This window comes from Ctenopharyngodon idella, chromosome 20 (assembly GCF_019924925.1).
Source record: "Ctenopharyngodon idella isolate HZGC_01 chromosome 20, HZGC01, whole genome shotgun sequence".
NCBI classification, from domain to species: Eukaryota; Metazoa; Chordata; class Actinopteri; order Cypriniformes; family Xenocyprididae; genus Ctenopharyngodon; species Ctenopharyngodon idella.
Window position 1 is genome coordinate 4012693 of NC_067239.1, and position 576716 is coordinate 4589408.

At 37.1% G+C, this 576716-nt stretch overlaps 4 protein-coding genes and 1 long non-coding RNA gene across 6 annotated transcripts; 1 reads left to right on the forward strand and 4 right to left on the reverse strand.

The window, feature by feature from the left end:
- Positions 1-33037: 33037 nt before the first annotated feature.
- Positions 33038-36739, reverse strand: LOC127502490 (uncharacterized). Its single transcript, XR_007926867.1, has 3 exons — positions 36538-36739; positions 36321-36407; positions 33038-33487 (listed from the first exon to the last, which is right to left on the reverse strand). It is a non-coding gene; the product is annotated as an uncharacterized LOC127502490 (long non-coding RNA).
- Positions 36740-76229: 39490 nt separating this feature from the next.
- Positions 76230-119785, reverse strand: plpp3 (phospholipid phosphatase 3). Of its 2 annotated transcripts, none has more exons than XM_051875910.1 (6): positions 119223-119785; positions 99160-99314; positions 95168-95448; positions 94433-94490; positions 85547-85723; positions 76230-78234 (listed from the first exon to the last, which is right to left on the reverse strand). In XM_051875910.1, exons 1-6 carry the CDS (start codon positions 119356-119358, stop codon positions 78106-78108), a joined length of 936 nt encoding a protein of 311 aa, XP_051731870.1. In that variant the 5' UTR covers positions 119359-119785; the 3' UTR covers positions 76230-78105. The 2 variants fall into 2 exon arrangements, with proteins under 2 accessions (XP_051731870.1, XP_051731869.1); XM_051875909.1 differs by lacking the exon at positions 99160-99314 and adding an exon at positions 98621-98778 and having other exon boundaries at positions 119223-119784.
- Positions 119786-123388: 3603 nt separating this feature from the next.
- prkaa2 (protein kinase, AMP-activated, alpha 2 catalytic subunit) lies at positions 123389-144347 on the forward strand. The gene is made up of 9 exons (XM_051875842.1): positions 123389-123629; positions 129428-129569; positions 133239-133332; positions 134491-134635; positions 135945-136032; positions 136335-136559; positions 137207-137708; positions 137793-137919; positions 139634-144347. Exons 1-9 carry the CDS (start codon positions 123536-123538, stop codon positions 139873-139875), a joined length of 1659 nt encoding a protein of 552 aa, XP_051731802.1. The 5' UTR covers positions 123389-123535; the 3' UTR covers positions 139876-144347.
- A 2336-nt stretch (positions 144348-146683) lies between these two features.
- LOC127502665 (proteoglycan 4) lies at positions 146684-161925 on the reverse strand. The gene is made up of 19 exons (XM_051875791.1): positions 161707-161925; positions 159024-161067; positions 157108-157269; positions 156705-157029; positions 156519-156613; positions 155996-156021; positions 155518-155552; positions 154685-154832; positions 154252-154411; positions 153822-153954; positions 153656-153690; positions 151188-151263; positions 151043-151077; positions 150367-150412; positions 150157-150243; positions 149998-150017; positions 149883-149907; positions 149560-149664; positions 146684-147498 (listed from the first exon to the last, which is right to left on the reverse strand). The coding sequence occupies exons 1-19, from the start codon at positions 161716-161718 to the stop codon at positions 147474-147476; spliced, it is 3594 nt and encodes a 1197-aa protein (XP_051731751.1). The 5' UTR covers positions 161719-161925; the 3' UTR covers positions 146684-147473.
- Positions 161926-164653: 2728 nt separating this feature from the next.
- On the reverse strand, positions 164654-427512 carry dab1a (DAB adaptor protein 1a). The gene is given in 18 exon segments (XM_051875803.1): positions 164654-166876; positions 166879-166915; positions 174241-174318; positions 177143-177267; positions 184644-185252; positions 191445-191541; positions 191719-191781; positions 194111-194173; positions 201483-201536; positions 206234-206296; positions 208659-208697; positions 210579-210698; positions 212364-212495; positions 240246-240344; positions 245313-245452; positions 289274-289474; positions 362052-362108; positions 427494-427512. Coding segments are annotated over 16 exon segments (1821 nt in total). The 5' UTR covers positions 289341-289474; positions 362052-362108; positions 427494-427512; the 3' UTR covers positions 164654-166841.
- Positions 427513-576716: the final 149204 nt, after the last annotated feature.

Genomic DNA, 576716 nt, shown 5'->3' on the forward strand with positions numbered 1-576716 from the left:
TCTTGTTTGTAATTTCACCACTGTAACAACTTAAAATATTACTGAAGCCAAAACTACTGCCAAGCACGCCAAATCTGTTGATATACTTAAACTGCTAAAGGAAGTCTGACGGTACTACAAATTAAAAAATGAAGGAAGACTCCATGCCTAAAGTTCGATATAGGCTACAGCAATCAGCTTCACTAATGGCCGAACGTGCTTTTTTAACACAGACTTTTAAAAGGGCAGTAGGAAGGATTTCAAGTGATAGGCTAGGTGAGTGAAATTATATTCATATTGTCTTGCTGTGGGTATTTTATAAGGTGTTTGAACACTGATGTGTGTCCGTTGTGTGTGAGAACAACCAGCCTATAATCCACTCACTCATTTTTTTTATAATTCCCATAAATCAAAAGCAGTCTCTTCAAACGCGGTGATTCAGATTCCCCCCTACAATGATGTCATTATAGGGAGAAGCCCCGCCCACAGCCGGTGACGATCTGACTTATTAGAAACAGCTCTGAGTGAGAAGCACAGAGTCCACCATTTCTGTATCCTCGCTGGAGCAGCTGGAGTTGTGAATTAAGACTTCAGAAGTCAGAATTAAGAAATTTCTAATAACACATGAAGGCACCAGAAGACCAGAGTATTGTCGTTATTTTTATCCCGCCATGCTCACCATCTGCATAATTCATAAACGCGCATTTATTATGCAGGCTGAACACCACTACTGACAGTTTCTGACATTTTCAGTGCGTGAGATTGTATTGTTTTGTTGTTGCTGGTATGCCAAAGTGTGTCGCCCTCTTCTTGAAAGGGGGCTGGGAGCACCAGCAAATTTGCATTTAAAGGGACACACACAAAAATGGCGCGTTTTTTGCTCACCCCCCCAAAAGTGGTAATTTGCTATAAAAAATAATCTGTAGGATATTTTGAGCTAAAACTTCTCTCTCACACACACACACACACACACACACAATTTGGGGACATTAGAGACTGAGTTTACAAATAGACTGCAGGGAGAAGTTTGACCTTAACTAGTTTGGGGGGGGAAATATCACACTTAACATTGTTCATTCACTGTTCAGCTTCAGCTCAAGTGGGTCAATCTCCAACATTACTGACTATGATTTAAAACATTTAATTTATTACATGTTTATTACAGGTTTATTACATGTCTTTTTTATTTTTAGATTTATTAAACTAATTTACTCAATTTTTAGTTTCATTTTCATTATGTTTGATGAAACAAAAAAACCTTATTGAACATATGTGTCAGTAATTTGGTTGCTTTCATAGTGTATCTTTGAGCATCATAAGTAGTCCTCTTACTGTACATTAAATGACATTAAATGATATGCGGTCTCCTTTCAGTTTCTCTACGTGATGACCACAGCTGAGGAACACTAGTAGCATGTCCCTATGCCACAGTCTGAGTGACACATGGGCTGGATAGTCAGCAACTCTGACTAACAATTCAGCACCCTGAAGTGCCAGAAACACCCTCATCTTTACATAAAAGCACTAGGAGAGATTAATCAGAGTTGAGGGATGAAAAATCAGGATGTCTGCCAGACATTTTGAAGGGTTGGGCAATGATGTTTTTTTCCCAAACTAGCAGGGTGTGGAGACATATGAGTTACCAGACTGATTGCAGTATTCTGCTCTAGACAGAGAACAAACCATGTACTTTGCTTAATTTACTCTGAATTTGAAACATTGTAGCATAAAGCAGGATTCCCACAAGAATCGCCTAAGTCTGGAAACAAGGAACAAATTTTTCATGTCTGAGATAAAAAACAGTCATCTTGCAAGAATGTGAAAGTTTTTGTTTATTTTGTTTACATTGGAATTTTTTTTCCAATCCTCATTTAATGTACAGAGATAACTTTAAGTAAGCCAATTTTTATGTTGAATGCAGCTCAATCAAAACTTTCACTTTAAAACACCTCAGATTTCCATATACTGTACTTAAGTGCAAACTGAATGCAATGTTTCCGGACACTTAAATGCATGTTACGTGCAATTAAATGAAAATGTATTCTATTTTAAATTCATAATAGATGCAATTAGTTGAACTTTAGAGTGATTTTTGACCCACTTATGTACATATTTATATATAATTAATTTCATAATTAGTTCTATTGTGTACTGTCCAATACACTATATGTGATAGCTCTGATGTCTTCTAGTATAAACAGTGTGCTATGCTGAGCCTGCAGCCAGTGTCCCATCGCCTCCTCTTCTATCTCTGCAACTATTAACACACTCTCGCATTACCGTCTTCCCTCTGGCTGTCTTTAGCAGGTTTACAGTAGGGGCCTTTAATGCAGGAGGAGACCGGAGCTAAAAGAGCCAATGTTACAAGACACCGAAGCAGCCCACATGTGGCACAGGTATCAGTTAGAGGGCAAAGAGGAATAATATTAGTTTGCACCTGTCAGAGAGAGAAAGTTTTTCAAAGTCAGCAAGGAGCCATCTATCATATCAGAGCCACTGAGTCTAGTCCACTGACAGGAAGGCAGAGAAGAGTTAACCGAGACAGCGAGGGTGGGCTGATTACGCTGACCTCATGTGTGTGAGCTGTGGAAGCTGCAGGGGCCTCATGAAATCGATCGTGTTTATACCGTTCTCTGGCTGGCATATGGAAAGTGGGCCTCTTGTATTACGAAGTATGATCAAACTGCTTTATGCAGAAAGGAAAGCAGGAAAAAATTGCAGTTTCTCTCACACAAACAAAGAAACAAACACAAAATAATCAGTGGCGTGAAGTGGTGTTCTGAAATGAGGCAAAAACATCACTGTTTTTTATTTTATTTTATTTTTTTATTAATATTATTATTATTATTATTATTATGTAAATTCGTGTTCCAGTTACACTTAATGTTGACACATTTTAAATAAACATTACTTACACCCAGGGCTTGACATTAGCCTTTTTTGCTCACCAGCCACTGTGGCTACTGGTTTTCCATTACTAGCCACTCAGCATTTTCACTGCATTTTGACATTGATGCATGGGGAAAAACTGCCATATAGATAGTTTTAACATTATCTCATAATTTGGCAGCAGGTATATTAGGCTCCTGTCACTTTAACACCTGACACATGGATCCATTATACTGTAACACATGCGTTTTTTTTTCTCAACTGTTTACGTTCACTTAAAACATAACTGATTGTGTTTACGTGAATACTCACCAAGACCGGCATTTTGACATTATTTTGTGTGTATTTGACTGTTTAAGCGCACTCAATTTAGTACTGAGAGGGGGCTTTATGTGTGCGCACTTTGAGTATGAGCACAAAATCTGCGGGAATGAGTAAAATTATGCGCAATATGCACATAGAATCCCACACAGAAATTCAAGCCCTGTAACACCAACAATATTCATCCAGAGCAATTGAAATGAGCGAGTGAGGGGAGGCGGGTTTGTGTGTCGACTCACTGTTGGAGAGATGAGAGAGAGAGAAAGAGCAGCTGGTATTGTGTGTATATTCTGCGGAAAATGAGTATTGGAAGTGTTTCAGGTATTTCAGTATCAATATGTATTGAAAAATCGATATTTTTTACAACACTAGATTGCACTTAGTTTATTATTTTAGATGCCTTTTTAAAACTTCAATTGAAAAATGTATATATTATATATAAAATTCAACCCACCAAAGTAGCTAGTAGGATTGTCTGCGTTACACGCGACTGATGCTAGAGACTAGCCTCCTTGTCAGAGTGCCTGCCTCCCATGCCAGAGACCCGGGTTCGAAGCCTGCACAGAGCAGCTTGAGCAGGGCCTGAGGGGTTACATGTGTAAACTGAAAATTCACAGTTGCATATTTTTAAAAAAAAAATACCTGCATGTAATTAGAGCTGTAATTAAATCTGTTGACCCTTCCCTTACCCCTTAACCCAACCTTAAACCTACCCATACCACCAAACCTGTCTTAACCTTACCTCGTATCCCACCTCAATAGCAGCACAAGTGTTTTGCACAACTACATACATCATGAACACAATAAGTACACTGCTTAATTTTTGATGTAAGTACACAGTAGTTAAGGACACCTTATATAAAGTGTGACCAAATGTCAGTTTTCTTTTTGTGTTCTACAGTATTGACTTTTCCTAGTAAATGGAAAAGTCAATACTGTAGAACACTAGAAATCTATGGCTGAAATCTGTCTCTAAACAGCTCAGTGTGATAGCTAGACAATTCTTGCCATTCTTGTATAGTGTAGAAAACAGTAGAAAACACATGAAATTTGTATATAAAAATATTTCCATGATGAAAATGCATCTTAACATTTTGAGCAGTGTGGCTCACACAATGATAAAAACACTTTTTATTTTGGTGGCACTGGCCAATTTACTGACACATTAACTAGGTTTTGAAGCATGAATTAAATGTTTTGGGTGAGTAACTACATTTTGCAGATATGCAATAGATTTCAGATGTTCAAGCAAACAGTTGTGACAATTGCACTTACAGTTTAGAGAATGTTAAGATTGTTTAAAAAAATTGTGCCAAAGCGATTTAGAAAAACTGTAATGCAATACAGTGAACGACAACCGCCTGTGGTCTCCCAGTGGCAGTTTAGTGTTAAATGATTAATTTACAACAAAACAAAAGATACCATGCATTCATTTCTCAAAACATTATTTTTGTCTTACATTTCATAATGAACTCAGACAAGCTCAGTGCTAACTTGTTTTTTTTGTCAGCTCTTTTTCGTGAATTGGAATGTGTGCAAAGGATTGTGGGTAATTGGAGGACACGATGGATACACTTGATGCATCCTTCAAAATGAGCTGAATGAAGGATGCAAAACAAAGGCTGCCTTCCAAGAATCCTTCAAATTGAGGTGGCCTTCAGCGGCGCTTGACGATGTGGCAGCTGAGATATTCCATTTGATAAGCACCCATAGTGCGATGGAGGCAGTGCCTCCTCTTACATGACTTTCCCCATTTATTCTCAGTAATACCCACCAAACCCCCAATATGCTTTAGGGGGTCTGTTAAAAATCAATGGGCTCAGGGGAGGCACAAGAGATGCTTTTTTTTTTTTTTTTTTTTTTAAGTGAGGCAATGCCTCTGTTGCCTCCTCGGAGGAAATGCCCCTGATAACAATACAATTATTTTTCCTGATTATAGACACACTATACACTTCCAACTTTACAATACATTTCCTCATCATTTCCAAACCGTTCCAAACCTGTATACCTGCCAAATCTCATATTTGGAGGTTTTGTTTCTTGTTCAAATTAAATTGATAAAGTACTAGAACTTTTAGGCACTATACCAAACCACGAGTTATCAGTATTCAGATTTAGAGGATGCATAAAGACCTGAACCACTTTAGTGAAACTGAAAGACAAATGAAAGTCCCAATATCCTCCTGAGCTGGTGACCCAGAAATCCAAGCAGTGAACGAAATTTAAACCAACACTCTACAGGGTTCATCTTAGTCCACTGCTCGCAGGGGGAGATGCCATGTTTGTTGATTCATTTACTCAGCGGAAAAAAACAATAAATCTCACTAACAAGAAAAGACCTCCTCACTGGTCATCCAATTTCTCTGCACCCCTGGAGTCTGAGGGGCCAGAACAGCCCTCAGGCACATGTTTTGGTCCAGCTACTCTTAACTTGCGTTGTGAATTATGAGAAGGGGATGTGGCGGGGATTGTGCGAGTACTGAAACAGCTCCAATTTGAAGACTATCTTATTTTGTTGGTGTTCATGGAATTAGATCTTTATAGTTGAAGTGAGACATTTTTGATGTTAAAAAATCTTGCTGACCCCAAACTTTTCAACGGTTTAATGTATTTTTGCGGTAAGATTAATTTCATTTACTCTCCCCTATAAGTCATGTGGGCGGCACAGTAGTCTCAGCCTCAGACGTCACGCCCACGAACCATTGACTGAACGTCTGATGCATATAGCACGCAAAATTGGAAACACTTCAGGAGTTTCAAAGTCGTCATCTGAACTCTACAGGATTTCCGGGAGACATGTGTGTCACGTTCTTTAACAGTCTGCCTGGAAACAAAGTCGTTGTGATGCCAAACCCCCTCATGGAAGAAGCAAGCCGTTGTGTTTACAACTGTGACAATGAGCGCTTATCAAGGATTCTCAAAAGTATGTGAAGTATGTAAAGTTTGCGGCAGAGACTAAAATACATCCAAGAGTTTTACACACCGGTCAGTTATTGTAGGGACATCAGCATTACATTTTCACACCCCTAAACATGACGCTGAACAAAACAAACTGTGATTGGTTGCTTTACATGTCAGTCAGACGGCCTATGGGTGGTCCTTGGCCAATGAAAGCTGCGGTAGAGTCCAGACCTTCTGCTGTCAGTTTGAAGGTCTAGCTTCGCGAGACTAGCAGCACAGTGGCTCAGTGGTAGCACTGCAAGGAGGTCCCCGGTTTGAGTCCCGGCTGAGTCGGGAGGCCTTTCTGTGTGGAGTTTGAATGTTCTCCCTGTGTCTGCGTGGGTTTTCCCCCACAATCCAAAAACAATTGGAGATGCTAAATTGTCTATAGGTGTGAATGCGTGTGTGTGTCCCAAGTCCCACGCCATGTAATGGGGAGGGTTGGGGAAAGACCTGGAGACCTACCCTGGAAAAAAACATCGCCCCCCCCCAAAAAAAACAACAACAAAAAAAAAAACAGTTCATGGACAATCTCTCATGTATGGCAAGAGATTGCATACAGAATCACCAAGAGTCGGATACGACTGAAATAGTTAATGAATGAATGAATAAGTCATGCAAAGCTTGAAGGTTAAAAAGAAGTTGAAACCTTGTGACCAGAAAAATCAACAATATGCACCAGACATTATAGCCAGGGGTGCTTTTTTGGTCTTGTTCTCAAGGGAGCACCTGGAGATGTTGCTTGGTAATTAAACTTTACGCGACACACTTATCCTAAAAGCTGTCCTCATCACTTTCCTCCTGACTGCTTTCCTCACTATCTTCTTTTCTCTCAAACATGGTAGATGATGATAATGATTTTTTTTTTAAATTTTACTAACATTAATGACACAGACAACAGCAAGAATATTAGGCTGCTGTCACTTTAAGAAGGAAAGCACGGACCGAATAACTGACACACATCTGGTTTCTTTCTCAACTGTTCACTAATGACATAACAGAGAATACTTGCCAAGACAGGTATTTTGACATAATTGTGTGTGTATGTGGCCGTTCAAGCGCAAGCAAGCACGAAAGAGGAATTAATTCGGTGTTCGAGCGCTGTCTGACTGTCTCGCGAGTCCCAATTTTCGCCTCTTCTTCCGCTTTTAAAATCATTTGAATCTGTTAATTGGCGAGACATAACACGTCCAAATGATAAACTTTCACTCTATGATGGTTAAATTTAGCAGTTAATCCGAATGCCGAACTTTTGGACCTTATCCATACAGATCACGGAGTAACTGCGATCCGTTGCACACCTAATAATTAAAGAACACACTTATCGTCATGATTGCTATCTTACCAGAGATGAAAAATCTTACTCCAGTAAGTAAACGTGTCCCTGTGAACCGGTCCTCAAAAATGTTGGTACTCAAAAGCGCTTCCCTCCATGTTTTCTGGTGCGCATCGTTTATTTTTTACCGCGCATGCGCACAAGCGTACCACTTATGTGCACCCCTGATTATAGCGATAGTCAAATGTCTGGATTAAAAGATTAGTTCACTTTCAAATGAAAATTACCCCAAGCTTTACTAACCCTCAAGCCATCCTAGGTGTATATGACTTTCTTCTTTCTGATGAACATAATCTGAGAAATATTAATAAATATCCTGACGCATCCATCCACATCCATCCATTAAAAACATACTCCACACGGCTCTCAGGGGTTAATAAAGGACTTCTGAAGCGATGCGCTTGTGTAAAAAACAAACAAACATATTTAACAAGTTATGAAGTAAAACATCTAGCTTCCGTCAGACCGCCTTCTGTATTCAAACTATGAAAAAAATGGAACTGGCGTCGCATCAGTTCTGTAAGTTGAATAGGGAAGATGTAGGACGTAGCGTAAGCTGTTTGAACTGCTAGAGTTTTACACTTTCTTCGTAAGTAGAATATGGAAGGCAGTTTGGCGGAAGCTAGATATTTTATTTCATAGCTTGTTCATAAAATATGTTTTTTTTTTTTTTTTTTTTGCACAAACGCATTGCTTCGCTTCAGAAGGCCTTTATTAACCCCCTAGAGCCGTGTGGAGTACGTTTATGATGGATGGATGTGGATGGAGACACTTTCTTTGGTAATGCTTACTAAAATTCACAGTATGTTTGGTAATGCTTACTGCCATTATAAAGCTTGGATGCGTCAGGATATTTATTAATATTTCTCCGATTATGTTGATGAGAAAGAAGAAAGTCATATACACCTAGGATGGCTTGAGGGTGAGTAAAGCTTGGGGTAATTTTCATTTGAAAGTGAACTAATCCTTTAAGAGACACATTGTTAATGATACAGAAATGCTGAGTCTTAAACCAAGGCTTCTTTGGCTACATCGAAAATAAAACAGGTTTATCTTTGGAGAGCATTATACTCAATATGCCATCTTTTCAGGATCTACTGTATCCATCAGTTGAGAGAAAAACAAAAACTGAAATCTAAACCATCTGAAGCACCGAAGCCATTTTCTTGATCTTTAGACTACAAGCATTGTCTGGCATTATTTGAAGGGGCTAGATGTAAAATGTTGGTCTAGAACAGAAGCCCAACCAACACGTGTCATGGTTAAAAAAAAAACTCTGCACCTGCCAAAAAAGTTCTGCATTTTCCATGAAAAACAAAAACAACATCTGAGGCTCCGACAAGAACTTCTCATTTCGAAAACAAAATTTGGGCGCCCCAAAGCTCCCCAATCCCTCAAAATCTCCCTGCTTTGAATCACAAGATGAGTATTCCCAAAACAGGACACATCATTTGCTCATCAGCACATTCAAAAAGCATAGGCCCATCTGAAAAACTATTGTTTTGGATATCTCCGGTGGGGCATTTGCTTCAACGACTCTTGAAACATGTGCTTCTCAAACGTGAACCATATGTCGGTGTCCAGAATGGCTGTATTTATCTAAAATGAGAAACAGGGGTGCCATGGAACCTGCTGGCATGTTGGTGCCTTCAGGGCAGGTCCATACTAATGTTTTTATTCTAAAAGCATCTGAAATACCTCTAAGTATGCACAGAGAGAAGAGAGGGGGCCTTTTTGAGAGAGCGTGAATAATCTAAATGTACTGAAGAATTGGATTTCTAGCATTTGGTCGTCTTTTAGGTTAGTGGAACATGCATTTTGCATTAAACAATATATTTTGAACCTGGATTTGATGTGATTTACAGTTCAAGAACCAAAGCGGCTTTTAGCCTTCACCACCAAAATGTTACTTTAGTGTCGTATTCAGCTCGTTTCAAAGGATTCCATTATTTTACCCAAGACTGAACTTTTTAGGGTTTCATCATTTACTAATCCTCATGCGGTTCTAGTCCTGCATGAGAAAAAAGGGAAACAAAATATGTAAATATCAAAATATCAGTGTAATTGTATTATTCTAGTGTATGTATAAAAGCACTATATATTACGTTTGAAGTACTTCTTTGTTTTGTATCATTCAAACACATGATAACATCTGATATTTGTTGAGGAACTGAGAAATGTTAAAACTTGATGCCATGGAGCCCTTCCTAAAATATAGGCAAATTTATACTGTGAAAAATAAAAATAATATAATATGTGCAAAATATTATTTGGAAAATATTTATATTTAATTTCTAATAAATCATCACATTTTATGTGTCAATAGAATAAATTAATTTGTGATTAACCCCATTATTTCTGCCCAGTCTTTGGAACACAGGACACATATTTTCACAAAAAATATTAAGCAGCACAACATTGATCATCAGAAATGTTTCTTGAGCAGCAAATCAACATATTAGAATGATTTCTGAAGGGTCATGTGACACTGAAGATTGGAGTCCAATTGTCCAATCAACACATAATTGAATCAACCTTTTGAACACTATGACAGAAAATTCCCAGCCATTACATCATCACATACAGGGAAAACTCATTGCATGGAACTTTGTGGTTGATTGCCCAGTGATGAACAAGTAAAAATACCCACCGCAAAATCACAACACAAGTCAAGCACTGCCTTTCTGACTGCAGCATGGGTTAACTGACTTTACACAGGGAAATGAGTTTCCACTTTCTGTGGATGTCTTTGCTGTAATCAAAGGCAGTGCAGTTCCCATAAAAAGACGCAAGTGTACACACGGGGAACAGTTCTCCTAATCACCGTTTCTCTCCAACTGGCTTAGTGAATAATTGGACCACTGTTTACAGTTTATTTGGCTGATCTGGAGTGTGGATTAAACGACCTCCACAGCTGTATGCCTAGAAATATGGATCTATAGATAGAGACCAAGAATAATAATCACGGAGCATAAAATTCTAGTTGGCTCTGGCACACAAGATTGTAAAGATCATTATTGTAAACAGTTTTTTTTTTTTTGCCTACACACATTAACATTCAAAATTAACACACAACCATGTGTATACTATATTCGTACCATTATATACATAAACACGACACGCTAACCATAATCAGCATATTACATGATCTAATCAAGCTAAATTAGTTTTAATATCTTTCCCCTTCAAACATTTTGTCCCCCAACAAGCTCAAAACCCTTCATATTAACAGTAAAATCTGTTTTTAACATTTTTTTTGCAATCAATCTTACTTTGATATGAATTAAACTGTGTAAGCTTGCTTCCGCCATGGAATAAAAAGAAAAAAGATAATTGCAAGACATAGAATTGCAAGATTTAAACTCACAATTCTGACTTTTAACAGTTGCGAGTTTATATCTCGTTATAAACAATTGCGAGTTATAAAGTCCGAGTTGTGAAATATAAACTCGCAATTCTGAGTGGAACAAAGGCAGAATTGTGAGTTATAAACTGACTTTTTTTCTCTCACAATTGCGAGTTTAAATCTCACAATTCTGACTTTATTTCTCTCAATTGTGAGTTTATAACTCACAATTCTGTTTTTGTTTTTTTTTGTTTTTTTTTCCAGAATTGTGAGATATACCTCTAATTTGTTTATTACATGGTGGAAACAAGCTTCCATAAGAGGTTATCTAAGGGAAAATTCAGAGATCCTAATGCACGCAACCAAATGGCTTTTACAACAAAGATGTACTAAAATTGAAATAGTTTTTCCTTTGCTTTTTTTCGCATACAGACGACAACGTCGTCAAAATGATCCCCATCCACAAGGTTGTGTTGTGCATGCCAGGCCAGTAGTTGGCGATGTCACTTTGTAAAGAAAAACTACGCTCCTATAGACTGAACTCGTAATATGCATGCACATGACGTCACTGTATTCATAAAAAATTGTTTTTGTAGTTTACACAGAGACGATAATGGTATCGTATTCAAAAACTTGCAATCTCATTTTTACAAGCTTGCATTTTCAGGCCAAAAAGCTGTTGTTATGTAAATGAACGGCCAAAACGCATAAAAAGTTTTCCATTTTTAGTTGGAAATGATGTAGTGTAAACGGCCCCTTATTCTGTTAAGTGTGCACATTTGATAACAGATGATTCGTGTTTTTCATTTTTCCACTTCTTCATTCACTTCACACATTTGGCGGGGACATCTTTTTGTAAACAACAAGTATCTAATGGAATAATGATGGTGCAATTAAGAGTGTGAGAAAGCAAAGAGCAGAGAGAGCATGAGAAAGAAATGTGTGGACATGAAGCGTGAATTCCCTGTGCATGATGGGTAGTTTTATGAGACAGCATGTCTGGAGAACAATTGCGAAATTGTACATGATGGACCCAGTGGGGCAAATGGAGTGGATGGCATAATGTAATGGTGTAGATAATTCCTCCCATCCATCATGGTCTGTCGCTCTACTGCTGTAATGGCAGGCCGGTGTATGGTACAGTTGGGAGCAATATCACTTAAACTACAACATATGCTTCAGAGCCTCCAGATATACACTAGAGTTCATCATTTATAGCACAAATGCTGATGTTGGGCAGGTCAGTTTCACACACAACACGCACACAGCTTTCTGCGTGTCACATCCTAGTACTATATTAACACAGTAAACTACTAATAATACAAGTCAAGGTAACATGTGAGTGTCAATTAGCCTAATTACTTTAAAGACACAGTAACAAGAATAAAGAAATATAAAAATGTGGCCCAGATGGTCGGTAAAACTACTGAATTTGTTCCTGTTGCAGTAAAAGTCTAAAATTGTGGAGCTTGCATAATGTTAAACATATGTTTCTCGATCTGCTGTGGCTCTAACCCTAAACATGTATATTATAGAGGGAAGTTCACTGAAAAATAAATATCTGACAATCAAAAATATAAACAGTCAATAGAACAAAGCAGCCATGCTAATGCATTGCACTGAAATAATAAAATCCTTTTGTTTTAAACAGCTGAAAGTCATTATGAGCATAACTTATTTACATTGTTTCTGTCAAAGTCTTTGTGGTTGCAAAACTAAATATGACTTTGTACAAGAATGATAAATGTTACACAACAAGCACAAGTACTTGAATATCAACTTGATTTAAACCTTCAGATAAACCTTTTTCTCAAATAACGTTAAATATAATGGTAGCACTTTATTTCAATAATCCACTTTAGACATTCTACTAACTATAAGTAATGTTGCAACTACATGTCAAATACCTGTCATTAGAGTATTAGTAGATTGTCTGCTTAAACACATTTGATGGTCCCCAACAGACATTAACCTGAACCCTAACTTAACAGTCTACTAATACTCTAATGAGAGTTAGTTGACATGTAGTTGCAAAGTTACTTATAGTTTGAAAGTCTAAAGTGGACCATCAGAATAAAATGTATATACTATACCAATATAATTATACCAATATATTTACCACAGAATAACTCAAACCATAATCCTAGCCCTGTAACTGTATAATTAAATTCATAGAAAAAAATAATTAAAAGAATAGAAAAGTAAATAAATTAATGGAAAAATAAATAAATGAATAAAAGATAAATAATTGAATGAATAGAAAAATAAATAAATGCATAGAAAAATGAATGAATGAATGAATGAATGAATGAATGAACAGAAAATAAACAATTAAATTAACAAAAATAAACAGCAAAATGAATGAATGAAAAATAAACAATTAAATGAACAGCAAAATGAATTAATGAATGAATTAATGAATGAGCAAACAGAAAAAAAATAAATGAACAGTAAAATGAATGAATGAATGAATTAATAGAAAAATAAAAAATTTAATGAACAGTAAATTGAATGAGTGAATGAATGAATGAATGAATGAATGAACGAATAGAATAGAATAATAAACAATTAAATGAACAGAAAAATAATTACATGAACAGCAAAATGAATGAATGAATGAATAGAATAATAATTAAATGAACAGAAAAATAAATAATTACATGAACAGCAGAATGAATGAATGAATGAATGAATAATGAATGAATGAAAAATAAACAATTAAATGAACAGCAAAATGAATGAATGAATGAATTAATTAATGAATGAGCAAACAGAAACAGTAAAATGAATGAATGAATGAATGAATGAATAGAAAAATAAACGATTGAATGAACAGTAAAACGAATGAGTGAATGAATGAATGAATGAATAGAATAATAAACAATTAAATGAACAGAAAAATAAATAATTACATGAACAGCAGAATGAATGAATGAATGAATGAAAAATAAACAATTAAATGAACAGCAAAATGAATGAATGAATGAATAAACAATTAAATGAACAGCAAAATGAATGAATGAATAAATAGCAAAATAATGGATGAATGAATGAATGAAAAATAAACAATTAAATTAACAGAAAATAAATAATTACATGAACAGCAAAATGAATGAATGAATGAATGAATGAAAAATAATTAAATGAACAGAAAATAATTACATGAACAGTAAAATTAATGAATAAATGAAGAATAAACAATTAAATGAACCGCAAAATGAATGAATGAATAAATGAACAGAAAAAACAATTAAATAAACAGAAAAATGAATGAATGAATGAATGAATGAACAGATAAATAAATAATTCAATGAACAACAAAATGAATGAATGAATAAATAGCAAAATGAATGAATAGCAAAATGAATGAATGAATGAATGAATGAATGAACAGATAAATAAATAATTCAATGAACAGCAAAATGAATGAATGAATAAATAGCAAAATGAATGAATAGCAAAATGAATGAATGAATGAATAGAAAAATAATTAAACAGAAAATAATTACATGAACAACAAAATGAATGAATGAATGAATGAATGAATGAATGAAAAATAAAAAATTAAATGAACGGCAAAATGAATGAATGAAGACAGACTTCATATTTCTCATCTCTATGGTGCTTCAGCACTCCACCCGCTCCAGCTCAAAGTCTCTGATGTCCTTTAAACACATGTGAGAGTCTAACACAAACACTAGGTAGACCACATTAAAAGCCTCTCCTCACTCTTCATGTTTACGGCCCTCAAGTGTTTGGATGATTTTTCCCTGTAAACATCATAACTTTTCCTCAAATCAAAAGGTCATTGGTTGGGAAAAAAGTCAAACATGGACATCTCGTAAAATGCAGCCAAGACGGAAAAATATTTCCAGCGGTATAAAAACCTTGTGGAATGAACTGAGTGGATTACATACCACAGCCGACCACAGTGGTGAGAGAGCATTTATTGTTAAACATATTAAATTGAAATACTTAAAAAAAAGTGTAATAAAGCTATAAGCAGAAAGGATGTTCATTACTGTGGTTTTACAACAGGGCTTTATTGGGCATTTCCTGTGACGGACTCAGAAACAAACAGCCAGGACATCTATCCCAGCCTGCATAGTCCACAGCAGATGATATCTCACTATATTAGTCACATATGCTGATTATGTAGATTATGAAATTTCAATATGTATGAAATAAAGATTTAAAGATTTAGTTTATATATAGAGTTACATTTCAAGGTTAATGGTGCAACTCAAAAATATTTAGTAGTGTGTACGTTGTAACTAGGTCGTAACTAGGCTACGTTGTAACTTATGCACAACTGGTACAACCGGCCCCAGTCTGTCATTATATAATGAAGAGTATGATAGACTTATGTGATCTGTTTTCTGCTTGATTTTCCCATTTAAATTTCCTATCTTCAAATGGGTTCTGCAGTTCTACTGATCTACGAACATCTCAATCTGTGGAATGCATGACTGAGCCAAACACTGCAGTGTTTGTGATCATTCTGTCTTTCATCATCTAACGTTCTATAACATCATTTAGTCCAAAAATTCCTTTCACATTTCGTGTGACCTAGTGATTGTCTGTGTGTGTGTTAAAGGCCCATTACTCTGTTCTATAAAGTGTGGTGTTGAAAAAAATAGACTATGAAACTGTTTTTCTAGTTTGTGCCAGCAAACACTAGTCATTAGAGCTGATAGGTTTTTTTTTTTTTTTTCTTCACTGGAGCTCTGCCAGTTTGGCTACAGTAACCACAGCGATTAAAGCCCTAGTGATGTAATCCTTAGGGAGCCTCCCCGTTGGCTGGTGCTAAATCATAGATACCGTGGTGATGCTGTGGTTTGGCCTTGAACCTCTGTGGGTCTTGCATTTGGGGGAGTAGATTATGCACAAATGCTCTTACACAAAAACACTCACACATGATGAGGCCCTCGCAGCATGACTGCTAGAAACCAGAAGAATGTAAAGCATGGTTGGATGATTGAATGGATGGATGGACAGCTGGACAACTGATAGACGGATGGATGGATGGATGGATGGACGGACAACTGAGTTGTGGATGTATGGATGGATGGATGGATGGACAACTGAGTTGTGGATGGATGGATGGATGGATGACAACTGTGAGTTGCGGATGGATGATGGATGGATGGATGGACAACTGAGTTGTGGATGGATGGATGGATGGATGGACAACTGAGTTGTGGATGGATGGATGGATGGATGGATAACTGAGTTGTGAATGGATGGATGGACAACTGAGTTGTGGATGAATGGATGGATGGATGACAACTGTGAGTTGCGGATGGATGGATGGATGGATGGATGACAACTGTGAGTTGCGGATGGATGATGGATGGATGGATGGACAACTGAGTTGTGGATGGATGGATGGATAACTGAGTTGTGGATGGATGGATGGATGGACAACTGAGTTGTGGATGAATGGATGGATGGATGACAACTGTGAGTTGCGGATGGATGATGGATGGATGGATGGATGGATGGACAACTGTGAGTTGCGGATGGATGGACGGATGGATGGACAACTGAGTTGTGGATGGATGGATGGATGGATGGATGACAACTGTGAGTTGCGGATGGATGGATAGATGGATGGATGGATGGAAAACTGAGTTGTGGATGGATGAATGGATGGATGATGGATGGATGGATGGATGGATGATGGATGGATGACAACTCTGAGTTGCGGGTGGATGGATAACTGAGTTGTGGATGGATGGATGGATGGATGACAACTGAGTTGCGGATGATGGATAGATGGATGGATGGATGGATGGATGGACAACTGTGAGTTGTGGATGGATGGATGCATGGATTGATGGATGGATGGAAAACTGAGTTGTGGATGGATGAATGGATGGATGACAACTGAGTTGCGGATGATGGATAGATGGATGGATGGATGGATGGATGGATGACAACTGTGAGTTGCGGATGGATGATGGATGGATGGATGTACAACTGAGTTGTGGATGGATGGATGGATGGATGGATAACTGAGTTGTGGATGGATGGACAACTGAGTTGTGGATGGATGGACAACTGAGTTGTGGATGGATGGATGGATGGATGGATGGATGGATGACAACTGTGAGTTGCGGATGGATGGATGGATGGATGGACGGATGGATGGACAACTGTGAGTTGGGGATGGATGGATGGATGGATGGACGGATGGATGGACAACTGTGAGTTGGGGATGGATGGATGGACAACTGAGTTGTGGATGGATGGATGGATGGATGACTACTGTGAGTTGCGGATGGATGGATGGATGGATGATGGATGGATGACTACTGTGAGTTGCGGATGGATGGATGGATGGATGATGGATGGATGACTACTGTGAGTTGCGGATGGATGGATGGATGGATGATGGATGGATGACTACTGTGAGTTGCGGATGGATGGATGGATGGATGGACTGAATGTAAGTGAGTTTTGTGCTAAAATCACATGCATACAGTATTTTTTGCCTTGCGGCTCTACTATTTAAATAATTAACTATTTTAACATTTATAGAACAGCCCCATTCATGTCCATCGAAATGAAGTAACCCAGAAAATGAGGGTTAAGTCAAAATCAATCTTTACCACAAAAAGACAGCAATCTAACAGAAAAGGAAAGTTATTATTAGTTCATTTAAACATTATCATTAATCAAAAGCTTTTGGTTGTTGGCCAGATTCACTGGCATAATTACAGCATGAAGGACTAATGAAAACTGCACTGAATTAACATTTACCGTCTCTGTATTTACTCTTCATCAATAAGGCACACTGGGCCGCCTCATGTGCAGCTGTCCGTCCTTGTGTGTCTGTGTGTGTTCTATGCTAATATTGACTCTGTCAGTTTGCTGTGAGCTCTGCTAATGGACTCTTCACATTGCGATGTAAGCCACATGGACTGAGGGGAAATGCTCGGATGGCTATCCTCCAGATGGACTCCATTCCTCCAAAACACCCGTGGCTTACGGCAACCTCTCCATTTAGGTAATCCTGCAACATTCCTTTAGTCTGCAGTACCAAAATGTCAACTGTCATGACACGTCAAATCTGGTGCATCCATCGATCCAGACTTCCTATCACAATTTTTATCCCTTCATCCATCCATTCATCCTCCTCAGATAAGACATACAGGTTTGAAATGACATGAGGGTCAATAAATGATGAACTGGGTGAACTATACTTTAAATTCTCAGTCTCTAAAACTAGGTTAAAAGCTGAAACTGAAAATATGTGACGTCCTATCTCTTTTTTCAGTGTGTGTTTGTTACTGGAGAGATCATGGCAGAGTTAAAGACAGGCAGTCTAGACAGGAGGACATCACGCCTGTCTCAGGGGCATTGTGTCACAGACTGATTTTGTCAGCTAATCTCCTTTTGACACAGACAATACATAAAAGTGTGCCACACTAAACTAGATGTGCACTGTGTAATCCTGCAGGAAGAGGCATGGTCCGTTCGGCACTGCAGGATCTCAGGAGTGAGTTAAGCTCATATCATTCTCATGGAGGGTTTCTAGAGGTACAACAATGGAGCAGAAATCCTTGCTACGGCTTATTTTTTCTCTCTCTCTCTCTCACACACACATACTCACTCTAGAGAGCAAACTTAAATCCGCTTGTGTGTCCAATAACCCGTAAAACCACTTTATGTTACTCTGAGATTGACACTTTTATGGTTTTTATTGAGAACCTCTCTTCTACAATAATGCTGTAACTAAAATGGATCACAAAACAATAAATAAAGAACGAGTGAGACATTTTGGCTGATCCTCTCTTCTATTCTCTCTGCTTATTTCCACATGCTGTTTGAGTTGTTTTAGTGTCTGGTTCTCTACAGATAATATGCCAGGTAATGTCGCAAATATGCTCACAAACTCTGTGATGTATGGAAGCACATTTCCACCAAATTAAAAACAAACAAACAAAAAAAAAAACGTTTTGGCAAATTATAATTATTACACAAAAAGTAAAAAGTGTAGCATACTGTCAGTTATGAGCAGTGTTGGGGAAAGTTACTTTTAAAAGTAATGTGTTACAATATTGTGTTACTCCCTAAAAAAGTAATGCATTACGTTACTTTTTACGTTACTGAAGGAAGAGCAAATTCACATCTGTATGATTAATAAAGTAAGATTAAATACATAAAGTATACATGTTATTCATCATATTTTATTATTGCTGTTTTGCATAATATTCTGAGATTGCATTTCACTGCAAACAGTGGGAAAACAAAGTAACTTGCGTTACTTATTTTAAAAAGTATCTCAGATATTTTGTAAATTTAAAAAGTAATGTTACTTTACTAGTTAATTGGAAAAAAGTAATCTGATTACATAACTTGTGTTACTTGTAATGTGCTATCCCTAACACTGATTATAAGTTGAAATTGAGATAAAAAGTCATTATGACAGGTAACGCTAATACACACTAAATACACACAATGCTAATGTTATTAACATTAACAATTTGAGAACAAAGTATAAGTATTTTGGTAATACTTCCAAGACTACAATCTGTGATTCCGAAGTACAGTATCCACCGGTGCGGTGACTGACAGCAAACATTAGATTCATCCGGTCTGAGGAGCCGTGCCGATGCACAACCCACAGAAAGATGATAATTCCGCAAATAACTGCAATTGCAGATTTCAAACAGAGATGGCGACAAAGAGGCAAAATTTATGGACTGCAGCTTTAAAAAAAATTTTTTTTTAATTTAACACCATTGTATTTGGTTTCTTATTCAAACAATTGCCCTGTGTTAAACTGACTTGAAACAGTTGCGTTTTTGCTCAACTCAATATTTTCATTTAAAAAAAAAACTTGTTTCAATTAAGTAGGCCAAAAATAACATTTGATGCTTGTTCAATTTACTTAAGTAAATGAAGTTAATCCAACACTATTTGTTATCCCTTACACTGATTATAAGATACAGTTGCAATTGATAAAAAGTCTTTATGACAAGTCAAAATCATTAGAAGTCATTATGACATGAGTCATAATTATGACTATGGCATTATACATAATATTTTATTTTTGACTTCTCTTAACTTTACATTATCTCATAATTTGTCAATTTCAAATTCTTCTCTAAAAATTATTTCATATCTCATCATTTTTACTTTTTATCTCATAATTATGACTTTTTATGTGATGATCATGATTTACCAAAGCATAATTTGTTTGTTTGTCTTATATAGTCTAGAAGAAATGGTCTCCAATAGTGTTGGCCGCAATTCCAGATCTTGTGGGTCGATTCTGAGTGCAAGATTGTGGAAGATACAGCAGACCACGGCTATCTGCCATGCTTTATTTGATCAAGACACATAAATCATCTCTTTAAAATGCTAAAAATGAGCTTCTATACTGCAAATCTGGATAGATGGCCAGTTATAATGCTTTTCTCCATCATTTGATTAATATTTGCTGATGTCATGATCAATAGAAAAAATGTGAACAAGCATCTTTTTAGCACTGCATTAATTGTGCCAGATGAATAGTTTCAAAGGGATAGTTCACCCAAAAAATACATGTTATTTATCTGACTATCTTCTTTCAGATGAACACAATCGGAGATATAAAAAAATATCCTTAGTCCTCCAAGGTTTATAATGGTTGTGAATGGGGGGCCAAGTTTTAAAACAAACAAAAAAACAAAAAATGCATCCATCCATAATCAAAGTAATCCATACGGCTCAAGGGGGTTAATAAAGGCCTTCTGAAGCGAAGGGATGCGTTTTTGTAAGAAAAATATCCATATTTAACACTTCATAAATTCAAATAACTAGCTTCCGCCAGAGGACTACGGATATTTTTAAATATATCTCTGATTGTGTTTGTCTGAAAGAAGATAGTCATATACACCTAGGATGGCTTGAGGGTGAGTAAATCATGGGATAATTTTCATTTTTGGGTGAACTAACCCTTTAACGTACAAATACAAGATGCAGGTCTTTGAGCTGAAATACTGTGTGCAAAAGTGATGTAACGGTTTAGTGAATAAGCTCTTTGTTTTTTTTTTACCTCTTTCTTTTACTGCATCTTGCTCAGATGCATCCAGGGCGTGGGATATTTCCTGCACTCATCAATACCTCTTGGAATATTACATGCACTCTTTTCCATTACAACACTGTCATTGTAAAAGTCACAGTATTTACGAAATTCTCAGGGATTGGCATGTACAGTCTTTCTCTCTGCGTCCCACCCTTTCTGTCTTTCCCAATGACACAAACACACAAATAAGCTTACAGTAAAAAAAACAAAACAAAGTGTTTTTCCATAAGAAGAGAGTACAAACACAGGATGTAGTCTCTGGCACAGCTCTCCAGCTTGTAAAGAAACCACAAGATTTTGAGCAAAATGGAAGATGAAGTGTTTGTTAGTTAAAGAAATATGAGTTGAATGGAAATCGTAGTGCTTTCTAACACATACATGTCAATGGAGTGTGTGTAGAAGTTTGCTGCCAAACTTTGCTCAGAGATGGTTTGAATAGTGAGGCAACTTTGGCTTAGTGGTTAAGCCACATATTAAGCCTGATAGGTTGTAGGTTCGAACCCCAGAAGAGGTAATTGATGAGCTCCCAGCAAGGTTCCTTACCCAAAGTCGCTCCAGGGGAACTCTCCTCATCGTAAAAACATACCGCAAATCACTTTGAATTAAAGTGTCTGACAAATGAATTAAAGGGAATGTAAACAGATCTGTATTTCACCAATATAATCTAATTGTGCACTAGTGTTCAATTCAGATGGACAGCCTTATTCCTTGCCAAGATTGAAAAAAGTAAACACTTCACATTTCAGAACACAATGCGGACCTGAGAGACGTCAAGGCAAGGCGTGTCTGCGGAAGCGGAGGAGGATGCTGGACATCCAGTCTCTTCCCTTCATGTAACCAGCAACATATGACAATGATTCTTAGTTAAATTTCCTGCATAAACAAAAACAGTAACATATTTAACATGTTATTTTTAACAGTGTGGGTAAGTGTTTTGTTCCTGTGCTTACAGTGAGGTAGACGCTGGCGAGAGTTCACACTCTGAAGTGGAAGTGGATCTGAGACGCATTTCCACCATCAGAGTCTGTGGCTCACATGGCATGAGAGGAGAAAGATGTGTCTACTGTGTTTCCTCTAAGAAAGCAAGGGCAGTACTGCTTCACACACACAAAAAAAAGAGAAAATATTTGACAGTGATCAAAAAAACATGGATGGATGGATGGATGGAAATAGAGATTTGATGGATGGATGGAAATAGAGATTTGATGGATGGATGGAAATAAGTATTGCATTACTTATAGTATTGCATTACTTATCAACCTTGACTAGTTGAACAATACAAAGATAGACAAGAAACTGCAAGAAAAAGTCTTTCAAATAAATATTAAAATTTCATAAATTATTCTTGAACTGACCAAAGAGAGAAGGTTGCATTAAAAACATAAAAACCTTTTATCATTAGAAATTCGATTTTGATTTTGATGTTTTATCCATTTTTTTTATGGAATTGTTCAGTAACTGTAATTAAATTACAGAAAAATTAAGAGTAATCCCCTACTTAACTCTTTCAAGGAAAAAAAAGTGATTAAATTACAGTAATTAATTACTTACTAATGCATTACACCCAAACAAAACAATACAAAACATACACATACTCAAAATACTGCCCAAATAACTGTCCGTCAGCAATCCGAGCAGATCAAGTTTCAGATATAACATCTATTTTGTATCTAGCTGTACCTTACCTATTACATTTTTGGTGTTTTATGAATTGGTTTGTGTTTTATAATATACTGAAGAAAAAAAAAAATGGTATAGGAAACAATTTTCATTCAAAAATTGCTAGTAAATTTGACAATTAATTACAGAAGAAACAGCAAGAAACACATTAAATTAAACCTACAATTTTGAAACAAAAAGACTGAAGTATTTTATTGTAAAACATACTGCAATAATCTGTTTTTTTTTTTTTAATCTTATGTAGACAAGATTTTCAAAAATAAATCTACAATGTCAAAAATTCACTGGAAATAAGACAAATGAGTTTCCCATGCATAGTAGTGGATAAGTAATCACCTGATGATGAAACAGAAAAACTGGAAAGAATACAAAGATTTCTGGTCAAACATTTTTAAACTTTTTCCCTCATGACTGACAAACATAATATCTCAGAGCCTAGAGTAATGAATGTCATATTGTACATATTACAGTACATACGTGCCCAATGCAATACCAACAGCAGCCACATGGCGGAGCAGCACATTGAAAACATTCTCACACAGACTCAGGTCTTGCTATTTCTCTCCCACTGCCTTTAATCTTCTGTCCCTTAAAATACAGTCATGTCATCCAACAGTCAGCTGACAAAAAAGAGAATGATATAAGCACAATGAGAGATCCAAATATTTGCTTTCTTTGCAGCAGAAAACACAGCAGAGAAACTCATGTTTATGAGAAGCTGTAATCAGACCCGAAGCTGTTTTGACTGAGAAACTGTTTTTGTTTTGTTTCTCAGCTTGCCCAGTAGAGAAAAAGAAAAATACAAGCCTTAATTCGTTTTAAAATCTTCATTTAAGAGTTCCAGTATGTTGTCTTTGAACAATGATGTTTCTAAAGTAATACTGAGGAGATTAAATGACTGATGCCAAACATGCAAATGTGGAACATATGCAGCATGTGAATCTGGTTACATGTACTGTATGTGTGTGTTTGTTTTCTGCACTTCGTCAGTCTATGACACTTTGGGAAGTTCACAAGCTTCTTACCAAAGGCTTCATATAACAGCAAGCCACAAAGAAATGACAAAATCCAATTATGTGACTGAAAACACTTCACAAATTGAGCACACATACGCATCTAAGATCAATGCAATTTGCGTAATAAAACCAGACTATAGAAACAGTTCACCCAAAGTTGAAAATTACAATCATTTACCTTTATCTTGTTCCAAACTTTGAACAAAATAAAGATTTTTTTTTTTTTTTTGGTTCCATGGAGCACAAAAGTAGATGTTTAGCAGAATGTTCATGTTGCTCTTTTCCATACAATCAAAACATATAGAGAATGGGGACCATACACGTATCATAAAAGTGATCCGTATATAATTCATGTGCTATATTTTAGGTCTCTCAGAAGTACACTAGTGACACTATTCTTCTTTTGAGTCAGATCTTTTCAGTGAACTGTTTAATTGATTCACAAATGATTTATTCTTAAATCAGAGTGATCCTGTTTTCAAATTCACTTATTCAATAATCTGGTCACTACAGATAACAGCTCACAAGACTTGACAACATCTTAAATTTTGGCTTGTTCTGATAGCTTTATCTACTTTCTTTACTTTTATGGTCCTGTCCCCATTAAATGTATCTGCATAAAAAATAAAAAAACTGGAAAGTCTGAAACAGGTTTGGAACAGAATGAAGGTGAACAAATTATCACATAATACATTTTTGGGTGAACTTTGCCTTTAAAAATCGCTTTGGTAATTGACCCAAGGCACTGTTTAAAAGTAGGAGGGAAAGCAACTTTCACTGGTGATTCACTTGTAATGAAGCTCTCCATGCGTAATCTTGAGTAATAGTGGAAATTACTGCATCTGTACATGCGTATGTGCTCACTTGTATTAGATGTGTTCCAGAAAGGTTATATTGAGTTTGTCTGCCGTCTTCATGCGGCACAGGTGTGTCTGCCTCTGGTCTTTGGACAAACTGTCTGCACAAATGTAGTCCGATCCATACCGTGATTAGTGTGCATGTGTCTTTAAATGAGCAGCGGAAAAACAGTGGATAGACAAATTAACCGACAGTGAGAATAAGACAGAGAGAAAAACTGTCTGCCAGACTGGCCTGTGTTTAGCAACACTCTGAGATATGAACTTCTCTACCTCTGACTCTCTAAGTCAACTGTGACATGTGCTGGGAGTCTCAGAGCCAGAGAATGCAAATTGCCTGCCAATGAAAAGTGTGTATTCCTCATTGCGGAATGATTCAAATGAAAAAAAGTAACAGAGCAGCAAAAAAAGAAAAGAAAATCAAATCTCTTATACTGTTCTTTTGCTGACATTCATCAATCTTTATTAAGGTAGTTGGTATGACATGTCAGTCAGTGATAGCTGCATCCTGCATTGTCACATGATATATTCAGAAAGGGAAACACTTTATTCTGCTGGTCCATTTGAGACTACTAACTATTAACTCTATGCATCTTTCATTAGAGTATTAGTAGACTGTCTGCTTAATGTCTGCTAACACTTTATTTTGATGCTCCCCAACAGACATTCTACTGACTATTAACAAAGACTATAGAATAACACAAGACGTCACTCGTATTGTTTTGAATGGGAGAAAATGCAACACACAAAATGGCGGAATAAGTCCCGCCTTCTAAATAAGAGCCAATCGTGATTGGTAAACAGTCAGACGCGTGCCTCCGAAATGAGACACTAGAGACGCACACTTATAGGACTGCGCATGCGCATTAGCTTGATCCAGCCTGAAAAATACAGTTTTTTTTTTTGTCATGATTTGAGTGTTTAGAAACAAAATTTATTGTTGTTGAGACAGTTGTCAGATTTCATTGGTGATTTCAAATATGAAATTTAATCAAAAGCTTGGCAAACAGCTTTGGAGAATTTGATGTTTCCCCATTCAAAGAGGTAGGAGCTGCACTTGCATGCCAGAGAGGCGTTTCAAAGATGGCCGCCGAGTGAAATGACTTGTCTTAAAGTGACATGTCAACTTAATCTACTAATCCAAACCCTAACACCTAACCTTAACCTAAGAGTCTACTACAGTGTACTAAAACTCCTATTAGAGTTGACATGTAAAATGTCTAAAGTGTAACCAACAAAGTTTTGGAACAGAGCCAAAGTTCTAGATTATTCATACAGTTTATGACCTCATATTAACTGAGAAGGCACTTAAAAAAAAAAAAATATATATATATATATATATATATATATATATTTGATCTTAAGTTCACGTCATTGTTTTATAAACATAGATTGTCTCTGGTACCTAAACTGCAGAGACAGGAAGTTGGTAAAGAGGAAACAGACAAAGACAAAAGTGTTTTTAGTGCATGTGATAGGGAAATCAAAATACCCAGACATGGTGATACCTCACATGGTCACAAAATTAGATTAAGGTTGCTGCTTTCTTTTATTCATGACTACTAGTGTTATTCTCAAGAAAAGAAAAAAAAAGAAAAAAGATGAGTTTAGGGGAAAAACCAAGTGAGGTTAGCCAAAACATGTCTAGAAGTGTGACCATGCATGAGTAAATTAATCATTGCATTTAGAGATTTAGATAACACAGGTACTCACTTCTTCTCTTAGCACAAACTCTCTGGATGACTCAACAACAGCTGATGTGGGCACTGTACTCACTCACCACACATTGCACTGCTGGGAAAAATATTCTGCCCATTTTCCACTACACAATTCATTCAGCTCAGTCAAGTGTAGTTCTGTTATATTTATGTATAAGCACTTACACTCTAAAAAAAAAAAAAATGCTGGGTTGTTGTTTGGGTCAAATATTGACAAACCCATATTTGACCCAAACATGTATGCTGTGTGAGCTCATAAATGCATTTTGCATAAAAGAAAATATACTTAAGAAAACTCTCACACTCTGTGTTGAGGAAACTCTGGCTTTACTCCACTGAAAAAAACAACGACTCTAATAACAACACTGACTGTTCCTTTACAGTTGACCTCTATCTGTGAATCATTAAAATAACTTCCAGATTTTCCAGGAATTATTATTCTCCTTCCCTGAAGGTCAGCTGTGAAAATGTAGACTAAATGAGGCACACCTCAAAAGGCCCTCACCTACAGTATGGTGGTGACGTCTGTGCATAGTAATAATGCGGGGCTGCTTTTCATTTGCACAGGCTGGACATCTTGTCGAAATACAAAAGAAAAGAATATTTCAAGTCAATGTTTTTCCATCTAAAGAACTGAAGTTTGTTAGATAGAAGTAAATTAAATATTTTTATTTCATTTTTTATGAGGGACTCTCGAAAGTAACTAAGCATCTGATGATAAAGTTACCATGAAATCAAAATAACCAATTCTTATATTTTTTTTTATGCAATATTGCATTATTTGTTATAAATGATTTATCTGTGCACATCATTTTATTTTATTTTTTATTCACATGCCCTCATAATCTTTAAATAAAAATAACGATAACACTTTACTTAAAGCCCTTATAATGCATTGTGAGTATTCGTTATACGTTATAATGCATTATATCTTTGCATAAATAATTGTAACCAAAGTTAAAATAATATAAGTTAAGTTAATATAAGTTAATATAATGCATTTTATACATAAAGGCTTTAAGTGTTACCAAAATAACCTCCCCTCCCTCTTTCAGCAACATATCTCTGATGACGTTTACTGGCATGAGGGCGGGACAATCTGTCAATCACATGAGATCGACCAATAGCAAATCACAACCATGCAATCAATTCCTGATGGACAAAAACAAATCCTGACCTACATTTTTCTTGTTCGAGATGTCATGTTCCAGGCCTGTGTCCGTTCTCGAACCGTTCCGTGCATGTCCACTGCAGAAAAGGGGGTCCCAGGCCGCAAAGTTCGGTTCAACTCCAGACCTAGAAACTTGCTTGTCTTGGCGTAGCCTGATGTGCACCTCTCAAAAAAAATGTAACAACACGTCAATTCTACGCGGCTGTGATTGGTCTGCTAGAACCCCTCCCTCAGGTCAGAAAAAAAAAATCTGCGATTTCCACTAGACGCGAATGAAGCGTTAAAAGAATAGTTCACTTTCAAATAAAAATTTCCTGATAATTTACTCACCCCCATGTCATCCAAGATGTCCATGTCCTTCTTTCTTCAGTCGAAAAAAAATTAAGGTTTTTAATGAAAACATTCCAGGATTACTCTCCTTATAGTGGACTTCAATGGTCTCCAAACGGTTGAAGGTCAAAATTACAGTTTTAGTGCAGCTTCAAATGGCTTTAAAGGATACCAGACGAGGAATAAGGGTCTTATCTAGTGAAAAAAAAAAAAAAAATCAAAATGTATATGCTTTATAGGCACAAATGATTGCATCACAAGTGCTTCCACCAGAACGTGATTCCGTATTCTTCAAAAAGCTTACGCTAAAATGTCCTACGCCTTCCCTATTCTACTTACGGAAAAAACGGAACTGGCGCCGCGTTCGTTCCGTAATAATCAGAGCTGTACGATACAGCTTCGTACTTTTATAGAAACAGGAATAAAAAAGATCTTGCTTGAAAGAAAGTGAGCGAGGAGGTCGGACAAACAATCTTTACTCAATTTGAGCTATATATATATATATATATATACACACACACACACACACACACAGTGCCTTGCAAAAGTATTAATACCCACTGAACTTTTCCACATTTTCACATGTTACAACCACAAACAAAAATGTATTTTATTGGGATTTTATGAGATAGACCAACACAAAGTGGCATACAATTGTGAAGTGGAATGAAAATGATAAATGGTGTCCAAATTTTTTACAAATAAATATCTGAAAAGTGTGGTGTGCATTTGTATTCAGCCCCCTTTACTCTGATATCCTCAACTAAAATCCAGTGGAACCAATTGCCTTCAGAAGTCACCTAATTAGTAAATAGAGTCCACCTGTGTTTCATTTAATCTCAGGATAAATACAGCTGTTCTGTGAAGCCCTCAGAAGTTTGTTAGAGAACAATAGTGAACAAACAGCATCACGAAGACCAAAGAACACACCAGACAGGTCAGGGATAAAGTTGTGGAGAAGTTTAAAGCAGGGTTAGGTTATAAATTAATATCCCAAGCCTTGAACATCTCACGGAGCACTGTACAATCCATCATCCGGAAATGGAAAGAGTATGGCACAACTGCAAACCTACCAAGACATGACCGTCCACCTAAACTGACAGGCCATGCAAGGAGAGCATTAATCAGAGAAGCAGCCAAGAGGCCCATGGTAACTCTGGAGGAGCTGCACATTAGTCGTGCAATCCACAAATCTGGCCTTTATGGAAGAGTGGCAAGAAGAAAGCCATTGTTGAAAGAAAGCCATAAGAATTCCCGTTTGCAGTTAGCGACAAGCCATGTGGGGGACACAGCAAGCATGTGGAAGAAGGTGCTCTGGTCAGATGAGACCAAAAACTTTTTGGCCTAAATGCAAAACCTAACACTGCACATCACCCTGAACACACCATCCCCACTGTGAAACATGGTGTTGGCGGCATCATGTTGTGGGGATGCTTTTCTTCAGCAGGGACAGGGAAGAAGGTCAGAGTTGATGGGAAGATGGATGGAGCCACATACAGGGCAATCTTAGATGAAAACCTGTTAGAGTCTGCAAAAGACTTGAGACTGGGGCGGAGGTTCACCTTCCAGCAAGACAACGACCCTAAGCATACAGCCAGAGCTACAATGGAATGGTTTAGATCAAAGCATATTCATGTGTTGGAATGGCCCAGTCAAAGTCCAGACCTAAATCTAATCGAGAATCTGTGGCAAGACTTGAAAATTGCTGTTCACAGACGCTCTCCATCCAATCTGACTGAGCTTGAGCTATTTTGCAAAGAAGAATGGGCAAAAATTTCACTCTCTAGATGTGCAAAGCTGGTAGAAACATACCCCAAACGACTTGCAGCTGTAATTGCAGTGAAAGGTGGTTCTACAAAGTATTGACTCGGGGGGGCTGAATACAAATGCACGCCACACTTGTCAGATATTTCTTTGTAAAAAATGCTGGACACAATTTATCATTTTCCTTCCACTTCACAATTATGTGCCACTATGTGTTGGTTTATTACATAAAATCCCAATAAAATACATTTTTGTTTGTGGTTTTAACATGTCAAAATGTGGAAAAGTTCAGTGGGTATGAATACTTTTGAAAGGCACTGTAGAGACTATAAGCTAGCTAAAGCCGGCAAATTGAGCTTATTCGTCGTATTTCAGCCTTCCATAGCACATAAAGTGCAGCTACCCTCTCAACAAAATCCATGTCAGCAATTTTGCAATGAGACTGGAGCCGCCTGGCAGGATTCGTTCCTGCCTCCTTCCCTGAATTGCTAACCTCGCTACAGGCAGATTGCTAATAATGTTTCCAGGGTCAGATGAGCAACTGCCATTGGGACTGAATGGAAACGCTAACAGATAGCTCTCTGCAGGTATTATAGACGTAGTCTAGATAGACCAGACCTTTTACAATAAAAGTCATAAGCAATATCACCATGAAAATATGACAAATACACAGCACATTGTAGAATAAAAGTACCACCAGTATGTTTTATCTATAACACCTTAAAACCCTCCAAAACAAGGTCAGACTCTCAGGAATTGACTTACTTTTTATAGCCATTAAAATGTGTGTCAGCCCCCAAACATGTCTCAGATGATTTAACAATATTAAATTGCAACACCACCAGCAGGATTGGAAACAATATCAAAATGCCTAATTATGGTGTGGGATATTCTGGGTAAATCTTTTCCGGTGCTCTCACCCTCCCACACACTTCCAGAGAACTGGGATGAGATTAGCGCATGAAATAGCCTGTGTCTGACGCGTTTAGCAATTACTGTCTGAAAATGAGGCATTCTGGGATACTTAATAGATGGCATTCATGACATTTTCATTTTGGGGTCAAAATGTCTCGGTGGCATAACTGTTCTGAGGAAGTCTCATATGCGATTCTTGAAAAAAAGAATAATATGTAGTGGAGTTTCTTTTTTTTGTTAATATTTGAAAAAGTGTGTCCACTAAATGTAATTCACTGTGATGTAACCGATATGCAAGAAGCCAATGTCACAAAACAGGAAAGGATAAATCACAGAGATGACTCTTAGTACAGTAAATCTGTGCGTAAGGGACAAGGCCGAAGACCTTTATTGGATGCCCGTGGTCTTCGGGCCCTCAGACGACACTGCATCACTCATTAGCATGATTGTGTCAATGACATTACTAAATGGGCCCAGGAATACTTCCAGAAACCACTGTCGGTAAACACAATCCGCCGTGCCATCTGCAGATGCCAACTAAAGCTCTATCACGCAAAAAGAAAAAGCCATATGTGAACATGGTCCAGAAGTGCCGTCGTGTTCTGTGGGCCAAGGCTTATTTAAAATGGACTGTTTTAAAGTGGAAAAGTGTTCTATGGTCAGACGAGTACAAATTTGACACTCTTGTTGGAAATCACGGACGCCGTGTCCTCCGGGCTAAAGAGGAGGGAGACCTTCCAGCGTGTTATCAGCGTTCATTTCAAAAGCCAGCATCTCTGATGGTATGGGGGTGCATAAGTGCATACGGTATGGGCAGCTTGCATGTTTTGGAAGGCACAATGAATGCTGAAAGGTATAGGTAAAGGTACCAAAGTTTTAGAGCAACATTAAACGAAAAATATGTCAAAGACAACCACGAACTCTTCAGCAGCTGGAAACCTATATCAGGCAAGAATGGGACTAAATTCCAACACCAAAACTCCAGAAACCCATAACCTTGATGCCCAGACATCTTCAAACTGTTTTGAAAAGAAGAGGAGATGCTGCCCCTGTCCCAACTATTTTGAGACCTGTAGCAGGCATCAAATTTGAAATGAGCTCATTTTGTGCATAAAATTGTAAAATTTCTCAGTTTAAACATTTGTTATGTGATCTATGTTCTTTTGTGAATAAAATATTGGCTCATGTGATTTGAAAGTCTTTTCGTTTTCATTTCATTCAAATTTAAAAAATGTCCCAACTTTTCCGGAATTCGGGTTGTAATATAACCCCAACTGTATGATTTTTTTTTTTTTTAAATATACCATAATATTTGTAATAAATTTGTAATCAAAATATGTTTTAATATACTATGTTATTACATTTTACTTTGTTCTACATCTTGAATAAGACTGGAGTAATAGCTGCTGGAAAATCAGCTTTGCCATCACAGGGATAAATTACACTTCAAAACAGAAAATAGTTATTTTATCTATTTACATAAATTGAGCTGTATTCAGTCATTTGATCTCTTTCTTTCTCTCCTCACATACAAACAGAAACATGAACTTATCAGTGAACTACTGTGACACAAAGATGACTAAGAAGGCATCTGGATATCCTTTGCATTGTACTCCTTTGTCTCTAAAGATGAAAAATTATCTTTTTGTGTAAGTGATTCCCCGTTCTCCACCTATTTCTCTGCCACATTTCCCTTCAGAAAAATCCACTCCAGATTCCACAAACAGATCCTGATATTTTCCCAGATGGACAGAAAGTTGACATTTTACATAAATCACAGTAATTAGGCTAGAATTTTCCATAGCCATTTGCCATGGATGAAGAAGAAAGAGAGAATGGAAACAATCTCATGATGCACTGTTGGGTTGGGCGGTGGGGCCAACCAATCCTTCAAATAAAAATGATTGATGAATTTCGGATTACTTGAAGATGGTTGCTCGACCCAACTCTGGAGCACAGCACATTCATAAACTCTCGGACAGAGTTGTTAAAAACAAAGATGAAATTTGTAAAAACACCCATGACAAGTCTACTGATAAAAATAAAAGACTCACACAAAGCCAAATATGATGTCACAAAAGAAATCAAAATGTTTTCATGGTCCAAAACATGTTTTTCTAATGCTCACGCCCCCCAATGGCCCTTTGCGAGATCCAGGCACACCGTTGCCTCCACAAACAGGGTCCCTAAAGACCACTTACCCTCAAGACTTCAAAGATCCAGGGGACGGCAGAGCCTCTGGCAGGGTTCAAACCTGCGTTTAATGTAGACGTACCCCTCCCCTTCCTCTCTTACATAAATCAGCTGGCAGGTTCCCATCCATCACTCCTGCAGGTCTGTCCACAGATGTCTGGGCACTGATCTGTTTTCCAGTTATAATGTACAATGTCTTTGTACTTAATGTACATTAAAGAGATAATTCGTCCAAAAATTTAAATGATCATTATTTAAATCACCCTCAAGTTGTTCCAAACCAGTATGAATTTCTTTCTTCTGCTGAATATATACCCATATTCTTCAAAATATCTTGCTTTTGTGTTTTGTGTAAAAATTCATACACTTTAAACATTTAATCATGTTTTAATATTAACTTTGACAGTCCTATTTCAATAATATTAAATCATTGGACAAAATAATAAATAAATAAATAAATTAAATGCATATTAATATTAAATGCATTTCAACAAAAAACTCCCAGTTCATAAAGGGGGAAGCGCTTTGATGGATTATATACACAAGTGTGATGACGGTCTCTGTAAAACTCTGTCCCCACCATATAAATCAGCTCTATTCACAGCTGTGAATTTGCTGTCAGTCATGCGTCTCCTCAGGACGGAGAGACAGAGAGAGACAGTCCAGATTCATCATGCTATCACTTCTCATCTCTATCTCTGTTCCTCTAGGGCTGGATCTAGAAACCAAAAGCTCAGTCACAGACACAAATGTTCCAGAGAAGTAGGATTATCAGAGCTTCTTTCTGTGTCTCGGGTTTGAGCTGCTGAGGTCTCAGCCAAAGTAAATAAACCACTCTTGCTCTGCTGGTATTTACAGCCTCTGGACAGCACACAAAACATCCCTCACGGCCACAGTCCTCCAGCGAAACAGCTCTTACTTGGCCCGAGCGTCTGGATGCAACACAGCAAGCGTCTGGACGCAAACCAAAGGAAGAGGGAGATGGACAGATAGGTGAAGTGAATACATATGAAAATGTTCTGACTCAGGTTTCCATAATCCAAACAGCCTTCATCCTGAAATCCAGTTATCTAAAGACATGATCAAGCAGTGATGATACCAGTCTGGTCTTTATACATGAATGTGCATGCCTGGGCTCCAGTGTGTGTATAAAAGGGCTTAGGTCAATGATAAATAAGTGCATCCATGATGAAGAAAAAGAACTGTACTTTTTGCATTAAAGGGTTAGTTCACCCAAAAATGAAAATTCTGTCATTAATTACTCACCGTCATGTTGTTCCAAAACCGTAAAACTTTCGTTCATTTTTGGAACACAAATGAAAATCTTTTTGATTAAATCTGAGAGCTTTCTGTCCCTTCATAGACAGATACGCAACTGAAATTTTGACTCTTGAAAAAGTTCATAAAGAGATGATAAAACGAATCCCTAGGAATTGAACGGTTTAGTCCACATTTTTTGAAGAGACTCGATCGCATATAATGAACAAATTGAATTTAGGCTTTTACTCACGTATAAACATTGATCAGCGAACATAAACAGAAGCTCAACCGAACCTGCTTGATGCGTGAGAACAATCCTCAACCTCATTGGTTCTACGGAAGCTCAAACATGCTGCGTAACATGAGAATGAACCTCATTGGTTCTTGCGGAAGCTCAAACGTGCTGCGTAACAGGAGAATGAACCTCATTGGTTCTTGCACGTCAAGCAAACATGCTTGAGCTTCGGTTTACCACAACTGATGTGTGAGCTGATGAATGTTTATGTGAATAAAAGTCTAAATTCAATCTGTTCAGTGATCGAGCCTCTTCAGAACATTTGGACTAAACCACTCAATTCATTTCGATTAGTTTTACAATCTCTTTATGATCTTTTTGAAGCATCAAAGTTTCAGTAATTTATGACAGAATTTTCATTTTTGGGTGAACTATCCCTTTATTGTTGGTTTCATATAATGTTGAAAACATTTGAAAAGTTTCAACTTAACACTAAAAATGTAAAAAAACAAACAAACAAACAAAACACTTAAAATAATTAACTGCATAAGTGTGCACACCCCTGAGGTAATACTTACTGTATTTGAAGAAAATACTTCCATCTAGACATGGAAGTATTTTCCCACTCTTCTCTGCAAAAACATTCCAGATCTGTTAAATTGCGAGGGCATCTCCTGTGCACGGCCCTCTTCACTAATTAATAAATACATTTTCTGTCTTGCTGTAATAGGATACAGCACAGCACAGTAGAAAAAAGTATCAAGGAGAGAGCCAAAGCCTGGCACCTTAACTGGCGTTACCCTGGAATCTGCCAGCTAAAACCAAACCTACTGACCGACTTTTCTACTGATCGACATTTTCAGCATCTGACCTCCACAGCACATCCACCACTTTCACACTGTTACTATTACAAATTTTCCATTAATCTCTGTCGTCTTTCCGTTCACACTTTCCCTCGGTACAGTCCTGCCTTTCCTCACTCCTTCCCACAATCCCCCTCTCCTCTCTCCATCTGTCGGAGGCCTCCTGTTGGTATGTGTGAAATGCGAATTAGCAGACGGACTCTACCAGTCCTGCTGAGCTCAAAGAAAAACCCAGACAGGCGAAAGCGGGGGGAAAACACTCCCTCCCGTCTGTCTCCCTCAATCTCTCACTCTATTAGATATAACCTAGATCCCCCCCACCTGCTGAGGCCACCATATTTCACCTATTTAACTGTGCGTCCACGCCTCTAGAAAAACACTCCGTTGGTTTCTATCATCTCTTATTGTTTCCTTTAACCTACAGTCTGACCTGCCTGTCAGTGGAAAAATACCCTGCTGTAGCTGTACGCTGAGAAACACTGTTTGCTCACAATTACATGCTTCTGGGATTACTTTCATGCCACGCAGTGTGTCTCCTAAACCACTTCATTTTGACCTACAGCGCTTTGCTTTAATGTGCTTCATTATATATAAATCACAATTGCAACTATTTTTTTTTTTTCCAGTTTCAGCCTTTAATAATTGGGAATTTTTACTTTACCATTCAAAAGTTTGGGGTCAGTACTTACTTAATTACTTAGCTTACTTTACTTACACATTACACTTTTATTCAGCATGAACACAATAAATTTATCAAAAGTGATAGTAAAAGACATGATAATTATTTTAAATAAATGGGAAAAAAAAAATGTCAATTTCCACAAAACATAGGTAGCACAACTGTTTTCAACATAGATAAAAATAAGAAATATTTTTTAAACACCAAATCAGCATATTAGAATGATTTCTAGAAGGATCATGTGACACAGAGGACTGGAGTAATGGTGCTGAAAATTCAGCTTTTCCATGCAGGAATAAATTACATTTTAAAATATATTATTATATAATATAACTTATTTTAAATTGCAATAATATTTCATAATTTTTATCAAATCTATATTTTAATCAAATTAAATGCTGCCTTGTTGAGCATAAGAGACATCTTTCAAAAAAAAAAAAAAAAAAAATCTCACCGAACATTTGAATTGCGATTTTTCATTTTGTTTTAAACTTTCTCTCAATTATTAGTTTTATTTGTACTCTGAGGTTGAAATGCTATTCCATATGTATCTCATGATGGGAGAATTTTTTTTTTTGTTCGAACTATTCTCTATAATAAAATAATTCATAACATCAAATGAGAAACATTTATGACCAGCTGTAGTGATTCTGGGGGGAGATAGATAGATAGATAGATAGATAGATAGATAGATAGATAAAATAAAATAAAATAAAATAAAATAAAATAAAATAAAATAAAAATACCTACATTCATTAGCAGCAAATAATAATTTGGGGATTTCCAACAAGTTTGGCTCAAAGTGCATCCAAGTAAATCAAAAACACCACCTGTGGGCTAAAGAAAAATTTCCCATCAGAGATCCACAAAAAAACATAATTCATGAATGTTAAATCACACTTTTTCCCTCTTGGATCAGTTCTCCAGAAAGACACAAAATACACAGCAGAGTGATTCACCAGCATACCATACTCATAAAAGAAATGCAGATCTGACCACTTGACCGTATATTTCTCTGAGTGTCCTCCTGCACATTAAGAGCCACAGCCAAAACCTCCAGTGACCTCCACAACGGCCACAGCAGGACTCTCATCCACAACATCTGTTTCTAATATTGATCATCTTGTCCTATTATTCACTCGCTTGCTTTCTCAAAGGTCCATGTGGACACATGGGAGTGTGGCTTAGGGACTGTTGCATAACATTTTGGTGTGTGGTGGTAAAAAGTCCCCTCCTTATTTGACTCGCACATTTTAAAGCCTTTTCAGAGCCACAATAAAGAGCACAAACAAGGCCATCGTGGGGGACATGAAAAAAAATTATAACAGAGAACTATCGAAGAAAACATTAGTGGCATATGGGAATGCGTGTGTGTTTGAAAGTAAACAGTGGGGCAGCAAACTTTCTTTTTTATAAAATGCCAATAATCGTCAAATATCATAAGCAAAACCAAGATACAGTATACAGCATGTACAATGTGTCATTTTACAGCTGTAAAATAAAAATGAAGCACAGTATGTGTTTATTAGGTGGTTTTAGTGATTTGTTTTAAAAAAATACCTAATGGTCACATGATTATTTTGGAGGTTTCCTTGCTCAGACACTTCACTGCACATCTATGTGACACTCCTAGAGGCATTCTTGAAGGAAAAAAAGAGCAGATTGTCTTTCACCTCTAACCTTTGACTTGTTGCACTGAAGTGAAAGGTCAAACACATAAGGGGAGGATTAAGGGACCAGTAACATCTCCAGTTATCTAAGAAGAAAAAAATATCTGTCAGTCATAACACACTGTTCCAAAAAAAATATAGGCAGCACAGTACAAGCACAAACCACAGGTTATTGACCTTGACAGAAGACTTTCCAGTTGAGCTATCAATTATTGACTTAATTAGGGAATCCAGTAGCATGAACAGCAAAATAGTGAATAGTTTCAAAACAAGCTACTTGTTTCATTGAGTAGCAGCAGTGTTGGGGGTTACACATTACAAGTAACGCGAGTTACGTAATCAGATTACTTTTTCCAAGTAACTATTAAAGGAACTACTTTTTCAAATAAGTAACGCAAGTTACTTTGTTTTCCTATTTATTGACTGACAGCTCTCCAGTCCCCATGTTGAGGGAAATAAAGTGCAGAGGTGTTGTGTGCGCTGTGTGAACATGATGGTTATTGTAGTTCTAGACTAAACATGAGCAGGCATTTACTAAAACAGATTCAGTATTCCTCAAAATGAATAAAAACAATGACATGCAAACTCAGAATTTTACGCAAACCTCCACAAATTAAATGTTAAATTACACAAATATACTTTATGTATTTAATCTCACTTTATTAACCAATGTCTTTGCTGCTGACCTTCAATGATCCAATTCAACCATACTAATTAGCAAAAATGACTTTAGATAAACATAACATTTGTGTTTCTTTTTTTTTATTATTGTTGAACTGCTGAACTTTCTTGTCTGAGCTGCGCCCTCTACTGTACAGGTGTGAATTTGCATTTCCTTCAGCCTGAGGCTTATTCATTTCACTTATGGTGTGAAAGGGCCTTTGCATTGGCCAAAAATAGAATAACTTTTTTGTTATTAAAAAAGAAAACAACTAAGCCCAGCCCAGATTATAAAAAGTTACTATGATTAAGAGCTTAAACGATTTGATCGAAGTATTGCGTTTACATGAGGTAAAGTTTAATCGCAATATTGCCAAAATCCCATTATAATCCCATTATGAGGGTGCATGTAAACACCCTCACTGTGAAAACCCTATTTTGGAACATTTATTTTTCAAGTGAAGAGCTCAACTTTATGTAAATAAGCAGTAAACTGATGGGGTGACCAGTGAGAGGACAAACCTGTTATCTGATATAGTTGGACACAGTGGCAGAGTTGGAACATCTTCCCTATAGCTGTACAACTGCAGAGATTCAAATAAACAGGTTTACATTCAAACAGTCTGTCCTCAAATATTTACTCCATTCTTGATTTTAATAACCTCAATCTGCTAACTCAGCACTGCTTGAGCTGGCTCAGAAGTGGCTGTCAAATCACACCAGACTCACTGCATATCTCCCGCCCACACTGGAAAGACAGCACACATTTACTCAGTTCAAATTCCCGGGATGGCCAACTAAAAGGGAAGTCTGAGACGGGAGAATTCAGGGTTACACTAACACTCAAAATCCAGAAAGATGTTGGGACAGAGACACAAATGAAAGAGAGAACTTTAATATTATGTGACTCCTGTAGATGACGAGTGACAGGTATCAAAAATCTCACATTACCCATGAACACCCAGCTGCCACAACAGAGCAGATGGAATCAGCATCTAGCTACTCTTGCTCAAGAATTTATGACAGGCTCAGACAGCGAATAACTACCTGGAGATTTTCTGGAGTTTTAATCAAGTTGCTAGAATTGCTAATGTACTCTATACAGTCCGACGCTTCCTTATATAGTGAACTAGTTTAAATACCAAGAGATACAGTAGCAAGGTATTTAAAAGCAATTGAAGTTCATTTTGGTAATGTTATTTCAAAACATTGTAAAAGCTGCATGATAAAAGATATTCATAAGTTCCTCTGTTGTACAGTATGTACAAATAATTTTAACCACAGTTGTAATACATTAAAGGATTAGTTCACTTCAGAATTAAAATTCTGATAATTTACTCACCCCCATGTCATCCAAGATGTTCATGTTTTTCTTTCTTCAGTCAAAAAGAAATGAAGGTTTTTGAGAAAAACATTCCAGGATTTTTCTCCATATAGTGGACTTCACTGGAGTACAATGGGTTGAAGGTCCAAATGTCAGTTTCAGTGCAGCTTCAAAGGGCTCTACACGATCCCAGATGAGGAATAAGGGTCTTGTCTAGCGAAACGATCGGCCATTTTCTAAAAAAAAAAAAAAAAAAAAAATTATATACTTTTTAACCACAAATGCTCATCTTGCACTGCTCTGTGATGCGCCACGCATTACGTAATCATGTTGGAAAGGTCATGTGTGACATAGGCGGAAGTACCGATCCAGTGTCTACAAAACAAACGGGCAAAAACTAAGTCAAACGTTCTTTACAAAAGGTAAAACAATGATGTCAGACAATTTTGAAAATGAAATGAGATGGAGTTTTTCGCCCTACCCTACCTACTGCCACCTACGTCACGTGTGACCTTTCCATCGTGATTACGTAATGCGTGCCCTTTGAAGCTGCACTGAAACTGCAATTTGGACCTTCAGCCCATTGGTAACTGTTGAAGTCCATTATATGGAGAAAAATCCTGGAATGTTTTCCTCAAAAACCATAATTTCTTCTCAACTAAAGAAAGACTTGGATGACATGGGGGTAAGTAAATTATCAGGAAATTTTAATTCTGAAGTGAACTAATCCTTTAAAATACTTATTCACAGGTATAACTTTAAAGCAGGAGCCATACTAAATATTGTTTTTTTATGTATCGTAGATCATGTTTAGATCATGTAGATCAAGTTACTAGATTAATTATGTATTTGCTTTGTAAGATATTATTTGACAAATTTATTTTGTTTTCCACTTAGAATTATATTGTAATAGATTATTCTATCAGTAAAATATAATGCGCACATCTGTTAGGTTATGAATATTATAGATGATGAAGGGGTATTCAAAAGGGGGGTTTAACAACGATCATTATGTTTGTTTACATAGTTCCTGAAGTTTGTTTTCATGTATTTTTTGACAAAAGGATAGTTTAAAAATAAAATAACACACTTATGGCTTTATGCATCAACTGTTTCTAACACCCTTTGTGGAAATGGCTGAGCTGCTAAGAAAAAGGAAGTTACACAATGAGCTTTATGTGTTATTTAATCTTGTTGATAATGTATTTAAAGGTCTAAAAGATTTACAGTGCATTTTAATTGTGTTTATTGTGTATAATACTAGAATAACAATGTGTACTATACATTATGAATACTTAATGTGCATAATACAACAAGACCACTAGTGAAAATGTCTGACATTTTTCCATCACAATATAATATCAGCATAACAATTTGAATTAAATGTAAACTAGCAGTAATGATAATATTTTTTATTTTCAGGAATAAATGAGGGAAAAAACTCTTTCAATGTGGATCCCACTGTATACTGAAACCATCATCTCTTAGCAGAATTATTTATGTGAGATGTATGCTGTCAGCATGTGGAGGAGAACACCCTGACTCAGTCAATAGGAAATTGTGTGTGTGTGTGTGTGTGTGTGTGTGTGTGCGCGCATTTTTGTGATTTATAAGGACACAAATTTGTATAATGACATGGGTATTACACTGGTATTATGACGTAAACATGAAATATGAGGACGTTTAATGAGTCCTCATATTTAAAATAGCTTTAAAAACATACTAAACAATGTTTTATTAAAAATGTAAAAATGCAGACAGTTTTCTGTGATGGGTAGGTTTAGGGGTAGTGTAGAGGGATAGAATGTACAGTTTGTACAGTATAAAAACCATTACGTCCGAATGTCCTCAATAAGATAGCAAAACAAACCTGTGTGTGTGTGTGCGTGTGTGTGTTCGTTCTGGCAGTGAGGGAAAGTCCAAACATAATGTGAGCAGCAGCATCATGGAGAGTGCAGTTTTTGAATGTAAGCTTGTCTCGCAGCAGTCTGTCTCCCTCTGCAAATTACAGGGTTCAGCGGTGTGAACACAAACACACAGACACACCGCAACCCTGGCACACAGAGACTTGGGTCACTTTCCAGTCAATTTAAACTCCTCCTTTTTTTCCTGGAACTCTGTGTCTGTATATCCTAAGGATTACTTTTTTGTGTGTTTTGTTTTTGTTTTGCTTTACATGGGACCCAAAACTCTGACGCCACTAGCGAAAAAGCTTCTACCATTCAAAAGTTGAGTTTTTTTTCTTTAAGAAAGTAACTTTATTCAGCAAGGTGCATTGAAATGACAGTAAAGACATTTACAGTTTAATAAAAGATTTCTATTTAAAATAAATGCTGTTCTTTTCAACTTTTTATTCATCAAAAAATCCTGAAAAAAGTATCACGGTTTCCACAAAAATATTAAGCAGTTGTTCTCAACATTGATAATAATAAGACATGTTTCTTGAGCAGTAAATCATCATATTAGAATGATTTCTGAAGGATCATGTGACACTGTAGACTGGAGTAATGATGCTGAAAATTCAGCTTTGCCATGACCCCAAATTTCAGAGAGAGGTTCAGTGTGTTCGGTGTGTGTTTTGGTCTATCAGATTACAAGCGGACGCCACTAAATACAGGTGTAAATGGGGTGTAAAATGTTTTGAGCTTGTCCACTTTCAACCACTTCCCAAGGTAGTTGAAACGCATTTGACCAGATTGCTTTCGTAGTGTAAACGCTCATGTGGTCGAATGTGATCGAACAGCCACAAAAGACCACCTACTGACCTAACGCGTAAACATTATGGAAAGCGCGCTAGCCAGACGGGATTTAAACTTTGTCAGCTGAAGACCCAAGTTTGGATTGAAGATGAAAAATGTACCAAGCACAATGTTCTCTCACCATTCCTGATTTCTAACACACTCTCACAGCGTTTGGTCTGTCTTGCGGCTGACAGAGCAGAAACCAAAGCTGCTGCTCTCCGTATGTTTTTCCATGGTCTCCGATCGCGTTCATGTGTAAATTGTGCAAGCTTATTTTGTCCATTACATCGAAAGATATGAAAAAAAAAAAAACCATTTACCCGGCCATAGACCCTCCCCTTGAAGAAATCAGGACAGAAGTGGCTGAAAGTGGACAAAAGAGACGGATTAAAACACCAGGTGTAAACGGCAATGTGTCTCCCTTGTCTACTTGTGATCTGATCGACCAAAATGCATCTTAATACCAGGTGTAAACAGGGCCTAGTAGGTACTATTCGGTATTTGGACATGCTAATCTTTTGGAGTACTGTTTTTCACATACTATATAGTAGAGAAGTATTATAGTAGAGAAGTTTCTCTCTTCAATGTCCTTAACATTTAGCTGAATTTGACCCCCCATTAAGCCTGAAGACTGCAGTGAGTGACGACTGTGGTAGTGTAAGCAGCGTTTAACCACTTCCTTAACTGAAGACTATAATTACTGACCATCCGAAGGTCACTCAGAGGGAGTGTGAGAGGAGTACAGAAGAAAAACCATACAACAGGGGAAAAAGAATGTAAGATAATGCGCATAACAATGAGAATGGAAATGAAAGGAGGATAAAAGAGAGGATGAAAGTGAGAGGCGTGACTGAGCGACAGCGAAAGTGACTGTGGTCTTCCATGTGGGTTTCAGGCCTGTACACTTCTTCCTTTCATGGCTGAGAGACAACACCTACAGTAGGCTCTGTTCCAAGTCATCTCCTGCCTACATAGGCAGCATCTGAACTGATATGGAATTTCATTTATTAAAAAAAAAAAAAAAAAAAAAAAACTGTACATAGGCAGCAACTTGACAAGAGTACTCTGTACAGGAGAATGAACTCACAATTGTTTTCATTTGACTATGTGACCTTAGCATGTTGCTAAGCTAACAAAACAACTTTAAGCATAAAAATACACAACACAAATTTTTTAGATTAAACTGAGTAACTATAAATCAAGATTTTATGGATGTTTAAAAAGGATTTTATAAGAACTCTTTTTCTCACCTCATTCACCATCTTTTTTTTTTCTCTCTCTCTTTTTTTACTAAGCATATTGCAATGCATTATGTGTGTACTGGGGAGAAAAAGAAAAAAAAAAACCTTGTGATCTCAAAACCTCATGATCTGCTTATCTAGACAGCATTTTAGGGTACTATAGCTCATTCAAAAAGCCACATGTCCAAAAATGGAATGTCTCACTATTGACTCTGGGTTCCAAAACCAAATGCTGCTTACATGCTTGTGAAAAACACTTTAGCATACGTTAAAAAGGGTATTTATTATATACTTTAAAAGAATATACTTAACAGTGAACTAAATGTAATGTTTTCAGACATTTAACTGCATGTTAATTGCAAATAAATGAAGACATATTTGATTTTTTTATTAAATGCAATTAGCTGAACTTAAAGAGTGTTTTTTTTTTTTTTTTTTTTTTAACTTACTTAAAGGGTTAGTTCACCCAAAAATGAAAATTCTGTTATTACTTTCTCACCCTCATGTTGTTTCACACCCGTAAGACCTTCGTTCATCTTCGGAACACAAATTAAGATATTTTGGATAAAATCTGATGGCTCAGTGAGGCCTCCATTGACAGCAAGATAATTAACGCTTTCAGATGCCCAGAGAGCTACTAAAGTTATATTTAAAACAGTTCATGTGACTACAGTGGTTCAACCTCAATGTTATGAAGCGATGAGAATACTTTTTGTGCGCCAAAAAAACAAAATAACGACTTTACTCAACAATATCTAGTGATGGGCGATTACAAAACACTGCTTCATGAAGCTTTGCGAATCTTTTGTTTCGAATCAGTGGTTCGGAGCATGTAACAAACTGCCAAAGTGACGCCCCTCAGTGGTGAACCACTGAAATTTCGAAACACTTATGACGTAACGAAGCTTTGTTTACTGAAATCACGTGACTTTGGCAGTTTGATACGCGCTTCGAACCACTGATTCGAAAAAAAAGATTCGCACAAAAAGTATTCTTGTCACTTCATAACATTAAGGTTGAACCACTGTAGTCACATAAACTGTTTTAAATATGTTTCTAGTAGCTTTTTGGGCATCTGAAAGTGTTAATGATCTTGCTGGCAATGCAGGCCTCACTGAGCCATCGGATTTCATCAAAACTATCTTAATTTGTGTTCCGAAGATGAACGAAGGTCTTAGGGTGAGTAATGACAGAATTTTCATTTTTGGGTGAACTAACCCTTTAAGTACCCCTTTATATGTAATTTCATAATTACTTCTATTGTCTTTGAAAAATGGTACTGCCAAATATACTGATAAGCATTTAAGATCAGCTAAAATGTACTTCAAATGTCATTTAGTTGTTAAGACTTAGTTAGATTTGTTACCTGAATTCAAACTGAATGAATGAAATAAACTTAAAATCTTTAAGTTGAGTTTACACTAATCATTGACTAAACCAACACTAAAATATAAGTGAATATAACTCAAAGTATATGAGTTTACAGTACTCATACTTACTGGTTTTAAAACTTAAATGGTTTTTGGCAATCGGTTTCCTCAAATGGTTTAAGCTACTGTAACTTATCGGATTTTACAGTGTACTGAAACCTTTATGACATGTATTTAAAATTACACATTTATAAATGATAAAAAAAACATTTGCATTTTAGTACATTTAAAATATATGAAATGTAATAATCAAAATAATAAAAATCAAATAAATAACTCAAAATCAAATACTTTACATGTGCTTAATTAGTCAACACATCAGAATAAGTGTATTTCTTTAAAGCATAAAAAAAGACTGTAAAAAATTATTTAAAATGCACTTTGAAGTAAAACTTTCAATTTGACATTATTACAAAGTGCACATAAGTGTGTTAAGACTTAAATGTGTCTATGATGCCTTAAAATTCTGTCTATATTTTGAGATGCAACCCCTATCACATCTAATCAAACACATACATGCTCACATTCGTACTTTCAAGTGATAAAACTTCATGAGAAACTACAGCAGTACAAGTGGAGCATTTACATCTGTATACCTGCAATGTGCAGATGTAAGGCTTCACGCTTTCAGGCCAGTATGTAGTGAGACAAAGGCTAAAGCTGACATTTACACAAACTGTATTTGGTACTGTACAAAAGCAAGTGTGGTCTTCACATCTCTAATGGAATCTACTGCTCAACCACAGTCGGCACGAATGCTTGCCGTTCTCACACACGCTACATTCTCAGACGTGACCTCAACTACAAAGCTGTGGTGAACAACTAACATGACATGTGAAAGCGCACGAACACCTGGAAAACTGAGGGGCCACTAGTCAGGAGTGAAGAGAACCAAAATTACTTTGCGTGTGTAAGAGTGTGAAAAACATGAGGGGAATATTGATGTGGGGAACGAAAGTTTCTATCTATGAAAATATCAATGCAGTGTTAAGGTCACACCTTTAGTGCGAGCACCGTCACAAAGCTCAGTATACTGAATGGTGATCTGTACATGTGAACAGCGGCAGAATTGAGCAAATATATACAAACTGCTGGGAAATAAGCCAGATTCTTACAGGAAAGCTATTTTATTGCACTTATTTAAATGCAAGCATGTATTAAAGTACCACTACTGTGTAAAAATAATACAACATTTGCCATGTCTATAGATGCAGACCTCTCCGGTGGTTTCTATACTACATCTAGCTCAACTAACCACAGTGTTAACTGGTGAAAACTCATTTAACTTTCCTCACAATTTGGCTTCAGAGCTACAGTTCTGGCATTTAATTTGAATGTACCTCAGCAGGAAACATTTTAAGGATCTAGAAACATCGCTCACACTTGTTAAACTGTAATATGGTGCCTTTAAAACCCTGAATCAGCTAAATTGTTCAATTGCCCAATTATAGCATGAGTACACAGTGCAGCTAAACAAACATGGAAACTTGTGCCCTTTTCTTGAGTTAATTATTCATGGATATTATAATCCGTTTTCGATTTCTATTCACATGCTTGCGATTCGAATCGATTCGATTACGATTGGATGAAGTATATCAGTTACAGTACATGGCAAATTTTCTAAAGGGAAAAAATCTCTCAACTAATGCTGTAAACTAGTCAGTTGGTACTACTTTACTATAATAATGAAGGTTAAAATTAACTTATTACAAACACTTAAATTACACTCAATTATTTTTATAATAAATAAAGTTTAGAATTACATAATCATATTTCTACTCCAATTTATTTATTTATTTATTTATTTTTTAATTTAAATCGTGGCTGTCATCACTGATTTATTCAAAGATGCATTAAATATTGAAGAACATTATAATGAGTAACGGTGCATAGCTATATCAGAATGCTGCTTTCTAGAGTTCACTTTTCTAGCTGACTAATTAGTTTATGGTCACTGAATATGTTTTTCTGAGGTAAATGTGACGTTACGTGACATTGTTTACAAGCTGTTTTATTGACGTTTTTCCGAGGTTGAAACACTGATTGAGCTATTACAAGAGACATGATACGGATTTCGGTAAGTTGTACAGTATATTTTAACATACCTTCAGATGTTCAGTCATGTTAATTTGCGCTGTAACTGTTATTAAAGCGGAGGAGAGGATCAGTTCACCTGCGCTCCGTGCTGCTGCTTCTCTTTAACTGAGGCCAAAGCCGTTGACTGAGGCGCTGTGACGTCACATTAAACAGCGCCAAAACGGTATTTATTTTTTGAATCTCATAATAAGATGGACGTCATTTGAAATCTGAGACTTTGCTTAATATCAAAAAGTAACAAAGCACAAAGATTATTGCGATTTATGGGAGGCGCGCTACATGTTCTGTTCATTCATCAACTGAAAACAGACTAGACTAATCGATTCTTAAGATTTAAGAATCGATATCGGTAAAAATGAGAATCGATCAAAAGCGAAAAATCGATATTGTTTACCCAGCCCTAATTATGACTGTTAATAACAAAATTAAATTAATTGAATGATAAGTTGAATTAATTGCAACTAATCACACAAATGTAGAAAGACTTTGCATTTACTGTGGGAGAAAATCACTGAGGTCGCCTCTAGAAGTGGCCTTAGAAGTCAATATAAGATTATCATGGGTCTCCATTCATTTGGCAATTAAGTTTGGGTGCGTGATATGAATATATATATATATATATATACATACAGCGTGTTTATTTAGAAATAGCCCACATGAAGCAAACCAGCATGTGTATAAACTTACTCTAAGATCTTGCTCCTGTCATTAATATCCCAATGAGAAAACAGATCACGGAAGAGTGACAGAACAGGGATTCTGGAGGAATGGGAATGCCAGAGCTGTGGTTTACCCAGCGAATAGGTCCTGCTAGGCACTAAGCAGAGAAGCAAATTAAAACAGACAGGAGGTTGAACCCGAGACCTATTCCCTCTCTCAGCTCTCCCTCTTCTCCATTTTCTCAATTCTCACCCGCTGACATTTTTAATATCTCTCCATCACCAAGTCCATTTTCTCACTATTCCTTTTAGTATCTTTACTCCCTCTTCATGGCAATTTTCCTTTATAGCTTCTGAATGACACTGATCCCTGTTGACCTCTGAAGAGCTCTTATGATTATGTGCAGGGATATTATTGACGGATGAGCTGGGGGAATTAAAATAGCCTCTATAAATCCACTTTAAACTCAAGTGGACATTCACATGCTTTAAAAATAAATAAATAAATAAATAAAAAACATTATGGTAGCAGTAGAGAGCCTCATTGACAAGGCAACAGATCAGTAACACTAACACTCTAGTGGCATCAACCTCACAATTAACCTTCTGTAAATACTTATAATACCACAAAATTACAACAAAGATTAACAAAGAGTAACAAAGATTCAGGATGGAGTTAGCCAAAGGTAAAGCTCATTTGTGGCAAGCAGGCCGGTTGTGCGAGTGCTAATGAGCGTCACCTGCACGCCACACCGGTCTCGAGTCCTACGGACAAACTCTGGAAGCATAAAAGTGAAGGACGAGAGAGGACTTTATGTTGGTGTGTTTTTATGTATATTATTATGTTCCTGAAAATGAGCTGGATTTAAAAGACTGAGGGATGGATGAATAAAAGTGTTTTTTTGTAGGCCAATATTATTTTATATTCTAATATATTCTTTCAACATGTTTTGACGATACATTATTCAAACTTCATTAAAAATCTGTCATGGAGATGAGGTACATACGCGCATTCCTATTTCCATGGCGACGCATCAAGTGTCACATGACACTTCGCAATCTTGGCGTTGTATGACTGACGTATTGGTTTTCTTTCATTTTTCTTATTCGAAATATATATAGAGCCTAAGCTTGTTTACTAGAATGTAAAATAGATGATTTCAGATCCTCAAATATATGCAAGTAAATGTATTTTGTGTTTATAATGATCATCACAGTTGATCACTAAGTTTAGAGGCTACATGCGCTACCATTAGGGCTGGGACAATGAATCTGGATATTTTCCTGATAAGCTCAATTCTGAGCTGAGTTTTAACAGCAGATGGCGCTCTAGGCTAGTTTTTAACCGCACACTCAAATGCTCACGAAGAAGAGTACTGGAGAGCGCTTGTGTGTTCAGCTGAGTCATGTAAGTGGTTAAATACACTTGCACCTTGGCCCAGAATACTTTAATGACGCGAGATTAATGTAAACACAGCCCACTGCGAACACCCTTGTAATTCGCTTTTCAACCTTTTCGAACTTTATGAATGATTATTTTAGGTTTAAGTGGTGTGTGTAAAGGAACTGGAAGCAAGCAGTGTAACTTTACATGTGTTTCTAAAGCACGTAGTGCTATCTGCTGTTAAAAACTAAGCTCAGAATCGATTAGAGAGAGAATCGCGATACAATCGGAAAATATCAGAATCGTTCCAGATTCCTTGTATCGCGATGTATAGAAGGTAATCGATGTATTGTCCCAGCCCTAGCTACCATGCAGTCAGAGCCTGTAGGATTTACAACATGTGAATTCTTCCATTTCTCCCAAAAGACAAGAAAGTGAGTTGGCAAACAGAAAGATGAATAGAGTAAACTTTACAGTTACCTCTATAATGTGCCAACACATTGGCTCAAGTCCAAATCAAGTCGCGAGTCATTGTTGTCTAAAGCCCGGTACACATTGTATGATTTTGGGCTGTCCCAGACAAAAGATGACCAATTGTGGTGATTTCTGTGCCATTTTATGTTGCATTTTTCTCTCGTGTCTCCTAAACGGTGGTCCCATGTCGTACAGTGAGAGAGGTTCAAAGAGGGCTGTTGTCACGGTCTTGCAACCAAAGATAGCCTGCGATAATTTTCTGACAGTGTCAGAAATTTAACATGATCATGTCACAGTGTGTTTGCTGCTGTGACCTACATCTACTGACTATCCAATAAAAATGCAACATAAAATGGCATATTGATCAACGCGACGTGGCGCTAAAACTTAAAACTACTTACCTCAAGCTCCATTTGAAAAATTGACATGTCAATTTGGCCTATTTTCCCTAGCCATGAAAGTGTCAATATTCTCCTCTTTCGCTTCCTCCTCTTTTTTTTTTCAGCACACATATAAACCAAAATTGGCAATTCATCTTGCTCCATTTGTTTACCTCTAGCGCATGCTGATGACAATTTATTCTTCTATACTAACATGCGTCATAGCCTACAATTCAATAGGTGTCATCATTGTACAGTCTACATTCATGTCATACCCAAGTTTGTTAGATCCATGTGGTACAGTGTGATTTGTAATTATATTATGATTGCCGAAATCTGTAGCAGGCATAACTCGAGTCGCAAAATTGGGACTCAAGTCCAAGTCAAGTCAAAGTCATGTGACTCGAGTCCAAAACCCTGCAAACTGGGAGTTCATTTAGTGATTCTAGATATTTAAAAAATGTATGTTCTTCAATAAAATTCAATATATGGGTCAATGACGTGACAAGTCATTTTTCTGTCCAAAGGCCTTAATAATAATAACAAAAAACAAAGATACGACATCCAAAGTATGTAAAGTAGAACAACTAGATCTCTTTTATTGAATCCAAAAGATTTTAATTATATTTTGCTACATATAAATGTATTTTAAAGATTTTGAAGTGTCAAAAGGTCATTCAGTTTAACCATCCAAAGGCCAATACAGCCATTTCATTTGTGATTAAAATATCTTAAAATGAAATAAATGTATATATATTTTTTTTATTCTGGCATGATTTTATAACATCATATATCAACATAGTGCAAAATGGTAATAAAATTATGTGTAGAAGTCGTTGCTTTGTTATGAGAAAGAATGTCCAGAAAAATGAATTTCATTGATGTCATTCGGAGTAACCAGTATAAAGGGAACATTTTGGATCAAGTCATGTGGTCAATGTGACAGGATGTGACATCATTCAGACACCTGCAAAGGGCCACATGGTCATGAAGCGAAGTAACTAACTCTGTCTTAACTATTTGAAAAATTCATGTTTTCACTTGCTCATACACATGTCCCGAAACATCAGGTCATTTGGTACAACCGCTATAAAACATGGCAAATGTTGTAATATTTTAAAAACTTGTACTAAATATAAAATGTTTGATTGTCCTTTTGCCAGCTAGCTAGATATAAGCCTGTTAGCATTGTTTGAAAATATCGTCATTCGGTATAACCAAAAGTGTCATTCGGTAAAACCAAAACCAAATGACTTTTTTGGTGTCAAATTTTGACAAAAGCAGTGTTAATTGATTATAAAAACCATATAATCTCATTGTTAACACTTAATAAAACTTTAATAAAACCAAAATTATTTTAATAAAACCAAAATTATTTATGTCTCAATTATGTTTTTTTTTACACTTTTAAAAACCTTATTCGTCAATGATCCATATAAAGAAATATAAGTAAACAAATATGACTGCAGTTTAAATTTTGATTTTGTGTTTTTAGAACTTTAAGCCAGAGTTTGATTATTTCAGTATATAATTATTAATTTATACCTGCGACCCTATAGAGGATAAGCTCTAGGAAGGATGGACGAATGATAATTTATACATTTAAAAACTTTTAAGTCATCATGCGGCCCTGGCCCCCAGTTGAGAACCACTGTTTTATATTTTATCTAAAATTTCCTCAAATCTATAATTGGCTTATAACTGTTCACTTACACCTGAGGGGGGCTAATACACCTACTATACTGTAGGTTAGACTAACTCTTAAAAAAGACAGACTAGGCAATTAACATTCTTCTGGCTCCAGTGTGGATGTGGTTTAAGAGCCTGAGAGCCAATAGAAGTAATGTGGTGGAGATCTATGTAGTTGGAGGTTACAGTGTCTCTGTAAGAGCTGAGGGAAATGGACTCATTTAGAAGAAACTGTGTGTGCTGTAAAACCACTTGGCCTTGAGAACATTCAACCTCACAATATTCACACACAAATATACTTACACAACAACAACAATAGAATTTATTTTCACATGAATGCTAGCCACATTCTCTCACATGAATTGCTAAAACCAACCAACTAAAGTTCAACTGAACATTTCAACATCATTGTTTATGGAGGCTAAAGTATTCTGACTGTAAACAGTGGTTTGTCTTGCCAGCAAAACAGATATTCAGAGGGGTTGAACCGCAATTGCAGCGAAGGCGGCAAATAAGAATTGTGTCGATGTTAAAATGTACATTACATAAAGCAATACCTACATAAAAATCCGTACACAACCATCCAGAACCACAGACTTCGGATTTAGCAATGGTTATTTAAAATACAGGAAGTCTGACTATAGGCAAAACTGCTTGCCTTCTTTGTAAGTTTAAAAATACACACACACACGTTTATTTCATAAAAATGTATCTTATTTTGGCTGTAGATAACATAAGTGTATTGTCCTGACTCCTGGGGTAAAGTTATCAGGGAGCAAAAGAAAAATAAGAACGTCTCTTTACCAGACATTTGAGTTTCTGATAAACAAGCACAAATAGAACTCAAAGCCTGTATGTCTCTTATTCTAAGTCATTCATTCTTCCTCGCATACACAGACAGTAAAACACATCATATACCCTTATGCGCACACACACACACACACACACACACACACACACTGCTGATTCCAGGTCTAAAGCTGGCTCTATCTTTAGCTCTGCTTGAGGTACAGTAGTGATGGGACTTTCAGGCAGGCTGAAGGAGAAAATGACCCCACTTCAGCCCCAGTGGGAGGTACAGATGTCCAGTGAGCATACTTAATGTGGAAAAACATCACTCAGTGCAAAAGTGTAGTCGAACACCTGGACTAAATTCAAATGAAAAAGCTTTGGCAACATGTCTAAAGAAGCACTCCAGAATGTGAAACTGCAGCCCATACAGTCACACTAACATTAGGAACCTGCTCATATTTATTACCAGCTGGAACTGAACATACTGTAATCACACATGCTATATAGAAACATCAGCAATGAAGAACCATCAACATTAAGGTCACACTTACAGAAAGAAAAAGAAGATAAATAGCTTTAATTGCCATTGCATTACCATGATATTTCTGGGCATGTTTTTGTGTTATTTTATTGGTAACGCTTTAGATTACAGCCCGGAAAGTACTGCGTAATTACAACGATTTTACAGCATAACTTGTGGTGTGCGGTGGTGTTTTAAAATGAGGAGGCAACGTCCTCATTTATGTCCCCGTTACACAATTTTCCTGGTTAAGTTAACATTACATAAAAAGAGAGACCAAATACAATTCTGTTTTGCATTTTTACATTATGTAATGTGCTATTTATTAAAACCAAGTAAAAATTTCCATCAAGTAAGTGTTTTTACGCATTTTTACATTTATTCCAAAATAATAACTAAAGGCGGTAACAATTTAAACAATATATATATTTTATAAACTAATATTCAGCTTTTCTTTTTAGGCGCTGGCGCTGGTGACGGTCGGACGCAAAAAGATGAATAGCCTAAACCAGAAAATTTCTGGGTGTAGGCTACTGTATTTTCTTTTAATACAGAATAGCAATGGGATTCCTTCTTAATATTCATCAGAAGCCAAGCAAGAGAAACAACAACAACAACAACAAAAAAAAAGGGGAAAAACGTGTTACTTTCTGTCAGGACTTTAGAATGTGAAATGAAAATTTGATTTTAAAAAATGAATAAATAATAATAAGTGTTGTAGACCTGTTTTTAATTAAGTTGTTTTTTAAGGTTTTGGAGTCAGTGATATCAGATTGTTTGCCTTTTTTATTTTTTATTTTTTTTTATTACTTACCCTCTAACTACATGAAACAAGAGTGTAACAAGCACCACTTTAATTTACAGCCCGCAATGTCATACTTACCCTGTAACTACATAAAACAAAAGTATATTTCCCCATGTATTAAAAAAGATTGCAATAGTTCTTTCTACTTGCCTTGAAACAACTTAATCAGTGTACTTTCTCGCTAAATTGCTCCCAAACGTAAGATTGTTGTCTATCATAATAGTATAAGTACCCCTTAGTTCTAAAATACTTACAGTATAAATAATTTGTTATTTTCCTGGTTGTTACCCCTTTATTCCGAAGGACTTTACATATTGTTTACATACAGTCTGCAAACGTCTGGGGACTGAGGAGACAAGTTGCTCAAGTTTAGGAATAGGAATGTTGTCCCATTCTTGTCTAATACAGGCTTCTAGTTGCTCAACTGTTTTAGGTCTTCTTTGTCGCATCTTCCTCTTTATGATGTGCCAAATGTTTTCTATGGGTGAAAGATCTGGACTGCAGGCTGGCCATTTCAGTACCCGGATCCTTCTTCTACGCAGCCATGATCTTGTAATTGATGCAGTATGTGGTCTGGCATTGTCATGTTGGAAAATGCAAGGTCTTCCCTGAAAGAGACGACATCTGGATGGGAGCATATGTTGCTCTAGAACTTGGATATACCTTTCAGCATTGATGGTGCCTTTCCAGATGTGTAAGCTGCCCATGCCACACGCACTCATGCAACCCCATACCATCAGAGATGCAGGCTTCTGAACTGAGCGCTGATAACAACTTGGGTTGTCCTTGTCCTCTTTAGTCAGGATGACATGGTGTCCCAGTTTTCCAAAAAGAAACTTGAAATTTTGATTCGTCTGACCACAGAACAGTTTTCCACTTTGCCACAGTCCATTTTAAATGAGCCTTGGCCCAGAGAAAACACCTGCGCTTCTGGATCATGTTTAGATATGGCTTCTTTTTTGACCTACAGAGTTTTAGCCGGCAACGCGAATGGCACGGTGGATTGTGTTCACCGACAATGTTTTCTGGAAGTATTCCTGAGCCCATGTTGTGATTTCCAGTACAGTAGCATTCCTGTATGTGATGCAGTGCTGTCTAAGGGCCCGAAGATCACAGGCATCCAGTATGGTTTTCCGGCCTTGACCCTTACGCACAGAGATTGTTCCAGATTCTCTGAATCTTTGGATGATATTATGCACTGTAGATGATGACAACTTCAAAATCTTTGCAATTTTTCTCTGAGAAACTCCTTTCTGATATTGCTCCACTATTTTTCGCCACAGCATTGGGGGAATTGGTGATCCTCTGCCCATCTTGACTTCTGAGAGACACTGCCACTCTGAGAGGCTCTTTTTATACCCAATCATGTTGCCAATTGACCTAATAAGTTGCAAATTGGTCCTCCAGCTGTTCCTTATATGTACATTTAACTTTTCCGGCCTCTTATTGCTACCTGTCCCAACTTTTTTGGAATGTGTAGCTCTCATGAAATCCAAAATGAGCCAATATTTGGCATGACATTTCAAAATGTCTCACTTTCAACATTTGATATGTTATCTATATTCTATTGTGAATAAAATATAAGTTTATGACATTTGTAAATTATTGCATTCTTTTTTTATTCACAATTTGTACAGTGTCCTGACTTTTTTGGAATCGGGTTTGTATCATGAGTTTAGCATCTGATACCATCATTGTATCATGTATCTTTTTGTAAGTGTAGGACAGGCTCAGATCCATCTATCCATTTTCCAAACTGCATAGAATCGCAAGGAAAGCTGGAGTCTATCCAGAGTTTTGGGCCATAGGCAGGGAAAAATTGTGGATGGATGGCCAATCCTCCACAGGGATGACACACTAGAGGTCAGCTACCCAGCCAGAGCAAGACGGGTCCTGAATAACCCAAACCCGACCCAAAACCCATGAGTTTATGTTTCATGAATAGCTTTGGGTTCGGGTCAAATTTGGGTTAATGTTTCATGAATAGCTTTGGGTTTGGGTCGAGTTCGGGTTTGGAACTAAAGATGTCTTTGGATTGTGTGGGAAACTTCAATCCAAAGTCAAACCAGGGACTGGGACCTTCTTGCTGTGAGCCAATAGTACTACCCACTGAGCCATCATGCCACCCCCCCATCCAAGAACGAACAAGGCCAAACAAAATTAAAATTCTGTCAAGAATTACTCACCATGTTGTTCCAAACCCATAAAACATTTGTTCATCTTCAGAAACACAAATGCAGATTGTTTTAATGAAATCTGAGAGCTTTCTGTATTTCCATTGACAGTTTTCAAGCCCCAGAAAGGAAGTAAAGACATCATTAAAGTAATTCATGTGACTACAGTGGTTTTAACCTCAGTTTTATGAAGCGAAGCAAGTGCTTTGTTTGCACAAAAAAAAAAAAAAAAAAAAAAACCATTACCACTACCAAATTAATCTCTGACATTACAGTGTTACAACAAATACAATGTCAAGTACTATTCTCTGGTTTTCATGAACATGACACCTCCTCTCCTTTACTTTCATTGGAAAGTAAAGACAAAAGTGCCCAAAATTGTGCAAATGGATTTCAGGCCCACTGTGTATCAATGTATCATGAGTTTAGCATCTGATACCATCATTGTATCATGTACCTTTTTGTAAGGGTAGGACAGGCTCAGATCCATCCATCCATTTTCCAAACCACTTCTCTGAATAGAACCACAAGGAAAGCTGGAGTCTATCCCAGAGTCTTGGGCCATAGGCAGGGAAACACTCTGGATGAATGGCCAGACCTCCACAGGGATGACACACTAGAGGTCTGCTACCCAACCCGAGCCCGATGAGTCCCGAAAAACTCATGGGTTCCGGGTCGGGTTTGGATTAATGTTTCATGAATAGCTTTGGGTTTGGGTTGAATTCGGGTTTGGAACTAAAGATGTCTTTGGATTCCCCCCCCAAGCCAAACCTTTTCTTGGCGCCAATGAGATCAAATGAGAATGGGAATGAGGCTCAGATATTTCTAGAAAAATCTTCTTTCTTCTCTGCCATGACACATTTACAATACAGAACTTCAACCCTAAAGTACTATAATTCAACCCTAACCTCAACCTTTTCTATCCACCCTTCAAACTCCCATGATGCACACCTCCCTTATGCTCCCTGTGACCCATCTCCTCAACCTTCACACTAAATCACTCCTGAAGGACAATACCTGCCCCATTGGCTCCAACTCAAGGGCCATCGTGGGGTTGAGTGAGTGCCAGGCGCATGAAGTGACTGTGGGGCCTTGTCCAGGAATGGGACGCACCTAAAACCAGGGTATGGTATCAGAACAATACCATACACAATACACCTCAGTTAGGCAGGGCCCAGACTCGATTTACTGTTTACATGCAGTGGAGCCCAGTCGAAACATGGAAATACAGCACATGTGACCGAAGGTTTGAACACTGTTTGAAGCTTTATTGTGGGTTTGATGGGAGTGACTGCATTCATTTTAAGCACGAAAACGGTCCGGAAATTACTGGAAAGCTTGTGTAACAGAAAAATTGTGTCTCAATTTTTGGTAAACAACACAGTTAAGAATGAAGTTTTCACATCTGGAAGTAGCGTGTGTCCTAGATCCATATGTCCACAAAAATGTGAAACTGCAGATGTTTCTACGGCTGCAGGGCAAAGCACACATACTGCATGTTCCCTCAGGCGGTGAAATCATGCATCATTGCACAACACTCCATAGAATTAAAGTTGGAAGTGACATCAGACTGAGATCATCAGAAACAGATGATATCATTTGTAAAGTAGGATCTCAATGGGAACGGTGGCGTTCTGTGATGATTCAGAACCTAAATACACTATTAAGTTAACACATTTCTTACAATTTCCAAACACAGAGCTACCGACGAACATATGGACACCACTTGCTCTTTTGCAGAAAAACAGAAGGAGAGATGAAGAGCGAGAGAGCATTCTTTTTGCACATAGATATATGACAGCCATAGAGACGACAGTAAAGCACTGTCTGTCTTTCATCCTCCATATCCCCCTGTAACCTGGGGACTTTCAACCTCCGCCCTGACCCCTGACTTTTGGCATCACACAACCGTGTCTAAACTCCCAAGCCTGCCATATGCAGCGTCTGGCAGAAGTGCAGTAGATCTCGGAGTGAGTAAATGAGAGAGAAAAGAGAAAGAAAGCTAGAGGGAGAAACTGGAGTAATGTGCAGACTTAATCTTGTTCAATGAAATAAATGAAAGTGCTTATTTTCCTCCAGCATGGAACAGAAAGGGACAAATTCTGAAAAATGTGCTGGACACTGGAGGTTTTCAAGTGCAAAAATGCAAACAGATCATTAAAGTATCATAAATGCATGTGACTTGTTACATCTTCTGAAGAGATTCAAGAGCATCCATCAGATCTTTTCAATGAATTGGTTCACAAAATCAGTCTGAATGATTAGTTCATAAATCAAATCGTTCTGATTATCGGTTTAACTCAGTGATCATAGACAACTGGAGTGGAAGGCTATAGTGAATAATAACTTACAGTTTGCTCTGTCCTTCACACAAAGCTGATTCATATGCATCATTTTTTAAGCTCCAGTCCAAATTCTGTTTTCTGTCCGAATTTTGTGTTCTATGGAGGATAGAAAGCCATGCGGTTTTGGAACAAAATTCGGGTGAATAAATGATGACAGAATTTAAATCTCTAGGTGATTATAACAACCTGTTGACAAAAATATGATGCAACAATGCAAGATATTAGCAATGCGCTAACAATGTTTTTAGCATAGAATTGAGCAGCCTGTGCTGAAAGAGCTAAATGAACGTAAACTAGCCGCATTGCTAGTGGGTCAGTTAGCGCTTTCAAACATATTTATATGAGAATTTGAGCTATATTCACAAAATAAACTTCTGCATTAAATCTGAAAATTACATGGAAAACCCACAACACAGCAAAAATGTTATTTTGATCAACTAAAATATTGCATTTTATTGGATTTAATGAAAACTGACTAAGCATAAAGGACATTTCTGTCAAAAACTATGATTAATACAAACACTGCTAATGGGGAATGTCTTTCTTATGAATCATGAGGATTGAGATGAACAAACATTCAGCTGGATATGAGAGCAGTGAGGTTAGGAGAAGGACTGGACTCTTGTGTTTGCGTGAGCAAGATGACAATGAGATGAGAAGCAGATGTTTGTAGACGCGAGCTGGAGAAACATGACGTCCATATGAGACCAGACTTTCCAATCACACTCTGATATACAGGAGGCCCTGCAGACAACACCATAAAGCTGTCTTAGATGTGCATCACTTCTCCACAGCTCCCAGTGTGTGATGCAAGAACTGGGAAACATCCCAGTCCATAATAGTCTCACAAAAAGAAATTGATCAGGTTATCAGGGAGCCGTTTTTCTGCAATGAATTTCAATGCTGACCTAGGCTGGTTGATGCTGGCTTTGTCCTAATCTAGTAGTGAACTGTACATTTTGTCAACCTTGGATGACTTCCCTCCCTCTGTTGATGACTGCAGATGCTAACATTGACAAATGCAGTTAAGGTCATGTTTACAAGTTTACTGAATTTACTGGAGATGATTCTGCTCTTGTACTTTCAAGATCAGAGGCTACAATGCATCTAAACCTTAAAGCAGATATTCTGACCACTTGTGTGGTCTTGAGCTTTTGTGATCATTATCGTACTTTATGATAAACTGCCATCATGAAATCTAAAAATGTGATTTTGAGTCCACCCCAAGAGTGTGAGCAGCCACAGAAAGTTCATGAGAACATCCTCCATCTCTGTTAACCAAACTGCATCTCAAAAAGGAATCATATGACATGTCATATAATTTCCTCTTTTAATGGTAATTGTGCTTATTTAAAAGATATATCCGAGGCCCACTGTGTGTGAGATTGTGTGTGGGAAAACAAGAGAATGGGGCTTGGCAAAGCAGGGTGACTTTTCGCCTCTGAAGCAGGGGGACTGCTGGGAAATTTCGCAAGCAGAAAATGTGTTTTGTTCTGGGCCACCCCAAAACCAGCCGTGAAATTCACTGTGAAAAGTATCCGCCATGACTCACTCAGTATGCAAACACATAGAGAGGCCTGATGACACTACCACAATATCAAGTAAAATATTCAGCACAGGACAAGTATCCAACAAACATGTTTTAACATGTTGAAATCTGACTTCTACTAACTAACTACAAATGTTTGAGAAGTTACTGAACATAATTGTTCAGTTTTCATGGTATTTAATAGTATTATTTACCACCAAATTGGGGAGAAACCTTCAGTTCCTTTTGGATAAAATATCACAAAGTTGAAATCTAAATACAATAGCACCAGGGTTGAGGCAATCAGAATTGAACTGTGAATGTTTTTTTTGTTTTTTTTTTAAACTGACGTAGCAAATTGGAAACTATGGAAGCCCGTTTCCGCCACTAAATAAAAAATTAAAAATTTTACTTGCGACTTTTTTTCCTCAGAATTCTGACTTTTTTTTCTTACAATTGCGAGTTATAAAGTCAGAATTGCGAAATATAAACTCGCAATTGTGTGATATAAAGTCAGAATTGTGACTTTTTTTCCCCTCACAATTCTGACTTTATAACTCTCAATTGTGTGAAACTTTGTTTCTCGCAGTTCTTACTTAGCTTGCATATGGTGCCCGCGAGTAAGTCAAAACTGCAAGATATATTTGCAATTATGAAGAAATTGTGAGAAAAAAAGTCAGAATTCTGAGATATAAACTCGCAATTGCGTGATATAAAGTCACAATTCTGACTTTTTCCTCGCAATTCTGACATTTTTCTCACAATTGCGAGTTATAAAGTCAGAATTCTGATATAAACTCGCAATTGCTTGATATGAAGTCACAATTCTGACTTTTTCTTGCAATTCTGACTTTTTTCTCACAATTGTGTGAAACTTTATTTCTCGCAGTTCTTACTTAGCTTGCACATGGTGCCCGCGAGGAAGTCAAAACTGCAAGATATATTTGCAATTATGAAGAAATTGTGAGAAAAAAAGTCAGAATTCTGAGATAACTCACAGATACATTATACGGTTGCACATGCGTTTTTTCTCAACTGTTTATGTTCACTTAAAACATAACAGACTGTGTTTACTTGAATACTCGTCAAGACCGGCATTTTGGACATTATATTGTGTGTATTTGACTGTTTAAGCACAATAAGCAGCGAAAAAGAACTGAAAGAACAATTTAGTACTTAGTAAAAATTACTTCGTATTTAGTAAAATTATGCACAATACGCGCAATCCCACAGTGAAATTCAAGCCCTGTAACACCAACAATGTTCATCCAGAGCAAATGAAACGAGTGAGTGAGGGGAGGAGGGTTTGTGTGTCGACTCGCTGTCGGAGAGATGAGAGAGAGAGAAAGAGCAGCTGGTATCATGTCTATTCTGAGGAAAATGAGTATTAGAAGAGTTTCAGATATTTCAGTATCGTTATGTACTGAAAAATCGATATTTTTGACAACACTACATTGCACTTGGTTTATCATTTCAGATGCCTTTTTAAAAGACTACAATTGAAAAATGTATTATATTTAAAATTCAACAAGCCAAAGTATGTATGAGTGACTGTGTTACACACTGCTGCTGAAATCCACCCACGTGGATGGGTTGGTGGGTGTTAATGTCAAATGATGAAAGTATCAATTTTAATGCATTCCTGTTGATGGGGAAGTACAAGACAGACCCCTTTAATCACACACTGAATGTTAGCATTTAGCTAAGCTAACTGTCATAAACTTTTAGACATTTAAAAACTGTTCTGACTTGCACTCATTGCCATTTTGGAAAGTAAAGACAAATTACCCGTGTCACAATCTTCATCCTCAGTAGTGCAAGGGCTTGAGAGTAATATCTCAAATGCATACACAAACATAAATGAAAAAAATCAGCAGAGAAAGTATCATTTTATCATTTTGAATTGCTGTTTTCTACTGCCTCTATTATTTGTGATGCACAATTGGTAAGATGTACCAATCTTACACAGTATTTAGGATGGATAAATATTGAATTGGGATTCATTCAGTGACTTGCACATTTGTGCACATCTGGTAACTGGCTGACATACTTCAGTGTTGAATATTGAACAACGCCAGATGACTCAGCAATTTTCATGACTTTGTGGCCATAGAAAATAGCATTTGCAGCACTCTGTAATGGACCTGCACTACAAATGAACACACACGCAAGCTTTTAAATAATCATCAGGAATGGTGGGATGGTTTTGGTCAAGGGGGACTACAGTTCCTGGAAATGGATCTGCCGTAACTGATCAGTTTCATCCAACGTCTTATTTAAACGAAATTAACACCAGAATCAAAACTATTGTATCCAGCAAATCTTCCTTGCTGAAAATGTTTCAATGATATATTCAGCTGTTCTACAGCTCTTTTCATTCAAAATGGCATGCGTTTGATTTATTTGTGTCTGAATCCAGCCAGAACAATGAGATCAACTTTGGCCAGCTTGAGAGAGAGAAACAGAGAATAAACATCAGTAAAACTTCAGATTGATGGCTTCTCACTAAACCATTACATCAGTTGGATAATGTTGTAAAGCAACTGAGATACACATGAAACAAAACATGCACCGGTTCTGACAGTCATAGCTAGACATGACAAGATAAAGTGATGAGTGGTTAAACCTCTCAAAGACCTCAACTAGCCACAACCACAATGAGAACAATCCTAACATGCTAAAATCCTGATATCTTAAATATTTCCTTTTTCATTTTATGAAGGAAAGGGGGGTCAGATACAGTGAGAAACAAAATCTGATGCCAATGTGGGAGAGTGAGCTTGTTTAATAGTAAATCACTGGTTTTAGCTACATCTAAGTAAGAAACTACCTACAGATAAAAAAAAAAAAAAAAAAAGTGCACAGCACATTACTTGTGATTCAGAGTTTAAACAATCATTAATCTGTGTGGCAACATCCATAGACAAACATAAACATTTGGTGTAATGAATATGGTCTATATGCAGAAAGGCTGTACTGTATGTATGACACACCATACATTACCGGCACTCAAGGGCCTGGTTTCACAGACAGGCCTTAGATTAAACCAGGATTAGGCCTTAGATCAATTAAGGCATTTAAGTGGCTTTTATAAAAAAAAAAAAAAAGAAATTACTGGTGTGCATCTTGAGAGGCACTGACATATTTTAAGATATGCCAGTATAAGTTGCTTTTTAATTAAAACAGCTCAAACATGCATTTTAGTCTGGGACTAGGCTTGTTTCAAACCTGTAAGACTTTTGTTCATCTTCGGAACACAAATGAAGACATTTTTAATGAAATTGAGCGATTTCTGTCCTTCCATTGACAGCTAAACAACTCACATATTGACGCTTCAAAAAGTTCATAAAGAGATCGTAAAACTAATTTATATGAATTGAGTGGTTTAGTACAAATTTTCTGAAGAGACTTTATATGATGAACAGATTTAATTTAGGCTTTTATTCACATATAAGCATTGATCAGCGAACATAAATAGAAGCTCAATCAAACCTGCATGACACGTGAGAACAAACCTCAATGGTTCTTGCTGAAGCTCAAACGTGCTGCTTAACACGAGAATAAACCTCATTGGTTCTTGTGAAAGATCAAACCTGCTGCGTAACACGAGAATTAACCTCATTGGCTCATGCGGAAGCTCAAACGTGTGGCATAACACATTGAATGAACCACATTGGTTCAAACATGCTGCGTAATACGAGAATGAACCTCATTGGTTGCTTCGGATGCTCAAACGTGCTGCGTAACACGAGAATGAACTTCACTGGTTCTTGCTGAAGCTCAAACATGCTGCGTAACATGAGAATAAACCTCATTGGTTCTTGCAGAAGATCAAACCTGCTGCATAACACGAAAATGAACCTCACTGGTTCTTGTGGAAGATCAAACATGCTGCGTAACATAAGAATTAACTTCACTGGTTCTTGCGGAAGCTCAAACATGCTGCGTAACATGAGAATGAACCTCATTGGTTCTTGCGGAAGCTCAAACGTGCTGCGTAACACGAGAATGAACCTCATTGGTTCCTGCTGACGCTCAAACGTGCTGCGTAACACAAGAATGAACCTCATTGGTTCTTGCGGAAGCTAAAACATGATTTTAACACAGCAGTGCATGCTGGGAATTGTTATTGGCTGAACAAAATAGTTTGATATTTTTTAATTAACAATGGAATTTAAATTGGCTAAACAAAGTGTTAACTCAAATCTCAATTCTGCCTTGATTTGTTGTTCATTTTTTACAGTGAAAGACAGCATGATGATGAAAAAGGTGACTGACATATGAATCAGGGGAGTGAGTTTACAAGAGATAATGTGCAAGAGAGGCCAGTAGAGCAATGCTGCAGGTCTCAGAACAAATGGGGAGTGACAGAGAATAACAGCAGATGAGGAAGGAGGGAAGAGCGTGAATATGAGTGGCAGTGTGGAGGAGTCCAGCTCCCCTGATGCCTTCTGACCTTGTAATACCATCAACATGTGTTCATATCACTTACTAACTATTTGATAAATCCAGCAATCCGCATTAGCATAGACAGTTTCCATTGAAAGACAGTTACTCACCAATGTAATCACAAGTATATGTACTCATATCTCTCTTTCTAACATGCACATACTGTCCAGAAGCCCTCAATGAAAATCTGAGATTAATAATATATTCACTAAATAAATAATTTAAATAAGTACAATTAAGTTAAATGCAATTAAATAAATATTTTTAAAAGTACATTTAAATTACATGTAATTTAAATAAAGCAGATGGATGGATGGATGGATGGATGGATGATGGATGGATGATGGATGGATGGATGGATGGATGCTACCCAAGAAAGTAATAAATAAATAAATAAATAAATACATGATCCAAAAGAAAGTGATAAATACATAAATAAATAAATTATCCAATAGGGAAACTGTATTTAAAGTTTATTCATAAATGTATTTATTAGTTTACTAATTTGTTCATTTAAATAGTAGAAGGAAATATCAGTAGGAATACAAATCAATAAAAGGTACAAATTGGTTTATATTCAAAACTTTAAACTGTAATAGAAAAAAAAGAAAAAAAAATGTGTTAAATTAAAAAAAAATGCCAAATATAGGTCTTAGATGTTTGCACCCCACAGAACAAGAACATAAGAATTTATAGTGTAGATATCTGGCACACAAACTATGTATGACTTCACCTTGATGTAATTTTACTAGTGACAGCTAGATATAGGCAGACCATTTGTCTCGGTTGACAATAAAATATGTTGTTTTGGGGAAAACGCAAAAGACAGAGAAGGGAAGAGAAAACCTCCCTAATCGTCTGCCGTTGATGTGTTCCAGATCATTTCTGTAGACTTCTGACCACATGAGACAGGACACAGGTGTCCACCAGTGAGTAGTATGTTAGGTTGTGCACATTAAGCAAAGACTCATCCTTACGCCATCATTACTCACAGATTCCAAACATCATCTCATTACTGGAAAGTGGGACATATTCTGTCCCTGAGAGTAACAGACAGTACAGAGACGGATTTGGATCTTCACACAATTATCACTAATGTAGCATGAATGAGGACTCTGACCAGCTGGATGAAGGTCATTTCATTCCTCACAAGGAAGCAACATCTCCTGACTGACATTTTGCAACAAACAAAGCAGCTGAAGCTGAATATTTAAAAAATGATTTTTTTAAAGCTCCTGGCTAAAACAAACCATATGTGTTTGACTGCATTTATACTAATGGCTTTCAAGGCTCAAAGTAGTTTACAGCTATAATAAACTGTCCAGTAATGAGACATTAGCTTATTTCAAGTTGGCAATGAGTATCATTACATCTTACATTTGCTGAGGAGGCCTTCATGTATGGATTTACTGACTGTTAGCATTAGCAACATCCAGAATTGTTGCTGTTTTGTTAATCTAAGAATGTTTCATAATATGAAATCCCGATGCTTACCTTGATTTTGCCATGTAGCGTTTGATCCTGGACTAACATCCTTGCTAAAGACATTCCCATCATCCACCCAGACTTTAGGCTTAATTTGGGACTAGAGTTAGGCCTAAAGGAAACGTTAGTGCTAACAGGTTGCTCTTTCAGAGCTTAAGAGATTTAAAGGAATAGCTCACCTCCCCAAAAAAGTTTTTATTATTTATTTCATGTTATGTTTATTGTGAAATAAACTTTTGCAATGCAACTGTTGCATTGTATGATAATTAATAAATAAGCAATTTTTAGATATAAATTCATAGTTAGGAATAATAAAATACTGTAAAAAAAAAAAGAAAAAAAAGAAAAAAAAAAAGAAATAAAGCAATTATGAGATATGAAGTTGTAATTGTGAAAAATGTAATTATGAGATATAATACTGAGATTACAAAAAATAAAGTTGCTACTATGACCAATAAAGTCACAATTATTAAAAATAAAGTTGCAATTTGGAGATATAAAGGCGCAGTTATGGAAATAAAGTGAGCCTGCTTCAACATACTTGCCTACAATTTTCAACTAACCCAAAACAACTTGGCTGCGTCCAAAAGCTTAAAAATGCTGCCTCTGCAGGCAGGATATGGAGGTAGGAAGACAAAATAGCACCAAATCCAATGCTTGTGTCACATCTTGTCTACTGAGATACCTTCATTTAATCGTTTTTGAAGGCAGCATAGGTGCTTCTCATTCGGAAGACTGTGTCTTAGTAAGGCTGCATATCACGGCTGCCACGTCATCAAGCTCCGTCAAAGGATGTCTCAATTTGAAGGCACCATTGACACCCTTGTCAAAACGATCCCTATTTACACGGATCCGCAAAAACGACTAAAAACGCTGTATTCTGCTGCCAGGCCAGTAGATGGCGATGTCACTTTGTAAAGAAACACTATGCGCTGAACTAGACTGAACACATAATACACGTGCATGACACCACCCTTTTCACAAATTTGCGTTTTTGTTAGTTTACATGGAGACAATAACAGTATTGTTTTCAAAAACTTTTAAAACTCGTTTTCAAAAGTTTGCATTTTCAGGCCCCCAAAAGGTTTTTTGTTGTTGAAAACATTGTTGAAAATGGGCCCTTAGTTATAACCAAAGCTCTCTCGATTTTGTTGTAGATCATTAAGCCGTTATGCTGCCTCAAGCCCGGAACACACCAAGTCGACGCCGACGAACTAGTGGCGATGAAAGCAGACTGCGGGGTTGGCTCACGTCAGCAGCGTCTGGGTCCAAAGTTGCCCTGACACACCAAACCGACGCTCGACACCCGACGGCCAAGTAGCACGTCCGTCCTGCGCCTGCGTAAGAAGAAATGCCTTTCCGTACCAGCAGGTGGCAGTAGCTGAACAGCCAATCAGAATGATCAGATGGCCCGACTGACCGACGAGCTCCGACGCCATGTCGAATCAGCCGAAAAGAAGCCAACGAGGACCAGCTTCTGCAGATGGTGTGGAATACACTGAGAAAACTTAGTCGGCCAACGAACAAAAACTGCCCGACGGCCGATCGTCGGCTTGATGTGTTCCGGGCTTTAGAAGTCTGTCCGAAATCAGTTTCTGAAGGTACCTTTGTGCGTATATGCTGCCTGCAGTGATGCAACAAGTCAGCTGCCTAAAGCCCAGGATACATTGCACAATTTTAGCAATCTAATAAGATCATTACTTTATCACACGTGCGACATGGATCTATTAAACTTGGGTACGACATGCATGTAGACTGTACGATAATGATACCTGTTGACTCGTACGGTACGATGCAAGTTAAGAATAATACGTCATCAGCATGCGCTAGTGAATCACACTTTGGCAGTTGTAGTTTTTATGTGTGCTGGGAAAAAAAGGAAGCGGCGAAAGAAGAAGGGAAAAGAGCTTGAGGTAAGCAGTTTTAAATTTTAGCTACATGATTTCATGTTGCATTTTTATTGGCTGGTCAGTAGACATAGATTGTAGCAGCAAACACACTGCTGAATTTCTGACACTGTCAGAAAATGATCGTAGGCTATCTTTGGTCGCAAGACCGGGAAAGCAGCCGTCTTTGAACCTCTCTCACTGTACAACATAGGACCACCGATTAAGAGCCACGATCACAGAAATCACCACGATTGTTTCACGATGGCAATCTTTCGTCTGGGGCAGCCAAAAATCATGCAGTGTATCCAGTGCTTAAGATGCAGCCCTTGATTAACTGGTTCAGGTGTGTTTGATTAGGGTTGGAGCTAAACTCTGCTGAACGGTTGTTCTCCTGGAGCATGGTTGGCTACCTCTTTTTTGTAAGATATAAAGTAGCAAATCATTTTCTGGTAACTATTTTTAATATATTTGTGACAACCCATGTCTTTTGTGGATCTTTCCCCAAGCGCTGGCCAGACGGATGTCTCCGCCCCCAAATGGCTGAAAGTGTCAAAGCTTCAAAAAGAACACAAAAGAACCATAAAAGTTCAAATCATAAAAGTGGTCCATACAACTCAGGCACTATATTCCAAGTCCTCTGAAGGCAAATAACCTTTGTGTGACAAACAGACTGACATTTAAAACATTCTCTTCCATTCTGATCTATAATTTCTGCCTGTTTCCACTTTTCTGGCTTTAATCAAACACAGAAGGACTTCAGCAGAGAGGTTCCGTCCTCAGGTATGTGTGACCGTCTTTCAGCATGCTGCATCCATCTGATGATCAGATAAACCCCAGACCCAAACAGATCAGACAGAACAGGAAAACCCGCTTTTGCAGAGAAGCTTCAAAGCCTCATGCTGCACTCCTCATGGAGCATGAGCCTCCGGCACAGAACCATGGGAGACATGAACACACAACAACTGCAACTAATTGAACTTAGTTTACATTTATTGGAGGAGAACTAACGTCATTGTTTTGCCATTGCCAGTAATATCCAGAGAGTTATAGTCAGTCTTGTCATCTCTAATGGTGTGCCGTAAACAGCGAGACCACTAAAAGCCAGTCAATCGATGACTGTCACCGAACTGAAGTCGTACCATAAACCAGAGTTATACTTTGCTTATTCTATAATGTTGATTCAGCAATGACAATGTTTAAAAACAGCTATTTGATGTGTTTTCCTGATCAATGTAGCAAATAAAGTGTCCCAATCAACAGTATTCATTGTTGAATGCATTTCTGAAATATCTCTATTTCAAAAACATGCTTTCTATTCATTAAAGAATCCTGAAAAAAAAAGACATTTTCAACAAAAATATTAAAGGGTTAGTTCACCAAAAAATGAAAATTCTGTCATTAATTACTCACCCTCATGTCGTTCCACACCCATAAGACCTTTGTTCATCTTCAGAACACAAATTAAGATATTTTTGATAAAATCCAATGGCTCAGAGAGGCCTGCATTGACAGCAAGTTAATTTACACTTTCAATGCCCTGAAAGCTACTAAAGACATATTTAAAACAGTTCATGTGAGTACAGTGGTTTAACCTTAATGCTATAAAGCGACGAGAATACTTTTGTGCGACAAAATAACGACTTTATTCAACAATATCTAGTGATGGGCGATTTCAAAACACTGCTTTATCGAAGCTTTACAAATCTTTTATTTCGAATCAGTGGTTTGGAGCGTGAAAGTCACGTGATTTCAGTAAACGAGGCTTCGTTATATCATAAGTGTTTCAAAATTTCAGTCGTTTGTGTGACTTTGGCAGTTTGATTCACGCTCCAAACCACTGATTCGAAAAAAAAGATTCGTAAAGCTTCGAAGCTTCATGAAGCAGTGTTTTGAAATCGCCCATCACTAGATATTGTTGAATAAAGTCGTTATTTTGTTTTTTGGCGCACAAAAAGTATTCTCGTCGTTAAGGTTAAACCACTGTCGTCACGTGAACTGTTTTAAATATGTCTTTAGTAGCTTTCTGGGCATCTGAAAGTGTAAAATAACTTGCTGTCAATGCAGGCCTCTCTGAGCCATCGGATTTCATCAAAAATATCTTAATTTGTGTTCTGAAGATGAACGAAGGTATTACGGGTGTGGAACGACATTGCGGGCGAGTAATCAATGACAGAATTTTCAATTTTGGCTGAACTAACCCTTCAACTGTTTTTTAACATTGATAATAATAGGAAATGTTTCTTGAGCAGCAAACCAGCACTAATGATTTCTGAAGGATCATGTGACACTAAAAACAGGAGTAATGATGCTGAAAATTCAGATTTGATCACAGGAATAATTACATTTTAAAATGTATTCAAATAGAAAATAGTTATTTTAAATTGTAATAATATTTCACAACATTACTGATTTTTACTGCTTTTGATCAAATAAATGAAGCCTGAGTTATCATGATTTTGTTTTCTTTCATAAACTTCAATTCTTTCATGAGTGCTGAATTAATTTAATCTTTGTATCTTTCTCAATTTAGTTATAAATTGAATTGACCTGGGTGTTGATAGCTAATGTTGAATTTCAAAACTTGATCAAAAAACAAACAAAAAATGTTACAATTATTCCAGCTGGTTTTATTCAGACTCCATTAAGACCTCCAGTATCTGCTTTTGCACAATGATCACCCTTTATTGCAGATGTTGTATGGCGAGCTTGAGTAATGTTTGGGAAATCGGCTCCACAAATCAAAACAAGGTTTTACTTATGGACTGGATGATAACAGGATGTTTTCAAATACAGCAATTGAGTTGCACAGAATCATGCTGTTGCATGATGCACTTGATTAGTGAAACACAAAGCTAAACTGAACTCATTGATGACCCTGTCAGACCCTGGGAGATGGGGCGAGAGAGAGGGAAACTGGATTCAACTAGATTCAAACATATTCTACATTTAATTAGGCCTATATATAACAATACTAATACATATGCAAAGTTTTTCAGCAACTTGAGACTTGAGTGTCTCATTAAAAAACATCCATCTAGTGTGTTTACATAAAAAACAATGGAAAAGCAGAACAGTGGAATACAAAAACGCATTCTGTGTGAATGACCGCCGCAACGACAAGTGCAAAACGCAACCAAACCTGATACCTTTACCACATGGGTTTCCGCTTAAAGCCTGAACGTATGTCCACTGTATGTTTATATAGGCCTAGAGCATCTTTTTGAAGATATGAACCATTACATATGACATATTCTCCTAGTTTCTCCTTGCCTAGTTCAAACAGGCTATGTTTACACTAGTCAGAAAAGAAAAACATCATGTGCGTTTTCAGGTCTAATGATAAACTGTATAAACCAAGTTTAATTAAATCAAAACAAAACATGCTAACTTTAATTACAAAATAACTCTTGTCATGTACAGTAAATGAGCAACGTGATCCTCATTATCTGCAGATGTTTATTTGAAAAGTAAATCTGACAGAGTTACAAAATTTCCCAGCAAAATTCCTAATAAGACTCGACATATCTCTGTATGACAAAAATGAGAGCAGCATAAAGTGGGCCAATCCTGTCTTTGACAATTAAGAGGATGTTCTTTGGATTGCTTTCTTATTATGTTTAAAGCCAACCGGAAATTCTGTGATATTGTTTTAATACTGTAAATCTGACAAAATTCAATTGAGCTGCAGGATAATCCCTTAGAAATCAGAGTTTGATTAATTCCTGTGAGACCCACCTACACATGTGCCTTCATAAGAAGAGGGGGAAAAAATAACCATAAATGCTTCTGTGTGTGGATTAGTGTCTGGAAATGTTGCTACTATTCATAATGGATTTACCATGAAAATTGTGTTCTGCGTCAAACACCAATAACTCATTTCTCTCACCATAAATAACCCTTTCATCTTTTATTTTGGAAGACTGGGGTAATAAGTTACAATGCATTGTATGATCTGATGAATAATTGTAACCACAGTTATACTACATTATAATACTTATATAAAATTAACACACTTTTAGAATGCATTAAAACACATGACAAACAACCGATTTCAGAATCTGCAAATATTATAATGCATTTTAACTTTAGTTACAATTATTTATGACAAGATATAATGCATTATAATGTACATTATAAATACCTTTATAATGCATTATACATAGGGGCTTTTAGTAAAGTGTTACCACAAGTGTTACCCAGGGGGGAAAAAAAGCTGCAAGTTCATTGAACACACATTGACACTATGGGGTAAGTTGTCACAATGGAATCTGACATTAAATTGCCTGTTATAGACTTTTCAGGTCAATTTAAACAGTACAACAATCATGAAACACACACTCACACAAATAATAGTATGGATTTAGGCTCTTGTGTTGTGCTGGTTTTGTTGGACCTGAGTGCAGCATTTGATACCATTGACAATAACACTTTTCTTGAATGACTAGAATGAATGGTAGGCATCCAAGGCACTGTATTACAGTGGTTTGCTTCTTACTTAAGAATAGGACTTTTTTCTGTAAAATGAGGAAATTTTTCCATGTCATCTGCGTCTGTCTTGTGTGGTGTGCCCCAGGGATCCATTTTGGGACCTTTAGTGTTTTTGCTTCCCTTGGCCCACATTTCTCAGAAATACAACATTTCATATCACTGTTATGTGAACGATTCTCAGTTTTACCTTCCAGTAAGGCTTGACACCTCTGTTTCATTTGATGTGTTATTGAAATGTGTAAATGACATAAAGAGGTGGATGAGTCGACAAATAATTTTCTGCAGCTAAATGAGGATAAAACAGGGACTTTTTCTGTAAATGTAGGAATTTTTTCCTTAACATCTGCTCCTGTCTTGTGTAGTGTGCCCCAGGGATCCATTTTGGGACCTTTATTGTTTTCCCTTTATATGCTTCCTTTGGCCCACATTTATCAGAAATACAACATTTCATATCACTGTTATGCGAACGATTCTCAGTTTTACCTTCCATTGAGGCTTGACACCAATGTTTCATTTGATTTGTTATTGAAATGTGTAAATGACATCAAAAAGTGGATGAGTCAACAAATAATTTTCTGCAGCTAAATGAAGATAAAACAGGAAGTTTTTCCTCAACATCTGAGCCTGTCATGTGTGGTGTACCCTAGGGATCCATTTTGGGACCTTTATTGTTTTCCCTTTATATGCTTCCTTTGGCCCACATTTATCAGAAATACAACATTTCATATCACTGTTATGCGAACGATTCTCAGTTTAACCTTCCAGTAAGGCTTGACACCAATGTTTCATTCGATGTGTTATTGAAATGTATAAATGACATCAAGAGGTGGATGCCCAGGTGAAAAAAAAAGTACATTTCTATAATGTACTTAGAGTGCTCTATTTTCACACACTAATTTTGTACTTAATATACAAAAAATTCTTCTTTTGTACTCCTTAAGATAATCTTAAGAACATCTAAGTGTACTCAACTGTGCTATTTTGAGACACCACGAAATATGAACTAAAATGTGCTTTTAACATTCTATCTCTGTATTTAAAATATGTATTTAGTTACCACTTATAGTAAACTTGAACCCATAATGTACTACAAGTGGTAACTAAATACATTTTATTGATAACTTGGGTGAGTCGACACATAATTTTCTGCAGCTAAATGAGGATAAAACAGAGGTTTTGATTCTAGGTTGTCCTGTAAATTCCTCCTCTGCTCTGGAAGCCCAGTTAGGACCTCTCTCAACCAGTGTATGCAAACAAATTAAAACCTTGGAGTGATCTTTGACTCGTCACTATTTTTTTTTTTTTTTTTTTTGATAAATCAGTCATCTGTTATTAGAGGAAGCTTTTTTATTTGAGATATATTGCAAAGTTGAAGCATCTTCTTTCAAGTAAAGATTTAGAAGCTGTTATTGCACTTGTAACATCACGATCAGATTATTGTAACTCTCTCCCTCAATCTTCATGATCACGATTGCAAGTTGTTCAAAATGCAGCCATGAGACTTTTGACTGGGTCTAAAAAGAGGAACCATATCTCCCCTATTTTAGCATCCCTTCACTGGCTTCCTGTTAAATTCAGAGTTGATTTTAAAATCCGGCCATGCACCAAGGTATATTAGTGATCTTCTTGTGCCATGTTGTTCTGCAATTCCAGGTTTCAGTTAAAATACCCATCTTGTCTGAATGTGTAGTTACTGTATACCATCACCTTTGACCTTTGCATTCAACTTTGATTGGTTGTGCGGATGAGTCCAACCTCCTTTTCTCTCTCTCTCTCTCTCTCTTTCCTCTTTGTGATTATTCCTGTGCATTTCTAGGTTGGATTCAGGAATGTGCTCCATTTCCCTAAAGGAAGTGGAAAGCGGAGCCCAGCCCTGTCGCCCCACCTCACGGTGGGCCATAGAGTGAAAAGACCCTCAGAGCACCTAGACGTCCTTCCTGCTGGGCCTGCCCTCGATACGGCCTGATTCTCATCCTTACCACAGCAGCTTCTGGCTGGACAGATCCTCCACTGGTTACAGTGCTCTTCTTGTACCTGGAGTAATGCATAATGAGGCCTTACTGTATGTTGAAGGTCTCATAAACCTCCCTGCACAAACCAATAAAGCCATTAAACTCAAGCAGTGACAGCGGATGTAATTCGGGAGTTTATCTGCTCAGCATTGAGGCTGGTTTTATCACATAGGTGTTTTTCTAAGCATGAATGTGGAGGGTGTTTTTTTTCAGGTTGAAAATAACAGACTGATGTCAAGGTCAAGGTGGTCATACACTAAGTGTAGAGTCTGAAAATCCCCAGGGGAAGCCCATTCGCTTGGTGCAGGACATTAGAGAAGGTAGTATGGGGGCAACTGTGTTTGAGACAAATATAACATTGGAAAATTACAAACCTACTTTTTATTTAGATAATACCGTATCATTCCATTAATACTCATAAACATTTATATGGTATTAGGGTGAATACAGATAATATGGGACTATGTCTGATTATTTGTCACTGGAGTTGATTTAAAATATGATGCCAAATGACTTAACCACTCACACAATACCAGTTTACATAGCTAAAGGTCTACACTACACAATACAGAGGAAATAGAAAAAATAAATAAATACAGAAACTACAAAAAAGTATCATTCACCCTAATTCATTTATCTGTCAGAAATCATGGGAGTTTAAAGCAAATGTTTAAATGAGCTCTTCATTAAATTTACTGGTTATTGTGGCAGTTGATGCAGTCAGCATTTATTATAATCTGCCTTAAATTGAGGTTAATCTAGGTGAAAAAGTTGCAATCTGATGGCCCATTTAAGAGGCAGGACTAGTTTTGGTGGCTTACTGTAGATGTCAGTGCAAAACCAGTGAAATAGCCCAGCCTTTGCGACTTAGAAAAACAGCCTGTGCTGAGGCTCACGGCGGCAGGAGTAAAACAACTTTGCTCGTGTTCTTCAGTACTGGCATCAGTCTTGCCTACAGGCCTCCCCGGCTTCCTTCCCTCAGCCAAACATGACCACAGAACCAGGACTGCTCTCAATGCCATCGCCTCAATCCATCAGCGAAGACCTCAAAAGCCTGGCCCTAACCCAACCCACTGATGTAACGTGCCCACTATTCAACGCACCAGTCTTTGGCGGCATTCATTTTTCCTTATTAAACTGTTCAATTTGATTGGTTAGTTGCATATTAGAGTAATTTGTACAGATTTATCAGCTATACGGTGATGTTTCAAGGCTTAACATACTGCATAACGCTGGAGAATATGACATCGTGCCACCGTCAGGGAGCCTAATATTAGAAATTACGATCATGGCACCTCAACATACAGCCAAAATATGAAGTCACAGTCGTAGTGCTAGGAAAACAAGAACGCCCAGCCCTGATTGAAACATGCTGATGGTACTAAAATCTTATTATTTCATTCCAAGACAATTCATTTAGCTTCTTTTTCAAACTTTTTATGACGGGTACTTAAGTAACACACGCAATATGCCACATAAAAATGTTCTCTTTTAAACAAATGTGGTTTACTCATCGAACACTAGGACAATTTCACATTGGCGGTAACACACTGTACCCGAGAATAGTACCAAACACCCATTAAGACACCAAACACACAAGTTTGGGCTCAGATTTATTTATTCAGCAAGGATGCATTAAATTGATCAAAAATAACTTTACATTGCTCCAAAAATGTTCTTTTGAAAAAAAGTATCTTGGTTTCTACAAAAATAGTAGCACAACTGTGCATTGATTATAAGAAATGTTTCTTTAGCAGCGTATCAGCATTTTACAATGATGTCTGAAGGATCATGTGACACTGATGACTGGAGTAATGATTCTGAAAATTCAGCTTTTTAAAACATTAAAATAGAAATCACTTAAGTAACATAATTCCACATAAAAATGTTCTGTTTGAAATTTTAATGTGGTTTACTATAGAAGTTTGTTTCCACCACTGAATAAAAAGTAAAAAAGGTAATTTTTCCCGCAATTGAAAGTTCTCAATTCAATTGTGAGAAAAAAGAATTTGCGAGATATAAACTCGGAATTGTGAGAAAAGTCAGAATTGTGAGATAAAAAGTCAGAATAGTGAGAAATAATAGTGAGAAATAAACTTGCAATTGTGAGGAAAAAGTCAGAATTGTGAGAAATAATTGAGTTTATATCTCACAATTCTTACTTTTTTCTCGCAATTCTGACTTTTCTCACAATTGCGAGTTTATATCTTGCAATTCTGACTTTTTATCTCATAATTCTGAATTTTTTCTCACAATTTTGAGTTTATATCTCGCAATTCTGGGAAGAAAAAAAGTCAGAATTGTGAAATAAAAAGTCGCAATCATCTTTTAAATTGTTTTATTCCATGGCGGAAACAAGCTTTCATACTTAACTCATCGACCACTAGGACAATTTCAATGTCACGCAATAAGAAACCAAACACTTTTTTTGTTGTTTATAATGAGCTTTTATTTAAAAGCACATGTATTAGAGCTAAGTACATTTAGCAGAAAAAAACAAAAAACATTTTGCTATTATTTCTTTTGTACAAAATGAGACAATACAAAAATACTAATAGTGAATTTGATACAATTGTATGTGTTTTATTCAACGCTTATTAAAAACGTACTATTACAAATCTACAATATTTTAGTTACCTAAATACAAAAATCTGTCAATCAATGCTCATAAAAGCAGCACTTTGTAAATAACACAGGTCATGACACATTGCTTTTTAGATTCATAGTGGATATATCTAAACACGTTCAGAAATAATATCTTACATAGTTAATTTTAGTGATCTATACATTATTTATATATTTCTGAGAGAGAAATAAAACGGTTTGTTGAAATGATAGGACGGACTATACAATGGGAGGGATGTGCAACACATTTGGAGCTTGAGTTGTGTTGTATGGATGTGTTCTCTGTAAAAGTCAGGCAGTACTGTACAGCTGTTAGTGGGGACAGTAGACATCATCACGATAGGATCATCAAAGCTAAGAAAAGGCATTTAGAAAAAAAAAAGTCCACAGTTTTCTTAAGTTTCTTCACATGGCAACGGCCAACTGCACCAGGACTGGCTGCGGAAACATATGCCACACATATAAACACGCAAACGTGAGACGGAGCATCCTGCTGAAGGACCCCACATCCCCTTAACCCCGTCAGGGTTTGGGGCAGTTTGACTCTTGCCAGGACAGGCAGAGGGCACAGGTGGCATTATGGGTAAAAACACACAACTAGAGTTGAGTGATTATGCAGTTGGAAGGGAAAGAGATCAAACCAGCCAGCGGAAGAGGCTCATTCCCAGTTCCAAAAATAATAATAAAAAAAAAAAAATGTGCCAGTGCAGTCAGTGGGAGTCAATCCCAGAGACCGTGGTGGCGAGACACACCTCTACGCCATCCTCCCCAACATCTAACCCCGCCCCCTGCGTTAGCTCTGACCAATCAGAAGACAGTGAGGCGGCACGGCTCAGCCACGCCCCCAGAGTTCGGGCATCGTGAAATCATTTACTAAAATAAAAATCTATTTGAAATCAGTCTTTATCTAAAAAAAAATAAAAAAAGTCCCGTACCCACCCACCCACCCACCATTTAAAACCCGTTAAAATGCATTTAGGCCACTGTTCGGGTAGCGAAGATCAGCTTTGATGGTGTTGATCTCATGTATGGACCTTCATCAAGCTTCCCAAAGCTACACTTCTCAGATAGCGAGTGGTGACATTTAACAACGAACTTGGATATAGTGCTATAAGTTATTCTTCTTTATATTGTTAATATATCTGTGCTAATTACATCGCAGGTAAAACTAATCATTCCTATTAATAAGGAATTTGTTGTCCTATGCTGTTACTGAAAGGCCACAGAGACAATAGAAAGAGACGGTTGGAAAGAGAGAAGCGCTGGTCACGTGACCAGCCTCACATTCACTCTCTCCTTCCTTTCATTGTCGTCATTTACGCATTCGTGTATTTCTGTGTATTACTTTCGTCAATGGGCCGATTTGCCCGAGCTGAATTCATTCTCCGCAACAAATTACGCAATCTTTTGAAGGGAGAAATCACTTTTTTGTTAGCTTTGTGTCTGTTTCGCCTTTCGCATTGGGCTCTAGGATAGTGAGGTCTTTATAAATTCATAATAAGAGTCAATAGGATTGTCTCTGTCCTGTCCCTACATTCTACTGTCAGATGAGAGAGAGGAGATCTCAGCTTGGCCGTAGCTCCTCTGTCACAGGTGGCTGTTCTGGTTTCTTCATGGGATGGAGGAGGGGTGAGGGATGGGGAGATTACAGACTGATCCTCCCGTTCCCCCCTCCTACACCATGTTGTGATGGTTGTTCCTGTCTATGATGTCAGAAGAGGGGAGGAGCTCTTTCTTGATTGGCGAGGGAGGTGGAGTAGCAGCCTTGGCTTTGGGTTTGAAGAGGTCCGATACATAAAAGGCCTAGAAGAAGAGACAGAAAAAGAGTTAGACCATTTATTTGAGAAACAAACTATTTCCATAAAACTAAGAATGCAAGTCACATTATCCACAGAATATGATTGTAATACACCAAAAAGGGTTGGACAAAAATCTGAATTTGAGAATTGGCTTCTTTTAAAGGGGACCCATCATGCAAAATTCACTTTTATAAGGTGTTTAAACACTGATGTGTGTCCGCAGTGTGTGAGAACAACCAGCCTATAATGGTAAAAATATACTCACATATTTTCTTTTCATAATTCCTATAAATCAAAAGCGGTATCTTCAAACTAGCTGATTCAGATCAATTTCATTTTCGAAGGAAATGTCCCAAAGAAAATCGGGAAAGTCTTATACGTTAAATCATTTTGCGCCGGACTGCTTCACAAACATATAAGGTTGAACACCGATACTGACAGTTTCTGACATTTTCAGTGCGTGAGATTGTCCTGTTTTGTTGTTGCTGGTATGCCGGAGCATGAACTCTTGAAGCTCCGCCCTCTTTTTGAAAGCAGGCCGGGAGCACCAGCTCATTTGCATTTAAAGGGACACACAAAAATGGCGCATTTTGCTCACCCCCAAAAAGTAGCAATTTTAACATGCTATAAAACATGATCTGTGGGGTATTTTGAGCTGAAACTTCACACTGAGACTTATTTTACATCTTGTAAAAAGGGGCATAATAGGTCCCCTTTAAATTTATAAGTGTGAATTTGAGAAAACTGGGGAATTTTCTTCCATTCTTGTCTATAAAATAGCATTTACCAAGTTTGATTAAGAAATAATATTTACTGTATATTACTATGGTTCACAAGTTTGGGGTCGGTAAGACCCCATTTTTTTCAATGTTTTTTAAAGTCTGTTATGCTCATCAAGGCTGCGTTTATTGCATTTATTTGATCGAAATACAGTAAAAACAGTAATATTGTGAAATATTAGAATTTAAAAATAACTTTCCTGTGCATATTTATATAAATGGATTAAACACATTAAGAACATTTAAAGACATTTAAACTTTTTAAACATTTTTACACTTTAAAACAAGGCTTTTTTAAAGTCTCCAACTTTTTTTTTTTTTTTTAAATTTCACACTACTTTGAATTTCAATTTATTTAAATTTTACTTTATTTAACTCAATTTCTAATTGCAATTGTAGACCCCTCATTACAAACTCTATTAAAGTTCAAGAATTTAATTGGAATTTAAAAAAGGCAGCATAATTTCAGTTCTGAAGGGAACACAATGTGTTTTTTTTTTTTTTTTTTTGGTCTGGTTTAATTAGAAAATGGAAATCAATGATATCCGTAGCAATCGCCTTAAAATAGGGCATGAGTAATTGCAATATAGCAGCATTAAACTTCACAGTTACCCCTATTCAGACACATATTTTGGAAGCATTGTTGAATGTTCCACTGGCCACAAATGAGCAATATGGCTTTTGAAATGTCAGATGATATAAAGGCTGGCAATTCATCGCCTGTGACATACGGATGTGTATGAAGTCACACACTGATAAGAGCGGTTAACGCCTTGGGTCAGTAGTAAAGATAAAGAGGAAACCCTCAGTTCTTTTGTTTCAGTCTTTGACTGTGAGGGATTGGGAAGTGAAGTCAGTATTAATGGTCTCACTTGGCGTGGGAAGAACTTTGTTGTCAAGGAGAGATGCCCGACAACCCTCTCTTTACGACCTAATGACATCACAGGCAAAACAGGAAACCGGGGAGGGGAAGAAAGGAAGTGTGCCCATGGCATTAGACAAGGCTTGCACCCAATGGATTTACAAAGAGCTGAAAATATACAAGTCTGAGTCACGGGCCTTTCATGCCAAAGACGGGATGCTTTCACGGTAATGTAGGCATAGGAGAGGCCTACGGGATATTTAGCCGTCTACACACCATGAATGTTACTGAAGCATGCAGAACAGCTGAGCTGGACGGCAGCAGCATGGAATCACCGATTCCAGAAAGCCTGCCAATGCGTAAACACACGCTATTTATGAGTGTGTGAAGAGTATGGGGCCAGTGTGTGACAGGAAAAGAGGTCAGTGTTTGGAGTAGCTAACAGCTAAATTGTCCTGACACGTTTCAGGCGCTGCCGTCAGCCGCAGAGGCGCGCTGCCCTTGAGCGATGCCAAGGGGTTAAAAAAAAAAAAAAAAAAAAAAAAAGCACACATAGACTTGCACACAGAGTTAAAAAAAAAAAAAGGATTTCCTATTTGGTTATGTGAGTGACAGGCCTGAGTAAGTATGCTGTGACTATCAACAGGTTAAGTGTGTGTGTGGAAAGAGATAGAAAGTGAACAGCAAGCCTTAGAGAGGCCATCAGAGTTCTGGAATCATCTTTCCAGCAGCTGTTTCTTGCATATCCTCTCAGTGAAAGATGCTATGCTCACATACAAAGAGAGCTTTATCCAAAGGTTACGGCGGATGAGTTCATCCTATAGGGCCTCCTATGAGCGTCTTAGGCCCATATGAAAGAAAGCATGCCAGAAAGATCATGACATTTCCAGAGTGACCTTTACATTGCACTGGAATGACATCAGGAAACTGGATCTAGAACCTCTGCTTTTTTGCAATTATGAAGGATTTTAATACAAGAGGAAGTATGGCTAATTTGGGCTTTTCAATGGCAAGTGCATATTTTGAGTTTCTCTTGATTAAACCAATCGACTTCATTGTATTAACTCAAATTTTTAATTTCAATGAACTCAAAATTTTAAGGCAACCAGGTAACTTAATTTTTTAAAATGATAAACCAACAATTCCTTTTTTATAGTGTACAAATTTATGGTTTTGTAATTAAATACTATGAACAATAAAAGAACATATAATCAAATTATTCCCTGCGTGACACCACATATGATGACAGGCAAACCTTTAATACCTGAAAATTTAATTGAATTGTAGCAATTAGAATGTGTTTTTTTTTTTGTTTTTTTTAAATGTTGTTATATTTCTCGAAATTCTCTAAAAATATTTGAAAACAATTTATGTTACACAGGGCTGACACAAGGCTTCTGCTGACAGTCTCCAAATCTGTAATTAGATTGTATGTAATTATGTTATCACATTTGCCATCAGCATGGCATTCAGCGGTACTGTCCAACATGACTTAAGATTTGTCTCTCACAATAGGTTGCTTGATGCACTGCAAGCTCTCACTTGTAATCACAGGCAGCCAATGAACCTGTGTCACGGGGTGAGTGCTTCCTGTGTCACGGCCCTCTGTCTGAAAGTGTTCTTCAACAGCAAACTTGCTCCATTGTGTTCAAATGCTCAGTCAGCACCAGGAAGCTGTTTTGCGTGTTTATTTAAGCCTGTGTATGTGTGTTGACCTTATTGTGGTACCAATAACTGCATATAAAGGAAGAATTAAGATGCATCTTAAGTGTCTGTTACTGCAGCATATATTATATAATTTTGTGCACATTCTTCTTACTATTATAATGTACATGCAAGTGATTCTATTTTTTTCTTGGTCCAAAAACCATTAATTTACATCAATAAAACTATATGCTAACTATTGCAATATATGCAAGACTTAAAAACGTGATTGTGTTTTTGTTTGTATACCTTTAAGACATCTACTATATATGTAATGACTCTGTTATGATTGGCAATATGTTAAAGAGCTCATGGGTGTGATGGCACACCCATTTTTGGACTAGGAAGAGTGCTTTGTCTTTTTTGACAAAAATCCAACAAGATCAAAATCGTGTTTTCTATGACACATTCTCTTTCAATTTTAACATGTGTGAAAACACTAGGGCATCAAGTGGCCTAATGTACTATTTTAGTCTCCATCTCTGTATTATATTGTATTAAAGTGGTTTGACATCATCTACATGGCAAACTAACTGCTCCACCCTGGCACTCTAACAGACATTCTCTTAATCAGACAGGAAATGACATCAAACAATTTGTCATCATCCAACAATTGCCACAGAGCCAAGATCAACATAATATATACAATTATTTTGGATCCCAGAGCTGTGAGGACTCACCAACTCTATCCAAACTAGTCTCAAATGAACCTCACTGAACTTCTGCCGCTTTTCACTGATGGCTTTATGGGATTGAACTGAACTGTGAACAGGTTCATAGAAGATGTCTTGGGCGTGTACACTTGTGTGTGGTCTTCCATTGGTTTGGGTGTGCCTGATCCTAAAAGTGCCAAACACACATGATTATGTGTGAGAGTGTGTTGCTTATGTTATGCATGTGTCTTAAATTGTAGTTTTAGGCACTGAGCCACATCTGCATAATAATTGAGGAGACCAAGTTGTGTTTTGGCTGCTCGTTCTCCGGCATAACATTAGTGAAGTTTAATAACACTGTTAAAATTTCCTTTCTTTCTACACACAACCACACTATTTTCGATTTGAGATGGCCTCCATTACCATGGCTATGAGAGTGCTGTGGTGGCCAATGGGAAAAAAAAAAAAAAGTAGTAGTCAAGCTCAGGCCTGACATATGGGAGAGAGTGATAGGATATCGGGACAACCATCATGCCACCCAAGCCAAACCAGAAGCACTTAGCTATGGACTGTTATCGCAGGAGGACTTGGGAGTCCGGAATATTGAACATGACCCTCTGTGCTCCTGAGGAATGGTGGGATACTGTTGGCCATGAACTGTTGTGAAATTAGAACTCGAAGGGTGTTGAGGATATAAAGAAAGAGTAGGAAGAGGAAAAGGCTGTTTGAGCGCTGGCCTCCAGCTGTTTCCACCCTTGTCTAGTCCTGCAGGAAACACCTCTGCAACTGAGGCTTACAAGCAGCCAACCTCTCACACTCTCTCCATCCATGTCAGCAGCTTAGAAAGTGGGCAGTGTTTGATGACATGAACAAACAGCTCACGCCACTCTCCAACAGGAAGAACTGTAGGATGTGGCCATAGTCAAGAGTCCAAAAGACAAAGAAGAAAAAAGTGGTTTCTGAAGTCTGAATCTCAAGGGTTCTTTTAGTTACGTATCAGACTTTTAAACATATGCCAGGCTGCCTGACTTCAGCAACTGTAACGGTAGCGAATCTTGCCAAAATTTCTGATACAAACCAGGCCTGAATATAAGGAACTGGGATTTTTAGGAGATTGAACGAAACTGATGGCCTAGTTAGCATTGTGTTGCTTGAAGTTTTGAGTTTCCCTAGCATGATACATCGACAGACTGACATTAATTGCCGTTCTGTGATCAGTTCTCTGTGGGCATCACAGTCTAGCAGCACCATGTGACTTGATCCCCTTTAATATGGAACATGCGGTAAGTCTGTAATCAGCTTTTGCAATATGGCCAAAACTCACTAAGACCTGTAACTTTCCACGGTTTCTTTGAAGCCAGCCAGTTGGACACCAACCCAGAGCACTTACAACCTTTAAACATCTTTAAACACAACCCCCTTAAGCAGTAATCAGCACCTACAGCCAAGCTTAGAAGAAATGTTTCACCTCCCAACCATGAACTGTCGGAGACTACTAGGTGAGAAGTTTGTATAGGGTACACTGTAGCCTATGGTGCAAAACCAATGCGTGATGTATGGGGACATAACTTTGGCATGTTACCATGTGTCAGTTTTCTTCTAAAGACATATACCTTGCTTTACCTCTATAGGCTCCATCTGAGCTTTGGTTATTAGAGATACTCTAATTGGGCCTCTAAAGTGTTCACAGATGGGGAGCGGAACAGATTCCAAATGTAGGCTCATTAAAAACAAGTACATGGGTGCCTTGATCTGTAGTGAAAGGGATCTCATTTCTGCTCTCTTTTATTTGTACTTATCTGCTATCCACATTAAGAAGAAACTTCTCCAGGTTTCAAAGATTATATCCTACACCTTGAACCTGAAGGGCTCAAAGACAATCAAGACCATCAGAAGCTGATGGTTTATTCAAGCAAAACAAGACTGTTTAACTAAAAAGGTTCTTCTTAATGAGGTTATTAAAGGGTTGGCGAATGCCTAAAACTACTCTTGGAAAAATTGAAATGCCAATAAATAAAGACAAGAGCCAACTGAAAAGTGAACCACACAGGTTCAGAAAATTCAAGGACTGACGATTAAATGTGTTGGAGGTTCATGATACTATTAGAATGATGTTTGGCCAACATCTGTGTACCATAAAAACTGTGCTCTGTCACAGCCAATTAAACTGAAGAAAGACTCTCCTAGGACATTTTGGGAATTGTATTGTGATGTATGAGAAACACAACTCAATATTTCAAATCCAACACTAACAATTTAGATATTTTTCTTTCAGTTGTAGTAATAATTAAGATGGGGTGATATCTAGGGCAAGAGGTCTTGGTCTCTTGCCCAACCAACCCCCACCCCATCTTATGGGCCTCAAATATTTCTGCCGCCCCCTTTATGATACAGATAACATCCTGTTTCTATAAATAAATAACATTGTTATTTCTCTTATAGAGAAAAGGTTTCCTCTCTACGTATATTCAGTTCCCCAGACTCAATTTTCCCAAACACAATCCAGTAAATCCAGCAAAGTAAAGCTTTGCTTACTGCAGGGGAAGTTTGGCACCAACAAAAGTGACATGTGCCACAATTATGAAGTGTAAAATTCCTTTTTCCACAACCCTCCCCCTTCTCTTTTCATTTGAGAGTTGGTAATGGTGCAATTGTGGCAATATGCTCTGCATTAGTAAGAAAAAGATTATGCTTCACTGTGATGGATGAGTAATTTTGTGGATGGGGGTAAAAAACAGAGAGGGTGGAGTCTGGAGAATGTTGTGGTCTAGTTCAAGATATTCCAGATCCCCTTCCGACCTCAAACTCTGGATGGTCTTCTGTCTTCACTTCACTCAAAAGACACCAGATGAAGTCTGTTCTTAATGGTTCTTTTGACAAAGTTATGTGATAAATCTGTCTCTAGTTGGGTTACAAACATAATAAAGAACTATCAAACTATATTGACATAGAAACATTTTCATGTTTCAAAGTGAAAGATGTAAACAGGAAAACATGTAATGATGTCAAACTTGTCGGGTTGATAATTGCCAGCACATTTACGAAAGTAAAGTTTAATTAGTTCTGGTGTTAACGCTGTGTAAAAAGTGCTTGTTCACAAATTTTAGAAAAAATAAAATAAAATTCCAGATGTTTTGATGACAACAAGATCAAATCCAGTGGTTATCAAATGTCATAAAAATAGGACATTTCCAGATGCTTTCCAACCAATAAAATTCAAGAACGACTCCACAACAGTGTCTTGTCTCCTTAAAGATACTAAACCTTACTTGGAAACCTGAAGTGGATCTAATGAATGAAATATAAAGATGTACTCACTATGCAGTAGGCCACCAGGGCTCCTTGGGCAAAGCCAGCTAAGACATCAGTGGGGTGGTGCTTGTGATCAGAGACACGTGATAAGCCGGTGTAGAAGGCCATCATCAGCAAGGTGAACTGGAGGAGGGGCCTCAGGAGACGGGCTCCTCGCCACGTGAACCGAGACTGCAGGTAGAACTAAAGAAAAAGAGATGGAAAGCAATTTAAACAATGGCAACATTTGTAGAACTTGGGTTTAGATTACATAACAGCTAAAAAGGTAGAGAAATTAGAGAAAACCAAAGGAAGGTGAAGAAAAAGGATGCGAGAGGTGGAACTGAGAATGGGAAAAGGAGAAATTAAAGTTTAACTCCTCTACTGAAGGAAAAAAAAAAAAGTCACCTAAATCCAAGGACCCCTTATTGAGTTTGCTTTCTGGGAACAGGAAGACTCATTAGGGTAAGAAAACAAATGAAGTGAGGGTTACAAAGACAAGGGGAGGATGGGGGTCAGGAGGATAAACTGTTGACGACGTTCTGGCGGCCCATCAGTCCTGAAACCCTTCAAACTGGGTCAGTCAAGGACCCTGTACTCATCACCCTCCCTTAATCATCCATCACCACACGAGAAGGAAAACTTCCATTAGGATCGAAACCACAGCAGACAACAAAAATCTCAAAACACTTACTCTTACTCACAGACATTAACAGATACATGTAAACACACTTGCACACACTTAGACGAGGGCCCAAAACGATCTGTTAGACAAAACAAACAATAGCCATCTTGAGTTTTGATCTTCCAAACTAAGGTGTGTACAAGGTCATGTCTGCTTTCCTGAACAGCTTTCTCCTCACTTCGAAGGCATTGTGTGCATACAAAGGAAGGAATCCCTCCCTGAGGATGTTTGGGAGTTGGAGTTTCCTTACCGAATGAAGTTCTCAGATGATGCGAGGATGGGTGTGCCTGAACAAGCAGACTAACAGCTCATCTTTGCAAATTCACTTTTGAAAAATGATTGGAATTATTCGCAGACACCAAAGGTGACGTTGTATGGATGTCTTGTGTATTTAACTAGGCCGAAGATTACAAGCACCAAATATGTTCACACCACCTCATAGGCAGTAAGACTGGAGATAAATAGAGGCTTCTTCAATCATTTTCAATTGATCTTATCTCGTAAAAACATCCCCCCGAACGGAAGGATGATAGAGCGATAACCATCTGTGGGTGTTTATATGTGGCTGTGCGTTTGTGCCTCAAATCGACTGTAATCAACATATGGCCTGCTGTCTCATTATTTCAATTTACATTATGGCCCAAGCCAGGAAGTACTTAGAAATATGCTGAAAGAAAACTTTCAGTCATTTTGCTTGATTCAGCAATCATTTCTTTCTCTCACGCTACTGTATATGAGCTGTTGGGTTAAATAGAAGAGCTAGATGTCACAGATGAAATGGAGATACGTGCTTGATTATATGGCTAAAGTTCATCTGAGGCCAAAGACAAACAAATAAATTCATACTCATGTTAATTTTGGTCTGGCTTGGCCTCAATGTTGGCAGCAATGAGGGAATATCTAACCAAGGAGCTGTAGCAATTTTAACCACAGACATTCATACACTTGGCATTCCTATCCCTAAAAAAGTTCCTGCAAAGAACTTACAAACAAGCATGTCAATAATGTCTTTGATCAGGCCATGTGAATACAATGGAATGTTTTTTAACCGCAGATCTGTGGCTAACAGAGACAGAGGTCTGTCTGCCTATGTCTGTCAGAGACTCACTGGCATGGCTGCAAAAAGAAATGACAAAAGTGAATCAATAAATTAGGATTGTTCAAATGAAGAACACCCATTTGCATGAGTAATCCCTGAAGTTTTTTCTTTCCTTTTTCATCAAATGTTCTTTGTCTTTTAATTTAAATTATTATTTCACTTTAAAATGAAAATGACCCCAAGATTTACTCACCCTCAAGCCATCCTAGGTGTATATGACTTTCTTCTTTCTGATGAACACATTAATAAATATCCTGACGCGTCCAAGCTTTATTATGGCAGTGAACGGGGAGGCAACGAGTTTTAAGCTCAAGAAAGTGCCTTCATCCATCATAAATGTACTCCGGCTTCAGGGGGTTAATAAAGGCCTTCTAAAGCGAATCGATGTGTTTGTGTAAGAAAAATAACCATATTTAACAAAATATATGGTAAAATATCTAGCTTCCGCCAGACCGGCTTCCGTATTCTACTTAGGAAGAAAGTGTAACGCCTCTCGCAGTTCAAAACGCTTATGCTATGTCCTCTGCCTTCCCTATTCAACTTACGAAAAAAGCAGGCCTTTATTACCCCCCCGGAGCCGCGTGGAGTACGTTTATGATGGATGGATGCACTTTCTTGAGCTTCAAACTCATTGCCTTCGTTCACTGGCGTTATAAAGTTTGGACGTGTCAGGATATTTATCAGTATAACTCAGATTGTGTTCATCAGAAAGAAGAAAGTCATATACACCTAGGATGGCTTGAGGGTGAGTAAATCTTAGGGTAATTCTTGTTTTAAAGTGAACTAATCCATTAAGGTGTTTCTCACACGTCACAGATGACAAATTAAGAACATAATCTGTTTATTGTTCGATTTATTTCTGAAGGCTTCCAGGTTTTTCGATCATCTTCCAGAGGGTTTCATCTAAATGAACCTAACAAATGAAAGCTATAAATAGATAAAATAGCATTTTGGTTCTCCAAAATTAAAGAATTTAGTGCCTTAGAGACAACAGTGACATTCTCATGCTCTCTTTCGCTCCAACAGCAAATGTTGCACAATGCAGCACAAAGCGTGGAATGTTATTGTCGTTTCACTTGGAAAAAGTGGCCACAACACAAACAAGGCAACCAGGGCCTCTGGATGACACCCACCACATGCTCATTTACACACACGAGAGGTGGATAAGAATTCTGTTTCAGAAAAGAATTCATGGTTACATATTTGTGTACCCACACACAAACACACTATCGTTCAAAAGTTTGGAGTCAATGAGAATTTTCAAGATTTTTGAAAGAAGTCTCGTGATCACCAAGGTGGGACTTATGTGATTAAAAATACAGTATATTTTTATAAATATTGTGATCAAAATTTTAAATAACGGTTTTCTATTTTAATGCATTTATAATGTAATTTATTCCTGTGATGGCAAAGCTGAATTAACACCAGCCATTACTTCAGTGTCACACGATCCTTCATAAATCATTCTAATATGCTGATTTGGTGCTCATTTCTTATTATCCAACTCCTTTGTAAAGGAAGATATTAATATGAATATATTACCAAATTATGCATTCAACTTCAAATTCTCAATTAAGTAAATTAATTGTTTTTCCAAACCAAATAATCATTCAAGAAGTAATGAAGTAAATTAAATAATAATAATAAAAAGATTTACAGAGCATGTAAGTGCTTGAAAGCATCTGCTTTTGTTATTTTTTCTTTGTATCAGCACTTGCGACATCCCTAATATAAATCTTTTCTACACTAAAACAGCAAAGAGAGAGTTCTGGTATATGTTGGACTGTGAGAGGTCATAGAGGGGTGACGTTCGACACACAGGGAGTCCTGCTGACGCTCATCTCTAAAGCTGTAAGCCAGCATGTCTGAGTCTGGAGATGTAGAGATGAGCTCTGCAACTTCTCCAAACTCCTAAAGTGGCTCTGTCCCTCAGGGCGAGAGTGGGGTCCTCTCCACACGTAGGCATCCAAGAGCTGATAAGAGCAGCAAAGCCTGAGGACCATCAGGGCTCAGATACAGTCCATCAAATCTGCCTCTTAGAGTCTTGCTATCAGAGCTCAGATAAGCCAAACGTGCCACAGACGTTGCGATTAGAGACGATGGTGTGTATATGGCTCTCTCATCTCTGTGCTTTGTGAGGTGGTGGCAGCAGGAGTGGCAGACGGTGTGATCTTAGATTCCTCAGCGACATCCAAACCCAAAACACAAACACATACACACGCCCTGTGCCCACATGAGAAGTAATACAGCCTTGCACTGATAACATGATCCGTCCTACTGACAGTCTCCATTCAGTCCCTACCCTGCAGGCGATCTGGATCTTACCATCAGATCTGATACAGAGGTATCAAATGGGACAATAGAAATGATCCTGGTGGGCTATTAAAGGATTAGTTCCCAAAAAATCTGTAATTTACACACATTCATGTTGTTCAAAAAAGGAGAGGAAGGAGTTCTTAAATTTGTTCATCATATAAAGCGATCATCTTCAAAAGACTTGGATTTCAGTTCATTGTAATTGCATGGAAAAGAGTGTGTTCTGTGAAAGAAAGGCATACAGGTTGCTCCTTTAAGCCCACCGATTGACTTCTTCAGGTCAAGCAGCCACAAAATGACATGTTCAGTCCGACTTGGGATGGGAGACAGAAAAAGCTAGATGCGGTACAATAAATCATGCTAGTTTAACAAAAAAGGTGATTGTGAAAAAACTACACTTACTTTGCAATATTTTGATAGGAAAGGCAGGTCTTTTTCATGCCGCTGTGCATGGTTTTCTGGGTCATTCTTAAGTATATTTGCACAGTTCTGGTAGAAAACAGTCAAACTTCCCCACTGAAACCTTTTCTATCCTGACCACAGGTCCAAGAATATTACAGCAAAGCCAACGCAGCTAATGACCACAACTTACAGAGAAATAAGCCTGAAACAGCAGGTACTGCATGTCAAAAATCCTGTGTGGGTTTGTGCTTGTTTCTACTCTTCCTGTCATCTTGCATCATTCACCGCCTGTTCACTGCTTGGTCACTATGGCAAACTTGAGATTCATGTGTCACCATGTGGTCTGATAAGTGCAGTGACGCCATGGCCAAACCAGAACTCATGGACTTTGAGTGTGAAGGTCATAGAGAGGCTAGGAAATAACCAGCTTGCTGCCCACAAAATACCCACATGCACTTGCTCTCCAGAACAAACTGATATGCTGATCCAACTCAATGAGCACATGAGGTTGACCAGCCACTCTGGTATTGAGCTGCATGGATATTGTGGTGCACTAATGGTGCTTTTCCACTGCATGGTACGGCTCGGTACGGCTCGCTTTGGCGTTTTTCCACTGCATGGTACGGCTCACTTTTTTGCCGCTTTTTCACTGCACGGTACGGCTCGGTAAGGCTCGCTTAAATAGTACCATCTTGGTTGAGGTTCCAAGCCAGCCGTACCGATACTAAAATGTGACGTGTAAACACTGCAGATCACTGATTGGTCAGGGAGAACTGTTACTACCAGCGTCACTGGCAGTAGAGGCGACGCAACTATAATGATCAGTGTATAATCCCACCCACTTTGTAGCGGTACTGCAGTGGAAAAGCAAAACGAGCCAAATCGAGCCGAGTCATGCCGAGTCGTACCACGCAGTGGAAAAGCGAGCCGAGCCGAGTCATACCACACAGTGGAAAAGTGCCATAAGACCCCAATCAACTGCATAACCATGTAGTACTAGCAGACACCTAAGGGCCAGAGCTCCACTCATTCAGTTTTAATCTCACTCAATGGCTTCTCCGCAGGATGATGCAGACTGCAGACAAAATTCTATAAGAAGGAAAGTCTGTGTATGTGTCCTGCACTACCTTGATCTACTGGGGTAGTTGGCGTTAAAAACAGTTGTGCTGCTTTATATTTTTGTGTTAACTGTGATACAATGTTTTTTAGAATTATTTGATGAATATAAAAGTTAAAAGAACAGCGTTTACCTGAAATATAAATGTTTTGCAACATTATAAAATTACTTTACTGTCACTTCTGATCAATTTAATGCATCCTTCCTTAAAAAAAAAAAAGTATAAATTTAATTAAAAAAAAACAAAAACAAAACAAAACAAAAAAACCTTATTGACCTCAGACCTTATAAAATAATAATAATAATTTAATGTACTTTTTTTTTATAACAACTATGGCACTCAGTAGTCATGGTTTCTTAACATGTTTTGGCTGCTGCTTCATAATAAATACTACAGTTAGTTTAATAGAAAATACAATGATAATGAGAAATCAATCATGGTTATAATTCGTCCATTGGTCCATTGCTTTAAAACTGACATTTATGAATGGCAAACCTTAAAACTAGGGTTGTCAAAAATACCTGTACTTTGGTAAAAAGTTGGTACTGAAATTTAAAAAATGTGATGATACCAGCATTTCCCCCTAGCATTTTGAGCACTGTTGAGCAGATTCTGACTAACTTGAACACCTCTGATTGGCCATTGTGTTCATGTGCTCAACAGAAATGGCTGTGATTGGCTACAATGATCAACGCTTCAAAAACATGTTGTAAATAGACATCTCTGACGCTCTTCACCGAGCACTTAGACAGATACACACGGGAGTGTTTGAAAGTAGCGGATCTATTTACAGGCATATCTGTTGAGCATGTGAACACAATGGCCAATCACAGGTGTTTAAGTTAGTCAGAATCCGCTCAACAGCACTCAAAATGCTAGGACAAAATGCTGATATCGTCACATTTTGTAAATTTCAGTACCGTCTCGATACCGAACTTTTGACAACACTACTTAAAACTATGGGAAAAAAATGTGCAGACATAATGCAAATATTGGTTACTATGTAATGATTGAGAAAAAAGTGAGATAAAGTTATTAAAACGTGTAATTGACGGAACAGGTGTGGGTTCTGCCTTGAGGTACTGTGTCATAATGATTCATTCGCCAATTTAGTGAGAACAAAGACTGTCTAGCTTTGACCTGGGTTACGTTTGTGCAAATAAAAGGGGATCACAAGACTGGTGTGAGCTCTCATTATGACTTCAGAGTCTGACCCATGAAGCATGACAGCTAGACTGAGATAATTACAGAGAGCGAGGCCAGGAACACTCCAGTCAATAAGACGGTATCGCTCGATTTGTCCAGTCATAGAAAACTTTTTTTTTTCCTCACTCGTTCTTCAGTTTTATTCAGCTCTGTAATTCTGCTTATCATGCTTTGTTCTTTGATATCTCAGAGCATTCTTCTCTTGTTTCTAAGAGCAGATTCACCCTGTAACATAATAGAGTGCAACAGTGCCCGCCCTCTTTTTCAGCAGCGCTGGTTCTGAAAGTACTTTTTTCACTTTTCCCATAGGGATTTTAAAATAGTCTTCATTAAAGAATTATTAGCCATGAACCAAGCCAATCAGCTACAAGGTGAATCACAACACTACAAACTTTGATTTGAAGCAAAAAGGTTTTGCAAATCGGACAAAAAGACAAAGGTACAAGACTGTGCACAACGACTGTGCACAAAAGCATTGCGAACAGCATAATCGAATTAAAAACGATGAATATAAAACTACTTATATTTTACAAATGTTGATATATATATATATATATATATAAAACCTATTTTAAGTATATTGCAAAATATGCATATAACATTTCTATTTTGGAGCGTGATGCCATTTTCGACTCTGATTGGTGTAATTTTTCTGTACAGCATCATGGGTAATGTAGTTTTCAACCAGGAATTCTGCTGTTAAACACGATTATTTTAAGCTGAATTAATGCTAGCTGACGGCTTTAGCAGAAGCAAATACCATGGATTAACAACCTCGTAGGTCACAGTAGGTCTGTCTTTAAAGGTTTATAAGGTATCGTTCATAATCAATTTCCTTATGGAGAAAATTAATGGAGTTTTTACTTCCGGAACCCAAATGTTGCACTCTATAGTCTATTCACATATTCACATTTTATAATGGAGTTTGACTAAACTTTGGCTGTGAGAAATCTGGCCAAGGTTTCTTATAAAAACAATTTGCCCCTCAGAGACAAATCCAGGGTTTAAAATCAAAATGATAATTCAGATCTAAAATTGCCAAGTGACTACAAGACATGCTGAAAGTCTGTTTTGAAGTTAGAAATAAGGTTTTCTGGAAGAACTCCGGAAATTCGGATTTTTAGGATCCTGTTTTTTCTGGATGCTTGCTTTTCGCCATGAATAATGATGTGTAACACTGGCTGACATCTCTCCAACCTTGTGGCTGATCATGATAGTTTAAAATACATCGGGTTTATGTGTAAAAACTGATTGCTTTAGTCACAAAACACTCAACAGTACCTGCCTGGGGTCTGGTTCTTAAGGTACTGCTTCCTCTTGTATAGGAAGTGTTCAGGTCAGTGTTTCGGGCATCAGGCCCAGCTGTCAAAATCACACATTAATTTAATGGCTGTTTTGAGAGCATTAGAACAAACCCTGCATGAGTTTTAACAAACTTGTGGCCTCAAACACACGCATTCTCTATCACCCTCCTAATTCCATCTTTGCCTATTCTCAAATAATCTCTCAAAACACTGAGAATGAACATCTGGCCACCTCCATTAGCAGAGCGGCTCCACCTCCCACCATTTGAAAGAGTGAAAGGTGGAGGGGCCCATGGAGATGCTGATGATTTAGATGCAGGAAGAAAGGAGGAGATAATAGTGCGGGGCCTTGCGTGTGAAAGGGAGAAAGTTTGAAGCCTTTGAAAGAGGCTTTACATACAGTGAGAGACTCCGGGAGGCTGAGTGAAATCTGGCTTTGTGTGTATGTAAAGCTATATTGGGGATTCTGCATAATTAGTACCAAAAAAAGAGTGTGACCCATTCAAAAAGAGAATAAAAATAAAGCATAAGGAATGAGAGAGAAATAAAGGAAAACTTCAGAGAGAAAGGAAGTCTATACAGCTGCACAAATAAAAACAGGTGGAGTGTGTCCATCCGGGGATGAACAAGGAAAATAAGAGTGACCCACATTTCAGAGTCACACAGAGGAGGGTGAGGGGCGATAGAGGGTCCCTGTTTCATAGTAGACATAACAGTCATGAATGAACGGCTTTTCAACAGAACTATGACAGAGTAAGAGCACCACACAGTGCATGTACTTACAGCCAGGTACAGCATGGTATACATTGAAAATGAAGCATGTCCAGAAAAGAAGGATTTCCTATAAAAGAAAAAAAGAGCATTTAATCAAAATGCTCATTTTAATTTTAAAATAAATACATAAATGCATCACATTTATTTATTTGGTAAGTTTCCAACCTTGAGTATTTATTGCAAATAAAATTCTCTTATGCTTACCAAGGCTGAATTTATTTGATCAAAAATACAGTAAAAATAGTAAAATAATATTACATTTTAAAATAACCATTTTCTATTTTAATATATTTTTAAACACAATTTATTTCCGCGATGTAGCGCTGTCAAATCGATTAATTGCGAATAATCAGATTTAATATAAAAGTTTGAACACAAACACAAACTTATGTTAGATGTGATTAATCGATTTGACAGCACTACTGTGATGGCAAAGCTGAATTTTCAGCAGCCATTACTCCAGTCATCAGTGTCACAAATCACTGTAATATGCTGATTTGCTGCTTAAGAAACATTTAATATCATCAACATTGAAAACAGCTGCACTGCTTAATATTTTTGTGGAAACTGTGATCTTTTTTTCAGGATTTATTCAAAAGAGCATTTATTTGAAATATAAATCTACAATATATGACATTTCTTCCTTTAGCAGAATTTTTCATCAAAAGCAAGGGAACAGTAATATTAAAAGTGCTATGTAGTTGTAAGCCCATGTGCATCATGTGAGTGCTAAATATATCTCACCTGGCCTCTTGTACTTTGCTTGCATCTCCATTGCATACGTATTGAGTAATATATCCCAGAGAGCAGTTGATGGTAGAGTAGTCAGGCTGACAAACGTCTAGAAAGTGCGGCCTCATCCGGCCAACCGAGACCTTGGCGATGTCTGTGAATGATTGGCTGACGGCGCAGCCGAAGATGAACACGCCTACTTGTCTGTAAAGGGTGGAGACATATGGGTTTCCCACGAAAGATTTGGACCCCTGGTTCAGGTAATGGATCCTGTAGCATTCGCCAATCACGATCTAGAGAACGGTTAATTTACAATGAAACAAGAATTACAGACAGCTGAGATTAACACTACACAGTTTCTGTTCCAAAACCTAGGAAAATTCTGTAATGCATCCTTCACGAAAAAGCCAATCCAATAATGGATTGCTCAAAGATCAGTGGAAAAATGATGGTAGATGAACAGAGATTGTTCAGTTTAATTAAAAAAAAAGACCAATTTTACACAACAATTGTGTATGTATTTTTATGCTTATTAGAGCATCAACACTTTTAGCTTAGCATCATGCTAACGACAAACGCTATTAAAATCAACTGTGAGTCGAAGCAATTTGTGTGATGCTTGGAGTTGTTGCCTATGTATAGTGTTCCGAATCGCTCACTTATCAGGTTCCATGATGGTTAGGATACCTATATAGGCACTAGAAAGCGAGGCGGTTCACTAGGTTTTGGAACAGAGCTATTAACATCATAAAATTATGGTGAATTTGTGAAGTCACACCGCAAACTAGTGTTGTCAAAAGTACCAACAACGTTACCAAGTCAGTCCTGAAATTTCAAAAACGATGACGATACCAGCATTTCCCCCTAGCATTTTGAGTGCTGTTGAGCAGATTCTTAAACACCTCTGATTGGCCAGTGTGTTCACGTGCTCAACAGATACAGTATTGTCTTTGGTTGGCTACAATGATCAACGCTTCAAAAGACATCTTTGACGCTCTTCACTGAGTGCTTAAACAGATACACACAGGAGCATTTGAAAGCAGGCGTCTATCAGCGGATCCGCATTATATTAGGGCATCAAAGATGTCTATTTACAACATATTTTTGAAGCGTTGATCATTGTAGCCAATCACAGACATATCTGTTGAGTGCATGAACACAATGGCCAATCAGATGTGTTCAAGAATCCACTCAATAGCGCTTAAAATGCTAGAGGGAAATGCTGGTATCGTCACATTTTAAAAATGTCAGTACCAACTTGGCACTGAAGTCGGTACTTTTGACAACCCTACCACAAATATGTCACTGTATAATATCACAAGATTTCAGTGGTCAGGTCATGGGCATGCAGGGTGAGGTTAGATGAACATGCAAATGAGCTATCAGTTAGGAAAGCCATCCAAAAAAAGCAAGAAGAAATGAGTGAAAGAAAGGAGGGAAAGAGAAAACGAGTAACATGAGTTATGACTGAGCATGGCCTGCCCGTTGCTGGTGATACTTTAATGATATGGAACATATTATGTTTCTAAAGGTTATGGCTTTAATATGAGCAGTTAGAGCATGGGATTTTAAAACGGAGGTCTGCACCATTTGAAACCAGTAGGACATAAATTAGAGCAGAGAGGCGTGGGCTATGAAGTACATAAACCATGCCTTAATGAGATATTTACTATCTCTCTCTCTTTTTTTTCCTCTGTTCTCTCTTCAAACTGTTGTGGAATGCTGTTGTGTTGGTAGTGAAGAGTGGGGCTGCCTTCCCTGAGGCCTAACCAAACTAGGACTAGAGACACTGCTAATTAACTACAGCTGTGTGAGGGGTGCCAACAATATATATATATATATATATATATATATATATATATATATATATATATGTGTGTGTGTGTGTGTGTGTATATGCACACACAGTCCTTGTTTTAATCAGGAGAATTGCTGAGCATGGGAACATGTCTACTCCAGACTGTGAGGCACGCATGTCTCCATATGGGATCTCCATGGAGTCATGGTTTGGTTTTATGCCAGTGTTCAGGGGCTCGTACTTCAAGACCACTTTCCTCATCTCCACCACTTTATTCCACATGGGGCTTGTCTGGGATGTTGAATTTTTGTTTTGAGACAGTGTTTTGAAATTTCACAAGTGCTAAAAATAATTGTGTTATTGTGTTGTTGTATTCTTTCTTGTTCTTCGTTTAACATGTGTCCTGCAGGTGATTAGGTTCATTTGTTAGAGGTTAACCCTTTGCCAGCTGTCACAAAGCCTGTGAATGTCTACTAATTCAACACCTCAGCAGCTGTAGGGTAGTTTGTTCTCTTATCCAGATGGATCTACACTCAAAATTTTGTGAGGCTTTTAAGCAAGTTTTTCATTTTATGTAGCTTTATTTTACTCATTTTTTGGGGTCCAAATTCAATTCACTAAAGGATAGAACATATCAAGATCATGTCCTGCTCACTTTTCCAAGAAATAAGAATCTATAAATATGACAAAATAAGATAAATATGAAGAATTGGGAATTTTTATTTATTTTTGCATTTTGATATTATTTTCATGACAATTAAGCATATCTCCACCCAAATCCTCATTACAATAGTAAACTTCAAGGTAAAATGTCTGGACGGGTTTACAGCAATAAAAATTCAGTTTTCTTTTTCCATTATGCCAATGACAAAAAAAAAAAAATTGTCAAAATTGTCATTTTCAGTCAAAATGCAAAAAAATCCTTTTTCTAGACAATTTTATTAGGCGAAATATATTTTTTAATATTTAAAAATATTTCAAATGACCCAATTGTTTTGTAATTAAAATGGTAAATTTCATGTATAAATTGATGAACTTTTTAAACTCTTCCCTTGTGAAAAAGAAGTGCGCTTAATTGTATTTAACAACTTGTAGTGTACTTCAACTCTTAAAAGTATATTTTAAAAAAAAACTGTACTTGCAGATCCATTCACTTCACATATAAGTATATTCTTTTAAAGAATATTATTTCCATAATAAGCACTCTTTTTAAAGGTATGCTAAAGTGTATTTCTTTTTCACAAGGGCTGTATTATTGCTTTTTAACATTTTTAACAGTAACTTCGCATTGCTGTTTTTGAGAATTACTTTTCTAAGAAAAATGTCAAACACAAAAAGAGCAATGCATCACAAAACATGCAGACAAAAGAAGACGGAACAGAAAAAAAAAAAAGAGAACGAGACTGAGACAGAAAGAGAGATAGAGATAGCCCTGACCATGATGAATCCTTTGATGTTGAGTTATTCAAATATTTTAAATGAAAAGATGGGATGGGGTGGACTGGTTAATGGATTTAAAGAGGATTATGGGTAGGATTATTTGCTATAAAGTCACAATTTATTTCTACAGTTATTCTACTGATCTAATAGGGGATGAGGGATGTAGATGGGAAATTTATATGAATCAGTGGTAGATTTATATGAATATATATAAGAGAATAACTTACAGAGAGGATGGCAATTAGAATGCCAGCGGCACAGAGCACGGCATCGCTTATGGTGTCCCCGTTTTTATACGGGTACTGGATGGACTGGTCACTGCAGTAAAACCCGCGATGGTACGGCTTGATTGTGCTAGTTTCAATTATCAGGAAAGGCAGGCCAGCTACAGCGAAACACACATACACACACACACATAGAGAGAGAGAGAGACAGAAGGGGGAGAGAGAGAGAAAGAGAGAGAGATTTCAGGTCAGTCACAGAAAGACACACGCAGGTAGCGGCACAGCACAGCACAGCACACGGCAACCGAGGATTATGGGAAATACCAGGCAGGGGAGGGGGGTCTGACATGGTAGCTCGGTTTCTGAGAGAGTGAACGGCTACATACATTTAATGCCTATGATTAATACAATGCACTAGCAGTTACTGCTACATAACAGCTATAAACTATAATGACTCTCTCAAAAGACTTGATTTCCCATGCAGTCGCCCCACTCGCCTGGCCCCATGTCCCCTGTCTGAGGCCCCTCTGTGGGGCACTTACGCTGGCAATGGGCAGAAGGAGGCCCACAGCTGTCAGCACAGAAGACGGCACAGTGCTGCTTTTATAGGCGTAGCGGATACTGTCGTCCGCGCAGTAGAACCCACGCTGGTACGGCTGCACTGTCGATTTATGCAACACCATCGAGGGCAGCATGACTACGCAAAAAACACACACAGACCCCATAGGGCGTGTCATGATACACACTTACCTGAGAGGGCAGGGATGTTTCACATGACTCATGAAACGTAATATATATAGTAAAAAATACACTGCAAAATCAGTATTAGTTTTTTTGTTGTTGTTGTTTTTTGCAAATTGGCGATTTTCTTTTCTTATTTTAAAGCATATTAATATATAAAAAATGCCAGTGAAGTTGGACTTAAGATATATTCTTTGAAAACGGGTCAGAAAACTAAATATTGCATCTCAAGTAAACTGATCTTGTTTTAAGGATTTTTCGATATTTTTATTGTAAAAATTATAATAATAAAAAAAAAAAAAAAATACTGATTGCAGTGTAAAAAGCATGAAAACTAAGTGCAAAAAGCCTTAAAACTGAGCAGCATTTGGTGTTAATGGAACAGGACGACTGAAAAACTGATGAAATGAATTGTTAACTAAAACCGACACCAACAGGCAAACTAGGAAGTTCTTCTAGCCTTTATCTAATCTTCTAAACCAAAGCATTAGCTTAAAGTGCTGCTACTACAAGAGCCGTGTACACAAAACCTCACAGAGCACACAAAATGTACTGTGTATCCAATACACATTGTCTTGAAGTTACAGTTTGCGTGTTTGCTAATTAAGTAATTTGCGCAAAGCAGCACAATAGCAAGAGAAGCTTCCCTTCCCTTTTGCTCGGGTTCAATGCTATTGTCAGTGCAAAGTAGCTTACAGCTAAAGACAATGCAGCCAAATGGCATTAAGCAGAGCTTTTATGCAAACAATACTGTAGGTAGATCTTCAGAGAACTAATTAAGCACAGAGACAGGGATTCAAACTCATTTGTAAAGGGTAATGTGGGGTCTTAACAAGAACAAGGGTGATATGTGCCTTTTCAGTGAGACCTGTGATTTGTTGAAGTCATTTTCCAAACCTAGTGAGCTGTCTTGCTTCCTACGTTTGCATTTACATCCTAACAATTATGAAACTTAATTGGAACAATCTACATAGGCAACATCTCTACACAAATAATGCTCTAGATTAAGTCTAATAGAGTTTGATGTTAGCATGTTGCTAAGCTAAAAACAATACTTTAATAATCGTAAATACGCACATAATGTGCACTAGATGCCTACCCTAGAGTATGCGTAAAAACCATAGTATAGTTTGGGCTTAAGGATTTAGCCTAAACAAGTTGTCTTAGGAGGTAGCATGATGTTGTTGCCTATTTCAAACAGCTTACATTGGGAGTAAGACTATGATCCTTTCTAGGTAGACGGCTCACTAGGGTTTGGAATGGAGACAGTATGTGGACATTTTGGAGACAGATTATATGGATTTTTCAGGTTCACTTGTGGTTCTACTAAAACATTTTCATAACAGTTTGTTTTATGTCTTTTTGCTTCATGAGAGAACTATGATGGAGACACTTTTTGTGGTTAAAAGCAAAAACCTGAAGACCTATGCTGAGGAGGGTTTCCCTTGGTATAGAAATGGACAACAAACTACATGCACATTAGTTTGCATCTAAACCAGTCTAGTTTTTCTTTAAGGAAAGGGATAGATGCCAGGCTGGGACCTCAGCCCAAAATGGCCAACTCATTAAAATGTCACACGTCCTGCAAAACACACGTCAGCTGTCATCATCTAGCCAACGGCGGGAAAAATAAATACATATTTTCAAATCAAAGCAAACAAAACATCAGACTCAAAGTTGTGGTGGGAGCTTTGAAAAGTTCCCCTTGAAGGATTGTAAAATGTGTGAATAGCAAGAAAAACAAAGCTTAGCTTACGCCGACCACCCAAATGTCTGGAATGGTGTTTGGAGCGAAAGGGAGAAGGGGGCGTATGGGTTTTTTGTGGTTGGAGAGAGAGAAGACTGCAAGCCGTGGTGACTGATTCTTTCTAACACACATACACATATATACAATAAACCAAACCTTTAATATGTAAGATCATACCAGCACTGGGAATAAGCACGTTTTGAAAAACAATGTTCCTCGATCTACCCTCAGGGCCTCTTTGTTTTTCTTTGACAGAAAAACGACTTATTCCTCAACCTCCAAAAACTTCTACAACGTCTTATCGTTCAAAGGAACATCATGTTGTGGTTTTTAGACATAAGTTTGCGTACAACATAAGCTACTTCATCTACATGCGGTCAAACACCCCTGTCTTTAATCTATTTATCCTTTCAGACGAATAAGCATTAACGGAATTAAAGGTCGTAGACACTTTACACCTGCAAAAATAAAGGACTTTGGGAGTTTGTAGGGTTTTCTCACAGGTGCTTGAGTTGGGGACGGTCAAAGAATCTTGCTTAGCCAATTTGATCCAGGGGTTTGAGACTGGGTGGAGCAAATCCGTGAACCTAGGGTACATTTGCAGAAACACACAGACATGGACGCACATTCCTCCTTGGCACTGCTTGTGATGTTTTCAGATCTGCTCTGACCACAAGGTCAAATACACTTAGAATGTCTGGAAAAAGCCAAGTCCTGGCGATCATATTTCATCATATGCGCATGCATGTTCACATACGGACAACGTATGCTGTACCTATTTCTGTCAGGGTGTGTGTATGTCTGCATAAGTCTACTACAGTGTCTCCTCAAAAAAAATGGATGATAAAATAATCGATATTACAAAAATAAAACAATGCAAATATTAAAAAAAATTTACATTAAAAAGCGTAAGAGTCACTTGTTTTTATAAAGTAACACTGACCAACAGCGACACTCGCAGGTAAGATTACAGCAGGAGGCTTGCCTCCTCTGTCCCCATTGACTTAAAACAGACCCCCTAAAGCATGCGCTGGATTTGGTGGGGGGTAATTGAGAATGAATGGTGAAAAGTGGCGTGAGAGGAGGCAATGCCTCCTTTGCGCTATGTTTGGATATGATCGGTTATGACTGGATATGATTGGTTCGTGCAATAAATCCCGCCTCTTGTTTTCGTGCGCGTTCTCGAATCGGCCTAAATGAGCACAACGATGGTGTTAATGGGAAGACTAATTAAAAAGTAAGTAAACAACTCAGCCCCTTTAATATATCACAACTTTCAAACTTGAAATGGCCTGAAAACATGACTGTGGGGGTTTTTAGAGATTTACTTCCATGTGTTAGTGAAAAGTCTTCTGTCTGTGCCCAATGATGTTGGCTGAGAGCCCGTGTCATGCCAGCACGCCGTTGTTCTACCGCCCATGTCATCACCATGAGAGAGGCTTGGTATGCTGAGACTCTCCTCATTCTTCTCTTCAGCAATAAAGGACCATCTTCATTCCAAAACACACAATCTGAAGAGCAGCTTTACTCAAAACACTGTTAGTCTAGCAGTTAGTGTTGAGCCGTGGCGCTTATGTAAGAGACACAGGTTTGAATGTGGTCCTCATCCCCTCTCTGGAAAATGCATATAGACTTTATGATCAAAAGGCACGAAATACAGACCATTTTAGAAACATAATATAGACATAATAATTCTGATCATCCAGCTAACTTCTTCTGAAGTGCTTCAAACAAAACTCTGAAGATCTTTCACAAGTTTAATACCACAAACTTGACAAACTGAGGCTGGGACTAGATGTAATACAGTATGTTTTATATCTACTGTAACTCTCTTTACTTAAACTTCCTGGTACAACAGTAACTATGAGAGACTGAAAAGAAAGAGGAAAGGGAGGAAACCACTAGTCCGTGGTCTGTGTGTAGTTAATTAAATAGAAATAAATTTAGTCTGATTCACAATGGACCCACGGCCACAGTTAAAGAGTAGTGAGTGGTGACCTACAGACACAAAGAGGGAGCTGTCCAAGTTAAACAGCTCTTATCGTATCCTCGTGTCATGGAAGCCATGTGAAAAACATTAAAAGCTTAACTTATGTCAAACAGACCGATGTTCCTTATCAAGATGTATTTACTTAATGTCGAATGTCACCAAATTTCAATTGTGAAGGTCAATGTGCAAATTATACAATGACTTTTGTGGTTGTCAGGGTGCCACTGTTGTTCAGACTATTTTATAAACTTACTGTTCATCTCTATGTGTTTGTCTTACAAATGTCTACTTTGTCGCAGATTTATTCAGTGTTATATCAGTTACAAATGTATTATTAATTTTTCAGGAAAAAAAAAATCTGCTTTAATATTTGACATTTTAACATATTACTTTCATTAATACTTTCATATATTAAACAAAAATATAATTAGGGGGTACAGATCCCCCCTCCTTGTCAGAGAGTTTGTCATGTGATGGTTAAAGTGTTTTAATTCAAAGTGGCTCTTTGCCACTGGGTTCAGTGTGTATGAACTTTCCATTCAGTCTCCGAGTTAATGTTCAATATGTGCTTTATAAAAAACAATGAGTCCAAAATCTATTGGGACCACCACGCGTACACCAGACACACTCATAAAACAATTATGAGTGGGCGGCAGAGTGGTGCATTGTGGGGGAAATTTTCTATTTGCGTTATCAGATGTAGGCATGCAGCCTTTCTGCTCTCAGAAGGGGAACGGCTAGACGCCAGTCAGTCGGCCACAGCAGCTGATAGGCCAGACTGGAAATCATTTGTATAAATCAATGTTTATATAAGAAATGGGATGATTCTTATTAGAGACAATTGACTATTGGTGGCTGGTTATACAGTCATAAAGCCTGGAGGAAAAACGTGTTTGTGTGTCTGCTGCAAGATTACATTGATATCTTATGTTCACTTGCGAAAATGTGTGAGCGATTGTGGAATAATGCTTATAGCTTTGATTGACTTTGATTGCTCATTTTTTTCAACTGGGTCACGGCCACCAGAAAAAGTCACTGGAAGTAATGCAGTCTGACAGAACCACACTGCAAAGCCAAAGTTACTTGTTAAACAACTTATTAAAGGCGAAGAGAGTAATTTAAGAAATTTAAAAAATGATTCCCCCACATGCCACTGGTTATGTCAAAAAGAAATTCACACCCCAATCTACCGCCACTGGTTGAGCCAGTGTTGCTGTGTCAGGCTGGTCGGGATGTTTAAACAAACTATTTTCTGATTTTTAAAATTTTTTAAATTTATTTGATATAACTAGACTTCTACCTATTAGGTATCTGTTTGTGGAACCATTTGCACTTAAAACTGCAAGAGGGAAATATCTGAAAGTTTGACCTTTCCTTCAAAGCTTCTAAAAGCTTCTCGCTCTAAAGGAAGTAGTGGTAATGACTGCATGATGGGGAGAAAGTGAACTGCATTGTGAAGCAGAAGCTGTGAATGTCAATTAAAGGCCGATCTGTCATTGTTGGGACAGAGATGCATTGATGAATGGGAAGAAAGCTTTGTGAAGAAATGCGTATGCAGGAAAGGCCTTCTCCCGACAGGGGCCGTATGCCCTTGAACAATAAGTGCACTGAGAGATACAAACTGAGGTGTCAAAACTTTCTTTTGAATGGATTGTGCAAAAGCACAAACACAATAAAACCCATATACATATTTAATTCCATTAGATACACAAAGCAGAACAAAGTTAGATCAGCAGTAAAACAGAGGTAACACTGATATTGCGTGACTGTGCAATGGAGGCCTGAGGTAAGCTAACACGAAGTACAAATTTAAAAAATGTGGTGGAAAGAATATACACAGAGATTCTCTGAAATAGAGGCCACAATTACCACAACACATACTAGCCAAGTCTCTTCATAATGTGAGCCCCTGTCTGAGTCATGCGTATCTTCCTGTAGCCAGTGTGCAAAGATACCACATAACAATTGTCACGAATCAAAGACATGCTTAAAGGATGCTACGGGAAAGGCCTAGTCATATAATGTAAGATAAGCAAAGGTGTTTTACATGTTCTTTAGAAAAGTATGAGCTTATCTACTAAATTGCTCATTGACCCCTTGAGTCAGACAACACCAGGCTTCTATTACATAATTTCCTTTAATAATTAAATGAAGGAAATGGTTTTAGACTGTGCAGGAAGTTGATTCATGAATGCCAACTTCTGGTGATTTACTTCACTCATAGGTAACACCCCTTGTGAAACATGTGCCAGAACTAAGGTGTCAATGTTTGGTTGGTCATCATTAGCCAACTCAACTGCCATTGAGATTAACGGGATGCATATCTTTCTCCAAGTATTATAGACTTCCTTGGTCAGAACTTTGTTCTCTTGTTCAGCACTTGAGGTTGTTTTGTAACTCTTGGCTGAAGAACACGTTGGTCAACACACCCTTGAACGTGCAACCTGAGTCCCAATTAGACACAATGAGTCTGGGGTGAACTCGATTCATAACAAACCTGATATGAGGAAAGACCTTTCCAACGTTTTCAAACTACAATGGCAACAATCAGGACTACACCTTGAGGAGACAATGCACACATGACAGTATGCAAGAATAGAATTATTTTAGATACAAGCATGTCCTCTGAGGCCACTTAGGGGTGACGTGAGGGTTTGTTGTTTAGTTCTCTGCTCAATTGATGGCTTTATCATTTGTGATCTGCAAAGGGCTTGTGGCCAGGGCCTTCACACAATGCGAGAGCCTCTGGAGGATGCAGAGTGAGAGAGAACAGGCATGGTAACCCCTGTGGGAATCTGTTGAGAATGAGTGGCTCACTGCCAGCTCTCATGAGACTCTCACTGGCTGAAAGACTGAAGCCGAATACAAAAGAGAAAGCCACCCCTGCTGGGAACAAGGGAAATGTAAGAGGAGGGCTTTATTAATTACTGGGAGAAAGGTAAAAGAGGGAGGGAGATGGGGCAAGAGGAAGTGAGGGTGGCCATTGAAATCTAATGCAATGCCACAACATGAAGCATACTGTATATTTAGAACAGTGTGTGTGTATGTGTGGACCAAGGTCTATAATACCTGGAGAAAGCTATATCAGCAGTTGCTCAGCTAGCGCAGGACCCTCTGGAAGTCGTCGATTTGAAATTTGCCAACTTTGCTTATGGATGATCAGTTCTGGATGCAATTATTTATGAGCCAATCACCTGAACCGTAAAATGCCATGTGATGAATCACACTGGAGCGGCAGGAAGATTGTGTCATGACAATTCGGATGTGATGCTTTATTACACAACAAGAATGTGCACAGGCCCAAACTTTTCACTAGTGACTTTCCCGAGTTAGGCCCTGTCCTAAATGGCACCCTAAGCCTTTGCGGTGCTCCTCTACACTTGAAAAAGTGTGCATCGAGGCACAAAGCAAGAAACACCCTATAGCCTTATGGACGTTATGGCATTCCAAGAAATGCAAGTCCGCAACACTGATCAAGTGCGCCATTTGGGACAGGGCCTTAGTATAACCTGGTTTCTATTTAGTACATACTGAAGCCACGATAGCATGTCAGACCTTGACCCCTCTGGTGAGGACATGCCATTTCTAAAATGTTCTACACTTGCTCACTGGAATGAGAACGCCCTGTGTGGGATTCTTTAGAAGTCAGAGGTGCATTTCAAACTTGATTGACATTTCCGAAACACACACAGATCCATTCTGGCTCTCAGACACATATACCACAAAACCCACCCAGACTAAACACTAAAACACACACATAAGTACACAAAGAAAGATTAACGTTCTCTGTCACCTTTGACCCATGAACCCTGACCTCTGGAATGTGTGGTCTCAGTAGCACCCTGCATGTTGGCCTCTCTTTTGCCCCCACTGTGGTACAGAAGCACTGACCCGGACACTAAAACTATACCCATGACTCATCCCTTATAGATATTCATGTCAGAAAGAGACTATTTCTGATAAACAGAATAACACAGTCCAGTATGGATCAATGTGGTTCAACCCAGAACTACTAACCCTTATTTCCATCTGACCTACCCGGTTAACTCATCAATACTAATAATATCTGTGTCTATGAGTTCGCCCACACACTATGCGCACTACCCACCAGGCCACTTTTTGTGCAATATGTATTTTGTTGTCTCCAAAATGCTGGCGCAAAGTAACAAAATTGCAGCCAATCTGAATATGTTTGATGTTAAACATTCAGTTATATCAAGCGCAATTTTGGACCAATGAGATTTCCCCTTGGCCAGAGATACTCTGTGCAACATGACAAAACAAGAAACTGGAAGAAAAACCAACATGTGAATGTTTATTTGGTTTATGACAGAGACTTCACTGTGTTTTTCATTACTGTATGTGAGAGGGACCACTGCTGTCACAGGGTTCTCTGCTCTCTGACACACCAGTGTCGCTCCGTTAGCTTTGTCTATGCAAGCTGCTGAGGTCAGCAAAGCTGTGCTCATTGGCAATCCTACCTTTCTCACTCTCTCAATACATTAGATAGGCTCTGGGCCAGGGCCCCAGTTCAAAACATGTGCTTACGCACAGCAATTTTTACTCACGGAAATCGACGCCAGGGTCATGCCTTTTCACACGGGCATCTGAGTGGGCAGCCTTTTGGGGGCCTGATAGCACTTTATGCAAAATATTAGGGCTGCATCCGAAATCGCATACTTCCCTACTATATAGTAGGCGAAAAACAGTATGTGACAAAAGAAGTGTGTCCGAATTCACAGTACTCATAAAAGAGTAGGGAAATGGTCCTACTACGTTGAGATTTTGAAGTGTGCATACGAAGAACACTTTATTATCCCATGAGGCATAACGATTTGGGATGCAGTAATTCTTATCTTGCATACTATTTAGGATGAACTGCAATGATACAAAAGCCCTCCAAGTTCCAAACATGTCAAAAGTGTTTACTAGAGGAGAATTATTAACAGAGCTTCAAGTCTAACTGTCTGCGTGTTTAACAAACATTCCTGAATGAGATGTTTATTAAAATTATAACTATATAAACATTATCGCCCATCAAGAGTAAAATCACAGTGGATGGGGGCGTAATGGAAACGTGTCGAAGCTGCTCTGTTATTTAACCTTTTTGATCTCTTCCCCACCCACAAACAGCCCCTTGAGGAGACCAGCAAACAATATATTTCAATATATAACAGAAAACATGAGGGCACATAAATTGAATTTACAGTAGTTTCTTCTAAGAAAATAAATGTTTCTTTGTTTATTTAAATCATGTAATAAATAGGTCTTGCATGTCAAAATAATAGTCTGGAGATACCACTAAATCAAGAAGCAAAGAGCCCTAAAAAAGTCACTGTGCCAAGTGTGTCACGTACTTTGGTAGGTCTGTTTACTTTGCCTTTAGGTGTACAACTGCTGGCCAGTTTCCTTTGGTCAAAGGTCAAACTCAGCCTTTTTCTTCTCACAGTAGAGTGCAATTCAACAAATGAACACCAACTATCTTTCTGCCTCTTTTCCGAGAGGCATTTCTTTACCGAGGCCAATAAAAATGTAATAAACCCCTGAAGCTCAGGAGAAAAGGCTTCTTAGGACCGAAGGAGTATTCCTTTTCTCTCCATCAATCCTTTCATCCCCTCCGCCCACTTCACAGACCCTAGAGACAGTGGTGTGTCATGATCCTGGTTAACCTAGGCCGCCACAGCCTGCCGTGATCATCTTCATTGGGGTAGAGCCTAGGAGCTGCTCCCATCTCCCACCCTGCCCTGGAGCTCAAGAGAAAGACCCGCCATGGGCTTAACACTACAACCAAAGTATCTGAAAATAGCAATCTACACTCTACCAGAGTGTGAGAGCTGCATTTAGGCTTTTGGTGTGGTTTGTAAGAGCATAAGATCATCGAAACGTCACTGTCTAAATGTGTTTATTATTGTGTTGTCTATGAGTGAATATATATTTGTGTAAGCTACACATCTTATTGAGGGTGTGTGCTTCTGCTTTGAGACAGTAACGATAACAGTGAGGGTGTAAACGATCACAGCATTGTTCTGCTCCAACTCTACCCACCAGGAAACATCCCAGAGTAAAAGAAAGACAAAACAGCTCTATAAATGTACAGATACACTGACGCAGTGTAACGCATGACATATACATGTGTTCATTCATACATCAACTCCCGGTTTCACAGACAAGGCTTAAGATAGTCCCAGGCTAAAATGCATGTTTGAGCTGCTTTAACTGAAAGCAACTTGCACTGACATTTCTTAAAATACGCCATTGTTTTGTCTCAAGATGCACACCAGTAATGTTTTTTTCTAAAGCACGTTTATAAAAAGATACTTATGTCCCAATCCTGGCTTAATCTAAGCCCTGTCTGTGATACCAGGCCCACGAGTTTTACTTGCAGAGAAAGGAAACTATGGGGAGAAGAAGGGAATTGGATTGGGAAATGTTGCGAGCCAGACTCAAGCTAATATTTCCCATATGAGTTCCACAGCTGAATGCCCTAACTACAATGCCACAGCTCCAACATTACTAAATTAACTAATTTAAACAGCATTTAACCCAACTGCATTAAAAAAAAAAAAAAATTATATATATATATATATATATATATATATATATATATATATAATACACACTGGAAGTGTTGTCAAAAGTACCGACTTCGATACCAAGTCGGTACTGAAATTTTAAAAATGTGACGCTTTGAGCGCTGTTGCGCGGATTCGTAAACACCTCTGATTGGCCTTTGTGTTCACGCGCTCAACATATATATGTCTGTAATTGTCTACAATGATTAACGCACGGAAGCATTTGAAAGCAAACGGAAGTGTTTAAATATGAAAGCATTTTGAAAGCGGGAACGGGAGCGTTTATAAGCAGGCGTCAATCAGCGGACTGGTCCGCTGATAGACGCCTGCTTTCAAATGCTGCCGTGTGTATCTGTGAAGCACTCGGTGAAGAGCGTCACTGATGTCTATTTACAACATGCTTTTAAAGCGTTGATCATTGTAGCCAATCACAGAGCATCAACACAAAGGCCAATCAGAGGGGTTTACGAATCTGTTTAACAGCGCTCAAAGCGTCACATTTTTTAAATTTCAGTACTGACTTGGTACCTAAGTCGGTACTTTTGAGAACACTATATACTGGTGTTCCTCAAATTCTGAAAGTTGAACAAGATAATTACATTCATTCGAAATTTACTTTTGGATGTAGTAATTTTATTTCATGCTCGTCATTTTTATTAGTTTATCAAACATTTTTGCTTTGCTTTAATGTTTATTTATTTCAGTTTTATTCAGATTTAATAATGCTAGCACTTCAATGTAAACTTTTCATTTCAGTTAGAAACTCCAGTTAGAAAGTTTTTCATCTATTATTTTATTTAAATTAAAGAAAACTATTTTTAATTTTAGTTAACAATAACACTGCTCTATATAGTCACTTGAGTCATCTGCTGAAACAGCACAGATGCATTTTCATTTTTATATAATATTATTTTTAATTAATATGCAAAGTTTATTAACATCAATCCCTCCTAGCCCCACCCTTCTCATCCTAGTTTATTCTTAAGATAATTCCTTCTCTAAAGCCACATTTGAACTATATTGAATATCATTTGTTTGAGTATTATCCATCACATTAGAATATTAGCTTTGGTGACACAGATCTCATTAGCATACAAATGCGCGCAGGGTGACGGCCCTTTAGGGGCCAGCTAGGCTTACACTCAGGAATGCCAAGCACCCTGGACTTAATCCATATGACCCAGAAAAAGTGAAAGAGCGCTTGTCGTGTGAGGGTGGCTGTGAGGTCACCCTTGGCCTTTCGGTGCTAGATGAAATGCCCACACTGGATTTGAAGAAATCCCATTCCACAAAACACATGCACACACTCCAGAAAGATTCCTGCAAACACCCTGGAATTACAATCAAGCTGAGCGAACTGCGGATGATTGTCCTGCTGTGACAGCTATAGCTGATGCATCCCACAGACTCGTACACACACAATGCCTCATTTGCTGAAACAATAGCTTACAGGATACAATATAGACTAGTGAAAGGAAATAGACTACAATTAACACTGAGAATAAATAAACAAATCATTTGTGTGTTTACCTCGTAGAGAGGCCTACAAACCAGCAGGGGTTCCTCATACTTGACTCTACACCCCTGAAGATCTTACGCTATTGTTTCGAGCGCAAACAAAGAGCCGTAAACTGGCAAAGATATGCAGCGGCTGATCACAGAGAACAGCGTCCACACCGGAGGAATTTAGTGACCATAATGAAACCGAAGAGTGTGTTATCATGAGTACACACTCCAAGAGACCCTCTGGATGTGATAAAGTTGTAGCCGACAGTCTACACACACACACACACACACACACACACACACACACACACACAGAGTCTAAAGAGCCAGCTGATGGTCAGTCATGCTCATGTCTGCCTATCTAATTGCTACCTACGCCAACCCACTTCGTCGCATAAACTCTACAAGCATATAATTAAATCACATGGCAGCAACCTCAAAAACCAGCCTCTCTTACACACACACACACATATACTTAGACATACACAAACACCCTAGCAGGTTCTTGAACAAACAGTCAAACACGTTGTACAGCACATGTGCACTTAGACATACACAAATACTGAGAGTGGGCACAATGTTTTGACAGCGTCATTACTAGCGGTGAAGCCGAGGCAAGGCGAGGCAGTCTGTGACTCCATCTGAGGCCCAGATGACTTTACTGTACTCCAAGAGCACTCATATGGAAACCATTCCTACATCACACTGTAACCCTCCAGCCTTAATGCTGACTATTACAAAATACAGCTCCCTCAGGAGCCAAGAGACTCCTAACATCACTTTCCAAAGATCTGTGGCAGCTTCTCATTCAGAGGAATGACTTCTGAAATCCTGTTTTACGTTTCAACGAACCCAGCTTGGTTTTTAGTTAATGGCAGAGTAGGTGTTATTTTATCATCTAATATGTCACCTCATTATGTAACATGCAGTAATGGCCATTTCTTTTGTCATTTCTTGATATAAAGTGGCTGCAAAAACCCACAGAGGACTGATCTGCAGGAAGGTTGTCTGAAATTAGTCTCAATAAATGTCGACTTTCTAACCAGCTCTAATCTCACAGCTTTATGCTTCAGGCTATCATTGGAAAAAGCTAGATTTTCTTGGTAAAACTTTATAATAACTTTCCTTTTAATGTTTTGGGTTCAGTATAAATATATAAATATAAACGTAGGCTATGTGTATATATATATATATATATATATATATATATATATATATATACACACACATTTATAAACAGATTATAGTAAAAAATTCTAGGGCTGTCACTGATGATTATTTTGTAATCGAGTAATTGGTCGATTATTTTGACGAGTAATCAGATATTTTTTTTTGTAATAAAAATAGACCTAGGCAAAGACCTAAGCCTTTAAAATGACTTAAAACACACATATAAAAACATTTACTACACTGCTAAAGCCAATGTAATTTCTTGAACAAGAATAGGTGGACATCATAACATGCAAACTGAGAGCAACGATTTGAACTTTTATTTTGAAATCGCGATGACCAGTTCGTATATTTGGACATGTTGATGTATTCTCCCTGTGTTGGCGTTAAATGATGAATCTGATGAAATGGCACACATTGCGTTACCAAATTAACATTTTATATATATATATATATATATATATATATATATATATATATATATATATATATATATTTAATTGAATTGCAGCTTTTGTGAATTCACAATAACACTATGCTATAGTATGCTATAGTATGGTTTTTAAATTCGTACATCATGCAACCTTGGAAAACAGTCTAATAATGCAGATCATGGATTCTTGTCCATGGAACGCGCCACTTCCGGTATTTTGCCGGTTACTTGCCGCGGATAAATTGTAATGGAGGGTTGCTTAAAATCAAGTACTCATATTTAATCGAGGAATCGTGACAGCCCTAAAAACTTCTATAAAATGTTTTTTTTGTTATATCTGTCCACAGTTCAGTGTAACCGAAGTATCAGAAGAAATGTGTAAAGCTGAGTGGCCATTCCTAGAGGACTAAATGGAGTTGCTGAAAAGAAGTCCAAAACACATGTAAACTATATAAACGGGATGGGGAAACGTTGCAACAGCAGAAGTTAATGGAGCACTGCAGGAAGACTCCATCACTCCATCTGACTGACAGCTACAGCAGGTCAAAGTCTTTCCTGAACGCCATGTGGCAGCTTTAGACGGTCTCCTGCAATTACACCCTGTGAATGGGAGAAAGAGGGAGGGTTTGGGGCTCAGGGAAACGATGTAGGAAAAAAAAACTGGGGGGATTACATTTCACAGCACAGCTGGCCACACCTAGGGCAAAGAGTCAGAGTGAGGGAGGGAAAACAGGAGAGCGGCCTAGCGAGACTACCTTTTCCTCTTCCCTCCCTTTCCTGAGTTTGCCCCTGCATAACGCCGACCGAAAATTATACCAGATGTCACTTCAAGAGTGGAAGCCGCCCTCGGTCTGCGTTGAAGAATTTGAGAAATTCTGGAAAATATTTATAGAGGTGGACCAGACCTTCTCAGCTTTAGAGGTGGAGGTTAATGTAGTCAGACCTAAATGAGAGAGACTCCCAAAGGGTTCTCTGGCACTCCATAACTCTACCATCGGCCTCCTGGAATGTCACGGATAAAGGAGAAGTTAAAAGCAGCTAAAAACGACAAGAAATCATGAGACCAAAACCTTTTCCTTCACTTTGATCTCCTCGCTAGGTTAAATGACTGAGGGCCAAGTCGTTCACACATTGTTTTAATTCAGGGTAAGCGTTGACGGTGGTGATATCTTGTACTATTTAAGTTGATTTCTCATTTCCATTCCAACAAGTAAACAAGAAATCTCTTTTAGAACTGATGCCTCCCCAGAGAGGTACCAGGAAGCAGCTTAGTTAGACCTTTCAGACCGGCAAACTGGATTAAATGTCACTGGTAAGTCAAGTATGCTTCGCATCTGTGGGGTATGAACAATGAATATATCAACAAGCACTGATACTAATCGCTAACCAAGCAGAAAGCATCAATGTTATGTGTTGCATATTAGGATGAATCTCACTGTCCAAGTCACCCCAAATTCAAAAAAAAAAAAAAAAAAAAATAACCTATTTTGCATGACAATTATGTTCATTTCCATTCCAACTGCCATTATGGTAAAACAAATCAAAACAAAATAATAAAATAAAATAATAAAAAAAAAATAATAAAATAAAATATGAAATATTATATAATATAAAAAGTTAAAATTTAAAATATAAAAATAAAATAAAAATATATATTTAAAAAATATATATTTTTACAATTTAATATATAATGTAATATATAATAAATTGTAATAATACTGATAAATACATTATTTAATATATTATATATAAATAAAAGTAAAATATATATATATAAAATATTATTAAATTATATATTATTTACATTTTTTTACATATTATTTACATTACATATTTATATATATATATATATATATAGTAAATAATATATTAATAATAAATAATATATATGTAATATGTGTGTATATATATATATATATATATATATATATATATATATATATATATATATATATTATATACACATATTACATATATATTATTTATTATTATTATTATATTATTTACTATATATATATATATATATATATATATATATATATATATATATATATATATATAAATAATGTGTATATATTTATAAAATGTATATTTTTAGTTTATACCTTTATTTTATATGTTTAGTTTATACTTTTATTATTATAAGTTTGTTTTTTTCTTTTGGTTTGGGGGTGAGTTAAAACATGAATATGTTCTTCATAAGGCTCAAGTTAACAGCCATTTATACAAGCAAACCACTGACATCTCGAACAGTAAAGTCAGTGCAGATGAGAGGAAGAGTCTGGGTGGGTGTTTGTGTCTGAATGTAAACTATTTCAGCTATCAGTGGCATGGGCAGGAATGTGTGCGACCCACCACCCCAGACACCCTCGGGGGGGAGTGACAGTCAAGAGACACGCCTCCTTTGCGTTACTATAACTACTGTATGCTAATGAGCTGAGCTGCAGCCTCTCTGCTTCATCTCAACAGGAGGTAACGCTAAACACACAATCCGTCTGTCTGCTTTCTTAAGCTTCATTTAGATTCATAACGCATCAGATGCACTGCAGATACAATGCCCACAGTGATAAACTACTAATGAGCTGGAACAAAAGCATCGGTCTCAGTGTGGATGTACTGCATGTGTAAACACCAAAAGTTGAAGTGGATTCAAATGCAATAAAACAGACAAGCGAGTGCCAAGGAGGTTATCAGCTCCGTATCTGATGCAGGAGACTTTGAGAGTGCGGGAGAGAAATCCAGGGGAAAGGAAAAGACAGAGATAACGCACTAATCTACAGATCTCCACAACAGATGGAACTTGAAGTGCCTGATCACTGGATGGGCTGCAGCTTCAGCGCTAACAAAGCCCATTCACTGAGAGACATTCTTCAGCCATCCTTTTCAAATGAGTCTCCTCTCTTTCACATAAACCCCCTCCTAAGATCACCAAAAACAGGCCAAGCCCACTATCTTAAACATGACAAAGAACATGTTTGTTTATGTCTTCCTTTTGAAGCACGGCGTCATCTTACGTTAAACTTTTTTAGTGAATTTGTTACATACGTTTATGCGTCTACACTCAAAAAAATGCTGGGTTGAAAATGGGCAAATCCCAGCGGTTGGGTTAAATGTTTGCTTAATGTGCTGGGCAGTTATATTTAACCCAACTAAAAGTTGCTATATGACTGGCTTAAAATGAACCCAATATAGGTTGGAAATTAAGAATCAGACACATAATTACTAGAGGCAACAATAATAATGAAAATGTGAACATTTATTAATAAGCAGTTTAATAATTTTTTTTATTGTTTCATTATTGCTCATTAAAACTATTAACCTGTTAGCGTTCCACTGTACTGCCTGCGGTACACAATGGTTCAAGAACAGCAAGCAATTTACTTTGGGTATGCCTTTTTTAGGCGTTTCGGCAAATTTTACAGGAATGCTAAGGGGTTAATGAATGTTAATTTACTAAATATATTAATAAAATGTTAATTTCCAACAATTTGGGGTTCATTTAAAGCAAGCAATACAGTAATTTTTAAACAATAGTTGAGTTAAATAAAACCACCCAGCAGGTTGGGAAAAAATGTAACCCAACCGCTGGATTAAAACAACCCAATCGCTGAGTTTATCCATTTTCAACCCATCTTGGGTTGTTTTTAACCCAGAATTTTTTAGAGTGTATATAAGACAACACGTGTCATTATGGTTGCATTTAAAAGAGACCGTAAAACATGCACAGGAAGAGCTGAGGCTTCGTTTTCATTATGATACGGCGACGAAAGGAAGTTATCAATCTTTGAGGAAAGATGAGAACCCGACGCCGTGATGGTTTCCAGGCATCTGAACCAAACGATACAAATTGGGCAGTTGGTATTCATCTAGCGACTAAATACTGACTTACTGTAGAGGTATTTCAGGTACAATCCTTCTGGAGTTATCAAGGGGTTAAGTGTATCGCTTGAAGGCACGATTGTGTTCCCCCATTAAGGGTCTGAACCTACAACCTTTAGGTTACCAAGTGCACATCTTTAACCACTATAGGCATTTTCAACCCATCTTGGGTTGTTTTTAACCCAGCATTTTTTAGACTGTATATAAGACAACATGTGTCATTATGGTTGCACTTAAAAGAGACTGTAAAACATGCACAGGAAGAGCTGAGGCTCCGTTTTCATTATGATATGGCGACGAAAGGAAGCTATTAGTCACCAAACTCGCTGTAAACTTCTAATTTAGGACCCCCGTTCAAAGCGACGCTTGGATCAGCGATATTCCTCCTCTCCCGCCTCCACCTGCTCTAACGTGTCTTCTCTCTTCAAAGCGCAACAACCGTCTTGGATGCTGTAGAAGGTTCACAGGCGTTTTAAAACCACAGACTCTAATTGCTTACAAAAGCCTTGCCCTGGTCCTCTAAAGCGACATGTTTAAGCCATTCTACTCCGCATTCCTGGGAACAAAAGCAGCGGGACTCATTTTGCCCCTAAAAGTGGGAGAGAAAGTTGATATGATGCCGTGGCTGGAGTTAAATGAGGCATATGCCAGCTGGCGGGGGGTTGGAGGGTCTCTTCTAGAAGAATGTGTAAAGATGAGGGCTGAAGTTTGTTAATCCTTCAATTCTGAAGGAGGAGGGTTCGAACTGACAGGCTTTGAGGAAAGATGAGAACCCGACGCCGTGATGGTTTCCAGGCATCTGAACCAAACGATACAAATCGGGCAGTTGGTATTCACCTAGCGACTAAATACTGACTTACTGTAGAGGTATTTCAGGTACAATCCTTCTGGAGTTATCGAGGGGTTAAGTGTATCGCTTGAGGGCACGACTGTGTTCGCCCATTGAGGGTCTGAACCTACAACCTTTAGGTTACCAAGTGCACATCTTTAACCACTATAGTGCAACACTTTCATCAAGCGCCCAATGTCACGCTGAGCTGGTGAAAGCTGTGAATGACAGCGCATCAAAAACTCACATGCATTCCTTTTAACCCTTTAAAGCCTGACTTATGAAATAGTCCCAAAAAAATCTGATTTCTACAGTTTATTGAACCTTTAGACAAAATATGTTTTAAAAAAACAGTTTTTGTTGGGTATCATATTTGATACATCCCATATAGTATGATATGGGAGAATAGAGCTCAAAAAACACTTTTATTCAAAAGCTTGAACTGAGCAAAAATATGCAAATTGGTGCAGTTGCTGATATTTTCATGGCCAAAAAATAAGATGAAATTCTGGGGGGGTAAATAATGCAACACAACACAACGATGACTGAAAGATATACAAATAAAAGTTCCTCAAAAGCCTGATGTATCACATTTTAGCATGATTTTTCTAAAAAAAAATATGTATAGATAATCAAGTAAACCCAAGCTGATTCAATCCAGTAAGTGTTCATCTTAAAATATAACTAATACTATATAAAGTAAGTAAAGATTTCACAGCAAAAAGACATGTGGGACCTGAAAGAGTACATTTTTACAAAGGCATGTAGTAGATTGTGTACAACAAGTTTTGATCATGTTGATAATTTAGAGCCATTACAAATTTGTGCATCCAATATGACACAGTAAGCTTTATAGGGTTAAAGAAAATAGGAAAGAAAATACATGTGTCTGAGAGCAATTTACAGATATCACCGTGTATCCTCTGTATGCCACGGTCAATTGACTGTACTGAACTTCAAATCTAAATAAACGCTGTCATAATAAACTCGTCAGATCCAAATCAACTACACATGGCCGTGATGGTCTGCCTAAAAATCCTGTTGCATCAAAACTATAAAAGGCTGTGAACGGAAAGTCATGTTTACAGAACTTGTTTTGACTACAGATGATTCTGTTACATGTAAGTGATCGGTTAACCATAATAAGCATGTTCATATGCCACTTCAAAAGATGTCAATAGGGTGCAAAGGACCCACAATAACTCCCTCCTTCATCTGATGAGTGAGGAAGGTTTCATTAAAGCAATCCAAATAAGGTTTCTTACACAACCGACGAAGAAAAAACAAGTGGTTTTATATCACCACAGTGCCAACTTTGCCCATCCTACAGGCTGTGATAAGAGCTTCTAACGGTTAATCTTCTGTTTACTAAGATAACAATGCAAATTATGACTTTTTTTTTGCATTATCATCTCAATAAACAGTCATTCATTTCATTCAGCTCACATACTTTACTATAGATTAACAGTTAAACTTCAGTTGGCAACATTTATTCCAACTAGTGCATTATGCTATACAAAACATATTGTACTGTTTATGCATTTATGTAAGTGTACACTCATCATTATTTAATTTATGTCATTTTTCTTCAACTTTTATGTTAATATTGTGATTTCAATAGTCTTTTTGTACATTTTTGATAAAATTTTAAATGACTAATAAACAACAAATTTATATATATATTAGACATAATGCATGTTTTCCACTGTTACAAATATTTTGTGTGTTGGACACTCACCCAAGACAAGGCAGAAGATGTCTAGTGCTATTAAAAGTTTCCTCTTGCTGTTGTCTACGCCGTTGTTATTTAACGTGGATGTTCCTCCGTTTCTTGTTTCGGGTGCCATCGCTTTCTCATACATATAGTTTTGCATTTGCAAGAGTTCCTCCAGTCGTTTCTTTCTCCTAAAAATCCCAGAGATTCACTGCAGCGGCTCGTTTCAGTTGTCTTGTCAGCAAGAACGTGTCGTATAAAGTCTGAGGGAGTTAAAGTCCCGGCTCAAGTGGGAAGATGTCCTGAAAAGTTAATGAAAACAATGAGCTGTCCGTGCAATCAAGTCCATTCAACTTTGTCCAGTGAAACCGCAGCGTTACGGAGCAGCACCTCTCTGAATGATGAGTCGTGTTGGGTCGGTTAGTGAGTTGTGATCTGGTTCTACGCTACTTGAAGGTTTTAACTGAGAGCGGCTTTTTAAAACTAGGAGATCAACTCCTGTTTATGAATCCTCCTTTTGGTCTCCACCTCCTTCACTAGGCGCTCAGCCCCCTTCTCCTGTCCTGAGCCGCTGAATGAAGCCCGCGGCCCTTCGACACATGCACACGCTCTCACACATGCACACGCTCTCACACTGCCCCTCTAGCGGCTAATGCTGGAAACACAGTTATCTCATTTACCTACATGAAACATGAAGAGGGTTAAATTATAGTTTTGGAAAAGTTTTCTAAAAAAAATAATTTATTGTTAATAATAATAATAATAATGGATTTAATAATGGATAAATGGATACATTTGTTTTGTGACCAATTTTCATATTGTGTCAGTTTCATATTTTGCGTGGGTTTTTGGTTTATTGCCATTTCTCTTTTTTTTTTTTTTTCTGTGATCCAGAAGATCTTTAAAGGAAATCTAAAGAACGGAGAATACTGCAAAAGAACTAGTCATTAAAAATGGATGCTTGGTAGAAGTTCATCTTTTTGTAGGACAATGATCCCACCCACAAAGGTTAAATTAACATCTGACTAGCTCCAGAACAAAGAGGTATCTGGCCTACAATGGCTCTGTCAGAGATCTGACCCCAATTCAATAGAGGATCTGAGACACTAGAAGAAAATTGTGGTGCACAAGAATCATTTGACTAACCTGCAGGAAACATGAAAAAAAAAATAAATAAATAAAATAAAATAAAATCAGTAAAAAAAAAATAAATAAATAAATAAAAAAAACCCACCTCTTGCAATTTTTTCGCTACAGAAAAAATGCTCGTAAAATATTAAAACAGAGATTGAACATATGCTACAGCATAGTCTACTTTTTATTTATTTTTAATTTTTTTTTTATATATATATAATTATATTGTAATATATTTATTTTCTAATATCTGTCTGATCCAATAATAGCCTATATTTTTTTTTTTTTTTTTTTTTTTACACAATATAAAACAAACAAAGTTCTTGTCCTGGATACGGATGACGATTAACTAAAGGCAACTGTTATGTACCTCCAACACAGCAGTGATGAAGCACTGCCATCTAGAGGTGAAGAACATGTATTACATTTGAAGTTTACTAGATCTAAATTAATTCACATATTTTTAGTAAAATCTTGGGTCAAATGATACAAATACAACACTCTAAAAAAAGGTGCTATATAGCACTAAAAGTGGTTCTTGGCTCGTAATCATAGGGGAACCACTTTTGGTGCTATGTAGCACCATATCTTTAAAGGTGCTCTACAGCACCTTTGTCAAATGGTGCTATGTAGAACCCATAAGAGGTGCCATATCGCATTTTATTTTTTCAACAAAAATGGTGCTTAACGGCACCAACAGTGGTTCTTTGGCTCGTAAAGAAACTTTAAAGGGGCTTAACAGGTTCTTTGTACGGCAGTGGTGCTATATAGCACCTTAACCACCCTAAAGAACCACTGAAGAACTGCTGAAGAACCGTACAGGGGCTTAACAGGTTCTATATACGGTAGCGGTGCTATATAGCACCTCAGTCATCCCAAAGAACCGGTGAAGAACTGCTGAAGAACCACTGAAGCACCAAGATTTGGTGCTATACAGCACTTAAAGTGGTTCCCCTGATTACAAGCCAAAGAACCACTTTTAGTGCTATATAACACCATTTTTTTTAGAGTGAACAGTTAGTAATGACCTCTTAATTCATATCTGAAATAAACTGTTTGCAGTTGTGTAAAGCCGGTGGACTTTACACTAGAGCAGTGGTTTTCAGTGTATCATTTTGGTGGTTTTGTATGTATCCTTAATTTTTACACACCTGATTTAAATCATCAACTCGTTAGGAGAGAGCTCCATGAACTGAAATGAGTGATAAGACAGACATAAAAACTGTGCAACGCAGTGGGTCCCCAGGACCAGGATTGAAAACCGCTGCACTAGATCCATCCATAAAAATCACTATGCAAGTTACTTGGGAGGTAAATTGGGAGGCAATGTTTTCCTTTAAATCACTTTAATTCTGCAGTATATTCTGGTGATTGATTTTGACTACATGATGCACATTTACTAATACATAAATAGGCTTATTTACTAAATTTGAGTGCAGTTATTTACTATTAACTATTAAAACATTACTGAAAGTATTATTATTACTATTATTATTATTATTAAAAAAAAAAAAAAAAACTGACTTTGATTTTGCGTGATTTTATAAATGTTTTCATAAATATATTTCTGTAATGACAACTCTCGGACATGAATTACCCGTAGCAGATCTATACAGGTGGAGCTGGGGAGGGTGGGGGGTTTCTGAAAGCACGCTGCAAACTGCGACAGTAAATGCTGACCAAGTATTTGAAGGTTGAGCAACGAGCTCATTGGCTGCTGATACAGCAGGAACCAATCAGCTGTGCTCTATAGAGAATGATATTGTGCCTTTAACTCAATCTGGTTGCAATCATGACATGATTGCAACCAGATTGAGTTAAAGGCACAATATGTAAATTTTCACCACTAGAGGTCGCTTATTCAAAACAAAGGTGATGACACCTTGATTTTGCGGAATCACAAGAGGTGTTGTCTTCACATCTACAGCCGATGGAAAAGAATCGGTATGGGACTTGGTCAAAAATCATGTTCATGGATGAGGTTATTAACATTACTGTATGAAGCAGAGCAGGGCCGAGCGTTGTGCGAGCAGAAACAAGGCCGCTAGAGCGATTGCTAATGTTGCAAAACTTTTATTATGCCACAGTCACCACTTCCGCTTCTTCTGGCCATGTGTATGCGGGGTAACGCAGCACTGTTTATCATATTAGATACATTTGTGAGTTGAAAGTTGTTATAGTGCTACTTTGTGTTCACTCGGCGGCTACTATGAGACACTTAGTACACTGCAGTAAGCTAGACCGATATTAGTCATGGTAAAACATGGTACTCGCAGTAAATCAAGGAAACAAGATTTAAACAATAAGACCGGAAATCGAGGGTAACACGGGTATGATGTCATTGACAGGCGACACACGGACACGGTCCGTGTCCTGTTTAAAATTGCTTATTTCTCTGGATTTAAACATTCTTGGAAACATTTGGGATAATGTAAGTACTCAAAATATATAACATTGTTCTAGTGTTTTTTGGATATTTTAATATTGTGCCTTTAGGGATCTTAATAACAGAACTTTGTATGACAACAAAATCTATCTCTTGATATATAAAAAATACACAGCTGTGAAACATTATATTAAAAGTTTTTTTTTTTTTTTTTTTACTTCTTTCTTTAATGAACCCTTGAATTTTGTCAGGACAGTGTCACATTTCCTTAAAATATATTTTTTCCTAGCTTTATTATTATTATTTACTTGGGGTGAATTCAGGTTGATTGGGACACTTTATGAGATGACTGGGGAAAAGTGTCCCAATCAACCTGAATTCACCCTATATGAAGAACTGTGTATGGTGATTTTATGGATAGTGAGTAAAATGTAATGTCAATATGTAGCCTAAAATAAAAAGAAACTCAAACGAAATGGTAGGCAACATACATTCTAGTTGTTATCATATTTGAATAATTATCGCCAAAGTGGAAATGATGCTATATTTAAAACTAATGTAGGGAAAGTTGTGAGATGTGTCATGCTCAGTAATCAGACTGAGGGGAATAGGCTACTTGTTTACGCCCCGACCGCCCCCTTTACCCCCCTCTTTAAAGCCTTATCAGCTGATCCGAGAGCTGCCTGTTTGTGTACAGTTACAGTTTCTCCTGAAGCTGAATTCAGATCAGCACTTAAAGGGGTTTAGTAAAGCTCTGTCTACCTCATGTGCTCAATCCCGCCTCCTGTAAGGCAGCCCGAGGACCTCACATAGTAAGATGGCTGAAAAACAGAAACACGAAGGCAGGGTAAAGATAGGACACTACATCCTCGGAGACACGCTGGGAGTCGGAACATTTGGAAAAGTGAAGAGTTAAGTCTATTCATTTACTATACGTGTTCTGTTGATGCATGGAATGGAAGTACGAACGTATGTTTTCGGGGTTGTTAGTGCTGAACTTGCCGGCGGGCGATGTGCGCAATTTACGTAGCATAAACTGCGTAGTAAAAACCTCCTCTAACGTCCTCCAGACACAGAAAGTGCGTATGCTGTTAGTGAATACGGCGCAGAGCTGGGAATTCTTTCAGCACCACAGTAGACGGTGCACTTGCAATCATGTTTGAGTAAATGTTTAGTATCACAACATTTGGGTAACTATCTGGCATTTCGGCATCATTTAGGGTTCACGTACTTACGTCTTCTCAATATTTGGTATTTTGCAAATTTTAATGCACTGTCATCCTCCCTGCAGCGATCATGCATTGAGCTGCGCTCTTTAACTTGTTATTTGCATACATTTCCAGCTCCCAAATTATTGAATTTTTAAAACGTTTGTCTCAAAAGTATATTCTGATGATTAATGTAAAAGTAGCGCTGGAACAAATGTCGTAGTTCGTATATTTTACCTGCAGCACTGCTTTGACCTTGCAGTCATTTTCTATTCTAAGCGCGTGTGGGAATGCCGCTCATTTTGGGAATGACCTTTCGCACGGGTATAGCCCTATGGTATAGCCTTGTGTTTGAGCTTTGCTCCGCATTATTGAAGCAAAACCTTATTCCACGGCGTGTGTTGCATTAAAAGAAATGCTCTTATTATTATTGTCTCTACTCTGTGCACATACAACCGTTATAAACTATGTTTATTGATTCCCTGTGCATTATAATTTCATCAAAAAACTTCCATCTAAACTGAGATGCCTACCTAGACAGCATTTTTGCCTAAACAAGCATTTTCCATTCATCTCAATGGCCTTTGCTCTGCTGGGTGTCCGACAAGATTCATCCTCCCTTTACCATAGAGTGTAACAGTACCCGCCCACTTTTCCAGGGGTTTCAGAAGTATTTTTCCCATCTATTTTCCCAAAGGGACCTTTAAAAAGTCTTGATTTAAGCCATGAACCCAAACCAACCAGCTACAGGGTGATTCACAACATAACAAACTTTGATTTGTAGCAAAAAAAAAAAAAAAAAAAAGTAGGCTATTTGAAAATCAGGCAAAAAGACAAAGGTACAAAACAGTGTACATAACAGCTTTAAAGTCACTATTAAATTTAAATGAACAATTCTTCTTCTTCTTCTTTTTTTTTTATTCATTTATTTTTTTATGGAGTATTAGAGTATTTGTAGCAACTCATGTAATAACTGCACATAATGTAGTAAGTATTACATTATTATTGTAATACAATGTTCATAATGTAATAATTTTCTCAAAACGTAATAAAATCTTGAGCTCATAATGTAATAACAATTTTTACATTATGAGAAATTTATTACATTATGAACTCACCAAAACATGTCATATTTACATAACTGTAATAGCTTTTAAAACATAAAAAATAGTATTCCCTTACAGTACATTTTATTTTATTACAATAATAATGTAATACTTATTACATTATTTGCAGTTTTAACATTACGTGCTGTTATTACATTATGAATTGCTAAATGATTTTTCCATGCTCATTATTATTAGTAGTATTTTTAATTCATGTTATTTTTAATTCAAATTCATGACCCACTGTGAATGACATAAATTACAGTCGTGCTCAAAAGTTTACATACCGCTTGCAGAATCTGCAAAATGGTGATTATTTTAACAAAATAATTGTGGAGCACTTCTAACTAGCAGTAGTGTAAAGTATTTGAGTAAATGTAATTAGTTACAGTACTTAAGTATCTTTTTGGCTACTTTGTAGGTTTACTAAGTATCAAAGCTATTAGCAACTTTTACTCTCTACTTGACTATTTTTGAATATATATTTGTCTTGAGTAATGCAATTACATTTTGCATGGCGCTAACTTTTTCTGCAGCAGTTTATTTCTGCTACAAAAGAAGCGATATTGCCATCTAAAGGGCATTGAAGGTACTATCTTGTGTGTTTTGCCCTTGTCAATAAGGCTATACTTTTACATGAATGCGAGTGCATTAGATGAGGACATGGCAGCAGCTTAAGTCAGCGCATTCAGTGCAAGCAAGCTTTGACTATTTAATTTTACTTAACATTATTTTATTTATCCATTATATTGAAGAGACCTTTTTCAATGATATTCGTTTACTTATGCCCTTTATGAGCGCTTGAGCTTAACTGAGACTTCAGTGTTTCTAGATGTTTAAGAGGCTGTTGTGTCAAACTTGATTTATTGAAATATTAAGGTATTCAGTTTTATTTTGATTTTAGAAAATAAACATGATTGCTTTCCTCTTAGGTGTTCAGGACTAGTGGATATTTGAGTCTACATTCAGTACGAGTAAAATACTGTTAAAATCAGATACGCTAAGACTTTTACTCAAGTTGTATTGGAATTGGTGACTTGTAACTTGTAATGGAGTCATTTTCGCTGTAAGGTATCTCTACTTTTACTTAAGTATGGTTTTTGGGTACTCTTTACACCTCTACTAACCAGTTAGCCTACTAGCTTTACCTCTACCTTAGCAGTGTCCAATCCTGCTCATGGAAGGCCAATGTCTGGCAAACTTTAGCTCCAACCTGCCCAAACACTTGTCTGGAAGTTTCCAGTAATCCTGAAGACCTTGATTGGCTGGTTCAAGTGTGTTTAATTAGGATCGATGCTAAACTCTGCAGGATATTTGCCCCCCAGGAGCAGGATTGGAAACCCCTGCTCCAGCTGATTAAGCTAGTTTGGCATACTGATTAGCCTGCTAGGCTATACAAGAGTTTCTACAGTACCACTATATACATTTGTACAAAATATTGAGGATACTTAGCTATTTTGATTAAGTAGAAAAATATATCACAATAATGCAATACATTTTTGAACAGACAAAAAAATAAATAAAATCCTTTGGGGCAAGAGAATCTTTACTATCAACTATCCCGAGCTGTGATGTCAGCCAATTTCATCCGAATACATGGATGTTTTTGAATGGCCATCAATGGAGAAAGATGTTCCTTGCGGTCAGATAATGAAGTTACTACCAAGGGTTTTTTGAGCTCGCTTTTTGAGGTTTGAGACTAAACAAAAGTCTAACATTCACCAAAAAAAAAACACCTTGAACAATTTGCATTATTCATCAATGACCAGTTGAGCAAATGACCTTGACGAGAGTCTAAAGAATTTTATCAAGGCGGGAAATCTAACAGCCTTATCAGGCTCCACATGAGATCCCATGACTGGAGTTTAAGCCCACTCATGTGATGCAACTTTCCAGAGAATTGCATGCAATCTAACAAATAATCCATCATAATACTGAAAACACTTAAATTGTTTATTCCTTGTCTGTAAAGACCGTAAAACAGAAACTGCATGAGGGTGCTGATATGAACATAGCCCCTATAAACCCTTCATACCACATGCTCAGAGTGTCGATGGACTTAAATATCCACAGCGGAAGCACATTTGTTTGCAAGTGACTCTCCAACTGTTAGAGGCTTTGCTGTGGGTGCAACTCTATCAACAGACTTTTTAGTCATTATTTCTTCTCAGGCAGTTCAGGCAGTGAATGTATTGTCTGTATGGACACAAAAATACTACTTGCTCGGCCAAAAAAGAAAAAAAAAAAAAAAGTCGCTGTTTAAATTTAAATAGGCAAATGCTTAAGAGTCTATGATTGGATCATTATTGCTGTGATTATTATTTTTCTAGCATGTTATATGTTTGGGAACAGTACTTATAACCCTAATTGATGGAGTTTGTAGCTTTTCATTTCTTAAACAACCATGTAGGAAGATACATCATGGTCATATTCCAGGATGATAATGTCAAGATTCATCAGGCTCAAATTGTGAAGGAATGGCTGGGAGGGAGCATGAAGAATCATTTTCACACATGAATTGGCACCTCTGAGTCCAGACCTTAAATTCATTGAAAGTCTTTGGGATGTGCTGGAGGAGACTTTACAGAGTGCGCACCTCTTGCATTGTCAATACAAGATCTTGACCAAAAATTGATGCACCTCTTGATGGAAATAAATGTTGTGATGTTATTTTCAAATAAATGCAGCTTTTGTGATCATATGAGACTTATTTCAAAAACATTATAAACCCCCCACTGTAAGGGGTAGGTCAGGGTGTAGTTATTTTAAAGTGGACCTATAATGTCCCTTTTACAAGATGTAATATAAGTCTCTGGTGTCCCCAGAATGTGTCTGTGAAGTTTCAGCTCAAAATACCCCACAAATCATTTATTAAAACTTGTCAAATTTGCCCCTATTTGGGTGTGAGCAAAAACACACTGTTTTTGTGTGTGTAGTACTCATAATCAGCTAATATTATGTGTCAGTATTATTACATTTTTATTAGTAATCATAATTAGTTGTATTATGTACCTGCATCATTAGTCTACAGTCCCTTTAAATGCGAATGAGCTGCTGCTCCCGGCCCCCTTTCCAGAAGAGGGCGGCGCTTTAACAGCTTGCGCTTCGGTAGCTCAACAACAACAAAGCTGGAGAATCTCACGCAGCCAAAATAAGGATTGTCAGTAACGGTGTTCAGCCTAACATTGTTCAAACCGGAGTCGACATTGATGGAGAGACTCAGGAAGAAGTTACAACTTTTAGAATGAAACTGGACGTTTCTGAATGGTTAGTGGATAAATTTATGTAGTTGCTGTAGAGTTGATACATCTCATTGACTAGCATGTGTCGTCATGTTAATCTTTTGTGCAAATCCAGTGTTGAATTGACCCTCGACTGGGAAGCAGTCCAGCTTAAAATGACGGCATGACAACAACACTCTACTACAACTCTTCCTCTTCTCTAAAGCAGCCCAACATGGCCTCACCCCCTTTGTTGCGTGTTCTCGGGGGCAGGGTTTATGTAAATTTTGGGGTTTGTGATGTCACTAACCCGGGAAGAAGCTCGTTGTAGTCCCTATACCAGCTGTTTGTTGTAGTCCTTAAAAAGCGATTTCTGTAAAAGAAAATACCTTTGCATCAAACTTTGAGCGTCGTAACTTTGTAGATGTTGTTTATGCTCAAACAGCAACTTTACAAACCAACTAAAGTTAAATCATAATCAACTAAAGTTAAATTAAATCATAATCAAGGACCCCTTTAAAAAATATCAGTTTATAGGAGGTCTTCACACATATATGGACAAGTGTGTGATCCTGGTAAACCCTACATCATGGGGACAAAATGCCCCCACATGTAATACCATTGTTGAAAATATAAAAATGCAGAAAGTTTCCTGTGATGGGTAGGTTTAAGGGTTAGGAGAATATACAGTTTGTACAGTATAAAAATAAAAGCCGCATAAAACAAAGAAACCCAACATGTGTGTATGTGTGTTTGGGGATGGGGGTGGGGGGTAGAAATACTGTATGTAATATTACTTGTTACAATAATGTGCAGGACTGATAATATATCATACCAAACAAATTTGGGTATTTGTTTTCATATTTTCAAAAGTGAGCAGTATCTAATACTATATAAGCAATTGTCTTAAGGCTAGTATATGAAAGTCTAAACTCAGAGTAGATCAGGTTTTGTTTGCTTGAATGGAGGGCTCAGACCTGAAACGAAAGTCTCCTCTCTTTCTTTGTTTTCTTAGAAGGTTTGTGTTGGAGGTCGCTGGCCCGCAGCGCTGATGCTTGCTTTCTTTGGAAAAGAACGTATCTTTCATCAGCTGTGTTTACAATAACCTAACTGCTGGTGATGGTATTTCAGCTGAGTCTTCATTGATGTGTATGTGTCTGTGTTTGGCCAACAGTTGGAGAGCATCAGCTAACAGGACACAAAGTTGCCGTGAAGATCCTCAACAGACAGAAGATCCGCAGTCTCGATGTTGTGGGGAAAATCAAACGAGAGATTCAGAACCTTAAGCTCTTTAGACATCCGCACATCATCAAGCTGTGAGTGAATCACGTAAAAAATATTAAAAACGTAATCAACATTAACAAAATCTACTGAAAATACTGAGTATGTTTGTGCTGGTGAGCTGATTTTTCACCTTGATTGGAAGCAAAATAATTTTTACACTGGGTTAACTGAAGGCTTAAGCTTCTTAAAGATTTTAAGAAGCTTTATGTCTTTGAACTGCAATATATGGTGCACTTAAATCTTTAGGAGTATTACGAAGATCATTACACATGCTGGCACTATGTACTTTAAAGTGTGTCCATTTTTGTGAGATTTAACATCACTAACACAAGGATTTGGAATATTTTTGTGGGCAAATACTTCAAATACAAATGATTTTATTGAAGGTGATGGAACTGATGTTTTTCCTATGTGGTTAGACATGTATGGATAATTGATTTTAATGAGTCAAACTGAAAAGACCAGCTTTGACCTGCTTAAATTTCCATGCTGATCCAGTCTGGTGTGTGCTGGAAGCTGGTATAGCAATTATGTTCTCCAGCAAAGCCTATAAGCTCCCCAATTCAAAACAAACATTTATTAAAACTAAGCTGCAAAAAATAGCTTGTTCGGAAATCCTCAGGTTTCTGGTGTCATTGTGACATATAAAATTTAAATTTATATAAATAAAAAATAAAACATAATATATAAAGCCCAATAGACATAAAACTATGGGTTGTGAAAATTAAATGTGCCTCAGAGACGGTGGAAAATAGCTTAATAAAAAGTAAAATATATGTTTTACGTCCAATAATGTTACTAATATTATAAGTGCATAACAGCACAAAAGTACAAAAACTGCTTTTTGAAGCTTCGAAACCTTCAATCAGTAGTTCAGAGCATGTATCAGCCTGCCAAAGTCACTTGATTTCAGTAAATGAGGCTTAGTTACATCAGACTTTCTCGAAATTTCAATGGGTCGCCACTAGGGATTTCAATCTCAGTGAACCAGTTTCTATATGGTGTTTAAACTGATCTCAGATCGTAGTGTAGACATTTTTTTATTTTTTTTTATTTTTTTTAGCATTTGTATAATATAGGAAACGACTGATTAGCCGAAAAAACACAAAACAAACTCTACAATATAATAATAAAAGAACACATTATACAGACACTTTGGTATTTGAGGATTTCTAGATTGCATTTAAAGGTGCAGTAAGTGATTTCTGAGAAACGCTGTTGATATTTGAAATCACCAAATCAAACACACACCCCTACCCAAAATGATCACACCCCTATCTTGATAGCTCCACCCCCAAATTCATGAACATGCTATGCAACAAAGGCACCTCCCCTCTAATGAGAGAACACGCCCCTTACTACTGATTGGCTACAAGTGTGTTTTGGTGCTCGGTCAGATCCACTTTCAACAGCGTTTCTCAGAAATCGCTTACTTTAATAGATTACACGGTTACACTTTATTTCGATGGTCCACTTTAGACATTCTACTATAAGTAACTGCATCTGCATGTCAGTTAACCCTCATTAGAGTATTAGTAGACTGTAGTAGACTGTTAGGTTAGGGTTAGGTGTTAGGGTTCAGGTAAGTAGAATAAGTTGTCATGTACTTGCAAAGTTACTAATAGACAGTAGAATATCTGTTGGGAGCAGCAAAATAAAATACTAATGTTCTAATGAGAGTTAGTTGACATGTAGTTGCAAAGTTACTTAGAGTTAGTAGAATGTCTAAAGCGGACCGTTGAAATAAAGTGTCACTGATTACACTTCAAAGAAAACATTTGTAATGGGTTTGTAAAAGAAATCATTTTGCGAAGCAATTGGTTCATTTTTGATTCAGAATTTCAAAGCTCAGTTTCTCCCACTACTTTACTGTATATTTTTTTGTGAACAATCATTCTGTAACAGAGAGCAGGGTAAGTGGTTCTAAACACAGTTTTAATTATATAATAAAGCAAGAAACTCAAAACCAAGGACAGCAGCACAATAAATAGAAAACAAAACTCACCAACAAGACAGTCCAAAAGAAACAAGACCTGACAATGCACTAGAAAGACACCAGGGCTAACTGAATAATAAGGCACAGGTGAACACAAACACAGAGGAACAGAGGGAAATAGGAATAAGACAGAACTACAAATTAAAAGTCACATAACGAAAGTGCCAACCAAGACAACCAAATACATTTTAATTTGGAGGAAATGTATTTAATTTAGCTGCATTTTATGCGGTGCATATCTTGTTCTACCATTCACAGTTCAATGGCACATTTCAGGGTTGTTCTGATCAGAAGTTAAGGAGATAACGTCGGCATAATCTTCTTATCCTCTCATGTCTCAATCTCTCACTTTCCCTCTTTTCCACTCTCACTTATTCCCTGTTTCTTATCATAATGCAATAGCTGTGTCATTGTATTCTGGACACATTCAGTGCTAAGCCCCTGCTGTGCTTTTGTATGTGTTTCTCTGTGAATTTGCTTTTGAGAACATTTTCTGTTCTCTCCTTTTATCATTCTTTTTTCCATGATTGGATTTTGTAAAGTTACATTATGTTTATTTGAAAATCACATCAGGTATCCCAGACTCTTTCAGTTTTCTCCATATTAAGCCCCTCTGATGAATACAGGCCTTGTCCTTGTCATGCAGTTGTTTGAAAGGCTGTCTCCCACTATAAGGGCTTTTCTGTTGAATATAAACAGGGACAACAACAAAGCAGACTGCCAGTAGGTTTCCCTGCAGAAATTACGATCACATTTTCTGACCTTCATCAACATTTGTGTTGCTAAGAACTGTAGCATAGCATTCCTCAACATCCAATACTATTGAGTTAAAAAGCTTTTTATAGAGTTATTATCATTTTTTTAATTTTCATTTTCAATGCATTTGACCTCCATAATGGACATATTTCTGAGTGAAACAGAATATTCGGTGAGAAGTTATGTTGGGTGGGATTTCATGGGTTGCAATTTGATTGTATTGTAAAAAAAAATAAATAAAGTATGCTATGATATTATTGATGATATTATTATTTATATTATTGATCATATTATGATATTATTGGCTTGTCCGGTCCAGTCAGTAGTTCAGATTTGTACTAAATATTATATATTTTATTTTTAGAAACATATTTTTGTACTAAAAGAAATTAAATTAAATTTATATATATATATATATATATATATATATATATATATATAATTTAATTTATTTCTTTTGGCACAAAACAAATATGTTAATATATATATATATATATATATATATATATATTGCAGCATTTTATGTCAGCAAGAAATTGAAATAATTAATTTTTAATAATAAATATATAAATTAATTAAATCATTTATAAGGTTTTTAATTATAGCTGGAAATTATATGCCTATAATGTTCTATATATGACTAATGTAACTTTATGACAACTAAAATTTACAAACTCACTTTTGCTGGAAAACAATGGCAAGGAGTTTTCATCTTATTATAGATGATGCTTACAAGACTATCACAAATCAGTATAACTTATAAGTCACATATCACAGAAATCCAAATGTTTCATTTTGCAGGGTATAAAAACACACGTACATGATGGAGACAGTGTCCCCCGGGCCATTGGCCATCCTTATTGTTGAGCTCTGTATGCTGTATGTTGAAAGCAAAGACATTAAAGCCTCTTGTTGAGTTTCTGTGGTTCTTTTCTGTGGTGTGTTGCAGGTATCAGGTGATCAGCACTCCCACAGACTTCTTCATGGTGATGGAATATGTGTCTGGAGGGGAACTCTTTGACTATATTTGTAAGCATGGAAGGGTAAGTATGATCTGACGAGCTCTTGCTTATAAAGTCAGCTGTAGGCTATTGACTTTCTCAATGGTTCTCCAAAGTTGCATGCCATACCTAATTTGGAAAATGACTGAACATTACAATTAATTGTGTTCTGCATAACAAACCATATTCAATTATGGAAACACGACTTTCCCATTACTAAGAAATATGCCTGATTATGTTTTGTGTTAGTCACCTAATAGCTCGAAAATGCTTTATGAGCCTCGGGACTCTTAACTTGTTTTTGTGGCTCTAGTCTGGATTTGAGCATGGATTAACCTTTGAGTCTTCCAAACCTGTTGGGGTTATGGGGATCTAGCTTATCCAAACAGCGCCTGATCCAGTGGTGTTCATGGGAAGGGTCAGGGAGTTCATGCATATATAGGACTCAGTCTTTGTGTTATCTGGGTTGCCTACAATAGCACAGCCTGACGGTTCATGTTGCACGACATGTTTAGTTTGAATGCACAAACACACAGCTGACTATGGTGAAATTTGATCTTTTTATTTTTAGCATCCTTAATTAATCAACACTTGAACAAATTACATGGTTATACCTTTATATAGACAATATAGACTATCTATCTATCTATCTATCTGTCTGTCTGCCTATCATCTGTCCGTCCGTCCGTCTGTCTGTCCATCCAGTGCATTTAACAAATAAACATATAGACATAAATTCCCCGCTCTAAATATATTTTAGTTAAATATTTCCATTTTTAATTAATTTAATTATTTAAATGACTTTAATTATATCAGGCAGTGGGAATAATACATGCATTACAATGATGATTGAAATTAATATATCTAAAATACCTGCTTTATCATATTCAATAGATTTTCAATACTGTTTTTCTATAAATGAAATGAAATATTAAGCAAGCAAGTTGCTTAAATTCAGTAAATATTCTTATATTTAATATTAATAACAATACAAAAGTTATTCTTGACATTATCCAAATCAAAATTTCCTAGCAAGAAGACGAGTATTTGATCAGGATAGTAGTACTGATCTAGAGACTTGGATCTAGAGCTTTGTATCAAATACAATACAGACAGCTTTAACCCACAGAGAACAAATACTTGTTTTTAGTATAGATAATGTTTTATATAGTAACCTCTCTTTATGTCTCTCATGTTCAGGTGGAGGACACAGAGGCGAGACGTCTTTTCCAGCAGATCATCTCAGCTGTAGATTACTGCCACAGACACATGGTGGTGCACAGAGACCTCAAGCCAGAAAATGTGCTGCTGGATGGCAACATGAATGCCAAGATCGCTGACTTTGGTACACACACACACACACACACACACACACACACACACACACACACACACACACACACACATAGAAAGCTAATGTTGTGCAGACAGTGAGGGATAGTTGCCAAGCAACCAGCTGCAGTTTTGCTGCATGTCCACTCATGTGGTTTGTATGAGGCATGCTGTTTGATTATCCACAGAAAAGCTGAGACAGAAAAGACGCAAAGAGAAATATACATAAAGCTGCCCTGCAGCTAGATTTGTTGAGCTACATCTTATATACAGTGGGGTCCAAAAGCTTGAGACGACTAGTAAAAATTCTAAATTTTAATTTTTTCTAATTTAATACATTTTGTACAGGGCTTGACACTGTGGCTAGTGGTTTTTACTAGGTTTTACTAGTTACTAGTCACTCAGCATTTTCACTGGCCACAATTTGGACATCGATACCATGGGGAAAAACTGCCATTTAGATATTTGTAATATAATCTCATAATTTGGCAGCAGGTATATTAGGCTGCTGTCACTTTAAGACATGACGCACAGATCCATTATACTGTTACATATGCGTTTTCTTTCTCAACTGTTTATCTTCACTTAAAATATAACTGACTGTGTTTATGTGAATACTCAACAAGACCGGCACTTGTCATTATTTTGTATGTATATAAAAAAAAAAAGCAGAGAAAAAGAACTCAATTTAGTACTGAGAGGCGGCGCACTTTGGGTGTGAGCACAAAATCTGCGGGAATGAGTAAAATTATGCACAATATGTGCAATCCTATGCCGAACTTCAAGCCTGTAACACCAACGATGAAACGAGTGAGTGAGGGGAGGCGGGTTTGTGTGTCAACTCGCTGTCGGAGAGATGAGAGAGAGAGAAAGAGCAGCTGGTATTGTGTATATATTCTGAGGAAAATAAGTATTGGAAGTGTTTCAGATATTTCAGCATCGATATGTATTGAAAAATCGATATTTTTGACAGCACTACATTTCACTTAGTTTATTATTTCAGATGCCTTTTTAAAAGACTACAGCTGAAAAATGTATTATATTAAGCTAAAGTATGTAGGAGTGACTGTGTTACACGACACTGCTGAAATCCACCTGCATTAGGCGGGTTGGCGGGTGTTAATGTCAAGCCCTGCTTTTTTATTTTTACGACTTTATATTATTTATTATTTCATTATTTGTTTTTATTAAGATTCCCAGATTGTCAAATATAGTTCCATATGTTTGAATCCCACTGCATTTAGATCTGCCCTGAAATACGTTTTGTTTTATTTACTTGTATATATTTACTTGATTTGTGTTTGTGGGGTTCTGCTTGTCAGGTCTGTCAAACATGATGTCAGACGGAGAGTTCCTGAGAACAAGCTGCGGATCACCTAACTACGCCGCACCAGAGGTCATTTCAGGAAGGTGAGAGGAGTCAGACAACCAGATTATTTACAGAGTGTACAGTTCTTGGATGCTGTATTCCAATAGTCAAAGGTCTGGCTTGCAAAACCAGCAGTCCAACAAACCATGGCTAGCTGTTTGTTTTGCGGTATGGACTGCGTTGATACAATGCACATAAATATTATATCAGAACTGCATCAATTTTTTATTGTCGCCTTGTTCTGCATATTGCTGGAAACTTTAGCTTCAATCAGACTGATAGACATGTAGACACAATGTAGTAGCCCACGCACTCACACAATGACGTGCATGTTGTGTTTCAGGCTCTATGCTGGTCCAGAGGTGGACATCTGGAGCTGTGGCGTCATTCTCTATGCACTGCTCTGTGGGACTCTGCCATTTGATGACGAGCACGTGCCCACCCTCTTCAAAAAGATCCGTGGAGGGGTCTTCTACATCCCAGAATACCTCAACCGCTCAGTGGCCAATCTGCTTATGCTCATGCTGCAGGTGGACCCACTGAAGAGAGCTACTATCAAAGACATCAGGTTGTTATTAGTCATCACACTTCATGAACTTATGCACATTTTAACCATATATGATTAAAAAAAATATTAGTAAAATCAAGTGAACCAATGATTCAATGGCCCATTCATAAAGAGAGCCATTTACTTCATTCCTGAATGAATCAGCCGTTTGAACGAATCAAATGAATGAATGATTCAATGACTTACTTATTTAGACATATACTGCCACCTACTGGCAGTTTTAATTTCTATTTAGAGCATCATTTCATTAAAAAAGTAATCATTTCACATTTCCATATTAATAAAAAAAACTGTATTGTTCACCCAAAAATGAAAATACACAAACGTTTAGGCTGTTGAAGCCTAAAAGTTTGTTTAATAAGCTCTAAGTTGAATCAAATTTGTTTTTTTCTTCTAAAGCTACTTTTTGTAAGGTCTATTTGATGCTTTTCTCATTTAACACAATAATGACTTTATCTTTTGGGGGTTATTTCTCAGCCAAATTTGATGAGCGATTAATTAATCACCACATTGTGTATTTAATAAGATAAAAATCTTAAAAATCATAAAAATTAATCACTCGACAGCCCTAAAATAAATGTAGTGTAATATATACATTATTAACACAGTACTTTTTTACTTTTATTTTCTTCTCTCCTGTATGACAGAGAGGATGAGTGGTTTAAACAGGACCTTCCTGGCTACCTCTTCCCTGAGGACCCCTCGTACGACGCCACAGTGGTAGATGAGGAAGCCGTGCGGGAGGTGTGCGAGAAGTTTGAATGCACTGAAGCCGAAGTACTGAGCAGCCTCTACAGTGGAGACCCTCAAGACCAGCTGGCCGTGGCGTACCACCTCATTATCGACAACCGGCGAATCATGAACCAGGCCAGCGAGTTCTACCTGGCCTCCAGTCCCCCAACCAGCTCTTTCATGGAGGAGGGCATGCCCCTGCCACCGGGGGTCAAACCTCACCCTGAACGGATGCCCCCTCTCCTGGCCGACAGCCCTAAGGCACGATGCCCTCTGGATGCTCTCAACACTACCCGACCAAAACCGCTGGCGGTGAAGAAGGCAAAATGGCACCTGGGCATACGGAGCCAGAGCAAACCATACGACATCATGGCTGAGGTGTACCGTGCCATGAAACAGCTGGAGTACGAGTGGAAAGTGAGTGCCTTGAAATATATACAAGTATGCATGTTTGATTAGTGAGAATAGATGTGTCAGTGTGTCGGATGTCATGGGATTTAGGTGGTGAACCCGTATCACCTGAGAGTGCGCCGGAAGAATCCTGTCACTGGGAATTTTGTGAAGATGAGTCTGCAGCTCTACCAGGTGGACAATCGTAGCTACCTGCTCGACTTCAAGAGCATTGATGGTGAGCATCAATCAATTAGTCTTTTCAGTCTTTTTTTAATGCCAAGTACTAGGGGTGTGACGAGACAGTTAGCTCATGAGATGAGACGAGACACGAGATTTAGTTCACAAGACTTTTTTACACAGTATTTTTAAGAAATCCTCAGTGACGAAATAAATGACAAAAAATAGTCTGCAGGTGTATTTTAAATGTTTTAACTAATCATCTTGTAATGAATGTCTTTTCAGTTCTACTTTCTGAGTATGAATGATCATGTGTTAAAAGACAATGATACGATACTCAAGCACTGTAAAAGGTTTTGCCACAAACTCAACTGACTGGCTTCTGTCCTGTATGATTTCATATGAGAACTTTTGACCTCCTAACTGAACTCCTTTCCACAAATTAATAAAATAAAAACAGTATAAATAATCAACCATAATCAAAGTACTCTCTCAATATTGAAGTGCAAATAGAGACCAAATTTTTCTTCAAGCATGATACATGGTTACAACTACACAGTCCAGCCTAAGATAGCTTTCATACTGGGAGATATTTGCATAAATCAGGGAGCCGCTTTCAAAATGTGGGGTATAGATATAGATATTTTCGCAAGCGCACTTACTCTGTGAACAGGGAGCAGCGTTGCTAAGCACATATTCTACAAGGTAAGACAATTGTCAGACGCTTGGGCTCGGCTCTGTTGTGCAACGAATTCTCCGCCATAGTCTTGTCAGTCATCTCGTCACTTACTCTCGTCACATGATCAGTGAACTGTGATTCCTGCTGCACTACGTATGACTCTGCAGCTCGTGTTGGATGAGCTGGATGGGATTGAAGCGACCGTTATCCAACTGAATTAAATGGTTTTTATTTCTATAAAAAGCAAAACGTCAGTGGAAGTGGAATGTAAACGTAGCGGTGGCATATTCTATCCTAAATTCACCCTCACAGTCCGTCATGGCAATATCGCGAGACAGCATTTCACCTCGACGAGAAATCTCATTACATTTTAATCTCACGAGATCTCGTGGCAGGAACTAAAACTAAATAATTGACTAGTAATTTTAATTTAAATTGACTTTTTTGTGAGTTTGTGTAACTAAAGCCAAAAAAATGTATTAAGATATATGTAGGAAAAAATATAGTTTTTTGATGTTTTTGAAAAAAATTGTCTTATTCTCACCAAGGATCCTTTATTTAATCAAAAATACAGTATAAACTGTAGTATTGTGAAGTATTATTACAATTTAAAATAACTATTTTCTATTTAATTTTAATATATTTTAAAATGTAATTTATTCCTGTGATCAAAGCTGAATTTTCTTCAGTGTCACATGATCCTTCAGAAATCATTCTAATATGCTGATTTGCTGCTCAAGAAACATTTCTTTTGATTATCAGTGTTGCACCGCTTAATATTTTCGTTTAAAAAAAAATTGGTACATTTTTTTTTTTCAGGATTCTTTGATGAACAGAAAGTTCAAAAGAACAGCATTTGAAATCAATTTTTTTTGTAACATTATAAATATATTTAGATCACTTTTGATCAATTTAATGCATCCTTGCTAAATAAAAGTATTAATTTCCAAACTTTTGAAGGGAAGTTTATTTTGAAACAGAAAGGATAAGCCCCTAATATAAAAAATCCCAGTAATGCATTTAGCCAGATTTAACCTTATTCTTCACTATATCTTTTTGATAAAATGTAAAAATTATTTTGCTCATTTCTCAGATGATGTGATCGAGCACAAGTCAGGGTCGTCGACCCCTCAGCGCTCTGGCTCTACAGCCGGCCTCCATCGGCCACGGCTCAGCATCGACTCTGCGAGCGTGGCTGTTGAGATGCCCCAGCTCAGCAGCTCTCTGCCGGGGTCTCTGACCGGGAGCACACCCCTGCTGGCCCCGCGTCAGGGCAGCCACACCATGGACTTCTTTGAAATGTGTGCCAGCCTCATCACTACTTTGGCTCGCTGAGACCAACGCACCCATTCGCAAAGTACACATCAGAAAACACCATCACCTGGTGGTCTTTACCTCTTAGAAACCAGTAAAAAGGTGAAGGGTTAAGGGGTTGTGATATATAGAGTTGGGGGTACTTTTATGTCAGTCCCACAGTAGCAGCACAGACATACGGTGGTCCCAAAAAGGTTTTGGACAAGACACAGTCATTGAAAGTCATTGTATTAGTTAACCAATCATCCTATCAAGGCCATCAGCAAACAAGTCATGCTAAACTTTTTTGTTATCACTTCATCGTGCCACATTTTATATATTTGTATAATATAATTCAGAATCATATATACAATGTGGCATGTATTTTATAATTTATAGCATAATAATAATGCTATTTATTATTATTATTGTGCTATAAATGATAAATTATGATTGATCCATTAATGTTTGACAACCATATTGTCCATATACAGCCCCCCCCCCATATAACTTTTCTTTTGTATAACAGTATATGTACAGTTTTTTATTATTTTAGACCTAATAAAGATCTTTTATTTATGGAAGCTTGTTTCCGCCACTAAGTAAAAAAAAAAAATAATAATAATAATATTTCAAGCCAACTTAATAAAGGTAATTATGCCTTTTTATCTCACAATTCTGACTTTTTTCTCACAATTGCGAGATTTAAACTCACAATTGTGAGTTATAAAGGCAGAATTGCGTGTTAAAAAGGCAGAATTGCGAGATATAAAGGCGCAATTCTGACTTTTTTCTCAGAATTGCATGATATAAACTCGTAATTGCGTCTTATAAAGTCAGAATTGAGAAAAAAATGTCAGTCTTTTTCCCTTCACAATTAGACATTATAACACAATTGTAAGTTTATATATCATGACTTTAAATCACGCAATTCTGACTTTATATCACGAAATTCTGACTTTTTAACTCGCAATTGTGTTTATATCTCGCAATTCTGAATAAGAAAGTCAGAATTGTGAGATATAAACTCGCAACTGCGAGAAAAAAGTCAAAATTGTGAGATAAATAGTCGCAATTATCTTTTTTGTTTCTTATTTTATGGTAAAAACAAGCTTCCATATTTATTAAAAAAAAAAAAAAGAAGAAAAAAGAGATTAATTTTGTCCAAAACCTTTTTAGAGCCACATTAGTCAGAGGTTTTCCTCATCGTCATATGTTTAAAGAATTCAAAAAACTATAAACATACTTCTGATTTTATATACACATTTCTTTTGATAATATGTATTATACAGTATATTTATATTCTCATATCAATCACTTGAGTTGTATAGTTTAGTTTAATAGCTATTGATTGCAATGACATACCAAAACAAGGTTTATACATACAGAGAAAAAAATCATTATTTAATTATATTAGAGAAGAATTCATATCTATTCACATTATTTAAGTGTTAATTTATAGAGTGAAGTATTTATATTGAGTGTCCTGGCTTTGGCTTGCAGCCTCCAGAGAGCATTTATCAAATAGCAGTGTAAATGCTGTTGGTGAATGTCACAGTGAATCTCGGATGATACACACCATCTGCAGTGGAAACGGCTGACCATGACCTATCTGTGTCTGTCTCAGAGGCCTTGCTTACATTATGGGCTGTGCTGCTGCCATAGAGAGACAAATATGCTGGGCAAGGGCAGACAGACCAGCTTAAATGTTGTGCCTTGATATGGCTAAAATGCAAACAGAGAAGAATAGAGACGGATGAAGTGGAGAATGCGCCCGTCATTTTGCTGATATAAGTGAGCCTTTAATTAGACGGCCTTTAAAATATTCTCAATGCTTGAGATTGCAGACAGACAGAAAGACATTGTTAAAGCATTTTACCTGAATGACACATTCAGATAATTATTATTTATGGTTTTTTGTATTGTTTTTGTAATTATTTTACACTTAAACTTATATACAGTATATATGTGTGTGTGTGTGTGTGTGTGCAGGGCTTGACATTAGCACTCTGTTGACACACAAACCCTCCTCCCCTCACTCACTCATTTCATTTGCTCTGGATGAATATTGTTGGTGTTACAGAGCTTGAATTTTAGCGTAGGATTGCGCGTATTGAGCATAATTTTACACAGATTAGCGTGTGCACATAAAGCCGCCTCTCAGTACTAAATTGAGTTCTTTTCACTGCTTATTGCGCTTAAACATTTAGATACACACAAAATAATGTCAAAATGCTTGTCTTGGTGAGTATTGACGTAAACACAGTCAGTTATGTTTTAAGTGAACATAAACAGTTGAGAAAGAAACAGTGTAACAGTATAATGGATCTGTGCATCTTAAAGTGACAGCAGCCTAATATACCTGCTGCCAAATTAGGAGATAATATTAAAAATATCTATATGGCAGTTTTTCCCCATGGTATTGATGTCAAAATTGTGGCCAGTGAAAATGCTGAGTGGATAGTAACTTTGGAAAAAACACTAGCCACAGTGGCAGGTGAGCAAAAAACGTTAATGTCAAGCCCTGTATATATATATATATATATATATATATATATATATATATATAATCACACTTTTAACTGTTAACTATGACTTTTGCCTCAATAAACTGCTAATTCTGCATATTAATAGTTAGTAAGGTAGTTAAATTTAGGTATTGGGTAGGATTAAGGTATGTAGTCATAAGGTCATGCAGAATAAGGCATTAATATGTGCTTTATAAGTACTAATAAACCAATATCCTTGTAATATGCATGCTAATAAGCAACTAGTTAATAGTAAGTAAATAGTTGGACACCCAAAACTAAAGTGTTACCAGACTTATTTATACTATATATATATATATATATATATATATATACACACACACACACACACACACTTAAAACATTTTATAGGTGGTGTGTATCTGACGAGAAAATATAAAGTGACCCAAGCCGAGAGCTTTTAGAAGAGTGTGCCCCGTGACCCCCTCCCCTGGGATGCCTTAAACAGATTGTGAACTTTATTGTTTTTAGCGCTTTAACATATTTGGTTGTGTGTGTGCTTGTTTGTATGGAGTAGATCCAATGTATTTATTAGTTACGCATATTTATTCTTTATTTAAGCTCACATCTTAAGTGTTAGTTGGGATTTCAGTTGGGATTCAGGAAGTGGATCTGCTGTAGTTGTCTTTGTGCCAATATGTGTGAATGGACAACTACAACACAGCCAGCTGGGAAATAGCAGTAGAAGATGACTGAAATTGAGAGAAGTGAATTACATGTATATTATATGCAGATGCTACTTTATGAAAAATCAAACAAGGCAGCCAAAAAAGTGATGTTTTCAGTTCAACCAATAGATCTGAATCATTTGAACCAACCATTTTTATTTGTGTTGAACTAGTCATTTTCATATTCATTTCTGCTGGTTCACAAATTGTGATTTCTATAGATGTGGTGGTCTTCCTGAATCTACCCCACTGTCTTGTACTGTACGGAATGGTTAAATGTCTACCTTTGTGTGCATGGAGCAGAGCGTTTGTGTGTTTTGTACCAGTATGCTGTATTTTTATTATACACAACTGCAGTTGTACCATTTTAACTGAATGTAAACCAGAAAGATGGAAAGTTCTCGCACAAACCACTTGATCATATAATTTATATGAAATGCAATAGATATGATGCCTCTTAAAAGTTTTAACAGTTCGGTGCAAACCACCATGGCTGGGGGACTTCTTTTTTTTTTTTTTTTCTCGATATTGCCGGAGAAGATTAGACTGGATTATGATGTTGTTTTCATGGAAAAATATTGCACAGTCTGAAATTCCTCCCAGATGTTATAGCCTTTACGCATTCTTAACATTTTCCCCTCAAATCCCAAGTTAACTCCCGGTCATTTTGAGGTTCAGTACGTCTTTTTGGAGATAAAGTGCTGAGGTAAAAGCTTTGATCACATAGTTTAGTGAGTTTATCGCCCCCTGCTGCTGGACTTTGCCATTACATTTACTACCAATGGCAAACCCTGGGTGGGAATTGCAGGATTGTGCGCATGCTTGATGCCTTTGTGGTTAATATTTGTCATATTTCTAGGCCGGGTTGTTAGCAAAAGTCCTTTACGACAGTTTTATGTCCGTTATATCTGAAACTTTATGGCCCCCATTAGTTTCACAGGGGCATTAGTGTGATGGCCATGGCTTCAGCTCATGTTCAGTGTTTTGTCTGTGTAGAGGCATTTGTGCTGGATATTATACCCTCCCTCTCTCTCCAGTGTAGTGTTGTATGTGTGAAACATGAGATTAGTGTGTTTTCTGCCTGTTCCCGAGCCCGCTGGGAGATGACCTCTGCCTGTCGGTGTCTACATGTCTGTATTGTACATGAGTGTGTGTGTTACTTCCTGTCTGTGTGCGGTTTGTATTTTAAAAGTTATGCACTGCATGGTGTTTCTGTTCTGATTTGCACTTTAATTTTTATTGTTAAAAAGAACAAAAAATAAAACAATATAAAGGGAAAATAAAGAGGTACATGTTTTTTTTTTTTTTGTTGTTTTTTTGTTTTTAGTTTGTGTGATTATTTTGATTTTTGATGCAACATTATCACTCTCAAACATATGCAGTTGGGAGCAAATCAGCAACATATATATGACAATATATAGTCCCCACAGTTATGGAAAACATAACAAATTGTGATTTACATACCTGGAAATTACTTTCTCCTGTATCACAGTTTCCACAAAAAAATATTAAGCAGCACAAATGTTTTGAACACTGATAATAATAATAATAATACATGTTTCTTGAGCAGCAGATCAGCATATTAGAATGATTTCTGAAGGATCATGTGACACTGAAGACTGGAGTAATGATGCTGAAAATTCAGCTTTGATCACAGGAATAAATTACATTTTAAAATGCATTAAAATAGAAAACTATGGAAGCTTGTTTCAGGCAATTCTGACTTTATAACTCGCAATTCTGACTTTATAACTCGCAATTCTGACTTTATATCAGGCAATTCTGACTTTATAACTCACAATTCTGACTTTATAACTCGCAATTCTGACTTTATAACTCACAATTCTGACTTTATAACTCGCAATTCTGACTTTATAACTCGCAATTCTGACTTTATAACTCGCAATTCTGACTTTATATCAGGCAATTCTGACTTTATAACTCGCAATTCTGACTTTATAACTCGCAATTCTGACTTTATATCAGGCAATTCTGACTTTATATCAGGCAATTCTGACTTTATATCTCGCAATTCTGACTTTATATCAGGCAATTCTGACTTTATAACTCGCAATTCTGACTTTATAACTCGCAATTCTGACTTTATATCAGGCAATTCTGACTTTATATCAGGCAATTCTGACTTTATAACTCGCAATTCTGACTTTATATCAGGCAATTCTGACTTTATAACTTGCAATTCTGACTTTATAACTCGCAATTCTGACTTTATATCTCGCAATTCTGACTTTATATCAGGCAATTCTGACTTTATAACTCGCAATTCTGACTTTATAACTCGCAAATCTGACTTTATAACTCGCAATTCTGACTTTATAACTCGCAATTCTGACTTTATATCTCGCAATTCTGACTTTATAACTCGTAATTCTGACTTTATATCTCGCAATTCTGACTTTATAACTCGCAATTCTGACTTTATATCTCGCAATTCTGACTTTATATCTCGCAATTCTGACTTTATAACTCGTAATTCTGACTTTATAACTCGTAATTCTGACTTTATATCTCGCAATTCTGACTTTATAACTCGCAATTCTGACTTTATATCAGGCGACTCTGATTTTATAACTCGCAATTCTGACTTTATAACTTGGCAATTCTGACTTTATATCAGGCAATTCTGACTTTATAACTTGCAATTCTGACTTTATAACTCGCAATTCTGACTTTATATCTCGCAATTCTGACTTTATATCAGGCAATTCTGACTTTATAACTCGCAATTCTGACTTTATAACTCGCAAATCTGACTTTATAACTCGCAATTCTGACTTTATAACTCGCAATTCTGACTTTATATCTCGCAATTCTGACTTTATAACTCGTAATTCTGACTTTATAACTCGTAATTCTGACTTTATATCTCGCAATTCTGACTTTATAACTCGCAATTCTGACTTTATATCAGGCGACTCTGATTTTATAACTCGCAATTCTGACTTTATAACTTGGCAATTCTGACTTTATATCAGGCAATTCTGACTTTATAACTCGCAATTCTGACTTTACTTCTCGCAATTCTGACTTTATAACTCGTAATTCTGACTTTATATCTCGCAATTCTGACTTTATAACTCGCAATTCTGACTTTATCTTGTAATTCTGAATTTATATCTCGTAATTCTGACTTTATATCTTGTAATTCTGACTTTATCTCAGTTCTGACTTTATAACTCGCAATTCTGACTTTATAGCTCACGATTCTGACTTTATAACTCTTAATTCTGACTTTATAACTCGCAATTCTGACTTTATAACTCACAATTCTGACTTTATATACTTTTTTTATTTTTTTATTCCGTGGCGGAAACAAGTTTCCATGAAAACAGTTATATTAAATTGTAGTAATATTTCACAGTTACTCTTATTACTGCATTTTTGATCAAATAAAATGTTTCTTTCAAAAACATTAAAATCATACAGATCAGTACAGTATGGTAATATTTTTTTTTAGCTTTTATAGTTATAAAAAAATGTTTTTTAAAAGATTGATATTTTTTTAAAGATGGAATGATTGATTGATAACCGGTATTTATGCAGCTACTGGAAAAATCAAGGAAAGCATTTGGTAAATTTTGGGAACAGTTCTGAAACAATAAAGGCAGAAGATTTACACAACTGTGACATTTATTGTCTGCACCAGAAAATTTAGTACATGCAGTAGAATGACTAAATAAACAGCACTCAAACTTGCTCTACAAGCATCAGCATATTTCCCCTAATGTAGAGTAGCCCTGAAGACTGGGAATACTTAAACGCAAGGTACTGCTTGTAAAATATGAAACAAATAATATAATACTAATTCATCTAATACAAATACAGAGCATGGTTATATAAACCTTAAGGTTGCAATCCTAAAGTAAATTACACTGCAAAAATATAATGCTGACTTAGGAACTGCATATAAATGTTTACTTTGCAATGCACTGTTAAAACCAAACCCAAATGCCAAGCTGTTTTAACATGCATAAGCTCTCACATTGATCTGTCAGCTTTGAATGCAAGTGTTCAATTATGAACCTTTTAAACTAATTAGACAACCTCAGACTAGACACAGACTGTCTTTGCAACAGAATGCATGATTTATATATATATATATATATATATATGTAAGGGTGTAAATAATCTGAAGAGCTTCTCACAGCTCCACGCATTGGTATTTTTCACACAGAATGCACAAAATATACATGAATATAGAAGAACTCGCCTGCAGCCATTTACAGACAGATGAACAATCACAAACATAATTCTTCCCACTTGACAGACACATCTCTTCTTGAGCTTGTGTGGGTGACATTTACTGTGGTACTCATCAAAACACTCCCCACAGGAGGGTTATGAACTCAGAGTGAAGATCCAGCGCAGTCCATCTTTCCCTCTCGCAGCCGGAGCTATTCGTCTATTTTGAGATGAGTTTGATTGGCCTAGAATAGACAAACATATTCTCCAAAATGTCAGTAAACATCAATGCGGCATAAAAAAGCCAGAGGTCAGGAATGACCAGGGTAAAGTTTTTAAAGCCTGTACTGAATGTTAAAAGTCAAGCAGGAATAAAAGTTTGCTCATTTTATTTGGGGCAATTTTAGCATTTTTTTTTTAAGAAATTAATTCAGCAAGGATGCATTAAAATGATCAAAAGTGACATTAAAGACATTTATAATGTTACAAATGATTTCTATTTCAAATAAATGTTGTTCTTTTAACTCTATTCATCAAAGAATCCTAAAATATTAAGCAGCACAACTGTTTTCAACATTGATAATTATCAGAAATGTATTTTGAGCATCAAATCATCATATTAGAATGATTTCTGAAGGATCATGTGACACTGAAGACTGGAGTAATGATGCTGACAATTCAGTTTTGCATCACATAAATAAATTACATTATAAAATGTATTAAAATAGAAAACAGTTATTTAAAATTCTATTAATATTTCAGAATGTTACTGTTATTATTACTGAATTGTTTAACATTTAAAAAAAAAATCTTGTATTGTATTGTAAGTATTGTATATAATTTATTTAATCTTCCATGGCTCCCAGAATATTTTATTGTATGAATATATAAACAGTGAATATGTCAAAAGAATTCAGAACAATGATCAAAACATGAATTATCAGAGACTGAGTCCATCAACACCCCCAAAGCTTGCACTGTCGTATACCTCTTCGTGGGTTTGACATTTTTCTCTGTAATGTTGGGCAGATTTGATTTAGTATATGCTGTTGAGTGTTGGGTGATCACGTTAGCTTAACACTTAAACGCATACCTCAGGTCTTAAGTGACCCGGAATGTCAATCACTACCCAGAAAGCAACATAGTGTCAGCCCATATCCGGCCCACATCTGGTTTGCACATGGGCCGGATCTGGGCCGACACTGGGCCGACACTATGTTGCTGTCTGGATACCCTCCTCCTCGTTCATTTTTTAAAGTTAGACATGAGACTACTGAGTATTCATCAATCAATTCATTATAAACTATATAAGAAGAAATTGACTGAGAATGAAGAATGACTGTTTTCCCATTCATTTTTTGTAAAAAAAAAAATAATTGCATATGGTCGCTAACGACCTGAGGTGTGTTAGTGTAAGTATATTTTTTCTGCACAACAATAATTGGATCTTTGATGACTGAATAAGTGCAGTTCACCTTTATTCCACAAGGTGGCAATGTCTGATACACAGTTGTGAAGTGACGTTTCACTCATAGTTACCGCAGGCAGAAAACAAAAGAATAGGAAGTATCTTCATCAAAACTTGAAATGGCTCAGTGATTTACTGCAGAGCGAGTCCTGACACAAATGTAAGTGTCATTTATAAAATGTTACGCAGAAACCATCCTAAATTTGATCTTACGATCATTTCTCAAATGTGCGTACGTGTAATTCATAGAAAGAACATACGCACAGAAAACGTGTGTACACCTCTCTTTCAGATGTGAAATATATAAATCGCAAATGATCTTGAACCTGATCTTGAACTTTAAATATGTCTTTAGTAGCTTTCTGGGCATCTGAAAGTGTTAATTATCTTGTTGGCCTTACTGAGCCATCGGATTTCATCAAAAATATCTTAATTTGTGTTCTGAAGATGAACGAAGGTCTTACGGGTTTGGAATGACATAAGGGTGAGTAATTAATGACAGAATTTTCATTTTTGGGTGAAATAACCATTTGAGGGTTAAACAACTTAATGCTCCATCTGGTTTACGCAGATCTTCCTCTTTGCTTGTTTTTTTGGATGCAGAGATGCTGCGGAGGATCCGTAACAGCGCCCTCTACCTTATAACAGTGAAAACACGGACTGCCGCAATGGCTCGTCAAAGGCGGGGAAGCGTTGTCATAAATGACATAAAATCTTGCAAATGGCAGGGAAAGAGTTAATGGATCCACTGTGACAACTAAACCTATATATTGCAACAACATGTTCTGCTATTGGGGCATGTTGTCACACAAGGTCAACATGTGTTCAATGTACGTACTTGCTGTAAATAGGCATAGAGTCTCCAGCTATGATGTCTGCATACAGATCCGGAGGAGGAAGAAACTGGATTTGTGAGACATCTAAATCATCTTCCTCTTTATTTCTAAAGGAAATACACAACAACACCACAAGTTAGCAGTTAGCATTATCAGGTCATCAGCAGTGCTGCACAGGCTGAGGGAATGAGACATGCTTTCTGAAAACCATCTCAGACATTCATGTAAAACCAGTCTGACCGCATACTCCTGCGGAGAGAGGCATGTCATAAATGACTGTCTGTGTTACGTTTGAGAACTTGCACATATTTTTGAGAATACTTACAAGCTGCCAGGATCCTCTTCATGTGCTAACAGATGAAACCAGAAGTGGAGAAAAAAAGTGAGTGTGGGTAGATGTGAGTGTTTATATAATTAAGGTTTAGTGAGTCAAAACATACCTGGTTTAGGCTCTGGAATTCTTTATGCACAAACAACCATATAAGGAAACAGGAAGTAGAGAAACCATGATTACTTGCTATCCTGTAATCTTATCATTTACAGTAAGCGATCTTCAGTGAATTCAAGAGAAACAGACAAGAAGTAAAGGGATGTCGTACAGTGGTTTGTTGTCTTGCAGGGGAAGTTGAGAGGGTGTTGGTTGCATAAAGAATGTGGATAGTCTTTGAAGGGCTTCCGGTTTTGGTCTGCAACGCACAATAAACAAATGACTATTCTTGTGTTCTTAATGTAAAACAGATTATTTCTGATCAAAGGTAGTGCAGTATGTGTCGTTTTTAAAGAATAGAATAGAATAGAACAGAACTTACTGCACGCTCATGTAAGCTGAATCAGTTTCGTTTGGCTCGACAGGACCTGAAAAAAAAAAAACAAATTAATACAGGGACAAAAGAATGAATCAACCAACTATTATGAGATACTGAGAAATAATTATGACATAAAAATTCAAAATGATGACAAAAAGTTGAATTTTTTTATGTAATAATTATGTTTTTTATCTAATAATTGCACTTTTAATGTCATGTACTTTTTAGCTAATAATTTTTACTGTCAAAATTTCACCATAGTTATGAGTTTTATGTCATAATTTTCACTTTTTAGCTCATAATTTTGACTTTTAATGACAATTTACTTTTAGCTCATAATTTCAACTTTTTAATAAAATGTTTGACTTTTTTGTCTTAATTATGACTATTTATGTCATAATGTTTCATTTTTATGTCATATTTATGACTTTTCATGTCATTATTACAATGCCATAATTGTTTTTGCTCATAATTTCAACATTTTATGTCATAATTATGATTTTTTCTTTTCTTTTTTTTCTTTTTTCTTTTATGAAATAGGCTTCCATAAATGATTACGAACAAGTGAATGATATTCTGTAGCTATAATGACAGTTTTCCCAGAGTTTTGATCTCTGGCTGTTCCTGGAATGTTGGTTTTCTGTGAACATTGTGTATGTATGTATCATCAGTGACTCACCTTGAGCTGGTGTGGCCAGTGACTGATTCAGCCTTCTGAAAGATTGAACATACACCTCTTGTAAACAATACAATAGCTTAACTGTCAAGTTGTGTTACTGGGTACAAATAAAAGAGAACATACTAACACACAAGGTAATACTTACATGTGTGAGGTTTCATTGGCAGAGCCAAACACGGGGTCATCATCATCTGCTGTCCACTCCTCACTGTCTTCTGAGACTGAGGAAATAAAATAAAATAAAATAAAATAAAATAAAATAAAATAAAATAAAATAAAATAAAATAAAATAAAATAAAATAAAATAAAATAAAATAAAATAAAATAAAATAAAATAAAATAAAAAAATAAAATAAAATAAAATAATAAAATTGGATTTATACTCTGTATTATAACCACCCAAAACAGCAAAAACCACAGATATTAGCTTTAACTGTGTTGGTACAATGGTTCACTGATGGTACTTTATCAGATGATATTATAATACCATAGTCCGCTAATAATATTTACCATGTTAATTTATGATTTTTAGATGGTAATCCAAAATACTTTAATAATATAATGGTATTACAATCAAAGTAGTGTCCAAAAAACCATAGTGCTACCAGTGGTGTAAAGTATTTGAGTAAACGAGTTACTGTACTTAAGTATCTTTTTTTTTTTACACAGTTATTGAACTGAACTGGATCAACACTGAACCAACTTCAGTGACAGTATTGTCTTTTTTTTAGAGCTGCTTTACTTCACTGATCATTATTTTCCTGTTTATCACTGTAAAGTTGCTTTGAAACAATCTGTATTGTATAAAGCGCTATATAAATAAAGGTGACTTGACTTCACATTATTTTATTTCTCTGTTATATTGAAGAGACCTTTTTGAAGGATATTGGTTTACTTATGCCCTTTTTGAGCACTTGAGCTTAACTGAGACTTGAGTGTTTGTAGACGTAATTTTTACTGTAAGGTATCTCTACTAGTGTTGTCAAAAGTACCGGCACTTCGGTACCAAGTCGGTACTGAAATTTAAAAAATGTGATGATACCAGCATTTCCCCCTAGCATTTTGAGCGCTTTTATTCTTAAACACCTCTGATTGGCCACTGTGTTCATGCACTCAACAGAAATGTCTGTGACTGGCTACAGTGATCAACGCTTCAAAAACATGTTGTAAATGGACATCTCTGACACTCTTCACAGAACGCTTACACAGATACACACAGGAGCGTTTGAAAGCAGGCATCTATAAGCGGATCCCTAATATATCTGCTGATAGATGGATACGCTGACAGATGCCTGCTTTCAAACGCTTTTGTGTGTATCTGTGTAAGCACTAAGTGAAGAGTGTCACAGATGTCTACACTGTAAACCCTAATGCTCAAAATACTTAATTAGTTTGAGTAGGAACAAACTTATATTGAACTGTTTCATTGTTTTGAGTTGTATGAACTCATTTCTTTTAATTTAGACTAACTTAAGTTTAACTGAAACTGGGCTGGGATTTCTATTTCCCAGTATGCTTTGCACATGGCACTCGAAAGGGAGAGTAAATACTAAAATTAAGTGTTATATAATGTTTTGTTTTTTGTGTGTGTGCAAGATTAATGGTAAGGGAGATTTAGTAGTGATTAATGTTTTGTTATGCTAATTTAGAAGAGTTTCTGTTAATGTGGGTTTTTAGAGAGTTACCATCATAGTGACAAATGGAGCATGCTGCTTGGTTTGAAAGCAGGTAAGTTACATGCTTTAAGTTGCTGTACTCATTCAGTAAGTGCTATACCATGCTATTGTTAACATGTTAGCAAATTAGCAAGTTGGCATTTTCTGAATATTCTTATTAGGGTTTACAGTGAAGTAAACAACTCATTTGGTTTGCAAGAACTCAAAATAAAAAAGTTAATTAACTAAACCTTTTATGTTAATCGCTATCAAAATGTATGAGTTAGCTAACTCAGTACTTCAAGTTAGGAGCAATTAACATGCATGAGTACTACAAACTCAAAACTTGATAGTTCTGCTTACTTAAAATTGAGAACATCATAAGATTTGATGTACCTGATTACCTCAATTTTTTTGAGTTAGCTCAACTTATTCGGGTTTACAGTGTATTTACAACATGTTTTTGAAGCGTTGATCATTGTAGCCAATCACAGACATATCTGTTGAGCTTGTGAACACAATGGCCAATCAGAGGTGTTTAAGAATCTGCTCAACAGTGCTCAAAATGCTAGAGGGAAATGCTGGTATCGTAACATTTTTAAAATTTCAGTCTAGACTTGGTGCTGAAGTTCCAGTGCTTTTGACAACACTAGTCTCTTCTTTTGCTTAAGCATGGTTTTCAGGTACTCTTTCTTTACATCTGTTACCATGGTACAGTCAAAGTGAAGAGAATGTTTGATGTATATTGTGTGGGTGGGATTTTGGACAAATGAAATTTCACAGTGGGCGGGGCTAGTTAGTATGATGCAGTAGAAAGCTAACAACAAAATATCCTGTTACTTATTATGGTCGTGGCTGGTTAAGACAGTGTAAAACACGCAAAACACATATTATAAATAAATAAAATTAAAAATAAAACATTTACTACTTTAAAAAATGATTCAAAGAAGGTGCTTACAGCTCTCATGGCTCACGTCATAATGCTCTGAGGTCCTAAAAATACAGATAAAATAAAAAAAATCTTTCATTTGTAAACTGCAGATCAAGACACTTTTCAGCACGCAATGTTAGCATAGCATTACTGCTGTATATTACAGTAAACCTATAATCATTTCAATGGCTACCTGCTGTTTGTACTGGTGGCCTCTGTGTTTTTGTGTCCATTGCCGTTGGATCTGTTAGATGCTGTTGTCATCTTCCCCAGCTCCATAATTCCACTGATGTTCAAATCCATACTCTCCACTGGGACATAACCGTCTGAAAAACAACACACAGCACATTGCCAATCTGCATTCCAGCAGAAGCATCTGAAAAATGAGATAAGCTCTTACATACACAGTCTAACAGATAAGTCAAACCTCAAGGACTCATTCAAGTCTTTGCTTAGTGACAGATCTATTCAGGCATTTAGTCCTTATCGGGGTAAATTCATAACAAAGCTTAATTTCTGCACTTCATTTATCTGTAATACTCATTTAGAGTCATGCTAATTATGCGTGTGCCAAGATATGCACATAATGGCATTCAATTAATTTGTGTGTATTATTTGCTCACATTTGTTGTTGCTGTCCTTAGCCAGCCATTTCCCTTTAGGGCAATTGTTGGTACGGATGATGCTCACGGTGTCTCCAACCTTCACCGGCAGGTCGTTTTTACGGCCCTTACAGTCCTCGATCACTTTAACTTGATACATGGCCTCTTCCTGGCCTGTGATCTGCATTAAACATCATTAGAGTTACATGAACATGTACATTTCACTTACTCAACTTGCCATGTGCATTAGAAAAGGACTCTCGCTGTTAGCGAGAAATTGAAATGTAAGGCTCATTTCACTTTTGATTAAAATAATCGGATTTTAGTGATGGTAAATGCACCTCAGGAGCGGGATGTGGATTGTAATAAGGAATGGATTGTGGGAGTTGCAATAATCATGCAAAATTATTGGTGCAAACACATACAAATACTGTCCAAAAGGGGGGAAAAATACCTTAAATTTTTTCCTCGTTTCATTTTCCTTCTTTTCCCTTTCTTTCTGCTCCTTCTTCTCTCTTTCCTTCTCTTTTTCTTTTTCCTTTTCACGCTGTTTCTCTTTCTTCTTTAGTTCTTTTTCCTCTGCCGCTTTTGCTGAGTTCTTCCTGAGGATTGAAGTTTTTCATCGTTTCAATCAGATAGTTTTGGGAATGTAGATGCAGTTTAAATTAAAGGATTAGTTCACTTTCATATAAAATTTTCCTGATAATTTACTCACCCCCATGTCATCCAAGATGTTCATGTCTTTCTTTCTTCAGTCGAAAAGAAATTAAGGTTTTTGATGAAAACATTCCAGGATTATTCTCCTTATAGTGGACTTCAATGGCCTCCAAACGGTTGAAGGTCAAAATTATAGTTTCAGTGCAGCTTCAAAGGGCTTTAAACGATACCAGAAGAGGAATAAGTGTCTTATCTAGCGAAACGATCGGTCATTTTTGAAAAAAATTTAAATGTATATGCTTTATATAAACAAATGATTGCCTTCCAAGTGCTTCTGCCAAAATCGTACTTTTGTATTCTTCAAAAAGCTTACGCTGTATGTCCTATGCCTACCCTATTCTACTCACTGAAACTATAATTTTGACCTTCAACCGTTTGGAGGCCATTGAAGTCCACTATAAGGAGAATAATCCTGGAATGTTTTCATCAAAAACCTTAATTTCTTTTCAACTGAAGAAAGAAAGACATGAACATCTTGGATGACATGGGGGTGAGTAAATTATCAGGAAAATTTTATATGAAAGTGAACTAAACCTTTAATATTGCGAATAATAAAACACTGCTACAAACCTGGAGAACAAGCCTTTCTTGGGAGCCTCCACCACCTAAAAGGTGAGGTGATTTAATTGAAGACAGCAACATGTTTGAACAGATCATTGCAACAACAGAACATGCAATAAGAAGATACAAAACGTATATGATAATGCTACACAAAGTAGGGTTATTAGTATTGCAAACATTAACTGTCACTGACATTAACGTTAAGCCCTTCAACAGTCATTACACTACTAGTTAAAACGATTACACTTTATTTTACAGTGGCGTAGTTACATTGTAATTACTCAAATAAATACTGAGTACTATAAATTAACTACATGTACTTACTATAGAGTTACGGTTAGGGTTAGGGTTTGGTTTAGGGTTAGTTACTTGTAATTATGCATAATTTACTGTTATTACTATAGTAAGTACATGTAGTAACGTGTAACTACGGCACTAAAATAAAGTGTTACCGTAAGAACTAAAAAAAAAAAAAAAAAAAACTTACTGCAGCCGCTGCATCAGCATATGGATCTAAGTTGTAAACAATACAAAACATACGTCAGTCAGCAGAATACTTTGAAGATAACAGAGAATCTAAAATAAACTGACATGACAATATCCTGTGTGTTTATCATTTCTATGGAGGTCAGAAGGTCATCAGAGATGAGATAACTGAGAGCATGAACCACTACTCTGCACCAAAAAAAAAAAAAAAAAAAATATATATATATATATATTAATATTACACCAAATAGAAAACTATTTTTTGTTTTGTTTTAAGCATAAGCCATATTGTAAATTGCATTCGTTTATGTCTAAATAATTAAGTCCTATTATTTTCAAAATTTTGCTTCTCAAGTAAATTTGATCTTGTTTTAATGAAGATGATATGATATATATTATATATATATATATTATGTTATTGATGATATATATAATTTTTGTTGTTAGTTTTTACTGGAAAACAAGACAAAAAGACAACAGCACAACAGCATTAGCCTATTTCAGTGAGGTCTTCTTCCGCTTACTTTTTGGAGGTCCTTTCTGTTTCTTATTCTTTTGTGTTTTGCCCCTTTTACTGTCTGCGTGTTCTTCATCAACATTGTGACCTCTTTCAAGGGTCCTGAAGGAAAGTCGGAATAACAATAATGTCACAGACAGCACATACAGAAAAGCCTTTTTTTCTGTGGCCACACTAAATCATCATGTCTTACCCTGATGGAGACAAGGCAGGTGAGCTTCGCACCGAGTCCTGAAGCACAGCAGCTTGAGTGTCTGGATTTAGAGAGCCTGAGTTCACAGATGCGTAATCCACATCCACAATGTCTTTATCCCGCTTGTTCAGAAACACATCTTCTTTCACCTGTTGTTTTGTGCTCAACTGTTTCAGGAATGCTTCCTCGTGAATTGAAACTGGGCTTTTGGAACTAGAATCTGATGATGGTGTTGATGGAGGCCTGAAGGTAGAAACTGCTGGAGCCTCAGGTTCCTCAACATCTTCATAAAATCCCTCTTCAAATGAGTTATGTAGTGAATTTTCTGATGAAGAAAAAATTTTTTTTTTGTTTATGCATTTAGTGGACAAACACTGTTTGAGAAACATCTTGAGAAAGTTACCATGTGTTTCTAGAGGTATAGATGGTGTTGTGGGAATCTGGAGGTTTCTGGCAGGAGACTGAGTTGGTTTCTCAACTGGGGGGTCCACACTGGGTGTGGCTGGCAGAGCCTTCCTAGGTGGTGGGGGAGGGGGATGCACATTTTTGACCACTGTCACCACCCCTACAGAAACAAGAGAATAAATCTTAGAATGGACAAGCACTGGACCACCACCATTTTGAAAAAAATACTAAAGACATATATAAATAGAAGCTCAATTAAAGCTACAATATGTAGATTTTTCGCCACTAGAGATCGCCTATTCAAAACAAAGGTGTAGCTTGATGACGCAGAGTTTGAGCGCGGAATCTTGGGAAATGTCGTCTTCACCTCAGCCAGTGGAAAAGAATCACGATGGGACTCGAGCATTAATCATGTTCATGGATGAGATTATTAACGTTACTGTAGTATGAAGCAGAGCAGGCCGAGTGATGTTGGAGCTCAATGAGGCCGCTGGAGCAATTCCAACTGCTTCTTCCGGCCAAGTGTATGAGGTAACAGCGCTGTTTATCATATTAGAAACATTTGATTGTGTTGAAAATGATGTTATATTGTTACACTATTTTGTTCCCTTGTCTAATAAAACATGTAATATATTAAAGCGTCTTTTGTGTTTCCATGGTTTCTACAAAATAAAACCGGAAACCGAGGGTAATGCGGATATGACGCCATTGACAGGCAACTCCCGGACACGTCCCAGATCCTTGGTTAAAATCGCGATTTTCTCAGGATTTACAAATAATTGGAAACATTTGGTATATTGTAAGTTCAACTGAACAAAATATATAACACTGGCCTAGTGGTTTTTGGATATTTTACTGCAAAATTCTTACATATTGTGCCTTTAAAATGTTGCTTGCCAAGTAAACTGATCTTGTTTATTGGATATCTTTATTGTTAAGAAAATTAAGTAAATTGGTTACACTTTATTTCGATGGTCCACTTTAGACATTAGTAACTTTGCAACTACATGTCAACCAACTCTTATTAGAGTATTAGTAGACTAGAAGACTGTTGGGTTAGGGATAAGTGTTAGGGTTACTTATAGTTAGTCGAATGTCTAAGGTGGACCATCAAAATAAAGTGTTACCAGTAAATTTTTGCATGCATTTGTTTTGCATGCAATTTTTGCATGCAAACCAAAACCATACACCTCAAAAAGAAGCATGAGGAAGAGATAGCGGAGTTATGTCTGCAAAGCCAATGAAAATGCGAGGTCAAGGGAGCATAGAAAGAAAATGGAGGAACTGTGATGCTTATACTTATGAAATAATAAGCCTGATCAAATACATGAGATAAAGAATAATTTTAGGTGACGTAATCATATTTAACACCACATAATTGATGGTGGATGTCATTTCAATCTAAGCTGAAATGGAAACAATTATTTTCTCTGAGCAACATGGTCTTATTACAACAATTACTTACGATAATACATGTAAGCGTAATTGGCATTTAGTTAAACTAAAACCAATATGTCTTACTTTTACGGACAAAATATTCTTTGTCATACTGATTATGAAAGATATGTTGCCCAACACAAGCCACAATAGACTTACATATCCTGCATACCAACCCTCCCTGAAGTATGGAATCCACCTAACTCAATCAAAAAGGCATTTAAACACTGTTTTCCATTGCTAAAAGGTATTTACATTTGTGAAAAAATAATCAAAAAAGTGATTTGTGTTGATTAAAACAGTAGCACTGCACAAATTTTCTGAAACTGACTTCATTTGAAGCAAAGCCAATTAATTGGCCATCTGTGAAAATGCCACACTTATTGAAAGAAGACTGCCCTACAATAAGAAATGAAATTGATCTTAAGACAGCAAAATTGTCACACAGTGTCAACCCAGCTTAAAATGGATACTTACTGTGATCAAGGCCATTAACCTTGGCAGTTTCAGGTGGGTGGGTAGGTGGCACCCAAGAGTGATCCACATAGTCAACTGGAGGGAGTTTTGGGATATCAAACACTTCTGGTACAGGTGGGGCTTCCTCAGGTAGTTGTTCTACAGTTGGGACAAGCTGTGGTGGGGCTTTTTCAGGTGTAGCTACATCAGGTTGAGTCATCTCAGTTGTGACAGTCTCAGGCAGAGGTGTGGAAGTTTCAGGCAGAGGAATCTCGGGTGTAGCTGTCTCAAGTGGGATTGTGTTTTCAGGTGTGGTAGCCAACTGGCTCACTGTGCTCTTTCTCTTAGCCCTCTCCAAAATGTTAAATATTCGGCTATCATTTGGTGCCCGTTTAACCGAGGCCATCTCCTCCGCTCTCGCCAAGGCTGAGAAGGGTGAAAGCTGCTTGGATGAGGACTGGTCCTCCTTAGTCCTCTCTGGGTTAATAGCTTTATTGTCAGTAAGAGCTTTTGCATTCTCCAGTACCACGTATACAGGTGCAGCTGGAGTATGAACATCTGGAGGAGGGCTTGAGACTGTAAGTCTGGAGTCTGGACTAGGTGTATATTCTAGGGGCTTCATCAAGGGCTCTGGAGATACCGCCGGAGGGGTGGACGGGGCAGGGGAGGCTGACCTGGAGACAACTGGACTCCTGGGAACTGGGTCGATAAATGTACGGATCGCTGGAGTGGGTATAGCTTGCTCAGAAAAGTCTCCATCAGGAAAATCTTCATAAAGAAGAGGGGGAGGAATTTCAGTGAATTCTGGAGGTGGGCTTCCTTCAGGGGGAGGAAATAATTCTGATAAAGAGAGTATATTTATATTTGGTTTAAAAGGTTCAGTGTCAAAAGCAGTTGAAGTAGAGGTTTCTGGACTAGAAGTCTTTGATTTAGGAAGAGCTTGAGAGGGAATGACTGGTGTTGGAATGGCTGGTTCAGGAATCTTTGTCTCAGGGCTGGCAGAGGTCGGAATACCTGGGGCTGGAATACTTGGGGCAGGAATACTTAGGGCAGGAATGTTGGGGGCAGGTAGTGCTCCAGATGAAGTCTGAGTAGGGACAACAGCCTTAGGGACAACAGGTACACTTTCAGAAGGGGGGTTGGCTGTTACAGATGGGCCAGCAGGAGCAGATTGACTTGGAGCAGGGGTACGACTAGCTGGTGTTGGGGTTTCCACTGTATCTGTCTTCTCATTTTTATCTTTGCTAGTTTTTTGAGTTGTAAATTCAAAATTCTTGGGTGTGGACACTTTGACTGGTGAAATGGAAACAGGTGTATGGGGGCTGGGTTCAGGCTCTGGGGTATCAGCTTTTATTGTAGCCACTGGCAGAACGAGTGGAAGATTCCTGTCCTTCAGAGACTTTTTAGCAATGTCGACCTCCTTTACAGTGTTTGTCTTGTCATTCTCATCTTTGCTAGTTTTTTCAGGCTCTGGGGTTTCAGATTTTTTGGGAGGCACTGGCAGAACCAGTGGAAGATTCCTGTCCTTCAAAGATTTTTTGGCACTGTTTACCTCCTTTGCAGGGCCCGTCTTCTCGCATTCATCTTTTCTAGTTTTTTGAGGGCTAAATACAAACTTTTTGGGTGTTGACACTTTGAATGGTGAAACGGACGCAGGTGTAAGTGGGCTGGATTCGGGCTCTGGGATTTCAGCTTTTTTGGGAGCCACTGGCAGAACCAGTGGAAGCTTCTTGTCTTTCATACTCTGCTTTACAGTGTCGACTTCCTTCTTCTGGTTATTGTCCTGCAGTTCAGCATTATTGATGGGCTGGTTCTCTCTAGTCTTTACTCCCCAGGGTGGAGAGAGCTGGCGACTGAGATTTTTGTCATCTTTGAAGACTACTCGTGGTGCATGATGCATCCCATTTTGCGCAACAGCATTGATAGTTGAGATTAAAGAATTGCTGGCTTTTGTCGGCTGAGGGATGGTTTTGGGTTTCTCTGGGATGATAGGTTTAGTCTGGATCTTCAGACCATTTTCACCCTGGAACCGTGCCTTCAGGGTTTTAAAGTCTATTGATTCATCCTGATGTATAAAATGTAGCAAATGTTAAAAATATCAAAGTAAACTTCACATTGCACTATGATAGGTTTGTATTGTCAGCAATATTTCAGAGCTTGACAAATAAACTGCTTTGTAGCACTACACAACACCATCCACGTTGCATTTCAGGAATCTGAAGTCTGTGTGATGACATGCTACCATTGCCCAATCAAATTCTGTACATTTTAATAGTCAAAACCACACTAGTCAATGTCAAAATGTACAATAGCATTTAGTAGAAATCCGTAAGCTGAGGTGAAAATCAACACTAGAGTTATATTAAGAAACTTCTGGTTATTTCCATCAAAAGTATGGTTGGTGTCAATAAACTGCCAATAAATCAATAAATCGATAAGTATAGGAAAGTCTCACAAGAGAGATAGAAATACCATGGTACAGAAGGATTACCACATATATGGTATTTCAAAGAATAGCATTGTACTACCAAAATGAAGCATTCTATCTTGGTAATTTTTGCACTTTGATTTTCTTCACAACTGTCTATTACATTTTAATGTAGACATTAATCTGTGTTTGAGGAATCTATGTGGAAAAAATTAAGCCTAGATCACATTTAAAAGTTGCTAATATTAGAATAAAATTCAAGTCACAGTTTCTCACCTGTTCCATCATTCTGACTCAAAGGTTTCCAGCAGTTCATCAAAAAGAGGTAATTCTCTTTCCTCAACCCCTCATAATTAATAATCCATTCAGTTATTCCTTTATGATTCAAAATGATCCAGCATGTACAAATAAAATGTTGTTGTGTCGCAGTTGTCAGAGGATAAAAAGCACATAAAGCGAGAACTCGCCCATTGGCCCTCAGACTGGAATGAGGTTGGATGAGCGTGTTCATGTGCTAATGACGAGATAAAGGAATGTCTCGTCAAACAAGTCACTTTACTGAACGCCAGCAAAGGACTGTTTTCATTCTCAAAGAATGCAGTCAGTCAAGAACCACTGAAATCCACGAAGGCACAGCTTGTCAAACAACCAAAATCAAACTCTCATTACGTCTTCACACCAGGTAGGCTGGAAGAAGCATAAAAGTATTAGTCAATATTGTGGTTACAAGTGTCTCTCCCTCGTCAAGAATCTAATCTGTTGACTGAAAACAAAGTTAGTGCTTTGCTTTAAATTAAATTCTATGTTGGTTAGCTTTCCCTCTGAAGAGCTGAAATTTGACAATAAAAGAGACCAGGGCTAGTTGTCACACTTTATACTTAAGTGAATATTTCTTGAGGTGGCTTTATTTTTGAAAGCTAAGGAAAAAGATTAAGTTAATTTAGCTCTCACTGACCCTATAGTGGGGCATTTCATCACACTATGAGGACTAAGTCATCAGTGTGGATTTATTAGTAACAATATGAATGAATGAATATCAAACCCTCATTTTGGCCAATACATATATATATATATATATATATATATATATATATATATATATATATTTGACAGAAACAGTTACTGAGACATGGGCCCTGTGAAAACGTTCCCACATCTAGCATTTGCCTTTCTTGGACAAGAAGTCAAAACAATCAGAGAGCAGTAATTTTCTCAGGAAAAAAGGAAACCAGTTCTTAACCTGGTAAATTACTCTGCATACCTGAGAAAGAGGGAATCTTACTACTGTAAGAAAGAAAATATGCTCAAGGTCATTTGACCTGTGACCTACAAATTATAGGTTATAGTGACATTCCTTACATTATGTTAATTTGCACTCATTCATGACATAAGAAGGCTGTTAAAATGTGATCAGAAGAACATTAACTGCTCCTGAAACAAATTCCAGTGAAAGAGAAAAACTAAGCAGGCCTAATGTATTAATTTTCCCCATAAGCAAGAGTGAATTTGAGTGGTGTGTTCAATGAAATGCATAAATGTGCTCATTTATCTGGCAAAGATCCAGTTCAGTGATTCAATTCACAGTCGGAATCTCATTTAGATTGTGTGGCTAGATCATTTAACATCTGAAACAGCATTTCAGCTATAGAAAAATGTTCTCTTTTCTTTTCCAAATCTAGTATGATTTTAAGTTGAAGTAACAAGTGGTGATTTGATGGTTTCTTTGTAGCTGTGTTAATATAAAGCAAAGCAAACTAAAAATGGCAAATGTAATTAGATTGTGTTTCGCTGGTAGATACAACTGTGGTACTGAACCTTATCCTGACACCTAGTGGTGTGGATGCAGCAGTGCACAAAAGCAAGTTGATATTCTAGAAACATCCTGTTCATGCTCATGATTCATTTTTTTCCCTTAAAGGGATAGTTTACTCAAACATTAAAATTCTATCATCATTTACTCCTCCTCAAGTTGTTCCAAACCTGTTTGAGCTTCTTTCTTCAGTTGAACACAAAAGTAATTCAGTGGACCTGTTACCACAACTTAAATAAATGCATGGTTGCAAGTTAAAAATGATAATTTATTGTTTTAATTAAATGAGTTCTGTTGACAATACTAATTTAAACTCAAATTTCTGAGTTAATTGGCTTTTTTTTTTTTTTTTTTTTGGAAAAAATTATAACTTCGGAAATTAGGCAGTGTATTTCCAGCATGCTTTGCATAGGACTGGATAAGGAGAATAAATGTTGAAATTAAGTTTGAATTTATTTGTTTTTAGTGAAGGGAAAGACCTGTTAGTGTTTAATGCTGTTATGTTTGACATTTAAAAGAGATTCTGTAATGAAGTTTTTGTGGTTACTACTGTACTGAAGAGTAGATACATGAAGGTAAACACTATTAAGCAATGACTGCGCTAATGCCATTGACAAGTAATATCTTACTTGTTCATTAAATATACATGTTAAATAGGTTATGTTAGCATGTGCTATAATAGCTGTTGAGTTGAACTGAAATAGATAAGAATAACTGGTTCCAGGGCTACAGCTCTGGTAGTTGGAGCAACTTTTTTTTTTTTTTTTTTGAGTAATCAACTTAAAAATTTGTGTTTATGCTACAAAGTATTAAGTTGTTCTAACACAATGTAGCTTGTTGGTAGAACGTAAATTCACTCAAAGTTATAACTCAAAAAAAAAAAAAAAAAAAAAACTGATGCAAACTGTTGCGTTATTTATTATATATATATATATATATATATATATATATATATTTTTTTTTTTTTTTTTTTTTTGGAGAGCCAACACACATAGTGTATTTTAAAGATTATGGGTAACTAAACAGTTGATGGACTCCATTGACTTCCATAATATGGATTAAAAGAAAACACTATGGGAATCAATGGGGTCCATCAGCTGTTTGATTACCAACATTCTTCAAAATGTCTTCTTTTGTGTTCAGCAGAAAAAAGAAATTCATACAGGTTTTAACAACTTGAGGGTGCGTAAATGATGACAGAATTTTCATTTTTGGGTGAACTATCTCTTTAGCCTAAAGTATCCAATAATGGGGGTTACCAAGAGACTAGTATTCAGCTGGTCATGTGATCTAAATATGGCAACAAGCATGAGAGGGGACCACACTTATGTAGAATAAAACATCTTTTTCTACTGATTTTTTTCTCACCCTATAAATATGCGAGATTTTGCTGCAAAGGCAGAGAGGCAGAGAAACATTTTGGGATGTGTTTATTGGTAACAGTATTACATGGTGAGTTACGTAAATCAAGAGAAAAGAAAAAATGCTCTAAAAATCCACTGTAGAATGTCATTATCATCAAGATAAAAATAATGTGTCCTTTTACATTACCAAACCATTAGCTGAGGTAAAGGCAAAATAGAAATGTTCTGAAATTGTAAGGACTCCCATTCACCTTGATTTTCACCCTCGTCTTCTTAACGCTCAAAATTTAGATCTTGAAGGTCCAAAACTGCTTTTATTTGAAATTAAAATGGGACTCTGGCCATAAAATAGGAGGAAGTTGTCGTCACAGTAATGGAATGCTCTAATCTTTTCAGATGCAATGAAAACAGATGCCATTCATGGTGATTTTCTCTGATTGGAGGTTGGATTACAGACAGATATTCTGGTGTGTTTTAATGTGATCAGACGGCCCTAAAGTCAACATGAAACAGCCTTCACAACCCTTTTTAGTCTTAATGCAACACATTTCTGAGTAAAACAGAATATTCAACAAATAGGGGGCATGAATTCTCTTTAGGAATTGAGTGAATTGTAAAAAGTCGGATTGGAGCCAATAGTAACAATATTTTTAAAATCTAGTTTACCAGCATTAATGTCAATATATCTGCTGTTTTGGTTATGTTACTCAAAAAGGAAGCTTAACACTTTGATGAAAGAAGAAGAAGACATTTTCTCTTTGGAATAACATACACTGATAAATGTGCAGAAAGGTGAATTAAAAAAGTAAACAGAGTCCATTTTGATGTCCTATTGACTTTAAGGTCTGTGAATGTGTGTCTGCATGAACATGTATGCATATGTTTTTGTGTACATGCGTATTTGAGATTGCTGCATTGACATACACGTTGAGAGAAGCTCTGGTCTTCCTCTATCACAGTTACCAGCTTCATCTTGACAACAAACCAAAAGAAATCACATAAATATGACACCGTCTATTTACCACTGGACCCTTTCAGCCATTAAAATACATAATAACAGTCTCTCGGGGTTTGTTTCAGGCCACTTAAAAAGACAGTCTCCACATCCAGCTGAAATCAAAAGACTGAGAAAGCAACGTAAACTGCTTGGGAGTTTGGGACACATCATGTTTAATATTGCTTGGGTTTCATGAGGAGTTTGCATCACTAAGGCCAGCCTATTTTATGGCACCGAAGTCCACAGGATGGAATGAACACTGTTATAATCAGAACCATTATTATCATCATCATTATTATTTGTCATCGTCATTGTCGTCATTATTATCAATAATAATAATTATTATTATTATTTACAAAATGAGTTTGGCAAACCAACGATCAGATTTTAAAGCCATGTTTACCCCTAAAACACATCTAAAGTTGACTTCAAGGGCTCCACTTGACTTATAAAATAAAAATCCATTTCAACATTGTGTGTTTTTGTTTTTTCTCATTAGTATTGTACAAAAGCTATAGAGAAGGAACAGTTCGATCACATGTTTTTGCAATGTTCGTACCCTCGAGTCCCCCAGTCAGATTCAGCTGCTCCTAAATCTTGAGATTTGGCAAAAGTCGCTCCTCGTGTCTGTTCTCCATCCGAGACAGAAAGTGAGTTGTTGTTATTTTTTTAGCTCTGCATAGCTTTCTAGCAGCAGAATCTCAAATACGTGGGCGAGGAATAAAAACCAAACAAACCCAAAAGGATGATTCGCGTAAGTCACAGATGGATCCGCTCTGTGATGGATTACGGCGGGTCGGATGCATGATCGGGGGTCCGACAGGCACCTCTCGAGAGTTTCCCGTAATGCGGTCTCTAAAGAGAGTCAGACGAGCGGAAACTGGAAGTAGGACGAAGAGCATGAATGAAGCTGCAGAGCTGGGCTCATAAGGCTATGAGGGGTGTTGTAAGGTTGAAATCACCCACAATGCCCTGCTGTCATGTGCAGAAAACACAGTGAGAAAGAAACAAAGTGGTATGGAGAGAGTCTGTCCCTCTCGATCCTTGCGGAGGGAGTAACGGAGGAAGTCGTGAGGGGGACGGGGCGGCTCTAGAGAGATGGCTGCTTGGAGAAGTGGACCATTGAGGCTGGAGTGACCGCGCTCATACAAACACACACACACCACACACACACACACCACACACACAGGGCAGAGAGTTGATCTCCAGTGTTTTGGTCTCCTGCTCCCCCCAGCGCTGATCACGTCTGTGCAGAGTTCCCATGATCCTTCACTTCTTCCCCTTGTTGATCTGGGCATAAAGAGGGTCCTTCCCCTGAACACAAATAGAGCAGGGTTACTGAAATATAAATGACCAATCTCTCAGATGGGGAACCACGTTTGCCCCTGCTGGTAGTAGTTGTATAACTACATTATCTGGACACAAAAAAAATCTTTTTTCACTAAAGGCCATTCAAAAATTAGCTGTGTATTCTGTGTTTTTTTTTCTTAAGTGAATAAAATTTATTTAATTTATAATAGATGTTAAGTCAGAGACCACTTTTTTGAGGGCTTTTAAAAGTGTACATTTTTATTCTTTACAGAAATACTTTTTTAATGAGGTCTGACACACCTCCTCATGTTTATAGATATATATTATATAAATATAAAAATACATCCAATAGATATAGAATACAATAGATACTTATCAGATTTGGGTCTATACGGACTATATATATATGTGTGTGTGTGTGTGTGTGCGTGTGCGTGCGTATTTTTGTTTAACAACATATTTATTGTTAAAATTGTATTATATTTTACATGTTTTGCCAGTGACCATTTTTTGAGGGCTATTAAAATTGTATTACCATACCATACAGTACTGGAAACATTACTATTTTTATTGTTTTTTAAATTAGTCTCTTATGCTCATCAAGCCTGCATTTATTTGATCAAAAATACAGAAAAAAACATAGATAATATTAGAATTTAAAAATAATGGTTTTCTCTTTTAATATACTTTAACCCAGATCACAATTGAAATTGTCAGTCAGTGTGTCACATCTGTCTGCATGTGTCACATATGAGGGAGAAAAATCTGATCAGATATGGGCAATATGACTGTGTGATAAATCAAACAAGCATTTCCTCCAAATCAACACCAGGTGGCAACAGAGGTCTTTTTGAAAACCACAACATTCACAAACGTACACCCTGACACCAAAAGCTACACCACAGCAGCTGCTCAACAGATAAATTGCTGCACAAAAGACTGTAAACAGTGTCAAAATCTGTGACTAAAACTGACCAGCCTTGTCTTCAACCTCCAATGGACATGCTCTCAGAACCACCTCATATATGTTTTTAATCTTTATATTCAATAATTGCAGACTGGCTGCATCAGAACTACCCACTTCATGAGCATAAAACCCTGTGAATTCCCTTGTCATAAAAAAGGTTATTTAAAAAAGATCATCAAGAAGCAAAGGAAGGCTTAGATAAGGTACAACAGAGCTTCCAGTCAGTGTGTGTCCAGACTGCGGCCTTAAGAACCCTAGAGTCTGAAATCAGAACCTCTGAATCAGAATGCACTCAGTAATTATCACTCACTTACAGAACTTTCCTCCCACCGTGGGTGCTTGAACGGACACATGGGGCGAGAGATGACAGGATAAGTGTTTTAGAGAGCAGAAATGAGAATGAGAGAAAGAGTCAGAAGATAGAATGAATGGAACAGAAAAAAAAAAGAGCTGAAAAAGAGGAAAGCCAAGTGAAAGGGAGTGTGGGAGGAGGTACATAAAGAGGGGAAGGAAGAAATGGATGACTAAGTAGGTGAGAGGTAGAGCAAGGGAAATAGATTAGTCAACCCTGCTGAGTGAAAGAGCTAGAGAAAATGAAAGAAATGGAAAAAAGACTGTGTTGACATGTCTACTTTTTATAAGCAAAGTCTCTCTTGGTAACGTGTTAGGGGCCGTTCACATATCGCATCTAAAAACACGTGGAAAGTGCGGCAGCGCCGCTTCTCCTCCTTTCCAAAGCGCTTGCGCTCCCGTGGCGTCTGTCGTTGCTATGGTTGCTCCACGACGATGAGGAAGTTTCAGCAAAGGATAAATTGATTTCTAGCCTTTGCATTAGCTTTACTACTAGATATATTTATGGAGGTGAGATATAAAAACCACCCTGTACAGCTATAATCAACTGTTTGGCTGAACTTTTGATGTTTTGTTACGGAAAGGTCAAAGCTGATTGGTTGGTTCTTGTCACATGACCTGCCATCGCTTTCATTATGAGCACGCCTGTTGCGCGCCTACATTTGAATTAACGAATATGAGCGTGCAAAAGAAGCAATATGTGAACGGTTCGTTCGTTTGTCATAATGCATAAAGATGACAAACGAACGAACGACAAGGAAGAACTAAAAATGAACATACAGTACACAAGAGTATATACAACCAGGAGTTGGTTGTTAGTTCTTTTTCCAGTGATATTCTTCTAAGTTTTTTCTCTTTTGTAATGTCTCTCAGACATCTCTCTTTCTACAGTCTTTCTTCAAATCTCCCTCTTGCTCACCCTCTCTCCTCCCCCATCATGATTGGACATGCCCCTACTGCTGATTGTCTAAATGTTTGTTGTGCTACTCGGTCCAATCCACTTTCAACAGCACTTCTCAGAAATCGCTTACCGTGCCTTTAATGGGGAAAGACTGAAATTGCCAAAATTGTCGATCAAAGTTACATTCCAATAACACATTTCAAATCGGGAATAAAATTAGTAGCCTAAATTGTGCTTTTTCTGTTCCATTCACTGAATAAAAAATAAAAAAGGTAATTGCGACTTTTATCTCACAATTCTGACTTTGTTTCTCGCAATTGCAAGTTTACTGACTTTTTTCTCAGAATTGTGTGATATAAACTCACAATTGTGAGTTATAAAGTAAGAATTGCGAGTTATAAAGTCAGAATTGCGATATATAAAGTCAGAATTGTGATATGCAATTCTAAGAAAAATGTCTTTTCCCCTCAGAATTAGACTTTATAACTCACAATTGGGAGTTTATATCTCAATTCTGAGAAAAGAAGTCAGAATTGCAAGAAAAAAAGTCTCGCATAATCGCATATCTCACAAATCTGACTTTCTCGCAATTGTCAGTTTATATCTCACAATTCGGATATTATAATTCGCAATTTTGATTTTATTTCTGGGAACTGTGAGTTTATATCTCGCAATTCTGACATTATAACTCGCAACTGCGTGATGTAACCTCGTAATTGTGAGAAAAAAAAGTCTGATTTGTGAGATAATAAGTGAAAATTACCTTTTTTATTTTTTTTATTTAGTGTCAGAAACAAGCTTCCATAGACGCTCTTACAGAATCTTACAGATACATATTCCATTCATCTTATTTCCAGTTGTGTATTTCAGCTTAGCACCTTTAGCAAAATGAAGTTTGATAGACAAGTAATTGCAGTTGTCAAATCCACCACCTACAGTTCCAACCGCACTGTTCTCTGACATAAAGTCATTAATAATCGCTGTAGTTGGTTGCTCCTTTAAAATCTGTGCTTTTTTCCTGTCCTTTCCATAGATGTGTGTGTATGAGAGCAATTTATTCATTGACATTTGACTTACTTTCAAAATAGAGTATAATTATTGAAAATACATTTTTTTGTAGCAAAATGCAATGTAACCTACTTGTTTTTTAGTGAGATCTGGCAACACTGCTATTGGCTCATAAGCCAACAGAAGGTCACTGTCAGCGAGAACACTTGCCGTTCCTGATCACTGCCGTGCAGACAGTACAGAGCAACATCATCCTCAGTCAACCTGTACTATAATCCTACATTGGCAATGACTGCCAACCGCACAATACCCATGCAGCCATACTGCTTCAAGCACAGTAAACAGAGTATTACTATGGACAGATCAGCTCATTATGTGCTCTGTAACTATGATCAGAGACAATATGAACAAAGGACAAATCAACACCAAAGGGAGTTATTCTCTATATCAGTGCGCACTGTTTCTGAACTCCCTGAAACGTGACATTTCCGAAACACACTCGAAGCGGTTGACCAATCACAACACACTGGTTCAACCGATTAATTAGAGCACACTGCGCTTTTCAGAAGGAGGGGCTTCATAGAGACAGGAACTAAACAGGGCGTTACTGACAGACTGGGAAGGGAGGTGCTGCAACAATGTCAAATATGTGAAAAATGTGTTTTTTTTTTTAACATTCAGTCATGAAAACCTATTCTAATAGTCCCCAAAAACAAAACCAAGACTTTGTAAAAGGGCATAATATGGCCTCTTTAAGAACTCTGACAGGAACCTTTGATAAAACCTCTCAAGAATTCTGTAAGATGTTTTAAAATCACATCCAAATGTTGGTAAGATTTTACCTACTAAACCAGGAACATGTTTTCCTTTATTCTACAGTAATGGACAGACACATCTGTTCTACAGTCTGTGTGTTTATAGGGGGTGTGCGTAGGTGTGTTAATATTTCAGTGGGGATCAGTGCTTCATTCATCATTAGGCAGGTAGAGATGAGGCTGCTACATCAGTCTTCCTACAGTCAGAGAAACAAGCCTCTGGCTCCCAGAGCCCTTCATTAATGATTCATCCTGATGAGCTCATGTCTCCTCCAGACAGGTACCACAGAGCGATCGCTCACTTTCTCTCATCCACACACAGGCCATTTTGATTTTGGAAGCCCAAATTTTAAAAATAAATCAAGGTGCTACTTTGTTTCATGTGACCCCAAAAAGTATTTGGACACTATTAGGGGTGTGATGGTCCATAAACACGGCGGTTCGGTACATACCTCGGTATTGAAGTCACGGTTCAGTACGGGTTCGGTACAGCAGCAGCAAGAAAACTAAACATAAGATTGCTGCTTTTTTCATTTTTATTAAACAGTGGTTTATTGAACAAATTGTGTCTAGACAATAGATTCAATTATAATTAACATTTTCTTAAGGATAAAAATTCTGTAAATTATATACGTAGGGAGCCCTTTCTTGCACATTACTGTAATATTAAAGGTTACAATTAACAACAGAGCCCAAACTATTAAATTCAGTTGCTTATTTTTAGATATAATAATCAACACTATATAATGGATGTACAGTATAAGCTAATATAGTGCATATATTTAGTGAAATGCTTCCCTCTAGAGTTGATTTCTCTAGTGAACTAACATGCTGTGTACACTAATTGACTTGCCTGAGGTAAATGTAATGCTACGTGAGATATTACTCTCAAACTGATTTATTGATGTCTTTCTGTGGTTGAAACTGCAGTTCTTTTTCTGCACTTTTTTTCCTGTTGTGGTGGTTAGCAATCAGTGTTGCATTACCGCATGCGCCCCCTTCTGGATTGGAGTGTGAATTGCCTGTGACTGACTGTATTCGTCATCTGACTGTACGTGCCGAACAGTGATGCCGTGATGGTTCAGGATGAATACATGTACCGTTACACCCATAATATATATATATATATATATATATATATATATATATACATACACATTTTTTTTTTTTAGATAAAAACCGCTTGATGTTTTTAGTACACACTTTTTTTATATTATTTTAGCAGTCTTGTCTTTTATTTGCATGTCTTTTGTTTGGGGCTATCATTCATGCAGTTCATTTAAGTTTAAGTTGTTGTTGTTTTAAGTTGTGTAATATGTTGCAATTCTAAAGTTACCGGCCAACTGGCTCAGTGTTAATTTAGTATTACATAACCTGTAGTCAGATAAACAGAAAAAGAATGGCATTTTGCTCGTTTGTTCATTAAAAAAGCCACTAAATAAAAGAGCAGAGGTTGTTTATAGTTATTCCTCCTCTGTGTTTAAAGCACCAGCATTATTTTATGCTTTTAGTCGCAATGACAGAAATCAAAGATAAAAAATGATCTATATGTAGCAGTTTGTGTGTCAGACCTTGTTTTACTTCGGTTCAGATCAGTTCTGTATGTTGTGTGCTTTGCTGTGATGAGTGACAGTATAAAACATTCATGACCTCATTTTGTATATCAGGATATGACACGACACAGATACTTAGATGTGGATCACTCATGATGTTCATGGGTATGCCATGCAATACCGCTGTTTAAAAAATAAGTTCAAAAGCATTAATACTCACACACATCAGGAAGCTTTATGGGATTAAAGGGACACACACGCACAAACTCACTCATACTCTGTCATAAACAATACAAAATTACACCATAAAAGCATATAAACCATATTCCCATGAGATGCATACCAGCGTAAGAGTGATTGCAGCAGCAGGCAGGGACGGCGAGATGAGAAACGGAGAGAGAGAAAGAGAGAGAGAGAGAGAAACTGAAGGCAGAGAATAAGGCCACATTCACACAGTAGCAGAATACACTTGCCAGTCCTGTTTGGAGTGCTAAATACAGTTACGCTGATACAAAGAAAATTTGACTGAAAAGAAAATTACTAAATGTATTTTTAGGCTGTCAAGATTATGACTTTAAAATGTAATAAAATTGAATCTTTCATTCTGCTTTCTAAAGTCAGAAGTCCATAAATAATTTTTCCACAATTATTTTATGCTATTAACAGTTATTATGGAAGCTTGATTCTGCCACGGAATTAAAAAAAAAAAAAGTAATTGTAGTGTTTTATCTCACAATTCTGACTTTATCTCAATTTAGTTTATAACTCGCAATTCTGAGATAAATGTCCGAATTGTGAGATCAAAATTTTCAACTGCGGAAAGACAAAATAAATAAATAAATAAATAAAACAGCTTGAGAATAATATCTCACTTAGCATTACATTTACCTCAGGCAAGTCATTTAGTGTCCACAGCATGTTCTTTTTCATGTTTTTTTTTTTTTTTTTTTTTTTTTGTAATTTATTTATTTTTCAGTCTGTGGCTGAAATAAGCTTCCGTACATAGTTTTTAACTTTAAGAAAATTTTGATGAATAAAAAGTTTACTTATTTGAGTCATTTTTTAAATATAAATAAATAAATAAATAATACAATTTAAAAAAAATGACATGCATACAGTCAATATTGTCTGTAAAGCTGCTTTGTAACAATATTTGTGATTATTGGTGTTTATTAAAAAGACAATTATTAATTATTTTGAAATATTTATAATATCACTCTTAATATTTAGCTGCCTTTATAGTAAGGGAGTCCCTCGCAAGTGGATTATCATATTTAAGGGTTCTAGACATCATAAAATGGTTGAAATGTTCTAGTTCAGAATGAAAATGAACACTACAAGACACAATGCAAGCTACAAAACACAACAAGCCTTGATATATACTGTCATTAAACTATGGTTACCATATAACTTGGGTTACAGACATTAATCAAGATCTCATAGGTTCATGAGACAGGTTCACAAACAGGACAAATCAAGAGTCACACCTGTTAGTACACTGACTGTGTGAACGCAGCCTAAGAGAGTTGGAGAGTAAAAAAAGTGTAAAGTATAAAGAGAAAAAAGAAAGAGCACCACAACACACGGCCACGATGTGTGGGTCTATGTAATGGTGGTGAGGACGGGTGAAGGCGTGCTGACGTGACGTCATGGTTGGAGCAGGCCGACACGTGGAAGAGGGGAAAAAAAGAGGACAGATACCTACCCTGACCTGCCGCTATCTAGCTACCGACCTGAGGACTGTCCGTCTCTGAGCTCTCAGGCTCTGCTTGAGGCTCACTCGCACCCGGAGACTGCTGGGAGTCTCCAGCCTGGAGAAAGAGAGAGGAGCATGGAAAGAGAAGAATGGAAGGGGATAGGAATAGATTTGGGGAAAAGACATAAGTGACAGGAAATAAGCTTTTATAAAGCAGCAGGGAAAAGAAATGCATAGTAAATCCAATAGTTCACATAGTTTTTTCCTGCAACGGTAAGAACAGAAGCATAGGCAGTGCTGTAAATTTGCAAAAAAGAGAAAATATCCATCCATCCATCCATCCATCCATCCATCCATGCACCCATTCATGCATCCATCCATCCATCCATCTATGCATCCATCCATCCATCTATCCATCTATCCATGCACCCATTCATGCATCCATCCATCCATTAATCTATCCATCCATCTTCCATCCATGCATTCACCCACCCATCCATGCATTCACCTATCCATCCATGCATCTATCCATCCATCCATCCATGCATTCACCCATCCATCCATCCATCCATTCATCCATTCATGCATCCATCTATCCATTAATCCATCCATCCATCTTCCATCCATGCATTCATTCACCCATCCATCCATCCATCCATCCATGCAACCATTCATGCATCCATCCATCAATCCATCCATCCATCTTCCATCAATGCATTCACCCATCCATCCATCCATCCATCCATATTAGTCCATCTTCGTCCACCCCCACACTGATGTATTCATGAGTTCTCACACACATGTACCCATTACCGGAGCTGTAAAAACCCCACTGTTAAAAAGGATACTGTATTGTGTTCTCACATGAAAGGCTTCGGACTAAAGCATTTTGGATTTTTATGAATATTCCCTCTGGAGCTGCACTCTTAACACCTCATCACGATGTATGTGGGTGTGTAGTGAGTGAGTGAGTGAGTGAGTGTGGCCCACAATGCCATTTCAGTAGAGAGAGACACACACAAGGACTAATTAAACTTTTTGTTCAGCTGAAATATGAAAGAAAGGAGAAAGAGCACTAGTCGGGTTTCCATGGCATTTTCTGATGAGTCATATCTGATAGAGATCAGGAGAGAGAGAGTGTGTCTATGAAATACAGTGGACGTCACCACTGATGTGTTTTCACTGCATTTCAAGCGACCTTTAAAAGGACAGTTCACCCAAAATGAAATTTTCGTCATCGTTTACTTACTCACACGTCATTACATAAAAGCACCATAAAATAGCTAGGCCATATGACGTGTTTGTTATTTCAATGCATCTTCTGAAGCCATATTGCAGATTCATTGTTATTTATAATGTAAACTACTGTGACTGAATCACTGACTTGAACTTGATAACTGGATTAGTTCAATTCGTGAATGAATCATTTAAATCAGTTTTGTGAACTGTGAAAAAAATCTGATGTCCATGAACTGAAAATCACTACTTGAACTCTCATGAACATTTTAGTTCATATCCCAAAGCTAACATGGTTTCCAAAGACTGAATACAGCAGACAGGCCATACAAACCTCTTTTATGAGAAGGAAAATAGTTTAATAATGTACTGGTCACTCTCACTACATTTACAATAATTTCAGGGTGCAAAAAGGATACAAAAGCAACATAAAAGAGGTTTATATGGCCAGTCTGCTGTATCAAAGACTGTAGATATAGAAAGATGGTTCATTCCTATTAGTTATGAATGGGAGAAACTGTAACGTGCAATATGGCGGAATAGGTCCTGCCTTCTAAGTAAAAGAGCCAATCGCTGATTGAAAAAGTAATTGTGTCACTGCAGCTGCTGTTAGAAGCTTAGGACTGCACATGTACACTGGCTAGCTTAGCCTGAAAAATAAGCTGTTTTAATGCTATTTGAGCATAAGAAACAACTTTTAATGGGACAGTTCATGTCAGATTTTGTTGCTGATTTGAAATATGTTATTTAATTGTGAGTTCGCCAAGCAGTTTTTGAGATTTCAGGATTCCCCCATTCAAATAGATAGGACTTGGTCTTGGATGCCTGAAATAGCTGCCTGGAGGAGTTGCAAATATGGCCGCAGAGTGAACAGACTTTCCTTGAAAGGGACTCTGGCTGTATTCAGTCTTTGGAAACCATGTTAGCTTTGTGATATGAACCAACTAAAATAAAAAAAAAAATTAAAAAAAAAAGTAATTTTTTTTTACGTAATTAGTCTAAAAATTGGTGGTAATCATCTTTTTTGAGGTGCTACATTCTTTATGAGATAATAATGCACATGATTAAACATAAATATTAAAATCAGTAGGGGAGATTCAGGCTCTATTTTAATACTTCAGTTTTCATCAGGATATGTAATATGTATTTATATTTTAACAATATTAATCATGTAATTCTGCAATGTGTATGATATCTGCAATTAATTAAGGTCATAATGACCATCTTGATAGTTCTACAAGCTCATTTAACACCTTAATGGGCCCAATAGTGGCTCAGGCAGGGTAGAGGACCCTAAAAAGAATCCAACCTATAAGACAATGGCTCATTTCCAAGGCGATACATCAACATATCTTTATAAAGCAGAAGACTAGTTTATGGCTCAATTTTTCCTGCTGTATCCTCAAACAGAAGTTGGTGCTGATAGAAGAAACTAAACTTAAACTTTAGGTTTTGATTCTGATAGTATTTTGTGTAATAATAGAATATGTGGGATCAGATCTGATATTGACGAATTGGAATTTTGACGTCCACAAAAATACTTAATATACATTTTGCCATATACACACATATAAATGTCAACCTAAAATCTTGATATTGATTAAAAAAAAATCCATGTACAAATTCTGTGTCAAGTACCAAAGTTTAAATGTTGTTTAACCCTTAAAACTACATTTCCCACAATCCTGTTCAACAGTACTTACAGCATCCTCCTCCCCGCTTCGACTAGGGCTGCCCTCTGCCTCACCAAAAGAGTCATCGGTGGGCGGGTCACTGGCGTGGGATGAGGACTTTGATGGAGAACTCTGCCGGGGGGCCGGGGTGGGTGCTGTAGAGAGGGAGGATGAAGGAGTTATGGTTAGTAACAGGCCAGACAGAGTAAATCTTACACTTGTTTATTGCATTAGCTGATTTAAAGTGTCTGATGTCTTGTTGGGCGACGCTAAGAAGGTACAAATATGTTTTTCACCCGCTGGGAGAATAACTAAATATCTGCTGCAGTCTGACAGGAAGGGCACTGAAATTTTCACACTTACATTAAAGACGAGGCTCATTTGTGATCAATTATACATGAAAACAATGTTCCTTCAGCAAACCGTTTGCTCTCACAGCTTAATGTAGCAACGCTTGACAGTAGTTGCATTCAGCCGTTTTTTTTTTTTTTTTGTACTCAAATATGTTAAGCGTTAGTTCTCGTTTAAAGTTTACAATGGGCCTTTTTCTACTTGGTCTCATGAGAAAAAAAACATGACTATGTATCCAATTTATTTTTCAACACGTATGTAAGCTATTTCCTGTAAATGTGAAAGATGCCATAACTAGAAGAATAACAAAGTGAAGTGAATGGTAAAACTTTGTGTACACACCAGCCAGTTTATGATAATAAATTAAAATAATATGATGACAAATACCATTTTGCAACATCAAGCAGCATACAGGTACAAACAGCTAAAATAACTAGAAGCGTCTTGCACATTTAAACTAAAAATGACCTACCCTTTTTTTATGTTAAACATAAAGTAGATATGCTTTTCCAAATCCTAAAATGCATTTCTGCAGCTACAAATTGTTGCAGTTTCCATTTGAAATGTCTACGGGGTGGCACTAAAAACACTATGACTTTTACTCTCATTGAAACAAATCCAAACAAGAAGGTTATCGGTTAATGGCTTAAATATAAGTCTGTATCTTGCACTAAATCAACAAATAGCTTCTGAAGACTTGGAATAGTTGTCCGCAACAGATTTTTTATTTTTATTTTATGTGATATAATAATTTGTAGTTCTATTTTAGCTCTAGCATGATGCTAGCAATATGCCCAGCTCCCTGGCAACCCACACTCACAAAATGTATATTGTGAGTATATAAGTTTTGTACAAAAGATTAACATGACATCACGTGTTAGTCAATGAGTTGAATCAACTCCACAGCAACTACATAAATGTATCCACTAACCATTCAGTTTCATTCTAAAAGTTGTAACTTCTTCCTGAGTCTCTCCATCAGTGTCCGACTCCGGTTTGAACAATGTAAGGCTGAACACCGTTACTGACAATCCTCATTTTGGCTGCGTGAGATTCTCCAGTTTTGTTGTTGTTGAGCAACTGAAGCGCGAGCTGTTAAAGCTCCACCCTCTTCTGGAAAGGGGGCTGAGAGCAGCAGCTCATTTGCATTTAAATGGAAACACACAAAAATGACGTGTTTTTGCTCACACCCAAATAGGGGCAAATTTGGCAAGCTATAATAAATGATCTGTGAGGTATTTTAAGCTGAAACTTCGCAGACACATTCTGGGGACACCAGAGACTTACATTACATCTTGTGAAAAGGGGCATTATAGGTCCCCTTTAAACACGTCAGAAAATGTTGTGATCTCATCTGAGATTGCATTTTGAATTTGACATTATGGATAAAATCAAACAGGACTCTCACTCTGACTGGGTGGAATGAAGCTAAAATGGAGCTTCCTGTTGGTTTGGGTTAGTTATGTGGTTTATGTTTGTTACTTAAAGGTACACTATGTAACTTTTGTCCCTCTAGCGGATGAAAAACAAAACTTGAAAACATGCATTTTGGGGAAGAACATTGTTTTGGTTGTGCTTCGGCTCTGCGTGACTGTGCGGATGAACATGGTTATTATCAGTGATGTGAATAATGGCGTTATAAATAAACGGCGTTACTAACGGCGTTAATTTTTTCAGTAACGAGTAATCAAACAAATGACTTTTCCCCCCGTTACAACGCCGTTACCGTTACTGACAAAAAAAAATAAAAATAAAAATGCTGCATTACTATAATTGAGCTCACTGAATCGGTTTTCATCCGAGTAGCTCTCTCTCAGCCATAGGACCTGCAAAGTTTTTTCTCTGGTGTGTGTTGGACTAGTAGTTGTTTATTTAAGCCATTAGTTGACTAATCACATTTATATTAATTTGATTTTTTAAATACTGGAGAGAATAAACCATAATAATGAGCGTTTACGCAATATAGGCTATATATCACTCAAGCACAGGCATAAAGCTTGCCATAAAGAACCAGCAAAAGTAATGATTATGAATGTGACAAAAACAGTAAGGAGACATTTTAATTGTTTATTAATAAACTAATGTTTTCTGAATCCGTGTCAGCTGCAAAGATGAAGTTGACTCTCATCGTCTCTGTGGACGCGCTTAGAGAGAAAATGCACATTTCATTTGGATTACATAATCAGAGAGTAGCCTATTTATTTTCGTTTTAAATTATTTCATTTAAAAGTAGACATTTCAAGCTTTCTATAGATATATTTCTCATGTCTGTGAGACAAGCAGCCGCTGAGGTTCATTTAACCTACAAGACGTGCTCCAGTTCACGTGCAAGTGATCGCGCCGGCGCCTCCATGTCATGATTATATTTTCTGCTATATTTGCTTCTTATTTATTAAATCCAGGCAATTGGTTGATGAAACACTGATTAAAATTAAGATACAATTTTTACAAAATGAAATTCACTTTAAAGAAAGGCTTTCTACAAAACAAATCTTAAGGAAGTGGTCAAAATCATGTCTGACCCACTCCATGTCTCCCAATATATTGCGCATCTTATGATGTATCCTATCTTACCCATGTAGTTCACTTTTCATAATCAAATAGATGAATGTAAAACATAACATTAAACAAATAATAATTTATTTTTAGACATATTTAATATTGGGGGCATCCAAGTTAATAGACATATTTGATTTTAACGCAATAGTTACTTTCCCTGGTAATTAGTTACTTTTATAATGATGTAACTCAGTTACTATTTGTGAGAAGTAACTAGTAACTATAACTAATTACTTTTTTAAATGAACATGCCCAACGCTGGTTATTATACTGCTCATAAAACATTCACTACATGGCAAAGATATAACCAGTTTAGATGGAAAGGATCATAAGCTGACTAGCTATACCCATTAATAGATATGGTACTTTCTTTTCCAATCCATCACATCGCTACAACAGCCATAATGCTTTACAATGGATTGTGACAACTAACCTATGCCACTCCCACACCATACACGTGTCAAAGTAGCCGGAGCAACTTCTCTATTTACGGATATTATGAGACACGCAGGGGCGAGTGAAGTATGTATGCAATTTCCCGCCAAAACCATCTTGTTAGGTCTAAAATATTAACACATTAAAAGGCTTACCATATTGAATCAAGGTAAAACAAAAACACGTTTGAAAGAAGGAATGATGATGTATTGAATCATTATTTAAATTTTGAAAAAAAAAAGAAAAAAAAGTTACAGTGTACCTTTAAGTCAAAAAAAAAAAAAAAAAACTCACTTTTTGAGCCATTCAGTGGATATTACACCTCGAAACTGGAGCGATTTTTACCTAGGGGAATGTATTGTGGGTTATGCATGAACTAGTCATGATTAGTGTGACTAAACGTATGCATTTACGCCCAAAACCTGTCAGAAAGTGTCCTCTGTGGATCAAAATCCCTTATTGACACCTAATAAATGAGTATGTCTCTCACGGAGGGCCTGCTTGTGTGCAAACGTGCGACGGTGTGGCGTTCCATCGCAGCAATAATTAGCACAACAGGAGCGAGAGGATCCAAACAGGCCCAACACACAGCGCAGGGCTCCCTAGAGATCAGTGATAATTACATTGCTCGCCAGAAGCACAGCTGGGCCTGTGACTGACTCTCTCTTTCCCCTGCCGTCGTTTCCCACCGCAGTACTAATTGTCATTTTCACGCTGACTAAAGACAATGCCTTCTGGGCAACAGCATCAAAGCCCACCTTTCAACCTCTGAGTGAAAAAGGATGTGTTGATGAAAGACGGGATGAGGTGCGAGTTTGAAGTTCTGTAGTAGGAAACGGATAAAGCCTGTCTAGCCGTGTCAGCACTCTTAAGGGCTTGCGATGAGAGAGGCGAGAGAGAGAAAGGCATGTGGTGAGATACCAAGTTCTTCTATGTGGGATTTGTTTTCTTTGTTGGTCTATGGCGCTACAGGATAATGTGATTCTGTTGGTCCTGACACAACATTCCTGATATAAAACCATATCCTAACCGTTACCAACAACAGAGAGAGAGAGAGAGAGAGAGAGAGAGAGAAGTATAGTTCACATCATTCTAGAACATCTATTCAGGAAAACTTGTAATATCTAATGTGTGCATATGTGACATCATTTTGAGTCACTTGACCCAGAAAACATTTTTAATTTTATGCAGTGAAGCAAAAAGGAAAATTGCAGCTTTCTAAAGATAATTATTATGTTTTCAAACCGTTGCCAAGATATAATCAGTTAATCTTGTTGGCTGCCATAAACTCTTATTATTGAAAAAAATGGAGGTTGTTGCTAACCATTTTTAGACATTATCTGACATAATTTATTCAAACATGTATTAAATAATTAAGACATCAGTGAAAGGTTAATTGATGTCCTGTGGCCGTGGAGGCATTCCTGTGCTGAAACAGTAGAGCAATATGCTAACAACGCCAATGTCATGGGTTGAATGCATGAACTAACAAAATGTAATTGAGTGCAGTGTAACACATTTTTGATAAAAGCATATACATATACAACAGTTCTTTCTGGTTCTCGAATCTGACTGGCTGAGAGCTTCCTCCAATATCAGCACTCAAACTGTTTCTTCGTTTGTATCACTCCGCTGTCATGGTGGTCAAGCAAATCCACCATATTTTTTTTTTTACAAATACTACTGTTGATGTGTCATGGAATGTAGTTTTCAGAGTTTTTACAATTTTTAAAATTTTTGTTTAGACGCTTTCGAATATGTGGGCTCCAGGCCAGCAGCGGGTGTCCAGCGCTCATGTACCCGCAGGGAACAGCTTCATCTCGGCCAGTCCTTCTGGAATTTGCCGCAGGCTCTTATGCAGATAGTGGTTAAACATGAGATATACAGTCAAACCAAAAATTATTCAAATTTTTACTAGTAGGGAACAGGACACTATAGTTCATTTATGTAAGTGAGGATAGCAAAATAAAGTAAACTGTGACATATTATACCCAAAAATTCTTCATACAGTGGACTACCAGTAAAATTGATAAAAATTTGGAACCAAAAATTATTCAGACACTTTGACCTGACCATGTTTAGCTTAAGTGTTATCTGACATAATTAAGATTATTTTTTTTCTGACAGAGTTTAACTCAGATCTTGTCATATTTTATTACCATTTTTTATTTAAACTATAGTGAATAAACTGTATTAATGAATGAAATGTTCAAGGTGTCTGAAAAAATTTTGGTTTGATTGTAATTCATTTTGGGTATATCAAACAGGCAATCTTTGGTCTTATTAATCTATTACTTGTTCCAGAGCAAACCAATTTGGGTTAATGGGAAAATTAAGTTTCATAACTTTATATTTAGGCTATATTTAACTTAAATCCTGTACTAGAGCGCTACTTTTGTACGTTTCACTGAATTGTTTGCTTGTGTTTATTTCCTATTGTCTTTTATAATGGCTATTGTTGTTAATTTAAATATTATCGTTCAATAAATATTTTTTTTTTGTATAAATAATATGCCATATTTTGTATTGAGAAAGGGTCCGTTATTGATATATATGTGATGATATTATGTAATTTGGCATAATCTCTTGTTATTATTTCTTGAAAAAATGCTGGTTCAATGCTTGATATTAAAAAAAACAAAAAAACAACAACAACAAACTTTTGTATGCCAAACCAAAAACATGTGACGCAACCAGCATAAATATGACAAAAAAAAAAAAAAAAAAAAAAGAAAAAAAAAGGAAATTATATCTTGACTGTGTAAATAAGTCTCTTGAAATATCAAATAACTTGACCCTTTAATACCAGGCAAGGCTTAAAATCAAGTCACGCCTACATTTCATTTTTGTTAGTTTGAAAAGCCATTTCACTTGGATGTACATCACAATAGAGGAGACTTCTGCTTTATTTAACTTCAACCTATTCAAATAATAATAATAATAATAATAAACCCACTTTTATCCCTAATCAGTAAATATTTTGCCTTGAAACTGGAGAAATTTGTACTTAGGGGAATGAGTTTTGGGATTTGTGTGAACTCGTTATGATCAGTGTGACTAAATGTATGCATGTAAGCCTAAAAACTGTCAAAAAGTGTCCTATGTGGATCAAAAGTTTCTTAAAATACTAATTTGACCCTTTTAATACTAGGCAAGGTTAGTTGAGGTTGTAAAATGTCACGTGTTACAACTTAATGATACTTTGGGCCCTATTTTAACGATCTAAGCGGATGGTCTAAAGCGCACAGCGCAAGTGCACTTAGGGCGTGTTCGAATCCACTTTTGCTAGTTTAAGGATGGGAAAAATGGTCTGTGCACCCGGCGCATTGTCTAAAAGGGTTGTCCCTATTCTCTTAATGAGTCATGGGTGTGTTTTGGGCGTAACACGCAATAAACCAACCAGAGCCTTGTCTCCCATTCCCTTTAAAAACCAGTTGCGCTCGCACCATGGCATATTCACTATTTACAAGGCGGAATTTGCAAGCGGAATAACTGAACGCGTCTATAGTGAGGAAACGGATCTGCTTGTGCACGAGGTTAAAGTGCGCGAGCAGACCATCTACGGGAAAAGCCTTATCTTTATGCACACAATAATAATCTTTTACATTGTAGTCCTTTTATTTTTAATATTTGGCATGTTTGTGTGCTGCTGCGCTTCCCTGTGTGTATAATAAGCAGAATGTACGCGTGTTGTGCACCCGCCTATAGGCGCACATAACTAAAACGCCGTTTAAATAACAAAAAAATACTGCACCATTGACCAACAAAAACCTGGTCTAAAGTCAATGGTGCAGTCTATTTCAGTTGCCTCAAAATAGTAACACGCCAACAATGCGCCTGAACACACCAGCACGCCCATGGGCGCACAAATGGGCGCAAATGCATTTGCTATTTAAACAACGTGGCGCAGGATGTGAAAATGAAAACTGCGTCTGGCTGAAACTTGGAAAAAACACATGCGTCGCGCCTGACGCTGCATTGCGCTGGGTGTATGATAGGGCCCTTAGTGTTTCAAAACCATATGAAATCAGCATGAATACAAATATTTAATTTCTAAGGACTTTTGAACACATTAAACTAGTTTTAAACTATTTTTTTTTTCTTTTTTTTTTCAATAATCGCATTTACACAAACAGCCCCAAATTCAAGTCAAAATCATAGCGTATGTCTGAAGCGTCCTACTCACGTGAGTTGGTGGAGGGCGTGGTGGAGGTGACAGGCGTGAGGTTCATCTGCGAGATGTCGAAGTCGTCACAGTCGTCCGTGTCTTGCGCCATTCCCACTCTGCTGAAGTAGCTGGAGAAAGCGTCTGTGGTGCAGGACAGGCTAGGCTGCTCGCTCTTCCTGGCAGGCATGGTTGGTGGCTTTGCCATCTGGAAGTCCTTAAACATCTCCTTGCTCATCTTAGCCTGTCTCTGCAGCGTGCGCTCTCCGTGCTGTGGACTGGAGGCCGTGGAGCCCGAGGTTCCCGCCACGGCTCCGCCCATGGCCGCCGAAGGCGTCTCACAGGACGCGGGCACCGGCATAGGAGCCAGTGTCTGAAACATGGCAGCAGGAAGTGGCCCTACTGTCTGGGCAGGCATGAAAGCGGCAGGCGAAAAGTGAGCCCCTGCCATTGCGGCCCACTGTTGCTGGGTGGCAGGGAAAAGGTTGGCTTGACCCCAGATCAGAGGCTGAGCGCCCGGTAAAACCTGCGCAACGGGCACCGGGGACTGGACGCCAAACGCTAATGGAGCCTGAGCGGCAAACTGTTGCTGCGCCCACGCGGGCGGCACGGCTCCCATCGTCACATAACCTAAAGGACGGAGACAATGACACTTTTAGTTCACAGAGCTCTTCAAACTATCGAAAGTGAATTTACCGCCAAAATGATCTGGAAAACACGCACACCTCATTACGAGCTTGTGCCGTAACCTTTAGCATTCACTAAAGGACTTTCAGGCTGCAGCCATAGATCTCTTGATGACTTGGGAAAGATGACCTAGATTTTCATAATGAAAACGGTCTTTATGACTCAGATGAACTATTGTAATTACTGCTCACAATAGGCCTGGGCTTAATGAATAGCAACGCCCTTTAAAAGAGGCCATTACAACAGTCTGACTCATATCACATTGAGGCTTATTTCATTACACATCTTGCTCTTTCTTTCCAATGAGTAACGCTGATTCAAATAATAAAACTCCAAATCATATCTTATCTCTATGACATGCCACACGCACTGCGAGAGCGTGTCCGGAATATTCCATAGAGGCGTGAGATCAGCTGAAGCTGAGTTACTGACACAATAGGAACGTGTTTAAGATGTGATGTTCCTTTTTCTTTAAAAATGACCAGCTTCTCTGTATAGGTGTTTCCATTAGCAATTCAAAAGAAGAATCTATCATATTTTCTGGAATACTTTTTTCTTTAATAATCTGAAAAGTTTTGTGACTAACCTTCCAAAGTAACTTATTCAATGCAATTAAAGTCAAGTACGCAAAACATCCGCAAAGCACACACATTTTGATTTGTGCCGAGGTACATAAGCTCAAGTTTATTTGCATAGCGCATATAAATTTGTTTAGAGTTGCCGTTTATAATAAATCTTAATTATAATGAATGCCACTATAATTTATGATTGTTTTATACTTCATAATGTAAAACAACTTTATATTTTTATTCATGTTCTGTTCTGAACACCATGAAATGAGGATTTGTTGTGGAGTCAGGGGAACTAAAATGCTAACATAATGTGATTGAGCTGTGCACCTCATGTAGAGATGAGAACATTTGACACAAGGTAACATGATGGATCTGATGATGGTTTCCAGCTGGAAGAGACAACACAACCCTGGATCCATCCTGTCAGCTGTGAAGTGTTCCCATGGAATTGCAGTAACGGTTTGTGGTTGTCTCACGGACCAGTGAGGAGAATGCTTGAACAAGTTCTATATGCGAATTTAAGAAAATTGTACATGTCCATCATTCAGTCAGGCAGCAATGGGCTGTCTCATCACAGCAATGCACCCCTGCACTGGTCCATGATGGCCCTTGGCAGTCATTTTTGAGCTATGGATCCACCATTGGCAAATAGGACAGAATTATGGACTGTTATTCAGGATGTATGCATGGAAAGCAAACCTGGCAAAACCTCCGGTATCCTGTAGACATGTCGAGGACTATTTCACACTAAATGAATTTGATTAATAGTGTTTAAAGGGGTCATGAATTAAGAAATCAACTTTTCCTTGAGCTTTTGATATATATCTTGATAAGAATATCTTGTAAGTTTCAGAACTGAAAACTTCCTTGTTAGTCCAATAAAAGCTTTTATTGACACCAGGCCCAGCAAACGAGTTGTCCCGGAATGTGCCTATCCTAGATAGGTGAAACACTGCCTCCACAGAAGAAATCAATGCCTACTTCATCATCGCATTGTTAGCCCCGCCCACTGGCGTGTGAGAACAGAAGACTGATACAGGACTAAAAATAACATTATCTTTCAAAGGATCCTAATGCTAGGAATATTAATTATTTTCAACAATGTGAATGTCTCAGTTGAGCTTTATTTATTTGTATTCAGTACATTTCACTGTGGATTCTTTGGTAAATCAATTGCATTTCGGCGCAGGCTTTGTAAATAGACTTTTACGATATGGACTCGACAGTAATGCAACAACATGTAAGTAACTGTGTTAATTCTAATGCCTGATCTGATATGTAATGATTCATGTACAGTCAGATGTTCTTTGTCTATGTGTCAGTAAATCAAACCAGTGACTAAGAGGTCAACTTCACGTTGTTCCTCTTAGTAGGATGAAAATAATTTGTTGTAAAAGAACGCTCCCTTTACAATCGCTGGAGCTGTCAATCCAACAGCGTGAGTTTATCAGTGACTGAGTTCTGGACTCATGCCAAAAGTCCCGTTTTATTCAACGAATCACTTATTTACATCGTGTTTGCACTGTTATTTATGATGAAAGCATTCATTAGTGTGCAGAAATTGAGTTGCAATGACGAGATCACTACTTTCATGCGCTGATCAGCTACAATGTTCATCACTGCAACCTTTCATGCCACAATCTAAATATAATGCCATAGATCTAAATGTAATGCTATAATCAACACTTTTCACGATTAGTTACCCTTGAAAGCTGTAATAGTAAAAACGTGCTAAAAGTTTTCGAGAGAGTAATACTTATAGCTATTTCAAATGGAAAGATGTCAGCCAATCACAGCAGTGGGCGTTTACACTGAAGTCTCACAGCAGACACACCCCTTAAAACAGAGCGTTCAAATCAGAGGGCTAAAATCAGGGTAGGAAAAATGCCTTTTATTTCTAAATTATGACAATTTTTGATGTAAAAAGCATACTAACATTATAAGTGCACTCCAGGAAACATCATAAAACAATAAAACAATGCAGTTCATGACCCCTTTAATGGCTGTGTGTGTGTATATGTATATATATATATATATATATATATATATATATATATATATATATATATATTTTTTTTATTTTTTTTATTAACATTGTCATGACCCTTTTAATGACAAATTTTATTTTTATTTATTTTTTATTTTATTTTGTACCTGCTTTATAAAAGCTCAAAGTAATGCTATATTGTAAATATAGAACTACATAGTGACTATGTTCACAGTACAGCACAGCTCCTCATAAGTTTCATAAACAAGATCATTATTAAGCAGTGTATACTCGTTCAGATGATTCATGTTCCATTAGACATGCCACTGAGCACACAAGTGTCATTCAAAGTGACTTACAATACACTCCCAGCGGGACCAGACCCCCGAAAGCACTCTGGAGAAAAACTATCACTTGAAAAAAGCCAGAATGATTCCACAATGGTGAAAAATGTGTTCATGCTATCATAACTGAACTGTGAGAATCCCATCAGGACAGGTGTGGTGGAGTCAAGCCTGGTGTTTATGAATTTACAACACAGAGGGGAGTTTGACTGAGGGAAAGAGTTGAAGACAGATGGGACAGATGATACACTACTTGATTCCACACATATCAATGCTGTACTGTTTACTGTTTCAGAGGAAGTCAATCTGGCTGAAACAGATGTCCCAGCGAGAGCTAAGTCAATGCACAAGGGCTATTTGTTTTTAATAACTGGTTCAAATATCATGACGTTAATGTTCCTGTAGAATTTAAAGTGGTGGCACTTTACAATATAGAGTTCACTATTTAACAAAATAATCATGATTTTAAAGGAAAAAGACTGTAAAAATGCAACGGTGAAAACTTGTTAATTGGTTAACAGTAAGTTCCCTTATTATATACACTGTAAACCTGAATAAGTTGGCAAAACTCAAAAAAAAAAAAAAAAAAGGTAGTCAGTTACATTTTTTTTTTTTTTTTTTAAGTTAAGAAATTCAAAATTTAAGTAAGCAGAACTGGCAGATTTCAATTTTGTACTCATACATTTTAATTGCTCTTAACTTGAATTGTTTTAGTAAGTTAACTCACACATTTAACTTAAAATTATCATGTAATCTCAATTTATATTTTTAGTAGTGGAAATTTAGCTAGCCATAACTAGCTAATCCAGCAAATGTTAAAGGGTTAGTTCACCCAAAAATGAAAATTCTGTCATTAATTACTCACGCTGATGTTGTTCCACACCTGTAAGAGCTTCGTTCATCTTCAGAACACAAATTAAGATATTTTTCATAAAATCCGATGGCTCAGTGAGGCCTCCATTGCCAGCAAGACAATTAACACTTTCAAATGCCCAGAAAGCTACTAAAAACATATTTAAAACAGTTCATGTGACTACAGTGGATCAACCTTAATGTTATGAAGCGACCAGAATACTTTTGTTCACCAAAAAAAATCCCAAAATAACGACTTTATTTAACAATACTAGTGATGGACGATTTCGAAACACTGCTTCATAAAGCTTCGAAGCTTTACAAATCTTTTGTTTCGAATCAGTGGTTCAGAGCACGCATCAAACTGCCAAAGTGATGCTCCCCAGTGCGGAACCATTGAAATTTTGAAACAATTATGACATAACGAAGCCTCGTTTACTGAAATCGTGTGACTTTGGCAGTTTGATACGCGCTCCGAACCACTGACTCGAAACAAAAGATTCGTAAAGCTTCGAAGCCTCATGAAGAAGTGTTTTGAAATCGCTCATCACTAGATATCATTGAATAAAGTCGTTATTTTGTTTTTTTGGTGCACAAAAAGTAATCTCGTCGCTTCATAATGTAATCTTGACGCTTCATAACATAAATAAGGTTGAACCACTGTAGTCACATGAACTGTTTTAAATATGTTTTTAGTAGTTTTCTGGGCATTTGAAAGTGTTAATTATCTTGCTGGCAATGCAGGCCTCACTGAGCCATCTGACTTTATGAAAAATATCTTAATTTGTGTTCCAAAGATGAACAAAGGTCTTACGGGTTTGGAACGACATGAGGGTGAGTAATTAATGACAGAATTTTCATTTTTGGGTGAAACAACCCTTTAATTGATAACGTGATGCTTTGATAACATTAGCATAGCATAGCAATTGCTGAGACAGTACAGCAATATAGAACATATAGCCTAACTGTTCTCAAACTAAGCTCATGCTCCACTCGTCACCATGACGGTAACCCCCCAGAAAATCCCACATAACAGAAACTCTTCTAAATTGGGAGAGCAAAGCATTACACACTACTAAACTCCCCTTTTCAAATGAATCTTGCACAAAAAAACAAACAAACAAACAACAGCAACAACAACAAAAAAACATTAAATAACACTTAATTTTAGTATTTATTCTCCTTTTCGAGTGTCATGGCAAAGCATGCTGGGAAATAGAAATCCCAGCCCAGTTTCAGGTAAACTTAAGTTTGTCTAAATTAAATGAAACATGTTCATAAAACTTAAAACAATGAAACAATTCAGATTACTTAAAATGTGTCCGTTTCGTGAACTTAAAAGAAAAAGAAAGTTCTAAATACTCATAAAAGTTAATTTGATTGAACTAATTTGTTTAATTTGAGTTTGCCCTACTCAAACCAATGAATTATTTTGAGCATTAGGGTTACGATAAAACATTGTAAATACGATATCGTATACGATAAAAAGCTGGGACAATTCAAGAAATTTTAAAGTAAAATACTGTTAAATATACAGTTTTGGAGGTGAAAACCAAACCAAGTCATCTTATAATTTACAGTGAAAAATGACAAGTGACATTTAGTAGCTCTTAGATTCACATGTCATATTTATTACCCTCATGCTTTTTAAAATCTGTATGACTTTCTATCTTCTGCCACACATAATTGTAAAAGAAAATATCTTGAAGAATGCTTCAACTTTTTTTCCATTTAATGAAAGTCAATGTGGCCCAAAACTTTCAACCCCATTAACTTTCAATGGATGGAGAAAACCTCTGAGATTTTTCCTCATTTGTACTTCATAGAAGAAAGAAAGTCATACAGGTTTAAAACGACATGAGAGTGAGTAAATATAACATAATTTTCATTCTAACCATTCATTTAATAATCTACTATATTTAGATGTCATATTCTGTTTAATTTAATCAAAGAGCAAGTGAGAGGGGTGAAAATGGTGATGAAAAACAACATTGTCCCTTTGTGGTGCAAGAATCCTTGACTAAGTGGACATCAGGGAAAAAATAACATAATAAAAATGTATGATATGACCCCCAAACAGATGTGCATGTTAAAAAGGCATCAAACACTCACAGATATAAGCACACACACACATACACAAACAGAGTAGCACTAGAGCAGGTAGAGGTAACACTGTGTCCTCCGCAAGGCATTTATCATGCAGATCAGTACAGCAGCCAGTAATGAGAGCATTCATATTCTACAGCAGGAGGACGGGACATCTTATTTAGCCGGAACTAGACAGACACATTATTTAATTTACATCCGCCCCGTTCCATGTCTCCTTTATCTATTTTCTTGGTATTATTTTGTCCTGTACACACACAACATTTTCTCCTACCTGAGGGTACAGAGGCAGGGTTGAAGGGGGTGAACAGTTCAGATGGAGTCTGGTGGGCCAGCGTGGGGTCCAGAGTATTAGCCGGAGATGCTGGGGTCTGTGGAAGAGGAGAATCATAGCAGTCTAAACAGAAGATTTCCAAATAAAAAAATAAAAAAACTACACTTGCTCTTAACTATAAAGATGTTCAAAATGGCATACTGCTTACATACTACTTAATTAGTATGCACTATACACTGTGCAGTATGCCAGCGTTCCATTTTGAGTCACTCACCGAGGGGGACGTGATATCAGGAGGAGTGGACATGTCTCCGAAAAGCTCTAACTGGTTGATATTCTGCAGATGAAAGAGGAACATTTACCAGCATAAAATCAGACGTCTTTCACCTCAGCACTCACTGCCATGACAGTCTAGTCTTTGCCAGAGAATAGTGGCATCTACCTTGGGCAAACAGTGGCTTGAATACAAAAGGTGAATTATGGAAATGATAGTGGGTTGCGATAAAAATGATATAAAAAATATAAAGGATGATGATGACTTCCTGTACCTACCGACCATGCACAGCACGCAGAAATAAACGCAGTAATAAACAGTCATTTATATTAGTTTTAATCTATCCATCCATCCTTCTGTCCGTCCGTCCTTCCATCCATCCATCCATCATTCTAACATCCTATTTATCTATAGTTCTATGATATACAAAATTATTATCTTGTGTATATTTACCATATTACATACATCTACTAATGTCTTCTTCCAACCATCCATCCATCCATCCATCCTTTCTTCCTTCCTTCCATCCATCCTTCCTTCTATCCTTCCTTCCCTCCCTTCCTTCTTCCTTCCAACCTTCCTTCCTTCCTTCATCCATCCATCCTTTCCTTCCTTCTTCCTTCCCTTCATTCTTCCTTCCAACCTTCCTTCCTTCCATCCATTCATCCACCCTTCCATCCTTTCCTTCCAACCTTCCTTCCATCTATCCATCCATCCATCCTTCCTTCCCTTCTTCCTTCCATCCATCCCTTCTTCTTTCTATCCTTCCTTCCCTACTTCCCTTCATTCTTCCTTCCTTCCTTTCATCCATCCATCCACCCTTCCATCCTTTCCTTCCAACCTTCCTTCCATCTATCCATCCATCCATCCATCCATCCTTCCCTTCTTCCTTCCATCCATCCCTTCTTCTTTCTATCCTTCCTTCCCTCCTTCCTTCCATCCATTCTTCCTTCCTTCGCTCCCTTCCTTCTTCCTTCCAACCTTCCTTCCTTCTTCCAACCTTCCATCCATCCATCCATCCATCCATCCTTCCTTCCTTCCTTCCTTCTTCTTTCTATCCTTCCCTTCCTTCCTTCTTGCTTCCAACCTTCCTTCCTTCCTTCCATCCTTCCTTCCTTCCTTCCTTCCTTCCATCCATCCATCCTTCCATCCTTTCCTTCTTCCATCCATCCATCCATCCATTTTTGCTCATACATTTAACACATTCATGCATTCATGGATTTGCATAAAATCAAGAGATAATTTCAAGGAAGATAATGAGTAAATATATTGGAATATATCCCTTTTTTTTTTTTTTTTTTTTTTTTTTGTGAAAACCCACCAACAATCATAATGTTACTTATTGAAACTTGCATAACAGTGTCAAAGTTCTGGTTCTCTGTATGGTCGGGTCCATCTATGTTCACTTTACACTGCAGTAAATGGCAGAACAGCTGAACATACATTGATTAATTTGTTTGGGCTCATAATTATGAGTTTTGATTAGTCAATATTTCCCTCTCAGGTTAAGTTTTATTATTGCCAAAATAGTCAGATGCCAACCTTAGAAATGTCTAAAAGATGAGTAGCACAGTTCCAAAGGCAGCTACACTCCTGTTTCTGAACATTAGTGGGTCTTGTGTCCTTGTGTGTTTATCAGAAAACGGAACACACAGTGTGCTGCTAGTGGGGAGCAGCTGAGCATTTCTTGAGCTTTTTAAAGTGACTGGCGCATGACAGAAAAGCTTTTCTACCCTGCTTCTAAAAAACATTTCGTTCATCCATTTGCTTGAGGCCAGACCACAGGGTTCATTCCTGAAATGCAACACTTTTTCACACCTTCATCTACAAAAGGGCTATTCTTTATGGAAGAATAATTGCTCTCTCTTCTCTGATGTTATGCTGGCATTTACTGTCCCCACTCATCTGTCTCTAATAATTTAAAAAATTAAAAAACAGCACACACAAAAATACGACCGTGTGCGTGACCTTTGAGACCACTGTAAAATCTTGCGCACATGGTTTCCGACTTATTAATTCATGGGAACACAAAATCCAACCTATTCAACTGGGTCACACTAGGGTCGTCTATAAGAGCTCAGTCATTTGACTATGAAAGAGAAAGGTCAGGTATGAGTAAGTAGACTACTTCCAAGAGACTAGTGGAAAAGGTAAAAAGCAAGAGACAGGGGATTTAGCAGGGAAATAAACTGTTCATAGTGGATAGCGTGACATTTACTTTCCTGTACAGGGACTCTGCTGGAGTCTAGAGTGGGCCATAGTGCATTACTTATTACTTTATAGCTATAGAGGAGCTTTCTAGGTAATTTGCAATCAAAACAACAGCTTGGAGGATCGTGGGAAGGCCGAGGGCAGGTGTGGAGAAACTTCGGCCAATCATTTTCCACCTTACCTGGGAGACCAGCAACAGGTCAGTGTCTAGATCCAAGAGATCGATCTGTTCGTTACGTTTGTTCTGCAATGATAACATGGTGTTAGATGAAAGATGAAATGAGAAAATGAGGTAAAATGAGGTCTGTTTTGGGAAGGTGAAGTGTGATTAGATGAGATAGATGTTACTTTACCTGTACAGGTGAGGTAACACATGTTTACCTCACTATCAATTCATGGCTTTTTGCATTTGACCAGATTATCTCTCAACAGGTTTGAGGCAAACACAATGCAAGAACCAACTGTATTTATCTTCGCTAACTCGCATCCTACCCCATAGCCCCAAACTGTAATTGATGGAAGGAGGAATCAAACTAAAAAAATGATTTTTAACCAGCTGCCAGCAGGCTTTAATGGGAAAATAATGTGTTTAAATGGGCGTCCCTTGAGATAACATGGAAAGAGCAAAAGACCATGAACAACAGCTGCTCCCATCTTACATTTTGTGCTGCTGAAAAAGCAACACAGGCGAGGAGAGGATCTTATAGGAAAGGAGAGGATGGGTAGACCATGAAATAGAAAAGAACACCAAGAAGTCTTTCTTCGAACTTGATTTTTATGGTTAGCCGGATAAAGAGGGGTCATGTACATATTTTTTTTCTTCACTTGGTGCCCTCAGCGAGATATAATTGAAGGAATTTATATATATATATAAACACTTTACATTAGGTTCCATTTGTTAACATTTGTATCATCAACATTAGTTAACTACTTTACTTAACATGAACTAACAATAAAAAAATAAATAAAAAAAAATTAGTTACACTGTAAAAAATTATTGTTTTAATTGTTTAAGTAAGTGACCTGGTTGCCTTAAAATTTTGAGTTCACTGAAATTAAAAATGTGAGTTAATACAATGAAGGCGATTGGTTTAATCAACAGAAACTCAATATATTATGTTATCTGAACCACATTGATTAAGTTGATTTGACAAAAGAAAATAATTTTTTTTTTTTTTTATATTTTTACAAAAAATAATTTTTACAGTGTACTGATAATTTCAATATTTACAACATTCTCAACAGTTAATCTCAACATTATTTTTTTATTTTAATTTTTAGTTAGTTTTAGTGATATAGTAGTTAGTTTTGTCTTTGTCATTTTTATTTTTTATTATATGTTTATATGGGTCATTGACGAATAAGGTTTTTAAAAGTGTAAAAAAAACCTAATGGAGATATAATTAATTTTGAAGTTTTATCAAGTGTTAACAATGAGATTATTTGGTTTTTATAATCAATTAACACTGCTTCTGTCATTTTTTACAAGATGGACAAAATGCGTTACCAAAAAAGTCATTCTGTTTAACCAAAATTTTGGTTTTACCGAATGACACTTTTGGTTATACCGAATGAGGATATTTTCAAACAATACTAACAGGCTGATATCTAGCTAGCTAGCAAAAGGACAATCAGACATTTTATATTTAGTACAAGTTTTTAAAATATTACAACATTTTCCATGTTTTATAGCGGTTGTACCGAATGACCTGATGTTTCGGGACATGCGTATGAGCAAGAGCAAAACATGAATTTTTCAAATAGTTAAAAGAGAGTTAGTTACTTTGCTTCACGACCATGTGGTCCTTTGCAGGTGTCTGAATGATGTCACATCCTGTCACATGGTATTGACCGCATGACTTGCCAAAATGTTCTCCTTATATTGGTTACTCTGAATGACATCAATGAAATTCATTTTTCCGGACATTCTTTCTCAGAACAAAGCAACGACTTCTACACATAATTGAATACAATTTTGCACTATGTTGATATATGATGTTATAAAATCATGCCAGAATAAAAAATATATACATTTATTATATTTTAAGATATTTTAATCAGAAATGAAATGGCTGTATTGGCCTTTGGACAGTTAAACCGAATGACCTTTTGACACTTCAAAATCTTTAAAATACCTTTATATGTAGCAAAATATAATTAAAACCTTTTGTATTCAATAAAAGAGATCTAGTTGTACTACCTTATATACTTTGTACTACATTATCATATCTTTGTTTTTTATTATTATTATTAAATAAAATAAGTTTAACTTTTTTATGTTTTATTATTTTTTTTAATTTAATTTAATTTTTTATTTAATTTAATTTCATTTCATTTTATATTTCAGTTACCGAATGTTTATTTTATTTCAAGTAACAAAATATGTTTTAATTTCAGGGTTTTAGTTTACTAATGATAACAAAGATTGATAAATGCTCTAACAAATGTATTGTTTATTGTTAGTTAAGGTGCAATATGTGATACGTATAAATGTCATTACAATATCCACTTTAATATAAAAACAATGTAATATGTCAAATTTAAGAAATACTAAAATATTAATCTATAAATAAAATATAATATTTTAAAAATATAATAAAATTTAAAGTGCATGATCTGCAGAAGGTGACTGACAGACATTCACATTGATTTCTGACACAAAAGATATAGTCTTGGATTATGGTGTTATCCAGAAAGTTATCCGGCTAACCAAGTAAGACCAGAATTAACACTGACAAAAAGATGCACACATAACATCTGGACCAACAGAAAAACAAAAAACACAAACATGTAAAACATGCAATAAAATCAAGTGAGAACTGACTCCAGGTCAGTGGCGTGGGTTGCAGAAGCATTTGACACCTGAGATGGTTAAGTCTGAAAGCCTCTCTGAGTTAGCGCTTGCTGTTCGGTGTTAAGAATCTAAGTATGGCCACGGGAGGCGTCTGAGAAAAGTAAGCAGGAATAAACCACTGCTAGTAACGTGTTATATTTGCTAATGTTGTGGTTATGAGTGAATGGACATGAAGGAAAGCAGAGGCAGTGTGGTAGAGAGGGAAAGAGAGAAAGCGTCAACAAGGTTTGGGTTGTGTAGCTTTCTTCACTTGCAGACCATGACAATCAGTTCAGCTGTTTAACATTGAAGCTGCAAAACTATTAAACGGGCTTCATTCATAAAACATGAACTCATTTCTCTCTTCTGAATGACGCAGCAAATTACATCTACTCAAATTCGTTCTGATTGTGTTTCATGAATGAGGCCGAATAATAGGAAAAAACAAAAAAATTTGATTTGTTCCTGTCATGTTTCCAGGGTGACGGTGTTCGTCTCACGTTGTTTGATTTTGAAGGTCAGTGAGCTGGAACTGCCGTTCTATACTGAGGCCAGTAGCTGAATTAAACGGCTGTAATATTACCAGCCCAAGAGATGCCATCAAATCAATCTCTTTACACACCCTTGGGGATCACCATTGAGGATAATGGGAAAGATGACAGCTGGGCCCTATAGTGATGAACTGTGTCAGTCAAAGCACCCTGCATGCTGCTGACACCTTATTACTGATGGATATCACGAGTGCTGATAACCACCTTCTTATCTGTTATTATAACAAGCTGCCTCTCCTGTGGAAGTATGACTCACATGATGTATTGTCATCCCATAACTGAAATTACAGTATTTACACTAAACAGTCTCCATGGCAACATTTAGAACGGCACTGGGAGTAAATATTAGTATTTTATGCAACTGTACGAGTATCGCGTTTATTTTGCCACAATCCATCAGCCTACTTTTCTATCATCATCACTTCAAAAGACTATCAATTAGCCATCCCCTCGGAGAGAATAATTATCTTCGCAGTGTCCTGTGTGCTTTTACTGCTGCCCATTTCATTACAGCCGGAGAGTTAATGTCTCACTGATCATATAGCCATAGGCACGAAACCAACTGAGAAGCACAGCTATGAAATTTAATAATACGTGGAGAGGTACAAGAAAAAAAGAACAACACTAAAGAGTTATTAAAGCAATGCTTCAGCAAATGCTGTTTACCAAAATCAATTTTTTAGTAGGCACAGTATAATGGGGGGAATTCACTAAGAATAAATGGCACCGACTGATATTGTTGTTTATTTGTGCACACTGTCTGCTTTGTTTCAGCGTGTGATTCAATAAAGGAAATATGGAAATTAATTAATGTGAAAACACTTCTCAAAATATATGCTAAACGCAGTTTGCATGACACTGTTGCCCATTTCTGTTGTGAAGGATTGGTAGAATACCATGATCTGGCATGCTACATTTTTTTTTTTTTTTTTTTTTTTACTTCTTTTGAACAATGTGTATTAAAAGCACAAAACAAAACAAAACAACAAACAAAAACAAAAAAACAAAAACAAACAAAACAAAAACACACAAAAACAAAACAACACACAACAAAAAAGCAAAATAAAAGAAAAAAGAACACAACACAACAAAACAAGCTAAAGAAAAGAAAAGAAAAGAAAAGAAAAGAAAAGAAAACAACACACAAAACAAAAAAAACTAAGCAAAACAAAAGAAAACAAAACAACACACAACAAAGCAAAACAAAAAATAAAACAAAACAAAGAAAAACAAAAGAAAACAAAACAAACACAAAAAACACAAAAACAAAACAAAATGAAGCAAAACAAAAGAAAACAACACAAAAACAAAACACACAACAAAGTAAAACAAAACACACACACAAAACAAAACAAAGCAAAACAAAAAACTAAACAAAACAAAGCAAAGCAAAATAAAAGCAAAAAAGAACACAAAAAAACAAAAAGCAAAGCCAAAAAAAACTCAAAAAATAAAACAACACACAAAGCAAAACAAAACAAAGCTAAACAAAAAACTAAACAAAACAAAGCCAAGCAAAAGAAAACAAAACAGCACAACACAAAAAAAAACACAAAAACAAAATAAAATGAAGCAAAACCAAAGAAAACAAAACAATACACAACAAAGTAAAACAAAAGAAAACTAAACAATACAATACAAGAACAAAAAGCAAAAAAACTAAACAAAACGGGAAAAAAACAGCAAAACAACAAAACAAAATCTATTTGTCTTTTAATTTGATCATCATTTAATGAATTAGTCCTGCCATGAATGCTAGAAAATGTACATAAATGTCTCTTAAAAATAATGTTTACTGGAATATTAAGAATTTTAATAGTCTATAATTATAATCTACATTACACAATATATACACTATAGAAAAGTGTGTTGACAATGTTTTCATTGCATTGAACACAAAAGTAGAGCAACTGCTTAGTGAATTTGCCCCTAAAATGTGTGGCTGATAGAAAGAAAAAAAGAAAAAAGAAAAAAAAAAAAAAATCAAAGAATCGCAAAAAAAGAAAAAATATAAATGCAGACCCACAATGTATGTGCAGATGCACAACACAAAACAGATTTACAGCCTAACAGTTCAGAAGCCAATTCCGTAGAGCTGAAGGAGTTATTTCATGAGTTGAAGCTGTGCAGATTTTGCTTAGACAGGAATGAAAAAGCTGGGGAAGGCAGGATCAAGAGGCCACACGACTTAGATTAAAACAGGAGAGAGGAAGAAGGCTGAAAATGTGTGCGAGGAAGAGAGAAAAGAGTGAGTAGGTGTTTGAAAACATGATGGAAGTGGTGAGAGGAAGAGATGCCAGACAGCGGCACAGGGTGACATGAGGGCTGAGATGAGAAAATCCAACTCAAACTCATTTTTTTAGTTTTCCAGGTCTGGAGTGACCTAAACAACTGAATATCGAGGACAGACTCAACCAACTTCAGGGTACAAGGGAATTTGCTGGGGTTGTATGTGTTTTGATGGTGATTGTGTGGAGGTTTAGGCATTTAGCTGAGCTAAGACTGAATGAACAGAGCAGCTATAACACAAGAGAGATACAGACAGCAGAGACACTGGCCAGAACATGAAAAGATCAGCCATTTTTTTTTTTTAATCAGTGTTAATGTTGAGGCCAAATGGCCTGACAAGGGATCATCCACCATTTAAAGAGAGAGAGCAAAATTCGCTAGCAACTTGTAGACTAGTTGAACTGTTATTTCAGTACGATCACAGATGCATGAGCACAACTCTAACATTAAGGTGGTCCTTAGAAGAATGTTTGCCATCTCTCATTTAAATGACTTTATCTGTCAACCCATTTACGCAACACAGACTTTCTCTTTTTTTTTTTTTTTTTTTTTAATTGTAAATCATGCATGATTCACAGACATTCATGATGTGGCATTGAAGGAAGTTCACCCAAAAGTTTTGTCATGTTGTTTCGAACACTGCAAATTATGATGTTCTTCCTCAGTGCTTTTTTCTTGTTTTCTAAATATCTAAACATTCTTAAATAAAGATATGACTTATGATATTTCTAAAAAAGTATCAAAATGGAGTGAGTTTTTGCTTAAAACAAGAAAAAAATTGCCAATGGGGAAAAAAAATAATCTTGTTTTTACTTTAAATTGTTTAAATTCCTGACCATATTGTCAGATATTATTTCTTGTTTTAAGCTTAAGTCCACTTAAGCTCATTTTGATCTTTTTTCTTTAACACACAACAAAGCAAAAAAAAAAAAAAAAAAAAAAAAAAAACATTAAAAAGCAAAACAAAAGAAAACAAATCAACACAACACAAAAAACAAAGCAACACACAACAAAGCAAAACAAACAGAGCAAAACAAACAGAGCAAAGCAAAACAAAAGGAAAGGAAAAAAAGCACAACACAAAACAGAAACAAAACAAAAAAAAAAAAAGTATATTTAGATATTTTTACTAGAAAACAAGACAAAAATACTGAGGAAGAACTTTTTTTTGTTGTTGTTTGTTGTTGTTGCAACTTCCCTGAAACACAAAAGAAGAAAACATATTTGGAGACTGTTCTGGTCGCTCTTTTCCATAAAAATATCATGGAAATATAGTAAAAATGGTTAGTTATGTTCTATTTTTTTTTTTTTTTTTGTGAATAATTACTTGCATTTCTGTCTGATACTGTGCATGAATCATATGGACCACACTTATCCTTTTTTAAAGCTTGACTTCACTGTTTTTGCATGAAAAATATTCTTTAAAATCCCTGTTTTCCATGGAAGAAATAAAGTCATATATGATTCATGAGAATTTTCTTTTTTGGGTGAACCTTCTTGTTAATTTGATTCACTGGGATGCCATCATGAACGCACCAGCTGTCCTTATCATGGGGTGAAGACAAGCGTACATCATGCAAAACCGACCAATCACACAATGCCCACCACCAATAACAACTAGATTTTCACAAAGAAAATAAAACGAACACAAAATCACACATATACACAACCAGCCAAAAACACACAAACACCGGGGGGAAATTAAGAGTGCACAGTCTATGCGATTTACTGTAAGCCGGGGAATGAGTGCTGCTGAACTCCTCACAGGACTTGAGACAGGGAGCGGAACATGCTTGATGCTTGGTGGTTTACATATTGAAAGGTTTGCCAGAGAGAGGCACAGGATAGTCACATGAACAAACACACACAGGTCCACTCACTGGATGTCGTTTTGGGACGTCATAAACTCCCTCCTTTTGTTGGCTGGTAGGGACCTGGTGTGGACAGGGAGCCCAGCCAAATGCACAGTTAACATGACAAGTTACCATTAGTTCAGATTTCAGCAAGAGATTTTACAACGTCAATGCAGAATGCAAATTTTATGCTTCCTGGAGAGCCAAATCAGTGTATAATGTGTTGTGTTTTAATTAATAATATAAGTGAAAGATGCAGAATATAGTGCATAGTAGAAATCAAAATTTTGCTTCAATAATAACAATAATTATTATTTCCTTATGATAAATATTTGTATTATTTATAACAAATAATATTTGCATTTATAATAAATGTTTTAGATAAAATAAATTAAAATAATATCAATATAATTGTATAGTCTGCATGATAAATATTTTATTTTGTTTTATTATTTGATTTGATTTGATTTGATGAAGAATTTCTAAATCCATATATTTTGGTACCATCATTTTCATGTTCAAATTAGATAGCTAGTAAAGATGCAGATCCTTTCTTTGTCTGTTATTTTCACATCTTCTCTCTCCCTAATTTGCTATTGTTCTTAATTTCCCTCTTGCTGAGAGACTGATTGCCGCTGTGTTTTTATTTGAATGTACACTTGAAGTGATCTTTCCATTTCTTTTATTCAAAGATCACACAGCGACAGCAATGATTAATCATTCTTACTCTTTCATCTGGAGAAAGGGCAGAGGAAAGACCTGCTGCTTCCTCTCACAGCAGAGTAATTTCTCCATGCAGACTTTGGAAAGCTCCCTACGCTCAGCATTAATCCCTCAGTCATGCTATCCAAACTCTACCAGAGCCAAAACTACATGGGACCCAAGGGGCCCGCTGGAGGTCAAGGTTACTTTTGATACATAGTGTTAGCCTTGGTTAAGCAACTTATCTAGCTATATTGTGCTGTTCTATAAGGTTAAGAGAAGTTTTCCCTTAAAATAAGGTTCCCCTGTACCAATTAAGAGAAGATACTATACAGGCAAAACCATTGCTTTTTCAGGCACTGGTCAATTTTGGGATTTTGGGCTATTTTGTTTCATAACTTGCCTTTTTCAGACTAGTGTAAAGAAAACATTCAAAATAAACATGTACATGTTTATTTTATTACACTTTTATGTATATGCATCTGTACATTTCAATTAGAATGCAGATGTTTAAAGGCAGTTTTCTAAAAATTATAATAATAATAGCCTTTTTTCCTAAGACTTGTGAGTTTATATATCACAATTCTGACTTTATAACTCGCAATTGTGAGAAAAAAAGTCAGAATTGTGAGATAAAAGTCACAATTACCTTTTTTATTTTTTATTTCATGGATGGAAACAAGCTTCCATAGAATTTTCTGATTTATGGAATGATAAAAAAAGGGGATATCCAAAATCCCCTATGTAAAAACCTTTAACTCTAATTTGTCAACAAAATGGAATAACAATTTCAAACCTGGCTTTATCCAATGTTCAATTTCTGTTCTCAAATGTATGCAAATCTGTGCATATTTCATTAAATAATGCCATATGCATATTTAAACATAAGATTTCAGAAAATGTGTAATGCAAAACAATTCTGTGATAAAGCAACCGAGGAAAGTATGGTAATATCTATTAGTTAAAAATTTTACCCTATACACTTGTGTCTTTCCTTAAGTTTGGGAAATAATTTTTAGGACAATGAGCAATTTGTAACCGTTGACATATTTTAAAGCTAAGCATAGCTAGAAAAATGTAAATATAAATATAAAAAATTTTTATAAATATAAAAAAAAAAAATAAGTAACACTTTTTAAAAAATTCCCTGATAATTTCATACACTCTAAAATGTAATTCAGGAGACCTGTTACCACAACTTGAATAAATTCATGGTTGCAAGTTAAAAATTCTAATTTATTGTTTTAATTAAACCTTTTAAGTTGTAAACATTATTTTTTGAGTTCTGTTGACATAATAATGTTGATCATTACATCAACTTAATATCGTCTGTAATTTAAAAAAAAAAAAGAAAAAAAAAAGGTTGTACTAACTTAACAAAGTCTTGATAACTTCCCAGCATGCTTTGCATAGGACTGGATAAGGAGATTTATTTATTTATTAATTTATTTTTAGTGAAGGGTCAACACTGTCTCACGACCAATTCGTACGTATTTTATGAGGTGGCTAACTCATACAAATTCATACAAAGATCTCACTCGTAAGATTTCATACGAAATTCGCACCTCGTAAAATACGTACGGATTGCCATGAGATCAGGTTGGAAAGACCTGTTAGTGTTTAATGCTGTTATGTTTGACATTTAAAGGAGTTTCTGTAATGTTGGAGTTTTTGTGGTTACCATTGTGCTGAAGAGTAGATACATGAAGGTAAACACTATTGACTCTATAAGTAATGACTGCACTAATGTCAGAGACAAGTAATATCTTCATTAAATATACATGTTAAATAAGTTGTGTTAGCCTGTGCTATGATAGCTGTTGATTTGAACTGAAATAGATAAGATTAACTGGTTCCAGAGCAACTTTTTTTGAGTAATCAACTTAAAAATTTGTGTTTATGCTACAAATTATTAAGTTCCTCTAATTCAATGTAGATTGTTGGTTGAACGTAAATTCACTCAAAGTTGTCATAACTCAAAAAAAAACAAACAAAAAAATGATGCGTTGATTTTTTTTGTTGAGCCAACACATTATTTTTTTTAGAGTGTGGCGCTCCGCAATATAACCACGACTCACTGGTTCAATTTATGCCATTTATATAGCTTCAGTCTTGACAGTGGACATCTAGAGAACACAAATCTCTTGTTCTGTTCGTTCAGGTTTTCCTATTTCATCGCTGTTAGCAAAGATCAAAAGTGATGTTCACGCAGATTCAATTTGACTTGGCCAATCTGGCTTTTTGTTTGATATGAGATGAGATCAGGTGTTAGCTGATCCTAATGATGTGACAGCAAGCAGATGTCTCTTTCATGCTCCTGAGTTTCCGATATCTGTCCTGATGTCAGCAACATGTGAAGGAGTTTGTGAAGTGTCAGGTTAGCGCTTGAGAGCAGTGCAGATATTTGAATAGTTAGAGGGTATAATTTGGTCCCTGATGGTGTTTCAAGCTTTCGCAGAGCTACTGAACTGACTGCGACGTTTAAGTCGGCTCTGTAAAAAGTTGTGGAGGAGACAGACTGGCAAAATGTTGGGGAACTGATGTGTTTATTGTTTAGCTTGGCAGTGTCTCTTTTTGACTCAAGCCACAGGTGACAAAACAAAGCAGCACCTGAGGATACAACACCTGCTGTTGTCTTGGTCATGGCGCTCGGAGCACAAAACATTGCTGGGGTGTAAATCTTTGAAAGGGCCGTCACGCTGAATTAGTGTGGCTTGCCGTAGCACTCTGTTCTAATTCACAGGTGGGACTCTGGCAGCTACACAGTGGAGCTGTCAGTAGCTGCACCATCAAAACCCGGGATTCTTCTGAAGTGTTATTTAAAGAAGAATGCAGGTTTATTTAGAGGCTCCCTATTGGCTGTTTGATAATTACAAACGGTGTTAGTCCATGAAAGCTTTTAATGATAGACCTAAGCTCGATGTATTATTGTTGTATTGTGTAGTGGACAGCGACAGAAATTTTAAAACACTGTAAAAACAATTTTTCGGAGTAAATAAAACAAAGATTATTGGAATATGTTTTATAAGAAAATATTATTTCAGTCTTTCTACTTCAAAATTTCAAGGTTATTTTATTTTTTTTTTTTAAATATATGTTGTTTGACATTTATTTGTAATTATTTGTGAAATTTACTAGGAATTTCTGTGCAAAAAAAAAAAAAAGAAAAAGAAAAATTAAACCATCAGCCTGGCTCATGAATATTAATTAGGTGAAGTAATCACTGACGATGTTTTATTTTTTGTAAACTATGAAAAATAACAGAGAAACTATGCCATTATTTATTTATGTAAATTGTAAATATTTATTACAATATTAAATAATTTTGAGCAGAACTTGTAAATGATGTATTTGACAATATGTATTAATCATATTTTACAATGAAACATTATAAAACATATTACAATTAATAATTTATGAATAAATTAGTGTTGTCAAACAATTAATCGCATCCAAAATAAAAGTCTGTTTACATAATATATGTTTGTGTACTGTGTATATTTATTATGTATATATAAAAACACACACAAGAATGCATTTATTAAAGAAATATTTACATGTATACATGTATATTTATATTATATATAATTATAAATATTTTATACATAAATAATATATTTTTGTTAAATATATACATGCATGTGTGTATTTCTATATACATAATAAATATACACAGTACACAAACATATATTATGTAAACACAGACTTTTATTTCTGATGTGATTAATTGCGATTAATCGTTTGACAGCACTAGAAAAATACGAATTTAATATTAATACATTTTTATGGAATTTGTCCAATTTAAAATAGCAGATTTCTCATTTAGAGCTTACAAATTTCTTAAAAAAAAAGAAAAAAAAAAGTACTATAGTATATTGTCACATTTTCAAATCCCCCACAAATATTATTTTGCATGGACATATGCTACTCTAAATTGTTTATGTTTTGTACTATAATAACAATTAAATTGTTACTAGTTGTGCTCATGTATTATAGTTTTCACTGCAAACTAATATTGAAATCTGATTAAGTGATTATCAGTTAAAAGGTACCATTATTAAGATTTGGTGGTGTACCTGATATATGCTCTCCTCTGATTGGTCACGGATGGGCTCGTGTCCCGCCTCAAATACAATGTACTACAACATCGGCAGCAGAGGAAGATAAGAAGGCAAAGGGACAGGAACAAAGGTGAGTGCGAAAAGAAAAGAGAAAAGGAAGAAGACTGATTGATCACACAGAATCAACAGCGGCTCCGGGAGCAGCGCAGTGACCCCTGCAGCCTTGAGGGACAGCGGATGGCTGCCTGACTAAGTGAAGCTGCGTCATGTTTTATCATCTTGACCTTTAGCAGCATGCACTGACCTAGCAAAGCATTATGGTTCATCTTTCACTGCAACTACAACTATGATAGCTTCAATGCAGAGGAGAATATTCACTCTCTACATTTGAGACAACTTAAATTAACCATAACAACAAATAAAAAACATTTCGGAGAGAAGAATTACGAGATGTTCTTTCTGACCCATGCCTCATGTATATATTCAGTCTGATTTCTGCCTTTAAAATTTAATTATCCCAATTTTTTTCTGTGATGTTATGAGTTTTACAACATTAAAGGATTAGTTCACTTCAGAATTAAAATTTCCTGATCATTTACTCACCCCCATGTCAAGATGTTTAAGATGTTTATGTCTTTCTTTCTTTCTTCAGTCGAAAAGAAATTAAGGTTTTTGAGGAAAACATTCCAGGATTTTTCTCCGTATGGTGGACCAATGAGTTTTGAAGTGCAGCTTCAAAAAGCTCTACACGATCCCAGCTGAGGAATAAGGGATTTATCTAGAGAAACGATCATTTTCTAAAAAAAAAAAAAAATGTATATACTTTTTAACCACAAATGCTCGTCTTGCACTGCTCTGCGATGTGCCACGCATTACATAATCATGTTGGAAAGGTCATGTGTGACGTAGGCGGAAGTATCACGGTAGGGCGAAAAACTCCATCTCATTTTCCCCCCCAACTTCAAAATCGTCCGAAATCTTTTTTTTTTTTTTTTAACCTTTTTTTTGTAAAGGCCGTTTGACTTAGTCTTTGCTCGTTCATTTTGTAGACACTGGATCAGTACTTCCGCCTAGACGAGCATTTGTGGTTAAAAAGTATATAAATTTTAATTTTTTTTAGAAAATGACCAATTGTTTCACTAGATAAGACCCTTATTCCTCGTCTGGGATCGTGTAGAGCCCTTTGAAGCTGCACTGAAACTGCAATTTGGACCTTCAACCCGTTGAACCCCAGTGAAGTCCACTATATGGAGAAAAATCCTGGAATGTTTTCCTCAAAAACCTTAATTTCTTTTTGACTGAAGAAAGAAAGACATAAACATCTTGGAAGACATGGGGGTGAGTACATTATCAGGAAATTTTAATTCTGAAGTGAACTAATCCTTTAAGGAGAAATAAATCACAGTCTAAAACACAATGCTGCATGTTTCTTTAGCGAGGCATGCTAATGTTAGCTTAGCAGGGGTAACAAAGCTTTTCCAGTGTTGGTCTGAGATGCTAGCCACTGAGTTTTAGGACTAATTTAGGAACGGCAGACCCATTTAAACCCATATCTATGATATATTCCTCCATAACGCAGGGACCACACAGAGATGAGAGCGATTTTTGGCAAGCAACCTTCTAGCTAATAGCTAATTCCTGTCCATTCACAACCACATTAATGTTAATGGAAGAATCGTCTCCATTTTCTGTGACATTAGATCTAATGGCTTAGTCATTCCCATTTACAAACTACTGTCGCCATTGGCTAATTCACTCTGTTACACAGTTAGCCATTGGCTAATTCTTCTCCTCTCTAGCCCTCTTAACAGCAAATTGATAATGCTTATCAGGTCTGCACTACTGCAAGTAATGATTGATTCTTAAGATAACTGCTAGGCCTAGAAGCAATCTTTCTCATTTCTCTGGTACTTTATTAACAGAAAATGGATGTCCAGTCTTGCTATTTAAAGATACACTCCAATCATACACAATTTATTCCATAGAATACATAGAAGGCTAGGTCATTCCCATTATGATGCACACCGGACAATACGGAAAGGCAATGTAATGCATGTAAACACACACACACGCAGCCCAGATGAGATGTGTTAAAGCTGTCTGTTTTCAGTACAAAATAAAGGAGGCTCCCAGAATCGCTCTTGCATCAGAGTTTTATCAGTGTATTCCCAATTCATGAAAAGGAAAAGTTAACAACACATTACAGCGATGATTCACACTTTATTTCTATATAGAAATGATGAAATAACAAGACTTATTAATTCAGGAGGAGTGAGGAAAGAGCAGAGAAAATGGAGTGGAATCATTTATTTCTGTAAATGAGATTAAACGCATATTACTGAGCAGGGAGCACTGTTTAAAGTGACAGTGAGAGGCACAGTAAATTGACAGCGTAAGTTCAGGCAGACATAATGATTAACGATTTATTTCAAAGCGTTACCTGATACACGGGATCCTCCACATCTTCCTCCAAAATGGTCTGCAGGAGTGATCGCACAGAGGGGATGATTGGAGGAAGGAGAGTAGAGGGAGAAGGAAACAGGAGAGAAGATGATGACAAGAAAAAGAAGCCAATTTTTGGTCATTTATGTAAAAACAGAGCATTTTTAACATCAGGCAGTGAAAATAGGAACAGAAATGTGGCCTGCACAGGACGAAAGCAGTGATTTTGTCTCGATTGAAAAAGCAGTGTGAAGGAAATCACCCTGAAGATATGCACCTAAGATTCAACAGACAGAGAGAGAGAGAGAGAGAGAGAGAGAGACGGAAGTGGAAAGAGCTGCCAGGCGATTTGAGTGCACTAAGATTTCGCCACTGTTTTGTCCTCGGAGATTAATTTAAGAATAGTAAAAAGATTTTTAACTGCTTTGGTACTGCTCTTCCAACAGCCAAAAGAACATCCAATGACACCACAGCTATTGATGATGTTCAGTTAAATATGTTGAGATGTACCGTATTGTTTCCGAATATAAGCCCCCAGCCCCCCCCCCTTCAAGATCATTTTGTAAAAAGTCTTTTTGAAGACATAGGGCCCTATCATATATTCGGGGCAATGCGACGGCAGGTGAAACGAGGTGTGTTCAGGTGCATTGTTGGCGTGTTGCTATTTTGAGGCAACTGAAAACGACTGCGCCATTGACCAACTGAAACCTGGTCTAAAGTCAATGCGCGTACACTCTGCTTGTATTTGGCGCCACCTATTATTGCTGGTGTATTATTAACATGTAAAAGTCTAGACCCTGAATATAAGTCGAACCCGTTTTTTTAAAATGTATTTCTAAGAAAAAACATTGTCTTATATTCAGAACAATACGGTTATTGTGGCAAGCAGAGCAGGACTCGTGACACCTGCGCGCCACACCGGGCTCGAGTTCCATGGAGGAGCTCCGGAAAGATAAAAGAGGAGTGATGACAGAGAAAGACGAGAGAGGACCAGGCCTGGATTTTATGTTGTTGTTGTTGTTGTTGTTGTTTTATTATGTTTATATGCGGCAGTCGTCTGTGAGGGGCAGCTGCTTTACTTTCATTTTGTTGTTTGTTTATTTTGTGATTAAAGTTTTACGTTGATCATTCGCTGGTTACAGCCTCCTTCTTCCCTGAACACAAACCTTGTTACAGTAATATTAATAGATGTAATATTTTATATATATATATATATATATATATATATATATGAATAAATACACAAATTTACATGTGTAGTCACTATGTGTATATATATATATATATATATATATATATATATATACACATATATATATATATATATATATATATATATATATATATATATATAATTAAATAATAATTATATTTTTAATTAGATAAATGCAGCCTTGGTGAGCAGACGAAACTTCTTTTAAAAACATTAAAAATCTTACCGATCCCAAACTTTTGAACGGTAGTGTGTATATATATATATATATATATATATATATATATACACACACACACACACACATATATACTGTTATATATGAGACAGTTGTTGTTGTACAGTCTGCCTTGTTTTTTACCCGAGTCTCATTAATTTACAATCTTACAAGCAACAGTTGTAAAGGAAAAAAAAAAAAAAAAAATCTTCAGCATGCACCCAGCCTCATATGAGCCTAATTATGTTATTCTCTGAGATAAATAATAAATATGCCCTCTCAGAAATTTGTTGTTTCTGTATTTTCATCCTTTTGTATTGCATATTTCATTATTCTCTTTTGAGTTTGTTGTTGTTTCTCTTTTCTCCCACTCTCATTCGTCTGCTGACATATACGCGGCCATATTTTGACCGAGCATTAGAAATTGTAAATTTTCTTTGGGTTTTTGAGTTTATGCGAGTGTGAAGTATTTTGTGTGAGTGTGTTACCTGATAAACAGCTTGTTCGCATTGCTTGTCCTTCTGAGCTTTCTTCTCGATTTCCTCCCTCTGTTTAATCTCATAAATCAACTGGAAAAGGTCACGGAGGTCAAGGATCACAGGCTCAGCCTGGCAATACATGCAGAAAGACAGGCAGAGAAACACAGGTTTATAGAGACAAAGAGGTAGAGAGAAGAAGAAGTGACATGATCTTCTCAATAAGGATCCGTATCTGCTGTATTTCCTGCACGAATCTTCAAGAAATTCAGAGCAAAAAAGAAATGCAATAACAAGGACCTCTTAACCTCTGATTTGTATCTGCCAGATGAGAGGTGACAGAACAAAGTGCTTTACATTTGAAAGGGCTGGGTCAGATCAAACTTCACTCTTTGTAGTTAGCATTAAAAATGCATCTCCTGCCCAGTGCAGCCTAAACGTCACTAATATCTCAATAAATACATGGATGAAAATGTGAAGCGAACATTTGCCCTCAAAACTCGCATTGGGTATTTTTCTCCTGCCTATTCCAGCAGATTCATTCCACTGAAATGCAATATGAGCAGATGTGAGAAAGAAAGAGTGTTTACAGGAAAAGAAAAGAGAAAAGAGAGATGAAATAACAGAGTAAAGAAGAAGACATGCTAACTGCCATGGGTTTTTAGATAAATCATACAATCATTTCATCATTCAGTATTGTGATATATGGGTGTTTCTTTAACTAAGGACACTTTTGGCCCTGTTTTCTTTTAGAAATAAAACTGTTTTCACTCTTTTATTAGTTTATGCATTGCAATTAATAGTATTATGGGCTGCAAATTACATTTTAATCATTTTTGGAATACAATAGCCCAGTCCTTGCTAAGGCTTTTTTTGTAGGTATCTTTTTATGTATTCTAAATGCACACAATTAAATAATATTTTTAGACATTTTGCAAATTACATACAATGCAAATATTACAAAATACTTTATTAGAGGGGAGTTTGTGGATTGTGGTGGAAATGATCCCAAAATTGAAGGACTTTTTTTTTTTTTTTTTTTTGATTACAGTAAAATAAATAAAATAATAAAATAAAATAATAAAATATTTGATTATAGTAAAAATAAATAAAATAAAATAAAATAAAAATCTGTTAGTTTTAATTAAAATCAACATCTGAGACATTCTGTCCGAAGCTTGAAGAAACAGCCAAAAGTACCATGGTATTTGTATGTAATACCATCCATCACTCTACCACGATACTGCCTTAGTACTTAAGGGCAGAAAAAGGAAGAAAAAGAGAGATGGGGAGAAACAGCAGGAAACGACAACATGAGGATGGAAAAATGAATATGAGAGCCATAACTGTAGCAGGAGTGAGTAAAAATAGTTTTCAGCCAGAAAGGAGCATGAGCGCAGGAACATGTTGCCATTCCTTTATCTTTATGTGTTTGTTGGGTCACTTGTAGTTCACAGTGAGAGAGCGATGGATGGGGAGAGAGAGAGGACAGCAGATACTCTTCGACCCGGTATGGAAATCGATTGAGCAACCGCAACAGAAGCGCAGCACTGCAGACTAGAGCAATGCAACAACAAAGAACAGCAGCAGAAACAAACAACAACACAGGGCAAAGTCAGAAACAGACTGAGGGAGTGAACAGAGACAGAGACGAAGTCTTTATAGAGGAGTGGAAGCTGTCTTAACAGCAAAGAGACAGTAGTACATAATATAATCACTGTTTTAAAATATACTTTTGGACATGCAGCGTATGGTATGTGTATGCCTATACAACAAATTTTGGGTATGAGTACTTACAGACTGAGCAGTTTTGATGGCCACAAACCGATGGTTTCCCTCTTTCCCACATACATAACCAAAGGCTCGGTGGTCCGTGATATCCTTTGCAATGTAGGAAATCTCATGAACTGCATGGTGGTGCTGAAGAACCTGTGGACAAAAACAAACAAAGTACTTTAGAGCTGCATATACAGCTTGAGGAGAAGATGAAGTTTAGCTTTGACATTTAACGTTTAGATTGCCTGAATTATGGCACAAAAATTAACCGTTAAACAGCCATAATTTGCAAAATGCTTTTATCAGTGTAAGTAACTCCAGACTTTCTTGTTTCTGATGAACACAATCGGAGTTATATTAATAAATATCCTGACACGTCCAAGCTTTTTAATGGCAGTGAGCGAGACCAACGAGTATAAAGCTCAATGCATCCATCCATCCATCCATCCATCCAACCATCATAAATGAGTATGCATCCATCATAAACATACTCCACATGGCTCCAGGGGATTAATAAAGGCCTTCTGAAGCGAAACGATGCATTTGTGTAAGAAAAATATCCATATTTAGCAAGTTATAAGGTAAAATAACTAGCTTCTGCCAGACTGCTTTCTGTATTCAACTTACGAAGAATATTTATATATAATTTAAATTATATATAAATATATATACAAACTAAATATTGCAGTACACACACATATATATATTATGTAAACACAAACTTTTATTTTGGATGCGATTAATCACAATTAATCGTTAATCAGCCCTAATTTGCAAAATGCTTTTATCAATGTAAGTAACACCAGACTTTATATGACTTTCGTCTTACTGATGAACACAATCAGAATTATATTAATAAATATCCTGACGCATCTAAGCTTTATAATGGCAGTAAGCGAGACCAGCAAGTTTGAAGCTCAAGAAAGTGCATCCATCCATCATAAACGTACTCCACACAGCTCCGGGGGGTTAAAAAAGTCCTGCTGAAATGTGTTTGTGTAAGAAAAATATCCATATTTAACAAGTTATGAAGTAAAATAACTAGCTTCCGCCAGACCGCCTTCCATATTCATAATTTAAAATTATATATAAATATATATACAAACTAAATATTGCAGTACACACACACATATTATGTAAACACAAACTTTTATTTTGTATGCGATTAATCGCAATTAATCGTTCAACAGCCCTAATTTGCAAAATGCTTTTATCAATGTAAGTAACTCCAGACTACACAAGAAAGTCAGTTTGCTCAGTGAGCATCTTGAAAACACACTCAGACAGCTGTTTTCTATGTGTGTAATGTATTTAAATAGCAAGGATTTTAATAAAGAAAAAGAAAGCAAAATACAGCAATAAAATCTTACAATTATATCATACTTAATAGTATAATTTTTCTCCATTGATTTACTAAAATGTATTTATTTTATTTTATTTTTTTTATTTTTTTTTTATTTTATTTTTTTTTTTTTTATTTTTTATTTTTTTTTTCACATCACTGTGGCATTCAAACTCCACACCTCCCTTTTAAAGCAACTGACATAAATCAAACATACTAAACTTTATGGTCAACTGAACCCAGATGTGCACCAAAACCTCTGGTGTGACAACAGCAAAGTTACTGCCTACTCTGACATTTATTTGACACAATTTGAGTTCAAACTTTACACCACCCTTTTCAAAGGACTCAAGCTTGAGTTTTACAGCTGACACTAATCAAACAAACTGAACTTTATGGTCAGCTGAACCCAGGTGTGCACTGAAACCTCTTCCGTGAATGCAACATTAGTTACATCCGAGCATCCATTTAAACTTAAAAAATCAACAACAGAAAGCTTCAGAAATGGCCTTCAAACACTGAATGGCCATGGAAATAAAGGGGGACATTAACCCAGAGAGGTGACTGGAGGACAGAAATAGGTCAAGAGCTCAGAGCGAGTCGTCCTCCAGGCTGATGGCTGAAACACCAGGGCCTCGGCGCTAGTGTCAGCCTCCTGCCGCTGAAGAGCAATCATCTGCTGAAATCTACTGCAAGTGGCAATCTTCCCCTCACCACCCACTTCATCTAGAGTCATTAAAACATCACTAACACAATACACACGCCACACGCCGAATGCACGGGGGGAAGGAGAGACGCACCCCCATGGGTCTGGCAGTTAACTCGAGAGTTGCTACAGTGGATGACATCTTATGACAACCCGTCTGACTGCGAGGTGCTATTTTCCCTGCTGAAATATGAAGTGTTGTCAGTGACGTGTTAAACAAACTTTGAGAAAGAGGGTTGCTTTGTTAAAAAGTTTTGAATAAGGTTAATGGGCAGCTTTCATTATCAAACTATCATGTCATGTGCCCACACAAACGTAATGATTTCACACTTAAAAACGGGGTGTGATGATTTTATATTTACATTTTCAGTTTTGTGACAGGCCCTGTGAAAATGTAGTACACTTTAGCATATTTATAGAACTTAGTACTTATTACAGAAATAAAAGAATATACTTACAGTAAGTGCAAACTGAATGTAATGTTTTTGGATTTATGTGCATCTTTATATGTAATTTCTACTGTCTCTGAAATACAGACAAGTATTTATGGTAAACTAAATATACTTTAATTTAATTTCTACTGAAACACATCATGTCATGTATATAAACATATTTCTAATTACACATTTGTAATGAATTTGCAATTTAGTACCTTTGAAATATATTTCCTTTAAATGTAATATCAATTAACACGCTACAGTTAGGATTATAATCAAGTACTTTACATATGCTTTATGTTTGTCAACACATCAAAATAAGATTATTTCTTTCAAGCATGGCAAAATATTAAAATGATTTAAAATGTAGTGTAAAGTAAAACTTTCAATTTGACATTATTAGAAAGTGCTCTTTTTAAAGGTGTACTTAAGTGTGTTATGCAGCTTTTTACAAGATGTAATATAAGTCTCAGGTGTACCCAGAATGTGTCTGTGAAGTTTCAGCTCAAAATACCCCACAGATCATTTATTATACCATGTTCTAAATGCCCATTTTTGAGTGGAAGGAAAAACATGCTGTTTCCGTGCATGTATCTTTAAATGCAAATGAGCTGCTGCTTCCAGAAGAGGGCGGAGCCTGTACAGCTCGTGCCTCGAATACTCTGCCAAAAACTAAAACATCTGTTTGGTTTTATCATCATCTCTATTGCGGTCACGCTCATGTGACATTGCAGTTTTTCATCATCATCAAAGTTAATTATTTGCATGCGTTTCAAAGCCATAACAGTTTAATCTTCTGATTTTCTGAGCGCACACATCTGAAGCACACGCACAGAAAGCTGCCTGTCAGACGGCGCGTCCTGTTAGTATTAAACTGATTTATCTTATGTCTTATTTCTTAATGCACTTAAACTGTCAAAAACACACAAGATTATGTCAAAAACACACACGGTTCACAAACACAGTTGGTTATGTCTGTGAACGTAAACAGCAGGGAAAGAAATCGCATGTGTATATTAGATCTGTGTATTAAAGTGACAGCAGCGTAATATACAGTACCTACTGCTGTTAATATGAACCGAACAACAAAAGAAAAACAGAAAATCACTCACCGCTCTTAATTGAATAACTTTAGTAGCTTTAATAAGAATACATTTCTCACTTGAATGCTGCTGTTAAATGTTCTGACGAGGAGATACACATGGCGGACTGTGTAGGGGAGGAGCTAAGATAATAGGGCAGATTTTGTCGCCATTATTTAACTGTGCGTTCACACCGCTGCCGGCGAGAGCATCAAAATTCGCTGTGGCTGCCCTGCCAACAACGCTGTACTGTACGTTCAGACAGTCGCCGGCGGGAGCGTCAAAGTAACCGACAACCAATCAGAATGTAGAAGTCCTCCGCTTGAGAGGATTCCAGAGAATGCAGAAAACAAATTGCTTAGCTGGAGAAAATAATGATAAATGTCTTTAGGCTTAAATATATAGTGGATACAGCTATATATTTATATACTACCAGTCAAAAGTTTGAAAACATTAAAATTTTTAATGTTTTTGAACGAAGTCTCTCATTAAGGCTGCATTTATTTCATAATGAATACCGAAAAAACAATAATATTGTGAAATATTATTACAATTTAAAATTATGGTTTTCTATTTTAATATACTTTAAAATATAATTTATTTCTGTGATGCAAAGCTGAATTGTCAGCATCATTACTCCAGTCTTCAGTGTCACATGATCCTTCAGAAATCATTGTAATATGCTAATTTGATTCTCAGTCATTACACCTCTCCCATGCTTGGGAACTAATGTTTGGTCAGAATAAAAGTTTATACGACTGCATTCTCTGGAATCCTCTCAAGCGGAGGACCTCTACATTCCGATTGGTTGCCGCCGAACCGTGTCATAGCTCATTACCATAAAGTTGACCTGACTTCAACTCTCCTTGACGCCCACACCGTCCAAGACACGCCGCGCCGCTGCTCGCCGCCGGCTCACATTGAAAATGAATGACTTCCTGTCACTTTGACGCTCTCGTCGGCGGCGGTGTGAATGCACAGTAAGAGTGTTAGATCTGGAACTGCTCATTTGGAGAGACTGTTTATGATTTATGGGGATTATAAAAAAAAGAGTGGGTGGATTTTTACCATTATAGGGTGGTTGTTTACACACACTGTGCACACATCTGTGCTCAAACACCTCATAAAAGTGAATTTTACATAATAGGTTCCCTTTAAGTGGCCTTTTATTTCATTAAAATATTTTATTTTTATTCCATTTATTTATTATATCTGCAAATATGTTTTTTTTTTTTTTTTTTAAATACTTTTAAGATTAAGGACGCATTCAATACAATTAAGCACACTTCTTTTTCAAAAAGTAGTAGCTCAGCTGTTTTTAAAATAGCATAGATATAATCTGTCTAGCAGCTTTCCATTTATTTTTGTGAACTGGGTTGTACATTGAAATGAACCAGTTCAAAAAATGGTTCACTAATTGATTTAATTTCCTGTTCTGGATTTTATGTCATCTTTTCGTGGTGTCTCCACCTCTGGTTTCATCAGTGGCGGCATTCACAGCTAGCTGGTTTTTGATTTTGGACACAGTTATTTTACACAAAAAGAAATTCCATTTCATTCATTATATTAACTTGAAAGAAAATCTCTGGCTTCCCAGCAAATAAATTGCTTGTTTTCCAAGAATGCTGCTTGTAATACAAAATGAAACAGTCCCACCAACTGCAGACTTTAATCTTTCAAGTGCTTTTCTGGGTTTTAGATGCAAAATCTTCAGCACATAACTGCGTTTCCATTCCTTCTGGGCAGTTTAAAATTGGAAGCATAGAAAATCCTTGAAAGATTAATTACTTGTGTGCCTATTCAACGCCAGCCTCCCTCTAACTAGCTCACAGAATGGAATGTTTGCCGCGAGCTTGCGTAGTGAGTCCTGTGTTATCGCAACACACGAGCCGCTTTCCATCATAATGACCCATAATCTGCAGGTCATTCAAACACGTAAGAACTCACGCTCAATAATACGCACGGCACCATACGGCGACGCTTCATCAGAGCAGCACGTTTCAGATTGCTTCCTTTTGTGGCTTTCATTCATTCCTTTTCTTTCATTCAAGTCATCACAGCGAACCTACAACCTCTGAGGTCACTCCACTGCATTGACAATGACACTGTTACCATGGTGATGATACGCATCATGCTTCTAAGAGTTCAGAAAAAAGCACATTAGCGCTGTTCCAAATCTAGCAACCTGCTTAGACGTTAGCATCACACGCATTCTCTTCATGTGAATGTTGTTCATTGTTATGTTGGCTTTCATAATACAACATTCTGGACAAAGCATTATCTCATGTATCTTTATCAGAAAAGGCCTCCCAGAATGCACTGCAGGGAGCTTTTTGGAGAAAAAAAAAAAAAAGGAAAAAAAAAATTCAAGATGGTTCAGGGTTCTTTATTTGTCACATACATATACATGTGATGTAATGTAGTGAAATAATTTTAGTTTCTCATCCCACAATGCAACAACAAAAAGTTAAAAACACATAATAAATATATATTATACTAGTATAAATAATTAAAACAAAAAGTATATGATAATGTCTGTGTCTGTGTGTAATGTATGTGTTTATGTGTGACATAAAAGTCCTACAGACTCTTCAAGTGTCCTTGTTCAATAGCCGGGTTGCCTGAGGATAGAAACTCCTCCTCAGGATCTGGTCACGCTCCCCTGAGGGTTGGAATGACAATAGTCTGTGTCCAGGATGGTGAATGTCTTTAATAATTATTTTGGCCCTGGTCCTGCTTCATTGGGTATAAATGTTTATAATCCAGGGTAGAGAAGTCCTGATGGCTTTCTCTGCTGTCCTTACCACTCTGGACAATGCTCCCTGAACAATTTGGAGGCCCCAGAACTGGGAAATACGGCCGACAAAGCGTGAGAAATGTTTATTAAAAATATACTTAAAGTGTGTAATTTTAGAACTAAACAGAATCGCAAAAATACACACACACATATAATTGTTACTGTGATGCTCACAGCAACACAGATTCACAGTGTTTACACTTTTGGGGGAGAATCAAACTAAAAATGTGTAACATTTTTATATATATTAAAAAATTACAGCTTTCATTCAATATGGACAAGCATCAACAAAAATAGTTCAGTTTATTTAAAAACATATAACCATTTTACCCAATATTTGTATGAGCTAAGTATTTTAATGTTTAACTGAGTATCACACTGTTAGCTTAGCAACATGCTAAAGCCATTTATTGTAATTAATTGACCATATGCACAGAACATTCTTAAAGGAATAGTTCACTTCAGAATTAAAATTTCCTGATAGTTTACTCAACCTCATGACATCCAAGATGTTTATGTCTTTCTTTCTTCAATCGAAAAGAAATTACAGTTTTTGAGGAAAACAATTTTGAAGTTGGAGGAGAAAATGAGATGGAGTTCTGCAGTACTTCCACCTACCGTGTGACCTTTCCAACGTCATTACGTAATGTGCGGCGCATCGCAGAGCAGTGCAAGACAAATATTTGTGGTTAAAAAGTATATAAATTTTTATTTTTTTTAGAAAATGACTGATCGTTTTGCTAGATAAGACCCTTATTCCTCATCTGGGATTGTGTAGAACCCTTTGAAGCTGCATTGAAACTGCATTTTGGACCTTCAACCCCTTAGTAGCCGTTGAAGTCCACTATATGGAGAAAAATCCTGGAATGTTTCCTCACAAAACATAATTTCTTTTCGAATGAAGAAAGAAAGACATTTTGGATGACAAATGTCACTTGTTGGTGTGTCAGTATCTTCAATGTCCTGAGGTAGCTTTACAGCATCTAGTGTAACACTTAGTTTATAATCAAAACATAGCCACTTAAATAGTCAGGCCTAGCATTACTTTATTTATTCTAATGTAAGACGACATAAAAAGATGTGTCCCTCAGTGTTCCTCCTCGGCAAAATTCAATTCAACCACCAGTTTTCAGAATTTAGTGTGGAAAAAAGCGTCAACACACTGTAAATTAAAGATTTATTGTGTACTTTAGTTAGATTCATTGAATAAAATGCGAGTTTTCACAAGTGTGCGGAAATCAGTGAGTTTGCTCTGCACTGACTGACAGCTTCTGTGATTATAAAGGAAGAGCGCAGTGCTCACTTTGTGTAATTCATTCACAAGAAACGTTATTGTTTTTCATGAGATTTTGTGAGTACTTCATACTTCACCTTGACAAAATGTACTTTTAAACCTAGTGATTTTATAATATTTAATATTTATTCAAAAGCGAAACTGAGTGAAACTATTACAGGAAATGGCTAATATATGCGCATTTAAGTGCTCCTCTGCCACCATCTGCTGGTTATAGTGGTAATTAATGTCTTTTTATTTTAAAATAAAAGTGTTTTCTATCAAATGTTGGATTTCCTACATCTTGAAATGTTCAGTTTTACAATTGGGGACAATCTCAGAAAGATGAGCAAATAATGATTTTGGTCATCACATTAAAAATAACATTTGAAGTGATGGAAAAATGTTGCATGTACGTTTTTAATTCACTGTAAAAAGTAATACGCTCTATCTACTCAATAAAATTGTAGCAACAGATTACACACAATATTATTATCAAATTCAACATATAAGAATTGAGTTAGAACTAATCAAATTAATTCCTTAAAAATCAACTATTTAAAAAATGTGTAAAATTAGCAAACAACATTACAAAAACCACAAACTGACATAAAAGAGTCAAACTGCCCAACTAAATGAAACACTGATCACAATAAGGGTGATGAAACATTTTCAATAAAATCAACATCAACATCTAAACCTCCGTTAATTCTTGTGTTTCTCGTTCCTTCAGTGATTCTGCTTGTTATCATCAGGTGTCTTCAATGTTGGCAAATAAAAAATAAAGAGTTCTTAATTCATCTTTGACGTCTGTCTGTTATTCAGATATTTTTGTTTAAATTTTACTTAAATTTTACTTGTTTTAAATGGTTGACCTTTAAGGAATTAATTTGATTAATTCTAACTCAATTCTATTTGTTGAATTTAATTAATAATATTGCTTGTAATCTGTTGCCAAAATTTTATGGAGTAGATATAGCGTATTACTTTTTACAGTGCATGTTTCTTATTCCAATGTTCGCAGTAGCTTCGAATCTTTATTGCAATCAGTAAATATATATATATATATATATATATATATATATACACTATATATATGATAACTGCATTAAAATGAAAATACAGCATTAACAAGTCACCGTAAATGACCAAGCTGGCTTAACGACAACCAGCAAGTAACTGTGCATATAGTCATATGTCAAGTCTTCACACTAAGAGCATAAGAGCATATGTATACATACACTCTATAGAACATTTCAAATTGCTAACTTATGAGGTTCCATCTCACTTAGGATGCTACCTATGTTGTTTTTGGAACAGACCAATCCCATGACCAATATGATTCAAAAGCACAGGGTTCAGGTTATTCACAGCTGTCAAAGAATTATAAATACAGAGGCCTAAACAAAAGCCCTGCCCTGTTTAATCGCTCCCTGAGGGCAAACACATACAACTTAATGACAATACACAAACAGAGCTCATAATGAGGTTTTAGCGACTGGGGACGTGTCCAACACTGGTGATGTGTGAGTGTGTGTGTGTGTGTTTGCTTATCTCTGGGTGCTGCTGTATAACACTGGTTTGAGGAGAGGGGAGACAGCGGAAGGGGAATGCTGGTGTTACAGAGATAATGAGGATCTAGAGTCCGACGCTAAGCTCTTCAAAACCACACATTCACAGCTAATTAACCAGCCGCTTGACTCCCGTACACACTCGCGTGCACACGCGTACGCACATTAGCCGCGGCTTCATTAGGTCCTTGTGTAGCTACGGGCCAATAGTTAGAGATAAAGTGCACGTTTTAGCCCTTATTTCATATCGTTTTGGAGCCGGCTACGTGTAAGCTTTGCCGTTAGCTTACACCGACTGAGCTCAGAGACGGAAAGACAAGGGAAAAAGAGGACAAATTGTCCCAAAACAGGACACATTTTTCCTAAATCAGTGCAGATGAGGGACAGCAGGCCCAGAATCCCTTCAGAGCTTGGTGCTGCCCATTGTTTTCCATCCAGCGAGGGAGGATTATACAAGGACTATCTGGGTTTTGCAAATGAGTCTGCCTTACAGAACAATTCTTTCAATTTCCTCTCCCGGTCTTGTTTGACACGCTATACAGCGAATGACTTTATCTACTTGGTCTTGCTCCTCAAATGGAGGCCCTTTCTGTTCAATAGTATCTTCTCCCTGAGCGCAGAAGATCATGACTGTTCGTTAGTGTGTGTGTGCAGGTGTTAACAGGCGGGACTATCGATACACCATCCTGCCCAGAGGGAGGCCAGCCAGTGAAACTGTAACAATCCTCTGCCGTGAGGAACAGACTCTGTTTGAGGATGATAAGAGCCTCTTAATGACATCACTTCAAACTGACGCGACACTTCAGATCCACATCTAAGCACACATCAGAACAAAATGCAGCCTTTCGAATGTTTTTCTGGGTGTTTTGTGCTGCTCTATGACACCGGATAGTCCCTGACCTCCAGAAAATATTATGAAAGAAATGAAAAAAGAAGTCTCATATATATGTGTCTTCTAATACATCTATATTGTATTGCAATTTAAAATAACTGCTTTCTATTTGAATATACTGAATTTCAGAATGTAATTCATTCATGTGATGGTAAAGCTAAATTTTTAGCATCATTACTCCAGCCTTCAGTGTCACATGATCCTTAGAAATCATTCTAATATGCTGATTTGGTGCTCATAATAATTGTGTTATATTGTGTTGTTGCTGAATTAAAATAATTAATTTATTTTAAAAAAAATCTTACCAACCCAATCAATCAATCAATCAATCAATCAATCAATCAATCCATCAATCCATCCATCCACCCACATCCACCCAACTACCAATCCATCCATCCATACATACATCCATACACCCATCCACCCATCCATCCATACACCCATCCACCCACCTACCTATCCATCCATCCATCCATCCATCCATCCATCCATCCATCCATCCACCTACCAATCCTTCCATCCATCCATCCATTAATAAAAGTTATTTAAATTAATTCATTGGCAAGTAAGAAATATTTATGCCTATTACATTTTCTCAAATCACCAGCCACTGGCAGATGTTGTGAAGAGTTAAACGTAGGAAGTATGAAAATGTTAGATTCATACCAAGCTGATTCTGTCCTAAAGTCCTAATGTGTAAGTGTGAACAAAAAAACAATAAAGTACAGAGAGAGAGAGAGAGAGAGAGAGAGAGAGAGAGAGAAAGAAACTGAGCACACATACAAAGTGACAGCGGTTGGATCGGGCATGTAGCGTCGCTCTAATGGTTCAATATTTCATTCTCCAAACACAAACTCACATCTGTTGCCTTGAAGCCTGTCCAAAAAGTCGAACCGGAGAAAAGCGACTCGTCATCCATTTATCATAAGCGAGAGGAGGGAAGGAGGAGGAAAAACACATTTTTCTGTCTCCTTTACTTGTTTAGAGGTGAAAACAGACAGATAAGTCAGAGAAGAGGAATTACAGATTGAATAACCAACCTCCCAAGGTCTCTTTCAAAGGGTGACATGTGAAGGTAATTGTTCAGAGACAGAAATGATAGAATATGCCATGAAGAAAAGAATGATAATCGCTAAATGAAGTTCTGCTTAGATTTGTCTATTCAGGAGTACCTATAAGCATCTTTGCCATATAACCTGCCTTCCTGTGATGTAACAGTTTTCATAATGGACGCCAATTCTCGAGCCTTTACTGTTAATTTGCTTCCCTTTCAAATCAAATCAAAATTTATTTATAAAGCACCTTAAAAAACACAATTTAAAAGGGATTAGATAAAACACAACTCATAAGTTCAGAAACATATTTTGGTGCCAGTTCATGCAGAGCTTTGAAAGTATACAAAAGTACCTTGTACTTTATTCTAAAATGAACTGGTAGCCAGTGTAAAGAGGCCAGAATGGGGATATATGATCCCTCTTTCTTGTGTTTGTCAGCAACCTTGCTGCCGCATTTTGAACTCTCTGAAGACGTGACAGTGAAGACTGACTTACACTCAGGTACAAAGCATTGCAGTAATCAAGACCTAAAGTAATAAAAGCATGAACTACTTTCTCCAGATCACTGAAAGATAAGACAGATTGGAGTTTAGCGATATTTCTCAATTGAAAGTATTCTTCACAACTGAATTGATTTGTCTGTCAAACTTTAACTTTGTTTCAAAGATTAAACCTAGATTCTTAACATATGTGTTCAGGATGACAGAGGACCTAGATTTGTTGCTATATTATTTGCACAGCTACAAGGGCCAAATATAATTTTTTTTTTTTTTTTTTCACATTTACCTCGAGAAAGTTATTATTCATCCAACATTTTTTAGACACTCAAGGAGTGATTTAATGGATGTATCATCTCCAGACTTTATGGGCAGGTACATCTGGGTGTTATCAGCATAAAAGTTTCATACACAATGAAAATAACATTGGTCCCAAAATGGAACCTTGAGGGACCCCACATGTGATGGAAGCTATTGATGAGGAAAAGTTTCCAATTATTTTGAAGATAAGAGGTTAGAGCAGTTCCTTGGATGCCCACATGCAGTCTTAGATGTTCAAGTAAAATGAAATTATCAATCAAATCAAATGCTGAGCTAAGATACAGCAAAACTAAGGCAATACTGCTACCACAGTTAGTCTTTACTAAAAGGTCATTAGCTACCCTAAGGAGAGCGGACTTTGTGCTATGACCTGATCTAAAACCAGACTAAAAACTTTTTTTCTAATATTTTACATAAAAATTGTAGCTTAGATATTGGCCGAAAATTATTTGGATATGTAAAATATGAACATATTATTTAATTGTGTGTATTATAATACATAAAATGTTAGCGGTGTAATTAGCCTCAACAAAATTGTGTTCCAAAAATGTCATCTCTGTCATTTCTATCAGAGAATGATTTTAAATAAATCAAATAAATTCTGTTCTTTTGAACTTTCTATTGATCAAAGTATGCTGAAAAAAGTATCAAGTTTGTCCACAAAAAAAATAAATAAATAAAATAAATAAGCAGCACACCGGTTTTCAACATTGATAGTATTAAGAAATGCGTCTTGAGCAGCAAATCATCATATTAGAATGATTTCTGAAGGATCATGTGACACTGAAGACTGGAGTAATGATGCTGAAAATGTCTTAATTTTATCCCTTATAACTCATCTTTTATAATCAAAATGAGAGAGACTTTATTTTCACCACAGATGGTTAAGAATTGTTCACCGAAAACTACTCTGATGCCAAATTTTTCTAAAAGTCCACAGGGACAAAACTGCCCATGTAAGTTGGAAAAATAGTCTTAAACATGGCAAATGTGAAAAATCCAGAAAGATTAAAGCTCAGCAGAGCACAGAACAATGAACACAATAGAACAGAGCACAAATCTGCCCAACCAACACTGTTACGTCACTGAATGTAAGTTGAATTGTGTGTAAATTAAAAGCAGCTCAGAGCTTTGCTACAGTAAAATGCATCGTCACCTATCAAAGTCAGATCTGTACCATCAAACCAGCCATGAACACATTCTTTACAGCATCTAAAGTCAACACACGGCCATATGAACCTGAACCATCAGAGAGCATGACATGCCGATGAATTTGTAAGCATATGTGAATGTGTTTTGTTGTAAATCACAGAGAGCTCCATTTCTGGTGTGTCACAGTAAGGTGAATTAATGTCTGAAGAGCTGAGAGGCAGCCGACCTCAACTTCAGGAACACAGAGTAAATCATAAATTCGGTCTGGAACGATTCTGCATCAGTCTTGTCAATTCTGATCAACAAAATGTCCTTTTGACACTTCCGCTGTGCCGTACATGTAGGCATATATGCATGCGTGTGTACGTGACTGACTGCAGTGGCCGTGGCAGGAAATAACTCTGTCTACGGCACATCCAGAGCCCTCAACCCTTTAACCTTCATATTTCTCAGCCACCGTTATCTCATTAATGAGTTTAGCATGATTTATCACCCTTCCTCCACATATCTCTCTCTGTCTTTCTCCTTTCAATACTCTCATCTCATGCATCCTGCCCTATTCACAACCATGCTATCATGTTCTCTCTCTCTAGCTTTTTTTGTCCCATAATCTCACATTCTGTATTTGTGATTCTTTTTACTTCTTCAAATCATTTCAGTTAAACTCTCAGACAGTGCTGGGTAGACTATTTACAAATTGTAGTCGGTTACTGATTCTAAATTACCAAAATTATAGTTAGTAAATGTCATTCATTACATTACACATTTAAGGTAAAGTAATCTGACTACTTTTTGATTACTTTTAGAATACTTTTGACCTAACTCGTTTATCACATTGATTTGAATAGGATAATCTTGAACCATATTGATATAAAAATACAAAGAGAAAGAAAATTCAATTCTTTGTTATCAACAACTTGAAGTGAATTAAATATTACACTTTTAAATCATTTTAAAATAAAAACAATTACAATAAAACAATAATCAATAAAGAGTAACTGTAGTCTGATTATGAGTATTTTAAAATGTAATATAATCTAATTACAAGTCATTAATTTTTGGAATCTGATTATGTAATCAGATTACATGCTGGATTACTGCTCTCTGAATGGTGCTTTATAGATTTGAGAAAATAGAGATGCATTTTGTAAAACAAAAAGTGCCATATAACATTTAAAGAATGCTCTCTTATACCACCATAAAACATTTTTTGCTAGGGCAAATTCTGTTTGGGTTATTTGCAGTGCTAATGTGCCAGAAAAACAGCGTTGTGGGACTTTCACAGCATGCCCAAAAACCTTTAGGTAGTTTCTCTATGCAGCTACAAACATATTTGCTTATTTGAGTTTTCAAGATGCAAAAAAGAAAATCAGTAGTCGATAACAGTACCACTGAAAATACTGCATGTTGGGTACGCTAATAGTTGGGTACAAACTGACTTAGTACTTTGCAGGGCTTGACATTAAATTTTTACTCACCAGTCACTGTGGCTAGTGGTTTTCCAAAGTTACTAGCCATTCAGTATTTTCACTGGCCACAATTATGACATCAATACCATGGGGGAAAACTGCATGTAGATATTTTTAATATCATCTTAATTTGTCAGCAGGTATATTAGGCTGCTGTCACTTTAAGACCTGACGCATGGATCCATTATACTGTTACACATGCGTTTTCTTTCTCAACTGTTTATGTTCACTGTAAAAAATGACTGTGATTTTAACGGTAAAAGATTGTAAAAATTCTATGGTGAAAAACAGTTCATTGGTTTACAGAAAGTTTCTGTACTACATACGGTGAATAACTGTAATAGATCTAACGGTACACAATTTTATGGTAAAATACAGTTAAATTTACAGTTTACTTTCCCACAATTCCCTGGGTGACACTTCACATTTGATGTATTTTCGTTTAAATAATTCTGTTTCTTCTTAGTTTTTTTCTAATCAGTTACGTACATTAGGGTTTTATGTTACATCTAATGTTATTAAATCAATGTTTATTGCATTTTTAAAATTTCATGTGTTACCATGATGGTGTTCAGTGTTTGTGTGAATGACACTGTGTGCACCTTCTATATATTAGTATTGTCCTTCTCAGCTTGTGGAAAAGCTGCTTGTGATGAACTTTGATTCATCATGTGACTCTCATCACCATTGTGTTTGGTGGTTTTCAGTGTATTACAAAGGTACAAAACAGATATTAGTACTTCAATAGGTTTGTAAATTAACAGTATATCAGTTAATGAAATACCGTGAATTTAATGGAATTTTTTTAGTTATGAACCGTAATTATTACAATATAATTCTTTAAATTATATGGTTTTGAACTGTAAAATAGACAGTAAACTAAGTACTGTCCTGTAAAACCTAAAACTTTGCTACCATATTTTTTTACGGTAAAGTTCTGGCAACCACAGCTTCTGGTTTTTTACCGTAAATAGGGGGATTTTTTTTTTCTTACAGTGTTCATTTAAAACATAACTGACTGTGTTTACATCAAAACTTGCAAGACCGGGATTTTGACATTATTTTGTGTGTATTTGATCTTTATTTTTGTTTAGACAACAATTTAACACTGAGAGGTGGCTTTATATGTGCGCACTTTGGGTGTGAGCACAAAATCTGCAGAAATTAGTAAATTTATGCATAATATGCGCAATCCAACGCTGAAATTCAAGCCCTGTAACACCAACAATATTCATCTGGAGCAAATGAAACGAGTGAGTGAGGGGAGGAGGGTTTGTGTGTCGCTCTCAGAGAAATGAGAGTGCGAGCTGGTATTGTGTATCTAGTCTGAGGAAAATGAGTACTGGAAGCGTTTCAGATATTTCAGTATCGATATGTATCGAAAATTCTAACACCACATTGCACTTTTATTATTTTATCGCACTTTTATTATTACATTGCATGTTTATTAATTCAAATGCCTTTTTAAAAGACTTCAATTGAAAAAAAATGTATATATAATTTATAAAATTCAACAAGCCAAAGTGGCAAGAAGGAGTGACCGCATCCGCATTTGGTGAATTGGCGGGTGTTAATGTCAAGCCCTGGTAATTTGCACGACCAGTACTGTAGATAAAACTATATTGTTATTATTTTAGTATTGACTTGTTTTAAAAGTAATAGTTCTTTTTTGACCTCCCTTTCACAGATAAACGCACCTGGCTCAACCACAGCATAAAACGGTGTGATTCACATGAAGTTATTCTACATGTTGCATGTCACCATGTCGGAGTCCGATCTTTATATTAAAACACATGCTTGGTGGTGTACTGTGTGTCCATATTTAATCATCTCAGTGTGGGAGCTAGACAAGGAGACACGGTGTCATTATTCCCATCAACCAGCCCTGACTCGCCTTCCCCCAACCTGCTGTTGCCAAGACGCCAGGTATCCACTAATTAGCAGCTGCCATAGCAATGATGAGTGTTCCAGGTCTTAGATTAAAGAAAAAAGAGCAAGAGAAACTACACAACTATATAGCAACTGGGCCTGAGAGAGGGGTAATTAGTAAGGAGAGAACTGAGTTTAATCAAAAATGCCACCGGTGCCAACACACACACATACAATCGCACAAACACACCCACACACACTCGATCAAGGGTGGACAAGCTAGCGGGTGGGCAGCCAAAATGACTCCTCTGAGAGCGGGATTGGAAAGGAACTTCAGAAATGAGCCGCCCATAGACGCCTCTGGGAAAACGCAGCATATGGTCAGGAAAAGAGAGAGAGAGACACTAGGTGCAGAGACTAATAACTCTTGACAGCACAAAATGGACTTGAAATGCCATACGAATGAAAAATTTTATCTCATGCCATTAGTGCCAACCTGCACTACTGTACCAGCAGGAGCTCTGGGACTCCTCTTAGTCGAATATATCTTCCAAAATATCAAAAGTTGGTATCTGTTAATCAATTAATATAAATTACAAATAGTTTAATGCCAAAATAATTACATTATATGCTAATTAACTAATGAAATTAACCATATATATCCAGTGCTGGGTAGTAACTGATTACATGTAATCTGGATTACCTAATCAGATTCCAAAAATTAAGTACTTGTAATTAGATTACATTACATTTTCAAATACTAGTAATCAGACAACAGTTACTCTTTATTGATTACATGGTTACATATTATTCACACAATGGCAGTAAATCATCATTATTGATTCTCCCCAATTCTTCTTTTTAATGTTTTACATTTTCCTTTCTAAAAAAGCATATCGCTTATACATTTAGTCATTTGATCACTGGATTTACAGAAAAAATCCAGTGTTTTCTCAACATTGCAACATTGCATATCTAATCAACTCCCGATGAACACAATAATTATTATTTTAATTATCAGTCAGTGAGTCATTTAACCATGTATTGCTATGTCTTTGGAAGGATTTTGTCTTAAAACATTTTGTCTCAAAACATTTTCATTAACATTCTTATTATTTTAAAATTATTTTAATTTAACATTTTTCATAATTTATGCAATTACTAGTTTTGATTAAACTTCCTTCATGAACCCGATTTGCATTTGCATTTTTATATCAATATGGTACAATATTATGGTACTATATGTAATATATATATAAGTAATTTATTAACCTTAAGTGAATTTATATATCAGCCAGGGAGCACTGGGTAATTGTGTTTTATTTTATTTTATTTTATTATTTTTTTATTATTATTATTATTTTAAATTTCACCAGATTAATGCATTCAATTCACAGCCCTACTTTATTATTATTGTGATTTTTGATAAAGAAACACTTAGCTCATTTTACTTGCCCTCACTCCATGTGCCTTCTCTTCTTTACCACACACACACACACTAGCTCACACATTCTGTCTAATGATATTAGAGTAAGTGGAACAGTTATAGTCATTTACATCAACATCTGCTTTTTGCATGCATTAGACTACTCTATTGGATGGGTCAGATCTCATTTCTATGCAAATCAGCGGCTCAGAATCAAAGATGACTCTCCCTGCATGCTATTTGTGACTTAAGAAACACTATATGGAGACTGAATCTGGAAACCAAATTTGATATCTTAGGCACATTAGATACGAGAGGCTGGAGTCATTCTGAAAAATGACTTTTCTGTGGATTCACAAACCATATGCTTTGTGGGGGTAAAAGAACATACAGCAGGTATCAGATGTGTAGAAAACACATCCTTTCTGCAATTTCTAAGACAGCATTACATGATCCATTCGTAAAGAAGGTAATCTCACAAAGCATTGCGACATGCTCACTGAAAAATTCTATCCAAAAAAAGTGGATAAAGTTAGAAAAAGGTTGAAAATATAACCTACTTACAATAGCTAAAGTAGTTAGCAATAGTTAACAATCAAATTAAAATGCATTATATTGTCTAATATTTGTGTACACTATGTATTTTTATACTTTAAGTATCACATGATTAGCTTAGCAGCATGCTAACAGCAAACTCAATTTGGCTGCATTCAAAAATCACACTCTCTGAAGCTGCGTCCCAATTCCTTCAAAAGCCGAATGCGCCACAACAGCACGATGAAGGATGTCCCATTTCGAAGGCTTCTTCAGATGCAGCCTCGAAATGATTCCTTCATTTCCTGGACCACGAAAGATAAAACAAGTGGATCCCTCGTGGCCCAGACTATCCCAAGAGTCACTGCGTGTCAGTGATGACTGGATTTTTTTTAAGAGAAAATGCTAAATTACACTTTTAAATGTAAGTATTGGGTTTCAACTTACTCAAATATCAAACAATACAAATGTACAAACATTTTTTTTTTTAATTTATAGACAGTTTATACTTTTTATTATGTACATAAATGGACCAAGGTGAACATATTTAGACAGGACATGAATCCTGATTTGTTTTCAGACAATTAAGTATAACTTTTAAAAAATCCAGTACAAACATTACTGCCACTCGTCAACGGCAGCTGTCACAGTTGCTAGGCGACAAGAGCAATCCTCCATAGGCTAGACCGTCCCAATTCACAACGCTTGGTTTGACCTTCGCGGACGTAGAAGGTGTGGCATTAGTAGTCCATTTCCTTCAAAGAATGCAGCCTCTAAATTGGGACACAGTTTGAGTTGTTAATTACTTTGTAATCGTTAAAAAGTATGTTCTATATAGTATGGATATGTCTAGTATGAATGAAATCTGGATGTACTACATTTGTTACGTTGTTATTGTCATGTGACAAACAGTGTCAGTTCACTGCCATTCACAAATCCTCTTCCGTGGCCTCATGAGATAGTAAAGTGTCCAAAGGATATATACTTTACATGTATACTTCAGAATCTCACCGGAAATAGTAAGTCATCCGGGTATGTTTTGCTTACAGAATACTGTGAATTCTGACGTACTACTCTTTTCACATAGGCTACTGATTTTTGCCTACTATTTACTAGCATGCATATTTGGATGCAGCCAATCAAATGAAATATGAAATGTCATACACAATACGTGATGAGCGCTATGATGTATGGTGTTGCCTGCTAAGTAGAGCATACCAAATCATTCACTTGATTTCATTTCAGTCAGGACACTTCCTCAGAAGGTGGCTGAAAATCATTGCACTTGGTTTTGAAACCGATCCGAGCAACTGCCACTAAGATGAACGAGAATAATAACTAATAGCTTTCTTTAGGTATTAAAGGCTTTGCTGGTGTAAAGGCCTGCAGTCCTAACTGAGGAGGAGCTGGAGGTGGCTGTGGGCTGGAGGCCTCCCTGTTTTCTGCTTCCGATCTGAGCTCCCTCTTTGTGGGAGAGTTAATAATACGAGTGGCTGGTCTTGGCAGGCCTTCAGACAGCAGGACAACAATACGATTAGCCGAGTCACAGTGCCACACACGGTTGTCCACTGAGTCACCATAATGAAATCAGGAAGCAGCTCCTCTTCATCAGAGGAGGGCCTGGAGGGGAGAGCCAATGCCAAGGAGGAAAAGAGAGAGGGAGGGAGGGGAGGACAGGCAGATGAAGCTGGAACAACTACACAAACAGGACAGTGAGGAAGGCTGTTGAATGCTAAAGAGACTGTCCAGTGCTTTCTGTCTCTCTTTCTTTGACCATCTTAATTTTTCTTGCACTGCCTCGCTCATCCTTTTGTCTCTTCCTTATTTTGTTCTCTCGTCATAAAATACAATTCTAGTACTCAGTTTCTAAGGTGCACCAAATCTATTTATCTACTTTGCACATGCTGAAGATGAACAAATAAAATAATTTAGATGAACAGTGATGAGACAAAAATATAAAAAAAAGACAAAAAGTAGAAAAAGAAAAAACAGTGGGGTCCAAAAGTCTAATATGGGTACATGTATTCATATTCAGTGCATATAGTCAGACGACGAATACGGTCAGTCACACGCAATCCACACTCTTCAATCCAGAAGCTAACCACCAATGCTGTTTGCTAACCACCATAACAGAAAAAAAAAAAAAAAAGGTGCAGAAAAACAGTTTTGCAGTTTCAACCGTGTAACGACATCAATAAAACAGCTTGAGAATAATATCTCACGTAGCATTACATTTACCTCAGGCAAGTCATTTAGTGTCCACACCATGTTAGTTCACTAGAGAAATGAACTCTAGAGGGATCATTTCACTAAATATATGCACTATATTAGCTTATATATTCATTATATTTACTTTACCAGGTTAGTAATGTCTTAACTATTTCATATATGTTTAAAAAAATTGTCATGAAAGCAAGTTATGACAGTAACTCATTATGTTCACAACATGTAAATAACTACTTCAATGAGATCATTGTTTCTGCTTAAAATTAATACTCAGTTAGCTAACATAATGTGATTACTGAAATACATTACTTAGACATGGTCACCTCTGATAACAGATTACTCTAAATTGTAATGTTGACATGCATTTTCTGTAAAGCTGCTTTGAAACAATATGTATTGTGAAAAGCGCTATACAAATAAATGTGAATTGAATAAAGATATACAAAAAAAGCATATTTTTGAAGTCCTTCACACACCACATCGACAATCCATTATTTTTTATTTTATTTAGTGATTAGCTCAACTATTTAAACTGCTCAGATGCCAAATACAGAATTTATCAGGGCATCCAGACTTTTATTCACACAATGCTGAAAATTCAGAATGACAGAACAAGAGAAGACATGTGGGGGGACTTATGTCATTTATAAGTTGAATGAAATGAAGAGAGCAATAAAAAAAAGAGGTGCATATATGAAGTATAGCTTTGTCTGAAGCAGCAGACAGCACATCTAAAATCAAATGACTTCCAGCACAGCCACTATGACATGGTCCAGTCATCTTACCTTATAAACCATCAATGTGATCAACAACCCAGACTGCAACTCTCTCTCACACACACACTACCCTCTATTACTCAATAACATCTCTAAACCCTGCGTGTACACTGCAAACACTATAAGACCCAGTAATAGAGAGGACAGAGCATCAGTCCGGCTCATTGCTTTGGCTCAGTCTCAGGGTCCAAATTAAACACTCGCCAAAGTAAAAAGTAAGAATGATAGTGTGACCCTCACAGATTTAAAGGGATAGTTCACTCAAAAATGAAAATTCTGTTATCATTTTCTCACCCTCAAGTTGTTCCAAACCTGTATGAATTTATTTCTTCTGCTACAAAAGAAGATATTTTGAAGAATGTCGTTAACCAAAGAGTTGACGGTAGCCACTGACTTCCATAGTATGGGAAAATAATAATATGGAGAAGTCAATGGGGCCCGTCAACTGTTTGGTTACCCATATTCTTTTGTGTTCAGCAGAAGAAAGAAATTCATACAGGTTTGGAACGACTTGAGGGTGAGTAAATGATTCATTTTTTGGTGAACTACCCCTTTAAACTATGTCCGGTATAAAAATATAAATTTCACAATTGACATCTGATTAAAACACTATTGCTGCACTAGTTTCAGAGCTAAACCAACAGCAGTACAACTTGATAAATGTTGTGTAATGATGCAACTGTAGTGTGACACTTAAACACATACACACTCAGACACATACACACTCACAAACGAGAGCAAAAGGTCATGGTGCTAATAGATCACACGCATCAATGACAGATTAAAACCTTGTCATGTAGGTCACCTCCTGGCGCCATGACAACAGAGCACACTGTGCTCACATAGTAACCTCTCATTTATCACCGGCCCTCATCGGTGCAACACCGAACCCTGAACAAAGATTCATCAGCCACACTGGCTGTTCTCTATCAAATACCATCAACATGTATTTGCATCTATATTTTCAGCTGAAACATAATTTAGCTCTGAAAAATTGGTTACGGATCTTAGAACTATTTTTTTTTTTGTTTGACTCTTAGGTTTCTTTAGATCAGTTGTATTTTGTTGGCTCTTATTTGTCTTCTATAATAATATGACAATATTGGCCTCTCTGCTGCCCCCACCAGTTCATGCAATGTTATCGCAGTTGACTGGTGTGAGACAAACCAACCTTAAGAGTTTGAGATAAGTTAATCTGCAGTTTGTGTTTGTGTACTAACTTGATATAACTCCAAAGACAAAAGGTGCGTCCCAGTTTGTGTACTTATGCACTGTTCTATGCCATTTTATAGTATACATAGTGCTAGTGTGTTCACTGAAAATTCCAAAAAGAAAAAGTGCACTTTAAATACCCGGATGATGCAGTTATTTAACCGAAAAAACTAAGAGAGGAACGCTGGACACTTCATGCACTCAACTGTCGCAGCTTTAATTACGTAGCAGAGGAGAAAGGGCTATCAGACTCCAATGTTGAATGGCAAAATAACCTTATAAAGTTCATACACTACACAGCTGAGTACATAATGCATAGTGTATAAGTGCATAGTGTATAGTGTGTCATTTGGGACACGACTATAGGGTATCTGGTCATGTGATCACAACATGGCTGCCACTACGAAGGGACACCCCACCTTATATAAAACAACGGCTGTGTCCAAAATCGCCCCCTATACCCTTTACATAGGGCACTATTTGAGGGGACAGCCAATTGTAGTGGTGTCCAAAATCATAGTGGACGTTATCGAGTGCACTCATTAAATCCCACAATGCACTGCAGTAACGAGTGTACAACCGATGTACTCTCAACGGCTAGAGAATACCCATAATTCACTGTGAGAGTCGCACGTTGAATGAATTCCCGCGTCTGACCAGAAGATGGCACCCGCAGCTGAATCATCCATCCATCCACGTTCCACACCGCTGGTCCAATGTGGGTACATCATAATAGCATACAGGTATACATTTATTTTTATTTGATTATTACATTGTTTAATTAAGGTTTATACATGCTAGTTTCCATGACAGAGTAAATTTTTTTCACTACTACTGGAGCTGCCAGTTTGCTACGGTTCAAACACCAAGCACAAACTCTGCAAAAGCGGCAGCCCTTTTGGCGCACTCAGTGTCCGAATTAATTCACTCGTTTTCATTCACTCCTTCAAGTGGATTATATTAGTGGACTAATGTAGGGAATAGTGAATAAGGGTATAGGGGCGATTTCGAACACAGCCAACCTCTTTTTTTTTCTTGGCTTTTATTCCATCTACATTATGTCTAAGTCATGTTAAACATACTTGTTAAAAGTACTTCTAATTTCTTTAGGTGTAAAACATTTTGGAATAGTGGAAAGTGCACCTTTTTGTTAGACTGACTAATTGATACAACAGTGATATTGAACTTTATACTGACACTTACTGGCGTGGATGTAGAATTACACAAAAATTTTCACTGACATACCATGTGTCTTACGTAGAATAAATCAATATTTCTAGCAACACTGACAAATGCTAGAAGTACTAACTAAACTGCAAAGCCACAGCTGGTCATGTGATCTCAAAATGGTGGCCACCATGAAAGGGCGACTCACTTTATGTAGGATAAGATCGCTAAGATCATAAAGGCACCTTTTTGTTAGACTGACTAACTGATACAACAGTGATATTGAACTTTATACTGACACCTAATGGTGTAGATGTAGCATTACGCAAAACTGATGTGCCATATTTGTGTACTACATATTGATTTATGTAGAATAAATAAATCAATAAATCAATAAATCAATATTTCTAGCAACACTATGACAAATGCTGGAAGTACTAACTAAACTGCAAAGCCACAGCTGGTCATGTGATCTCAAAATGGCCACCATGAAGGGGCGAACCACTTTATGTAAAATAAAAAAGCTTTTTCTTGGATTTTAACTCATCTGAGTCCATGCATTGTTAAACATACATGTTAAAAGTACTTCTAATTTACTTAGATGTAAACCTTTTTTAGTGTAAAGTGCACATTTTTAAATGATTCAACTGATATCACAAACTGTTTCACTAACTAATATCAATAGTGATATTGAAATTTATACTGCAGCATTATGTATAACTTTTCATTGAGTGCCAAGTGTCTTACGTACAATAAAACAATGTTTCTAGCAACAGTGATATGACAAACGATGAAAATACTTTTCATTTTGTGGTATAAAACAAAAAAATAAAAAATAAAAAGAATGAGTGCACCTAATAAGGATGTTAAGCAAATGTAAAAAGAGCATTTACATGACAATATCATCAAAAACAAATAATTAAAACTGAATTAAACTGATAAATTATGCTATTTACACCTCGGTCAAATGCTGTAAATAAAAACATTGCAAATCAATGCGGGACTAATGACAAAAACACTCTTTGAAATTTGCCTCATCTTTTCAAAAATAATGTCCAAACTGGTTTCAAACCAAAAGGGCTTAATGGCACTTCACAACAAAAAAACAAAGAGGTGAATCAATAACTGTCACAAAGTGAACTCCTCTTTCAAACTCTCCTCCTGTGAAGCAGCACTTAGGTGTACGTGATCCGGTCTGATACCTCATAAATACGCATTATTTCCTCCGTTTATAACCAGCTCAGGTGTGATTCACTGGCTGTTATTGCCATTTACTCTCCATCAAGATGGAGTAGGGCCCTGCAGATGGGTCTTGTAAAGCTACGGTCGTTCTATTCTAAGAAGTCTGTTCAATTAGGCTTCTCTGATTTCCCCGGAGAGCGCTCCTCTCTTTAAAACGCATCATTAACACAAGCTTACCTCTCCCAAAGGATCGCCTCACCCCCACCCGACGTAGAGCAGACTCAAGCCTGCTTAGAGCAACCGCACACTAGCACACAGAAACCATCTTTCCCATCGACCCAAACTTTTGAGGCCTAGAAAATGAGGGCCTCTTGAAGAGCCACGAGCACTAGACTATAAATTAGATGTCCACTAGCAAAATTGTATATTCTGCTTTGTTTTTTGTGTTATGTCTGTGAAATAATTGGTACTATTGCGCAAACAGAAATTTGAAGGACTGTACACATTTCAGCTGGTTACAGACAGACGCTGCGGAGCAATTATTTCAAAAAGATTTTTACACACTGGTTTATTGTGGTATCAATTATAATATTTCAGATTAATGCTGTCACTCTAGTAATCCTGAATGTATTTTTGCCATAAAAAAACATGTCCTGTTTTGAAAGAATATTTCAGCCAGTTTAAAAAGCAATACACTTGTTAACTCCCGAACAAAAGCTGGTTCAACCTTATAATTGTACCTCTTACAATAAACAATAATCAATACTATTTTTGTAATTTTATATATATATATATATATATATATATATATTTATTATCAGAATACAAGAGACTTATAAGTCTCACAAACCTAAAATATATCATTGAGAGATCCAGTTAACTCTTTCCCCACTGCCAGCATTTTTGATAATTTTCACAAAATTTCATGGCCCTGAGAATATTTTGTTATATGTGAGTAAGTTTAATAAAAAAGCAACATTTTGAACAAATAGCTTTTCCCGAAGACTACACCGTGCATAAGCAATGCGTTTATTGCTTGTTTCTGCTCCTTTTTTGCATGTGTTTTGATCCAGACGGAGATTCTGTACTCTTTCAGAAGTTGTGTAATAGCGCCCCCTACCATTTAACTGTGAAAACACGAAAAGCCCGAAAATTCCGTCAATGGCGGGGAAGCATTGGCTCATAAAGCCCAAAGTTTACTTTCTAAAACGGATAGTTCCGGCCCCTTGATTCTGATTGGTTGAGCCGCGTTTAAAGCTGTTGCAAAAATCCCGAAAACATACAGCTGACCGCATTACATGTATTGCTGCACCACTGAGTGTATTAGCAACCACTCTTAGTAACATAAACATATGTTTGTTCTCAATTTTGTTCATTAAAGCTTACTGCATTATGTAGAAGAATATTGTGGGAGAAATATCGAGTGAACTTTCCTGCATTCAGATTTAGCATTTTTCTTCAGGTCAGTCCTATGTTCATAATAAAATATCCGTTTGAATGTCCGCTGCGATCTTGTCCTTTTAACATTTAATGGGTTTCCTGTGCCCTGCTAACACTGACAGCGCTAGTCAAAGCATTTGTCATTTGTGTCTTGTTCCATGTTCACAAGTCTCCATGCCGCCATCTAATGGCGTAATAAATGTAACTTCTGTTGCTGTTCACGGTCAGGGACTATTTTTTTCCAGCGGATGTAAGGGTTTTAATGATTTTTCATGATTTTACGTCATGAAAGTTGCACTGATACATAATTTTTGGCTTTAATATTTGTATTGTGTGGTAACCGTTTTATAAAAGCAATAAGCCCCATGAAGCCGTGGTTTACAGTGAATTTATAACAGCTAAGGGGCGTTGTTATGCATGACGTGGTGCCTAAAATCCCCCAATAACCCCCTCTTGGGGCTTATTGCTTTATTTTACACGTACGTGAGTGTCAGCGTACAGTGTGCGTGACGCGAATTTCATCATCAGAAGAGTATGTGCGTGCAGGTTTATCCACAAGGTGGCAACCGTGCCCTGGGGGCGTCAATTCACAAGGAAAAGAAGAAAAACTGCATAAACAGAACAGACCGGAACACATGCAAGCTACAGTGACAATGAAGCCCAAAACAGATGAGAGATTGTGCTAAGAGGTTAGAAAGTACCCTCATTTGTACAACTCTAGCATGAAAGAATATAAAGATGTTTACATGGGTTGTAACTCATGGCGAGAGATTGCTCAAAACTGTGCATGCGTCAAACTCCTGTTTATGCATACAAGTCAAATGAAGTACACTTTACAAGGCTGTGCGTTCGACTGTGCATGTACACTAGTGTACGCGTAATAAAACAAAGTATACTTTGGGCTTTAATTATGGAAAATTCCGTCAATGGCGGGGAAAGAGTTAATTCCAAAAGAGACATAACCAAGAAATGACTCACAGTTTAGTCAGTTATGCATTGTGAACGCTAATATAGATATTGTTATAGATTATATCTTTAATGTCATCATTCTTGGTGTGAACGGGCCTTTAGTCTGATTCAAATGACTAAGTCACAAGCTAAGCTCATGTAAAAGAACCGTTTCTAAAGAATCATTTGTATTTGAATTGAACGCCCTGGCACATCTTGTGTTTGTTGATGCAATTAAGTACAGAAGTTTTTACTGATGCTGACTAGCCTACTTTATAGCACTTTCCTGTCATTCGTCAACGCAGTGATGAGAGCAAAAGAAAACAGATGTCAACTAGACATTAGCTTCAACACATCTCCAAAGTAATGAAAAACACAAAATGTCGTTTTTGTAGATGAAACAAACAGAAACCAGGTTAGGCATCTATGGATTTGTATTTATGGCTCAGACACTTGCTTCAAAGCATCATGGGTAGTGACAGGACACAATTCCCACTGCCCCCAACTCTCAACCACTCCCCCGACTCACCCCCGACTTCTCATCGAAGATCTTGATCCCTCCAAAGGACACAGTGAGAAAAACTTTCTGTTTGTGTTCTCCTTTAGACCGTGCAGAGGCTGCGATTCCCTGCAGACAAGAAGATGAAAACAGAAACATGAGAAAAGACGAAATGAAGATAAAACAGAAACAGAGCAGGGAACGGCAGCTTTCGCTACTTGCTGCAATCCTTGGGGAGCATTAGCTGTTATGTAAAGAAATTGATTCATTTTCTCCATGTTTTAAACCAGTTCTGGCTTGGAGGTTCTGATATGTGCTGGTGTGGAGTGATTGAAGACATCAGGGTCTATGCTGATGAATGCCATATCTACACTATTATGCTGACAAAAAAAAAAAAAACATCTTTCTGTACTGATGGTCATTCAAAACTAGACATCAAACCATGTATCCTCATTAAACCATTGTTCTGAGAACAAAGAGCAACGAAATAGCAAATTATACTGGTGTGAAGTGTGAATAGAACTGCACTACCCAGTCGAACCGTGGACAAAACTGGCCTGCGCTTCCAGCAAATAATTGAATCCACTTGTCACTGTCCAGTGGTTTGCACAAATAATTGGTCAACACTGTGTTTTACTGTAGATTAACACACTATGTCATTCTACATGCAGATGAGGAACTAGTTAAAAACATATAATATCATTAATATATTTTGCCAGTATCCCTCACATGCCAGCAAAAACCATTAAAACCAAGTGGTTCAAATCGAATTTAAAAAATGCCAGACATCAGAGGAAAAAATCTGAATCGTTTGACAGTATAAATGCAGCCAATTTATTTATGAGAGAAAGAACAGAGAGAATATGAGAGAGAAGAATATAGAGAAACCATCTTCTCTTGAAGATTTAAGGCTATTGAATAAGCTATCAGCCAAAGTCTGAAACGCTGACTGTCCATTTTTACAGTTAACCCTTAAAAGCCCACTGTGGAGATCAGCTTTTTTTCCCCAGGGATCACTGCTTCTTTTGATGATTGGTGGATCGACCAATCAGCAAGCATGAATAGTTGCGTTTCCACTGTCGGGCCAAAGTTGGGCGTGCGTTTCCACAGTCACTTCCGGGGCTTGATCGGGCCTCGTCTGGGCTTCCTCGAGGCCAACGGCCAAGGTTTTTAGGCCCGCTGAATACCTTGGTCCAAAGAGGATGGTTACGAACACAGGCGGAGTTTATCTGAGTCTGGAGACGGCAGTGCCGTGGATGATTTCATATACCTAACCAGCTAACATCTTAATTAAAGACTTTTAAAATCATTTAAGCTCAAAACTCACTTTCAGAGAGCAATGTTTGAAATAACTTCTGTTTATGATCCGATGTGGATTCTGATCACCGTATAAAGCAAGAAGTATTTACATGCGATGCAAAAGACTATGCATGCTAACCATTACCATAGTAAACATGATAAATATGACTGCTTGAAGAAATCAGACAAATCATATAGGCTATCACAATCGTGTATTTATTTTATCTGACAGTAAGTCTCGTCTCTTACTGGACCTTCTGATATCCATATTTAGCTCTGCATGTGTCATAAAATAAAGCAACTCCGGTTTTTCGGGAGCTTCCTCTGTTTCTGACTGAAAATATAACTGTATTGGGACTGTCGCTGGAGAGAGTGCTAAAGCTCCTCGGGTTGTATTTTTGGTGGCAAATATGTAAAAATGATCATTCTTTGTAAATGTGATGTAAACATACTGTCCTGTGACTACAAATAAACAGAAACAGAAGCGACTGAATAAGTACATGTTCGAATGTATTAATATATTTTGCACTTTGAATAAACCAAACAGCAATGAATTTTATTTTGTAATTCACAGACATGATGAATCTGTGCTGTTCACCCACACACAATTCACACTGGACACAATTATTTTTCAACAAGAGGGGTAGGAGGAACAGAAAGTGCCATCCTTCTGTTAAACTGCTGCAAAAGAGTGATAGAGAAGCTAAGAGCAGTATGGAGAGAAAAGTGCCACCCCAGATGGCTGTACGTCGCCTTTGCCAGAATCCGTCACTGTGATAAGAAGATATCACACTCAATTTTTATAAGCCACTTGTCAAGTCAAATTTGAAAAATATAAAGTTGCAATTATGTTAAACCAAAGCCAAAAATGGCTTTTAAATTAAGCTTGCGTCATATGTCCAATCCATTCCAATGTGTGTGTTTGGGGTGGGTGTGGGCGTTCCTCCAAGCAGCTGGAGCCCTCGAGCCTTCCAGGACTGTAATCCGTCCTCGCCAATCAGATGAGCCCGTTTCTTGATCTTCCTTCCGAGTGCGCAGGGAGCAGCATCCGTCAGTCGTGTGATGTATGTTAGCACACCATTATGCCTATCCATATGTGCTGGCGGGATGATGAATGAGCCGTTCTAATGCCAGGAGCTGGGAGATCATGGTGGAAAGAGCACAAGCTCTGACATTTCAAAATCAGAAGTGGGAGTGTGTGCATTTAAGTGCTGCTGGAGTGAAGAAGAGATGTTTTTGTGCAGTCCAGGGGAAGTCCAGAGCAGAGGAGAAGCTGGACAGACGCTGGATGTGATGTTAAGACAGTTTTTATAGCGGTGCCTGGGCTGATTATCAAGGGAGGATGGGGATTATATGAAATAACTCAAGTCAAACTGTTGTTGAAACTCTCCTCACCAGCAGCATGATGAACAGAGAGACATAAAGACAGTGAGAGAGGAATAAGAGATTAAAAATGACACCATGGGACTCATTTGTTTGCTAAGGAGTGGAGGACTGTGGGAATATGAGTATAGATTATGTGTCTGGATGAGTGAGAGGTAAACAGCTCTGATCAATAACTGTCTGGACATTCCAATCAGACCAACATGCAAATCGGATGGTAAAATTACCCTTTCTCTCAAACACACCAAGAAACCAATCTAAACACTGGTGAAAAGGGTGCGATTTATGGTGAATGTACAATAAAAATACACTGAAGACGATGTGTATCAGAGGTGCACATCCATACACAGAGCACCTCATATACACACAGTAGTGTGACCCCTGCTGTTCACACGGCTCATTACCCAACCTGATGGATGTGGTTTATTCATTCAAGCTACTAAAGTTACACCTTTATCTGGGTATTTAAATGAGGACTGCCAAAGGCATTTTGTCATAGTGTTTCTAAATAAAGTTAATTATAGGTTTCAGGTCTCACTGGAAGAAGAGATAGCAATATTGTTATATGAATACTTTCTTTCCAAGCAAATACATCCCTGGATGTCACAAAAAGGATGTTTTGTGACATCTTATTCAATATTTTCAAAAAAGTTTATATAGTCACATCACATGACATTTTATAACCTGAACTAACCTTACCTTGTCATAAAAAAGCTCAAATTGTCTGATATTTTAAAGGGTTAGTTTACCAAAAATGAAAATTCTGTCATTAATTATTCACCCTCATGTTGTTCCAAACCCGTAAGACTTTCATTCATCTTCGAAATGCAAATGAAGATCTTTTTGATGAAATCTGAGAGCTTTCTGTCCCTCCATAGACAGCTACATGACCGACACTTTGACGCTTTAAAAAGTTCATAAAGAGATCGTAAAACTAATCCATATGAATTGAGCGGTTTAGTCCAAATTTTCTGAAGAGACACGATCAGCTTTTATAATGAGAATTAGGCTTTTATTCACATATAAACATTGATCAGCAAACGTAAAAGCTCAACTGAACAAGCTTCATGCGCGAGAACAAGCCTCTTTCAGAAGATCAAACATGCTGCGTAACACGAGAATGAACCTTGATGGTTCTTGCTGAAGCTCAAACGTGCTGCTTAACACGAGAATGAACCTCACTGGTTCTTGTGGAAGAGCAAACGTGCCGCGTAATACATGAGAATGAACCTCATTGGTTCTTGCTGAAGCTCAAACGTGCTGTGTAACACGAGAATGAACCTCTTTGGTTCTTGCTGAAGCTCAAACGTGCTGCTTAACACGAGAATGAACCTCACTGGTTCTTGTGGAAGATCAAACGTGCCGCGTAATACATGAGAATGAACCTCATTGGTTCTTGCTGAAGCTCAAACGTGCTGCGTAACACGAGAATGAACCTCTTTGGTTCTTGCTGAAGCTCAAACGTGCTGCTTAACACGAGAATGAACCTCACTGGTTCTTGTGGAAGATCAAACGTGCCGCGTAATACATGAGAATGAACCTCACTGGTTCTTGAGGAAGCTCAAACGTGCTGCATAACACGAGAATGAACCTCATTGGTTCTTGCTAAAGCTCAAACGTGCTGCGTAACACAAGAATGAACCTCAATGGTTCTTATGGAAGATCCAATGTGCTGCGTAATACATGAGAATGAACCTCATTGGTTTCTTGCACATCAAGCAAACATGCTTGAGCTTCCGTTTACCACAACTGATGTGTGCGTTGATGTATGTTTATATGTGAGTAAAAGCCTAAATCAAATTCATCAATGTTTATCATATAAAGCGATAGAGTCTCTTCAGAAAATTTGGACTAAACCACTCAATTCATATGGATTAGTTTTACAATCGCTTTATGAACTTTTTGAAGCATCAAAATTTCAGTTGCGTAGGCTGTATATGGAGGGACAGAAAGATCTTAATTTGTGTTCCGAAGATAAACGATAGTCTTACGGGTTTGGAACGGCACGAGGGTGAGTAATTAAGAATTCAAAAACATCCATTTTTGGGTGAACTATCCCTTTAAGAGACTTATTGACACAGTTATGAGGCTCTGCACGGGCCCTCTCTATGAAATAATTTCCTATTTTATATTGGTTGCACCACACTTACTTTGATTTTGCAGACAAAAGTTTTTCAAGTATTAATAAGCAGTGAAATTAAGTTTTGGTTAAATATTCTATTTTAAATAAATAACTACAGTAAAGAGATTAGAAGAGGTGTATTCAAATCATTGTATGTATGAATTAGATTTTTAATGTATTTTTGAATAAATTAGTAAAATAAAATCATGTCATTGACCAATATACAGAAACACCAATGGCAACAAAAATAAATAAATAAATAAATATGTAGAAAGCAACCAACACACACACACCTTGAGTTTCATCATTGAGTCCTGACAGAGTTTGTCTCCTCTTGCGGCGGTGACCTCATCTATCCCGATGAGTTTGGCCTTGTAGCGAACCCCATCCCCCTTAAAACGCTTTATCAGAGCTGCTTCACTGCGGTCCTGCCCTGGAGAAAGAAAAAAAGAGTGGGAGACAGATGAAGCATACAGTCATTTGATGAATTTTGCATATCTGCAGCACATCTCCTCCTCCCTCCATCCACTATCATCTCAAAATGCCATTACTTTTCCGACGATCAGCACAATCTGGACCTTGCAGCTGACAAAAATACCAAGCGATATTCTAATAACCTGTATTTAACTCACATTTAGCCCACATTCTCATATTTCTAATACTGTGTTCTGTTTGAGCAGTTAGATCTTTAATCTCGGTCTAGATGTTGAGTTTCAGCTGGAGTTTTTCTTCATGAGCCTTTAGGATTGTTCAAAGGCAGGGGGTTTAAAATCAAACCAGAGCTGTAAAAAACCCTTTCTAACCCCCAGATGCCATGCATTTGCTACCATTTTTCCAACTCAGAATGAAGGTCAAGTCTGCTGCATGTGTGTGGCTTTAATTGCAGGTATGTCAGGCCCGAGGCATGATGGGGAAAGGTTGGTTTCTAAGTTACAGCACTGTTTCCAGGTCTGGTGTGAGGCGATAGGAGGCATGAAAGCATTTTTTTTTTTTTTCCACATCAAAGTGGACATCTATTGGCCAATCACGGCTTAGAAAGATCAAATGGTACCTCCCACACCTTCATCACAAAGTCTATAACTGGATAACTGGACTGGCCAATCGATGAGCCTCCAAGGATATAGACCAATTAACTGGCTCACGCTCAGTGAAGCAAAGACAAACACACCCAATTATGTCTGAGCTTACAGTTTGATCTGAAGACAAAAGCAAATAGACACTTACCAGGACACACATAAACTTACCTAGGCTTAATTGATAGCATATATAAGAGGAAGGGTGAAAAGGGGAACATGTTTAATAATAATAAAAAAAATTATTGGGAAAGACTAGCAGACCTCACAGCAACACCATCATTCGGTCAACCCGCTGACCCTCATATCCGTCCATTTCTCTCACTCACTCATTCTGTCACTCTTAGCTCTTGTATTGTTGTGGTATCAGTAGTATCTTATGTTGACCTTGTTTCTACATACCCCTCCCATGTTCTCCATTGTTGCAGCTCAATGGTTGGGTCAATAATTAAACTATTAGGCAAACAGGGTATACACCAGTTTTAGGGAAGTTACTTTGAAACTGTAGCTTATGAAACTACAAGCTTATCATAATTAAAAGGACCTCAATTAAGGTGTCTGCATCTATCAATGTACACTAAATTTACCAAAACTGACTGACTGATGTGTCCTTGTTAGTACGCTAACAGTGTCCTTGTTAGCATGCCCGCCTCCAATGTCAGCTGATGCTGATCAATGCTGGTTGATGCTGATTTGAAGGAGATTTAAGGGGGTGAGATGTAACAGAGGCCATTTAATGAGACCTGTGCAGCTAAACCTCACTCTCGTGGCCTCAAGAGGCACAAGAGAAACCAACGCTAGAGGCAGTAGTATTTAAGCGTCCTTGTTAGCATCCTTGTTAGTGCACCCGCTTCCAGTGCCGAATGATGCAGAGTCAAATCCCGCTTGGAGCAGTGAGAGTAAAACTAAATAAATTGGTGTTGTGACGTGATGACAGTTTAGAGGGGTGAGTGAAAGGGTTAGGCAATTATGACAATTCTGGCCAAAACCTGAGGTAATTTACTTAAGACAACCATGTGAAGAGACACTCAGCAATATAAATGTAACAATGCAATATACAAGGCATTATTTGACACAAATGTTTTATTTGTCAGAAATATTATTCAGTAGGGGTGTAATGGTACATGTGTTTGTCCTGAACCATCACGGTACAGACTTCATGGTTCAGTGCATATAGCCAGATGACAAATACAGGCGATCCACACTCCAATCCAGAAGGGGGCCCACAGTAATGCAACGTTGTTTGCTAACCGCTACAACAGGAAAAAGCGCAGAAGAAGAACAGACGATCTATAGATATGTTTACATGTAATCTCCCAACCAGTGTTTCAACCGCGGATAGACATCATTAAAACAGCTTGAGAATAATATCTCACGTAGCACTACATTTACCTCAGGCAAGTCATTTAGTGTCCACAGCATGTTAGTTCACTAGAGAAATGAACTCTAGAGGGAGCATTTCACTAAATATATGCATTATATTAGCTTATATATTCATTATATTTACTTTATCTGTTAGTAATGGCTAGAATATTTAATTTATGTTAAAATAATTTTTGTTATGAATACAAATAACTGTGTAAATGATTATATTTCAAAAATGAATTGGAATACAAATTGGAGTAAAATTTTGAAGGCCAGATAAAGATAGTAAAACTAAAAAGGAGAAACTCTTCAGAAACCCTTCAGAAAGGACAAAACAAGTTCTTTGAGAAACTTAAAAAGCCCACGTGTAGAACTTTAAACCCTGTCAATGGGTGCGTTCCTCATCATAAATAAAGGTTTAAGCACTGATGTCTCATGAATGTTTTCACATGTCTTTGGCTAGTAAACTGTGTGTATAGACTACCAAATATGTATGAGATGCTCTGCACCCCTCCAATGGAATTCACTGCCAATCTGTGGTATATTATGGGCTGTCCTTCAAGTCACCAGGCAACTGCACAATCATTAATCTATAGGAGTGCTGAGGAAAATTGCTCTGGGCTTCTAGTGCAACATATATCAATAACACTGACACAATGTGGCATTATGCTAAAGTAAGAGATGAGCCATAATGAATAGTAGCCTACGTAATTCACATGCATAAAACATACATTAGGCAGCTGATGAAGAGGAGCATGCGATTCATGACAGCTGATAAATTAACAACTCTTCGAAGGTCATGATGGAAGGAATAAAACTCCATTGACTTTTTTTTTATTACATAGACAAGAACAGCTGAAACAATCTTGTGTTCCACAAGATAAACAATGTCATATGGGATTGGAACGACACAAGGGGAGTAAATGAAGACAGATTTTTTATTTTTAGTTGAACTACTGCTTTAACCCATGCTCTGACTCTAACTCTGACAGTTTGTGGAGAGCTAGAGAAAGCTGATAACTTTCAGCTGTCCCTCAGCGGAAAGGATGGGAAGGATAAACACTCATTTATTTCCCCTAGTTCAGACCGCTGCACCTGCAATGCTGCTTATTATTACTGCCAACCTCAGGGACTGAACTTTGGCGGTAAAGAACTGACCGAATAAGTGTGTGGGTGGGTATATCTGTGTCAGAAGTCTGCCAACTATACTGTCCAAGTAGAGATGTCTTGAAATGAGCTCCAGCTCTCTACCCTGCAGGGCTCCAAAGTCCTCATTCAGGCTGAGGACAGCTCGCTGTTTCTTGGAGAGAAGTCTGGATCTCACCCACTCCCATGGCTCTTCAAAATAAGGGAACTCTGGCAGCAAGCTACAGTGAGCTGTTGACATTAGGTCTAATTGAAGGAGGGCACAGGAGCTTGAACTGCTATATGCAGTTGCAACTGCAATCCCCACGACTAGGAATCCCAAAAAACAGAGCCCCCACAAATTCAAAGATTGAGAGATACAATTCAGGAAACTGCTATAACTACTAAATGATAATATAACATTGATAACATTATTGGTTAAATGAAGATGTGAGACCTATTTCATAATATATATATATAAATATATATATATATATATATATATACACACACACACACACACACACACACACACACACTATATTGCCACAAGTATTGGGACACCCCTCCAAATCATTGAATTCAGGTGTTCCAATCAGTTCCATGGCCACAGGTATATAACATCAAGCACCTAGGCATGCAGACTGCTTCTACAAACATTTGTGAAAGAATGGGTCGCTCTCAGGAGCTCAGTGAATTCAAGCGTGGTACCGTGATAGGTTGCCACCTGTGCAATAAGTCCATTTGTGAAATTTCCTCACTACTAAATATCCCATGGTCAACTGTTAGTGGTATCATAACAAAGTGGAAGCAATTGGGAACAACAGCAACTCAGCCACGAAGTGGTAGGCCACGTAAAATCACAGAGCGGGGTCAGCGCATGCTGAGGCACACAGTGCGCAGAAGTCGCCAACTTTCTGCAGAGTCAATAGCTACAGACCTCCAAACTTCGCCTTAGATCACCAAGTGCAATGCAAAGCATCAGATGCAGTGGTGTAAAGTTCTCTGGAGTGATGAATCACGGTTCTCTGTCTGGCAATCCGATGGATGAGTCTGGGTTTGGCGGTTGCCAGGAGAACGGTACTTGCCTGACTGCATTGTGCCAAGTGTAAAGTTTGGTGGAGGGGGGATTATGGTGTGGGGTTGTTTTTCAGGGGTTGGGCTTGGCCCCTTAGTTCCAGGGAAAGGAAATCTTAATGCTTCAGCATACCAAGACATTTTGGACAATTTCATGCTCCCAACTTTGTGGGAACAGTTTGTTCCAACATGACTGTGCACCAGAGCACAAAGCAAGGTCCATAAAGACATGGATGAGCGAGTTTGGTGTGGAGGAACTTGACTGGCCTGCACAGAGTCCTGACCTCAACCCGATAGAACACCTTAGGGATGAATTAGAGCAGAGCGGATTATTATTATTAAATTATTATTATGTTTATTATTATTCATATACATATAATTATTAAAATATATGTGCAATAATTACTGTATATATATATATATATATATATATATATATATATATATGTGTGTGTGTGTATATATATATATATATATATATGTGTGTGTGTGTGAGTATGTAAGTATGTTTATTTTTTTTAATAAATAACAATACATTCAATATATTTATAAATATTTAGAATTTCTCTCATACAAATTTAAAAACATATATACCAGCTAAACACTGATTAAAAGTTGTCACTATTTTCCCAGCACTACACAGTAAAAGTAAAAGACTGTGGAAATGAACTAATGATCCATAGGAAATAAACTAATTAACTAGCAAATCAGAAACTGGCAAATAAACCACAAGCACAATTAGGTTAATTACCAATCAAAAGACCGATATATACTATAGTATAGACAAAAACAAAACCTTGAACTACTGCAATGTAAAACATATCTGAAGTCATAGAAAGAGATAGAAAGAACATGAGGGCTGCTTACCTCGCCCACTTATACGCACTTTCTCTCGCACACACACACTCATTTTATTGCTACTGGGCTGGCATCTCCCTGTGGCATTGTGTCAATGCCAGCAACCACACATTGCCTAATGACTCCCTACAAGACTTTTCATTTTCTTACAACACAGCTCCCGTCTTTATTGAATTAAAGCTGCTACTGCAGACTTTTAACTCCTCTCTCTCTGCATCTATCTTTCATTTTTTCCAAGCACTTTGTTTCTCAAGACTTTTATCTTTTATCTCTCTATTTTCTTTCCTATTTCTTTTCCTCTGCATCAAACATAGATCAGTATAAAACTATACAAACAGTACTGGTTCTACAGTACCAAGTCAATAATACAATAAAATAAAAAATTAAAGATTGTAACTATAGCAGTCTTTCAATGGTATCATTAGTATTGAGTATAAACATGGTCAGTTAAGTCTAAAGAGTATGGAAGCTTGTTTCCACCACTGAATAAAAAATAAAAAAGGTAATTGCAACTTTTTTTCTCACAATTGACTTTTTTTTCTCACAATTGTGAGTTTACATCTTTTTTTCTCAGAATTGCATGATATAAAGTCGCAATTGCGAGTAAAAAATTAGAATTATGAGATATAAGCTTGCAATTCTGAGAAAAAAAGGCAATCTTTTTTTCTCAGAATTGGACTTTATAACTCGCAATTGCGACTTTATATCTCACAATTCCGAGAAAAGAAGAACTGCGAGATATAAACTTGCATATGCAAGAAAAAAGTCAGAATTGGAAGGAAAAAAGTCAGAATTAGGATATATATGAACTTGCAATTGCAAGAAAAATGTCAGAATTGCGAGATTATATTGCAAGTTTATATCTCGCAATTCTGACTTTATTTCTCACAATTGCAAGTTTACATCTCGCAATTCAGACTTTATTTCTCGCAATTGCAAGTTTATATTCTGAGAAAAAAAGTCAGAATTGTCAGATAAAAAGTCGCAATGATCTTTTAAATTGTTTTATTCTAAGCTTCCTTAAAAGAGAATGCAAAAACACAAACAAACAAACAAAAAAATTTTAGATGTTTGTCAAGATATCAGATTATCACTCTGCCCGGAACACACCAAGCCGACACCGACGATCTAGTGGCGACGAAAGCAGACTGTGGGGATGGCTCACGTCGGCAACGTCTGGGTCCAAAGTTGCCCTGACACATCAAACCAACGCTTGACACCCGACCGCCAAGTAGCACGTTTGTTCTGCGTCTGCGTAAGATGAAATGCCTTTCCGTACCAGCAGGTGGCAGTAGCTAAACAGCCAATCAGAAAGATCAGATGGCCCGACTTACCGACAAGCTCTAACCCCGATTCAACATGTCTAATCGGCCGAAAAAAAGCCGACGAGGACCAACTTCAGCCGACGTTGCGGAACACACTGAGAAAACTTGTCGGTCGACGAACAAAAACTGCCCGACGGTTGACCATCGGCTTGGTGTGCCGGGATTTATAGTGTGAACATAGCCTAAAAGAACTGTCACTGTCTTTTAGGTTCATATTAATTAAAAAACAACAACAACAACAAAAACAATATTCATAAGAAAAAGAAAAAAACCAACTACTCTTGACTAGAAGTTCAGTAGCTATAAGGCCAATTCACACTACACCGACAGACAGTGACCAACACGGACACTCATCAGATTACAGTACGTCACTTCTCAGACATTCCACGACCCAACAAGCGTCAATTCAACATGTTCAATCAGCAAAAACAAGTGCCAACCAATGGCAACAGATGCAGAGAGAGGTAACACAGTCTTAAAAAAATGTACAGAATTGATTAATCAATCAAAATTGATATCTTATATCCTATCTATGACAATAATTTAATTGTAAAAAACCTGAGGGCTACATTTTACTGTTTTTATTTGTATTTATTTTAAATAATGGAGTTTTAGCTTCTGTCAAATCATATTGGGCTAAATGCTACGGCACTAGCAGGGTTCAATCTTTTTGTGTGATTTATTTATCCTTCAAGATGAAAATGGAAATTAATTAATGTTCCTTCTGAGACCAGAAGCGATAGTCGTGTTGTCGTTTGAAGTTGCTTAAAAATGTTGAGTTCGTTAGACTTCAAAGAATCGCAGAGTTTCAAGCCTCGGTCGAATTTAAATCTGATAGATCTTAAATCCCCTCAAGTGAGATGCAGTCGAGAGACAACACAAGAAGCCGTGTGCGCAAATACACACACGTGCATGTACACGCATCTGGAAATTTTGTTGATGTAGGTCACTGCTGACAAAAGCACTAAAAGCAGACACTTTAAGTAATACAGGGTTCATTTACTGTTCTCTCAACACATATGCCATGAACCTGACTTCACCATACATAAAACTGACTACAGCTTCATCTATTGATCTCCTCTAATGACCTTCTGTTCATTCACTCTCTTCTTAAGAGTGAGAAGAAAGTCAGATATAAAGAAGCTTCTGCTAATCTTATTAGATTGATGGGTAAGAAAACATCAAAGTGTGTGAGATATCCATCAGTGAGCATGTGAGCGCATCTAATCAGCCTTCTGTAGAATGGACAAAATGGGCCAATTCTCCACAGGGCGCACTGTATTCAGACCTAGTTTAGATGTTAAGTGTGTATGCGTGTGCTTGTTTCCACTATATACAGTAAGTGAGGGCCTGATTTCTAAAAATGTCACCAGATATATATTAAAGGGACAGTTCACCCAAAAATGAAAATTCTGTCATTAATTACTCAGATGCATGTCATTCCAAACCCGTAAGACTTTTGTTCATCTTCGGAACACAAATGAAGATCTTTTTGATGAAATCTGAGAGCTTTCTGTCCCTCCATTGACAGCTACGCAACTGACACTTTGACGCTTCAAAAAGTTCATAAAGAGATCATAAAACTAATCTATATGAATTGAGCGGTTAAGTCCAAATTTTAGTTAAATTTTCCGTAGATTTCATCAAAAATATCTTCTTTTGTCTCCCAAAGATTAATAAAAGTCTTATGGGTTTGGAACAACAAGATGGCGAGTAATTAATGACAGAATGACCCTTTTTGGGCGAACTAACCCTTTAAAGTCTTTTAAAACAAAATTAGGTTTAAAAATGAAAAGTAATGTTTTAATAAAAATGTACCAGTACAAAAATTGGTGCAATCATCACAATTTCTTGGTACAAAATGGCTACATATTAATTTATCATGGTATTTACATGGTACTCAAAGGTACTTCAAAGAAAACCATGGTATTATCATGAAGCCATGTTAAAAAAAAAAAAAAAAAAAAAAAAAAAAAGTGGTTTTACTAAGATGGCAATATCCAAATTCCTTGTCCTTGTGGGGACATTTTTTTGGTCCCCATAAGGCAAACAGCTTATGAATCATACAGAATGATGTTTTTTGAAAATGTAAAAATGCAGAAAGTTTTCTGTGATGGGTAGGTTTAGGGTTAGGGTTTAGAATATACAGTTTTTACAGTATAAAAATCATTATGTCTATGGAAAGTCCAAATAAAATATGGAAGTGTGCGTGCGTGTGTGCGAGATTATGTGGCAGATCTATGCTTCATTCATCATTTTATAGAGTAATACGTTTCTCTGCAGTGTTCCTGACCCCTGTGGAGAGAATCCACACAAATCAATCCAGAAGAACAGACAGGAGAGACAGAGAGGTCCCATAAACCCCAGACTGTCAGATCACATCCACTGAAAACTACCATCAGTCCTGGACGTTACACGGTTTCATTGTACATCTCTAACAGAAAACTAACAGCAAATATCAGGCTTCAACCTGAGCTAACTCAGTACACACATCAACAGCATGAAGTTTAAGACAGATACCTTTTATACCTTAGTCATTTTGTGGGAGGTGGGGTATAGGAAATCAACCTACAAATGATTTTAAGTGTTTTATAAGTTTAAGAAAACAACAATAAAAAAAATCACTTTATCTACAGTACGTACATTATTTAAGTTTTCCTTTTATGCAATTAAACTGCAAACGTTTTAGCGATACGAATTACACAAATCATTTGTCATGCCAATAAAGCACATTAAACCTGAAGCTGAGAGTTTGAATGAGATGTTGCTGTGAGCCTGAAGAAATTAAACAACAATTTGCAAGCTGTGCTGGAAACTAAGCGTTATATCCGTCATTTCAAAGCCCCCATCCCTCATACAGATTCACAGTTCAGTGTTCAGCAGAGGGAGGGGAGGCAAATTCCCACTGAGTATTTAATGTAACTTCCCTGTTTGTAATCAAGTTCACGTTCATATGCCTCATCAATCGGCTTCTCTGTATCAGGCAAAATTCATCTGAGCAGCGAGAGAGATAGAGTTAGACATTCATCCTTCTGTAATTACAACCCTGCTGTCACCATAATGGTCCTGATATACGAATGAACTGCTGTGACGTCACTTTGAACAAAATCAGGCTAAATCAGTTCATTTGGAGTTCGTTTCTGGAGTTCGAAACAGCTTGCCAAAATGCACTTTCCGGAAAAGTTTGCTCCGGTTGATAAACATCATTGAACTACCATTAGTCTGTAGTGAATAGGTAGGTGTGGATTTGAGGCTCTGCCTTCTTTGATGTGGAAATCTCCAGTTCATTTCTTCTGTTCAGGGCTGAGTTTCTCAATAGCATCGCAAGCCAAAGTAGATCGTATAACCATTGGCACCAACGGTCTCTATGATCAACTTAGCAACACAGCCCAGTCCGTTGAGGTCAGATATGAGTAAAAGAAACTGAAGTTGTAATTCTAACTAAAAGAGACACTGACACTGTTTTTTACGTTTCATACTGTAAAGCTGCTCACTTTAAAGCAATCTAGTTTATAAAGGGCTATATAAAAAATGTGACATGATGTGACTGGAGTGACGAATTGCAGAGCTTGTGCAAACATATCCACATTGCTATGATCAGTTGCTTTCTTAACTACTGTTTTCTCACCACTGTCATTTTTGTTGTGTGTTTGTTTTGTTATTAAGAGGAAAGTGTGCAGCACATATTTTCAGCAGTGTGGGTGGTGTTGAGATGTTCGCTAACAGCTTTTTTAAGTGAAGAACAAAAAAGCACTTTGCTTTGAGTACATCACAGCCTTAACCCTGCTCTGCACTACACGCACAAACAAACACGTTGGGTTTTAATGTTTTATGGGGACTTTACATAGATATAATGATTGTTATACCGTACAAAGTATATATTCTATACCCTAACCCTTAACCTACCCATCACAGAAAACTTTCTGCATTTTTACATTTTCAAAAACATCACTTAGTATGATTTAGGGTACAATGGGGCAAAAGGCGCCACGGGGCAAAAGGCACCTTTGATTTTATTTTCCTCTTAACCACTAGATGGCACAAAAACTTGCCGCAGCACTTTCCTAAATATCCGCTTTTCAAAATGCATGTGCAAATTTGTCTGATCTTTGATGCGATCATGGGCAGCAACACAAAGTTGATTCTGAGGTGATCTAATATTTGATGTTTTTTAAAATGTTGTTGATTTAAGTAGCAAATGAGAATCTATGAAATTAATGTTTATATTTTCAGACAAAGGTCTTCTTAATGATTTTCAGTTTTGTTCAAGGTAATTCAAGCAACAGTTTTTCAATAACGGAAGAATATGTAAAAGTATGGTATTTGGGGTAAAAAGCACCGCTGATGTTGGGGCAAAAGGCACAATAATTAACATCATAATGAATAGATGGCTGACTTTTCCATTTGTTGACATGACATGGTTAGATTCAGATGGTAAATATCATATATCAAATTGGATATCCATCTTAGAGATAATACCATGCTGGGGAGCCTTTTACCCCATGTGTGGGGTACATACATTAATAAGATTTTTAAACAAAATTAACCACTTCTATGATTTATTTTCACATAAAATCTGTTGCTCCATCAATGTTCAATACAAACATATATATTTTTTTGTCAATCATACACTTTGAGAGTAGTGAAAAGCACATTTTCTTTTAAGGTGTGCCTTTAGCCCTAGTTGTACCCTATAAGCGGTTTTTCTCATGAGGACCAAATAATGTCCCCACAATGACAAGGATTTCGGATATTGCCACACTATAAAAAAAAATAAATAAATAAATAAAAATTGTTGGTTTAACTTAAAAAAGTAAGTAAGTAAGTTCCTGGTTGCCTTAAAATTTTGAGTTCATTGAAATTAAAAATTTGAGTTAATACAATGAAAGCGATTGGTTTAATCAACAGAAACTCAAAATATTGTTATCTGAACAACAATAATTATCCAAGTTGATTTGACAAAAGAAAAAAATGTGATAAATCATGAAAATATTTTTTTTTACAGTGCATCTTTGTGGGGACATTTTGTTCCAATAACACAGGGCAAGGGTGTTCAATTAAAGCTTCAAGAGGGCCGGTGTTATATGTCCTTCCCAGCGGATGTCCAGACAATAATTTTTTTAAATAGTTATATATATTTCCATCTGGGCAGCAGTAGTACTTCATTTATTAAAAAAAAATAAAAATTAAAAAAAATAAAAATAAATGAAAAGTCAAAATAGTCACCAAAGTTGAGGATATTGGGTCCTGAGAGCCAAAGCAGTGGCCTCTGAGAATTTAAAAATAAATAAATAATAATAATTTATCAGTTGAGCCCAATTGAATATGAATATTAAAAGGTAAGGTATACCTATATATGGCTGAAGGCCATACTGTATATATGTATATATATATATATATATATATAAAGATACTGTACAAGTATTTACTAAAAACGAACAAATAATGTACATAATCAAATTGCTCTCATTATGAGCAGAAAACAAAGTTAAGTAATTTCAATGTTTTAACTGTCTTTCCTCGTCCTCTACAAATAATTTTCCCAATTATAACATTGTTTATTATGAAATGCTCTTAACATGCTGATTTATAGGCCTAATACTAAATGTAGATAAAAAAAATATATAAATAAAAAAAAACGTTGTCACAAACCTGGATTGAACGGTCGGAGTCATATACTGTATGTATGACAGATAAAAATGACTATATTTGCTGCACTTCTCATTTTTTGAAGTATTTTATCAAAAGTATTTAATCTTTTTTTTTTTTTTTTGCTGCTCACCATGTTTCTGCTACTGATGTTAAAATAACCACATCATCTGCAGCTCTTGTAGCAATTTATGTCTTTAAAGTGAGAAAGAAGCAACGATCATGGAGTGGAAAGGGTTTGAAACAAGTTTGGCTTTAGATAAAAATATTAGAGTATATAGCATTAAATTATCATTACTAGGGCTGGGTATTAACACAATTTTCACGATTCGATTCGATTTCTATTCACATGCTTGCGATTCGATTCGATTACGATTCGATCCGATATCGATTATTTTGGATGTAGTATATCAGTTGCAGTACATGGCAAATTTCCTAGAGGAAAAAAATCTCTCAACTAATGCTGTAAACTATACATGGGAGTCAGTTGGTACTACTTTTTATATTGAAGGTTAAAATTAACTTATTTATATAGAAAACACTTAAATTACAATACAATTACAATTACATTTTTAAATGACAATATAATGATGTTTTTTTATAATAAATAAAGTTTAGAATTACATAATCATATTTCTACTCCAATTCGTTTTTTTGTTTTTTTTGTTTGTTTGTTTTGTTTTGTTTTGTTTTCAAATTTAAATCGTGGCTGTCATAACTGATTTATTCAAACATTCATTAAATATTAAAAAACATTATAATGAATATGTAACGGTGAATAGCTATATTTATCAGAATGCTGCTTTCTAGAGTTCACTTTTCTAGCTGACTAATGAGTTTATGGTCACTGAATATGTTTTTCTGAGGTAAATGTGACGTTATGTGACATTGTTTACAAGCTGTTTTATTCCGAGGTTTTATTCCGTCTTTCCGAGGTTGAAACACTGATTGAGCTATTACAAGAGACAAGATACGGATTTCGGTAAGTTGTACAGTATATTTTAACATACCTTCAGATGTTCAGTCATGTTTATTTCGCGCTGTAACTGGTATTAAAGCGGAGGAGAGGATCAGTTCACATGCACTCCGTGCTGCCGCTTCTCTTTAACTGAGGCGCTAAAGCGATCTGTCACGTCACATTAAACAGCGCCAAAACGGTATTTATTTTTTGAATCTCATAATAAGATGGACGTCATTTGAAATCTGAGACTTTGCTTCATATCAAAAATAACAAAGCATAAAGATTATTGCGATTTATTGGATGGGAGACGCGCTACATTTTCTGTTCATTCATCAACTGAAAACAGACTAGACTAATCGATTCTTAAGATTTAAGAATCGATATCGGTTCGTAAAAATGAGAATCGATTAAAATCGAGAAGGAAGGACAGGGATTTATTTCTGCATTCAATGTGAACTACCATTTAAAAATATTCTACTTTCTAATTTGATGCATTTCTGAATGAAAGACGATAATTAACAAAACAAATGTGGGGTGGGACTTGATTTTATCCTCAAATATTGATTGGATCATGAAAAGTGGGTGTTACTGTACATACACTCTGTAATTGGCAACTAATTATTATTAATTCTAAAGCAATCACACATTTATGTACACCTAAGCCTAAGTGTTTCTCTATATTCATGGAGCTGACTAAGACATGTAAGTAACAGGTGATCTGTCAATGACTGTGGCAACCCTGAGGCATCGCCTGTGGCAGTTATGACCCTTGTGCTCCCACAATGCCCTGTTCTTCTGTTCCCTCCAAATCCGCCCTCCCTGCTGTCACTTTCAATTGAAGCAGTCATTCAATAAGACGTCGTCCCTTATACCTCAGTCTTTCAGTCTACCTGACCCTGCTGTTCCTCCTACAGAATATATGTGTATAGTTATTTTAACTCTTGATTTGCATTTTTCAACTGTTTATATGAAATTCGATTAGCAAATTGACATTGAACTTATGAAATGGTGTGGCATTTTCCTGCTTGAAACGAATGCTTTAACTGGTAGCAGCTCTCGTCTGTTATTCTAGAAAAACTGGACACTCTGCACCCAAGACTATGTATCAATTTCTCTAAACAAAATGGCTCCATAGTTGAGTTACAGGGCCTATAACTCAGCACTAAACACCCTCCCACCGGTACGCCTCTCTCCCCCAGTACTCATCATTTACTATATGAAACACTGAACCACAGGAAAATAAAAAGCTACTTTATCACAGCAAAACAATAACATCAGGTAAACACAGTGAGTGCCGAGTGGCAATAATGCCATCACAATAAAGCAATAAATCTAGCATATTCCTTCCCACTTCTTCCCCTATATCCTGGCTTCAAATGCACATTTGGAGACAAGATGATTGCCGATGTGCAGTGAGGGGAAATAGTCCGCTGCTTTGCAAGGGCTATTTGAGTGAGACTGGAACGAACTGAGACTGTAAGTACGTTTGGGTCCTGCCTTGATGGAAAAGCACATTTTAATAACAGCCAACAAGGCCTGAGGGAGACGCAGCACATATAGCAGGAAGATTAGATGTGCCTCAACACAACCAGCCCCTTCATTCAATTGTCTGCCATATCTGAGAAAAAGGCCAATTTATCAGATGGAAAATGCTGCTGTGCATGTTTTACGCACACATAGAAAGGAACAGAAAGTGTAACAATTCCATCTTCATCTTTCACATTTGATTTGCAAAGCATAGCTAGCATAAATTAAGCCTTGCTTCCACAGTAAAAACATTAAGGCACACTTTTATTAGTATAAACTAGTCATTTGTAGAAAATGTGCTCTTTTCATTTTAAACAGCCTAAACTGATTCTAAACTAATTTATTTACATGGGCCTGGCAAACTTGGTATATTACAAATTTAGCAGATTAGTTTTAATGCTTCTGTTCAGCAATACATATTTAGCCAAGCACAATCTTCTCTACATAAGTTTGCCGGTCTTACCTGGCTTTAAAAATGTTAGTTGCATCTGTTTTTATTTCTTTTTTATTTCATTTTTGTTTTAGCAAAAGTGCTCAACTACCGCAGGTAAAATAACAACGGGGTTCTACATCATTAGGCAATGACTTGCACACAAAATCAGACCAGAGAGTATCTTTTTTATCTTATAAAACTTCACTCCAGAGCACAGCTGAATAATGTGGGTTGAGGAACACCTGCAGTGTGTTGTTTTGGGTAATAGCATGTTTTGTCTTCTCATTGCTAGCATGTGTTTCGCTAAGCTAAATCTCTCTAATAGCATGTTGTCAGACAGGCCTGTCAACAGATCACAATGATCAATTCTGCTCTGAGAAACTTATGTATTATCTCTCGACTTGCTTAATCTATGATATGACTGACAGTAATCTTTACCGTAGTAATGTACCCACAAGTCCAGGTAGTTTTTTTCTTTTTCTTTTTTTTCATGCATCAGACAAATTAAGTCAGGGATCATTTATAGTTTTAACTAAATCAATAGCAAGGCAAGTTTAGGAAAAAAAGATTGTTCAGTGGGGTGCTCAATATACCAACTAAAAGTGCTCTCCCTTAAAGTCAACATGAATATTGTATATACAACCCATTTTATGTCCATAATATGACATGTCAACACAGCAGGATATTTCACCTCCCACAAATGTTGGGCGGGGCATGATTTTATCGGAATTGATTAAATTGTGAAAAGTGTATACAAAAGTAAAGGTTGTTTCATAAAAGAGTAAACACAAACTTTAAAAAAGAAAGAAAGAAAGAAAGAAATTAGAATCATCTGCACTGTTGAATTGTGCAACATACCCAGAAATGTTTTATAATAACTAATATAATTCTGCGACTCTATGTAGTATCCTGTAGCTAGACCTTCAGACTGACAGCAGAAGGTCTGGACTCCATTGCAGCTTTCATTGGCCAAAGACCGCCCTAGAAACAGTCTGACTGACATGTAAAGCAACCAACCACAGTTTGTTTTGTTCAGCATCATGTTTAGGGGCGTAAAGATGTAAATTCAATGTCCCTACAACAACAGGCCAGTATATAAAACTCTTGGATGTATTTCAAAGAGTTTATTCTGCGAACTTCACATACTTTTGAAAATCCAGCATTTAGTTGATCCTGATAAGAGCTCATTGTCACATTTGTAAACACAACAGCTTTCTTCTTCCATGAGGGGGTTTGGCATCACGGCAGCTTTGTTTCCCTATGTATATAGAAGTACATGATGGCGTATATATCATTCTATATTTCCGAATCCAGTCTAATTTCACAGAATGTTGCTCTATATTATTGCCCACTAAATATACTATGTATCACATTACGGAAGTGAAATGTGTTACAAATGCCCTTTCATGTTGACTTACAGTCTGAGAACCGAGTTACCAGGGGGCAGTGCAGCAGTAATGTAAGGAGGTACTGATGCAGAGTTCTCCTGTCCTGCCATCGTGACCTCCTGACTATCAGCATGGTGCAGGTCTAACCTGAGGTCATTCAGTCCTGACAGGATACACATGACTCATTAGAGTGTTTAAGCAGTGAAGGGGCTGCAGGAGACACTTTCCAAGTGTGAAGGTCAGTCTGCTGAGTTACCACTAAAAAGTTCTGCAGTTTGTCGGAAAAAGTCAAAAAGGGGAGATGAGAATATATGTTGGTGGAGAATTGAAATCTGACCAGAAAAAAACATAAATGCAGTTTTCACAGTCAGACACATAAAGACATTTATGACTCTTTTATCAGCAGGAGACGAATGAAGACGCTTTTAGAGTGTGTGTATATTTGTACGTGTTTGCCTGTGTGAATACACATACCGTTCTGAACGTATGCTTTTGTGGGAGTGCGTCTTCTGAGTTACGTTCCACAGGGAATATTGGGATTCGTAAAGATGCAGCCTTGAGTGGTTTGTGGGAAACTTTTAGGATTGTTCTACAGTTTTATTTGCATATCTTGTCCTTGTTCGTCACTTTGAAAAACATTTTGTCTGACACACAAGCTGAAAAACCTGCAGGTACTAACTGTGACTCAGCAAGTACTGAAAACAACTTTTTAACAAATATTTCACAAGGCAAAGTGGATGGATGGATGGATGGATGGATGGATGGATGGATGGATGGATGGATGGATGGATGTTTCAAAGTGAAATGTCCAGTGAGTGGCACTGCATGTTCAGTTTTATTCAAATTGAATTAGATAATGAATCTGGCAACATTTATGGTTGTTGTACATATCGCAGTTCTGAATTGAAATGTTCGGTGAGTGACACTAAAAGGTTAATGCTCTGTTGCATTTGAAAATAATGTACCATCTACACCAATCCCTAAACATATCCAAAAGTGTTAACAAAAGCAAACATGACATAAAAACTGCAGCAACCATGCCATTTTAGCTTGCTTCTACAAGTCTTTGAGACGTGTGTTTCACAGGACTCCCCATCGCGAGTGCTGATTGTGTGATGCAAACATAAAAATGTGTTAATTTATAAATCATGCACTATTGTAAAAAAGTGTTTTGTGGTCATAATATAATATTGTGCGAGGAAAGTCTTTATTGATCAATTTGCCCCTGTAATCAGTAATTTGTATGAAAAGGAATAAAAGTGCTTGCTGTTTTACTGCCTCTAGTGTTAATTTCAGGTGGAAAATGCAGTGATTTGTTTGTATGTTTGTGTAAAAATGTAGGTAGAGGTACTGTAAGTTTTTCCAATAAGCCTGTGCTGCTATTGGCATTAAATGAACCCATAACTATAGTTAGTTACAGCATCTACCTGCAGGGGCTGATTTGAACAGGCTAACCAGTAATACGCCTACTCTAACACTTTTGTGCAATAGTCATTTATTTTCTTATTTATTTAGTCATGTAATACATATTTCTGTGCTGTTGTGTTGCTGACCAAGTCAAATTCCACGGTATACTTGTGTGATTTTAATCACCAACCCTACAAATCGGTCAATTTTTAATGGGTAGCCTATGAACCTTGTGTAGGTTGAGAGAGTTCACCGTCTCACATCACATTCCATGATAGAGTGATATTGAAATAAGCGTAAAGCTCCTTCGCATCCATGAACTCCCTCAGCCTGCGGCAGCCATGTTTCAGTGTAGCTTCTGCTCATATGCTCTATTCCTGACCCTGTACATGTCCGTAAAGCTCCAATCCTGTTTGTCTGTGCAGAATTCACAAGACACAGCCATCAATCTCTCTCTCTATCTGTCTCTTTCACTCGCTCACACACTCTGAGACTCTTTATTCTGATTCCCCCTCTGTCAAAAGACAGAAAGAGGAAAGGAAAAATTCCAAAAATTGTTCTTCCAAACCACACTGACTTTATTTTTGCCCAAAAGCACTATTTTCCACGCAACAGAGATTCAAGCTTAAAAATCAGTACATTGATTTAAAATATCTAAGAAATAAAGTAAATGATGAAAGAATGTTTGCGCAAACAAATCCTTTTAAGAAAAGTTTCTTCTCCCACATAATGACATCCCAGACAACACGATTCAACGCCATGAAGAATAACACGGATAAAGCTATCGCACGTGACTCTCTTAGCAGGGTGTCTATCCTGCTGTACAGCAACTGCAGGTATTTGACAGCTGCTCTGCACCTGTGAGCACTGAAATGCACTTTAGGGGGCCTTTGATTTGCTTGTCATCCAGTGTGCAGCAAAATCAATGGCAGGTTATTCAGGTTTACCAGATATGACTAGCACCCACTCGCTGACCTTTTCCCACAGTGCATAGGCTGTCTACAAGTCAATGGCCTTTTGTCCCGGGCCTAAATAGATGTTCACTGTGCATTCAGCCTGCAAAAATAAGAGCTCCCAGCTTTTATTGACAATACAGGGACTTAAATGTTACCTGATGGGCCGAATCGATGCACCGGTCTGAAATTCGTTGCTGTGGAAAGTTGAAGTGGGATGTAGAGTTGTTTAAAGCGTAAAATAGTTGTTCAAGTTAAAGATTTGATGACTTGGAAAAGTATTTAGGTGCAATGACAAAAGTAAGCTGAGCAATTTTACAGACGCATTAAGGCTGGAATGTACTACTCAACTTTTACACTAGGTATCATACACTTGGCAACTTTGTAAATGGTTACAGAAAACTACACTAAGGGCATACACTAAGGGTTTACACTTGGCAGGTTTGGTTCGATTAAAAGGAACCCTGGTGCGATTGCTCTGTTTCATTTAAATAAGTGTGTGAACTAGTGTTAATTTTGTTAATGAAAACTATGACAAATGTTCCTCAACGAGCTTTATTCCCATGACTAAGACGAGAAGATGACGAGACGACACCAAGGCCATTAAACGATAAATGTCTGTGACTATATCAACATGAAGTAGCATTGACATAAAAAGACTAAAATGTAATTTAAAAAAAAAATAACTTTACCAAAATTCCCCCCTTAGAAAGTCCCTGCTCACAAGGTAGTACTTTTTCAAAGTTCAGGAACTTTAAGGGGTGGGGCTTGGGCGCTGAACATGCTGATTGGTCGAGTTCACGCAGCATTTTGATTGGTTGACTCCGTGCAGAATTTTATTTCAACCACCATTTTTAAAAGCCTGTTGCGGTGCGTTCAGTAAAAGTTGTTTGCTATTCGAATCAACAATGGAGTTTAAAAATTATGACCGGTTCAGGCTTTATTAAGCTTATATGCCAGGGGTGTCCAAATTCGGTCCTGGAGGGCCACTGTCCTGCAGAGTTTAGCTCCAAGTCACGCGCAGTCCTACGTCACCAGACTAATTTGCCTAAACTTCACAGTACTTTAGATTGCGATGGAAACGCAGAGAGCAACAGATCTGGGGGAAAAAAGTTCCTGGGACAAATTGTTCCAGGTAATTTTGGCGGAAACGTGGCTTAAGACATTAAGTCGACTAAAATTTGACTAAACAAAACAGTACAAGGTTGAATAAATATGACAAAAACTGAAAAGTACATTTGACACAGGACTAAGACTAAATTTAAAAAAATTGCTGACGAAATTTAACATTAGTGTAAATTCTGCCATCCGGACCCTGGTGCAAACCAAACAAGCAGACCAAGACCCCTTAAAAGGTGGGTCCTGGTCCACTTCCAGATGAACTCTGGTGCGGTTCGACTGAAATATAAGTCATAAAAGTGTCTTTAGGTTCTGTGTTAAAAATAATGACTGTGTGAATGCTAAATGAACCAGGTCTTAATTTATCATTTTCTTTTTTGGTCCAGACAAAAAGAACCAAGAGAACCAAACAAAAATGTTCGTATAGAGTATTCCAGGCTTTAAGAAGCAAAACATTATCATTACGTTATCATTTAAATGCTCTACAAGTCGTTGCAGAGTCAGATTTGTTCAAATATCATACTTTTTACATATTTAACGCAAGATCTCTCTTTAACTTGCTAAAGGAATAAAAACTAGCTTAAAATTATAAAATGGTCTTTCGCAGCTTTTACTTGGTATAGCTAGTCTTTCAGACTGGCTAAGCTGGTATTTACAGGGACAATATCTAGCATCAGCACTTACAGGAGGACAACTGTTTCCAGAGGTCTATAGAGGCTAACTCCCTTGACAACAGGCAATGACTCCCATTAAATTGAGAATGACCTTTTCTGGGCCGGTCAGCACTAAGCATAAAGTTAGCATAACAATGATGACAGGTGGAGCACCTTACATACTTTAGCGATTCTAATGTGGCTGTGCTGGATAGAGGGCTAAGGGCAAGTTGTTAATGAGGGACGCACTCATGTCCAATGGACAGAAAGGGTCAGAGCATAAAGACAAGCTCTTAGTCACTGCTAACATAAAGAAGTGATGGTAGCATAGTAAAATGATTGATTCAGATAGCAACACCACGGTGTTGGATGATTACAAGGCTGGGAAGTAACTTAGAAACATTAGCAACCATGCAAACATAACTACATTTTTCAGTAGCTAAGCTGTTTTCAAAATAATATAGCTTTTCCAGTAACAAGCTATTTTTTCCTAACGATTAAATGTAGCATGAAAAAATGTTACATCACTTATTTTAAGTCTCATTATATTGTGCAACCAAGCAAGCTGAGGCAATAAACAACACTCTCCGAAATCTATGAAAATATGAATGTACAGGCTAGTCAGAGCTATAGCATAGCGGTTAGCACACATGCCACATTAAGCTGTGGTGCTCATGTTTTGAGAAACAGTTTTGTTCCTGTTTCGCGTAAATATGAATGTACAGGCTAGTCAGAGCTATAGCTTAGCGGTTAGCACAGATGCCACATTAAGCTGTGACACTCATGTTTTATGAAACAGTTTTGTTCCTGTTTCGCGTAAATATGAATGTACAGGCTAGTCAGGGCTATTACTTAGCAGGTTAGCACACATGCCACATTAAGCTGTGGTGCTCATGTTTTGAGAAACAGTTTTGTTCCTGTTTGTGTAAATATGAATGTACAGGCTAGTCAGAGCTATAGCTTAGCAGTTAGCACACATGCCACATTAAGCTGTGGTGCTCATGTTTTGAGAAACAGTTTTGTTCCTGTTTTGCGTAAATATGAATGTACAGGCTAGTCAGAGCTATAGCTTAGCGGTTAGCACAGATGCCACATTAAGCTGTGGCACTCATGTTTTATGAAACAGTTTTGTTCCTGTTTCGCGTAAATATGAATGTACAGGCTAGTCAGGGCTATAACTTAGCGGTTAGCACACATGTCACATTAAGCTGTGGTGCTCATGTTTTGAGAAACAGTTTTGTTCCTGTTTCGTGTAAATATGAATGTACAGGCTAGTCAGAGCTATAGCTTAGCGGTTAGCACACATGCCACATTAAGCTGTGGTGCTCATGTTTTGAGAAACAAGTTTTGTTCCCGTTTCACATAAATATGAATGTACAGGCTAGTCAGAGCTATAGCTTAGCGGTTAGCACACATGCCACATCAAGCTGTGGCACTCATGTTTTGAGAAACAGTTTTGTTCCTGTTTCAAGTAAATATGAATGTACAGGCTAATCAGAGCTATAGCTTAGCGGTTAGCACACATGCCACATTAAGCTGTGACGCTCATGTTTTGAGAAACAGTTTGAGTTAATATGAATGTACAGGCTAGTCAGAGCTATAGCTTAGCGGCTAGCACACATGCCACATTAAGCTGTGGTGCTCATGTTTTGAGAAACAGTTTTGTTCCTGTTTCGTGCAAATATGAATGTACAGGCTAGTCAGAGCTATAGCTTAGCGGTTAGCACACATGCCACATTAAGCTGTGACGCTCATGTTTTGAGAAACAGTTTTGTTCCTGTTTCGTGCAAATATGAATGTACAGGCTAGTCAGAGCTATAGCTTAGCGGTTAGCACACATGCCACATTAAGCTGTGGTGCTCATGTTTTGAGAAACAGTTTTGTTCCCGTTTCACATAAATATGAATGTACAGGCTAGTCAGAGCTATAGCTTAGCGGTTAGCACACATGCTACATTAAGCTGTGGTGCTCATGTTTTGAGAAAAAGTTTTGTTCATGTTTCTCACAAGTATAAACGTACAGGCTAGTTAAATTTTTTTGGTAAATATGCCTAAAATACACTAAATAAATACACAGTAAAAATAGCATATAAAACATATTATACTTTCATATTAAATTCCACAGTGACAACTACTCTACTACGAATGTGTCCATCACCAACTTTTATTCTGCAAGACAATGTTTAGAAAGGTTCCTGAGTGAAATGTTGTCAGTTTGTCATTGCACACATTCTCCAAATATGTGTTAAGATGTGTCAGTTATTGATATGTCATGTTTTCACCTTCAAATGGTTCGTTTTGAGGTTGTAAGAAGAGAACTTTTAAGTCCTTTCTACACAACTGCCTTCACAGTGAACTCTATTGTCAACCTGCCAGTCTCTTCCAGTGAAAGCGGCAGATGCTCAGGTCAAAGTGAATGCTTCATTTCTGTCCTCTTGCTCTATTGTCATAGACTTCCCTGTCGCACTGCTTCTACTTGCTGCCAACTCATCTCTCAAGCCACATTGCCGGTGTGTTAGCACATTAACCTCTGCCAAGAGTCACACACATGCACACACACAAATCTATTGTAAGCTGAAGGCACCAATAGATACCTGCTAAAAGGATGGTTCCTTAATTTACTAATTTACTCTGCACCATGTTGTTCCAAACCCTTTCTTTCTTTAGTGGAACTCAAAATTTTATGTTAGGCAGAATCAGGGCCTTCGCTAGTCTGCCCTGGACCTGTGGGCCCCAAGAATTTGTCCCGCCATTCACCCCATTAGCGATAGCCCTATGCAGAGAGTCCAATTATTATTATAGGCAGAGCCAACACATAAGCCTATTCACAAACGAACACAGAGATTACGGCCATCTTGGATTCTCTTGACTGTATATGTAACAGAGGCCAGCTAGTGAGAGCTGTGCAGGTAAACCTCAATCCCCTGATCTCAAGAGGCGCACTAGCGACTGACGCTAGAGAGTGTGGTCTTTAGCGTCCTTGTTAGTGTCGCTTGCCTCCCATGCCGGAAACGCCGGTTCGAGTCCAGCTCGGAGCGGGGTGAGTAGGACTGGAGGGGTTACAGTGGTACCGTGACCCGGATAGAAGTGAGGTTTAGGGGGGTGAGTGTAATGGAGGCCAGCTAGTAAGAGCTGTGAAAGTAAACCTCACTCCCCTGGACTCAATTGGTGCACTAGCGAGCAATGCTAAAGACTGCAGTCTTTAGCATCCTTGTTAGGGGTCAGAGTGGTTTGAGTAGGACCTGTTACATTGGTGCCGTGACCCGGATGGAAGTGAGGTTTAGGGGGGTGAGTGTAATGGAGGCCATCTAGTGAGAGTTGTGTGGGTAAACATCACTCCACTGATCTTAAGAAGCGCACTAGCGACTGATGCTAGAGACCGCGGTCTTTAGCGTCCTTGCTAGCGTGCTTGCCTCCCATGCCAGAAAAGCCAGTTCGAGTCCCGCTCGGAGCGGAGCGAGTAGGACTGAAGGGGTTGCATATGTAATTACCCAGTTGTTGTGTGGCATGATGACAGCTTTATGGCTCAAATCAGCTGTGAAAGACCTTAATCCCAACAAACCAAACATTTTGAGCTTCAACATTACTATTTTATAGTCTGTTAGACCATTTGAGATGAATGGGAATCCTAACGGCTAGCTTCTTTCAGGTAGACGTCTTTGGACAGAACGCTCACTTCATTATTCTGACTATATCTGCAGGCAGACAAAGACTACACAGTCCTAAGACACAGTCCTACACTTGCCAATTAACTCCTGATCCCACAATTAACATTCGACATCTCCATATGACACTGAATGGAGCTCAGACCGCCTCTGATAACAGCCTTCAGATAACACTCTTAACCCAGACAGTGCCCTAAGAGATGCTACTGAATAAATTGCTTTGTGGGAAGTGTAGGCAATCAATATGAGGTGCCTAACAAGGAGACACTGCTACAGCTTCAGGCTGGAACCATGAAAGGGAGACAAGTTGAGATGTCTCTGGGGATGCCGATTAGAAAGAGTAGTTCTACCATGCTGAATGTGGTTATGGAATGATTGACAGGACTGTAGAGAAGAGTGTTAAGATTGTTTAATTGATACAAGAGAGTTTCTGGCATCAAGTACAGTAATTTTCTGATCTCACTGTATGCGAAATGTTGCCGTGATATGACAAAATTTTTGCCAGTCAGACATTTATGTTGTTACATTTGTTGATCTTGTACATCCATTTTTATGCTTTGCAAATGTAAACGTTTGGTTTTCTGTGATTTATTCAATTTTAGTGTTGCAGATCCTGTTGATTTGTCACACAAATAATGTCCATGCATATGCATATGTCTTGCAGAATTGGGGGGTTTATATAAAACACTAATATTGAACATTTTCTATTTGATTATATTTTAAAATGCAATTTATTCATGTAATGCAAAACTGAATTTCCTCAGCCATTACTCCAGTCTTCAGTGTCACATGATCCTTCAGAAATCATTCTAATATGATGATTTGCTGCTCAAGAAACATTTCTTATTATTATCCATGTTGAAAACAGTTGTGCTGCTTAATATTTCTGTGGAAACCATGATACATGTTTTTTCAGAATTCTTTGATGAATAGATAGTTCAAAATAACAGCATTCAGGTTTTTTCCTGCATAGAGAATTACGAGGCGACCGCCTCCGTCAAATTTCGTGCCACCTTCGGGTGTCGAGTGTTGACAAAACTCAGATAGGCAGTCACATAGTCAGATACCCCCTTTACCACGGTTCTGTTGCGGCTTCCTGGCCTGTGTCCATTCTCGCGGATGGATGAGAGATATATCATTAATGTGTTGAATTTAATAAAGACATCAAACTGTCATTTGGTAAAACACAAGGAATGTGCATCACTCTTTTACTTTCGTTTTCAACGACAATGCATTTCTATTCAGGGAAAACCAATCAAGGAAAGCATATGCCTAGAGCACCTTCTAGTGGTCATTATATAAAACACCCATGAGATATTGCACAAGCTTAACAGAAATTATTCTGATAAGAGTGTTTTCTCAACAATGAAAGTTAAGTTTGAAGGGAGTAGCATTTATCTAAAATTGAACTTTTTTGTAGTCTTTACTATCACCTTTGATCATTTTAATGAATCCTTGTTGATTAAAAATATTATTTAAAATAATACGACTCACCCCAAATTACAATATCACACTAATATAATATAAATTAATATAAAATAATATTTTTTAGTGGTGGGGCCAGTAAAACATGGGCAGAACAGGTAAAATCATTACTTAGCCAGCAGGGGGAAAAGTCCTTACTGTTGAGCCCTGTAAAATGATGTTGAGTGTAATGTGACAGAAAAAAGCAAAAAAAAAAAAAAAAAAAGCGACATGTCTTGCATCATTTGTCGTGGCTGGTTAGGAGATAAAAATGAAGACTAAGAGAGAAAATATGTGATTTATGGCTTTACGCTTCATTGTGTCCAGCCTGGTTAGGACTATTTGCAATAGACTTTGTGAGCATAAATGCCAAAAAGGATGTTGATCCAGGGTTCACCTACTTGCCAAAATCGACTTGCCAAAATCATACTCATCGACCAGATCCTGTCTGAAAGGAGCAAAATAAATAGTGATACAGAAGGTGAACAGAGGATGAAAACAGGTGGGTGGAAAGAACGGAGAAAGAAGTGCCCACCTTTCCTGTCTTGAGAAGGACAGATAGCAGCAGATGGGGTGAAGAATGGCCACTACTTATGAGTCAGCAGAGCAGAACTTTCAAAGTTTGTGGGTGTGAATATGTTTGTGTCAGAGCATTTATCCCCTGCTCGCTCTACTTTAGCCTTCTTATGTCCTCTAACGTCACTCTCAGTGCAGCTAGCCACTGAATCACACCGGTGATCTGACATGCTGACCGGAGTGTGGTGTGTCCTGAGGTCCACTCATAAACACATCTCTCAAGGGAACACAGAGGTGCGAGTGTGCTTTGCTTGACTCACTGTGAGGTGCACAGAAGGAACAATGGTCATATTCCACAATGTACCAGTAAAGAGCACATATTTTGGTGTGAAGTTCATGACTATGTTGGTCCATTAGCTAGACCAGCACCAAACCTCACCATGGAACAGTGTGAAACTCATGCTGGTCTTTTCCGCAAAGGATCTAATGTTGGATCAATTTAAAATGTGGAACTAATAGAGTAAAATTGTGGTATTTTGTTAGGTATCAGTATCCAGAGACCCAACACTGTGTACAGCATGTAGGGAGAGAGTGGGGTAAGATGAGCCAGTGGGTAAGTTGACCCCTGTATCTTGGCAACCGTAAACTTTTATTGTTATGGGACCATATATTTTGGAACCACCCATTATTTCTGCCAGACTGTGAAAATTAGAAGCACATGGGAGGAGTGGAGGGCACCCATTTACCTAAAAACTGTCTTTGGCTTGTCAAAGTAACATTTTAGCATAAAAGATATAATGGATGTTACATCAAAGCAAATTTGTCCAGGTCTAAAAATATTTATGATCCATATTGGTGATTTAGCAATATATTAAACAATGCAAATCATTAAATATTACCCTGAATTAGTAAGGTAGCTAGTTTTGTCCAAAATGGCAGCTATGGGGCAAAGTGTGCCAAATGCTGTGGGGTAAATTGAGCCAGCATTTTAACTTACTCCAACAAAAGGCACTGAAGTTAAGTTAAATTTCTTAAGTATAAACTGGTATAATTTACCCACTTACCCACTGACTTGGATCAACTTACCCCTAACCTGGGGTAAATTGAGCCACGGGAACACTTTTTTAGCCATATTTTTAGAACCCTTTGCCATGGATATATTCTGATCATTTAAAATGATAGGAAACATCCTGAAATTACTTAAGATACTTTCATTGTACTTCTCCCTCATTTTCCCTTATCTTGAGGACCACATAAGTAAAAAATGGATCATCTTACCTCACTCTACCCTATTGCTTTTTAAGCCCCATAAACTAAGCTGGTTTTCTGGTCTTAACTGGTTTAAGGTGGTCTCTCAGCCTGCCCAAGCTGGTTTTCAGCTGGTTTATCAGAGTAACTAAGCTAAACTGTCCTCCTTTAACACCAGCCTGTAAACTGACCAGGGCAGGAGAACAGCTTAAACCAGCAGACCAAAAGCTTATGCTGGTCTTCTCAGCTGGCTTGACACAAACACATGGTTATACAGAGGAGTGGTTATGAAGATAACATAACCACTACTACCTCTGCTGCCAACTGTGACCAAAATGTGCAGAAACTCTACTACTACACAACACTGTACCCATGCAAATCCTTCTCTCTTACCCCCCTCTGAAGTTCAATCAGGAAACTCCATCACTCATATTCCAGTCCAGTGCTGCATGACTAACTGCCAGCCATCCTCACATGCACTCTCCCTATCTGTCTGACTGGCAGAAGATAAATGAATCTGCAATTCACTCCTCTCTCTTCCACCTTCACATTTAATTACACTCACAGCCAACTGCTGCTGTCTGCGTCACACACACACACACACACACACACACACACACACACACACAGGGCCAATATCTTTACCCTTCGCATCAACTGTCCCTCAGAACCCAGAAGGAAAAACGACAACCCAGAGAGAGAGACAGAAAGCAGAAAGACAGGAGAAGAGATAAACATGAGCAGACTTATTCTTCAACACATCTCAGCATCATTTTAATTACAAGGCAATTAGTTTCACAAATAGAGTGGAGCAGAACCCATGCTGTGAGACGGAAAGATCCTCACATTCTTCAAAGATGCACAGATTTCCTTCAAATCTCCATTACACAACATACACATATGATGCATAACATAGAAATGGAATTTAATAACATATGGAAACTTTAAAACACATTGTACTATTAGCATTAGCGTAGATCACCATTTGTAAATGCTTATACATACACTACCATTCAAAAGTTTATATATTATGCATCAAATTGATAAAAAGTGACAGTAAAGACATTTATAATGTTGCAAAAGATTTCTATTTCCAATCAGTGCTGTTATTTTGAACTTTCTATTAATCCAAGTATCCTGAAAAAGTATATATATTAAAATTTCCACAAAAATATTAAGCAGTATAACTGTTTTCAACATTGATAATAATAAGAAATGATTCTTGAGCATCAAATCATCATATTAGAATGATTTCTGAAGGATCATGTGACACTGAAGACTGGAGTAACAATGCTGAAAATTCAGCTTTGCCATTAAAGGAATAAATTACATTTTAAAATATATTAAAACAGAAAACAGGTTATTTTAAATTGTAATAATGTTTTACAATATTACTGTTTTAATGAATTTTTAATCGAATAAATGCAGCCATGGTGAGCAGAAGAGATTTCACTACACAAAAGGACATTGGTCCCCTTTTAGATGATAAACTGCGATACCTGTTTTGTTGCCTTTATATTTAGCAATTCTGACAATCTCTGAATGTAGTGGCAATGTTCACAATAACACTAAAACACCAGTTCCATAAAAATACACTATAAAAACAAAAGAATGAAAATGAAGAAATGGCAAAGTAACCAAATAGGTGTCGCACTTTACCATCTAACAGGGGACCAAAAGCATTTTGTTTAACAGAATGACTATTCACTGTATAAAGTGGTGACCTGCAATTGTTACCTTAAAGAGCTATTTCTGCATGATTTAACCCATAAAACTTAGCTGTTGCCACAAAATACACTGTAATAAGATTGAGGTCAAAACTCATTTTTATGTTGATTGTTTCATTGAAAATCTGCAGTTGGTTTAACAAATGAAGTGCCGGTGTTAAAAGACATTAGATCGATTGATTAATCAATCGATATATCGATCTATCTATCTATAAAACAACATGTGCTACAGGCATCCAGCAATAGCACAATGTTTCGAGGACTTTTCTTCATTTTACTCATATTGTTAGTTCTTGTGACGTTTAGGACCAATCTTTCCCAACCTCCCCCCTCCGTGTTACATCATTGTCACTGAGAAGGCGGAGTTTCTGAACACCAAATAGTGTTCAGCCACAGCCTGTACATCCTAGTTTGAATGCAATGCGTTTTTAATAGAAGACTGCATAGCAGCCTCACAGCCACGGCGGATCTAATCAAGGCACCAATTACTGCGCACATGTTCCCTTAGCAGGGTAAACACAATTACTGCTATCTGATTAGGCTGCCACCAAATAAATGCATCACACGCACACACAGCTGCATCAAGCATGTCCACAGGGGCGCACATACACACACAAACACACTGACGTGAACGTATCATCCAGACAGGTTGTAAATGACAGTGAAGTTTATTAAAACATATCAGAGAACCGGGCTAATGAGAGAACACAGAGTGGAGAGCAGAGGATCATTTCATTATGAAAAGCAGCGGATTTGTTTAATCTGTCAGAGAGCTGAATGGGTTCGAAAATGATGGCTGATCTGGAAGCTGCACAATCAGAGACGGCAACAGGCAACTCAACATGTTTTTCAATGCTGATTTCTAAACGCCTTTCATACCTGTCAGAGAATGAATGCCAAAAAAATAAATAAATAAATAAACACTGTTTGTCAAAATTCGTTCCAAATTGCAGTGACCTCTTAAACTCAGATTTAAAGGTTAACTCAGTAATGTATTTGCTAAAAAATAGAAACAAACTGATTCTTCTGAAAAAAAAAAAAAAAGTCTTTGAAATTATTTACACTAACATATAGTAAGATGAAGATGTATTTTAATGTATTTTAATAAAAAAAAAAAAAAAAAAAGTACTTTAATCTACATGCAGAGAATCATGGGCTACATCCAAATCATGGGCTAATTTTCATTTTTGGGTGAAATATCCCTTTAAGAAATCTAAATTTCCGGAGCTATAAATAAAAAAATAAAATAAAATAAAATAAAATAAAATAATTATTAAAAAAAAAATAAATAAATAAAATAAAACCTAAACTTTAAAACTTGAATACAAACTGAGTTGAAGTACTAAAATTATTAAAAAAAAATAAAAAAATAAAAATAAAATAAAACTAAATAGAAATATATTTTTAACAAAACTAATAAAAATGACAAAATGACATAAAATTACTAAAACTTAAATAAAAATTAACATGAAAAATTAAAATATAAAAATAAAAGCAAATTGAAAATATTAATGAAGACTGTAATTGTATATGGATAATACTAAAATAACACTGGGTTGTTCACAGAAGACATTTATTGCCAATACTAAGAAGTTTATTTGAAATTAAATAAAAGACAGTGTTGATGCTAAAGTGAAAGTATTTATTTATAAGCCAATGTATCCAGGGCAATCAGAATAAATAAATTAAAGAATAAAGAAAGAATAAATAAATAAATTATCAGAATAAGAAGTATCAGAATAAATAAATTAAACAAACATTTAAAAAAGTTGCTGCAGCTGCAGGTTGAAGGAAAAATTCATGAAGAAAGCCAAAGGTTTTTTTCTGTTTATATGACACATTCACCTACTCTGTGAGGTAGTGGGTGGATATGGATGGAAATTGCTATTAGATATTCTTTATGTTCTGTATTCAGAGGTACGTAGCAGTATGCCAAGCTCTTTCTGATGATATACAGCATACACATGCTTGGATATGCACTTTTGACCTAACTTGCACACACACACTCTTTCTTTGACTGTGCCTTGCAAAATCAAATGAACACACAAATGTATAAAAGCAATATGAGTTGAATTTTAACAGGGTTGGAATAACAGCATCTCTGGGGTGAGGCTACAGTCTGTACCGCAAATCAGAAAGGATATGCCTACTAATACATCAGTAGCTATGGGTGCGTCTCAATCAGCTCCCTAATTCAGTAGTCTGGCACTGATCAGGGAGTCGGCCATTTTAAGGGCTGTCTCAATTGCAAAAACCTACCAGTGCAGTGAAACCTTCACTCCTTTAAAAAGTCCCACAATGCACTGTGAAATGCAGGGAGCATCGATGCTCACTATATGTTCCCTTACTGGAAGCATGAAACATAAACATAACACGCAGCAGATGTTATTTGATTTCATTAAATGAAACCATGATTTCATTATATTTCCCAATACATTCCCATTGTGCTGTAGTCGGTCACATGCGCCGAATACAGAGTATTTAAAAATTGTTTAAGAATGTTTGCACCTGCCTGTCCATCCAAGCATACCTCTCGCTCTCCACCATTTTTCTGAGCAAAGTCATATGACTTTTTTTTTTGTTGGTGTTGTGCATCATATCAGATAAAAACATGATTCACCTGAACTGAGCACATGTTTTTTTTTTATGTGCATTATTAGACTTTAGACATTAACTTGTACTCCTTTTCACACAGCTTATGAACTTTAAAACACTTATCACTTATGAACTTTAAAACACTTTAAAACACTTATCACAAATCATGCACTACTTAACAGTGCATGACTTGTTAAACAAACACATTTTGACGTTTGCATCACATGACCAGCTACATATGCATGGGTTTTGTGACTTGCTAGGTAGCTCACCTAGTACAACACTGCACTTGCGATGTGGAGCGCTCTTGGAATTCCTGTGAAATACAAGTCATGCTAAAGAGCTCAAAGACTTGTAGAATTGAGCTGAAATGGCATGAACGCCATCAGTAAATGTGTTTTTACCTCATGTTTTGCTTTTTTAACGCTATCGGTTAGCTTTAGGGTAAGGTTTAGTGTAAGTGGTGCGTTATTTTTAAACAGTGCCACTCACCAGACATTTCATTTCTCAACAGCCACGAAAACACAACAACCAATGTAATAAAATGTTGCTAGATTCACCTTTATCTGTTTTGGATTAAACTGAAAGCACTTTTAGTGACATGTGAAGGCCAAGTATGGTAACCCATACTCAGAATTTGTCCTATGCATTTAACCCATCCAAGTTAGTGCACACACATTAGGAGTAGTGAGTAGTGAACACACACACACACACTGCAAACCATGGACACACACAACCGGAGCAGCGGGCAGCCATTTTGGCTGTGGCGCCTGGGGAGTGATTGGGGGTTAGGTGCTTTGTTCAAGGTCACCTCAGTCATTTCCTGCCGGTATTGAGAATCAAACCCGCAACCTTTGGGTTACCAGTCTGACTCTCTAACTATTAGGCCACGACTGCCCCAACCATTTTAGCGCCACTCACTGGACATTTCATTTTGAAAGAGTCACGAAACAACACAGTATTGTGCAGAATAAGCCTGTTTTCTAATAAGCCTGGGCTAATTTATAATCTGCCATCTTGGATGTTTTTTATTTTCACAGAGCTTGTTGCAGTGCACTCTGAGATTGCTTTCTCCTGAAAGAATATTGACAAAAGGTCTTTTAGAAGGCACCTTCTTTTTTGGAATAGTCTTCATGTTTGGAGTGTGTATGATGTCTAGACATGCTTTCTAGGTAGTGAGCATAGTATGTTCTCGTTTTTTGGCTCTCTTTATCTGTGTGATTGTGTTATGAACAAATACCCAGAGGGCATCTCACTTATGGTCATGGACAGCTCTAGTGATCGTGTGTGTGTGTGTGCACTGCGTGTGTGTGTGTGTGTGTGTGTGTGTGTATTTGTATGTTTGTGTGAGAGAGGGTGAGTGACCTAGATTGTGGAGGTATTCTAGACTGTTTCAGGTTATCTTCAGCCTAATTCGTGTTACAACAATTATCCACACAAACACAACAAAAGCCATGTTTTCATCTAGTATTCGCTCCTCTCCAAACAACCACATTGTCCCCCCTTCAACATTCATACCATATCTTACAAACCCCACACACTAAAAGCAGCTCACTGGTCAATCGATAAAGATCTTATCAGTAAAACCCATCCACAGCGGCTTCTCTGTGAAGATGAACCATGAAGTAAATCGGTTCATGAAGTAAATCGCCAAGAGATTCAGTCGCTCTCTTCAAACTGGAGATTCAGACATGCACTGATAAATTAGCCAGACATAAAGCATAAAGCTTTAGCTATTTCTCAGCCCAGAATCAAGTTCATCTGAGACACAGTGTCACTGTGATATGCCGACGGCTCAGAGACAGGACTTTCATGGCTTTCCTTCTGATGAATGGAGCTACTAATCTGAAACATGGGCTACAGAAGCTTCAGACACCCACAGAAATGAGTAAAAGTCAAGGAAGACTGAACTTTGAGAAGAAAATAAGAAACAATAGACAAGAAAATATGGTTGTGATTTGCCCTGTATAGAATGAACATGCCTTGCCCCTAGCAAATTAAATAACCTTTTTTAAAAAACATAAAACACACGCCTAAATGAATAAAATAAATATTAATTGTAATTCCTAAGCACATAACCACAGCCTAATGCAACAATTGCTCAGATTAAAAGACACAAACACAGTCTTTCTGTTGCGCACTGTTTGCTTACCCATCTCAGCAGGCTGTGCTGTAATATGGCGTGATTATCCCTGATCGTCAGACGGAAAAATCGCACATAAATTTTCACTTAATTACAGCAGTAAAGGAGAGATGACAAGAGAGAGAGAGAGAAACCCGAGGGTGAAATCAAATGGGGCGTGAGGATCCCCAAAAGAAACTGTACACTGTCTGATTCCTCTGCCTCTGAGGGCAATATTTTCACTTGAAAATATAAGCCTGCTTCTGTGTCAAAATATCAGTTATACAACCATAGTGCCAAAGGTCTCATTGAAATGTGCCGAATGGTTACACATTATTGCACAGAGATTGTACAAAGGTTAGAAGAGAGAACGAGGAAATGACACTTTACAAGAGTAGCGCTGTTGTCATTTTGAGGCATTCTAGAAAATTCTGCTGTGCCTTTAAATTCTAATCACATCATTCCATGTATATTGATTCGAGAAGGGTCGTTCGAGACAATCTTGGGCAATCAAAACAAACGTCAAGGTTATGAAATAAGATATAAAACATTACGAAATTAAATTGTTTCCCGTGCTTCCTCAGGGCCGAGAGTAATCAGAATGTTGACGGCACATAAATGAAATGGCATTTTGATTAGAGAGACACAACAGCACGAAAAGTGACCTCGGCAGCGGCCATTTATTGAGGGAAAACAAATCAGATGCTTTGAGGTAAAAAAAAAAAAGGCTCTCCAAAGTAAAGTGTAAAAAAAGAATTGTTGGTTTAACGTAAAAAAGTAAGTTACCTGGTTGCCCTAAAATTTCGAGTTCATTGAAATTAAAAATTTGAGTTAATACAATGAAGGCGTTTGGTTTAATCAACAGAAACTCAAAATATTATGTTAGCTGAACTACATTAATTATCTAAGTTGATTTGACAAAATAAAAAAATGTTATGATAACAAATCATAAAAATAATTTTTACAGTGTATAATAAAATAAAAAATAATACAGTTATTACCTAAGAAATCCACATTTTCTGAGCTATAAAATAAAATAAAATAAAATAAAATAAAAAATTCTGAAGCTGGGATTTATACAAATGTTTTTGCATTTGTTAAGCACATTTTTGAAAATGTGACTAAAAAGAATGTGAAGTGTTTCGTGTTGCTGTTCCATCTGCTACATTATGCATGTTATCTTGAGTTGAATGACCTCCTTGCTTTGGGTAGAGTTGTATTTGCTATACTGCGGCAATTATACATATTTTTCCTAAATGCTGCCAGGAGACGCAGCAGAATAACTGCAATAACTCACATAATGAGGGCTGAGAGCCATTTGCTCTTGGAAATGCTGGCATACTATTGCATTGCATTATTGTTTTCCATCTAATACAGCATTAGCATTAATAGTCACTGTTAAAAAAAAAAAAAAAAAAAAAACCTGTCACCTCACCTCCTCGTTCGTCCATAGTCTATACCCAGCAGTGTAAACACCTGACCATATGGTCAAAACACATTATCGTTTTATATGCTATACGCAAATTTGGTTGCTTAAAACCCCAGCATGATTTTGCTATATCCTAGTTATGCCCACGTTTTGCAGCCCTGCCACTCTGTATGAGGCCTAAGCAGGACTGCTATGATAATTCACAAATTAAAACTGAAAACTTCCTATATTCATGAAGGACTGCAAACTTCACCTGGGTCACAGACAGCTTGACATAATATTTCATTAGTGTTTCATCAGCCTGGTGTCTTCCTTTTTGCCCTTAGGCTCAGGAATGTCTGTCTCTAAAGCATATCACAGAGTATCTGTATGAATTACTAATATAAGATCTTTATTTGGGTCTAGATCTTCATCTGTGTCACTGTGACAAAAGGCCCCAAATCTCTCCTCATCGTCTTAATCACCGCACACCATATGCTCCCTCCTGAGACCTGTCAGAGCTTCAAGTCGCTCCTCAGCCTTTTTGTTTTACAAATTTCGTAAGTTTAACCATATCTGATGTGACAGCTGAAATCTTACAGCTGTGAAGAGGAACTTTTTTGACTTAAAAAATGAAACATATAAAAAAATACTACCCTAAGTATTAAACTTTTGGGACAGTGCAGAACAAGTGACTACAGACATGAATTATGTCTTAAATCAGTAAATTAGAGAGATCAGACTTTTTTTTTTTTTTTTTTTGTGGTGGATGATAAAATGGTGGATGATAAGTAAGCAATAAGGTACAAGAGGCTGTGCAGTATCATGAATAAGTCACGGCTGAAGGGCGTTGTTAGACACAACGTGAAGCGGAGTGCCTGCAACTCCTTCAGCTGTGACTTATTCACGATAAAGCACTAGCCTCGAGTACCTTATTGCTTTTATAAAACGGTTACCACACAATACAAATATTAAAGCCAGAAATATGTATCAATGCCACTTTCAGGAAGTAAACTTTCACTAAAAGCCTTCCTTCCGCCAGAAAAAATAGTCCCTGACCGTGAACAGCAACAGAAGTTACATTATTACGCCTTTAGATGGCGCCAAATACTGTCTTTATGAGTGTGTCAGTCAGTAATGAAGACTTTTACATTGAAAAGACTGAACTGTTGTGAACACGGAACAAGACGCAACTGACAAATGCTTTGAATAGAGCTGTCAGTCACGGGAAAACCCCTCAACTGTTAAAAGGACAAGATAATACATCGAACATTTAAACAGATGTTTTATTATTAACATAGGACTGACCTGAAGGAAAATGCTAAATCTGAATGCAGGTAATAAACTCCCTCACTCGATCTCTTTCTCACAATCCTCTTCTACATAATACAGTAAGCTTCAATGAACAATATCAATGACAACAAACAGTTTTACGTTGCTAAAAGTGGTTGCTAAGGGTGTTGTGTAGTGATACACAGAACCGTTGGGTGAAGCAGGTCATAGCTGTGTCTTATTGTGAATAAAACACAGTTATTGACCAATCAGAATCAAGGACAGGAACTAACCGTTTTATAAATTATAATAATAACTGCCAATATAAAGTAGTTCCTTTAATTTCATTGATTATCATTCCATTTCAGTTTTTCTTTCTTATATTCAAATTGTACTGCACCATGTTTTCTATCTCAACTCAAATTTAGGATTTGAATAGAAATTTAAAAGGTATTCTCAATTCAGTTCTGAATAACACTAGAGATAATAAACCACCAGTCGCATGACGGCTAACCAGAAGCACAGAAAAGAGATCTGCTTTGGTTTTAATCCAGTTCTATTTCTGTTCATTTGAAAATCCTTTCCAGTTTTATTCTTAGTCCATATGTTTGATGAAATACTGTTTAGCTGCCATAGCCCTCCCGTTGGCAATCAACCCCCATCTAAAGCTGCCAGTCAGTGATTTGTGGCAAAAAATGGAATTCTGGATAAAAAGATGGAATGAGAGATGTTAATATGGAAGAGAGACAGAGATCTGGACAGCTTAATGACCGGTCTCAAAGCTTAATAAACCCCTGCATGTCAACTCTGACAGTGATCCACATCTTCAACAAAAGACCAGACAGCACAATTCAGAACCAAATCAATTAAACACTCGGTTCTGGTGATTACGGTATCTCTGTCGAACAATACCACAACACTCACTGACACACTCTATACACTATATATTTTAAATTTGTGCTCTTACATGTATGCCTACCACTAAAGCTCTTGTTTGACAGGAAGTGTATTGTGAATCTGACAACTTCTTTAAAAATACAACAGGGAAAACATTCCGCCTCCCGCTTCCGATAACAATGTTTCTTCTTACTATGGAGGCATGTATGTGAAATTACAGTTTGCTTTCATACACTCAAATAGCTTCAATCGAAGATCTTGACAAGATCGTGAACACAATAACAGCAATCATCATGTTATGAAAGCAAACTCTTTTTCCTTCTGTTTTTTTTTTTTTTTTTTTTTTTCCTTTTGTGTACCTGCATTGCAAAATCTACATACAGTGTATTCCTGCTGTACTTCAGGTGAAATTTTAGTGTAATAGTACAATTTATTAGAATTAAGTGTCAATGATATACTGTGACTTCAGGAGCAGAAAATGACTGATGTAGCTGCATGTGCTGGGGAAATTACACAGATTTTCTGTCTGTATTACAGTAATCTTTTGTATATTTACAGATTAACTGTAATAGTGTGATGTGCCAGTGCTTAGTTTCCCAGCACGCATTGTGGCGTAAATAAATTACAACCTGATCTCATGAAAAATATGACTATTCATAGATTTTGCAAAAATCTTTGATTTTTCTATGACCACTTTGCTATGTTTTATCAACCAGATCTTAAGGCAATTTGTGCGTATTTTATGAGGTGACAAATTTATACGAGTTTGTACAACGTATTTTACGAATTGCCAAATTCGTATGAATTCGTACGAATGACCTACCCCTAACCACGCCCCTAAACCTACCCTTCAGGTTTAGACAAAAAGAGTGAGGTCGTACGAATTTGTACAAATTAGCAAACTCTAATTAGTAAAATATGTACGAATTGGTCGTGAGATAGCGTTAGTTTACAGTTGAAATGTGCACACGTAGATGCCAAATTTTTTTTTTTTTTTTTCAAATAATGTTCTGTTCACTTGTCCATATCTAACCTTAACTGTACCTTGATATTAAATTACATTTACATTACATTTAAATATAAAATTCGGTTACATTTTATTTTAAGGTGACGTAGTTACATTGTACTTGCTCAAATAAGTACTAAGTAATAATAATTAACTTCATGTACTTACTATAGAGTTATGGTTAGAGTTAAGTGTTTGGTTTAGGGTTAGTTACTTGTAATTATATATCATTTATTGTTATTACTATAGTAAGTACATGTAGTAATGTGTAACTACGTCACCTTAAAATAAAGTGTTACCTAAAATGGTTATGCTTTATTTTAAGGTGTCCTTGTTACAGTGTAATTATACATTTAAAGGGATAGTTCACCCAAAAATGAAAATTTTGTCATCATTTTCTCACCCTCAAGTTGTTCCAAACCTGTATGAGTTTCTTTCTTCTGCTGAACACAAAAGAAGATATTTTAAAGAATGTCAGTAATCAAACAGAGGGTGGAGGGTAGCCACTGACTTCCATAGTTTTTTTTTTTTCCTACTATGGAAGTCAATGGGGTCCATCAACTGTTTGGTTACCAACATTCTTTAAAATATCTTTTGTGTTCAACAGTAGAGAGAAATTCATACAGGTTTGGAACAACTTGTGGTTGAGTAAATGACGACAAAAGGAATGAACTACCCCTTTAAGTACTGAGCAATATTAATTGACTACATATACTTACTACAGGATTAGGGTTAGGTTTAAGGTTAGTTGCTTGTAATCATGCGTAAGTTAAACTAAAGTACTAAAGTACATGTAACAGTAACAAGGACACTGTAAAATTAAGTGTTAATGAAGAAAATGTCCTAGCCTGCTTCGATTTCACAGTATCGTTCTGAATTGTGTATTTTATCTTGTGATTTTTACTACACCCTTTTCAGCAACATGAAAACACACACAAATAACTTCAGATTAGCCGCTTGTCACTTCCTCAATAGCTGAGGTTAAATAAAGGGCTTAATTCACTCCTATTTGTGTTATTAATTAGAAAAAATAAGAAGGGGAGGGGTTGGGAGAGAAAGGCCTGAATGCAGCTGGGATGAGCTCATCAACACTGCAGTGAATGCTTTATTTATTAGTTGCGGTGTTCTAATGTGCCCTAATGACATTCATATTCATTACACCTTGCCCCAAGAGCACTTACTCTCACACGTGTGTGTGTGTGTGTGTGTGTGTGTGTGTGTGTGTGTGTGTGTGTGTGTGTGTGCGTGTGCGTGTGCGCGTGCGCGTGTGTATTCTCTCTCCTTATTATTATGCTCTCCCTCTATGGACCTCCGGGACCCAACTGCACATAAAACCCTGCTTCATTATTCCTCAATTAATTTAGCGGCATGTTTAAAACCTCAGTGTGTGTGTACCAATGTCATTACGCTGATGTAATCCCAAGACTTCAGTGTCCTGATGACTGTGATGGTGGGTGGTCTTTATTGTCTAAAGCTTTGCTTTTCAACTGATTGTTCTTCAGGAACCACATTTTACAATGGACATCAAGTGGCAACCCAACATTGAATTGATAGTATTTCATGTGGGTTTTGTTTCACCTTGCCTAATTTTGTTCAACATTTTTATATTTTTTGAGTACAAGGGTATGTCAAACAACCTTGGTTGTCTAATTTGGCTGTTTGAGATGAATTTGCAGTAAAACACTGAAGTGTTTCTTTGGATGGGTTTTCATTTCTATTTGAAGTCAACAATAAACATATAGGAATTTTCTTCCCTTGATTATCTTATTTAAAAGCATAATTTACTCACCCTCAAGTCGTTCCAAACCTTGTATATATTTCTTTCTTTCTTTCTTTTTTCTGCAGAACATAAAAGATATTTTGAAGAATGTTGGTAACCAAACAATTTTGGTTCCCACTGATTTTTTCAAAATTCTTCAAAAAAAATCTTTATTATATTATGCATAAAAATAAAATAAAATAAATGTATACCGAATATATAATTTTTATTTTTGTGTGGACTATCCTTTAAAATACTTAAAAAATAAATAAAAATATTTACACAAATACACACACACACACTATATATATATATATATATATATATATATATATATATTACAGCACTAATATATATGTTTCTTTTTTTTCCCATCGGTCCAACATTATATTTTGGTGGTGTGTGCTTGTAAATATGACCATTTCAATTAGTCAAGGCAGTAATAGGCCACATTCTCCACTACTGGCCACTGCTCTTGGTAAGGCACGTACAATGTGGAGAGAGCAGCTCATAGGAGGATCAGATAATTTCTTTGAAAGAGGAGAAGGCTGTCATTAACCGCATGCTGTAGGTCATATTAAACTGGTTCCCATAGGGGTGGAAGGTCGTTGTCATTAGCAACAGATTAGTGCTGTTTTGTGGTCATAAACAGACGGATTCGCGATAGTTTGTCCTGCTCAAACGGTTTCTAGGGGAAAAGACAGCAGGTGCAATTACATCCATTCCATAGGGAGCGGAGATGCAGGTCAGGCTTGTTATGAAGATGGTGAAGAGACAGGTGGATGTTGTTTGTTCCTGTTGACTGGTTGAGAATAAGCACTATTTAGTGCTTAAATATTCAAGGCAATGCAATTGACAGGAAAAGCATATTTGTGTGCAAGTGCTTCCTCAGAGACATAATTATATCTGTTGTTGTTTGCTACTAGATAAAAAAAAAAAAGAAAGGTTAATGATCTAGTCTTTCACTGTTGTTTCATATATATCTACTCTGACCAAAAAACATGGTCTACAACATTGTTTGAAGCATTAAAAAGGGTGGAAGGAATGAGATGATCCTCCTGTTGACTTTCCTTGAGTGTATTATTTCTGTATCTGTGAGACTTATAATTAAAATGATGAGCACTTCAAGCAAAGTGTCCAAAGTGTCTGGCCCGGGGATGAATTTCAAACGACCCACAGCTTGTCTATTAAAAACATTTTATATGCGGCTCGCCACACAAATCATGCAGTTTCCCAATGTCAACACAAGGTGACAGCACTAGATTTTAGGCTAGGTGTAGCAGTAAACCGTGAGTAATAACAATTCAATTCTGCCATTTCTGTTGCGTATGAGAAACTTTAAACGCGCCAAAAGCAGAACAGGGCTACTCGTATGAACCACGCCGCATGGACCGTTTATTAGAAAGACAGCAGCACGAGCTCAGAACAAATTCATTTATGCTGACCGGTCTCGATCACTAAACACTAAGAGATCCAGTGAGAAGCGTTTCAAGTGCCGCTGAGCCGGCGTTATGACGTAGAACCTGGAAGTGCTGAACGTAAACAGCGTATGAGAATGACATAGAACAGAAGATATTGTTGAATAAAGTCATTATTTTTGTTTTGTTTTTGCACACGAAAAGTATTCTCGTCGCTTCATAAAATTAAGGTTGAACCACTGCAGTCACGTCGACAGTTTTAACAATGTCTTTAGTACCATTCTGGACCTTGAAAGTGGTGATTATATTGCTATCTATGGAGGAGTCAGAGAGCTCTCGGATTTCATCAAAATATCTTAATTTGTGTTCCGAAGATGAACGAAGGTCTTACGAGTGTGAAACAACATGAGAGTGAGTAATTAATGACAGAATTTTCATTTTTGGGTGAACTAACCCTTTAAGAAACAGTATATGATGATATATGAATATCTCACTCTTTAAAAGAGGTGAGAAGTTCATAAAGTTCGTAGACTTGCTTGTAGACAATACAATGCTATGTAGAAGTCAGAAAGAGACACCACAGCTCTCGCTGTATGATCTCCATTTCCTAGCTCTATGGGACATCTGGTGTCACTACGCCCCTCAGCTGTGCCGCTACGGTCTCATGGGCTCATGGCCTGGCACAAAACGCCATTGTGTGGCCGCTAAGGAACAGGTGGTGCATCACAAGAGGGCAGTGCAACAAGACTCATTATAACAAGAGAGGCAACAGCCTGTCCCCTCTATACGGTGCCCATACAATGACCGACAGGCCCCTTGGCACTGGTCCCATCACCAAACATCTGTCTGAGTACCCATTACTGTGTGAACCACAGCAAAGATGAGGGTGATGACATGGAAAATATGGTAAATGATAATTCTAAGCAGAAAAACACAAGGCAGTGTGCATATGAAGACACACTGAAAAAACCATAAATACCATACTGCATCCACCAGGGAACTATCCCACTCATTTTAACTTTCATGGAAGAACAGTCATCCTTATTTAAAGAATTACAGTATTGTACTGTAGATTCAACTTATAAAATGGACGAGTTGATAATTCAATTCCTCAACTCACCCATTTAAACACATTAAATAAAAATAAAATTATGTTCATCAAAGAATCCTGAAAAACAGCCACACAGAAGAAGGGTTCCTTGAGCAACAAATAGTGAATGATACCGTTTATATATATTTATACAACAGTTCTTTCTGGTTCTCGAATCTGATTGGCTGAGAGCCGTGTTATATTCCCCTAGTATCAGCACTCGTACCGTTTCACCGTTTCTATCACTCCGCTTGTGGCGGTCGAGCAAATCCACTATATATTTTAAAAAAATACTACTGTTGTTTTGTCACAAAATTTAGTTTTAGGAGTTTTTTAGGCAAGAATGTAGTTATTTAGATCTTAAATATGTGACTCATATATAAACATAACGCCTATTTTACAATTTGTTTAGACGCTTTCGGAGATGCGAGCTCCAGGCCATCAGCGGCCAGTCCTTCGGGAATTTAAGCATGAGATATAATTAATTTGGGGTACATCAAACGGGCAATCTTTGGTCTTATTAATCTATTACTTGTTCCAGAGCAAAAAATGTACGTTTTGTACGTTTAACTGAATTGTTTGCTTGTGTTTATTTCCTATTGTCTTTTATAATGGCTATTGCTGTTAATTTAAATATTGTTGTTCAATAAATAATATTTTATATAAATAATATGTCGTATTTGGTACTGAGACAGGGTGTGTCAATAGTATCAGTGAAAGTTACATTATTACGCCATTAGATGATGGCAAAGACTGTTTTTATGAGTGAGTTAGAACAAGGAAGTTGTTTTGGCACTGTGGGAAATCCCCTTAGCTTTTAAAAGGACAAAGATATCGCTTTACACAAACACACTTATACACACGTTATCTATCTATCTATCTATCTATCTATCTATCTATCTATCTAAATGTAAAAACGCATAGGAAACAAATTCATTCAGTTCTGTCCAAACGTTACAAACAAGACCTCAGCGAATCTTCCAATCCACTCTGTATTCTAAGCACTATGGTGTTGTGCATGTGTGATTGTTTGTGTGTGTAGTATCTGCACAGTATGCCTGTGATTTTAAAGCCGACCCCCACAGACTGAACAAACCCCCGGCTGAGAGTGTGTGTTTGTCTGTTTACACATGCGCCCGTATGAGGGCCTCGTACCTCTCTTCTTGGAATCCTTTCTGACGCTGGGTCTGGCAGCAGGCTGGAGCTCGGCCTCTGTTGACATATTAAATCCTTATTCCTTTACCGTGCAGCTGGGTGGCTGTGACTGGCTCATCTAGAGGGGCTTTCCACTGACTCGGGAACAGTCCACCGCTGCCTCTAGCCTCGACACGGCATCTCATTCACTCCCAGCAAGGGCTGCAAGGGAAGAGATAAAAGACATTTTGAATTCATTTAACCTAAGTGTTGTGGTATAATTTTAATGCCCATGGATCCATAGCATTGGGAAGTCTGTTATAATTTACCAAATTGGTCTTATGACATGACACACAAAAATAGCATAAAAACGCAATTAATGCATACAATGACTTGTATTCTATAATGAGTATATATAAAAAAACAAGTTATATAAAAAACATTACTGAAACAAGTTCAAAGAAAATAAGAAAAATGTCAAGAATGACAAGTCTTTTAAAATAACAGATTATTTTACCTTTTTATGACAAGGCATGGTTAGTTCATGTTGTAAAATGTCATATTGTGCAACCTTCCAATAGTGCTGTCATAATTAGCACGTTAACGCATGTGAATTTTTTTTTTTTTTTTTTTTTAATTTAAAAACATTTAACGCAGCATCCATTTTTCTGACATAATTAGCTTTATATTATATAATCACGCTCTTATTCACACACTTTTAAAATGCCTTTAAACCATTCAAGCACCACAAGAAAACGAGAACGCGCTATTTGTGAATGTGTGACACACACGACTCGTGTGCACAGAAATACACACGCCAGTATCGAGTTCTCTTTCGCGCTTGAACAAACAATAACACCCAGAAATATGTCAAAATGCCCGTTGTGTCAAGCATCCTCATAGGAGCAGTCTTAAAGGGGTTAAATAACGCCTTAAATGAACTTAAAGAGTTGTAAGAAAATGAGATGCGCGTCAGATCCACGTCATGTTCGGCAGCGGCAGCTCTTAAAGTCACAGTAGCCTAATAAACCTGTTGCTGTGATGTTTGTCATAAATGTTAATCAAAGAACAAAGGCAACAGAGAAAACTGTAGCTTTAATAAGGATTAATCTATATTTAATTTAGAATTTATGCGGTGAAGAATGTAAAGTGTTTGATAACTTTATTCAATATCTGTATTTAGACAGGAAGGAAGGCCAAAGGTAAATATGACATTTATTATAATGGGTTTATGTGAAGATTCTTTTAAGTTTACTTAAATTAAAAGTTATTTTTTAAAAGCCTAATAAATATTGAAATTGATAGCTTTTGGTTATACTGTAATGTTGAATGTCAATTAACATTTTAAAAAATCAATTTCATAGAGATATCAGTAGGCTACCAGTAGTATTAGTATCAGTGATACTGGCCTTCATTCATAAAAAGATGCCAAATATTTAAAATATACTGTTTTTAAATTGTTTCTACATTAATTTGGAAAGTAATTGTGAAATTATTTCAATATAAAAATATTAAAAACTCTTTTTTTATTATTATTATTACTATTTTGGACTCTCTCTTACAGTATTTGTCACCAACCCATATGTGTATATATATATATATATATATATATATATATACACAATATATATATATAGTACACTGGGATTAAAAAAAATAACATCACACACATCACCTTTAAGCCCATATGAAGCAAATACTAAAACTAGCAATAAACAAAGATGTTACAGATCTACACTTTAAAGTAAAAGAGTGTTTGTTTTTTTTTTTTTTTCTTGTTTTGTTATTTTCTCTCTCTCATGAACTAACATATTCAAGTCTGGAATAAACTGGAATAAAAACTTTAGCAGGCCAGAATGTCTTCTGAAAGCCCTGTAGATGACAACTTGCAGAAAATGTTAAATGTTAATATTGTTGATGCTAATAATGTTCCACGGTGTGACATCGCTCTTTCTGAAGGAGGTTTTGGCTTGTTTTCTCGCAGTGTTTCCTCTCCCTGCAGCGGGGAAGAGGCAGGAGGAAGCGCTAAATTGTTTCATCAGCTCTCTCTCCTTTCTCTTTCGCCTCTCACCTTGTCATTGCAAACAGTGCCAGCTTAGTTTCCTGTGCACCTCCACCATCGCCTCCTTCACTTCCGCAACAAGCCCTGTCCTCTCGATTGGTGGGAAGCACCTTTCATGTGTTAATTGGCCTCAGTGGCACTGTAGCATCACTGCAGGTGCCAGAGCCATCAGCAGATCAAAACCAGCTCCGCCTCACTGCGCTCTGCCCCACAACAGCAATCAGACGAAGAAGAGACCGCAGGGACCGGCGCTAACTGCTCAGGCAGGCCGACCGAACAACATGGCATCACTTAGAAATCGATACACCTCGAGATGTATCGACTGGGATGAGTCGATGCCTCTAAGACATAACACAGCAGAACAACCTGAGTGCAGGACATGAGTCTATGGCTTTCTGATCTAATCTACCAAAATAAAAAGAGAATTTTTTCAGAGATAGTTTACCCAAAAATGAAATCTCTTATTATTTACTCGCAGTCATGTTGTTACAAACCTATATATATATATATATATAAAAATTTCATTTCTTAGTTTTGTTTAAATAAAGTTGAACTTCAAACACTAAAATAATGTCTTAAAAATATTAACAAAAATATAAAAAATATTAAAATATTAATTTCTAAAATTAAAAATCATTTAAAATTTAAAAAGTTCAAAACATTAATTAAAAAATAAAATAATAAAATTAAAATAAATGTAATCAATATGTAATAATATAAATATATGTATAAAATAAAAACATAAAATGTAAAAAAATAATAATAATAATAATAAATTATAAAAATGAAAATAACTACTTAATTACTTAAAATTTGTAATAAATGTAATCAAAATGTATTGTAATAATGTAAATATATGTATAAAATAAAAATATAGGTAACACTTTACAATAAGGTTCAGCATGAACTAATAATGAACTGCACTTCTACAACATTTATTAATCTTTGTTAATGTTAATTTCAACATTTACTAATACATTATTAAAATCTCGTTAATATTAGTTAATGCACTGTGAACTAGCATGAACAAACAACAAACAACTATTTTCATTAACTAACATTAATGAAGATTAGTAAATACAGTAACAAATGTATGCTCATGGTTAGTTACTGTTAGTTAATACATTAACTAATGTTTAACTAATGAACCTTGTTGTAAAGTGTTAGAAAATATATAAGTCATACAGGTTTGGAACGTCATGAGTAAATGATGACACAATTGTCATTTTTGGGGGAACTATCCCTTTAAAAATATTTGGTAGTATCAGATTTACTTGCAGTGTAGATATGGAGTATTTTGGATGTGATTTAGAAGCTCAGTTCCAAACCCACGTCCGAAATGTAAAGCTTTAATACCAGTAAATCAGTAGAATTAGTCTGCCCCACAAAAAAACAAAATGTATTGCGAAGTTAAAGCCCAAACACATCAGTTCTGAGCGCAGTAGCTTTGAGAGGCTAGTCTGCAAAAATCCTCTAAAGTCCCGGGCTCCGCTCAGCAGGCCGGGGTAGTGGCCACTGTAAGCCGCCGCCGTGGGGATTTAAACAGCCATTTCATTTCGAGCTCCAGCCCTGAGCTTCAGCCACCGCCTGGCCACGCGCCGCACATTGTGTGCAGAACATTTAATTCCGAATGGAGAGAGCATGTCGCAGAGCAGCAGAGATTCACGCGGCGCTCTTTATCTGAGAGAAACACACAGAGAGGAGCTGTGAGTCAGTCCAATTACTGCCATTATCTCTCGGAGAGAGGGAGAGCGAGTTCTCCACTAAACATTTTCCCATTCTAGCCTTTTTCTTTCCATTTTCATTAGCCTCTCTCTTTACCTTCGCTCTGTACATCTGGAATGGCATAATCCTTGATACTATTCAGACCAGCTGGCTCACTGTCCTGCACTGAAAATCTGTCAATGTCATATTGTCACTTTCAGGGGAAAAAAATTCTATTGTTTGCTTCACCTTTTGTGTATCGAACATGTACAAAAAACAAAAACAAATATAGAATGAAAAATTGTGGCACAGCAGTCAACATATGTTCTTCACATATATTGGGCCTTGATGCTCATATGGGCTGAGCAGGTTTGACCTGCAATGTCATATTTTTGTCCTATTCTCTTCCTCTCTTCCTAGTAATATCTTAAAGGGGTCATGAATTGCATTGTTTTATTGTTTTATAATATTTCCTGGGGTGCACTTATAATGCAAGTATGATTTTTACATTAAACATTGTCATAATTTTCCTACCCTGATTTTAGCCCTCTGATTTGAACGCTCTGTTTTAAGGGGCGTGTCTGCTGTGAGACTTCAGTGTAAACGCCCACTGCTGTGATTGGCTAACATCTTTGCATATGAAATAGCTAAATATTATTAGCATGTTTTTACTATTACAGCTCTCAAGGTTAACTAATCGTGAAAAGTGTTGATTATAGCATTACATTTAGATCTATGGCATTATATTTAGATTGTGGCATGAAAGGTTGCAGTGATGAACATCACAGACATGTTGTTGAGTGCATAAATGCAGTGATCTCTTCATTGTATTTTGATTTCTGCACACTAACGAATGCTTTCATCATGACTAACAGTGCAAACACAATGTAAATAAGAGATTCGTTGAATATAACGGGAATTTTGGGGCGTGTCCAGAACACTCGCGCTGTTTGATTGACAGCTCCAGCGATTGTAAAGGGAGCGTTCTTTGATCGCTTTCTATAATTTAATCACAATTTAAATAACAGATTATTTACTGACACAGAGACAAAGAACATCTGACTGTACATGAATCATTACATATCAGATCAGGCATTAGAATTAACACAGTTACTTACATGTTGTTGCATTACTGTCGAGTCCACATCGTAAATGTCTGTTTGCAAAGCCTGCTCCGAAATTGCGACTGATTTCCAAAGAATCCACAGTGAAATGTATCGAATACAAATAAATAAAGCTCAACTGAGACATTAATATTGTTGAAAATAAATAGCCATATTCCTAGCATTAGGATCCTTTGAAAGGTAATGTTATTTTTAGTCCTGTATCGCACTTCTCTCCTCCTCATCTCACTAACACGCCAGTGGGCGGGGATAACATTGCAATAATGAAGTAGGCATTGATTTTTTTTCTACAGAGGCGGTCACCTATAGGTGAATAAAAGTTGTTTTTGGACTAACAAGGAAGGTTTTTGAAACTTACAGGATATCCTTATAGTATGATGATCTCTTATATGTCAAAAGCTCAAGAAAAATTTGATTTCTCAGTTCATGACCCCTTTAACACTCTCCATGAATGGTTCTCATGAAGCAAAAAAAACAAAACAAAACAAAACAAAAAAATCATGTCACATTTCCTGTCAGACATATATTAGCTTGATGACAATTTCTCCATGAAGGCAAAAACTGAATATTTTTCTCTGCGATTTGCCCTCCTCTCTTCCTCCACGAGACATAAGGCGAGGTTTGGCGCATCATTCTCCTGAGGCGCTGGAGATATTTCTAATATCTAGGCTAAGGTCTCCTCTGGGACACGCCACACATTCAGAGCATGATAGGAAAGTGGGTGAGCCGGAGAAGTTTACTGCGCATGAAAAGTGGTGACCAAGCCACCAGACATAGAAGTAAATCATTTGAGGTTGCCTTTCGTGTTTTTTCTTTATCGGTTTATTTCAGAACTGACTGCAGATGTAGCGAAATGTTTGGTGAGATAAAACACAGCTCTGCAGGACTCTGAGGAGATGTGCTTACAAAACCAAAACCATGAAATACTCACTATTTTGTGGATTTTTCATTACTGTGTGGCTTAAACTCTTCACAATATACCTTTTTTTTTTATTATTTTTGAAAGAAATGAATAGTTTCATTTAGCAAAAACACATTAAATTGATCAAAAGTGACAGTAAAGACATTAATTATGTTACAACAGATATTTATTTTAAATAAATCATTTTCTTTTGTATTTTCTATTCATCAAAGAATCCTGAAAAAAAATTATCACTGTTTCCACAAAAAATGTTAATCAGCACAAATACTTTCAACATTGATAATAATAAGCTACACTATTTAAAAAAAAGTAATAAAATTTCACAATATTACTATTTTACTGTATTTTTGATCAAATAAATGCAGCCTGGATGAACATAAGAGACTTCTTTCAAAAATATTTTAAAAATCATTCTGACCTGATACTTTTAAATGGTTGTGTATATTATTAATATATCAAATTTGCAAACTGCAATGTGTTTATTTCGTGTTCATGTTTAAAAACCAAATTCTCAAAATTATCATAACTGAATAGTCGTTGAGTTTTCTGAATGATTAGCCAGTATATTTATATTTAGGCTGATTTTGTGTCATTTTCATGACACTATCGGACAGGTTTCTTAAGGGTTTTTATGTGTAAACATATCTGGACGGAGCACAATATATAATAAACATTTTTAAAAGCTTACCTATTTTGAAACCATCTTGAAAATGCAATGCTAATGCCTTGAGACACTAAAAAAAAATCTGCAAAACAGTTACAACCATAAAACATACCATAAAAAGTCCTTACTAAAAAAACAAAGAAATGAGAACTACAGTGTTTTAAAGCGAACGAATTTAGAGACTCAACTACCTTGCCAACCGTGTAATAGCAAAGCACAACACTCAATTAGCATGGTAATGTCTTCTTGAAGAAATTGCATATAAATTCATGCCCTTAACAGCACAGCTGTGAGAAATAATATAGCTAAAACAAAAAGTTAGAAAAAGTAAACCTACTGTAGACCTAAACTAATTGACTAGTCGTTTGGTGGACATTTTGACTTGACAATCACTAGTTGTTACCTAGCAAAACTGGTAAACAGCTGCCACCATGATGGTACTCCAGTGTTGCCAAGTCCGCCGTTTTCCTGTGGAATTGGGCTACTTTAACACTGTTGCTCCAGGTTGTTTTTCATGTCTGCGGGTTGAAGCAACCCCAAATAAAATGATATTTAGCCCCTGGAATGTGAATTTTACCAAGGGAATCCCGCCAAAAACAGGGATTTTACCCCCTGAAACGGGATTGGGCTAGTTTTAGGCTAGTTTTGAGTAGCAATTGGGTGGGTGTTGTTGTGAAAACCTGGCAACCCTGTGGTACTCATGTATTTGTAACCATATCTTGGTTCAGGACTAAAAGGATGGAAGAGGGTGGAATCAAACTGGACAAGTCAATCAAATTAAGTGTGAAAACTGCTTAAAAAGTGAAGTGAAGTTCAAGGAGATCGAGGAATGAGGAACATTTTGCTGAAACATGTCAGGTCAGTATGCACAGCCAGCAGCAGATAACACAATAGAAAGAATGATTTTCCTTACCAAGGTCATACTATTCAAACCTCCTACATCCTCTTGACATTACTTTAGCTTCCATCTTTGAGTAGATCACTAGAAAAACTGCATAGCTGGGATGGACTTCAACAGACAGCAACAGACAAAACTAGTACATCAGGTGCTGGATACACCTTGTAGAGCACAGAAATCAACATGGCAGAGGACTATTCCGTGCCTCCCACTTCTACTGGGACAACTGCCGCTACTACAAATCCATCCGGAATATTCCTTCACGCTTTCCAAGACTAATTGACGCTCTATAAAAAGCTCCTGAAAGAATTGTGCATCCCGCTACGTCTAAAGGATCATCCACCATGCCAGGGTCTACAGCACCCACAGAGCTATGGAAGAGTAAGGAGGGCAAGAAGAGGAGGAGGAGGAAACAGGCAGTAAATTGGATGCCCATAAGTAGCACACTGCCAACAAGCCCGCTTAATCCCCATAAATCACCCACCACTAACAGGCACATAGTGCCAGGCGCTGCGGCCGGCTGTGGGTGCCGGGGCTAGTGCATACTTCGCGAACCACATCTAGGCCAGTCCTATAGGAACCCTGCTGATACTGCCATTTACAGACCAGCTGGGGTCAAATGGTCAGGACATGCTATACAGACAAACACTGAGGCTTTATTACAGTAGTGGTGTTTGTTAAAGCATTGGACCTCGTGAAGACTTGGGAATGGGCTCTTTTTCTTTTACTTCAGCAAGTAAGCAACCCCCCGCAACTAGGCTGCACGATTTATCTCACGATGTGAAAAATAACATTGAACTTAAATACGATTATCGCTTAAACACGATTCTTAGTGCGATTATGAAATCACAAAGGCTGCGTTTATTTTTTTTTGCGCGGCTTGTCAATGAACTATGGCTCCAAATGCTAATCCATCTGAAAGCACTGTGAGTTTGAGTCGCTTATAATGTACATTTGAAAAAGCAACACGTGTCAAACATCTTTCCAGACATGAGAAGCATTTATTAACATCTTGCCCAACAAAAGACAACATTTAATAACATGTTTTTATTCCAAACTCACTTCATAACGACAGTTGAGCATCCTTCTTACACAGAATAAGGCAGTCGTGTGTTTATTAGTAATGTTTAATCAATCAGCATTTCATTTTTCTGTTTATTCAGCTACAGTGATTTGACGTGTGTTCTCTACTTCTGCAGCAGGGCATATTTGGAGTTTCTGCACAAGAGCGCCCTCTGGCTTTCAGATAGAGAAGCATTTACTACTGATCACAGAGCCGTACAGCTCTGACAAGCTGCGCATAAAATAATCGCAGCCTTTGCCAAATCGCGTGCAGTTTAATCGCGATAAATCATGCAGCCCTACCCGCAACTAGCCAAAACACCCCAGTAACGACCCAGAATACCTTAGCAACCACCTAGCAACCACTCAGAACACCCTAGCAATTGCCTAGCAGTGTTACTGTTAAAGAAAAGTAACTGAACCGAGCTGAACTAACAAGAAGCTGAGTTTCTAAATGAATGAATGAATGAATGGGAAATTGGATGGATGGATGGATGGATGGATGGATGGATGGATGGATAACTGTGAGTTGCAGATGGATGGATGGATGGATAACTGTGAGCTGCAGATGGATGGATGGATGGATGGATGGATGGATGGATGGATGGATAACTGTGAGCTGCAGATGGATGGATGGATGATGTATGGATGGATGGATGGATGGATGGATGATGGATGGATGGATGACTGTGAGCTGTGGATGGATGGATGGATGGATGGATGGATGGATGGATGACTGTGAGTTGCAGATGGATGGATGGATGGATGGATGGATAACTGAGCTGCGGATGGATGGATGGATGGATGGATGGATGGATGGATAACTGAGCTGCGGATGGATGGATGGATGGATGGATAACTGAGTTGCAGATGGATGGATGGATGGAAAAAACTACACATTTTCATGACTCCAAAACTAACAAAAATTAATTTAAATTAATTGAAGTTTTAGGTTTTTATATTATAAAAATTGAAACAAACAGACAAACAAACAAACAAACAAACAATAAATAAATAAAACTACAATACATTTTAAATTTACAACAAATTAATTGTAATTTTAGGTTTTTTATATTGTAAAACTTAAAACCTTTACAGCCCACCTGAAATAAACATAAAAATGTCACAGGATAGCAATAACATTAGATAATAATAATAATAATAATAATAATAATAAATCAAACTAAAAAGACAAATTGAAAATAAAATAGAAATAAAAAAATAAAATAAAAAATAAAAATTATATAATATTACATTCAAAAAAAATGTTGGGTTGTTTCAACTCAAATCTACTTCAAATATGGACAAACCCAACCACTGGGTTTGTCCATTTTTGATCCAAATTTGGGTTGAAACAACCCAGCATTTTTTTTAGAGCGTATACAATTACATAATAACCCGGACACCTAGCAACCCCCCCAGAACACTTTAGCATTATTAGAAAGAGTAAATAGGAGGGATGGGGAAACGCAATCAAGACATGCAGTAAATGAACCAGTACCACCCATATGAGCACCATGCCTCAATGTACAGGTATCTGGAGTATGTATGCCACAGCTCCAAACACTCTCTCCTTTGATGGAATTCTACGTGTTTAAATGCAATGTTACCCACATTCACGCACATATGGGTAGATAAATATGTGTCATTACTAGCCTCTCCACAACTGACAGCGCATGACAGCTATTCTCCGACATAAAACGCAGATAACCACACTCACTTACACAGGCGTGTGTACCGTCTGGGTAAATGACAGGACATGTCAGGCTCTGCTCTCTTTTTCCCTTGCCATCTGTACTGAGTCCCAGTTCACCTTCCCAAGTTCGGGACGTGCCCTGAATATGTAAGTTCCTCTTACATATTCAGTCTCTTTCCGCTATCTAAATAAAAAAATTACCACTCAGATATTTAGATAACGACAACAATTCTTGAGAAGCTACAAAAAATGTTCTTTAGTATGTCAATGCATTGGATAAAATGCTGAACAATTATGTGTCACAAGTTTTATTCTGAATATTTGAATATAGCAGATAACACTAATACATGTGCTGTCACTCAACAGCACACCTGACAAAGCAGCAGTCACATCACAGTGAATCAGACCTGCCAATCAAAAAAACATATCCACATACCGAACAAATGCTTGTACCCACAATCCTCTACATCCTGCCAGATAGTGTTTTCTAATCTAGCAGTCATCTCCAATAAATTTTAACCTCAAGGGGGCCCGGCCTATTCCTGAATATGAGCTGTTGTGGCTTTTTTTTAGTAATATAATATAATATAATATAATATCTTACTGCAGCCGCTGTTTTCAGCAAATGTATAAAGAGATAATCACATTTTTAAGGGTACTGACAGCTGAGTTAATCACAGATTTTTAGGGGGTTTAGATGAAAGTCTAGCGATGTTTATGCTGTTTTTTTTTTGTTTTTTTTTCTTCAGACAAGGTCTGTGTGTGTGTGGGTAAGGGAAATGAAAGAGAGAAAGTGAGAGTCTTGCACACAAAACTGACCAAAATCTGGGTCACGGTAGCTCTCAGTCTGTTCCTGTCGTTTCGTGTCTCATCTTATTTGGACCACAGCTAATAAAGCCTCTCTCTGAACTCCAACCTGCACCGTTCAGCCTATTACCGAGAGAGAGAGAGAGAGAGAGAGAGAGAGAGGAAGAGGGTAAGACAGCGAAAAGCTAATAGTGAAACCACATATTACTGTATATCACAGAGCTGAATTGGTTTCACTTCAGATTTTATATTGGGCATCAAGTACCGACTTATAACAGAGTTGCTCATTGTACAAAAGTACACCAAAATATCCTTAAAATCAATCATTAAAATTCAGTAAAGTTTTTAATGAACGGCAAATATCGAACAATATGCAGCATTCTTAACATGACACTGACAGTCTGAATAGGGAAACTGACAACTTTCATTGACGAATAAGGTTTTTAAAAGTGTAAAAAAACATAATGGAGATGTAATTAATTTTGAAGTTTTAAGTGTTAATGAGATTATGTGGTTTTTATAATCAATTAACACTGCTTTGTCAAAATTTTGGTTTTACTGAATGACACTTTTGGTTATACCGAATGACGATATTTTCAAACAATGCTAACAGGCTGATATCTATCTATCTAGCTAGCTAGCAAAAGGACAATCAAACATTTTTAAAGTTTTTAAAATATTACAAAATTTTCCATGTTAATAGCGGTTGTACCGAATGACCTGATGTTTGGGGAAAATGTTACAAATAGTTAAGAGAGAGTTAGTTACTTTGCTTCATGACCATGTGGTCCTTTGCAGGTGTCTGAATTATGTCACATCCTGTCACAAGATATTGACTGCATGACTTGATCCAAAATGGTCCCTTTATATTGGTTACTCCGAATGACATCAATGAAATTCATTTTTCCAGACATTCTTTCTCATAACAAAGCAACGACTTCTACACATAATTTTTAATACCATTTTGCACTCTGTTGATATATGATGTTATAAAATCATGCCAGAATAATATAAAATATATACATTTATAAAAATATATACATTTATTTCATTTTAAGATATTTTAATCACAAATGAAATGGCTGTATTGGCTTTTGGACGGTTAAACCGAATGACCTCTTGACACTTCAAAATCCTTAAAATACATTTATATGTAGCAAAATATAATTAAAACCTTTTGGATTCAATAAAAGAGATCTAGTTGTACTACCTTACATACTTTGGATGTCATATCTTTGTTTTTTATTATTATTAAGGCTCATTTAATATTTAAAAACAGTAATATTGTGAAATGTTATTACAATTCAAAATAATCGTTTTCTATTTTAATATATTTTCAACTGTAATTTATTCCTGTGATGGTTAAACTGAATTTTCAGTCTTCAGTGTCACAGCTGTCAATGCTGATTTTATTCTTATTATCTGCATTGATAAAAGTTATGCTCAGTAATGATCAGGAGTCTTTGCTGAATAGAAAGTTTAAAAGAACAGCATTTGCATTTCTAACATTATTTAAAAAAAATATATATATATATATATATATTACAGAACACAAACTTTTGAATGGTAGTGTATATACCATATTATAACAACATGGGATCTTTTTTAAAAGTCAGCAAGTTTGTGAACCACTGCTACGAGAGACAGCTGTACTTTTCCTTCTCCTCCCTGTCACTGTATTCTTCCCTTTTTTTCCATTTCAACCTCTTTTATGCTCAGTATCTGTCTTTCTCTCAGACAGCAGATTAGTTCTCCTGCACATCTGATTTGCCACTATGACTCAATGCGTCCCCTTATAAAGCACCCATCTCCTCTCAACACACACTGTGACTCCAGTGTTTGACTCATTGGGCTGTTTTTGCAGTGGCCTTTACAAAATCATGAGCATTAGCAAGGTTTTGGATATCCAGGTCAACAGAAAAGATGACAAATTCTCATGTTCCCTAAAGAATGTGACTCAAGACCCAAAGAACATCACTCAGTGTGGCGTATTTTACTGTCTGTCAGATGAATTGAAGGCTTGGTCTGGCCTGAAGTCAGTCAGCGGTATTGGGGAAAGTCACTTTTAAAAGTAATGCGTTACAAATTGCGTTACTCCCTAAAAAGTAACTAATCGCGTTACTTTTTTTTATGTTTTTTTGTCTAGAATGCACACAACGCCTCTGCATATACTCCCGATTTCTCTCAACATGGGGAAAGTAGAGGTGTTAGTCAACAAATGGGAAAACAAAGTAACTCAGATATTTTGCAGTAATGTGTAATTTAAAAGTAATGTGTTACTTTACTAGTTACTTGAAAAAGTAATCTGATTACATGTATGTAACTCAAGCTCTTTTTAATACGTTACCCCAAACACTGTCAGTCAGTATGTTGCTTTGTATATCCTGATGTGATCTATCTGCCTCTGTTTGACTCTTCTTAGGTCAATTGTCCTTTCTTTGGCCTTTGACTGACAGTTGATCCACCCTAAAGAGACCCACACCCACAGGATCACAGCGTCCCACTGTGTGAAACGTTGCAGAATAAACACAATCCTTTGTTTCCTTGAGCCTGTGTGTTTAATGAGTGACAGGGCGCTAGATTCATTACTTGTGGTGATTGTAGAGGGTATGTACAGGCCTTGGCATGACATGATTGGGACAGGTTGGCATCTGGTACTCGTTGCACAGATGGCACTGTCAGAGCACATGGCATCTTACAGCCCAATGAGAGCAGCTGCCATTGAGACACACCTCAGCACAGGTACCTGTACGAGCCAAGAGCATTGACGTTTACACACACACAACGACAAAGCACATAATCAGATGTATTGTCAAATAAACTACTGCTGAAAAAGCTTTATTTAAATAAATGTGTTCAGAACTCGTCACAATTCTGACATGTGCAATTGGTGTAGGCCGAAGACAGTTTTAAGTATGGATATTTTTCTTACAAAAACCCATCGCTTCGCTTCAGAAAGCCTTTATTAACTCCCTGGAGCCTTGTGGATTACTTTTATGATGGATGGATGCACTTTTTTGGGCTTCAAAATACAACGCCCCATTCACTACCATTATAAAGCTTATATTTTTTAATATAACTCCGATTTTGTTCGTCTGAAAGAAGAAAGTCATATACACCTATGATGCCTTGAGTGTGAGTAAATCATGGGATAATTAGCATTTTTGGGTGAACTGTCCCTTTAAGATGAAATATGAATTTAAACAAGAATTCCTTAGGATTTCCATCCCTACCCTTCAGCTACTTCCATTCTTCCACCCACCCAGGAAGGGAGATATATAGCTTTTCATTGGGCTCTACAGTGAGCTCAGTTAATTATGCGTCTGACTGCAGGCGACTGCCCATATTTCCTTGCAACATTCAAATTGAATAAGTGCTATATATCTTCTAAAACGTTTGGGAAGTTTGGGATGCACAGAGTAGGTAGTACTTAGCACAGTACACTTATCAGCATGGCACAAGCACTCATTCTTTTCTAGTCAAAAAGGAAGAGGCAAGAAAAAAGAGAGGTATCCTGGCTCTGAATAATGCATGAGGATTTTTTTGTTTCATTTTTGAGGAACGTGCGGGTTCTCCCGCTGTCTGATCCGAGGCATCCCGCTAAAGTGTCATTCCAGGCTCATTATTCCCAACCGGAGTGACAATCCACTTAACATACGCACTCCTTTCTTATGCTGCGGCCTGCCAATCATCTCTCTGGTTGCCCTTTTAGATATCAGATACATGTCCCAGCTGTCTCATCACGAGCCGCCCATCACCGTGGCATCATGGGTAGTAACTGATAAGACCACTTAACCTTTCCCCTACTCCTCCTCTGCTATTTTGTTTTCCCCTGCCTCTCTCGCCTTTTCATTTCCTCTATTGCCTTCTATTTGGCTTTAATTGTTCCAGGCCCGATGGACGTGTTCTCTTTCAGAGCGGTTGGTGTGCCCTAAGTGATCCTCATTGGAGCTCTTATTGATCTGTGTTTGGCTGAACATATTCCAGATGAGTAAAGCCAGTCGGTGTGTGTTGCTAGACCATTTTCATCAGCCACAGGAAAGAGGCTGCTTAAGTGACTTTGATGTCTGCGCTTTCTAAAGCGCTCGTGAATCGCTGTTGATGCTCCCCAATGAAAAGTGAGAGAGCCAGTGCCAAACTATCAAACCGAACTGTGAACCCAAAACCAAGGGAAATTAAATGGCTGTAGGGTACACGGGTTCAAAAACATGAACAGACAACTGAAGTGGACATGTTGAGGAAATGAGATGTCAAGCATCTTGTTTTAGTGGTTTGTTCGCGCCAATCTAAATCCAGTCCAAGTTATTTGGAGACAATTATATATACAAACTCTTCAAATAAACGAACTCTTCAACTCCTATATACAAACTCTTCAAATATGGATCTAAAAACTCGACATGACCCAATTTTGAATGTTCATGTGAAATAAGAGTTATTTGAGTCAGTTTGAAAGTCAAAAATAAATCTGAGTTTGACAACAGAACCAGATCTCTCTCATTATACAGTGAGCAACCACAAACATGATGTTTTTGTTAACATTTTTGTTAATAATCTGCTATTATGGCAGATTCTCTATTACAGTCAAAAAGTGACATTTTAAGTTAGATTAAGTTTTAGGTAGTAGAGTTAATGAAAGAACAAATTAGGGCTGCACGGTTAATTGAAATTAAACAGAAAGCTATTTAGCAAAGGCTGTGATTTTTTTATGCCCAGCTTGTCAATGAAGCACAGCTCTGTGATCAGTAGTAAATGCTGCTTCATCTGAAAGCCAGAGGGCGCTCTCTCGCAGGAACTCCAAATGCAGAAGTACGATAACGCACATCGTTCCAGGAAATCCCTTTGGGCATCATACTATTGCTGTAGCTGAATAAACAGAAGATTGATTAATCATGACTAATAAACACACGACTACGACAATATATGGTTTATCTGAGTTCTTCAAGCCTTCTCGGGTATTTTCATGATAATAAAGTATATTTATAATGCAATGCTAATCGACATAGCCTTTATCACTGTATAGAATACTATGAAATAATGTTGTGTGCCTTATTCTGTGTAAGAAGCCACATCATCTCACAGAAGAATGTTTTCAAACACTCAGCTGATGTTATGAAGTGAGGTTTGGAGTAAAAACATGTTATTAAATGTTGTCTTTTGTTGGACAAGAGGTTCATAAATGCTTCTCATGTTTGGAAAGTTGTTTGACGCGTGTTGCTTTTTCAAATGCATGTCAAACTCGCAGTGCTTTCAGATGGAGCAGTATTTACTACTGATCACAGAGCTGTGCTTCACTGACAAGCTGTGCATAAAAAAATAATCACAGCCTTTGCGATTTCATAATCGCACTGAGCCAAATCCTTTTAAGCACGATTTCGGGTTATTTTCGATTAATCGTGCACCACTAGAACAAATTGTTGATTGATTAGTTTACCGACCGAAGGAACGAACAAATTAACAAACAAACAACAGATAATTAAACTAATGAACGTCGCAGTTCAACCAACCAACTGTCTAAATGAACAACACATAATTAAAATAATTTATGGAAGAAGCAAAAAAACAAACAAAAGAGCGAACAAACAAATGAATACGTAATTGAATAATTGGTTTATTTATTGGTTCATTGGTTGATCAATCAGCCAACTAACCAACTAACCATTTGTACAATCAATCAATCAATCAATCAATCAAACGATTAATGAATAATTAATTGATCAGCTAACCAATCAATCAATCAATCAATCAATCACTCAGACATTCAAACACTCACTTGTTTGTTAGTTCTGTTGTTTTTTTGTAGTTGTTGTTCATTAGTTGATTTGTTTGTTTGTTTGTTTGTTTGTTTGTTGGCTGATCAATTAATTATTTAATAAACCAACCAATCATTTTATTGACTGATTGATTGATTGATTGATTGATTGATTGAACAAATATTGGTTGGTTGGTTGGTTGGTTGGTTGATTGAACTTCAAAAGAAAGAAAGAAAGAAAGAAAGAAAGAGTGAGTGTAGGTAGTGTGTTCTTCCTGTCTGCCTCTGTTGTCTGGTTCTCAGACTGCAGCTAGTAACATGGATTAGAGCAAAGCTTCTGCTTATTCAGAACAGCCAACATATGTCATAACACAGCTTATGAAAAAACAACTCTTAATCACCTGCCGGCTTGCAGCCTGCCTCAGCACAGTGTGTGTGTGTGTGTTTGCATGAAAGACAAACCTGAAGAAATGTGCTGTAAAAGCCCACAGAGCAGCTGAATTATGAATATTGATAAAGCCAATGAGAGATCAAAGTTTAAACCCTAGACGAGTCTCTAGTGACCTCCAGAAAATGCAGCAATCCTCTCAGACCGGACCTGGGTGGGATTACATATTCTGTGCTGGAGATTTAGAACGGGTGGCAGGGGGCTTGTTTTGTATTTTACTTTATTCTCCTGTAATTATTTTGGGACTCTTTCCCTCCCACTACACCATTTCAAAAGAAATAAGGCATCAAAATTAATTTAAGACCTGACAATGAACTGTCAGAATAGCTGAATACATACAGCTGCTGTGTGTGAACGAGAGATGAAATCAGCTCATACGCAGCGTGTTCATTAAATGAGAATAAACAAACTCAAATCATTATTCCAAATCTGCAGAGAAACGATCCTGAAATAGAGCTTCACATCTCTCTGTAACGTTCCTCTCGCTCCTCCTCAATCATCCCTCTTCTCGTTTATTTACAGAAACACAGCCGCAGCAGATATCAAACGTTACCCAATCCGGCTCACGGGAATTCCGCATGTTTCATGTTTTAGACGGGAATGAAGGAAGAAGGAAAGCGAGGGAACTCTCTCTCTCTCTCTCTGGTGAGATGGCCTTGGCTCCTTCCTCAGATGTAAATAGGAGTTTCTCACTCCTCACACAAATGTGTCCCCTGAATGTAATGGGAAAACAGCGAACAGGCCATTTTTTGGAAGCCAACCAGCTTTAATTAGCGTTATCTACTCTCTTTTTTCCGCTACATTCACTCACTCACAGGTCTTGTGTACCAGAACCAAACACTTCATATAATATAATAGAAACACTTGATGCCAAATTAAACTCATTCTCTGTGTTTTTAAGTGGTTTATTTTTGGGGAAAATGACTTATGTCTGACTTATTTCTATTTAACCATTAGCTGATTTAATCAATCAATCAATCAATCAAACGATTGATTTTTTTTATTGAATAATTAATTGATCAGCTAAGAAATCAATCAATCAATCAGACATTCAATCACTCATTTGTCTGTCAGTTCTATTAGTTTTTGTTTTCTGTTTGTTCATTAGTTTATTTATCTGTTTTTTGTTTCTTTGTTTGTTTATTTGTCGGCTTGATCAATTAAGTATTCAATAAACCAACCAATAATTTGGTTAGTTGGTTGGTTAGTTGATTGATTGATTGATTGATTGATTTGAAGGATTGAAAGATTGAAAGATTGAACGAACAAATGGTTGGTTGGTTTGTTGGTTGACTGAAATTCAAAAGAAAGAAAGAAAGAAAGAAAGAAAGTCTGACTTATTTCTATGGATTGGTTCTTTTTAACTGAATTGATTCGAACTAATGATTCAGTAGTTCTTTTACGTCATAACATAATTTTGAGTTGCTTGTTATCCCAAAGTGGCATATTACATGCTCTGACATGTTCTAATAAAGTCACACATATGCACAAATTGGTGTTTTTCCCAATTAAAGTACATTAGTTAGCATGTTTTTTTGTAATTTCATGTGTCCTGGTTCAGTTTCTTGCTCCCACACTAATTGAGATTAATGTTCTCAATATGCTATTCAAATTCATTTACATCTCTCAACTGAGCTTTCACATCTTTTAGTGAAATTCTAACTTGCGTTTACAATGTAACATTACTAATGGCACTTGGACTTGGATGACTTTATCATACTAACAAATCTGTATATATCTCTCTGTATCATCACATGCCTACTTGAAACACCTCTATCTGTCATTTAGTCTCAATTTTTGTATTTCCCCACAGCACACATTTTATTGTTACTTTTAGATTTTATAGATTTTCCTGTCATGTTTGGTTTCATTTTACAGTCACAGCAATAAGTATTGTAAAATCAATAGAGACATCTGTGAGTCCTAAAATACAGCTTATCGATATATGAACTGTTGGTAACTAAATGTACTTTGACATTTCATTTTGTTGTTCTGACTGGCTTAAACATGTCATGCACACCACAAAAAATTAAAGGCATGTTATGAAGAAGTGTAGGTGGATCGATAAACCTGCTTTATCCAATGTTCATATATTTATATATTTATGTTTTTTAATGAGTTAAAGGACATTAATACACATTGGTGCATAAACTTGATACTAAGTGTATATCGTAACTTGTATTACCAAATACATTTCTGATTTTGATTAAAAGAAAACATCTTTAGTCTTTATTTAAAAAGTCTATATTTTTAATAATAATTTATCATTTAGAAATTATTACTTTTGTTCAGCAAAGATGCATTAAATTGATCAAATGTTACAGTAAAGACATTTATTATATTACAAATATATTTATTTTAAATAAATGCTGTTATTTTCAACTTTCTATCTCACAATTCTGACGTATAAATCACAATTACGCGTTTAAACCTCGCAAATCTGAATAAAAAAGTCAGAATTGTAAGATATAAACTCACAATTGTCCAATTCAGATGAAAAAAAAAAGATTTTATCTTTTAGAATTGGGAGTTTATATCTCATAATTCTGACTTTTTTGACATAACTCGCAATTGCGTGTTAAAAAAAAAGTCAGACTTGCGATATAAACTCGCAATTCTGAGAAAAAAAGTCTGTCTTTTTTCATCTGAATTGGACTTTATAACTCACGCAATTGTGAGTTTATATCTCGCAATTCTGACTTCATAACACACAACTGCAGCTTCATATCAAGCAATTCTGACTTTATAACTCGTAATTGCAAGTTTGTATCACACAATTCTGAGAAAAAGTCAGAATTGCAAGATGTTAACTTTTTATTTTTTTATTCTGTGGCAGAAACAAGCTTCCATAGACATCAGCTACAGCATGAAGACACAATGACAGTCCTCTTTGTCCATTACCAGCAGGGTCAGTGGAGTTGTTGTCATAGGAACTTGAGATAAAGAGGGTCCTGTTATATGGGGTCATAAAAATCTAAAGGGCCGAAGAGTTGGCAGTCTGTCAAAATGAACTGCAAGTAAAAGTCAATTGAGAAAAGAGAAAAACAACCAATGGGAGAAGGAAAGAAAAAAAGAAACATCCAACATATGTTTTGTCTTGCGATGCGATGGACGACTGAACTGAGTCAATCTTCTGTATCCTCCAGAGCTGAAAAGTTGTATATTTAATGGGCGATGGCATCATCAGTCATTCACAACACTTAATCCTGTTGTCACATACCTCAATCCAATAAACAAATGCTCTCACAGAGTATGTTCTCGAGGACACGTGTCCCAGAGGGCTTCACAGGAAATGTCCCCTGCGCCACAGGTTTCCACACCATTTCCTAAACACTGGGCTCTAACTGAAGCAGTGAAAACACTAACACAACAGCTGCCCGTCTCTGTCAGTCTGCATCTCGTCTGCATCAGCGAATCCGTTAAATAATGGAGACATCTGCAACAGCCTGTCTTCCAGTCTCTGGAAAATAAGACATCTCAAGAAACTACACTAGGGGGCTCAACTGATCGTTTGAGGTGTTAAGGACGTGCTAATCGTCTAATGCAACAAACAGCCGCTTTGAGATACAGCATGAGCACACAGCGCTATTTGGAAGTTAGCCCAATAAATTATCCAATAATTCCAAAAACACTTACTCCCTGTGGAGGTTTGGAAGATATCTAATGCAATGTCTAGCACAATATAATGCTTAAGATCTGACCTACCACAAATGCCAACAAATATCTACTAAATTCAGGCTTTTTTTCCCTCCTTTTTTATGCTGGCTGTTCAATTTAGTTAATTAAAATGAGCTAAAGCAACACAGTTTTCTACATTTTACTACTTAAAATGACTTCATTTCATTGCTTGCAATTAATTCAAACTTGTAAAATGGGAGTTAACTTGATCCATTGGCATTGCAACTACATAAATAACAAAATTGTCTGTGTTCTTCACAAGTAATCTGCTTCAAAGATAAAATTAGCTATTTGTTATATATTTTGATGTGCTAAATTCAAATATGACAGTTAAAACAACTGACTGGCTACTGTTTCCACAATGTAAATAAATAATTAATTAATTAATTAATTAAGTACAATCAACTTGGATGTTTAAGTCATTTCAACTTAAATTACATTAAACCGACTTAAAAAATTAGATGAATCTTATATAACTTACAAAAGCAATTTAAAAACATATGTTGTCATAACATATGGATCATATCATTTTTTACAATGCAAGATATTTAAGCTTTTACATTTTACGTATATCTTGTACCTGTCCTGTTTATGTAACACTTAAAAATCAGCAAAAGGGTTCTATATATCAAATTTATTATAAAACTATTATGTACATAGTTTAGTACTATTCAGTGTCTACTCTGCGCTTCTTGGCTTGTCTCTTGTATTCACTGAATGGAGCATCTCTTGTCACTGTCCAGCAATAGTCTGCAAGCATTGCTGGACTCCATTTAAAGTTATCTGCACTGCTCACACAAGTACGAGGCATTTCTGCTCACTTTGGATAAACAGAGATGTGTTCCTGGAGGTCCACAGCTCTGAAGAGTTTAGCTTCAACTCTAAATAAGCACACTTGATCCAGCTCATCATGTCCTTCAGGCTTATTTGAAAACTATAGGTATTTGTGTTGGAGCAGGGTTGGAACTACACTCTGCAGGAATTGAGTTTCACACCCCCTGCTGTATGACTTCTAGAGCTGATATAGGGCAATTTGTTCAGCAGAGTGATGTAAGCTCCTTTATGATTGCATCATCTATGACTTCTAGCAATAACATGATACAATTCATATCATGTATGACGCAATACCAGATTCAGATTGCATCATTCATTGTTTTGCCTAAACTGTCCAAACCCAGTCATATATTCATTCATAGATCCAGTCAAAGATGTATTTTAGTCCTTTCTTGTTTAAACTGAAACTCACTTATCTCCGGCATTTACCAAATCAAGGGTCCTATATACTAACCCAATAGCATATCTTGAAAACTAGAGCCAATCAACACTTTTAAGCATAATTTTCGTGCTCAATGTCCCAGAATTTGTAATGCTTGACTACATTTATTTGTGAAGCATTTTGGCGGTAGAACAGTGTAATAATCATAATTTAAAAAAAAAAAAAAAAAAAAACGAAAAGGTGGTATAGTGGTCATGTGATACAAGTAGGAGCTTACTAGTTGTAATTATGAGCTCTACGAGGGCGTGAACGCTTTTTACAAGTTGAATTCTCGTAATCACAGTAAGTACAACATGGCGTGAATGCACCATATGTCTCTCTAAACCCCTCCTTTCCGCAAGCCTTCTCTGCTCTGATTGGTCTGATGCACTTAATACACAGTGATACGAACAGTAACAATGGCATCATTTTTTTCCATATCAATTCCGAAAAGTGGATTCGCTGCGCTGAAAACAGCGTCTTCTCAACATGTCGACAACATGAACTAAACTCTTCCAGGCCTCAGCTACAACTACAGTGTTTGAGGGTTAAAGTAGACGTCGTTCGCAGGCAGCCAATGAGGACCATAGACTGGCATTATGCAAATTTGTTACATTGCTCCAGGAAGTGAGGTGGAATTGCTGACGACTTGTTTCAGCAGTTCAGAATCGATTCTTTCTTTTAGGAGACAATAACTCCATTTATTGTGCTCGCTATAGTAATCATTAAAACCTTGCAGACCTTTTACATTCACACTGCATGAAAGGTAATATCTGAAAAAGCATAATAGGGGACTTTAATATAAAAAAATGACAGTATTACTGTAACTCAGTCATTTTCAATGATATTTCTAGAAGGCTTGACAAAATTAACTTTGTACGGTTGTTGTAAGGCTGCAGCAAATGCATTCAAAAAGTTTTTTTTTTTTTTTGGAAAAGGATTTAATTTAATTGCATGGAAAGTTTAATTAAGTTCATTGAATGTTTTATTTCTTGAGTGTTCACCCTCTTTAGATAACACACCAGCACATTAGACTGTAGATAGAGCAAACCATTAAAAAAAGGAGAAAATCAAATACGATTGGAAATGAAAAAAGCACAACATTAGAAGACTGTAGCAAACTTCAGTCTCTCTGATTAAAAAATAAGCTTTAAATAAGTAATAAGTACATCTGTGACAAATGTGTCCTTCTAAGGAAGCTGCCATTGCCCTCTAATCTAAAGTCGATAACAGATGGTTAAATATTTTATGGGGCGCCAAGAGCAGATAATTGGTTAGCTTAAAGAACACTTTATCACTCCTGGTTGTGGAGCGTTTAACCTTTGCCTCAGAGCAAGCTGCTAATCATTAAAGACCCCGCTTTTGACTGGGATCAATCACCCGGTTCTGACTGCCACTTTCACATTCATTGCCAAATTTCACGCTCACCCTCAAAGAGATTTCACTTGCATTAGAGGGACAGAAGGACAAAAGGAGAAGAGCTATGTGAAAAAGCGAGACAGAGGGAGGTTATACAAAAAACTCATATGTTTATCAATAATTTAACTTCAAAACAATTACTACCAAATGTACTTGGATGCTGTATTCCATGCAAAACACATCCATTTCTGACAGTACTACACTTCAAACAGACCATCAAGCAGAGTGAGTTGAATTTAGCTTCCCAAACACTTCCAGTGTTTCTCTACCACACCTTGAGGCGATACTCTCATAGAGAGACTGTTCATTTGAAGCAAACTGAATATATAAGACTGAGCAGCATGTGAAAGCTGTGTGATAAAATAATCATGTATGACAAAATGAATTAGAGAAACATTGTGGAACAAGGTCAGCTCCATTATGCTTCCTGATGAAAGAAACATAATGCTGGAGAGAACACAATTACACAAAAGAAAAGAAGTCACAATTACTTAAAAATATAACATCTCTTAATGAGATTGAGATGAGCTGTGTGTGAATACGTGCATGTTTTAGATTTTTAATTTAAACCAAAGTATTTCAACCAAATGAGGTGATGCTCCAGAATATATTAAGCACTTAACATTCATCCAGTCGGTTTTTCTGTACAACACAAGATAAACTGGGATCAGTTTTTGTTTTACCTATCCTTACAAACTAACCATGGTTAAAAACAAGAGGTTGCATGAAGCAAATTTCTGCTATTTATACAATGTTAAAATGTAACTGAAAAAAAAAAAAAAAGTTAAATGTATGTAAAAAATGTGTTTGATAATGATTAAAAAATTAAAAAGAATTAATTTTTTCAATTATTTAATAATTTAAAAAAATTCAAATAAACCCTAAAAAAGTATTAAAAATATTTTATAATAATTAAAAAAATCAAATCAATTCAAAGATGTATTATAAAAAAGATAATCATGTAAAAATACAAATAAAAATTAAAATAGAAAAAATAAATTATATATATAATTTTTTAAATAATGTCATATATATATATATATATATATATATATATATATTTTTTTTTTTTACTTTTAATATATATATGCCAGATATGTCACATATAATATATATGTAAACCCTATCACTGTAAACCCTAACGCTCAAAATAATGAATAGGTTTGAGTAGGACAAACTTAAATCAAACAAATTAGTTCTGTCAAATTAACTTTTTGTGAGTATTTAGCACTTTCTTTTTCTTTCAAGTTCACAGAACTGATATATTTTAAGTAAACTGAACTGTTTCATTGTTTTGAGTTTTATGAACGTATTTCTTTCAATTTAGACGAACTTTAGTTTAACTGAAACTGGGCTGGGATTTTTTTATTTCCCAGCATGCTTTGCCCATGGCACTCGATAGGGAGAGTAAATGCTAAAATTAAGTGTTTTGCGCAAGATTAATGTTAAGTGGGAGATTCAGTAGTGATTAATGTTTTGTTATGCTAATTTAGAAGAGTTTCTGTTAAAGTGGGTTTTTGGAGAGTTACCATCATAGTGACAAGTGGAGCATGCGGCTTAGTTTGAGAGCAAGTATGTTAAATGCTTTATGTTGCTTTACTAATTCAGCAAGTGCTATACATGCTATTGTTAACATGCTAGCAAATTAGCAAGTTAGCATTTTCTGACTTGAGAACTTGAGTCCTTAATCTCAAGAATGATTTAAAATACTGCCTGTGTTTTTCAGAAAAGGAGCTATGGTTTTACATTTAAGGACATTCAGCAGTCTTTACACTTTTGCAGCCCTGCGAAGCAAGACTGAGTGATTGAGGAGAGAAGGCCGCATCTGCAGCACCCCTGGAGCAACACATTCAGAAATCATCTTGCTCAAGGGCACAGCAGCTGTGGGTGGAGTAATGACAGGTATCCCACACTCCACAGCAGAAATACACACCTGCAACCTTCAGGAACCTGCAATGAATCCCCTCCCCACACTCCTACACTCTTCAAAGCCCTTATAATAATCTTTTCAACTCTTCAAAAGAATTATCAGGACTTCTGAAAAACCAAGGCCAAACATTATGATTGCCAGGTATTGCGGTGGAACCTTATCCCACTCGTACAAACAGAGAGCCCATTAAAAACGTGTGTGTGACAGTGAGCTCCATTAACTCAAAGTGCAACTATACTGAAGAGCATTTCCCACCGAGCTGCTCACCCTCGCTTTCCCCTCCAAATCACTTCTACAGCTGTGAGGCTGACGATGTGTGTTTGTGTGTAGGAATACACTCAGAGCACAAAGAGCCACTCAGACCACTTATCGTTACTCTTATTAACGCTTAGTAACTACATGCTTAGTAGCTACCACTGGAACAGCATCTAAATGAAAAGCCGATCTGAGCATCAGCCTGACTCAACCATGAAATATTTACCAGAGAATTTGAGACAACAAAGCCAGCTGGAGGTACAGGTTTCTCTGAGATTATGCTATAGAAAGAGTTTCTGGTTTTAGTTTGATCCATAATTGTTCAGTGCTCGTCCACTAGGAAGAGCTTCTGTATTTGTATTATTTATTGTATTAGACAGTTATGGAACTATACAGTAATGTGTATAACATGTGTTCACATGTATTCTGACACTAATGAAGAGTTCAAGATTATGCACATTCTTGTGGTACTATCAGCCAATCAGTGTTGTCATGACATAATTATTAGATTGATTAGTCACATGACATTTACAGGTCATGTCAGATGATATAAACCTGGGCGTAACTGTCTATGAGAAAAGATGGCATTAAAATACAAGCAATTGGCATTGAGATGAATGGGAATGCTAATAAATAGCTTTCCAGGCATTTTAGACCTCCTTGGCATTGATTCGTGGTTCTTAACCAGGGGACCGGGGCCCATTAGGGGGCATCAGCAAACCTCTAAGGGGGCCTCAAGATGATTTAAAGGGGTCATGAATTGATAAATCAAATTTTCCTTGATTTTTTGACATATAAGAGGTCATTGTACTATAAAATTATGTTGTAAGTTTTAGAAATCAAAACTTCCTCATTAGTCCAAAAACAGTTTTTATTGAAACCAAGCTCAAAAAACCCCCCAAACAATTGGCTTCAGATTTTGTCACGTTATTACGTCATAGTGCAACAAAAGATCGTCTCTGCAAAAGAAGATCAACGCCTACTTCTACATCATTGACTCTTTAGCCCCGCCCACCGATTTGCGCATGTCATGTAGCAGTAAATACGAGACACATAGGATTACTCCAGCAACAAAACAACATTTTGCAGTGTCAAGTTGTGGAAGAACAGTCTTTGCATTGCCATCCTTGTGATCATAACATTAAGAAAGTGTGGATGAACAGTACTTTTATCAAAGTTCCAGATTGCATCATTTTAATGCAAATGGAAGCTTGTTTCCACCATGAAATAAAAAAATAAAAAAGGTAATTGTGCATAAATTGTGCATTATAGCATAAAATATCAGAAGGAATATTAAAGCTCATATGAGGGGATTCTGAATATTGTGCTGGACAATGCAAGGCCTTCAAGAGTCAAAAAGGTTAGAAACCACTGACATGGTAAAATAAATAAATAAATACCATTAGAGGCTTTCGCACCGAATAGTTCTAGGAACTAGCCACTAGGATTAGTTCCCAGAGAACTAATTTCTCCCCCGGCCCATGTTCCTGGTTCCATTCGCACCGGGAATAGGAACTCTGAAGTGGCCAACAGCGGCGTCTTTAAGCATTTGGCATATACAAACGCTAAAAATCGGTGAATGGAAGATGCCGTTTGTTGTGTGTCGTAGATGGAATGTAAACGCATAATCTACGAGACTGAAAGAGCAAAAAGTGGGGCTAAGAGACGAATGTAAGGGTGATGTAAGAGTGTTTTGATGTAAGAGTGTTTTGATATCAAATAATTTTGGTATCGTGGCAACCCTATATGGAGGTAATCTGTTCAGAGACCTGACATATGGAGAAGTGTCAAAAGTGTTTGCGACAGGGTTTTGCACCACTCTGCACTGTTTCCATTAACCCTAACAACAGCACACCTCAGATCAAACAATGAGAGAAGTACGGAGAGACGGCACAGTACAGTCAACAAGGAAACACTGAACAAGAAACAGGTTTGTACACTCTACATTTGGGAACTGTTCAAATCACTTTCAAATCACACAGAGAATGGGAAATTGTGGGACCAGAGGACGGTAAAACTCATCAGGACAGCAGAATTTGAAACAGTACATTCATAGTATAACAGCACAGCTCTGAGATTGTCCCCATCCCTCCTGTACTGGCGAGCAATGCTGCCATTTATTAGGGGGATAAAAAGCAAAACATGCAGTGGAATAACTTTTTATCACTCTCTCCAGCCTCTCCCACATTATAGCCTTTAAATCTTGTTTTTGCTATCTGCCTTTTTTGTGACTTTACATTTCTTTTTTTATTTATGGTTCTGAGTCACTTTGACTCTGCAGGTGTGTGGGAAAAAGTTTGGTTGAACTGCATAATTTTGGTTGCATAATTTGCCTAATTATTTAAGCTAAACTATTATAAAACCCACATATATATAATAGATGAGATGGGGGTGTCCCATTCACTTGATCATGATACACAAAGCCTTCCTTTAAGGCCTTAACATTTTGAATTGATCAAGGAAAATGAAAATATGCATTGGCATAAGGTAGAAATAACGCGTTCTTGCGTGAAGACACATTTTGGCTTTGTACTAAAAGAGAATGCAGAGCCTAATAACAGCATCTGACATGATTCCTGTCAGATCCTCTCTCCTCATCTCTTTTTCACAGTCAGTCCAAAACAGATTATCACTGTCTGCGGGGAATCACGCCCAAAACAAACCATAGAAAGAATTTATAAAATAAACCAACTGAGTGTCACACCGTGTGAAGGTCCTTGTCAGCTCAGAGGAAGATTATGATTTAGAAGACGCTTTTATTGTCTTTGCTGTGTCTCAGTGAATCTCACTATGAAGAACGTTTTAAAAGCTCACATATGCACAGAAGTCTTTATAACATCTGACCAGCTGTCACATTTAGATCTTGTTGTTATTCCGTGTGGATCATAAATTGTTTCCAGGTATAACACAGATGCACATCATCATTGGAGAGAGGGGGGAAAAAAGCATTGAAGAGTTAAAAAAATATACAATTCTGTCATCATTTATGTTCCCTCATGTCATTCAAAACTTGCATGATGTATTTCGTTTTCCAGTGGAACACAAAAGGAGACTATATGCCTATTTTACATTAGATATGGATGCATAAGTTGGGAAAAAAATAAGTTTGAAATATTTTACTTTTTTCATCCGCTCCATAAGGGGCCATTTTTATTATTTCCGGCAATAGCTGAGCACACAACCAGGATTGTGGGATATATCAAAACCATGTTGTGCTTATATCATTTTGAAGGGTCCGAATGTATGATTATGTATTAATGCTTTAAATTTTGCTCTTTTCCATACATGGATGGATTTAAAAGAAATTCTTTTATTTGCATATATTAGTTACATTTGTTAGGGATGAACCAAAATATAATTCAAGACGATACTTTCATTAATTGTTTTCACATTATGACAGACAACAAGAGACAATATATTAAAATTCTATACTATTGTGTCTAAATAAATAAATAAATAAAATAATATAAAATCAATTGTTTCAATTGATACAGTTAGCCATCACAACATTATAATGCACAGTATGAAAAATGGATATCCATGTGGTTATTTGTTGAAGATTACATTTCACAGTGCTATTAAAATATTAGTGGTTTTAAAGATTAACTTTAAAGGGGACCAATTATGCCCATTCTTACGAGATGTACAATAGGTCTCTGGTGTCCCCAGAGTGTGTATGTGAAGTTTCAGCTCAAAATACCGCACAGATAATTTTTTATAGCATGTTAAAATTGCCACTTTTTAGGGGTGAGCAAAAATGTGCCGCTTTTGTGTGTGTCCCTTTAAATGCAAGTGAGCTGCTGCTCCCGGCATCCTCTCAAGAAGAGGGCGGAGCTTCAAGAGCAAGATGCTCCGGCATCCCAGCAACAACAAAACAGGACAATCTCGTGCACTGAAAACTGTCAGTAGCGGTGTTCAGCCTTATATGTTCAAACTGGTGTCGGACAATGAGGGAGAGACTCAAGAAGTGACAACATGTAGAATGCAACAGGACATTTCTGAATGGTTACTTGATGAATTTATGTAGTTGATGTGGAGTTAACTATCTTCAAGTCATGAAATTTACTCATGATGTCCTCAGTGACTCAGATGGCGGGAGTCTATGGAGACTTTTATGTGAATTGGTACATCCTAAAACACAACACTTGTGATGCCTCTTTGGAGCAGACATTCAGCTGCTCCAGCAAGGATACAGAAATGGCGGACACTGTGCTTCTCATTTAGGGCTGTGTCTATGCAAATAGGGCACATCGTCACCGACTGTGGGCGGGGCTTCTCCCTACGATGATGTCATCATTGGGGGGGAATCTGAATCAGCTAGTGTGGAGAGTCTGCTTTTGATTTAGGGGAATTATAAAAAATGAGTGAGTGGATTTTTACCATTATAGTTCAAACACCTTATAAAAGTTGCATAATAGGTGCCCTTTAAATTAACATTAGATGACGGTAAAGATTTGGAACAACATAAAGGTAAGTAAATCATTACAGATTTTGTGTGTGTGTGTGTGTGTGTGTGTGTACTGTTCCTTTAAGCATGACTGTAAACACAGTCTACACAAACTTGTATTAGATGTGGTAAAATATTCCTCTGTGGTCTGTAATGAGAGTGTTAGGGAGTGAACATTGCTAGCACTCTCTCTCTTGCCCAGTGGCACTGCAGTCTAGGTTATCAATCCTGCTTTGTGTGCTAATGATGGTGCCGCACATAGCAGCCAGTGCACAGGCAATGAGAGGCAGCAGGCATGAAAAGGGGAGAATCTACTGCTGGCAGCGGCACGGTGCAGGGATGAGATGTGACTGGAATAAACAAACAGCAGCCTCGTTTTGTCGGCACAAACACACACGTACACACACGCCGCTGCTGCTGTAGTTTCATTGCAAGTAAATGCACACAGACGGTGTTTCACTGCAGGTGACACACAGACACGCACACACACACACACCCCCACACCCACACGCTGTGCCCTCAGGCCTAGGTTTGTTCTCTGCACTCCGGAGGTTTGAGATTTGCATCACATGAATTCAACGCCATCATTCTCTGAAAAGATGTAAGATTTGGTGCAGTGGATCCAAACCTTCAGACCTGAGGAATGAGCTTTCCAAAAGACTAGGATAACTGCTTAAGTATAAAAGAGACATTTAAATGTTATTCCCATTGTTTTAGGAAAAAGGAGAGAATGGAAATTATGGTAGTTAACAATGCAATAACAATGTTTTTGAGGAAGATTGACCCACTCGAGCTGAAGCGGAATGAACACGGGTAAACTGAAGTGATTTAGCAAGGTAAACTCGCCCAAAAGCATTTATATATACAAGAGCATTTATAATTATATATACTGTATAATATAATATCTTGCATCTGCACAAAATGATGCAAATGCAAAAGTGAACTTGAACTAACTCATACTATACTTTAAAAAGTAATACGCTCTATCTACTCAATAAAATTGTAGCAACAGATTACAAGCAATATAATTAATTAAATTCAACATATAAAAATCGAGTTAGAATTAATCAAATTAATCCTTAAAAGTCAACCATTTAAAATGTGTAAAATTAGCAAACACCATTACAAAAACCCACGAACTGACATAAAAAGCAAAGAGTCAAACTGGCCAACTAAATGAAACACTGATCACAATAATAGTGACCAAATATTTTTAATAAAATCAACATCAACATCTAAACCTCTGTTAATTCTTGTGTTTCTCGTTCCTTCAGTGATTCTGCTTGTTATCATCAGGTGTCTTCAATGTTGGCAATTAAAAAATAAAGAGTTCTTAATTCATCTTTGCCGTCTGTCTGTTATTCAGATATTTTTGTTTAAATTTTTACTCGTTTTAAATGCTTGACATCTAAGGAATTCATTTGATTAATTCTGACTCAACTCTATTTGTTGAATTTAATTAATGATATTGCTTGTAATCTGTTGCCAAAATTTTATGGAGTAGATATAGCGTATTACTTTTTACAGTATAGTCAGAATATGTACTGTAAGACACATTGTGGATATGCTCTTTCCTTAATAAAATTGACTAAAATAAATAAATATAATTTAATTACATTTAACTGAAACAAAATAAAAAAAAAAAAAAATCTTTTAAAATATTGAATTAAAAATAAATTATTTAAAGAATGACATTTTTCTCATCAACTAAAATTAGATTCCATTTTAGTCAAATTTAAACTTACTAAAATTAATAAATATATGACAAAATATTGGCTTTATTTAATACTTTTGTCAAAAGATAACAACTATAACTACAACAAAAACATTGGACATGATCAGTGTTGTGAACTACTGAAAATAGTTTCTGTTAATTGAAAAATAAAATAAAATAAAATAAAATAAATAAATAAAATGAAAATTTTAGATGAAAAACTCAAGCTTAAAAAAACTTTAATTAAAATGAAATTTGGCCTTGGCAAGTTATGGAAATAAAATAAGTAATTTGAAGTATTAAAATTACAAAAACTAAACCCGAAATAAATCTAAATTAAAGCTAAAAGAAACTAATAAAATAAAACTAATACAATGAATAAAAATTATAAAAGCACAAAAAAAAAAAGAAAGATAAAATTAAAACTGAAAAATATAACAATAAACAATTGATTTAAAATATTAAGAAATACTCTAATAGCATATATATATATATATATATATATATATATATATATATTGATGAAAAACTTGTTTAAAAAAGTTGGAAACGTGGCCTTGGCAACTAACTGAAAAAAAAAAAATAATAAGTTGAAGTATCTGAAATAATTGTAAATGAAAGCTAAATAGAAACTAATAAAAATGATAAAAGCACAAAACAAACGTAAAAAAATCAAAATAAATAAATAATAAATTAAAACTGGAAAATATTACAGTAAAAGCTGGTTCAAAATATAAAGAAATACTATTTAATTCTAAAAGTAACACTGGACATGACCAAAGTTGTGTTCAAATCTCGGCCTCCACATTATAAACTACAGCACTAACCCCTGTGCCACAGCTCCGACTAAATCTAGATGTTTTTCTTGTCACCGATGTGCACAGCGCCCACGTTCCCCGCATGTTCCCGCGCCACCCATGCACTTGTGAGAATCCACAAATGAAAGCGTGGCTGATCGCCAGGCAGCAGCAGGGAACGTTCATTCGCCTAATATCTCTCTCCGTGCCGGTTTAATTAAAGCCAACAATATCTTATTTAATGCGTGGGTCATAAGTCGTTCACTGCTGTGGTACAAAAAGACCAGCATGATTTCCTCTCTCATGCAACCCAGCAAACAAGGCCTGAGGAGAAAGCAAAGCTGTGGTTTCCTGCAGAGAGGAATGCGGCGCTCACACCCACGGATCCTGTTAATATCGGATAAGACATAACAGGTCGCACACAGTGTTGTCAGAGGTCCAAACAGGGATGTGAGAGCGAGAGCGTGTTTGATTAGGAGCCTGTCGGTGCTATTTTGAAAGCCCAGTGGGTTCCTCTGTGAGGTTTGATGGAACAGCCTCTCCAGGTGAAATTTAGCACTGTTACAGTGATTTTGGGTTTCTGCCCTCTCTCTGAGTCTTGATTGCTTTCACATTCAACCACATATTGAGTTGCTTTATAATTTCCCATAAGGTAACGGCTCACTGAACTAGGCAGGCTTGTTTAAATATTGTAATTATATGCAGGATCTCAGTGGAGACCACCAAGTAGTATGCAGATACAAAGCTAAATATATCTACTTCATCACTGATAACCTTAACAAATATGAGTGTTTCTTTAGCAATGGCCCAGTGAACTCTAAAAACACTTTTTACACTCTCACGATTTTAATTTGTCCACTAACAATGTCCAATTTCCAAAAAAATATTAAATTGATCAAAATCATTTTCACATGATATTACGATCACTTAAATGTCCATGGCTCCAACCTTTATGTATATGATTAATTAGGTCCCCTCCACTGAAAATAGTCCAATTGAATCAGTTCATCTTTACCATATATAAACTTATATGTATACAGTGCCCAAAAAGCATAAAACTAAAGCAATGACATTTATACATTTTCATATGTGACTTAAAGGGATAGTTCACCCAAAAATTATCCCATGATTTACTCGCCCTCAAGCAAACCTAGGTGTATATGACTTTCTTCTTTCAGACAAACACAATCGGAATTATATTAACAAATATCCTGGTTCCTCCAATCTTTATTGGAGGAATCTTTATTTATCCAATCTGTAGTGAATGGCGCTCATGATTTTGAAGCCCAAAAAAGTGCATCCACCCATCATAAAAGTAATCCACATGGCTTCAGGGGGTTAATAAAGGCCTTCTGAAGTGAAGTTTTTTTTTTTTTTTCAAACTCAAGCTCCTCTACTCTTATATCGAAATCCTTCCGACATTCTAATTCGTGACCGGTGTTTTGTTTTGCTCTATCCTCTGTGCTTCCACATTAATCAATACGTCATTCGTCGCATCAGAGGTTATGCTTCCGCAGTAAGTCAACTTGCATACGGATGTTTGCCAGAAGCTGGTTATTATAGCTTATAAAGTTTTAAATATGGATTTAAATATTTTTTTACAAAAACCCATCGCTTCACTTCAGAAGGCCTTTATTAACCCCCCTGGAGCTGTATGGATTACTTTTATGATGGATGGATTGACTCTTTTGAGCTTCAAAATCATGAGTGCCATTCACTACCATTATAAAGCTTGGAAGAGACAGAATATTTTTAATATAACTCTGATTGTGTTTGTCTGAAAGAAGAAAGTCATATATACCTAGGGTGGCTTGTGGGTGAGTGAATCAGGGGATAATTTTCATATTTGGGTGAACTATCCCTTAAAGTGCCCACAAACACTTTTTGGGGACACTGTATATATATATATATATATATATATATATATATATATATATATATATATATATATATATATATATATATATATATATATATATATAACCTGTAAAATCAAGAAAACCTTCATATGGACTCACGAAACCCTTCATACGGAGATACAGAGCGAGCATCCAGGAGGCGCTGGCAGGTAAATTGGAGCTCAGGTGTTGTGGGATAAAGCCAATTGTGCTTCTATCTGTACTCCCAGAGATAAAAACGGCGAAAGCAAAAAGCAAATAGGCAAAACATATTTGTGTGAATGGATAAACAAATGAAAGAGCGTGAGTGAATATCCTACCTATTCCAGTCATCATGCAGCAAAATACCTCTTATTATGGCCAGGAAAAAAGGTAAAATATAATTCTTAGCTCAGTCATTACCCTAATATATAACCCTATAGTAGATCTACAAGGAACAGGAATTGTTCCTTGTATAAAAAAAATAATAATAATAAAAAAAAAACATTACACCAAAGATTGCATCAATGTCTCCAGACACCCGTTACTCTCAAATGTGTGTGTGTGTGTGTGTGTGTGTGAATATTTCTAGAGAGTAAACCCTAAAAAAAGGAAAGACCTCAGGGCCTAATGAAACGCTCCAATAGCAGATCAAAGTTTTCGGCCGTATTAAGTTTTGTTCTGATATGATTGTAAAACTTTACAGAGAGAGTGAGACGAAGCCCTCGGAGGCATGTGCTGATAAGGTGCTTCATGTGCATTAACACTAATTAAAGAGTTAAATGTATTCCAGTCCCGGCCTCCTCCTCCTCCTCCTCCTCCTCCTCCTCCTCCTCCTCCAGAGGGGTTTCTTTCTAGCGAGAGAGATTGCAGAGATACATTTATGTTGCCCTCAGGTTAAAGCTTGACTGTCATTTTGGCTTTCATTCAGACATAAGCTCTTATTCTTAAAGGTGAAGTAATTTTCTAGAGTGAATATCCAAGCCATTGAAGCATCTGGGGCCCATCCTTTGATGGAATATTGAAATAGTATACATTTATTTTGGAACACCATAGTGGGGGGAATTTTGACCCATTTGGCTTTCCATACCACTCTTATTTTCTTCAAAAAAAGATATATATATATATATATATATATATATATATATATATGGGTCAAAATTCCCCCCACTATGGTGTTAAACTAACTAAATAGTTACCATTCAGTTGATGGTTTTCACCCAAAATGACTTATTTTTGCATTAACATCAGATTTCTGGCCTGGAGAACGTGATTTTACCATTTCTGTATGTCAAGACTGAAATAGTAACCCTTTCATTGGCTGCCCAGATCCTCACTTAATGGGCTACGACAAATCACATATGAAGCTTCACCCTACACACTGTCCACAGACACTGACATCTCAGCTGCTGGATTAAGCATCAGATGTACACAGAGAAACTGACAAGTGTGTCACAAGACTTAGAGGGGAGTTTAGGAAAGAGATGAAGGGATGAGGACAGTAAGGTCTACATTTGAAATGTCTGGACACTGAACACTGCTTGTATATCACAATTACCATACTAACTCTGGTATGTCAGTATAGGGAGTAAATTAAAAATGTATAACAATATTTTGTGGCAATAATTGCATTTTACTCGCAGAATTAATGAACTCAATGCTGCGTCAATGCAGTTCTCCTGGGAAGTTCCTACTTTAGAGTTTGGAAATCGTAATTACAGTATGACATGATGTGCTTTCAAGGGTTTTTAGTCAAACTGGAAGTTTTACTTACTGGAAGTATTTTACACAGGAAGAATTTTAGTGCTAATGCAACTAAATAAAGGGAAAATAATGCACACTTGCTTAATTTAATATATCTATATATATATATATATACACACACACACACACACATATATATATATATATATATATATATATATATATATATACATATACACACACACACACACATATATATATATATATATTCACACTGTCACAGAGAATGTTGGGAAATAGTCACACATAAGTGTTTCCTTTCCAAGCTTTATCGCTACTCTAATCTATGGTCAATACTCACAATTTTGTAAAGACTGATCACTGTTATAAAAATAAACATATAAAATCACTTCAAAATGTAGGTAGTTATCTTAATATAGAATATTATTCACTTTGTCGGTAGCACTTTATTTTACAGTCCTGTTTTCCATGCACATACTATGTACTTATTATAGTAAATACAATAACTGGGTAATAGGTACTAACCCTGAACCTACACCTAAACCTAACCTTAACCCATGCAGTTACCTTATATTACAATGTAAGTACACATAAGTTCACATACTGTAAAATAAAGAGCAACCCCTCTATCTAACCATCTTGAATCTAAAAATCTGCTGAATTACATTAATAATTCTGGGTTTAGATGCAAAAGCAAAAAAGTAAACGTGAGATCCCCTTAGTGGTTTACTCATTCAGAAAACTTTTCAACAGACAGGATTTGTTCAGACCCTCCTGTCTTTTCAGTCTCTCTTTGTTCAAACTTCCTGTTCTTGAGATGGCCAAAGAGCTTTGTGTGAGCTCTGTCCCTGAAAAAGCCCATTCGTTCCTCACACTAACAAACCAACACGGCCAACCTGCCAGTGAAAGAGAAAGCGAGATGTGTGTTTGTGTGTCTCAATTCCAATGTCCCCATCGTTCAAAAGTTTGGGGTCGGTACGATTTTTTTAATGTTTTTGAAAGGCGTCTCTTGAAAGAAGTCTCATCAAGGCTGCATTTATTTGATCAAAAATACAGTGAAAACAGAATATTGTGGGGAAAAAAAATTAAAATGCAATTTATTCCTGTGATGGTATTTTCAGCATCATTACTCCAGTCTTCAGTGTCACATGATCCTTCAGAAATCATTCTCAATCATTTGCTGCTCAAGAAACATTTATTGTTATTATTCTTATCAATGATGAAAACAGTTTTGCCGCTTAATATTTTTGAGGAAACCGTGATACTTTTCTCTGATGAATAGAATGTTTCAAAGAACAGCATTTATTTGAAAGAGAAATGTCTTTACTGTCACAAAAAAAGCCCATTTATTCCCCACACTAACAAACCAACACAGCCCACTTCAAACCTGCAAGAGAGAAAGAGAGAGAGAGAGAGAGAGAGAGAGAGAGAGAGAGAGAGAGAGAGATTAAAATTACTAAACTAAACTAAACTAAAATTAATTAAACCATTCACAGTTTTGTCTCTGAATTCCTATTACATCATGCAATTTTGCTTCTCAAATAACTATCTTGTGTCAAGGATTTTAACATTTTTACCAGAAAAATGACAAAAATACTGATTTATTTATTTTTTTTATTATTGCAATAAGGAATATTCAGAAGTTTTTCTGTCTCTCGGGCACAGGAGAGCAGCGGGCAGGACTGAAAGCTTTTGGAGGAAATGTTTATTTCTCTCTGTTCCTACAGTCCATTGTGCCAAGCGGTGAGCAGCCATCAGCCCCAGAGGAAGTTAAGAGGAAGACCAGCTTCAGACCAGCGTGAGAAAGCCACCGAGGTGCCAGAATACTTGACTTAATGAGGCCTTTCTCTGCACCTCCTGAAACACTTTACTTTACAGTAGCCTTTTCAAACACACATACACACACACAGCACCTGAGATTTCCTCCTCATTCCCAAGTCCCTGCTCTGCCATACGGATGAAATCATTTGTGTTTTAAGTCAAGCTGCTGTCGTTGCCACCGTTACCTGTAGCGGCGCCCGCAGACAGACGCTCTGGGGACGAGGACTATCTCTATCTCTATCAGCATGCGTGCCCACATTTGGGTGAAAAAAAAAAAAAAGGAACCGTCTCGGCTGGAAGAAAGTGCAGACCGGGTGTTCTGCTTTAGTCGCTAATGAAGTCGCTCTATTGTTTTGATGAATGTGAGAGCTAGTGCGGGAGCTGGTTAATTTAATGTCCCCCTCTGTTTATTCATTACGACTGTTTGTCTGTTCTTATGAGGCGATAAGTTGGCTTGTAGTGTGAATATGAGTGTATTTGAATCCATGCTAAGATAAATCGCAAATGGTAGCAATGCAACACATATGAGTGTGTATGTGTGTGTGCGTTACGCTAGCTTTGCAGTAGATTCTCAGTGCTGAAAGGTAATTAGTCCCGTATGAGTGTGAGTTTGTGTGTGTGTGAGTGCGGGAAGTGGTTTGTCTCGTTAATCTGCCATGAGAGTAATTAAACGCACTGTAACACCTGGAGCCAGGCAAATACACTTCCAATCGTCTGTCCTGTCATCTCTATTCCACTCACACACACACACACACACACACGATAAATAATACCACTCCCTGTCTGATGGCATCTCTGAGTCTCTGCATTGCCTATGCTGGCCCAGGCACACAAAGATTTTTGTTGGTGTGTGTCTGGCAGCAGCTCTTTGTGTAGGTCTAACGCCGAATGCAGTCAAACATTGCTGTTTACAAATGTGTGTGTATCTAGAGGGCCGTTCACACTGACAGCGATTTGTGCACTGCATCTTAATTTGTATTTTTGTCTTGTTTTGGTGTAAAAAAAAAAAAAAAAATCTAAACAACCTTAAAAACAAGACACATTTACTTTAGAAACAATATTGTGTGAGATTATATGGCTTGGACAGGTTATCTGAGAATACATTCTGAATTTACATTATTTTTCTTAGTCCATTAAGTATTCTATCTCAGCACATTTACTGAGGTTTATGCTTAGAACAAGAAAAAAATTGTTTACTAGACTAGTGGGATAAGAAAAATAAGGCTGATTAAAGATGTTTTCATTGAAAAGTAGTAATATCTTATGAAGGTTTTGCTTCTCAAGTAAATAAATCTTGTTTAAGGATATTCAGATACACTAGATTTAGACAAGATTTTTTTTATGTTTTTGAAAGATCTTTAAAAAGAAGGCTACGGAAGCTTGTTTCCGCCACTAAATAAAAAATAAAAAAGGTAATTGTGACTTTTTATCTCATAATTCTTACTTTTTTCTCAGAATTGCTAGATTTAAACTCACAATTGCGTCAGAATTGCAATATAAACTTGCAATTCTAACTTTTTTTCTCAGAACAGTGAGTTCATATCTCACAATTCTGACTTTATAACTCACAATTGTGAGTTTATCTCGCAATTCTGAGAAATAAAACTTCAGAATTGTGAGATATAAACTCGCAATCGAGAGGAAAAAAGTCAGAATTGTGAGATGAAATGTTGCAATTACCTTTTTTATTTTTTATTTTGGCAGAAACAAGTTTCCATAGAAGGATCAGCAAGTCTGAGGGGGAAAAAAAGAAATATTGTGAAATTTCAAAAAAACATTCTCATCATTATTAATGTTGAAAACAGTTGTGCTGGTTAATATTTCAAACATGCTTCAAACTTTTTTTTTTTCTGTAATCTCTGACGAATAGAAAGTTCAAGAGAACTCGCAAGTCAAAATGTTATGTTTTCCATGCTTTTGAACGATAATATAAAGGCCTGTTACATATAATAGTATATATAAATAGTATTTAGGGTACGTTTACACGACAACTATATGCTTAAAACGGAGAGTTTCCTTTGAGTTTTCCATGTACAAATGACACCATTGTCAAAACGATTCCCATTCATACGAATCTGTTAAAATGACTAAAAAACGCTGTATTCTGCTGGCAGGCCATTAGATGGCGATGAAACACTATAGACTGAACGTGTAATACGCATGTGCATGATGTCATCTTTTTCACAGATTCATGTTTTTGTTGTTTACACAGAGACCATTTTCAAAAACTTGCACTTTGAAACACGTTTTCAAAAGTTTACGTTTTCAGGCACCCAAAATGCCATTGTCATGTAAATGAAGACATCAAAAGTTTTCCGTTTTTAGTTGAAACAGCTGTTGTGTAAACAACCCCTTAATTTTTAAATTAAAGTCCCCATGATATCAAAATTGAAGTTTTTGGGGTTTTAGTATGAATTCCAAAACAATGACAAAATTCGCATTTAGAAGATATAAGCATTCAAATCTTACAGCCTCTCACTTCTGCCCATATATGGATCAATGATTTTGATGACATCATGCTGCCTTTCAGCTTCTCATCAAATGTTCTGTCCAATCAAATGCTCACTAGAATCTGAAGCGTCCCACCCCCTACATTATAAATAGACGCTGAAGCTGCGGCTGAAATCAGTCACTTGTTCACACATTTACTGTTTTCTACATGGCGAATGGCACACAGATATTTTAAAAAAGGAGAGGAGCTGTTTGATATGTCCCGCCTGTCTTCCTGTTTCAGTGAAAATTACATCAACACATTGAATAATGCTGCGTATTTCAAGGCACTTCAGTGGACCTTTAAACACTTTAATATTTTGTGGGTTTTTTTAGTTAGCTTATGTTTTGCAAGCCACCCAGCATACCAGCTTAGCATACGGTACATCAAGCGATTAGCCAGCTAGCTTAGCCTATACTAAATGCCTGTAATCAGGCTTTCCAATCACTTATCCCCAGCTTTAGCATGCAGTGCTACACACTCATATAGCGATGTATGTAGTCTCAAAATCAGAGACCCTCCCCGCGACGAATTGCCATCACAAGAGCTCACAGAAGAGACACATTGTAGGGTTTGAAACTAGCTTGTTAGTACTCAGCCGATCTTGGAAGACAGTTCACTAGAGAATCAAATAGCCTTTGAACACTCAAACGAGACCCCTGCAAGGGCAAGACATAGTAGTGGTCTCCTCTTTTCCCCTGTATTTATCATACTAATGGATGGCATGCAAATGAAAAGAGAGAGAAATGTGAAGATGAGGTTTTCTCTCTCTGATTCTCTGAGGATGTGTCCTGTCACTCCAGCCCTTCAAGAGCTCATTTAGCAGTCAGAATGAATCCAATCTCTCTCTTCAGCTTTACCTCTTTATGAAACTGGCAAGCTCTGCTCTTCTTTTCATCTCTCTCTCCACAGGAGCCTCACAGTTTCTCCATCATTTCTCCTCTACCCTCCATACATCGCTCTGTTCTCTCGGTGTGAACAGCGGCTCTCTCTTCACAGTCTTTTCTTTCTGAGCCCTATCTTTCCACTGATATCTCTCTTTTTCGCTCTATGTAGCCATAGCCATAGGTTGGAGTTAACTAAGATAGAATTGTGCCTGCTGATAGTGAAACTCATATGACTTACTTTCCTTTGTGGAACACAAAAGGTGTATTTTTGGAGAATATTCCAGGCTATTCTTTTCCATACAAAGAAAATGAATGAGGGCTGAGGCTGTGAAGCTCCAAAATGAAAATAAAGCCCATAATAAGTAATCCACATGACTTTTGCACTATATTTCAAGACTTTAAAGGTGCAGTAGGTGGTCTGAGAAATGCTAACGTTAGCCTGCTAGCATTAAAAACATACGATCCCACCCTCCCTACAAATCACTGTTCAAAGCCACGCCTCCTCCAAAACACATGAACGCACACACACACACAGCTGTTCTCAGGCAAAGCATCACAAGAGACGGCGTTAAACTACCTCATGTCTCAAAGCACATAACAGTACAATAATAATGAACATAAACAAAATCTTGTACCTGACTGCTGCAGATTCATTTCGGTGTTGATACTGTTGACATGGAAATGCATAATTCAGAGTCTGACTGAACAGCTCTGGTTAAGACTTCACGGGTTGCCATCTCTTAATTACGGTAGTTATGGCATGAACGCAGCATAAGCTCATTGTTTTGGAGGAACTGTAAAAGGTGGCTGCTGATTGTTTGTGGTGCTCTGCGACTGACTACTGTCTACATAAACTCTGCATAGCATGATGATTTAATCTTTGAGTTCAAACTCACTGACACAGTGCTTAAATGATTAATATGCTTCCAAGATTTTCAACTTATAATGACTTAAAATCTGTATTTTTAAAATCAGTATATAGACTTTTATGACTTTATAATTGTTTTTATTTTTTTTTTGACAGCCCCACTGTACAGCACAACTGTAAATAGGCTTCATGAAAATGCAGGGAAAAAAAAGCTTTTTTTTTTTTTTTTTAATAATCAGTTTGCTATGTTGCTTTTAAACCGTGTTGACAGAGGTTGTTCCTTCATTTCAGTGAGTCTGAGACTCTTCTGAATTTTGATTCTGGCAGAGCTGCGAGTCGTTAATCCTCATTCATTTTAAAAGCTTTGACTGCCGTTTTAGTCAGGACAGTTTAGCAAAGTCGCACCAGGGAGCTTGAGGCAATCTAAACCACAACTCCTGGGCCTCTTCTCATCCCTAACAGATGCTTTCAAAACACCTCCAGAAAAACAACACCTTCATATGGAACATAAAGTGAATGTACTGCATTTGTACTGCATTCTCTCACAGCGACTGTAATTTATAAGATGAAAATTGGTGGTGTTTCAGAGTGCAGGTCTACAGACAGTCACAAAGTGGACAAATTAAACTGCCCAAATAGGAAAGAAAGAAGAATAACAAACTGTTTAAAAGAAAAGCACAGCGAGAATAGTAAAATACTGAACTATGCTTCACAAAAGACAGCACAAATAAAATTATATGGTTACACTTTATTTCGATAGTCCACTTTAGGCATTCTACTAACTAGGCTATAAGTAATTTTGCAACTACATGTCAACTACCGGTCGCTGTGATTTTGCCAAGTAAGACATGTTCCTGGATCAACATCTTCTGTTGAAAAACATCCCTACCCCTAATCCTGCCCATAATTTATCCCTAAAATCAGAGGGAAATGTTGGATGAATAGCACTGATTTAGAAGCACCTAACCCTTGTTTAAAGCCTAAACTTGACATTAACTGTAAACCTATCCCTCAAATCTGATTGGTTGATTGGAATGTTGTTCTAGGATCAATAAGGATGTTGATCCAGGAACATGTTCTACTTGGTGAAATATATATTATTTTGAAAATATATATTAAAATATATATTACTTCATTTTGATGCTTCCCCAACCGACATTCTACTGAATCTAAGCAATTGTGCAACTACATGTCCTTATTCCAATTCTTATTCAAGTACTTATTCTACTAACCCTAATCCTAAACCTAACCTAAAAGACTACTAATACTCTAATGAGAGTTAGTTGCAAACTTACTTACAGTATGGTTAGTTGAATGTGTAAAGTGGACTCCTGAAATAAGGTGTAACCAATTAGATTAGAAATATTAGCAGTACAACTAACGTCATCAAACATTAACTGCAAAAATAATGACCATTTCCAAACAGGCTTTTTGTAAATAACGCTAAGGGGACAACCTAGCAGTACAGCTCCTGCAAAAATACAGGTATAAAAATGCAGGGAAAAAACATTCCTGGGCTGCCAGATGGGCATCTATTACAGGTGCTTCTGTAACAGATTAGCACATACTTCAAAAACAACATACATACAGCGGTGATATTCTTCCTGCGGCTGCAGCAGGGACAATGCTATTAGTATTCCACACACTGTTATTTTAATATATCGCTGCATTAAATGACATTTCCCTTAGAGCCAGAGAGAAAGCGAGAGAAAAGGGGATTGTATAATGGCAGGGCAGACCTCTTTCTTTCTCAGGTGTGGCATATATCACCATCTCCATGATGTCAGGCAAATCAGATTCATTTAAAGAGCATTCCTACCTGCAGGCCTCAAACCCGATCACATACAATCACCTCCTCCCCCTCCTTCCCTATCCGTACTCAGCCTGGAGAGTCTATTGATTTCTGTGAAACTCAGCGGTGACCCCCAGACCAGCCACCTGCTTCAGGCTCAAATCACTTTGTGGCTTCTATTATTGCTCCTGGTGGCCTATGTGCCAGCGGTTCTGCGCTCTCTCTCTCTCTCTCTCTCTCTCTCTCTGTACTCCGCAAGAGTGGTTGGAAGGAATCCTATTTTATTTATTTAAAAAAAAAAACTGAAATATCATTTAAATGAGAAGCACTGCAAGATTTGAGGCTCTTTGCCTCATTGTGACCTATTCCTTTAAAATGCATGGTAAAATAAAACATTTTTGACTAATTTGATAATGAAAATATTTAAATTCAAATTCATGATCAAATATTCATTTGGAAAACATGAAAAATTAGCAGATTCTGTGTCTGTTTGCAGTCATTGCAATGGTTCTTGGCTAATAGCAAGTTCAGGAATATCTGTCTCTCACATTAAGAACATGTCGCCTGTGCATCACTGTATGAAAAGATACAGAGTGTGTCTTTTCATACAGTGATGAAAAAGAGAAAACAGCACTGAAAATAGCAGTGGGTAAACAGCAGAGCAGACTTAACCAGTAAGCACTTAAACTCTCAGCAATACTGGAGCAATGGACCCTGAACTGTTTCCATCACGGGCAAATTATAAAGCTTATATGAGGATCTGGGGCAATAGGGTCAAGTAATTCAATGCCTCATTCATGGTGGGCTTGACTAGCAATTCAGCTGAATCTAATGCGGCAGTCGATGCATTTTTTCACTTCATTTCTCTCCCTCTCTCTTTGGATTGTCTCAGTAGCACACAGATGAACTATATCTGTGAAACAGAAACAGTATACATCTGAAACATGTGCTGTGGAAACACTGAAAGACGACATCATGATACTTCTAGCTCTTTTGATATTTATAAAAAAAAAACAGTTTTAAGTCAAAACTGATGCATAATGTGGAAATAGTCTAATGTTCACAATGCAGAGCTGGTCCATCCAAACCCTTATGAAAACTAAGCAGCAAAATCTGTTATAATGCCTATTCATTATTCAGCAACTTGTATGCAGATGTTAGCAAATCATAAATATTTTTTAAAATAATTAAACACAGTGTTGTCAAGGTTGATATTGTGGCTTTATATATGGTCATGTATTATTATATTATTAGCATTTTACCAAAATCAAACACCAGTGAATGTTAGAGAATTTGGGACATACATGTTTTGTCCATCATTACCTGGCAAAAATCTGATGTTATTAAAGACAAACTGCTACTCACAGGCTATTTAAGACAGTATTGTCTGACTTGATGACAAATGCTAGACTAAGACACTTTTCTCCACTCCTCAAATACATAAAATATTAGCCTTTATATATAGAGTGTTTGTTGAGTAAAGAAAACGCTGATTCTTTATTTATCATTGCATTGCAAACAGAGAAGTTCCAAACTGCGTGCAGAACTTTTTTCACCAAAGAGGCGGGGTGGAGTTTTTGAGGGGTGAGGTTTATTCCGACAGTTTGAGGATCCAATCGAGTTACGAGGTTTAGTCACAAGCTCTTTTTTTAAATATTTCCATTGGTTAAATATTTACAAAACTTACAGTTAGACGTAAAGGGTGATCAATAGTAATGATTTATGGGGAAAAAATAAATAAATAAAAATGACGAAATATGGAGGTTTCCGCCTGACAGCGACGATAATTATGACAGTATGTTGGCAACAAGTCTTTCTGAGTGACTCATTGAATCGTTGACTCAAATGATTTGTCCAAACACACTGATTAATTCAGGAATAAAACAAGTGCCTGTCTATATGAACAAATCACTGGATGATTCACTCAAATAATATATACAAATTCATTTACATAAAAAACAAGTCACTTAACCAATTTGTTTAAAGCTCTGATTCATTCATTCATTCACAAGTGACAGATTTTATGAGTCAGGCATTAATTCATTCAGGAATGAAATAAGTGACTGTCTTCATGAGTGAGTCACTGAATCATTCACCAATCTGATTCATTCCGGAACAATATGCTGTGAGTTTTTCTGAAAAAAGTAACTGACAAAATTGTCTAAAATGTAAGTTAGGCAATTTCAACTTCTTGTATATTGAGGAACTTTGCAACATTGACACTGTCATTGAACTGAACTGAATCATCAGAATCAGAAGGTATGTTGTTTCAATCGCAGAAAGACAATGCACCATTTTTCAAGTTCAAGTCCACCGATGTTAATCTACTATATCTCCTGTCTGGTTTGTTTGTCAGACAAAATGGTGGATTTGGCGCTATGATTGGTCAGACTGCCTGTCAATTAAACTCCCGGCGAAGGGTGAATTAGTCTATGGGAAGAAACAATTATTGTGATGCTCACATCTCCAACACACACAAACAATGCAGCCACTGGACGACACTGGACAACAATGCAGACCACCCATCTTCTCCATACTATCTATATCACAGTACGTGTACGTGTTTGTGACTATTATTATAGAATTCACCACAACAGACAGAGCCATTGTGATGAATAAAAGAATTTTTTGGGCCTTGAGGCTGGACCAGTTTTAAATAATGCAGTGTCGACTTCACATAAATATTCCTACAAGCCGTGATGGTTTGCTGAGGTGTTGAAACAGGCTGGAACGAGACAGGAAGGGCAGAGTCCGTGTGAAGGGTAAAGACCCCCTGCTGTACATTCCCTCTGAGGAGGATGCAGCTGTCCTCCAAATAACCCACCCCTACCCACACTGGGCATCCATGCCAGGGCAAATCACTCTGCCCACACTCGCTATAATTACAGTTGCGTTCTAATGCGCTTCTCTTCCACTCAAACACACTGCCGCAGACAGATGTCAACACATTAAAAATGTGGGTTATCTCCACAGTTAACCTTACATGATTCTGCGTCTCTCCCTCCCCCAACAGCCATTCCACTCCATTTCTCATCTAGCCACACACACAGAGTCTCTAACTGATCACGCCACCCTGGGCTGCCATTTCTGTTTACATAAAGACATTTTAATGTTTTTTAATGTAATGACAGTGGAATTTGAATAGTGGTGGGGGGTTTTCAGTGACTCCTGCAGATTACATACAATAATGACTCATTGAATTGTTTAATCAAATGATTCAGGAATAAAACAAGTGACTCACTGTGGTGAAAATCGAATACTTCCCGACTACATAGAATGCAAAAAACAGTGCACCAACAAAGTAGCATGTCCGAATACATAGTGTTCGGGAAAAAAGTATGCAAACAGTACCCAGATGACCTACTACTTCTGTCAAGATTCAGAAGTGTTTAATTTATTGACATTTTACTATCCCATGAGGTCACAGGAGAGGAGTTGTGAATGGTGGTGAGGCGACGCAACTGATGCTGTAGGTCACATGACAGTGTCAACATGGCAGATGTAATACTTCTGAATTTCATTCATACTACACATATTCATACTTTTTAAATAGTCACGAAGTAAGTTTCAAACCAAGTGTTGTACCTAGTATACAGTATGCGATTTCGAATGAATTAATCACTAAATGATTCACTCAACTAATTTGTTCAAAAATACAGATTAATTTATGAGCTAAACAAGTGTCTGGCCTTAGGATTGACTGAAATAATTCACTGAACCAATTCATTTAAAACTCTGATTCATTTTGAAACTAAACAAGTGACTGTATCTGAGCGATTAATTGAATCATTGACTCCGCTGGTTTGTTAAAAAACTTCACTCAGGAACAAAATAAGGGCTGCTATGGGTGAGTCATTGAATTATTGACTTAACCGTTTCATTCAACACACTAATTCATTCAAGATCAAAACAAATGAGTGTTTTTATGATTGATTCATTTAATGATTCACTCAGCTGGGGTGTTCAAAATATGGATGTCAACATATTGAAAACATGGGTTATTTCCATGGTTAACCTCACATTATTCTGCATCTCTCCCTCCCCCACAAGCCATTCCACTCCATTTCTCTAGCCACACACACACAACCACACACACACACAAAGAGAGAGAGAGAGAGACAGTCTCTAACTGATCAAGCCACCCTGGGCTGCCATTTCTGTTCATCATGCAATAAAGGGGAGGGAGTTTTATTCCTCTCTCTCTTTCTATTCCCCCAAATCATTTCACTCCAATTTAATCCTGATGGTCTTTGGAATTGCCCTGTTCCATTAAACCCACTTTGTGCCACTTTGCTATCAGCAGCGTGCCGATTCAGCGGCTGTCATTAAACTGGGGAGGGGCTTAGCTAAATCTGCCGGGGCTCATCCAAGTATCTTGCTGTCAAGTGCCTCTGTGTGTGTGTGTGTTAAATCTTAGTCGTCTCCGTGTGAGGGCATCTCATTTAAAGACACTGGATTATTAAGCCCCCACCTTCTAATCAGACCCCATCAATTCCGAGAGGGCCATCTAACCCGGCTCTTATCTGCCACAGTCTAATGTCATTAACACGTCGAGCTAATTGAAGACTTGCTATCTTAATGGTTTCACACACACATAATGTGGATAGGGAGTGTCTATGCTTTGTTTTTCAATCTTGGGAGGTCTGTGAGAGGAAAAGTGTGAGTGTTGTGGTGTTGAGTGCTGGACAGCTACCTGAATCTAGAGTTAAAGAACTCAAATGGCACTAGAGAAAGATCAGTGAAGTGTGAAACTCCAAAATGGGACAAATGATCTGGGAGATCAACATTTTAGAGAAAAGATCTGAAGAGAAAAAAAGAAAAAGAAATAAATGACTTTGCAGGTCGCAAAACAAACACTTTAGAAACTAAACACATAATGGACAAAATAAAGAGGTTGATGGGAAGAGTGTGATCTCTAGACCAAAGGGGGGAAAAAAAAAAGAAAAAAAAAGAAAATACATTTATACAGGTATAGAATGGCAAAAGTGTATAAAAAAGACAGAATTTTTATTTTTGGGTGAACTATCCCTTTTCAAATTTCTCATCAAATTATTATAAGACCAAATTATCTGATCATACTCTTAAAAATAAAGGTTCGAGAAGGTTTTTTTGTTGTTGTTCGTTTTTTTGCTCATCTTTCAGTGAGCAGTTCTTAAAAGAACATTTTTTCTTAGTGTAAAGAATTTTTTAATAGTTATAAATTCAGAATTGTGAGTTATAAAGTCAAAATTGCGTGATATAAAGTCAGAATTTCGAGTTATAAAGTCAAAATTGCGTGTTAGAAAGTCAAAATTGCGTGATATAAAGTCAGAATTGTGAGATATGAAGTCAGAATTGCATGATATAAAGTCAGAATTGTGAGGGAAAAAAGACTGATGTTTTTTCCTGACTGACTCGCAATTGCATGTTATAAAGTCAGAATTGCATGACAAAGTCAGAATTGTGAGATATATACTCACAACTCTGAGAAAAAAAAAAACAGAATTGCGAGTTTATCTCGCGATTATGACTTTCTAAGATGCAATTGCGAGTTTATATCTCACGATTCTGACTTTATAAGACATAATTGTGAGTTTATATCACGTAATTCTGACTTTATAACACAATTCTTTATAACACAATTCTGACTTTATAACTCGCAATTACAAAAAGTCCGAATTGTGAGATGCAAACTCGCAATTGTGAGAAAAAAAGTCAGAATTGTAAGATAAAAAAAGTCGCCAAGTCTTTTTTATTTTTTTTATTTAGTGGCGGAAACAAGCTTCCATATGAGGGTGAGCAAATGAAGACAGAATTTCATTTTATGATGAACTATCTCTCTAAATGAACAAACCTCAGAACTCAAGGAAAGAGCAACCTCTGAAGAAGCAAATTTTCCTCTGGGACTGCAAGCTGAACTTGGAGTCAAATACCATCTGCAACCCCATAAAACACCAATTGTCGTATGAATAATTTACTTGTATGTGCATCCATGCACAGTTGCCTAACCATTACTGATGACATTCACCATCTTATGCCATTCTACGATCTCTCCATCCATCCATCCATCTCATCCCTCCCTCTCTCTTACTCCCCATATCTCTCCATATTTCTCTGGTGCATGCTGAGTCTCTGCCATTTATCCAGTGGTTTCAGCATGACACGCCACGTCACCAGAATGTCAGTTTAATATGGCCCTGCTCAAACACATGCGCACACGCGCACACATGCGTTCTACGACGACACGCACGGGTGCAATAGAGTGTCTGCGCATTAGACCCTGACTGCGCTCCAGAGACGGAGAGGCTGAGTGTTATCACAAGCAAAAGAGCCCTTGCTTTTATATCAAACACAAAAAAGGGAAAAATACTTCTTTCATCTCTTTTTCAGCACAGATATGTACACGCAACTCTGAATCCTTCCCTGCACACAGAGATAAGAGAAGGGGGAAAAAACAGATCCGTAGATGGAATTCCCCATACAAGCAAGAAAGAGTGAGACGGTAAAGTGCAGTTACTTCTAGCAGAACATGCAGCAGAGGAGAAGAGAAAAGCAATCGCTCTGGAGAGATGTATGTTCGTTTCAAGCAAAGCCGGAGAGTAGATTTCCCAGGCAACTATTCAAAAAACAGAATCAGTTTCCTGCAGTACAAGGGCAGAAGGCTTTGCTGGCAACATGAGAGCGAAATCTCTCCCAGCCAGGGCAATAACGCCAGGAGACCGCCTGAGACGTTACGCCGTAGCTCTTTGACATGTAATCATTATGGAAACACCCTGTCTCCAGAGCTCAAGGCTGGTCTTCTGTCTGTCCAGATGTGTTTACTATGTTGATTCTCATGAATAAACACATTTACACACATTCCTGGTTCAAGAATAGAGTGAGAAGGACTGACAGAGAGAGAGAGAGAGAAGGAGGGAGAGAAGGGAGGAGGCAGGTTGGAATTGTAGGTGTTGGATGCTTATGGTTGGCACATCTGGATCTGGCACCGGTGTGATTTTTCTGGTCCAAATGAGCTGTGATCCAGCTGACACACCTTGGACAAACTATCACACCACAGATGTGTCCATGTCCATCAAAGAAATGAATGCCACACATCCCTGAAATCATGCGACCACAACATGTACAACCCCTCGTGAAAAAGCAGTACACTTTAGCATACTCTTAAAAAGAGTACTTAAGTTATTATGGAAATTATATACTTTTAAAGAATACACTAAAAATATGTGAATGAAAGTTTAAATTAAATCTGTTCATCAAATAAAGCGATCGAGTCTCCAGAAAATTCGGACTAAACCGCTCAATTCATACGGATTAGTTTTATGATCTCTTTATGAACTTTTTTAAAGCGTTAAAGTGTCAGTTGTGTAGATCAACGGAGAGAGTCAACGGAGGGACAGAAATCTCTCAGATTTCATCAAAAACATCTTCATTTGTGTTCCGAAGATGAACGAGAGTCTTTATTATATTATATTATTTATTATATATACGATCTCTCCATCCATCCATTGAATGAGCACTTGTAGTGTACTTCAAATCTTATATATATATATATATATTTTTTTTTTTTTTTTTTTTTGAAGTACACTACAAGTGCTCATTCAATACAATTAAAAACCCTTCTTTTTCACAAGGTACTGGATATTAATGGATTAATGAATTAATGGATAAACTAATGGGTCTTCAACCAGGGGTCCGCAGCAGTACTGCAGGGGGTCCACCAATTAATGTTTGGTTTCTATTAATATCGGAGGCTATATGCTTGATATGTAGCTCTGTTTGACACATTTTGTATCAGGGGTCCCTGCTTCATGTCTCTATCACCTAAGGGGTCCTAGCCTTGAAAAATGTTGAAACCCCTGAACTATGGTACATTTAAGCAACATACTGTAATTGTGAGTGAAATCCGAGGATTTCTATTCTATGTACTCAAATCGGTATATAGTTTAAAGCATTGTAAAGTCAGCCAATCATAGTACGCAAAAAAAATAAAAAAATAAATAAATAAATAATTGTGAAATAGTAGTGTGTACAAATTCATAGTCTTCATAAAACACTAATAAGTGGTAAGGACCTGCTACTTTCACCAAGATTTTAAAGTGTGCATCTGATGAACACTTTACTGTTCCATGAGGCCACAGGAATTTGTGAATGGCAGTCACATGACAATGACAACGTGGTGGATGTAGTACGTCCAGATTTTATTTTTACTATACACATGCATATTAAATAGAACATACTTTTTTAATGGTAGCGAAGTCCATTCCTTAAGAAATGTAGTACCTACTCAGACAGAATGTGAATTCGGACACATCTCAGGTCTGTTAGTTTTGAGACCACATAAAACAGCAACATAAAACACCATAAAACAGACTAAAAATATTGATGAATCATCTTGTTTGCAGGGGCCTGTCATGTCTCTAGAATACCCCTAAAATCACCTGCCATTATTTATTAAAACATTTTTTGTTTGTTTGTTTGTTTTTGTTTTTTTGTGCTGTAACATTAACAAAGGCATGTTTAAGGTTCTCACATTTAAGTGTAACTGATTCCAATTCAGAATCGAATAGAATCGATTTGATTTCCATTACGGTTGATCTTTGACAGTTGCAACATCCATTTTTAAATTTTCTCTCTGCTAATGTTTTAAATTATACATTGCAGACTGATTTCAGACTGATTCCAACTGGTAAATCGCCTTTTTAATTATTCATTAAAAGAACTGACTCATTGTATAAGAGTCATCTGTCTCAGGAATTGGGCTACACTGGTCACACAGTATGTTTTTGATTCACAAAATAGACCCGGTTCATCTCTTCATGAATCAGACTACACTGGTTACACTGGATGTTTGTTTTGCGTGCACACAACAACTCAATAGAATGATATTTCTTGTAATTATTTTGTTGTAGACAGTCTTTTGATTGCATTTATCATCACATCACATTCAACAGACAGCAAAGTCACATTCTCACAAAAAAAAAAAAAAAAAAAATTATTTTGCTGCAGCACTTAAGATTCATGAGCGATGCGGTGAACCTTCTAACTTGTAACAAAATGAAAATATTAATTAAAGAAATAAACAAACAAACAACAGTGCAGTTGAGTAAGTTAATTCAGCAGAATGCAGTGACCCCAACTATTAGTTTTGACAGTTAAATGCATCAACACACAAAAGAAAATAACACTTGTCAAACCATTTCATGGCTTGCATGCACAGAGTATGGGAATGTGAAGAACTCTGTGAATGATTAATGTTCCGATACTACAATATAAAATATTCAGAGAATTCTGTATTCAGATTCCGTACACGCCTGGCCTTGACACGCTATTTATTGACATCTCTGTGAATTCCACAGATACAGTATGACGTAGATTAAATTAAATGACGGATTTCAGCAATTTATTTGTTCATTTAGGCAAAACCGAGTTAGCCATTTTGTGTGTCTCATTAGACAGCCGAAGTGTCGTTATTCCCTAGTGTTTGACTACAGACCTGGCTTGTCTTGCCCTCAGGCTAACATCTGACAGAGAATACCACCAGCTGGCAGCATATGCACACCGTCATATTACTGACAAATCTACGCTGACATTAGTAGAGCAAACCTCACGTCTTTGATTCTATGTGTGTGTGTATGTCTCCGTCCTTACATTCAACTACACCCTCTCTCTCTAGAGCGCATTACATCTGCAGCGCTCCAGTTCTGTGCAGCTCACCACTCTGTCCGCCATGGAGAAATACAGGCTTTTCATTTCAGCTTGATAATGGTGCACGGGGAGGCCTGCGCATACTAAAGAGCTGGAGCCCACTCTAATATACAAGCAGACCGGGGCCCCGCTGAGCAGGTCACGCTGAATCTTTTCTTTCTCTCTCTCTCTAGTGGAAGAGAGACAACAGATTAAACCACATGAAAAGACAGTAAGAGCAGAATTAATCTAATACCATTTGTTGTCAGAAAAAAGCAATTCGGGCCCTTAGGTCAAGGGACCTAAGGGAGCCATTTTGTTCCTTTTGATTTTCCAGCTAACTCTTAAAGGGATAGTTCACCACAAATGAAAATTCTTTCATCACTTACTCACTCTCGTGTGGTTCCAAACTCTATGGAACACAAAAGAAGATATTTTGAAGAATGTTTTTTTTTTTTCCTAAGTCAGTGGATTCATTTTTCAACATTTACAGCATCTTCCTTTGTGTTCCACAAAGAAAGAAAGTCATACAGGTTTGGAACCACATGTAGGGTGGATAAATGATGACAGAATTGCCATTTTTGGCTGAACTATCCCTTTAAAGGTGCAGTAAGCGATTTCTGAGAAAAACTGTTGATATTTGAAATCACCAAAACAAACACGCCCTTCCCTAAAGGGATCACACCCCTATTTTGATAGCTCCGCCCCCAAATTCATGAACACGCCAAGCAACACAGGCACCTCCCTCCTAATGAGTGGACACGCCCCTTACTGCTGATTGGCTACAAGTGAGTTTTGGTGCTCAGTCCAATCCACTTACAAAAGCGTTTCTTAAAATTAGTTTACGACACCTTTATGCAACAGAAGAAACACTTCTGGAAGCAGAAGTGGCTCTCGGTCCTCCTCATACCATGTGGACAACAGCCATTTGCTTAAAAACTCTGTCTTTTAACTCTTTGTCAAAATCTTGGAGAAAAAAAAGGTAAAAAAAAAATCAGTAGCATTCATTCTTTTGTACATATACTGTACATACTGTTCTTTTGAACTTTCTATTCATCAAAGAATCCTTAAGGAACATGCATCACAGTTTTCTCAAAAATATTAAGCAGCACAACACTGATAATAATCCAAAATGTTTCTCGAGCATCAAATCAGAATACTAGAATGATTTCTGAAGGATCATGTGACACTGAAGACTGGAGTAATGATGCTGAAAATTCACCTTTGCCATCACAGGAATAAATTACATTTTAAAATCTATTAAAAAAGAAAGCAGTTATTTTGAACTGTAAAAATATTTCCCAATTTTACTGTATTTTTGATCAAACACATGCAGCCTTGGTGAGCTTAAGAGACTTAATTTAAAATATATATATTTTTTAAAAAATCTTACAGACCTCAAACTTTTAAACAGTAGTGTATGTATACAAAAGGCAGGGGAGAAGAAAAGCAGGGTTTAAAATGTCATTAATTTTCTTTTCTTCTCATCTCTATGCTTCTTCCCACTGTCTTTAAATGTCAGAGGAGAGAAGAGGTGCAATACCACCGGGCTCTGGTGATGCAAAGCATAAAACATTGTAAATGAGCGCCAAGTAGCGCCTCAAATAAAGAATCTGTCCTGGGAGAGCGGTCGTCGAAGTGTGAGCGCAAGTAAATGAGAATGTAGAAAGAATGGATTTAATTGAAGTGTTAATGTACTGAGACTGTTGCATGGGCTGCATTTCTGAGTTTCTCCCAGTCTTTGTTTGCAATGCAGCACATCAAACTCGCTTTGGAGCAAAGCTCTCGTGGGACTAAATTATCAACCATTGACTTTTTGTCTGCCTTTTTACTCCCTTTTGTTTCTACGGGTAGTCTGGAGTCAGTGGAGCGTTGCGTTCCTCTATACCGCAGTGAGAGATGGGACTGCATGCTCGTTGAGGGCGAGTTAATTTTGTTTATTCGGACTGAAAAAAAATATATATATATAAGCGTGGTTCTTTATTCATAGCTCAAGGAGGGATTTTGATTTGAATAGTCAGAGGAGGAACTGGAGACTGGTTATGCGGTAAATGAAAAGCAGATATATGGTCAAGACCAGACCCTAAAACTGCAGTCCTCTGCAATCAATGTGCAACTGTTATGCTATTTGTTAGTTATGTACTCGAAGGCAGGTTCAATAGACAAGAACAGAAGGCTAGGGTGAACAAGTGTTTGAATTATACATCAGCAAAAGACTGTGGAACAAAGAATCAACGTGAAAAAGATGAGACTACATTTGAAAGTATGCTGAGCTTGCTTGTGTGTGGACTGATGTTTCAGTGTTGTTTTTGGCCCCAAATAGCTGTGCAGACAGATTGTGGTCATTTTAAGGAGATTATGGGGCAGATGCCAGCGTGGCATTGCAGCATGTGGCACAAAGAAAACCACTGCTTCCACCTTGTACAACCTGTGTACATATGCTGCAGTCTAAAACCAAGTGAACTGCATTATAAAGGAATATTCTGGGTTCAATACATGTTAAGCTCAATAGAGAGCACTTGTGGCAAATTGTTGTTTACTACAAAAGTAAATTTCCACTTAAAATTAGCAAAAATCTGGGCTACAGAGATGCACTTATAATGGAAGTGAATGGAGCCAATCTGTAAACGTTAAAATAATCCGTTTCAACTGTATACCCAAAAGATGTATACGATGTCAATACTATTTTAATGAGAAAAATAGCTTTTAAAAAGTAAACATATTGATGAAAATAATTCAGTGTGTACTTAAAATGGACTTTATTATATGGAAGCTTGTTTCCGTCACTGAATAAAAAGTAAAAAAGGTAATTGCGACTTTTTATCTCACTATTCTGACTTTTTTTCGCAATTGCGATTTTACATCAAGTAATTCGGAGAAAAAATTAATAAAGTCGCAATTGTGAGCTATAAAGACAGAATTGTGAGATATAAACTCGTAATTGCAAATCATAGTCAGAATTGCGAAATATAAATTGCGAGAAAAAAGTCTGACTTTATAGCTCGCAATTGACTTTATAACTTACAATTGTTTTATCTCGCAATTGTGACTTTGTAATTTGCAATTGTGACTTTATATCCCGCAATTCTGACTTTGTAATTTGCAATTGTGACTTTATATCCCGCAATTCTGACTTTGTAACTCGCAATTGTGACTTTATATCTCGCAATTGTGACTTTATATCACGCAATTCTAGCTTTATAACTCGCAATTGCGACTTTATATCTCGCAATTCTGACTTTATAACTCGCAATTGCGACTTTTTATCTTGCTATTCTGACTTTATATCTTGCAATTGTGACTTTATATCCCGCAATTCTAGCTTTATAACTCGCAATTGCGACTTTATATCTCGCAATTCTGACTTTATAACTCGCAATTGCGACTTTTTATCTTGCTATTCTGACTTTATAACTCGCAATTCTGACTTTATAACTCGCAATTGCGACTTTATATCTTGCAATTCTGACTTTATAACTCGCAATTGTGACTTTATATCCCGCAATTCTAGCTTTATAACTCGCAATTGCGACTTTATATCTCACAATTCTGACTTTATAACTCGCAATTGCGACTTTACATCCTGCAATTCTGACTTTATAACTTGCAATTGTGACTTTATATCCCGCAATTCTAGCTTTATAACTCGCAATTGCGACTTTATATCTCGCAATTCTGACTTTATAACTCGCAATTGCGACTTTTTATCTTGCTATTCTGACTTTATAACTCGCAATTCTGACTTTATAACTCGCAATTGCGACTTTTTATCTTGCTATTCTGACTTTATAACTCGCAATTGCGACTTTATATCTCGCAATTCTGACTTTATAACTCGCAATTGCGACTTTATATCTCGCAATTCTGACTTTATAACTCGCAATTGCGACTTTATATCTTGCAATTCTGACTTTATAACTCGCAATTGTGACTTTATATCCCGCAATTCTAGCTTTATAACTCGCAATTGCGACTTTATATCTCGCAATTCTGACTTTATAACTCGCAATTGCGACTTTACATCCTACAATTCTGACTTTATAACTCGCAATTGTGACTTTATATCCCACAATTCTAGCTTTATAACTCGCAATTGCGACTTTATATCTGCAATTCTGACTTTATAACTCGCAATTGCGACTTTTTATCTTGCTATTCTGACTTTATAACTCGCAATTCTGACTTTATAACTCGCAATTCTGACTTTATATCACGCAATTCTGACTTTATAACTCGCAATTGCGACTTTATATCCCGCAATTCTGACTTTATAACTCGCAATTGCGACTTTACATCCTACAATTCTGACTTTATAACTCGCAATTGTGACTTTATATCCCACAATTCTAGCTTTATAACTCGCAATTGCGACTTTATATCTGCAATTCTGACTTTATAACTCGCAATTGCGACTTTTTATCTTGCTATTCTGACTTTATAACTCGCAATTCTGACTTTATAACTTGCAATTCTGACTTTATATCCCGCAATTCTGACTTTATAACTCGCAATTGCGACTTTATATCCCGCAATTCTGACTTTATAACTCGCAATTGCGACTTTTTATCTTGCTATTCTGACTTTATATCTCGCGATTCCAACTTTATATCCCGCAATTCTGACTTTATAACTCGCAATTGCGACTTTATATTACACAATTATGAGAAAAAAAGTCAGAATTGCAAGATGTAAACTCGCAATTGTGAGAAAAAAATGTCAGAATTGTGAGGTAAAAAGTGGCAAGTTTTTATTCTGTGGCGGAAAGAAGCTTCCATAATTTTAACCAATATTCATGTGTTTATGTATTTTATGCTTATTACAGTGTTTTGATGTTGGTTGAGCAACATGACGAACTCAATTTAAATCAATTGTGAGTTAGTCTGTGGTCACTTATGAAGTTGCAATACCATTAGGATGTTACCTTAGAAGACGACAGGCAGTTCACTATAGAGCAACGGTGCCACACACAACACCTAGAGATACCCTACATTACACAGAGCCTTACTGACATGTTTCAAAGCACAGCATGAAAATACAGAACAAATACATGCAATGCATACAGCATTGGCATCTTCACATTTAAATTACAACTTTTACTACTGGAGTTTGAGTAGAAAGCTTCTGATCAGCAAAAGTCTGGGCCAAAACCATGGCAGCTGTGCCCTCAGGCTCAGTGTCATGTCCTCAGTCAGATGCCATCCGATGGGTGAGGGCATTCCTGAGCTCTAATTAGCACGAGCAGATAATGTCACACAGAACAGAAAAATCAATACAGAGGACGAGGAACGGCAGTCGATGCCTCCTCTCTATGCCGGACAGATTTCCGAGAAGGGACATCCCCCACAGAACAGCTCTACTTCAGGAATCCCCATCACCTCTGATGAAGACACCAAGGGTGATATGCTGCTCCATTTTATCCAATGCCAAACATCCTTAGATTACTTTTATAACAAACTAAAGTGCAACTAGCACTTTAAATGTAGTGGCACTCAGAAATAATGACCCAAACTTTCCTTTGAAACAGGATTCTGGACATTTCTCACATCATGAATAACAATTCGTTTAAACAGAAAATTACCTAGAACAGTAAGCTAGTTTGATTTGCCATTGAATTCACACAGGCCAAACTAACATGCATTAGTGTTTAGTTTGCTTAAACATGCTGTTGCCCAGGAGATACGTCTTGATACGAACCCTACCTCTGAGTTCTACATTACCTCAAAACAAACCCAGCTTGTAGAATGAATAAATGAACACAGAGGAGAGAGCAAAACAATGTTGGCTTTGAGGGTTCCCACACTCTGTGTTCCGTCTCCATGGAGATGCACTGTTGCCTGCTGGGCCCATTCAGGCAGAAAGGGAAGGCCTACTTGCGATACACATAGAAAAGTCCAGAACACTGAACAGACCACCTTTACCATGGTAATGGAAACCTATAAGAAGTACAGTGACATTATATGAGCGGTTGGGAGAGTCAGCCATCTGGCACAAGGTTGGCATAGTGACTCTGACCTGATTATGGCAGAAAAAAAAAACAAAAAAAAACAAAAAACATTTTTTTGTTCCTTTTTTATGTATCCTCATTTGATCTATCTAACTATCTATCTATCTAGCTATCTATCTATCCATCTGTCTGTCTGTCCGTTCCTCCATCTATCCGTCCATCTATCTCTATATATCCATAAAAAGCTTAACTATAAACAATTCCCAATGGTAGTTCTGCCTGAAAACACAACAATTAATTTGAAATAGCATTCAGATGGAAACAAACACAAATTGATAGCTGAACCACACAAAAAGATGTGTGACATATTAGGCTAACACATTAGCCACTGACCTAAAAACGAGGGGCTGCCAATGAACACCTGACACCTGGATCAGTTCAGACACAAAAACAAAAGAAACAAAATACACCTTTGTGACTGTGATTTTTCTACCATTAATACTAATGTGGAGACATACTGTATTGTAAGGGTCAGAATTAGTGTCAGAAAAACAGATTGAAGAGTGCTGCTTTTGAATTGGTTAAATGGGTCAGGGATGACAACAGTTTGATGGATGCTCTGCTTTGTACATTTGTGAGGTTCCCTGTATTTTCCACACAGGAATTGTGTCACGAGTCTTTGATAAATGATGAAACTGTCACATACATGTTTGTTTTCTATCATAACGAGGACTTTCCATTGACTTGCGTTGTTTTTATATCGAGGTAATGGTGTTTGCTATCCCTTAACCCCAAAGCTAACCCTCACACAAATCATTCCACATGTTTATATGTTCATCAAGACATTACTTAGTAGCCTATAGGTTTATTAAACTGATTTTTTTTCCCCGCGGAGACCGGCTGGTCACCACAACGTAGGTTAGGTTTTACTATCGTAAAGTCTCCCTCACCGGACACTCCAGTCACTGACGCTTTTGTCCTTCAGACCGAGCTCCGCTTAGTGGAACGGCACCACAAGGTAACACGACGATATTCGGTGTCTTTTCAAGCGTTTTATACTTAGTAAACGTCGAGGGGTCCGTTTTTCTCATTTAAAAACTATACCTTTCTGTGCGACCACAACCAGCGGTCCACAGGCAGTCAGAAGAGGATGTTCTCTGTCAAAGCAAATCATCCTCACGCTCTCCCGTTTCTACTGCTTCAAACACTGTGGAAACATATTCCGTTCAGAAAACGCCACATAGAGAAGCGTTTAACGCGGTCGCCGGTGCCCCAAGTCAGTTGTCAGATTCTTAGAGTGCGAGTAACGGAATTCTCGCCGCCCGGACGGTGGTTCCCTGTCACACAAGCAGGAGCGCGCGTACGCGCGCACACTCACACACACGAGCAGTGCGATTAATGCGGGCTTCTGCTGCCGCGGAGCCCCTGCGGACCGATCATCCTGTCTAAACCAAAGAAACAAAATCTACACGTTTCTTTACTCGTAATACGTTTAAATACATGGAAAGTTCACGCTACCGTGTCTTGAACTGGTACTCGTGCGTTTTAACTCGAGCGGGAATAGCGAACACATCAGTTTCAAATGAGTGCGCGCATATAGCACTAATTTAGTGTATAAAAGACCTCTGCTCCGCGATGAATGGAAAAGGTGTTACATACGGAGCGTTGTAGTAAATCTCAGCTGATCAATCGCTCTCGCGCAGGGCAGAACATGGATGTCAATGCAGCAAACGCCGCTCCTCTCCATACGCGCGTGGACGCATGATCACCGTCAACTGGTGGCAGTTGGTTCGGCTCATTTCCTCGCAAATCAAATGTGGGATAACTGTTTAGTAATATCTCTCCAATTGCTTTAGATGCGTGAATTCAGTCAACCGACACAACTCCATCACCGAAGCGCAGGAAGATGTCCTCACGTTCCACATGGACAAGTTTCATCGCAACAACATCGACGGCGTTTTTCTTTCCATATGTCATCGCTAATCACATCCTTAAGACAACCCCTCTTACCTTTAAACTGGTGCGTTCAGATCCCATACTTCTCATGATAAAAATCCACGCGCAATCACTCCGTATCCAGTCTCTACCGTCTGTAGAAGAGCAGTAATCCACTTTCCCATGCCGGGGACATACAGCCACAGACCTGGACTACATCCTTTCTATCGCACACCAAAACTGATGGGATTTTTGCGCTTCTTTTCCCCTTTACCCTGTTCTTTCTCTCCGCTGTTCCAGCTGAAGTTGCCTGGTTACCTCTCTCTAAAAGCGCTGCTCCCGCAGCCAATCACGAGCGCGAGTGCGCGTTAACCCGTCGAGCGCTGAGCTGTCCTGGTTTCTTGGTTTCAGGGGAAAACGCAAGGAGTGGGAGGGGCGAGCTAGAGTTTTCAATGCCAAAAAGCTAAGATGTGCAAAAGAATATAAAGACAGAAAGAGATGCGTTGGGGGATTGATGATGGCGGAGAAATGAACATCATCTTATTTGCTGAGACTGAAAATACACGATCTTCAACAGTGCATCAGCAAGAGAGTGTAGAACAGGTGCACAGGGGGCACGAAAAAACAACCACCTCAAACTTAATAGAGCCAGCGTGGGTTTGGTTTGAAAGTTTATAAGAATACATGGCAATAATGTGACAAAACAGGGATTATATTTTTAAAACAAACTACTATTAAAGCAAAGACTCAGAAATCTTAATCTCATTCAAAATATTTTTATAAAGAAAATTGGTCTGCGTGGATGGAAGTAAGTCTGACATTATAAGGTAGCCTAAATAATCTGAACACATCCAGCGCCCTTTTTGTTTTGTGACTTTTATATTTTGATGATATTTTGACACTGCAAACGATTCAGTTCAAATGAATCAAACTGAATAGCGAACAATTTGCAAACCCTTTTGACCGATTTGATCAACACTGATTCGTTTGCGAATTCGGGATCGCTGGTTTTGATTCTAATAGAAAACACACGACACAATTGCACACATATTATCAGGGACAATTATTCTCAGGTCGTAGGATTTAGTGATGCCTATTATGACTGCTGACCTATCCTGTTCCTGATATTCGAGGATATTTTAATGTTATAAAATCCTTAAAATTGTTACATTAAGTATTATCCCTCCCTCAAATCAGTGAATCTGGCCATAAGGCAGGAAAAATCAGAAACTAAAGTGCAACCAAATCTGTAAGTGTTATTTATGGAAGCCTGTTTCCACCATGAAATAAAAAAAAAAAAAAAAAAAAAGGTAATTGCAACTTTTTATCTCACAATTCTGACTTTTTTTCTCAGAATTGTGAGTTATAAAGTCAGAATTGCGAGTTATAAAGTCAAAATTGTGTGATATAAAGTCAGAATTGCGTGCTATGAAGTCAGAATTGTGTGAAATAAAGTCAGAATTGTGTGATATGAAGTCAGAATTGCGAGATATAAAGTCAGAATTGTGTGATATACAGTCAGAATTGAGTGATATAAAGTCAGAATTGTGTGAAATAAAGTCAGAATTGCATGATATAAAGTCAGAATTGCGTGCTATGAAGTCAGAATTGTGTGAAATAAAGTCAGAATTGTGTGACAAAGTCAGAATTGCGGGATATGAAGTCAGAATTGTGTGAAATAAAGTCAGAATTGTGTGAAATAAAGTCAGAATTGTGTGATATAAAGTCAGAATTGTGTGATATACAGTCAGAATTGTGTGATATAAAGTTTGAATTGTGAGTTATAAAGTCAGAATTGTGAGATATAAAGTCAGAATTGTGTGATATACAGTCAGAATTGAGTGATATAAAGTCAGAATTGTGTGAAATAAAGTCAGAATTGCATGATATAAAGTCAGAGCTGTGTGATATAAAGTCAGAATTACGTGACAAAGTCAGAATTGTGACAAATTCGCAGTTGCATGTTATAATCTCTAATTGTGAGGGGAAAAAGACTTTCTTTTCAGAATTGCAAGTTTATATCTAACAATTTTGACTTTATAAATCGCAATTTGGATTATAATTCGCAATTGTGAGTTTAAATCTCTCAATTCTGAGGAAAAAAAATAAGAATTGTGAGATAAAAAGTGGCAATTACCTTTTTTATTTTTTTATTTTTTAGTGGTGGAAACAAGCTTCCATAGTTATTGATATACATCTAGGTTTATTTTCAATTTATTTTAAACAGTGTTCAGCCAATCAAGACTCAAATTTTTGACCTCTAAACCTGAACTTTTAGAATCAACTTTGATGTTTGCATCTGCCGACTAATGAAAATTTAGAGGTATGTTTAACTTTTTAAAATTTATTTTCCTGTATCCTCGCTTGATTTGCTTGTATTCCTATCCATCAAACTCTCCCTCAGATCTCTAATGTGTTGGCATCCTGGTTGGTTGTTTGAGGAAAACTGCCCAAATGTTGGCCAGGACATTTCTGATTTTCTGAAAGTTGGTAACACCATCCCTACCCTTAAATCGATGCCCACGACTAGATCTTCTGTTTATGACAGCTAATAATCTTAAAGCAGCTACGCAATGGCCATTGGAGAGTTGCGAGTTCTATTTTAACCTTCTGAGTCACCTCATCATGCAGAGTATTGATTTTAATTCCATCCTCTTCTCAGTTAGGGGCTGCCAAGTGCACTACGCCCTTTTCACTCTCAATCATTGTAAACGGGACCAGGCAGCATCTGGCTCCACACTGATTCAAAACATCCGTATGTGGACTCAAACATGGCATCATGATCATTCCAAGGCATTTTTAAGAAATATTCACAGCACTGTTTAGGATGAAGCTTTTACTGCAGTGGAACAATGCACCAAGCACCATTTGGCAGCTCATTGCAACAGATTATGGGTGTGTAATATACAATTTGAAATATGAAAATAAAGACATGCACTTGTTTAAGTTGAATTACTCTACTCTTTTCTACTTTCTATTGTAGTCCAACCCACATGTGCTAATGTTGGTTATTCACTGTCAACAGCTAAGCTGAAAGTACAATAAAAATGTAGCGTTATCATTAAAAATAGGCTCTCACTCCTTTATCTTTTCCCTTCTGTCTTTCTCTTTCTATCTTTTTCTCCAACTACTCTGGAAGCTGGAGCATTTTATTGTTGACTGCACTATTTTATAATCTTTTATTAAATCTGTTTTAACATTTGCCATGATTTGCTGGTTTTCTGAAGTAAATGTCAAAAGTAGATCACACCAGCAGAGAGATGTGATCTTGGGTCATGTGTTGCAGGTGAAGCACATCTAGGTCTGTCTGTTCTCTATACGAGAAGAAAATGTTTTTTCAGAGGACTGTGAGCATTTTGGATAACTGTATCATTAATAATAATACAAATGAAACTGAAAAAAAAATAAAATAAAATAACAAACATATATTTGTCTTCTCTAGTACAATTATTATATTAAGCCTTTATATAATATACACTATACCACTCAAAAGATTGGAGTCAGTCATTTATTCAGCAATGAAGTGATAGTGGAACTTATAAATTGTTACAAAAAAATTCTGTTTCAAATAAATGCTATTCTTTTGACCTTTCATCAAAGACTCCTGAAAAAAATGTAAAGGCTTTCATAAAAATATTAAACATCACACCCATTTTCAACATTGATAATAATAAGAGATGTTACTTCAGCACCAAATCAGCATATTAGAATGATTTCTGAAGGATCATGTGACACTGAAGACTGGAGTAATGATGCTGACAATTCAGCTTTGCATCACAGCAATAAATTACATTTAAATTAAAATTAATTTTAAAAAACTTTACCTGAAAAACATTCTTAACATCTCATGCTTTCATGCAGACCAGGCAAATTAAGCTTGTTTTCAAGGGTGTTTAGTTATTTTTAATGGCAAACAAACAAATATATATATATATATATATATAATTTGCTGGTGGGACAGGTGAAATTAATAAAATCTTTAAAAATCATATTATATTTCCACAGTAAGTACATTTTTTCTCATTGTGCTAAGCTCTGAATATCTGAAAGGTTGTACTTTGTGAGCGCAATCGCTTTAAAATGATTTTTAAAATTCTTATCCAGTAATCACAGACAGCTGGAAAAGCCTGTGTGCTGATATTAAGTTTTTTTGTACATCTGTTTGTTTTATATGTGTCTCAATACATAATATGTACTACATTACCATTACCCTTTCTCTCTTTATCTCTCTCTTTGTGGTTTGGTGGAGGGTTTTGTTGTTCTAAACTCATTTTGCTGCCAGAATCTCATCACCAGTTTTCCCTCCACAGAATCCATGTCCTGTTTTCAGTTGATTTCACTTCACTCTGACTCACTTTTCTCATTTTCCCCATTTCTGCTCATCTTTTACAGACCATTTTCTCTCTCTGCTATCTCTACTTGTCTTCTCATTCGGTGGTGGGATGTTTATTTCATTGCCTCTGTTTTTTAATGCGGATGTTTTCGACCAAGATTTTAATCCAGCGCACCCCTCCCCCTCTCCACCATCCAAGCATATAGCAGCCCATCCTCCCACTTTCTTCCCGCCATCCCTCCCTAAATGTATAAGAGATAAGGAATAAAACCAGGCCATCATATATTAAAAGGACCAGAGAAGGTTCTATAGGCTGTGACAGATATACACCGGCCAGACAAGATTCAAGAAAACAGCTTAAGCTCGGAAAGGCAGTAAAAGAATCAATATAAGCACAATCCTAAAATTCGATCACCCAGGCAATATACATCAGTCCATGCAGTGCACTTCATGTGATACTGACCTGTCAACTCTTCTTGAGCTAAAGAACTTGGCTGGAATAAACAAACAGGATTTGTTCTCAAGGTTAATGATCTTATTTGGCACCCTCATACTAATAATTTCAAGACAAATATGAATATTGCTCTAGAACACATGTGCTCTTAGTCTACATTGGGAAAAACAATGGTGTAGAAACAATTTTCACTCAGAAATTCAGAGTTAATTTCAGAATTAATTACAAAGAGATGGCAAGTATAGCATATATAAATATGCTATATATATATATATATATATATATATATATATATATATATATATGTAGCTGTGAGAAGTAATGGGTTTCAAGCACTTTAATGCCTTTAAGCACATGTAAAAAGGTAGGGCTGGGACGATACATCGATTCTCGATGGATACAATGAATCTGGATCGATCCTGATATTTTCTCTCTCGAATAGATTCTGAGCTGAGTTTTAACAGCAGATGGCACTCTAGGCTAGTTTTTAACCGCACACTCTCAAATGCTCACGAAAAAGACTGCTGGACAGCACTTATGCGCTCAGCTGAGTCATGTAAGTGGTTAAATATACTTGCACCTCAGCTCAGAATGCTTTTATGATGTGAGATTTGTAATTCGCTTCAACCTTTTCGAACTTTATGAATGATTATTTTAGGTTTAAGTGGTGTGTGTAAAGGACGAGCAGGCGGTGTACGAGTGTTTCTAAAGCACGTATAGTAGTGCCATCTGCTGTTTAAAAACTAAGCTCAGAATCGATTTGAGAGAGAATCGCGATACATCGGAAAATATCAGAATCGCTCCAGATTCTTCGTATCGTGAATTGAGATTCAATGTATTGTTCCAGCCCCATAAAAAGGTATTATGTTTTACTATTTACAGCCAATATAGGCAATTTCTCATAGGGAATATATAGTTTTTAAAGCTTTTTAACAGTTTTCGAGGTTGAGCCAAAAACCTAGGACTAGTTCACAAAAGTACGCTTTTGAAATAATCTCCAATACTTAATGAATGATTCGATTGACAGAGGTGGTCCTAGAGGCAAAGTTGCTCAGAATGAGGAGTTCTACCATATGGTATGAATGTTGTGGGTGCGTGTGGAAAAAACGTTTGATATACAATCCTTTTCATTCCGATCGGCCTCTGTTAACCTTGTCTGATAGCTGCTCAAACTTCATTGGCTGTCGCCGGCTGCGTTTTTCGAGATACGCATGTTGTCAAACGTAGTCTTGGCACCTTGGACTAAGACACCGCATGGCAATTTTCATGTCAATCAGAATTAGGGTTGCGTAGTTAAAGCCATTTTTAAGTTTTTTCATATTATAGTGCCACCAAGTCGCCAGTTGCCACATTCTTTTTCACGCAACCACATAATGATCTCTTACATATGCATGCCAAATTTGATGAAAATATCTCATTCCATTCACAAGTTATAGCCATTTTAGTAAAAGTGGCTCTGACCGTGAATTAAAATTTCAACTTTTTTTTGATAATTATCGACAATCAGACTCCAGAGAATCTTGCTGCACCGGTTTGGTTCCGATCGGGCCAAAAACTTAGGACTAGTTCGCAAAAGTAGGTTTTTCAAAAAATCCAAAATACCCCGAAATTTTGGCAGGGCGCCAATCAAATCATGCATCCATCATGCATGTCCGTATTGAGCCAATGATTCCAACAATATAAGACACTTAAGCCAACGCCTAACGGTTTAGGAGTTATGAGCAATTTCGTACTTTTCACCGCTGTAGCACCCCCAGCAGGCCAGTTGGTGCGAGTCTTAGTGACATTGTAGATGGTGTAAGTCCTACCAGCCCTCAAAGTTTCAAGTCTCTATGACTTACGGTTTGGTCTGCCCGATCACTTTTAGGGGAGAATGCTGATCCTTAGAAATTTTAACAATTACAATAAGGTTTCAGCGCTACGCGCTTGAACCCTTAAAAATCCAGTTTCAGTATGGCGTGTCAATGAGCACATTCCAATGCATGCATCTTTAGTGGCGCATTCCCATCAGACGTGATATGAGAGGGACGAGTGAAGCCAAACGACGTCTTAACCTTCCCGCTCCCCTCCCCTGAGCTTTATTACAGTGCAACGCACCAAAGGACACGTATCGATTTGGCATCTGGAGGTGAATTTTTTCGGTGTGCCCATTCTTTTCTGAGCAAAGTGGATTATTTTACCCCTGACCAGCTAGCAGCTTGTTTAAATGCGTGTGCATGCACATATGAGCTAACCTTCCTGGGGTGGAAAGCTCATTTGTCATAGTAAATCAGTCTGTGAAGGCGTGGAGAGCTTTGAACAGTGGTCAAGGAGGAGTTCAGAGGCTTCTCTATGATGGATGGATGAATTGAACAACAGGAAGCAAGATGGCACACACTACCACACTTATGCTTCACTTTTTATGCCACTCTTGGTCTGTTTTTAGCTCTGGTTGGGATGCTGAAGGTTACATGTGTTATGCACTGATCAGTTGTTATGCCTGGACTGCTTTTTACTTGTTTCCAGGCTGTATGTGTGCAGGGTGGCGGAACTATAGGGATGATATAATGGAGAGGTGGCTGACAGCTAAGGGGCTCTCTGCCTTACTGAAGAGAGATGAAAGAGAGGACAAACCTATCAGCAACTCCCAGCACAGGAGTACAACGCTGGACACACACACACACACACACTGAAGAGTGTCAGTGATACATGGGTCAATGGCATATAAATGTGTCTATGGTAAAGAAAAGGAAAAGGCTCTTTTTAAAATGTAGTCTACAACACGTTCCAAGTTCTTGTTTTTGCATAAACTGTATATATATATATATATATATATATATATATATATATATATTTTTTTTTTTTTATTATTATTTTTTTTTTTTCACTATTCAATATTACTCTAAAAATGTCATATGGTGTAGCCATCAAGTAAAAAATAATAATAACACATTTTCCTTACATCTTGAATACATGTGAGTGTACACATTTAAATCAAACTTCCTAAAACAAAACAAAACAAAAATAAAGTATATTTTTCCAAGGTATTTTACAGACATCAAAAATTATTAATTCCACAATATTACGTTCATACCACATGACATTTTACAATGCAAACTAAACTAAACTAAACTAATAGGAAATAAAATATATAAATATATAAAATAAAATATAATTATTTTCAAGAATTATTTTATTTTATTTTATTTTATTTTATTTTATTTTATTTATTTATTTATTTATTTATTTTTTTTTTTTTTTTTTTTTTTTTTCTCCGGACAGTTGTACCACCCTGACATTTCTAACATTATGCCCCCATCTAAAGTTTTAAAATAAAATCACAAAGTTTGAATGTTTTTACTGCTATTTTTTTTTTTTATTAATTTATGTATCATTGCTGAATAAAACTATAAATTTAAAAAAAAAAAAAAAATCTTACTTTGCCCAAACTTTTGTGTATAAAAATGAATTTTGATTCAAAAATTTAAAACATTCTATATCCTATCATATAAGTGGTATAGTCAATCATTGTATGTATCTTTTTTTGTGACTGTATGTATTTTAGTGCTTTTTAAAAATAAATGATTAAATCTAAGAAAAATTGTGCCATGTCATTTAAAATAGTGTACAAACAAACTGACACACATATGAAACAAGCCTCTCACATGAACATACACGACTGTACATCCACAGAACTGCATCAGTACACATGGGGAATAAATTCTAATTCCTTCCAGCATGAAGTTTAATCACTTCAGTGACTAGAAAAAGCATAGTAAAGCTGCTCAGCACTACATGGCAGCGGACAGGTTGCACTGTATGTAGGGGAGGAGAAGAATCTGGTTTAACAGCACATTTCTACACTGATATGTTGTTGGTTTTTTTTCTCTTTAAGTCACATTACTTAACAGTGGGAAGACCCAGAAGACTCTTCATCTCCTCCTAAATACAATATATAGACGTTCCCTACGACAGTCAGACATGTTGCATTGTCTCAGCTACAAAGTGCACCATAACTCACTGCTTCACATGACTTCACCTGTTTTATGATACTGTCAACTAGTTCTGAATTTCCATGTCTACATTCTTTGACAGTATGATGAATAGACCATGAGACACATATTTTTTTCTTAATCTTCTCAAATTGTAAGGGTCTCTATTGTAAGAAAATGTGTCTTAAATCACGTCTCACTTTGCCAAGTGATAGCACTGAAAAAAAAATGTCAGCACTGAATAAGTTATTTCATATCAAGTAATGCAATGTGATTGGAGTGATTGTTCCATATGTATCCAGAGCAAAAGTAAATACATGAATAAATAATAGCAAAAAATCTAAATAATTCTAACATTTGGTAGCTCCAGGTTCTATAATAATCAGCACAAACTCTGTGTTATGGGTTCATGACACCCACTGGAGACACATGAATCTAACAAGCATGTCAAATGCCACAGGAGTGAGTGGGTGAGAAGAATACTGTATAATGTAGGAAAAGTATGATGCCGGAAAAGTAAAGTATCAGAGAAATGCACAAAATTACAGTCTCCAGCCTCTACATCTAGCGGCCTACAAGATACATTTCCTCCTTCATTCAACTTAAATTTCAAATGGCTTTATTAAAACTCATACAGCTACCAGTTATAAGTTAAACAGGCTGTGGGAAGATGTCTTAAAGTCCTGAGTATACTTCGTTGCACAGTCACTGAGCCTAAAATATCTCTCGCCACGAGTTACAACCCGAAATTTGATGAATTTTTACGTCATACGCACTGTACGATCACATACGCATAAAAAGTGCAGTATACTAATCTAACCTAATTTGTGACACTGACCATGTGAGCTACTTTGTCAGACAGTACTGTTTTAACTGCTTCAATGCATACCTCGGGCCTTTATTGACCCGGGATGTCATTCACTATCCTCCCCCTCATTCATTTTTTAAAGTTGGACATCAACCTTCTTAATTTTCACTCAATTTATTTACTATAATATAATTTCTAATACATTTTTGTAAAAAGTGTATACGGTCGCAAGTGACCCGAGGTACGTAATAGTGTAAGCATTTTTTTTTTTACGCAACAATAATTAAATCTCTGATTACTTTATAATTGCAATTCACCTTTCTTCCTCAAGGTGGCGACATCTGATACACAACGATGAAGTGACGTTTCACTCATAGTTACCGCAGGCAGAAAACAAAAGAATAAACAAGCAATCATCAGCAAAACTTTAAATGACTCAGCGATTCACTGCAGAGCAAATACTGCACAAAATCAAACATTAGTTTCACTGTCACTTGAAGGTGGATCAGATCCTGAGCCAGATGCTAAATGAAATGGGGAAACGGGACGATGACAGTGATGATGCTCAAATTGAACCCTTCCAAGTTCCAAAAGGTAACAAAATATGCTTTATTTTATTCTTTTGTAATTGTTATTAAAATTTTCGGAGAGTTTTATACTATTGCGGTAGTTAGAGAGCCATATGTGTTAGATATAGATCCAGGTCACTAAAGACCCGAATATGTAATAATGACTGGCGAAACATTCATGCATTTAAGTGTTAAACTCTTATACTGAAAAACACTGTTTAATAGAAAATAGTGCACAAAAGAAGCATTTTCTCTGGTAGTCTCAGACTTGTGGACTTCACTGTATATATGAGGTATGATTTGCAGTACCACCAAAAACATCTCAAATGAGTCCCATATGGGTCACTAAAGACATGAATATGTAATAACGATTGGCAAAACATTTATGCATTTAAGTATTAAACTGGTATACTGAAAACCACTGTTTGATTAGAAAAGAGTGCACAAAAGAAGCATTTGGTCTGGTAGTCTCAGACTTGTGGACTCCACTGTATATTTGATATTTGATCATTTGCAGTACCACCAGAAATGTTTCAAATGAGTCCACTCTGTTCAATGAGCTCAGTTACCTTGTCATTTCTGCACTTGTGATACCAACTATTACACTATAAGTGCAGTGACATGTATTGTAAGTCAGGGGTCAAAGCGCTCTCTGTGTGAGAAAACAAACGTTTAGCTCACTTGACCTTATGAGCCGCAGTCTGAGGTCACAAACAGAAATACCCCCTAAGACAACTACCACTAAGCCAATATTTTAACAGAGATCTCAACACACACAAAGGTGTGAGGTGTCATCCAACTCCGAATTAGATTCAGTTTTATTTGGCATGTGTAATATAGAACAAATACAATCTGAGCAATTGCAAACAAAATGTCACAGCAGTGGACAGTATCAAAATGTTCAAAGAAAGATTATCTTTATTGAATTTATATTCAGGGATGCAAGAAGCATACTTAAAACTGATTCTCAGGGCCAGTGTGGATAGAGTAAATGGTCAGATACCAAACAGAGGTATTTAATGATACTCACCACTGCTTCTCCACATCTGGTTTCCATAATAAAGCTCAAAAGTGGTGGGTAAAATACCTGTAAGAAACAGAGAGAAAACATGTTGGAGAAAACATGGATAAAGCTTTAAAAATGACTACACGTGAGCTTACATGTTTGAGTCTCTGTATATACTACATACTGTATATATTCATATCACATTATATCACAGGAATACGATTTACCCTGCCTCCCAAAATCCACCTATGATTGTTACATAAAGAGCCTGTCAAGTCACCCATTACTCCAACCTTTGAGAAATTCTCCTGGCCTTTCATTAGAATGCCATATCGGCCCTGATCACACCCATGCTGGTGTGAGATCATTATTAAGGCAAAGCCAGGAGTCATGGGACAGGAGGAAGGTATGGCAAAGTAAGTCATTAAGGATGAAAAGACTGGTGTGGACATCACCTCATTGGTCTGCCAAACACTTCTCGACAGATCACAGTGAGTTTTTTAGCCATCTAAGAAGAATGTTATGACCTAGGTTGACCACTATTATCATTCACACTGCATTACGACCTCCATTTGGTGCAGCAAAGCCTTATTATAAACACATTCTCACATTTCTCTGGATGAAAAGCAGAGAAATCAAACCCGAGTCCTGACGTTTACAGAATGAACGAGCACACAAAAGGAAGAAATTGCCTTTTAATCACGACTCAGTCAGAATCATGTGAAAATAATCATGCAACCATTTCATACCATGAAGTGCGCTCATTAACCAGGATAGAGACAAGGAAGAAGAAGAAAAAGAGGGAGGGAGGAGGAGAGAAGGAAAAAGAACTGGGTCAGAGAAGGCAGAATGCAAGCTGCTCGCTCTCTAATTAACTCTTCAGCATTGTTTCTATGACGCCTAATGAGTAAATACAATTGCAACGATGAGGAGCATGAGGGTTAGTGCTAACAGATATAGGTTAATCTCCCCGGGCCGCAGCTATCAGCTGGGTGAAACCTACAGACAGCAGGAGGCTCCTGCTCCAAAAGGCACTTGACACCACGTGTGATATGACGTGAAAAAACTCTGATGCCTTTCGTGGATTTTAAGCTGATATTTAAAAAGTGGGTTACAAGAATGGGGGCACCAGTGGCAGTCAGGACTCACATTTTAATGCCCTAGAGGTGAGAAAAGGAATGACCCAATGAATGAATTAATGAATGAATGACCCAATGAGTGAATGAGTGAATGAATGAATGAATGACCCAATGAACGAATGAATGAATGATTCAATGAGTGAAAGAATTAATGGCCCAATGAATGAATGAATGAATGAATGAATGACCCAATGAATGAATGAGTGAATTAATGAATTAATGACCCAATGAAAGAATGAGTAAATGAATGGCCAAATGAATGAGTGAATGAATGACCAAAAGAAAGAATGAATGAATAAATGAAGGAAGGAAGGAAGGAAGGAAGGAAGGAAGGAACAAAGAAATGAATGAATGACCCAATGAATGAGTGAATGAATGAACGAATGAATGAATGACCCAATGAGTGAATGAATGAACAAATGAATGAGGGAATGAATGACCAAAAGAATGAATGAATGAATGAAGGAATGAACGAACAAACAAACGAACGAACGAACAAATGAACGAACGAACGGAGGAACAAACGAACAAATTAATGAATGACCCAATGAATGAATGAATAACACAACGAATGACCGAATGAATGACCGAATAAATGACTCAATGAATGACAGAATGAATGAATGAATGAATGAAAGGAAGGAACGAACGAACGAATGAATGAAGGAACAAACAAAGAAAATAATGAATGACCCAATGAATGAGTGAATGAATGAATGAATTAATGAATGACTCAATGAGTGAATGAATAGCCAAATGAATGACCAAAAGAATGAATGAATGAATGAATGAATGAAGGAAGGAAGGAAGGAAGGAAGGAAGGAAGGAAGGAAGGAAGGAAGGAAGGAAGGAATGAACGAACAAACAAAGGAAACGAACAAATTAATGAATGACCCAATGAATGAATGAATGAATAACACAACGAATGACCGAATTAATGACTGAATGACCGAATGAATGAATGACCCAATGAGTGAGTGAATGAGTGAATGAATGGCCAAATTAATGAGTGAATGAATGACCAAAAGAATTAAGGAAGAAAGGACGGAAGCAAGGAAGGAATGAACAAATGAACGAAGGAAGGAACAAACAAACAAACAAATTAATGAATGACCCAATGAATGAATGAATGAATGAATGAATGAATAACCCAATGAATGACCGAATGAATGAATGAATGAATGAATGAATGAAGACCGAATGAATGAATGAACGAATGAATGAACAAATGAATGAATGAAAGAATGAATGAAATGACCGAATGAATGATTTTCTTTCAGCATTTATTTGAAACTGATTTTTTTTTTTTGTAACATTATTTAAAAAAAAAATCTTTGCTGTTACTTTTGAGCAATTTAAAGCATCCTTAATTAATAAAAGAAAAAAAAAAAATCATACTTGCTCCAAACGTTTGAAAGGTAGTGTATAAATAATGAAATACATGAGACATCACGTGTTCCCTCAGTTTGAATGCTGGTTAAAAAATCTAAACAGGCATAAAATAAGTGCTTCAATTAAGTATGAGAGACTTGCCCCAAGCCTGATCTTGAACATAACTTTTTTTGCTTTCATGTGTTATTCTAATTTTTTAGTTGTGTTTTAATTCTGCTAAGCAGTCTCGCTTTTTTTTTTTTTTTTTCCAGGGGGAGTATGCGCCGTCTCGAGTCTTCTTGCATGCAAATAGAAAATAATGAAAACGAAAACATCCTCTATTCTAGATGTGTTTAGCGCAGTGCATTAAAGTGAACCCAAAAAGTAGGTCTTGTTATCATCCAACAAGGACACTGACACTAGGAAAACACCAACTAATCATCATTTAAAAATCTGCAGTACACTTAATTATTATTAAAACATCCTCGTGAGAAGGGTCATAATCATCTTTCTACTGCACAAATCCATCTTCTCCGTGTTCCTGGCATGTGCACAGGCATGACAAATTAAATATTAAGAGATTCTTCATTCCAGCTCTGACAGAACATGAAATTAATAAATCATCAATTAAAAGCCAAAGGGATTGTGTTTTTTTACGAAACCCTCTTATCTTATACGAGTAGCACTGAAGAGGAATATCAATTTGTGCAAAATTACAACACAATATCAAAGACGACACCAAGTGGTCCCATAGTTGGGGCCATTTTCCAGGGTTTTCGAGATTGACTTTTAATGGCCATCTGAAGTGTGAATAATGAATGGTGATTATCACCCTGTGGAGAGAATCTATTTAAGCACCAGAGGGGAGAAAAACAAAGACATTACAGATCCTGGACAGGCTTTTGTCATCCTACCGTAAGGCTGGAAACATATCGCTCAACTTCCTCTTCTCCAAAAAACTACCGGTAGAATTCCCGCCCTTCCTTCTGCGTCGCTCCACCCCATCACTCTTCTGCCCCCCTTTACTTTCTTTCTTCAAGGACATGAGTGGGAAGGCCAGGCCCCCTGCTCGGCCTTAATTGCCCATGATGAGTGCTCCACACATGAGTAGACAGACATCAGACTCCTGCTGACAGGGACCATGCCAGGGGCCTCTCTCTCTCTCACACACACACACACACACACACACACACGTAGGCTAGTCCGGGGTCTTTGCCCATTCTCACACCTCATCCGGTGTCTCGTCTCACCTTCACCTGTCCCCATTTCACACACAATGAGATAGAGTGTGCACACATGCTTTTCTCACATACAGACAAAAAGGCCACAGACACAACACTGAAGGTTACAGTAGATGGGCCTAAAAGCCTTCAATTAGTGACAGACATGAATAAAAACAAAGTCCTGGTGTTAATCGAGTGTGAGCATCGATAAAAATATGGACAGAAAGCATTAATGTCAAGTAGGGGTTCCCATTCTGATTCACAAGCAATTTTATTCATCCTGCAAAATATTCAAATATTCCATCACTGGAAGTAAGTGACGAGTCTTTTTGAATGAGTAATTAAAAGGACCAACTCATAAGTGTCATTGGTTTATGAAACAGACTGCACTGGTTGCACTGAATGTTGTTGATTCACTAAAGAGAACTGGTTCATACTGTATGAGTAATTTGTTTGTAAATCAAACTGCACTGGTTGTGCTGTGTGTTTTTGATCCATTAAAGAGAACCAGTTTATAAGATTAATTTGTTCGTGAAACAGATCGCGCTGAATGTTTATGATTCATTAAAAAGAACCAGATCATACGAGGGTCGTTTCCAAATTTCGGAAACTTCCCCAGCTCAGATTTTTTTATTTTGTTAATATTTTTTCTGTGCAAAGACAAACATAAATAGTGATGAAAGCCAAGATATTAAATATCACAGATGTACATGTACTGAGTAATAGACTATTTTGTAGAGGGGGGTCAAAGTGAGCATTTTCACCTGAGATTTGGAGCCAATTTACAGGGGTGTAAAAATGACTTAATAAAGACTGCAGCATCATTATTTTATTTTTACAGAGAGATTGGTAGGTCTATTAGTAAAATCTGTTGACTTTAACAATCTTTGTTTCATTATATGCCAATGGTGGCACTTCAAAAATGACACTTCTTGTGTTTTTTGCCTCAAGTTTGCATGCCTGTAACTCAAGAAGTATTACAGATATCTTAATATCCTTTTAGATTCTGGTTCTTAACAAACTTTCCTTTTGTTATCTTCATTTTAAAGGCCCTCGATGGTTCAATCCCAGAGATATGAAGATCTTAATGCAGCTCCATGAGTAAATTGGTAAATTGTACACATTTTCAGTGGTCAAAAACCAAATGAGGGTCACTTTGTATACTGCTGATACTTTTTTTTTCTGAAGAACAAAAAAATGTCTAAACTAAAAATGTATCTCGTGTTTTTCTATCAGCTCAGTTGCATAGAACATACCTGTCTGAGTGCCATAAATACTCCTTTTCCAAAGTTTGCATGGCTTTAACTCTAAAAATATTCAAGATATCGTAATGTCCTTCTAGATTCTCATTCATTTTCAAGGCTCTATATAGCTCAGTCCCATAGATATGGGGATCTCAAAGCAGCTCCATGTTCAAATTGTTGAATTTTACCCATTTTCAGTGATTGAAAACCAAATGTGGTTCACTTTGCACACAGCTGATAATTATTGCATTTAAAGAGGAATGTCTGAAGAATAAATAATGTTTAAAAATGAAGATTTCAAAAGAAAAGTTTCATAAGAACAAGAATCTAAAATGACATTAAGATATCTTTAACACTTCTTGAATTAAAGACATGTAAACTTCAGGAAAATGTTTGTTTTTGGCACTCAGAAAGATGTTTTGTATTGAATTGTTTTGATTGAGAGAAACATGATACATTTCTAGTTTCAGGTGTTATTTGTTCTTCAGACATTTTTCTTTAAACACAATAACTATCAGCTGTTTTAAAAAGTTACATACATTTGGTTCTTGACCATTGAAAATGGATAAAATTCAACAATTTGGACATGGGAGTTACATTTGGGTCCCACTATCTATGGGACTGGACTATATACGGTCTTAAAAATGAAGATTGAGAATCTAGAAGGATATTAAGATATCTTTAATACTTCTTGAGTTACAGGCATGCAAACTGGAGGCAAAACAAAAAACAAAAAAAAAAAACATGAAGTGCTTTTTGCCATTTTTAAACTGTCACCATTGGCATATAATGAAACAATGATTGCTAAAGTTCACATATTTTACTAATAGACCTGCCAATCTCTGTGTAAAAATAAAATAATGATGCTGCCATCTTTCTAAAGTCATTTGTACACCCCTGTAATTTGGCTCCAAATCTCAGGTGAAAATTGTCATTTTGACCCCCTCTACAAAATACTGGATTACTCAGTAAATATACATCTGTGATATTTAATATTACGGCTTTCATCGCTATTTATGTTTGTCTTTCTACAGAAAAAATATTAACAAAATCAAAAATCTGAGCCTGGGACCTCTGGTTGAGTTGACACGGAATGACCCAAGAGTCAATTGTTCCTGAAATGGACTACACTGCTTGTGCCGAAAGTTTTTGATTTACTAAAGAGAGTCATTTGTTTCTGAGTCAGACTGCAGTGGTTGTGCTTTATGTTTTGGATTCATTAAAAATAAATGGCTCATAAAAGTCATTTGTTTGTGAATCATACTTCATTGGTTACACTATAAGTTTATGATTAACTACCAAGAACAAGATTCATTTGTTCAGTCAATTTGGATGCTAAAAACTCAATGAAAAAGTTACTTTTCTTGTATGTATATCATGGTACACACCATTTTTATGTCATTACATTCAATTCGGACTACAAACTCTTTTACGGTGGGGCAGATTCAGATTCAGTGTAGATTCAACAGTGATGGTGTGCAGTAAACACTGGCATATTGTATTGATCAAATGACTTTAAGAATCAATACTGTGGTCTTTCAAAAACATATCGCGATATTAGAAAATCTGTATTTTATCCAGCTCTATTGGAGAATTAAAAGGCTAACTGATCCAGTAGAGGAGTTTTTAATCTCTGAAGCCACAGCAACCCGTAAAGTCAGAGCAGTTCTAAGCGCTGCATCCACAGCTAACGCAACTACAGAGATGAGAGGAAATTCTATTATCCATATTTCCCTCATACTTGCAATCCCATATATCCTGGGTCTTTGCCAGGGGCGGATTTTATCCGAGTTCTTATCTCTTGAAAAATCTGCTCAGAGCCAAAAACATTCACATATGTGAATACAGTTTGTTAAAGGGATTACTTAGAACGCTTTGGAGAACAGCAACTCTCAGGATTGCTTTGACACTGGATGCCGGCCAAGGGAAAAAAGGGCCAGGGTGGAGGGATAAAGAGAAGAGAGAAGAGAGAGAGAAAATGAACTAAAACTTTCATGATGCCTGACAGTGTGAAGCAGTTTCCAGGACTGTTACTACACAAACTGATTACAAAGTAATGATTATTTGTCTGTGCTTGCCTTTGATATCTAATTGAAATAATTGCAGATAATTAGCTCAAAAAGACTGGCAGGAGACTGGTGACACGTGGCCTTGTAGCGTTGCAACAGAATTCGAATAAAATCTTTTTCAGATGTAGCCGCATCTCTGAATAAAACTATTGGCGCCTCCAGGATTCATAAAACACAACAACTAATTTGCCATTTAACTGCCGTAATAAATTGTTATGATTGCAGCCAGCTGAGTGTTGCACTTTTTAAGAAAGCTTTATTTATTTTTGTCAGTTGTTTTGTTAAATTAGTAATAGCTTTGTGAGCAAGCTCCATTTAATCGCATTTAACAGAGCCAGCAATTTCATTTAGAGGCTAAGTAGGTGCAGACAAATTGCTTTTTTATTATTTCAGAGGATTTAAATTTAAACAATTGTCTATAATTGCCCCATAATTTGCATATTCACAAAGAAAGTGCCGGAATCCACCAACTTTTTCCTTTAATTAGTTAAGCAGAAAGAAAGCACAATGACCTTAGCGTGACCTGTCCATGTTCATGCATTTAAAGTCAGAGGTCTTGAGAGAGGCCCACCAGAGCACTATTAGCATATAGCCTAACTGCATAATCAGGGCCTTCGGTGAGACTCGACACCGCTCAGCGCCTGACACAGAGAGATTCAAATACTCATGGTACACTGCCTAAAACTTCTCACAGATGAGTTACGCTTCATCAAGAATTAATGTTTATCTGCAGCAGGTACTGCATATATTGGACATTAAAGCTGAAGTGTGTCATTTCTGCGCCACTAGCTTCACCAAATGGACCTACAAAAAATAATGATTTTCCAGAACTCCTCCTTTGCACAAAACCAGTCCATTTCCTTGCTAAACAGCCTATTCACATCCCCAAATTCACACTACTGGCTGAAAGAACCAGTTCATAAGAGTCATTTGTTCGTGAATCGGATTACAGGGTTTCGCTGTGTGTTTTTAATTACCTAAAAAGAACCAGTTAAATAGATTTGTGAATCAGACACGTTGGATGTTAACGCATTTAGCCTGTGAAGAAAACACAAGACTGATTTTCTTGCCTCATATATGCCATTTTTATCTCATTACATTCAATTCGGACTGCAAAACCAAGTAAAATATGACTTTTGTTATTGAAATGTAAATTCAGATTCGACAGTGGGGGTGCGCAGTAAACACTGGTATATTATATTGATCGAATGATTTTAAAGTGCCCCTATTATGCCATTTCTAAAGTTCCTAATATTGTTTTGGGAGTTTTTTACAACAGGTTAACAGGCATGCAAGTACAAACATCACTTTTCTCATAATATCCTTTAATATCACCTCATTTCTCAAATATTCTTAAATGATTCGTTGAAAGCAGTTTGAAGATTCAGTCTCTCTAAACCCTTCCTTTCCTTGAGCCTAGTCTGCTCTGATTGGCCAGATGGTCCAGTCTGTTGTGATTGGTCTATCGCGTACAGTGCATGTCGGAAACAAAATGCCCATTGCCATAACTGAATTACAGCTCTTGAGGCTTATCAGTTCTCAAGAGATTGTGTGTACAATGTATGGACAAAAAAGATGGCATTGATTTTACATTAACACTTCAAGCCCGAGTCCAACGATGAAATGCCTGAAGTAGTCGATCAACCAAAAACTCAATCGCATTCGGTGCCGATAGCCTAGTGGGCAGCATGTCGACACACTTCGGGAGACCCGAGTTCGAGTCCGGCTCGTGGACCTTTATTAATCCCTTCCCCGTCTCTCTCCCAATTCGCTTCCTGTCAACTAACTGTCCTATCTCAATAAAAAGGCAAAAGCACCAAAAAAAAAAAAAAGAAACTCAATCGCAAGCACTCGCATCGCTTCATAAAATTGAGGTTAAACCACTGGAGTCACATAGAGTACTTTAATGATGTCTTTACAACCTTTCTGGACATTTAAAGTGGTAGTTGCATTGGATCCCTATGGAAAGAGAGAAATCTCTCAGATTTCATTAAAAATATCTTCATTTGTTTTCCGAAGATGAATGAAACTCTTACAAATGCGGAACGACACGAGGGTAAGTAATTAATGACAGAATTTTCATTGTTGAGTGAACTTACCCTTTAACAATTCAGAATATGAATACAATTCCCCCTAGGAAAACAACTGAACTGTCGTCCGCCCAGCATCAATCCGTCCTACCCTCGTCCTTGAAGACACGCACAGCACGAGAACAAGTGAGAAGAGTCTCAGTAAGAAGCACAGAGCTGTTGATCCATTAATGTAAAGCCAGGAAGGCAGGGCTGTAATTTATGAGCTCTGCAGGCATAGCTTCCTCTGGCTCTCGCTCCTCAGGCTCACTGGCCCACCGCCACAAGACACCCTCCTCTTCCCAAAGGCCCTCTGAAAACAGCTCAACCCCACACATCAAGTAAGACAGGCTGCCACATGTCTCTCTCTCTCTGTTCTATGTCTTTGCAATTGCCATATCTGGCTTTGAAGGATGCGCTTTTTTTAATTTGGTTGATCTCTGGCATTGCTATTTTAGTTTATTTTGGGGATTTTCTAAAGGTGTTATGATTCATTTGTTTTCTCAAACTGATTGCAAATTATTATGCATCTATCTTAAAATATAATTTTTTAATCGTGAGTCATTTTGGTCTATAAGAACTAACACTTTAGTTTAGGGTCCAATTCTCACTATTAAGTAGTTGTTTATTAGCATGCATATTACTAGGCATATTATAAAGCAAATATTAATGCTTTATTCTGAATTACCATATTCTACATCCCATAATCCCAAAAGTCGTAGTTAATAGTTAGTTAATAATGAGAATTGGACCCTAATCTAAAATTGTGACCATTAAAAAAAAAAAAAAAAAACTGATTCTTTCTGGATAAATGCATCTGCCAAAATGCTTAAATGTAAATTAATCAGATTCACTGTCTAACCATGAATTCACAACCCTAATTCTTTAGTTTAAAGAGATTTCAGGATCAAAACATGCTTTACATTTTCATTTTATTCTGTTATAGCTTTTATAATGTCAAATTTATCAACTTCAGGGAAGCTTTTTGACATGAAATGCCATTTTTAAAGGTGACGTATGTAATTTCTCCTCCACTAGTGACAAGAAACAGAACTGCAAATATAACTATTGGTTCCAAACATGTTTCAAACTCTCCCTCTTTCACCCATTGGCCAGACAATAAATAGTACCGTCTCAAAGTCACACCATCAACGGTCAATGTTTAGCCCATTCAGTCCACTCAAATGAATGATTGCAATTTCATTAATGCCATTAGTGGTGCAGAACTGACTCAATTCACTTTCCAGCATGCACATGAACAAATCAAATTCAAATGTTTTCTTAAAGGGTTAGTTCACCCAGAAAGCTACTAAAAACATATTTAAAACAGTTCATGTGACTACAGTGGTTCAACCTTAATGTTATGAAGCGACGAGAATTCTTTTTGTGCACCACAAAAACAAAATAATGAATTTATTCAACAATATCTAGTGTTGGGCAAATTCAAAACACTGTTTCATGAAGCTTCGAAGCTTTATGTATCTTTTGTTCCGAATCAGTGGTTCGGAGAGTGTATCAAACTGCTAAAGTCACGTGATTTCAGTAAACGAGGCTTATTTACGTCATAAGTGTTTCGAAACATTGAAATTTTAATGGCAGTTGGCAGTTTGATTGATTCGAAACAAAAGATTCATAAAGCTTCGAAGCTTCATGAAGCAGTGTTTTGAAATCGTCCATCACTAGATATTGTTGAATAAAGTCGTTATTTTGTTTTTTTGGAGCACAAAAAGTATTCTCATCGCTTCTTAACATTAAAGTTGAACCACTGTAGTCACATGAACTGTTTTAAATATGTCTTTAGTAACTTTCTGGGCATCTGAAAGTGTTAATTATCTTGCTGTCAATGGAGGCCTCACTGAGCCATCGGATTTTATCAAAAATATCTTAATTTGTGTTCCGGGTGTGGAACGACATGAGGGTGAGTAATTAATGACAGAATTTTCATTTTTGGGTGAACTAACCCTTTAATTAGTAAAGATTCTCACTTTAATATACTGCTTGTCATTGTATTTTTTCACTTATACAAAGAGCAAAATGCAACAAAAAAGTGGCATGCATGAGTGGCATCATCACAACAAAGTTTCTGCAGTTAAACCTAAATATTCAGCTTCCTAAAAAGGTGAAGACTAAATAGGAAGGACCGCAAGCGGTTGTTTGGCAAGCAGATGTGAAGGACTTTTAATGCAGTACATTTCATATGAATCCATCTCGCTCTTGTCGTTCGCATACCAATCATTAATTCTTCGAGCGCCGATTGTGGCACCCTTATTTAAGATTTCCACCCCTGCTTTTCATGATATTCTCTCTATTATGTGGTAGTTATAGGCCTGATGAGACGTCTAACTGTGAGTGACTGGCTGCCCTAGCTAATTTTCCAGACGGCTTATTTACAAACAAAGCGGCTGGGCAGACGGCACACAAAGACAGCCCACGGAGGGCTCCAGAGATCCTGCGGAAGTGTGAGGGAGATTTGGCAGACGAAGAACCTCTCTCTCCCTCTTTTTTCTCAAGCGCTCACTCCCTCCCTCCATTTCCCTGCAGGCTAATTGAGCTGAGCCATGCCAGCGAAGAGAGGGTGCCCTCATGACCGCAGTGTGTGAGTGTGTTTCTGTGAGAGAGAGAGAAGAAGAGTGTGATGGAAAGAAAAGAGATATAAGGATGCTTGCCAGACTGGCTCTACCAGAGCTTGCAAGCAAGGAATGAACAGATGTGCCTGCTGTAACTTTAGACAGATAAAGAGATGTTTGGTGCAGAGAGGAAATTACACGCCAAACTATGCTGCAAAAACAGCTGGGCTGAGAGTTGGAGGGCTAGCTGGTCTAATGAAAAAAAAAAAACATTCCAACTGTACAAGATCTTTATACATATATATATATATATATATATATATATATATATATATATATATACACACAGTTAAACAAAAATTTATTCAGACACCTTGAACATTTCATTTATTAATACAGTTTATTCACTATAGTTAAAAAAAAAAAAAAAAATGGTAATAAAATATGACAAGATCTCAGAGTTAAACTGTGTCAGAAAAAAATAATCTTAATTATGTCAGATAACACTTAAGCAAAACATGGTCAGGTCAAAGTGTCTGAATAATTTTCGGTTCCAAATTTTACTGGTAGTCCACTGTATGAAGAATTTTTGGGTATAATATGTCACAGTTTACTTTATTTTGCTACCCTCACTTACATAAATGAACTATAGTGTCCTGAACCCACTAGTAAAAATGTCAAAAATGTCAAAAATATCATAATATTTGGTTTGACTCTAAATATGTGTGTGTGTGTGTGTGTGTGTGTGTGTGTGTGTGTGTGTGTGTGTGTGTATTTACCTATTTAAATGTATTTTAATACTATTTTATTTCAATTTCTATTCTATTACTATTACTATTTAAATTTCTAAGGGTTTATAATATAATATAATGTAATGTAATGTAATGTAACGTAACGTAACGTAACGTAACGTAACGTAACGTAACGTAAGGTAACGTACAAATCTTGCACAGGTAGAATGCAAGTCTCCATCAAACCAGGTATATATTCAATACAAATTTTCAGCATATAAAAAACATAAAAAATAAAAGATACGCAACACAAAAAGTATAAAACACTAAACATAATAGACAATTTATAATAAACATAACTCACAGAAAACTAGTTAAATGCTAAGGTAAAAATGTACATTTTTATTTTTATTTTAAAAATATTGAGCGAACTGGCTTCCCTCTATTGGTTGAGTATTCCACAATTTTGGAGCACAATTTGCAAAAGCTACATTGTCAATTTTCAAAGCTACTATATAATGATCAGAAAACATGGAAGCACAACGAAAACACATTAAAAAAACTAATTTTCAACACTTCAAAATCTCTTTTTGTGAAGAAGAAAGGTAATACAGGTTCAGAACTACATTAGGGTGAGTATATGACAGAATTCTTTTCTTCTTATACATCTAGCTTCTTAAAGACTAAAAATCCAATCTGTATGTTGGCAGGCAGACAATACGCTTTTATTCATCTGAAGACTACAGGTCCACTATTGATCTTTAAATTCGTGACTCTCATAGCGAGTAGTCAAACCTAGGAATACAAATCTATTAGCTTCTTCTCTTCCTCTCTTTCTCCCTCTTACTCTGAATGTCTGATACTTCCCTATTTGATTCAGGCCATTAGCACAGCAGAAAAATACAGAGAAGCAGTACTTCACAGAGTTTTGAAAAAAGCCCAGAGATCAGATATAAGTCAGGCATGTCTGTGGCTGTGACTTGCAGGTCCCTTTTGTTCAGGCTGATGAGCAAAAATGAGTATAACCAATTGGAAGCATTTAATTTGTTCCTTGTGTCTAATCGCCAGGATATGGTGTAATATAACATGTGAATGCAGACTGTGTTCTTAATAAGCACTGTATTTTCTCCATTTTCCAGTAGGAATTTCTAAATATAATCCTAAAGCAAGATATATTTACTTAATAGAAGCTATATAATACAAGCAAGTTCTGTTTTCAAAGAATATATCTATTATTAATTTTATTTTTCTTGCAATGGCTAACTTTATGTAAGAATAAATCTAACAAACCTCCAGTTCAGTCATGAAACTCTAGAGAGCGCAGGCTGATAGGTCCTTTACATGCAATCTGCAAGCAATCACATCCTTACTGCATGGCACAAGCGATCAAAATGAGCCAATGAGATTGCTTGCTCAACATTTAAATAGTCTGTTTTAGTGTTTACTGTAGGGTAGTCCTGGAATGCAGAGTTCCTCTGAAACCCTCCACCTCCCCCAGATCCACCTGCCTAGATCTGCTACGGGATTTATGTACTGTATGTCTATTTATGCAGGAGCAGTATATCTTACATAGCAAGTCCATACTTGATCTGCAGCAGTGTAGCAGATATACTGTAGTCCTCCAAGATCAAATACATTAAAGGATTTGTTCACTTCAGAATTCAAATTTCTTGATAATATACTTACCCCATCCAAGATATTTATGTTTTTCTTTCCTCTTTCTTCCTTAAGAAATTATGGTTTTTGAAGAAAACATTCCAGGATTTTTCTCCATATAGTGGACTTCATTGGGGTTCAGCGGGTTGAAGGTCCAAATTGCAGTTTGAGCGCAGCTTCAAAGGGCTCTACGCAATCCCAGATGAGGAATAAGAGTCTTATCTAGCAAAATAATAGGTCATTTTCTAAAAAACAATAAAAATGTATATCCTTTTTAACCACAAATGCTCGTCTTGCACTGCTCTGTGATGCATCACGCATTACGTAATCACGTTGGAAAGGTCACGCGTGACATAGGCAGAAGTACCGCGGTAGGGTGAAAAACTCCTCCAACTTCAAAATCATCCGACATCGTTGCTTTACCTTTTTTTTTTTTTTTCTGTAAAGTGCGTTTGACTTAGTCTTTGCACTTTCGCTTTGTAAACACTTGCTCAGTACTTCCGCCTACGTCACGCGTGACCTTTCCAACATGATTATATAATGCGTGGCGCAACGCAGAGCAGTGCAAGATGAGCATTTGTGGTTAAAAAGGATATAATTTTAAATTTTCTTTGAAAATGACTGCTTGTTTCTCTAGATAAGACCCTTATTCCTCGTCTGGGATCAAATAGAGCTCTTTGAAGCTGCACTGAAACTGACATTTGGACCTTCAACCCTTTGAACCCCAGTGAAGTCCACTATATGGAGAAAAATCCTATGTTTTCCTCAAAAACCTTAATTTCTTTTCGACTGAAGAAAGAACGACATAAACATCTAGGATGACATTGGGATGAGTAAATTATCAGGAAATTTGAATTCTGAAGTGAACTAATCCTTTAACATTGCCATACTCAATAACATGCTAAAACTATTCTGAGAGTTGTCATGATTGGATTTTGCTTAATTTATCTTGTTTTAAGGATGTTTATATATTTTTCCAGGAAAATAAGACCAAAATATAATTAAGAAAATAATTTTCTGCAGTGTATAGTTCCATTAAATGCATCAAAACATGAATTAAATGACTGACTAATTTAAAGTGCACATTTCCCATGCGTTCACTGAGTTCAGCATGGTTCTTATGGATTGAAAGCTGTTTTAAGGTCAGAGAGACATGGATTCCATATTTACAGGAGCAGCAAAATGGAGGGCTTGACTGCTGATGCATTAAAATCAATTTACAGTGATTTGCTCAGAGCTAATTACCAGTGCCAGACAGTGTTTATAATGCACATGTAGCCTAAGCACATGTCTGTCTGAACCTGAAGAAGAAAAAAAAAAAAAAAAGGAAAAATAAATCAAACTAATATTTCTCTGCTCACAACTTCAAATGAAACCGAATCAAATTAGAACTTGAATTAATTTAAACGCTATCCTTGATTAACTGGTGAAATATTTATCTGTTGATTAAAGTGTGTTTAGAAGCCGCAGCCACGGGTGCTCCGGTGAGCAGGGCATTCCGGGCTTCATTTATTCATGGAGCGCACCGCACTTGTTTCATGGTGTAAATAATTTAGCGTGTGTGTACACACACACCATAGGATAGCCTTTTAAAGTGGTCACTGGCCAATCTCTGTGAAATAATCTCATTTAAAGCAGCTCTGGTTTGTGGAATAGACTCCCGGCTGTGGGAAAGCTGAGAGAGGTGGGGGTTTTAAATGTCGCCGTTTGGAGAACAGCCCCTTTGGGATTCATAAGTCGACCTTGTGGTAGCGAGAGCACCTCTGTGGAGGGGTATGTTGTGATTCAAAAAATGCCAAACTATGGTGGCCTAGCAAACAGTGAGCACTGATGGGCCGTCGGGTGGGTTTCCACTGTGTCCCCATACAACTATACATAAAACTGCCTCACACCGGAGCGTTAATCCATCCTTATGGCAGATGAGTAATGAGTATTTTAGTGGCACGTTAGAACATAATCTATAAGCCTTAAGGGAAAGAGGGAAAAGCAACGGCAGGAACAAGTACAAAAGCTCGAAAGACACATGGAACAAGGAAAAGCACAACGGTATAGAAGGAGCGAAAGAAAGAGAGGGATATGGCTCCAAAGACCACTATTAGTCATTCTCAGACCCAGGTGTGGAATTCTGCAGAATAGAATTAAATATAATGCTGTTTGTAAATGAAGCTGAGCGTACAGATAGCTAGTGGATCAAAGTATCAAATTAGCCTAAATATTTAATAAGCAAACTTATAGAGAGCAGGATATAATGTACACTATTAATAAGTTTGGGGTCTGTAAGATTTTATGATGTTTTTGAAAGAAGCCTTTTATGCTCACCAAGGCTGCATTTATTTGAAACCTACAGTAATATTGTGAAATGTTAATAAAATTCAAAACATTTTTTAACTTATTTCAAATGTAATTTATTCCTTTGATGGCAAATCTGAATTTTCAGCAGTCATTATTCCAGTCATCAGAGTCACATGATCTTCAGAAATCAAAATATACTGATTGACAAATCTTATTGGTAACACTTTAGTATAGGGAACACATTTAAACTACTAACTATGACTTTTCCCTCAATAAACTCCTAATTTACTGCTTATTAATAGTTAGTAAGGTAGTTGTTAAGTTTAGGTATTGGGTAGGATTAAGAATGTAGAATAAGGTCATGCAGAATAAGGCATTAATATGTGCTTATAAGTACTAATAAATAGCCAATATTCTAGTAATATGCATGCTAATAAACAACTAGTTAAAAGACCCTAAAATAAAGTGTTACCATCTTATTACTATCAATATTTTTGCAGAAACGGTGATACATTTTTTAATGATTATCCAAAAGAACAGCATTTATTTGAAATAGAAATCTTTTGTAACAATACACATGTTTTTACTGTCACCTTTGATCAATGTATTGTAGTAGGGGTGTAACAATACATCGATATGGATCAATCTATATATAGGCACCTTTATTTTGACACACTCTCCACATTTTCACTGTCCACCTATGCATTACCGCCAACGTGTGCATTCTCATTTAAACTCACCCACCAGACGCATTTCCACCAAATTGGGTATTTTTTAATTTAATTGTGTTTAAAAATTGGTTTGGATGGGTGGACAAAATTGAGGCACACACAAATATTATGTTAATGTTAATAGTGGTTATTGTCATATGTTCATATAAATTTCATATAATACATTTCAAATAATGATATATCCAAATAAATTTATCACACTGGTTTTGCTATAGCCCATGTTTAATTTGAAATTTCAAAGAATTTCTTTGAAGAATAACTGTAGTAATAACATGTTAATAAGATGGTAATACCATGGTAATATGCTAAACTTCAAAATGTTCGGAATGCGAAAATAGTCTGCAGTGTTTTTGTTGTTGTTTTTTTTTCACATCATGATGGTTGAGTAGAATAATCCAGATTAACTGTTTTTAATCTTTCAGTATTGCATGAAATAATTATTTTTATATTTGATATTTCAAATATTCCCTTTGTCTGCAATCTTAGGTAGATTTTTTTTGGTAACACTTTATTTTAGGGTATTTTAATTAGTTGCTTATTAGCATGCATATTACTAGAATATTGGATATTTATTAGTACTAGTTAAGCACATATTAATGCCTTATTCTGCATGACCTTATTCTACATTCTTAATCCTACCCAATACCTAAACTTAACAACTACCTTACTAACTATTAATAAGCAGTAAATTAGAAGTTTATTGAGGGAAAATTCGTAGTTAATAGTTTATATGTGTTCCCTATACTGAAGTGTTACCAATTTTATTTTTTACTGAGCATTTTTAATTTTGTTTAATTCTTGTATTTGTGATTGCAGCTCTCTAAGGCTCTGTTTACACCTGCTATTAAGAAGCTTTTTCGTCAATCTAATCACAAGTGGACAACGCTGAATACAGGTGTAAATGGGGTGTAAAATGTTTTGTCAACTTTTGACCACTTCCAGAGGTAGTCGAAAACCCATTCGACCGGATTGCTTTCGTACTGCAAACGCTCGTGGTCAAATGCGTTCGAACAGCCACAAAAGACCACCTACTCTCCGCCTACTAACCTAATGCATAAACATTAAGGGAAGTGCGCTAGCCAGACGGGTTTTAAACTTTGTCAGCTGAAGACCCAAGTGTGGACTGAAGATGAAAAACTTACCAAGCACAAAGTTCTCTCACCATTCCTGATTTTTAAAACACTCATCTTGTGGCGATCAGATCAGACATGAAAGCTGCTGCATTTTTCCATTGTCTCTGGTCGCATTTATATGTAAATTGCATGAGCCCGTATATTTACCCGCCCATAGACCCTCCCCTTGAAGAAATCAGGACAGAAGTGATTGAAAGTGGACAAAAGAGACAAATTAAAACACCAGGTGTAAACAGCAATGTGTCTCCCTCATCCACTTGTGATCTGATTGACCAAAACGCATCTTAATACCAGGATCTAGGATTTGGTCTTAAGGGACACAGTTTCCTTACTTAGCCATTTGTGTCCCATGTGTTTAATCTATCAGGGTCATCCAGGTGTAAGGACTATCATCAGACTATCAAGTTGATAGTGTGTGTTCTTCAGTGGTTCTTTGCAGCACCCTCTTATAAAGAAGCATTTTCTCTGTATAGGGTACTTGAGGTCTCGAGACTTTGGAGACGGCGGCACTGCATTATTAAGAATGGACTTTTTTGTTTGTTTGTTTTTTTGTCCTCAATATTGTAATCCATAAGGTCTTTAGGTCAGCATTTCTGGGTTATTTTAAAGATGCGTATAATTTCTGCACTACTAACATCACTAAACTAATTTGCAAAAATAATGACTTCCTGAACACCCTGTGGAGCTTCCCAAACCTTTTGTAGAGCTTAAAAAGTTGCTCCTATTGCATCACACTGTAAAGTCTTTTTGGTTGTAATTGGAACCTTTATTTTAAAGACTATGTTTTAGGGAGAGAGAAGGAGAAAGAAATAGATACAATGAGAGTGCGGAAGGGGTGTATGGGGACTCTAAGCGTGCATCTGTTCTCTTCCACTTGGCCTGTGCCAGGCACATCCCGTCTCCACGGTGATGCTCAGGGGCTCATCATCAGCACCTGTGAACAATTCATTACTATAACCTAACTGCAGGGTGTATGTGTGTCTGTATGACAGAGAGAAAGTGAGGGAAAGGTGGGGGTTTGGCCTGTTAGAGCCATGTGCTGCCCTGAGGGGGTGCACTCATTTGAGAGAGTGGAACAGAAAGAGAGACAGATGAACAGAAGTACCCAGGAGAGCAGAGGAGAGCCCAAACCGGTCAAGCTATTCAACAGCTTGGGCAATTTAAACAGTAGCTCACATCTTGCCAGGTTTTCTCTCTTGCTCTCGTCCTCTCAGAACATGTGCCAGTTTTGTGTCTGTGTCAATACTACTCACCGTTTACACAGGGCGTATTTGTACCTTTATTCCAGTCAAAATCTGGCTACAGGTCGTGAGCTTCACTTATATACACACATTCCTCTCTGCAGTCTGATATTGTGATATTTGTTTAGGTCAGTGGCGTCACATTCTTTTTTTTTTTTTTTTTTTTTCATCTATTTATTCAAAAATGTCATTCATACATATGATGACTTGTATACACCTATTGTACGATAAACTTGTTTTTAATTTCTGACTTAAAACTCATTTAATATTTTTATTTTGGGGCATGGAGTCAAAAAATGTCAGAGAGATGTAGTTTGGTATAGCATTGTATTATTATTTCCTAAGAAAAAAATATTATTAAACTGCTTCAGTCCTTATTAATATTTGAAAAACCATGCAAGCCAAATCAAAGTCATGTGGTGCAACCAAAAAAAAAAATGCAACAAAAACTAAATTTAACAAAACGCCACTGAAAATAAATAAATAAATAGTAACACTTTAGCTTAGGGTCCAATTCTCACTATTAACTAGTTTTTTTATTAGCATGCATATTTCTAGGATATTGGCTGTTTATTAGTACTTATAATACACATATTAATGCCTTATTCTGCATGACCATATTCCACATCTCTTAATTAACTATTAATAAGCAGTAATTAGGAGTTTATTGAGGCAAAAGTCATATTTAATTGTTAGTTAATAGTGAGAATTGGACCCTACCCTAAAGTGTGACCAAATAAACAAATAAATCCAGTTGTGTGGTGCAACCAACATGTAGAAACAAACAGGAAGAGAGAGACAAAAACAGGATATGTTGTCATAGAGACCCTCATGACCCTCATGATTGTGTGTCAAGCTCAGTAAGTAATTTCAGACAATTTCATCTTTACATGACAAGGTAAAATTAGTTCAGGTTGCAAAATGTCATGTGACTATTTATGGATTAATAATTCAGGACATTTGTAAAAAAAAAATAATAATAATAATAATAATTACCATAAAAACTACATTCAAAAACATTTATGCTGATCGAGATGTGTACAGAGATATGTACAGTCACAGATGTAAGAAAAATAATTAGTTGACTTTAATGCCATGACGCTTTAAGCTTGATGTCGACAAGGTGCTGATCATGGCCTATAGAGGGCGCAACAGGATAATAGGGCTGGGACAATATATCGATTCTCGATTTGCAATACAATGAATCTGGATCGATCCTGATATTTTCTCTCTGGAGTCAATTCTAAGCTGAGTTTTAACATCAGATGGTGCTCTAGGCTAGTTTTTAACCGCACACTCAAATGCTCATGAAGAAGAGTGCTGGACAGCGATTGTGCGTTTGGCTGAATCACGTAAGTGGTTAAATATACTTGTACCTCGGCTCAGAATGCTTTTATGATACAAGATTAATGTAAACAGCCCACTGCGAACACCCTTGTACTTTATGAATGATTATTTTATAAGTGGTGTGTGTAAAGGAACTGGAAGCTAGCAGAGTACGGGTGTTTCTAAAGCACGTAGTGCCACCTGCTGTCAAAAACTAAGCTCAGAATCGATTTGAGAGAGAGAAGATTCTTTGTATTGTGAATCGAGAATGGATGTATTGTCCCAGCCCTACAGCTCTACAAGTCCACTTTTACGTTCTGTTTCCAACAGTTAAAATGACAAATAAATGCATACTCTGAGAGCAATTCACATATGTTCAATTATACCATCTAGATGAATGCACGTTTTAAACAGCTTATCATACACGCAAGTTAATCGCCGTTCTAAACGAATGCGCTGCTACATTGTAACACACACATAGTATAGCTCGCACATCACATGCAGATTGTGCGCACACAGAAATATATTGTCAACACTGTTCTGTGATTTATAGATTTTTCCTTTTCTTTAATTTATCATAGACACCATTATTACTGTAGACACTGAACAAGAAATGTTGAGGAAGAAGAAGGACAGATAGAGAGAGAAAGAGAAAAAGAGGGAAGGGGGACGAGAGGAATCAGAGAAGTGTGAAGCAGAGATTCGCTCCCTGGGTGAGAGTGAGAGCTTCAGAGAAATTGCATTGAAATATGGAAAATTGCCCTGCAAGGAGCCAGCAGAGAGACGTTATAAAGAGAGCCTCAAGATGTAGCCAATCACATAACACATGATGTCCATGTAATGACAGATGGGCCACTTTCCCACTCTCTACTTTCAATATATCTCGTATTCAGAGAGCACACTATGCCCAACAGGCCGGCGTCTCATTTTGTTGAGGACATGTGTAGGAAAATGCCAATGGCGTCTTGCAGGTGCATGATGGCTCAGGTTGACTTTTCCAATGCAGCCAACGGCCTAATGCAGGGGTAAACTACACATCCACACCTTCACAGTTAAATTTGACTAAATCCACTGTTATAAGGTGCTGTGCACTGCAAAGTGCTTTAAATGTAGCATACATGATGTGGTTAAAGATCTGAAAAAGACCAAAAAGTTGCTGGTTCAAACTTGGTCTCTGCCAAAGACAGTACAACCTGAATTCAGGAAATGTTGGGAAGTTTTTTTTAATAAAATGAAAACTAAAAGACTTTCAAATCACATGAGCCAATATTTTATTCACAATAGAACATAGATAACATAAATTTTTAAACAGAGAAATTTTACACTTTTATCCACTAAATGAGCTCATTTCAAATCCTGCTACAGGTCTCAAAAAAGTTGGCACGGGGGCAACAAATGGCTGAAAAAGAGTCTCTCAGAAGTAAAGATGGGCAGAGCTGTGAAAGAGTGCGTAAAACAATTGTGGAATACTTTAAAAACAATGTTCCTCAACATCAAATTGCAAAGGCTTTGCAAATTTCATCATCTACAGTGCATAACATCATCAAAAGATTCAGAGAAACTGGAGAAATCTCTGTGCGTAAGGGACAAGGCCGAAGAACTTTATTGGTGCCCGTGGTCTTCAGACCCTCAGATGACACTGCATCACTCATCGGCATGATTGCGTCAATGACATTACTAAATGGGCCCAGGAATACTTCCAGAAACCACTGTCGGTAAACACAATCCGCTGTGCCATCTGCAGATGCCAACTAAAGCTCTATCATGCAAAAAGAAAGCCATATGTGAACATGGTCCAGAAGTGCTGTCGTGTCCTGTGGGCCAAGGCTCATTTAAAATGGACTGTTTCAAAGTGGAAAAGTGTTCTATGGTCAGAGGAGACCAAATTTGACATTCTTGTTGGAAATCACAGACGCCGTGTCCTCCGGGCTAAAGAGGAAGGAGACCTTCCAGCGCGTTATCAGTGTTCAGTTCAAAAGCCAGCATCTCTGATGGTATGGGGGTGCATAAGTGCATACGGTATGGGCAGCTTGCATGTTTTGGAAGGCACTATGAATACTGAAAGGTATATAAAGATTTTAGAGCAATATATGCTCCCCTCCAGATGACGTCTATTTCAGGGAAAGCCTTGTGTACTTCAGCAGGACAATGCAAAACCACATACTGCAGCTATTACAACAGCATGGCTTCGCCGTAGAAGAGTCCGGGTGCTGAATTGGCCTACCTGCAGTCCAGATATTTCACTTATAGAGAAAAATACGACAAAGACAACCACAAACTCTTCAGCAGCTGGAAACCTATATCAGGCAAGAATGGGACCAAATTTCAACACCAAAACTCCAGAAACTCATAACCTCGATGCCCAGACGTCTTCATACTGTTTTGAAAAGACGAGGAGATGCTACACCATGGTAAACATGACCCCGTCCCAACTATTTTGAGACCTGTAGCAGGCATCAAATTTGAAATGAGCAATAAAATTGATTACCTTTATGATAATTTTATGTTGTAAATTTTGGTGTATTTTATAGTAATATTTTAAAATATAGCATATTGTTATGGTTAAACAATTAAAGACCCCTGTAGTTAGTATACGTGGATCCATGAATATGCTCCACTCACACCAGCTCAGAGATCCACACGGTCCACCCACTATATTATTAAATCTGATTTTTCATATCAACAAAAAATATACCGGGATATAAATATAAAATATACCTGGCTTCTCTCGAGACTCCCCTGCTTCAGAGCATAATGATATGTTAAAGCCCGCCCATACATTGACGTGATTGGTTACAAGGTAGTATAAGATGTAAGATTCACCGGCGATTTCAAACCGCGTTTTTGAGACTGTCTTTGGTTCACTGCAATTTTATGGAGAAAATACTCAGCAATGGTGTTGACTTATGAATTTGCACATGGTTTGTCTTAAAGCATATTAAAAACACCACATTGACATACAAACAACACTAAAAACTTGATTTTCACCACAGAAATATTTATTTTAATTTGACCTTGATTCAATCATGGACAATGGTTCCACATGATGGGAACATGTTATCTTCTACTCAAATACTTCATGTAGGATGAACTAAAGTGAAATGAGTAAACTCAATTTTGACTTGTCCAAATAACTTGACTGAATCAAGTTATTTAGACACCATTCAATCAAGTTATTTGGACATGTTTCCATACTAGCAAGCAAAATATATATTTTCTTTACACACATGATGTTAGGCGATAACAGCCCAAAGATGATACTGGTTACATCCATAACACTCCCATAGTAGCTTTTTTTGTTGTTGTTTGTTTGTTTTGTTAAAGCAATTTGAATACTTGTTAGCAGGTTTTCAACTAAAGCACACGCTCAACACTTCACCACAATGGTAACCCTAAAACAGAAACTCTTTTTCTCAAATACAAACATAATAGAACATTAAGCATTAACAAGTCTCTCCATTTTCTCATCTTGCTAAAAAAAAAAAATGCATAAAATAACACTTTACTTCAACATTTACTCTCATTATCCAGCCCTGAGCAAAGCATGATGGGAAGAGGAACTCTTGTTTCCACACTGTAAAAAATCTCAGTCACACTTTAGATTAGGGTCCAGTTCTCACTATTAACTAGCTATTAACTACAACTTTTGCTCAATAAACTCCTAATTACTGCTTATTAATAGTTAGTAAGGTAGTTGTTAAGTTTAAGTATTAATGGATGTAGAATATGATCATGCAGAATAAGCCATAAAATTAGTATTAATAAACAGCCAACATCTTAGTAATATGCATGCTAATAAACAACTAGTTAGTGACTTTACAGAGTGCTCGACTCTTGCATTGTCAATACAAGATATTGACCAAAAATGATGCACCTCTTGATGGAAAAAGATCACATTTATTTCCATCAAGAGGCGCATCGATTTTTGGTCAATATCTTGTATTGACAATGCAAGAGGTGAGCACTCTGTAAAGTCTCCTCCAGCACATCCCAAAGACTTTCAATGAATTTAAGGTCTGGACTCAGAGGTGCCAATTAATGTGTGAAAATGATTCTTCATGCTCCCTCCCAACCATCCTCTTACAATATGAGCCTGATGAATCTTGGCTTTGTCATGCTAGAATATGGCCATGATGTGTCTTCCTACATGGTTGTTTAAGAAATGAAAAGCTACAAACTCCATCAATTAAGGTTGAAAGAACTGTACTCAAACATATAACATGCTAGAAACATAATAATCACTGCAATAATAATCCAATCATAGACTCTTAAGCATTTGCCTATATAAATCCAAACAGCGGCTTTTTCGGCAGGACAGTGTATGATTTGTTTTACCAATCAACCCCTGTAGTAAGTGTCACTTTGAATAAGCACCTGCTAAATGACTAGGCCTACTCTCTTTAATGTGAGAGTATTAACATCTGATCACAATTCACTACAAAAGAGAAGACAACTGAGCTCAAAGTGACACTGTGGAGTCAGGCCTGGGTTAGTGTAGCATCCCGCTATCTCCCAATTAAATGCAGCGTGCGCACCTCCTGCCAGAGCTCTGATCGCACCCTGCATTTAAAAGCTCCGCTAAGTAAACGCGTTTCGCTAAGACACATTAAACCTAGCTGTCATCACATTTAGTCAGTGCACAAACATGCTAATGCTAATTACATCGTAGGCTGTGCTTTTCCTCGCGACACTCCCTAACAGCGTAGCGGAGGTAAAGAGGCCACAGCGGGAATGCTAATGAACAGTAGCAAAACAAAGCCTTCCCTAATGACAGCTCTCAGATAACAGGGTACAGGCTGGCCAAGAAGAGAACTGCTCTCTTTTTTTCCTCACCCTTCTCTTTTTCAGACACTGTTAATTAGACCAGCTATATTTGGAAAGTATAAGCAAAAACTAAAAGCGTGAATGCAGCACTTACACACAGATGTCGGCCACTATAAAGGCTTATTTATGCTTTTGTTTTACTGTAGTGTGAACATCAGGGTGATTTACTGGGTTAACCCAAACATTTGTTTGACAGAAGCATTTTTCTTTTATGCATGACTCTCTAAATTGATTCTCGTTTGGTCTTGGATTACACAAAATGAAGTACTGCTTACGACTTGCTAACAAGACAAACCGACTGCCACTTTTACAAATATACAGATGATGCACCTGAGGCACATAAAAACTCAAGGGATGAATTGGATACTAAAATGTATTATACGGAGCCTGCATTTCTCAAATGATGACTAGGACACAACTCAAATATATCATCACCAACAGCTCGTTAAATAGGATTGTAGCCAAAAAAAGACATGACAATAGCAAAAAAAGTAAGGTAAATGAGTGTTCAAAACTGTTTATTTTTCTATTTACCTTAAAATAATGCTTTAAATGATGTATGGACAATTCATGTCTTTCCTTAATCTTTTAAGAAGTGATTCTAAACAGAATTTGCTCCTCCATTAAAAAGGTCCATTACTTATGTCTGAGACCCCTTATATAAAACATAAATACATTTCATCCAAAGCCACTTACAAATGAGGAAATAAAACAAAAGCTACATGGTAGAATAAGTAGAAGTGTGTTTGATGCACAGACAGTACATTACAAATTAATGATTTGCTTCCTCAGTATTTTTGTCTTGTTTTCCAGTACAAACATCTAAACATTTTTAAATCAAGAAACATTTACTTGAGAAGCAAAATGATGTAAGCCTTGTTTTATGAAAAATGTCAAAATTAAGTGACTTTATACTTAAAGGGGACCTATAATGCCCCTTTTACAAGATAACATAAGTCTCAGGTGTCCGCAGAATGTGTCTGTGAAGTTTTAGTTCAAAATACCCCACAGATCATTTATTATAGCTTGTTGAATTTGCCCCATTTGGGCATGATGTGTGTGTGTCCATTTAAAAGCAAACGAGCTGCTACTTCTGACCCCCTTTCCAGAAGAGGGTGGAGCTTTAACAGCTCGTGCTTCAGTTGCTCAACAACAACAAAGCTGGAGAATCTCACGCAGCCAAAATGAGGATTGTCAGTAACAGTGTTCAGCCTTACATTGTTCAAACCGGAGTCGACACTGATGGAGAGACTCAGGAAGAAGTTACAACTTTTAGAATTAAACTAGACGTTTCTGAATGGTCAGTTGATAAAATTCTGTAGTTGCTGTGGAGTTGATTCAACTCATCGACTAGCATGTGTCGTCATGTTAATCTCAAATCCAGCGTTGAATTGACTCTCGTTTGTGAAGCAGTCCGGCGTAAAATGACGGCATGGCAACAACACTCTACTACAACAACTCTTCCTCTTCTCTAAAGCAGCCCAACATGGCCTCACTCCCTTTGTTGCGTGTTCTCGGGGGCAGGGTTTATGTAAATGTTGGGGTGTGTGATGTCACCAACCCAGGAAGAAGCTCGTTGTAGTCCCTACCAGCCGTTTGTTGTAGTCCTTGACATTTTTTTTTTCTTCTTGTTTTAAGCATGAAGTCACTTAATTTTGATAAATGTTTCATATTTTATAGATATTTGTACTGGAAAACAACAACAACACACACACACACACGCAAAAGGGAATAAGTGAATAAATAATAGAATTAGGGGCTGTTCACGTATCACATCTAAAAACACGTGGAAAGCACGGCCGCACCGCTTCTCCTCCTTTGAGGTTTTTGTGAAGTATTGGATAGTAATAACTCAAGAGTTACTACATAATTCTAAAGGAACTACTACTTATTTGGATCAGTATTCTGAAGTGAAGATCACGGTAACCCACTAGTAATTATTTAAGTGTTACCAAATACATCAGAATGAATTACTGTACAAAACAATGACGTACTTTACAATGACTTCAGTAGTTACTAGGAGTTATCATGTTTTTCAATTTAGAATACTGATCCAAATAATTAATAATTCCTTCTGAAGGATTTGGTAATACTTGAGTCATTACTAGTGGGTTACCATGACCTTAGAATTAATTATACATTATGCATCATTCATGTTAATTATGAACCTGTATATAGTAGTTCTTAGTAGTTCTCTGGGAGGTATGAAAAAAAAAAAAAAAAAACAGTAGTTACTGATTAGCTAATAGTGAACTACCACATTCAACTGAGCACTATTACTCACTAATTCATTAATCAGAGTTTCTTGTTTGTTAATAGTAGTTACTAGAGTGTTAATAATGCATTACTCATTTGTTCCTGTGTAGTTATTCATTAATGAAGGATCAGCATTCTAAAGTGTTACCTTGATTTCTAGCCTTTGCATTAGCTTTACTACTAGATATATTTATGGAGATGAGATATCAGCTGTTCGGCTGAACTTTCGATGTTTTGATACGGAAAGGCCAAAGCTGATCCGTTGGTTCTTGTCACATGACCTGCGGTGCGCGACCGCGTCGCTTCCATTATGAGCGCACCTGCCGCGCTCTACATTTGAAATAACGAATTTGAGCGCAAAAGATGCGATATGTGAACGGCCCCTTAAAGAGAATGGTTTCTACCAGCAAAGCAGCAGAACCTTAAAGCTCATCAGTTTCAGCACCATGGACAGCGCAGCTGAAGGGAAAATGCGGTCAGGACCAAACACAGAGGACACGACATGATAGATGTGTCTGATTATGATAGAAGACGCAATAAAAGAGCATTGTGGATTAACTCAAGGAGAAACAAAAGGAGTGTAGCATTAACATATCTTTCTGCTCTCCTTTGTCTCTGTAGTGGAGATGTACAAAGCTACATTTACAAATTGAACTAGTCAGTGGGTTGCCTGAATCTAGTGCTGCAAAAGCATTTTGAATAGACTGGGGTAAGAATGATGATGAGAAATAATAACAAACATCCTCCAACATCACCAGCAAATACAGCATATGTATATAGTATATACAATAATTTTATAAGCACCTCTCACTAAAAGTCTTGCTCTTTCTGAATTAAAGTGGGTGTAACTCTGGTATACAGCAGCTGAGTTGTGTGTGACTTCTTCAGGTGAAGAATAAGTAAGTGAATCATATATGAGATAAAGTAAATGTCACAAAATCACTTTGGTGATGCAGCAGAAAGCAGCGCTCTGAGCTTTTTAAATTTCACCAGGTGTCATGTAGTGCCCTCTCTAGTATTATACTGTCAAAATGATTCATTATTTCTTAGCTGTTGGAATAATACGCTGATGATGTTCGATTATTTTGAGGATGATTAGTCATATATACAATGCGTCATATGCTGTATATTGTTAGTTTAGTTTACTGTGGAGGAACACAATGTCAACTGAATTAACTTATTTTAACCCTTAAACACATACCTCAGGTCTTTATCGACTCGAATCCTTTAAAACAATCTTCACATAAATCCATTATAATAAATGTCATATTTACCTGTGGCCTTATATACATAAATTGAATAAAGTTATCAAACACTTTACATTCTTCACTGCATAAATTATAAATGAAATATAGATTAATCCTTATTAAAGCTACAATTTTATCTGTTACCTTTGTTCTTTGATTAACATTAAAGGGTTAGTTCACCCCAAAATGAAAATTCTGCCATTAATTACTCACCCTCATATCGTTCTACACCCGTAAGACCTTCGTTCATCTTCGGAACACAAATTAAGATATTTTTGATAAAATCCAATGGCTCAGTGAGGCCTCCATTGACAGCAAGATAATTAACACTTTTAAATGCCCAGAAAGCTACTAAAGACGTATTTAAAACAGTTCATATGACAACAGTGGTTCAACATTAATGTGACGAGAACACTTTTTGTGCTCCAAAAATAACAAAATAGCGACTTTATTCAACAATATCTAGTTATGGGTGATTTCAAAACACCGCTTCATGAAGCTTCGAAGCTTTACAAATCATTTGTTTCAAATCAGTGGTTCGGAGTGCCAAAATCCCATGATTTCAGTAAACGAGGCTTCGTTACGTCATAAGTGTTTTGAAACTTCAATAGTTCACGTGACTTTGGCAGTTTGGTACACGCTCCGAACCACTGATTTGAAACAAAAGATTCGTAAAGCTTCGAAGCTTCATGAAGCATTGTTTTGAAATCGCCCATCACTAGATATTGTTGAATAAAGTCGCTATTTTGTTATTTTTGGCGGACAAAAAGTATTCTAGTTGCTTTACAATATTAAAGTTGAACCACTGTAGTCACATGAACTGATTTGAATATGTTTTTAGTAGCTTTCTGGGCATTGAAAGTGTAAATTAACTTGCTGTCAATAGAGGCCTCACTGAGCCAACGGATTTTATCAAAAATATCTTAATTTGTGTTCTTAAGATGAACGAAGGTCTTACAGGTGTGGAACGACATGAGGGTGAGTAATTAATGACAGAATTTTCATTTTTGGGTGAACTAACACTTTAATGACAGACATCACACCAACTGGTTTATTAGGTTACTGTCACTTGCCTCTGCCGAACATAATGCGGATCTGACGCGCATCTCAACTCTTTGTTCATTTAAGACATTATTTAACACATTTAAGACAGGTATTTTGTCATAATTCTGTGTTATTGTTTGTTCAAGTGCGAAAGAGAACTGGATACTGGCGCGCGCATTTCTGTGCACACGTCACATGAGTCATGTGTGTGTCACATGACACGACATTCACAGACAGCGCGTTCTCGTTTGTCTTGTGGCGCTTGAATGGTTTAAAAGCATTTACGTCAATAAGAGCGTGATCATATAATGTAACGCTAAGTAAATTATTACGGAAAAAACGGACGCTGCCTTAAACTTTTTTTTTTTTTTTGGCAGAGCCACAGCAAAGACCTCTGAGAGAGTAAATGGAAGCAGTGAATGGATAAGTGAGTTTAAGTGACCAGATGAACAACTGATAATATGAATAGGAAAAAAAGAGGTAAAGTGTGGAGGAGTGCAGGCCAAATGGCTCCATCTCACGTCCATTCGGGCGCCCGTGTTCTCTATGAGATAACAATCACAAGGACATCCACCTTATGTGAGGGTTATTTAATAAGCGCCCAGTGCCGGATCGAGGCCAAACACAATTTCATCTCATCTTTAACCTGATGAGGAAATTAACATCCTCGGTGCGGTCACTCATGGAAAGACATCTCAACAGGGGTGTCGCAATTCATTTGCCGTTTGGCCACACTTCTACTAAATACCCATAATGAATTAAATAATGTTGAGTAATTACAATTACTCTCAAGCCATGGTTTCATTTGGAACTTGTGATATGATTTGACCCCCTCCAACCCTCCATACCTCCTCTCCTCCATGTCTCTCTCTCTCACTTCCTGTCGCTCTCTTAATGCAGAGCGCCATTGAGTATTCCTCTCAGGCAGGGTGCCTGTAGAAAGTCAAACAATTCCCTTTGACATCCATTTGGGAAGCAATTTAAAGCAGGAAAACCAAATAGCTATTGTGAATAAGACCCTGAGTGATCTGAATAAGCATAAATAGTCTTGTTTTTCCAGGATACATGTGCCACACACACACACACACACACACACACACACACTCCCATACGGTCTTTAAAATATTTTTTTTATTAAATGCCCTGAAATTTTGAAATAATCCAGATAAGGTTTATTCACCTCAATCATAATTTATAATAATGTTAATTTATATACATTTTTTATTTTTTAATAAATTAATCGATCAGGACACAAAAAAAAATTATCATTTAAAATGATCATTTTGATTTTTTTAATGGTCCACAGCTCATGGATTTTGACCAGTAACCAGTTTGTATCAGATGACACACAAACACGCACACTTCATTCCAGTCAGAATCAAAGGTTGGCCAAGCTCACATCACAGCATCCGCTCCGCTCAGTCAGCAACTCTACAGGCCAGCCAGGCTGCCATGGCAACCGATCCACAGCATGATGATTGGCCGAAGAAAGGCAGGACAGTTTGATGTTTGCTCACGATACAGTCATTACATCACGCACTTCCTGGAAGTATATGCTATCAAATTTGCATTCAGTAATTCGTATCGCAGTTTCCCTCTCTCATGCTGTTTCACCCAGGAAGTCTTCCCATCCTCGAGGGGTTACGGAAAAATACAAGTCTCAAAATAATGAATAAACATGTAAGTCTGTGCTGACAAGTCAAGGGCAAACATTAATTAATTAATGCCAAAATGTTGGAAGTGACAAGTTCGTTTGGATTATTTCAAAATTTAATTAAAAATATGCTAATTTTCAAAGTGGCGGTACTCATAGTATGAAAATCATTTTGGACTACATTTCAATTACAGTCACACTACACATTCATCTCTCGCCACAGAGAGAGAGAGAGAGAGAGAAATGTCCACTGTCCCCGCTCCAGAAAAAGCATATGCCCAGATGAAATGAAACTGTTATTAATAATAATTGCGGCTCTGTGAAGTGCAGCCAATCAGAGGAGATGCTAGCCAAATGAAAGACCTCAGTGATACAGTCCAAAACAAAACATTTAGTCTTTAAGCCCTTATCTTCTTACAGTGAAAGAACAATGGAGATAGTATTGATAGCAATCTCCAAAGATGTGATTCAATAGCTTCCAGTTCTCCTGGTAAACATTGCTCTTAGACCCTCCAAAATGCAGTTATCCATGTATCTGTCTCAAAATTGTTACTTTATACTGTTAAAAATTGTTATTCTTATTTTACAATATGATTTTATATCTCAAAATAGTGACTATTTTTCATAGCTGTGACTACCACAGTTATGACTTCATATCTGAAAATTGTGACTTGACTATATCTCTAAATTGTGGCTTTATTTCTCATATTTACAACTTTATAACTCATATTTGCAATGTTATATTTCACAATGTCACTTAATATCTGACAATTGCAACTTTATATCACAATTCCAAATTTATATCTCACAATATGACTATATCTCACAATTGTGACTTTATATCCTAAAACTGCAAATTTATACCATATATCACAATGTGACTTTCTATTTCACAATATGATTTTACCACAGCTGTGATTATCACAATTATGACTTCATATCTTAAAGTTGAGACTTTATTTCTCACAATCTGATTTTCTCAAATTTGTCACAATTGAAACTTTTTTTCTCTTACTTGCAACTTTATATCTCTTTATATCAACTATAGAACTATTTTGTCTTAAATGTGACTTCATCTCACAATGTGATTATTTCTAAAAAAAAAAAAAAAAAAAAAAAATTCTAACTTTATATCTTAATTCCAAAGTTACATCTCACATGTAACAAAACTGTAACAACTAAATTGTTACTTTATATCTCAGAATTATATGTGTGTGTATGGGCTGTCAAATCGATTAAACAAGATTAATCACATCTAACATAAAAGTTTGTGTTTACATAATATATCATATATATATATATATATATATATATATATATATATATATATATACACTGTAAAAAAATAATTTACATTTTTTTCAATAATTTTTCAATTATTTAAAAAAATAATTTATATATATATATATATATATATATAAATTATATATATACATACACACACTGTAAAAAAAATAATTGTTTGTTTAACTTAAAAAGCAAGTTACCTGGTTGCCTTAAAATTTTGAGTTCATTGAAATTTAAAATTTGAGTTAAAACAATGAAGGTGATTGATTTAATCAACATAATCTCAAAATTTGTTATCTGAACGACATTAATTATCTAAATTGACTTGACAAAAGAAAAAATGTTGTGATAAATCATGAAAACAATTTTTTACAGGGTATATATATATATATATCTGTATATGTATATATAAATAAACACACACAGATCAGGTATAACCACCTTCCTAATATTGTGTTGGCCCCCCTTTTGCTGACAAAACAGCCCGGACCCGTCGGGGCATGGACTCCACTAGACCCCTGAAGGTGTGCTGTGGTATCTGGCACCAAGATGTTAGCAGTAGATCCTTCAAGTCCTGTAAGTTGTGAGGTGGAGCCTCCATGGATCGGACTTGTTTGTTCAGCACATCCCATAGATGCTCGATTGGATTGAGATCTGGGGAATTTGGAGGCCAAGTCAACACCTCAAACTCGTTGTTGTTCTCCTCAAACCATTCCTGAACCATTTTTGCTTTGTAACAGGGCGCATTATCCTGCTGAAAGAGGCCACAGCCACCAGGGAATACCGTTTCCATGAAAGGAAAGGAATGGTGTTCTGATGCTCACGTGCCCAATGTTGGTGCTTCCGCCGGTGGACAGGGGTCAGCATGGGCACCCTGACTGGTCTGCGGCTATGCAGCCCCATAGATGCACTGTGCGATGCACTGTGTATTCTGACACCTTTCTATCAGAACCAGCATTAACTTCTTGAGCAATCTGAGCTACAGTAGCTCGTCTGTTGGATCGGACCACACGGGCCAGCCTTCGCTCCCCACGTGCATCAATGAGCCTTGGCTGCCCATGACCTTGTCGCCGGTTCACCACTGTTCCTTCCTTGGACCACTTTCAATAGATACTGACCACTGCAGACCGGGAACACCCTACAAGAGCTGCAGTTTTGGAGATGCTCTGACCCAGTCGTCCAGCCATCACAATTTGGCCTTTGTCAAACTTGCTCAAATCCTTATGCTTGCCCATTTTTCCTGCTTCTAACATATCAACTTTGAGGACAAAATGTTCCCTTGCTGCCTAATATATCCCACCCACTAACAGGTGCCGTGATGAAGAGATAATCAGTGTTTTATATATATATATATATATGTATATGTATTATATATATATATGTATATGTATTATATATATATATATATATATATATATATATACACACACACACACACACACACACACATATATATATATACACACATTGCTATCAAATCGATTAATCGCGATTAATCACATCTAACAGAAAAGTTTGGAAATATATAGCAGTTTCCACACACGTTTCCCTAGTTTTCTGATTCACACAAGTGCACGAGGGAGGAAATGAAACATGTTTGCTGAAAAGTATGCAATCCACATCGAACATTTGTGTGTGTGTGCGTGTAGGGGTGTGTGAGTGTGCGTTACCCATCGTGCTGAATACTGATCTAATACATCAAGCAGTGTGTATGCTGACCTTGTTGGTTTGACTGTAGGACCTTTGAACTATTGCCCACTGGTACGGTGTGCCTCACATAATGCATCACTTCAGACTGCAATCCACCATACTGCACACAGATTGCTGCCAAACTAACAGTCTCACCAGCATGTAGGGTGTACAGAGCAAGAAGCAGCAACTGCATACGTATGTCGTGTTTTGTAGGGGAATATCCCCTCTGGTTGATTCCGACACACATGCACATTCTCTCTGACATGTTGGACTTGATTAGCTCTTCAGGGACCAGGGCTTCACAGAGGTGTTGGAGGCATGTGGCTGTTGGCAGCACTGGCCCAAAGAGGACCCAGCGTCGGCTCAGCTTTAGCTGTTTTATATCGACGTTTGTGTGAAGGCCTTCTTCTGCTCTGATAAGCTCTGCTAGCGTCGGAGAAAGAGAGGGAGCTTTAATTGCGTCCATCAGACTGTCAGCGCTCTTACACAGCCCATTACTGAAAAGCTTCACGCTAAAAGCTTGATTGAAAACCCTATGGGTAGAACGCAGCACAGACCAGACAAATGAACCAGAACCATACAAAGGGAGCCATGTCAGATCTTCCAGAGCAAAGCCATGCAGGGCATCAGAATTGGCTAAAGTCCTAATGATGGACACACAACTAGAGCAAGGCCTGTGCACCTACTCACTGACCGTGCCAAGTAGGACGTGTTCCTGAATCCAGGTCCTTTCATTCTTATCAGCCAATTAGATTTAAGGGTTAGTGCTAGGCTGGTGTTCTTATCAACCTATCATGTTCCTCTGAATTAAGAGTAATTGATGGTCAGGGCTGGGGTTGAACTACATTTGTTGGACAAGACTGTTGTTCCAGAACAGAACATTTTGATCCAGGAACACGTCCTAGTTGGCAGATTACTGCCCATTCTCTTGAGATTCTCAAACTATGCATACTAGATGCAATGAATTCAGTAGTCAGCATATACTAATCTGTAGATTTGACATCGTGTTTGAAGCATGAATGCTTTTCCAAGCAATCTGAGTCAAGACCTGAGGGGCCGTTCACACAGAATGCGCTCTGTGTTTAAAATTTGAGACGCAGCACAATGGAATAGAAAAGAATGCGGGGTCAATGGTCAAAGATGGCACAATGACGTCTACTTCATGTTTACATTAAGTAAACAACTCTCATTTGATTTGCAAGAACTAAAGATTAAAAGTTAATTAATTAAATCTTTTATGTTAATTAATAAAATGTATGAGTTAGCTACAGTAACTCAGTACTTCAAGTTAGGAACAATTAACATGCATGAGTACTACAAACTCAAAACTTGATAGTTGTGCTTACTTAAAATTGGGAACATCATAACTGTTTACCTCAATTTTTTTGAGTTAGCCCAACTTATTCATGTTTACAGTGTATAAAAACAATTAAAAACTGTGGAATGAAATGCAAAAACATTCTGTGTGAACTAGCCTTAAGAACTTAGTTCGTAAAGGTACTTATGGCACTTAAAAAATATCCACTTTACTTTATAGATAACTTTAAATTAGGGATCCTGAAATATTCACTTGATTGTAGTTTTGTAAATGGTAGTATTATTTATATATTTACAATAATAATTTGAATTTACTTTTGCTTTATATTTTAAATTTTCATTTTAATTTTAGATATTTTTTTTTAAGTAATTTGGTGTTTGTTTGTTTTATTACTATTAGGATTCATTTTTTTTAATCAAGTTTTAGTTTTTCACTTTACGTAAATGTGTCCCGCATTTTCATGTCACTACCGAAACAGTGTATGTTTTAGTCCATTGGCTGAGACTGATTTTAACCACAACCCTACATTTATGATCAGGAAATATTCCTGTGTCCCTCCCTCTCTCATAGTTACATGGTGAGTAGATAGGGCCCATTATTTTAAGGTAAATATGTTCAAAAGCCAGAAAATCTGTGTGTAACTTTAAGGAACTTTACTACCAAACACCTTTTTTTTCTGCAATTAAACAAACTTGTTTGTGTTATTCTATAAAATTGTGTTTTTATGTGTTTAAAGCAAGGCTCAAAAGTATCTAAAATTGTCACGACCGAAACAGTCACGACTGAAACATGTGGTGAAGTTTTGTTGTGACATCATTGTTTTTTGGGGGTTATTCGATACAATTTAGTTTTTGTGTGTGTACAACTGTTCAGAACTGTGCTAGCTAACCATGTACTGATTATCATCTTTGAGCCAGGCTCAAAAGTATCTAAAATTGTCACAACCGAAACTTCAACACGTTTCGGTCGTGACTGTATCGGTAGTGTAAAACATAAATCATATATGTTTTAGCTTAGCCAAACAGAAGACATTAAAGATCTTTCTGCCTTCATCACAGGGAAGCCCATTTATGGGAAACTGGAAGTTGAGAGTGTGGCGTTTGAAGTGGGTTATTTAAGCACCATAATCAGCTTCATAAACTGTTGTCAGTTGTTAACAATATTCTGACTAAGATTACAACACTCTCAACCTTACATTTTAAAATAAGAGTTTTGGAAAGAAAGAAAAAAAAAAAGGTACTCAAAAAGCATCCACCATCTAAAAAAGAAAGAATAACACATATTTTTGTTCTCTCCCTTGGGTTAACATTCCTCCGCCACTGATTGATCATTTGGGCCACACAACTCTGGAAGTAGCGCTTTCAAAACACTTTTTCAGTGCACACCGTACCTCCTCCAAAACCTATTTTTTCTTATTTTTGTTTTCCTACTTTTTAGTGAAGCTCTTTTAAAACCCTCCAAAGGCATCTCTCACCAACAGTTCTTTACACTCTCTCTCTCTCTCTCTCTCTCTCTCTCTCTCTCTCTCTCTCTCTCTCTCCCCTTCTCTTTTCTCTCAAACATTGATGGATTCATGGCTAACCCCTCCAGTATTAGCAGATATTGACTTGTGGCTGTCACTGGCCAGCCCTGGGAAACTATAGACTGTCCACCTCTCTTCTACATGAAGGGTCAGTGGGTCCTCAGTGGCCCTCAAACACTGTAGATGTCTAAGAGTAACGCCTGAGCAAACAAGATCTGCTCTTAAGATCTGTTGCATCTCTTGAACTGAGCTTGAAATCAAATCAGTCCACAATTCAAATCCTCTTTTTATCTCCATGTCATTTACAATTGTTTCATTGCCCTAAAACAACGTCTTAATAATTTATTCTGCCAACCCAGTTTATGCTCTGAAATATTGAAAGCACGTGTCTCAGACTGTTGCTGGCATCAGTCTTGCTAAAAATTATACAGATGTTGATTTAATTGTGCCTTTACCGGGGTGATGAATTGAACTAGATTTTCATTTCTAGAAGGAATACCAATGTTTTCAAGGCAGCAAAAGAATAAATGTTAACGATTTAGGTAAGCTTATGTTTTTTGGTTCTTTAAAAAAAATGACAAATAACACAGGTAATTAGACCCTTGTGTCAAACTCGCTCAAATCCTTACGCTTGCCCATTTTTCCTGCTCAACTTTGAAGACAAAATAAGACAAAATGTTCACTTGCTGCCTAATATATCCCATCCACTAACAGGTGCCGTGATGAAGAGATAATCAGTGTTATTCACTTCACCTGTCAGTGGTCATAATGTTATGCCTGATCGGTGTATATAACAATAACAAGTCACATTTTCAAAATCGTATCTCAATTTTTTTTTTAAGTATTTTTATATGCCCTGCCAGTTTTGTGTATCAAAAGTGTAAACTCTTTATCATGATCAGCTCCTTGAAAAAAAAAGAAAAAAGAAAAAAAAAAAAAAAAAAATTATGAAATTTCCAGCAGAAATTTCAACAATTCCACCTAATATGCTCTCATTAAAACATAAGGAATATTTCATTTTCTCTCTCTCTCTCTTTCCCCATCATCCTAAATAGAATGTCAGTTTTTCTTTTCGTACATCAAAACAGTGGCGGTTCTGATGAGGTTGAGAGGAGTGTATGATCTACAGCGGACATGGGTAATTTGACTTAAGTACAAGAGTTGGCAGCATGTACTATGGAGCTCAGCATTTGCGAGGCATATCTGTACTTGATCAAATCCGGAGGTGCAGGCTGTCTAGCAAGCCGGAGGTTCTCTGAAGACACTATCTCAGCTGATCAGAGAGAAGTGTAAAAATGAGATACAGCACTGGGATTAAAGGCCGGTGTTCTAGGTACAGTGGCACGTTGAAGAAGAATCTCAAAGAACAGCTATTGGAATTTAATAATCCTTGATGTCTGAGGTTTGATGGATCACAACATTTCTTCAAAGTAGAGCAGTCATAAAAATATATATATACACATATAAAAAATTAAAGGAACACTTTTTAATCAGAGAATAGCATCAAGTCAGTTAAACTCCTGGGATATTGGTCTGGTCAGTTAAGTAGCAGAGGGGGTTGTTAATCAGTTTCAGCTGCTTTGGTGTTAATGAAATTAATAACAGGTGCACTAGATGGGCAACAATGAGACGACCCCCAAAACAGGAATGGTTTTACAGGTGGAGGCCACTGACATTTTTTCCCTACTCATCTTTTCTGACTGTTTTTCACTAGTTTTGCATTTGGCTAGGGTCAGTGTCACTACTGGTAGCATGAGGCGATACCTGGACCCTACTGAGGTTGCACAGGCAGTCCAACTCCTCCAGGATGGCACATCAATACGTGTCATTGCCAGAAGGTTTGCAGTGTCTCCCAGCACAGTCTCAAGAGCATAGAGGAGATTCCGGGAGACAGGCAGTTACTCTAGGAGAGCTGGACAGGGCCATAGAAGGTCCTTAACCCATCAGCAGGACCGGTATCTGCTCCTTCGTGCAAGGAGGAACAGGATGAGCACTGCCAGAGCCCTACAAAATGAACTCCAGCAGGCCACTGGTGTGAATGTCTCTGACCAAACAATCATAAACAGACTTCATGAGGGTGGCCTGAGGGCCCGACGTCCTCTAGTGGGCCCTGTGCTCACTGCCCGGCACCATGGAGCTTGATTGGTATTTGCCATTGAACACCAGAATTGGCAGGTTCGCCACTGGTGCCCTGTGCTTTTCACAGATGAGAGCAGGTTCACCCTGAGCACGTGACAGATGTGAAAGGGTCTGGAGAAGCCTTGAAGAACATTATGCTGCCTGTAACATCGTTCAGCATGACCGGTTCGGTGGTGGGTCAGTGATGGTCTGGGGAGGCATATCCATGGAGGGACGCACAGACCTCTACAGGCTAGACAAGGGGTGGGGAACATTGATCCTGAAGGGCCATTGTCCTGCAGAGTTTAGCTCCAACCCTAATTAAACACACTTGAAGCTAATCAAGGTCTTCAGGAATACTAAAAGTTACAGGCAGGTGAGTGTTTTTTTCAGGGTTGGAGCTAAACTTTGCAGGACAATGGCCCTCCAGGATCAACGTTCCCCACCCCTGGGCTAGACAATGGCACCCTGATTGCCATTAGGTATCAGGATGAAATCCTTGGACCCATTGTCAGACCCTACTCTGGTACAGTGGGGCCTGGGTTCCTCCTGGTGCATGACAATGCCCGACCTCATGTGACGAGAGTATGAAGGCAATTCCTGGAGGATGAAGGAATTGATACCATTAAATGGCCCCCACGCTCGCCTGACCTAAATCCAATAGAACACCTCTGGGACATTATGTTTCGGTCCATCCGACGCCACCAGGTTGCACCTCAGACAGTCCAGGAGCTCAGTAATGCCCTGGTTCAGATCTGGGAGGAAATACCCCAGGACACCATCCGTCGTCTCATTAGGAGCATGCCCCGATGGTGTCAGGCATGCATACAAGCATGTGGGGGCCATTTTTTCTTCAAAATGCTTTCCTTTGAGTACCATAGAAGAAAGTAAGTCAAATTTTGACTTTGACCAGTTTGAAGATGGATGGATGGATGGATGGATGGATGGACATTTCCAATTCAATTCAAATTAATATATATAGCATTTTTCATATTAAATATAGTTCCACAACAGCTTTACAGAAAATAGTGTCACACTAGTGCACAAGCTAAAGACCACAGTGGTGATAAAAAAGAAAAAAACAAAACAAAACAAATAAAAAAAAATACTTATATATGTACAATATATTTTCCTTTAAAATATATTTTCCTTTTTTATTTCTCTCTCAAAATTTCTACAATCTTCCTATCACCTCTTTGCAGACCTCAGTTTGAAAAGCCTCCCTTATATCATTAGATGTGGTGAAACCACTCCTACATCATTACCACTGATTGCTAGCTTTTACAGAAGTTTACATGCTTAAAGATCTGTCCACCTTGACAGATGACATCAGAAAGTGGTATTATGTTATGCCTCGAAAGCAAGGAACTATAAATCTAAGTTCTGTTGCTTTGTGACATGCACAGCTTGATGCTTTGGCTTATAATTTCTGTGTAAAAAAAATAACTAGCCAAATTGTCTGAAATGTAAGTTATTCTCTATATGAACTTCTCGTTTAAAGAAGCGTTGTATAACAACAGTATTAAATCACAATCATGCTGTTTATATGGCATCAACATCACCAAAGACCTTTCGCTCTTAATTTTCTTCTTAGTGTGTCAATCTGTCTCTCTCATGATCATCATCTCTCTCTCGTCTCCCTGAAGAGATTCTTCAGAAGGCCTGCAGGTGTGTTACAGGGCCTGTGGACATGAGACTAAGATCTGAGCCAGAGCAAATTCACGGGAGACACTCTGTGGAAGTGAAGACGACTGAATGTAGCTGATGGGACACCGGGACCAGACAGCCCAGCCTCAGGGACACAGGCTAAATTAAACACATCTGATGCACCGTGACGAGAAATGACCTTTTTGTACCGAGAGCTTGAGAGAGGTCATACAAACAGGTCTGATCCAGAGAGTAAGATGGCTGGGGTTTCATAATGATGTAGAGAAAGGGACATTACCTGAGGCAGGAGATGAGGGCAAAACCTGCTGGAATGCATTTACAATAAAACATTTTTTTCCCCAGAAAACCACCATGAGGTGTTAGGTCTACTGGCATCAGGGAGTACATACTGTACTGCATATTAGACCTTGCCATCAAAACTGTAGGGTGGCACGACACGCCAAGTAGGCCATGTTGTTGGATCAGCATCCATTTTGGTACTGAAATAACATTCAACTTTACTTTAACTCTAGCCTTTAGCCCATATATAAAATACATGACTAGAAAAATAGTCTGCAGGTGCATTTGAAATGTTTGAACTAATCATCTTGTAATGAATGTCATTTCAGTTCTACTTTCTGAGTATGAATGATCATATGCATTGAAAAGACAACAATATACAAGCACCGTAAAAGGTTTTGCCACAAACTCAACTGACTGGCTTCTATCCTGTATGATTTCATATGAGTCTCTTCAGACCTTAGAACTGTATATGATTTATGAGTTTCTACAACTTTTGACCTCCTAACTAGAACAACTACACAGCCCAGTCTAAGACAGCTTTCATATTGGGAGATATTTGCATGCATCAGGGAGTCGCTTTCAAAATGCAGGGTATTGAAATCGAGTTTGTATGTGCGCTTACATTTTTCTTTCTCTTTCGCAATTGCGCGTACTCTGTGAACAGGGAGCAGCGTTGCTGAGCACATATTCTACAAGATAAGACATTTGTCAGACGCTTAGGTTCGGCTCGGCTCTGTTGTATATATATAGGTTCCCTCGAGTTTTTCCTATGGGGTTTTATAATGTGGTTTTTAAATTTATGATTAAAAAAAGGTCTGTGATAAACATAAGTTGACAATGCTTGGATGTTTGCTTTTCAACGTAAATTGCACACACCTATACCAAAAACGTGAATTTAGAAGCTGTTGTGTTTATTTTTGAAAACATATGTTTCTAATAAGTAACTAGATAAGAGCCTTTAGGGTTGGTGTGAGTGTGTGCAGTTTACGTTGTAGAACAAAACTTCAAAGTACCGTCAACTTATGTTTACCACAGACTTTATTATAAAATCCCAGAGGAAAATCTCGAGGGAACCACTGGTGAATTAGTCTTCTGGGTTTTGACGTCATCCCTGCACCACTCTATCGTGGTTACATACAAAAATCCCTTACATTTAGTATGCTAATGTGTGCTATAGCTAGATTGTAAACAGTAGTTAAAGACATTTATTAATGTTATTTTTGGGATTTTTTAAAATTGGGCTATACTCAATTCAGGTAGGTTTCTACTACTTACATGGTAATTTTATATTAGTATTAGGTAAAATGCACAAAAGTATATTATTTCCACCACAGAATAAAAATAATTGAAAAGATAATTGCGACTTTTTCATCTCAAAACTGCAACAATATTAAACATTTTATCTCATAGTTCTGAGATATAAACTCGCAATTGGGAGAAATAAAGTCAGAATTGTAAGATATAAACTCGCAATTCTGACAGTTTATATCGCGCAATTCTGCCTTTTTTTTCCTCAATTGTGAGTTATAAAGTCCAATTCATGGAAAAAAAATGTCAGCTCACAATTCTGACATTTTTCTTACAATTGCGAGAAAAAAGGTTGAGATAAAGTCGCAATTATCTTTTTCTTTTTTCTTTTTTTTTTCTTCTTTTATTCTGTGGCGGAATCAAGCTTCCATACAAAAGCCTGCATACAATGTCCTTCGAGAAATAATAAATAAAATAAAAATCTTCAAAAATGTTCATTTAGAGGCCTTTTTTGAAAATATTTTTGCAGATTTTATTTTTTCTTGAAGGGCATTGTGTGCAAGCCTTTTTTTATTTTAATTTCTGAGAATTTTGAGCCATAGCACAAGAGTAATGTGTGAGAGTATCTCTCAATATTTGTTTCTTGAATTTTTATATTAAGAAAACATTTCCAATGTGTAAAAACTGTATTGAATGAGTTCAGCCAAATACCTTTTTCCAATTAAAACCTTAAAGATTCACTCATAAATGGAAATTCTGTCATTTATTCATCCTTTATTCCATCATTCATCATGTATTTACAAAATCAAATGACTTTCTTCTTTAGAACACAAAAGAAGATATTTTGGAACAAAAAATGTCTTTCTCCAATTTTGTCTTTTTTTTTCTTTCCATGGGTCCAAATGTTGTTTTGTGTTTGGAATGGCATAAGGGTGAGTAAATGACAGGGGATTTTAATGTTTGGGTGAACTATTTCTTTAAATTCCTAATCCTTACCATAACCACTAGTCCCAAAATCAATTGATGCATCCACACAGATTACAAACCTATCCCTAACCGTAAGCTAAGCCCTAAAGCTAAGCAGACTGAAATGATAGGTTGATAAGAATGTTGTTAAAGCCCCCAACTATAAAATCTGATTAGCTGATAAGAATGTTGATCAAGGACCAATAAGGATGTTGATCAAGCAGCACGTCTTACTTGGCTAAATCACATTAAACTGTCAGCATGATAAACAAGTATAATGGTGGTCACTGCCATGACAACCACTCTGAAAGCAAACAGGCGGTTATCAACAGGTCTCTGTGACACAAAGGCACATTATAATGTCTCCAGTCTACCCTCTCCCACTCTTCACTACCTTTTTACTTTTACTTGTCATCTCTGACTATCTGCCACTCATTTCTTGCTACAGGAGAAGAATTTCTGAGAGGGATAGAAAGGAGACAGTATTGCAATAGCCGGTTTCTGAAGTAGCACAAACTCTCAGAAGAGAAGAACCGGTGAAAAGAAAAGAGACAGGTGTGTGAATGTCTACTCCCAGTTCACATCTGCATGTCATATTTTCACACCTTCTCTAAACTGTGCTTTGAGGAAAAAAGAAGGCTTTTCACACTATATTGACAAAACTATCATTACCATACACACGCATACTGCTAAGAACTCTTCGAGATTGATTAATTTACTCCAAAAATGTAGCAAAAAATGCAACTTATACATACAATCACTTCAATACATCTACTCTTTTAAGAGCATGATTTTTTTTTAAAGGGGACCTATTATGCAAAATTCACTTTTACATGGTGTTTAAGCATAAATGTGTATCGGCAGTGTGTGTACACAACCACCCTATAGTGGTAAAAAAATTAGTGTCTGCCCATGACTGCTGATTGACTCTGCTGTATTAGCATAGACCCTGCCCTGAGTGAGCTGTACACAGTCCGCCATGTTTATCTCCTCACCAGAGCATTTAACAGCAGCATTCAAGTAAGAAATGTATTCTTATTAAAGCTTCTAAACTTATTAAATCAAGAGCAGTGAGTGCTTTTCTGTTATTCTTTTGTTGTTTGATTCATATTTATGGCATATACAACAGTAGGTAGCAACAGAAATAGAGATGATAATCAAAACCAAACAGATGTTTTCTTAGTTTTTGTCAGAGTATTCAAGGCACGAGTTGTACAGTCTCCACCCTCTTCTGGAAAGCGGGGGTGGGGGGCGGCAGCTCATTTGCATTGGAAGATACATGCATGAAAACAGCATGTTTTTCCTTACACTCAAAATTTGGCATTTACAACATGCTATAATAATGATCTGTGGGGTATTTTGAGCTCAAAACTTCACAGACACATTCTGGGGACACCAGAGACTTATATTACATCTTGTGAAAAGGGGCATAATAGGTCCCTTTAATATTTTTGTGGGCATAAAGCCAAAATTAACTCCCTGCTATACTATAATGAGGGGGGAAAGCCTAACTAAAAGTACACCAAGCTAATTTACTCTTGGAAAAGTACTACACCGCTTGCATGTTTTATGAAGTCTGGAACAGAAGCGGTTGGGGAGAAAGTCTGGGTCTTTCTATTATTGTCCTGCTACCCAGGGAGTGTACAGACCATGTCGCCATGGGAGGAAAACCTGTCAGTCAGAGCAGGTGCTGGTTGAAAGTGTCATTTAGCAGCTTGTCACTGACTATGAAATGTGGATGAGTAGGTGGGCTTGTGTGTTTTGATGAATAGCTCAACAGATTTTGGGTTGATGACACATACTGCCAAAAGGTTGAAAGAAGGTACAGAGACACAGAAATGAGGGATTAGACTAAGGGCGTGATGAAAGAGAGGGAGAAAGAGGGATGGAGAGAGAGCGAGAAAAATGTCTTTGAGACAAGCCTCTCGTCATTATTTTATTCTATTTTAATAAAATTGCTTATTTCAGAACAGCTTTGGCTAATCTTTTATGCTGGTTGACTGATTTGTGCTGGTTATGGATATATGTATGTATGGATGGATGGATGGATGGATGTTGATTTTAATTTCCAGGACATGAATTCTTGATATCAATAATTAAATTTCAACTAGTAAAAATTATAATTCTTGATATCTGTAATTGCATTTTCACTAGTTAAATGTCACCATAGGCTGCCATTCAAATTCAATATCAAGAATTTATTTCTTACTAGTTGAAATTCCAATTTCACATATCAGAAATACAATTCTTACTAGTAAAAATCATAATTTTTGATATCAACAATTATGTGGTTACTAGTGCAAATGTTTGTTCTTGATATCAACAACTGAATTGCTACTAGTAAAAATGTTCATTTTTGCTATCAGTAATTCAATTGTCACTAGTGTTGATATCTGATATCATGAATGTGATTGTTACTAGTAAGAAAGCCATTTTAGATCTTTGAAATTACTCTCCAAATAATTGATATTAACAGAAATACATTTTCAGATATCAGAAATAACAAATGTTACATGCCAAAATACATTTACAGATATCAAGAATTAACATTTCAACTAGTGACAAGTGAGTTCTTGATATCAGGAATTTATATTTTTTACTAGTTGAAATTTAATTCTTGGTATAAAGAACTGGTATTTCTGCAAGTGATAAATTCTGCAAGAATTAACATGGAGCTATCAGAAATAGCACAAACACTCTAGACAAAATCTTGCTACTCACATACTTAGCTCTAACATCATTTCAAGCATAAATGACATGAAAAACTTGTGAATGCCCATTCTGCGTAAATTCTGCTTGGGAATAAACAGGGTGACACGACCCAGTGCACTTATACGGGTGACAAAAAGGAAGTCAGTGTGGTGCCATTGCCAATCCCAAAACCGCAGCTGATCTGAATTTACATTCCAAAAACCCTCGATTAATCACACGCCGGCACCCATATTCTGTGGCGGGAGATAATCAAATGCTAACTATTCATTCTTCACTCCTTGCTGTAGATCAGAGCAAATCAGAGCAAATCTCATTGCTGAACATGAGAGAGACGGAGTGCACAGAAAACTGTGGAAACCAAGAGCGTTTGTTGCGAAGTGACAGTGAGGTGAATTCAGAGGAGTACACACAGGTTACGTTTGAGACTGTCATTAGCGCTCCTATGAGATACAGCCAGGCGTCCATGAAAGTAAAGTGCTATATGGTGGTGGGTACAGGGTCAGCCTTTCACACTGCCGCTTGGAAGAAAGACCGAGCGAGAAAGCCATGCAGAAAGGAGAGCTTTGCCTTCCATCTTGCTAATTCATTTCACCCTTTTATCTATTACACAAATAACCTTTTTACGGTGCGCTAAGCGTTGAAGTCCTGATTAATGGTTTGAAGTCTGGCCCACGTTAGTGAATTTGCCACAGCCAAGTGCCAAGGTAATGGACTTATCAAGGGAAGAGGGGCAGAGGAACGAGAGTTTCTTTCATAATTCATCTGTGCATGGTAAAAGTGTACATTTATTCATATGTGGGCAGACATTTTAATACACACACAGTGTTCGTGCAGGTTCCCTACATTAAAAAAATAAATAATAAAAAATCAGCCGAATACTGTATAGACAGAATGAATCACCATCTAACTGTGTGCTTCCAAGCCAATGTCCAATTTGGAACATAAAAATCTATATTTTTATTTCTATGTAAGCATACTAACTAAGTGCCCATGATGAGCCTGGCACTTTCTGGACAGAGACTAATGGAGACGCTTTGACTGTCAGATGTGCTGGTAAATGCAGAGACATGTTCGAGTCAGTCAGTTTTGATGTGTAAAATTATGTATACTGCATGAAAACACTGTCCTGATTTGGAGAGAGAACGTAACATACTTTTCAACTTCACAAAATGAAATATGAAGCTTATAGTGCTGCTTACAGCAGTAATTGCCCAAGAGAACATCAGGAGAATAAAACTTTCATGAGAGTCATCTTATATAAGTGAAATTCATTAGAGTAGTTCAGTATGAAGTAGTGAGCTGGCAGCTTTGGGGAGATGCACTCACCTAGTTTCTGTAATCTTGGAAGTAATCCAAAGTCAGCGTTTGAGGAAATGTTTACAAAATATTTATGTTCTCAATTTTGTATATTGGATTTTGATGTGGGTCCCTCATCTTCTTGAAGACAGAAGTCAAAACTGATCCCATTTAATACATGTTCCCTTGTTATACACTGTGTTCCAAGTTATTATGCAAATTACATATCAGTAGGATTTCATTAAAGAAAACAATCAGATTTTAGTTTTTAAAGAAAGTGTCTAGATAACTGGTATCAGACAGGTTTGTTGAATGGTTTGCCAGAAAAACCTACTTAAACACTGTGTCTACACCAAACACGAGCGGCGTGAGGCAACAAGACAAAAGCAAATAGAATCCATTATAATCAGTGATGCTGTCTACACCGGATGCGGCGTTACACGACAAATTCCAGACAGTAAACTGATGCCCTGTTATAAGTGTTTGTGCTACTTCTGACACGAAAAGCAAATGGATTCGCAATGTTTGCTTTGTCATATCAAGTGTAGACCGTCTCAAGCTGTTGCGGCATGACAACTGTCACATCTGGTGTAGACACGGTGAAAAACTGTTGTTCCACATTATTAAGAAAGTCACAGTTCTCATGTAATATGAGGAGAAAGGTCGATCTTTCTGAAGATTTAAAGCATTAAATAGTGCAATCGTAAAACTAATCCATATGAATTGAGAGGTTCAGTCCAAATTTTCTGAAGAGACTCGATCGCTTTATATGATGAACAGATTGAATTTAGGCTTTTATTAACATAAAGACCTTCATCACCTCACACATCAGTTGTGGTAAATGAAAGCTCAAACATGTTTGCTTGACATAAGAGAACCAATGAGGTTCATTCTCTTGTTATGCAGCACGTTTGAGATTCTGCAAGAAGCAATGAGGTTCATTCATGTTACGCAGCACGTTTGAGCTTCCTCAAGAACCAGTGGGGTTCATTCTCGTGTGTTACGCAGCATGTTTGAGCTTCCTCAAGAACCAATGAGGTTCATTCTCGTGTTACGCAGTACGTTTGAGCTTCCTCAAGAACCAATGAGGTTCATTCTCGTGTTACGCAGCACGTTTGAGCTTCCTCAAGAACCAATGAGGTTCATTCTCGTGTTACACAGCACGTTTGAGCTTCCTCAAGAACCAATGAGGTTCATTCTCGTGTTACGCAGCACGTTTGAGCTTCCTCAAGAACCAATGAGGTTCATTCTCGTGTTACGCAGCACATTTGAGCTTCCTCAAGAACCAATGAGGTTCATTCTCGTGCTATGCAGCACATTTGAGCCTCAGCAAGTGGTTTGTTCTCGCGCGTCAGGCAGATTCAGCATTAAATCTGTTCATCATATAGTGATCGAGTCTCTTCAGAAAGTTTGGACTCAACCAATTAATTCATATGGATTAGTTTTACGATCTCTATATGAACTTTTTGAAGCATCAAAGTGGTAGTTGCATAGCTGTCTATGGAGGGACAGAAAGCTATCAGATTTCATCAAAAAGATCTTCTTTTGTGTTCTGAAGATGAACGAAAGTCTTACGCATTTGGAAAGACATGAGGGTGAGTAATGAATGACAGAAATGTCATTTTTTTGGGTGAACTATCCCTTTAAGTTGCTGGAGTCTCTGGAGTCCCATGAAACTCTCAATGCAGGCAGTTGTGTATAAAGCTACATTTCAGCCACCCTAACCAAAGCTCACAAAGAGAAACATTTACGGTGGGTGTAGAAATATATTTTCAAACAGTTTTATTGCTGTGGTGTTTTTTGCAGCACGGGATAGTGTGTTGTCCTGCAGGAAAATCGTTTTACTTCAGAAGGCACAATTCTTCTTTTTATACCAGCAGAAAATGGTCAGTTATAAACTCGACATATCTTGCCGGGGATCTTCCATCTCACTTCCCAATATTACAGTCCAAATCATCACCTGCCACCTCCTTGCTGATGTCTTGTTGGAACAAAGTGGCCATTCACCAACCATCCAGAAATCCATCCATCTGGACCATCCACTCTAGCACGGCATTCGTCAGTGAATAAAACTATTTAAAAATGAGTCTTCATGTATTTCTACACCCACTGTTTAAAAAAAGCTTTAGGTTTGGTTAGGATGGCTGAAATGCAGCTTTATCCACAACTACCAGCCTGCATGGAGAGATTCTTGATACTCCAGCAGCTTCAAATACTTGTTTGCTGCCCAACAGTAGCTTTATTATAGCTGCCTCTTTACTACAATTAATTTTTTTGACAGAAACTTTTCTTAATAAGCCTTTATCTGAGTTCTTCTGTGCTCTAAATTCACTCATAAATCTTTTAAGAGTTTGATAATCTCTATTCAGTTTTAGCAAAATATTAGTTGTTTTCTCGCCTTTTGCAAGACATTGCACTATTTCATGCTTTTCATCTTCAGAAAGATCAATATTTCAACCCATTGCATGAGAACTGTGACTTGCTTATTAATGTAGAATGATTTTTTTAAGTATGTTTTCTATTTACCTAAGAAGACCTGGCAAACTATTTAACAAACCTGTCTCAGACTGCTATACTTTCTTTGGAAAGCTAAAATCTAAATATTTTACCGAAATCCTACTGATATGTCACTTGCATAATAATTTGGGGCACAGTGTATAATCAAAGGCTTCTGAAGCCACATGGCAGCTTTGTGTGAGGAACAGACCTAAAGACATTATTCATTAATAATCTTCCCCTCCAATGAGCTGTTAACTTCTTCAGACTGAATCACTGAGTCAGCAAAAATAACAGCATCCAGGTTTGGAATGATATGAGGGACAGTAAAATGACAGAATTTTATTTTAATTAATTTATTTAAAAATTAATACTTTTAGCATCAAAAGTGACAGTAAAGACATTAACAATGCTACAAAAAATCTATTTCAAACAGGTGAGGATATTTGAACTTTTCATTCAGCAAAGAATTCTGAAAAAAATGCAACACGCTTCACAAAAATATTAAGCAGCACAATTGTTTTCAACATTGATTCAACGATATCCTACTTCTCACTTTTGAAGTCGAGATTACGAGCTCGTCACATTCAAGTACTTTGTTGTCGGAATCAACGGGAATCATGGAGAACACCAGGTTTATTCTTGCCTATTTATTGGGAAAATCGTATTAAAGCCAAAATTATATTTAGCATCCTATTCATTGACATCCATATAAACATTAACCACACTATCTAGATCGATTCTGGAATTTCGTTCAAATCCAGGCTATTTTCGCTGTATAAAATGTACACTTTACTGTGGTGGCTACAAGGTGATGTAGCTGTTGTGGAAAAAAAACTAAATTTTTAAGTACAATCAACTTGGATGTTTAAGTCATTTCAACTTAAATTGCATTAAACTGACTTAAAATGAGTTGAATCTTGTAAAACGAAAAAAGTTGAAAATTGCATAACTTATTTGGATGAGTTAAAGCATTGTAAAAACACACGTTGTCATAACTTATTGATCATATAATTTTTTACAGTGTAATAAAAAATACCAGTGACATCAGCAATTGTTCTCCCCTCCGCCATGTTTAAAGTTTATGGCCCACCCAACTCAAGAACTTGGGTATCAAAATTATCCCCAAAACTTCCCAGTGGTAAATACGACTTGAGAGGGCGTTCATGTCCAGTTTATAACTAGGAAACTCGGATTACGATAATTCCGATAACTTGTGAAGGCAGCATAATGTTTACTTAGCACCAAATCAGCATCATGAGACACTGAAGAGTGGAGTAATGTCTGCTGAAAATTCAGCTTTGCCATCACATGCTTGAATATATTAATTTATTAAAATATTAAAATATAAAACAGTTATTTTAAATGAACAAATCCATGCAGGCTTGCTGAATAAAAGAAACTTCTTCCAAAAACATTTAAAAAAGACCCCAAACTTTTGAACGGGAGTGCATACTGTATATCTTTTTGTAACATTTTGGAAGTTTGAGGCTTGTCTGGCTGATCCTCAGACAGCTGAGACAGGACACTGACACACTGACAGAGATACGTTCACAGAGCACACGCTGCCACAACAGAGACTCTCAGAGATGTCGAAACTACCTCAGTTTCGTTTACAAGACAGAAAGAGAGAGAAAAACACCCAGAATCTGTAAAAACAGGGTCTCTTATCCATTCCTCCCGTTGACAACTTCAGAAACATCTTTTCCTCACAGTCACTCATCTTTGTTATGACTCTTTGTAATGCTCTGGTTTAGTGCCACTTTAGCTGTGGAGGCTGTTTCTTTATGTCAATCTCTCTCTTTCCTCTTCTCAGTCTTTTTTTTTTTCCGTTTGCTCTCTCCTCTTTTCCTAGCTGGTGACAAGCCGTGAAGAGGTTACAGAAGACTCGAGGGAAATGTGCGCACGGAACAACACGCCAAAAGCAATCCGCCGGCTGGACTCTCCCTCGCTCTCTCGTTCTCGGATACAGTCTGTCTCTCTTTTCATCCTCGTGATCTGGCCCGGAGACAGACATATGCTTCAGAACTGCTCAGAACTATTTGAGCTAGTACTTTTTGTCAGGGTATGTGTGTTGGATTTTGGAGACGCTTAACTTCTGTCACTTGCTATTATGTCCTGCTGTTCGTTTGGGGAGAGAGACACGGCGAGGGCTGAGTGATTCGCTCTCCCCGCATCGATTTCCTTTTCCTGTCTGAGATCTGTGAAGCAGCTAAGTGGTGTGGGTTTGCGAATGTGTGTATGAGTTTCACCGTATTTTAAAAATACAATTTTGCATGGTGAGTTAGAAAAATCGATTAATATGAGAAATATTAATCTACTTCTTTGGAACCATAACACTGAAAACTTCAATGTTAACTAAAAGATGAAGTGTGTAATTTTTCACTCTTTCTCTTATCCCATGCAGACTGTGAATAAGCTAAAATTTTTCAGTTGACATACACATTGTGGCATTATTAAGCATTATACTTTACAGTGCAAGTCGTCCTGCACTATTTGTGTTACGGACATGATTGATACCTCAAATCATGCAGCTTTTTGAGGAGAGGTGTGCTATTACTTTTCTATGCAATCAGACCCTGCAGGTGGGCTCAAATCAGGCAGTAAGCAACCACTTAGCAACCATCCAGAACACCATAGCAACCAAATAGCAAAACCCTAGCAACTTCATAGCAAGTGCTTATTAACACTGTATATATATAGTGGTTCACTCATATTACTATGAATGAGAGACAGTGGAATGTGCAATATGGTGGATTAAGTCCGCCTTCTATTTAGAACATCCAGTTAAGACACTGGTAAAGTCATAGCATCACTGCAGCTGCCATTAAAAGCTCCAGTTCCCATTAGAAACAATGTCTTGACATGCTTAGGCCGTGCATATGGACATTGACTGGGTCAACCTGAAATCTTCTTTAAATACTATTTGAGCAGGAGAGTTCATTTCAGATTTAGTTCCTGATTTGAAATATGTAAATGTGTGTTTGGTAGGCAGTTTTTGATATTTCGGTATTTCCCCATTTAAGTAGATAGGAGTTGGTTTTGCATGCCTGGAATAGCCGCTTGGAGGTGTTGCAAGTATGTCTGCAGTGTGAACTGAATTTGTCAACACTCAGAACCCCTTAGCAACTGTGTCCTAGCCATTTCCTGGGACATATTAGCAACTGCATAGCAAGTGCTTATCTTCACTTCAAATCCCTCCGCAGCTGCATAGCAACACCCTAGCCATCACCCAGAACACCCTAGCAACAAACCAGCAAGCACTTATTACTCAGAACCCCTTAGCAACTGCATAGAAATACCCTAGAACATCCTAACAACAGGCCAGCAAGCACTCCCTTAGCAACAGCATAGCAACACCATAGCCACCATCAAGAACACCCTAGCAACAGGCCAACAAGCACTTATTACCCAGAACCCCTTAGCAACTGCATAGCAACACCCTAGCCACCACGCAGAACACCCAGCAACAGGCCAGCAAGCACATATTACTCAGAATCCTTTAGCAACTGCATAGCAACACCCTAGCCAATACCTATAACATTCCTGCAACAGGCCAGCAAACACTTATTACTCAAAATCCCCTTTAGCAACTGCATAGCAACACCCTAGCCACCACCCAGAATATCCTAGCAACAGACCAGCAAGCACATATTACTCAGAACCCCTTAGCAAACTGCATAGCAACACCCTAGCCACCACCAAGAACACCCTAGCAACAGGCCAGCAAGCACTTATTACCCAGAACCCCTTAGCAATGCATAGCAACACCCAAGCCACCACCCAGAACATCCTAGTAACAGGCCAACAAGCACTTATTACTCAGAACCCCTTAGCAAACTGCATAGCAACACCCTAGCCACCACCAAGAACACCCTAGCAACAGGCCAGCAGGCATTTATTACTCAGAACCCCTTAGAAACTGCATAGCAACACCCTAACCACCACATAGTACATCCAAACAACAGGCCAACAAGCACATATTACTCAGAATTCCTTAGCAACTGCATAGAAACACCCTAGCCACCACCCAGAACCATGATGGTACCATAACGGTTCGGGGCGAATACATGTACCGTTACACCCCTGCATAGCAACACCCTAGCCACCACCTAAAACATCCTAGCAACAGCCAGTAAGCACTTATTACTCAGAATCCCGTAGCAACAGCATAGCAACACCCTAGCCACCACATAGTACATCCTAACAACAGGCCAAGAAGCACATATTACTCAGAATCCCTTAGCAACTGCATAGAAACACTATGCAGTTGCACTTATAATTCAGAACCCCTTAGCAACTGCATAGCAACATCCTAGCCTCTACTCAGAACACCTTAGCAACTATAGCAAGTGCTTAACGTTACTCAGAACCCATCAGCATCTACAAAGCAATGCCCTAGCCACCACCCATAGCCACATTTCCCCATTTAAGTAGATGGGAGTTGGTTTTGCATGTCTGGAATATTAAAACAATGGATGAGTCAATTTTGCTGTATCAGGCTGGTTGTGATTCTCAACAAACAGATCAATGTTTTGATAGCACCACAGAGACACAGTGTTTACACTTCTGAAAAATCAACCTGCAGATGGTTTACAGAAAACTGTCTGCATATTTACTACTACATATTTAGCTGGGATATGAGAATCGATGTTAACATCACAAAAAATACTCAATTATTCTTTACACAAGATTGTCTCTTCTATTGAGGGTAAGTATCAATAATCACAGATCATTGAAACTGATGGTGGAGCATAGTTTCTCTGTGTGCCATTCACACCATACAAGGCTGTCAATGTTATTGATACCTACTTTTGATTAAGCCTAGAAACAAACAAATTAGCAGTCTGGAGCTGCCTCTCTCTCTCTCTCTCTCTATTTCTCGGATGCTTTTGGAGTGAGAGAAACTCAGCGGTGATCCATCAGGCTTATTGAGGTCCACTGTGGAATGAGCTACAGACCTTAGACAGATTAACTGCCATTTCATTCAGAATCCTCAGAGGTGACTTTAAACTCCTCAGCTGAAACATGACAACTGAGCCAGAAGGGAGCTACAGATTAATTTTTTTAATGTTTATTTTATTTTTGTGGTTTGGTTTTAGTTTTAGTTAATGATAATATCCCTGATTGGTAGATAGGGTTGGGTAATGGTATCAGAGCTTAGCAAAGTTAGATTGGAATCTGTATCTTCCATACGACATCTCACATGTTAAGTGAAATATCAACCAATCATCCAATCAACCAATCAGATTTGAGGCGAGTTTACAGTTTATGTCAAGTTTAGGCTTACAACCATGGTTAGGTGCTTCTACATCAGTGTTATTCACCTATCAATTCCCTCTGATTTTAGGGATAAGTTATGGGTAGGGTTAGGTTTAGGGGTAGGGATAGGATTAGGACCAAATTTTTGGACAGAAATGATGTTCCAGGATCAACAAAATATGTCTTACTTGGCAAAATCACGGTGACCGTCTGGTAATAGCCATGCTGGGCTTTACTCATCTCTTGATGAGCTTGTAATTATATGTGAGCTCAACAGTCCCATCACATTGTTTGAAAAGGTCAGTATGGTTTGTGTTGATTAATAAGGCCAGACAGCATAGCCACTCAATAGCTGATTAGACTTTGTGATCCTGCTGGTTTGATTCCTGTATTTTATTGTGATGAGAAGCATGACGCACAAGGGGGCAAGTCGCTGTGTCTTTGTCAATGGGAGAAGATTCCCACTCCAGATGTGAAATTGCCTTTTTCAAGCGGGCATGGCGGCCCATCAGCTTGAAGCACCTCTGACAGAAACACAATAACATTCTTGGAGAGTCTGTGCCAGTGGAATAGAAATCAGCCCAGCAGAGGCAGTTGGTGTAAGCATGGCTGCAAAAATGATTTGTCTTTTTCTCCTCTCTCCGTCTCTTTGTCCCTTCTCCGTGATCAATTGTATTGGACTCCAGTGAGTGCCAGAGACACCATAGGATAGACGGATCAATCCATCGGTCTGTCTGATCTCTCTCTCGCTCTCTCACACTTTTTTTTTTTGAAGCATCTCTTTAATCACTTACACATTTGTGTTTTGAAGTCTCCTCGGTCCATTATTAGAACAAGATGTGACAAGGTTTTTTCCATGAGTGTGACAGAGAGAAAAAGCAGTTGATGATCTCCATGATGCAGGTGATCTTTCAGTGCCACTCAAACCTTCATATATCAATCAATCACACGTTCACACAAATGCTTTTCTATATCAATGTCGGACTTGTCGGGTCTTGTGCATCAAACAACTGCACTGTCAGTGGAAATGCCTCATGAATAAAATATGAGTGTGGTGTGTGGTCAGGGTATGTGTCGCTACATACTGAAAGACTCCTGTTCACTGGGTCACCACAGAGCTATAGGCACATATGAGCTCATTCAGGGTAGGTGAGTTTGGATCTGCTCAAAATTCTTATACATTGACAACAAAGCTAGATAGACAGGCAGATGGATGGATGGATGGATGGACGGATGGATGGATGGATGGATGGATGGATGGATGGATGGATGGATGGATGGATGGAAATTGTAATATGATGGATGGATGGATGGATGGATGGATGGACGGATGGATGGAAATTGTAATATGATGGATGGATGGATGGATGGATGGATGGAAGAAAAATAGTAATTGGATGGATGGAAATAGTGATAGAATGGATGGATAGAAATATTGATATGATGGATGGATGGAAATAGTGATGATGGATGGATAGAAATAGTGATATGATGGATGGATGGATGGATGGAAATAGTGATAGAATGGATGGATGGATATAGTGATATGATGGATGGATGGAAATAGTGATGATGGATGGATAGAAATAGTGATATGATGGATGGATGATGGATGGATGGATGGATGGATGGAAATAGTGATAGGATGGAGGCATGGATGGATGGATGTAAATAGTGATATGATGGATGGATAAAAATAGTGACGATGGATGGATGGATGGATGGATGGATGGACGGATGGATGGAAATAGTGATAGGATGGAGGCATGGATGGATGGATGGAAATAGTGATATAATGGATGGATGGATGGATGGATAAAAATAGTGACATGATGGATAGAAATATTGGATAGATGGATGGATGGATGAAAATAGTGATGGATGGATGGATGGATGGATGGATAGATGGATGGATGGATAGATGGATGTAAATAGTGATAGAATGGATGGATGGATGGATGGATATAGTGATATGATGGATGGATGGAATAGTGATGGATGATGGATGGATGGATGGATGGATATAGTGATATGATGGATGGATGGAATAGTGATGGATGATGGATGGATGGATGGATGGATGGATGGATTTAAATAGTGATATGATGGATGGATGGATGGATGGATGGAAATAGTGATATGATGGATGCATGGATAGATGGATGGATGGATTAATGGATGGAAATAGTGATAGAATGGATGGATGGATGGATGGATGGATGGATAGAAATAGTGACATGATGGATGCATGGATAGATGGATGGATGGATTAATGGATGGAACTAGTGATAGAATGGATGGATGGAGATAGTGATATGATGGATGGATGGATCTGATTTAAATATGAGGTCAAAGACTTAAGATTGAACTGTTCTAAACACTGAATCCAGAAACCAGAATTTCTTTGGCCAATTTCATGGCCACCTCAGGATCCTGCTGTAGTCAGTTGTAGTCAGGGTGTATATCAGGTCCCGAGGCAAAAAAAAAAAAAAAAACTCACAAGGTACATAATCAAACAGACAGAGGAAGCACAGCAGTGATTTTAATGTCTGAAAGAGTGCAGTCTCATTCTGTTACAGTTGCTGCTGTATCTCTGTCTCTCTCGTGAGTGTATAGTGTGGCAGAAGGGGAGACCCTAGAGGAAGTTGTCAGGTTGGCGTCTGTTTTGATTCAGAGCTGTTGACAGCACTGAGTGACAGAGACTCCACAGAAACACAACACAACTCTCACAACATCAATTATTCACACAGACACCCACCTACCCATCCAACCACCCACACACACACACACACACACACACACACAGATACACACTCTCTAGCGCTGGCATCACACAGCATTGCTCTCTCTCACTCTCTCTAACCTGGTCTTGTATCTTGCCAGTCCTGATCAGTTACAAAACAATAGCAGAAGACTTTTTGCTGTGGGCAGGTGGAGTATGACAATGCACTGTACTGTCTCAACGCATTTACAGTGTCTATGTGAGGCTGGATAAGAATAGACTGCGTGTGCGTGTATGTGCGTGCAGTGCGAGCGTGGCATGTAGCTGCAGGCTGTGCTTCAGGCAAGTTCTGTGTTTTAGCGCAAGTGTCACTATTAAACTCCAAGCTGCCTGTCACACACACATACACACATTACACTCACACACACAGTGTCCCGGAGTCTCGTACCCCTCGCAGAAATGACCTGCCTGAGACGAGCTAACAAATCACAGTTTTGTCTCAAGTCAGGAGTGCTCTCTGAGCCCAGTTTGCCGTCTCTGAGCACAATACTGCAGTGTTATGCGAGTACAAATCCCTGCAGCAAACTCAGGGAGAGGGAGTGGGTGTATCCATAGGGCAAAGGTACACAGTTTCATGGGTGGTACATACAGTTTTTCTAAGATACCCAAGATCCTGCTCTAGACATGCACAAAGACACTTAACCCAAATGCTTAAAGATGACTTAATTATATTTAAAGCCCCCTTTGTGGTAAAGCCCAGAGGGTTTTACATTAGCTTGTATTTCCCATAGGTTTTCATGTAGCAAATCATAAGCCAGACTCTTCTTTATGAATAGATTGATAGGTTTGTGTATCATAATCCTGTCTTTCATCAAAGGATAGCCTCAAATGCATCTACAGATATCTACTGACCTAACTTCACTCTTATAATGTGGAACTCTGTCCTCTATGGCATGACATTGAACTGAAAGTGCATAAAGCCTATTAGTAGTGGTGTAACGGTACAGAAAAATGAAGGTTCGGTACTTACCTCGGTTTGGTATGGGTTCGGTACAGCGAGGGGGTTAGGCGACAATGCATTGGAGTGCGGATCGCCTGTAACTGACTGTATACATCGTCTGACTGTATGCACAGAACCACGATAGTTCGGGATGAAAACATGTACTTACATCTCTACCTACCAGCAATGTTCAGGAAAGTTACTTTCAAAAGTAATGCATTACAATATTGTGTTACTCCCTAAAAAAGTAACTAATTTTTATGAAAAGTAATGTTACATTACTTTTGTGTTACTTTTTCTCACCCGGGCTGGGCTTGCTTGTTTGTTTTTTAAATAACAACAAAAAAGTTCTATTTTTGGCAAATGTTAAGGCCATTTCACACCAAGAGTCAGCCTCAGGCTGAAGGAAATGTAAATTTACACCTGTACAGTAGAGGCCGCAGCTCAAACAAACCTTCAAGCTGTGCTGCCATTCTGGATTGAAGAAGAATAGGATACAGATGGAAGGTCAACACTCTTATTTCTAAATTTAATCTAAAGTCATTTTTGTCATTTTGAATTAGATAATTGAAGGTCAGCAGCAAAGACATTGGTTAATAAAGTTAGATTAAATACATAAAGTATGTTTGTGTAATTTAATATATTTAATTATTACAGGTTTGCATACAATTTTGAGATTACAAGATTTTACTGTTTTTATTCATCTTGAGGAATACTGAATGTTTTTGTGCAAGTGAGATGAGTAAATACATGTTCACATTTAGTCTAGAACTACAATAACCATCTGCACACAAAAACACCTCTGCACTTTATTTCTCTCAACATGGGGACAGGAGAGCTGTCAGTCAATAAATGTGAAAAAAGTAACTTGCTTTACATACTTGAAAAAGTAAATTAGATATTTTGTTGTAAATTGAAAAGTAAGTTACTTTACTAGTTACTTGAAAAAAGTAATCTGATTACGTAACTCAAGTTACTTGTAATGTGTAACCCCCAACACTGCCTACCAGCAATCCCTAAACCCCCCAAAAATATCATACAAATCCAAACACGCTTCCTCTCCAAACATCCCTCCCTCTTTGAAGTCGTGCCTACCCCAAGACATTACAATCTCTCCTAGAGTAGAAGACCCAAAAAAGGGAATTTAGACTAGAACGAGACAAAGCCATCCTCGTCTTTCTAAATGATAATGAGTAGAGGAAACACACTCTTCCTGCCACCGTCTGACCGTGGCTTATTCTTTTATCAAAGTCTCTTTTTATGCTACTTATTCTTTTCTCATTTAATTAAATCAAAATGAGCATGAAGAGAACCTCAGAGAGTGAGGAATTTCGCTTTCTAGACATGCTTCAAACATTCGGCTGAAATGGCCGATTTCTAACCAAGACAATGAGGTGGATGGGGGAGCATTTTTGGTTTGGAGACTCATATTTAATGAGGCTGGGGGATATGACAATGGTTTGTGTGTTCATTTAGTGTGGTTAGCAGAATAGAGAGTTTGTGGGGGTGGGAACGAGGTTTGAAAATGAGCCATGCCTGTTTAGCAAACATAATTTGCATAGGACTAATACGAACTGAGTTGTGAGTCACAGTAATTTTCATATATTTGCATACAATTAATGCCTTGCCCCATCTCTGCAATAATTGTTTCTGATGCAAGAAAAGGTAAACAAACACAGAATAAGTGGATGTAAACAATAGTAAGCACACACAGCAGATGCGTGTACACATGACAGACAGACATGAACCAGCGGGGGTGTTAAAGCACCAGCAAGGTAAGCAACAGTGTGAACTTTTATTCGAATTTCAATGCATGCCTTTCATTCAACTACACTCTGAAGCTCTGTTCCCAAATGTTGTTAGCTGCCTAGCTAAGCAAGCTATTGAGGCATCATACAGTAGGTGTGAAGCCCATTTCAATCAGTTGCCAGATAAATTATTCCTTGTTTTGGCCAAAATTGCAGGTGTCATCCCATATATTCAAAATAGGCTCATTGGAAAAACGTGTCTCTATGTACATTGTTGCAAAACTATACTGTACACTTCACTGTAGTTTCCATTTGAAATGCACACTAGTGGCAATAAAACACCAACAATTTTATTCCTTTTCACACAGATTATGACAGGAGCAGATTATCAATTAATAAAACTTATATTTTCATATTGTTTCTTGCAAAAAACTTTATGACATTAAAACACTTTTACCATAGTGCATGATTAGTAAACTAAAACATTTTTATGTTTGCATCACATAACCAGCACCATATGTTTAGCTTTCTGATGCAGTAAACTTGCTCAGTAGCTCACCTGGTACAGCATTGCACATGCGATACGGGGCACATGGAGTCCTTGAAAAACAAGTCACGATAAAAGTGACTTGTAGAAGCAAACTAAAATAGCATGGTTGCTCCAAAATTGCATTTTTGTCTCAAATCTTAACACTATCTGTTGGGTTTAGGGTAGGGGTTTTTTGTAAGTGGTACGTTATTTTCAAACGCTATGGGGCATTAACCTTTTAGCGCTACCCACCAGACATTTCATTTCCGAACTGCCACGATACGTGAAACATCCAACACAATAAAACATGTTAATTGATTCACATGCCAGGTTTACGTCCATTTGTTTTTGATAAAACTGAATGCAATTTAAATACTCACTAGAAAACTCACTTTGAAAGTGTCTCGAAATGTGCAAGAAACAACATAATATAATTTTGCAGAAATGCCGGCACAGGCACTTTTTCTTTCTTTCTTTTTTTCTTTTCTTTTTTTCATTTGCAACTGTACAATATGAGGGGAAAAAACAAGGAGAGACAAAAAATAATAATAATAAATACATGCACTGTAAAAAAAAAAAAAAAATGTTGGTTTAACTTAAAAAAAGTAAGTTATCTGGTTGCCTTAAAATTTTGAGTTCATTGAAATTAAAAAAATTGAGTTAATACAATAAAGGCGATTGGTTTAATAAACAGAAACTAAAAATACTTTGTTATCTGAACAACATTAATTATCTAAATTGATTTGAAAAAATATTTTGATAAAGCATGAAAATCATTTATTTATTTATTTTTTTACAGTGTGACGCCAGTTACTAAATGTAGTCTCCAATCTAGACTTAAAAAAAGCCTAAGATATAAAGTCACGCCTTGAATACTACTATATAACACGTATCTAAATTCTACATACATAAAGTATTAATACATAATATAATTAAAGTGATAAAAGAAAAAATAGTTTTTTTGTCTGAGTTACATATCTCCCTTGCAGATAAGGAAATCCCAGAAATCATTGTACCAAGCTGAATTTTTGTGTGAAAATGTAGATTATAAATATATTATATTCAGTGCTGAAAAGTACTAGAGAATAGTTCTAATATAAAAATATAAAGATTAGTACATATTTGTGAGTGATTTGTATTTTCACTGAGTACCAAGTCATCAGCGTAGCAAAATACTAAACTCAAACTGCAATGTTATTTGAGGCTCATGTACGGTTCTATTTTTGTGGCACATATTCGAGAACAATCACACATGAAGTTCCATTTATTCAGCCTAAGAGAGTAGATGCTTACGTACACAGTCACAGAAGACAACAAAGCAGCACACTAGAGATTGGAAAAAAGCCTTACACTGCGTCTGAAATCACATACTATTAGAGTATGTACTGCATTTGTGCAACATTCTTCTCGCCATTTTATGAATACTGTGTATTTGAAAATACTGCTCATTCAAAATACTGAATTTCATGTACTACAGTTTGTTCTGTACTAGACTACATACTACTGAAATGAATGCAAACAGACAGATTTCTCCATTTATTATAGACCTCCTTGGTTCTACCATTGCAGTTTTAACCTGCAACTGCCAAATTATCCAATTATGACGTAGAATTGAAAGAACCATGAAGGAACTGTATCATTTGGTCTCAAAATGGCCAGAGACATGCACATCATATGTTGCCTAAGCATTTCATCCTGCAGATCAATTAGAGCTGGAGTGCAGAGAAAAAACTCAAATCCATCTTTCTTCTTCAGCACAGTGGACATTGATCTGGAGCGGCCCACTGATTTTCACCAAAATGAGGAAAAAAATATGGATTGATCCAGTGTGCTCTTAATTGGGGCCTCAGTGAAAGTGGAAGCATTGATTGCAGCACAGTTCAGATAGAGAAAGAGCGAGTTTGAGTTTAAGTTTTATTTGTTATAGGAAGTTTGGACAGCAAAATCCCAGAGATTCACATTATTTCTCTTCTCTTTTATCTATACATCTGTCTATATGGTACAGCCAATCATTATCTCTCTGTGTGGATTGGTCCCAGTGCTCCCTGTTGTCCTAGACACATACACAGGAGCCAATTATTGAGGGACATGACAACCTAATCCTCTTTGATGGTCGACATTGTTAAAGGTTAGTTCATAAATACAGTATAATTGAATCTGCTATTTGTGTTAGGAGTGATGACAATGAGGATGACTTTAAGATGCAATAACAGCTGAAGTATTTTCAAGAAAATGAACAGGATTAGTTGCTTGCATTACCATAGAAATCAGCTCTATTCTCTTCCATGAACATGTAATGTAGAGTAATACTCCTCGCCGGCTCTTGGGGGTTCCATCTGCATTATGGAATGCCTCATTAATCATGCATGCTACCTCGTTTGCATATTCAAATCTATACAGCAAAAATTCCACCGTGAAATGGGCATGGAGAACCCATTTGATATCACAGGTGAACCAGACCTCACATATTCAGTAATTTGCGTGGGGTGTAGCTGTGTATGTGTGTGTGTCATGTACATATTAGAGAACCTAGTAGCCACCAAGAAATCCACAGCCACGCCTTAGAAACAACACAAAAAAGCAACACATATACACACCTTAGCAACTGCATAGCAACAACCACCCAGGGGTGAATTTCCCAAAAGCATTGTTAGCAAAATATGGTTGCAAATTCCATCGTTATTAGCATAGTTCCAAAAGACGTGTTTCCCGAAATGATATATTCCAACGAACACTCACAAACAGCATCACAAAGTTGTGTGGTTGGAATGGCAGCTTTCGAGCTGAGGTTAGAAGCATAGTTTCTTGTTAGCATGCCATGTGGACTTAATAAATCCTTATCTTGAGCAAAATAAGCAAGCTTTTAGTTTGTCAAGAGATTTAAAGTGCCGTTTTTGAGTGAGTACTACTGTAGGGATGCTAACGATTATTCGTTAATAATTTAATTCTTAAATACTTGGTATAGTTTGTTCTCTAACTGAAACAAATATGTTTTTTTGTGTTCTGCTAGTTGAGACCTTTCAATGATATATGACAAGTCTATGTGCTATAAATCAGGGCTGCACAATTTATCGCAATTGTATCGCACACGATTTGGCGATTTAAACATGACTAATAAACACACGACTGCCTTATTCTGTGTAAGAAGCCACATCATCACACAGAAGGATGTCTTTTGATGGACAAGATGTTAACAAATGCTTCTCATGTTTGGAAAGATGTTTGACGTGTGTTGTTTTTCCAAACATACATTATAAGCGATTCAAACTCGCAGTGCTTTCAGATGGATTAGCATTTGGAGCCATAGTTCATTGACAAGCCGTGCATTAAAAAAAAAAAAAAAAAAAAAAAAAAAAGCGCAGCTTTGCGATTTCATAATCGCACTAAACCAAATCGTTCAACCGCGATTTCAATGTTAATTGTGCAGCCCTACTATAAATGATTTTACAGATCACATTTTCATGTAAAGCAGTTATTTTTAATGCTATGTAAATAGAGCACTTCTAATATGTAATATGTATTTAAAAGGACTTGTTAAGTGATGGTCAGATTCCTGATATTCACTGTAAAGGCAAGCTTAAGCTTTAAAACGGAACTACGCAAGTAGTTAAGTAACGTGATAACTTAATAGCGCCTCCCCTTAGTAACGTCAAAAAAATATAAATAAATGGGAAAGTGCAAGTAACTTGCATTACTTGCATTAAAGTAACTTTAAATTTAATAGTAATGTGTTACTTTACTAGTTACTTGATAAAAGTAATCTGATTACATAACTCAAGTTACCTGTAATGCGTTACCCCAAACACTGCTGGTTAAGCAGTGAGTTATGTTGTTGTATGGGAAACTCGCAGAGAACCAGGGAACAGAATGAGTGCACCAAACATTACATCCATGTAGGACAAGACTCAACAAGGAACACAAGAAACACTGGGGTTTAAATACACAAGGGGTAATTGGCAAACAAGACACACCTGGGAACAATCAAAGAACTAATCAACAAGAAAAACTACAAAGGACCACAAAACATGGCACAGAACAGGAAATGACATAAAAGTTCACACAAGACCAGAGGAACAAGTCAAGTCACCTTTATTTATATAGTGCTTTTTACAATGCAAATTGTGTCAAAGCAGCTTTACAGTGATAACTGGTAAATAATTTTGGCTGCACAGCATGGTGTCATTGACCAGCTTAAATAAATTCAGTATTGATTCAATTAATCTATATACCAGCACTGGAGAAAACAGTAATGTCATCGTCCAGCTTAGTTCAGTTCGCATACAATGGTGCCAATGCAGGCAGATCAAAAACATTTTTGAATATCAAGTGTCCCCAACTAAGCAAGCCAGAGGCAACAGCGGCAAGGAACCCAAACTCCATCAGGTGACAAACAGGTGATAAAATGGAGAAACCTTGGGAGAAACCAGACTCAGTTGGGGGGCCAGTTCTCCTCTGGCCAACAGCGAACAGTGCGTGATTCTGATTCAGGCAGCGTTACAGGTCATAAGTCCAATAGGGACTGCAACAGTCAAAATATTTAATCCAGTTCCATCTGGTTGAAGATCGTATTCATCACGTTGGTATGGGAACATAGGCTGGGATCATGACACCTATAAACTACCCTAAACACACAGTATAGCAACGTGCAAACAACCACTGAGAACACCATAGCAAGCTACTGCATAGCCAACTCTCTATTTTTCAGCATGTCAACAATCAGCACCATTTTTGAGGAGTGCGAATGTCAGTAAATGTGTATGGGAACCTGCGATGAATCAAACATCAAAAGCAAAACAACAGGGAACAGTGAAGTAGCTCAGTTACAGCAGCATGTCAGAAAAATTATGTTTGCTCAATGTCTGACCTTTGGCGACGTCTGAAGCTACGACTAAGGTAAGTGGGACCTTCATGAATTTTCTTTCTCTTTCAGATGGGAGAGGAAATTAAAGGACAAAGATGAATAAATAACCTTAAATCTCAGACCTGTGGCTGATTATTGGCAGGCATCGCTCTATTTCTCTATTACATGCTTACTTTCTCTCTTTCCTTCTTTGGCAGGGGCAGCATCTTCCCAAACTTTTAATGGGTCTTTTTAATTAGTTTGCGTTTTAATCTATATCTCATTAGGCAGAGACTCCATTCCCTTCCACTGCAATAGGAGAGGCAAACTGTCTCTTTAAAAAAGTAAACCAGTGACATCAAAACTGCTTCTGGGAGCCAAATGTCTTTTTATTATGAGCTTTTGACAATTTTTTGTCAGATTGACAAATTGTATCGAATTACAAAATAGAAACATTTCCACACTGTAAAAAAATATTTGTTATCACAACATTTTTTCTTTTGTCATAATATAATATTAACGTAATATTTTGAGTTTCTGTTGATAAAACCAATTGCCTTAATTGTATTAACTCAAATTTTTCATTTAAATGAACTCAAAATTTTAAGGCAACAAGGTAACTTACTTTTTTAAGTTGAACCAACAATTATTTTTTACAGTGCACTGACAGCCTTTTGGACACCATATTATATTGAGAATATCTCCTCTGGACGGTAATTTTAGACCATGTTTAGGCAGGTTTAAGAAGTTCTGTGTCCTTCACCCAGCAATTTCACATATTTTATGGAAATTCCACAAACACACACACACTTTGGGTTTCCATGTTTTATGGGGACTTTCCACAGACATAATGATTTTTATACTGTACAACTGTATATTCTATCCCCTAACCCACTTCAACCTACCCATTATAGAAAACTTTCTGCATGAACCACACACACACAAATCCCATTGACAACACCCCACTGAGAAGCAGGTATAATCACCCCAGATCCTCTCCACTTATCCTATTCCTATCCCTTGCTTTTCCCAATTTCCTCTGGCGTTCATACTGTGCTCACTGTGCACATTTCATTAAACCACAGAACAGCAGGAGAAAGATATGAGAAATAGACACAAAACACACAGAGAGAGAGAGAGTGAGAGAGAGAGAGAGAGAGAGAGAGAGAGAGAGTGAGGCTGCAGCTATTGGTTTGTGATGAATGCTGCATATTGTAAACTCTTAAGTAATCATATCACAGCAAAAGCCATTTACAGTTCATACATATGTAAATGACACAACATTACTGTAATATGACAATGTTTCCTTTTGCTTCTCTGCATCGTTGCATGATAAATTAAACAGAAGCTGTATGTGTATTCCTAGGAGAAATATGTACATACACATAATCTATGAAACTTTAAAGCACAAAACGCGTCTCGAGCATATGTGTCAGTAAATGAGAGGCATCATGGGAGATGTTGATGAATGTACTGACCCTCAGCTGATGTGGGACTCAAGACACTACCATATAATTACTCCTGTGTCTCACTAATGCACAGAAATATAAGATATTTAAAGGTCAAAATGACCTCAAATGACCTCAAAGACAAAAAGCGATGAGAGGGCAAAACAGAGAATGTTATATCCATGTATTTCAAAGTAGCAATTCTCCCACCAATCGTTTCATTTGGCTTCTGTCACACGTTTCACTTTTGTCTTCCTTTCATTGAGTGTCTTCCATTGATTCAGGCTTTAACCTAGTTAACACACACACACACAAACCATTACAGTAGTGTCATTTCTGATGCATAACACGTCCTGCGTCTCCCTGAGCTTCATATAGACTGGGTTATAGAGTCCTAGCACATATCGAACACTGAACATGGAGATTAATATTCAATCTGCGGAAGGAAAAACTCACTTTATCCGGGCGTCTCAGAGGAATGTTTTTTGTGCTATTTGACTGAAACTTGTCATTCAGCAGACAAATCATCCAAGGTGGCTTACAGTACACTTACAGCCTACCAGTACTTGACTATGTTTAGGATTCAACACACAATTCAAAGTGGCATTTGCTGTTGGAAAAATAATCTAATATACACTAAGTGCATTGTGCTAAACTCAGCCAAGAGTCAAAAGCCTCTGCACTCATTTCAGCAACTACAAGACCTCCCATACTCCTCCTGCCTCAAGGTTACAGCTTAAAAATGTTCTTGATCCAATTAATAATGGATTAGCCCGAGCGAAGGAGTGTATCGGAGAGTGTGTTATCAGACCCAATGTTCTGAGGCAGGTGTGCCAGGTGTAGTATTGCTTTCACAGACCAACTCGCTGCATGTGTCCTTGAAAACCGTTATCTGTGTAAATAACCAAAAAACACAAGTCAAGCTCATAAGACAGGCCTCTCTATACCATTGAAGAGTGTTATCAGTGGCCCACCACGACAATATGGACTTGTTTTAATTTAAATTAGGTCTACATATAAGTGGTTATCATATCAATTCTCAAAAGGTCAATTTGATTGAGTCATACAGTCATACAATTGTAGTTTAAGTAGAAGTAGCTATGCTGCTTAAGGCAGACCTATTATTCCCCTTTTTATAAGATGTAATATAAGTCTCAGTTGTCCCCAGAATGTGTCTGTGAAGTTTTAGCTCACAGATCATTTATTATACCATGTTGTAAATGCCCAATTTTGAGTGGAAGGAAAATCATGCTGTTTTCGTGTATGTATCTTTAAATGCAAATGAGCTGCTGTTCCCCACCCCCCTACCCAGAAAAGGGTGGAGCTTATACAGCTCATGCCTCGAATCCTCTGCCAAAAACAAACAAACCATCTGTTTGGTTTTGATCATCATCTCTATCGCGGTCACGCTCATGTGACACTGCAGTTCTTCATCATCATGAAAGTTTATTATTTGCATGCGTTTTAAAGCTATATCAGTTTAAACTTCTGATATATGGTTTTCTGAGGCACGCGCACAGAAAGCTGCCTGACAGATGGTGCATCCCGTGAGTATTAAACTGATTTCTCTTACATGTCTTATTGCGCTTAAACTGTCAAATACACAGTTTATGTCGAAAATACACAAAGTTCACATACACACAGTCAGTTATGTCTGTGGACGTAAACAGCAGGGAAAGAAATCACATGTGTATATTAGATTTGTGTATTAAAGTGACAGCAGCGTAAAATATAGTACCTACTGCTGTATATGCAACAAACAACAAAAGAAAAACAGAAAAGCACTCACTGCTCTTGATTTAATAAGTTTAGTAGCTTTAATAAGAATACATTTCTTACTTGAATGCTGCTGTTAAATGCTCTGGTGAGGAGATAAACATGGCGGACTGTGTACAGCTCACTCAGGGGAGGAGCTAAGTGAATAGGGCCGATTCCATCTGCAGTCGTGGGCGGGGCTTGTTCCAGTGTGACATCACATTAAAGTACAATTCTGAATGGTTCATTTTGAGACACCATTTCAGATTTATGGGGAATATAACAAACAAAGTGGATGGATTTTTACCACAATAGGGTGGTTTTGTACACGCACGGTGGGCCCATAAATATGTTCAAAAACAATATAAAAGTGAATTTTGCATAATAGGTCCCCTTTAATATTTTTGTGGAAAGCATGTGTTTTTCCCCCAGGGTTCTTAACTAAATAGACTGTTCAAAAGAACAGCATTTATTTGAAATATAAATCTGTGTTTTGAGTAAACATCTGCTATAAACAAAGTTGGTAAAACAAAAAATCACCACATCATTTTATTCAATGACTCCTGTTCACCATGCATTTTCTAAATATGACCCCTACTTTGAAACAACTCAGACTTCCCTATACGTACCTATGAAATAAAAAATAAAAAAGGTAATTGCAACTTTTTATTTCACGATTCTGACTTTTTTTCTCGCAATTGAGAGAAATAAACTCACAATTGCGAGTTATAAAGTGAGAATTGCATGATATAAAGGCAGAATTGCGAATTATAAAGTCAGAATTGTGAGTTATAAAGTAGAATTGCGTGATATAAAGTGAGAATTGCGTAATATAAAGTCAGAATTGTGAATTATAAAGTAGAATTGCGTGATATAAAGTCAGAATTGTGTAATATAAAGTCAGAATTACATGATATAAAGTCAGAATTGCGAGTTATGAAGTCAGAATTGTGAGTTATGAAGTCAGAATTGCGTAATATAAAGTCAGAATTGCAAGTTACGAAGTCAGAATTGTGGGATATAGTCAGAATTGCGAGTTATAAAGTCAGAATTGTGGGTTGTAAAAAGTCAAAATTGCATGATATAGTCAGAATTGTGAGTTATGAAGTCAGAATTGTGTGATAAAAACTTGCAATTACCTTTTTTTATTTTTTTATTATTATTATTATTATACATTTTATTTATAGGCACCTTTCATGGCACTCAAGGACACCTTACAAAGTCCATAAAACAATGACATTAAACAATAAAGCCAGTACAACAAACAGACATTGAAATCACATACTGTAAAAGCCTGCCTAAACAAATACATTTTAAGACGAAGACTTGAACTATTGCAAACTTCTACAGGAAGTGAGTTCCATAAATGGGGAGCCGCATAACCAAAAGCTTGTGACCCCATGGAAGTTGTCCGAGTGCGTGGGAGAACAACAGTAAGTGCAGAAGGTGATCTTAGAATGCGATTTAGTGGCGGAAACAAGCTTCTATAGGTACCAAACAATACTTTATAGGAAGTTTTATGATGACATAGCACATCATAGGTTTACCACAAGAAACTGAAAGGAGACAAATGCAAAGGCAGCACATCACTGAATGGGACGGAGTTGGGACGAATAAATCACACAGAAGGGAGAGACGGGTCCAGGCAGGAACAGAGAGAATGATTTAAAAACACTAACCTGATCCGACTGATTCCACATGAGGCAATGCATGAAGAGAGAGAGAGAGAGAGAGAGAGAGAGAGATCAAAAGTACGTCACATACACATACCTGATATTCAACACACGAACATGCAATCTGTGCTGATTGTGGCATTAAATTAGCAACGGCCTGGAAACATCTCAAGAATCCTAAAACATCTTTACACAGTGATGACTGTTGGTAACCTCAGACAATCCGTGCATGATAACAGTGACAACCCCCTCTTTTGGCATCCACTGCATCTGTTACAGAGTCATTTCTATCAGCGTGTGATTAACTTCCTGCTGTTGTCTGCTAAAAGATGTCCTCTTGCAAAACGACAAGAAAAGAGCCTGTGAAGATACCACGATGAAATATAATAATAGGTTTTTGTTGTGACCCACAGTAGATATGATAGGCATCCTGGGGCGGGACACACACAAACACATGAATTCATGTTTATCAACCACAGAATAAATCCTAGAATCCTTTTAAAAGGGGGGGGGGTATGAGACAAAGCACTGATTCACAATTGGACGAGAGAGTCCCTTGAGCAATGAAACTCTAACCTTTTCATTATGGTGATATATCTGGCATGAGGCCCCGCTAGTGTTGTCACGGTAACCCCGTGATGAACCTTGACAATGCCCCTGAGATCCCGCATGAGACTGCCGCAAGCCTGTCCCTGCCCAGTACATGACACACATTATGTTATAAGCAGAATGTGGTGTGACCAAGATTCAGAAAAAAATAAATAAATAAACAACAACAACAGGAAATGATATCATAGAAATCAGACCCTCTGCAGAACCTCAGGATTATGTATCAAGGTAAATAAGTCTCTTAAAGGGTTAGTTCACCCAAAAATGAAAATGATATCATTAATTACTCACCCTCATCTCGTCCCACATCCGTAAGACCTTCGTTGATCTTCAGAACACAAATTAAGATATTTTTAATCAAATCCGATGGCTCAGTGAGGCCTCCATAGACCGCAATAACACACCCTTTTTCAATGCACAGAAAGCTACTAAAAACGTATTTAAAACAGTTAATGTGACTACAGTGTTTCAACCTTAATATTATAAAGCGACGAGAATACTTTGTAACGAATACCTCGTTTACTGAAATCATGTGATTTTGGTGCTCTGAGCCACTGATTCGAAACAAATGATTCGTAAAGATTCTAAGCTTCATGAAGCAGTGTTTTGAAATCACCCTTCACTGGATATTGTGCAATAAAGTCACTATTTTGTTATTTTTGGCATACAAAAAGTATACTTGTCGCTTTATAATATTAAGGTTGAACCACTGTAGTCACATGAACTGCTTTAAATACGTTTTTAGTAGCTTTCTGGGCAATGAAAAAGGGAGTGTTATTGTTGTCTACGGAGGCCTCACTGAGCCATCGGATTTGATCAAAAATATCTTAATTTGTGTTCCAAAGATCAACGAAGGTCTTACGGGTGTGGAACAACATGAGGGTGAGTAATTAATGATATAATTTTCATTTTTGGGTGAACTAACCCTTTAAAGTTTATTAAATTTTTATCTTTTTTATGGCAAGGTTAGTTCAGGTAATGTCATGTGGCACGATGATATTTATAAAGTAATAATTCGTAATATTTGTAAAAAAAAAAAAAAAAAGTTTTACTTTGAATAATATATTTTAAAACATAAAAAATACTGCATGACATTGAGAAAGCGACGCAATGGACACTATGGTCATGTGACAGTAACAACATGGCGGATGAATGAATTTGATTCATTCTACCCATATTCATACTATATAGAACATCCTTTTTTAACGGTTGTGAAGTAAATTCAAATGTAGTACCTACTACTCAGTACACGATTTCAGATGCAGTGTGTGTTTTATCAAATCATACATCAATAGCAGTTCACTTCCACGATTTAGTACAATTGCATTCATTTCAGCAGCAAACCGTACCGGAGTTCACATGAACCGTACCCCAGACCACCCTTTTTAGGCAGACTTGGGGATGGTTCATGGGTGCGCATCTGGTTTTGAAAAACAGAGTTTACATCATCCAAACGAACTGAACTCTGACATCAGTCTAACCCAGGTGCGCACCAAAAGTGCTGGTGTGAAAGCACTCTCAATTAACTCTCAGTTAATGTGTGGTGTTTAGCAACCCTCTACAATGTAACTAAATCACTCGCATATACGATTAAATCTTCACTCTAAGCGACTAAATAATGTCTCTCATTAGCCATTGGCTAATAAATTCTTAGATTTTAATGGCCAGTTTGTGTGTGTTAGAGGCTAAATATAAGTTTAGCATAGATATATTTTCACTTGCTGAACACTGACTGAGCAGTTGAGAGTTTTGCTCTCCGTCAAGCGAACTGTACTATTTCAATTGGGCTTAATGGATGCGCAGCATACCTGTAATTGACGTACCGAAAACTCTAGTGTGAAGGCGCATGACTTGCCGTCACTTTGCTAAGAGCGCTGTGTTTCTCTCTCACACACACACACACACACACACACACACACACACACACACACACACACTCAAAGAGATAGCGAGAGTGTATCACTTGCCACGCAGAATTGATGCGCTAAATGTAAACGATATTCTTTGTTGTAATTTCCTGTCAAAATAACAGAGTTCATTTGGAATTATTCAGAATTATTCAAAAACAAGCAGAAGAGATGCCGGTTTCTCCGCTAGTGGGCGGAACTAATGCACAAACAGCAATCTCATTGGCTGGCGCTCATCTATTACTATCCCTGTTTGGATTTCAGCAAATCAGTTAGAGCGAACGCTAACAAGGTGATTAATATTCATGAACCCAGCAGCTCATTAATCCTTAGTGCGTTGTATATTGTTATTAGTAGTAGAATTGGTAGTAGCAGAAGTATCTTTTAATAATAATTACTATTATCTAATACTATTATCTTTTTTTTGTTGTTGTTTTTTTTTTTTTTTTTTTAACAGAAACACTGAATGACCAACAATATCTTAAGCACCACCACCAGTACTAAGTTCAGTTAAAATGACAAATATGCATTCATACATGGTTACCAAGTTTTAGTTCTAATTACTAAAGTTCTATCATTAAATAGTGTTTGATTATCATAATAATATAATGATTGATTGGCTGATGTTAAGACTGTACATTCAGATATTTAAAAAGCAGTGCCATTTTAAGATAAGCTGATTTGGTAGAATCATGTCCTGTCACTCGAATGAAACCAAGGGAAACTTTTATGGTACATTCTATATATATTTCTTTATATTAGAGTGACCATATTAGAGTGTCCATGATAAGGAAAATGAAAATGTTGACTAATATGGTCCTCTACGCACACCTTGGCAATGGATTCGCCATTGGCTAGTAAATTTTTTAGTTTACTTATATATAGTACATGAGTCTGGTGAGTAAACTAAAAAATTTACTAGCCAATGGCGATTCCATTGCCAAGGTGTGTGTAGAGGACCATATTAGTCAACATTTTCATTTTCCTTATCATGGACACTCTAATATGTCATTGACCCATTTCTATACAAAAGTATAATTTGAGTGAAAATACATTTGAGCTAGCATGAATAAATGCTACAAAAAAGTCAAACTTCATCTGATCAGTGATCTAGGAATAGGGAAGCATGTTAAATATTTATTTTTTAATTTACATGATAACTTTTGTTGGTGAAATATTTAAAAATCCCCAAAATTGTATTCATTATATAATGTTTAAACAAAAGAAAAATTACAGACTTTCAATGTGTTCTCAAATTTTATATATATCATATATAATGCCAATATACAAAAATAAATAAATAAATAAATAACATACTTTGATTTAAAGCTAGAGAGTTGTGTGTATGTGTGGCCTAATTTGGAAGCACATACTAGCATATTACTCTTACAATTTTTACTCTTATATCTTTCTATGGCAGAAATATTAAAAGTAGTATGCGGTTCTGAATTCAGCATGTGTAAAGGTGTGTGTGTGTGTGGATGCACAGAGGAGTATATCCTGAATTCAGATACAACACGAGATGTGGTTCCATCCCAGCAGCCTCCACTGCTCTTTCAGAAGCTGCTATCACACTACACATCAATCTCTCTGAGTGACATTTAATTCCCTCAGCCAGGAACACACTGAACGGAGCATCTTAGAGAAGCGCATGCATGCACACTTGCGCACACACACTAAACTCAGTGATCTTTACAAACAGGTTAAAGTAAGATGATAAAACACAAACAATTATGTAGGTTTGTATGTAAGTGTGTGTGTGTGTGTGTATTTATGTGTCATAGTCTGGCTCACATACAGATGAGCTCGATAGTACAGATGTGACAAAGATGAATTGCATGTCTCTGAGACAAAGGAATTTCAACAGAAGTGTTATGACGTGTGTGTGTGTGTGTGTGTGTGTGTGTGTGTGTGTTGATTGGGGTCAATGGGTGATGGTACACAACATGTTTAATCTAATTTAAACTGTTGGCTAGATGAAGTGATCCAGATGGACATTGTAATCCTGGATTTGAACAGATACAGTGGAAGCAATTAAAACAAAAATGCCAAAGAAAGGTAAAGACAAAGACCTCAGCAAATCAGCATATTAGAGTGATTTTTAAAGGATTATGATTCATGTGACACTAAAGACTGGTGTAATGGCTGCTGAAAATTTTGCAATCACAAATTACATAAAAAAAAAAAAAAAATATATATATATATATATATATATATAAATTATTTGTTTAAAATATTTTGAAATATATATTTTTAATTTTTTTAATAATATATATATATATTATTTAAAAAATTAAAAATATATATTTCAAAATATTTTAAACAAATATTTTATAAAATTAAAACTGTGGCACAATTTCATTTTACTTTAAACATAAGTTTAGCAGCGATTTCTCTCTCTCCCTCTGAGACAAAGGAATTTCACCAGGACCGTAATGACGTGTGTGTGTGTGTTTGTGTGTGTGCGTGTGTGTGTGCTGATCGGGGTCAACGGGTGATGTTGTGTACCATATTTAATCTCATTTAAACTATTAGCTAGATGAAATGATCCAGAGATACATTGTAATCTTGGATTTGAACAGATACATTGAAAGCAATAAAAAGAAATGCTAAAGACGGTTAAAGACCATGACCTGATTTCATTAGCCCATTAAAATGCTCTGGTTTACAACCCCCCAAAAATATTACCGGCATCATATAGAGGGTATTACCAGAGAAAAGGTTTTTATGCATTTAAAAGGGCTAGAAACATGTTCAGAGTATGATTTAACCGCAATCCACCCAAATCTGTGATGTCTAAAATGGATATGGTACAGTCATGTCCCGATCATAATGCTCTCAGTGTTGCTTTAATTATATGTTAGATTCAGGAAAAATCAAATATACAGAAAACCTGACGTCTCAAGGGCCTCTCTCTCTCACTCATTTTCATGGGTTGCTTATCGCTACCCATTTTTAAACAACACTGACATAAACAAATTAGTGGCGTGCGGTAGTGACTTTTAGGCCTGCGCTCCATCATTAGCCGCGGCACTGTCTCCTGTGAAGAGCTTGACTTTGCGGCAGCAGCTTTAATAAGGTCACAGTGAAACGCTCACACGGGCTGTTCCATCAGTTAAAGCGACTGAACCTCCTAGCAGCCATTATCCCTCCCGCTCCATCCACAGCTGCTCTGCTTACACCCAGAACACAGTGATAATACTGCAGAATACCAATCAGAGAGAGAGAGAGATGTGCTGTCAGGGTTAAGAGGCTGCTTTTACTAGCAGGTGGCCTAAGTCACATTTCTTTTCTGTTGTGTTCTATTTGCATATTCTCTCGGCAAAATATTTTGAAAACCCGCAGAGAATCGCTGTAGTTCGTTGACAGGGCCTGTCATACAGCGGAAGTCGGCAGCGCAACTGTTGCTCTGCCGGTTTAATAAAAGCAAGGAGGTAATGTATTCTGAAAGAGTTTAGATTGCTTCTTGCAAATCTCACAGAAAGCAGTGGACACTGTATGAAGCGTAGTAACGGTAGTAATTAAATACTAACAAAGAAAAACAGATAATCAAAATATGCATGTCGTGTGAGTGTAAAATTTTGAGCACTTACACTTTAAAGCTGCCTTAAAGCAAATTTACCTTCTATACTTCTAATATGTTGATTTGGTGCTCAAGAACACATTTCTTAGTTTTTGTGTGTGTGTGTGTGTGTGTGTGTGTGTGTGTGTGTGTGTGCAATTGTATTAATATAATACTTTTTAATGCAATTCAGTCATTTTAATGATACTGAATTAAAAAAAATATATATATAATAAATATAAAATATATATAAAATAATAAATTATAAATACAAGTCAATCAAATAAAATAACCACACTTTGAAAGTAACACACTAAAATTGGACAGAAAATATCTTACTATTAATTATCAATATATTATTATTTATGCAGTTCTATGCAACAGAATCAGCGCAAACAAAATCTGAGCGCTGAACACTGAGGGGCAGGACGGGGCGACATATATTTTCGGCTCCTATTTTCAGCAAAAAAACCGAAAATGTGATTTTCAGGCTGATGATTTTCGGTGGCCGAAAATTCGGTGCATCCCTAACACGATCTTCATAACAACCTATATCCCTTCCCTTACCAGTCCTATTCAACGCTATCTCATAACCAATTCATATATATTTTACGAGGTGGCTAATTTGTACGACATCGCTCATACGAATTCATACGATTTGTCTAAACCCCAGTGACGGGTAGGTTTAGAACGGGGTTAGGGGTAGGTCATTCATACGAATTCATACGAATTTGGCAACTCATTAAAAAAACGCATGATTTAGCAAGAAACGTACAAATTCGTACAAGTTAGGTCGTACAAATTCATAAGAATTAGCCACCTCGTAAAATACGTACGTATTGCCGTGAGATCGGGTCGGTCCTATTCTACATTCAGATTAATAAGGTATGGAGAAAATATATTAAAACATTACATGCTAAGTGATGAGAGATGTGAGTGATGTCCATTAAGGTAACAGTTAAGCGGGTGCCAAATCTTATCAAACTGTTCAAATGTACCCTTCAGACAGTATCTAATTTGTTTCAAGTGTAAAGAAGATGTCATTTCGTTAAGCCATAGTTTGACAGTGGGGCATAACAATGTTAAGTTCTTTACTGTCACTTCTAATGAATTCAATGCGTCCTTGCGGAATAAAAATATTAATTTCTTTCTCAAAAATCTTAAACTGTAAAACCTAATAGTTGTTCTAACTAACCTTTTTTAGTAAACTTTACTTAATGTCCAAGAATTTGTTGAACTTACTTAAAACAATTTAGTAATCTGTACTGTTTGCATCTAACAGTTGTTCTAACTAACCCTTTTTAGTAAACTTTACTTAATGTCGAAGAATTTGTTGAATTTACTTAAAACAATTGAGTAATCTTTACTGTTTGCATGCTATGCTTTGTTACTCAGAAAACCCAAGTAAAAATTACTTGACTGGTTTGAGTACCATTTCCTCAAGCAAAAAGAAAAAAAAAAAAAAAAAAGGCAGGGCAAAAGGTTTTTAAGGCGGGGCAATTCTTAATATATTAATTTTCTCCACTTCTGCAGTTATCTTTCTTTAGTTGCATTCACTCATTTTCTTAAAGTGATCTTGAATGTTAAATTATCATACAACTAAAACGTTTGGGATAATGTCACGTAAGTTGACCATAAATTCATATTGATTTCCTAAAATTTCTTCTCACCATATTAGTGATTAGCGTTTCCTTTGGTTGTGCACTTGGAACTTCACTTATATTATTATAACTCTCTTCCTGTTGATTCCAAATGATTTCCAAACGGGAAATTTGTGAACGGGAAACAGTTATTTGTGGTTTCAAAGGAAGAGACATATTAAATAGATCGCTTTTAAAAAGTGACATAATTCGGCACTAAACCAATAACTATTTTAGACTTTGTGTAGAATTATGGTTTATTAGATTATATCACTAACATATATATCATAAACACCATACCATTGTGAAACATCAAACTTTTAAGGGGGTTGATTCCTCTCTGGTTGAGCCAGTGCCTTGCAATCAACCTTGCTCGAGTCACACACAGACATCAACATTCAGCATGCAAAACACAACAATGGTAACAGTTACAGTTTTTTTTTTAAATTAATAAGACCATTATAATTTTATTTGCTGTCATTGTTAGGGTAATACTGACAAGACAGCAAATAAAATTGTCAAATAAAGCCACAAACAGTAAAACAAAGCAATTACTTTATTTGTGCCGAAATGCACTCTGGGAGTACACTTCCTCAGATCGCAGATAGAATTAAGTTGACAAAACTTAAATGGTTTAAGTAAGATCAACTTAATGCAATTAAGTAAAGCTTACTTAATTGAATTAAGGCAACGAGTTCGCACAATTGAATTAAGTTAACTGAACAAATTTGTTTTTACGGTGTATACTGGACAATAAAACTGAAACACTGGCTGATATAGTGTTCACGCTTATTTATGCACGTCCTGGTGGCTAATCTTCACTGATTTTGCATTCCATCAGTAAGAGCAGAATGTGAAGGTTGAATTGGAAGAACAATAGCACAGCTGTACATAAAATATTGCAGTTCACACAACATAATGGGAGACATATCAGCATTGTCAGCAGCCATATCACCCTGTAGCCCAAAACTGGTTGCCCACTGAAGCTAAGCAGGGCTGAGCCTGGTTAGTACCTGGATGGGAGACCTCCTGGGAAAAGTAGGTTGCTGCTGGAAGAGGTGTTAGTGAGGCCAGTGGGGGGTGCTCACCCTGTGGTCTGTGTGGGTCCTAACGCCTCAGTATAGTGACGGGGACACTATACTGTCAAAAAGCACCGTCCTTCGGATGAGACATTAAACCGAGGTCCTGACTCTCTGTGGTCATTGAAAATCCCAGGATGTCCTTCGAAAAAGAGTAGGGGTGTAACCCCGACATCCTGGCCAAATTTGCCCATTGGCCTCTGTCCATCATGGCCTCCTAATCATCCCCATACACTGATTGGCTTCATCACTCAGTCTCCTCTCCACCAATAAGCTGGTGTGTGGTGAGCGTTCTGGCGCAATATGGCTGCCGTTGCATCATCCAGGTGGATGCTGCACATTGGTGGTGGTTGAGGAGATTCCCCCTTCCATATGTAAAGCGCTTTGAGTACCCAGAAAAGCGCTATATAAATGTAAGGAATTATTATTATTATTATTATTATTATTATCATCAGAGTTCAAAAGAGGACAAATTGTTGGTGCGTGTTTCACTGGCTCATCTGTGACCAAGACAGCAAGTCTTTGTGGTGTATCATGAGCTACGGTATCCAGGATAATGTCAGCATACCTCCACGAAGGACGAACCACATCCAACATGACTAACTGGAAGCAGTCTGAAAGGGATGTCCAGGTAACCCACATAAAACCACAGCTTCTCAACTCACTGCAGAATTAAATGTGCACCTGTTTCCACCAAAACTGTTTGTCAAGAGCTCCACAGAGTCAATATATTAATGGCTGGGCTGCTATAGCCATTAGCCAAACATTAGGTCACTCATGCCAATGCCAAATGTTGGTTTCATTGGTGCCAACTGTGTAAATCTTGGGCTGTGGACAGTGTGAAACATGTACTGTTCGCTGATGAGTCCACTTTCACTGGCTTTCCCACATCTGTGGGAGTTTCGGTGTGCAGAAGTCCCAAAGAGGCTTAACACTCAGACTGTTGCTGCCCAGAGAGAAGTACGAGAGTGATTCAGTGATGGTTTGGGTTGTGATAACCTGCATGGCATTCCCTAAACATTGTACCCTGAACGCGGTGCCATGTGTCAGCATGATAATTCACCAATACACATAGCAAGACTTGTGACAGAATGGTTTGATGAACATGAAAGTGAAGTTAAACATCTCCCATGGGCTGCACAGTCACCTTTTCTAAATATTTTTGAGCCACTTTGGGGTGTTTTGGAGGAGCAAGACAGAAAACATTTTTTCTCCACCAGCATCACATAGTGACCTGGCCACTGTTCTGGAAGAGGAATGGCTCAAAATCCCTCTGGCCACTGTGAAGGACTTGTATCTGTCATTCCCAAGATGAATTGATGCTGTATTGGCCACAACAGGAGGCCCTACACCATACTAATAAATTATTGAGGTCAGTAGCAGATCCTGAAAGTAAATGTAGGTAGAGCGGATTCTGGCTCTTAGCACCAGTTTATGATAAGCATTTTGTACTTTATATTCTAATCACTAAACACACGCAGGACACTTTTGGCAGAGGTTGCGTTATTCAGCCTGGGGGTGGTGCTCTAATGTTGATTGACAGACTTTAAGTACACACGACACACGCATAGAATTGCCTTAATGTTGTATTTATTGCCTCCAAATGTTGTTTTAAAATATTAAAAGTTGTTGAGGAATTCCAGTGAGGAAAAGAAAGTAATGTCTATTCTCAAACATAAAACAAACACAGTAGAACTATATAAAGGCTATTCACTTGAGCAACACTTTCATTAATTTGATACACTACTCCACATAGGAAGAACAGACATACCTACTAGTTATTGACCTGATGCAGACTAATATACACATAGCTGAAGCGGATTGATATCGTCTTAGTTGAGTGAAGTTTACGCAAGCTAATGTGAAAATAAGCAGGGCAGCCTGAAATCTTCCCCAATAGCTCTCAATTAGAGTGTGCTGCAGTTCCATTTTTCACCACAGATTTACATTGGAAGATTGTGGGGCGCTGTAGAGCTGAGGAGGGCTCAGACACGTCATGTTTAGGGGTATGAAAATGTAAAGTCGATGTCCCTATGATAACAAACTGGCGTGCATCTAATAAATTATTCATTCAAGAACGTTGTTTACTGTTTACTGCAACAATGGTGCCGTGAACTTCACATACTTTTGAAAATCCTGTGTTTAGTTGGACCTGATAAGCACTCATTGTCACAGTTATAAACACGACAGCTTCTTCCATGAGGGGGTTTGGCATCAGGACGACTTTGTTTCCAGGCAAACCTTAAAAGATTGCGACACACACGTCTCCTGGAAATCCTGTCAAATGATGACTTCAAAACTCCTGTAATGTTTTCAATTTTGTGTGCCTTATGCATCAGACATTCAGCCAACGGTCCGTGGGCATAACGACTGAGGCTGAGACTACCATAGAGGCAGCTAACAAGGTGCAATCCGAAAACTTTAGTTGGACATTTGAAAAGTTCCTAGAAGCTTTACAAATAACATTTTTATAACTTATAGGGAACATTAAGATTCTTCCAAATATCCTCCTTTGTGTACAGCAGAACAAAGAACTTTATACAGGTTTGGAACAACTTGAGGGTGAGTAAATGATGAACTTAGTGATTGCTATGGGATGTGAAGAGACTTTCAACCAGCATAACAAAAAATGTTTTTGAAGCAAATCACCTACCCTGCCTTTAAATTCTCTTAAACTGTGCTGAGAAAATCAAGACCAGGAGATCAGGAAAAAATAATAATAACCTTGTCGTGATCTAGGCACAGGGTCTTAAAGCCCTTGCCTGTCTCTGCAATACCTTTGTTTGTGAGATCAAGAGGGCAGATCGATTTCTCCTTTCAATAAAAATGTACTCAGAGGTGCTGTAATCTTGACAGACCTTTGAGCTATTGAGGGTTTGCTGGGTAGCGGGGCAGGATTAGGGGTTAGAGAAGTCTTTAGTGAGAACATGCCATATAAATCACAGCTTTTACTTTTACTTTTCAAGACGCTTAAGAAAAACTGCTTAACATGGTTAATGCTTTAATGGTGGAGAAAAAGAATTACAGCATTGAGATGTACGGGTTCCAGCAAGACAATATCTGGTAGAAACTTTATGTAAACATCATATTATTTATTTAGACTCCTGAAGTCATAATTTATGAATCATTTTGCATAATTACACATGAGAATATAACAGACACGTGATTGATTGACAAACTCGGGTGTCCTGCCTCTGGGACAGATTGATTGAATCCGCTTTATCAATATTACAGAAGGCCGTTGCAGTCAAAAACATCGCTGAGGAAAAATTATCAAGGACGGTACAAAAAAGCTAAAATTCTAAGTACGTATCTCACTATCGACCAAAGAACTGACGTAATATTCCTTGCAACAAAGCAAACAAAGTAAGTATATGGAATTAATGAAATCTTAACACTCCAGTAAGTGTGTGAATGAGAAACAGAGAGAACGACAAAGAATCGCCAGTCCTGCTGTTGGAAGTGAGTGTAACTGCATTAGCCATTCAAGTCCAGTGTAAACATGGAGGGTCATCAGGGAGTCCGGTTGGATCAATATAGCTGCGCTGCTCTAAGCTCTGCCTTCAGAGACAGCCATAGATGACCAGACACCTCATTTACACTTAAACATCCTGCGCATTACTACACAGACTTTCTGTACTCTAGATGGAAATTAGACACTTTCTCAAAAACATACTGTATCCATCTGGGACATACTTTGGTAAATCAATTTTTTTTTTTTTTTTCCTTCAAAAAATGCCAAAAGTTTTCTGTGATGGGTAGGTTTGGGGGTAGGGTTAGTGTAAGGGGATAAAATATACAGTTTTTACAGTATAAAAACAAATGTAGATTTGAATTTGTGTCTAGGTGTGTGTGTAACAAACTATATTGCCAAAAGTTTTGGGACACCTGCCTTTACGTGCACATTGCACTTTAATGACATCCCATTCTTAATCCGTAGGGTTTAATATGAAGTTGGTCCACCCTTTGCAGCTATAACAGCTTCAACTCTTCTGGGAAGGCTTTCCACAAGGTTTAAGAGTGTGTTTATGGGAATTTTTGACCATTCTTCTAGAAGCGCATTTGTGAGGTCAGGCACTGATATTGGACGAGAAGGCCTGGCTCGCAGTCTCCGCTCTGATTCATCCCAAAGGTGTTCTGTCGGGTTGAGGTCAGGACTCTGTGCAGGCCAGTCAAGTTCCTCCACACCAAACTCGCTCATCCATGTCTTTATGGACCTTGCTTTGTGCTCTGGTGCGCAGTCATGTTGGAACAGGAAGGGGCCATCCTCAAACTGTTCCCACAAACTTGGGAGCATGAAATTGTCCAAAATGTCTTGGTATGCTGAAGCATTAAGAGTTCCTTTCACTGGAACTAAGGGGCCAACCCCAACCCCTGAAAAACAACCCCACACCATAATCCCCCCTCCACCAAACTTTACACTTGGCACAATGCAGTCAGGCAAGTACCGTTCTCCTGGCAACCGCCAAACCCGGACTCGTCCATAGGATTGGCAGATAGAGAAGCGTGATTCGTCACTCCAGAGAACACATCTCCAGTGGTGGCGTGCTTTACACCACTGCATCTGATGCTTTGCATTGCACTTGGTGATGTAAGGCTTGGATGCAGCTGCTCGGCCATGGAAACCCATTCCATGAAGATCTCTACACACTGTTCTTGAGCTAATCTGAAGGCCACATGAAGTTTGGAGGTCTGTAGCTATTGACTCTGCAGAAAGTTGGTGACTTCTGCTCACTGTGCACCTCAGCATGTGCTGACCCCGCTCTGTGATTTTACGTGGCCTACCACTTCATGGCTGAGTTGCTGTTGTTCCCAATTGCTTCCACTTTGTTATGATACCACTAACAGTTGACCGTGGAATATTTAGTAGTGAGGAAATTTCACGAATGGACTTATTGCACAGGTGGCAACCTATCACGGTACCACGCTTGAATTCAACTACAGTACTTGTCAACATATTCTACTAATACTAACCTAACAGTCAACTAATACTCTAATGAGAGGTAGTTGACATACAGTTGCGAAGTAGAATGTCTAAAGTGGACTGCTGAAATAAAGTGTAACCGGTAATCTTTTAACCATCATTAACAGACGAATTATTCACATTGAGTTTGGACAAACTCAGCCATGCCCTACAGTAGATGCTCACATGAATGCACACAAGCTACAGAGACAAACACACATCTATATACACTCACACAGAATACCAAAGACCTCAGAAGATATCACCATGAATAAAACATCCGTCTAGTGCACATGTAAACACACAAAGGCTATATCTCTCTCACACACACACACACAAGCTCTGAATTACACCAATTCAAGCTCACAGATTCACATATAAAAAACATATGCATAAACGCATATTCTCACACAAACACTGTAATTTTATGTACAGAAAATGCATTTTCAATTGCTCACGCTATTCCCCATGCCCTTCAGAATGAGAAGATAGTAACATTGTACAAGCGTTGAAGAAATGGATTTGTTAGCATAGCTGTAACCTTCTATCCCAACACCCATATTTGCTGTGATATATTCCTCCTCCTATTGGCCTCCCTGCTGAGCTCATTGTATCAGGCAAAGACAATCAGACACGGAGAGAGAAGGACCGGGGCCTGTACGGCTAAACTCCAACTTACAAAATGCAAGAAAAGACATGACAAACATGACTTCTTGCATCTGAAGAAAAAATAAATTAAAAAAAAGAAAGAAAAAACCTCTTTACACACACTCTGTAGAAATACAGCAGTTTATATGAGCCCCATTGCTTTTGAGAGAATGTGACATGCTAAATTGTTTATTAAATTCAATACAAAAGGATTGTTTTTTCACTAACCCCAGACAAATGATAATTATGATTGCAGAAGATAAATACAAATCGATGCACCTGTTAGCACATGTACGCTGCCAAGAGCATGTTTAGTGTGTGTATTTTAATCAGGAAGATGAAATTTGACAACGTTTGCAATATGAATATTCCCTGTTGGATGTTCGTAAGAAATTCAGCAGATGTTTTTTGCAACATTTTGATTTACAGTGTATGTGAATACAATCTTTTTCCGATGTTTATCAGATAATAAGCCACAGAACGCCAGAGTTATGGGGCTTTTTTGGAACTGCGAACAGTAAAATGACTAACAGTTTTCCAACATTTTTATAAAACAGCAACGTTAACGTTCAATAAACAGTTATATATTAATATTAATGGAAATAAAAAACAACAACAATAACTAATAATAATAATAATACAAATATTATTATCATTATTACAGTAATTATTATTATTATTATTAGAAATAAGTTGTGAATAAATTAATCTTTCATCTTTGATTGGTCAATGATGTGATGTGATGCTACAAAAATATTTTGTAGCCTACAGTTAATCTAGATTATTATTAATTATTTATATTATTATTATTATTATTATTCAAAAAGCATTTTAAAGGCGTTATACCTTTGTGGGGCAGTATTTTACTTGCATTTCTTAAAATAAATGTTTTTGCAATAATGCTTTTAATAAATGTAATTTTAAATTTCAATTTACTTTATTTCTTTTTAGATTTGTAATACAAAGATTACAGTTAATACATAATGAATTAAAGTGAGCATCAAAACCCTCTTCACTATAAACACATATTCGCTCTCTCTCTCACCTGAGAGCTACAATAAATCCATTCACGTAGGAGCATGTTAACGAGTTGTTTGTATATCTGTTTGTGTGTGTGTGTGTGTGTGTGTGTGTGTAGCTGTGCTGGGAGTCAGGCTTAACCCTCACTGCAGAGTCATCCATCTTATCTTCTGTCAAACGGCCCTGAGCCCTTGACACGTGCGCATGCGTGTTAAATGTGCCAAACGTGCACGCACACAAGCCCTCAAACACACACATTACACATGCAGATTGCCTATGCTCACACAGCTAGTGTTTGGAATTAATAACGGATGTGACTCTCGAAATGTCCTGTTCATACAGCAGCTTACAGGAGTGACTGCAATACTGTCTGTATGAACGAATAACTGAAGCCCCTTTTCTATCCCTGTGAATAACACATGTAACATTATGAGAGTGACTGAAGTGAATATCAAAGATGGCGACTTCCATAGCATTGCAAACACTTGTCAAAATGAAATTGACATTATTTAACAAACAAGTCCAATGAAGGTCTAACTTACTTAATACATCAAATTTCAATTTAACAACAATGGTATTAAATACTTATTTTGTACCAAAAAAAAAAAAAAGTAACTACATAGTTTATACCAAAAACTGCAAAACTAATATTACTGATGCTGAAAATTCTATTCTATTCTATTTTATTCTAAAATTATTAATAGATTAATAAAATAGATTAATTAGTAATCATTTTCCATTTTGTTAAAATAATGTGACTGTTACTCTTGTTTAGATGGTTGATTGATTGATTGATTGATTGATTATTTAAAGTATTATCAGCATTTATGTATGTATGTTTTATTTATTTATTTATTTATCAATCATTAAAATTATTATTAGTAATAGCTTTTTTATTTTGGTAATTTATATATTTCTTAATATTATTTTTGGTCATAGAATGCGTTTTTTCATCTAGGTTAGAAACAAAATGTGTGTTAAAGTATTATATTTAGCCCTTTATAACGGAGTAAAACTGTGACACTCAAAATTGCATCACTGAAGGGAAGGATGCACTCTAGGTTATCACAACATGACAGAAAACTCACAGGGAACGCCAGTCATGAGAATTCCTGTGCCAACAATCCACTAAACAGTAAAAACAATAAACAATGAGGCAGTAATTTACATGCTTTATTCACACCGTGATGCATACTGGGAAGCAGAATCCATCATCCAACACTATGAATTCACAACATATATATTTGTGAAGGGTTCGGGGTGGCATATCATGTCTAAAAGATTGTAGACCCTGCTATATACAAATGTGTGTTCACGTCAGTCAGCCTGTAAGCTAAATATGCCAACTCCATATGCAGCACTCCCGCAGACAGGAAATCTCTCTCTCTCTCTCTCTCTCTCTCTCTCAGATGTGATCTAGCCAAACATGCTTTGAGTGCGCCAGCGCGGTTAACAGCACAACTCCCACACACTCCCTGTTGCATTCTCTCACACCCACAGCACACACTCTGGCCAGCTCTCTCTCTCTCTTTATATCTCTGCATGGTCATTGGTATTCTCCTCGTCTCATTCATATGTAGGTTCCTCAGTTTTAATTCACAGCACAAAAGCTGTCGAGACACAATCACAGGTTTGAGCACGTCTGTTTGTCTCTGTTCTCAGTCATATTAAGGTGTAATACATCAGTGCACAGGTATCCATAAAAGACAGATTTTACGTGTGGGTTGAGCTGTCAGATAAATCAAGAGCATACCAGGATGTTCATTTATTATATATTGTTATTTCAACTAACCACAACCCAAACCCCAATCTTCAAGTTTAATGTACTGTAGCGGCTATCAAAGAAAAGCAGCTATATATATATATATATATATATATATATATATATATATATATATATATATATATATATATATATATATATATATATATATACACACACACACACACACATATATGTATGCTATACACATATATACACACTATATATGCTCAGCGTAAATGAGTACACCCCCTTTGAAAAGTAACATTTTAAACAATATCTCAATGAACACAAAAACAATTTCCAAAATGTTGACAAGACTAAGTTTAATATAACATCTGTTTAACTTATAGCATGAAAGTAAGGTTAATAATATAACTTAAATTACTCAAATTAGGGTGATGCAAAAATGAGTACACCCCACAACAAAAACTACTACATCTAGTACTTTGTATGGCCTCCATGATTTTTAATGACGGCACCAAGTCTTCTAGGCATGGAATGAACAAGTTGGCGACATTTTGCAACATCTATCTTTTTCCATTCTTCAAGAATGACCTCTTTTAGAGACTGGATGCTGGATGGAGAGTGATGCTGAACTTGTCTCTTCAGAATTCCCCATAGGTGTTCGATTGGGTTCAGATCAGGAGCCACTGAATCGCTTTCACCCTGTTCTTCTTCAGAAATCCAACAGTGGCCTTAGATGTGTGTTTAGGATCATTGTCATGTTGGAAAAGTGCACGACGACCAAGGGCACGGAGTGATGGTAGCATCTTCTCTTTCAGTATAGAGCAGTACATCTGTGAATTCATGATGCCATCAATGAAATGCAGCTCCCCAACGCCACCCTGTTTCACTGTAGGCACCATGCATTTTTCTTTGTATTCCTCACCTTTGCGACACCATACAGTTTTGAAGCCATCAGTTCCAAAAACATTTATCTTGGTCTCATCACTCGAGAGTATAGAGTCCCAGTAGTCTTCATCTTTGTCAGCATGGGCCCTGGCAAACTCTAGGAGGGCTTTTTTGTGCCTGGGCTTTAGGAGAGGCTTCTTTCGAGGACGGCACCCAAGCCATTCCTCTGCAGTGTACGCCGTATTGTGTCACGGGAAATAGTCACCCCAGTTTGGCTTTCTACTTCTTTAGATAACTGCAGTGGAACTTGCATGCCGATTTTCTTCAACCCTTCTCATCAGAAGACGCTCCTGTCGAGGTGTTAACTTCCGTGGACGACCTGGACGTCTCTGTGAGATGGTTGCAGTTCCATCTTTTTTTAAATTTTTGTACCACTTTTGCTACAGTATTCTGACTGATAAGTAAAGCTTTGCTGATCTTCTTGTAGCCTTCAACTTTCTGGTGTAAAGAAATTATTTTCTTTCTCAGGTCTTGTGACATTTCTCTTCCATGTGGTGCCATTGCTGACAGCATGAAATGGGAAGGGGTTTTAACACCCTTTTATAGTCAACTGTCTGCGGGACACCTGTGTAATGAATAATTAGACTCACCTGTGGTTCAGTTCTTGTTAAATTAGACATTTGTAGTCTAAAATTTAGCTTTGCTCCAGAGACTTTCAGTGGGGTGTACTCATTTTTGCATCACCCTAATTTAAGTAAAACTGAAAATGTTGTTCTCCAAGTTATATTATTGACCTTACTTTCATGTTATAAGTTAAACAGATGTTATATAAAACTTAGTCTTGTCAACATTTTGGAAATTGTTTTCGTGTTCATTGAGATATTTTTTAAAATGTTACTTTTCAAAGGGGGGTGTACTCATTTACGCTGAGCACTGTATATATATATATATATATATATAAACATTAATGTTCCACATGGATTTTGACGATTAAACATTAAATAATGACAGAATTTTCTCTCTTTTTTGGTAAAATATTTAATGTAATATTAATTAATATTAAATTAAATAGTATTGTTAAATTAAACAAATATTATATTTAATTAAATCTTATTAAATTAAATATTAAATAATTGTGAAATATTTGACATTAATTTACTTACAAAAAGCTATTGACATGATTATATCTGTTCATTCCTTCTATAGGCTGCCTGAAGCAAATGTAACCTGCTACGCCAACACAACCGTGACCAATGTCTTCATACACCTCACGGCATTCAAAAGATCAATACAAAAGGGTTAACTCCAAAAAGTGTTAAAAATGCACGTTCGTGGATCATGTTTGCAACTCGAGGCAATAACAATTCCCCTCTGGTTATTTCTGCTAAACAGACTGTTTTTCACATTTATCTCACCATGTCCTCATTTCTCCTCCAGCATTATTCTGTTCCCCCATTTTGATTCGTCATCTGTTTCCAAAATGGGTTGTTAGCGCATTCTGTCATCCACTCAGACAAACCTGCATGTTAATTGATGGAAATACACAGCAAACTATTTAAAAACAAAATTGTAAAATGGTAAAACTGCTGTAGGCAGCTTCACTCTCCTCAAGTGTTGTGTTGTATGCAGTCATGTGCTGGAATTGGCCTACATGAGTCTTCAGTGAAGCTCTAGCGCCTCTTATCAACACATACAAATACTTTGATCCCCCGCGGCTTCACGCTCACACACTCCAGCACACAATTGGACAGGGTGAAAATTAAACCGGCTGCCACATTCCCAGAAACCAAGGCCACTTTCGCTAGCAATGAGACCGACTGTGAACCAATTAGGCTTCATTAGTCTTTTACTGCCATCTCTCTTTTCAAACACGGGGAGAAGGGGAATCAGAGGTGGGGAGGCGCTATGAAAACGCTAATCTGAAGCTTATTCTCTAGCTTGCTTCTGTTGGCTGTTTCAGAGGGTTGTGTTGACATGATATATTAGCTGTTAGCATGAACAGGCCTACTCATTCAGGTGCAGTCAGTCAGACAGGTGCAGTTCATTCTGCTGTCCCCTGAGAGGGGAAAGTAATGCTGTTGTTTTTGAATGAAATAGTCTGAATGATGCTAGTATATTTACTAAATAGCAGATTGGTCAAATGTGTGTCCTACGCAAATAAAAAGAAAAAAATATATAGGGTAGTGGCGATACTTTCCATATGTACTTTACATGTGAAAAAACGAGCCGCTCAGATTTTGCCTCCCTTGTGATGTAGGAAGGGGACCTTATTATAATATTACTGCCCCTTAATCTGCACGTTTCCACCCACGGTGCCGCCATTTTGTTTTCGCAAGCAACAACGGTGTACCAGTTCTAACACCATGGCTAAACACACAACAAAGGGGGTGACGCCATGTTGGGCTGCTTTAGAGAAGAGGAAGAGTTGTTGTAGTAGAGTGTTGTTACCATGCCGTCATTTTACGCCGGACTGCTTCACAAACGAGAGTTAGTTCAATGCTGGATTTGCACAAAAGATTAACATGACGGCACATGCTAGTCGATGAGTTGAATCAACTCCACAGCAACTACAGAATTTTATCCACTAAACATTCAGAAATGTCCAGTTTCATTCTAAAAGTTGTAACTTCTTCCTGAGTCTCTCCATCTGTGTCCGACTCCGGTTTGAACAATGTAAGGCTGAACACCGTTACTGACAATCCTCATTTTGGCTGCGTGAGATCCTCCAGCTTTGTTGTTGTTGAGCAACCGAAGTGTGAGCTGTTAAAGCTCCGCCCTCTTCTGGAAAGGGGTCCAGGAGCAGCAGCTCATTTGTATTTAAAGGGACACACACAAAAATGGCGTGTTTTTTGCTCACACCCAAACAGAGGCAAATTTGACAAGCTATAATAAATGATCTGTGGGGTATTTTGAGCTGAAACTTCACAGACACATTCTGGAGACACTTGAGACTTATATTACATCTTGTGAAAAGGGGCATTATAGGTCCCCTTTAATGTCAACATTAATTGCAATTTAACTCGTTCCCCGCCTTTGATGGAATTTCCCAGCTTTCTGTGTTTTCACTGTTATTCAGTAGGGGGTGCCATTACACATCTTCTGAAAGAGTAGAGAATCTCCAGATCAAAACACAGGCAAAAAAAGGAGCAGAAACAAGCGATAAAGTACTGCTTATGCACATTGTTGTCTTTGAAATTTCTTTTGATTTTCTCAGCTTTTTGTTCAAAATGTTTTTTTTTTTTATTAAACATTCAAGTGTTGATAAAAAAGAATGCATGAAGCTAGAATAAAAGTTTTTGTTGTTTAAAAGTAGAGGATCTGTTCTTTCTTTTGATATATTGCATGTTCAAATATTCATACAACAAAACATTTTGGGGGCCATGAATTTTTGTGAAAATGATCAAAAATGCTGACGCTGGCTCTAAACTGACTGAAAAAAAAAAAAAAAACACTGGCAGGAAAAACGTTAAAGAAAATATAAAATGGCATTTACATGCATTTAACTTAACCTATTATGAGATATAAGAGTCACGAAAGACCTGTGTGTTATCTTATGTGATCTTTTTACAGTCACATAGGTAAAAGGTCTTCTTATTCACAACGCAAAGCAGAATGATAAAAGACACTAATTTTCAATAAAGAGTTGCAATTATTATTAATAATTATTAGAACAAACCAAACACCCAGCAAGTACATAGTTCATCATACTAATGTTAAGTTGCTTACGATGGCAGGGTAACATATTACTATATTAATATTGTATACATCTGAGAGATTCCACAAATTCTTATGAATCAATCGGTTTAATCTAAGTCTTCTGAGGAGACATGATCTCTTTATATGATAACCAGATTTAATTTATATCCACATATAAACATTGATCAACTCGCATACATAAAGCACATCAAATATGGTAAACGGAGCTCAAATGTACTTGATTCACTGGTTTTGTGCATCAACCAAGCAGACAGAAAATTCATTTTTGGGTGAACTATCCCTTTAATTGACATCCTAGTATCAATGAGCATGTCAGTTCATACAGTAAGTCTGGGACGGGAAGTGTATTACGTCCCATCATGTTGTTCAGTGCTGCGAGTCAGTGTCTGCGCTTCACTTTATTTATGGGACGACTCAAGCACTCTCCATGGCAATGACCTCTGCCCATTTCCTCTTGATTGGTCGTGACCCTGACAAACTGAGGAGTTCCTCCTGGGAAAGGATTGCGCTCCTCTTGTTATGCTCTCTTTTTCATTTTTCAGTCTTGTCCAACCCTTTCCTGACTATTTCCTGTTTCTTATAAATTAATAGATTGCTTTAGTAATGGTGGATGGTGAGACAGCAGTAATATCATAGTGGTTTACTCCCCAAGATTAGAGATAAACATGCCACACACACACACACACACACACACACACACACACACACACACACACATTCACACAGATGAGGTGTGATAGCACGAGGGTCTTCAGGGATACGTCTGTAGGCAGCATGATGTATGACCAGCTCCTCCACCTGGGACAAATATTTCTACAAGACCCCAGAGATGAGCAACCAATCATGAAGAAACACACCTCAACACCTGCCTGGAGTCTGGGCATTCTCAATCAGAAACATATGTTTACACAATCCCAAGTCAATACCGTGGAAAACAATGTACATTACATAATGTAATTCAAGCCCAGACAAATGATTCACTTCAATGATGTAGAGCATCAGCAAATAAACATTAAAACAAAAAGTTATATAATAAAAATATATTCTTTGAATTCTGTTTTCAGAGGACACTGTTTCAGAACACACTTTTATACCATTTTCAACAAAATTTAAAATGTTGCTAGTGTTCAAAAAACAGATGGAGTAGATGGAGACCTCTTCCTGGGTCGACATTTCATTCAGTAACTTTAGGCGGGTTTGATTTATATGCTGTTTAATGTTTGATGGTCACATTATTTTACATATGCATAAGCAATGCTTCTATCGCTTGTTTCTGCTTCTCAGTCATGGCCTAATGGTTAGAGAGTCAGTCCGGTAACCCGAAGGTTGCAGGTTTGATTCTCAATACTGGCAGGAAATGACTGAGGTGCCCTTGAGCACCAATGGCTTCCCGGGCACCACAGTAAAATGGCTGCTCCCTGCTCTGGGTGTATGTGTCCACAGTTTGCAGTGTGTTCACTACTCACTACTCCTAATGTGTGTGCACTAACTTGGATGGGTTAAATGCAGAGGACAAATTCAGAGTATGGGTTACCATACTTGACCTTCACATCATGTCAGTTTTTTTTTTTTTTTTTTTTACTTTCTTCGCTTGTTTTTGGACCTGGAAATTCTGTACTATTTCAGAAGATGTGTAATAGCACCCCCTACCGCATAACAGTGAAAACAACGTTGTGTCATAAATCTCGGCAATGGCAGGGAAAGAGTTAATGACTCTAAAAATGTCATGTGGTGTAACCATTAGGTAAAAATGAATGAAACATTTTAAATACATGTGTGTGTACTAATAATAATATGTACATACATGAACATTAATGATGTGATTATATATATATATATATATATATATATATATATATATATTTTAGGGATGTAACGATACTCTCATATCACGATTCGATACATATCACGATACTGAACTCACAGTATGATATTATTGCGATACTTCAAGACATATGGTAAAAGGTTAACAAGAAATGAACTGTTGATTAAAATTTGGTATTACATTTGGGGGTGGGAATGAATAGGCTTGGACTTGATGCTGGTAACCCAATGCACAGGACAATGTTGATACCAGAATAAAAATATCCATGATTCTGAATCTAAAAATACAGAAAAATATGAATATGCTTGCACTCTGTCATTGACTAGATATATTTAAAATAATGTAGACCACTTTTTACTGGTAACACAAGACATTTGGCATTATCTGGACCCACAAATATTCCCCCGTTTTAATATTATACATTACATTCTACATTATATTAAATGTAGAACTGACACTAAAACTCTGTAAACTTGAATTTTTTCTCACACAGTAATTTTCAAGTATAATGAATTGTTATCTGATGGTTACACCGCAAGACATTTTTAGAGTCATTAACTGTTTCCCGCCATTGACGAGATTTTACGTCATTTGTGACACCAAGCAACACACACACACATAGATACAAATATACTCATAAGTACAAAGTCTTTTTTTTAATAAAATCAATTAATTATTCATAAATAACATTAGGTTTTAAGTTATATGGAGTTATACCACATGGCAGCCTTGCCTTGACATACAAAGGTCACATTTTAAGAGACTTCGTGAAGGTCTGAAAGAATCCTCTCTATGATATTCAGAAATTAAAAACATGCTCATCATAGATGTGTTTTCCAGTCACTATACGTATGGAGTGCATTTAAATATTTTTGAATAAATTACAAGACAAGACCAAAATTATTAGCATCCTTGGCCCATTTAATCATTGCTTGTGGAAGTTTTCTTCATGTCCTTTGTAGTAAATTCTGGTTATTATGAACTATATAACTGAGTATTGATGATTGGCTTGGCAAATCCCTTGTGCCCTGTAACCGAACAGATTTTGCGTAATGAATACAGATCGAGAACACTTTGGCGCAAAAATTATAAACCGTTCTGGAAGTAAATAAGATTTATTTAAATTAATTATCCATCTATGCTAACAAACACTGCATATTCATCATTTCAAAAACGTTTCATCCTCCCCGTGCACAGCAGTATCATTTTATGCACCATTAAACCTTGAGATGAGTTGACACTTTTGTCCGTCTCCAAATTGTTTCCCATCTGTCTTGTCAACAAATGTTAACAGGAAGGTTCCATTTGGGAATCCCTTGCAGTCGTGTCCATACAACAGCAGGGCACTGAATAATGTGACGTGGAGGGTTAGAGTTCATTTCTGCGCGATTCTGATAATTGACACAATAGAGAGTTCAATCAGTGTGACTGCCTGAGTTTATAGACTGAAATAGCTTTTCCAACTGTAATTGTCTTGCACCCGCGACCCCATCAGGCCCATAAGGCACGTTCAGGTAACGCCAGGCTACAAAAGCACCAAAGCCGCAGGGCGAGATAAATAGAAATGTCACAACAATAAGAAAATAATATGCTGTGTTGTGTTACATCAAGATATTTTATGGCAAGTCAGTTGAATAAATATTTTGAAATGTGCACAGGCTTTGATAATATGGTCAAGAATAACCAAGAAAATTTAAAAAGGATGTTACATACACTACCGTACAAAAGTTTTGGGTAAAAGCCTTTAGATTAAAAGTTTTTAAGGTCATGATAAACATAAATGTCACTCAATTGTGGCCAGACTTTTGACTTGTAGCATAAGCAATGATCTGATGATTGTTTTATATAAATCACGCTGCAAGAGAAAGGTGAAAACTTTATCTGTCATATCGTGCTGTATATTCTGTATCACACTGTCCAGCTCTAATCACCAATCAAAATACGCCCACAGGATGCATGAGAAAACCTATCAATCACACTTTCCAAAACAACAGAATGATCGGATTATCATTCTATTTCTCTGAGCGAACTTTAAGTGCTCGCCACATGAGGGGCTGCAAATAGGACACCAGCCAGTAACGGCTCTACACACAAACAAAACACTCAGCCATTACACCCGCATTGACTATTCATAATTCATTATTATCCTCATTCAAAATTACAATTGTGTTATAAAATATGCAACAGGAGGAGTGACACAAACCGCCGAGCGTGTGAGAGGAGGAGGGCGAGAGAGAAATTAAAAAAGAGAATGAGGCAAAGCTACACATAATATTTGGTGTATCAAGCACAGGCTGCAGGAGATAAATAAATTATGATGAATCCTTTAACAGACTCACATTAACTGTGTTCGGAGGCCTCAGTGTGTCTATTACTCCATTAGGAGGAAAAAAAGAATTATATATTCATGTCAGTATCTTCAGCATTGTCAGCAGCAGCATTTTTGTGACAATAGTTCAGCTGTTTTCTAAATAGTACAGATTTTCCAGCAACAAGCTACTTTTTGTAGTGCCATAACATGACAAAATGTTACTTTTCTGTTTTGTTTTTGTTTTGCTTTTTTTTTTTCTTTTGGGGGGGGGGTTACATTGTTTGCACATACAGCATAATCAAATTCTTCTTGCTCTCTTTTGTGGATATAAAATAAAGTAAAATAAAATAAAATAAAATAAAGTAGCATTGAGATATATATATATATATATATATATATATATATATATATATATATATATATATATTTATTTATTTTTTTTTTGGTTAAATTTAATTTGTTCGGCTGGTTGAACTCTTTCCAAAACAATGCGTTGATCGATCTAACAGTGATGATTTACTGTCTTTTTGGTAGCAAAGAAAGGAGCCAGTCAAACAAAACAAAACAAAACAAAACAAAACAAAAAACAACCAATCAAAACAAAAAAACAAAAAACAAAACAAAACAAAATCAAACAAAACCAAGCCAAATAAAACCAAGCCAAACCAAACCAAACAAAACAAGACAAAACAAACCAAAACAAACCAAGACAAGATAACAAAAAACAAGTGCCAAACAAAAAACAAAACAAAACACAAACAAGTAGGGCTGCACAATTAATCGAATTTCTAATCGCGATTACAATTACGGATGCCACAATTACATAATCATTTAAAAGCACAATTGCAAAAAAAAAAAAAAAAGCATTCTGCATGCTTAAGATGTGTTTTTTCTTTCTACAGGTTTTTTCCCATTGTTTTAATTTTAGTTTTTGTATACCATGCATATTTTTACTTTTTTTATTTAAAGAAGAAACCAAACCAAAGTATAGTTGACATTTGAGGCTTAATGCTATAGAAAAGCAATAAAAGTTTTTCAGGAAGAGTGTTTTCAGCTTGTTTATTTTCATATAAAAATATGTCATGCAGTTAATTGTTATTAATAATCAACAATTATGATTTTTTTCATAATCGCGCAGCCCTACAAGCAAGCAAATAAATAATCAGGGTACTGTAGCTTAACTATTTCAAATTACAGCTTGTAGCATGAAGCTTGTGAAGTCACAGGTTCAAAGTAGCTTCTCCAACACTGCTTCATGTAAATATTACAGCTCCAGATCTTTAGTATAGACTCACGCTGTATCCATGGACATATACTCATTTAATGAAAGATGAATTCGTTTCTAAATCTGCCCACATGTCAGAGGTAGAACGTCAGTAAGCGAGCGTGTTTGTGTGTTTCTTGGCCGCATATGTTTCGGGTTGGGTTGTTAAATGTGAGAGGTGTGCGCTGCTAAAGACCGGCCACCTGTGCGACATTCATTAGGTTCCCTCCCTCCACGGCAGCAGACTTAGAGTTCCCATCTGGAGACAGTGTTTATGCCGTCCCACCCCTCCAGATTCCAGCCAGAATCCCTCACACACTTCTGCACAACACGTACACACACTTAATTACCGATCTGCACGCTACACACACACAATTAATTTACTGTCAATTTCAATTTGTAATATCCTGTATGTGTGTGTGTCTCTAAAAAAGCAGGAACACTTAACTGGGGCTGAAGTTGGCTTTGACGGTCTAATCACAGGTGACCAAATGGCTACTGAAAACCTCATATCCAAGCATTCTGTTCTGCTCTCCCACTGTGAACACAGCACAGCTGTATTTGTATTGAATTTATTGTCTTGTATTTGTACAGGTCTCCGTCTTATTAGTCCCGGTCTTATTGACTCTTTTAAAGGGCAACCATGGAAGCCATAATGAAGTTTTACAGGCATTTAGCATAAGGGATTTGTTGCCAGGGCTTTTGTATTAAATTATCAGAGTAAGTTGTGATGAATTGTTTCAAATATTCTCATTTTACAAACACAGGGTTTTTATACAATTGTATTAGGAGTATTCAGGTGTGTTACAAATTAAGCATTTGTGGCATAATGTTGCATAAAATCAGGAAAATCTGGGTAATGAGACACTTAAAATGGAAGTGAATGGTGCTATAGACATTCAAATACTCACTGTTTCAACAGTATAAATACTAGACATAAACAATTTATGTGTTATGATTTTAGTAAGAAAAAAGCTAACCTTTCTGTGTAGAGTTACGTCCAATTTTATTACTTCATTTATAAAGTCAATGTACTGTAACACCGAAAACCCGAAAACAACCCAAAAAAATTGATTATACTACTAAAAAACTAGATTAAAGGGTTAGTTCACCCAAAAATGAAAATAATGTCATTTATTACTCACCCTCATGCCGTTCCACACCCATAAGACCTTCGTTAATCTTCGGAACGCAAATTAAGATATTTTTGTTGAAATCCAATGGCTCAGTGAGGCCTGCATAGCCAGCAATGACATTTCGAAGATGATACCGAAGATGAACGAAGGTCTTAGGGGTGTGGAACGGCATGAGGGTGAGTAATAAATGACATTATTTTCATTTTTGGGTGAACTAACCCTTTAATTTGTGTAAGTGATTTTAAATAAGCTTCACTTTTCTGTTTTTTAAATCCTCCAAAAATTCACTTCCATTGTTAGTGCCTCATTCTAACTTCCATTTTTAGCAATCAAAACCAATGCTGTTGACACATAAATCAATACATTGTTTTATGTGACAAAGTAAGCAGGATGATTTTCACATCATTTTGAAGCAAAAACCCTAGACTAAAATATACAGTTCCCAAAAGTCTTGTGAAAAATGTTTAGTATGTGTTTTGAGGCCTTATTTCAGTGACTAATTTTTTGTTTTTTTCAAAAAACATGCATACAGGTGCTGGTCATATAATTAGAATATCATCAAAAAGTTCATTTTTTTATTATAAATTATTTTTAAAAATGAAACTTTCATATATTCTAGATTCCCCACATGTAAAGTAAAACATTTCAAAAGTTTTTTTTTTAAATTTTGATGATTAGAGCGTACAGCTCATGAAAGTCCAAAATCCAGTATTTCAAAATATTAGAATATTTCCTAAGATCAATCAAAAAATGGATTTGCAAAACAGAAAAGTTCAAGTTCTTTAAAGTATGTTCTTTTGTGCACTCAATACTTGATCGGCAGGACATATTACAGCAAATGACTTGCTCCTAGCACAAATTACTGCATCAGTGAAGTGTGGCATGGAAGTGATCAGCCTGTGGCACTGCTGAGGCACTATTGAGCCTTCAGATCATCTGTATATTGTTGGATCGACTGTTTCTCATCTTTCTCTTGAAAATATCCCATAGATTCAGGTCAGGCATATTGGCTGGCCAATAAAGCACAGTAATATCATGGTCAGCAAACCACTTGGAAGTGGTTTTTGCACTGTGGGCAGATGCTAAAGTCCTGCTGGAAAAGGAAATCAGCATCTCCATAAAGCTTGTCAGCAGATGGAAGCATAAAGTGCTCCAAAATCTCCTGGAAGATGGCTGCATTGACTTTGCACTTGATAAAACACAATGGACCAACACCAGCAGACGTCACGGCCCCCCCAAATCATTACTGACTTCAGAAACTTCACACTAGACTTCAAGCAGCTTGGATTCTGTGCCTCTCCAGTCTTCCTTCAGACTCTGGGACCATGATTTCAACATGAAATGCAAAATTTACTTTTATCTGAAAAGAGGATTTTCGACCACTGTTCACTGTCCAGTTCTTTTTCTCCTTAGCCCAGGTAAGATGCTTCTGACGTTGTCTCTGGTTCAGAAGTGGCTTGGTAGTCCTTTTCCTGAAGATGTCTGAGCGTGGTGACTCTTGATGCGCTGACTCCAGCTTCATTCTACTCATTGTGAAGCTCTCCCAAGTGTTTGAATCGGCTTTACTTGACAGTATTCTCAAGCTTGCGGTCATCCCTGTTGCTTGTGCACCTTTGCCTACCCAATTTCTTCCTTCCAGTCAACTTTGCATTTAATATGCTTTGATACATCACTCTGTAAACAGCCACCCCATTCAGTAATGACCTTCTGTGACTTACTCTCTTTGTGGAGGGTGTCAATGATTGTCTCCTGGACCATTGCCAAGTCAGCAGTCTTCCCCATTAGTGTGGTTTCAAAGAACAAGAGATACCCGGAATTTATACTGTAGGGATGGTCATTTAATGAAACTCAAATGTAAATATTCTAATATTTTGAGATACTGGATTTTGGACTTTCATTAGCTGTACGCTCTAATCAACAAATTAAAAAAAAAAAACTTTTGAAATGTTTTACTTTACATGTAGGGAATCTAGAATATATGAAAGTTTCATTTTTTAAAATAATTTACAATAAAAAAATGAACTTGTTCACGATATTCTAATTATATGACCAGCACCTGTATACGTAATTCTCTCAAAAATACAAACATATACATACTTGTTGCTCACATATTATTGTAGCCTTGTTTGTGCTGAATACAGTGTAATGAGACTTTTGTCATTAATATGTTTATAAGCAACCGAAAAAAGCACAAATGTCAGGACATGTCAAAACTACTCCAGGACCCCAAATGAGCTTCAGACCCCAGAGGGTAAACTTATACTGAATCTGAAATATTCACTTAAATTTAGGCCTACATTTTACATTTATATTGTTGGATTGGGTATTTGGATGAGTATATGTATTTGTATGCATTTGGATTACACCATTTTAACAAACTTAATGTGATGTGTATTTGTCAGTAACATAGAAGAAACAGGTAAATTGGCAAGAATGGCAAATGTTACAAGTTAGAATACAAGTGTTCCCTTAATAATTTTACAATTTACTTCCAAATGTATGTGAGAATAACATGTAATCATGTAATCAATAGAAAAGTAACTGTAATCTGAATGTATACAATCTAATTACAAGTACTTAATTTTTTGGAATCTGATTACGTAAATTACATGTAATCAGTTGCTACCCAGCACTGCGTACCAGGAGCTCTTGTTCAACCAAAAGGCATGATGTTTGGGTTTGGAGTGAGTAATTAGCAAAGACAAGAAAATCTGAGATGTTACAGCTCATAAATCATATCTAATGTAAGATCTGGCTTCATGAACCACCTCTGAGAGAGACAGTGTGTGTGTACTAGTGAGGGTGCCAGCAGTATGTAAAGTGGATTCCTCTGGTTGGATATGTCAACCTGTCTTGAACTCCCAGTCCAATTACCAGTTCCTTTTCATCTCTTATTCTCACTCTGTTGCACACACTCATAAACTGCCTCTCCCTCTTATACACACTCTCTCTTTTTTCCTAATATCTACCACAGGTAGTGTGTGTGTGTGTGTGTGTGTGTGTGTGTGTGTGTTCTTGTATACATGGTTTATGAGGACACAAATGTGTATAATAACATGGGTATTACAACGTAAACATGGTTTACGAGGACACTTCCTGTGTCCTTGTAAACCAAATGGCTTAAAAAAAAACAAAAAAAAAAACATACTAAATGGTGTTTTTGGGAAATTCAAAAAATGCAGACAGTTTCCTGTGATGGGTAGGTTTAGGGGTAGGGGTAGTGTAGGGGGATAGAATGTACAGTTTGTACAGTATAAAAACCATTTCGTCTATGGAGAGTCCCCGTAAACCGGAGTGTCAAATCCAAACTCAGCAAGGGCCATGCCGAGGGTTGTGAATAAAATAAGGGGCCGAACATATATATTTAGAGGATTTTTTTTCATTTATTGAAGAAATATAAGTGTATTAATAACTAATATATATATATATATATATATATATATATATATATAGTCGTACCGCTGCAGAGTAGCACAGTACCTGCGTGACTCTTCATAGACATAAACAGAGAGAAGTAGATCCGGCTACAATATTCTTCCACAAGACGCATACAGTTTATCAACCGCTAGAGTGCCAAACGTTACGGACAGCAGCTTTGCACAGCGAGCGGGCCACATTAAAGTGAGTACCAGAATTTGTTTGCGGGCCTGATTAAAAGTCGTGGCGGGCCGTGTTTGGCCCGTGGGCCTTGTAATTGACACGTGCCGTAAACCATACAGTATATACAAGTATGTGTGTGTGTGTGTGAGTGTTGGCTTGTTTGTTTGTCTGACAACATGTGCACAGATATACAGCCAAAATGTGCAAGCTCATTATAGCTTGTGACTGCAGTGCAAGGACATTGAAAGAGCAGCACATCACTTTGTGTGCGTAAATATGTAGATTTTTGGTGGATTTTGAAGGTGTTTTTGAGCTTGTTTGAGGCTAATGGCTTTTGGCTGATTGGCCCCTGAGCTGGGGCATGCTGGGTCCTCTCCTCTCCACTCCAGCGCACTTTAATTCTGCTACACTATCCATCACAAAGCCCAGTGTGAACCATGAGCATGCCCATCAACGCCAGGAGGATTGGATGTCTGCTTCCCTCCTGTGTGAGAGAGGAAAAAAAGCAATATTTTCTCTCAGATCAGAGACCACTTACCGGAAAGAGGGCCGTTTTAATGAAGGCAACTGGCTTTAGAGGTCTTATTTGTGTTGACAAACATAATCCATATCAGTTTTATTACAGAGTCGATTCATTTCAAAAAGTTGTTTCTGCAAGAAATCTTTTAACCAGTGGTTGGTCTAAATCCCTGTGTTTGATATATGTGTAAAAGCATTAAATGGGACCTATTATGCCCCTTTTCACAAAATGCAATATAAGTCTCAGGTGTCCCCGGAATGTTTCAGCTCAAAATGCCCCACAGATGATTTATTATATTATCATATTTGCCCCTATTTGGGTGTGAGCAAAAACACACCATTTTTGTGTGTGTCCCTTTAAATGCAAATGAGCTGCTGCTCCTGGCCCCCTTTCCAGAAGAGGGCGGAGCTTTAACGGCTCAAGCTTCGGTTGCTCAACAACAACAAAGCTGGAGAATCTCACGCAGCCAAAATGAGGATTGTCAGTAACGGTGTTCAGTCTTACATTGTTCAAACCGGAGTCAGACACTGATAGAGAGACTCAGGAAGAAGTTCTAGAATGCAACTGGACGTTTCTGAATGGTTAGTGGATAAATTTATGTAGTTGCTGTGAAGTTGATTCAACTCATCGACTAGCATGTGCCATAATGTTAATCTTTTGTGCAAAACCCGTATGGACGCCCACTATACCTAGCGTACCTGTTTGCCAAACAGAGCCATACACGCCAGGCTAACATTAATTATTGCTATCAAATGCTGTGAATGGTCTAACATTGCTCGGACAGCTCCTTTTTTAGCAATCAAGCTTGCCATAACGAGACTCTAAATAGTGTTCTGTGCTCTTCTGTGCAGCCAAAGACAGAACAGTAAGCATGCTTTGCTCAAACTTTTGCCATGGTGTTAGAACTGGTACACCGTTGTCGCTTGAGAAAACAAAATGGCGGCGCCGTGCATGGAAATGTGCAGATTAAGGGGTAATATTATAATAAGATCCCCTCCCTACATCACTATGGGAGCGAAATCTGAGCGGCTCGTTTTTTTTTTTTTTTTTACATGCTTGCAGCGAAAGGATTACCAAAACAAAGTTACTGGGTTGTCCTTTTTCACATTTCTGGGTTGGCAGATGCACCGGGGACCTGATTATAGAACTTAAACATGGAAAAAGTCAGATTTTCATGATATGTCCCCTTTAAACATACAGTCAGTGGTTGAGTAGGAGGCTGTCAATCAGGGCTGCGTTTCTCAAAAGCAGTAGATCATAGAACCATTGGCACAAATGGTCTCTCTGATCACTTTAGCTCATGATGAGATTTTGAGAAACGCAGCCCAGGTCATGTCTCAGATACTCTGCAGCTATGTCACTTTTGGTGTACTAACAGTTCATTCACATAAGGTAGAATGACTAGTTTCTAAACCACTGAAATTTTGGCTTGAATCAGAGAAACGTACAACTTAACCCATAATGAGTGAGAGACACAGCAGCAGCTCATGAATATTCAAACCAGACTCCCAATTAAAACATACAAGCCTAGCAATAGAGAGAATATCAAAGACATGGAATTCCACTACATATTCATCAGCTGAATTTCTAATGCAAATCTTAACCTGCTCACAATAGCATCTTTATTTCAGACCACAGAAATAGCTGTGCTTTATAGCGGCTGTGGTCCCTTTCAGTATGGCCATATTTTGTTTGTTTGTTTGTTTTGCTTGCCTTTGTATCTCATGTTTATTAGGGTGTTTATGAAGGTTTTTATGGAACCTCATAATAAACTCACTGTACAGTTAAATGGACCTTGTGAATGCTGGTTCATAAGAACAAGAGGGACAAAGATAGTTGGATTGCACCTCAGCATGCAACACTATATAGGGAGAAATTTTCTTTGTTACTATCAGTGTAAACAAAGAAGCATGGAAAATTCAAGGCACTACAATCTAGGATAAGAGATGGGAGTAGACTATTGCAAACAATCTATTTCGAAGTACAAAATAACACAAAGTACAGTATATGTATGAATGTCATTTCAGTTCTACTTTCTGAGTGTGAATTATCATATGCAAAGACAACAATATTCAAGCACAATATTCAAAGTGCAAATAGAGACCCAAGTTTTTCTATAAGTATGATACAGAGCTAAGAGATGGTTACAACTACAGCCCAGCCTAAGACAGCTTTCTTATTGGGAGATATTTGCATGCATCAGGGAGCCGCTTTCAAAATGCGAGGTATAGAATATCGCGTTTGAATGAGCGATCGCGTTTTACTTTCGCGATCGCATATACTCTGCAAACAGGGAGCGGTAGTGCTGAGCGCAAATTCTACAAGACAAGACATTTATCAGATGCTTGGGCTTGGCTCTGTTGTGCAACAAATCCTCTGCCATGGTCTTGTCAGTCAAGTCGTCACTTACTCTCGTCATGTGATCAGTGAACTGATTCGTATTAGGTGAGCTAGTATTAGGTGAGCTGGATGGGATTGAAGCGACCATTATCCAACTGAATTAAATGTTTTTTATTTTTATAAAAATGACAGTGGAGGCATCATGTAAATGTAGTGGTGGCATATTCTATCCTTCTATCTTAATTTCACCCTCACAATAACAATAATATATATATATATATATATGGTCAGTTTGTTTTGGGGTTTTTTTGGGAAGAAATTAATACTTGTATTTAGCAAGGATGTGTTAAATTGATTAAAAAATGATAGTAAATACTTATATTGTTTCTATTTATAAAGATTTCTATTTTGCATAAATGTTAAACTTTTTATTCATCAATGAATCCTGGTATCACAGGTTCCAAAAAATATTAAGCAGTACAACTGTTTCCAAATCAGCATTTTAGAGTGATTTTTGAAGGATCATGTGACACTGAAGACTAGAGTAATGGCTGATGAAAATTCAGCTTTGCATCACAGAAATAAATTATATTTTAAAGTAACCATTATTTTAAATTGTATCAATATTTCATAACATTACTGTTTTTTTTTTCCTCTCTATTTCTGATCACATAAATACCTCCTTTCAAATATTCTTAAAGCAGGTTAATAGTACAGCAGGTCTAGAAAGCAGCTCATTATGAGAGGTTTAGCACCATGGACAGCACCACATCGCCTCATTTGCTCATGAACAATGCAGCAAAAAATGTCTCTGATTTTCATGGATTGTGCTGTTTAAAGATCCATATAAGTAATCTAAGACTCAAAGAAATGTACACACACAAGAAAAGAAAAAAAAAAAAAGATTTACATGGTTATTAAAACTGCCACTTCAAAAAGGTTTTCCGTTTTTGCATCTGTTTCGCACAATAGAAATGTCTTACATGTAATCGCATAGAACAAGCTTGCTGATTTGCCATGCAAAATTCTTGAAGAAAGATCTATTCATCACAAGTTATGAAAGACTAATAGGCATGAAGATCAATCAACTCATGAAAGAAAGTAAGAAAAAGAGACTTCATTACACAAAAATCTGCTATGTTCAACGTCATTAAAAATTCATATTCACATCTTGATATTCATGCTTCTATAAAAAACAGCCCTCAATGGAGTCACTCTTAGCCTTTGCACCTGCAGACAGTCTACAGCAGCGGTCCTACGCACACATGTGCACACACACACGCGCACACACACACAATTTCCCCTGAGCCAGTGGAAGAAATTAGTTTCACTGTCTTTATCCTAAAGCTTTCAGTTCCAGAACGGCAGATTGGGGTTTCAGAGGCAGTTAAAGCAGACAGTGGGGAGACACGCTGACAGAGTGCACACGGGTCTACAGTTAGTGAGGGCTTATTAAAATAAACTGCAGATTAATTTACTTCTCCTTTAGCAGCCAATTTACTGCCTTTTGTTTGTGAGGAAGAAAAGGAGGTGTACAGGAAGAGCGCAGCTAACATTCTTTTGCATGTGGGTGTTTCTTCAATTACGGACTTTTTTGGCTTTCTAAACCTTTTGAGTCTTCTTAAAAGACACTTTTCATACTTTCTTTAGTCTAGATAATTTCATTTGTAACAATGTCCAACAATACTGTACATGAAAGGCGAATGCTGTTATTCTGTAACATCTCAGTTTCGAACTATTAGAAATGTCGGCGCCAATAGCCTCGTGGGCAGCGCCGACGTTGACCACCGGGTGTCCTGGGTTCAAGTCCTGGCTCATGGAAAAAAAATAAAATAAAAAATAAAATAAAATAAAATGACATACAGATAAAAACTTAAATTGAAAAATGTTTCCTTGGTACCTAACTGAAATAAAATAAGTGTAACTAAACTAAAATAATAATACATTTATAATAAATAATAATGAAACTAAATAGAAATATAAAAAATATGAAAAATTAAATGAAAACTGAAAATATAAAATTAAAACTAATTCAAAATATTAATAAATACTATAATAGCATACAAATAATGCTAAAATAATAGTGATCTCATTATAAATTGTGTTTAATAGAATAAAATGCAGACTCCTTTGTCTTGCTAAAGCTAATTTCACAGCAAAATTTTCATTTAATCCTAAATACACACAATGTAATTTTTTTTATATATCAAATATGTGTGTGTGTGTGTGTGTATACTTGTTTTGACTATACTTGTGAGGACCAAATGTCCTCACTTATATTGTGAAATACTTAAGGCTTAAAAGGCTTATACATCAGCCAAAATAGGTTTTTATTTAAATCTATTGACGTGCACATGTTTCTGTGATGGGTAGATTTAGGAGTAGGGGTTGGGTTAGGTGATAGAAAATATCATTGACCTGATATAAAATCAATGGAAGTCTATGCAATGTCCTCACTAAGATAGCAATACAAACCTCTGTGTGTGGGGGGGGGGAGGGGTGTGTGTGTGTGTGTGTGTGTATCTTATACAAAATTGGTTGGTGTGATAGAAATGATGCAAATGTCATAACAGATATAAATAACTTCTCAAAATAAATATTTGAATGATTCATGTTGATTTCTATGGCTTTTAAAGCATTTAAACTTTGTACAGCATAAAATATTTATGGCATAAATTGTAAAATTTGTAATTATTTTTTTGATTTTAAGATTGGAACACAATCAAATCTGTCTGTGATTTGAGACACTGCAAAAATAAATGAAAAATTACGTAATGAAGCAATATGTCTAAGAATGTGACCTACACATAAAAAAGTAGGAAAAAAATATGCACACAAAAGTGCCCTTAGTTGAAGAAACACCCATATAAATTGATATACCACTATATTTTTTCATTTTTGCATGCATAATCACTTTTCTTTCTGATCATTCATTGTTCTTATATGAAGATAGATATATTCTACACAGGATGGAGATTTCTCCTCTGTCTTTTTCTTCATGTTATTATGACTCCTCTTATAGAGATACATCTTTTTAGCTGCTCTGGGTAATTTGATTTGCCTCCTTTGGTTGATTGGATTACAAGCCCGACATTCATGTCAGTGCCGTTGCAGCCCAACAGGTCCATACGCACACACACAATGCACATGTACTGACCTACAAATACTGCACACAGAAGCCAACCAACCAGTCAGAAATGATGCCATATTTTTGATGTGGATAAAAGCAAGGTTCAATTTGTTGCACTGTTGTTTGTTGTTCCAAACCATGTCCACAGGACAGAAAATTTCATAAAAGATGGTTTTTAAAATTAGACTTAACCTAGGAAAGTACAACATTATGAAACCTTGAGAGCAAAGTCAAAACAACATATTCTGAAAATGTATAAATCAGCAAAGGAACACAGTGAAGTGAAACAGAATGTACCTCCATTACGCCCTCCATTCTCACTCCTCTCTCATCCCCTCCTCCCTACTCTCTTTGATGTTTTCTCACAATGCCCTGATGAGATGCGAATTGATGCGCTGATTTGAGATGGGCCTTCTAGTAATTCCCCTCTCTATTCATCTGTCTATTACAGCTATAGCAGCGTCTGTCAGACCTGCTGCAACCGCTCACAAGAGGAAATGGCACTGCGTTTGTGGATGAGCCAAAAAAAAAAAAAAAAACATCAAATGATGCAATCAAACAAATATTGTTTCAGTTACGGGAGCACCTTTAATGTGGTGATTTCAATGATTACATTTGACATGTCACAGCTAGCTCAATCTCTAAAGCATTTTCAACCCTTTCAGTTACAATTAGTCCATGATGAATCTTTACTCTGATCATTTTACTATGTATAATTGGAAAAAAGTTTGGACATTTGGTTTGATAAACTATTACTGATTTGATTTTGAAAAGCCTTTCATATTTAATACAGATTTTGTTAAATTTTGGCTGTGAAATGACATTGGATGAGCCACAGTCAAAGCTGATAGTAAATATACAGGTGGCATCAATTTTATCTTCAGATATTTATGTGTGGACGATTTAAACAGTTAATATGTTTATGTTTAATAAAATGAACAATTACAGACAGATAGATAGATAGATAGATAGATAGATAGATAGATAGATAGATAGATAGATTGAATGAATGTAAGATATAACAATGGATGGATGGAATGTTAGATATACCAATGATGGATGGATGGATGGATGGATGGAATGTTAAATATAACGATGGATGGATGGATGGATGGATGGAATGTTAGATATAATGATGGATGGATGGATGGATGGATGGATGGATGGATGAAATTTTAGATATAATAATGGATGGATGGATGGATGGATGGATGGAATGTTAGATATACCAATGGATGGATGGATGGATGGATAGACGGAATGTTAGATATACCAATAGATGGATGGAAGGAAGGAAGGAATGTTAGATATACTGATGGATGGATGGGAAGTTAGATATAACAACTGACAGATGAATGGATGCAATGTTAGATATAACGATGGATGAATGGATGGATGGATGGATGAAATGTTAGATATAATAATGGATGGATGGATGGATGGATGGATGGATGGATGGAATGTTAGATATACCAATGGATGGATGGATGGATGGATGGAATGTTAGATATACCAATAAATGGATGGATGGATGGATGGATGGATGAAATGTTAGATATAATAATGGATGGATGGATGGATGGAATGTTAGATATACCAATAGATGGATGGATGGATAAATAAAAAGATGAATGGATGGATGGATGGGTGGATGGATGGATGGAATGTTAGAAATACCGATGGATGGATGGATGGATGGATGGATGGATGAAATGTTAGATATAATAATGGATGGATGGATGGATGGAATGTTAGATATACCAATGGATGGATGGATGGATGGATGGAATGTTAGATATACCAATAAATGGATGGATGGATGGATGGATGGATGGATGAAATGTTAGATATAATAATGGATGGATGAATGGATGGAATGTTAGATATACCAATAGATGGATGGAAGGAAGGAAGGAATGTTAGATATACTGATGGATGGATGGGAAGTTAGATATAACAACTGACAGATGAATGGATGCAATGTTAGATATAACGATGGATGAATGGATGGATGGATGGATGAAATGTTAGATATAATAATGGATGGATGGATGGATGGATGGAATGTTAGATATACCAATGGATGGATGGATGGATGGATGGATGGAATGTTAGATATACCAATAAATGGATGGATGGATGGATGGATGGATGAAATGTTAGATATAATAATGGATGGATGGATGGATGGAATGTTAGATATACCAATAGATGGATGGATGGATAAATAAAAAGATGAATGGATGGATGGATGGGTGGATGGATGGATGGAATGTTAGAAATACCGATGGATGGATGGATGGATGGATGGATGGATGGGATGTTACATATAACAATTGACAGATGAATGGATGCAATGTTAGATATAACGATGGATGGATGGATGGATGGATGGATGGATAAATGAAAGGATGGATGGATGGATGGATGGAAGGAATGTTAGATATACCAATAGATGGATGGATGGATGGATGGGATGTTAGATATAACAATGGGTGGGTGGATGGATGGATGGATGGATGGATGGACGGATGGACTATAGTGTCGTCAACAGGACAAGTGGTTTTGGTTGCTACAAAAATATGAATTTGGAGATTTGCGTTGAGAATCTGTTGAAAACATACTTTCCATAAGCGCTATTAAATGTAATACTTTACATATCATCTTGTCTGTACTGGGCAACTTAATTCTAGCCAACCATGACAATGAATATCTAAACCAGAATCTGATGTGGAGGAGGGGGAGGGCACATTTGACCCCAAGACCTGTCCTCCAGGTCCGCATCACTCCTATTAGTCAGATCCCTCCCCTTTGTAAACGAGAACATCCCCACATAATGCACAGGAGAGTTTTGGGATCTCTCTCTTAATTATAGCAGTGACGGCTCCTCTCAGTGTCAGTGACACAGCTGAGCGTGTGGGCAGAACAATGGATTTAATCCAGTGTGTTTGCTATTAGAGAATCACGATCAAATCCTCACTGTCTTTCCTCTGTGTGTTTAGTGCTTGTCTTCTAAAGTTCACCACAGCTGAACTTAATTTGAATTTGTGTAACACATTTCTTTCGCTCAAAAGGACATGGTTAAGATATTTATCCAGCAATGAGCTCAATATTAGGTTTGGAGTGGTGCTTCTGTGGAAAGAGAGATGGTGTCATAATGAAGAGTGGCTCTGGGGAAGGTTTAGGCAAAGCTGCTGACTTACATTGGCAAGGCTTTATTAAAAGATCACACTCCATTTTCGTTTTGCCTCCCCCACACACATATTGTCTCTGCATTTCTTTTGCTCGAAGAATTTACTATACTCAGAGTTTCAAAATGTTATTGATATTACTGAATTAATTCATTGTATGGGACACCAAACAACCAAAGTTTCTTTTCAAGAATTTAATGATGTTGTTTGCTACATTATATCATCAAGACAGTTGTTTCACCTTTCTATCTCAATTTTAATTAAAAATGTGCTCACAGTAGAAAAGGTGTATTTAAGTAAAATATGCATAAATTGTATTTTTAATACTGATTAAACTAAATGACCCAGAAAAAAAGAGCACTCATAAGCAGTAACTTCATAAAATTAGGTTCCTTACAGGTTTTCAGATGAATTCTAAGTCTAAAACATTGTCATCATTACATTCCTGTTGCTCCTCACAGCATTCCCAGCCCCATGTGAGACCATTAGTGAAAACATGATAGAGTGGTGTAGAGAGAAGATGAACAAACCGGTCCCATGATTTCCACCTTAGCAACTGGGGATGGATTCACAACAACTTTAAGTAATGATGTTCACACCACACCACGAAGAACAAAAACACCATGACAACAGAGATTCGCTATTGATCGATAAAATTCAGCAAATGAGGCTGAGCACACAAGACATTGCCACATACAGAACACACAGTTTACTATAATAATAGCACATGCTGAGCTTTTTTCAAGGCTGCAACTGAAAAATTACTGCTACAATCTTATCAATCATAACATCATTAGCGTTCTTTCTTTTGCTCGCCTTCTGTTCAACTGGGAAAAACAAAAATGTGGCACGTTTAAATCATAAATCCTATAAAATCCAGGGTATGTGGTATTGAAATTGACACTGGCTGCAGAAGTACAGTCCTTTCAATGTCATACTGTCTTAAAGGGATAGCTCACCTAAAAATGAAAGGGATACTCACCCTAAAACCATCCAAGGTGTATATGGCTATCTTCTTTCAGACGAACACAATTAGAGTTAAAAAATATCCTGGCTTTTTCTAAGCTTTATAAATGGTAGTGAATGGCGCTCACGATATTGAAGCCCAAAAAAGTGCATCCATCCATCATAAAAGTAATCCATACGACTCCAGGGGTTTAATAAAGGCCTTCTGAAGTGAAGCGATGGGATTTTGTAAGAAAAATATCCATATTTAAAACTTTTTCTAGCTTTCTAACTTGCACCAAAAGAAGCAATGTATGACGTAGGATGTAGGAGTATCGTTAGCTTGGACGCCTCTCGCGGTTCAAACAAATAGGGCTGGGCAACAAACCCAAGCTCTTCTCTTATATCGAAATCCTCCGATATTTCTCTTTAAAAATTCCTGTTTTAGACTTCTAATTCGTGACCGGTGTTTTGTTTTGTTCTAGGCTTTTGGCTTCTGCATTTGTCAATGCGTCATGCGTCGGGTCAGAGGTCACTCTTTTGGTGTAGGTCACACTGTAAAAAGTAATATGCTGTATCTACTCCATAAAATTTTGGCAACAAATTACAAGTAATATCATTAATTAAATTCAACAAATAGAATTGAGTTGGAATTAATCAAATTAATTCCTTAAATGTCCACCATTTAAAACAAGTAAAATTTAAGTAAAATTTAAACAAAAATATCTGAATAACAGACAGCATTGAAGACACCTGATTATAACAAGCAGAATCACTGAATGAAAGAGAAACACAAGAATTAACAGAAGTGTAGATGTTGATTTTATTGAAAATGTTTGGTCGCCATTATGGTTATCAGTGTTTTATTTAGTTGGGCAGTTTGACTATTTGATTTTTATGTCAGTTTGTGGTTTTTGTAATGGTGTTAATTTTACACATTTTAAATGGTTGACTTTTAAGGAATTCATTTTATTAATTCTAACTCAATTCTTATATGTTGAATTTGATTAATAGTTTTGATTAATCCATCCATAATAGATTAATCTGTTACCACAATTTTATTGAGTCGATAGAGCGTATTACTTTTTACAGTGCATATTGCGTAGGCCGTCAGCTGGAAGCTAGCTATTTTAGTTTATAAACATTTAAATATGGATATTTTTATTTTATTTTTTTTTTTACAAAAAAAACATCGCTTCACTTCAGAAGGCCTTTATTAACCCCCTGGAGCTGTGTGGATATCTTTTATGATGGATGGATGCACTTTTATGGACTTCAAAATCAGGAGCGCCATTCACTTCTATTATAAAGCTTGGAAGAGCCAAGATATTTTATAATATAACTCTGATTGTCTTGAAAGGAGATAGTGGAAGAAGATAGTCACATACACCTAGGATGAAAAACAGAAACAACAACAACAGTACAATCCACTTAATGGACTGTTAAACTTCAACAACCTTGTGTCAAATTGGAAATTATGTAAATTCTGAAGTTGGAGTTGGAGTCAAAACCCGAACCCCCAAGAACAAGACTGAGACCAAAATTAGATCCAGATCTGAACTACATTCCTTGAAACTCAAATTCAGACCAAACCAGACACCTCAGGGTGCGTTCACACTTGTAGTCCAGTTCGTTTGGTTTGTTTGGTCTGGACCAAAACATAAATAAATAAAAACATTTAATCCTGGTCCGATTAGTGTTCAGATTGGCAATTTTATCACCGAACGAAAAGATACCAAACCTAAAGGCACAGAGACACGTTCACAACCTGATTGGATGCATTTTATGACATACTGCCTATTTTGAGAAGGAACTAACCGAACATCCGAAACAATGCTGTGTTCTGAGGTAAATGCACTTGTTGTGTGTGTGTAGCCTGCATACGATGGTATTTTGGCCAGCTGAGAACTCGTGAAGAGCTTATAAAATGTGTAAAGGAGTCAAAACAGTGGCGGGAATCCATCCGTCACACAAACAAACAATCTGCTGCGTGGAGACGCGTGTCCGATGCCTGTGATAGGCAAACTCACGATTATGACGAGAAAAACCGATATGCGTGAGCATTCTGTCCTTTTTAGGGTCTCATCTTCCTGTTTTTGGTTCGTTTACATGTCTTTGGTCCGTGTTGTGTTCATATATCAGCCGAACCGCACCAGAGTTCGTTTGAAAGCGGACCGAGACCCATCTTTTCAGCTGTCTCGGTCCACTTGTTTGGTGCGTACCAGGGTTCAGATGGCAGCGTTCACACATTCAAATGAACCGCACTAGCAGAGCAATCGCACCAGGGTTCGTTTTAATCAAACCAAACATGACAAGTGTGAACGCACCCTCAGATGCAGAACTAGACTAAAACTAGACTCCCTAAGATCCAGCCCCCAACCAAGGTCCCGACAAGATACAGGCAAAGACCCAAAATAAAGACCCAGACTGAGAATAAACCCCCCTTCAACCAAGACCAAGATCCAGACCAAAACATTATGTTTTGAGTCCCAGACCAAGGCCAAGTGTACATGGCCTTTACAGGTCTTAAGACACACAATACATCCCATAACAATCCAAATTTGCTCAGCAAGTATAAGCACATGCCTGTCTTTTCATAACAGGACTGTTGTGGTAAACTTTGCAGAGTGATTGCTCTAATTTATTTTCATATGTTTTCTACACCCACCAGTGTAGAATCTTCTGTTTTGATGTAGTTTTGACTCATTTGTTTCAGCTGTTCCTCTGTGTGTCTTTCTGTCCCTGTCATTGTACTGTTCTGCATTGCCCTATAGTGAATGCAGAACAGTAGCTATTAGTAAGCATTTCGCTCAAGCATTAAATTATACCCGTGGGCACAATAAACTGAGAGCTTGTGGAAGATTACATCTATGTATGAGAGTGTGTTTGTGTATGTGTTTGTTTGCACTGCAAGGGTCCCAGCACACATTCAACCCACCCGCTGTCACACTCTCTCCCTCCATATTCCACTCATCTTATCACCTTGGTGACTAAGCATTCTGAACAATCTTTTAAAAGGATCTTGATGCTAGATCAGAAAAAAAAATTATATGGATCACTAAGGATTTGCCTTTGATTCCATAATCACATTAAGACATGAAATCACAAATGAATCCAAAAAGAGAAGATTTATCCTTGTGATTCAATTATTTAAAAAGGCACAGTTGTCCCAAAATAACAATTCCGACATTGTTTACTCGCCGTCATGTTGTTCCGAATCGGTATGACTTTATTTCTTCTGCGAAACACAAAAATTGGTTTAAAACAATATTGGACCCCACTGACTTTCACTGTACAGTTGAAATCAAAATTATTCAATTATTCAACTGTAAAAATTTACAAATGTAAGCTTTTCTAAAGATACAGAGTCTTGCATTGCATCTATAACAGTTTAGGGGCAAATTAAAATTGATAATGTCGATATATAATGTAATGCTTTTGGAGTTATAGTTAAAACACAATTAAGCCTTTGGAAACTCTATAACAAAACTCAATTAGAAAAACTGTTTTATTACGTTAGAAAGTCTATGGCTACAAGAAGATTTCCAAAACATTAAAAGTTCCTAGAGATACAGGTGGCAGCCTTATTCAAGAAGAATGTTTAATGGAGGGATGTGACCAAACTGGAACTTTTTGGAGCCATGGATCAGCGGTGTGTCTGGTGCAAATAAGGCAAAGCTTTTAAGCAGAAGAACACCATCTCCATGGACAAACATGGAGGTGCTCCAGTCTTGTTTTGCTGTTGCAGGAAGTGGAAATCTTGACTGTATGAAGGACATCATGAATTATTTGAAGTATCAAGCAATTTTGTCAAAGATGGTGATGCCTTCGGTGCAGAGACTTAAGTTTCCTGCAGAACAGCCATCCCAAACTATACATTGTTTTGCATCAGTGGTTCAGAGCGCCAAAATCATGTGATTTCAGTAAACGAGGCTTCGTTACGTCATAAGCATTTTGAAACTTCAATAGTTCACGTGACTTTGGCAGTTTGATACGCGCTCCGAACCATTTCGAAATAAAAGATTCGTAAAGCTTCGAAGCTTCATGAAGCAGTGTTTTGAAATCACCCATCACAAGATATTGCTGAATAAAGTCGCTATTTTGTTATTTTTAGCGCACAAAAAGTATTCTCGTCGCTTTATAACATTAAGGTTGAACCACTGTAGTCACATGAACTGTTTTAAATATGTTTTTAGTAGCTTTCTGGGCATTGAAAAAGGGAGTGTTATTGCTGGCGATCCAGACCTTACTGAGCCATTGGATTTTATCAAAAATATCTTAATTTGTGTTCAGAAGATGAACAAAGGTCTTACGGGTGTGGAACGACATGAGGGTGAATAATAAATGACATAATTTTCATTTTTGGGTGAACTAACCCTTTAAGACCTAATGCACGTTTATGTTCGAAACCGACGGTGTAACGTGTTGACAATTCTGTTTATTTGACAGTTCAAATGCAATAAATGCGTTTGATTTCAGTAGTAGTGGCCAATAAGTTGGCAGCTTTATCAAAGATTTGAGTTATTGTGAGCTGTCAGCGTCATCAGAAAAAGTGTATATATGGATGGAATTGAGAGCAAGTATGATTCAGTGACAGGCAATAAAGATAATCGAAGTTGCAATTTAAATAGATTGAGGTGCAGTCCCGTTTACCATTCCTCGATTAAATTATTTAGGTGAAATCGAATCATGCCAACAGGAATTAGCACATTCGGGAGTTTCGCTTGAGGTTGAAAAAGTGTGGATTTTGCTCATGTTCAAGTTGGTCACATGAATTCAGAAAGCTGCTTGGTTTGAAAGTGACTTCTGTGTGAGCTGGCACTATACTATTGCCAATGGATCTTTTTTTACACACAAAATTTCACTGAAATGCTGTTAATGTGCACTCTAAGGGAATAAAAAGGTTCAGTGGGGTTTGATATAGAACCCTAGGGTTCTTGACTCAATTCTAAGGAACACTTTATGCCAAAAAGGTTCTATATAAGAAGAAATGTCTTAAATAATTGCATAATACTTTCATGTTTAACAGTTTTCTTTCTAGTGATGAAGTATATTTACGAGCAATTTAATTCATTAAATTTAATTTCAATTAAAAAATATTTAAAACAAAATTCATTTTTCTTTAAAGGGTTAGTTCACCCAAAAATTAAAATTCTGTCATTAATTACTCACCCTCATGTCGTTCCACACCCGTAAGACCTTCGTTCATCTTCACAACACAAATTAAGATATTTTTGATAAAATCCAATGGCTCAGTGAGGCCTCCATTGACAGCAAGATAATTAACACTTCCAGATGCCCAGAAAGCTCCTAAAAACATTTAAAACAGTTCATGTGACTACAGTGGTTCAACCTTCAGCAACGAGAATATTTTTTGTGCACCAAAAAAACAAAATAACGACTTTGTTCAACAATATCTAGTGATGGGCGATTTCAAAACATTGCTTCATGAAGCTTCGAATCTTTACAAATCTTTTGTTTCAAATCAGTGGTTCGGAGCGTGAATCAAACTGCCAAAGTCACGCCCCCCAGTGTTGAACCATTGAAATTTCGAAACACTTATCACGTAACAAAGCCTCGTTTACTGAAATCATGTGACTTTGGCAGTTTGATATGCGCTCCGAACCACTGATTCCAAGATTTAGAGAGAAAAAAAAAAACTTCCCAGAGCAGAAAAAGCAGTCCAAGCAGAGGATAAAAGAGCGAGATGGACAGAGGAAGAGATAAACATGGAGTGGAGCGAAAGAAACACCTTGTCCTGGCAGATGCTCCCAGAGCTCTGAGAGAGAGCGGAGATTTGAGTGAGGGTCTCTCGGGAGTGAGAGTTACTCTGAAGCTTGACATTTACAAGTGTTACACTCCATCCTCTCTCATCAGATCCAACCTGCCATTTTTCCCACCTCGCTGCTCTGTAAATGGAGCCCGATAACGTAGCGGCCAGGCAAACCTCACAAATGCAGGGGCCTCTGTGTCACAGAGCCGGCCCTCCCCCTCGGGGCCCTTGGAATAGGTAATGTACAGGTTTAAAATCCCACACGTCTACATAACAGCAAATGTAAATCCACAGCACTTCTCGTACACAAAGGAAATGTCAATCTGCTACACACTTGGCAGTGGCTGGTGTGCTTTCTCAATTTAAATGCTGCCTGGTGCTCATGTAAAGCAATACCATTTCAACCTTGAGTGGCTAGTCTCTGGATGGGGCGGAAATTCAAAGCGACAGGCTGGGATTCATAGGAGATGTTTTTTATCCCTGTGTCTGGCAGTTTATGCATTAGCATTTGCTCTAGTGGAAGTGCGTGTGAATGCGCTGCTAGTGTAGGAGGGTAAATTGGTGCAGGATGTCTTGAGAAACAATTAGACGTGCATTTGCAGAACACTGTCTTCATCTTCACTCGACAGATATGTAACACCTCTTGCTCTCTCTCTCTTATTCACTTACACAGGAACTGAGGATTCCTACATTACAATTACAGCTAAAACATTTGCTCTTTTTGCCAACGCGAACGAGTCGCCGCCCACAAGAAGCTTGGGAGATCTCGGCACTGATGGCTTTATTAAAATGAAAGAGAATTTAGTGTGTTAACTGGTAAGCTTATCAACATGATGTGGAAATCCTGATGAATGTAGGACAGAATGACCCAATCACTTTAAAAGCAGAAACATATATTGTTTATATAAAATCACATATTAAGATTTTCATGCATACATTAATGTTCAAAAGTTTGAGGTAAATAAGATTTAAAAAAAGAAAATGCTGTTCTTTTGAAAATTCATCAAAAAAAAAAAAAAAATGCATAAAAATGTATTAAGCAACAACTTTTTCCAACATTGAAAATAAGAAATGTATGGAAGCTTGTTTCCACCACTGAATAAAAAAAAGGTAATAGTGGCTTTTTATCTCACAACTTTTTTTCTGGAAATTGTGAGTTTACATCTCGCAATTCTGACTTTTTTTTCACTAATCGCAATAGTGAGTTATAAAGTCAGAATTGTGAGATACAAACTCACAATTGCGAGTTATAAAGTCAGAATTGCAAGAAAAAAACTCAACTGTGAGTTATAAAGTCAGAATCGCGTGATATAAACTCGCAGTTTTGAGTTATAAAGTCAGAATTGCGAATTATAAAGTCAGAATTGCGAGATATAAAGTCAGAATTGCGAGATATAAAGTCAAAATTACGAGTTATAAAGTCAGAATTGCAAGAAAAAAACTCAATTGTGAGTTATAAAGACATAATTGCGAGATATAAAGTCAGAATTGCATGATATAAAGTCACAATTGTGAGATAAAAATGTTTTTAAATTGTCACATTGTGAAATAAATTACCAGTTTTTATTACCGAATAAATACAGTCTTGGTAAGCATAAGAGACTTCTTTAAAAAACATTACAAAATCTTATCAACCCCAAAATTATATTGGGAACATGTTATAATAATTTTCATAAAAACATCATTTACAAACATTCTATTAATGCATTCTTAATCAATAGTTCATGTGCACTCAGATATGATACCATCCATGCATAGGGTACACTTATTTTTTACTAAAACATTAGAGGCAAAAATTAAATTTTGCAGTGAGAACTATTAGATGCTATATAAACTATCATCTAAAATTAAAAAATTAAAAAATAGCATATAGCGTATAGGTTTTTAACATCAAATGTCTGTATATATTTTGCTTGTGCATGTTTAATTTAATTAAATGGTAAATTTAATTACTATAGTTTAATTTTGTTTAAATGTAATGTTTATTGCTAAAAAAACCCACAAAAAAATCAGGGTTTTAAACTATATTTATCCACATTAATGCAAAAATTGCAAACCTTATATAAAATGCATGTAATGTAAAACAGCTCAAATAATATTTAGTTTGACCTCCTGAAGTAGACCTTTTTTTAAACATTAAATGCCACATTAAAGAGTGCCAAAACGGTATTTATTGTGTGCATTTCATCATAAAAATTTGAAAGCTGAGACTTTGTTTAATATCAAAAGTAAAGCACATAACTTACTGCGATTATTGGATAAGAGGTGCGCTACAAATAATGTTAAGTGAAGTTTAGTTCAAGCATCAACTGAAAATCAATTAAAATCGATGTTTCAACCCAGCCATATACTGATCAAATCAGAAAAAGGAGTTAATAGTTCTGCAGTACAATTGACTGATGATGCAATATAACAGTTGTGTGTAATTCTGATACCACAATTATAATGGTCTGTTCGAGTTCAAAAGCGCCAAGTCCATTTAAAGGAAATTAAATGGTTATTACTGTCACAGATCTGCAGCACTGATTTTATTCTTTCATGTTTTTTTTTTTCTCCAGACCTTCAGTGAAAGCTGTATTTTCTCCTTCTAAAACCCATTTATTCTGTTGGTCTCTCATTTTCTTAGCTGATCTGCATGTAGGCTTTTTTTTTTTTTTTTTTTTTTTGCATGTTATAATATGTTCATGCCCCCTCCCCCGTTTCATTTTGCCAATAGGCATCACTGAATAATTGATAGCTGGAACCGAATGGTGGGTTCATAGCTCGTATGCACCATCTTTTATTTCCATCTTGATGGTAGCATATTTATCTGCATTTCCCTTCAAACAACACAGACGTCTGAGAAACCGCTCCCTCCAGCCAATGAATGACGACTACACAGATACTTCATACCTCAGAGCGCCTTCTTTCCTTTCCAATGCATTCTAAAGCCAAATATATTCTGTTCTGTCACATGTGCTAAAACAGCCACCTTAAAGAAGCACACACAAATATACAGATGGATGAACACAGGTACAGAGGTAGAGAGAGAATGACAGACTAAAAGAAAGAGCCAGTATGAATAAGAAACAGAGTGCTATTTCACATTACATAAGATGTGACCTTTTGAAAATAGCTTTGCCTGAAACTTGTCCTATATATCTTTCTCACTCTCCTTCTCAATCACACAATAAAAAGACATGCATATGCACACAATCGTTCAGAAAAACACACACACCTTAAACATGCACAAAAACAATACTGTACACACAGTGGCAGTGGCATAGTTTTCATTTGAATCAAAAGTGAGTTATTCCCTCAAACAAACAAAAAAACCTCTGGGTTTGAGAAACAGAGGAACCATGGGAATGTTACAGATATAAAATGTCTTTTACCCAATATACGTCTACCTGTTTGTCTATCCACCTGTCTGTCTGTCTGTCCATCTATCTATCTGCCTATCTACCTGTTTGTCTGTTTTTGTCTGTCTGTCTACCCATCTACTTGTCTATCTATCCATCTATCTGCCTACCAATGAAGTCTATCTCTTTCTTTCTACCTGTCTGTCTATCTCTGTCTGTCTGTGTACCTGTTCCGTCTACCCATTTACCTGTCTGTCTGTCTGTCTGTCTCTGTCTTTCTGTTTGTTTACTTGTTCCGTCTACCCATTTACCTGTCTGTCTGTCTGTCTGTGTACCTGTTCCGTCTACCCATTTACCTGTCTGTGTGTCTTGTCTGTCTACCTGTTCCGTCTACCCATTTACCTGTCTGTCTGTCTGTGTACCCGTTCCATCTACCCATCTACCTGTCTGTCTATCTGTTCCATCTACCCATTTACCTGTCTGTCTGTCTGTCTGTCTGTCTGTGTACCTGTTCCGTCTACCCATTTACCTGTCTGTCTGTCTTGTCTGTCTATATTTGTCTGTCTGTGTACCTGTTCCGTCTATCCATTTATCTGTCTATCTATGTACCCGTTCCGTCTACCCATTTACCTGTCTGTGTGTCTTGTCTGTCTACCTGTTCCGTCTACCCATTTACCTGTCTGTCTGTCTGTGTACCCGTTCCATCTACCCATCTACCTGTCTGTCTATCTGTTCCATCTACCCATTTACCTGTCTGTCTGTCTGTCTGTCTGTGTGTGTACCTGTTCCGTCTACCCATTTACCTGTCTGTCTGTCTTGTCTGTCTATATTTGTCTGTCTGTGTACCTGTTCCGTCTATTCATTTATCTGTCTATCTATGTACCTGTTCCGTCTACCCATTTACCTGTCTGTGTGTCTTGTCTGTCTACCTGTTCCGTCTACCCATTTACCTGTCTGTCTGTCTGTCTGTCTGTGTACCCGTTCCATCTACCCATCTACCTGTCTGTCTGTCTGTCTACCTGTTCCATCTACCCATTTACCTGTCTGTCTGTCTGTCTATATTTGTCTGTCTGTTTACCTGTTCCGTCTACCCATTTACCTGTCTGTCTGTCTGTCTGTCCGTTCCATCTACCCATCTACCTGTCTGTCTGTCTGTCTACCTGTTCCATCTACCCATTTACCTGTCTGTCTGTCTATATTTGTCTGTCTGTTTACCTGTTCTGTCTACCCATTTACCTGTCTGTCTGTCTATATTTGTCTGTCTGTTTACCTGTTCCGTCTACCCATTTACCTGTCTGTCTGTCTGTCTGTGTACCCGTTCCTTCTACCCATCTACCTGTCTGTCTGTCTGTGTACCCGTTCCGTCTACCCATTCACCTGTCTGCGTGTCTTGTCAGTCTATATTTGTCTGTCTGTTTACCTGTTCCATCTACCCATTTACCTGTCTGTCTGTCTGTGTACCCATTCCATCTACCCATCTACCTGTCTGTCTGTCTGTGTACCCATTCCATCTACCCATTTACCTGTCTGTCTGTCTGTGTACTCATTCCATCTACCCATTTACCTGTCTGTCTGTCTGTGTACTCGTTCCATCTACCCATCTACCTGTTTGTCTGTCTTGTCTGCCTGTTTACCTGTTCCGTCTACCCATTTACCTGTCTGTCTGCCTGTGTACCCGTTCCATCTACCCATCTACCTGTCTGTCTGTCTGACTGTCTGTGTACCCATTCCATCTATCCATTTACCTGTGTCTGCCTGTTTACCTGATCCATCTACCCATTTACCTGTCTGTCTGTCTGTCTGTCTGTCTGTGCACCTGTTCCATCTACCCATCTACCTGTTTGTCTGTCTTGTCTGTCTGTTTACCTGTTCTGTCTACCCATTTACCTGTCTGCCTGTCTATCTATCTGCCTACCTACCTGTCTGTCTGCCTACCCGTTCCTTCTACCCAATTTAACAGCCTGCCTCTATCTATCCATCTGCCTACCTGTGAAGTCTATCTCTGTCTATCTGTTCCGTCTACCCATCTACCTGTCTGTCTGTCTACCTATTCCGTCTACCCATTTACTTGTCTGCCTGTCTATCCATCCATCCATCTATCTGCCTACCTACCTGTCTGTCTGTCTACTAGGGCTGCACGATTTATCGCGATTAAACCGCACACGATTTGGCAAAGGCTGCTATTATTTTATGCGCAGCTTTTCAGAGCTCCACGGCTCTGTGATCAGTAGTAAATGCTTGTCCATCTGAAAGCCAGAGGGTGCTCTTGCGCAGAAACTCCAAATATGCCCTGTCGCAGAAGAAGATAACACACGTCATTCCATGAAAATCCCTATGGGCATCATACTATCACTGTAGCTGAATAAACAGAAGATTGAAATGCTTTGATTAATTAGACATGACTAATAAACACACGACTGACTTATTCTGTGTAAGAAGCCACATCATCTCACAGAGCGATGCTCAACTGTCGTTACTGTATGAAGTGAGTTTGGAGTAAAAACACGTTATTAAACGTTGTCTTTTGTTGGACAAGGTGTTAATAAATGCTTCTCATGTCTGTAAATATGTTTGACGCGTGTTTCTTTTTGAAATGTACATTATAAACGACTGAAACTCGCAGTGCTTTCAGATTGATTAGCATTTGGAGCCATATTTCACAGACAAGCTGTGCATTAAAAGAAAATAATCGCAGCCTTTGCGATTTCATAATCGCACTAAGAATGGCGTTTAAGTGCGATTTCAATGTTATTTTTCGTATTGTGCGATAAATCGTGTAGCCCTACTGTCTACCCACCTACTTGTCTATCTATCCATCTATCTGCCTACCTATGAAGTCTATCTCTGTCTGTCTACACATCTACTTGTCTGTCTATCTACAGTATGTCTGACTGTTTACCTGTTCCGTCTACCCATTTACCTGTCTGCCAGTCTATCCATCTTTCTGCCTACCTACTTGTCTGTCTATCTATCTATCCATCCACCACAGTCAATGCTTAATTTACCTGAATTTTTACTAAATTATTTTTAACGTTTACTATAATTGAATAAACTTTCTCCATTCCAAACAGAGGACATCCAATATCCAATCAGAGAATTGCCCTTTTAATTCTTACATTACAGAGCTGTTCAAAATCAGAAGAGTAACGATACCAGGAAAGACAATATGCATGCCTGAGTGTGCATATGACTGTGTGCATTTGAAATAGAAAATGTCTGTAAGGAAATAGGAAGTGGCATGAGAAGCATTTGAACAAGTCTAATATGATTTCATAACCATTATTTCAGAAACTGTGTGTTTTAGGAAAAAGTGTGATGAACAATATATTGCTTCAATGCCACAGGTTTCCTGGCACAAAGTCACACAGCGAGAGATCCTTATCCAAGCCTCCAGCTCGCTCTACTCAAAAAGCAATCAGCTAATTTAAAGCGGTCTGCGTTCTAACTAGCCCACCAGCTGTCACCAGCCAACTACTTGGGGGAAAACTCTCACAAAAATATGGTGTTTGTTTTGGCAAAGAAAAAACAATATTCATCAAAAATCAATGTGAAACATCAATGTGAATCTCCACCCGCCAGGCAAAGTAGACAACTGCAAAATCATCAAATCAAATCATTCTGTTATTGCTGGTGGCATGTAGAGAATCTTAAAAGTAGAGTGTTTGAATAAGCACATAACGTGTGTGTGTGTGTGTGTGTGTGTGTGTGTGTGTGTGTGTGTGTGTGTGTGTGTGTGTGTGTGTGCGCGTGTGTGTGTGCGTGGTGTCAATTTAAATTCAGTCTCTTCATCTAAGTTATAACAGTTCAAACATGGTGTGTGTGTGTCTTAAAGCAGTGAAACACATTGGACCTCCTCAGAAATCAGACAGGCCTCATTACTGCACAGTGGGTTTCATGACTGTCATTATGTAAAGAGGAAATAGACAAGGGGTTTGACAGTTGTAAAGGGTTATGGGTAGGGGGTGGCTGTCAGTGCCCTGAGACTGAGGCTGATTGGGGTCAAGTCTGGAAACTGATTCAATCATTGGGAAAAATGGGGGGTGGGCACAGTAGTTGTTTCAGAAAACATATATAACAGAGGCTTTTATACAGACTGTTTATGGATGGAGGTGGCATAAATGCATTTAAACATGAATCCCAATTGGTGAATATTGGACTTACATATAGCAAAAAGAATGAAAAAAGTCCATACAAACACATAAAACACTTCTATTTAGGCATTTTTGTCTATTTATTAGAGATAGTTATGGGATCAGGAAATGGTACAAATCTGATATTTTACTCACATCTGACACAGATCGGAAATTTGTTGCACATGTGTAAAAGTGGTTTTAAATCAGATACATATCTGATATCTGAACATCTGACTTCATCTGATTCCCCTTGGAATTCCAAGCCAGCCCAAGGCAACGGCGACACGTTTTCCCACAAAGATAGCTTTTTAATGACATATTATGAAGCAGACGTGCCTGTATGTGCAAAACTGTCTGTGTTTTTTTATATATATAAGAAATTGCGCACACACAGAAACATTCAGGAGCATAGAAACTGGTTTTCAACTTCTGCCCCATGAACTTTATAAATAAAACAGCTACACTACTGAAAGCTACAGTAGAAAACAACAGATGACAATTGCAGTTATTTTCTGTTCTACATGCATTTTCTGTTCTACATCTGTTCAGTCAGATTTTGAGCTGCAAACATCCATGACAGCTTTTAACTTATCCATGCTAGGAAATAATCATGGCCACCAGACATGAATTATGTAAATAATTTTAGTACGGCCATTCAAAACCCGATGGTCAACCATGTCGTAGTAAAGCGATCACCAACAGAATCATTTTGGGCGGGGATTAAAGGGGTCCTTGATTATGATTTCACTTTTTTAACTTTAGTTAGTGTGTAATGTTGCTGTTTGATCATAAACAACATCTGTAAAGTTACGACGCTCAAAGTTCAATGCAAAGGTAGATATTTTCTTTTACAGAAATCGCTTTTTAAGGACTACAACAAACGGCTGGTAGGGACTACAATGAGCTTCTTCCCGGGTTGGTGACATCACAAACCCTAAAATTTACATAAACCCTGCCCCCGAGAACACGCAACAAAGGGGGTGAGGCCATGTTGGGCTGCTTTAGAGAAGAGGAAGAGTTGTTGTAGTAGAGTGTTGTTACCATGCCGTCATTTTACGCCGGACTGCTTCACAAATGAGGGTCAATTCAACGCTGGATTTGCACAACAGATTAACATGACGCCACATGCTAGTTGATAAGTTGAATCAACTCCACAGCAACTACATTTATTTATCTACCAACCATTCAGAAACGTCCAGTTTCATTCTAGAAGTTGTAACTTCTTCCTGAGTCTCTCCATCAGTGTCGACTCCGGTTTGAACAATGTAAGGCTGAACACCGTTACTGACAATCCTCATTTTGGCTGCGTGAGATTCTCCAGCTTTGTTGTTGTTGAGAAACCGAAGCGTGAGCTGTTAAAGCTCCGCCCTCTTCTGGGAAGTGGGCTGGGAGCAGCAGCTCATTTGCATTTAAAGGGACACACACAAAAATGGTGTGTTTTTGCTCACACCCAAATAGGGGCAAATTTAACAAGCTATAGTAAATGATCTGTGTGGTATTTTAGGCTAAAACTTCACAGACACATTCTGGGGACAACAGAGACTTATATTACATCTTGTGAAAGGGGCATTATAGGGCCCCTTTAATGTAAATACAGATATCGGATACCAGTCGTGTCTAAAGTGAATGTAAACAGGCGGGAAAATTGGATATGGTCAAAAGATCATATATGAGCACCACAGCTCATCGAGAGCTAGCCACTATGCCCTGCCTCCAAAACCTTAAACATTGTTTTACATAACATACATCTTCATACAATAGCTCGCTAGTGTGATATTGCATAAAGTCAGAATATGCTCTAGAGAGAATAATAAAATACCGTGTCGGCGCAGTCCGATTTTCATCATTATAAGTCATTATGATGTTTAACATGCTCTATTAAAGTAAATCAATCCTCTTCTTGCAAACACTCTGGCAGAGGTTATAGAATTTCATTCCTTCATGAATATTCACAGCTTTAAAGAAACAGAAATGAAAGAAACATGTTCAGAGTGGATGGGTGTTTCTTGGGTTAGTTTTGCCCCATCATTTCCTGCACTGTCACGCATAATCAAAACCACTAGGCCTCGCAGCTTTGGTCTGGTACATGATGGTTAGTGGTTCCTATAGAGCAGGCTGCCGCCATATTTATTATGCATGGCCCCTCTCTTACGCAGATGGTAACAGAAATTAATGTATTCATAACTGTATCAAAGTCTGTGCTATTCTACTTTATTTTACAGGGTATTCTCATGCTGCAAAACTTCTTGGGCTCAGTCACTGAAATCCCTGATCAGAATTATCTGACGGATCTCTGCTGATTAATTTATGTGTTGTTGCTCCTCGGCAGAGACATTTGGGCAAGGTTGAGAAAGGGTTGCTAATGCGATGTGACAGTTTGGCGAAAGAAGAGGAGGGGAGGAGAGAAAGTGCGAGAAACCAGGAGAGTTTTCGCAAAGGTCAGGTCAAAAGTCAAGCTCACTTTCTGCCACAAACTCCTTTTTTTTTTTTTTTTTTTTTACATATTTTATGGTCATTTCTATCTGTTATTAATGTAGTTTTTGTTTCTATGCATCTGTTTTTCTCATTCTGTTTTGTAATACAATGTCTCTTTATGTTTTTTTCCTCTGTCGTCCTTTCAAAGGACAAACACAGGCGTCATTTACGGGTTTAGATGGGTAGGGAATGTTGATTTTGTCCATACCACTTTATGAAATAGCTTGGGGCAGGAATGTCTGTAATACAATACAACCAACTGTCATTCTTTCATGTGTGTTATAATAAGTGCCAATCTGGCACTGGAATTTGTCATTTCATTTTTCTGAGTGATTGTTGCTGTTGTTATCAGTGGCAGAAAGTGACAACGGCAATGTTCTTCCAGCACACGCTCCAATCTATTGCTTTTAAACTTTGGTATCTGGATCAGACCACTTGCACTCAATACAAAAATATTAGCACTTTTAATGCCAATGACCCCAAAATATGATGATCCCCTTACAAGGGACCTATTATTCCCCTTTTTACAATATATGATACAAGTCTCAGGTGTCCCAAGAATGTGTCTGTGAAGTTTCAGCTCAAAATACCCTACAGATCATTTATTATACCATGTTGTAAATGCCCATTTTTGAGTGGAAGGGAAAACATGGTTTCCGTGCATGTATCTTTAAATGCAAATGAGCTGCTGCTCCCCACCCTATTTTCCAGAAGAGGGCGGAGCCTGTACAGCTTGTGCCTCAAATACTCTGCCAAAAACTAAAACATCTGTTTAATTTTGATTATCATCTCTATCGCAATCACACTCACGTGACATTGCAGTTCCTCATCAAGCAAGTTTATTATCTGCACGCATTTTAAAGCCATATTATTCTACACTTTATGGTAGATATGGTAATAATTTATAGTTTTCTGAGCACGCACATCTGAAGCACGCACACAGACTGGGGTCTATGCTAATAAAGCAGTCATTCAGCAGTCGTGACATTTAACAATATTTCTTAAGTAAACATATTAACATTAAAAACACATTTTGTAAAGTTTTTATTTTTTTTCCCCCTCTGAAATTTAATGAGATAAAAGTTACTGAGATCAAATTTAAGTCAAAAGACCAGCCCTCAGTGTATACTGAAATCAGCAATCATTTTTTGGACATTTTCAATTGTAATGTTACTGTTTCAGTTTTTACTGTGAAATTAGCAAAAACTCTTTCATAGACTATCACAATGACTATTTCTTTAGCAAAACAGTAAATGATGGAATTATTTGTGCATAGCCTAATTAATATTCATGAGCTAAGCCTTCAACATATTGTGATCTGCACATCTGAGCACCCACCAGACCCCACAATTTTTTAAAACAAACTGATGGCCATGGAACAAGGCTTCAGTAACAGCTGCTTTCAGTCAGGCTACACAAATCCCCCGCACACTTCCTCTGTTTTTCTCTGTAGGGTGCATGAAGCAGGTGAGGCACAGAGCCGCATTTAGACTGTATGGAGGCCACATCACTTTGTTACTTAGCAACTTGTCAAAAAAGCCTGAGTCACTGCCTCTCGCTGCAGTACAATCTAGCTGACCAATCAAAGGTCAGGTCAAAGGTTGGCCCAGCTTTTCTCAAAACACAATGGAACAAAATCACAAAAATTACTAAGAACATGTTCGCTTAACCACATTTAGACATCCAGATTGGACGGAACCAGTTAACCGCATTAAATTCTGGTTAAAACTCCCAGTCATTTAACGCAGTGGTTTTTAACTGGTGGGTCACATGGTATACGTACAGGTTTTGATAGAGTTTCGACCTAGAGAGAAAAAAAAAAAAAAACGTATATACAAGAAATGCAAATATTAAAATACTAAAAAATATTACTGTGCATAGTAAATACATACAGGCTTATAAACTGTTAAAAGAGATGGTTTAATGCTCTCATGTGTGGACTGTACAGTGGCATTTGATTGCCAAAAAATAAAAAAAATGTCAAATAAGAAATGCAATTAGCAAATGGATTAAGGAAACTACTGGCCTTTTTTTTTTTTTTTTTAATAAATGCAGTTGCATTTAAAAGGTGGCTTATTCACGATACAGCACTAGCCTCGAGTACCTTATTGCTTTTATAAAACGGTTACCACACAATACAAATATTAAAGCCAAAAAATATGTGTCATTGCAACTTTCATGAAGCAAACTTTCACTAAAAGGCTTCCTTCTGCCGGAAAAAATAGGCCCTGATCGTGAACAGCAATAGAAGTTACATTATTACGCCATTAGATGGCGGCAAATACTGCCTTTATGAGTGTGTCAGTTAGTAGCGAAGACTTTTACATTGAAAAGACTGAATTGTTGTAAACACGGAACAAGATGCAACTGACAAATGCTTTGACTAGTGCTGTCAGTCATGGGAAAACCTCTTAACTGTTAAAAGGACAAGATATTGCAGCGGACATTTAAACAGATTTTTTATTATGAACATAGGACTGATCTGAAGGAAAATGCTAAATCTGAATGCAGGTAATAAACTTGCTCACTCGATCTCTTTCTCACAACAGTCTTCTACATGATACAGTAAGCTTCAATGAACAATATCAATTGAGAACAAACAGTTCATGTTGCTAAGAGTGGTTGCTAAGGGTGTTGTGTAGTGATACACAGAACCATTGGTTGTAGCGGTCATAGCTGTGTTTTATCATGAATAAAACACATATTGACCAATCGGAATCAAGGACAGGAACTAACTGTTTTATAACATGAATAAAACCATTATATTAACCAAATATATCTACTCATTGGTCTATCTGAAAAGTGATTTATTTATATGTGTCAACACTAATTATATATATATATATATATATATATATAGTGACACTGTCACATAAAACACATAACTAGCGTTACCCTCATTTTGGTGTACTCTCCATTCAAAGTGTTACAATATATACATACATATATATATATATATATATATATATATAATGAAAGAGAGGTATCCAGCCCCCAGAACATCAAAAAAAAAAAAAAAAAAAAAAAGGTCTGGGTCACCACCTGATGCCCACTGTAAAATCTGGCCCCTGAAGCAAAAGCAGCTGAGATCCACTGATCTAAGGTAAGACACAGCTTATCGCCTCGGGTCCACTAATTCAGCCACTAATGCAACTAAATGTAGCATTAAGTGACTATTGGCCACTTTCGCCTAATTAAAGGGAACAACATTCCAAAGGTTTGTTCCTTGGCAGATAATTCATGAGATATAAATTATTCATCTCCACTAGTCCCTATGAGAATGCTAAGCTCTCCTATGCTACAAATCTGTTGCTGTGAATAAACCACCTCCAACCATCTGTCGGATATCTCTTGATCCCCGCACAGACAAAAACACATACACCTTGTGCAGTTGCCTACAGGGTCGTCCAGTAGACCTGGTGCTTCTGCCCTTGACTGAGGGCAACTTCAATGACTTACAGCTCTTCTAGTCATTTCTAAATGCAATAGATTAGACAGTATGAAGGATTGCGCAGCAGGAGCCGTTTCCAGCCGCATACTTCCTTATTTCAATGAAGTTAGAGATTCCATCCTTCACCTTCTCTCTATGTTTCTTGCTCTCTTTCAGTTGCTCTCTCATTTCAAAAAATACTACAGCTGTGCTGAAGGGTAGAGAGAGATAGAGAGACATGGGAAACTTCATGCATAATGCATCCATGTCCAGCCCAGCAATCACTATTCCTTACCTCCGGGATATATGAAGCACTCAGCTAAAATGGATTTCTTTTTTTGTAGAGGGGAGGGCAGAAATAAATAAGCATTTCAGATTTTAGCAAATTTCAATATTACAATGAACAGGGAGTAGCGGGAGAGAAAGAGCACGGATGCATCCAAGAGAAAAGCTTGACACACTTCAGGCACTTTGTTCTCTATCACAGTAGGCCAGCCATGTACGCAAAATGTATTACTGCTCCCAAGAAGAGGGTCTTAAACTCTGATTTGTCACATACATTGTGGGGGGATATTTCATTGTAGTTAAATGTAGCTAAGGGGAGGATTTGTGACCATGCCGTGTTGGGCTTTGAAATTGAAAAGAACAAAATAAGAACAAGCCACAACAGGGCTGAACACCAGAACACTAGTCGGAGCAGTACTGTAATTTATAACAACACTGGGGAAGAAAAAAAAAAAAAAAAACATCTCTGAATGCTGAGTATTGTTATTATGGATTAATCTATCTCAAACATACAGTAAGTCCTCTGTAGTTTGTTCAAACATTAGGTCTGTTCAAAATGAAAGATTTCAGTTAAAACCGCCCTTAAAGAAATGGTACAGTGATGTTCCTGTAGCTTAACTGATAGAGGATTGAGCTTGCAACACCACGACCATGAGTTCGATTCCAAGGAAAAACATTCACTACATAGAATGTATTCTATAAAGACTCCTTAAGAAACTGTGAATAAAAATGCCTTCCAAATGAATGTTATTATATTATATTATAATACATGGCATTAAATATGATATAATGATACTTTGATTTATATTACTGAATGATTACCACATTTGGTAATCATTCAAAAAACTTGTAATTTATAGAGATAAAAAGGACATTTTCAGTAGGATGTTGATGTTTAATATTTAAATGCAAAACAAACAATGTCAAGGAAGGAAGGAAGGAAGGAAGGAAGGTAATTGGTGATATGATGGATGGATGGATGGATGGATGGATGGATGGAAGGAAAAGTGATATGATGGATGAATGAGAATTGGTGATATGATGGATGGATGGATGGATGGATGGATGACAATTGGTGATATGATGGATGGATGGATGGATGGATGGATGGATGGATGGATGGATGGATGAAAATAGTTATATGATGGATGGATGGATGGATGGATGAGAATTGGTGATATGGATGGATGGATGGATGGATGGGTGGATGGATATAGTGATATGATGGATGGATGGATGGATGAGAATTGGTGATATGATGGATGGACAGATGGGTGGATGGGTGGCTGGATGGATGGATATAGTGATATAGAAGGAAATAATGATTGGATGGATGGATCATTATTTAAAGCTTCCAGGTCCTTTATAATTCAAATATCATTATGATATTTCTCTTTCCTGCTGCTGAGGTTATGGACATGACCAGTATTATTCTCGACTGCTTTGAACTAGTGAAGAGAAAGCTTAACATACTGCAAAATTCGGGCAAGTCTGCCTGGTGGCACAAGCTGCAGCAATCGATGCGTATGCATAATGAAGTCTGTAGCTACAGCTGACCACGTGCCCACTGGTGAACCCTGACAGAGCTCAATATTGAGACATGTTTCATTCAATACTCATAAACAGAAGGTTTGGGCTGGCGCCAGCTGTGGAGAAATCCATCAGGGATACCTCAAGAAAAGCAGCCGCCAAATGAAACATGTGGTGGGTGGAGGGATGGATGGATGGATGGTGAATGAGAAAGATATTTACAGCCATCTCCAGCTGTCCACAATTTTCCTCCAACCATTTTTTTTGTTTGCTCTCTAATGCAACAATCTCTGCTGAAAAGACCAGCATGGTGTTCAAGCTGGTTTGGTGCTGGTCGAGCTGGTAGTTAAACATAGCTGTGCTTTTCCCCAGTATAACCTAGCTAGTAAGGCTGGCCAACAACACTGAAAAAAAGGTAACACCTAAATTAACTTGTTCTATTATAAGTCAAAAATATTATTTAAGATCACTGAATCAATCTACATACATTTATGCCAACAAAACAATTTTTGATGAGTTAAATCAAGTAGAATAGCTCTATACGGTAACAATCGCAGGTTACCACTTAATACAGTGCCAGCTCTTTTTTGATGAATACATTTAATTTTAGATGACATGCTGCAAAAAGTAAACTATACATGGGGGGTGGGGTGGGGGTGTGTTTGGGGGAGGCACCCCAAACAATATAAAAATAATTTTATATGAATTAACTTATATTGAAGGGGTCATATGATTCTATTTTAAAAGTTCATTATTTTGTTTATTGGGTGTAATAGAACACTAATTTTCACATTTTGTACATTATTGCAGCTCCTTTACTCCCAGTCTATCTGAAATGTGCTGATTTCTATGAAGCCCCTCCTTTCGTAAAGCTCAGAGTGATCTGATTGGCTAGCAGACCCAGTGCGTTGTGATTGGCCAAACACCTTAAGCATGTGTTGGAAATGTAATGCCCCTTACCATAATCGTAAGCTTCAGCTTCCAAGGCTTTAAGCAATTGTAAGCACGCAGTTAATAATGTCGGTTTTACCATATCCGTTCGAGTCCGAGTCGGATTCTGAAAATGCAGATGATCAGGCCGATCCATCAACCAACTTTGCAAGCATGACTTGAGCGAACATTTCACAGTAGGGTTGGGACAATACAACAATGCATCACGAATCGAGAAATTATTCTGGATAAATTCTGATATTTTCCATATGTATCGCGTTTTCTCTCTCGAATCGATTCTGAGCTTAGTTTTCAACAGCAGATGGCACTGCATGCTTTAGGGGCCATTTACACAACACCGTTTTCAACTAAAAACTTAAAAAATTTTATGCGTTTTGCCGTTCATTTACGCAAACCTTTGAAAACTGGTTTCAAAGTGAAAATTTTTGAAAACGGACTCTGTGTAAACAACAAAAACGCAAATATGTGAAAACGATGATGTCATGCACATGCTCATTACATTTTCAGTCTATAGCGTTTCATCGCCATCTAATGGCCTGCCAGCAGAATACAGCGTTTTTTAATTCATTTTCACGGATCCATATGAATGGGGATCGTTTTGACAATGGTGTCGTCTATACGTGTTGTTGTCTAAACGTACCCTTAGAAACAGCCGTACTCTGCATCCTTCCAATTCCTTACACACAACACTTGAACCTTCTATAAAATAATCATTCATAAAGTTTGAAAAGGTGGAAGCGAATTACAAGGGTGTTTGCAGTGTTTACATTATTCTCACATCATAAAAGCATTCAGTGGTGCAAAAACATTGTCAGACTCAGCCGAATGCACGAGCGCTCTTCTTCGTGAGCATTTGAGCATGCGGTTAAAAAATAGCCTAGAGCGCCATATAAAATATCAGTGAAAATATCAGAAATGATCCACGAATCGTGATGCATCAATAGTATTGTCCCAGCCCTATTTCACAGTGGTCAGTAGTCTTTGTATATTGCTGGCGTTGAACTCTCCCAGGTTCAGGAAGCTGTAAAATGCAATGTGCACAAGCAAACTTTGGGATGTACTGCTCAGGAACAGCTTTATAAATAAATCTTAACCTCTGATTCCTAATTTCATCCATTATTGGAAGGCCAAAAAAGTAGTTTTGGAATTGCTGTATATATTTGCATTCCTGTTGTGTTTAGTCTTAACTCTGATAGAGACATTAGGTGACAATTTGACATACATCAAAAATTAAATAAATAAAATAAATGTGGCTGTACTTGAAATCCTACTGAGAAATTAATGAACTTAGATCAAACTTCTGACAGCAGTTACAAACAGCACAACCGTTCATCTTTAGTGCTCTTGTCACCACAGCGTCCTCTGACACTGACATACTGATTCACTCTCACTATCACTTGCCCACTGGAGCAAGACCAGAAAAATAGGCACCATCTATAACCATGTCCTGAAGTGTCACTTCCTGTTTAGAAGGAGTGACAGGAAGAGGAGCTAAACTCGGGTTCTATGAACCGGAGAAACTCTAAAACATTATTCATGAAACGGTACATAAAAAAAATAAATAAAATAAAATAAAAAAAAACACAAACCGAACACTTTTAATTGCATTAAAAAAAATGATAAGATTCAAAGTGCAACATGAAACTCTCACCATATGGTGTGACAAGGGGAAAAGTTTTCCAAACAGAAGCATTTCCATACTTTAAGATTTATACATATGCAAATCCATCTGTCCTGGTCATTGGAAAGTGCATCTCTGCAGGAGTAGATCAGAGGTTGTTTGAGAGAAACGGGATGATACCCCTACCTGACAGGACAGGACTGATATTGGACAGATGCTACTGTATATTTATGACCACTTCCCTCAAACTCAGAAGGTTAAACAGGAGCACTGCCGCGCACACACACACACACACACACACACACACACACACACACACACACACACACACTTGTTGTTCTATCATGATGAGGACTTTCCATTGACTTCTATTGTGCTTAGCTAATGATATTTTATATCACCAACATCTCCAACAAATGTTTTTAGATTTTCATCAAGACATCATTTAGCATGTTTTGAAGCCGTTTTCCTCATGAGGACCGTCAGCTGGTCTTTTAGGTGATTTCAGGCCTGACCTGAGTGTGTTTACTGTAGATCACAGATGGTAAGTCCCTACTTCGAAAGTCAAATGAATCGTCGTATGGATGTAAGAGCACCCCTTCACGATGTGATTTTGCTTTGAAATTGTAATATTTCTTCTCTTTTTTCAGGACATTTTTAGCACAAATGCAAAATCAAGAGCAAATTGACGGTGCTCAAACAGGTATGATGGGAAATGTAGTTTGGTAAAAATGTATTCCCCTCCCCCATTTTACAATTTTAATTGATAAATAATTACCGGTTGTGCAGATATAAAACAAGTAAATCAAGAACAAATAGCTCACTTTGAACTTTTTTGTAAGTCAACATGTCAATTTAATTCATTTCTTCAGTAAAAATTTTAGATTTAATATTAGACTTTTACAGTAGCTTCAAGCTTTGTTGAACTTAATGTTATATAATGTGCAGATTCTACTAGAACTCTACTTAATTCTTGATTTATATGTAGTTTGATAAATGTGTTGAGTTTTCAGACAAGCTTTGTCACCGTTTCACATCAACAGTTTATAAAACGTGTATAAAAATTCACAAATACAACTTGAGACCAAAACAATTCTACTTCAACCACGAAAGTCTGTGAAAGTTTCTCACTGGTATAATTATCATTCGGACATATCTTGAAGACCGCATTTAAACTACACCTTTAAAGAAATTAATGCTTTATAGAACACATTAAATTGTTGAAAAGTGACAGTAAAGACGAGGGCTGCAACAAATATCAACAACGAAAGTCATTATCGATTAGTGCATGGAAAACTTTCACCAGTCACGTCAAATTACAGCACTGAATAACGCATTTCTATGGACAAAATGCATCTAATAATAGTGGAGGAAACCAAGTGAGCTGCTGCAGGAAAGGTATGTGATCTAAGCTGCCCAAAACATGAGAATTCTTTATTTTAAGCTTCAAGCTAATTAGCGTAATGTTTAATTAGCTTCAAGGCTTGCCGTGACAGATGTGTGTGCTGTTTAATGTGCGACATGTTTCCTCGGTGCAAAACTTAAGTGTTACGGTTATACCCTATCTGTAAGTGTTACAAATTCACACGAGTATTTCCATTTTGCATGAAGGCTCGTCCTGACAGTCTGCATTAAACTTCAGAATTTACTGAATGAGCGCCGGCGTGCGCATGCGCGTCAAACAGACGTATTAGAGAGGGAGACAATTAAAATTCAGCACAAAAATATTCATTTTGCTGAAATATCAGTTGTTGGGCATTAAATTGAGGTTTAAAAGTCAATGTGTAATTCAAGTATTTTATAAAAGTGGTAACTAAAGGGATAACTGTGCGTAATTGAATATAAATATAAGACATTTCTTACATTTAGGCTACAGGATAAAGAAATATATATACACTATATTGCTAAAAGTATTGGGACACCCCTCCAAATAATTGAATTCAGGTGTTCCAATCACTTCCATGGCCACAGGTGTATAAAATCAAGCACCTAGGCATGCAGACTGCTTCTACAAACATTTGTGAAAGAATGGGTCGCTCTCAGGAACTCAGTGAATAAGTTGCCACCTGTGCAATAAGTCCATTTGTGAAATTTCCTCACTACTAAATGTTCCACGGTCAACTGTTAGTGGTAGCATAACAAAGTGGAAGCAACTGGGAACAACAGCAACTCAGCCATGAAGTGGTAGGCCACGTAAAATCACAGAGCGGGGTCAGCGCATGCTGAGGCGCACGGTGCGCAGAAGTTGCCGACTTTCTGCAGAGTCAATAGCTACAGACCTCCAAACTTCGTGTGACCTTCAGATTAGCTCAAGAACAGTGTGTAGAGAGCTTCATGGAATGGGTTTCCATGACCGAGCAGCTGCATCCAAGACTTACATCACCAAGTGCAATGCAAAGCGTCGGATGCAGTGGTGTAAAGCACGCCGCCACTGGACTCTAGAGTAGTGGAGACGTGTTCTCTGGAGTGACAAATCACGCTTCTCTGTCTGGGAATCCGATGGACGAGTCTGGGTTTGGCGGTTGCCAGGAGAACGGTACTTGCCTGACTGCATTGCGCTAAGTGTAAAGTTTGGTGGAGGGGGGATTATGGTGTGGGGTTGTTTTTCAGGGGTTGGGCTTGGACCCTTAGTTCCAGTGAAAGGAACTCTTAATGCTTCAGCATACCATGACATTTTGGACTATTTCATGCTCCCAACTTTGTGGGAACAGTTTGGGGATGGACCCTTCCTGTTCCAACATGACTGCGCACCAGTGCACCAGTGCACAAAGCAAGGTCCATAAAGACATGGATGAGCGAGTTTGGTGTGGAGGAACTTGACTGGCCTGCACAGAGTCCTGACCTCAACCTGACTGCGAGCCAGGCCTTCTCGTCCAACATCAGTGTCTGACCTCACCAATGCGCTTCTAGAAGAATGGTCAAAAATTCCCATAAACACACTCCTAAACCTTGTGGAAAGCCTTCCCAGAAGAGTTGAGGCTGTTATAGCTGCAAAGGGTGGGCCAACTCCATATTAAACCCTACGGATTAAGAATGGGATGTCATTAAAGTTCATGTGCATGGAAAGGCAGGTGTCCCAAAACTTTTGGCAATATAGTGTATATTTACTATGTTTTCATAGCATTCAGTTGGCACATTTGTTTGAAGGACAGCATTGGGCAGGATGTAAAGTAGTGTGTTTTGTCAATAAAATAATAAAAAAAGAAAATTGGGCTTTTTAATCAGATTACTTAAAGAAATAATCGACCAACTAATCGATTATCAAAATATTTGTTAGTTGCAGCCCTAGTAAAGACACTTAAAATATTACAAAAATGTTAATAGTCTTTTGATCTTTCTATCAGACTCCTGGAAAAGTTTCCACAAAATTAAGCAGCACAACTGTTTTAAACATTGATGACAGTAATTAGAAATGTTTCTTGAGCAGCAAATCAGCATATTCGAATGATTTCTGAAGGATCATGTGACACTGAAGACTAATGAAGATAATATATTTATAAATAATATTTTTCAATATTAAAGTTTTTAATAACTGCATTTGTGATCAAACAAATGCAGCCTTGGTGAACTTGGTGAAAAAAAAAAAAAAAAAACATTTAAAAATCTTACCGACCCCAACACATTTGAACAGTACTGCATGCAAAGTCACAATCACACACTCAGACACAGTGATGCATTCCAGACTGCATGAGAAAAACTCATCAGGCCTTTTAGCTATCCGTCTAAACGCACGCTCTGATTCTCACAGACAAAAAACGAGATGCAAAAATCTGATACAGCAATATCCTTGAACACATCACAGACACGCACCAAAACAAATGCGCTGCGAATGCAAACTTCTTATTTGTGAATTTTGCCATGTCAGCATCTCTGAAGTGAAGGCTAATCTCTAGGTAGCACACATACATACTCTCAAGCAGAAGCTTCTCAGTGCTAAAACGCTCTTCTTGGCCTCTCTTGCAGCTTGTACTCGAGTGTCAACTCCACTTAGGCTGACAGAGGCAAGAGATAAAAGGAAAAAGGAATTGCTTTTCCCTGCCACACTTTTCAAATGAAAAGCGTAGAACAGGCATTTTGTGGAGATGGCAATAAAAAAAGAAGACGCCGGTATATAGATCCTCCTCCAATTGGTTTAGAGTGAAACCTCTGGCAGTGATTTGGGAGAACATGAAGTTTGATAGGATAAGTTTTATTAGCTCATATCGGTGCGTATTGCGGCGTCTCCGGCTCGCCTGTGGGAAAATATATGTGCGTCTGCGCGCCAGAGAGAGGATAAGAAAGAAGATGACAAAGAGAGACACTAAGGGAGCGTTAAAAATGACTCCGTAGAGGCGGAATCGTGTTTGAGGCTGCAATGTGGCTTCCTGAAGACGGAGAAGAGGGCGGCACAGGAGAGAGAGGAGGTGGGCTGGGAGTAAACGGGTTACCTCGGAGGTAATAGAGAGCTGAAGAATGAGCTTGATGTGCTCTATGACTCCTCTGACAGAACAATCCCATCAACCTCTGCACCGCTGACAGCGGCGAGCCCCGAGGGCAGTTTACCTACTTGTACAGACCTCAGACAGACAGTTTTAGCAAAATAAAGCACCAGTGCTAACGGCACCAAGTATTTCTGGGGGCCAATGTGGTTATGCCTTTGATATGAGTGTTTGTGAGTACAAAAAAAACCCAGTTCCAGTTAAATTTTGGGCTTTGTGTTACTGTGTGACAGACGGTTGTCTTCTATATTGTCACTGTGGGTAAGAGTGACAGAACGCTGTGTGTGTAGTGAGTCGAGCCTGTAGCTACCTGATAAACAAAGCAAACAGTTCTGGACCGGCTTAATGGAGAGTCAACACACAACACACACACATACAAACACAGACACACACTGGATTAGACCTGCCAGATAAAGAAAAAACAATCTGCTGTCGGCTAAAGCTTGCCTTTGGCCCGATGCTAACGTGTACACACTCTCACTCATGCAGATAGGAATGCTGGGATGTGAGCTAAATTCGCAAAAGGGTTTGTTATATTAACTAAAAAATAAGTAAATAAATAAAAAAAAACTGGATATGCTTGTGTTAAAGGCCATATTTACAATGCCAATAAAATTAACAGATGGAAATGCAAAGCTAAAGTTAGCCTTTGCCTAGTGAGGGATTGAGAATTAGCTTTCTTATCACCAAGACAAACTAACTAGTACCACAAAACATCACTAAATTTATCTAATACTCACTGATGTTTATGCTGCTGCTTTCTCACCAAAATGATGTCACTTCCTGGTCGATGATGTCATTAAGGAACTGGCTTTTGTTTGTTAAAGGGATATTACAAAAGACAGAGTAGAAAGTAATATTGAGGACACAGTAATCAATTTTAAAAAATATGAACTGATTACAAATCAAACCTATAATACCAGGAAAACATTTGTTGCTCTGGTTCTCATGTCTTTATCTGGGTTTTGAGAACTTTAGATTAAAGTTCACTGTGTTTAATAAGTTTTTTTTTTTTTTTTCTTTGTCCATGTAAATGTAAAATTTTCCTATGATTTGTGGAATTAAAAAAAAAAGAATATCAAAAATAAATATTGAGTGATTTGAAATGAGTGATGTTATTGAGTTGTGTAGCCTTGTTCATGAACTGACAGGTCTTGGTCTGGATCTGGGGCTTGAGGGGTCTTGTCTAGGGGTACATTTACATGGCAACGAAGTACTAAAAATAGTAAAGTTTTCCTTAACATTGTTGTCTGCACACAAAAAAAAAAAAAAAAACGCAGTCAAAATGATCCCCATTCACACAGATCCACAAAAAAAACGACTAAAAACGCAGTATTATGCATACCAGGCCAGTAGTTGGTGATGTCACTTTGTAAAGAAACACTACACGCCTATAGACTGAACCAAGGCTGCGTTCCAGTTCGTTTTTTCATGCCCTTCCCTCGCTAACTTCCCTCAGTCTCGTTGACTCGGATGTACGTCATTGCTTACGTTGCACATGTGCCCACTACTGGTGGAACCTTTGCAATGGGCTGAATTGGAACGTCCTAAGCCCTTGATCACTTGAAAATCCACTATGGAGTTGATTTATTATTTATTTTTTTTCTTTTACGAAACTGTTTAATGCAGCATTCTATATATATATATATATATATATATATATATATATATATATATATATATATATATATATATATATATATATATATATATATATATATATATATATGTGTGTTTGGGTTGTTTTAAATATTTAAAAAAAAAATAATAATAATAATAATATATCATAGAGTTGTTTGTGGTGGGGTAAAATAAACGCGATATGCAGTGACGTCACAATCACATTGCATTGTGTTATACGTAGCTGCCTGAAGTGTACATATGAAGTAGACTCGCTCCCTCTGTCAAAATCAAGGGGGCGAGAGTCTGTCCATATAAACTTCCCTCGTCCACTTCACGAAGTGTAACGCACTTCAAAATGGCTGCAGGGATTCCCCCGAGGGAAAGTGCTTGGGGAAGTTTGCGAGTGCGTGTCTAAAAGTGGAGTGGAACGCAGCCCAAGTGTGCCGCACAAGGCTTGTCCCAGTATAGGTCATAAACCCCGCCCGCTCCATGTAATCTAATGGGAGCATAATGAGACAAACTAAACAATCAAATTACACTTCAAATTATTTTTTCCAAAGATGGTTTCTATCGTTTTAGATAATTTTTATCATGCTGATGTAAGTTTCAGTGTTCGTTTTTTAAGTTTGGTTTTAGTTAGCTATTTTGATGCTATAAAAACGGGAGTGTGATGTCATGATTGACAGCTGAGATTGACAGCTTCTCTGAGTGAAGTAGTCACTGAGGGACCAATGGACTTTTTTTTAGGGAGGGGATTGGAGCTTTAACTTTAATTTTATATATTCTATATATTTTAATAGCTTTTTATTTCACACCGATGAGTTGTTCTGCAGTAAACTGTACTAACTGACTCTGCGGGAGTGTGGGCGAGGCCTTGATACCGCGGCTCCACTTCATGCTCACTACTGCACAGACTCGGGTTCCAAATCAGCACAAGATGTCAGAGCTATATTGGGACATTGGCGGCTTTACTTTTATACAATGGAAGAGAGTAAAGGCGCGACATCCATCTTTTTTTACAGTCTATGGACTGAACACGTAATACGCATGTGCATGATGTCATCATTTTCACAAATTTGCATTTTTAAGGTTACACGGAGACAATAACGGTATCGTTTTCAAAAACTTGCACTATGACACCCGTTTTCAAATGTTTGCACTTTCAGGCCCCCAAAACACTGTTGTCGTGTAAATGAATGTCCAAAAAGCATAAAAAATTTCTAGTTTTTAGTTGAAATAAGTGTTGTATAAACGGCCCCTCAGTCTCAGTCTCAAGCATAGGCTTGTAAAGAAAGGGAAAAAAATGTATGCATATTGCATGAAATCATATTGTCATACTGAAACTGGCAATTTCAGCCAGCACTTTCTATTTTTACATGCAATATGCATCATATGGTCAGTGTAATGTAGACAAAAGACACAAAGAGATCCACAACTGAACACATCCATGAAGGGTAAACAGCGGTTAAAGTTCACATCATATAAATGCATCCATCAGACCACACTGGGGATGTTCCCGTTTCACCTTGTGTGCTCTTTACCCTTATAAGGCCATTATATATGACCCCCTATAATCTAGATATATTAATCTGTCTAACTCAATCATCAATACCAGCTCGAAGTGCCTGCTAAAGCTTTTTTCTTACCTTCAAACACCACAGGGCAGTGAGTGGACCATTTGCAGGCGTCATCATGTATTAGTAGATTCCTATGCTGTGGAATCCAACCAATCAATATGCAATTAATAAGCCATATATGTGGGCAGCCAGGCCTGGCCCGAGGTGGCCTCCCTCCATAAGGAAGTTCTGCTTAAACCCTGTGGCATATTACTATTGATATTTCTAATTTGCCTAATGACATTTGCAATAGAGGATGAGGCGGTGCAGATATTGTTAAAACGGTGGCAGGACACCAAGAGTGGATGGTGGCATGCTTTGTATTTCTTTCTCTCCCTCTCTGATCTGTTGCATGGGTGTTACTATCCTAATTACTCCCCAGACTTACACCCTTCAGTAAAGGACACTCTTCTGCGCTACTCTCTCTCTCTCTGCATCTACTCGCTCTAATTAGCCAGCGTGATCCATCCTCCTACTCTCTTAATTAACATTCTGCATCAGCATGGAGGTCCTGGCCGTGGGCTCTTCAGTACCGCAGTATCAGGCCTGTCCAACAGTGCTGCTGCTCTGTTAAGAGCATTAAACGTCCTACCGGAGGCCTCATTTATTTCTGCTGGGAATCAGCAGAATTTACACCAGGAGTACAATACAATTATACTATCCATGGGCGTACACATGCTGATTTAGAATAAGCAGGAAGTAATCAAGCAATGCACAGGGCATAAAATCATTCTCTTAATCAGTATTTTTGTCTTCTTGTCAGTTAAACATCCTTGAAACTAGATTTACTTGAAAAGCCAATGTGATCTCATGAGAATTTGCATTTGTACATAAAGTCTGGTTCTACGCTATGTACAATTATTTACGCTTGCATAGACACTGAAACGTACGATATTGGCATATTGACAGCATCTAAAAAGTAGCTTATTTACATTTCAGCAACTTTACAGACATACAAATGTTTAAGAATTCTTATTTAAAGGATTAGTTCACTTTCAAATGAAAAATACCCCAAGCTTTACTCACCCTCAAGCCATCCTAGGTGTATATGACTTTCTTCTTCCTGACGAAGACAATCTGAGAAATATTAATACATATCCTGATGCGTCCGAGCTTTATAATGGCAGTATGCGTTACCAAACAGTATGCGCTCCATCCACATCCATCCATCATAAACATATTCCACACGGCTCCGGGCAGTTAATAAAGGCCTTCTGAAGCGAAGCGATGCATTTGTGTAAAAAAAAAAAAAAAAAAAAAAAAATCCATATTTAACAAGTTATTAAGTCAAATATGTAGCTTCCGGCAGACCGCTTTCTGTATTATGGAAAATAAAGTTGAATAGGGAAGGTGTAGGACGTACAGCATAAGCTTTTTGAAGAATATGGAAGGCAGTCTGGCGGAAGCTACCTATTTTACTTCATAACTTGTTAAATACGGATACATTTTTTTACACAAACACATCGCTTCACATATTTTATGAATAATCCAGCAAACCCCCTCACCGAACCACACAACAAGCTTCCAAGATGTCTGTGATAACCCTCCAAATGATAGAACAGGCCCCTTTCCATTAATTCATAGGCAAACCTTCTATGAATAAACATGCATATCTCCAGGACATTGTGTGTATGATTATTATGTATAGTGTCTTTTGTATTGTATACTGTTTTATGCATGCTTTATGACAGAACCACTAGTTAATGTAACCTAACCTATATCATGTTTGGTATCTATGAATTTCTATTTTAATTATCTGAATGATAACTTATGCTATATGTTGATATCTATGCAGCATATTAAAGGAACACTCCACTTTTTTTTAAAATAGGCTCATTTTCCAACTCCCCTAGAGTTAAACAGTTGAGTTTTACTGTTTTCGAATCCATTCAGCCGATCTCTGGGTCTGGAGGTACCACTTTTAGCATAGCTTAGCATAGTTCATTGAATCTGATTAGACCGTTAGCATCTCGCTCAAAAATGACCAAAGAGTTTCGATATTTTTCCTATTTAAAACTTGACTCTTCTGTAGTTACATCGTGTACTAAGACCGACGGGGGAAAAAAATTGCGATTTTCTAGGCCGATATGGCTTGGAACTATACTCTCATTCTGGCGTAATAATCAAGGAACTTTGCTGCCGTATCATGGGTGCAGCAGGCGCAATGATATTATGCAGCGCCTGTGACCCGCTGCTTGCACAGGGAGCGTGCCTTGCAAGCATGAAGACATTTGTGAGAGACGCTGCTTAATATCATTGCGCCTGCTGCACCCATGGTACGGCAGCGAAGTTCCTTGATTATTATGCCGGAATGAGAGTATAGTTCCTAGCCATATCGGCCTAGAAAATCGCAACTTTTCATTTTCCGTCGGTCTTAGTACACGATGTAACTACAGAAGAATCAAGTTTTAAATAGGAAAAATATCGAAACTCTTTGGTCATTTTTGAGCGAGATGCTAACGGTCTAAAGTGGTACCGCCAGACCCGGAGATCGGCTGAATGGATTCGAAAACGGTAAAACTCAACTGTTTAACTCTAGAGGAGTTGGAAAATGAGCCTATTTTCAAAAAAAGTGGAGTGTTCCTTTAATATTACAAGAATCTTTAACAGTTTCTCCATCAATACTCAGTCCAGTTACATATGCAAAACACCATACTCAAAGATAAAGGGTCGTAAACATTCCCTCCAAAAGCTTAAGTTTCCATTGGCTCACTGAGCCCCTAGAGGTGTGATCTTCCTCAGGAGTTAAAGAGCACTGTCTGGGTGACCTCCGGCTTTCTTTCTTCCTGTTCGTGTGAAAAGACAGGAGACAGCCAGTCCGACGCGGGACCTTTCCCCTGTTGCGCAGTTGCACAGTTGGAGGGGCCTCAAGTTACAACTATTTTAACTTCCTCGACAACGACCGAGTCAGACTAACATCACGAGTTCATCATCATTTCTTTCTTCAACGTGGAAGAAATTGATTGCAACTTCAACATAATTGAATTTCGAACCATCAAGTCTTTCTCCTGGACTGTATCCGGATGATCGTTCAACGGCTAAGGCATTGCAAGTATCGTACATTTACCTAACTAAACAGAGGTTTAATATAAGCTGTAGACCCCTTGTTAACAAGGTGCTTTAAATAAGAAACTGATGGTTCTGTACAGATGGTTAAATAACTCTTTTTTCTATAGCTTATTCTATAGCTTATTATAACAAGTTATAATTTATTCTATAGCTTATTATAACAAGTTATAATTAATTATTCATATTTCCCTTTTGAACTAATTTGCTACAGGCATTTAAGTAAAATGTATTTTCCAAAGAAAATATAAATTGCAAGTACTATTACTTATTAACTATTAATTCACAAATATCTTTCGCTTTTGGGCATAGTCACAACAGATGGCATTTTACTAACCTGGGTTTACCTTGCCTTGTTATAAAAAGGTAAAATTAACTAATATTTTAAGATATATATTAAACTTGACACATAATCATGCAGGTCTGCAGGGGTCTTCTCTATAATATCATATCCTTTTTCCTTTCTTCGCACCACGTGACTTTGATTTGGCAGACAAGCGTTTTTCAAATATTAATAAGCAGTGGATTTGTTTTATACTTTATAATACATTTTTTCTCTTTACCAATTATTTTCAAATAAATTATAATGATATGTATATATATATATTTCATTGGAAAACAAGACATTGCACTTTTTATTTTTTATTTTATTTTTTTTGCAGTGTACGTGTGCACATTTGGAGGTGTTATGAGAGCAAACAGTGTGAAAGCTGGGCTTTGGCTGATCCTAATCTTTATACTACATCTCCGGCTCTGCATGGAAAACCAGTTGGAACATAAATTAAGTGGCTCCATCTGTGTCTGTATAATGAGGAACTAGAACATTAGCGGCTGATGATTCTATAGACTGAGGGTGGCCGTCTCATTTCAAACTTTCTACAGTTGAGCCAAACCGATCATTTAGACTGACAGAGTCTCAAACACACACTGCTTGTTACCCCTATAGTCAAAAGACTTGTTAATTTAGCTGTAAATGAGGAGAGATGAAACTCTGAGTCAGCAGACAGTGTGAAGCAAAAGCATGATGAGACACGACTGCTGACCGTGTTCTCATTAAATAAATGTCCTTGAATACAAGGCCAGCAGTTAGATGAAAGAAAATGAATCCTGAATGTTGAACACTGATAGGTAAATATAGTGGTCATATCATTAAGGCAAGACACCCCAGGTGAATAGGGTAAAAAAAAAAAAAAAAAATAACTAACAGATATCACTATACTTCCCCAGTTGATTAATTACATTAAGAGTTGCAAACTTTTTTTGTGTGTTAGAAGTTTTCTAAAAATGTTTAAGTATGCAAATGAGGCAATATAGCACTAAATATGCAATAATTTGCATGAAATTCTAGAACAAAAATCTAAACATTTTGTTTAGGAATAAAATGTTGTAAAAATATATTGTACTGTAATTGAAATCTACAGACACAAACAGAAAGATACACCTAAAATTGTATTTTGGATGTTTTCTTGCACTAAAAAAAAAAAAAAAAAAACTTTATGAAAAGCAAAAAAGCCCAAAATCTCAAAATTGACAGATGTCTCGCCTTAATATGATCATGTGTCATGACTTCTGAATGACCCATTTTTGCAGAAATTAAGGTTTCTATAAAGTTATGAGAGAGCTATGTATTGTTAGAGAATGTTTACATAATGCAGAGTCCTAGAGATAAAGACTCGATTCACAATTAATCACATTTAAATAATAAGAAAGAAAGAAAGAAAGAAAGAAAGAACACAACTTGACCTGAGAACAAAACAAGTCTTTGGATATAGAAATATTCTCTCCCTGAGTGGCCATTTACAGAAAGAAAAACTTTCGAAAGAAAATGTTTTTTGTTTTGTTTTTAGATGCAGTGTCCCTTTCTTGCCAACATAGGGGATAACGAATAAACTATTTATTTTGAAAATGCATGGTATTAAATATTTAAATTAACTTTCAATTCAGTAATTATACACACACTTATACACAGACAGACATACAGACAGACAGACAGATTCTCTCAAACTATCCTTGTTCACATTACTTAAACTCATGTAAGTACATGAACTTAATTTAACTGAGTTGAAAGATGTTGTTAGTTTATGTTAGTGTTTAATGTTCAGTTGTGTTGGACATTTAGAGGAGTTTCTGTAATGTTTTTGAATTTTGTGGTTACCATTATGAAGAAGAGTGGTGCCTTTGTTTAGGCCGTGAGCACTCATATACACGTTTATAGGATGGAATTCCTGCTCTCAATTCAACTGACCCTTCGCCGGGAGTTTGATTGACAGGCAATCTAACCAATCATAACGCCGAATCCGCCATTTTGTCTGACAAAGCAGTCAGGGGAGTTAAGTAGATAAACATCGGTGGACTTGAACTTGAAAAATGATGTGTACTGACATCTTTCCACGGTTGAAACAACATTCCTTATGATGTTCATTCATGTTTATTTGATGCCATAACTACTAGGAAGAGATGATCGGTTCACGAGCCGTTTGAACTGAGGCACTACAGTAATCTGTCACGACACATTAGAGAGCCACAAAACAGTATTTATTGTTTAAATTTCCTTAAATGACAAAATTTGAAATTTGAGAACTTGTTTCATATCAAAAGTAACCTGCTCTGTTTTGTCTGTCGACGCATTGTCAGTGTCCTCTTTGCTCTGTGATGTATTTTTCACTGCGTAAGAACATGATGTGTGGTGTGAGAGCGGCATGGCTTGTCAGACGTAGCAACAGTAACTTTGCGAACGGTCAATTAAGTTTGTTCAATGAGTTATTTTTTTGAGTGCATTTTGTAGAGCAAATAGTTAATGTAATAAGGTAAATTAAATCAATAAATGTGTTCACCTTACATAATAAACTTTTATAAATTTAACATAACATCAAGTAAACTGCACATATAAATATTAAGTAACAGTGATGAATTCAAATGATTTGTATTTACTCAAAGAAATTTTGTCAGCTTTACTTGAATTTCTTTTGTTCATACAACTAAATTGTTATTTGTACAAATTACTCAATATAGTGGAACCACTTGACGCTGCTTTTTTAAGTAAATCCAACAATTCATTTTTTTAGGATAGATAGATACATAGATAGATACATAGTAGTGTTGTAGTCAAGACCACCTAAACCGAGACCAAGTTGAGACCAAGACCAGTGTGTGTTGAGACCAAGACAAGACCAAGACCAAGGCAAGTCGAGACCGAGTCAAGACCAAAACCAGACTAGCACTCCTAAGATTCATCTGAAAGATCCACATTTACTGCCTGAGAAATGTCTTATTTTTAATCAATATTTATCATTAGAATAATAAGACAGTATATAGAGCTGTTACCAATCAATTGAAATCACTAACAACAAAATTCATCTTTACACTGCAGAGGTGGAACAGAAGTTGCATCTGAATTGGTACAATTACAAATGTATAATGTTGAGATTAATGTTTTAAAAATAAAATGTTGTTTATTGAACATTGGTAAAAAAAAATTTTAAAAAAAAAATCAATATCACGTTTGCAATTGTGCTCATATTTGTGAAAACAGCCCTCTTTCTTGTGATATTGCTTAACTGCTAATTATATCATATGTTATAATATAAATATCAAGATCTTATACAAGTACTTCTTTGCAATCATATCTTGAATTTTGTGGGCATTTGTATTAATTTTGGTGACATTTTTGACAATCCCTTGTTGATTTCTGACGTGCCACAACAGTAACAAAATAAATGAAATCAGAAATAAGTTATTGATTGCATTTGAAGCAGGAAGTCCAATCAAATTAATGATGTTAACAAAGAAATCAGACAATTCAACGGCAATTTAGCGATATCCCCGCAGTTGTGGTCTTGACCGGTCTTGAAATAAAAGCCAGAGTCCTTTTAGTCTGAGACCAAGACAAGACCGAGACCAAATGCGGCCGAGACCAAGACAAGACCAAGACCTTCAAAAAATGGTCTTAAGACCGGTCACAACACTAATAGATAGATACACAGATAGATAGATACATAGACCAAGTCAATGAATTCTATGTCAAAGCAACATGTCTGCTTTTGGTCTCCATTTACGCAAGTGAACAGAACATCGCCAGATCCTGAACAACCAACATTTGACATCTGTATAACAGCAACATGATTATACTCATCATTAGACAGAATGTTCCTAATACTTTCCGATCCAATCTTAACAGTTTAATATGCTCACCTAAGTGCGGAAGGCTCTCTGCATAGCAGTAGTTTGGTTTCTTGTCATTTTAAGTCACACAGTCACCCCACTATACCTTCCAAGTGCCGGGCAGGAGAGTGAACCCACCCGCGAGTCTGCCTGTCACTTTTCAGTCATCATAGCCCAATTACCCAGACACATCTAGTGCTTTACAACACTCTCATCACGACACATCTGTGCCTTCTGCTCCCACACAATGCCACAAATGAAACAGCCTCAGCATATGCAAGAAAAATCTTCTCCAGTAATAGAACTATTGTCTTTTTTACTGGAACAAATCTACGCCTTGAGTATTATCAATTTTTCTTCCATTACACTAAAGGAAACATCCTGCAATTGAAGATTCATATGCAAATATTATTTACTAGTAGAGAATCTAAACCTGTACAACATATTATGGCATTATGATCAATCACCTATGTTGAATTACCTTTACAGAGCAAATTATATTCATGAAATCTCACATGCAGCCTCACAATCGCCATTTATCAGATTCCCACCGACCAATGGAAATATGTACTGTAACTTCTGAGAAATTCACGGTCAATGCCTCCACTCTGGAATTCTGGGAACATTCCTCCCTAGTGTCTTAACATCATATTTCTGCCACCATAGCCTTGCTGTGTCACATGTCAATGATTTAGTGTGAGCATTTAAAGAACATGGCGCCCAACGCAGGGTCAGCGTCCATTGCAGTGTGGAGCCAAGGTGTAAATACGTCACATCACTGGCCCGACAGACTCAGTCACCGTCTGATAGGCTTAGAGGTGAAGCAATCCATTATTTTGAGCTGTCAATAATTTGCGTGAGGGAATTGGTCAGGGGGATGATAGCTCGAAGGGAAGGGGGTTTTGAGCTGGTTTGATTTCCTCCAGGGCAAGGTTGCAAAGGCAGCACACAATTCAGGCAAAGCACAAGATCTTGATTTAAGACGACCAGTCAATGTGGATCCAAGGCTCAGAAGGAGCGGTCTGAATCATTACTTGGCAGGATGGTGAACAATTTGCTGCAGTCTCTCCCCTCTCTTCTTTTCCTCTAACATCTGACCATTTATTTGTCTCCCTCCCTTTTTATTTTAAAAGAGCTGTTTTGAAATTGTCTTTCAGATAATTGTTCTTACTAATTCATTTATGCAATCCATCCATTAAAAAAATGTGGAAACTGTGATTTTTCAAGATTCTTTGATGAAATAATAAGTTCAAAAGAGCAGCATTTTATTTGAAATAGAATGTTTTTGTTAATGTAAAAATGCAATGTATTTGGATAATATAACAAAATTTCCCGGCCAAAAAAGTCGCTGTTCGGATTTAAATAGGCAAATGCTTAAAGGGTTAGTTCACCCAAAAATGAAAATAATATCATTTATTACTCACCCTCATGTCGTTCCACACCCGTAAGACCTTCATTCATTTTCGGAACACAAATTAAGATATTTTTGATTAAATCCGATGGCTCAGTGAGGCCTGGATAGCCAGCAATGACATTTCCTCTCTCAAGATCCATAAAGGTACTAAATACATATTTAAATCAGTTCATGCAAGTTCAGTAGTTCTACCTACTGCACAAAAATATTCTCGTCGCTTTAAGGTAGAACTACTGAACTCACATGAACTGTTTTAAATATGTTTTTAGTACCTTTATGGATCACTGAGCCATCGGATTTAATAAAAAATCTTAATTTGTGTTCCGAAGATGAATGAAGGCCTTACGGGTGTAGAACGACATGAGTGTGAGTAATAAATGACATTATTTTCATTTTTGGGTGAACTAACCCTTTAAGAGTATATGGGTCTTATTTTAATTATCTAAGTGCATAGTCTAAAGCGCCTGGCGCAAGTGGACGACGGGAAAAATGGTCGGTGGTCCAAAAGGGTTGTACGTAGTCTCTTAATGAGTAATGGGTGTGTTTTGGGCGTAACATGAAATAAACCAATCAGAGTCTCATCTTCCATTCCCTTTAAAAGCCAGTTGCGCTCATGCCATGGTGGATTCGCCATTTACATGGCTGAATTTACAAGCGGAAAAACTAAACTTAAACAACCATGTAGGAAGACACATCATGGTCATATTCCAGGATGACAATGTCAAGATTCATCAAGCTCAAATTGTGAGAGAATGGTTGGGAGGGAGCATGAAGAATCATTTTCACACATGAATTGACACTTCTAAGTCCAGACCTTAAATTCATTGAAAGTCTTTGGGATGTGCTGGAGTAGACTTTACAGAGTGCTCACCTCTTGCATTGTCAATATAAGATCTTGACCAAAAATGTATGCACATCTTGATGGAAATACACACTCATAATTTCCTAGGACACTGGTAAGAACAGTTGTACTGGAGAAAAGGGGTTCAACTCTCTCACTCTGTTGTGTCATCCTGCCACAGCAACAATTTTCTTAATGACATTGATTTCGCCAGTTCGCATTTCAAACCTAAAATTACAAAACAAATTGCCTCTCTGCCAAGAAAGGCTTGATGTTTCTGGAATAGGACTATTTGTCTTATTAGGGTTTGGCCACTGAACAAATCTTTTTAATCAAATGAGCACAGCTGCACAGAATCATACCAAGCAGCGTGAACACTGAAAGAAAAAGAAATCGCTCAAAATAGCATGACGCTTTTACATTTAGTGTCAACAGGATGCATAGCTGAAAAAGAACAGTGCGAGAAGTGTCGCCTGGTGATTGCTCTGTAAACATACTGTATATGTGACAGGCATGATTTGGAAAGAAAGAGACTGAATCGTGTTTTCTTGGCTTTCAAAACAAGTAGTCTGACAGCTCAGCATGATCTCCAAGCTTCCCCAGGCCTGAAGGCACACTCATTGAAACAGCACTCATTAGCATCACGCACTCACTGGTGGCAAGAAGTTTCCTCTTCAAACTCAACAAACTAACTCCAAAGCTGAGTAACGCTGTTCCAGCACCTTGTCTATCAGATAAATTGCAAAATAAACTAATAAGAGAAGAGATGGAGGACTATAGGTAGATAAACCTGTCAACAAAGAATCACAGATTGAGAACAGATTCATTAACAGGTTGATTTGTGTCAGAACTCTGAAGACCATCTGGAAACAGTGGGATCAATGATGTGACACTCATCTATTAATTAATTAAAAAATATTCTATTAAAGGGTTAGTTCACCCATAAATGAAAATTATGTCATTTATTACTCACCCTCATGTTGTTCCACACCCGTAAGACCTTCATTCATCTTTGGAACACAAATTAAGATATTTTTGATAAAATCTGATGGCTCAGTGAGGCCTGCACTGCCAGCAAGATCATTTCCTTTTTCAATGCCCAGAAAGGTACTAAAACATATTTAAAACAGTTCATGTGACTACAGTGGTTCAACCTTAATATTATAAAGCGACAAAAATACCTTTTGTGCGCAAAAAAAAAAAAAAAAAAAATAGTAACTTTATTCAACATTATCTAGTGATGGGCGCACAAAAAGAAAACACTGCTTCATGAAGCTTCGAAGCTTTACGAATCTTTTGTTTTGAATCAGTGGTTCAAAGCGCGTATAAAACTGCCAAAGTCACGTGAACTATTGAAATTTCGAAACACTTATGACGTAACGAAGCCTCGTTTACTGAAATCACGTGATTTTGGCGCTCTGAACCACTGATTCAAAACAAAAGATTCATAAAGCTTCGAAGCTTCATGAAGCAGTGTTTTGAAATCGCCCATAGATATTGTTGAATAAAGTCGTTATTTTGTTTTTTTGGCACACAAAAAGTATTCTCGTCACTTTATAATATTAAGGTTGAACCACTGTAGTCACATGAACTGTTTTAAATATGTTTTTAGTACCTTTCTGGGCATTGAAAAAGGAAATGATCTTGCTGGCAATGCAGGCCTCACTGAGTGAACTAATTAATGCAAATAATACATATTTGAAAACACCTACATTATATGGACAAAAGTATTGGACAAACCTCATAATTCTTGAATTCAGGTATTTCAATCTCACCCATTGCCACAGATGTATAAAATCAAGTATCTAGCCATGCATTCTGCATTTACAAACATTTGTTATACTAAAGAGCTCAGTGAATTCAAGCATGGTGCTGTGATAGGATGCCACCTTTGCCATAAGTCAGTTCATGAAATTTCATCCCTGATAGATGTTCCACGGTCAACTGTAGTTGATATTTTTGGAAAGTGGAAGCATTTAGGAACAGCGTCAGCTCAGCCATAAAGCGGAAGACCACGGAAAGTTACAGAGTGGAGTCACTGAGTGCTGAGGTACATGGTGCGTAAAAGTCACCAATGCTCTAATGATTATTAAGCAAACTGTGAGGCGGGAGCTTCATGGAATGGGTTTCCATGGCCGAACAGCTGCATGAAAGCCTCACATCACCAAGTACAATGCCAAGCGCACCGCCACTGGGCTCTGGAGCATAAAATGTGTTGTATGGAGTGACAAATCACACCTTTCTGTTTGGCAGTCTGATGGGCGAGTCTGGGTTTGACAGATGCCAGGGGAACTTTTGTCTGTATAGTGTATTTTGGGGGGTGGGAGGTGGGTGTCAGGTAAAAAAAAAAAAAAAAAAAAAAATGTAAGGGGAATAAAACTGTTCTGATATTATAGTAAAGAAAATAGGGGAAAAAAGTAAAAGAAGAGAATAAGAAAAAAAATTACAAAAAAGTAGTTCATTAATATCATGTGATCCAATCAAAGGGCAATAGCATGCAAATATATGTTCAAAACATTTTTGAAAATAATTATTGTACGCTCACATGTATTCAAGGTGAAATGAAAATTTCATTACTGTTTTAACAGATGACATTTTAGAGTCATTAAATAAATTAAAAAAAAACATTTGACATAACTATATTAAAACAAAGAGTACATTTCCAAGAACTCGGCTTGCGTTTTCTTTGTTGTTGACAGTCTTATTTGTCATTGACCCACTGACATTTGGAAACAGTGGGGAAGAATAGCTTATTCCCCATCGCCATTGCTGGAGATAAGTTATGGTTCTCCATGATGTTGAAGCCATTCTCACTGCAACCAGGGAGATATGAATTTAAAAATAGTGCTTAGATTGTTGTGTTGTCCCACTGAGTCTGGCATTGCTCTGTAATCTCTTTAATCCTTCTTTATGAGTTTCGTATGAAAACACTACCTCCTTCGCTCAGCATGAAATCATCATACAATGCTGATTCCTTGCACCTTGTCATTTCTCCTCTTGATGGTTATGGGTCTCCAACTGCAAATGTGAAATCCAAAACAAGCTAATCTTCCAGCGATCCCTCCCTCTCTGCCTTCCCACCCAGCAGAGCACTTCATTTAGCTTGATATTCCATTGCGGCTTATCCAATGTCAATAGTTACATCAGGGCAATAACTAGATGACATGGAGAGAAGCTGCGGGGAGAAAAAAAGAGAGTGAACAAGTGTGTGTGTGAATAAAAAGCAGCACCATGCTCTCCCTAGTAGTAATGCCTTTAAGTAATTTATGCTCTCGTTCGGTGGCGGAGAAGAGGTTGATGGGATTACTTGGGAGACTGCAGTGGATTAACACTGAAGAAAGTCTGAGGGGAAGCAGACAAACACCTGGCCCTCACATAAATCTCATCAAATAAAAAAATAAATAAATAAACAGCAGCACTCATTACCATGGAGATGCTCGTAAAAACCTGAAGACGTTTCACTAAGTCTCTCAATGGAACTGTTGAGGATTTGTCTTCATTACACAAGTAGTCTTTGGTTAAGTCAATGTGAGGAGTTGTAAAGTGCTTGGAACAAGACTTATTGACTGAAAAAAAAAATTAAACAAGTCTCTTGAGTGATTTAGAAACATCCGACACAAGGTAACCGAACGTTTCAAAAGCCATCGATTATTGATTATAAGTTCATTTACATCAGTTCATCAGTAGACAAAAATTCCATAAAATAGTTTTTAAAGGTTGTGAGTTGTTAAAATTACGTGATCCAAGACACTATACAGTGCGTGTTATTGTAAAAAAATGTACATCTATCCCTCACAACCTGGTTTTCGTCTACATTAAATTCAATATGGCGTCTCACCTAACTAAGGTCTATGCGAAAAGTGACCGCACCTTTACAGCACTAGCAGTTTTTTCCTATAAGTATAAATGAACAAGTGAAAAATCTGCCCACGCCCACACCCACTGACTGACAGTCCTGCATTACCATAGTTTCCGCCCTCAGCAAGCTGTACGCTGTCCGCCATTTTCTCTGCGCTTGAGCAGCTGTAGCGACAACAATGTCTGGTACGTTTTGTTGTTGAATGTAAGAATGAACATAACAGTCTTCATTTACTGACATCTGAGCCGCTGAACACAGTGAATTAGTTTTATTTTTGAAGGGAATGTGCCACAGATCTAATATACACATACGATTTCTGTAATGTTGCCTGCTATTTACGTTAACAGACATAACTGACTGTGTTTATGTGAACTGTGTGTGTTTTTGACAGAACCTTGTGTGTATTTGACAGTTTAAACAAAACAAAAAATGTGAATGAGAAGTTACTCACGAGACTTGACGTCTGACAGCCAGCTGTCTGTGTGCGCTCAGAAAACGATCCATTAGAAGTTTAAACTGATTTAGCTTTAAAACGCGTGGAAGTAATAAACTTTAATGATGAAAGAAAAACTATGCTATCCGTGAGAGTGTTCGCGATATAGATGATAATCAAAACCAAGCAGATGTCTTGTTTGTATTTGGCAGAGAATCCGATTGAGGCAGGAACTGTGATTGTAGAGAGGGGGCGAGGCACAGCAGCTCATTTGCATTTAAAGGCACATGCACGAAAACAGTCTGTTCTTGACTGTAGTCAGAAATGGGCATTTACAACATGGATTTATAAATGATCTGTGAGGTATTTTAAGCTGAAACATCACAGACACATTCTGGGGACACCTGAGACTTAAATTACATCTTGTAAAATGGGCATAATAGGTGACCTTTAACTGAATGTCGCTTTTAAAATGCAAGCTTTAGTGGGTTGGCACGACAAAACACCACATTACATAATGTCAATTCAACTTCACAACCGAGTGTACAATGAGTGAGCAGAGTCAAACAAGCATAACAAATCTACTCTCCAACTATTCATTCATCATTCTCAAGGCTGATTCATTCAAATCTGTGTTGTTTCAGTGGCGTGGGTCAAAAAATGATTCACCTTTTCATTTGAATCAAATACTCCCAGAACAACATTTTACATGCTCATTTATGTAGTTTTTAAATATTTGGTTAAAAACAAATTGATATTTTCCAGTTAATGTAGTGTGTTTGCTAGTTTTATTAGCTCTGTTTTCTGTAAATGTACCAGTGATACAGTTACCCTAATTGGGAAACTTATTGTGTTTGCAAAAGATAAATATTGTTCCTTCAACAAGCCATGTGTAACTGGATAATACTGAATAGTTACTGAAATGGACAGTTACTGAAAAAAAAAGCAGCGACAACAGTTTTGAATCCGACAGTAACACAAGTCTGAGTAACAATGTTTTTACCATGTGTCACTATTGTTATGTCTGTTACAGATCATTTGATATGTGGGTCATTGACGAATAAGGTTTTTAAAAGTGTAAAAAAAAAATAAAAAAAAAACATAATGGGGATATAATTAATTTTGAAGTTTTATTAAGTGTTAACAATGAGATTATGTGGTTTTTATAATCAATTAACACTCCTTTAGCTATTTTTTTACAAGATAGACAAAATTTGTCACCAAAAAAGTCATTCGGTTTAACCAAAATTTCGGTTTTACCGAATGACACTTTTGGTTATACTAAATGACGATATTTTCAAACAATGCTAACAGGCTGATATCTAGCTAGCAAGCAAGTTAGCTTGCTAGCTAGCTAGCAAAAGGACAAACAAACATTTTATATTTAGTACAAGTTTTTAAAATATTACAACATTTTCCATGTTTTATAGCGGTTGTACCGAATGACCTATTGTTTCGGGACATGCGTACGAGCAAGTGAAAACATGAATTTTTCAAATAGTTAAAAGAGAGTTAGTTACTTTGCTTCATCACCATGCCCTTTGCAGGTGTCTGAATGATGTCCCATCCTGTCACATGACAGCATGACTTGATCCAAAATGTTCTCCTTATATTGGTTACTCCGAATGACATCAATGAAATTCATTTTTCCGGACATTTTTTCTCATAACAAAGCAACGACTTCTACACATAATTTTAATATCATTTTGCGCACAATTTTAATACCATTTAATACCATTTTGTTGATATATGATGTTATAAAATCATGCCAGAATAAAAAATATATACATTTATTACATTTTAAGATATTTTAATCACAAATGAAATGGCTGTATTGGCCTTTGGACGGTTAAACCAAATGACCTTTTGACACTTTAAAATCTTTAAAATACCTTTATATGTACCAAAATATAATTAAAACCTTTTGGATTTAATAAAAGAGATCTAGTTGTTCTACCTTCCATACTTTGGATGGTCATATCTTGTTTTTTATTATTATTTAGGCCTTTGGACAAAAAAGTGACATGTCACGTCACTGACCCATGTACTGAGTATACTGTAGCGCCACAGACAAACTGTCAATAGTTTTAGTTGTGATTTGCTGTTCTTTCCTTTGCTTCGACATTTATGGGGTTAATATAACTGGTAACTCAAGTACTTAAAACTTTATTTGCCACAACCAAGACTTATAAAGCATATGTAATAAACATAAATGTTTCACATTGTTGGCAAATGTTTCAACTATGTAATGAGGTATCTTTCAACATTGGAAATTTTCAAAACAATTCCATGTGTCGATGTAAAAAGTAGACCTCAGAGAACATTATGAAATAAAAAATGCAGTTCATGACACCTTTAAGATGAAGTAGTATTGCCCATTTGAATAGCTTCACTGTAGTTAACTATTTTTGTTAGTAGATTGTGTATCTTGAAGGCATCATGTAGCTTGAAGGGATAGTTGACCCAACATGAGAATTTTGATTTACTCACCCCTCTGTCATTTCAAACCTGACATATAAGAATATCTGTTTTACCCATACAATGAATGTCAACGGGATCCAAAACAACATTAGACCCTATAGACTTTCATTGCAACACAGATATTTCTTTTTAAATATATCTTCCATTCCACAAAAGAAAGACAGTCAAAGATAAATGACAACAGTATTTTCATTTTTGGGTGAACCACCCCTTTAACTACTCATGACTAGCTTGCAGCTTGGCAAGCCGCATTTTGAGAGCAGCTTCCTGAACGCTGTAAATAATGGAGACCTTTTTGGAAAATGACAGAATTGATTTTGATTGAGTGCATTGATGGAACTGCATAAAGCAGCAAAAAATTGTCATAAAAGTAATTAACAGCATTGTTGTTGGTCTATATGAATGTGAATGTAAACTGCCAGTGCTCACTCCTATTTTCGCAGTCTGAGAGCCTTCATGTGGCAGGTGTTGCAGTCAAATGCGTTCCACACGTGTCACATCCTGTCATTGACAGGTGCGGAACCGCTCCACCAACCCGACCGGCTTTTTTTTTTTTACACTGATTTCATTTGTCACGGTCTAATTCACTATTGACATAAAACATACAGCTCTCATTAGATCCTTTATGAACATTTTTGCTGCTAAAGTGGGAAGTCAAAAACACATGGCAGATGGTTCAATCTTTCTAATGGGAAAAGATCATATAAAGATGCATAGCTTGGAGGTTGAATAAGATGGAAGTGTAATAAAATAGGTTTTTATAGTGCTTTTGCTTTGGTGAAATAATGTTGCAATATTTCTGTCATAAAAACATTCTCTTCTGAGGAGTGAAGACTTTAAGACAGACAATCCTGTAGGGCTTTTTATTTTAACATGTGGACAGTAGCAGACCCGTCTCAAGACTAATCATTATTTAACAGTACAAGCCTTGTCACATCACAAAACTGACATGACCGTTGACCTCTGACCTCAATGTCATCAATTAAAGAGACCCAAAAATTAATATTCTGTTAATACTCACACTGGTGTTAATTTTGTCAGCTATTTTTCTTCTTAGTCCTGTGTCAAATGTAACTTTTAGTTTTTATCATATTTAGTCAACCTTGTCCTGTTTTTTTATTTAGTCACATTTTAGTCAACTAAATGTCTGAGCATTTTAGTCTCGTTTTTGTCAATGGAAACTTTGTCACTTTGTCATACTGTATAATGGTTAAAATGATTAAAAATATATATATTATTTTGCTCAATTTTAATTGCAATGATTGCTGTCATTTGGGAATTTTATTTTTACATTTCATGGCACCTCCGCAGAGAGCGTGTGCGAATGGTTGCCAGATTGCATAAAGCAAAAAGCCGGCCACGTATCCGTTTAACAAAAAAAAAAGCTCTAATTATATCTGGCAAACATGAAAGCTCGCCTAATAGAGTCTTGTACATCAGTCTGAAATGTTTTGGCACCTCTTTATTCAACAAAAATAAAAAAGTTTTTGGTAAAGTTTTCATTTTTTTAACTACATTGTAGTCTCGTTTTTTTTTTCGTCAACAATATTGCATGTTGATATAGTCACAGCTATCGTTTAATGGCCTTATTATCGTCTCGTCATCGTCTCGTCTTAGTCAGGGGAAAAAACTTTGTTGACAAACATTTTTCGTCATAGATTTCATTACCGAAATTAACACTCATCATTGATATACACACGTATATAAAAAATACATCAAACATTTTCAAATCGCCTTAATTTTACATTACCTTTATAGAGCTTCCTTTTTGTAGCTTAAAAGTTTTGGCTTTCATAGTATGGACAAGGTTGAATGTATTTCACAGAAGAAAAAGTCATACAGGTTTGAAACGACATGAGGGCAAGTAGATGATGACAGAATCTTCATTTTCCAAAGTGAAGTCTCTGAGATACAAAAATCAATTCGTCATTAAAAAAAGGTATCCCATGACCAATTTGTACATATTTTACGAGGTGGCTAATTCATACAAATTTATACGACCTCACTCGTACGAATTCATACGATTTGTCTAAACCACAGTGACGGGTAGGTTTAGGGGCAGGGTTAGGGGTAGGTCATTCGTACAAATTCATACGAATTGGGCAACTCGTAAAATACATACAATTTAGCAAAAAACATACTAATTCGTACAAAGTAGCCACCTCGTAAAATCCATATGAATTGCCGTGAGATCGGGTTGCAAAACACACATGAACAATAACACTGTATTTGAGCAAATGGGATGATCAAAAGGTCAAAGTTTAGCTGGTTAGCATGGCCTCATTAGCCCCTGCGACATCCGGTTCTTTCTCCATTGATTCCATTCAAAACTATTCATGTATTCAGACTAAATAACATTTTGTGCAAGCAACAATATATTGGTAATATTATTTTATGCGACAGCTATTGAGACGAATGCAAATGCTAATAGATAGCTTACTCTAAACAATGTACAGTATTCATGATACATGGTTTAAAATTTAATTCTCAAGTTATATTGCATGCAGTCTTTTACAAGGAACCAATTGTGAATTTATTGTATTTTTGCTTAACCACACACGTAGACACAGCGAGTCTGGTTCATCATTATTATTCATACCGAGAGAGATGATAAAAGCTCTGTGCATAGAATTAGTTCTGAAGAACATTTCCTCCTAAATTTATTCATTTCCCGCTTCTTCGCCAAGTGTTTGTGGCGTCCATCTAAAGCCAAAATCGGCCTAGTTTGTTTGTTACTCATGCTTGTGGAGGCCTCAATTTCAAATCAGACCAACACCTCTTGCCCTCAGCCCTTGTGTATTTAATGTCAGGTCGCAGCGGGGAGGGCTGGGTAAACCTTCAGAGGTGGAGAAATCAACTCCTGCCTTCAGCGGAGAGCGGGTATTTGTTCTCCGTCACTAGACATCAAAGTTTGGGCTGACTCCCACTAGCCAGAAAGGCAGGGAGGATTAGGTCAGAGAAAAGACTATGGTTTGGTCGAGTGGCATTATGGGAGCATGGCCCAGTGACTCGGGTAATGGACATAATCAGAGGGGGTTTAGGTTCAAATCGCCAGGTGTGGCTGGCTGCTCGTCTCTATTTATTTCCAGAGTGCCACCTGCTTTTCCACACACCTGGTCAGAGATGTCTGCCCAGGCACACATGGGAAGAACACTTTCAATAAATGACTGATCTGAATATAGATAACTGCAAAACTTACTACAGTTAATCCTTATAAATCTCACTTTGTACAACCCCAAATCAGAAAAAGTTGGGACAGTATGGAAAACACAAATAAAAAAAGAAAGTAGTGATTTCTAAATTTACTTTGACTTGTATTTCATTGCAGACAATACAACAGCACATTATTTAATGTGTTCATGATTTTTATTGTCTTTTTTTTTGTTTTTTGTTTTTCCAAAAAAACAAAATTCCTATTTTGGTTCTTGCAACACATTTCAAAAAAAGTTGGAACAGTAAAGCATTTACCACTTTGTAATGTTGCCATTCCTTTTCACAACACTTAAAAGACGTTTAGGGACTGAAGACACCAAGTGATGAAGTGTTTCAGGTGTAATTTTGTCCCATTCTTGCTGCAAACAAGTCTTAAGGTGGGCAACAGTACGGGGTCTTCGTTGTCGCATTTTGCGCTTCAAAATGCGCCACACATTCTCTATTGGAGACAGGTCGGGACTGCAGGCAGGCCAGTCAAGTACCTGTATCCTCTTCCTCCGCAGCCAGGAGTTTGTAATGTGTGCAGAATGTGGTTTTGCATTATCTTGTTGAAATATGCATGGACGTCCCTGGAAAAGATGTCTTCTTGACGGCAGCATATTGTGCTCCAAAATCTCTATGTACTTTTCAGCATTAATGGTGCCATCACAGAAGTGCAAGTTACCTTTGCCAAGGGCACTGACACAACCCCATACCATGAAAGACCCTGGCTTTTGGACTTGTTGCTGGTAACAGTCTGGATGATCCTTTTCTTCTTTGGTCCGGAGCACACGGCGTCCATTTCTCCCCAAAAATACCTGAAATACTGATTCATCTGACCACAGTACACGTTTCCACTGTGTGATGGTCCATCCCAGATGCCTCCAAGCCCAGAGAAGTCAACGGCGCTTCTGGACACTGTTAACATAGGGCTTCCTTTTGGCACAGTACAGTTTTAACTGGCATTTGTGGATGTAACTACGTATTGTGGTACTTGACAAAGGTTTGCCAAAGTAGTCCTGAGCCCATGTGGTGATATCGCTTATAGATGAATGACGATTCTTGATGCAGTGCCGCCTGAGGGATCGGAGATCACGGTTGTTCAGCTTAGGCTTGCGCCCTTGTCCTTTACGCACTGAAATTCCTCCACATTCCTTGAATCTTTTAATTATGTTATGCACTGTTGAAGGTGAAATAAGCAAATGTCAAACTGGCGATCCTCGGCCCATCTTTGCTCCTAAAGGACTAGACCTTTCTTGGATGCTGCTTTTGTACCAAATCATAATTACAATCACCTGTTGACATCACCTGTTTCAAATCACACCATTATTTAACCAATTTACCTGATTACTAGCCCTAAATTGCTCCTGTCCCAACCTTTTTTGGAATGTGTTGCAGGTCTGAATGACAGGAAAGGATGTATATTTACAAATGAAATTAAGATGACCAGACAAAACATGAAATATTTTGTGTTCACATTGTCTGCAATGAAATACAAGTCAAAGTAAATTTAGAAATCACTACTTTCTTTTTTTATTTGTGTTTTCCATACTGTCTCAAATTTTTCTGATTTGGGGTTGTACAAATATATGAAAGTGCTGTCAAATGATTAATCGCGATTAATCGCATCCGAAATAAAAGTTTGTTTTTGCTTAATATATGTGTGTATTTATATATATAAATAATAATTATACACAGTACAAACACATATATTATGTAAGAACAAATGTTTATTTTGGATGCGATTAATCGTGATTAATCATTTGACAGCACTCTTTTACTAGTAAAAGCAGCATTAAAGGTGCACTCAATAAGTTTCGCTAGCTGCTCTTCATCCCAGTGATATTGGACATTATAATAGTTTGTTCCGGTCCTCGAATTTGATTAACCGGGTTCAAGGGTGCTGATGTATATTCCAACAACACAAAGACTTTCTACTTTTTTTTTTTTGTTTGTTTTTTTTACTTCGCTTGTGTGTTTGCACATTACAGATGGACTGTCAAGTCTATGTATTAGGTGTGGGGATTTTTCAGCAACTCTTTCTGCAAGCTACAATTGTTGAGAAAGAATGTCTGATTGATTTTTTTTTTCAGGAACAAAATAAGTGACTGTCTTCGTGAGTGAGTCCTTGAATCACTCAACAGATTTTGTCAACCATACACAGACTCATTCAAGAAATGAAACAAGTGGCTGTCTTTCAAAGTGAGTCACTTAAAGATTTATTTAACTTTTTTTTTTTTTTTTTTTTTTTTTTCCCAAAAACACTGATTAATTGAGGAACAAAACAACTAACAGTCTTTATGAGTCACTGAATCATTCACACAATTCATTCAAACACACTGATTCATTAAGAGAAAAAAAAACAAGTGACTGTCTTCAAGAGTGAGTCCTTGAATCACTCAAACACAGAGATTTGTTCAAACACATTTAGACATGATACAACTTTCTGCATTTATGAGTAAATCACTAAAAAAAATCACTTTGTTCAAACACAATGGTTCAAAGTGACTGTCTTTATAAGTGAGTCACTGAGTCACTCAACTTGATGAGATTTGTTCAGACATATTCAGGAATGGAACTAAGTAATTTAAACATTCACTCAACGATTCATTCAAAAACACTGATTCATTGAGCAACAAAACAAGTGATTGACTTTATGAGTGAGTCACTGAATCACTCAACAGATTTGTTCAGACACATTCAGGAATGAAACAGTGAGTAATTTAAACATTCCCTCAACGATTCATTCAAAAACACTGATTCATTGAACAAGAAAACAAGTGACTGTCTTTACGAGTGAGTCATTGAATTAGATACTTGATTGATTCATTAATTTATTCATAAACACATTCATATATGAGCGCCGTTACTGTGTGTTGCTCTGAGACACACAATGGTTGATTCTGCTGTGGCTTTGTTTTCATTTCAGTAAAAACTGGAGTAAAATTATAATAATATTGTGCCTAAAGTTTATGTTACTCATTATTAACTATCTGGCCTTTTGATCTCAATATAGTGTTATCCAGTGTGTAAATTCTTCTTTAATTAGCAAAAAAAAAAAAAAAAACCTTTAAAACTTCCTCTTGCGGAAGTGGTTGCTATTCAGTTCTTCAAAGAAAAAAAAAATCAATGTTACACGATCATATTTAATTTTCACAGCTATACATTCACATTTTCACATTGATGTGTTTGACAGCTCTCAGTTTTCCGCTTTAATTTGTGACTCGGTCACTAGCAAAATGGCAAGGAGATAATAGCGTCTAGTTTTTAGAATTGCACATGACCCAATGGGTCACATCCCTCTTGAATTGAACAAGAGAGCGGAGATGAAAAAAATAATCTAAGTACCACATATTTACTCATCAGACCGGTTCCAGCTTCCCTGCCTAAAAAAAAAAAAAAGAGCAGACAAGCACGGCCACTGCAAAGCACAATGGCTTTCTGTACAGATAAAACACAATAAGCAGAGCAAAGAGAGACAAAAACAACTTTGAGCGATAGATCGGTACACTGCACACAGAGATACAACAAGATTGAGAGCACTGAAAAATATTACGGGCCAGCGAGGTTCCAGCATTACAAGAGAGATACTCCCGCTAATTCAACCACACAATAAATCAAGACCTCCTGAGACCACACTCCAACCTCAAAGAAACTCACAGCAGACCGTGTTCTCAGTTTTCACAGCCTCAAAAAAGCAGCATTAGCATTGCTGGAAAGGGTTGCGTGATGTGCTAAATTGATGAGCGAGGTTTGCCTTGGCAGGGCCGTCTCAAAGGTAGTCATTACCTGGCACGCAAAACCACTAGCAATTTTGACATTTTGTTCAAATGTGTAAATTAGCAGCCAAATCTTGATTCGAGGCTTTGAAGAGAAATCGCTAATCCATACAGGCCTCCAGCCATTCGGGTTTGAAGAGTTCTGAGGGATTTTATTCGACTAAACTTTTAACTTGTCCTTGAGGCAGACTGCCCTAGACACAAAGACAGGCGGGCCAAATGACGCACACTTCAAACGCACCGTTCTTTAGGTACAGAATCCTGGATCTTCTGCCCTACTTGACAGCCCGATATGGGATTAGAGTGGGGTTTGTCTGGAGGCGAGGCAAATTAGAGATCCGTCTCACCTCTTGAGTTTGGACGCATGCTTTTTTCTGTTCGGCGGTTACCCTGTCGTGCTCGCTCTCTTCACAGCAAAGACTCCCATTAGCACCCAATGTGCTAAACAGAGGCACATTAACACACCTGTCATAGACAAACACACATGCTTTTTGTCACTACAAAGGGTCTTTGCTGGAGATGGCAGGATGAAAAGGAAAAAGGGGGAGAGGAGGAGTGAAAGAGAGACGCTGGTGACAAAGCTGTATAATGAATGGGAGGAGAGACAGCCAGGCCTGACAGGAGATCAGCTGGATTCTGATTTAAATACCATTTTTATTCATATTACAGAGCTTTACTTGCCGCGGCACCCCTTCATATTCGTTAATTTGAAGGGTGACACAGTCTAGACTCGTGTGGAAAGTGCAGCCGTGGCCAGATCAAATGTCAGATGGAGTCTAATGAGAGAAAACAGGCTAATAAATAAACATAACCCTGGGTGAATTTTCAGAGGCTCATCTATTATTTACTGCTTAAAAGTCATTACCCATACAGAAGGAACAGACTTGCTGGTTTAAACAATTATTCAGAGGTCGGCTTGAGTCAGTTAGTTGGTTTTTGGTTGGACTTAAGCAAAATATGCAGCAAAATAAAAGTAGACATGCTACTAACTTCAGTTAGTTTTTAAGACTGAAATCGAATACTTTCCTACTATATAGTATGCGAAAACAGTACGCCAGAAGAGTAGTATTATCTGAACACTGACACTAAATGACTTGCCTGAGGTAAATGTAATGCTACGTGAGATATTATTCTCAAGCTGTTTTATTGATGTCTTTCCGCGGTTGAAAAACTAGTTGAGAGATTGCATGTAAACAAATCTATGCATAACCACTTGTGGTGGTTAGCAAATATTGTTGCATTACCGCATATGTCCCCTTCTGGATTGGAGTGTGGATTGCCTGTGACTATTCATCGAATACATGTACTGTTACACCCCTACTAACTAACTAACTAACTAACTAACTATCTATCTAACTAATTATCTATCTATCTATCTATCTATCTATCTATCTATCTATCATACAAACATTTTAATGTACTACCCCCTAAAACAGATCTTTCTTTAGTAGCTTGAACTGTAGCTGAATACTTTTTCAAAAAAGTATCTTAACTACATATGAGTATGACTTATGAGAAAGTTATGAGAACTTTGCACCTTGGGAATCTTCAGTTTCAAAGTAGCTTCTTCAGCACTGATGAGAAGCTGAGTTTGCTTTTACATGTAAAAAGAAAAGTGCTTTTTGCAGTGCTGTGATTTGACCAGACTAAAGGTCACAGTTCCGCTTGTGTCTTCTGAGAAGTGTTGAAGTGGCCGGTGTTGTTATTAAGAGCTTTTAGCAGCTCAATGGGCACTGTCACACACACAGTCCGCAGGTCACACAATCACACTCCCAGGGACGACATGCCAAACGCCAACTCTGGAAATGACTTGAGGGGCCTTTGTCAGCTCCCAACAGCAGCAGGGAGAAAGCCAGAGGACATACGCCAGAGGACATACGCCTGGTCTGAGAGCTATTTGATGTTATGTGGGATAGATTTTTTTTGCCACCAGGGTTTCTGGGAGGAAAGAAATCGATTGGGCACTTCAGAGGAACTTCACCTGCCTGCTAACCCGTGACGGACCCTGGACTCCCTACTGGTTGAAATCAGAGGTGTCAGAGCACACAACAGCTTGATTTAACTATGGGAATCTCAGCGGAGAGCTTGTCGTGTGGTAAGGATACAAAGACTATAAGCCAGCACATTCTTATTGGGCAAAAAGCAACTTTGCTATGCTTGACTCTAAAAATGTCTGCCTTGAATTTGATTTAGTCTTTTATTAAGTTATTATATTTTTTTCCAAACCAGTGACTTTTAGATAGTTTTTTTCTGCAAAAGCTTTCAACCTTTTATTTTTTCTTTATATAAAAATGACTAAAATTCCAGAGCTGCATTAAAAGCAGGTTGTTGCCAGAAGCATATTAAGTGATTCTCCCGTTAGCTTAAAAAAAAAAAAAAAAAAAAAATAGGCAGGTTGTAAATGGTTGTAAATGCTGTAAACCACCTGTTTTAGGCACTTAAAGCCTGTTTACCTGACACATTTATACAACAGTTAAAGCAGTGGTTCTCAAACATTTTTTGGTCACTTGTGATGCTGTCTGCTGAAGAGGTGCTTTTCTATGGTAAGAATCTTCTGTCTGGCTTGTTCAGATGCTGCGAAGTCAGTGGTCTGAAGAAGAACGTTTTAGAGGAATTGCCGTTCGGTGCTGCTTTATAAAAGGCAGAGAGCCTTTTATAAAGCCTTTTATCCGCTATTCATTCACTCAAACGCTGTTTACTGTTGTTGTTTTTTGTTGTTGTTGTTGTTGTTTTTTTTCTCCTGCTGATCTCCATGATGGGCGCCCCACACTTTGAGAATCACTATGTAAAGCAATAGTTCTTTCAAAAATGAAAATTATGTCAATTTACTCACCCCAATGGCTGTCAGAACTTATGACTTTTTTTTCTTTTGCGGAACACATCAGGTGAAACTTTGAAGAATATTTTGTCTGAATGGTACGTTCACAAATGGAACTGATATGCTGCTGAATTTAGGGGGGAAAAAAAGTCTGAATTTTGATCTGTCCCATTTATAAAAGGACAAGCACTGTACATTAAACTTCTCCTTTTGTGTTCCACAGAACATGCAGGGGTGTTTCCTCCAGTGCCTCCTCAAAAAATGGATGAGAAAATCCATATTACAAAAATATAACAATGCAAATATTACAAAATGTGACATTAAAGGGTGTATAAATCACTAATGTTGTTTCTAAAGTAACAATGTCCAACAGCGTCATGTGCGGGTAAAGTTACAGCGGGAGTCCACGTCTCTCTTGCCTCCCCTGAGCCCATTAAGTTTTAACAGACCCCCTAAGGTGAGCAGCGGGTTTGGTGGGGGGTAATTGAGAATGAACGGGAGAAAGTCACGTGAGAGGAGGCAATGCCTTCATCGCGCTATGATTGTATGTGATTGGATATGATTGGCTTGTGCTTTTGTGGGAGTTCCGCATTTGCGATTCAGTCTGATTGAAAAAAAATGGTGCACTATAAACCCTGACACTCAAAATAATTAATTGGTTTGAGTAGGACAAACTTAAATTAAACAAATTAGTTCAGTCAAATAAACTTTTATAAATATTTGAAGATTTCTTTTTCTTTCAAGTTCACAGAACTGATATATTTTAAGTAAACTGAACTGTTTCATTGTTTTGAGTTTTATGAACTTATTTCTTTTAATTTAGATGAACTTAAGTTTAACTGAAACTGGCTGGGATTTCTATTTCCCAGCATGCTTTGCCCATGGGAGAGTAAATGCTAAAATTAAGTGTTATAATGTTTTGTGTGTGTGTGTGTGTGTGTGCAAGATTAATGTTAAGTGGGAGATTTAGTAGTGATTAATGAAGTAGTGACACCACTTCATACCACTGAGAACAAGGTAAGTCATTTGAGTTTGGAGAGAATGAGGTAAAACAAATGAGGACATCATTTTCATTTTTGTGTGAACTATCCCTTTGAGTTACACATGTTCTGAATCATTTAGTATTACTGTTTCTTTATAATCTTTCCTGTTTCTTTATAATCTTTCCTGTATCTCTCATGGAGCAATGGAAAGCCGTTGGTTTTAATTACGGAGCAGCAAAAAGGAAGCAGGATCAAAAGAGTGCTAACGAAAAAGAGAGAAAGGCTTGTCTCTATTGTTCAGCTGAGTGTCATAAAGCAGCCTGCAATCGCTGTAGATATAAACTACAGAGAGGGAGGGAGAGGAATAAAAATCAAGGCAGGACGGGGAGGCAAGACTGAAAAAGATTATATGATGAATAGTTGTGCATGAATGGAACGCTTCTCTGTGCACTACACACACACACACACACACAACACAACACAACACAACACAAATACACAGCAGGTGGCATAATCAATAGGGCCGATGGTGTGTTTAACTGCGCTGGAGTCTGTGTGCATTAGATTGCATGAGTTCACTTCAGTGCATCCAGAAATTAAGATGATTGATTTTTTGTTTCTCCGAATCATCCTGTCACTGTAGGTACAGATCAGCCAACTCGGCCTGCTATGACCGGTGGGACTGTCACCTCGAGATGGAGGGTTTGCGGATGAAAGGGGACAGAGGTGGGGAGTCTGGATGAAAGACAGACAAAAATGACTTGGAGGAGGATGAACAGCACTGCGTTACGCCCTCCACTGCCACAAACACACACACACATACACTTGTGCATTTTTGGCAGGAGAGCAAGGCTTGGAGGATTTCCAAGAAAGAAAGTGGAAGGAACCGAGGACAGAAAGAAGATATTAGTTTGATGGAAAGAGGAAAGATGGAGAGAGGATGAGACAAATAAACAAGAGAATGAAGGGAAGATGAAAGAAAAAGCGATCAGAGTAAGGTGTTTGGAGACTAACAAAATGAACAAGACACTAACATACTTCTGCACAAGCATGTGTTTGTGTGTTTACAATACTCTAGAGATAAAACTGTATAAAGACATCCATAAAATATAGACTTAAATATAGACAAAAATGACAACTGTTTTCAGTATTTAAAAACACCCCTAAATATATATATTAGGGGTGTAAAGGTACATGTATTCATCCCGAACTGTCAAGTTACTGACGTCACGGTTCGGCACATACAGTCAGACGACAAATACATTCAGTCACAGGCAATCCACACTCCAATCCAGAAGGGGGCGCACGCTGTAATGCAACGCTGTTTGCTAATTGCCACAACAGGAAAAATCTCAGAAGAAGAAGAACAGATGATCTATGCAAACACGTTTACGTGTAATCTCACGGAAAGACATCAATAAAACAGCTTGAGAATAATCTTTTACGTAGCATTACATTTACCTCAGGCAAGTCATTTAGTGTCCACAGCATGTTAGTTCACTAGAGAAATGAACTCTAGAGGGAGCATTTCACTAATATATGCACTATATTAGCTTATATATTCATTATATTTACTTTAACTGTTAGTAATGTCTTAATTATTTAATACATGTTCAAATAAATTTGTCATGAAAACATGTTATAACAGTACCAAGTACTGCTGTACCGAACCGTGACTTCAATACCGAGGTATGTACTGAACCTTCATGTTTGTGTACCGTTACACCCCTTTTTTATGTAATTAATTCCTGTGATGATTTTTAGCAGACAATACTCCAGTCTTCAGAATAATTTGTATTGGGGATAGTTTATAGTAAGATTAGCTTTACATAAAAATAATAGAAATCTATTGCTATATTCTCATTTAGATTCATATTAAACATTCGTGTGAATGATCTGTGCAAGGCAGCAGTAACATACCCAGTATGATATTTGGTTTAGATGAAGAACAGAAAGAAAGGCCACAAAGTTGGCCAGAAAAGTGAGTTTGCTAAAGATCATTAATATCGTATGGTGAGCTGTTGACCATACATCCACTCGTCCTGTCTGTTCACAGCAGCCTGCATCAATTGAAGAGGAAATGCATTAGTGGCCATGCCTGCCCTGATCTTCTCCATCACACCACGACACCATGAGCGCTTTAACAGGCCCTGTCTCCTGGAGCTTTGGTAATGCATTTATGTGACATTTACATGAACATTGTTATTCTCTTCTCAGGCTTTTTCGGGTTATAATTCACTCAGCAGTGAGGAAGAAAACAAGATGGAACATTGTGTTATTTCCTGTTTATTTCCTTCCTGATTGTCCTCCTACAGCAGATATAGGCAGTAATTGTTATCAGGAGCAGATATCGGTGTAGATACCCCGGACAAAGCCTTACACCACACGGCAAGATACCCAACAAGGTCATCATGATCTGTGGGACAGGCATAGACATTGCAGTATACAGGAGAAGTGCTTGTTGAACATGTCTGTGGGGCTCTGTTGTGCAGAGCTGCCTGTGCTTAATAAAGATTCATGTACGCAGATGATGCCCAGCCAAGCAGAACCACATCATTTACTCAAACAAAACTAGAACAAATACCTCGTACCTCTTAGATTCATTTCTCTTTCTCTCTTCAACTGGAAGTCCAAATGAAATGTAGTCAATCCAGGATTAATTTCATTCTTATCTTATTGCTGCTGTAAGTGATTTCAGAACAACTAGAGACACCAAATGGAATTGAGAAAATAATGCATTTCAATTTGCACACTGGTGCTTCAGATGTGTAAACAAACTTTTATATATATAAATATATATGCAACCCCTTCAACCATGAATTATTCACGATACAGCACTAGCCTCGAGTACCTTATTGCTTTTATAAAAATATGTATCAATGCAACTTTCATTAAGTAAACTTTCGATAAAAGCCTTCCTTCCACCGGAAAAAATAGTCCCTGACGGGGAACAGCGACAGAAGTTATATTATTATGCCATTAGATGGCGGCAAAGACTGTCTTTATGAGTGTGTCAGTCAGTAGCAAAGACTTTTACACTGAAAAGACTGAATTGTTGTGAACACAGAACAAGACGCAACTGACAAATGCTTTGACAAGCACTGTCAGTCCAGGGAAAACCCCTTAACTGTTAAAAGGACAAGATAATACATTGGATATTTAAACAGATTTGTTATTATGAACATAGGACTGACCTGAAGGAAAATGCTAAATCTGAATGCAGGTAATAAACTCGTTACTTTACTTAAACTGTTATTTTCAGCCATTTTTTATTTATTTTTTTTCCATTATCTGCAATGGCCGTTACATTTTTTCTGTTTGGCTGATAAGCTTATAAGTTATGGAAGCAGGACTTTTATTTTGACAGCAATGAGAACCTAGAGTTTATTTTATTTTTTTATTTTTTTATTTTTTTTAAAAATTATTATTTTTTTTATTTTCATTTTCAAATTATTAATTTGTAATTATTTACTAAATATTATGTCAAATAAATATCAATTTATTTGCAGAAATTATGCATGTGTACTTTTATTTAAATTAAATAGTGTGCTATCATATTAGCCTATACAAGCTATAAATCGTCATCGGCCACCCTGTTCTCTAAAATGTTGACATGTGCCATCAAAACAATCTAAATTCATAAAATACAAAAATCCATCCACTAATAATAATAATAATAATAAAAGTTAAAATCCATATATATAGTTTTCCTATTCAATACTCTTATTTTCCTCTACTGCTTACATAGCCACACCCATTCCCAAAAACTCCACCCACTCTCAATATCTGTCCCGCCCCCTCTATATCCCAATCTCTCTCTGAGCTCCGCCTCTGTGGAGGCTTCACGTGGATCCTAATCTCTCACTGTCTGTTGGAGCAGAGACAGTCCGTGTGTGTGTGTGTGTGTGTGTGTGTGTGTGTGTGTGTGTGTGTGTGTGTGTGTGTGTGTGTGTGTGAGTGTTTGAACCGGTAAGCAATGCCAGAGACTGACTCTGCATACCAACAAAAAACAACAGAGAGAAAGAAACAAAGGCGGCATGGACTAAATAAAACGGACAAAAAACACATCCAAAAACAAAAAGGCAAATACAGTATATTGACTGTTAGAGAATAAATATGCATTTACATATTTGTATATGAATAATAAGTATAGTTACTGTCAGAGAATAAATATGCATTTACATATTTGTATATGAACAAGACTTGATAAAGGAGCTGGTGGAAGGGATTTGTGCAGGATCTTTCAGTCTCAATGGCTTTATCTACTTGATTATAATCCCATAATAAGCTCATTTAACATGTAACATTCTCTCTGATTTCTCTTCCTTTACAGATTTATTCCCCACGTTTCCGCTGCACCCTCCCCCTCCTCCCATTTGTCTGTCACACATTTGCATTTCTCCATCAGTCTATAGAGTCTATAGGAGGCAAATGAATGCAGTCTTTGCTCTACTTCCATGGCTTGATACAGTATAACAAGACAAATACATTTGCTTTTTTCAGCTCATTAGCTTTAGCAAATAAGCACTTCTATCAAGAACCATTTTGGCTATAAAGCGGTCTTAGAATGGCTATATTATTTTTATAAAAAGATCTAGATTATACACCATAGGCTCTCAGCTCGGGGTTCTTTTAGTCTTCCTGTACTCATAACTGAAATGTTAGCGGATTTACGCATTTAAAATTTACTTTCTCTTCTAGGCAAACCAACCTAAAAATACTGATGACTCATCCTGCACTACACTGATTTCGGTCCAATCAGATGTGCTCTAGATTGAAAATGACCCTCCTTTTAAAGAGACAGTTCACCCAAAAATGAAAATTGTCATCACTTACTCAGCCTCATATTGTCCCAAAACCTGAATGACTTTTTCTTCTGTTGAACATAAAATATTTTGAGAAATATTCTCCATCCAAAACTGCTTAAAGGGACAGTTCACCCAAAAATGAAAATTATCCCATGATTTACTCACCCTCAAGCCATCCTTGGTGTATATGACATTCTTCTTTCAGACGAATACAATCGGAGTTATATTAAATAATGTCCAGGGTAATCCATGCTTTATAATGGGAGTGGATGGTGTCCCAAACTCTAAAGACAGAAAAAATGCACCCATCCATTATAAAATAAGTCCACACGGCTCCGGGGGTTTTTAAAGGTCTTCTGAAGCAAAGCGATGCATTTGTGTAAGAAAAATATCCATATTTAAAACTTTATAACCTGTAATCTCTAGCTTCCGCTAACCATCATACGCGCGTTCACGAGAGAGTGGTGTCCCAGCTTATGACGTAAAACGCAGGAGCAGCGTGAGCTCCGGTGAGAATATGCTAGTCTCACGAGAACCAAGTTGTGTACAGCAAAGGAAATCCACGCTAATTATTTGAGCTATACTCTACATTTTATTAGAGTTAAAATGGTGATTTCTTATGAATATCCAGGTTGCTTCAACAAAGCTAAAGTCTTTACGTGCGCCGACATCAAAGGGAGATGCACCATTTCACAAATTCCCTGTAAAGGATCCTGAACGATTGAAGCTATGGCTGCTCGCTATTCGCTGGGATGTAAATACACTCGTGGAAAAATTATATAAACGTGTGCTGTGCAGTCAACATTTCCGCTTCGAGGATTACAAGGCAGAGAAGAGTGGAAGTACATGACTTCTGAAATCGTCAGCTGTGCCTACGCTTGCGCTGTTGTTTCAGCCAAATGAGGTATATATTCAACAAATACTGTAATATGATTGCTATATGAAGTTTTTAAGTAATCGCTCATGTAACTGTTGTAAAGTTTTTTTGTTGTTGTTGTTTTTTTAAATCTCTACATGCAATTTCACATTTAAAACTAGCACAACTCGGTATGCCACCAACCTGACTGTAAAACAAATGCATGGAGTGAATACAGCTAGCCCACACCTATAACAAAATAATATTTACACACAAAAAAAATACTTACTCCACAGACTGTGTACCACCGGGTCCTTCAGGCCTTGGTCGACGCCTCCAGTTTATACAAGGTAAGGAGAATACTACTTTGAGTACACTTTGGCTCAACAAAAGGCAGAAAGCCTTCATATTGTGTTACACAGCAGCGCTCTGTCCTCTCACCGGCAGCATCAATAACTTCTAAAGGTGGCATTCCAATTGCCCATTCGTGGCAGCAAACACTCTCAACCTCTGTTGGTATAGCTTCGCATATCCCGCATGAGCACCACCACGGCGGCGCGTTATGGCTGTGACGCGGCTACCGTAGCTGATCCGCGGCCACTCTAGTCAATGCTTGTGTTTACACCAGCCGCGCCGTGGCACATTTCGTTGCGCCGCTTCGCTAAAGATAGGCGGCAATTCTATTTTTGTCGGACGCACAGACGCGTGCAGTGTAAATAAGGGGTCATGAGCTCTCCGTCTCCTCAGTTCTGTTGTTTGTGCCACTGCTCCTGCAGCCTCCTCCATCTCCCGGAGTTCCTGGTTGGTATACTCCGGTTCAAACACATATGGCTGGGCAAAAAAAATCTGTGTCCTCTTCTCTTATATCGAAATCCTCCAACATTTTTCTTAACAAATCCTAGTTTTGTACAATTCATGACCGGTATTATGTTTTGCTCTCTCCACTGCGCTTCCGTGTTCGTCACCAGAGCTCACACTGCGCCGGCGTCCTACATCATAAGCTGGGACGCCACTCTCTTGTGAACGCGCGTATGACGGTTAGCGGAAGCTAGAGATTACAGTTTATAAAGTTTTAAATATGGATATTTTTCTTACACAAACGCATTGCTTCGCTTCAGAAGGCCTTTATTAACCCTATGGAGCCATGTGGACTTCTTTTATAATGGATGGGTTCAATTTTATGGACTTCAAATTTTGGGCCACCATCCACTCCCATTATAAAGCATAGATTACCCTGGACATTATTTAATATAACTCTGAATATATTCATCTGAAAGAAGAATGTCATATACACCTAGGATGGCTTGAGGGTGAGTAAATCATGGGGTAATTTTTGGGTGAACTATCCCTTTAACATTTCTCAAATTACCTTGTTTTGTGGTCTACAGAAGAAAGAAATGGTGAGTAGAAATGATGACAATTTTCTTTTTTGGGGGTGAACTATCCCTTTAACATCACCTGCAACCAACTAGCAAGTAGCAAAGAGTAAAAATCACATTTAAAGCACCAGTTCATAAACAATTTTGTAAGAATTTCAAAAATATTAAATTGTTAAAGTTTAATTAGACACTTTATGCCATTAAAAAAAAAAAAAAAAAAAAATCACAGTAACCTTTAAATGTTAAAAAAAAAAAAAAAAAAAAGGAAAAAAAGCATTTAGGAAAATATAAAGCAAGTTTCACAGGGGACTACTGTATGTATACCTCGCACGCACTGTAAGCTGTTTTGGACAAAAGCATCAATGTAAATAAATGAATGAATGAATGGATGGATATAGGATAGTGAATCCTCACTGTGCTTGGACTATTTTTCACACAGATACAGTAAGATGCAGTGGGAGTGTTTGGGTAAATGTGGATGGACTGTATAATTAATATTGTTTGTCTTCTAGTGTGATATGTGAAGCAATGGAAGGGCTTTACTAGACACTCAACCCTCATTAACGCTGAAGAGCATTTAGAGGGAAAAACAGCTCCACTTAGACTATATAAGCACAAAGATGCCAAAGCTCAGAATGGTTATTTGGACATTCGGGGCTTTTAATTTACACCACTGAGCAATCTTCAATTGTAATTTAGACTTTTTTACAGAGCTGCACACACACAAACACACGCTCACTGCAACCTTCTGAGGTGCGCAACAGCTTGGGCAAGAATGGAATTCACACATGAATAGAATGAGTCGATGCAGGTGATGTTTTCAATCCTGGGAACAGGAAACAATGACCAGCGCGTTCTTATCACAATGACAATGGAACAATGAAACCGGTGTCGCTATGACAATGACAACGGATTGGAACATGACTAGAATCCTTGTCTCTGTCATTGACGTGGACAATTCTGTAATATTTGTCCCTTGAGGAGAACTTCATCTTGGAAAAAACATAACATCTGCTAGCGGATGTTCAAATACATTTAATTGTCCAGTTGTTTGTTTGATTATGACCATTAGTATCAGCTTTACAGTAGTTATTGGTTTCTTTCCTACTAAGAACTGTGGAGTAGTTGATGGAATCTTTGATGGACTTTTTGGTTTGTTTTGGTTGTCTCTTTGTACATTTTTGATGTTAGGCTTTTAAAGTTTGGGCTGCTGTAAACACATTGAACCTGATTTTACCAAGTGCAACATGTTCCTGGATCAACATCTTTGTTGATCCTGGAACAACATTCCAATCAACCAATCAGATTTGAGGGACAAGTTTAGAGTTTATGTCAAGTTTAGGCTTAAAACCAGGGTTAGGTGCTTCTACATCAGTGTTATTCACCTATCATTTCCCTCTGACTTTAGGGATAAATTATGGGTAGGGGTAGGGGTATGGATAGGACTAAATTTTCAGACAGAAATGTTGTCCAGGATCAACAAAAATATGTCGACCCAGGAACATGTCTGTCACTGATCCTGTAAACACACTCATGACAATTAGAACAAGACGGCAAAATCATAAAACCTGGATTACACAAAAACATATGAATTGTAAAATCATGATTAGGTCGAGAGTTTAAGAAGGGGATGGTTAGGTTTAGCTAATCCAACTCCTACCATTTCCCCATCGTGAACAGTACGTATTATTAGCGAATGAGTTACAAACTTATAAAGGATTAATTTATGAATGAAACTCCACTAGTACAAACACATATATGCAGCAATACAAATCAATCAAAACACATTTGGATTGTGGTGGCTGGCCAGATTTGGCCCGCAGGCTGGACTTTGAGTATCCCCTCTCTCTTTCTCTTTTTCAGTCTGGTAACTAATGTGTGTGTGGAGCCCAGCTTAATGGAGTAAAAGACTACAGGGACTGAATGATAGGGGCCAAACGGCAGGTTTAAAACAAAGGATCCAGTTAATCCTCACCCAAACACACAAATACTCACACACACACTTTACAGCTCAACCCCAGCGTTCCCCTGATCTGGGCTGTTGAAACTGGTGTGCAAATTCAAATGAACTGAACTGGTGAAAAAGGACTAATTGCATGCTTTGGTCATGATTGAATTGAAATGAAACTGAAATTCTGATTAAAATGAATATATTTATTTTAATAATAATTTAGTAAATAATATTATTTATATACCTGCCAATATTGGATATTTAAACATTATACTTTTTCAACCTCAAAATTAATTTCCAATGTTCATATTGTACATTTTATTGTTGTGATGTCTAAATTGTCTTGTAGCAATTTAAAGTAGAAAAAATATAAATTCCAAAGACCTGCAAATAATAAAAATATTTTAAAGGGATAGTTCACTCCAAAAAATAAAATTACATTATGAATTGAGTGGTTTAGTTTAAGTTTTCGGAAAAGACTCAATCGCTTTATATGATGAACAGATTTAATTTATGCTTTTATTCACATATAAACATATCAGTGAACATAAACAGAATCGCAACTGAACCTGCTTGATGCAACAAACCTCTTAGAGAAGCTTAAACATGCTGCATAACACACAAGAATGAACCTCATTGGTTCTTGCGGAAGCTCAAACATGCTGCGTAACACACGAGAATGAACCCTTATTGGTTCTTGTTGAAGCTCAAACGTGCTGCGTAACACGAGAATGAACCTCATTGGTTCTTGCGGAAGCTCAAACGTGCTGCGTAACACGAGAATGAACCTCATTGGTTCTTGCGGAAGCTCAAACGTGCTGCGTAACACGAGAATGAACCTCATTGGTTCTCGCACATCAAGCAAACATTCTTGAGCTTCTGTTTACCACAACTGATGTGTGAGTTGATGAATGTTTATATGTGAGTAAAAGCCTAAATTCAATCTGTTCATCATATAAAGCAATCAAGTCACTTCAGAAAATTTGGACTAAACCGCTCAATTCATATGGATTCGTTTTACAATCTCTTTATAAAGTTTTTGAAGCATCAAAGTGTCAGTTGCGTATCTGTCTATGGAGGGACAGAAAGCTCTCAGATTTCATCAAAAAGATCTGCATTTGTGTTCCAAAGATGAATGAAAGTCTTATGGGTCTGTAACAACAACAGAATTTTGGGGGGGTGAACTATCCATTTAATGAGCAACGTTTTGGTCAATCAGCCTTCCTCAAGCTAGCCAACTGAAGGTTGATTAACCAAAATGTTGCCCATTAAAATATTTTTGTAATGATGCAAACTGTGTGGGATTTATATTTTTCTAGTTTATAATGTATTTTCATCCAACACACCTATGGATTGATTCGAAGTAAACAAAAACAAAGCAGAATATTAATACAGCTGGTTGTTGCTTGTTCATGTGTACCGTTTCATTAGCATTTTACTCACCTCACTCACATATACAAGCATGAACATGTACACATACACAGTACAATATGAAAGCAGACAATAGTCGGGTGAGATGTGGCATAGCAGTGTCCCAGATACTAACTAACACAATGAACATGGTTCATCTCTAAACCCTCCTCCTTTTCATTATATTTCTCTCTCCCTCCCTTCTTCCCTCCCTCCAGGTTCTGGGCTAGGGCTCACATGAGAGGTGACACACTTTGAAGATAAATATAGAAAAGAGGTGCAATTCTTACACACACATGCACACAAGTCCAAGACACCACAACACACACCATGTCACTCCAGATTCATAATACACACAAGTTTGTCCCAGCACTGGGGATTGTCACCGCTCTCCTATTGAAACGGAACGAGATCATCATAGAGTCTCCATGACAAAGACAATGGCAGCTAAGCTGCCTGACAATAGCACTGGATTGGACCTGTTGTCTGCCTGAGCCCCCATTGGGCCACCTAAGAATGGAATTCATCCAGCATTACATTGCAGAACAAAGAGCAATCAACACAAAGCAAGATGGCAGTTCTGCGGTAGAAAATCCCACCTTCCCTTCACAGGAACCCTGAGACCGCAGGCTGTTAGAGAGTTTTTAATATTAGAACTTGAAATTCAGCACATTTTCTCACATTTTAAATTGCAAATAAGTATTTTTAAGAACTTATTTTAAATAAGAGTCGTAGTATGTGAAAGGTCATGTAAAGGACTTTAGAATGCAGCCTTTGAAAGCATACAGTAAAATGAAGAGGCTTTTACTCCTGGAATTAAGAATGCACTGGTAATTAGATCACAACCGAATAGCTCTTATATAGGGTAAAATATACATCTATTATATAAGTGCTTTGGAAATGCTGTTTTTACACTATTAGTATCCTTTCAGTCCCTGATATACAGTACCCAAGGCAAAGTTCTTTGTTCTTTGCTTAGGGATAAAAAGAAGCTTAAAATACATGACCAATGATACTGTTAGCGAACATCCTGACACCACCCACACTGCTGAGAGTGATGTTTAGATGAATATATAAATATGTGCTGTGTGCTTTCCTTTCAATAACAAAATAAACACACAACAAAAATGACAGCGGTGAGAAAACAGCAGTTAAGAAAGCATCTGATCATAGCGATGTGGATATGCCTGCACAGAGAGAGTTTCAGGTAATTTATACAGTGCTAAAGCTTCCGTTTTTTGATCATGGTTCATGTGCATGCATTTTTATGCATTGAAAAGTTTGGTTTTCTGTGACATTTGGTTGCAAATTCTGCTTATCTTTTTTTAAACATTTTTAAACCTCAATCTGTGTTAGAAGGTTTGATGATTTTATTTAGCTGACAAGTAGCATATACCTACACCTAGTAACATCTAATTCACCAACACAGATTGAGGTTTTTGTCAATATATATATATGTATATATATGTATATATATATATATATATATATATATATATATATATACACACATACAAACTTTTGTCACGGTCCCCAAAACTGAATCATGAACAGTTTTTAAAAGCCATTTGACCAAGAATCATTAATTATTTAATCTGGCATTGCTAGTTTTGATTCTTAACATCTGATAGAACAAAAAAAAAAAAAAAAAACATAACATGATTGCTATTTGAATGTTTGCAGTATAGCGACACCCCTGGTTAGTTGCAGTCAATTCCAATGTATTCGGCAAATGTGTTGTTTTTATTTTAATATATATGGCGCCAGATACTCTTTAATCGGTAATGACAAATGGAGACATAATTAATGTATAGCATTAACAAGGTGACCCGTTGAATTCCTTTTGGGAGCGATGACTGAATGTATTTTTAGTCCAGTGCCTGTATATAAGATTAGTATTGATAAGTTCAGAGGCTGTCATATATGTGGATCAACTTACTTTGTGTATTTTCAACAGTTTCAATATGAAAAATAACTTTTATATTGATTCAGTGGATTAAATGCATTTTAACTGCATTTTGGAAAAAAACGTGTCATGGATTTATTGCATTTTGGGGAAAAAATAATCAGTTTTTATAATAAATCTTTGAAAATCAAAATCTGGGTTTGAATTTTTAAATTCTATAAATGACAGGAAATTAGTGGACTGGACCTACATTATATCATATTGGATTAAGTGACGAAAGTGACGTGACATGTAGCCAAGTATGGTGTCCCATGCTCAGAATTTGTGCTCTGTATTTATCCCTTCCAAGTGCACACACACAGCAGTGAGCAGTGAACAAACACACACACACCGTGAACACACACCTGGAACAGTGGGCACCCAATTTTTGCTGCGGCGCCCTGGGAGCAACTGGGGGTTCGGTGCCTTGCTCAAGGGTCTCACCTCAGTCGTAGTATTCACTCCCCCCACTGACAATCCCTTCCGGTACTGAGACTTGAACCCGCAACCTGGGTTACAAGTCTGATTCTCTAACCATTAGGCCAAGACTGCCCCCATTAACCATTAGAATGCAAAGTGTAAATGTAATCCAGCTGGATATAAAACATGTTAATGCCAGGTATAAAGTGGACCTTTGTGTGATAGTATAAAAATTATACTGTTAAAAAAAAACTCAAGATATTGTGCTGCCCTTGGTTTTAGCAAACCTGTTTGGCTACAGTGTGAGAGTGAGTATTAAATGTTCTCTACAGTTTGATTTATGCGACATGTCCTTGAAGTTGATCTTCTATCCGTTCACATTAGGAATATTTTGCAAATAGAAGACCAAACACATCAGCAAAATTCCATTTACAACATGAAGGTTTGGTCTCATCAGTGTGAAGGTCACGTTTGCTAGTTTATTTTCAAACCCCAGCACAGACATTCTGTATGCGCACAGAGAGCTGAGCAGGTTTACGAGCTCTCTGTTCCAACGCTGTCCTTGAACTGGTTTTCCGCGCATGCTGACCCATCACTCTAGGCCATACGTTGTTATGGAGTTAAGCCAGTGTTCGTGTGTGTTTGCGTGTGTGTGTGTGTCTCTCAGATGTTTTGAAGCTATTGTTTTGGCTCAGGATCCTATCCAAACCCACTGCCACAGAGTGTGTATCTTTGAATGACAAGAAGCAAAATCTAAAGCAGAGAAGAACAGCACAAATTTACAAGAGCATATTTGAGAATGTCCATACTGCATTCTACCAAACTTCATTTCTTCTGGACAAATTTGGCTATTGTTCCAGTCACATGACATGCGATATTTCAAAGGACAGCCCATTAAGCTGTGATTCCGACATTTTAAGGGTATTCATAAAAAAAAAAAAAAAAAAAAAATAATTGGTTACACTTATTTTAAGATGCCCTTGTTACAGTATAATTATACATTTAAGAACTAAATAATACATGTACTTATATAATTAAGGTCAATCTTAGGGTTTGGTTTAAGATTAGATGCTTGTAATTATGCATGATTTACTGTTATTACTAAAGTAACATATGTAACATGGACACTGCAAAATAAAGTGTTACTGAATATTTATATAATAAATATAATACACTTTGTAGTCTATATCCATAATAATTCATTTCAAAAACATTTAAATGTGATTAACAAATTAAGATACTTAAAATTTATCGTTATTATAATATGCAAACCATAGAGAGAATAATTTGACCTTTTTTATGACAAAACAAGGTTAGTTCAAGGGGTGCAACTCCCGCCAAAAATGATATTTATAAATTAAGTTATAATTTAGTCATAATATTTGTCATAAAATGTGTTTATGTATGAAAAAAATAGTAATCAAGATGTGTACACACGTATTCAAGGTGTAAGAAAAATATGTTATTACTTGACGGTTACACCACGATATTTTTAGAGTCATTAAATTGAATCTTTTTTTTTTTTTTTGAAAATTGAATAAAAGCTTTTTTTAAACCATTTAAAACTAACATGAATAAAAAGAGTACATTTAAGAACTTGGCGTGTGTGTTTTAAACTACATTAGAATTTTTTATCCATCCTCTGCTACTGTATATAAGCTATTTAAAATACAATATGACAGCGACATAACTGGCTCAAGTCTGCAGCTGTTCCCTCAAGAAATCTATTGCTAATATTAATAGCCTACTGCCCCTTTAGCGCTAATTCGCATCAATTACCTCCGAATCAGGTAGACAGCAGGATAGCTATGAGTTTTAATCCACTGCAGAGTGCCTCCTGTGATCCAAGGACAGTTTTTAGTCAGAGACGCCCCCAATTACACAGCACCTCAGAGCTAACAGACAGTCTGCACACTTATCAAACATGGCATCTCTGCGTGCTAAGCATATTTCACTGATCCAGATTGACTCATTCTAATTCATAAAACTCCCAGTCTGTTTGGCATAATTTGACATGACAGGGACAGGCAGAAGTTTTAGGCAGAAGCAGTATGGGTGGTTTTGGTAGCGTAATGTTTTGAGAAAGCCTACTGCTACAACTGTCAGCGATTCATTTCCTTAATTAGGATGGAAGCAAAACGATTTTTTGTGTAAAAAAAAGATGCATATTTAATAAGCTATGAAGTAAAATATCTAGCTTCCGCCAGACCGCCTTCCGTATTTTGTTTGATGTTTTGTCTTTTTAACCTTAAGTCATGTTTCCTGTTTGTCATGTGATTCCCTTATCCCATCATGTGATCCTGTCATGCGCTTCCCTAGTCTCATGTGTCATGTTCTGATTGGTTCCATTGTCTATGTGTCACATTCTCATTGGTTCATTGTTTCATTGTGTTTAGATGTTTCTCATTCGCTCATAGTCCTTGTGAATAAAAAGTCCTCATGTTCCGATCGTCTCTTGTCTAGCTTTGTTCAATGTAACCCGCTGTTGGTGAGTTTCATTTCATGATTCATGTTCAAGTCTGTTCAAGTTGAGTTCAAGTTAAGTAATCGTTTTGTTCTGTTTACATTGTATTGGTTTCACTTTTTGTTAAATAAACTGCAATTGGGTTCGTCGAGCTTGCCTTCAATGGACTTAATGTTACAATGCAATGATATTACAACATGGAAATAGAAGCCATAGAAATGCCATGTTTTTTTTGGTACATCTACCAAGGTAAAACCATAGCATTCTCTGAAGTATCATATAAATACCATGGTACACGAATACGGTTATCATACAGTACCATGGTATATATCTCAGCCCCTTTCTAATTCCATCACTGTAACATAATATTCCACGGTACATCTGAATAAGGTACAAAAGTTTCAAAAGAGGATTTTGCTCAGTCGTGAAGTCAACAACAGCACTTTAAGGTTCAGCTTGGTTGCACACATCAGTAACGTCCTGCAGTATATAATTGGGCCGCGACAGCTTCCTGTTTATTGAAACAAAGCTAAAACCACAAATGGCAAACCACGGTTTCCATAAAACAGCATATTAAGTGCAGGACCGTGTTGTGTTTGTCAAGGCCTCAGCATGCTTAAGAGTGTACTTGAACAGAGACTCAGCAGGACTGCTGCGTTTTCCTCTCAGGGAGTGAACTCAAATGAAACAGCACAACTTTCAGCTCAGCAGGTTTAAAAAAGTCTAACTGAATAATGAATAACTGTCGTTCTGGAGGTGTCTTTGACATTTCAGTAATAAAGCTTTACAGCAGGAGAGACGCAGTAGAGAGGTTCTTTGTGCTACGCTAACAAGGCGTGAATATTGCAGTGGCATTGCGAGTCTGGGTATTCATGTTTTGTGCTGGTTCATACCCCTTATTTTACATGTGGGTTAAAATAGTAACTGATATAAAAATGGAATTCAATTGTCTGAAAAAATATTATAAAACGGTGGCATTAGTGCCATCTTGGGATGGGCAACCAAGTCGAAAAAAAAAAAAATGAAATATAAAATAAATATACAAACCCGATTCCAAAAAAGTTGGGACACTGTACAAATTGTGAATAAAAAAGGAATGCAATGATGTGGAAGTTTCAAATTTCAATATTTTATTCAGAATACAACATAGATGACATATCAAATGTTTAAACTGAGAAAATGTATCATTTTAAGGGAAAAATAAGTTGATTTTAAATTTCATGGCATCAACACATCTCAAAAAAGTTGGGACAAGGCCATGTTTACCACTGTGTGGCATCCCCTCTTCTTTTTATAACAGTCTGCAAACGTCTGGGGACTGAGGAGACAAGTTGCTCAAGTTTAGGAATAGGAATGTTGTCCCATTCTTGTCTAATACAGGCTTCTAGTTGCTCAACTGTCTTAGGTCTTCTTTGTCGCATCTTCCTCTTTATGATGCGCCAAATGTTTTCTATGGGTGAAAGATCTGGACTGCAGGCTGGCCATTTCAGTACCCGGATCCTTCTTCTACGCAGCCATGATGTTGTAATTGATGCAGTATGTGGTCTGGCATCGTCATGTTGGAAAATGCAAGGTCTTTCCTGAAAGAGACGACGTCTGGATGGGAGCATATGTTGTTCTAGAACTTAGATATACCTTTCAGCATTGATGGTGCCTTTCCAGATGTGTAAGCTGCCCATGCCACACGCACTCATGCAACCCCATACCATCAGAGATGCAGGCTTCTGAACTGAGCGCTGATAACAACTTGGGTTGTCCTTGTCCTCTTTAGTCCGGATGACATGGCGTCCCAGTTTTCCAAAAAGAACTTCAAATTTTGATTCGTCTGACCACAGAACAGTTTTCCACTTTGCCACAGTCCATTTTAAATGAGCCTTGGCCCAGAAAAAACGCCTGCACTTCTGGATCATGTTTAGATATGGCTTATTTTTTGACCTATAGAGTTTTAGCCGGCAACGCGAATGGCACGGTGGATTGTGTTCACCGACAATGTTTTCTGGAAGTATTCCTGAGCCCATGTTGTGATTTCCATTACAGTAGCATTCCTGTATGTGATGCAGAGTCATCTAAGGGCCCGAAGATCACGGGCATCCAGTATGGTTTTCCGGCCTTGACCCTTACGCACAGAGATTGTTCCAGATTCTCTGAATCTTTGGATGATATTATGCACTGTAGATGATGATAACTTCAAACTCTTTGCAATTTTTCTCTGAGAAACTCCTTTCTGATATTGCTCCACTATTTTTCGCCACAGCATTGGGGGAATTGGTGATCCTCTGCCCATCTTGACTTCTGAGAGACACTGCCACTCTGAGAGGCTCTTTTTATACCCAATCATGTTGCCAATTGACCTAATAAGTTGCAGATTGGTCCTCCAGCTGTTCCTTATATGTACATTTAACTTTTCCGGCCTCTTATTGCTACCTGTCCCAACTTTTTTGGAATGTGTAGCTCTCATGAAATCCAAAATGAGCCAATATTTGGCATGACATTTCAAAATGTCTCACTTTCAACATTTGATATGTTATCTATATTCTATTGTGAATAAAATATAAGTTTAAGAGATTTGTAAATTATTGCATTCCTTTTTTATTCACAATTTGTACAGTGTCCCAACTTTTTTGGAATCGGGTTTGTAAAATTAAATATAAAATTAAATAAATAAACCTTCATAAATATTTATTATTAGCCATGACACTGTATTTCTCATAATCAGAGCCAAGAATGTATTTGTGTCATGCAAGGCAAAGCAACATTTTAGTAGAGCACTTGTATGTCTTTAATTTGATTCGGTCATATCACTTATGCAAAAACAGCAAGGCCTGGTATTTGAAAAAAATAAAAATAAAATCATTATTTTGCAGTTCCTAATAAAGTTGCCAGCCAAATGGTCATTAAATCCACTTGTTTACACAGCAAGGTTACATTTTAACTTGAATTTGGCACAGAGTTAATTTTGGACCCTGGAATAATAGGTGCTTTTAAACAGACTTTTTAATGAACATAAGCAATAAATGTACTTTGCAGCAGTAATTACAATTGCGGGACAGAAGATGATGTGTGTATATATATGAAAAAATATATATATACGGCTCCAGTATCCATACGAATGAGTGGATGAACAAAATTTTATATTATAAAATCTTATTCATAAATACCATCATAGAAATTATATTCTAAAGTATTACTTTTATTTTCACATAAAAGTACACAACATGACCATACATAAAAAAAAATATATAATTGAAAAACTAGCCTATATATTTCAGAATCCATGTAAGGTATCAGATCATACTCATTATGCATAGTAGTAATTTTATTTAATTTTATTTAAATCTACATTTTGCACAAATGACTAAAACATGTTAATCATTATGAAAATCATAAGCATGGTCTCATGATAAATTCTTCAAAATGCTTAAACAATGCTAAAAAATGGCTCTGGCCACTTGATTGTCATGGTTAGACTTTCCGTAAAAATTCTGTCATAATATATTATTACCTGTCATTTTAATTTTCATAATTTAATTTCAAGGCGACATTTAATAGTGTTTGTTTTCATTCACATTTTTATTTTTAAAATATTCGGTTAATGCGACCACTGCTCAGGACACCCTAAAATCGGCCTACTTCTGAAAAGCGATAGGAACAGCAATATATCCATACATCCACAATCTTGTGCAATACAAATGGACGTTGTCTTCAACGTTTTAAACAGACTCTAAAATCTTAGAGGAGACCCACATAGCCCATGCCAATACATACAAAGTAGGACACAAAGAGAAATCCATCCGCTCTCTGTCTCTCTCCTTTTCCTCCAATCCATTCTTTCTTTCTTCATGTGCAACAGCTATTGATCAAGGCTCCAGAGGAACTACATCCCGACCTGCACTTTGATCACAACTGGAGAAAGTGAACGTGTGTGAGAAAGAGGAGAGAATGCGCATGGGAGGTTCAGCATTTGAGGATAAGGGAAAGTTATAGGGAAGCCGTCAGAACCGGTCAGAGACAGAGAGAAACAGCATTCTGCATCACTGGGCTTGAGACGGGCTCTTTGAAGTTTTGCAGTTTGGCATGCGAGAAGATGAGAGCGATGCTGGCTTTGCATATGCACAAATGATTGGACCAAATGCTTACTCAGACATAAAGACGGCTAAACAAAGGGATGTGTGAGGAGAAAAAGCAATGCAGAATTACAATTTATCTCTGAACTCGCTCTTGCTGCGTGGATGAACTTGCAAAAGAAGCTCAGAAGATGTGCGTGTTTGTACAGATGTGCTTGGCTTTATGAATGTTTAATTTTTTCTGTCTGTGGTTTTACACAAGCATTTGAGCATCCACAAATTTGGGGGCTTTAGAGGCTTATTTTTTTGTGTGACCACAAAAATCAAAGTCAAAAACAAATGAGGATAGAAAAAACAATACTTTTCAACTCTGTTTTTTGCAGATTTCACAAAGTTTGCAATAGACTACAACCATAAAGTTACTATTGGGACAATGCTGGTTATTAAACTGGCCACTAGTTGGTTTCTATCTGGTATTCATTAGCCTGTTCAAACAGGTCATTAGATGGTCATTTGCTGGTTAAAGCTGGTAAGAAAACCATATTGGTCCAGCAACACACCAGCTAAAGGTGGTTAAGTACAAGACCTGTACTTATAGCAGTTATACTAAACGTTACGATTTCTACCATTCATTTTTTTCTAGAAATGCTCTGTCCTGTGAAACATGAGTCACGGTAAAAGCAAGATAAATTGGCACAGTTGCTTCAGCAAATGTGTTTTAATCTCATGTTTGCTGTTGTTAATAATACTTTTGGTTAGGTTTAGGGTTTCGTGTAGGTGGTGCATTGTTTTAAAGGGGACCTATTATGTAAAATTCACTTTTACTTAGTGTTTAAACATAAATGTGTCAGCAGTATATGTACACAACCACCCTACAATGGTAAAAATCCACCCACTCCTCTTTTTTTAATCCCCATAAATCATAAGCAGTGTCTCAGAACAAGTCGTTTGCAGATTCTACCTTTTGTGATGTCACATTGATTAGGCCCCACCCATGACTGCTGACGGACTCCGCCCTCAGTGAGCTGTACACAGTCCGCAATGTTTATATCCTTGCCAGAGCATTTAACACCAGCATTGTAAGAAATGTACTCTTATTAAAGCTACTGAAGTTATTTAATCAAGAGCAGTGAGTGATTTTCTATTTTTCTTTTGTTGTTTGGTTCATATTAACAGCAGTAGGTACTGTATATTACGCTGCTGTCACTTTAATACACAGAATATACACATGTGATTTCTTTATTTGCTGTTTACGTTCACAGACGTAACTGACCGTGTTTATGTGAACTTTGTGTGTTTTTGATATAATCTTGTGTGTATTTGACAGTTTAAATGCAATAAGACATAAAAGAAAACTTACTTTAATACTCACAGGACGTGACGTCTGACAGGCAGCTTTCTGTGTGCGTGCTTCGGATGTGTGCGCTCAGAAAACCATATATCAGAAGTTTAGATGGATATGGCTTTAAAACGCAAGCAGATAATTAACTTTCATGATGATGAAAAACTGTAATGTCACGTAAGCGAGACCGCGATAGAGATAATCAAAACCAAACAGATGTTTTGTTTTTGGTAGAGCATTATTTCGAGGCACAAGCTGTACAGGCTCCGCCCTCCTCTGGAAAGTGGGGTGGGGAGCAGCAGCTCATTTGCATTTAAAGATACATGCACATGCTTTTGCTTTCACTCAAAAATGGGCATTTACAACATCATATAATAAATGATCTGTGAGCTGAAACTTCACAGATACATTCTGGGGACATCTGAGACTTGTAAAAAGGGGCATAAATGGACCCCTTTAAAATGCGATAGAGCATTAACATTTTTCTGCCACTCACCGGGCATTTAATTTCTGAACCGCCGTGATACATGCAACAACCAATGTAATAAAACTTTGCCACGTTGAAGTGCTGCTTTGGATAAAACTGAACGTTATTTTAGAGACACTCACTGGATATTTCACTTTGAAAGTGTCATGAAACATGCAAGAACCCACATAATATCATTTTGCAAAAATGTTGCTGTAGGTTTATCCAGTCTGGGTTGTGAGATTCTTTTCTCTGAATGTTAACTCTGCCCTTAGTAAGGTGAAGAGGTTTTCCACTGCGATTTGGACATGTCTCTCAGGACACTGCAGAAGCTTTTGACACTCAATACTGCAGTTTTCTTTTCTTTTTTTCACCTTTGTTTCCATTCTGCCGCTCACAGGGGAGTCTTACACACCTATACACGCATGCAGATGCCTTCCAATAAAAGTCCAATCTCTAAAATGAGACGACATAGCAAACGTCAAAAAAAAATTCATTAACTACTCAACAAGAAAGAAAGATAAGAGCACTTCCTTCCAGTCAAATTTGCCACAAGCTATTCCAAAGTTTAAAACTACCTCATAAATCAATTAATACCTGCATCAATGCAGTATCTGTAACTCAAACTCATATTCACAGACCATAAGAACATTCAAGAAGGATTCACTCATTGAACTAAATCCAGAGACAGCAAAGAAACAAGCGACTCAAATCGACTGATGCCATCCAGTGGCAAAAGCCTCTCGTTTCTCCTTTTCTCTTCCTTTTTCCACTCAGAATCCTTTAGGATTTGTGTGGACATAAACAACAGAGGCCTGAATCAGTGTTCACCCAGCAGTACAAACACATCACACAGACTTTATTAAACATGCAGCTGCTCGTCAGAGCATGACGCTGCCGGATTTCCATCAGCATATCGGCCTCTACAACATACCGGTGTATATATAAGTGTACAACTACATTTTAGCCAAAACAAGGATGGGGGGAAAGCATTATGGGAAAGGAAAGAGATCTGAAACTGAGATGAAAGTTAAAAAAAAGAAAAAGAAAAAAACCAGGGAGATTTAAAAAAAAAAAAAAATGTTACCAGAATTGGTAGATTTGGGAATTCACCCTGATTTCCTGTAGATTCATTTATTTCTGCACTAATAAGGCAGAACTGTGTTGCTATGGTAACAGCTTTGCCCATTTCCTGTAAAGCCCAGAGGGCTTTTCCACTTCCTGGCTCAGTCTGAAGATGAGGCGGGAACTTCCTTTTCTCTCAAGGGAACAAAACACAGCAGAGGCAGAACCTAAACCGTCTTTGGAAAACACAACACTGTCCCACACTGGATCTTTAACACACATCATCCCTGTTGACTGGCAGTTTGGTAGATTGTTTTTCTAGCATTATACAGTCCAACATGTTCTCTAACCAATACGCCTATATAGTTCGTTTGTCACTTCCCTGAAATACGACATATTGGAACGCTTACGAAAGTTGCACCCCTGTCGACAACAGGACACTTTCATTTTAATGCATTGTTTCCTTTTATCTGCGTCATATTTCGGGTTTCGCGTAGCTCAATTGGCAGAGCTTTGCAATATATAACAATATGCAATCATGTGATCATGCGATCGTGGGTTCGATCCCAGGGAACGCATGTGCTCATAAAGTGTATATGCACTATAAATGACTAAGGGTAGGTTTAGAGGTGGGGTGGGTGTAGTCGTTAATAAAAAAAAAAAAAGAGTTTTGCTAAATGGAAATAGGACAAATGGTGTAAAAAGTCCACACATTGCATTTAAATGAACACGCATTTTGATTGGTAACGACGGTCATACGTCATTTCATGACGTCAGACGTAATACGTCACTGTCATTATTTTTTACGCCTGCTAGAGGGCGCATGACTTTAAAACGTAAATATAGGTCGTAATAAGGTGCTTTTTTTTGGAGGACAGTCTACACAGTCACGTAAGCAGCATATAGGTTGGATAACAACAAAAGGATGTTTACAGACTCTTTTCTTCAGGGTCATTTGAATTTCTTTATATTTTATCATAAGAGTTCATTGAGAGTTCATGAGTTAAATAGTGATGTCCAATTTAAGAAAGCAGATCTTTTCAATAAACCAGATCCAGTTCTGAATGATTCGTTCATGAATCAGATTAATCCAGTTCTCAAGTTCAACTTTGATGATATTTTTATGACACTTTTGCATCCTTTTTGAAGTTTGGAAGCTTCAGTCCACACCCTTAGAGAAAAAAGTTGCCCCATTAAAAAAAAAAAGTTCAATGGGGTTCTATATAGAACCATAGGCTTCTTGACTCAATTTTAAAGAACCTTTTATGCCAAAAATGGTCTATATAAGAAGAAATCTTACATGATTGCATTATACATTCATGAATAATGGTTTAATCATTTAATGGTAATTTTTTTTCTAGTGATAAGGTATGTTTTCGGAGCGGTTTAATTCATAAAACTTAATCTAAATAAAAATAATTAAAACACTAATTAATTAATTGACAATTTATAGTAAGCCTTTATTACTATAATTTCCTTTCTGGTTAGATTAGTGTTTTCCTCTGACCCAGTGAAATCCAGTTTGATTGGCATCATTGATCCTTTAACCCAATGATTTGATGTGTCACAAAGAAAACATGCTCTTTCCAGAAATGGCATCCAATATATTAGCATTGCTTATGTTTGGGTTCGATTTGACCTTAAGTATGTTTTTGTAGATATTCAGAGCCGTTAAGGTATCAGACTACAAATGCAACATGAGGGTTAAATTGATCCATCATGTGTCTCTCTGTCTTTCTTGGGTTTCGAGTAAGTGGTCTGATAGGTTTGAGTGCTTGGAGACATCTATACCTACATTTGGTCCACTCAACAATAAAAGCAGACCAACAAGGTTATGTTAAAGGGGTCATGACACGAGAAATCAAATTTGCCTTGATCTCTTGACATATAAGAGGTCTCTGTACCATTAAAACATCCTGCAAGTTTCATAGCTTAAATTGTCCTCCTCATTATAAACAAAGCATTTATAATGCTTTGTCTGTAAATGACTGTTTCATATGGATAATGTTTTCAAAACACCTACTCACAGGCAATAGCGAGTGGACGTTGATACTGTTTCCTATGCAATGACGTTAGCCAATCATAACAGCGGGCGTGGACTGACAAGCCTTAAAGGAGCAGTCCCTTAAAGAGGACCTATAATGCCCCTTTTACAAGATGTAATATAAGTCTCTGGTGTCTCCAGAATGTGTGTGAAGTTTCAGCTCAAAATACCCCACAGATCATTTCTTATAGCTTGTCAAATTTGCCCCTTTTTGGGTGTGAGCAAAAACACGCCGTTTTTGTGTGTCCCTTTAAATGCAAATGAGCTGCTGCTCCCGGCCCCCTTTCCAGAAGAGGGCGGAGCTTTAACAGCTCACACTTCGGTTGCTCATCAACAACAAAACTGGAGAATCTCACGCAGCCAAAATGACGATTGTCAGTAACGGTGTTCAGCCTTACATTGTTCAAACCGGAGTCGACACTGATGGAGAGACTCAGGAAGAAGTTACGACTTCTAGAATGCAACTGGACGTTTCTGAATGGTTAGTGGATAAATTTATGTAGTTGCTGTGGAGTTGATTCAACTCATCGACTAGCATGTGTCGTCATGTTAATCAGTCGTGCAAATCCAGCATTGAATTGACCCTCGTTTGTGAAGCAGTCCAGCGTAAAATGACATGCATGTCAACAACACTCTACTACAACAACTCTTCTTCTTCTCTAAAGCAGCCCAACATAGCCTCATCCCCTTTGTTGCGTGTTCTCGGGGGCAGGGTTTATGTAAATTTTGGGGTTAGTGATGTCACCAACCCGGGAAGAAGCTTGTTGTAGTCCCTACCAGCCATTTGTTGAAGTCCTTAAAAAGTGATTTCTGTAAAAGAAAATATCTCCCTTTGCATTGAACTGTGAGCGTCGTAACTTTGCAGATATTTTTGTTCAAACAGAACAGAACATGTCATGACCCCTTTAAAAGAATGATCTAAATTCAAACACAAGACAATTTTATTTATAAAATGATATACAATTTTTAGTTTGACCTTGTCAGCATGTTTTACAGTGCATTTCTCCACATGTTTTTACATGAGTTCAGTTACATTAAGCCTGCCTCACCCTTTCAAAGAACACACACACACATACACACACACTAAGGACCTACATATTTCAGGCTAATTGCAGTGAGGAGAAATGATTCATATTCTGCCTCTGTCTGCAAATATTCAGATGAATGGGGGATTGGGCCCAGACAAACTCGAACATGCACAACATGCATATGAGGGTCAACGACACGATTCTCTCGCTTTTTTAACCCGGATCTATTAATTTATTCAAAATGCATTAAAAAAAGCAATTCATACATGCAATGACTTGAACACACCTCTTCTATAATGATCATGTTTTTAATTTATGAATTAAAATTCATTTTATTTTTTTCTGGCGGGGGATGGGGGGATGTTGGGGGGCATAGAGACAAAATTGTCAAAGACATCAAATTTATTATATATATATATATATATATAAACACCCACATCAATAGTCAATAATTTCACCATTTTTTGACATGAAAAAGTTATGTAAAATGTAAATGTGTTTTGACATGTTTGTAAAATGTAATGTAACCTCATAAATATCAGAGCATTTTTGAACGTATAATTTTTGAAATTAATGATCAAGATATGTACATTTACATGTATTCAAGGTACAAGAAAAACATTCATTTTTACTTTATACCACATAAACCACATACCACATTTTTCACTGAAGTTTTTTTCTTGAAAAAATGTGTTTTTTTCAAGTACATTAAGTAAATTTCTAAGAACATGACAATTGCATTTTAAGTAGAATTTTATAAAAAGTTTACTTTTTTATCATGGATACTATGTCAAAAATATCTTCATGTCCCTCTTTACTCAATATAATTATCAACACACCAATGTCACAGTGATTTTAGGAGCCAAACCTATTAATTCAGTTAATTTAGGCCACGTTCATGCACACACACACACACGATTTAACCCGTACTCAACCATTAAATCCCAACTAACCCCTCAAGCACAAATTAAAACCCTTCTTTTGTCGCCTTCATCTTCATTTGTGTCACACGCACGCACGCACACACACACACACACACATACACGGGTCCAAATATGGAACTGGGTGGAGCTCATCTCTAACAGCCCTTGAAATCCAATGAAATCCACTCAGAACTCCCAGTGCAAGTAAAATATTTAATCACATTCATAAGAAAAGCTACAGAGCATGTCAACGACTTCCGTATTTCACCAAAGGCAACACCTCGAAACATTGAGAAAGCGTTAGCTACCCATCCACGCCATAAAACCTTACACTATTCGCCCAGCAGACGTACAGCTTTATGCAAATATGACTAATCCTTGAATCCAACATCTAAATACGACTGTTATTATTTTTCCTGCCCCCTGCCTTCGCCTTTCACCTTTAAAACACACAAGGCCTTGTTAGCGAGCGTTCACATTAAGCCCGTTTCATCATGCAAACCGACGGACTCCATTTTCATTAACGCACGTCCACGATTTCCACCCTCATAAAGGACAGTGGGCCGTCAATCATGAGGAATATTAGATGAGAAGGGAAGAGATGGCTTTTTAATCACTGTAAGTGAAGAGGAAGGACAGGTGAGCTTTCTGAAAGCCTTCTAGAATATTCCCCGCACCATCAGTCCATATATATGATAATGAATATCTGGGATTTGAGGCCTCATGGCGAGGTCACACAAACACCAGTCATAAATACACACACGGGCTGGATGATGTGTAATTATTTGATTTAAGCCTGACAGTTCTGAGAAGATGCAAGTAAATTGAGGTGATATGCTTGAAATTCTCTCTTGGATTTCATATCGGATAATGCTAATGATCTGGGAGTATCTGTAATGGAAAATACTTCATTTAATTCAAAAAGATACTTCAGATAAAGAGCTTTCTTCCAGGGTTGGCCTCCACAGTATTGCCTTCCTAATTATAAATGGAGGTAGCATGCTAACACACATACTTTGTCAGCACATGTGTGTGTTATGCTGTATTAATTAAGCAGAGAGATGAATAAATAAACATGACAGAAGTGTCTCATTAAAAATAAACCACACACCACGCTCCAGACCCCATCACACCTTTAGCACCTCCTGTGTGTGTGTGTTTGCATATTAGCGTTTCATATCAAGGCCTCTGTAACCTTGTGTGTCCATGGCTTCCATTTGAGCTCTGTCTGTTCGTTTAACCTCCCCACCTCTTTGTTTCTCCTGGGTAGTCTGGCTCTGCAGTGTCCTACAAAGCAACACTACTTTTTTTTCACAGGTGACAGAATTGTTGTGGTCTCTGTGTCAGCCTCAATATCTGTGAATGTGTCCAAACCGGTTAGAAAGAGATGGGGGAAAAGCATAGAAAAGCCTTAGAATCATGCTACATCGTTATATCACATTTCATTAGTGTGACCTTTTCAGCAAAACAAAGAAAAATTACAATATTACAAATATCAGTGCTTAAAAGGCACCAAAAGTATAATGTAAAATACTATAAAATTTGTATATTTATTTTATGTATTATTTTTATTAAAAGTTATTGGAGCTGGTTAATAACTTAATATTAAATATAAAATTATTTGTTAATATATAAATAATTTGTTAATATTTAATTACTTTCATGCTACTGTTTTCATATAAAAATTGTCACTTCGTGGAGGATGATGCAAATGAGAAACTAGCTTTTGTTTGTTAAAGGGCCATAATGGTACAAACAATGAAACTGGACTCAGGGAAAAACATAAAATAATTACCAATTAAAATACATTTCCACATATTTCCACAAACACGTTTTGCTTGAAACATTTCAATTAGAGAAAGAAAAAAATGAAGAAATACCCATAATATTTCTTAATAAAATGTGAGTATTCACACCAAATTTTAACATGCTATTCATACACTTCCATTTAAAAGTTTGGGGTCAGTTTTTTTTTTTTTTTTTTTTAAGATTGGAGAAATGGTTGCTGACAATTCAACTTTGCATCACAGGAATACATTCCATTTTAAAATATATTCAAATGAAAACTGTTTTTTCAAATCGATTGCAATAATATTTCACAATATTGCTGTATTCATTGAATTTTTGATCAAATAAAAATGCAGCCTTGGGGAGCATAACAAACTTTTTTCAAAAACATTAAAAAAAATCTTAACAAGCCCAAACTTTTGACCATTAGTGAACAAACATTTCTGTGCACATTGTACACAAAAGCCATACACACTCACAGATGTAAATTGTGTATGTACAGTTGAGCTTAAAGTTTACATAGCCCTTGCAGAATCTGCAAAAATGTTAATCGTTTTAACAAAATAAGGAGGATCATAAAAATTGCATGTTATTTTTTGTTTAGTACTGTCCTGAATAAGCTATTTCACATAATAGATGATTACATAAAGTCCACAAGACAAAAAAAAATAGCTGAATTTATAAAAATGACCCCGTTCAAAAGTTTACATACACTTGATTCTTAATACTGTATGTGGTTACCTGGATAATCCACGACTGTTTTTGTGATGGTTGTTCATGAGTCCCTTGTTTGTTCTGAACAGTTAAACTGAACATGTTCTTCAGAAAAATCCTTCAGGTCCTGCAAGTTCTTTGGTTTTCCAGCATCTTCTGCATATTTGAACCCTTTCCAGCAGTGACTGTATGATTTTGATATCCATATTTTCACACTGAGGACAATTGAGGGACTCAAACACAACTATTAAAAAAGGTTCAAACATTCACAGATGCTCCAGAAGGAAACACGATGCATTAAGAGCAGGGGTGAAAACCTTTGAGCAAGATAACGATGTGCAAGTTTTTTTTTTTTTAATTTTGTTTAAAGATTTTTTTTTTTTCATTTAGTACTGCCCTTTGGAAGCTACAGAAGATACTTAGATGTTTCCCAGAAGACAAAAAAATGCATCGTGTTTCCTTCTGGAGCATCAGTGAATGTTTGAACCTTTTTTAATATTTGTGTTTGAGTCCCTCAGTTGTCCTCAGTGTGAAAAGATGGATCTCAATATCATACAGTCACTGCTGGAAAGGGTTCAAATATGCAAAAGATGCTGGAAAATCAAAGAATCTGCAGGACCTGAAGGATTTTTCTGAGGAACAGAGCTCAGTTTGCACTTGTTCAACTTTACTATAGTAAATGCTGCACAATGGCAAATGGAAATACTGGTTTAATTCAGTCATATGTGTTTGAACCAGAAATTGATTCAGAGAAAGAAGTGGAAGAGTGGATTATACAGGCTCGTATACAAAGTCGATATATCAGAATGGTAATGCGTTTTATGTATCGCTCTCTACAACGTCAAACAAATAACAGTAATTGATATGATTAGCCTTTTGCTTGACTACGTTATCAAACAGCTAATAATGTGTTTCTAATGCTACACAAACTATGTTCCCGTTCGCCATCTCAGTCAGATAGCTGCCTTCTAAAAATCATTATCCTTAGAAACGCTTTGAACAACTCAGAACATCAGTGGAAAAAGGCATATTGTTCATCATAACATCGTAATAAACATCATACACATAATTCACCCGCTATATTGCTAAATGTACACGATTTTTCATATCAACAGAAAAATATAGCGGGATAACCTGGCTTCTCTCGAGACTCCCCTGCTTCAGAGCGGTTATAGTTAATGACATACTAAAACCCACCTGCAGGCTGACATGATTGGTTAACAAGGTAGTCTGTGACGTAAGAAACACCAGCGATTTCAAACCGTGTTTTTGAGACTGTCTTTGGTTCACTGCAGTTTTAAGTAGAAAATACTTAGCAATATGAATTTGCACATGGTTTGTCTTAAAGCATATTAAAAACACCACATAGACAAGCACAGGGGGTCTTTAACAATCACAATGAGTTAACCAACACAATTTCAGTTCAATATAATTCAATTCACCTTTTCACATTCCGCTGATGCCTTTTTCTTAAACCTGACACCTAACCCTGCACAATTTAACAAACTTTGATTAAGATCCTGTACTGTAGATAGTGTAGAATCAGAGGCATCCAAACTGGTGTTTATATGTATCATCATATTGGAGGATATGAATGAGAAAGTTGTGCTTGGCTGGTTTACATATATTGTGGAAACAGAAAACTAACTGATATGATTTCCATCTTTCAAAAGTGTGAGCTCAACATTATATATTAAAGGCGCAATATGTAGGATTTTTGGATTAAAATATCCAAAAACCACTAGAACAGTGTTATATATTTTGTCGACGTACATTATCCCAAATGTTTCCATTTGGAAAACACCAAAGATGCTTTAATATATTACATGTTTTATTAGACAGGGAACTGTTTGGTTACATTTATAGACAGAAAATTAATTATTGTTATATAGCTCAACACATTTAGTCTTATTGTTTAAAGGGGACCTATTATGCAAAATTCACTTTTGCATGGTGTTTGGCTATAAATGTGTGTTGGCAGTGTGTGTACACAACCACCCTATAATGATAAAAATCCAACCACTCCTTTTTTTTTTTCAATCCCCATAAATCATAAGCAAGCTGTTTCCAGATCCCAGGCAATGTGACATCACATTAGCCACAGGCCCCGCCCACTAATGTTGACAGACACTGCCATTTTAACATAGGACGGACCTGAGCGAGTTCACAGCGAGTTTACACAGTCCGCCATTCCTGCACTGACGAGAATGTCTCCCAAGCGTTTTAGGTGTTCTGTAGCTGGATGGATTACATAGCTCTGTCACGAAAAAATTTACTCCCGAAATCTGAGCCGCTGAAGACGAGGTGGATTCATTTTGTTTTTGAAGAAAATGCTCCCTCAACTCTACCAAAATTTGTTTATGTCTGCGCGAATCATTTCACACCGGACTGCTTTGTGAACGAATGTCAATACAAAGGGACAATACAAAACAGAGGTTGTGCTAAAAATTTGTTACTCAAGGATAGATCAGTAAACTGTTCATGATCCAGCTTACAGTCTCCAGAGTGATACTGGATACGGCAGTAATGAAGGTGAGAGCACTTTATTACAGTTCATCGGAGTTGATTTACAGATATAAAGTTTACCAGTTCATTAAGCACCACCCGAAAAGGCATAAGGTCTTTATATATTTGTTTACTGTTAGTTGTAACGAGTGTTTCTGTGTACTTCGCTATGTATGTTGATGATAATACAAGAGAGAGAGAGTTTATAGATAATATTTTAATGCACACTTGCACTGTGTTTTATTAAGCTCTTACAGTGATTTTCTAGAGTGAAAATGGACGCTTCATCTTTTGTGTGAAGTACAATAAATGTTATAAAAGTCATCTGTAAAGTTTTGGCCATCATTCGGACGGGGTCCGGTACAACAGGCTTGTACTAATATAGTGGAAGAAGACAATATAAGTTATAACTGTAATTGAACTAAACTATACCTGTTCTATCTCCATGCAGCATGTATTCGCAGTTTCTGACATTATAGTGTGTCCTGACTGAATCCTGACACCGGAGAATCAGCTCTTGAAGCTCCGCCCTGTTAGGCCGAGCGCAGCAGCTCATTTGCATTTAAAGGGCACACACTGAAACGGCGCATTTTTGCTCAACCCCAAAAAGTGGCAATTTCAACATGCTATAAAAAATTATCTGTGGGGTATTTTGAGCTAAAACTTCACAGACACACTCTGGAGACATCAGAGACTTATTTTACATCTTGTAAAATGGTGCATAATAGGTCCCCTTTAAATCTAGTTTTCTTGATTTTCCGCGAGCACCATGTCTCAGAAAAAAACACTATTTTGTCAAGTAGCTAAAATAGCATAATCAGATGCAGCTTTATTTTTAGTAACAGTAATACAGCATTTTTTCCAGCATGTTTGTATTTAATTGCATGCCATTTATCAGCACAAGCCATCCAGCATTTATTAATATGATATTCTAAAATCGATCTAGCTTACTGCAGTGTGCAACAAGTGTCTCACAGCGTTTGCTCGGCAGCAACACACTCAAATGTATGTAAAATGAAAAAACAGCGCTGCATTACCATATACACTTGACCGGAAGAAGTGGAAGCGGCGACTGTGGCATAATAAAAGTTCCGCTGCTCTTGAGCCGTGTGTCACGATCGTCTCTCATTAACAATCTCTCCAGTGGCCTCGTTCAGCTCTACTCTGCTTCATTTCTCTGCTTCAGTTCTGCTCTGCTTCATACTAAAGTAACGTTAATAATCTCATACATGAACATGATTTCTGCCCGAGTCCCGTCCTGATTCTTTTCCACCAGCTGTGAGGTGAAGACCACATCTCCCAAGATTCCATGCTCAAACTCGGCATCATCAAGCTACGCCTTTGTTTTAAATAGGCGACCTCTAGCAGTGAAAATTCTACACACTGTGCCTTTAAGACCAATATTCTACTAACACATATGATGGGAACATGAATTGTGGATGAATGTCATGTCACTGTAAAGACTGATGAACTAGACAAAGAGCTCCACAAGTTCTGCATTCAAAAATAATTGTCTCCTGTGTCACGACAACATTACAAAATCCTGAAGGATGCCAGCGTGTGCATAAAAGAGAAACTGTGCATGTTCATTAGCATACCTAATTGTAATGAATCTTGTGTTCAACATCCACATCAGTCTAATCAACAATAATGAGTCTCTGTCATGTAAAGTGCAGACAGCACAAAGCCAGGAGCACTTTGAAAGCAAAAAAAATTGCCAAAATTGGCACAGTTTGTGTGTTTAGATGATTGCATTACTACAGATGGCCATTAAAAGATCTTTTAATGTGGAGAACAGACACTTGCAGCCTCTGAGAAAAGATAAAAATATAATTAAAAATCCTAAAATGAAGGAAAAAAAGACTCAAATAAAGTTAATTTCCATGCCTCCACCTCAGCAATTACAGTGTATGTTTGCTGCCAGACGCATTATCTGTGCAGTAAAGACTATTATCACGCCCTGTGTGTATTTAGGTACAACCTGTCAGCATATATACCTACAATGCAAACACAAACACATCCTACCCACTCAAATTACAGTTTCAACGGCATACAGACACACACACACATAAAGATACACGATAAAGTGTCATTTTACTCACATACACACCCACCTAAGGACTAAGCCTCTGTGTCAATACATATCACCAGTTCATTAAACAACGACATGTGTCAGAGGAACAGTTCATTTGCAGTAAATGTCATTCTCTAGTGGCTAGTTTAATAGTCAACACACACACACAAAGTAAGCTGACAAGTAGCTCAACAAGAATAAAGGAGAATCTCAAATGCCATCAGGTGCTGCTGTACAACCTCAATAAGCCAATCGAGAGAGCAAGAGAGGAGGGGAGCGGGTGAGGAGAGGAGAAAATGGAGAGGAAAAAAGAGATTTGGAGAAGAGGAGGGGTGAGGGCACGAGAGGGTGGAGAGGATATGAAAAGAAAAGGATGTAGCCTTTGTCATGAAGCTGACAGAACACTTCATTGCAAGACAGAATTACATTATATTTTCCTCAAGTCATTATAACCTGTCCTTCTCTTCCTGCTAGCCCTCTATTTCTCCCCCTCTCACACGATCTAGCCCATCTTTCCCTCCTACCGCTACTCAAACAGAAGATCTATGCGCACGAGAGAAAAAAATTGAGCCACAGACCCGGCTGAAGCGGTTTCCTGTTGATCACAGGCTTTTCTGCGAGTCGTAAAAGCCAGTTTTTAAAAGATATACTAAAAATATGAAAAGTTCCAGGTTTAAAATTTGAATTTATTGTGCCAGGATGTCAAGGATGTCAAGTGAATTATTATAGGGTAACTTGTATTGTTACAGTAGTATGTAAATGAACAATGTCTATACTTTCTCTGTTTTGCACACAGATATTCCTGTTTATTTGTCAGCAAAGGTCTTCTGAAAAGTCTTCCAGTTTTGTGAAAACTACAGATTGGACATCAGCATTTTGTATCAACGCTCACAAAAAGTCAGATTGAGCCCAGTGCATTATGGGTGATGAAGGGAACAGCATAGCCCCTTTTCTCTGTTTTCTAGACAGCACTGATTTAAAAGAAAGAAAAATAAATGAAAAGGTTACTACACCTATGTAAATAAACTACTGTATCTTGCTTGGCAATAAATTGTTTATTACTGGTTATTTACTGTATATTTTTGGCACAGATGAAAAATGCAAGAAAAAAGGCAAGTGGGTTGGGGCGAACGGGACCTTATCAGTGTTGCCAAATTGGGCTACTTTAAGAGTGTTGCCGCGGGTTGTTTTTCATGTCCGTGGGTTGAAGCAACCCTAAATAATATGATATTTAGCCCCTGGAATGCGAGTTTTACCAGGGGAACCCGACCAAAAATGCAGACTTTACCGAACGCGATTTTTACTGGGGGACCCCCTTGAAATGCGATTGGGCTCGTTTTGGGCTAGTTTTCAGTAGCGACTGGGCGGGTTTTGTTGTGAAAACCTGGCAACCCTGGACCTAATTAAGAGGAGTCATATTTGGGGGCAGAATATCACAGAGACTTGGGGCTAACTACCTAACAACTATCAAAAACAACCTAGTTACCACCTAGCAACATAATAACAAGTAGTCAGAACCAGTGTTGTGGGTAACGCATTACAAGTAATGCGAGTTACGTAATCAGATTACTTTTTCCAGGTAACTAGTAAAGTAACACATTAATTTTAAATTTACAACACAATATCTGAGTTACTTTTTCAAATAAGTAATGCAAGTTACTTTGATTTCCCATTTATTGACTGACAGCTCACCTGTCCGCATGTTGAGAGAAATCGTGAACTTATTTCATTTTTTATTTTTATTATTCAGGAGTGCTGAACTTTCTTGTCTGAGTTGCGCCCTCTACTGTACAGGTGTGAATTTGCATTTGCTTCAGCCTGAGGCTTATTCATTTTACTTATGTGTGAAAGGGCCTTAACATTTGCCAAAAATAGAAAAAAATTTTGTTATTAAAAAAACAAACAAGCAAGCCCAGCACAGATGTGAAAAAGTAACGCAAAAGTAACGTAATACATTACTTTTCATAAAAAGTAACTAAATAACGCAATTAGTTAGACTACTTTTATAGGGAGTAACACAATATTGTATATATTGTTTTTTTTTTTTATCTATTTATTCAAGAGTCCTGTAAGAAATGCATATAAATATTAAGCAGCACAACTGTTTTCAACATTGATATTAATCAGAAATGTTTCTTGAGCAGCAAATAAGCCAATTAGAGAAGTTCCTGAAGGATCATGTGACGCTGAAGACTGGAGTAATGATGCTGAAAATTCAGCTCTGATCACAGGAATAAATTACATTTAAAATTGAAAATAGTTATTTTAAACAATAATAATATTTGACATTTTTTTTAGTTTTTACTGTGTTTTTGATCATATATGTAGCCTTGGAGAGCATAAGAGAAAAACATAACTAAAAAACATTACCGGCCTCAAACATTTCAACGGTTGAGCATATGTTATTACTATTGCTGTGATTTTTTAAATACAATAATACAGCAATTCATTCAAAGCAGATTGATTTTACCACAGTATGTGGGTTTCAGGCAGCTTTGTAGTCTACAGTAAAACAGTAAAAAAAAAAAAAAAAAACTGCAGGCTCAGTGAAGCAATATTTCCAAGGGTTCACTGCTTTCCAATTAGTCCATAGAATTTACACAATATTTCCATAGCATATAGTACACTCGAATGACCTGACTGAATTACATAAGATAGACAGATAGCAAACAGAGCCTCAGTGTTTTGAATTTATTTGATAAAAAAAAGAAAAAAAGAAAAAGAACAGAGAGAGAGAGTAGCAAATACGAATAACATGAGGTCTGACGCAGCCGACAGCGCGGAACCGCAGAATCATAACACACTACGATCAGTCTGAAGATCTGTACAAAGAACGTGCCCTTCTTGAACAAACGAGAACAGTGCGCTCACATAAACGAGCTGCATGAGCAATATGGCTTCAAAACTACAGAAAAAAATGACTTCATGTATAATACTTTGCATCAGGGATTCTGGCTTTCAAATGCCTAATTTACTACAATTAGCAGTTAAAGATGATTGAGCGTTCTTGAATGTAGCATGCTATCAGATGATGCTTGGACATAAATATACTGTACACATCATAGATCACATATACCGAGGCCTGACTACTGTGGGGGTAGAGGATCAAAACATGACTGAAGGCTCACATACACTCCTGCGGTTTCACGTTTCCACACCTGGCAGATGACTGACATCCACAACCAGAGGATTCTGCTCTCTTTGTATTCACAGAGAAAAAAAGAGAGAGAATCACAGACACGCAGTGCACACAGCATACATACAAACACATTGACATACAGTATATCCGAAATATAGGTATATAGTAACAAATATTATATGCAGAGCTCATTAGTCAAAGAGTGAATAATTTTAAAAAATATAAAAAAAAAATTTTCACAGACAAATAGATTGTATAATAGACCTAACTGCATATGTGAGTTTTACTAGGTTGTGTTTACATTGTGTATTGTGAGTTTTGTGAATCTCCTGAATATATCCAGACAGCTCTGCAGTGCAGGAGGTGGTAAACCACTGCAAGGTGTATCAAATCAATGCAGCAGCAGCAGAAAGAGAGAGGGAGACAGTGAACGTGAAAAGAAGAGGGGAGGAAGAGTGTGAGTGTGTGTGTGTGTGGGGTTGGGTGGGGAGGCAGGATTTGTCTACACTGTGGGGATCAGATATCCCAATAGGGATAGTAAAATCTGAAATCACCTACACTGCGGGGTCCAGCAAACAGTCCCCATGAGACAAATAGCTTCAACACACTAAATAACGTCCTAAGCATACAGATTGATTAACTCAGTATAAAACAATACATGTGAACAAGAAGTGATAAAATCATAAAAAAACAAACACAGTGACTCGACTTGAAACATTACACAAACACAACTATCAGGACATGTGAGCTATATCCTACAAGAAAGAAAATCATGTTTTATATTTTCACTCTTTCTCCTCGACAGCAAAGTGATTAACTGGAGATCAAATGGACATTTTGCTTAATCCTCCTGCTTCTCTAATTTTTTTTTTTTCATGAGAAAAAACTACTCATAACCTCACATGTCTCCTCTGAAGTTTCAGAAGAGCTGTAAGCACAAGCTGTGCTCAGATTTGCCAAGACACCAAAGTCTGGAATCAAACGACAGAAGTCTCAATATGAGCTCAACATTAAATTCTTCCAAACTTATCTGAGGAACGCTATCCAACACTAGTCATTTTTATAGGGCTATCCATCTTATTTTTCAAAGCGAAAGTAAGCGGTTTTCTGTGAATGTGTGTGACACTGGAAGCCAGACACATTAAATTTACAAATGGCCGTTATATACAGTGCCTATAGAAAATCCTCATTCCCCTTTGAAATAGTTACCTTATTTGTTGTACAGCCTGAAATCAAAACCCTTTCCAAAAAAAATCTTTTCCAGCTTTATTTACAAATTTTGCCTGACAACAAAAAAAGAAAAGAAAAGAAAAAGGCAACAGTTTTGAAAATTTATAATAATAATTAAAAAAAAAATTAGAATAATAGGACTGGAAAAGTACTTCGGAGAGACAACTTTTGCTTTAATTACAGCCAACAATCTTTTTGGATATGTATGTACTAGCTTTGCACACCTAGATTGGGGAATATTTTCCTGTTTTTCCTTGCTCAAGTTCAGTCAAATTCTGTAGTGAGCGGCAATGGACTACTCTCTTCACGTCCATCCACAGATTTTCTATTGGATTTTAGTCAGGGCTCTGACTTGGCCACTCAAGGACATTCACCTTCCTATCCTTAAAGGGGACATCGGATGCCAATTTTCCACAAGTTAGTATGATTCTTTAAGGTCTTTATGAAAAGTCTATAACATACTTTGATTAAAATTTCTTAATGTCCTTTTTACCTTGTCAAAAACAGCTCTGTTCACAGTGAGCCGTTTCGGTGCATGTCCCTTTAAATGATAATGAGCTACTGTTCACCCTACCCCTACCTTCCTCAGGAGGGCTGTAAATACTATTTGGCAGGTATTGCATTGAACTCACCATTCTTATTTATGCAGTTATAAATGCTCAAAAACAATTAAAATACATGTGAAAATTACTTGTTAGTCATTAACTAACCTTATTGTAGTGTTACCTTATTGTAGTGCTATCTTTACATAAAATGTACACAGTTTGTAATAAGACAGTCACCTTAATGCACTGTTCATTATAAACGTGCAGTTATGAATTACAGTGAGAAGGTTCTAAATAGAAATGACGACATATATGTTTGTTCGACTGTATTATTTTGATAATGAACAAGCTGCGATGTCACGTTTGCAGTGGCTGCGTCTCATTTCGGAGGCTTCGCCCTGATCCAACAAACTCCAACAGATGTGTTTGTTGGCATTTATCTGTGCGGTGTGAACTGGCCTTTAACTTTAGCCACATTCGTTGTGGAACTTGCTAACTAGCACATTATTAGGAAAGGCGATTTGCAAATATTCATAAAAAAAACCTATAATGTTACTCACGTCTTCAGGAGGTGAAGCTGTATCACAAGCAGTTACTGATCCATCCTTCAGGAACTTTTTAGCAAAACAAAATTTTTAAGGGCAGACATAAACACATATAGGTAGATTACCTTCAAAAACAAAATGAATCCACTGTGTCTTCAGCGGCTCAGATGTCGAGTAAAGGACGACTGCTATGTTCATTCTTATATCCAACAACAAAACACCTCAGTTGCTTCTTGTCTACACCTGTGCGGCGTCGAAACAATGGCGGACTGTTTACAGCTCACTCAGGGCGGGTCTATGCTAAAACGGCAGTGTCCGTCAACAGTCGTGGGAGGGGCCTGTGCAAATTTCAAAGTGAAAAAAAAGCACTAGGTGGATTTTTATCATTATAGGGTGGTTGTGTAAACACACTGCCAACACACATTTATGTCCAAACACCATGTAAAAGTGAATTTTGCATCCGATGTCCCCTTTAAGCCATTGCGTTGTTCTTTTGGCGGTATGTTCAGGATAATTTTCCTGTTGGAAGTTGAATGACCAGCCATTTTTAGCTGTCTAGCAAAGGGACACAGTTTCTCCTAAAGAATTTGGATGTACATGGCAGCATCCATTTTCCCTTTAATCCTGACCAATCACCACTAAAGAGAAACACCCCCACAACATAATACTGCCATCACCATGTTTCACAGCAGGTGTGGTGTGTTTTGGGTGGTGTGCTGTGTTTGCTTTTTGCCAAACACAGCACTTGGAGTTCAGTCCAAAAAGTTCAATTTTGGTCTCATCCAACCATAGCACCTTTTTCCAGATGGCATCAGAGTCTTCCAGGTGTTTATTTTGCATAGCGTAAATGAGACTGAGTGTGGCACTTTTTCAGGAAAGGTCAGCTTTGTGTAAAGCTTGTGAGATAGTTGTCACATGCACAGACCAACCAGTCCCAGCCATAAAGCCTTGTAAGTCCTTCAAAGTTGCCTTTGGCCTCTTGGTAGCTTCTCTGATCAATGTCCTCCTGGCTCGGTCATCCAGTTTGGACGAATAGCCTGATCTAGGCAATGTGTTGGTGGTACCATATGCGTTCCAGTTCTTAATGATGCCCTGAAGAGTACTCAAATGGATAGCTAAAGTCTTTGAAAAGTTTTTGTAGCCTTCTCCTAACTTGTGCCTTTCTACAACTTTATCCTGGAGGCCTTTTGAAAGCACTTTCCCAACCATGCTGAATTATTTGTAGTACCATGCATTACTAACAGTGGAATCTTCAAGAAACAGCTAGATTTATTCTGAAGTAATCAGTTTGATCTTGAAGTTGGTTGCACCTGAGCAAGTTTATAATGATATACTAAGGGGCTGATCACCAAACCAGGTATTTCACTAATTCATTTTTTATAATCCTCCAGAATGTTTTAAAATGTTATTTTCACTTTGATGATAAGGGTTATAATATGTACATACCGCTCAAAAAAGTTACCGACTTATTTTATTTTCCAGGGTGTAATGTGACAAAAGGTAAAGTTTTCACATGGTATGATGATTTTCTATAAGCAATGTATACACACACTAGGGCTGGGTATTGACACAAATTTCAAAATTCGATTCGATTTCAATTCACAAGCTTGCAATTCAATTAAATTTCGATTAAATTCGATTCGATTCAATATCGATTATTTTGGATATATATAAGGAACAGTACATGGCAAATTTTCTCAAGGAAAAAAAAAATCTCTCAACTAATGCTGTAAACAATACATGGGAATCAGTTCTACATTACTATAATATTGAAGGTTAAAATTAACTGATTTGTATACAAACACTTAAATTAGTGGAAGTTAAGGAAGTTTTTATAATAATAAAGTTAAAATACTAACTTTACAATTATGTAATTATATTTCTACTCCAATTCGTTTTTTGAAATACATTATTTAAATGGTGGCTGTTATAAAAACTTGACGGATTTATTTAAACATGCATTAAATATTGAAGAACATTATAAATTATAACGAATGTGTAATATGGTGCATATTTAGCAAAATGCTATTCTCTAGAGTTCAGTTTTATAGCTGACTAACGAGTTATGGTCACTGAATATGGTTTCTGAGGTAAATGTGACGTTACGTGACATTGCTTACAAGTTGTTTTATTGACGTCTTTTGCATTTGAAACACTGATTGAGCTATTCCATGAAACAGAATAAGGATTTCGGTAAGTTGTACTGTATCTTTGAACATACCTTTGGGTATTCATTAATGTTTATTTCGCGCTGTAACTGGTATTAAAGCGGAGGAGGTCTCATATACGCTTCGTGTACGCTCTTGTTCTGAGGCTACAGCCATCTGTCACGCCACATCAAACAGCGTCAAAACGGTTATTTTTTGAATTTCGTAATAAAATGGACAGAATTTGAAATATGAGACTTTGTTTCATATCAAAAGTAACAAAGCACAAAGCTTATTGCCATTTATTAGATGGGAAGAGCGCTACAATGTTCTATTCATTCATAAACTGAAAACAGACTAGACTAATCGATTCTTGGGATTGTAGAGAATCGAGAATCGATATCGGTTTGTAAAAATGAGAATCGATTAAAATCGAGAAATCGATATTTTTTACCCAGCCCTAACACATACCGTTAAAAAAATTTGGGTCGGTATTATTTTTTTTTTTATGTTCATATAAGTCTCTTATATGGTTTAAAGTCTATAATGGTTTGTTTTTGCCAAATAACTAACATCTTTCATCCCACTGGAATGTTGACATTCCTTATCAACGTAATAATTATGACAGCTCTACTACACTCAACATCCATTTCTGTAGCTGAAGGTGTGATACTGAGACCTGCCTTTCCTGTCACAGACTGCACTGGCACAGAAATCTGCATTTATATACAGGAAAGAGATATGTGAAATCATCATCTCACAGCTATTTGTCATCCTGATGAGGGAAAGACACCGGGCACTGGCGTTAGCCTCGACTCATCAGACAGGAAGTGAGTGTGTCATGTTTTCAGATGGGTGGAAGAACTGGTGGCTCATTGAGATCTAGACTAGATAAGTGTGAGAGTGAGAGTGTCTATTTGTGTTTTAATTTGAAACAGGGTGACTCATACCATCTCCAAGCCATTCATCTGATTAATCAGACCCAAGCACATCTACTGGGGAATTGATTTAAAGTTTTATGAGTTCAATCATAATCAAACTGTCCATATGAATAATAATGTCCCAATACCTTCCTAAGATGAGTTCTTCCTTGAACTCATCTCCTTTTCAGTCTAGATCACAACTCATCCTAAAATTGCTAGACAAAACTCCTCTCCAACTAATGCACCCAATTCAACCGATCTCCACTCCAGCTTAGCAGCCAGTTTTTTAAAATATTGCCTAAAGCAGGAGTTTTCAAACTTTTTGGGATGTTTTGTCGTTTAGGAGAATGCCCAGTGTGTCTAGACCCTGCTCCTCGAGGGCTAGCATCCTGCAGAGTTTAGCTCCAACACTAAACAAATACCCTTGAACCACCTAATCAAGGTGTTCAAGATTACTTGAAAAGAACAGGTAAGTGTGTTGGAGCATGATTGGAATTGAAGTCTGCAGGAAGGTAGCCACTACTGGTCCTAACAAAACATTGAACATTTTTGGTCACTTCATAACTCCCATACTTCCAATGTGTTATTCCATAGTATGCCAACTTTACTACAATTGAAAAATGTGTAAAATAGCAATTATAAAGAAATATAGCAGTCAGCAGCGATGCAGGGCCAAGCACAGAAGGTACACTAATAGCAGTGCGGAGCCAGAAGAACATAAAGAGAAGGGGAAAAAACAAAATGTACATAAAAACCAGATAGGTTCAGAAGTACGGGTGAGAATGAACCATGAGAATGAACAAAGAATGAACAAAAAACACATTTCTAATCCAAGAGGAAAATACATTAGTACAGTTAGTATGTGCCACTTGGAAGACATGAGGTTCAGCTGAGGTTCAGTAGTTCAGATGAGAATTTAACTTAATATTCAATTGTATTATTGATTTGACTGCACTGACACTATTGGATGAGATCTGAACTGAACTGGACTTTGACATCACGTCAATGTTCTATGACATTTGAACATTGTCCAAAAATAAGTATCTACGGATTCGGCATGAAACAATGATTCCATAGACACCAAGATCATGATTTTCTGATAAACTGTTCAAATGCTATGAACAAAAAACATTTTGAAAAAAAAACATAAGAAAAAAAAACATTTTTCAGATCTCAAGACCTGTAGGTGGCGCTGTTCCCAAATTTGG

Bases quoted from the DNA above. Each gene is read 5' to 3' on its own strand.
- plpp3 (XM_051875909.1), bottom strand. From the start codon at position 119,358: ATGCAAAACTATATGTATGAGAAAGCGATGGCACCCGAAACAAGAAAC. The intron at 95,449-98,620 runs GTAAGTTATTCT...ACCGTTCTCTAG, and splicing joins TTCTAATTGCCATCCTCTCT to ATCGTGATTGGCGAATGCTA. The intron at 85,724-94,432 runs GTAAGTACATGC...CTTTTTCTTTAG, and splicing joins ATACCATGCTGTACCTGGCT to TTCTACCTGCAGTCTCGGTT.
- LOC127502665 (XM_051875791.1), bottom strand. The intron at 156,614-156,704 runs GTAAGACATGAT...ACTTTCCTTCAG, and splicing joins CCTGCCTTGTCTCCATCAGG to GACCCTTGAAAGAGGTCACA. The intron at 150,413-151,042 runs GTGAGTCACTGA...TTTTTTTTTCAG, and splicing joins ACTGGCCACACCAGCTCAAG to GTCCTGTCGAGCCAAACGAA.
- prkaa2 (XM_051875842.1), top strand. From the start codon at position 123,536: ATGGCTGAAAAACAGAAACACGAAGGCAGGGTAAAGATAGGACACTAC. The intron at 123,630-129,427 runs GTTAAGTCTATT...TTTGGCCAACAG, and splicing joins AACATTTGGAAAAGTGAAGA to TTGGAGAGCATCAGCTAACA. The intron at 137,709-137,792 runs GTGAGTGCCTTG...CATGGGATTTAG, and splicing joins AGCTGGAGTACGAGTGGAAA to GTGGTGAACCCGTATCACCT.